The 489,348-nt window shown below is 41.6% G+C and overlaps 3 protein-coding genes across 64 annotated transcripts in view; 2 read left to right on the forward strand and 1 right to left on the reverse strand.

The window, feature by feature from the left end:
• Positions 1-9,744, forward strand: part of OGFRL1 (opioid growth factor receptor like 1) — a 15,152-nt gene extending 5,408 nt beyond the window's left edge. For 2 of the 4 annotated variants that reach the window (XM_053381242.1, XM_053381244.1), the window contains 6 exons: positions 1-49; positions 1,842-1,923; positions 3,341-3,419; positions 3,521-3,587; positions 3,700-3,845; positions 4,932-9,744. The exon at positions 1-49 is cut by the window's left edge and continues 38 nt beyond it. In XM_053381242.1, the coding sequence (XP_053237217.1) occupies positions 1-49; positions 1,842-1,923; positions 3,341-3,419; positions 3,521-3,587; positions 3,700-3,845; positions 4,932-5,688 (1,180 nt within the window). In that variant the 3' untranslated portion in view covers positions 5,689-9,744. The remainder of the gene's footprint in view (positions 50-1,841; positions 1,924-3,340; positions 3,420-3,520; positions 3,588-3,699; positions 3,846-4,931) is intronic. The other 2 variants (XM_053381243.1, XM_053381245.1) reach the window with 1 other exon arrangement.
• Positions 9,745-70,995: 61,251 nt separating this feature from the next.
• Positions 70,996-155,743, reverse strand: ASRGL1 (asparaginase and isoaspartyl peptidase 1). 10 transcript variants are annotated; one of them, XM_053381252.1, is made up of 8 exons: positions 155,613-155,743; positions 120,315-120,431; positions 106,619-106,813; positions 102,722-102,864; positions 95,551-95,705; positions 94,198-94,316; positions 91,618-91,728; positions 79,966-81,870 (listed from the first exon to the last, which is right to left on the reverse strand). In XM_053381252.1, the coding sequence occupies exons 3-8, from the start codon at positions 106,803-106,805 to the stop codon at positions 81,641-81,643; spliced, it is 945 nt and encodes a 314-aa protein (XP_053237227.1). In that variant the 5' UTR covers positions 106,806-106,813; positions 120,315-120,431; positions 155,613-155,743; the 3' UTR covers positions 79,966-81,640. The 10 variants fall into 10 exon arrangements, 9 of the variants coding, with proteins under 9 accessions (XP_053237230.1, XP_053237227.1, XP_053237228.1 ...); XR_008329428.1 differs by lacking the exons at positions 120,315-120,431; positions 155,613-155,743 and adding exons at positions 90,432-90,506; positions 145,572-145,689 and having other exon boundaries at positions 81,769-81,870; XM_053381255.1 differs by lacking the exons at positions 79,966-81,870; positions 120,315-120,431; positions 155,613-155,743 and adding exons at positions 70,996-71,245; positions 145,572-145,690.
• A 94-nt stretch (positions 155,744-155,837) lies between these two features.
• On the forward strand, positions 155,838-387,886 carry RIMS1 (regulating synaptic membrane exocytosis 1). 50 transcript variants are annotated; one of them, XM_053381174.1, is made up of 37 exons: positions 155,838-156,524; positions 233,725-233,938; positions 234,914-234,925; positions 258,556-258,899; positions 262,781-263,658; positions 271,343-271,399; positions 275,037-275,104; positions 275,561-275,671; positions 276,749-276,848; positions 279,002-279,125; positions 282,826-282,872; positions 285,122-285,234; positions 286,744-286,874; positions 288,615-288,786; positions 288,895-289,051; positions 291,138-291,209; positions 293,835-293,991; positions 296,312-296,437; positions 299,525-299,587; positions 301,268-301,345; positions 301,794-301,907; positions 302,435-302,524; positions 308,918-309,001; positions 311,040-311,117; positions 313,294-313,365; positions 321,133-321,315; positions 322,826-322,938; positions 327,695-327,724; positions 339,292-339,404; positions 342,911-343,077; positions 347,725-347,868; positions 358,700-358,935; positions 376,029-376,170; positions 376,756-376,868; positions 379,770-379,871; positions 384,463-384,602; positions 385,527-387,886. In XM_053381174.1, the coding sequence occupies exons 1-37, from the start codon at positions 156,352-156,354 to the stop codon at positions 385,743-385,745; spliced, it is 5,337 nt and encodes a 1,778-aa protein (XP_053237149.1). In that variant the 5' UTR covers positions 155,838-156,351; the 3' UTR covers positions 385,746-387,886. The 50 variants fall into 50 exon arrangements, with proteins under 50 accessions (XP_053237149.1, XP_053237150.1, XP_053237151.1 ...); XM_053381175.1 differs by having other exon boundaries at positions 293,838-293,991; XM_053381176.1 differs by having other exon boundaries at positions 233,728-233,938.
• Positions 387,887-489,348: the final 101,462 nt, after the last annotated feature.

The following is a 489,348-nucleotide window of genomic DNA, read 5'->3' on the forward strand; positions in this document are numbered from 1 at the left end:
AAGCTTTTACGCTGCAAGAGATTTGTACAAATATCGGCACCAATATCCAGTAAGAGAATTTTGCAGTATTCAGATCTTCACCAAGATAGAGGCGTGGCAATTTTTTTAAGTCCCTAAAGTAATTTTACAGTTCCAGCGGAGTGTTTCAAATCTACAGAACTTCATCACATAAGTCTATGAAAATATATGCAGGTGGGTGGGTGACTAATCCTAGAAAACCCCATGGCTGCCACTGTTGGCTGCTTCTACTAGAAGACAAGTATGTTTGATTTCATATACTGTACCTACTGGTAACAGAGACTTTTGCTAGACTAGGCATAGGCAGACTCAGCCCTCCAGATGTTTTGGGACTACAACTCTCATCATCCCTGATGACTGGTCCTGTTAGCTAGGGATGATGGGAGTTGTAGTCCCAAAACATTTGGAGGGCCGAGTTTGCCTAAGCCTGTGCTAGACAGTGGACACAATGTCCTAGGTTTTGTACCAGAAAAGATGGTCTTGATAGCACATATATCTGCATTTGCAAATTATTGCCACAAACACTCTCCTATCAGGGCATTCAAAAGAGAGCATAACAAGCGCGGTTCTGTACATGTTTGCTCAGAAGTATGTCCCACTGCGTTCAATGTAACCTGCTCCCCAGAAGAAAAGATGGCAGCCAAAGGCCATTCTATGGGCAAAAATGTACCAGGAAATGAACAGAAATTCTCATACATTGATAGAATAAACTTTAGCACCAATTACATGAGATGTGGGACCCTGAGAAGCTGAGCTAGAAAAATGACAGGAAAACAATGGGGAAAATATAAAGTCAGATACATGTTATAGCATGTTTCATGAGTTAACCCCTGTAATGTGACAATCCTAAATACACTAACTTGAGAGTGTCCTTTAACTCGCTGGGATGTACTTCTGAGAAAACTAACAGTGTAATCCTGTATATGTCTACTCAGAAGTAGGTCGAACTGAGTTCAGAGGGGCTTACTCTCAGGTAGGTGTGTATAGAATTGCCACCCAAGTTGCTCACTATACAATTGCCACACTACCCTTCCTTTGAACAGTATTAGATATTTTAACTGTGTTATATTATAGTTCAATTTTTGTTGATTAGCAAAGACTTGAAAGCTTATCTTTCTATATGGAATAGTTCTACTATGTCGTATATGCTATTATATAATCAATTCATGAACCTGAATTATTAGTGTCTCTCATCCACCTCCTCTTGACCTGCTCATTTCTCTTGAATAACCTGCCTTGAATTACCTGCCCTTAGCTTAAGGGAAAGATTACGCATTACATGTAATTCCAGGGCTGGTTTCCTACAAGTTTTTAAGGAAAGCAGCACAAGTGACTTCAAGTTGCACAATGGATGGGGCAGGAAGAGTTGCTGGGGACAGATGGCTGGCACAGAAGCGATTAAACTAGAGTTAACCAATGTGGTGCCCTATAGATGATGTTGGACTACAACTCTCATCATTCCTGACAAGTACCCATGCTGGCTACAGCTGATGGGACTTGTAGTTCAAAACATCTGAAGGGCGCCACGCTGGATACCCCTGAACAGCTATCCAATCCTTCTCCCCACCCCCACAGGCCATCCATGCCCTTTGCCCAAGCTGAAACCACTTATGGCTACTCTGCATTGAATAAAAACCTGTTTTCCCAATCATAGAACTAAGCTGAGAGAGAGGGACACTTGTCCCACCATCAAGATCTGGCTTGACTTTCATTTGGTCAGATTCTTATCTGTCATACTCATGACAGCTTATCTTCAGCCTATTTCCTATAGATATATTTGGCTGATCATGCTTTGTGTTTTCCCCCCCCATCTCTCTGCTCAGCAGAACTTTAAAGATCTGCGGTATCAGAATGATTTGTGCAACCTCCGTTTTTACAAGAATAAAATTCCCTTTAAACCTGATGGTAAGTAATCCATGGGCATTGTCACAGTGTTTGTTTCATTCTTTTATATCCAAGGCCTTTGTAAATCAAAAGATCAAAACCAATTCAGTGTCAGGTTTGGCTTCAGCAGTTCTGTAGCCCTATCCTATGCATGTTTACTTGGAAATAAGGCATACTGAGATCAGTGAGGCATTCTCCCAGGAAAGTGTGCATGTGATGGCAGTTTAAGGCATGGGATTTCATTTTAGTCAATTAACAGAAGCTCATATTTGTGAAGTTCAAATATACTACCCCTAACCTGTTTGTGAGCTGCAGCAGCCTGATTTTGGTTTTCTGCTCCAACCTCAAATGGTGCAAAATTTCCACTACTTTTGGTTTACTCCAAGAAAAGCAGATCTCTTGTGGGTTTCCTATTAATCTGGATCATGATGCCTTGAACTTTCAAATTTATTAAGCATAACTTGAAAAGCTCTGGAAAAATTATTAGTGGCATCACCATTGTGCTCCTCAAGTGAAACAAACCCCCCAGGTTATGTTATATATGTTGGTGCCAGATTAATAAAACCAGTATTTCTTTGGTGCATTTGAACTTTGGTGTTATTGTGTTGCACTATTGTGAACAGACTATGTATTTTTTAGAAACCTTGGCTACTGGGTTAAGTGGATCATGTCCAGTGGGCATTGGTTTTACTTAAGAGTTAGCAATTTATAGAATATTGCCATTCCCCACCACCAACACATTTGTTTGGGGAAGTAGTTTTAAGTAAAGTCACAAGGTTGGTGGGGAGTGGGCTGAGCCACACTACTTATAGCATGGTTGGCTGTTGTGATAGGGAGAGCAAATTGCTCTTGGCAGACAGATAATTTATATTAGTAACATTGTGGCACTGAGCATAGGTCAAAAAACATAGACTGGCCTTAGCAGCTAGTTCAAACAGTTCCTTGCCATGGCACTTACCAACTTCCTCTGAGGGAATGGGCAGGATGTTCTAACATTATGCTGAACTTGAAATAAAGAACTGCAGAGGTGAGCACCTCTCCTTTTCCAGAGTTGAGGAGGTCAGGCATTTATTCCCATTGTGCTAAACCTCAGCATCAAGGACAGCTCCGACCTTTCTCATTACAGAGCTCTCACACTCCTCCAGCAAAGGAAGGAAGAGCAAAGGGTTGCCTTGTTGATGTGCTCATGTCAAAGCAAAATATGTACTCCCCAGTAACAAGCTGGCAAGTGCATTTGTAGATCCTTGGCCCTATATAGTGCCTGGTGTCTTCTCTGGGGTTAGAAGGACAATGTTAATATTTTCAAATAATTAGAGACAGTATATTTGTCTGCAAAATACATTTTTGTGTTCTATGCCACAGCATTTTTAGATGCATGATATTATATACAGATTGTTGTATTTGATGTTTGGATTTGCTCATGCATTTGTATTTATAGGTGTTTATATTGAAGAAGTCCTAAATAAGTGGAAAGGAGATTATGAAAAGTTGGAACACAATCACACTTACATACAGTGGTTGGTAATTGTTTTCTTTTCATTGCTTTTATAATACATTTATATAAATTTGTCTAAACTCGCTTAATCCGCAACAAATCTGTGTGTCTTTAATAATATAGGCTTTTTCCATTAAGAGAGCAAGGACTGAATTTCTATGCAAAGGAATTAACAACATATGAAATTGAGGTAAAGCTAATAATTCACAATATAACTTTGCTGCTTGATGATTAAGGGTAAAATTATTCTATATCTCTAATTTTGTTGTTGTTTGTACCTTCTTTTTGAAAACGTGTTGCAGGAATTCAAAAAAACAAAAGAAGCAATTAGAAGATTCCTGTTGGCTTACAAAATGATGCTGGAGTTTTTTGGAATAAAATTAATTGATAAAACCGGAAATGTTGCACGAGCATCTAATTGGCAAGAACGATTCCAGCACTTAAATGAGTAAGTGATGTCTTGCAGTAGAGAAAATCCTCTATTTGCGCTACTCCCCATTTTATTTATTTGCAACATTTTATATCCTGCTCTTTGTTGCCAAGCTGTTCCAGGTGGGTTGCAGCAATAAAAAATACATCATAAATGCACCATAAAATCTTAACATCATTCAGTCTTCTAACAAGAATGACAATATACAATTCCCATCTCTTTGCAAGAGAAACCAGGTGGTTCTGAATTACATCCACCTCCACCGCAAAAGGCTGGGAGAAAGAGGAAGGCACATGTGGCAATCAAGATTCTCCAACCCCCAGATGTCAATATAAGGGCATAACATTTGAACAGTACTTGCATAAAAGTGTGGTTGATTTCCAGGTTGTAAGTGCACATATGTGGTGCATTGAGATTTTACGTGATCTCAAAGGCAGAACAGGCTCAGCTGGTAGGAAGGAGGTATATGGTTTCCTCCACCATACATAGGGATGAGATTCGGTTCCATACTGCCTTTGTTCCTGAGAGGAGTGTGAATTCTTTGTCAAGAGTTTTTGCATCTGTGTGTCTATCAGCAACTATTTCTGTTTGCATGTCTTTAGATGTGTCAGTGAATACTGATTTCATTTATTTACTTATTTCATAAATTTTATACACCACTTAATTGTAAAAAAAACCAACCCCAACTAATAGCTGTAGTCATCAGGTGGCGCCCAAGTAGTATCTCTACTATCATAGCATCATATCTCTGAATACTAGTTGCTGGAAACTGCAGATGAGCAGAATGCTGTTGTGCTTGCAGGCTTCCCATGGTCCACTGGCCTGATCTAGCATATTCGTCTTCCTTTTTATGTTCTTATGTAGTATGAAAAGGCAATTCTTGTTTAGCTGGCATTGAAAGACCTTTCACTTGGTAGTTGCCATTCCATCTGAATTGTCTCTGAAAGATCCACATTGGATTGGTAATCCTTTTTGTCAAGGTGTCAGGTACTGATTATTTTTCTATCCTCTTCCCCCCGCGCCCCATCCCCCGGCAAAGAAAAATAATCCCCCGCTTTGCTTCCTGTCATTTTGAATTCAGATGATTTTTCCCCCTTTTCACAGGTCCCAGCATAACTACTTGAGGATCACCCGTATTCTGAAGAGTCTTGGCGAACTTGGGTACGAGAGTTTCAAACCTCCTCTTGTAAAATTCATTCTTCACGAAGCTCTTGTGGAAGACACCATCTCCAACATTAAGCAAAGTGCTTTGGAATATTTTGTATATACTATTAGAGACCGGAGAGAGAGGAGGAAACTCCTGCGGTTTGCCCAGCAGCACTACACGCCCTCTGACCACTTCATATGGGGGCCGCCGAGAAAGCAGAAGTTGGAAGGAAGCAAGCCGAGTAAAAAGCTGGCATCGCCGGTTTCCCTCCGCAGCGGTTACGTTTCTAAACCTAAAAGTGGGAGAGAATGCAAGAATGTGCCCGTGGTTTGTAACTCAAGCGGCAAAGCAACCAATGAAAAAAGGGCAGAACATGCTAAAAAGGATGACGATTGTGACCGGAGCAGGAAACACGCCAGCCCTGAGGTTGTTAAGCAAAGCATTGGTGAAAAGAATAGCAATGCTGATTGTCAGAACTCCATACTGGAAGAAACTGCTAATCCTTCGAACCAGAAGGAGAACGTTTGCCATCTTAAAAAATATAAAGGCAAAAATGATGAAAACCTTAATCAAGACTGCAGAAATGCAGAACTTGTAGAAAAAGATTGCCATGACTGTAAAAGCGATTCAACTAATATATCAACAGACCTGCAAGACAGTGTAGTTAAGGATAAAAACCCAGGAGGATCGAACAAAGAGGAGACTCGAGCATAGACTAAAGTGTCTCAGTTAACTTGTATGAAATTGGACAAGGAAAAGAAGATCTTGAAGCTGGGCCCAGTGCTTGGCCACCAAGGGGTTATGCTCTCTTTCATTTGACTCTTCTTAACTGTTTGCACTTTTCAGAACTGTGTATTAAGCTTAAAAACAACTGCAGAATCCTCAAGCCCGAGAACTCCTATGCTAAGCTTTGCTCTCTTTGTGGAAACTATTGATTTCAGTTATCCTCCCCCCCCCCATCTTATTATAATATACATTTTTTAACCTTAGTTATTTGGCAGCTAGGGTTCCAAGGACGTCCAAGGAATGTTTTCTTAATGATAATCACTTGGTATGCTAAACTTTTCAATGTTTGCCATTGCTTGAACAACAAAAGCAGGTTCATTTAGGATGTACATTCAGCATCACCACCATCTGGAGACCCAGGTTCAAGTCCTACCTCTCCCATGACTCTCACATTGACAGCAACCGTGTAGCGCTGTGAGTTAAACCACAGAGCCTAGGGCTTGCCGATCAGAAGGTTGGTGGTTCGAATCCCCGCAACGGGGTGAGCTCCCGTTTCTCGGTCCCTGCTCCTGCCAACCTAGTTCGAAAGCATGTCAAAGTGCAAGTAGATAAATAGGTACCGCTCCGGCGGGAAGGTAAACGGTGTTTCCGTGCGCTGCTCTGGTTCGCCAGAAGCGGCTTAGTCATGCTGGCCACATGACCCAGAAGCTGTATGCCGGCTCCCTCGGCCAATAAAGCGAGATGAGTGCCACAACCCCAGAGTCGGTCTCGACTGGACCTAATGGTCAGAGGTCCCTTTACCTTTACCTATGTTCTCTCAGCCTCAGTTCCCCCACTGATGGCGTATACTTCTCCAGTGTTGCTGCTGAGAAGAAGAAAAAAAAGCTAGCAAATCACTTTTTACATTAAAAACAACTATTAGTAAGATTTGCACACCAGCACCCCTTGTTCCAAAATACTCATATATAGTTTGTGACGCCATCTTCCCTTGGTGCCTCTTCTCCCTTCTTTCCTCCCATGCAGCTGCACAAGTTTAAAAATCAGGACACAGCATTTTGCCAATGTTTATTTTGCCTGAGAGACCCACTTCTGCTGATAAAGGAGTATAAGGTCAGAAAAGGCTTAAGCACTGCCGAGACAAAGTTGTTGACTGCCCACTCAGCTTCTAAAGCAGAAGCAATATTTTGAGATTGACCTTTTCTTCCTTGAAATTCTGGTGGGATTTGAAAAGTCCTCTGTGCAAAAGGGGAGATAGCAGCTTTCTTTTCTTTGTTCTTCCCCAAGTTTCCCAAAAAATCATGCCTACATCCTCACTTCTAGCTACTGGGGGTATGCAGGGAACACTCAGGGAAGAAAAAATTCTTTATCGTGCACCTGATCCAGGTAACTCTTTACCCGCTTCTATGCACATGGTTGCTTATTCCCCCTCCCCAGAAAACTTAAGATTTCTTCCATGGGACGTGAGGGAGAACTCTGAAGCAGGATGGATTAAGAAGACTCTGCCAGAACCAAGGAATATGCTTCTTCAACACACACAGCCTGTTCTAGTAAGGGTTAGTCCATACAAAAGACCAAACTTCTCTTTCACCCCAGATAGCTTGGACATCTTTTACTAAATAGTAAAGAGTATTTTATAGAATGATAATTGAAGGTGTCTGCTAAAATTGTTATCTGTGCAGCTTCTCAACCTCCTCAGTGGGTACCGAAAGGCTGTTTTGAAGGAGGGGCTCATAATTGTAAGGGCTTCATTTCCTCCTTTGTTATCTTAAACCAACCAGAGCCTTGATGAATCCAGAGTGAAAAGTGTGCTCACAAATAGCTTTCCAGTGCATTTAAGGCAAACCTTTCCGCATCTCAGTCCAGTTGGAAAGACATTTGAGGACAGAGGGCTTTTGTTTTTTAGATTTATATACTACCCTTCAAATGCCTTTTCAGTAAGAAAAGTAGCTTCTTCAGAGCTTTCATGCCTCTGTGCTGGGAGACACTGGCACAGCCTTCCCCATACTGGTTCCTTCCAGATGTTTGGGACAGCTACTATTAGCATCAGCACAGCTATGCTGACTAGGACTGATGGGAGTTGTAGTTCAAAACATCTGAAGGGCACCAGCTTCGGAAAGGCTGCACTAGCATATCTTTGCTGGCCTCCCCCCTCCAAATGTGTGTTTATACAGAAACAAAATATGAGCAGTACCTTTTGGTTTTAGACCTCCCTCTTACCTGGATTAATCTTACAAATGTTTCAGTGATGGCTGATCAGTGGTACTACTGCAGGCTTGGAAGTGGGGATGGGACTTGTACTGGAGTGTTGGTGCCGATGCCAGATTTTCTTTCAAAGCTGGTAGCTTCACATCCACAAAGAGTATAGCTATGAGTTTATTCCGGTTTATCCTGTAAAAAGTATGTATAAAATTCCAGTTTTGTCCTTGGATTTACTGTTCAGCAGATGCCTCCTGGCATACGGAATGAGGGTGAAACTGGCACCAATTCTGTGATGTTAGAGACTGTTATTTGAGGAGGCATTCATGAAATGTGTACCACACTAAGCACCCTTTCTGCAACCCCCTTTGAAATTAAAAACAACAACACCCTCTTACTTAAATGTTCTTAGTGTTCCTTCCTGATGCAGGATTCTCTATGTATAAAATAGCATGCCTGACACATCTTATCCACCCTTCAGGTTAATCCTGCGTGAGGTGGTGACTCGCAAAAGAACAAGTGAGCCCATGCTAGAGATACCAGTGCACAGAAGATATTATTTAATAAAGCAGATATATAAGGTTTAGCCAGGAAGTGATGCAATCCTATATTCAACCTGTGCCAAGACCATTTCATCCGGTTGCTTGTTTGTTTCCAGACTTTACCTATTTGTTTCCAAGATTTTTCTTAAATCTTTCAAGTTCTATGTGGCCATATACTCGTTACCTTCTCCTGTTTTGTACACACACACCAGGCAAGATTAGATGAGTGCAACTGGCACTGCTCATGGTTCTAGCACTGCGACAGATGGGATCGGGCCCTTTTATAATGATAGGTGTAAACTTTCGGACCTCCTCTCTGAGTATGTTAGGAAATCGCCATCTTTCATTGGGTGTGTGTTTTTTTCTTCAAAACGAAACAGGGTAAAACCATTTTTCACCAGTGAGCGTTTGGATGGTTTTATTTTATTGGCTGGGTCTGGAGGTTGGGGTGGGGGTTGGGAGTGCAAACTGTTTTCGATTGATATTTAAGTGGCTTTATTATTCTGTTGCTTGTTTGCTGTAAACTGCTTTGATATTATAGAGAAGCAATCTACAAATGTTTTAAATGAAACGTGCAAGAGAACCGTGTTTTGTTTATATCAAATTTGCATTAATTGGCTTGAGAGCAAAGAATTCTACACACCAAGAGGTGTAATAGTACAACAGGGGGGCTGGTTCTCCTGTTGTTGCAGTGCCAACAGCAAGATCCAGCTGCGCTGTATAAAAACAGGAAGTGCTTCTGCGTGTCCATTATGTGGGGCAGCCCTTTCACCTCAGCCCTTGAGGTCCTACTTTGATGGGCCATTGGACCCTTGTGGGAGGAGTCAGAGATCGGGAAACTCAGCAAAGACTAGGACTCTACAAGGTGCAAGGGCTGCTGCATACCAAGCCACAAAAAATAACTAAAGAGTCTACAAATGAGATTCAAAGAGCCTTGTGGACCCTCCCTGACCCCACCATGATGCACTGGGGCTTTTCAATTTCTCCCTGGTGACTATGTGCACACCCAAGTTTCAGTTTTTTGTCTTTTTTTTTTTGTCTGATGCTTCAGTATATAAATCCTCCCCTGGACCCTTCAGTATGTAATGAATTACCTTAGGACAAAGTGTGTTTATCTTCACAACTTTTCTTTAAAAAACAAAACCTTACGGTATTTGTAAGCATTATATGCTGCTGTTTTAGTGGGAAATGTGTTCTGTTCACATGGTAGAAGTAGGTGGAATGTTTTATTTATTTTTAGTCCAAGAAGTGCTTTAATTTGTAATTCTCATTTTGTGTGTGTAAATAAAACTGTTTCACAACTTTAGGAATGCTGCTGCTGCTGCTGCTTCTTCTATAGATTTTTTTTACTCCTGCATCATAGAGCACACCAAAATCGGCAAACATACTCAATACATTTGCAACATTTTGGGCAGTGTTCCTAATCACATAAGAGAGAAAGCCCCATTGAATACAGGGGTAGCAGTGTAAATTGGAGTACAGATACAAAAGAGGCTGCTGTTAATGGTAAGGAATGCAGGCTGCAGGAAGTAACTGCATGCACCATCCTTAGGTAGCTCAAAGACTCTTTAATTTTGCAAACTAGTAAAATCCAATGTTGTTCATGTTGAACATAATTTAAAACGGCTATGTAATTAATATTCTTGCTTGTTTTTCTAATTGAATTTTTACTTTTCTGTACTTTGATTTGTTGGGCTAGTAGTGTGTTAATAACTTATGCAGTACATTCTTTTCTCTTGAGTTCTTTCTTACGTATTGATGAACTTGACCTTCCCAATTTAAAAGTGTAATATAATATTGTGTAATAATACATGGCATGATGTCAATGTGACCAGGCCTTCTTTCTGTTTGTATAAACAAAGTGACACCAGAGTTAATTAAGGGTTTTTTTTGGCACATTGAGGATAGAGAAGTTGATTGCATCTGATATTTTGCATAGCTTCCTTACACTCCAAATCATTATTCCAAATGCATTTATAAGGGGTTTTATTACACAGCTTTCCAGACTTTGGTTTGATGTCAGTTCCACAGGAGGGTGGTTGAAACTGCACAAAGCATGAAGATACCTTTCTGTACATGCACATTCTAGTGCTGTATTCGACACTGCATCTCTAATTTTCAAAGGATAGAGAAACTGCAGTATAATTTGCAGAGACAGACTTCCTTCCCTGATCTTGAATTCAACAGTGGGTCAGTATGTGAAGTTCACAACTTTTTAAAAAAACAACACATTTTGCATAATTAGATGCACATATACCCAGTACAGCATTTAACAAACAAGGCAGCTTGCAATATCTAATTACCCGAGAGAGGAATCTGTATTTGCAGTTTGCAGAAATTTATATACGGACACTTACCGGACTTGGGATTTCATCTCCATGACTGCTGTGATGGAAGTGTCTATAACCTTAAGGGTTCCAGCTATCGGGTATTCCAGCCTTCATGCACTGGGGCATGAACACATAGCATGGATAGCCTTGTTCTCTCCATGCAGTGCTAATTGAATGGAGTAATGATGACTGACTGCAGCAGGTAACTTCATGTCTGACAACCAACCTTCATACTACTCATCTTCAGGACATATCTCATATTATCACCTACTTAACAACCCATATATATTCAGGGCAAAATAAACAATGCCAGTGTTATCTGTCTTAGGTGGTAGTCCCTAAAGTTGAGGAAGCAATTCTTTTTTTAAAAAACGAACAACAACAACAAACATAATGTGTCCCATTACTACAAATTGCACTTGTGAAGAAACCTGTGCTTGGAAAATATTTTGAATAAAATCTAGTAATACATTAGACCTATTTATTAGACACTCATACACTGGCTGTGTTTGCATGTCACAGTAAACTATGGTTTAACATGGTGTACATGAGCTGGGCAAACTATGCTTAGTTTTAAATAAGCCGTCTTCAAATTGGTTTCAGAAGCTTCTGAACATCTCCATCCAACCATGCTCATTCCTGTTCATGTACAACACACTAAATATATATTTTAGTGTGAGAATCTATATTTTAGTGTAAGAATTTGATTATAGTGTTTTATAACTCTAAATGTAGTCTGCTTTAAATAATTCTGTCATTTATTACTCTATATTTAGTTACATAGAGTCACAGTTAACATTTTAAGTGTTCCTTCTTAATTGTAAAACATGATCCAGTAAGGTAAGTGTAATAAAGATAAATGGAAAATGGGAACTGTTGAGTAAATGGACAAGTTTTATTTTATTCTTTTGAGTCTGACACTGGTCTTGGTTTGATAAGGAGAAGAAAATAGCCCTGAGTTAGCATTTCTACATTAACATTTAGAATACGTTTGCTTTGTCTATTAATGACAAGTTCTATATTCAGATCTTTGTGATAAAATTGTATGATTTACCCATTTTATAAAAATCACTTTATTTTGTACAAACTGAAAGCATGTCTAATTCTTATTCAGTTTGAAAATATCCAGTACATTATCTTTCCCCAGATAGAAACTGATAATCTATGTCTTAGAAAGTACCAAAAATGACATTATATAAAGGAAACTACTTCTATTCTATTCTGTTCTGTTCTGTTCTGTTCTACTTCTAATGTATCTAAATTTATAATAAAGATTATCACTAAAACGCAAATGTACAAATTAAGGAAGCTGAACAGAGAACAACGGTGGTTTCCATCTCAAAACCCCAGTATAGAATTAGTAGTCAGGTGGGTGCAAAACTTGTTTATTTTTCTACTTTAGGGAGAGGAGATTTTAAAGTTAAGAATGTGTTCAGAGCAAAGAGTTAACCTCCATGTACTGTCACTCTGATCCCAAAGAACAAAATTTAATTGAGAATTCCAGTTATAAAACTCCCAATGCAGCATGGCCCAAAATAGCCTTGTGAATTTTAAAATTAATTTTCTGTAGAATATTTATAAACCACTCTAAAGCAATATCCCCAGAGCAGCTTACAATGACAAGTTTAAAAATACAGGAAAAATACAGGAAAACATCCATGCAATAAATTAAGTGCTAGTTATGAAACCTCGTCCAACACTTAAAACAGCATAGCAAATGAGGAAGGCCTTTATTTGTCTCACCTTTTATAAGAGAGAATACTAAAGATGGAGCCCTTGAGCATAAAAAAACTCCTATCCTTTTACCTCTTCCCATAGGATAGTGAGACCTAGAGAAAGGATTTCAAAATAAGTCTTTGGCATTGTCTTCAGAAATACACCAGCTTTTAAGAAGTGGCAAGAAGATATTGTGGCTTTGCATGATAAAAATGGCAAGGCATTTCATCCTGAAAATTGATCGTTTTCTAGTGATTTTCAGCACACTGTAACTAAACTGTGAACTAAGTCTGTGGGGATGTTTTCATAAAACTTTTATCCCAGCAAGTTTCAAGTGGGAAACTACCTGGTAGCAACTTTGGCCTCAAATTGTTCATTCTCCACTCACATCTTGAAACCCCCTTGGCTGTGTTCAGAATGTGTAGAGGGGGCAGGTATGCCTGAGCCGTTTTGAAGTTTGTGGGCAATACGAGAAGCACCAGTGTGGTACAGCAGCTAGACTAGAGTGTCTGAGTATGGCAACCCAGACTCAAATCCCTACTCAGCCATGAAGCTCAGTGGGCCAGTCACAGTCTCTCAGCCCGACTCACAGGCTTGTGCAGATAAAAGAGTGAACCCGAAAGAAAGATCCATGCACACAACCTTGAGTGCAGTATATATAAATAAAATATAGTGCATTCCTGCTGAATTTGTTTTTATATTTGTATAGACTTTTAAGTGCACTGGGTTTACTAAGGGACACATCACTCGAGCAAACAACACATACACAAGAAGGAGGCTCAGTTCACACATTACCAAAGTTTCACTCAAGCCGATGGCACAGGACTGGATCCCACGCCACTTTTGGTAACCTTTGCGAAGAGGAAAAGTTCACAGGAAGGTTCATGACATGGCTCCTTCCCATTCTAAAGTTAGCCTTCCCTCCAGTTCCTTTGCTTCCTCCTCGCCCAGTATTTTCCTTTCCTGCCTTTGTGCAATAAATCTTTGTCAGGGTTTGTTTTCTACTCCTGGCAGATTTGTTCCCAATGGTGGGTCACTGTTTCTCCTATATACCTGTCTGGTAAACTTGCATAATGTAAATTGGCGACGTATTACCTAATCAGTCAATTTGACATGTCATTGCATACTTGCTGAAGCACACAAAAGGTGCAGCAGTGCTGCTGCCAGTATCTTGCTCAACACAGCCCTTTAGCATAAACTGCATTATTTCTGTAAGGCTCTATTTCCCTGAAGGAATATATATATATATATATATATATATATATATATATATATATATGTGTGTGTGTGTGTGTGTGTGTGTATTGTGCGGTAAGATAAATCTATGTCAAGTATGTATGTGTGTTTCTGTATGTATCTTTGAAAAAAAATGAAGAAGTCAGCTTAATGCTCTGGGAACTAAATTATTTCTGAACAGTTTTGAATAAGCATAGTAGAAACCATTATTTTGTGTTTCATAACTCAGAGCACATCTAAAGAAAAAGAAATACAAGAAAGCACTAGGAAATTAATTTTAATTACATGGAAGACAGCGGCCCTGCTCTTCCACAGCAGCAAACCGTGCACGTGCTGATTGTGGATGGGGATCACTCTTCCCCTGCCAAACAAATGATTGGCAGCTATCAGAACTGGTGGCACCAATACACACTTCCATTTGCGCCATACCTAGAAAGCATGGGTCCAAGGGGTCTTCTGCTTGAGCCACGATTTCTACGCATGGGTCTGAGCGTTTTTCACCTTGCCCTGCTCCTTTTCAAGGGGAAATCGCCCTTTAGAGGCAGATCAGAACAAATGGCAGTTGAGGGGAAAATGAATTTCTATCTTCTCCAATTGAACGCTAAAGAGTGTTTTCCCTGAAAGCAGCGGAACAAGAGGAAGTGTGGATAAGCCCTGAATAGAGAAGCACATGGGTAGGCAGCCTGCATCATGTACAAACCATTAGATAGTCTATTTGGTAGTATGCATGTGGTGCAGGTTTGTTGCACATGTTCTATAGTCTATTGGATGAGGAGATACCACCACCACCTGGGAACTTGCAGCAGCCTCCTGCATATGTGTGGTGGGCAGACGTAGGCAAAGAAATCTGTTCCTGCACACTAATCATTGAGAAACATTTAATCACAAGCAAGTATTTCTATAGTTGCATTTTAGCATCATGTACACTGAGTGTGGTGAAAGGGTAGTGGGACAGTCAAGAGTTTTGTACCCCACAAGGCCTCCATGCGTAGGAAAAGCACCCCAACAAACCCTTTCACACAAGGAATACTCAAAGAAGGCAGGTATTCTGAAAATTCAGCAACAGATGGGTAGATAAGCCTTGGAAAGAACTAAAGTGTGTTTTTCTTAATCCAATTTTTCTTTAAACATATTTAGTGTGGGGGGACATTATTTGCAATTTGAAAACATCAGTGTCATGTCAGATGGGTGGGCTGTGCTGAACTTGGTGTTCTTTTGCAGCACGAAATGGAAGGATTCTGGGCATGCTTGTTAGAACCATTTACCATATGTACGTGGTGGAAGTTGTAACCAGTTTCTGGATTTGAAAGGTATTGTAAAAGATATGTTTCTATGATTGCATGGAAGTCTTCTGCCAAATGACATACATGAATTATTAAAAAGCAATGGTTTATGAAGTAAAATATGAGAAACTTTTCAAGTGGCAACTCTAGTGTGCACCAAGGTTTCTAATAAAGCTTGTTTTGCATTAACTATGTTTACAGCAATGCAGTAGATGTTCAAGCAGTGCAGATGTGTAGTACTGGACTTCTGCAGTTCATTTCCAAAGCTGCTTTTGAGGAAATGGGACTAAACTGGCAGAATAAATACAGCTGGGATAAACGATTGAGCTTATTCTTTAATAAGAGGAGAAGAGTTTGAAGAAATGTAATAAAAAGACATAACTTGGAATCTACAATTGGGATGTTAGCTGTACTTTTTGAGCTGATCAGAGAAGTGGGGTTTTCCTTGTTCCTCTTGGGAGAACATTATAGTAAAACCACTGGAATTTCCTACTCAACGTGCTAAAATTAGCCAGCAGTCCTCTCTTCAGCTCTTATACTGAATATTCCCTTGACCAGCTGGAATGCCAAAGTGTGAAGAATGGGCGGGGGACGGGGGGACGGGACTGCTTGCTACAATAGATATATGCATGTGCTTTTTACTCAGAAGTGTCAAGTGTTTTTAAACTGCATTCTTTTTTACATGCCACAGCTATTTTCAACTGTATTAGCAAAGTAAGTGAATTCTGGTAAATTCTGGCTGCATAAAGGTTTGTTTGTTTTTAACCCTTTTCACCTGCAACAATTAACATTCCCCTCAGCTTGGCTAGAGTGCAAATCTCAGAAGTCCCCTATTTTGCTGCATGCTACTGTTAGGTGAACATTTCATCTCCCCTCTTCTTTTAAAGCAGACCTTTTAAGTGACTGAATGGTCTGAGTTTCCCCCAACTTTTCCCCCTGCATGAATAATAATAATAATAATAATAATAATAATAATAATAATAATAATTCCTGTATGACTGACAAAACTTGTGATGTTGAGAAACTCCCAGCATGGAGGTACAGAAGTAGAAAGCTCTTTACTTCCTATGTAAATAATAATAGTAGGGACTTTCTGGGTAAGACCAAATATCAGGTGTAGCACACGCATGTTTATTCCATTGCCTTCAACTGTGTTTACTTCCTAGTAAGTGTGCAAAGGATGTTGCCCTAATCTAGCATTCTGTTGACAACAAGATGCCTCTGGGGAAAATCACAGGTGAGACATGAAGGCCATAGCCATCTACTGGTGTTCAGCTGTAGCCTCTGCTTCCAGTTTCTAATGCCTTGCTCTCTGCTGAATGGTGTGAAATTAAACTCAGTTGAAGAATGTGGGTGATCTAAGCTTGAATCAGTGATTTCCTCTTAGTAGGCAATGAAAGACATATATGCCTGGGTGCTTGGTTCAGCACCTAACCTATCCGCTCGTGTCAAAGTCCTTCAGCCTGTGACAGTTCTGTAAGTTAAAGAGAGAGCTTGCTCAGTACCGAGATAATAAAGGGTGACAGGTGAAGGTCTCCTTTTTTCTTTTTCTGCATAACGAAAAAACCTTTATGCCAAAAAATCTTAATATCTGCCGGTTTTAGAAACCGTCAGTAACCCAACATCTGTCTGAGATCAGGCTGGGGAGTACTACTCTGGTGAGGAGCGGTGGGCGTCCCCCTCCCGCCCTGATCCTGGGGCTCCACAGGAGCAAGAGAGTAGTATTGACCTGGAACAATGGTTTGCTGAGGGACACAGTTCAGAGGACAGGAGTTGGGCAGAATTGGGAGGTGAACAACAAGAAGAGGCAGAACGGGAGGAGAGAGAGTTAACCGATTCTCCCTCACTGAAAGGTATACAGCCTCTTAGTCCCAGGGATAGGAGATTAGATAAGGTAACTTCACAGAAGGCTAATTGGTTGAGAGATCGGGTAAATAGGAGACGAAGATGGAAGTGACTAGAGGGAAGTGGGAGAAACTTAACTGGGAGCACCTGCACTGCGAGAATGGTCTTTTGTTCTTTTGCTGTGTTCATTAAATATTTCTGTTGCTGGTAAGAGACTGCTTTATCTTGCACTGCTTATCTATGGTCAAAGTGAGAAGGAAGCTGGCCCTGAAGCCTGACGATACCTCTTCGAAAAGGCTGTTTAGCTGTTTATAACATTCTAACTTTGCAGCTGATGCTAACATGAAACATGCAATTTATCCATTGAGTAGATACACTTAGAAGAAATGTTTTCCTCATAGCCTCTGCCTCACCTCGTAAATATCTACTATTTTACTGCCATTAATAACATCCTAGAACGCAAGAGGGACCAACCAGATGAAGTACAGAAGCTACAAAAGACACAGAAAATCTGATATTAAAAATGTTTTCGTAGAAGGAAGTCCCATTTAGACCTAAGGAGCTTGCTTCCATGTTAAGTTTGCTCAGAACTGCAGCTTTACTTGTCCTTACACCCGATATATAAATCCTGTGGCTCAGTGGCAGAGCAACTGCTTTGCACGCACAAGGTCCTGGGTTCAGTTCCCCAGCATATCCAGACCAGGGATGGGAATGTACCCTATGTGAAACCTTGGAGAGCCATAGCCAGTCAATATAGGCATGACTGAGCTAGATAGACCAATGTCTGATTTAGTGTAAGGGAGCTTTCCACACAGGATCAGCAGAGCACCTTATCTGCAGTGAGATGTGGGCACCACATTCTTTTTAATGGCTGCAACATCACCATCCTACAAACTACTGGTACTCCATGAGGATGCTTAGCCTGAGATCTGCCCCGTTTCTCACAGCCAACCTTTTCAAGTAGTTGAGAGAGCTATAAGCAATAGTATAGGTCTCAAACTGCCCAGCCTTTATATAAGGCTTCTTCTGTGCTTATATATACAGTAGACAGACAGTAGACAGTACACACACACACACACACACACACACACACACACCCCTCAACTGGTTTATAGCTAAAACCACATTACAAATATACAATTAATGCAAGAGTAAAAATGCAATAAAGTATTGTTAATAAGATAATATGTCCTAGAGAGGTTGACTTTGTTCCCTTGGACTGGCAAGCCTTAAAGGCGGGTCTGTCTGTTCCTCCTCCACATACAATGGTGTTGCAGGGTGATTGCTAATTTCCCCATGTTACTTTCTTTCCCATCCACCCACAAAGCAAGGCCCATTGAATGTCGTGAGATATATACTCAAACCTAAGAATACTTGCTCAAAATATCATTATTGCCTCTCCTCTACCCTCAATGTGTGGGAAAATGTCCTTATACTGATGTATACCATCCCACTTCATTCAGGAACTCTTTTTAAGTGTGCTTACTAGGTAGAATCACACACACAGCACTTTTGGGTTGTTTCATCCTTTTAAAGCTAAAATGCTCAATCTGTTGTCTTTGATGACTGCCAGGTTTTAGTAAATATTTTCCTCTACTTAGCATTTGCCAAGTATACTTGGGAACATTCTAAATATATTTGAAGTCCGGCACAACTTCTGTTTGTTAAAATGATTAAAAGCTGCAGACAAATGTAGGAATGGCTCCTATCAGCACTTCCAGAACAATTCTGCCCACTTCAAAACAGACGGTGGAGATGAATGTTTTAATCAGCAGAATTTCACTCAAAACACAATATAATTAGGGAAAGCAGGTTTTGGCCGACATATTGCAAGGTTCTCCAATCAATGCATCAGTGAGAGAGTGCTCTCTCCCTACTCCCAGTTTCCATGTTTCTCTTTCCCACCTGATCCTAACCCTCACACACTGTTTACCTTTTTCCACCTTCCTGAGCTCCCACTTCCTTCTACTGGACCTTATCCCAAACATTGTTTCCTTCTCCTTTATACTGTCCTCCACAGGAAAACAGGACACTGCCTTATCAGTGTGTCAGACCATTGATCCATCTAACTCTTCAGGCTGGCAGTGGATCTTCAGGGTTTCAGAGAGAAGCCCTTCTCAAAGCCCTACCTGGAGATGCCAGAGATTGAATCTGGAACCTTCTGCATGCAGAGCAGATGGCCTGCCACTGAGCTGCAGTCCTTTTCCAATGACAGTAGGGGCAAGGTTTCCTGGCCACAAGCATAATACAGCATCAGATGGACTACTTATCTATACATGATAAGCTATTTTTAGCCATCTCACCCCTTGCTTTTTCCCGTTAAGACCAATTGCAGTCGTTAATAGTTGTCAACAGGTTTACCACACCTATCAGCAAATCACCCATTCCCACCACCCTTCTGAGTAATACCCCTCCCCACCCTCTCACTATATATAAGGGTCTGCTGACTTCTGTTTCAGTGTACAGTGGTACTTCGGGTTACAGACGCTTCAGTTACAGACTCCTCTAACCCAGAAATAGTACCTCGGGTTAAGAACTTTGCTTCAGTATGAGAACAGAAATTGCATGGCGGCAGTGCGGCGGCAGCGGGAGGCCCCATTAGCTAAAGTGGTACCTCAGGTTAAGAACAGTTTCAGCTTAAGAATGGACCTCCAGAACGAATTAAGTTCTTAAGCCGAAGTACCACTGTATCTGAAGAAGGGTGCATGCACACAAAAGCTCATACCAATAACAAACTTAGTTGGTCTCTAAGGAGCTACTGGAAGGGATTTTTTTATTGTTTCGACTACGGCAGACCAACACGGCTACCTACTTGTAACTACTTATCTATAAAAGTACATACCGCCCTCTCATAATATGTCAGAGCTGTGGACAACAATTTGAGCTCTGGAGGAGAGATGGGATATAAGCATAAATACTCACATGTATTGTCTACAACAGCATAGGATATCAATGTATGTGTGTGAAGCAGGCCTGCAAGATTAACTCAAGGGAATGTAAATTGGCCCTGAGCTGTGTTCAAAGCAGATGCAAAGTGAACATACAGAACCTCCAGGAAACCAGAAGGAACAGCAGGCATTTCTAACTACTCAACAGCTGGAGGTGCAAGGAAGCATGGATCGGTCACACAGTGATCCTGCCAATTTCTGAAGCAAGTTATCCTAGACTCTTGCACATAATAATTTTTGTGGATGCTATGTCTCCTCTGATGTGCAGGTTTGGTTATTAGGGCTTCCCCGCCCCTGCCCATGCTGTCTTTGGAGTATACAGCTGATGGCACGTGAACATCAAATGGTTAAGCTTTCTATTTTCCATTGTTGTGCACTACACTGTGCCTATTTCCTCTACACTGTCACTCTGTATTTTGGAAAGCCTGTGCGGTTTTATTGGATCACAGGACCATGCCACAGATACCGACAAGCTGTTGGGGTGGAACAGACAACAACTTCAGTTCTAAATTGCAAATATAGGCTTGGGATATAAGACTCCCCTTTCAAACGTTACGCAATATGCTATCTTATGGAGCAGACGCACTCGGAGGCTACTTGCTCTAGTGCCCAGACATGTCACTTCACAGACAGCTGAGTTGCACAGTCTGTGAAGCTTCCATTAGGAAGACAAAATTTGCTCTGCGTTTCAGCTCCTCAGTGTTGCCCACCGCACAGAGAGGTAGCAAAGCAGACCTACCTTAGGCACGCTATGGAATTGGAATAAAATTGCCACCTTAAGTATTATGTATATAATTCAATTAATAATTTGCTGATGGTTTTATTAATACTTTGTCGTAATATAATAATACTTGAATACCATAACTACTACCATTTAGCCATGAACACACACAAAAATCACATTCAGTTGCATTTCTATCACATTTACTACTACTACTACCCCCCCAAAAAAGCTTGCATATGAAACTGTTTAGCAGCCAATGCTAAGCAAGAGGGAGTCGAGTAGTATGCTTTTAAACTGCCTGTGTATTTAAATTATATCCTTGATGTGGTTTTCCTGCTAGCATTTGATTTTTTAAGCAATGCCTTGAGCATTAGTTTATAAAGCATATTTTATATTTCTAACAATCAAGAAAATATGAAACTTCAGTTAAATGGCATTGTAGTTCTTTCATGTAATGATGCTTTTCCCCTTTAGACACCAGTTCCCAAGTAAGAGCTCCCATCATTTTCTAAATTAAATTGATTTGGAATCGTTGGAATACCATTACTTGCTGTTTTACAAAGAGTTACTTCAGCAAACAATAACATTTCAACAATTTAGGGAGGAATCCAAACCTAAGATCTGCCAGGATGAGCAGACATTGGAACAGGCAGAGCTCCAGCCTGGGTTCAGGTGGGACTATGTCGACTGAAGTCTGTCATCCCAGCTCAGCTAGAGATACCCTGGCATAAATCCTAGCTCAGATGGGTTAAGTTCCTTTTCAAAAGGAGTATTGTGAGGGAGCGGTGAGGTGGCACAGGGCAGGGGCAGACTTCCCTCTATGTTATGCCAGCATAATGTACCTTGGCGTAAATTATGCTGGCTACACAGTTCTGTTTGCTATGCTTTAATGAGTTGCATTTTAAGGCTCTACATGAAAGTCAGATGTCTACCTCCATGTATTTATTAAATCCACTTTTAAAGCCACCTACGTCAGTGGACAATGCCACATCTGTAACAACACAAGGACAAGAATTTCTTGTTGCTATGCTATTTATTGGAGTCATTGCAGTTTTATTCATCCTACCTCCAAGGAGCTCTAGACAGCATATGAGGTTCTTTTCTCTACCCCCGGTTGAGCTCATAATAAACTCTGTGAGGTAGGATTAGGCTGACAGTGGATGGCTCAAGGTGAAATACATTGAGCTTCATAGCTGAAAAAGCATCTTTCAGTTTTTGTCAAACAACTACTATTTCGTCGCCCAACTACTATTTCACACTAACTAACATGTATTTTTTTGTAGAACACACATACACGCTAATTGTGAATTCCACAGCAGAGGGAGGACGTGACGTGTGACCTTCCAGATGTTAATTGGGACAACTGGGACTAATGTGAGCTGTGGTTCAACAACATCTGGAGAAAACTGGTTTCCCACCCCTGACCTACAAGAGGTTATGTACATTACTGTGAGTTCATGACTAAGGCTGCAGCCATTACTTCTCAAGTGCTTTCTTCCTGACTGCTATATTTATTTGTGACACAAGCTCTGCATACTACAGTGGAACCTCGGGTTGCAGACGTAATCCGTGACGGAGGCACGTCCACAACCCGCAGCATTCGTAACCTGCAGCACCGTGTCTGCACACGCACGTGACGCGATTTAGCGCTTCTGCACATGTGCAAGCGGCGAAACCCAGAAGTAACCCTTTCTGGCACTTCTGGGTTTCCCATGATCCGCAACCTGAAAACACGCAACCTGAAGCGTCTGTAACCTGAGGTACCACTGTACTGATATACAGAGGTACCCAGTGCAAAACACTTTTGAGAGCGAGTTATTGAAAGAAAGTCAGTCTTCCGCAAATAAAATCTACATTTGATAGCCCAACAACTTTCTAGACATTTCTTTGGGGGGGGGGGGAGAGAGAGGCCATTTTAAACATCTTGAGCATGGTGGTTGGGGGAGTGTTGTGTAACTCAGAAAACACTATGTGGAAATACTGAGATAGATTTTTCACTATGTGTTCTCAGCTTCCCCTGCACAACAACCTGAATAAATTAATTTTTTTCCTCACCATGCAACAATAGTATGGGATGAGAGAGGGAAAAGAAATAAGAGGTAGAAAAGAAATATTGGGAAAAGAAAATTGAAATGTGTCCTAGCAAAAATATTAAAGTCTTGAGAATTATTATTTTTTAAAGTTCTTATTCCTCCAGCTGAGTATGCTTTATTGGCTATGCTTTATTATGCTAACTAACAATTCAGTAAGAATCCTAAAAGTCTGCATTTCATTTTATATTAGTTCAAATTTATCCTTCCTATAGTTTGAAATATGTATCTTGCTCCATCCCTAGGACTCAGCATGAGTTAAACTGCCAACACAAATGAAAAATCAAAAGGAACGTATTTTAGAATTCTGCTTTTTACTTGGCGGCTTAAATCCAACCTCAGATAAGAGTGCTACTAAAGTGATGCATCTAGTACAACAAACAAACCAAAAAAATAAGCTTGAGTGTGTTTTGAAGGAAAGGATGCTACCTTAGCTGCAGAGGATTCACAAACAATTCCTCTCTTCGTATCCCTGCTCTCTGGGCTTGTCAAAGAGTTGAGATGTTTTCAGCAAATCTAAGAGAATACGACGGGAGAGAGGCAACAGTCGCACACCACATTAAAACCATAGTGAAAATTAAATTATGATTTAAACTGAGCACATAGCAAGCTTAGTATATACGCCGCAACAAGGGAAACCACAGAGCTCTCCACCCCACTCCTCCCTTTGCACTGCAGGAGAAAACAAACAAGGTAGCCTGCAAACTAGCCTATTGTTTGTTTCCTCCTCTGCAGCATAGGAAGAAGCAGGGAGGGAGTGTGCTGGGGACTTCTGATGAGTTCTGGCTAAGCCATAGTTTAATTTTAAACAATGGTTTAGCGTTTTGTGCAAATCAGGCTGCTGTGGAGACCGTGCAGATGCTGAAGAACCAATTTAATGTGAGTCACCCCTTTCCAGGGGATTGTTCCTACAGTGCCAGGCGAGTCTTTAAATGTGTCAAGAGCAGTCAATTCAAGCACATAGCAATCTGCTGCACATTTCAGGATGTGTGATGGCTTTATTTCTAGGTCTAGAAGAGAAACAAAAGGTGGGTGTTGGGGGAAAGCACTCGGGGCTATCTCCGCAACCTGCTGTTCCAAGCACAACAGGACTGCATAATCAGTAAAGGCTTAATTTGGTCAATGTTAGCACAAGGACCTGCCAATCATCCTTACATTGGCCTTGTCTACGTCCAGGTCCTAAAGTCACATTGTGACTGTGACCAGCAAATGACCTTCATCACTTTCTGTGATCTTCCCGCTAGCAATGATGCAAGAGTAATGCTCACTCTTTACATTGGTGAGCAATATAGACTGAAATTGATCTAAATAGGCAGGAGGAAGTTTAGCCTCTTATACTCCCGTGCTGTGCTGATGAACTAGAACTGACTACAAGTGATTTCTCTCCACAAAAGCAGTTGGCAAATTCATCCCAGCAGGCAGACGACAACTTAACCACACAGGGGAGACAATATTCATTTGACAGTTCAGCTTTCCTGAATGTCACTTTACAGATGTAATGGAAGCTTAGAAAGACAATTGTTTTCTGTTGAAATAAAGCAGTAGAGAATGATGTTTGGGAGCAACTATGGCAATAGTTGTGGCCAGCTTCCTTAGTGTTCCTTGATGAATACTGCCTGTTGTGTCTTTGACTGGTGATTTGCATATGCATTGTATGGATTTGAGCATTAAAGCTTTTGAAAATCATCAGCATCTGAGTTTATGTGTCTCATCCCAGGGAGCCAGGACACCACACTTCTTTCTGGAGGGACTTTGGAAAATGCCCAACAGTGCGTTTTTAATGTCTGTAACCCAGTGTCTGCCTTAACTGTGTAAACTCCAGCCTCTTTCTGTTCATGTAACTGTTTCTTGTTCTCAAGTTATTATTAAGTGTTATGAGGGGTTTTGTGGGTGGTAGGCTGAATGCCTGGATCTCCCTTCTAATTCCTGGATTCAGCACAGATTCTACTGAATTGCCTGGGAGACGAGCCATTAAGAAAGGGAAGGTAATGACCCCTTAAGAAGGCAACATCTTTGCCAGACAGCAAGTGGGTGGAACCTCTCCCTCTGCTCAGAGTTAATTAGAAGAACAAAAGTCAGTATTCAGAGTTTAGAGTTGGCTGGAATGTGGCTGGGAGGGAAAAGGTGGCAGTCCATTAAAGGCGGCAAGCTGAGGAGAGGGTCAGAGCCATGGCTGATGCAGGTTTGAATCCAGAGCTGTACCTATGGGAGAAGCAAGACCCTACTGGAGTGTTGTTGCTGTGATGCCCTCCATTGCAGGCCAGGTTATATGCATGTCTGTAAAGAAACCATATATCCTAAAGATACCACAGTCTCTGCTGTGCCTCATTTCCAAAAGGAAACATGGATCCTGGGTAAGCATGTCTGGAACACTTGGAATCTTCCACCGCTTGGAGTTTGGGATGGCCCGCAACATATGTAAAGTGACTACAGATGCATTTTTATTTTATTTTTTTAAAAAACCAAAGCAAAACTTGCTTTTGGTGTACTTGGGATTAGCATCTCCAAGACACTTTGATTTTTTTCTTCACAGGCCTTCCTTCACTCTCAGTGTAGGTTTCGAAGCACAGCATACCACCCCTCCCAGCTCCCTTCACTTCTGCACAGTTTCTACAAAAACAGATACTCTAACAAGTGGATGTTGAATCTATTTTGCCACAGACATTGGCATTGATTTGAGCCACCAGCAAACTTTGTCAAGTCTCCGCATGCTTCTATCGCTATTTCTAAAGATGAATGATTAAATCTATCAAAATGTAACAAGTGAGGGACTTGATTTCTCCGTGTACACAAGGTTGCCTGGAGCTAAGTCTCTTCCCCTACTAAGCAAACATTATTTCATTTGTGTGCAGTTATAGGAGCACATGCATTGAATTGAGGCAATTTAGCAGTTTTGATTCTCTGAAAAGTAGTTATTTTCTGAAGAACAGTACCACCTCCATAAACTTTGTTTTAATTCAACACCCCCTTAACTTTGCTTTATTAGATACATATGTACTTAAGATCATACTTGGACCATGTATTTCAGGTAAGATTGGCTCCCAGAGTAGCTTACATACAATAAGTAAAATCCTTCACAAAAATGCAAAAAATGATAGTGCTGCAGGCGTTCTGGGATGGCACCAGTTACCTGTTTCCACACGCAAGACTCCAAGTCACTTTTGAGATACTATTATTGTTAACCTCTGCTAAAGAGAAAAGCTGAGGAGTGGGCATTTGTAATGCAAATGAGCATTCTGGCCAATGCAGATTTACAGCTACTGGAGGAAGCAACAGAAAATTTATCACTTGTATGCGAAGATACCCTTACACCACAATCTTCTCATGCATGCTTCCTCAACAGTGACTCCTCCCCACCCCACATGGTGCTCAATCATGAATGAGTGGTCTTACTGTGCACTAGCCTGGTATTTTAATAGCAGAAACATCAGACTTGAAGACAAGATGCCACCTGGAGAATAAAGGGCCAGAAGAGATGGCTGCAAACATCTATGCCTTCTTTCTTATGAATAATCCATATGAAAAGGTTCTGTAGAAAGCTCAGCAATCTTGTGATAGTTATACTGGGGTACAGACTCCAGACAATTTGTTAAAAATCTGGATTAAATAGCCCACAAACAGTTGTGTGTGTATTTAAAATAATATGCTATATTATTTATTATTATTATTATTTGCCATGTTAAAATATAAAGGTTGTTGGCAAAGAGGACCAATCTGATGGGTTAGTCCAGAACTCAGCCTAATTTGATAAGAGCCAGCACAAACTTATATCTGCAACACATGCAAACAGAAGCTGAGTGAACAAAATGGGGGAGGGGGGAATAAGTGCCTCATTCTCAGATTTGCATGGGGAAAGTAAATACATTTTCATTTTAGAGTGCTTCAGAATAGCTTGCCATTGAAAGGCTTAAAGGAACATAGCAGGTGGCATTTTGAAAACTTCCCTCATTGAATAAGCAGCGTCACAAATTATTTGGTATTGAAACTTAAGATGGCAACTGCACATGGCCTATTAATCAGAGCTGAAGCTCTTATACTAAGAATACATAAAATGAGTCTGCCGAATCAATTTAACAAATGTCTCCTCTCCACTCAGGGTAATACATCCCAGCTGTACGTATAAAATAGATAATCCAGTAGTAAAAGTGATCCAATGCCTTCATTAGGATAATTTCATTATGGCAGTAACTGTGTATGCTTACAGGCCACCTTGAAAGAAACAATAACTCCAATCAGTCACCACATTTACACTGCCCTACTCTAAATCAGTACTAATTCCGTCCTACTTTAGCACTGAAGTCTGCACGAATTATGAGAGCCCTTCTGTAGCTGCCTTCCCAGTTGCTACCGCTACCCACAATTCCTCATGCCTTGCTGCTTCACCTTCCCCTCACAGGCCTAAGGGTCCATGTTGTGTAAGAGTAGACCTCTGAGTGATTCCAGCCTATCACTGGAAGTCTTTTGCAGCCTTTTATTTCTCAAAACACTTGACCAGTGACCAAAAAAACAGGTGGCCTGGGCACACTTGCGGGTGGGTGGCAGCGCAGACCAAGGCGGTCTAGGCATGTTTGCAGGCAGGGGGCTGGCAGTGGCGTCAGGCCACAGCACATGCACATTGTTTGGGAGGAAGCTGAGTGCACAGCCCAGCACGGTGCAGATTCAATGGCTAGGCAGCTCCTTCTCTCTCGCACTCAGCCTCCTCTGACCCCTCAAGATTGGCGCAGGGGCTCCCCCCCCCCCGCCAACAAACATTCGACTCAGAGAAGACCCATTAAAATTAATGGACTCATGTTGGTCAACTTTGAGGAGAACTTAAGATACAACCCATAGCTAGCTCCCTCCCAAAACATAAATAGCAAAGATTAAAAATTAATAGACACGGGAGTCAAATACATCTAAGCAGTCAGGTTTTTGCCAAGCTGTGAAAGGTGATTAAGTGGGCCCAGTGAGCTTCTGTATAGGAAGTGTTTCACAAGGAGGGCTCCCATTGCTGAGGGGGAAATATATCAGGGCCCATGGGTAGAGGAAGCATTAATGTCTGGGAATTTGTCTGGAACAGGAAACTCTCATTTATTTTTCCTTAAGAATATTGAAATAAATTACAATTTTATTGAATAGTTCACAAGCTGATGTTTGACCTACTGGCCATATTTTATATTATTATACATGTTCTTAATATTGGGGAATAGAAACCAAATCCCTGCAGTTACCATTACTTAAAAGTATTGCTCAACGCAAGGTGAGAAGAATCAATCTCATTCGACTCAAGGGAGCAAACATTGAGGAAAAGGTATGGTACCTTCATGAATGAAATTGAAGGCTGTGTGTGTGTGTGTGTGTATTAAAAAAACTTTAGCAAGATACAAGTATAGTAACGTTTTAAAGCAGTATTTTACTTTGGGATTAACACTAACCCAGACCTTTGGGGAAGAAATTACACCCCAGGTGCATTTTTCATGGCAAAATTTACAGGGAAGTAGACCTATAATGTAGTTGTTCTAGGACATTGTCCTCTGCAGAATAGTAAGTAGGGTCCTCAAACTTCAGCCATTTACAATTTTCTTTCGGTAAACAAAAAGCACCTGGATAATACATAGAGAGAGAGAGCACATCCATTTCAGCTCCACTGGGTGGGTAGGTATGGCTACTTGATATGCATTTGAACACCTATGCCTTTTTTCCTCCCTGCACATGTCCCTAGTGAATGAAGGACATTGCGGTTGTGATCTTGGTATATGCCCATCCATGTCATTGAGCAGGTGTGAATACATCTGCCTACATCTGTTTTCATTTGCTTTCTAATGTACACTCTGTAGGGTAACGCAGAATCAATTTGCAATGAGTTTTTATTTTTGGAACGAAACCAGTTTCTCAAGAAGCACTTTTCAGAGGAAAAATAAAAATAAAATAAAATATTAAATGCAATAGATCTAGACTGAGTGTGGACTACACAGGGGGGGAAACCAAAATACTCAATTTCCATTTATTGTAGAATAATACAGCAAATTATAAATTTGGCCTTAGATTAAGGCAAGGACAGGTTAATACTAATCTGTATTCTACCTCTAAACCCATCTAATGAAATCAAGGCTGATTGAAAAGGCCTTCACTTGATCACAGCATGTTTGTTTATTCTCATTTGCTGCATATTAGGCAACCAAATTAAGTCCAGAACTGTTGTGCCCCATCCATAAGGTTTCAACATTGGACCAGTTTTTAAATGGAATTATTCAGTCCAATGAATATAACTCATGTGTAAATAGAGTCACAATACAAACCTATATTGTGAGTCAACCACACTAACTGGAAAGATTGTACATGGTAATTCTTCCCCACATCACAGCGATGTTGGCATGTTAAGAGCAGGGGAAAGTGCTTAGGAATGCAATTAAGAGATGTAGGGACATTTTGCCTTAAGATTTTCACTACTTCAGGTAATGAATAAATTAGGGGTGATACTTTAAAACCATCTACATAGTCAATGGCTGGGATGTGCTCTGAGGGAAGGGATCAGCAGGCATTGCCAGCTGTTCCCAAGGAGAGTGTTGGTGTCAGCAGAATGTGTATGGCCTATGCTCAGAAAGTTTGTGTCAGCAGCTATGAACGCCAGCCTGTCAGCATTTCTATCCAATTTTGTACACACACACAAAATGTATATTTCTTAACAATTATGCCGAAAGCAAGGAAGGATCTCATTATACCTCAACCTAAAAATACCACTTTCTTCTAGAAGTGATTCCTGTCAGGCATGGCAGAAACAAGAGCCTCATGAGCAGAACAAAATCTTCCTTCGAAACGCAATTATGCCTCATGGTTAACTGCACAAGCGCCTTTCTTTCAAAGACGAGGGGCACACTTGCCTCATACCAGGGATTGTGGCTGAAGGCTCCTCCCGCCACGACATATTGATGTTCTTCTGGCTGAACTTGCTTGCCCTACAATCATTTGCCCTATGTTGGTTTTAAAACTGAAGTTTAGTTCTTTGAACTCAAATGGTGTTCTACAATAGACTTATTAATAGCCCAAAACATACCTCAGCGGTTGCTCAAGGCAAGGGTCTTTGCTGAGAAGAGGATGTCTGTTGATGGAACCTCTCCTCTTGGGCAGTTGTTTTGGGACTACAACTCCCATCATCCCTCGCTAGCAGGACCAGTGGTCAGGGGTGATGGGAATTGTAGTCAAAGAACAGCTGGAGACCAAAGTTTGGAAAACCCTGATCTAGGACAACAGTGGGCCTTTTCGTTGTTCAGCAGTACATTTGGCCTTGTTTGGTTGGCTGATTGGATGACTTAGGGTGCATATAATGTGGATGCTGTTGGTACTGGATATTGTTAATTGACCTACTGCCATGTTTTATACTGGAGTACCCAACATAGTGCCCCCCCAACCCCACAGATATTGTTATACTACAATTCCCATCATTCCTGATTATTGGCCATGCTGGCTGGGGCTGATGGATGCTATAGTCTAATTCTGGAGGATACCTACTGTGTTATCTACCCGTTTTATACTCATTTAAACATTTTTTGTACTTTGAAATGAATTGGTGTTGAACTGTCAAACATTACACTGTAGAGGTAAAATTATGTATTGCGCCTACTGATGTACTTGAATTTTCTAAATTATGTGAAGCACTTCAAGCACAATTTGTGGAAAATGTGGCATGTAAATAAACTTACTTATGCCTGTGTGGGAAATGCCAGGCTGCACATTACATGGTATCTTACTGCACATGTAAATTAATGAATTATTACTATAGGCATTTTACTCAGTTCTTCACCCTCAAAGGCTCCCAGCTTACATCCAGTCAAATAAAATAAGAATGTCCCTGGTCACTTACAATCTAAGTAGTTGTGTCACAAGGAAGGAAGGAAGGAAGGAAGGGAGTAAAAACAAACACAGGCACAAATTATGTTAAATAATTATTCTTATAATTAACAGCTGTTATGGAAACAGTTCGGAAACGAGAAGAGACTGATTCAGTAGATCTGCCGAATTCAACTACAGTAGGACCTCGAGTTACATACGCTTCAGGTTACATACACTTCAGGTTACAGACTCCGCTAACCCAGAAATATTACCTTAGGTTAAGAACTTTGCTTCAGGATGAGAACAGAAATTGTGTGGCAGCGGCACAGCAGCAGCGGAAGGCCCCATTAACTAAAGTGGTGCTTCAGGTTAAGAACAGTTTCAGGTTAAGAACAGACCTCCGGAACGAATTAAGTACGTAACCAGAGTAACAATAAATATTTGCACATCAAGAATATATTCATCTTCATAATTTGCAGGAAAGAACTTAGGACTGTTCCTGTTCCAGCCTTAAAAAGTGTCAGAAAACATGAGAACTAAGGAAGGGGCGGAGCAACCTGACCTTTTGTGGCCAACCTTTTTCTGACCTGAAACGTTAGTAAATCAGGAACCAAGGATAAAAGCCACAGATGGAATCTACTTTATAAAGCAAGACAGCAGAGGAGGGAGTTCATTTTCAAGCTATTTACAAATACAAAAAAATGCCTTTCTGTTGTCCTCTTAAGAAGGACTAGCATTAGAGATAACATCCCACCCCACTGCCATTGGCTCTTTTTAGTATTATGGGTTCTCCACTATGGTACTTCAAAGAATGGTATCTTAAGAGAGTTTTCATTTCTAGCATTAAAAATAGAGCTGCCAAAGAACTGAAAGTGTTGCTTAGGAGGGGTTTTTTTGGTTTCTTGCCATTGTGTGGAATCTGTTTCTGGGATTGCTTGTTGGTTGCCGAGGAAACTGCGGATAAGTAAGAACTGAACAGGCTGTGCTGCTGCAATGTTCAGATTGCTTGGAAGAAGTCAATGCAGTTGATGGGCACAGGTGACGCAAATAATATGAAGATTGACAGTGTCTATTCATTATTTTTCCAAATACAACCCCCCCCCCAAAGTCTGAGCAGTCAAGTGTTCCACATGCACCATCACTTAGAAGAACCAGTTTTATATTTGCTTAATTTATCATACATTTAGCTGCACATGTACCCGATTTGTCAATTTTGGTGTAGGCAAAAAGCGAAGCAGGCTGCAATAATGTGGAATAAGCATATCTTTTCTCCCGCCAAACAGATCAATGTCTTACCCAGGAGAGATTCCACACCAGTGTCAGGCAGATCCAAATCAAGAGGGGGGAAAGTATTAAAACTTAAGATATGGTTCTCACCAAAGCACAAATGAGATGGTACACTTGTGACCAGGCTGCACACATTTTTAGAGTGCAAGCAGTTCATAAAAGGCAAGGCTGAGGAACCTGCAGCCTTTCAGCTGTTTCTGGACTCCTATCATGAATGATGGAAGGTCAGGGATAATGGGAGGTATAATCTTATACATCTGGAAGGCCACAGGCTCCCTGCCTCTTGATTATTTAATTTCTATACCGCTTACTATAATCAAAATATCTCTTGAGCAGCGTACAGAAAACTGAAGCAGAAACAACTTAAGCAAAGCTTTACAAAAATACAGTTACAGAAACACATACACGAGAGAGATGAAATGCTTTTGCATGGAAACAAAAAAAGGGGTGTGTTTCTGTGTGCAAGGATTATTTAGTAATACTATTCTATACAGAGGAGTATTTAAATTCCTAGCCAAAAAACAAAAAAATGCATTGCTTCTCTTTTGGCAGGTTTTAGTTGCCTAAGCTTGGGAACAAAACATTTACATATTGTTAATGCTCTTCTAGTATGCTGCAATGCTTTGCTGTGTCAAGTACTAGCACAGCCTTCTCCGGGTCACTGGTTCAAATATGCACGATAAGCCACTCCAGTCCTGTGGGACTGAACACATTACGCAAACGATCAGCCACATGGGAGAAGCAACAACAGAGCAACCATGAAAGATATTCCTGGGAAAAGAACTGCCTTCAGCCTGTGGCAAGATATTAACCAGCATTTCCAAAACAAGCCATGATATAATTTAAATGAAATATCAACTATGTTGTTATGTGTTGATAATGCACTATAAAGCAGTTTAGCCCTCCAGATGTTTGTGGATTACAACTTCCATCACCCCTACAACTTCCATCACCCCTTACCATGTGCCATGCTGGTTGGGGCTGATGGGAATTGGAGTCTAACACGGGTGGCGTTGTGTGTTAAACCACAGAGCCTAGGGCTTGCCGATCAGAAGGTCGGTGGTTCGAATCCCCGCAACAGGATGAGCTCCTGTTGCTCAGTCCCAGCTCCTGCCAACCTAGCAGTTCAAAAGCACGTCAAAGTGCAAGTAGATAAATAGATACCGCTCTGGCGGGAAGATAAACGGCGTTTCTGTGCACTGCTCTGGTTTGCCAGAAGCGGCTTAGTCATGCTGGCCACATGACCCAGAAGCTGTACGCTGGCTCCCTCGGCCAATAAAGCGAGATGAGCGCCGCAACCCCAGTCACAACTGGACCTAATGGTCAGGGGTCCCTTTACCTTTACCTGGAGGACCACAGGTTAGCCACCCGTGTGATTTATTTTTTAAAAATAAAAGTGAGTAGCTCTTTAAAATTCTTACATAAATTTTCAGCTTGTGGCCAAGATGACAATCTGCCCATTCAGACTTGAGGGCTGAACATAGATCTGAGGCTGTAGGGTTATTGCTGTGTTTACACAATACATTGGCCTTGATGCCGAGTATCCCCCACTGTCTATCAAGGAAAGTCACATTGCATATTGCAAATTTTCCTTTCCCAAAGTCACCTATACGAAGCTCTAGGCCTTACATCCATTCTTAATACCTGGCTCCTTACCTACGTCTGCGAAATTCCAAGTTCAGCGTATAGTTCAAAACTTCACACTTCCATGGGCAAGTCAGATTTGTGTTATCAACTCACGGAATCTTAAACAAGAGACCTTTTAAAGTTTGTGAAAGAACTGCATTGCCCTCTGGTGGCATCCATTAACCATGCATGAAGCAACCATCTGCAATCATGCAGTTCCAAATGCAGGACCTCATTCCTTAAATTTTCCATTGCTTTATAACAGACTGGTCATAGAGCAACCAATGATCCCAAACAGTAAACAAGTTTTCTAAAGAACAAGGTTTCCTAAAGAACGCTGTCAGGCCTCAAATCTTTTTGGCAATGCAATGAGTTTGAAGGATGAGGTCAAAAGCTCTGAACATTGCTCATGCACATATTGAAAATAAATGGGCTTATGTGAACCCAATTCTGCATAGGATTGAGACGAATGCGGCTACAAAGACTCCCCACCCCCCGCCACATGTTACATGCTTTGGAGAAATATGCACAGCCACAAAGATCTGAGGCATTCAGAGGGTAAACTATTCCCTTTGGGATATATTAGATTAGAAGATAAAAGAGGCTTCTCAGAAGTGACACATTCCATGGCACTTCTTCCCCACTGGAATGGGCTCTACTTCACCCATGATGGCTTCCTGGCACCAGGCAAAGAGTAGTTTTATTCCAGAAAGTTTCCGGGTGTATTGGAAGTTTACTGCTGCTTAACTAACTATGGTTGCTGTATTTTTAGTTCCTTAATGTTTTTACAGTTTTACAATAATTGTTTCCCTATGGGGTTTTTTTAATTTTATTTTTTCAGACATATCAAAAGGCATAATAGAAAGATTCTGATGAACAAAACGTATGCAACCATCGTTTTCATTTAGAAGGAAGCTTTGTAGCCTGCAGAGTTAAACAAGTTCCGTCCTCGAAAAATCCATAAGGTGGATATTATTCCTTCTTTTAGAAGAATGTTTTTTTCTTTTTACCCAAAGTATGTTCTTATTTCAATTACCCCTTCTCATCTTAATATATGAATCATTATCAAGGTTATGAAATTGTGTGTGACAGATACAAGCTGCATTTAATTATCTGCAAAGCTGAGGTGCATCGTGCTTAGGTTGAAAATACCTGCACAATACACTGGCGGACACTGTGCATGGAAGCGAGGCCTGGAACAACCCAGTTCTGGTGAGCTTGGGAGGCTCGAAAGCAAAAACAAAACTGAAATATGGACAGTGTTCAGGTGGCATCCCTACTCTTTCATAATAACCCTTATTCAAGACAAATTCTGGGCCTTTGATCAGTAACACCGTTATATGGAGGAGCACGTTGAGTTGCTGTTAAAGACAGCCTGACAGACCAGACCAGGGAGGTAATGAATGACTTAAGACAAACTTAGTTCTTTTAAAAATAAAATCCCTGTCAGAACAGAGAGTGGGATTAAACATTGCACTCTTCCAATCGTTCTGTCTGCATAAGTACTGCAAGCATGTGACTGCACCAGCTCCATTATCAAGAGGCAGTATACTTCTGAACACCAGTTGCAGATAATCACAGATAGGCGAGGGGCTGTTGTGTTTATGACCTGCTTGCTGGCTGCCCATAGGCATCTGGTTGGCCACTGTGCAAACAGAAAGCCGGAACAGATGGGCTTTTGGCTTGATCCAACCAAGTGTTTCTTACATTGTTAAAAGAAAAATGAATATACTGACCACCTCTTAACCTGCTATAGTTATGATGCTCAGCATACAAATTACCACACGTGGTGTGTGCGCCTCTAACTTCAGGTCAATCCCAACCACGTGTTTCTTTACGGAGTAAACATAAGAATGGCGAAAAAGTGACAGGCAATGAGGGCGGCACCAAGAAACAAAAACTACAACAGCCCACTAAAATTTATTTAGCTGCTGGCAAGTCTGTAAAAGGTCTCTCAACACTAAACACCTGAAAACATAAGATGGCAGTATAGAGTATCATAAGAATACACACAATGATCCTTCAAGATGAGGAAATCCAGTGAGACCTGATCTCCTTTCAGTTGTCCGGATTGCCTGGGGAGCAGTCAAGTTATTTGGCCTGAGCCCCTCCCCTATCCCCACAACTCTGGACGCAATTACAAATTGTTATGTGTAAAGAGCTGGCTTGGGTTTGGCTTTGAACCACGTCACCAGCCGCTTCAAACAGATCAAAACAATGTTGTGATCAAGCATAGCAAATGCTTCCGAAAGCTCTTATAGAAGCTAGCAAAGAATGGGGTCCGTGTCTGCATGCCCATTCCCTCAATGCCAAGAGGACTGCTTTGCATAAAATGTAACCCAGTTCAACAAAGCTGCATATGCAACCTTTTACATTTAAGTACAGCATTTTGTCAAGGTGGGCCACACACACAGCTGATAAGACATCTGATCACTTTAATTTATTTATATCCCGTATCTCACCCAATGGAGGAAAATATTAATTCCTGCACATGGGAAAATACCACCACAATTATTATTATTATTATTAAAAAAACATTACTGTCTTTACAATTAAGACAATGCATACGCACGAGACACACGCATACTGCTTTTATCCCACTCTTTTGTTCCTCACTGTACTTTTTATCCAGCTAGGAGTAGCTCTTTTCAAAGGATTCACAGTCAAAATCCTGTCCTGTGAACTGGACCATTCTCTCCAGCTGCCAAGATTCCTCAGGAACGGAATAATTACTAGTAAGCCAGGAACGAAACTGGACACAAGGATGCAAATCCTTGCTGTTCTCCATTCAGATTCTTTTTTAAAAAATTCTTTGTGGGCTTCAACTGAAAAACATTTCATTCAGTCTGTTCAGGAAACTCCAGAGACTGACAAGTCAAGCATCAACTTCAATTTGTCTTTAACATTACTCACTTTTAATCCTCTCTCTCTCAACCACTTGAAAGGATTTGGCACTTCAAAAAGAAAAGAAAAAATTCTGCCAGATAGCCCCCCCCCAACCCCACCCCTAGTGCAGCACAGGGTTATTTTTTAAAAGCAACTTTCCATTTCCTTTCTAACAGAGATGAAGTTATAACAAAGACTCCAGGAAATGTGAGCCCAGGAACCTCCAAGTGACCGTCATCTCAAAACAAAACATTTAGACTGTTTTCCTTCACATGCGTAGAATAACGAGGCATATTAAATACACAGCTCATTGGTCTACAGCTGGGGGCGGGGGAGGTTTGATACCAGAAAGCAATAGGAAATGTTTTTGAATTTGCTCCAGTCTCCCAATTTCATAAAACAGCCAGTTTACCAGATAACAAAAATGAATGTATACACTACAGGCCAATTTCTCTTGGATGCTTCCTGATTCTACTTCCAATCTAGAATTTGTACCATATGGAAAGTTCTGATGCAGTTTCAAGAAACCTAAAAAAATGTTAGTTACACATAGCTACAGCATGCAGAGAACGCCTCAAAATCACCATAAAGACTCACACGTAGGACCGTAGCTTATTGGGAATAGTGCTTGCACACAAAATTTGTGAAGCTACTAAATTCACACTGAGGCAGTAGAGAGATTTCTTCTTAAATGGTATACACTACAGACATTGTTGTATCTTCAGAACACATTATGGTCAACAAGATTGCTATTAGACTTTGCCATGAATTTTCCCACAATGAAAAATGGAACCTCTATTTTCAAAGGTAGCATATCTACACCTAAGAGATACTGAAGGAAACCATGCTGGGTTAGCCATGTTGTTGCTGTTTAGTCGTTTAGTCGTGTCCGACTCTTCGTGACCCCATGGACCAGAGCACGCCAGGCACTCCTGTCTTCCACTGCCTTCCTCAGTTTAGTCAAACTCATGCTGGTAGCTTCGAGAACACTATCCAACCATCTCGTCCTCTGTCGTCCCCTTCTCCTTGTGCCCTCCATCTTTCCCAACATCAGGGTCTTTTCCAGGGAGTCTTCTCTTCTCTTGAGGTGGCCAAAGTATTGGAGCCTCAGCTTCAGGATCTGTACTTCCAGTGAGCACTCAGGGCTGATTTCCTTAAGAATGGATGCGTTTGTTCTTCTTGCAGTCCATGGGACTCTCAAGAGTCTTCTCCAGCACCATAATTCAAAAGCATCAATTCTTCGGTGATTAGCCTTCTTTATGGTCCAGCTCTCACTTCCGTACATCACTACTGGGAAAACCATAGCTTTAACTATACGGGGTTAGCCATAGGATAGATAAATGAATCATGCGCTCTAAAGTCAAAAAGATAGGTTGAGGTGATTGCTTCTGCATGTCCTACACACACACACACTGCTTTGATGGGTTGTTTTCTTTACAAGCAAGTGGTGCATTGATTTTATGAAATAGAAATAAAGTTTCATAAGGTCTTGATCCCATCCCTTCATGAATGCAAGTGGGTATGAGCAAACCTTTCATAATCAATCTGGCTGAAGACCTTCAACTTGTAACAAACCAAGAGCAAACTACCTGCTGCACACAAATCCAGCAGCAGCATGGTAACCCCAACACCACTCCCCCTCCCCAAAGAGCAGTTGTTGCAGGCAAGAGAGATGGAGAGCAATGCACTGGAGCAGGGAATTTCATGCTTTCCTGCCTCACCTGATCCAAACCCCATGCAAAGCAGCCCATTCTCTTGTTCCAAAGTCATTTTTTAAAAAGGTAAACACACCATTTAAAACCCTACAGGGGAAAAAGTCATTGGTAAGGGGAATTTGGAGCAGAAACAAAAATGAAAACGTTGCCCTTCAAAACAGATCACCATGAAAATTTATTTCCCAACTTTCTGCAATTGAATAAAAATATAAAGTACTAGCTTTTAATCCAACACAGCGCTGCTGAGCAATCATTGCACGTTTGAAGGTAATGTCTAGTTTGGCCCTCAGTTTTAGACTGAAGGATGACCCATACTTTAGAAGTCTAGTGTCTCAAACTCTTGGAGCTTGTTACTCTAATAAATATGGGAACTGCCTGTCTCTGTACAAAAGCCAATCCTGGATTCACAAGCCCAGCTCCAGCCCAGTACTACATCTGTAAATTGTTAATAGGAAGGTTGTAACTAACATATAGCTTCTTCTATTAAGGCATGTTCCAGAGATGCCAGAGCTATTTTTTCCTTTGTAGTGTGTGTGCATGCGCGCCTGAATCTGCGATAGTAGATGTTCCAATTATCAAAGCTTCCAATTCATTGATGTTTCCTTCCAACTATAAAATGCTATTCTATCAGAGATGTTGCTGTTCCACACCACAGTCTTAAGTGTGAAGAGAAGGATCAAAATCTCCTGCACATCAACAAGGATCACATGTGATAAAAATGCAATTGTACTACACAGCACTTCTGCTTAAAAAGTAAGTGCATTGTCAATATAAAAGTAATGGCATCCTTAGTTTTGCAAAACTTTTTCCAATTAAGTATACATACTCCATCCCATTTTTTCAAACTTCAAGTTTATTGACGATTCCAAAACATTAGGCCCCAATTTTTTCTTGTCAGATGCACTGGCAATGGTATCCAAACAAAACCAAGCTGCCTGGACTATTAAGAACTGCCCCCCTCTCATTTATATCTCTTGAGTGATGTTTAAGTCAATTCTAGTTTATTCCATTTCAGTATGAAAGCTGGCATTTATCCATTACACATTACTTATCATGATACTATGTTTATTAAGAGAGATATGATCATGGATCGCTAGTGGGAAAGAGTGCTAAGGCCCTCACAACCTGCTTGTGGGCTGTTGTGAGAACACAATGCTGAACTAGATGGCTCTTCCCATGTTATGGAGGTACGTTCTGGGTAGCTTTTCCTCCTTAGTGCCTAATTACACCCCACAGTAATTTTAAAAACAAGCATTATACACTAATTAACTTCTATTTTTAAAATTCTCACCAGGGCTTGTTCAACTTGGCGTCAAAACATACACATGCAAACTGCTACACAGCAAGCTCCAAACAGGGCTTAGGGGGGAAAAAACTTGCAAGATCTCCATGTTTTCCTCCTTCAGCTGCTTTCCAAGGCAGAGAGAGTAAACAGCCTTCTCCCAGCTTTCTTCTTTTCCACACAGCTGAGAGTGTAGGATGTTTACACTACCTGTCACTTGGAATTCTCCTGGATCAAATGCAAACCAAGCACTGAAGTTCATAAGCAGATGTAAGGTGGGGGCCCTGGAGAGATCCACTGCTTTAGGGAGAGATTAGTTTCTTAGAAATCCAGTGTTTTCTTTGCAGGCAGAAAGTGTGGCAATACTTTGGAGGAAATTCTCACGCAAAAAGCTTCCAACATCTCCAGAGGATTAACACGTTCAGTATGCTTACACTAGATCAGTGTCATCAGGATTTAGCCCATTTCAGGTCAAGGTATTCCCAAGTCTCATGATGATGTTTCTATAAATGAAGAAAAATGACCATTGTAAGCCAAAATATTTTTATATTACAAGTAGTATTCATCCCTTCCTACCCACCCATAACCCCTGGATTGAGTTCTGTACCTCTGTCACAAACTATCTGCAGATTAAGAAGGAAGAGATTAAGAAGTTTATTAAATGTTTTTACACTCTTGGATTTTGTTTAGCCTTCCTTTTTTCCTCTGGCAAACGGTCACCAGATTTAGTCTCCATTCTCAGTGATGTTCTGGAGTTTCGTGTTTCCTTGCTCTGAACTGCATAAATCCTGTATGAGGCGAGCCAGCTTCTATCATAATGCATTTTAAGACAAGATGCTAAAGGAGAGACAACAAAAAGAGAGGCAACGCAATATACAGCACTAGGTTCGAACCAAATAGTTTGAGGTTTTTATAAAATTAGTTGCAGAGAATGAACTGGTATTATCCTGTACTTGGAAAGCTTTGTAGAAAGAGGGTGCCTATACTTATAGGGTATGCCGGTTGTTTAAACCACAAATTCTCAAATCTCTGTTAATGTAGGAGATACTAAAAATTCTGACCTTCAGGCTACCAACGAAAGCAGTAATAATAATAATAATAATAATAATAATAATAATAATAATAGTAATAAATTTTATTTATATCCCGCCCTCCCCAGCCGAATCCGGGCTCAGGGCGGCTAACAACAATAAAACAGTACAACACAACACTCTAAAATCATTCATTATAAAATTAATTCAAAACAAACCACTGGCAACCATTGGGCCAGAGCTTCGCGAAGATTGCCGAAGGAGGGAGTCAGGCTGTGCCCTGGCCAAAGGCCTGGTGGAACAGCTCTGTCTTGCAGGCCCTGCGGAAAGATGTCAAGTCCCGCAGGGCCCTAGTCTCTTGTGACAGAGTGTTCCACCAGATCAGAGCCACAGCCAAAAAAGCCCTGGCTCTAGTAGACAAACAGATGCACTTTAAGATTATCCATGCAATCTTGGAGCAAATTTATTTGCATCCCATGTGCTTTGCATAGACTCCTCAGATTGTAGACAAGGCCTAAATGCTGCTCACCTTATTTGTGTGGCAGTCTCACACGATGTCTTTGCTCATTTGCAATGTGAATGTGTGTGTTTCGGTGTTGGGTCCCATTCTTTCCATCTCAGGCCTTCCATCATAAGAACGTTAAGAGAATCCCCGCAAGATCAGACAAAAGGGTCATCTACCCAGCATCCTGGGTGGCTAAGCAGATACCAATGGGAAACCTGCAAGCAGGTCCTGAGTGCAGCAGTCATCGTTTGCTGTGCTATCCTACTTGCCTAGCAAGTGTAGCTTTTAAGGTAAATTCATGTGGTATGGAGCTTGGAATGAAGTTATTTGTCTACCATAAGGTTTTGTGTGGTGGCAAAAGTGGCTGATTTTGCAGGAAGGGGAGGAAATCTCGTCTTCTTTTAGTCTGGTCTTGTGTGACATACTGCTGAAAATGTCTCTATTCCAGCCGGCTTATGCAGGCCATTGAGAATACATCTTTCCATAACAGCTAGCTTATTTCTGATTTTAAAATTTGTATATGGTTTTTATTGCATAGTTTTATATATGACTGTCAACTGCTAATATTTTTATGAATAGCGGTATATAAATGTTTTTTTCCCTAAATAAACTAGACGCATGAAGGGAGGGCATCCTGCCTGACCATATTAATTAAGAGCATCAACTACAGAAAAAGAAGGCAAAAGTTCTGTTTCAATACAATGGATTTTAGCCATCATGGAAGCAAAAACCAAGGACAGGTTGCTAGAAATTATTTATCAACAAGACAATAGATGAGTGCCCTGCATTTATTACATTTGGAATCATTTTATCTGTCAAACCCATTTAACAGTGTTTTGAACCTTTTGTGTTTTGAAGTATCTCAAAGTCTGGCTTTTCTACTGCTGGTAAGACATAGCACAAATAGCCTGGTATCAGCATGTTTAAGGATATTCTGTATGAACACAGTCTCTGCAAGCACACAAAACTGTTGTGTGCATTTATTTTAAAGACACTTGTTCCACTGTGAATATCCACTAGAAGTGGAAGCCGCATAACCTGTGCCATTTGTAGCCAGATTCTAGCCAGGCGTTAAGAATTCAAACGAGATTTGCCAGTAATACTGTACTGATAGCCTAAGGGAAGCCATTCCGTTCCTTAATGTTGCTCAAAACAGATGCTGCAACAATCCACATTGTTATTTTAAAAGTAAAAAGTTCACACAAAAAAATGCTAGCATCATTGCTGCATTTTGCAGGAGCAGAACCGTATAAAAAGAGAAAAATCAGTAGGCCTCCTTTGTGCTTTCTGTTCAACTCAATAGCTCTGGTTCAGTGGATTTCACATGCTTACTACTCCTGTTAGGGCATGGGTAGGCAAACTAAGGCCCGGGGGGCGCATCTGGCCCAATCACCTTCTAAATCTGGCCCGTGGGTGGTCCAAGAATCAGCGTGTTTTTACATGAGTAGAATGTGTGCTTTTATTTTAAATGCATCTCTGGGTTATTTGTGGGGCATAGGAATTCGTTCATTTCCCCCCCTTCAAAATATAGTTCCGCCCCCCACAAGGTCTGAGGGACAGTGGACCGGCCCCCTGCTGAAAAAGTTTGCTGACCCCTGTGTTAGGGACTGTGCGGCATTGTTTTGGCAATCTGGTCAAACCAAAATGGCTTGAAAGTTAGTAGGCCACATTTCTCAGTGCCTCTGCCCACTTCCAAGTCAATCTTTTATGTCACAGAATGGCATAAATCCTCAGTTTGCAGACTGGAAAGTCGTGTTCTCTCTCTTTCTAATGAAAGGGGTGCGCTTGACCTAAATTTACTTTCTCTTAACAAGTTCTGCTTACAAGTTCTTTAACCGTCTGGTAAATTTCCACTATGCTCAGTAGAACAACGACCACCTCACCAGACAGACAAATCTAACTGAAAAGGAATGGAGTCCTGAATGAACCAGGGTGGGACAGCACTCAGGGAGCTGGAGGCAAATCTGGTTTGAATCTCTTACAAACCAGAAGTATGCCTTTGGTGAAAATGGGCAAGTCACCACTGTATAGTGGTACCTTGGTTGTCAAACGCCTTGGCTCCTGAACAAATTGGAACCCGAACACTGCAAACTTGAAAGTGAGTGTTCCGGTTTGCAAATGTTTTTCGGAAGCCGAACATTTGATTCGGCTTCTGATTGAGTGCAGGAGTTCCTGCAGCCAATCGGAAGCCACACCTTGGTTTTTGAACGGTTCCAGGAGTCGAACACCATCGCAGAACGGATGAAGTTCGACAACCAAGGTACCACTGTATTTAGTCTCTCAGGACTTTTGTGAGGTATAAAATGAGGCAGCTGAGTGCATGCTGCCCTGAATTCCTTCTAAGAATAGAAAAGCAAACAATATATGTGCGGTACTCAGATGAGGTCTAGGAGTCTATTGGACCTTTCTTCTCAAACTAATGCAGGTCATGTTGGTCTTGTCTACGAATTCTCCAGTTGTTTAAACACATCAAAAGGCTATTAAAGAGGTGCTTCTGCACAACATTACTACTCACCTTTCACAGAGCTACTGGCTACAAAACCAGATCACTAGCTTTCCCCAGCTTGCAAGCTCACACCTTATTTTCTGCTGCTGATATATTTATTAATCTGATGTTGTCCTAGCTGTCCAAGCAGCCAAAACCTTCCAGGGTGGGGGACACCATGTTGTTTTTAGTAAATAATTTCAGCAAGAGAAAAACCTAGCATTCTTCCTACAGCTTGGTTCTGATAGCTCTTGTAAGACAAAGACAGTACACCTGAAAATGCAACAACCACTGAGAAATCATACCTAATTTCTGAAATCTTTTCACAGAAAAGAACCATCTTGACAGCAACAAAGCACCTGCAAGATTCTGGCTGTGCTTAACCTCTAGCCTCCAATAGCCCCTCAAGTCTCCATTGCAGCTTCATTAGTGGAGTTGCTACTCATGTGTCAACATTTATAGCTATTAGGGAATACAGCGTTTTAACTATTGCACCATAAATTTGTATATCACTAGTAAAGGTAAAGGGACCCCCGACCATTAGGTCCAGTCACAGACAACTCCAAGGTTGAGGTGCTCATCTCGCTTTATTGGCCGAGGGAGCTGGCGTACAGCTTCCGGGTCATGTGGCCAGCATGACTAAGCTGCTTCTGGCGAAACAGAGCAGCGCACGGAAATGCCGTTTACCTTCCTGCTGGAGCAGTACCTATTTATCTACTTGCACTTTGACATGCTTTCAAACTGCTAGGTTGGCAGGAGCAGGAATTGAACAATGGGAGCTCACCCTGTCGTGGGGATTCGAACCGCCGACCTTCTGATCGGCAAGTCCTAGGCTCTGTGGTTTAACCCACAACGCCACCCGCATCCCATATCGCTAGTTGAAAACTATTAATAGAGCTTTTTCACCCCCTATGGTATGCCTTTGCTGAAACTACAGCAGGCAGTTCTTGCTGAAGAAAGAAGTTGCAAAAGCTTTTAACTGTTAACAGTTTTATGGGTGTATGACCAAATAAATCCAGTTCTTCTAAGAGCTGCCTAGCATAAACTTTCCAGAGCCTGACTAAAGACATGCAAACCTGAATGATCTTTCTTACTTAATATCAGTAACAAGGTGGATAGCTTAGATCTGGCAGCAGATAGGTCATATTACACAATCAGAGGTGGAGAACCTCTAGGCCTTGGGCCCCAATCAGCCTGCCAGGCCATTTTGGTCAAGTCACACCTGCCAATCACCTGTCACTATATATGACATCAGGTGTGGAAAGGTAAAAAGATGGTTGGACAAAAAGGAGCTTCTGAAGTGCCAATAAGCTGACCAGTGGCATTTTAAAAGCCTTGTGCAGAGTGCTTCTGAAGTCCTGGTGATCAGTTGATCTTCGACACATACAAGTCCAGCAGAGCCCTTTGCCGTATCGCCTGATGTCACTGTGACATCAGCTGACTGACACAGTGGCAGCCCCACCCATCCGTCAAATTTGGTCCACAGGGGAAGGGGGTAATGGAGATAATGTTCTGGACTGCTGGCTGGAGAAGCAGTAAGTATGCATCATCAAAATGTATGGGGAGGGGGAGAACACCCACACCAAGATATTGCTCTTAACTCAGGGGTAGCCAAAATGGTGCACTTCAGATGTTACTGAATGACAACTCTCATCACCCCTGACAATTGATCATGCTTGCTGGGACTGACAGAAGTTGCAGCCCAACATCATCTTGGAAGGAACTATGGTGACTACTGCTGACCCCGCTGATCTTACACTAGGAAAAACACACAGCAAAATTTACTCTGCATGGTCACCTTTGACACTGGCAGCTTCTGACATCAGCTGCATAGCTGTCAACTTTTCCCTTTTTAAGGGAAATTCCCTTGTTCCGAATAGGATTCCTCGCAAGAAAAGGGAAAAGTTGACAGCTATGATCAGCTGCAGGATAAGAGGATCAGTACAGGGACTCTACGGATATTTGTCGTGTTTTGTGTTCAGGTAGCTTTGAGCGACAGATTGCTAAGCCCAGCCAAATTGGAAGGCGGACACTTACTTGAGAGAAGGGAGCTCCTTTGGGAAACTGGGGTAGGCTTTCCCTAGCTGGTGTATTGGGTGCTTTTTAGAACGGGAATAACAGGAACTCTCCACCTGTACATGAAGGAGAAATCTTAACATGGCAGGCTGGGAGGGGGAGGGCAGAGCCGCAACACGGCATTTACATGCCATAAGATGCAAGTCAGATTCTGTTCTTTTAGTTCATACTCTCTTCATGTTAGCTAGCTGCTTATGGATAAAACAGGCAAGCAGCATGTGGCTTCTGCCATTTGCTCAAAACACAATGGGTACGATGTGGCTGGAGTCCAAGTCCTTTGCATGGCAGGAATCCAAGTTCTTTTCCCCTTGCAAAGGATACAGCTTCTCTGGATATGCACAATCTTGTGTCAAGTTCGAATTCATCAATCCGCTTCCTCTGCTGGAAGGGAGTTGCTCAGCCAGTTCTCTGAGCAAACAATTAAAGGAGCCAACCGCCCATATATTGTTTACAGAGACAGCAATCTCTCCCATGTGACAGCTTCAGAGAAGTGATACTTGAAAGTTAAGTGAGCCATACCAAGAAAAGCAACCATGCCATGCAAATCAAGGTATTTTGAACGCTATGTAATCAAGCACTTTATCAATTTATTCAGTGCACGCACACAAAGATCTCTTTTATGCAATGTTAGAAAAAAGGCAACGCCCCTTTTAGAGGAAGGCTGTCAAAAAATTAATTTTCGCTCCTCATGGATGGGAGAAACTACGCACCTTTACATTACTGAGAAAGGAAGCCTGTTTCACATTTATGGAGCTTCCAAACAGTTACTAGCATGAGCATTTCACAAGGTTACTAACAGGGTATTTTACAAGGAATTGTTCAGATGAGTTTTTATTCAAGTGGTCTTTCTTTTTACTACTGCTGTTAATGATACAGTGGTACCTCAGGTTAAGTACTTAATTCATTCTGGAGGTCCGTACTTAACCTGAAACTGTTCTTAACATGAAGCACCATTTTAGCTAATGGGGCCTCCTGCTGCTGCCGTGCCGCCGGAGCATGATTTCTGTTCTCATCCTGAAGCAAAGTTCTTAACCTGAAGCACTACTTCTGGGTTAGCGGAGTCTGTAACCTGAAGCGTATGTAACCTGAGGTACCACTGTATTGTGTACAGTGTATGGTACAGGAGATACGAACTGTATATTACAACATTGCCTAAGTCTGGGGGTTGGGGGAGAGAAGAAATTTGCACTGTTTCAAACGTCAATCAATCAATCAATCAATCACTAAAGGGTGGAACGGGATAAGATATCAGAAAATAAGGTTTATACCACAGGAGTAGAACAATTATATGACAACAACAAGAGTGAAACTAGTTTCTGGGCAAACTGGTTCCAGTGAGTCAAGAGCTGTTCCTCTGTTTGAGAGAGACTCTGAAAATAGTTTCCCTTTACTCCTTGCACATCTCAGCCTGCTGAATTGATTAATCCAAGTAAAAGCATCCCAGATCAAGACAAGTCTATCAAGTTGTTTGTAGTTTATAGGCATTTTAATTCATTTTAGCCTTATTTTACTGTGTATGTTTTAAATATAGGTTGTTGTTGTTGTTGTTGTTGTTGTTATAGATAATCTTATTGTGTATCTTTTTGTAAACCACTTTGAGGTTTTTCTACAATCAAGCACCATATATATATATATAAAATGAAATGAACAAGTAAATAATAAAAGACCAGGCTCTCCCAAATGGCAGGCCAACAGGCCACAGAAACCTTCTGAGCCATGCCAAGCCCATGATTATAATGAGAAATCCAGGATTTATTATATTTATTCATAAATCCCTTACCTGCATTTCACCTTAAAGCCACAGGGCAAGTTACAATAGCAAGCACAACACAGTTTAAAACAAGATAAAACCAAGAATCCATGATTTTTCACGTAGGACACAAACATCTGGTTACTGGCCACCACAATCTCTGCTGAGCATTGCAAGATTCCAGGGCCCTTGGCATTTAACCAGGGTTTGTGTTTCCTTGGGGGCGGAGGGGGGAATGAGGTTCAGAGGAGACTGTAGTGTCTTTATGAAATATGGTTTACTTGAGTCTGGATGGAGGATGGAGAGTTCTGAGCATCAAGAGGGGCCTGCTGCCCACAGTAGCACAGCACAGGATTCAAAAGCAGCCAAAACAACATTTCTGTGTCTCCTCCACACAGCTTGTCCATCCCTCAGACCAAATGGCATCTCCACCCCCCCTTCCCCAAATCGCTGGCTAAAATGCAACCCAAACCTTGTGCAAAAGGAAACTTTTCCCCCTGTGGTGACATCACGCCCCCACCATAACCCTGGCAACCTCCCCCTCCCAGCTCTGCTATTTCCTTTTGCTAACTAATACACAGCTGGGGGAGGGACTCCATCCCGCTTCCTGTCTGACACTGAATGTCCCAATGCTTCACCTTTTGTCAGGTAATGACTCCACCCCCCACCCACCCCCGTTTTCTTCTATGATGGCATCTCTCTCAGCCAATCTCCTGAGGACTTATCTTTTAGGCCTTGCTAAATCCACTGACCAAACCCCACATTTACTGATTTCAGGAATTATGGGGGCACCCAGGAATTTTAGGGGATCCTTGCCCCTGCAAACCCCTAGTAATATTATACTACTGTCAAAGGCCAAAGTAAAGATACGTCAAAAGCTGGTGCTAGATTAACTGACGCTGGAAAGGAACTCCACAATTTGGGGGCCACCACAAAGAAAGCCATCTTTCATGCAGTCCTTCATATTATAGCCCTAAATATTTAGGGCCAGGTTAAAGTAATCATCAGACTCTGTATTGGGCTCAGTAACACACTGGTAACCAGTGCAATTGGTAAACTATGTGTTTTACAAGTTCAGACCACCTGATCCCCACCAACATTATTTGGGCAGCAGCTATATTTTGCCCCAGTGAAAATTACTGAATTGTCTTCAAAATGCAGCCCCACATAGACACTGTTATGCTATGACACTGGTTTGTTCTAGATGTTACCAGTTCATTAGTAACAGAGGCTAGGCCAGACTGGTCTACATAAGCTGGAGTGGCAGCTATAGCCATAAGTTGGTAAAAGACACTCCCTGACAAAGAACAAACACACACATCCAGCACTGGAAATCAAGTCTGTCATTTATGGTAGATCTGGTGACTGAATGGAGGAAGGGCCTGGATAGACCCAGCCCCTGAGAAACTTGTACTCCAGATACCCACTCTGGGGTTTTGTTTCTTTTTTTGGTTTTTTGCAATGGATGGGTCTGACATCCAGGCAGTACTTTTCTGCCAACTGCTGAAAACCTCCCATTCTTGCCCTGGCTTCTCAATTCACTCTTTCCAGGCCTTAATTAACTGCACTGCTATTAAAATTTCACAGCCCACCCCCCCCCAAACACAAACCCAGCACACGGGGAGACCAATGCCGGACATCAATATTGTCACGCACTAACAACCTGCTCACCCCAGCAAAATTGATAACAACATTGGGTGACTTTGCGGGGCTGGCATAACCCATACTCTCTCAATCACAGCCTTGACCTCTGTAATGTGGGCCTAATAATGGCCCATAACTTTATCTGCACTGGCATTAGACAATTTTTAAAAACTTTTATGAATTCAGGGGGTGGAATCAATGAAATTAGAAAGTTCGTGACACTCCAAACAGTTACACTAAAATTCTGGGTACCTGAATTGTTGGCCAACAATCACTTGTCCAATAGGGAAGACCAGCAGGAAAGGCGTAAAAAGAAACCAGGAGTCTAGACAAAAGGCATTTCATTCTTGTCTTCTTTGCCCAATGAGCTTGATCTGCTTTCTTAACTGTCAATAATTACTATGACTTCATTAATTAATCAGCCAAAAAATTACACTGAAAGGCATTTCTCACAAGGCTAGTTACTTATCAAACAAATGAGGAGAACAGTGCCTGCACATATTGGGGTCTACAAATGCTAGAAACTCACTTGAGGAGGAAGGAAGAAAAGCAAGGAAAGCAAGCTGGGGATTGAAGGGAGGGGGTCTGCCCCCCCTGCCCCTCTACAGGCTCCGCTGCCCCAATCTTTGAACTTGGTCCTTCACAGGACTCCACCTCCATTCCATCGCATATACACAGGACTCATCTTTGTCAATAAGTAGGTATGAAGAATGTAACGCCCGCCACTATATAGAGTGATCTTTTCCAGAGATGACAAAAAAATAAAAGTCAAGTTCATATTGCACATAAATAACATGTGTTGCTTTATTAAAAACCAGGTACTTTTTGGAAGGATGGATATGTCAGTTCTATACCTAAGCCAGTAGCATGTCTTAATCTGTAGAAATAGGGAGACTTATGTTCAACAGAGGCTAAGTTGTGTTATAATGACTTTATTGGGGGGGGGACGACTCCTACTGATGGGAACAACTGAGGTTTTGCATACTTCTGTGGAAACTGCACATTTGGGCATAGCTGGAGGATGTGAAATTGTTTATCAGTGATAGAGAAAGAGGGTTGGATCCACAAAAATGCAGATCCTAAGACTCCCAAGCAGTTTAGCTACATAATACCAAATACGAACTACCTTTAAACAGCATTTTTGGTAAATTACTGCAATCTGAAATGGGTGGGGAGCATTTTCCAGGATATGATGCATATCATAACTTTTGATATTGGCTCATGTTGCACAACCACTCACACAGGGCAGGCAATTTCTACAGGCATGCACTGCAGTGCTGACACACCTTGCAAGTAACTGGAAACTGTTAAGTGCAGCAGTTTCAAAGAAGAGGTAATTCTGCCTATCTCTCAGAGGAAAATAGTGACCCTGCTCATTTAAGAACTATTATTGCGTTAGACACCGAACTATATAATCCCATTAACAGCTGCTGAGTCTTAAGGGCAGTAGAAGTAAAGATACTTTACAAAGAGACAGACAACAATCTATTTATGGATTCAAACTAGAACGTTTGCCTGTTTTACAGCTTTTGGTTGCGGTCAGGGCCATAGTTAGGGGGTAGTAAAGTGGGCCCCCGTCAGGGGTGGGTGCAAATTTGGTTAAAAATCTGTACATAAATATGTCTATAAATAAAAATATCGATTATTGCCTCATAAGAAAAGGTTTTAATTAGAGGGTGAACTGAATGGGTGGAGGGGGGGTTGGAGGAGAGGTGGAAAGAAGAGCTAATTTGTCCATGGCTAGGGGGCGCAATCTGGACAGTTCTGCCAGAGGCGCAAAATCACCTAGCTCTGGTTGGGGTGGTGATGGGGGGGATCACAGTTACGCCCAATAACTGTACCCTCGATTCAATGTATTGAACAAGCAATCCACTTTAGAAAAAACAAACCATCCATGCCTTTCTTTAAGTGTAGTATTTAGTGCAAAAAGACTAAAGTGTCCATAAGTGTGGTAAAGAGGAATTTAGTCTTGCAAGTTTCTAAAAACTTCCAGGATATATACACATACACACACACACACACACACACACACACACACACACAAAAGCTTCATCCCTTAGTAAACTGTACAGGAATTCAATTGAAGTCACAGATGCTTAGCACTTCAGAGCCTTGCTGCTTGCAGTTCGAAATGGATTCTTTGAAAGATATTGTTAAAAATAGCTGCCTCCAAATTGCTTGCATTCAAACAGCACCAAAAAGAACCCTAAAGGAATTTAGCAGGCAAATCACAGAATTGATAGGGATTCATGGAGAACCAATGTGGCCCGTGAATACCAAGGAACAGATATAGTACCTCCCCTGTAAAATGAGACGAGGAATATGGGTGGAGCATGTGTCAGAACAACCACCTTTATTATTATTTTTCATTACCTGGCACATAATTAATTTTTTTAATAAATAAAAGGTTGTAGTGTTTAGTTCTTGTATTCTATCCCCGCCCCATCCTTTAAAAGTCACTCAGAATTCTGTAGCTACTGAGCGTGCTCAACCTCACTGGGCTGTTTCCTCCTTTGATATATATATTATTATTTTCCCCATTTCTGCAAACCTCGGAGTTCTCCCAAGCCTGCTGGTCTCTGTCTCTTCTGCATAGCTGGCACCATATTGGCTGCATAAGGTAAGGCATTAACATTTAGATATAAAGCGAATGATTTCCACCCCAATGTAAGTGTTGCTGACATGTAAGGAAGGATCATATGTGGTAGAATAATTGTTTTAATAGGCCTCATGTTAGTATAACTTAAAAGGTTACAATGAACAACAAAGCAAAAAGCCTCGAGGGACCAAAACATCCTTATCTTCTAAGCTAGAAGGGGCAGAGAGGTGAAGGCATTCCACAAATATTTAAACAACTAAAGGAAGAAGGATCACAACTGTTTGTTACGGCTATGGAGTCCGCCATGATGAACTCCTGCATTAGAAAATTTAATACTACACAGATGGTCAGGGATTATAGGAGCTGTAGTCGAGCAGTATCTGAGGTTCCCCACATGTTCTATAAGTGATGCTGTGTGCACAGAATACCTTGTTTTACCATCAATTGATATGCTGGAGCAGATCAAGGTTCTTTTACTCCCATGGTCTGTTTCCCCAGCAATATCCAGACAGAGGAGCTTGGCGTTCACAACCGGAGCCTTTCTTAGCCTTTCCTCATTGATAAGAGGAAGTACTCCAACACTGTCCTCATTTTAATTGATTCCCCCCGCCCCACTGTACCTCTTCCAGTTCTGCAGTACTGCATACTTTTTGAGATGAGCCAACCAGAACTGGCCTGGATAGTCTCTTCCAACTACAATTCTGTTGCTTAAACAGAGGCTAGAAAATATGGTAGGTTAATGCAAGCACAATGCTGGACAGGTAGTCTTATGAGAACTACAGATAAGTATTCGGTGACACTAGTTAGAATTAGCTTAATGTATGACTAAATAAACTGGTCAAGGTGGGAAAGCAATGGTTAAACTAGTCACAGATGCCTAAAATGGATTTAAAACTTCTGGTTTCTGAACAGCAGATCCCCCCAGCCACACTGCAAACTGACCTGGAAACAGAGGTGTTTCTAAAGCAAAACATAGGACATGGCATTCTCCTAATTGTTTCTCTGTTTTAATTAATTTTTGCCGTAGAAAAACAGTGTCCAAAACTCAAGATTGCAAGAGGCACTGTCAGTTGTCAGACTAAATGAACTCTTTTTGGACATTAGGGGTAAACACAGAAAACAGTAAAAATAGATGCCTGTTCTGCCAGAAATTACATCATGCTTTCCTTCTAGGAATTTACATACAAAATACAATAGCCTCTTTTCACTACAGTTCCCATGTCATATAGCGGGGAAAATTTTGTTGTTTTTTAAAAAATAAACACACGGAAAAACACACACATGCTTTAGCTTTTCAGGATGACAAAGGAACTGATGACATGACAAGACTTTAGGGTGCACAGAGCACTTTACAATGTTAATAATTTATTAACGTGGAACGCATGTCTTGCAGAGCAATCTAAGTCAAGATCCAGGCCGCGCTGAGGATGAAAAGGGCAAGGCCGAACTACATGACGGCTGGAGAAAGAATGCAGGTCTCTCAGAGGGGTTTTAACTATGGTACTCACTCACTTTGCTGGACATTTTGTAAAAACTGTGATTCAACACACACACACAAGCAAGCATTGCCTTCTTTCTTCTAACCGTTTTAAGACAACCAAGGAACTAGGTAGCAGTGCAGATAGCAGCACACAGGATTCATTTTAGGTTTAACAAGCATGGGCTAAACAAAATGTCACGATGTGTCCTCACCACTCATAGCAGGGTTGCTTCCGTTCAGGATTCTAGCTAGGCAGCAATGACCTCCTTCAGGATACTGTAACCTGTAAAGCACTCAAGTGAGGCATTCTACACTGGTCCCCCCCCAACCCCTCCATCTTTTATTTCCCTACTGACACACACAATTTTGTGGCTACTAAGCACACTTAATCCCCATTAAGCTGTTTCTAGGGGTTCCTTTTTTAAAATTAAAAAATGGCAAAACCCTGGGATTCCCCACCGATTAAAAAAACTTTGATTTCTCAGTGGCCCCGTTTTGATTCCATTTCCATCAGCACACACAATGCACAAGTTCTCTATTAGAGGAAGTGTTGACTTCCCAATAAAGAAATAAAATGCTGCATTATTTATTAAAGCCAATTGCACCAATTAAAGAGCATTTCCCCTATTAAATGTCGCACTCATTTACACTGGTGCATTAGAGACCAGGTCATCACGTATCTGAAATTGTAAGACATCTTCAGCGCGATGACTACTTAATCAGATATCATTATTATGCAGAAGTTTCTGCTACATTTGTAACTGTGGGGAGAGGAGAGGGAAACTTGCCTAGGCATCATAGACAGAGCAGCAAGGCAAGTTTGTCTACTGTATGTTTAATTTGTAAGCTAAGTGGAATTGAGGGGTGTGTGTATATATATACTGCACTTTAAAAACAAACTAATAGGGCACACCTTGTAAGAACAGTGGTAGGAGATGGGATGTCTGAGGAATTTGATATTTGCAAATTCCTATACAAACTGGCCTGATCAGCACTTCCTGGACTACAGTGAACGGTTGTGTTTATTCTTTTAAAATTCTTAACTGCCTTGGCAGAAAGGCAGCATATAAATGCAATTAACAAACAACATAGACCTCTCCAAATGTTTGAGTTTTGGCTCGAAAATGCATTAAAAATGCAAGCATTTTGAAGAGAACACATATCTAGAAATAACATATTTAAATACATGTGAATTTGTGGGAATATTTTTGCGCAAAAGAAGGCACATTTAATGCAAAAATGGGGTGGCATTGACTTATGAGTGACACGGCCTAGAAACAGAATGATCCAGACGTCCATAGGCAGGCATGCCCCAGCTCAACGAAGTGAGCTGGTACTGCAGCACTGGCTACCCAAAAAAGGTGGCCACTGGCCATCATGCCCTTGTGATGACCTGTGAACTGTAGCTTGGTTGTCATGGCAGGTGGGATGCAGTTCCTGAACTGGGAAGACTATAGCCCCATCTTCAGTATTCCAAATAAAGCAGCGTTATGCTACTTTAAACAGTCATGGCTTCCTCCAACGAATCCTGGGAACAGCTGCATGTTAAGGATGTTGAGAGCTGTTAGGAGACACCCATAGCCCTCACATAGCTACAATTTTGTTGTTGTTGTTGTTGTTGTTGTTGTTGTTGTTTTGTACCCCACCCATCTGACTGGGTTGCCCCAGCCACTCTGGGTAGCTTCCAACATATATAAAAACATAATAAAACATTAAACATTAAAAAGCTTCCCTACGCAGGGCTGCCTTCAGATGTCCTCTAAAGGTTATATAGTTACTCATCTCCTTGACATCTGATGGGAGGGTGTTCCACAGGGTGGGTGCCACTGCTGCAAAGGTTCTCTGCCTGGTTCCCTGTAACCTCACTTCTCTCAATGACGGAACAGCCAGAAGGCCCTTGGTGCTGGAGCACAGTGTCCGGGTTGAACCATGGGGGTGGAGATGCTCCTTCAAGTATACAGGGCCAAGGCAATTTAGGGCTTTAAAGGTCAGCACCAACACCTTGAATTGTGCTCGGAAACATATTGGGAGCCAGTATAGAGCCTTTAGGTGGCCCCAATGACTGCTCCCAGTCACCAGTCTAGCTGCCACATTCTGGATTAGTTCTGGTTTCCAAGTCACCTTCAAATGCAGCCCTATGTAGAGCACACTGCAGTAGTCCAAGCAGAATTCCCAGAGTTCCCTGGGAAGGATTGTCAATCCACTCTGAGAATTGTAGTTCTGTGAGAGGAATAGGGGTCTCCCAAAAACACTCAGAACCCTTAAGGCACAGTTCCCCTAAAGATACAGTTCCCAGGATTCCTTGGGGGAAGCTATGACTGTTTAAAGTGATAAAGAATTGCTTTGAATACATAGTGCAGCTGGGGCCAGAAATGTCTTGTGAACAGCAAGGGAGGTGCCTTGATCCAAGGTCTTGCAAAGGATTTGAGGAAGATGCGCACACAATTATCAAGCGGTGTATGGGGGGGGGGGAGTTCCCATTTGGAAACTGCAGCACTAATATAAATCCAAATTAGTATCCATTCATTATGCCATACAAATAAAATCAGGCAGCTGTAATAAAACTGTTATGACCTTTAGGTGACAAATTCTAGGAAGCATGCATATATAATAAATATAAAAGTACAGCTAAGATGAGTTTGTTGGCAATTCTCGGTCCTCTCACTGTCTCCCTTTAAATTTGAACAGTCTAAGAAAAGTGTGCATCGTGAAGGTGTTATCTAGTCTTACAATATTTATAAGTATTCAAAAACAACAACAACATATTTTCAAAGATTTACTTAGAAATTATTCGGCTATAACATTTAAATCACACGGTTGCTTTTATAAATTTTCCTCTATTTAAATATTTCAAAATTTGGTGAAGCAGAATCAATAAAGCACACTTTGTGGTTTGAAATGAGGCAGTAGTCAAGCGTTCCACTGTGTGATAGGGGTCAACAAAAAGGAGGGGGAGGTTAAAAGCCCTCTTTAGCAACCCCCCCCATGGTAAAACTGTTTCAGAAAAAACTACGGTCCCTAAAACAGCTGCTCCCTCTTTTTGCCACCTGCAAATGGGATGTTCATTTCAAACCACACCTATATTTAATGCAAAAAATGCACAATTTTCCAAAAAAAAAATTCCAATTCAAAATTTTCTGCAAAGCCCACATCACTGCCAGTCACTTACTTATACAGTGGTACCTCGGGTTAAGTACCTAATTCATTCTGGAGGTCCGTTCTTAACCTGAAACTGTTCTTAACCTGAAGCACCACTTTAGCTAATGGGGCCGGAGCACGATTTCTGTTCTCATCCTGAAGCAAAGTTCTTAACCTGAAGCACTATTTCTGGGTTAGCGGAGTCTGTAAGCTGAAGGGTATGTAACATGAAGCGTATGTAACCCGAGGTACCACTGTATTCCATTACCATGACAAGTTATTTACTCTACTCCCCACAATGCATTGTTCTTTGTCAAGTTGCTTTCTTAAGGTCTAGAACTTAAGGTAACCTAGAACTTTCTCTTTCTTTTTACAACTCGTTAAAAGATTTCTGAATGTTTGACGCCTGTGGCAGCTGGCAGCTGCAAACATCCGACTGAAAGCCCCATCTGCAGCTTCACAGCTTCCAGTCGAGGATGTTTACAGTCGCTCACTGTCAACAGCAATATACATTCCTTAGTTGTTTTGCTTTATCGTTAACCTACAACTAGATCCAGGCAAGTTGACTAAGGTGACTGTTCCCAACTCTCCTCCTCCTGGAGGAAGACTGCTGCAATAGACTGCAAAGCTTTTCTTTTCTATTTTACAAAGATCTGGTAGTAATCAAAGGTTATGTAACAGGCAGGTGCACCCAAATACCTTAGGAGTTATAGATTTAGGGAAGAACTCAATGGCACGTTGAACAGCTTGCCAGGCAGAACAACTGTCCCTCTCCTCCCCCTGCGTCATTCTGTGGTTCTCCTGATCCCCCAAGCCTATTTTTTGGGAGGTGGGAGCACACAGAGGGAGGACGGAAACACCATCGGGCAACTTCTTGCACAAAGCTTCCATTAACAGGACTCATTTGGTAAACCCTGCCCTTAACGGTTACTACATGCAGGCAGTTTTCACATTTGTAACCAGCACAAAAGAAGAAGAAAGGCAATATTTGGGCTAATACTGTTTATAGACTGACCTGTAAATCTGTTGCTTCCAACAGAATTAAAAGTTGTAAGAACGCTGGTCGGAATGATTTTACAGTTACTGCTGCATCACCTCCTGTGGTTTCCTAAGGGCATCTATATGTTTGGTTTTATATACTGCTAGTCCTGAGTGTTCAATGTTCACTCATTAACTTTAGAAGAGGCCTGTGCAATAGGCCTGTGCTCTCTTCATATTACAGACCAAAAGTCAAAAAGTGATCTGTGTAAGACTACGTAACAAGTTCCTAACCAAGGAGACATTTGAACCAGAGATTTCCCAGTTCACGTTCTTAACCACTACATCAAGGCAGCCACTGCAATAGCACAAGGGGGCTGGTGACAGCTGTGGTCCAACAACATCTGGAGCTCAGCCATGTCGGTTACCCCTGCTTTAAAACCAAGTGAGTAAAGTCACATTACTCAAGATGACCTGTGTGCTTTTTATTCAACCCTGTTGTTTGCTTTGTCAGAGAAAAGGGAGTTTATAGCACGCTTCATGGAAAGACCTGACCACAAGTCACAGAGGGGAAATATTACAGGATTAAGTTTATCTTAATAAAACTAGTTTCTCAACTCACCTAATCTGCTTTGTTTGCAAAGAAGAAATGAAAACACAGGTGCTGCATGCTACCCGCTTCCAATCCATGCGAATTCCAGAGTTAATGATGAAGGATTTACTTGCTTTTGCATGACAAAATAGTGGAGACTTATGCATTGTGTTTGGGTGCAATGCTCAGATATGGATTATGTGTATGTCAGATTATCTGCATGGATTATCTGAATGTCCACAGTCAACTAACTCTTCTTTTTCTCTGTAGCCAACAAAGCACAATCTGAAACCATGATTTGTGGATCTCATCTTGCATTAACCATGGTTTCTTGTAACATCTTAACAAATTATCCTACCTTAATCCTATCTTTTTATAACCGTAAACTCCACTCAGCTGCCCACCTGGCTACAAGGACACAAGAACAGTTAGAAAACAAAGCTACTCACACAGCGAAGTGATATTCACTGGTGTTTTTCCAGGCAATTATTGTAAATCAGTTGGTTAAAATGAAGACAGGTCAGTGACCCATACCTAAAATATTCCCAATGAGACTTAAAAGAAACCTGGCTTGTGAGAGCATTATGGTTATTTGGAATGCAGGAACTTGCAGTATTATAACTGATAAATGTGAAGAACTCACACAAATCATTCTTTCAAAAGTACAAGTTTGGGTTATTCCACACGAAGGTTAAGAAAATTCATTTTTCAGACAGCAGGTGAAAACAAGCTAAGATCATATAGGAGTTGGTTCCTTTTATTCACTACTAAAGTTTAAGCTATTAAAACCTCCTAGGGAACCACATTTTCTCAATGGGTCAAGTCACTAAGGGAACAAAGCAAACTTTCAGTGCTGTGCATTCCAGGAATTCTTAGCAGTTGGCATCCCTATACCACTCCAGACAAGGATCAACTTTCCCTCACTCTATCTAGCTTAGAAAAGATTTCAAACATAGCTTTGAATTCATGCCGTAGTACCCAGTTCAGTGTGTTACAAACAGAATATTTGTGGGCCTACACACTGCAGACAGGTACAAACGTGGCATTCCTACATTAGGTAGTGCTCAAAGAGTAGAAGGGATCAGGTGCAAATACTGAAGTTTCACAAAGAGACAGTGAATATACACACCACATGCTTTGACACTATGCCCAGGTCAGTCATTGTAGAGGCAAGTTATTTTAGTTTAATTATGCTTTGTCACAAAGTAAAGATTAGCTTCTCATTCTGCAGGTATATTATCTCTCTAATTTGTTGAAAGAATACAAGTTCTTGGTTGTTTGAATTCATTAGATGAAGGACATTGTGTCAACAATACAGCATTTCACTTTCCATATGTATGGCCCCCTCTCAGACATCAAACAGATTATATCTGTATCAAAGTCAAAGCAAGGTCATATCTAAACTGCTTAGTTTTCACAGTATAATTAGGGGCCCCGTTAATGCAGGACAATGGTATTACAGTGTTCAGTATTCTCCTGCATTGCTGTGTGTGTGTCGAGTTCTGTTTGAATTTGATAGCTACTAAAATATTTCCTGTTTAGAGAAGTTTTTAATGTTTGATGTTTTATCGCTTTATTATTGTTATTATTATTATTATTATTATTATTATTATTATTATTATTATTCTGTTGGGAGCAACTCAGAGTGGCTGGGGAAACCCAGCCAGATAGGTGGGGGCATTAATAATAATAATAATAATAATAATAATAATAATAATAATAATCACCCTAACCCACTCCCCAGATTAAGTTAATTTCACTATGCAACAGCACTCTTTAAGAGTAATTTTAGGAAATACTGAGTTCAAATATTAACTGATCAGCAGTGCAACTAAGCTACCAAGAATATGGCTGGGGCATCAGTGAATAGTGTTGCCTTATCATGGTAACCCAAATGCTTGCAAACTTTGCTCCCGAGAAAGGTACACATGGATTACATTTATCAAAATCCATTCTTTATTTTGTGAGCAAAATTAGTTAATCTATTTGAGAAATACTTGGATGCTAGAGATATAAAAGCTTTACTTACCAGAACCCACGCTTTTCATTTGAATTGCTATCACATGACCACATATCTTTGGAATGCTGCACTTGCTCCTAGAAATTAAGAAAAAGAACAGCAAAATTTTCATTACATATTCAACATTTAATTGAAGAAGATCCTGCGACTGGAAGATTTTTTTTTCTATACCACTGTTGAATCGAGTTTAATAAATGGCAGGAAAGCTCACAAAACTCAGTTAAGCTCTGGTTAAGAAGAGTATTCTAAGCTTAAGATTATATTGCATGACCCACTTCCAATTCTGTCAAGCTGTCAGTCATCTAATATTCACTTCAGCTCATGGTGGCTAATGCATTCACTATCCAAGACTGCATGTTATATGCAATTATAGGTGATTCACACAAATTTACAGAAGTACCATTAACACCAAGAAGCAGAGTTAATGGATATTATGCACTTATTTTATGACACTTTATTTTTCTTTTATTATCAAATAATTTTTCTTTTATTATCAAATAATTAAGCCATAATCAGACCCCTGAGCATCTTGAAACAAATCTTTACTGCATTTTAAAGTTGTTTAATTTGGATTAGTTTTTAAAATCATATTTCTCTGCATGAATCTTTGCAATTATAATGGTCTGCAATTATAATGTTCAGAATTCTGCACCCCTAACCCGGCTTTGGTCTTGCATTTCTTGAAGAGCGATCACCACCTCATACAGAAACTTGCTTTTGAAACTCCAGAGAGCCATAAAAGCAGTTTGTGAAATCATGTGCATGTCTGCTGCTCAAAGTAAAAAAAACCAACCTTTATTATGTATATAGTGGTGTTCTATTACCAAGTGAGTGTGTGGACAAACCAGCTGTAATCTGCCTTTGAATAAAATTAGTAAACCATGGTTAATATCACCAGTGAAAGGAAAGGAAGAAAGACAAGAGAGGCTGGGTCCTTATTTGCAAACCATAGTTCGCAAAAAACTCATATTTCATTTGTTCCTGACTTATTTACTGAAATGGGAACCAGAATGCTGCCTCTTTCTGCATAAAATACATTTCCTGAAATTACCAAAGAAACTCCAGAAAAGCACCAATAAACGCCTGCATTAAATAAAACTCCCTTGCAATAAATGTGTTGCACCTGTTCAGCATCAATTCAAATCCTGCATTTAACACTTTTATACCAAATTATCAACTGGGACATGTGTAGATTTCACTTCAGGTTTCTTTGGTGTTTAGCATTATAAAATAGGAGCTCTCTAAGTATGGAAAGACGTAATGGACCACAGTAGTTGCTAGTTTTCTTAAGAGTTTGATTCTGTTCACACTTTGTTGGGAGTAAACCCCACCAAACAGAATGGAACTTACTTCTGAGTAAACTTGAACAGATTTAGGCTATTAAGTCCATTTGAAAGTAATGAATGTTCTGGTCCTCAAGGTTCTTCAGAGTAGATTTCCAATACAAACAAATGCAACAACTATATAATTTTGAAAATATAATAAGTCTTCACTGTGGATCACATAACATTTTGTCTGGCAGCAAATCATCAGCTCTTAACATACTGAGCCAACAACTAACTCCTTGGGGATAACTTACTTCAACTGAAGTCCCCAAAATTTAACAGTTTGTTTGTTTGTTTGTTTGTTTGTTTGTTTATTCAACTTAAATTTTTATTAGTTTTCATCAAACATACATTCCATTACATTCATTGTATTAATACATCTCATACATAACATTAGCTCTATTGAGCTTTGGACTTCCTTCCTCCCCTTCGGTAAGTATCATATATTTTCTTTATGTCACATATTTTATACAATTATCTATTTGATCATAAGCTGTTGAAGTTAATCAAATCCTGCCAGTGTTTTTAAAGATTTACAGTTGTTTCTTATATAATCCAAATATTTACTCCAATTTTCATAAAACTTTTGTTCATCCTGATCTTTTATTCTCCCCGATATTCTAGCCAGTTCTGCAGTTTATTTATTTATTTATTGTACAATGCAATTTATGGCCCCACATGAGATGTAAGAAAGTTCTTCCCACTTAAAGTATTATATTATAGGGTGTTTTTTGTTTTTGTTTTTAGAAAACTCAGTAAACTTAAGAGTGTTTCTCTTAACAGGTATAACTCAGTATATTACGTGGGATAAGCTATGAGAGGAGCAACAACCTATGGCCAACAAACCTGGACATTCTCATGGTTAATTAACCAAAAATGTGACCTACCAACTGGAACACTGACATTATTATATTCTCAAGGTCATGTACTTCAAATTCTGTTAATATTATACCTTTTCCTCAGTGCAATTCAGAATTAACTCTTGCTTTATATTAGATGGGAAAGCATTTTAGCCATGCTTAAATATCAACATGCAAAAAACCCCACAGATGTTCAGCCATAAACATAACTTTGTGTTAAAAAATGTGTTAGCTGTTGAAATGCATCTACTGCCCAGCAGGATGAATTGGAGAAAAGGTTTATCTGCCCACTTTTTCTACAGAAGGTATATTAGGCTGCAATCTGATATACATTTACCCAGGAGCAAGTCCCCTTGAACTAAATAAGGCTTATTTCTTAATAGCTGTGTAGGACTGCACTTTTGGAACACATCCATTGCCACCTCCAGAAACACAGGACAAGCAAAAGCAGACGGTTTGGCTTGCAATGCCCATTCCTCTATTATACTCCGAGGCAGCAATATAAAAGCTAAAGCAAGATCAGGCAAACAGGGAGGAATGCTAGAAATGAATACTACCATCCAGGGTTTTTTTGGGGTGGTGGGGGTGGTGCAAGTGTCTGAACATGAACACATCTGATGAAATGGGCTCTTGTCGATGATTGCTTATTCCATAATAAATTCATTAGTCACAAGCCTCTGTGCGTGTTGGAATTACTGGTCTAGAGCATCCCATCGACTATCAGCACAAGAAGCTAGGCACAGCTTCTAACAATGTACTCTTATCAATACACGCATGGGGTTCATGTACCTCTCCTTGGAATTATCCATACCTTCTTAGGAGAGCCAGCCTCACAGCTCAATATTTGCTGATCTAGATGGACGTTGCTTTATAAAAATGTTCTAGCAGGGACTGCAGGTATTACTACAACACAAACTTTCACCAGTTAATTACCCACCCATCCAGGAACAATAGACATTCCTTTGTAACACATCAAAGCACAGAATGATGTGTTTTCACAGTACTCATGTCCCTTGATTTGAATGGAACATGGGAAGATCTAAAGCAGCCACATATGATACATACCCAGATCCAAAGAGAAATAACTGCTAGCTTAGGGCAGATTAAAATTTCAAACTATTTAGTTAAGTAAGCTCTATGTCTCCAGGACTTTACTTGGGCTGAAGAACCTTGTTTGCTCTGCAGGCCAGCAGTCTACATGCCACGTTTGACAGGTGGGAGGGACAACCTACCAGTCAACCACCCAACATCCTATGACATCAGATGGCCCCAGCCAAAGCAACGCAGCCTGCATTCGGGACCAAATGTAAACAGCACCAACTGAAAGCCATGCTAGCAAAATGACAGGACTCCTAATTCTTCCGTTGCAAGCACGGCTTGCATTCAGCGTCATTTGTAATTTGGTGCCATATGCAAGCTGTGCTGTAAGGCTGGATACTTTAGGGAGCTCCCATGTGTGACCACTCCAGGCCAAACATCTTGCATTCAGCATCAACTTCAGCTTTAAAGGTAAAGGTAAAGGGACGCAGATGACTCTGGCGTTGCGGCGCTCATCTCGCTTTACCGGCCGAGGGAGCCGGTGTACAGTCATGTGGCCAGCATGACTAAGACCCTTCTGGCGAACCAGAGCAGCACACGGAAACGCCATTTACCTTCCCACCGGAGCGGTACCTATTTATCTACTTGCACTCTGGCGTGCTTTCGAACTGCTAGGTTGGCAGGACTAGGGACCGAGCAACAGGAGCTCACCCCGTCGCGGGGATTCAAACCGCTGACCTTCTGATCGGCAAGCCCTAGGCTCAGTGGTTTAACCCACAGTGCCACCTGTGTCCCTAATAACTTCAAGTTTAAGTGCCACCAAATTTAAAGTGTGCCAAATTCAAGCCACATTTGAAAAGAAGCAATAGGGAAGCATTCTCAAGGCTCCCAACTGTTCCTTAGCAGCTGCAGCTTTACCTATCTCATACCTGATGTCAAATGAGTATACATGACTTGAGAAAATTGGTTTCATAGGCCATATTAGGAATCCTGGCGTGCCAAATGTGGCCCACGCTATATACAATATAACAAATGAACAGATGATATTTCAAATATATAAAACTCTTGAAAGCTTATTTTTATAGACTTTGAATAATCCAACAGATTTCTTTTCCTGTATTAATGGTAAACCTGCTCCTCAAGTCACAGACAGGAGAAAGCACGTTTTAATGAAATAAAGGACTGTGCAAGTTCCCTTAGTTAATTATGTATGCTGTACACTATCATCCTGTTCACCTTACTATTACTCTAACCAGGGAGCCTATGACCAATTTTATATTACAGCTCAAATCTGGTATTATCTAGCAGCCCTAATGCTCAAAACCTCATTGCAGCGATAGTTCCACATCCATGCTGAAACGGCTGTCAATTGGCATAAGCCCATCCTCACGGATGCAACAATAACTAAACATGGCCGAAACACAATGGTCTTGAAGGAGACAGAATAAAAGTATCTGAACAAAAATCCAGGCAAGTACTATTAAAGAATGAGAAGCTGGCCAAGTGGGGAAACTCAATCTTCATTGCAGTGGCAGAACCTACACTTCTAACTGCTGGCGCTGCATGGCTCAGTCAGAGATTGTACCTCAAACAGGATGTGGAAATCCCTATTTTATGGCTTAAAGTTAGCAGCACTGCCTTTGAAGCACTGTATGTTGTCTGAGGTCGTTATGCATACTTCACTTAAACTACTGATATGAGAGCAAGTTCCGTGCCAACATTAGCAGCCCAGCTAATACAGAAAGGCCCACAAATGCGAAGTTCCATAACTGAGACCTAGACCCTTAACCTTCTTGATTACACTAATGACCATCCTATGCATTTATGTGTTGGTGCTTTAAGTTATATGATCAGATGGTAAAGGTATTTCAAAGACATCTATCACCTTGGTACCATAAGCCTGTAACTCTGTATGTACATGTTGACACTAAATTATTACCCTGGGGCCTGGGTAGAGTGCCAGCAACGCCAAACAAATCTACAGTTTGGGAACTGTCTCCAAGCTCGTCTCCACCCTCTATATTTGTGGGTTTGGTATGTATGAGCAAAATTACTAAGAAATCCAACCTCTCCTTCCCTAAGGTGTCATTAATCTATTCATACAAAACCAGCCTCTTCTGTTTTCAGCTGCACTGGCAAATTAACAAGGAATCATATCTACAAGCGTTATGTCACTTAATAAACCAGCCTAGTGGCTAGCGTATTTTTTTAAGATTCCAGTAAATAAAAAGCACACAAAACAGACACATACAGAAAACAAGCTCGATTCTCAAATGAGAAACACACAAACTCCAATACGTTCAAACACAAAGCAAAGGCTGGCACTTCAGACAAAAGTTCTGCCTCTGTAATACAACTAATGCCAAGTTAACTGCTCAGTAACTGCCCTGCACACAAAAATGATCTATGATTATTAATATGGTTTTTGGCAAGTCTTGAGGAAAAAGTTGAAGATGCATGTGCTCGGTATGTATTAGTTCTTTAAATATATTTATAGTTTGAACGTTTAACATAAACATCCCCCCCCTCCACCACATTGTTTTTACTTAGTATTAGATTTTTGAAGCAGGTTAACATCCTAAGTGTCCCAGGAAAATAAAATCTGAGAGATTACAGATCATGGGTCATTTTTAGAACACATGCTTCAATTTATGCAAGGCAGAGGACATTCAAGTTTTCAAGGTTATCCACCTACCCATTTGCAAACTGCTTCAGGAAGCATAAAAAAGCAGTTTAAGCAGGCAAGAATTTCCATTGCTTTCCTAACTAGAAGCCACACCCTCCAACTAATGACAGGAAAGCAGTTTGGAATCAGAACTCTACAAGTGCCCTGCCTGAGGCAAAGCAAGCCTCTCTCATTTTCAGAAAAGAAAAGAAACTCTTGCTCAATAAGTAGCAATTATGCTGCAGAATTTATATGCTGAACACGGCTAAATGGAAGAACACCAGATCAGTGGACCATAGCTTTAGTGCTTTGAGTATGATTAACAGAATGAGCCTTCAAAGGTCAATTAAATGTCAACACTTCTGAGGGGGAGAGAAAGTCTTCTGAAGTTTGGTCAGTATGTAATGGCATCCTCAAACTCTATAATGGTCTTATTACATTAAAGTTCTATGAGCACCAAGTTTGTGTATGCACATGCAGAATAGATAACCACTGTTTTCTGCAAAAGAGTAATTAGTATTTATAAGAATGGCTAGAATGCTGCTAAGCTGTCTTATTAACTGTGCTTAATCAAGTAGACCAAGGCACCCCTTTCTGCTTTGCACCAAGATCACTGGGCATTTGGGGAAACAGTTTGTTGATGTGAAGAGGTTTCGACTACGCAACTTCTGAAGTGTGCCCAACATGTAAAACAATACAACTTATCAGAACTTAAAAACAAACAAACCCTGCTGCCATAAACATATTTTGGTCTCGGTCAAACTTCTTAGGAAGCACTCAAGTTACTGCAGACTTTTCTAGGAAAAACCATGCATTTCACTGGCCAGAAGTGAAGCACCTTGTTGGTGCAGTAACCAATGTAGCGTGCTCCCCAAATACAAACAATATCTTCATGCTGCTGAATCAAGCAGTGGGTGACAGAGTTGTATCTGTATACCGCAAAAGCCTTCATTAAATAATCTTTAACATAGATGGACTGGAAAAAAGAAATGAGAGTACATTATTTGCTAGAAGATTGTTCTTAGTATTTCCCCCTTTAATGTAGTTTGTGGGCGGGGTGAGCTGTTCTACCATGTCAAGATGGGCAAATGGTTCAAAAGCATATTTCTATGCTTTCCCAAGGGCAGACTGTAAACCCTCTATGTGAATAATGAATTTGAGTGGCCTCTGAGGGCTGAAAACCCATTAGAACTGGCTTCCAAGGTCAACAGTGACATGAAGTGGTATTAAAGTTCTCCTTAACGCTAAGAGGGTGTTTTTTAAAAAAAGAAAAAGATTCGCCTTGATCTCTGAGGGACTGGGGGAGCACAAAACAGCTTAAGCTGCATTTTGAACTTCAGAAACATTTACTCCTCTTTACAAGCATAGAACAGACCCTACACCAAACAAACAAACAACTGCAGCTGTACAATTAAAGTCAAAGGTAATGCTAGAGAGATTTTCCACACACTTCAGCCAACAAGATGGCTTCTTTTTAATACCCTAAAATACAGAATTGCTTGCTTACATACAAAAGAGGCATTTCATATGCACTTGTAGCAGTCCTGTCAGCTCCTCTTGCTGCACATAAGCCCTCCTGCTGCATTAGCAAACAACCTCTGCTTAGAAAAACTACTTACTTCCCACCACAAGAGTTCAGAAGTTAGTCTCCCACTCAAATTCTCCGTGCACTTCTTTTTGGAGTAAACTCTATAGCTAATTCAGTGGGGCATCCCAGTAAACACATAGGATTGGGCTGTAAGCAACTACCAAGCACAGCTGATTAACCTGATTCCGCTCCTATGAACCCCTTTCAAAAAGAGAAAGGTAGCAATTCGCTCCTTTCCCCCAATACCTGTCGCTGCACCTGCACAGCTCACTCCCGTTATGCCACCACTTCCAGAACTTGTAAGTAAGAGCTGCCATTTCCACCGCTGTAACAACAACAAAACAAACTTAAGGTTAGTCATTTCGAGCCTTCCCGCTTTATCTACTACAGTATTCAGGAAGGGGACATGATGTGTTTCATTCCTTTGCCAATACCTCTCCCTGTTTGCGATCCACAGTTGCTATTTGGGTCCTAAGTTAAGAGCAGTCAGAGAGAAGGGAGGGAAAGCGATGATGTTTCCTCTTCTCTCCAGATCAACCAGAAGTTACAGTTTTCGAAAGAGGAGAGCACCCGAGCTCCGTCTCCCGCCACCCCTCGCAGCCACACAAGCTCCCAGGAAATCTTGTCCCTCACAAAAATGCAGCTCGGGAACGTTGCTCCTTCGCCTTCTGCTCGTAGCAAGGCGCGCGCTATTCGCCACCCGAGAGCAAGGAAAAAGGCGACCTTCCCCTATTTTTCCAGCCCCTACGGCTTGCAACGCCACGCAGCGAAGCAACAGAAGTCAGGCGACCGGCGACCGGCCTCTTTCCTCCAAAAGCATCTTCCCGGACGGCACAGGGAGGCCTCCCTCGAGGGGAGAAAGACGGCAGCGGCAGCCTCCCTTCCACCTGCGGCGTAGTTCTTCGCGCTCAACCCCGCTGGTCCCGGCGGGGTAGAAGAGGCGGGGCAGCCCGACGCCGCCACCCGCTCCGCCCCGCGCTTCTCTGCCCGACTTTAGGCTCCCGAAGCTCCGGCAGAGTCCCCTTGGCGTGCCAGGTCAACTCCGCCCGCTCGCCCCACAGCGCTCTTCTTCCCCCACAGCCAGCAGGAGGAGGACGGCTGCAACAAGCCTCTCTTCTCCACAAGGGACGGATCCTGGCGCGCTCCCTCCCACTCTTACTTGCAGTTGTTGCACTTAAGGGGAAATGAAACAAATCGCGCAACTTGAGCGCCAAACGCGTCACGTGTAGCCCCCTCCTCCTCCCGAAACTGCCACAAACAAAACTCGCCCCGCTCCCTTTTCCTCATCCGGGAGCCCCGCCGGCTTGCCACGGTCCTCCCCTCCGACTGTCCTTCCCTTCTTCTCCCCCCCCCCCCCCGCCGCCCGCCTGCTTCCCAAGGGGCGGGAAGAAACTCGGTTCCCGTCACCTCAGACTCCACCTCTTCTTCGCTTTGCTTGTAATGCCTCGCCATGTTCTTTGTTTCTCTTGCTTCAACTACAGGAGCCCCTCCACCTCCCCTTGACAGCTGCAAACTCCCTCAGTTTCAGCCGCGAATCCCCTTCAGAGGGAGCCCTGCGTAGCAATGCAAGGAAAATGCGGCGCGCTCTCTCTAAACACCCGCGCCCTCCCGGGTGTGCACAGAACCGCCTTCACGCAGGCACAGTGCGTCTGTGTGCGCGCGCGCCCTGTTAAAAGTCAATCCCAATCCATACATATACATACCCATATATATATATATATAACAGACACATATGTATGTGTATGTGTGTGTGTGTGTGTGTGTGTGTTAGAGAATATGCATATATGTGTATGTGTATATATGTGTTTGTTGCAGGTGACCAGCAGGGCGGGTCAGTTTCTGCTTTGCACCCCGAGCCCTCCACACATACACATATGCACGCCTCGTACCCGGGATTCCATCCTCTCCACGCTCAAGCTCCACCAATTAGCTCCAGGGTGGGGAGAAGAGGAACGTGTTAGCCAATGAAACGTCGGGAGCCCGGAGAGTCCCGCCGCCACGGACCAGTAGGAAAAGGAATAGAATGCTCCCTCTTCCCCTCTCGTTCCATTCGGAACTCTTCCAGCCGCGGTGGTCTAATAGGGTCGAACAGCTGTGGAAGAGGCTGAGAGAAAGGCGGCCGCCGCCGTACTAGTTGCTGGTTGTGGCGGTATTTATTTGGAAGTGCTTTCGGTGGGCAGAGCGGGTGGGTGCGCGCGCGGGCGAATAAAGGACACGGCTGGAATGTAATACGGCACATGATGGTGAGGAGCTGCAAGAACGTCTGGCTTCAGGCAGAACGTGTGCCTACTGAAACCCGTTTGTGTTGTTACGCGGGTCTTTGATCTTATTATCTTCTTAAGGGTAGAGGAAAGGGTGTTGAATAAGGGTCGAGGAAGAAAGTTAAGAGACGTGCTTAGTTGTGCAAGACAGAAATTAGCCGCTTCCCCTAAATCTGGACTTTGTGTAGTAGGTTGATTAAAGCTGTCCTGAACAGTTGGGAATTTTGTGGCAAATGGAGAATGAGGAATGCATAATGATTCGCTGGGTCCAATTGACAAAATCTGAGTGAGTGTGGGTTTAATTTATTTATTTTTACTTGTGTAATTCAACTTATGTCCTTCCCCACTCCCACCCCTTGAAATTCTAATAAATATTTTTATATTGGGGGATATTGGGTATGCTGTTTTGCAGAATCTGAGTAAACTGCCTTTGTGGCACTGAGTGGTTCACTAAACAATTTAACTAAATATACAGTGGGTATACTTACTAAATCATTCTTTAAAACAAAAAAAACACAACCAGATATTTTCACCGGGCTCTTCACTGTATAGGGAAAACGTGTTGCTTGTTTTTTAAGGGGAGGGCATAACAAATGGCATAATATGGAGTTGTGGGAAGGAGAACGTAGTTGGTATGAACCTTCATATGGTTGTTAAAGGCACCAAGCTTCCGTGCATAAACATTTGACAACATTAGTCTGTACAAATTGCTACTGACTGTGGTTCCAAGCATACTGGAGAAGATAGCTAAGATAGATTGAGCCCCTCCTCATGCACCTTGCTGCATAAAACATGCTAACCCATTGACATGGATTGCACATACTGTTAGCAAACCACGGTTTGCATCTCCAAAGCTTGGTTTGCTTTCCAACTACTGTACTCTTGCCTTATGCTTTTGTACCTTGGAAAGCATCTGTGGCTGGCCGGCCAAACAAATAGTTAACAAAGTGTGCCAAAATCACACATAATACCAACCCATAGTTAAACCAAGGTTCACAAGCCAGCAGCAAACCATAGCTTCAGGTTGTGGTTGGTTGGCATTAAACATTAAAGAGTTCAGGCAAACCATGGTTTGATAAACCATTGTTTAATAAACATGGTTTGGTGTCTTGTGCAAATCAGGTCATTGTGGTTCTCTCTGTGGCTGTAGTATGTGTGTAGATCCAGCAAATGTGGGCAGTCCAGATCATGTGGGTATTACCCACTGTCCTGATAGGATGTTAATTCGGTGTGGAAAAACCGACATGATTGCAACAGTCATAAACATATCTCAGTTACATGAGAGGGCACTATGGGAAAGTGGCACCCATATGGCTGGAGTTGTGAGTGAAGAGGGTGTTAGTAGTACCTTGATACGTCAAACCAACAGAGGAAAGTGGAACAATGGTTCATATGGCCAAACTGTCAAACATTTTGAAACCTCTGTTGCCTGAATACACATTATTTGATCTTGACTTCCGTCTTCCAAAGCTATAGGATTTGTTTCCATGATAGTAAACCTCAACAACTTGACAGAATCCATGCAAATTGTTGTTCACAGAACCAACCGCTGAGTTTCTATTTGTAATCAGTAATGCTTTAAGGTAAAAGCTTGTGTACAACACTCTTAAGTACAAGTTAGTATTGAATGTGTTGTTTCCCAAGCTTGTAACCATCATTTATTATTACAGTTATGTTGCAGAAATTAGAATGGTAGAATATTCAGCGGAGTGACCTGTCCTTTAGTAAGTCAGACAGCAAGGAACTTTCCATGTCAAAGAAGCTTTATTCTTTCCTTAATTAACATGAGTTGTTACTTAATAAAATCTGCTGCCATAAGCTACTTATTTTCTTTGCAGCAACGAGATGAAGAGGTGATGATACATTTGCCACCAAAAGTCACCACCCAAATACAAAGTAGGCAGTGGACTTGAGCTCACATGCATATATACATGATTTGTGAATAGAATTCATCCTCCGCTAAGTGTTTCACAGCGATGGTGCAGTGAGGAAAAACTGGAACAAAAGGAAAAGAAGTGGTTAAACAAGACTTTTGAAAAACTAGGCATACAAGTTGCATCAGAGTTGCTGCGTAGGAGGCCAGGAAAGGAAATACACTCTTGTTCTGATTCAGTACGCAAGCTTGAATAGATTTAATTAAGACTGCATACATTACACTGCTAATGAGCAAAAGACACTGAATGGTATTTGAAAAGTATCACTTTCTTCAGTTTTGCAGGTTGATCTCCAGAACACTTGCACTCCCACAATTACCAGCCTCCCCCCCCCCAAAAAAAAAATGTTTGCAGAACTGGTGACTACCGGATTATGGTTATTTCCACATTAGAATACCCTTAACAAAAACATTATATGTCTGCATCCCTGTATGCATTGTTGGAACTCCAAACACTCTTGGGTTTGTGCTTGTATCTATTATGTGTTCATTTGAAGAGGACTAAGTACACCTGCTTACAGTACACTCTGAAAGTTCTCCAGTAGATAGTTGGAATATCTGGCAATATCTGGTATACTGCCAGACAAAATAACTAAGAGGAAACAATTGTCACTGTTTAAAAGAGTGGCTACATAATTAAAATGAAAGCAGAGAGGAAAAATAGTCCACATAGACCCCATTTGGGATAAAACAAGGTTCATAAAGGTGACCTTGGGACTAAGTTCAAAAACATTGCTTGCATATTGCCACTGGTAGTCTTTAACACGAAGCAGTCTCTTTCCTGTCATGTTGGTACTGTTTTGCAAAGTATGTTTGCATATAAATATTAATCAGCAAAGTCACATGCTATATATAGTCTCCCACTTTTCATGGGACTAAAACAGTTGATGCAAGATTTCTGTTTACACAAATACTAACTTTCAGACTTTTGGAAATGAAGCTGTTTTTGTTATGGCTATGAGTTGGACAAGCATAGTTCTGTATTCAAGAAAGCAGCAAAGCAGAGATCTTATGGTCAGGAAAAAATGACTGGACTCCTGCCAGAGATTATACTTCTTGTCAAAATTTTAACAAAACACAAGCATTGTACGTATTAGTACTATGTGCCATTAAAAGGGATAAGTACTACACACAAACATATTTAGTATGTTGGCATCATACCAAGATGACCACTGATTCCAGGCATGCTTTCTCAGGGTCCATGTTTCCTTATGGCAGGGATGTCCAACAGGTTGATCGGGATCGACTGGTTGATCCCCGGGAGGTTGCAGGCGATTGTGGGCTCATTTTCCTTTGCTTTTGCCTAAGAGCACCCGGCCCCACCCCTCTCCCTTGCCTGGATTTTCTCTTGATCTCAGAAGATGGAGTTATTGCTGTGAGGCAAAATGCTTCCACAGCGCTGTTTAGTTGAGCGATTAAACAACTTTGACCCAAACCCCTAAAAAATGGGGGTAGATCACTGCCAGATTTTAATTTTGAAAGTATTCTATTCTGTGTCATCCAAAAGCATAATATGTCTACTGTTGTGCCTTCCTAAATGTATATATTTACCTTTGCAAATCATTGTGAAATATGAAAACTGCATTTAAGAAAACTGAATATCCTTGGTCAACTGCCCCACAAGTGACCCAGTATATATATAATCTCAGACACTTTAGGAGAGGTGCAAGATATAAAGAGTGCCCCTAAATGCATTCAGTACATTGGACACATTGATATTCAAAGTGGCAATTTGACCTTCAAAGGACCTGTTGTTAAATTAATTACAGTGTTCTGTACATAACACAACAATCAAAGCACTCCAGAATGAAGCACTTTAACAATAGCTCTTTTAAAAGAAACATGACAGGGAAAGAGGCTGCTTTGTGTGAGCTGTTTCTTTAGATATTAGTAATACAGACTCAGAAGAGAGGAGGGTTGCATGTTTCTCCATTAAGAACATGAGCCGCATGTTATTAAATTTTACCAGACAATTGATAGATAGACGTGTCATTCTGCACTATCAGCACAAAAAACCCCAACGCATCAACTTCATCCTTCACACATACAAGCATGTTCTCAACAACTTTTGTGTCCAGATTTTCACTTTTTGGAATATGACAACCCTTACCTCAGCAGGGTCTTCCTCTGACTCCATCCCACTCTCCAATGCTTCTGTAAATCCTAAAGCCTAACCTGAGCCTGGGCTGCCCGCGACAGAGCTCGAACCCAAGCCCAGACTACTTGCACCAGAGTCTGAACCTGAGCCCCTGTGCATTCACCATCCATGTATAAGACGACCCCCAATTTTTGACTTTATTGGGAGGCAAAAAAAATCATCTTATACACGGAAAAATACGGTACCTTTTTAAAGTGTAGCACACCTTGCATGTAAAGCAAACAGCTCAGGAGGTGATTACTACACTCCTTATTTCATACGCCATTCTCCAGCACAGCTTACTAAATATTACAAAGCCTAGTGGCCTGGGTCTCAACAGCCTTAATTCACCACAGGTCCTAGGATTCTCTAGGGCAGGGGTGTCAAACTCAAATTCATCGGGGGGCCGCATCAGCAGTTTGGTCACCCTCAAAGGGCCGGTTGTATCTGTCATATCACAGGATGGCATGCGCTCAATATAAAAACAAGTGGAGGTTTCCTGAATGCATGTAAAGTGGAGGTTTCCTGTGTAGAACGGCCGGCGCTACACGGGCCACATGACGAGGTCTGGCGGGCCGGATTCGGCCCGCGGACCTTGTGTTTGACACCCGTGCTCTAGGGGAATCCATGTCCATTTAAAGTGGTAGGATACTGCTTTAAATGTCTAGTGCAGTGGGGCCTGAGCTCTAAATATCTATCTAGCAGGGATCTCCAATAAAATCCCCAAACTGCCCCCACAACCCTGTATTTTGTTTCTGTTAACCTGTGAACTGGAGTTGCCTTTTCAAGCAAAGAAGTTAAATTTAAATCGAAGAAGTGCAGTGCAGGACCCAAGTGTTCTACCATGAAACCCTTTAACTATTAATGCTGTTGTAGGAGGAGAAACGCTGTCCTGAAAGTAGTTACTGCTATTTCTTCAGCAACCAACCGCCTCTTCCCTGTGGAGTATGTAAGGTCTGTTACTTACAAGCACAGGGGTCAAAGCGACTGCAGCACCAGCTGTGCTCTATCCACTTCGCATAGGCAAGACAAAACAGATTCCACCAGCAGCTTAGTCCTATGCTGACTTTGAATGTTGCACAGGAGAGGATGGAACACATGCCAAGTGATTGATAAGAAATAGCAGAGGCGCAATCCAGCTAGCAGTTTGGCACTTTTAGGCCCCACGTGCTTGGACATTTCCCACACGTATATTTGCATGCTTGGTGCTATTTGATTTCAAAAGAAAATGCGCTTGTGGACCATGTTAAGAGTCTGGAAGGGTGTAGGAGAGAGAATAAAACTCTAATTTCACAGTAATGAAGGCAGAAATGCTTGGACTACTTGACAAAGCATTGTTTATCAATTCATGAACGCCGTGGGTGCTTGGAATTCATTGCTATTGAACTGGTTGGGGAAAAGGTCACATGAGGAGGAAAGGAAGCTTTGACTTTCACATGCCTGTAATTGCTAAGGAAACTTCTTTTTGGGTGGTCACAAATTCAGTACGCCTTTGGCTCTCAGACAAACAAACGTAGAGCTACTGCATGTAGCAGGGTTTTTGTTTCAGGGTTTTTTTTTATAAAAACAACAACCCCCCACACACTACTGTTCGACCTGTTCATGAAGCAAATGAACAGTCACCATTTTTTACTTTATTTTACACATTGTTCATTTGAAGCTAGCAAGAAGATGGTCTCAAGCTGTTAAATAAATGGAAATCATAGCTGTTTTGTGACTATTCTTAATTAACAGATGATTACAATGCAATAGCTTCTTCAACAATTCTGCCACTGTCTATCTTAGTTTGAAATGTAGATGTTTCCAGAGGCTCCTTTTACAAATCCCTTTTTACAAATGCTAATTCAGCATTTATGCATATATTTCATGCAGTCAAATGTCATTCTGAAGGCCCAAGGGAGGAATTTACAAACACACACAAAGACACACTTGAAAATTAGGGCAATGGCAACCATTCCTCTCCCTTTCCCATTGTTTTCTAGTTTGGAGAGACACTGAGAAATAAAAGTTAAAGTTCCTCATTCAAAAGACACATTCTATGTTCCCCATACTATTGAAACAGGTTATTTTGAAGTCAGTATTGTTCACTCAAGGCAAATACTGTACATACTGCCATACAGCTTCATCAACTATGAACCTTGAAATCTGGGATCCTCTCCAAACCAATGCCAATGTTTTGCAGTCCTTTTGCAGTGTTTTGCAGTGTGATCCCCACATTTTGCAGCACCTACCCAAACAGAGTAATTGGTACATCAAACCAGTTAACACCCAGAAATCCAACATTCTCCGATTCACTCCAAACCAGTGTTAGTAAAGGTAAAGGTAAAGGTACCCCTGCCCGTACGGGCCAGTCTTGACAGACTCTGGGGTTGTGCGCCCATCTCACTCAAGAGGCCGGGGGCCAGCGCTGTCCGGAGACACTTCCGGGTCACGTGGCCAGCGTGACAAAGCTGCATCTGGCGAGCCAGCGCAGCACACGGAAACGCCGTTTACCTTCCCGCCAGTAAGCGGTCCCTATTTATCTACTTGCACCCGGGGGTGCTTTTGAACTGCTAGGTTGGCAGGCGCTGGGACCGAGCAGCGGGAGCGCACCCCGCCACGGGGATTCGAACCGCCGACCTTTCGATCGGCAAGCCCTAGGCGCTGAGGCTTTTGCCCACAGCGCCACCCGCGTCCCGCGTCCTTTAAACCAGTGTTAAAGTTTTGCAATTGTTTTGCAGCGTTTTCATTACTTATCCATTTCATAAACAGAATAAAAGGCAAAAAAGGCAAAATGGCTGCCCGTGTTCCCTATGATTTGTGGACACAATAAAGTTGCCCAACCACCCAATATTTCCCATGTTTACTTTGTCCTCAAGACACCTTCATAACATGGTTCAACCTTTCCAAGATGACCATTTGCCATACCTGTCCCTACCATTTGTCTAAATAAATTCCTTCTAGTGTTTTTCAGGTCAGGGTTTTCACTACAGGTGCTACCATTAAAAAGTGGCCCATTCAATTCTTTGCAGTTTAGGCCTGCATTAGCCACATAAATGTCAATAACACTAAGTGGGGTAACATACCTATGGACTGCTTGGTAATGGTTTCCATTTCTTGAGAACATCGCAACCCATAATGTTTGCACCTTTTGATGACTCCACCGCATATGGTGGTAAGTGCCCAAATCAGCAGCCCTTCCAACAGGTTGCCACAGATGTTTTAAAAATGAGTGAGACTCTTCTCAGAGTTCAATACCACTCCTATCCAAGTGCAAGCATTTGTCTTCTAGTTTGAGTTGATATAGTCCTAAAGGGAGGCTTCACCCATTTATTGTCTCAGTCCTGTCATCTATTTGAACAAGCCAATTCCTTCCTATGAAGGTGCTGTGGGATCCAATATGCTCAGAACATCACTATTTGTGGAATCAATCTCAATTTTAAACCTAAAGAAATACTACCTATAGATGATAAAGCAACTTTCCATTGATTGAGTTAAAGGGAACACTGTAACTCCCTATTTCATTAGTTTCTAAGATTCTGAACATCCAGTTTCTACATGTTTGTTGAAAGGTTGCAAGATACTGTAATGGCTTTAGCTTTCTGCAAAGATCCAATTATTTCCTCTAGCAACATAGGAGATGCTGAGGTACAGCTTTGATTTTCATTATTGATTGATTTTATTAGATTTTATTTTTTATCTGCCCTTTACCATAGGGTCCCATGAGAGCAGGCAAACTCGGCCCTCCAGATGTTTTGGGACTACAACTCTCACCATCCCTAGCTAACAGGACCAGTGGTCAGGGATTATGGGAGTTGTAGCCCCAAAACATCTGGAGGGCCGAGTTTGCCTATGCCTGCATGAGAGGTTATAACAATAAAACATACAATTATAAAAACAAAACAGTTACATCTATGAAACAAAACAAAAAAGTAAAAACAATTAAAAACAATTCTCTATATAAAAAGTTTAAAATAGTTCCAATGCAGATGCGGACTGGAATAAATATATCCACTTAAAAGGCATGATGGAAGAGAAAGGTCTATTACGTAATAGAAGAGAATTCCGAAGATTACATTCTACCACACTAAGGGCAAGATTCCTAGCTGATTTAGCCCAGTAGCTAATTGGCAGCTGATGGAAATCTGTAGTAGGGGTGCAACACATGGGAGCAATATAGCCTGCCCCAGTGCGCTAGCTACAGCTTCCAGACCAACATCAAGGGCCACCCCACAGGCAGCACATGGCAGTAATCCAATCTGGAGGTTACCAGTGCATGATTGTCGGTAATCAGGTTATCCCAGTCCAAAAATTGCCGCAGCTGTTTTACCAGTGGAAGCTCATAGCCATTGAGGTCACCTGGGCTTCTAGCAACAGAGTTGGATCTAGGAGCACCCCTAGACTATAAGCCCGATCCTTCAGTGGAAGTATGACCTTGTCCAAAGCAGGCAATTGACCAATGATCCGGACTTAGGAGCCACCCACCCTCAGGGCCTCCATCTTGCCCAGATTCAGACTCACATTTGCTGGCCCTAATCCAGCCCACCACTGAAAATATTAAAACAGCAATAAAATCTGCTGTTTACTTTGGGCCATAACCAGATGATGTCATGAATGCACAACAAACACAAAGGCTAAATGATCTATTGCCACCAAGTAATGGAGGATGACCACTGGCTGTGCTTTAGTTCATACACCACACCATAACTATTCCAATTAAACTGGAATTATGCAAAATATACAGCAAGGTCCTCCACACTGGAACAACGGGTTCTGTGAGGGTCGGTGTTGCTAAGCAGATAGCTTGCTATGTTGCCAGGCATGCATAATGGGCAATGCTCTTTATGTCTGAGTGCACCCAAGTACTTAATGAGCTGCATGCTACAATGCATTACATGGTTTAAACTCTAAGTGAAGCCGTAGAGATAAAGGGTCAGAAGTGTGAGCTCGAGAACTGATGCACACATTTTATTTACAACACAGCAAGGTGCTGATAATTCATTGGTAAGTGCAAAAAAATGGGACCTTTGAAGAGAGAGTGAAAGAGGGATCTGCAATGCAATCAAATACAGTTTGAATCCAGAAAGTTCAGCAGAAAGGGTAATCCTGGGATGCTTATTGAGTCAAGTCAGTTCCTAATCCTCCTGCCAATAGATTTAGGAACTACAGAACACCAGGGAACTCATTAGGTATGTCCAAAAACATGTATAGGATTTCCCCTCCTCTCCTCTTTTCCTTACCTTTGTACCTGTTGTGATGTTGCGTGAACAGCAGTACATTCTGAGACACACCAGGAATTATTTATTAATTAACCACCCACTGAAATTTATGTCATATAAATCAAACAAAAATGAAGTATCTTGCGAATTCATTTATGAACAGGGTTACCAAGTCTTCGATCCCAAAGCCTGAGACTCCAAAGCAAATCATGGTGATATCGTAAGTTTCTTAAGTCTTAAAAGGCAAAAATCTGGCAATAGTACAGAATCCAGCAGCAAAGAGGCAGAGCCAAGACATGTGAAAACTGGGGAGGGGAGGGTGTGTGAGCAGGGCAGAGGGAATCAGAAATACATTTTTCTCCCCTTAATTATTTTGTGAGGATTTTCCTCCATCTATATATTGGCTAGTGGGAAATTTAAGGGGGGGAAATCAATCTCTTATGCAATGTTTTATTTTCTAAACCATGAGTGAAATGGCATTCTGCCATGGAACATTGACTAAAGAATGCAGCAAGACACAGCAATATGGAACTCACCCGCCCACACCAGCATGCCAGATCAGAAACCACTTTTGCAATATTTCCAAGGTTTAAAAGCAAGTTGCTGGGGAAAGCGAGGGGGCAGATAAAGAAGGAAACAAGGGCAAGAAAAGGCAAGTGTCCCAAGGGGGGGGGGCATGCAGATATTTTGTGTACTGTGGTCTGAACTATGTGGATAGACAGGAAGCTGAACTTTTGCAGGGAGGGAATGCATGCCCCCCCCTGCCCCGGATCAGAAGTCAAGCCAAGAAGTCACAACAGCAACCACGCTGGATGACTGCCAAGTTAAATGAATGTAAGGAATGGCCTGTCCTAGGAATTCATTAGGCATTGTCACTAGGGAGGATGTGACTGTTTGGGAGATGTGACGCAAGTCTGACAGGGCTGGTTCTTGAAAGGCACGGCAGAGGCACCTCCCCAATTAGAGGTATCATGTTTATTTGTTCTAGTGCAATTTAGAAGCAGCCCCCCAACTCATATTATGTTAAAATGGTGCCTCTCAAAGTTGAACAAATCCAACGGCAAGGAAAGGTATGTTCTCCCTTTATGAGGATATCTTCTTAAAGGTATGAACTGTTACACCACAGATTCTACAATTAAAATAATTGCCTTAATTTTAAAAATGAATATTTTAATAGAGTGGGAATGGGGAATCTGCTACTTAAAGAAATGGCTGTTGATATTTCACAGATAAAAGTAGTACTCCAGCCATGTGCTGTAAATATTCAATTTTTAAAAACCACAGTATTATTTTTGTTTCCGTGAAAGGCTTATCAACAATAAACTTGAATCTACTCTTGTTGTTCTGAAAGAAAATGCATGTGTGTGTGTGTGTGTGTGTGTGTCATTTAATGGAAATTTGATTAGCTAAACAATACACTTGAGCCATAAAGCATGCATGAGTAGTCTACTTTTAAAATACACTGTACTAGATTTTATTGGCATTTATTTTCATAAGAAAATGTTGTGCATCAACATAGCACTGATTATTTCCCAGATGGAAAAAGTGGTATGGGATCAAGGCAATATCTAAATAAGACTTAAATTACCGAATTACATTAGCATGAAAAGAATAAAAGGAAAAGCATGGGATAAAATTACAAATACCTTATCTAAAAATGAAGCATCTTCCTTGTAAGTATTATCATGAGAAAATACATTTCACTCTGTAAATTTCTATTTCTATAAGTACCTCAAAAAACATATTACCATATAAACACTAGTGCAACTTTATGCACAGCAGCTTATTCTTGCAATTAATATACTACTTCAAGAAAGACACCTATCATATTATTTGACTTGGCCTTTGACTTGTCATACAATCAAATGAAAATCTGCTATCTCAAAACAAAACTTTTGCATGTTTCCCTAAACATGAGAATTATTATGTCCCTACTTTCTTTTCTGTACTGATTGTAAGTAGGAAAAAAATGTAAGCAAATTTCTTAATATTTCAGTTACAGCATTTGGGAGTAACCTATGGTTGTGATCATCCCACTTCTTCTCAAAGTTTACATAACAAAAGCTCCTGAAATGAACAGAGTGTGGAACTAGATGATCTTCAAGGTCCCTTCCAACTCTAAGATTTTCCCTCCAGTATATAAAACCATAGGGTTGTTATCATGCTGCAGTTTACTTCACCACGGACAGGTGGCACTACAAGCAGCAGTGTGGACGGCCAAGGCAAAGCGAGTAGAAGGGATCCAGAGGATGGAGATGCAGGTCTAGGCCAAGGAATTGGAAAATGGGTAGCATAATGACCTAGGGAAGTGGCCGAGGAAAGGTGGGTAGGAGTAGGAGAGAAGAAGGCGACAAAGACTTTGGATTTGACATCTCGCTTTATCACTACCCTAAGGAGTCTCAAAGCGGCTAACAATCTCCTTTCCCTTCCTCCCCCACAACAAACACTCTGTGAGGTGAGTAAGGCTGAGAGACTTCAGAGAAGTGTGACAAGCCTAAGGTCACCCAGCAGCTGCATGTGGAGGAGCGGGGACGCGAACCCAGTTCACCAGATTATGAGTCTACTGCTCTTAACCACTACACCACACAGGCTCAGGAGAGATCCAGAGGACAGAGACAGAGGCAGGCGAGGTGTGAGCAGGCCCAGGTGAGCAGTTCAAGGGAGGCGTGATGGAGGGATACAGAGGACTGTGACATGGGCACATAAGATAAAAGCAAAAGTGTGATCTGGGACACCAGACTACGTTTGGTCTATCATGGACACTGGTTTCCAAGCATAATCACATTATAGGAGAAGCTGCCTTCAATATAATGGCCATTGTGAAGACTGCATATCTCATCAAATACACCCCACTGAAGATGTGCATAGTGACTTTCTGCAATTCAGTTGTGTGACTAAGAAACCAAACCTTTGGATAGCTTATATATGCTCACAAAAGCCATCCTTAAGCCCACTATATCTCCTTCTAGATTTTAGCTTGGCTGCAAAAAGACCAGCACTGTGAATATCTGAACTGGAATTTGGTGAGAAGATCCTTTCAGAAAGGGGACAACAGATTCAGTTTCCGACGAAGGTCTATAATCTTGATTGTGCTGTGTTACTTCCACTTCCTTCACTTCAGCTTAGGATCCCAGGGAGCTAATAGCTTCTTCGGCAGGTTGTGTATGCCACTCCCCAGCATGAATGCCATAGTGCAGTTGGTCATCCTTGACTGTAGCCCAGGACATCTCCTGGGTGGAGCATCGTGCAGCCCAGTCTCCTGAATTGCTGATCACAATGACACCACCCAATCCCCCGACTCTAGTTTTCATGCAATCTAGGGCAGAGTCAGCAGCATCTCCTGGTGATTTTCCTGGGGGGGGAAAGTTCAAAAACATGTCAGAAATTAAATAATTTTGAGCAAAACCAATTCAGGCTGAAAGGGTGCCCTTGAATCTTTCCAGATTAGCCAATAACAGGCTTTTGCAGCAGCTAAAATTCATCCATATAATATCTCTTAAACATGGTGGGCATGATCCCAAAAGTACGTGAGTAGCTCCATGAGTATAAGAGGTCATTAGCTTTGTTTTTTACTCAAACAGTGGCCTACCAACCTTCTTTTGAAACAAGTGTTTCAAACACAGGTTAAAACTGGGTTGTTGTTTTTTGTGTGTGTGTGTGGGGAATTCTACAGAGATAACCAAATCCCCTTGTGTAAATCTAAGAAACCTTTTAGATCCCAACAGTCAAGTATGAGAATTCCTGACCCCTCTCCAACAAGACATTGCAAAACTCTCTTTGCAAATAGTACACCAACTTACCGAATCAAAGCCAGATGGTTTATGGCCCCTTAGTCCAAATTCTAGCTATGTTCACTATACCTTGCTATTCCTGAGAATCATTCCTTCAGCTCTTACTAAATACCTTAAAATGAAGAAGATTCCACAGCCTTTCTACAACTGAGTTCCATTAGCCAGCTGTTCTAATGATTGACAGAATACCACAAATTACTTTCTATTTCTTTCCTTTGCTAAAAAGAAAGGGAAATAAAAGGTGATAGATACAACTGATGGGCCTAATTGTATCATGGGGGCACAACAACACAGAAACCATTCTGTGCTTTGTCCGGCCCTCAAATGTGTGTCTCCTATATATGGAGTTGTTTTAAAGGTAAAGGTAAAGGGACCCCTGACCATTAGGTCCAGTCACGGACGACTCTGAGGTTGCGGAGCTCATCTCGCTTTATTGGCCGAGGGAGCCGGCGTACAGCTTCCGGGTCATGTGGCCAGCATGACTAAGCTGCTTCTGGCGAACCAGAGCAGCGCACGGAAACACTGTTTACCTTCCTGCCGGATTTGTTTTAGTTGTTGGTAAATTGGCAAGAAAAAAGTTCAAAGGACATTGATAATCTTTATCGCCAGGATTTATGATATAATTGAATCCCAATACAAACCAAAGTATCATTGTGGGATTATTTTGTCACTGTTGTTTTATATATATCTATATATGTTTTTGGTAGGTCCGCAAATCGAGACCTTCAGACATTGTTTAGTTCAAGTGTACAATGTAAGCATGTCATCAGAGACAGCAGTAACATTTAATCATTTTTAAAGATGACATGATGCCCTGTAAACAAAACCCATCTGAGACTTCCGGTCGGCGCCAGCGTTTAATGGCGGTCTCCTGCTGAGCTCCGCTCAGGGAGACTACTCCGTGAGTTCGGGTCCGACCGCTACGGCGAAGCGGGGACCCCTAAAATCACAGGCGCGGAAGCCTGTGAACAAGGAGACTCGGTGGGCACCTGAAGCGCCCCCTGTTACTGCGAAGGAGCCTTTTTAAAGGCTCCGGAGCGGCATCGGGTGAGAGCGCGGTGCTGAGAGTCGCTACCCAGCTCGCGGAGTGAAGCCGCGTCGCCATAACGGAGAGCGCCGATTCCTTCCTGACATTTGGATTTACAACTACCCGTGAGTAAGATTGGGAAATCTCCGGGATTTAAAGGAAAAAGATTTGAAAATTTGGCTGAAAACGGGAAAGAGTTAAAATAAGGAAGTCTGCCTTTCCCGGACTGCATGACAGTTAAAGCAACGATATACAAGCTGCAATTTGACGGAAGATAGCTTTATTCTTACTCAACCTAGACATTGAACCTGAATCTTCCCCCTTAGCAGCAGGAGCGGGGGGGATGAACTTGAACTAGTATTACCTGCTGGAAAGAGGTGAAAGGAAAAATTACTCCGCTGTTCTAAACCCTTGGGAAAGGACTGCTTTAAAAAGGACTAAGTCACCGGGACTGGAAGCTGTCATTTGAGATTGGTTACAAAGTTGGTGTATTGCAAGTTGGATATAAAGTTGAGACTTTATTTGCTACTGTTGGTGGCTGAGGATACAAAATGACAGTTCTCTGACTGGAAAATTACTAGAAAAGTTGTGGCCATTTTTGCTTTCTTTTTCTTTGTTTCCCTGTACCTTGAACTGTGAATTGCTCCCTCTAGAGGGTTGAGGGAAAATTTAACAGTGTAAAGAATAAGTTAGTGGAGTTTTCCATCTGGAAACAATTCCTGTGGGAACGACCTTGGGACATGAGAGGCCAAGAGGATGAGATAAAAACAAGAGCAAAAACAAAAATTGCACAAAGGAGAAGAGGTTCCATATCAGGCTTAGCCCTGGCAGGTGTAGAAGGGCAGGAAAGAGGGATGGATACAGTGACACAAGCACTATTAAAAATTAATGAATCATTGGAGGCTTTGACCAAGCAAGGTACGGAAAATTCTAAACAATTAACAGAGCTATCAGAGAAGCTTGATTTGAACACTAAAAGTGTCGCATCTAATACAGAGACTATAAATAAATTAATTGAAGAAAATGTTGTAATTCGTAAGACTGCTGAAGAGGCAAAAATTATAGCTGAATCTACGCAAGTTAAATTAGAACCTGTTTGTAAAAAGCTAGAGGAACATGAGGCGGCCCTGTCCTTAATAGATCTTCAGAGAAAGGAGAGGAACTTGAGATTGAGAGCCGTGCCAGAAAGTGAGCAGGACAATTTGGCAGAGTTCCTCACAAAAGAATTTTTGGATTTCTGGCAAGTGAATTTGAAAGAGGAGGAATTCAAGATAGTTACGGCCTTCAGACTGGGAAGAAGACAGAATAAAAAGAAGCCAAGGGACTGCCTGATAACCTTGAGATCTAAGGAGGAGAGAGATAAAATATTGAATTTACAATATCAAAGATCTCTGGAGATTGAAGACTCCTTTGTTCAGATTTATAAGGATATTCCTAAATATATCTTGGAAGTGAGAACCTACTACAAGGATCTGACCACCTTGTTGATGAAGAATAACATAATATACAGATGGGAGTACCCACAAGGCCTGTCTTTTAACTATAAAGGGAAAAAAATTAAAATAAAAACAGTGCAAGATAAAGAGCAGTTTCTGGAAAAAAATCAAGAAGACCTAGTGAAGGGAGTGGTGGACCTGACTACTGAGGCTAAGGACTTAGCGGATATATCGAACTTGACATTTGGACTTCAGACCCCAACAAAGGAAGAACAACTGCTGGGGGCAGTTGGAGGAGTAACAAAGTAAATAACAATATGGCTCTACAAATTTTAAGCTGGAACTGTAATGGCTTGAACCTTCCCAGAAAAAGACGTGAGGTTTTCCATATTTTAAAAAAAGAACAATTGGATTTGATTTGTCTGCAAGAAACCCATGTGACTAGAACACATAGAAAATTACTTGTTAATAAAAGACTGGGACAGGAATTTATTTCATCAGATAAAGTGAAAAAAAGAGGAGTGGTGATTTATGCTAAGGAAAAATTGGCCCCTAAGTTGATGTTTAAAGACGAACAAGGAAGATATTTGGCAATAGAAATACAAGTCCAAGGAGAAAAATTATTGATAATTGGGATCTATGCTCCGAATGAAGGGAAGTCAGAGTTCTTTAAGAAACTACATGAGACATTAATGGACTATTTGGATTACAATATAATCATGATGGGAGATATGAATGGAGTGGTCTCTACAAATATGGACAAAGCACTAAGACAGGTGGTTTCTAAGGATGGGAGACTACCCAAGACTTTCTTTGAAATGACAGATAATATCGACTTGATTGACATCTGGAGAACAAGAAACCCTCTGGAGAGAGAGGGAACTTTTTTCTCTGAAGCAAAAATGACCTGGACCAGAATCGACCAAATATGGGTAACTAGTGGAATGGCACCTAAGATTAAAAAAAAGTGGAAATCTGCCCAAAGACTTGCTCCGACCATAACGCCGTAAAGATGGAAATGAACACAACAACAGCTGGTTCCTTCAGATGGAGGATGAATGACTCCCTATTTAGAGATGAAGAGGTGTACAGAAAGGCCCAGAAAACTATCAAGGACTATTTTGAGATAAACCTGAAAACAGAGGTGGAGAAAAGAACAATTTGGGACGCAAGTAAAGCCGTTATGCGAGGATTTTTGATACAGCAGAACACCTTAAAAAAGAAGAGACAGAACGAAAAGAAAGATAAGATTTTGGAAAGAATAAAAGAAGGTGAAAAAAAATTGAGATCAAAGCCAAAGTCTCACGAAATTTTAAGAGAAATAAAGTATTACCAGAGACAGTACATGGAACTGATGAACCAGGAGATAGAATGGAAAATAAAGCAAATGAGACAAAAGACCTTTGAATCGGCAGATAAATGTGGGAAACTTCTGGCATGGCAATTGAAGAAAAGACAAAAACTGAATATGGTTACAAGCTTAGAGGTTGAAGGAAAGAACATTTTTAGGCCAAATGAGATTAGAAACTGCTTTCAGAGTTATTTCAGAAGACTTTATGCACAAGGGCCGGTGGATGAAAAAGAGATAGAAGAATTTCTTAAAAAATATGGATTACAAAAAATATCTGAACAAAGTAAAGTGAGTTTAAACCAGAAAATAACTGAGCAGGAAATAGAGGGAGCCATTCAAAACATGAAATTGGGAAAATCTCCAGGACCAGACGGTCTGACTTCCAGATATTATAAAGCTTTGAAAGATTGGCTGATTCAACCGTTTAAGGAAGTCTGTAATGAAATTTTAGAGGGGAAGAAGGCACCTGAATCGTGGAAAGAAGCATATATTACACTTATACCAAAATCGGAGACTGAAAAGAACCAGATTAAGAACTACCGCCCTATATCATTGCTTAATGTGGATTACAAAATTTTTGCAGACATTTTGGCAAAAAGATTGAAGAGGGTTTTGGTGGGTGAGATTCATAAAGACCAGGCTGGCTTTCTCCCAGGAAGACATTTATCTGACAATGTGAGAAATATAATAGACATTATGGAATTACTTGAGAATAACATTAACACTAAGGCAGTATTAATATTTGTGGACGCTGAGAAAGCCTTTGACAATATCTCTTGGAGTTTTATGAAAAAGAATCTCAAAGGAATGGGGGTGGGCCAAGGTTTTGAGAATGGTATAGGTGCAATTTATTCTGAACAAAAAGCAAAACTAATTGTTAATAACATGGTTACTGAAGAAATTGCTATTGAAAAAGGGACACGACAGGGGTGCCCAATATCCCCACTACTATTTATAACTGTTCTGGAGGTTTTATTAAATATGATTAGAGGTGACCAGCTGGTAAAAGGGATTCAGGTCGGAGCTAAACAATACAAGTTGAAAGCGTTTGCAGATGATCTAGTTCTAACTTTGCAAGAGCCAGACACTAGTACAAAAAAAGTTTTGGAGATAATACAAGTCTTTGGTCGAGTGGCAGGTTTTAAGTTAAATAAACAAAAAACAAAGGTATTGGGAAAGAATTTAACAGTGGAGGAAAGAGAGAAGTTTCAGAGTGAAACTGGATTAATGGTAGCAAATAAGGTGAAATATCTAGGGGTTAATTTAACAACTAAGAATGTGAACTTATTTAAAGACAACTATGAGAAATGCTGGACAGAAATTAAAAAAGATTTGGAAATATGGTCAAATTTGAGACTTTCCTTGTTAGGCCGAATTGCTGTCATTAAGATGAATGTTTTGCCAAGAATGTTGTTTCTGTTTCAAACATCGCAGATTGTGGACAGAATGGACTGTTTCAAGAAGTGGCAGAAAGATATATTGAAATTTGTCTGGCAGGGCAAAAAGCCCAGAATAAAATTTAAGATATTAACTGATGCAAAAGAAAGAGGGGGGTTTGCCCTGCCGGACTTAAAACTTTACTATGAAGCAGCAGCTTTTTGCTGGCTGAAAGACTGGCTACTTCTTGAGAACACAGACATTTTGGACCTAAAAGGGTTCAATAATAGATTTGGTTGGCATGCATATATATGGTATGACAAGGTAAAAATTCATAAAAGCTTTAAAAACCATATTGTTAGGAAAGCATTATATAATGTTTGGATTCGCTATAAAGATTTGTTGGAAAATAAAACCCCTAGGTGGCTGTCACCAATGGAGGCTAAGGAAGTTAAAAAACTTAATATGGAATCTAAATGGCCAAAATATTGGGAAATTGTAGAACAAGAAGGTGGAAATGTGAAATTACAGAGTTATGAGAAACTGAAGTTCAAAGTAAGAGATTGGCTACATTATTACCAGATAAATGAAGTCTTCAAACAGGACAGGAAAATTGGCTTCCAGGTGGAGAAGTCAAAGTTAGAAACAGAATTGTTAGAACCCAATACGAAGAACCTGTCTAGAATGTACAACTTGCTGCTGAAATGGAATACACAGGATGAAATGGTTAAATCAGCTATGATTAAATGGGCACAGGACATTGGTCATGACATTATGTTTGCTGACTGGGAACAGTTATGGACCACCGGTATAAAATTTACGGCATGTAATGCCTTAAGAGAGAATATTATGAAAATGATTTATAGGTGGTACATGACCCCAGTCAAGCTTGCAAAAATTTATCATTTGCCCAATAATAAATGTTGGAAATGTAATGAAACTGAAGGTACTTTCTATCACCTTTGGTGGACGTGCCCAAGGATTAAGGCCTTCTGGGAGATGGTATATAATGAAATTAAGAAGGTGCTTAAGTGTACCTTTCACAAAAAACCAGAGGCTTTTCTCCTGGGCATGGTGGGCCAATTGGTGTCAAAGAAAGATAGGATGTTTTTTATGTATGCTACAACAGCAGCAAGAGTTCTACTAGCAAAGTATTGGAAGACACAAGAACTACCCACACTGGAAGAGTGGCAGACGAAGGTGATCGAGTATATGGGACTAGCAGAGATGACGAGCAGAATCCGTGACCAAGGGAAAGAGACGGCGGAAGAAGATTGGAAGAAATTTAAACTTTATCTTAAAAATTCTTGTAAAATTATTGAGTGTTAAAATGTCATGGGTAAAGCATAACAGATTTGCAGCGATAAATGATTGGACAAGAGGAAAGAAAGAGGTTAAAGAAAGGAATTAATAAGTAATTTGGACCAGGGGTTGCTGAAAAAAAGCTCAAAATAGGGATGCAGAAAAGGGAGGCATGGGGAAGTCGCTGAAATTGGGTACATGAAAAAATTTATGAAATTATATATGTTTATATGTTTGTTTGTTTGTGTTTGTCTTTTGTATTGTTTTATATTATATGTTGAAAAACCAATAAAAATTTTATAAAAAAAAAAATGTAAACAAAACCCATCTTGTGTGCATGTGCATAGCAAACAAGCCAAATAAAATTCATGTTGTTATCCACAATTTATAATCTCAGATCCACCGGTGCATTGTATATTGCTTGGTCTTAAGTAATACAAATGCATCAGGTGTCATATTGTAACTCAGACAAGCATAACAACTGCTTTAAGATTTTGCCCTTCCTCTTCATAAAAACGAAACCCAGATACCCCAGAATGGAAACTATTCTCATGCTTAGAAACCAAAGCCCAGCCTTTATAAACACTAACAGGAAGGATTATTTTCATCCAGGCAACAGCTGCCATAATAACGCTTAGACATTCCAACTATTGCAAAAAAGGATCATTCAGTTTCTACCCTTCAATGGAGCACCTGCTCTTCACTTGTAGTACTGTGCTGCCTGAATTATGTAGCATGGTTAGGAGGGGCTGAAAGCTACTGTGCACATTTCCAAAATCAAGTAAGAATGCAAGGATGTAATCAACTGTAGATTCCCCTTTCTTTAGTGCCTCCAAGAAAGAGATCATTCTTTATTTTAATAAAACTAAAGGTGGTATGGACAAGTGTGACCTCCATCTACATTTCCAAATGCCAAGGGTACTTTTCTGGTTTTCAAATGTAGTAGACACTGCCTGCTTTGATGCCTATATTTTAAAGCTAAACAACCCACAATGGAGCGAAACCTCCAAAAAGTCTCCTCCTTGCAGTTCTAGCCTGGAGTTGATCAAATTCAGTGACATAACCAATTTGCCTATGTTATGAAAGAACTGGTGGAGCCAACCACTGCTGTCTTTCCTGCTGAAAAGAGGGCAGGAATCATCTCTGTGGTCAACACACTAAAAATATGCTTCATGTAACTGTTTTGTCTGGCCTGCTCATGCAGTTGTGAAATGTGGTGATTGTGTATAGGCTGCCTAATTAGCAAGTGCTGTGGTTGCAAGTTCTGTACGATTTGTTGTTGCAAGTAATTCACAACTCATGATTATTCCCCCATTACACTTGTAATGGAGCAATACAGTGGTACCTCGGGTTAAGTACTTAATTTGTTCTGGAGGTCCGTTCTTAACCTGAAACTGTTCTTAACCTGAAGCACCACTTTAGCTAATGGGGCCTGCTGCTGCTGCCGTGCCGCCGGAGCACGATTTCTGTTCTCATCCTGAAGCAAAGTACTTAACTCGAGGTACTATTTCTGGGTTAGCGGAGTCTGTAACTTGAAGCGTATGTAACCTGAAGCGTATGTAACCCAAGGTAGCACTGTATATTGTTTTATGTTTTTAAACAACTGTGAAGCAATCGGATCCCACATACCATTTTTGTAGATGCTTGTCCTTTATATTATTGGATATTGTTGGCCCTGATGATTTCTTTGCAACTAGTGTTCAGCTGGAAAAGTGAAGTATCTCAATAAAGACATGATTCCTTATTTGAAAATGGTGTTGGCTTAATGTCTTCCCCTGAGTATTTTCACAGCTTTCTTGGGGTGCATTTGACCCAAAAACCAGATTCATACAGTAACTTTTTCTATCAGTAGATTAAGTCAGAGTGACAAGCCATTTGTTAAGGATGCTGAAATAGAGGTGAAAGATCCCTATGCCATGACATTTACACACCTGAGATTTGCAGATAACCTCCCTGGAACTTATTTTATACAATGCTAATGGAATTTCCACCTTTTCCATTTAACAGTTCCTCTGCATATATGACTCTAAAATTCTTTGAAGTTTTGTGTCAGAAGTTAAATGGTGATCCTACCGATCTGCAGTCTGCAACTACAGCTTAGAATAAAGAAAGTGGTCTGGTCACGCTGGCAACTGTAAGTGTATTCAGGAGAAGTAGGTCAGCTGATTATGTTTACCGGCTGTAATATAAATCGAGAGTTTGGATAACATAGAAGGCAAAGCTCTCTAGAGTCATCCATAGCCTGATTATATTACAGCCACATGAACACCTTGTTGCTAGCTATTTACCATAGTCACACTTTTACTTAATATACACAAATCAATACATAGATCACCTACTTATTTTCATTCACATGCCTTCCTTTTTAACATAGAAGTTAGAGAAACTGGTGGTGCTTTAAAGGGTTTTATAAGATTAATCAGCAACAACCCACTCCCTTCAACAGTTAAAAGCCTATTGTTTTTGGTATGCAACCACTAAGATGCCATAGTTTTTTTGTACTTGAGCTTTTCAAAGCAATCAACACTTTGTTGCAGGCAACTACAAAATAATTTTTGTTTGTTATTCATTGCACACCAGCACAATATTGCTCCAGTACCACTGAATAAGGACTAGCACAAATTGAGCCCTCAGAAGGTTCATTGTTTAAATCATCTGGACACAACCCTCCACCGATCACAACATTTGACTACTATTCAAATAACTTTCTCGGTATGCGTCCTCAACTTTGAACTAATGGACCACAACCTACTCCCACCAACATCTGTCAGGAATACAGTAGCAGTTCTGTGCTCTTTGCAACCTTTGTCGTTACCTTGTTCCATGTGATACAAGATAAGTCTTGCCAAAACCACTTTCATAATGCTCTCTCCGTGGCCTGTAGTAGAAGTGGCACCAACATTGTTATCCGCATAACCTCCACTTCCTGATCAAAGAGCAAAAAGTAAAAAGTCAAGGACTGGCATTTACAGTACCCAACATCTCAAATCAACTACAAGGATATATCCAATTGCACATAAGCTCGTTACAAAAGCAACCAATCTTATGTGAAGCAGAAGAACCCAAGTGGCATACACTATGTGTCTGCAATACATCAGGGGTGGCCAACTCCCACGAGACTGCAATCTACTCACAGAATTAAAAACTGGCAGTGATCTACCCCTTTTTTAAAAAAGGAAAGCCCCGTTTTTGGGGGGTTCAGGGCAAGGTTGTTGAACTTTTTTTAGGGAGGAGGAAAGCCCCGATTATTGAGAATTCAAGCCTAAGCTCAAGGGAGAAAGGGGAACAGCCATTCAGCAACAGACTGCTGCGGAAACAAACAGCCTCACTAAGTAAACTCCATCTTCCATTCTGCAAATTGTGCAACAATGGAGGCCAGGGTGAGGGAGCGGGGCTGGAATATATTTTACCAACGCTAAGGAAAGGGACGGAGCAATCAACTGGGATCTACCAAAACCTCACGGGGATCTACCAGTAGATCGTGATCGACCTGTTGGACATCCCTGGTCTACATCAATGGAATTAACCAATAATTTGGAGCAAGGGTTCATTTGCACTTCAATAATACAATGTTAATTGGTAAGGATTAAGTGTCAATTACTCCTGAAGTCAAATTACTGCTGGGTAACTTGACCACCAAAAAATCTCTTCCAGATGGTCAAGGTACCACCATAGTTCCACTAGTGTTCAGATGAACTTTCTATGAAGGCTGAGGGGATAGTGTGGTAAGTACACGTCATCAGTGCTGTACCACCCTGTGGCTAGCAGCACTGGTGAGGTTACTTGCTACACTGATGAGTTAGTTCATAAAAGTAAGCCACAACAGGCATCACGTCAGCCAATTGGAACCTGAACTAAGCACAACTCATTTTCTCTTTTAACTAAATATCATTTCAGATATAACCACGTTGGAATTGGTGAAACTGGCACACTGATTTGCTGGCCAAGTGGTAGACCTGGTGATGACAAGGCAGAAAAATATGAATAAACTCTTAAGATGTTTCTTGTGGATGGATATCTAGAGAATTGTTTCCTCTCTTGCAATAGCTAATGAAGCTATTAAATATTTGGGGGAATCTTCAAAACATATCAAGAAAGGATGGTGTTTGAAAGATGGCACACAAGTCTATTGAGGGTTGCCTACATACACTGAACTACCAAGCAAAATCTTCTAACAGGAGAATGCTAATGACTGAACAATCTTAACATGGTGCTCCTAATATCTCAGGAGTGCTGAACTCTGGACAATCATCTGCTTTTTAAATCGTCCTTTCTCCAGACCCAACATATATGCCTTCTTGTTTAAACAAAACGCAGTCTAAACAAAATGAATGAAGATTTACTAAAGTTAAGCAAAGACCTGGTATTTGGTGGTACTGGGGAGAAGTATTTTACACACACATTATTGACTTTCAGCCTGCAAATTGCAAAACTAAAGTTTAGATCAGCTGCATAGTAAACAGATGATATATTTGCTAATAAGCCATCCTTCAAGCTGCATGCTAAGTTTACACTGGCTCTGAATCTACAAGTAATCATTGCTGGTGGCCTGAATGTCAGTAGAATTTAAAACAAAAGCAATGTTTTTTACCCCTTCAAAGTCTATGAATTGATAAATAGATTTCTTCCTGGAATTTCAAGTGGAGGCAGGAAATGAAGGTTCTCCGTGCAAATTTCCTTATGTGTCTATAAATACAGTGGTACCTCAGGTTAAGAACTTATTTCATTCCAGAGGTCCGTTCTTAACCTGAAACTGTTCTTAACCTGAGGTACCACTTTAGCTAATGGGGCCTCCCACTGCCACCATGTGATTTCTGTTCTCATCCTGAAGTAAAGTTCTTAACCCGAGGTACTATTTCTGGGTTAGCGGAGTCTGTAACCTGAAGCGTCTGTAACCCAAGGTACCACTGTACACCCTGGGCTCCTTTTAACACCCCTTGCTGCTTCCTCACCCAAGAACTACTGTAAGCCTCTTTCTACAAGAGAAACACAATGTATTCAACCAAGCAATCTCCAAACCCTGCTCTTTCCACTCCCTACCCATCTTATATACTGTAGAAGTATATTGCGCAGGATGTAAAAGTTACAAAGTCATCATCTCAGGAAAACATACCGTTCACTAAACTTGGGTTTGTATGTGCACGCAAACTGCAAGCCTGATACTTTGCTTGCTGTTTCTGCACCAGCACTTCCCACTTTCACTGTTCCGTTTTTTAAAAGTGGCTTGCCTCTTTGGCAGCAGGAATTGCTGCCATAGGAACGGCAAGCCGTCATACTGATTCTTTAGATCACAGCCTTTGCCATCATGCATTTGACTGATATCATACATATTATATGAGAAAGAGAGGGAAGGAAGGGCTGGTTGGCTCTTCTTCCATTTATCACACTCCCCTACCTATACACGCTGTATCACCAACGCGGCCGACGCGTTTGTTCGTGAGTCCCCCTGTTGATGTTGCACAAGCAACGTTTCCTGCACTGTCGATAGCAACGGCTCCAACTGTTCCAAGGTCTCTGCCAAAAATAGCATTTCAAACAATTAGCTGAAGACTGGAGAGCATTTGCCAAAAGAACATAGCGTCTCACAGGTAGCATTTCCCCAAGTATTTAAAAAAATCAACGGAAATCTTCAGTCCAAAGAATTCATAAAAGGAAAAAACTGTATTGGGAGTTAATGCACTTCTGAGTTTGCACTTAATCTGTTGAAGGACCAGCCTTTTTCTAGTATAAAAAGACCATTCAATTGAACAATTGATGTGACCGAATAACCTAAAGCATTTCTGTGCAATTGAAAGAATCCCCCACCCCCAATTAATCAGTAGATCAGGGCTTCAGATGCAGCGCTGCCTCCCCTGCTCCCAGCAAAAAATTAAGACTGCAGGTTGAGTTCAATGAGGCTTTTACTATCAGGTAAGTACAAATAGGTTTGTGGCCTATGGGAATATGGGCTGGGTGCAGCAAATCCAGAGATGAGGTGAGCAGCTGGTGGGCATGCATCCTTGGGAAGACCAAATTTCACAAGCTGCATGTCTACGGGTAAAACATCCAAAAACATCCATTATGTTTTGCAGAGATTTGACCAGCATAGGGGGATATATTATGAGAACTTTAAGCAGCACTGCTGGATTTGACCAAACCCTTTTCTAGTTCAGTCAGATGTTTCTGGAAAACTCACGAGCAGGAAATGAGTCCAATCCCCACTACTGCTCCCCAGCAGCTGGTATTCAGAAGTATCCTGCCTCGGAATCTGAAGATTGCATATTGCCATCTTGAGTACAGACCCTCCAAGTGTCCCTATTTTCGAGGGACGTCCCTGATTTAGGGAAGCCATTCTGGTTTCTGATTTGATCCTGGAATGTCCCACTTTTCCTTAGGATGTCCCTATTTTCATTGGAGAAATGTTGGAGGGTATGGTAGGATGTCTCTATTTTCACTGGGAAAATGTAGGAGGGTGTGCAGTTATCTGACACCCAAGCTATCTGAAGGCAATCCTGTATAGGGAAGGGTTGGTTTTTTAAAAAAAAAAGCTTCATGTTTTATTATGTTTTTATATATGTTAGAAGCTGCCCAGTGTGACTGGGATGAGGTATAAGCAGTAAAATTATCATTATGGAATGGGGTGTCCCTATTTTCATCGGAGAAATGTTGGAGGAGAAATGTAAGTAGCTTCACATTTCGCGTCATGTTTTAATTTCGTTTGCTCAAGTGGTCAGGATTTTGCCCCCAACACCCAACATTTTATACTTGCTTTTGAAACTGTTGAGGGTTCGAATCAGCCTCAAGGTTTTTCTTCCATCTCTCCAGTGACCTTTCTGTGATCAGTTTCTCTCCAGGAACCTCAGGAACTCCCATGCCTCTAGCAAAGGCAGAGGCGCCCTGGTCCGTCAACAACATGTGGTCTGTCTGAAGGAGATAAGATATAATAAGAAGCTACTCAACAAAATAGCTGGACAAGCATGTTGCTGCCGTGGACATTTGATAAAATGAGTGAAAGACTATGAGTCATGGGGATGGGGAGAGCATGTGTGTGAATTCGACAGTGTTTAGTTTGCTTTGGTTGTTTGTTAATGTTGTTAATGTTGCTTTGTGGATTATGAGTGCTGTAATGCTTTGTGAATTTTATAACATGACTTTTCTTGTGGTTGAGCTGTTTACCATATTTTTAAAGTTGTTCTGTTTTATAGTATTTTACAGAAGGTGGTTGTTTTACTGATGATTTGTTAATTATTTTATATGATTTATGTTGCAATTGTGGTGTTCAGTGATATTATTTATTGTATGAAAGCCGCTTTGTGACTCATGCGAGTGAAGAGTGACATAGAAATATAATAAATGAAATGAAATGAAATAACCTCCTCCACCACCACACATTGGCTTTAAATGACTAGAGAAGGTTTGAATGAAGTAAAAGAACAAAGTCAAGGATAAATCTTATGTAATCTTAGCAGTACAGATATATTTTTAGAATATGTATATTGTGTTTTTCAAAGTGCACACTGCCAAGAGGCTAAGGACATAATGAGATGTACATTTTAATAAAGAAATCTACATCCATTGCCCATTACAGAATAAATATCTTTGCAATTGTGCAAGGCTTCGCATATAGAAGAGACCAGGATCTGACCCCTGAAAGATACTGCCCTTGATGTATTAACAGGGCCAACCCAAGCCATTTTTCTGCCTGAGGCAAAGGAGAGGGTGTCACCACCACCATTCCATATACAAGGGCCAGCTGAATTGGCGTTTGAATTTTACTTCAATACTGGCAGGGAGACAACACATTTGACGGCAGTAGGTTTACACAGGGTAGGCTGAGCAGCCCAAAAAGCTTTGTCCTCCTCCCGCTAATAACCCCTCTCTGCCCCTAAGCATTTGCTACCTGAGGTGGCCACTTCGTTCTGCCTAACAATAGGGCTGGAACTGTGTAGCAAAATGATTCTGTCTTCCTTCTTCAGTTCTAGTGGGGGAGGGATGCGAAGGCACAAAAGGGGCAAAGTGTGTTTCTGTGTGATTGTGAGGAAGGAAGAAAAGGAGGTGGAGGGGACCAGCTAATTGTCAGAGGAAGCTGCCCCCTGGTATCAAGCTACGGTCAATTTCAGGGCATATGCAAGAAGCCACACTTGGATATGAAATAAAACAGCTACTTTTTAGGCATGCAAAAATGCTGCCTTTCATTTGCTCGGCTTCTGTCACATGGTGTTATATTAATGTGTACCCATGCGCTCCACATGATCCGCTGATGGCAATTTCATAAGGAGATAGCATCAATTGCTACAGGTTGCACCCTACTTCCTGGTTTTGTTGCGACTAGTCTACTCTTGACAAAGTAGGCAGGTTGGAGATTTACATACAAAGAACAGTACCATGGAGCCGGCTACATATGTGGATGCATTACTCTGTTACGATAGTTTCCCACATGGTGACCAATTCTCTGGTGCCAAATGAGCAAAAGTATCTCCTTGTTTCTGAGACAAGAAACACTCAGGAGAATTTTCCTCTCTCGAAGTTATGAACAAGGAAGAGTTTTCAGTCTCCAATAAAGGACAATACAAATAGTCAGGCGATGCATATCTGTGCTTGGATCATATATTATCATTTGCAAAGCAGGACAATGGTGTCAGTTTACTCTTACATGACTGAAATGTTCCAGCTCTTCCCTTTCTTTCTTTTTTTGTTTTGAACATTTGCTTTGTGTAATACTGCCCTCTTCTGCTTTTGTAAAACAAAAAAAAGTACCAACAGTATCTGTAGCTTTTGCATATTTACTCAAAAGTAAACCACACTACGTTCAACAGGACTTACTGTTGAACTCAGGTTAGTGTAAATAGGGTTGCAGTCTTAGATGCAATACATAAAATACCACCACGAAACAATATCAATAGAGGAGACAATAGATATTAAAAACAGGCATATGGCTCTGTGAATGCACCTTGCTACTTATTCTTTAAAAAAATACATACAAATTCACACACTTTACCTTTTGTGCCAAAATCATGATAATTCTTTTTAAAATCATTTATTTTATTAGTGAAAGTCATTCAAGAAAATCTAGTCCTATATCTTATTATGCATACTTAAATCACACTGACTTTAGCTTATATCAGTTTCCCCTTTCCCAAATTTACCACACACACACACACACACACACACACACACACACACACACCTGAAATTCAACACTAGAAACTGCATAGAATGGAGATATTTAGCACACAAACAAACCACTGAAAGTGCACTGACAGGAAATGACACATACAGTGGTACCCTGGGTTACAGACGCTTCAGGTTACAGACTCTGCTAACCCAGAAATAGTACCTCGGGTTAAGAACTTTGCTTCAGGATGAGAACAGAAATCATGCTCCGGCGGCGTGGCGGCAGTGGGAGGCCCCATTAGCTAAAGTGGTACCTCAGGTTAAGAACAGTTTCAGGTTAAGAATGGACCTTCAGAACAAATTAAGTTCTTAACCTGAGGTACCACTGTAATCTTAGCTCAGAGGAGCCAATGAACAATCTCCAGGGCCAATTCCATAGCTAGAACATAGGAAGATGCCTTACAATGAGTTAGACCATTTGTCCATATTCTCCAGTATTGTCTGCTCTAGAAATAAGGGACGTTGTGGGCTTCCAACTCCCATCAGCCCCAGCCAGTGTTCTACACTAGCAGTGGTTCTCCAGTGTTTCAAACGGGAATATTTCCTGGAGAGAAGATATAAGGATTTGAACATGGAACCATTTAATTGCAACACGTGTGCTTTGCCACTGAGCTACAGCCCTTTCTCTTCATTCCTGGCTAATATCACAAATGATCTAAAGGTAACTGGTAGTACTATAAAAATAGATATTAAGGGACCATGCTATTTCTTTATGTGTGGATGTTCAGGGTGGCAGGAGAGGATGTATTGTTTATTAATATCCTTCCTAACTTGCACTAGCAAGTTCCTTTACTTAGCATAGTTTACATTCCCCTTTAATGCAGAAAACTAGCTGCAAATGCATGTGAGTTTCTTAAGACAATATGCAATTCCATCTGGCTTGTCCAGATTGAAATGTGTTCTAATATTTTCCTGGTAAGACCCCTTGAATCCCTCCTAAAAGAATAAAGACACCACAGTCTTATTCATAAGCAATAAAAAGGAAGTTTACTCACGATCAGGCAGAGCACAGTGTGATACCTGAAGGCAGGCTTTAGGTTTAAAGTTACAAGATTATACTAACAGGTTTATGCCATAAGGGAGATGACCTGGGGGACTGCTTGGCTGGCAGCCAGCAGTTCATTCCAGGAAGTTCATAGGAAGAAAAGAAGATGGAAAAGAGAGAGTGGCAGCATGCCTTGGCCTTTTACCAGGTCTGGAAAGGAAGGTCACATGCAAGGAAGGATGCTCCAAGCTAGGAGGAACAGGAAGTTTCGACTGGCTGGAGGACCAAACATTCCCTTGCATGTCCACTCTAGCAAAACAAGGAATGTTGTATTTGACTGCTCCCAGTGGATTACACCCCACACTTTAGAGATTTATATCTGGCACCTTTTCAGATGCCTGGAATTGGCTTTTAGAGTAGATAGTGTGAATGCACCACTGGAAATCCCTTTTATTTGCTTACCAAACATTCATCCGTAACCACAGTTCATGCTAATTACAGTTCCCGTTGACTTTCAAATGGATACATGACGACCCTCATCTGAAGAAATCATGCATCAACCCATTAAAATTAATGGTACCTAAGTTAATCTTAAGCACCAACTTGTCATATTCATTTCAGTGCAGCCCGAGTACAACAAACCTGTTCTAGATTGGAGCCTTCTAAGAAATTTGCCAAAAAGCTAGAATAATATCTGATGTTCATTGGGGAAGCAATAACTAATTTATTTAGTATAAGGACTAGGAAACAGCTCAAGACAGGATTGCTTGTTTACTATTCAGATGTCACACACAACTGCATCATATTTTTCCATGGTATTTTCAGTGTTCCATCAAACAAACAAACAAACAAACAAACAAACAAACATTTATTGTCACTACACCGCCTGTGTGCAGTGAAATTAAATGAGCCCCCCCATACACTCAGTCTTATTCGCGCTCTGTGTGCTTGTCGGAAGTCAATTGCACCACTATTTTTTTCTATTCAGCAGCCCAACAGCCCACAGATAACATCTATAAAAATCATAGTCTGTTCTATTTTTTGTAGTTCTCACCTTGTTAAACTTGTACTGGGAGTTTTCCTGCATAAACAGCCAATGAAATAGATGTGACCTTAATTTTCAGCTTTTACATTCAAAAACTCATTCTTTAATCTGGTAAAAATGCAATCCTAGGCTTGCTCTGCCTCTGGCAGGAAGGTAAACAGGGAACCAGGCAGAGGGCCTTCTCAGTAGTGGCGCCCTCCCTGTGGAACGCCCTCCCACCAGATGTCAAAGAGAACAACAACTACCAGACTTTTAGAAGACATCTGAAGGCAGCCCTGTTTAGGGAAGCTTTTAATGTTTGATGTATTACAGTATTTTAATATTTTTTTTGGAAGCCGCCCAGAGTGGCTGGGGAAGCCCAGAATGATGGGCGAGGTATAAATAAATGTATTATTATTATTATTATTATTATTATTATTATTATTATTATTTCCGTGCGCTGCTCCGGTTCACCAGAAGCGGCTTAGTCATACTGGCCACTTGACCCGGAAGCTGTACGCCAGCTCCTTCGGCAAGTAAAGCGAGATGAGCACCGCAACCCCAGAGTCGTCTGCGACTGGACCTAATGGTCAGGGATTCCCTTTACCTTTACCTTATGCTTGCCCTGCCTTCTCAGAAACAAATTCCAATGTATTCAGAGGGGCTAAATCAAAGATTATCCCAACTGGTTATTGATCAGAATAAATAAATCTACACCAAATATTATGCATATACAGGATTGCTGCCCAAATGAACTATTGTTGGTGAAAGCTCATACCTGATAATCTAGCTAGTCTCCAAGATGCCAAAGTGCACTGACTTTTTGTTGCTAAAAGAACTAATCCAGCTACTCTCCTGGGACTTATTCTCAAGTAATTATTTCCTCTCCTGCTGCAAATAAGAAAAGCACACCACAAATTTTGGTAAAGCTCCAAAAGCAATCATTTAAGAGATCTGTACTTCTGAGGAATTATTCACTTGTGAAAGGAAATAGTCTGCCCAGCCTAATGAAATGTATCTCAATAGACTATTTAACAGGCTAAGCTCATGGGTGTTGCTAGACAAAATCCAAAGAAATACGCTTTGGCCACCAGATGGAGCCAATATTGTGCCACGGGAAGATAACCAAGTCTTGGAGAAACGTATTTATTTTGCTTGTTCAGAATGGTAAATTTCAAAAGGGCCAAAGAGGACCTAAAACAAAAATTTTCATAACCTGGTATTCTTTGATTATATATTTGCATTTAAATTTCTGATTAGTTTAAAGGCTTAAGGAAGTTTCCCTAAGTTTATAAAGAAATGGTCACACATGGGGAAAATGCATTTTGCCTTACCAGGCTGCATGAAAAGAAATAGCATAATGCATATTCACAATGGGGATTTGCAACAAAATATTGAAGTTTGCAGTGTTCCTAGCGGGGTGTAAAGTACCAGTTCAAACATAAAACAGACCTCCACCACCACCACCAAAACTACAATTATGAGAGGAAGACTTACCTATTCACTTATTCCATAGCATGAATAATTTTGTACATTACTATCATGTTGCCTCTTACTTGCCTCTTCATGTGCACCATGGCAAGAAAGATCAGCACTGGCTAATGATGTGTCAGTGATCAAGATACATATCATAGAGAAAGGCAGCTTCCCATTTTCTAGTCACAGGTGAGAAACACAACTTCAGCAAAAGAAAGTTTTCTGGCTTCTGAACAAGCAAGGATACAAACCATGGTTTCATAGCCTGGCATTAACCATAGTTTCCTGATGCAGACATAACAGGAAACATGGGCTCCTGATTTGTTTCCCTGCTCACACACGAAGGGGTGGGTGAAGTGGCTGTGTGCAAGTGCAAAAAGCTCTTTCACATCTGAGCTTCTTAAAGAGTGCTTGTGATGAACTGCTGAATGTGGCCAGGACCTTAGATCCCTCAAAATAAATATGAGGGTCATTCAAAATGCACCTTGGTATGTCAGTCTTTGGGTTTCAATGGTGCTTGCTAAATGCCTGCCTAATCAGTGCCTTTTCAGCTTCTTTCTTCCCTTCCCTGCCACAGAGCAGATCTGCCTCTTCTGCAGCTGTTGACCAACTGGCTCTCTAAAGTCAGGACTAGAAAGCCAAGGATGCAAAAATTAGGAAAATTCCAAAAACGTCCAGCCATGACTATAATCAGAAAACAGGTAAATAAGACCATGAAGTGTTGGGGGGGGGGTTGTTGTCAAAATAGAACATTGTTTGAACTGGGGGAATCTCAAGGATTTGAAATTCCCCTGAGAGAACCCTGCAAACACTGTCTTTTTTCTTTTTCACAAAGTGAAACCTTGGTGCAACTTGTCCCTTCTGACATTTTAAAATCAGTAATGCAGTGATATCATTGAACAATGAAGTACTGGAATTAAAACATAAACTGTAGAATGATGTAGCGAATAGGCATGGTGGGTTTAAAAAGGCTTGGTCCACAACTGCTGTTTTTGAGGAGGGAGAAAGGTTGGCAACAGAACACACATTATGGTCTGTCAGAACCTCTTCTCCAAAAAGAAAAAGATTGAAAGGTGATCACACAGTCTGAAGGAGTGTCTGTCGAACCCAGATATTTTCCTATATTAAAAACAAACAAACACCACTTTCAATCATTCTTGATGATTGGTCATGCCAGCTGGGGCAGGTGGGAATCCAAAATCCTTTGGAAGGCCTCTGGTTTTCCATCCCTATCATATTTTTCTTTTGTTTTTCTTTTGTTCAAGTGCACATTCAGCCTACCTTTTCCATGACAAGGCGAGCAAGCTTTATTGGGTTGGCTATACATTTCACTGCAGATACTGCTCCGGAGGCTAGATTTTTTCCATCCATGATAATGGCATCCATTTCCACTTCACCCTTCTCATTTAACACAGAGCCACGACCTAACAATCAAACGGGGGGGGGGGGGGACATTAAGTATTACTACTATATGAGGGAAACAACTATAAGAGCATAAGTAGATGGGGAATAATGGAGCACTGTATTGAGTGATAGTTTCTCATATTCTGACTTTGAGAGCCTCCTCACAGAGAGGCATCTGGCACCTTCATTTTGCAGTTTTCATCATAAACTGAAGATGAACCTCTTTACCCTGAGCTTTGTCAACTCATATATATTTTAGGACTCACCCAATTATCTTGACTGTCACTTTATTTTCAACACTAGTTTTTTTAAAAGGTTGTTGTAACCCACCCTGGGACCTCATGGTGAAGGGTGTGTAAGAAATCTAATAACAACAATAATTTGGAATCTTTAAATATACAGCTCACAAATTTCTAGCTTGAACAGTCCTGAAGGTACAGATCTTGATTCAAATGAAACAACGGTGAACAATTGTGGATTCTTAAAACACACTAAAAATGTGGGGTTACAATAAAGCAGATTTTTGTTGCCACCTACCTACCAACCATGAATTCTCTCCTACAAGGTGCTAAAATAAATAATGTCACTACATGGTATACATACAGCTATAGCAAAGCCTCACAAATGCAAAACCTTTCCATTTTTGCTTTCTTTAAATCAAGCCATCAGCCTGAGTTCCTAAATTGCAGTGCTAAGTTAGAGTGTGTTTAGTTGCTCATATCTCAAATGCTGTAGATGACCCTTAGGGTCCCTTCCAACTCTATGATGCTGTGGTTTAGGATGATTTGGTGCAATGGTGCTGCCCAAGGAAGAAATTCCAAATGATACCCTGTGCCTGCATTTTAAGAAAAGAGGGGTACTTGCTGCCCTTTAATGGCACATAAAAATCTCCACCTGATGCCAGCGCCCCCCTTATTTATTTATTTTATTTGCATACTGCCCTTCATCTGTAGATCTTGGGACGATTGACAGCATAAAAAAAAAGATAAAAACACAAATACATAATAAATAATAAATAAGCAAGACTGGCTCTGTCTTATTGTTTCCTAATTGCCCTGTTTGCAAGTGGGATGAAGAGTGTTTTCTAGAACACTGTGGCTCACTTGCAGGTTTCTAAGGGTAATCAGAAAGGATAACACCCTTTTGGCACATTTTCCCAGAGCAATGGACAAAGTAGCCATTCCTCAACCCCTCCATGCTCTACTAATGTTGTCAATATGCTCCTGCAGCATCACATTCACCCAACATGACAGTAGGGCTGCTTTGTCCTTTATGAAGATAACAGCTGCATGGTATGTTTCAACTCCCATCTTTTTTGCACAGCTCATTTTCTCCATATATTTTATGAGCCTTAACACATGTAGATATGAGTGACTACAGAACTAAATACCTTGTACATCGAGGGTAGCCAAAATTTAACAACCTGGTTGCTTGGCTATCACAACTACAGGCCAACATACTAGCTATTTCCCCTGCAAAAGCACCAGTGGAAATACAAAGTACTTTTACTAACAAGGTACCAAAATACTGAATTTTTCTGAATAAAGAGGAAGTATTCTCAAACAAAAGCTTTGCTAATTTTAGAATGGAAGGATCTTGCAAAAAAATAGAGAGAGAGTCTTACACAAACGCTACATTTTTATAAGCTTGCTAAATGTCAAAGTTGTCATCGACTGATGATAACTCAGATTATCTCAGAAAGGTTATCAGGGATTTGTGATGGCTTAATAGCAGCTCTTCATAGTCAACATCATCCATCCCCCTCTCCTTCAAAAATTGGGGAGAGGGGTTGCTTTTGACTTATGTGCAATAATGACTGCAATCCTAAACCACATAAGTAATTCATCTAGTTCCGGTTCTCAAAGAATAAAGCAGTCTCACTTCAAAATGGCACAATTCGTTCACAAAGTTGAATACATTGGTCTGGACTCTCCCAGCCTTCTTTTTTTACTTCCGTCTTAAGTAACCGAATTGCTCTGGGAAACAGGCCACAGTACAAGTGCCACAGAGCTGGAGGTCGCGCAGACAGTTGAGTGGTCGGTTGTGGTGTCACTCAGCTCTTCCATACCTCCAGCTCTGTGGCACTTGTACTGTGGCCTGACACTGATCTCTTGTCTGTTGTTGTTGTTTAGTCGTTTAGTCGTGTCCGACTCTTCATGACCCCATGGACCAGAGCACGCCAGGCACTCCTGTCCTCCACTGCCTCCCGCAGTTTGGTCAAACTCATGCTGGTAGCTTCAAGAACACTGTCCAACCATCTCATCCTCTGTCGTCCCCTTCTCCTTGTGCCCTCAATCTTTCCCAACATCAGGGTCTTTTCCAGGGAGTCTTCTCTTCTCATGAGGTGGCCAAAGTATTGGAGCCTCAGCTTCAGGATCTGTCCTTCCAGTGAGCACTCAGGGCTGTTTCCTGAAGAATGGATAGGTTTGATCTTCTTGCAGTCCATAGGACTCTCAAGAGTCTCCTCCAGCACCATAATTCAAAAGCATCAATTCTTTGGTGATCAGCCCTCTCTTGTCTGTAACTTTGGTTAATAGGCAGCAGAGAGTGGAAAGGGATACCGACAACAAAAACCCCTTCCCCACAATGAATGAGGCTCTCTAAGCCATGTTTTGAGAATCACTGACACATAAATACCTTTTCCTCTCATAAAAAGCAAAGGGAGCCACACTGATCCATAAAGAAAATTCCAGTTAGGCTGTTTAATAGCATGCTGCTGGATTACCAAGTCAAGCCAGTGGAATTGTCAATGTAAAAATGAGAAGAATCCATAAAGAGGAGTTATCCTGCTAAAATTGTATCTGTTTTATCATGCTGGAGACATTGAATTTAAAATATTTCCTGCTGTTTACCAAACTTCATTCAGGCAGAAAGTAAGAAATGGTATTCTCAACTTGAAACGTGGAACAAGTACAATACATTTCCCTTTAGACCTGATGCTTATTAATTTATTCATTTCCTAAAGCTATTGCATCTTATTGTTATTATTTAATTTATTAATCTCCTTTTACATGTGTCTCAAGGTGATTTGCAACCATACCATGAAAACAGATAAAAATAGTTTTAAAACAGTACCAAAAATTGAAGATGGGTTTAAGTAAGAATACAAAATGAACACCTACGGCAGGGACCTTTTCATCCAGATGAAAAAGATTGTTGAAACAAAAAGGGCTTGTTTGCAGAAAGTACACATAGTGAGCAACCTGCTGCATCTCACCAGTGATACTGCCCTTCATGCAAACATATCCCCAAATGGTTCACACTGAGAAATTACAATAAAATACAATTTCATAATTAATCCCCAAGCATACCCCCACAATTAAAATAAAAAAGCACTTTCCAAATTCTCTTCAAAACCAGCCAAATGGGTGACTCACTTCCAGTGTTTAAAATATAACTTCCTCTTCCATCCAATCTAAAAATGTCATTTTATTTAAAAAGCCAGGGAGAATAAAAATGTCTGGAACTGGCTCCTAAAAGGCAACAATTCCCAGGAGAGGGAATTCCATAACTGATGATAAAGCCCTGCTCCATCACGCACAGGCACAACTTCTGTTATTTATATTTAAGACAACCGTTTGCTGCCCTGAGGTGCTTGAAGTATAAAATCTGAAACAGATAAACAGCAGAGAAAGGCGAGGCAGTGTCGAAAAGAGAAGCAGTACATGGTTGCTTCAGTTATCTGTGCTAGGGCTTAAGTTAGAAGCTGAGTTCCATTGGGACATGGGAATTAGGCCGAAGGCCGTGGGAGCACAGAAAGTTCACAAAAATTACCTGCATTAAAATGAGGATCCTCTTCCATTACTACCACAGCTTCTTCCACTGCATCTAATGCACTCCCTCCATGTTTAAGGATACCGTAACCTTTCAGCGCTGCTCTGGTGACACCAGAACGACATCCGTCTTCTCTATCTTTAAAGATGCGACCAGCTCCACCATGAACCACGATTACTGGCTTCATGTTGTTTCCTGGATGGAAATACAGAATTGTTACTCGGTCAGAAGAACTAACATCCCTTACAAAACAGACAAAGTCAAAGCATACTGCCTGCAAGCTTCCTTCCTTTAATTTCACGTCTCAGCTGTGGAAATGGGATGAGCTGTTGCCTAGATCTCATTCACGAAGCGACCACATAGCTCGCAGGACATCTCCTGACCCTGAAAATCCTGTCAAGAGTTGTGCAATGCTGCCATTTTCAGCATGTGAGGAATTCTTTATCTAGAATCTTCCTACCAGCTGAGGGTTCAAAGTGCAGTCTTACTCCTGTTAAGTTTAAATGGACTTTTATTACTGATTAAAAGAGGAAGGAAAACACACAATATTTCATGAGGAGAGAGCATGACACAGGCTTAGCCAACACAGCATGTTTTCCAAGTAATCAAATCACTTCATATGCTGCCTCAATAATTCTAGCTCACATTGTTTTCTTTAAAAGGTCGTCACCTGATTAGAGAAATCTTACAGTGCAAGCCTAACCAAGTCTGCTCAGAGCTAAGTCCTACTGAGGGCAAAAGGGTTTACTCTCAGGTAAGTGAGTACAGAATTGCAGCTTTAATATATTAGTTGTATGCAGTGCTGTTATTTTAGAAAAAGAGGTGCCAGAACTCACCATGAATGCCTCCCTTGTTCTCTTAGAATGGCAATGGCGCCTACCTGAGAGGTGCCGGAACTGAGTTCCGGTTAGTTTCGGCAGAAAAGAAGCCCTGGCTGTATGAATTTTAACTGATTACATCTGCATATATTTGCATGTACATAAAATATTTATTTTGCAGAGATAAGAAAGCACTCTCTCTTTGTTTTCAGATACCACATAAATCTGTTGTAGCAGACACCATCTTGTGAGAAGCATCTTTTAAAGGAAGGGAACAGACTCATCTATAATGATGCCTGCCATGTACAGTTATTAAAAAGGAACATTTAATAATTAACATTAAGGGAGAGGAAACATCTGTGTCCTGGTTAGGTGGGCTACATTTTAGTCAATCAAAAGGCCTTTAATCAATAAATCTGATTGATTAATTAATTAATCAGTATCCTAATTATTATTCTCATGGAAAGTATGAGGGAGATGCGTGTGCTCCCAAAACATTCGGGAACATCACGGGGAGTGATGCTCTACCATTGCTGTTTTGCAAATGCCAGCAGTATGACTGGTGACTGGCACCTCTCCTTCACACTAATTTATCATATCAAAGACCCACGGTGAATTAGTATATCTGCAGGCTGCTGTGTGAAGCTCAGAGCAGCTTGTCTATGGATGGGTAAGCTTTCATAACCCTGTGTCTTCATTCTGCAATGTCTGTGCCTATCAAACTCGCATGGCATGAGCAGTTTAGCTCTGCAGAATTACAATACCAGGTGAAAAGAATGGAGACATGTATGTTTCCAGGGTGTAAACCAGGACACATATCATATTATTCTAAATCAGAAGGCTACTTTCAACGGTATGATTTTCATCAGTGCAATTGATGCTGTAACTCTAGTGCTGAAAACTGTAGCTGAATATTTTTACAAAAACATCTACTGAATATCTAGGCATGGGCACAAAAGGGGATGGAGTGCTTTGGTATACCATTGTCTGCCTCAGAAAAAGCTCTTCCTGTGTGAATTTATGTTACAGGAATGAGATACAGGCACACAACCTTGAGGGAAAATCCATAATGAAGTAAGCAGAGTTAAACCGATCCTTTCTTTGGAAGTTGGGGGCGGTATGTGTACTCAAAAAAAATTATTTAGGCAAATAAGTAAATCTGCATCCATTAAATATTTCCCATCAATTCATATTTAAAATGTTATATTTGATCCTTCAGGGGTATTTTCTTGGCATGGCTGGCTACTGTATATTCCATACCAAGAGAAACAGATCTTATTTCTGAGAAAAGATATTATTTATTTAGACTTTGAAGGGGACTCTGCCACAAGTGCCAATACAAGTCGATTTTAGAATTATGGCCAACATCAGTTTATTTGTAATCTTTGGGAACTTGTCAAAAAATGTGTCACATACAAAATATGTAAAGTTGTTTGTTTTTAATGACATGGAATGCATAGGCACATATGACAGGTGTGGATGACCTGGGCTGCCTCCAGATTATCAGTGTTTTGTGTGAGGGAGTCAATAACATACTGTAAAGCTGAGTTTGTGCAATTAAAGTGGAGCAAAGTGCTCTATTGTTGCAAAAACAACAATACTTTTTGCTGTTAGGAAAGAGATGGGGAAATGCACTAAATGCTGTTGGATAAACAACTGGTTAATGCAAATACGTCAAACCACTGCACAAGCAAATCAGAATGAATGCTCATAGCTCTACAGCCTCCCCACAAGCACACAGTAAAGACTGGTCATAGTATGACATCTGTGTAAGCTTTCTGCCAGCAAATCAGGGTGGATTCTCAATAAACAGATCACATAGAAGAACCCTACACAGCCACAGAACTCATCAGGGAAATGGGCAGTGTAGCAAGCCTTGCTGAAAGCCTTTAAACAACAGGCAATGTAGACCTAAACAGGCCTTTTTAAAAGTGCCCAATGAGTCTTACTCCCTAGTAAGAATGGGATTACAACCAAAGGGTCGTATTCAAGTAAGTCCTGCTCACAGCAGACCCACTGACAGGGCTGGCCCAATACATTTTGGCACCCGAGACTAACAACACAATCCTTCACCACATACACACACACACCAGTTGAAATGAGAGGGCAGAGTATAAATCAGCTTTAGGGTGAGAGGGAAAGGCGAAGATTTTATGGGGGAAGTGAAGATTAGCAATGGAATGAGTGGAGGAGGCTGTGGAGGAAGAGGAGGAAGGAACAACAGAGGCCAGCCCTGCCGACTGAAATTAATGAACCTAAATTAATTATGTCTGAGTGTCAATGGGCCTACTCTGAGTAGAGCTAGCATTGGAAACCACTCATAATAATGGTGTATTTCCCTGTGGCGTCATCGCACAGAGGAAAGCGGATATTGCAAGATGTGCATTATTTCCTCCTTAAGCTGCAAGCACAACACGATGCCAAAATCAGAACACCTGAGAAATTTAGGTCAGGCCGGGGCTAGGAAAGAAGCAAAAAAAAAGCTAATACTATTCTAGGCTACATCAACTGAAGTATGGTGCCCTGAACAAGGGAAGTAATAATCCCAGTCTATTCTGTGTGCCCTACAATTTAAGAAGGATGTTGACAAGCTAGAACATGCGTAGAGGAGGGTGACCAAGATGATCAGGGGTCTGGAAAACAAGCCTTATGAGGAACAGTTGAGGGAGCGGGGTATGTTTAGCCTGGCAGAGGAGATATGATAGCCACCTTCAAATATCTGAAGGGCTTTCAAGTGGAAGATGGAGCAAGCTTCTTTTCTCCTGCTCCAGAAGCGAGGATCTAAACCGATGGCTTCAAGTTACAAGAAAGGAGATTCTGACTAAACACCTGGAAGAACTTTCTGACAGTAAGAGCTGTTCGACAATAGAATGGTCTCCTTTGGGAGGTGGTGCACTCTGCTTCCTTGGAGGTTTTTAAAGCATAGGTCAGACAGCCAGTCTGTCATGGATGATCTAGTTGAAATTCCTGCATTGCAGGGGGTTGGACTGGATGACCCTTGAGGTCCCTTCCAACTCTGCAATTCCTTCAATGCCCTCCCACTGGCGAAGGGTTTTTGCTAGGCCACCTGTGACGTCTCCTTTATTCACACTTACTGTCTGACTCTGGGAACGTGTGGATTCCCCCGAGTAGCTAGCAAGCTGGAGGGAAGCCAGCAAAGGGAGGAAAGCTCCCACCCATACACTCATTCATCCATTCTCCCGGCCTGTTGCAAGCCGTCCTCTCCCAGAGGTTTACTCACGGGTGGTTGCTTTTCCCGACTGCCCTTCAAAACCATCACCCTAGCATTTAAAATCGTTAAAAGCAGAGCACGGAGGAAGCCAAGAGCGGCTGCAAATAATATTCCTCTTACAGTTAAATGTATTTCCAGAGCTCCACGGAGGGTGGGTGGGTAGGTAGGAGGGGTGATCACATGGCGAGGACAACTCCCCTTTCGCACCCTTGCCCTTAGAAAAGAGAGCCGCCTCGTTTTGCCTCCGTTTCAATGGGTTTGAAGCGAAGCTGCCCTCAACTGGAATGGCCGCTGCCGCCTTCAGGTCCGCCCCTCGCGAAAATGGCCGACCCATCCCATCCGATTCAATTGTAACTGAAGCAAAACGACCGCCAGCTGTAAAGATGGCCGGTGCGCATCTCTTTCTCTCTGTCTCTCTCTGTGCACAGAAGGGAGGTGTTCGCTTTTATCTGGCACTTTGGTTTCTCCCTCCTCCTCCTCCCCTTCCTCCTCCTCTCCACAAAGTGAGAATGCTGAAGCAGCAGGAGGCAGAGGTGGTTAGTTCAAATGTGACTGCATCTCACTGAACGGGATTTTGGCAGCCCAGAACAGCAAAAAAGAAAACCCAATAGATCCTAGCAGAAATATTCGCAGATCATAGGGAGGATTTTAACACGCAGGCAGCCTGCACTTGCTCTCATAACCATTTTCTGGAGATTTTCCTCCTCTACCCTATTCACCACCCCCTATCATTTACAGTATTTTTAAGTGTCTTTATGCTTTTGAATTATGGTGCTGGAGGAGACACTTGAGAGTCCCATGGACTGCAAGAAGATCAAACCTATCCATTCTTCAGGAAATCAGCCTTGAGTGCTCACTGGAAGGACAGATCATGAAGCTGAGGCTCCAATACTTTGGCCACCTCATGAGAAGAGAAGACTCCCTGGAAAAGACACTGATGTTGGGAAAGATGGAGGGCACAAGGAGAAGGGGATGACAGAGGATGAGATGGTTGGATAGTGTTCTCGAAGTTACCAGCATGAGTTTGACCAAACTGCGGGAGGCAATGGAAGACAGGAGTGCCTGACGTGCTCTGGCCCATGGGGTCACAAAGAGTCGGACACGACTAAACAACAACAACAGCAAAGTGTCTTTACTGTTAGTTGCGTGTCGAGGTCCTCCAATCCACCCCCACATGATTCACACTTCACACATAATTTTTGTTTAAGGTTTTTGGCATAATTTTGGCCACAACTTTATTAAAATACATAAATGTGAGTGGTTGCTTAGGCATTGGTTATGACTATCTGTCCCCACGCCTAGGGACAGGACTGACTTCCGGATTCCAGTGAAAGCCAGTAAGGGAAAACAATATTGGGGAGAGCATGGAGCCGGGCACCAGACCCTCACCCCCTCCTCATGCTCCCTGGGGCTTGCACGGCCCTAAGCCCCCTTCAGGGGTACGGATGAAAGAATGGCAAGCCCCTGGATTCCTTTAACGGAATTCCCTTTCCGCAGCAGCATTGGAGGGGCAGGCACTGCCAATCCATGCCCCTCCACCAACCAATTTTTTAACCAATGCCTAACCGCAACCTTACAAGTTGTGACGATTTGCTACGCAGTAGGCAAAAACCAAATGGCACCAGCCAATCAGCCAAGTGGACAAAATTCCCACCAGGCCCCTGCCCCAAAAGCAGGTGACCCCATGACAGGCATAGCAAGGTCAACCAGGAGCCCTAAATTAGGGTGGGTGGGCGGATGATCCGATGCACACAGCAAAAGTGCCTAGTCAGAGCTGGGTGACTTCATTTTATAACCTTTGGTCCAACCCCCTAAATGGCAACACCAAAATTTGCCCAGCAACCCAACTGCCCAATCACTGTGGATGGTCATCCAAACTAACCCGCCCAGCAACAGAGGGGGGGCCTTCCAGACCTCACCGCAACACGTGCTCTCTATTAATGAGAACATGCTTTACTTTATTTCTTTTTCTGTAGTTATACTATTGTTTCAGGGCTATTTTCAACCCTTAATTTGAAGTAGCAGTTTGACTGTCCAGATTTAGCCCTGGAACGCCTAAGGAATAATTAAGGTGTGTCACTGACCCATGAGGATGTGCACAATGCCTATTCTAAAAATTACCCCACACAGTTGTGAATTTGGCCATGGGTTTCTTTGTCAGAGCAAACTTGGGCATTAATAAATTCCAGATATAATCTTGAGATTAGCATGCAATGAATTTACAAGATATCATTTTATTTTATGAGGTTTCATAGGCCAATGGCATACTGAATCAGCCTTCTACGCTTGCTTATTTGGCAGCAAGTCCCATTGAATTATTCAGGGTTTACATCTAAGCAAACACTGGGGGGCGGGGGGAGAGGAAGTAAATATTACAAATAACTGAACAAATAGTGAGTAGACTTGGAGTCTGAAGACCTAGTATTCCAGATCTACCACAATGTGCATCTGTGGATGAAACCTGTATCCAGGCAGTGTCTTTCCACTCACTGCTTAAACCGAGGATTGGGAAATTGGATCATAAGAAGAGCCTGTTGGATCAGAGCAATAGTCTTTGTAGTCCTATAGCCCACTGTTCTCATAGTGGCCAGCTAAGTGCTTGCAAAACGCTCCTCACCCCCGAAAACAGGAAGAAAGGTGTGTTTTGGAACTTCAGGATGCATTTGCATGGGGATAAAGGAATGAAGGAGATTTCTCCTGCAAATCTACCTTTGTTGTAGAATGCAGCTTTCTCCCCCTCACACAATGGGGAAGGAAGAAAAAAAATGAGTTGGGAAAAGTCTTCTTTGTTGCCTTCGCTTGCAAAACGCTCCTTTCTTCCTCCCGTCCATGTCACGGTGTCAATTCCCATGAAAGGATTTTAATAAGTGAGTGGAATACCCATTTGTCAATCATGTGACGTCGTAATGAAACCAAGTGATTGAAAGTTGGGTTGACCTGCCCGTCTGCCAAAGTTGGCCCATGAGAAGGGAGAGAAAGTTTCCCACTCCTTTAAAAGGCAGTCCTTGACATCATGCTTTTTGGGAGGTGGAGAAGAAATTGGAGATTAATAGTGCTGTCCTATGCATGTCTAATTAGAAGTAAGCCCCATATATTCAATGGGACTTTCTCCCAAGTAGACATGCTAAAGAATCAGTGAATTTGTAGAAATAAAGTTTTAATGGGGCAATTTCACAAACCATATCTCCTTGAATTACAGGGTCTGTTCTATAAATTATCAGTTGAATCACTGTTTCTCTCCAGTGATAGTTATAACCACAGGAAGCCCGTCTTTTCCATCTGGGAAGTGCAGACACAGTTGCAAAGTTTGGAAGCCTGTCCTTTGCTATCTGGATGGACAGAAGTGTCACACTTTGTCAAAGTTTAATATAATCTAAAAAAAGAGATGTCTTGCCCTCAAAATTTTACAAAAGGAACAGGAAAATAAAGTACAGTGAAGAAGGTGCCCTGAAGATTCCCACCACTCTCCTTACACAAAATGCACCACTACTTGGTGGACCTTTAAAAAAAAGGTCAGAAGAAACACAATACTAAATGGCACTGACATGTTAGATCCAGGCTGAATGACATGACCCTTTTTCAGAATAAAATGAAACTCTGAATTACAGAACTTTGCCAGGAAGGTAACAAAGTCATCATTTTAGAATGACCTAGAAATGTAGACAACGATACAAAAGTAAAAGAGCATGAGAGAGAACCTCAGCTTTATTAGAGTAGATGTAAGAATTTCCCCCTTATTTGAAATAAAAATGTAGCTTTGCTGGGCATCTGTACCATAGTATTTTGAAATGTGCCAATTTGTTGAGAAACATGATTTGCCACTGAGAAAGTTAAAAATGATATATGATATATATATATATACCGGTATATACAGTCTTTAACGAACTATTTAATGAGTGAAACCTACATCTTGTATAAGCGCCACCAATTAAGTCCTAAACAAAAGTAGCAAACAGCAAGCAAAAAGCCTATCCAGCAAAACCATCCTAATTTACCTGCATCTCAATGCATATGCCCGGAACTAAACAAGAGTTACAATGGTATGAGCCATTTTCACCAGTGTTACCACAGAGAAATAACTGTGACTGCCATGGTGGATAATATCAGAGAGGAATGCCATACTATGCCATACTATTTTAGGAGAGGCTGTTCTGTAGCTGCGACACCTCCCATTTCAGAGTGGGGGGCACTGTCCTTAGTTGGTACATTGAGGTCACCCTGCCTGCCCCACTGCTGGCCCATGAGGCCACTGTGGTAACTGCCAGCTCCAGAGTCTGGTCTGAGCTTTTGGGTGAGGTGTCTCCTCCTCAAATTTACCATCCCAGGCAACTGCCCAGTTTGCCTTCCTGTTGTTGGGTGTGGTAGAGGCATGGAAGCAGGGAGCATCAGATTGGTTCAGCTGCTCCCCCTCTCCCTCTCAGTAACCAGCAGCAACATGCAGTGCTGTTGAGAAGCCAGGTAAGCAACACTCTGCTGCCTCATCAACCGCTACTGAAATTTAATCCTTGGAAAGCACAGAGAGGAAAGGAAAAGGATTCCCAGGACAATTGCTTGAATAGTGCATTTAATCCCCATGGCTGTAGCTCAATGAAAATCACACACTATGCAAGCTTGCCCACCATGGCAACTTTTTTCTTTACAGTACCCCTTGGGCCTGGTGTATACTATACAGGGCAGAATGATGTGACTGCCTCAGGCAGAAGATGGGTGAAGAATGGTGGCGAGGTGTGGATGGACAAAGCCATTTGTGACACTTAAGCCTGATGCCTTCAGGTGTCCTGATGCCATTGCTGAAGTAAAATTCAATTTTTATTTTATTTTTATTTTTTCCACGAGGCAGCAAAATGTTTTGGGCCTGGCTGGTGTCCACAGAAACTGCACTAATTTAGGTCTCTTGTCATTTTTGTCTTTTTAGTCATGGAGTACAATAGAAATCATATTTATGGGGAATGTTTTTGTTAACTTCCAAGAACCATTTCATTACCAAAAAGCCCCCACAACCCCCTCCACTCAACAATCCTAAAACATTCTGTGTTCCTGAAAATAAAATGATGGTACTCAGGACAAAGCAACCGCAGTGAAGCTTGAAAGCTTGGACTACAGGGTCTCTGCGGCTGCTTTCTTAACAGAATATGAGATCAATCTTGTTTTAACAATGAGTAACTTTCTTACCCATTAAAAATAGATCACAGTGTTGTGAGCTCAGGGGAAGAATCTGCTAAAGATTTTGTGTGTGGTGCTGTGCGACTTGCTGCTGTCTTGTTACAATATGTGCCCAAAATTGAATAAGAAATCAGAATTGCATTGCTCCACATAGTCTTTTGAGTTAGAATTTGATTTGCACAATACTCCACTGACCTCTTCAGCATTTTATAATATAAATGAGCTTATCTATTTTCTGTCTCTGGTTTATGAGAAGGGCAAAAAAAATCAGATTGACAGCCACCCCAGTTAATAGCACAGCACCCTTTTGTATTTCATACTGCTGCAATATTCTAATTCAGTTTAAGCTCCTTGTTTCTTCCTGGAAATAACTTGATTTTGACATGGAAAATAGTGCAAACTCAGCTTGTATTCATTAGCGACAGGCCATTCTATATTCAGTCAGCAAGTTTGGGGGGATTCACAGGCTGCTGATAGACTTGCCTTGTTACAAGAAGAATGTGTAATTAGCACCTTTTGGTCACTGGGCTGAAAGTTAGTAGTGGAAGTTAGTTTATAATAGAAAAATAATAGAAAAATACCTAGAAGAATATAACGGGAGAACCATAACAGAGGAAGAAAGAACCCAACTTAATAACCCTATAAAAGCAGAAGAGATCCAAAATGCGATAAAGAAAATGAAAATAGGGAAAGCCCCAGGACCAGATGGATTGTCAGCTAAATATTACAAAGTATTGGAAAACCAATTAACACCAGTGTTATGTAACATCATGAACGGTATATTGAGAGGAGGAAGAATACCAGAGACATGGAGGGAGGCTCATATTACGATGATCCCTAAACCAGATACGGACAAATTGAACATTAAAAATTATAGACCCATATCACTTTTAAATAACGATTATAAAATTTTTGCGGAAGTGATGGCAAGTAGACTTAAAAAGTGTCTAGTAAATATAATACATAAGGATCAAGCAGGATTCCTTCCAAATAGGTTCCTCAAAGATAACGTAAGGCATACCATAAACATTATAGAATATTTGGAGTGTAAGAACGAAATACCTGCGGCACTAATTTTTATAGATGCAGAAAAGGCATTTGATAATGTCTCTTGGAAGTTCCTATTGAAGAGCATGGAAAGAGCAGGGTTAGAGGGCGAGTTTATGAACGGAATAAAGGCAATATACTCGAATCAAGATGCAAAATTGATTATAAATAACAACTTAACAAATTCCTTTAAAATTGAAAAAGGAACAAGACAGGGGTGCCCTCTATCCCCTCTTTTATTCATCATGGCACTAGAGATAATTCTAAATAAAATGAGAGCAGCATCTGAGATCCGAGGGATCAAAATAGGAACAAAGGAATTCAAATTAAAAGCATACGCGGACGACTTAATGTTATCTATGGAAAACCCGCAAAAAAGTGTTGGCAGGGCCTTGGAAATGCTAGAAGATTTCGGTAAACTATCAGGGTTTAAATTAAATAAATTAAAGACAAAAATGCTGATTAAAAATTTGGGGGAAAAAGAAAGTGAAAAACTGGAGGAACAGCACGGAATTAAGGTGGTAAAAAAAATAAAATATTTGGGTATCTGGTTAACCACAAAAAATATAAATTTAATTCAAGATAATTACCTTACAACATGGAAGGAGATCAAGAAAGAAATAGATATGTGGAATAGAGTGAAACTTTCGTGGAGGGGAAGAATGGCGGCGATAAAAATGAATCTACTCCCGAGAATGCTTTTTTTGTTTCAGAACATCCCAGTGATTAGAGGATCTAAAATATTCACAGATTGGCAAAGAACCCTGTCGAAATTCATATGGCAGGGCAAAAGGCCAAGAATTAGATTCAAAATCCTTACAGATCGAAAAGAAAGAGGGGGCTTCTCAGTACCTAACCTGAAGTTATATTTTGAGGCTGCCAGCCTTTGTTGGATTAAAGACTGGATTAATCTGGAAAATACCGACCTGTTGGACCTAGAGGGGTTCGACAACAGGTTCGGCTGGCATGCCTATTTATGGCAGAATAAAGAGAAGATACATAAAGGATTCTCAAATCATATTTTTAGAGGACCCCTACTCGAAGTGTGGGAAAGAAATAAAAAACTCCTAGAATGGAAGACGCCCTGGTGGTTATCACCAATGGATATTCTAATAACTAAAAAGGCAAATATGGAGGGAGAAAGGCTGACTTATGAGGACCTACTGATAGGATCAGAAAATGGATGGAGGATGAGACCTTACGAGGAGTTGAAAGACAAATTAACGGGCTGGTTACAATTCCATCAAATAAATGCAGTATGGAGAGATGATAAAAAAGTAGGAATGAATGAAAAGAAATCTAAGTTTCAGATAGAGATAATTGAAGGCAAATCCAAATTACTATCCAAAATGTATAACATATTATTAGAGTGGGATACCAAAGATGAGGAAATAAAAGGGGTAATGACGAGATGGGCAATGGATCTGGGGTATAATATAGAGTATGACAAATGGCAGAAATTATGGACTAGTGGAATGAAATTTACAGCTTGTGTAACACTCAGGGAAAATTTAGAAAAGATGATGTACAGGTGGTACATTACCCCAGCAAAGTTGGGGAAAATGTACAAAACTGGGAATAAGAACTGCTGGAAGTGCAAGGTTAAAGAAGGTAATTTTTTCCACATGTGGTGGACATGCGAAGAAATGAAGAAATATTGGGAATATATTTATAATGAGTTAAAAAATATATTTAAATATACATTCCCTAAAAGACCGGAAGCATTTCTACTAGGGATAGTTGGGGATGAAGTTAAAAACGAAGATAAGACATTATTTCAGTATGCCACAGCTGCCGCCAGATTGTTAATTGCCCAAAATTGGAAAAATCAAGATATCCCATCAATTAGAGAGTGGCAAACAAAATTATTTGAATTTGTTGAACTTGCAGAAATGACTCAAAAAATCAGAAACCAAAAAAATACAAAGTTTATTAATGACTGGAACAAATTTATGATATACATTGAAGGGAATTACAGAAGCCTAAAAACTATAACAGATTTGATATAAACCTTACGACGTGTAAACTATTAACAATTATTAGCTGCGGGGAAAATAAATTATGTATATTAAGAAGCCTGAAAGCGGGAGGGATGGAGGTCAATAGAGCGTAGAAGAATGATTTAAGTTCTTGAGATATAAAGAGATAATTGTGAGGACAAAGAATTGTAACGGAAATAGATAATACTTATGTTATGTTTAGATATTTGTTTTGTATTTTTCTCTCTTTTTGTAATTGTGAAGTTATTTCTTTTTTTTTTTTTTTTTGGTTACTTATATGAAACTCAATAAAAAGAAGTTAAAAAAAAAAAATAGTTTATAATCCGGGAATTCAGCCGTGATCAGGTTTGGCACTGCGATAATCAGTGGGGGCAACATAACCATGTGTGTAATAACACAGCAGCCTTGTAATTATTTTTCAGAGCACCTGATCCATTTTTAAAATTCAATTAAGAAAAAGAAATCACATTGAAGGCAATTGACATTATCTTTCACACAGGCTCTTTATGCCAACTCCTTTTAAGCTATTCATCTTGAAAATATATTCCCATTTGCCTACACATATGATTATCTGAGCAATCTGGATTTCCCTCTTACTCCAAACCATTGGGGGAAGTGAGGCTATGCTGGGTTCCCCCCTTTAAATTGATACTTCAAGGATATAGGTTTGAATTTATGTAGTATGGGTTCTGCTTAGATATCCAGAGACTTCAAGTAACCCACAATCAAATATTATTTTATGGTGTGTGAAATCTTAAGGTGTAAATCACATACCTGTGCACACTTCATCTACCTCTCTCTTTAAAAGATATTAAATGTTTAATTTAAATGTTTAAATGTTTAATTTAATATGTTTTAGTGTTCACTCATTTATTTCCCTAGAACTGTTATAAGTGGGGCTGTTTGAATCATGGCGTCCCTCACACTTATGGACCAGAGGCCTTCCTGTAAAGGTAAGCACTGCATAGTTATGGAATCTTCAGCAAAGAGACACTTCACAAGCCTTCCTACGCAAATACTCATGGGAAGGTGTTAAGGAGGACATAACGTATTTAAGAATAGAACTTGCTGATCATGTCTTCATTTTGAACAAAGAATGGGTGGTTCAATTAGTTCAGGGTTTTCTTGGTTGCATAATAACAGTGAATCCTGTATAATATAAACAGTTAACCTGATTCCCAATATGTCCTTGGCTTATTTCACTTTGATATTCATAGTGATGGCTGAGTTTAAGGCACTCCTTCCTTGTCATTCACCTATAGCAGGGATGGGGAAACCCGTGGGCCTCCAGATGTCATTGAACTGCAACTCCCAATTGGCCTGGACAATGGTCAGGGGTTTTAGAAGCTGTAGTTCAGCAGCAGAGGAGGGCCACAGGTTTCCCATTTCTGATTCATAGCTTTGTGTGGTCGTATGATACGATTCAATATCATTACCTGCATCAACTTCAGTGTACTCTCCCCACACTGCTGCTTTATCATTGTCAAGGACCAGGAGTCTGATGCCTCTTCATCAGGTGGTGAAGGTTTAGCGAGCCTGAGCAAACCCATCCGCTGTGAGTTTAAAAAGGGGAATGTTACTCTGCTAAAATTGTGGAACTTGTTAACACAAATTGGAAAGGATATAATCACACAATATATCCTCTCTTGCATCCCTGAACATTCCCACACAAGGTTCCTTCCTACTCTCTGTTGTCCCATTTCACTGCATGCAAACATTTCCAGATAAAATTTATTTAGGATTTGGCAGAGACGGTATTTATTCAATGCAATCAAATGTTTTTCAGCATCCTTCTAAGCGGCAGAAAGGGGAAGTTTTAAATAAGTAGCTTTGTGAAGAGATTTCAACAGTCTGGTAATTTTAAAAATATGTCAAGAAAGCAACTGCCTTCTCTAAAATATACTTGAATCCTTTCTCCCCTTTCTTTCTTTGTCTAAAAAAATACCTTAATTTTGCTGAACTGAATCCCAAAGGGCTGCTTAAAAGTGCTGGCAATGATATTGCCTTTTTTAAAAAACAAACCAAATAACCACAACCCTCTTTGTTGGCTTTCAACTAGCACAGTTGATCTGACTCCCCCCCCCCACCAGCCCATCTATTTTAAGGATTGCAGAAATGGCTTTGTTTGCCTAGCAATAGCCATATAAAATCGGTTTTAGAAACAGTAAATATTAAAATGAAAGGAGGGGGAAATGGCATTCAGCTATGTTTATAAAATGCTATTGGGAAACTGCCATCTGGGAAAGTTATCAATGTAAAGGAATGTTCTATAATTTCCTGTGTATGCATGATAAAAGAAATACCTAAGACATTTTTCTCATTTGGTGCATGTGACAGATCGCTCATTTCTCATCAATTTCCTCTTAAGAAGGTCTAACTCTGTAGTCTTATATAATTCTGAAACTCGGTGATTTATCTTCCACTCAACAGTTGATTCTCTGAAACACGTTGCCTGAACAAATGTACATTTCTCGTATTGGCTGCCTGATCTTCCTGAGCCAGGATCACTCCATCAGTGAATCCTGCTGTCGGAGAATTCACAACACATTTTTAGGTTGTGAACTGCCTTGTGATATTCGGATGAATGGCGGTATACAAATTTAATAATAAATAAGTAAAAATAAACCTGAAATGTTCTGTTTGCTTTCACTGGCTTTTTCATTGAAAGAATAATATGCAATCATCCTACAGAAAGATCTAAGGTACAACATATTTGGTATAGCAGCCTCCATGACAACCAGCTGCACAATGTGTGAGCAAAACAGAACAAGAGTTTTACAGGGCTGTGGATATATTTAAAAAATGAAGAGACAAAGCTTTTGGCAAACTAGTGTTTAGAAAGCAGCCCTGCAACCCTGAAATCCCTTATGTGGTCCCATCAATTAGACAGGAAAAAGAGCAAGGCTAATGGAGAAATGATCTGGAAGCCTACAACAATCCCCAAATACAGAGAGAATATGGTTCTGACTGGATGCCATTGTCAACAAGTGCTATGCTCCTGGAAATGAAATATGGTGCTGAAAATTTCCAGTACTGAATGATCCCTGCCTCTTATGAGAAATATTAGCCTTCATTTGTATTTTTCTAAATGATTAATGGAGGGCAGCTTTAATAATAACCGCAAAGTAGCTAACACAACTCTGCAAGGCCCTCACATGTTGGTAGAACACCTGGGTGTTTGTGTCTCTCTCTTGTCCCAATGTAGCACCCTGCTTGTGGTTAACGCTTAGCTGGAATGAAATATTCAACGCAGCAATAGAGAAATTAAAATAATAATTTATTTGTCAGACAAATAAATGTGAGGCACAGTGGTATACAGCGACGCGGACTTATAAAAAATATTGGGGGGGCCCGGGAAAGCTCATGAATAATAAATAAGCTCATGAATATGCAAATAAAGTGGCGCCGCCTCCTCGTGAGCGAATAGGGGAGAGCGTGCTGCGCCTATTAATCAGCTCCAAAGGAAATTGGGTGGAGCTTTTGCTCGGGAGGGAGGGCAGGAGGCATGCAGCCCGCCCCCCCTGTGCATTTTGGGCTGGGGGAGGGGCGGCGATGGCGCTCTGCTGGAGGGGCGCCGGAGATTATTGGGGGGGCGGAGCCCCCCCAAACGAATTTTTGAGGGGGCTCGGGCCCCCTCAAGCCCCATGGAGTCGGCGCCTATGGTGGTATATGGTTACCAAGCTCTGGCCTGGCTTCCTGCCCTTATGGCCAGCACTTATATTCCCTCAGCTCAGCCCCCTTGCTCCTCCTTTGGCTGCCTCTGTCCAATCAGCCTGGTTAAAATTCCTATTGGCTGTTTGCTAGAACCAATCATAAAAGATACACCCATTTCCTATTACCTTTTATGGGAGACAAAGAGCTATATTTCCTTCTATTTATAATTGGCAAATAAGTAGTCATATATCTTACATTTACCTCGACCAGGCACCTTAATTACCAGATAACCTTTTGCCCTAGACTAGGCGCCTTAACTAACATTTCATCTTTTGCCCTATTGCCCTATTCACTCCAAAACAGATGGTGGCTAATTTTATCTGAACAGATCTTTTTGTTCACCTTCCCACACATTATCAATGAAAGATCTCCTTCTTTGGAGGTCATTAAGCAAAGGCTCGACAACCATATGTCAGGAGTGCTCTGATGGTGTTTTTCTTGCTTGGCAGGGGTCTGGACTCAATGGCCCTCGTGGTCTATTCCAACTCTTCTATGATTCTATGATTCTATGATTTCTTACTTTCTAAATCCTTTGCATAATTACATTTAAGCCAATATTTCATACATAACATATATATATTTTTAGAAGCAAAGATCTTGTCTAAGTAAAAAGGAACTTAGTAAAAGCTAGGTTCTCTAAGTTCTCTAAATTCTCTGAAGCTTCAAAAGCAGCTTCAGAGAGAAGCCTCTTCCCTAGCCAGCTGCTGTTTGTATTAGCTCTTGCCCTTTTAACCTTAGGAAGATGTGGCTCAAGTTTAATGGGAGGCACAATAATTATTACTATTTAATTGTGTTTTTGCAACCTTGATTGTATTCTATAATTTGTATGGTCAGTGTGACCTTTTGCTCCCAGCCTGTTTTATGACCGCAATAAACCAAAGGGGCCTCTGACAAAGACCTTGCCTGCTGGTTTCCTGTCTCGAAAGAAACATTTGTGAATTTAAGCTCATTTTTAGAATACAGGAATCTGATCAAAATATAAGCCTTGATTAAAATGCAGGCTATGATCAGATGCCTCACCAACACATACCCTCTAACATTTATCTGATTAAAATAGGGATGTAATATTCCATTATTATTATTATTATTACCACCACCCATCCTTCTGATTGGGTTGTTCCAGCCACTCTGAATGGCTTCCAACATATATAAAAACATAATAAAACATGAAACATTAAAAAAACTTCCCCATAAAGGGCTGCCTTCAGAGGTCTTCAAAAGGTTGTGTAGTTACTTATCTCCTTGGCTCGCGGGTCACATAATTCAATACTCTCCAACATTTCTCCAATGAAAATAGGGATGTCCTAAGGAAAAGTGTGATATTCCAGTATCAAATCAGAAACCGACAGCTTCTGTAATTCCGGGACTGACCCTGGAAAATAGAGACAGTCAGAGGGTCTGCAACCAGGGATGCTTCAAAAGTCTGCCTGTGTGTGCTAAGCTTTTTTTATGGCTGGAAATAAAGAATAGTTTTTTTAGGAGCATTGAGAGAGAAATAGAGATCACTTCCCTTATGGCACACACATTGCCTCACCTGCCTCTGGCCGAATAGCTTTTTGGAACAATACAAGCCCCACTAAAATCTGTTTGACTAGAGGTGGCACTAGGATGACTGCACATGCCACAAACAGCAATCCCTCTTTCCAAATGCCTTCAGCTAGCTGCAGGGAAACAAACCAAAACCTATTATCTGTAGTCTAATAGAATGTTGTGTCCTCCTGTCTCTTTAAGATCGTTCAATCATGCCTGGGAAGTGCTTCCTCTGGCCAAAGGAAGAGCCCAACTTGGGGAATCAGTAATTGTTTCTTGGCTCTCAAAAAAGAAGGTCAAATACCACACTTTCTCCATTCCAACAATCAGATCAGCTGCAAATAAACTGCTCAGAAGAACAATGTAATAAAGGATCAGAGAAGTCCCAGGATATTTGTTTCTTCCCTTTCATGTATTGGCAGAATGAGAGCTTGTGAGAAAAAACAATTGTTATTCATGGTACAAGTTGTTGTGTAGTTGAGCAATTGTGCATGCAATGCACAATAATGATCCAGACCGGCACCAAATGGGGCACAATGTGTAATTAACCCAGATCTCTGCTTTTAAATAGGGAACAATGAGCAATTAAGCAAGATCTCTGTGCCTTTGAATGAGAAATGGTGTGCAGTTTTTGCTAGACCTGTGCATTAAACTGGGGCATCATGTAATTTAACCAATTGCATATGTGATGCTGTGTAACAAGGATGCAAAAGATAAACTTGCTCTCCCTCAGCTGTCTTATTGGTTAGAAAGACAAAAGGCCTGAGTGGAGTTTTGTGAGCCAGAAGCTGGAAGAAAAGCTGCAAACAGGAAAGGGAAAGGGAGAGGCATACAGTGGTGCCCCGCAAGACGAATGCCTCGCAAAACAAAAAACGCGCAAGACGAAAGGGTTTTTCGGTTTTTGCATCGCTTCGCTAGACGATTTTCCCTATGGGCTTGTGAGTTCTTGCGAGTTTGTTTCCTTTTTCTTAAAGCCGCTAAGCCGTTAATAGCCGCTAAGCCGCTAATAGCCGCTAAGCCGCTAATAGCCGTGCTTCGCAAGACGAAAAAACCGCAAGACAAAGAGACTCGCGGAACGGATTAATTTCGTCTTGCGAGGCACCACTGTATTTGATTTCTGTTTGAGTCCAAAGCTACGGCAATGGAAGAAGGAATGCCCTTTTGAGGCATTAATGCTCATCGTAGACTTGGGTTGTATATCTGTGTAAATAAACCATATTTCATGAAGACACCACAGTCTCTCCTGTGCCTCATTTCCAAACGGAAACACAGACCCTGGGTCAGCTCCTGGAACCCCTGGGATCTCAGACCGCTATGTGATTAGGTTGGTGTACAACAATATATATTACTTTTTTAAAATTTGAGTTTATTTATTCAGTTTTGTGACAAAAGGTGCCAGGTGGCTGTAAATCATGTGCTAATTAGTGTTGACAGAAACAAAAATAGTTGTTCTCTTTTTCTTTTCAGCACAATACGTTAACTTATACAGTGCTTCTATTTTAAGTTGGTATCAGGACAGGAGTCAATTCCAGCAGTTCTGTTGTACACAAAGTAATGATGCTATGGCACGTTTATGTTAGAGATCACAGAGCCCTCAAGTGGGAATCTAACCTTTATCTCCAGGTGAGCTGCACCTTTCTGCTGGGAAACCCCAACAGATTGCATTAATTGCTAGAGAGTTATCATTTGCCCTAAGGTAAGGTTACCAGACGTCCCTGTTTCCCAGAGACAGTCCCCAGATTTATGAATCAGTCCCCTGACAAAATCCTATCATTCCTATGGAAGTTCAAAAGTGTCCCCAGATTCATTGAAAAAAATCTGGTAACCTTACAGCCTAAGGACCTAGCTTACCCATTTTGCCCACTTTTATTGCCCCTTACATGAGAATACTTCCTTAAAGCAAACATAAAGGTTATGATAGTGCAATCCAACCCATCCTCTATTGCCCCAGCAATAACCATTGCTGCTAAGAGGTGACGTTCCAGCAACACACATAGTATGCTTCTAGACAGTCTGCGGTGTGGGCTTCAATCCCATCCAGCAAATTCAAGCTGCACAGCTAAAGCTGATCTGGGACTATGGCTAAAGAAGCCCACTTCCCACAAAAGATCAGAGTTTTTGTGATGAGGAAAGGGATGAGAAAACACCAGAAAGTGTGGGGCAACACATGCTTTCATGCAACATAAATCTAATCTCCCTACAAACAAATCAAGACGAATGTTCATTAAACATGTTATCTGGAAGCCATCCAAGACATATCGTCGCCTAGAAGTTCTACTGAAGGTACCCCTCCCTCCCATTGGCTTATTACTTATTTTAATTGCTTATTGGCTGCTGTATTAAGCTGTGGATTTGAGTGATCCCTCAGTCTTCGAGAGTGATTTGCTCAAAAGCCATGGTTATGCTGCCTTCCCCTGCTTTGCACTTTTATTTTCTTTCCATCTATTTTATCAAGGTATCTGTTACGCTTCTGTAATTCATTATTTATGCTTTTTCTGTTTTACTTATGCATTTGACTGGTGCTCTCTTCGGCAGCACATATACTAAAATTGGAACGATACAGATACTGACACCTGGATCTCTGCTTCTGACATGGGTTACTTTTGCTGCATAAACTTCCCATTGGTTCTCCTTTTCATTGTCTTTCTTAGGGGGGGTGTACGTCTTCTTTCTCCAAGATACTATTTTCCTTCTATTCCTTCCCCCGCCCTCCCCATGTTTGAATCCCATGCTGCATGACTATTTTCTCCAGCGAGTGTTACTCTCGCTTTTATGTACCACCCTCCTGGTTCAATGTCTACTTTTTTGGGGGGGGAGCTGATTTTGAAGTCTGGCTTTAATCTTTTCTGCCATTTTCTTCTCCTGTTTTACTAGGTGGTGATGTGAACATTGATCAAACAGCTGATTCAGAATCCTTCAGGTTTATTCCCCCCCTCTTTATTACTTTGATCTTTCCCTGTTTCCTTCCTCTGCTGCTCAAAAGTCTTGATTTAGTCATCACTTCCTCATGCTCACCTGTTGATTTTTCTAATATTCCACATTCCCTTTATGATTATCATTTGATTTTATTTGCTCTGGTGTTCAGTTCTACTGCTTCACCAAGAGATTGTAATTCCGGTCCTACGACCTGATACTTTCCCCATTCAACTAACTCAAATCTGTTTCCTATTTCTGCACCATCTACCACTAGTGCTGGTGTTTTGTAAGTCTGTGGTAGCATCCACTCTTCATTTGTGTGATCCTCATAAGTTTTCATCTTCATCATTCTTGCTCTGCTCAGCCTTGGCTCATTCCTGAATTGTGCTGCCTCCTGCTTGTACATTTGTACTGCTGAACATTCATGGTTCAAATTCCATCTGTTGTCTGATTTTCTCCATTTATTTTTCTCACTACTGTTTGCCTCCTGTTTGTATGTAATCCTCTTTGTCACTCTCTTGTATCTCCTAAAGCTTTCTTAGTCAAAGTCACTGCCACTGTTTGTCCCAACCTCTGCCTTCCTGTTTTCTATGAGAGCCACTCCACATCCTCAGACATTCCTACTGCTACAAATCTTATACTGTGGTGCTCTATCTCTATCATCTATCTATCTATCTATCATCTATATCTATCTATCATCTATCTATATCTAATTTTCGTTTTCATTTTCATCTCATCTTCCACAATGCTAACGTTTGTCTCGTTTAGCTTTTTCATCTCATCAAGATTCTTTCTCTTCTTTCTGTTGATAACTGCTTGTTCATTAGTTTTTTTACAATTATTTGCTTTTTGGTTGGACTCATCTTAGGCTTCTTGCTCTGGACTTTAGGGGTTGTTTTTGCTCAGCTCTGTCTCTCTCTGTGTATTTGAACACGTAATTCCTTGCTTCTCTTTCTTACCTTATATCCCTTCTGGTGGCAAGAGAGGAAGAGGGCATGCAGAGATTTCTCCTGCTATCTCTGGGTTCAAGGTTTCATTCTTAACTTTTCAGTACATGCATTTGTCTGTGCCTTTTCATAGTTTCTTGGACTTTTCTTGTTTGCTTTCCATTTTTCTTCTACCCCACTGCCCCTGTCCAAGTGGTGGGTTTTTTTTTTTTGTTACCTTCTCTCTGGTGTGCTTTACCTGTTGAGAGATGCACCCCATTCAACGCAGCCCAGCCTTTAAGAAGCATCTTAAAATGCATTTGTTTCAGCAGCTTATTTTTTATTTTATATACAAAATTATATGTATGCCAACCCAAGGTGGCTGAATTAATTTCTTCTTGATCCTATTGTCAGGTTTCCTCCCGTTACATCTCCCCCCCCCCCCGGCCACCCCGATCTTATGTTGTATCATTTAGTAAATTGTAAGGCAAGGCCATTGTTTTATTTTTGACACTTGGTAAAGTGTCAAGTTGTCATAAGTTGTCATGTACCGCTGCTGCTGTTACTACCTGCTTCTTAACTGCCGCAGAGGTGAGCTGGGCAGTTGTTACTCTTTAAAATAAAAATAAAATAAAAATGCAAGCAATATTGTGTAATTAGTGGAATGCCCACCAGATGGCAGCTATGAGTGTTGTGATAGCCTGAACCTTGAACAGCAACTAAGGCTTTGAAAGGGAGGAGGAACCATCTAGATAAGGAAAACCGGTGGTGTCATCAGTTGTTACCAGAAGCCAAGGATTGGGAGTGGCTCTCAAAGGCAAGAGGACAGCTGTGGAGATGATGAACCCAGGCACTGACATTGAGCCTGGACTGGAGACTATCAGCAGAGATCCTTTGAGCCAGAATTTCCCAAACTGGGACCCCCAGAGAGAGCATCACTACTTGAGACAGATTGCCCTGAGGAACCAGTCCTCTTTGTGGCAGGGGTGCATGCTCCTTACGACCTCAGTGCTGGCAACATCCAAGGCAGAAGCAGCCTTGAGAAGTAGAAGCTGCCTTGAGTGCTGGGCTCCAGGCTGGAGAAGTCCCTCACTAGGAATTTCCCTTTTCCAGAAGGAGTCAGACCTTGGACTGTTCTTCATGACAGTCTGTGATCCATTCCATTGTGGGGTGTGTTTAATTGTTAGAACACATATAGGTCTGAAAAGACATGCCATAATGGCTGCTGATTTCACAGAGCAAGGAGAACCAGTGGTTCCTTCCCTGGGCCACTGCTGTTCTTGTGGGGAAGAGACACCAGCAAGTCAGTCTTCCAGGTGGAAATTTGCAAGTTCTTCACACACCATCCATTACCTCCCCCAACCCCACCACCTCAGTTTGTAGACAGCGTCTTTCCTTTCCTGACTGGAAAAAACAGTTTAGGAGGAGGGGATGAGCAGACAGCTGATAGACTCACAGTGCTGTTGCCATTATTACGTAAGATGCTCCAACTAGTGAAAGTACAAGTAATTAATAGACGTAAGCTAAATAAATTAAGCTATTGATGTTGGATCTACAAACTTCTCGCAAACTGAAGAGGCGCACACCCAGATGCTGATGCTGACTTATTAAAGGGTGCAAATATTCTGTTCCAGTAATGGAAGTTACATAATTCACCATACGCTTGAAAACAACTCTATTTCAATTAAAACAGTAGAACTGATAACATTCCTTGTTTCTTTTCTTTTTTTTAGTTTTGGGGAAAGATCCCCAGCTTGTAATTGCATTAATTACAAACACGCGCACAGTTGAAAAAAGTCATTCAGATGTAAATGCCCTTAAATGAGAAGAAAGCAATTGGCAGTATAATTTTTGGTTGTTGCAGTTAATGAAACTATTTGATTTTGTTTTAATTGGACTTTTAATACCACAAAGCACTCTCCCAGTGATGAGATTTCTTCAGGAAGGTACTATCCAGCAGTAGCTCTAACACTTGCAAAGGAAACTCATGCTGTGTGCATGTGCTTTCATGGCATGCCCCTCAGCAGACTTTGGCGTCGCTCAGATTTTACATTTGCCACTAGATGAAGCAGTGCAGAGAGCAGTGAGGTGTTCACCAGAGATTTTAAAAACTCACTTTTCGCTTAAATGTTTATTCCCACTAACACGTATCTAAATAGGTGCCAATGGAGCTGAGATCCTGTCCTCTCATACAAATCAAGCAGACTTATTGCTGGTTCTGGGGTTGAGCATTGCTGTGTGAGAGAGGATAGCTGTACATCTTCTTGCTTTTAGAAAATACAGACAAATCTCTTTGAAAAGCCTTGTGGGGGGGAGGAGGAGGATAGTTTTGCAATGGTTGTCACTTTTTAATATTTTTGTTCAAGAGCTAGGCAAGCATTCTGTCACTAGAGCAGAAATGGGGAGTCTCAGGCCAGGGGGGTGAATGTGGCCCTCCATACATCTTTATTGTGCCCTCTAGACACTCCCCAGCCTCGTTCTTATCTCCTCATGCCATACTCACACCAGCTCTGCTTTGCAAGCTCCTGGAGTGCTATCTCTGGCAAGGTTGTGTCCTTGAACCCTGATAATGCTACTTGCTTATATGGATGGAGGACAGAGACTGAGGTGGAGGATCAGGTAACAATCCAGCATGTAGACCAGATCCTTTCTTCCCTCACCACCATCATCCTGCAGGTCAGTTTTGACAGGTGGGTGGAGCCATTTGAACCTGTGCTCAATGAAGACTGGTACTCAGCTGATTAATGCGGAGAGGCTAGCTTTCAGACAGAATGGGTCTTAGCATCACAAACTGCTTGCTGATGGGCTTCAGAGTGATGGCTCTCAGCACACACTAGCTGTTTGGCACTGAGAGCCATTTTGTTTTGCTTGGTTGTTGTTTTTTTACATTATTGTAATCTCTTTTGGTATGTTATTGTAGCTGCTTTAGGCTTCCTTTTTGGACAGAAAAGCAGGGTACAAATATATTAAAAAAATGAAAATGAAGTTTCATAACACAAGATGTTTGGAAGACGGGCAGTTTCTCCAAGACAGAGAATCATGGTTCTTTCATGAACACTACTAACAATCCTAAGGGACAGGTACTAATTCGAGCTGGTCCTAATGGAAAGCACTTATATGATCATATATAAAATAAGATAGAAGGTTATGAGAGAAACTGAATAGAGGCAAAGTCTTTTGTCGAGACAGAGATAGCCCTCACATTGATCTCAGAATGATCGCCCCCATCAACGCCAAAGGAAATTAGGAATGTTAAGTGCAATGTGATCTTTCCTGCAAACTCAAGGGTTAGTCAGCTAAAGCCAACAGGAGCAAGATTCAAATCCCTGTGCATTTAATATACCATTTAGGAAGTATTGATCTTCTTTTTTTTAAAAAAAGATGCCTTTTGGCTACAGTTCAGTGCCAGATATTTGGCACAAAATAAGTAGCCAGTGGTTTGGAAAACAGAGCACAGATAGAAGGATTGTTCAGTTTCTTTCTCAGATATGGTTGGAACCCAGAAATTCTTCCCGCTGAGGAAATGAATCCTTTGAAATACACTTCAGAATGGCATCCCTCCTCCCTTTTAGGCCTGCCACACAGCCCGGGTGTCAACAGGGAAAGAAAGCCTTTATGGCCTGTTGGAGATTCCTCAGCGTCAAATTTAGACTGAGATGTTTTGAGTGAAATATGGGGTCTTAGACCATGACTTCCTTAGTAGAGCTAGTCTGCAGATGTGGGTGCTTACAAGGGAGAAATCTGTGGGCAGGAGAAAAATGCTTCACCATTCCCAGCTTAACAATTTTCTTTTGCAGGTACCCCTTTTCTGTTTCAGCAGTTTTACATCACTGACCACAGATCCTACCCCCACAAGCATCTGCAGCCCCTTCCTTTTAACCTTCATCTTAAGAGATGATAGTGGTGAAGATGGTATTGATGACAATGAACCCCAGGACAGTAAAGAACAAAACAATACATTAAAAAGAAAAGAAATTTAAACCATTTAAAGCACCTGAAAACATTTCCAAGCAGTCACACATGCTCCCAGCTGCTAATTTCAAGATTGCCAGGAGCAGGTTGTTCCAGCCATCAAATGCCTTGTTGAACATGAATGTTTTTAAAGATTGCAAGGGTGACTTCTAGACAACCTGTTTAATGAGCATTCAGCCTGATTTGTTTGAAGAGAGATTAGACTACGAAGGCTATTTAGTAAACACTGATGCTGATTTGTTTGTGGGGAGATTAGACATTGTTGCGTCAAGCAACACTTTCCCTCACACGCATTTTCCCGCCACTTTTGTTACCTCAGAAAGCCTGGACTTTTGGGACAAGCTGGTTTGTTTTGCAGGAGCTCCAGGTCAGCTTTATGGTAATTGCTCAGCCTGAATTTGCCAGGATGTGACTGAATCCCACAAGAAATGAGTGACAGTCTGGAAGTTCCCAGGGATGGCTTTCAAATGCCAGGCTTATACAACACTGCAGGTCTGTGGCTCTGAGGTGTTTACTAAATGCTTTCGTAAACTTCTAAAAATTTCTTTTGAGTGAAAATGCCTCAGAAAGAAGCAGCTTGCCTTTTCTTTCTATGACTGACATGGTAAGCAGCTGTACAACTAGCTCCACCACCACTATTCTATTCCTCCTGTATTATGTTTATATAATTCTCCAGCTCCTGTTTCTGGATCAAGGTCCTTGTTAAGACAAGGATGAGGGGAATGTTGCTCCTGTTAACTGCCATCCATTGCACATTACTTGGCACAGTAATGTCCAGAGAATGTCATAGGACTTACTTCCAAGTAAGCATGCATTGGATCAGGTTGTTACAAAATAAAGCTATATATCTTTTGAGGAGAAATAACCTGTATTTTTTTAAAAAAACTAGTTAAGAGAGAATATTATTAATAGGAATAAAGAACAAGGAAAGATTGTAAGATATGTTAATGAAGCAGATCAGAAGGAGAAGGCCCGAATGAATATTCTGTGGGAACCAGAAGTGACAGAAAGGAAAAACTTAAAAGAGCATATATAGTCTTCCCTCATGTTACTTCACCATCCTGTGTGAGAACGGTTCAAAATCCTCATCAGTGTGAGAGAAGAGCCTTCCTTTGCCACTTGAAGTACTAGGCCAAAGGGTGTAAGTAGTTCTGAAATGTATACCTTTCTTCTGAAGGGTTTTTCTTACAAGATTAAAGGCAGCAAGTTTTCTTTTAAGTCTGAGAGAACCTGTGACAAAATAGTTTTGTCTTATATGTGGATGAGGGACCCTTTGGAGTACGCTGCTTTGGAGAGAGTGGAGGTTGACTTGTAGTTATGAAGAAGGAACCAAGGCAAGCACAACTCCTCATTAGTTTTGGGTCATGGAGGTGCATGCAGGGAGGCCTCTCGATTCTCCGACCCTCCCATTTTTGAGAAATGGAAAAGCTACTCCAAAGAAAAGATTCAGAAGCTCCCTTTTTTGAGAAAGTATCAGAAAGATGGGCCTGGATTTTTATCTTCTTATATGGCAGCAAAAGAAACACTCTGCAAATGTATATGGGACCAGATTGTTAGAAAATAAAGTAATAGATGGATGAGGTGATGAATAACTTGTATAATAGTAACTAGTTGGGAGCAAATATTATTTAAAATAGGAACAAATAGACTGTAGAGGATCATCATTAATTTGCAGGTTAACTCTACATATGGGGAAATAAAAAAATTTCCTGGAATCTCCTCAGGTTTGTTTATTCTGCCTGGGCAGACACATCTAGCCCTTACTGAACCTTTTTTATGATTTCAAAACTAGGTGCAGAGTCCTGAATCCACATCACGGCAGCTTCTAAGTTCTTAGGCATACCTCTGGCCTAGCAAATATCCACGGTTGGCTGTTTGAACCCAAGTAGCAGTATTACACAGTATAGAAATTAAGATTCACTTCCAATGAGCTATTTGGAATTGTATCTGCATTTTAGTTGGCCTTCCACCACCACCCCAGTGTGTTTACAGTGATGGAGTAGGCAGTGAGAGATAACCGAAGTACTAATGCTACTGCCACTGAGAAACAAATAAGGCAATTAAAACTTCAACTTGCGCAAGCACACACACACCCTGACTGAGAATTTCTGTGCTGTTTGCTGATTAGCCTGGCTTCTATAATTTTTAACTTCTCTACCCTCTAGAACTGCAACAACCACTGCCCTATAGAATTCAAAATCTGATTGTCGCATTGTCAGATAAATTTACTTACCAAATAAAGAGAGAGGGTGTTACTTTTTCTTATATACTTATTTACTTACTTAATGTTTAACTTTGAAAACTTGTCTTCCACCATTGTTTAATTCCTTCCCCTTTCCCTAACAAGACACATTTTTGTAGACTTATTTCTGGTTGGGGGACTGCATTGCAAAATGAAGTGCAAATTTCAAACAATAACAGCATTTAGATTTGCTTGCTGGTTCAGGAAGTCCAGGCTAAGCAGACTCACATGAAAATTCAAACTGAAATTCTACCCCATTCTTACTTGTGTCCATTGTCTTCTGTCATTTCCTCCACTACTAGCAATATGAAATGGACAAGCATGCTTCATTGTGTTCGCGGGCAGGCACACAACAATAAGAGGCTGCAGCAGTAGCGCCCTGCCTGTCCTGCTGCCCTCCCTAAGCCTCTGTGCATGCTGTTAAATAACTAACTTTTCATTTACATCATGAAAACATGCTCAATTATTCCATTTTTTTAAAAAAATGCTAAGCAATATTACCCTTATTTCAGTAACATTCATTTTTGTAATGAATTTAATTATTCTGTTATTGTACTTAATTATTATGTTGCTGTGCCTGTTGTTAACCCACTGAGTGTGCAGTAGTAGCAGAAATGGGGATCTATAAATAAACTTAACTTGACTGACAGCATATTAGCAAGATATGCAGTGCACATTTTCTCCTGGCTGCACCTTAAACAGCTGTTGACTTTTTTTCTTAGAGTTTATTCTCTTAGCCTATAGGAAGATGTAAGTCTATGCTGTCTTCATATTACTAATCGCTCATTCATGCAACTGAATTATTAGTAATAATTCATATTACTAACAGCTAATTCATGGTGCATGAAGCCGACTGATAGATTTTTTTTTTGAGGGAGGGGACAAATAGATCTTGGCTAATGGTTCATCAGCCAGCTGAGCTGTTTATTACATGTGCCGATTACTTGTTTGCATGCAGATGCAAAGCTCTCCAAAGTGGTTTAAGCAGCTGGCTGGTTGAATTGTGATCTCTGCTTATGATGAAAGGTTCACATGATTGGTTTGTTCAAAGCAGATTCCAATTCAGTGATTAAAAAAATTCTCATGTTGGCTCAAGCTCCACAAAGCCAGGAAGCTAAGGCTGATAACATGACACACCCTGTGATCAGTAATGATGTTGGCTATGGCACCATGTGTGCTTATTTACAACTTACCCTCCATGCCTCCCAACTTTTCCTCAGTTTTTCAGGCCCATATCCAGATGGGGAAGGTGGAATGCCTGGAACCAGCAAAGACATAATCCTGCTTCTGTTTAGCCTTATATATAGCCTCTGAGCCTTACTGTATTGTGAGGGAAATCCTCCTGGGCATAGACCCATGTCTCTTTGTTGTTTACATCAGTCTCTGGCAGGCTGGGTTAAACAGTGAGAGATGGGGGTCTCCTGTGATGCAGTAGGTCTGAGAGCGGCACACATATTTCCTAGCACAATTTTGATTGATGATGATGCCAGTAACAATAAATGTCAAAGCAAGTTTTGAAAATAGCTCACCTGTTTTTCATAGATTGCAAAGATGCATAAGGTGCATCTCGGCAGCGTGGAGGTGGTTCATGTACTGACTTTGAGCAGGACTGGGTTGCTTAATTATTGATATTTCAGTGCATTTTTAGACCAGCACCTTTTCTTCTCTAAAAGGTTCTCACAGGAATTTACACAGAATATCCTGTAGGCAATTGAACTCACAAGTCTAAGCCCACATGCCTTTTTTGTTGTGAAGTGGCATAAGGAGTGTGGGATATGAAGGACTAATAATAATAATAATAATAATAATAATAATAATATGCGCTGGAAGAGGTTGCTTAACCTTTTTACTTTTCAGCTGTAGCACCAAACCACCTAGGCCTGTTTTATCCCCACCAAGTATATCAAGATCCAAAGCAAGTCCAGGCACTTATGGAGATAACCAGCCATAAGAGAGCCGCAAGCCATGAAGTCAAAACCAGCATTTTGACTTGAGCCTGCGAATGGACAAAGCAGCTGCACTGTCTCCAGTTGTAGGTTCATAATGCATTCCCACTTACCAGCTTCAAAGGCAATCCCATGCACAGCACAAAAGGGGTTCCCTCAGATATAGAATCATAGAATTGTAGAGTTGGAAGGGACCACAGGGAGGTTCCAACCTCCTGCAATGCAGGAATCTTTTGCCCAACATGGGGTTCAAACACATGACCCTGAGATCAAGAGTCTCGTGTTATACTATGTTGGACCAAAGCCCATGAAACACACCAGGTTGCTAGTGCTTTGATCTGGGGATCAGGGAGGTTTCAAGTCATGATTGTAGTGTGGACTGAACTGGTTCATGTTCCATTTCAAAGTCTATATGGTCCTTCTAATCTCTTCATATCTGGAGAGGATGCCTTATGCTATGCACCATCTTTAAGTGAGATAACATATGTTTGATTTAGCAGCAGGCTTGTTCTGTACTGGTCCTTGAGTCCGAGCAGAGATCTAACTGGCTGTTCAGTTTTTATCAGCAGATGGAAATGTTTCTAACCAAAACACCTTCCCTGGATAATGTTAAGGGGCTTCAAAATGTTCCAAGAGTCACTTGGAATTTTGAGTGCCATGGGCACCAGTCACAAAATGGCAGCTGTGGGGGAGTAGTGTAACACAAAATGGTTGCTGTGGGGCATGGCAAAATGGCTGTCCCATCTATAAGCATAAAAGGAGACAAGACCACAAAATGGTGCAGGCATGTTGCCCACATCAGTAGCCTTATCATGGGTGGAAAAGCACCTTCATAAGCCACCACAGCTCTCCCTCACAGAGGGAAGTTCTTTGCATCTCTCCTCTTGTTCAGAGCAGGAGAGAGAGAGTGCAATGCAAGAGTGAGTCAGGGCAAACAAGAACTGGGCAGAAAGCGCAGTCTCTGGTGCTTTTTGAATTTTTGAGACATTTACTGACCTCTGGTGTTTAGCCACACAAGACATGTGGGGTGAGACTGGCTATTCCTAGAATCCACCTAAACAAGAACACTTTCATTTACTGTATTTAAGAACATTAAATATAATTTCTATATAGGAAATAGCCACACCAGAACAAAAGGCAACTTGATAAAGAATAACAAAATTTTACTACTGTAACCTGGTATACCCTCCTCCCAATTTCAAACAGCTGTCTTTTTTTTTATCTGTTCCTTCTCCCTCCTCATTCCTCCTCCCATCATCTCCTCTGGCTCTCCCTTCAACTGTCATTCTCCACAGATGCTCAGCTCCTGTCATTCACACCCAGAGTTCCACCAGACTCCCCTGCTGTCAGTCATTCTTCTACTCTTCTGTCACAGGCTTCTATATGGATTTGGGGCTGTATCCAATATTGGCATTCTGCTAGCAGAAAGCACTTCCAATTTTTGTGGATCCCCATGCCCCCTTATGCAGGATATAGTGTGGGTGTCTGTAGTAGGAAAGGTGGAAATCAGCTAACACTTCTTACAGACACAAGTGCTAAGCAGGAAACAGGCAAGCAAGCAGTTGCTAGCACGAAGCCACCAGGAGATACAACCCGGTGTATCTACAATTTCCCTGCAGGTGTTTGTCATGAGCTCCTCAGGTCTGTCAGGATTGGGTTTGGATTGGCAGAATCTGATGCAGGAGGAGGAAGAATTAGGGTGGGGGCTGAATGGTGAGAACTTGGGTTGGAGGAGCGGGAAGATCTTTTTCTGCTCCAGCTTCAGTCACTTTGGAATAGGAAGGAGGGATGGCAGCTATACCCACCCTCTCCTCGATCTTCCCGTAGAGCAGAGAACCTCAGTGGAGGCTGGGGAGAACCTCAACAAGGAGGGAGAATGAACAGGAGACAACTGTGACTGAAGAGGAGCCTGAATAGACAGGTGCAATCTTGTTACCTAGAACCAGGTGACACCTTTGGAGATAGGAGCAAAGCCACCCATCCCAACAGAGCATGTGTTTGGAATCTGAGTGAGTCTTCAGAAGGAGTGTGCCATGTCTGGTCTTTGAAAGCTTGCTGAGCAGGTTGTGGAAACACTCTGGGCTGTTTTCTGCTTCTGTCTAGTTCTGAACTTCCCTGATACTGAACTGTGTCTCCTGAGCCCTTTTGTCAGCTTTTGAGCCTGTACAGTTACTTGCCTCAATAAGTATTTTCATTACTTACAAGTAAGAGCTCCTGCTTGCATGTTTTTGGGGAAAGAGGACAGAACAGTTTTGATATTTAATTTTGGGCTGTGGTTTTGAGTGGCTGTTTTATTTTTATCATGTTCTGATTTGCAATTTCTTTTTTGACTTTTGCCGGCTGCTTTGAATACATTCAGTAGAAAAAAATTAAGGAAATAAATATCCGAAGAGAATTTAAAGAAGTAAATCAAACATTTTGTAGATCTACTGACTGACTGAACTGCTTGTTCACAGCTTGTAATCTCCAGTACCAACCCTGCGCCCTACAAAAAGCCACAGAAAGATTATTCATTTCACCCATTCTGGCATTGTTTTCAACCCAAGTGCTGATGTGTCATCCTGCAGTTAGGCAAAATATATTAAGAGTTTCACTCAACTGGTCCAAATGGATGAATAAACTGCCATATATTTCAGAGGCAGCTGCATCATAATCCAATTGTACAATTCCCACAGAAGAGAAATAGATACATGATTCGTGTAATGTTTTAGAGCCTGTGTTCCTAATTATTCCCATGGTATTTTCAGTCAGAAAAAAGCCTAACAAATCTAGTCCTTACTCATTTTCACAACCTTACTAGCTTGTTTCCTTGTACTGCTCCCACTGAGGTTCACAGATTGAGAGATGCATTTGAAATATTGGTGGGTATTTGTCTGGCCCTCCAGTAGGTGTTGGACCACACCCCCCATCATCCCTGATCATTGGCTATGCTTGCTAGAGCTGATGGGAGTTGTAGTCCAGGGACAATTGAAGATCCCTCCCCCTACAATCCCCGGAAAAAGCCCAACTAATGCTTACACAGTTGAGCACATTTTTGAACTCTGGGTTTATATCCAACAGATCCATAGTAGATGTTTCATTTTATACTAAAACAGGCAAATCCAGAAAGATTAAAGTCTGTATTTCGATACATATTGCCATTCTGAACACTGGTGATGGCGTGGTTGCCCACCATTTATCGAAAGATACATGTTATTCCAAAGTGTGAATAACAATTGCACAAAGTTGGAGTACAATTTAAAACCAATAGATAAGCACGGCAAAACACAGCAAGACAAAAACAAACAAACAAACAAACAAACAAACAACCCCTCAGAGGATGGAACAGTTATAAGAATAATCTCCGGTCTGAAACACCTGAGCATATCATAATGTGTCTGCCTGGCAGCAAAAAACTTGTAGTGCCAGGAAAACCTCCTTATGGGGGGCATTTCAAAGTAGGAGAGGCTGGCGCACTGCAGTTCAATGGAGCCACCACCCTGACACCAGCAATGCTGCGATTTACTGGGGTGGTGCCATGGCAAGGCATCAGTAAGGCTGGCAGTGATAGGAGTGCCAGACTAGTTGCATCAGCTATTCCTGTTCCAAAGTCCAGGCACCACCACAGAAGAGGTCATCTCCTCTGTTGAAGCCGAGCAAAGATATTAAGGTGTGTATGGGTATGCAAGAATTAATGAGAAGATGTTATTAAAGTGTCAACATACAAAGAGAAAACAATATGACTTCAATTTTACTGTTTGATTCTTCTTCTTCTTCTTCTTCTTCTTCTTCTTCTTCTTCTTCTTCTTCTGTTTCCTTTTCATTTTTCACAAACCACTTTTGAGATGAAGTGGAATTTCAGAATCATGTATAAAGCCCCCTGTCTCTCCAGGCTCATGTCATTATTTCCTGTACTGTCCCGGCCAGGAAGAGGCTTCAAGCTTAAGTGGGGTCATTTGCTAAGGTCAGAGTCCAAGGATACCAATTTACATTCACAGTTTAGGCTCTGGGGAGCAAAGTCAGATCAAGTATGGGTCATTTTCCAGCAAAGCAAGGCCTGATGAAGCAAAGCACAGGTTCAGATATATAAGGTGAGGCAAACCAAGTGTCAAGGCATGGAAGGCAAACTAACAAGGTGGCTAGCACCCTGGATAGCTCCAAGCAGAGCCAAGGCATTCTTGAATGTTGCTCCAACCAGAAACTCCAGACTAAAGCTCTGTACACACCATACGTACTTAAACCATATACCGCCTCCCCAAAAGGAATCGTGGTAACTGTAGTTTACTCCTAACAGAGCTGCAGCGCTCAGGATTCTTTGGAGGAAATGTCCTTTCAATGTATGGCATATATGCAGTCTAATGCTTAAATAGGACCACAGCTCACCCTGGCCTTTTAGAAGCTGTGTTTGTGGGAGAGGGGGTTATTGGTTTGTTTTTGTTTTTATTATGTATTTTGTGTTCTCATCATGTATTTTAATGTTGTGAACCACCCTGTGATCTTTCAATGAAGGGTGGTATGCAAATTTAATAAATAATAATAATAATAATAATAACAACACGTTTATTTTAACAAAATTTATATACCACATAGCTGTGGTGTAGGCCTTGTCCCACCTGGTCCGGGAGGGCAAGGCCCTGACTGACTCCAGCAACAAAAGCTGAGGCTGCTGAACAAACTCTTTGGCTGGGGTATTTTTTTTAGCAGTGTTGTTGTTGGGTGAGGGTTGTTGCTGTTATTGATATTAACTTTTTGTATCTCTGTTATTAGCTCTTATTTTGATTTATATGGAAATTGTTCAATTTGACTGTGCACATTTTGATGTGTTTTATTTATCGTTTAAATTTGTAATTATGGTGTTGTTTTTCATGCTGTAAGCTGCCTTGAGCATGGTTTTAACTATGGAATGGCAGCAGACAAATGAAATGATGTATGTATATATGTTGATTGTAACAAAACATCTAAAGCAGTTTACAAGAAATATTAAGATTATCAGTAAACACATTTAAAAGCAAGTAATTAAAACATTTTTAAAACAGTTGAAATCAGCAGTAAACTAAAAAGAGATTAAAGTACATCAACTTCTACTTGTCTGGACAGACTTGCCTAAACAAAAAGGTGTTAAGCAGTCACCCAAAAAATACAGTGAAGGAGCCTCCCTGGTATCAATAGGCAGGGAGTTCCAAAGTGTAGGTGCTGCCACACAATAAGATTGATTTCTGACAACTGCAGAACAAGTATTATGTGGTATCTGTAACAGTGCCAGTTCTGCAGATTGAAGTGGGCACATATGGGGTATCATGATCCCACAAATAAACTGGTCCCAAGCTGTTAAGAGCTTTATACACCAATGGTATATATATTTAAATGGAGGGATATTTATATATGCAATTAAATAAAGAATATTTATTTATACTTCTCAAATCTGAATTTTGTAGAGGAGGTTTTTCCTTTAAAGGGTGATGAAGCATTGTAAGCCAATATAAAACAACAACAGCCCTAATTTCCATATCTAAACAAAAACACTAGAGTGTAGTGATTCTAAACCTATACTTAAAAATTACAATACTGTAAATAACCATTAAGACTACTTGGCCTATATTCAAGTCAATCGTTAATTGCACTTTGTATTTAAATCTTCTTCTGCCTCTTCTTGTTGCTTTGGTAAATCAAAATATAGTCTTCTGGCCTACTTTCCTGGCTGAAAACTAGGATACAGGAACACACATATAATAGGGATAACATTCAAGGAAATATAATAAGCATCAATTTTTTAAAAAAACAACAATGCTATAACAAATATCATAACATTTCAACTCTATGCACACTTACCTCAACTCAATAGGCATATATAGGATTGTATTTCAATTGTCTCAAGGTTTAGAATGTGTGGGGAATTTATGGCTCATCAGATGTTCCTGGATTACAACTCCCATCACCTTTGGCCATTGGCCATGGTCTGGCTGGGCGGATGGATACTGTAGTCTAGCAACATCAGGACAGCCACAGGTTCCCCACTCATAATTTGAAAGAAAATGAGAGGTCTAGCAGGCTTTCTATATATTTACCCATCCAGGAAACTGCCTTGCTCACTCTTTGCTTCCTGTAACTGGCAGAGGTACATGTCAGGGTGCAGTTCTCAGCTGTGGTACTGGTTGGAATTAAGGGTTCCCCTCCCCCACCAATCTGCTGATGAAACTAATTGATTATTTCTGCCTTAGTTCCAGAGAGCAAGATAGCTTCCTCCAGGTACTGCCAGGATTCAGGCAGAAGGTACCAAAGTGGTGTATCAGCAAAGCAGCTACATCATCTTCATGAACTGCCTAGTGCTTCAGATAAGGGGAGATTTGTGAAGCGTAGATAGATTTGATGCAATGTGGAGAAAAAGTGGGGGGGGGGAGTCTCAGCTGCTAAGCTAGGAGCCTGCTTTTGCCGAACTAAAATTCCAGGAACTGTCACCTCAGTTGCAGCTGCAGGTTGATATTCTCATTGACAAATATCTCCAGGGTCTCCTGCCTAAAGAGATGAGGTGGCCCCCAGGAAGAGGGCCTTTTCACTGGTGGCACCCTGAGTTTGGATTGCTTTCCCAGTGAGGCATCTACCTTCAGATCTTCAGACCAGTGGGAGATTTTTTATTCTCCCAGGCTCTTCAGAACACCCATGGAATTATTTTTAGCTGGGTTCTAACTGTTATTGTAGAATGGTTCTGTGCTTCTTGTGCTGTTTCCTCCCCCCCCCCCCGCCTTTTTAATGCAGATAATTGTATTGATTTTAGTGTTTTAACTTCTTTATTGTTATACAATTTATTGCCCTCAATTTTGTGTGAACTGCCCAGAGGATGTTTTTGATGGGTGGTCAATAAATGTCAGAATGTGAAAAATAATAACTGTAGAGCACTACCATAATATAGGCTCACAATGTGTAGAAAGAAAATGTAGGACATTTAGATTGTAAAGTTCAAATAAAATAGAGGAGGGGAAGCAGTTTAAGATTCCTTCCTCTGGCTTTAGTGTACTGACATAATAGCCTTCTTTCTAGGCTGAGATATTCTAGAGGGCATAATATGCTATTTTCTTTTCTTTGTATACCAGGGTGGGGGAAGCCTTTTCAGCCCAACAGTCACATCCCCATGTGAAAAGTGCGAGGACCCCCTCCTCCCACAACACATCACACACTTATTCATGTCCACAAACCAAATCATGCATATACATGCACATCCATCCATTCTCACACATAACACAGGGAACACCAAGTTTTTAATATTACCACTCTTCAATTAAAATTCAGGTACCAGATCAGGCCAGCTGGTGATACGACTAGCTTCCCCCCCTCCTTCTGAAATATTTAAACATTTGGAACAAATATAATACATCTATTGCTGTGGCATAAGAAGCTGAGGTTTCTGGAGATTTGCACGTGTAGGTGCTAACAGAGAGGATTTTTTAAAAACCTAGGCGGGACTCTTGTTGTGACGAGGAATCCTCCATCATAATTACATCAATACCTAGAATTGTTTTGGAAAATAACATATGCAAGTTAAAGACAAATATTATACTTCTTTCCTTTAACATGATTCAACTCCTTTAAAAATGTTTATATTTATATTTGTGTGCTTCAGTAGGAAAATGTAGATGTACCTTAATATGTTGCAAAATTAGGTATAAATATCTACATAAAAGCAAAGTTATAAGTGAGACGTAAATGAAGAAACCGAAGGGCATTTGGAGAAAAGGAAGCCAGTTTGTCATCAATAGAGTTCGTTTGCTCCTAGGGAATTTAGCCAACACATATGGTTGTCTAACAGGGGGTCTTAGAACAGCGAGTGATCATAAGAACCATATGTGCTAGTGTACCAATGAACAACTTGGCTCAGTGTGTATAACATTTCCTGTATTTTTCAGAACCACCTTGCATTTAAATAGATACACTGTCAACACATTGCTGGCTTGATGCTATATTCATCTACTTGTGTCAGCAGCACCAAAAGCTAGAATACATTTATCACTTGGGGTGTTTTAAAGACTTAAGCAGCCTTGATGTGGACTGAAAATTATTGACCTATAAACGATCTTAACAACCCTTGTTTCACAGGGTTTAGCAAGCTGTGTTACTGTATTGAGTCTCACAGGTAGGGCTCCAAGACTGCACAACGTTGGACACAGTGGGGCTTACTTCTGAGTACACACATAAGATTGCACTCTAAAGACGACAGGTTGGTGCAACAGCACCCCATACAAACTTCACTACTTACTGCACCAGTTTTGCACATCGGCAGATAGACCAGTGGTTGTGTTGAGTACTCATCCCACATTCATATCTTAACCTACTTCCCTTCAATCAACATGAGAAAAGGGAAACTGTATGTCGCCAAGGATCAAAATGGCTCCAAGGAGAGAGATACTGCATGAGAGCCATAGGTTTAAAAAGCTGGCCTGCAAGCTTTAGATTCATCAACAGAAGCCTTAGTTAAGTTCCCTCACCCCCCAAATTTAAACCACATATTTTGCCTTTCTACCAGTATTGGCTTACAACAAAGCTTAATCAGAGAGAGATGGTTTTAAATTACCGTAATTAAAAATATATTAATTTAAAAATTATCTGAGGCCTTCAAATGGGAAAGCTCAGCCAGTAGAGCATGAGACTCTTAATCTTGGGGTCGTGGGTTCAGGCCCCACATTGGGCAAAAGATTCCTGCTTTACAGGGGGTTGGACTAGATGACCCTCATGGTCCCTTCTATGATTCTATGAAAAATCTGTATCTTGTGTTTTTGTCACAAATGGGACCCTCAAGACAAGTAACAACCAACATGATGATCTTTCTTTCCAACAATAAGTGGAAAGTTTTGCTTATTAAACAGTAAGTTATGTCACAAATCTTTCACTATTCCTCAAAAAGGCATCAACATGGAGGTTTGGGAACTATCCAGATTTATTTACACTCCCTCTATATATGCACACACACAGTGCTTTTTTCTAAAAGAAAATGTTTAGGAGTACAGTACTCTCATTTTCCTACTCATATTGAAATACTGCCCCTCAATGAGGCTAAACTTAGATTCATAAAATGTTTAGGGTATGCATACCCCAGCACCCCCCCCCAGAAAAAACCACTCTCTCGGTATAATTTTGAAATATTATTTTTTACAATAATAATTCACTCCATGATTAAATACAACATATGGAGCAAAACACACACTCGATAATACAATCCTGTAACACATGTTTAAGATTGCAAATCCCATAACACATGCATGAAAGGGAAATGCAAGGATGTAAACACCCAGAGCCTTTAAGTGAAATGAGCAACTGGGAATATTGAAAGAATGACAGCAGACTCAGAACTAGCTGAAATTTGAATGGGCAGATTGATTTTCTGTGCAAATCCATTGCTTGACTCTGGGAAAATATTATTGAAAAGGCTTTCCTGTGGCTTTCCTATAGTCTGAGACATATATTGCTTGAAAAGCTTACTAAGAACAGTGGTCCAGATTTGAAACTGCAGTAGAAGTTCACTGTTCAGAAGCAGTAGTGATGTTGGGTCAGGAGGACTTGGCAGAAGTCCTGTCCACCCCATCAGTGGAAAGACCGGGAAGGTCCTCAAATACACCAGGCTGCAAGAGAGCAAGGTAATACACATTACTCTCTGGTAAGAGCATCCCCATCTAAAACGAACCAATTCCACTACTGCTCAGAAAAGATTAACTTTCTTTTGGTTACATGTTGTTTCAAGCACTTTGTCGAGAGACAATGTATGTATGCATTATAAAAATTAATATGTAAGGCAGGCCAGCCAGCCATATATATTTGTTGCGGCTCATAACTGCTGCCTATAAGCCATATCCCACTTTTTAAAAAATCCCTCCTTTGCACAATCCTCAGTGATGCCCTGAAATAGTGTGTGCAGTGTGTGTTTAAAGATTATGCAGAAACTGGGTTTGCAGTGACTGAGTCCTAGGTGCAGAGGCAAGCCTTTCACATCTCATACCCTGCATAGGAACAATTTGGACACCTGTTTCCTCCTTGCTTTCATTTTCCTCCCTGCTGCTGATATAGCTGCTCTATCTTGGGAATCAGGGGCTTGCTGCCAATTAGGCTTGCTATAACAGAGCTGGATTTTTTTATTATTTTTGGGGGGAGGAATGTTGACAAGGCTAATTGCTGGCCTATTGGCAGCAGGTTTAGTGCTTTGAGCTGCATGGAAAAGGATTTTAAACCTCAGCTTGCCCGGTGCCATGTTAATGCACTCTATCGCAAGATATAGCACCTATATATGACTTTGCCAGCAAACATCATTTAAAACATTTGATACCTTCCTGCAAGGCACTCTGTAAGCATTCCCTGGGACTTTCTTTCTTTCTTTCTTTCTTTCTTTCTTTCTTTCTTTCTTTCTTTCTTTCTTTTACTACAGAGCCACACATTCTCTACAAATTGGAGAATTAAGCTGCTGGCGCTTTTTCCAAGGAATCCAGTATTTTGAGACTTCACACATATAAAAAAAGAATCTTTGCGCTCTGCCATGAGAGGAAAGACAAAATAAAAATTCAAATGTAGTGAGTGACTACTTCTAAAGTTCTGGAAACAGGAGGGGTTCTAGAGTGGTATCTCTGTGGACATTGTATCCAGCTGTTTCTGAAGAATGGGGACCATTGTTGGAAGAGGAACGCATTTCATTTTCAAAATGAAACCATAGGCTCAGTGTCAATGGTTTTGAAAAATCAAGGTGCAGGGGATCAGCTGTGTATCATATCCTCTATTTCTGAGGACCATCTCTTGCTATTGAATTTCTGCATGAGGTTAGGAAGACAGGAGCACATTTGTGTAGAGAGGATGGTTAATAGGAACTGGGCCATACACACAGTGAACCAGAAGCCCGAAACGTGAAGCCACAATAACAGAGATTGCTTTGAAGAGGATTTAAACTACACTGCTGCTCTTGGGATGTGTAACGAGATGAGAAGGAGGTCCAACTTCCATTTGAAGAGGTGGACGATGCTTTTCTGGCATCAGACTGATCACAGGGAAGAAGGTTTTTTTTTAACCTCTGACAGTTGTCCCAAAGGGAGAGGAGGGCTAGCTCTACCACTAGGCAGAGTAAGGTGTCTGCCTCAAGCAGCTGATTCTGAGTGTCATGAAAAGGCAGCAATTGACAATTATTTGACTTATTGTTGTGGGAAGTTAATTGGACTCAGTGCTGCCTATGCATGCTAGGGTTTTTTTTTTCAACCTCCACATGATGCTGTCCTTATCAAAATGCTGTCCCTTATTATTTCCCCAATTAATCTGAATTTGCCATGTAAAAACAAAAACAATGGAAATGGTAAATATGGATTAAATGGAGGAGGGGGATGGGATGGTATTTAAATGGTATGGGGTTAAATAGGTAGGAATGGCACGCATACAATAAACTGAAAGTCCATAGTTGTTTTTTTAAACCATATATTTCAAAAATCTCTGTATAGTGTTTGGGACAGATATAAAAACTTAGTGCAGTCAAAGACACCTTGGTGGCTGTCACCTTTAGAGGCTTTCTCAGTGAAGAGAAAGAATATGGAATCAAATTGGGCAACTTATAAAGAAATTTTAAAGGAAGAACGTAACATACTCAAATTTTTTAAAAAATTGAAAAAATCAGATATTGGTGGATTGGTTATAATAAAAGGTAAAGGTAAAGGTACCCCTGCCCGTACGGGCCAGTCTTGACAGACTCTAGGGTTGTGCGCCCATCTCACTCAAGAGGCCGGGGGCCAGCGCTGTCCGCAGACACTTCCGGGTCACGTGGCCAGCGTGACGTAGCTACCCTGGCGAGGCAGAGCCGCACACGGAAACGCCGTTTACCTTCCCACTAGTAAGCGGTCCCTATTTATCTACTTGCACCCGGGGGTGCTTTCAAACTGCTAGGTTGGCAGGCGCTGGGATAGAGCAGCGGGAGCGCACCCCGCCACGGGGATTCGAATCGCCAACCTTTCGATCGGCAAGCCCTAGGCGCTGAGGCTTTTACCCACAGCGCCACCCGCGTCCCAATTGGTTATAATACTACCAATTAAATGATGTGTTTAAAATAGACAGGAAAATTGGGTTTGAGAAAGAAACATCAAAATTAGAAAAAGAATTACTACAAAACGAAAAGAAAACATTATCAAAAACCTATTGACTCCTGCTGGATTGGGAGGTCAAGGATGAAGAGATCAAAGATGTGATGGTGAAATGGGAAAAAGGTTTTGGGTACTCCATACAGATGGAGGATTGGGAAAGACTATGGCAAAAAGATTTAAAATTCATGGCCTGTTACACAACAAAAGAAAAATTTATGAAAATGCTGTATAGGTGGTACATGACCCCCAGCAATTTGGCCAAAATACAGTATATAAATCAAAGTCAAATCTATGCTGGAGGTGTAATCAAGGGGAAGGAACAATGTACTACATGTGGTGGGATTGTGACAAAATTAAAAAATTCTGGAACACTGTCTATGACAAATTTAAAAAAAAATTCAGACAAACTTTTGAGAAGAAACCTGGAGCCTTTCTTCTAGGGATTATGACAATTGATAATACAAATGACAAAAAATGGTGTTCCTATATGCTACAACAGCAGCAAGAATGTTAATCGCTAGAAATTGGAAGGGGGACAGGACACCAACAAAGGAAGAATGGCAAACTAAATTGTATGAGTATTTGGAATTAGCAAGAATGACAGAGGCAATTAGGAACCAACCAAACCAAAAACTCAAACAGGAGTGGGAATGTGTAAAAGATTATCTGGGAGAACATTGTTCTCAAATAAAACCCTTGATATGTTTCGACTAAATTTTGCAAAGTAAAGATCAGTTAGGGAATATATATTATGTACTAGAAAGGCAAAAAGGAAAAACAACACATCTGAAAAGAGAAAGAAGACAGAAGAAGCCACACTGAGATGGTGGGAAGTCACTTGTGTAGAAATATTGTTATTGTTTGGTTTTTATATGTGTACAATATATGCTAAAGAGTGAATGGAATACGTATATGCTAAAGAGTGAATGGAATATGTATATGAACAACCAATTTAAAACTCAATAAAAAGCCATTAAAAATAGGTAGGAATGGGATGACACCATAATAATAATAATAATAATAATATTTATACCCCGCCCATCTGGCTGGGTTTCCCCAGCCACTCTGGGCAGCTTCCAACAAAATATTAAAATACAATAGTCTTTCAGATATTAAAAGCTTCCCTAAAAAGGGCTGCCTTCAGATGTCTTCTAAAAGTCTGGTAGTTGTTTTTGCCTTTGGCATCTGGTGGGAGGGTGTTCCACAGGGTGGGCACCACTACCAAGAAGGCCCTGTCTGGTTCCCTGTAACTTCATTTCTCGCACTGAGGGAACCACCAGAAGGCCCTCGCTGCTGGACCTCAGTGTCCGGGATGAACGATGGGGGTGGAGACACTCCTTCAGGTATACTCTGAGGTTGATGTTCTGTAGATGCTGTCAAAAACTTTGAATTCATGAGCAGCACTGAGTCCATATCAAGCTACTGGGCGTGGAAGCACCTAAAGGCATTTGTAGTATTGGCTGCCTCAGATGCCAGAATAATTTGGCCAGCCAAAGATACTATGAATCCTGATGTAGGGAGGGTGGTGCTGTTTGCTGTTCTGCCTGTGGCAGCAAAATATCATGAGCTGGTTTTGGGGAAGAGAAGTGGTGAATGAAGTTCCAGTCCTTTAGAAAGATGAATACTAACAACATCAGTGAAATACCAAGGAGGGAAACCTATAGCAAGAACCTAAGTAAACTCAAATACAATGTTAGTAGTACAGTTACAAGTTGCTCTCATATCTTAGGGTTAGTCCTGAAAATATTGATTCTTTGGCATGGTTCATATGTTGTATGAAGATAAACCATGGTTTAATGCAAACATGCAGGCTCCTGCCTGAGGAGAAGATTGCAGCTACCCCATTGCACTCCCACATGCATGCATGACATCAGACACAATCCGTATCTACCCTGCAGTTTCTTGAGCAATACTACTGTTTGATGCAGTTCCCCTCAAACCAGCTTCCATCCAGTTTGAAAACGTAAGCCACATTCACTTCACCGTTAAACGGAGGTGTGTACATTTGAGAGAGCTGTTGCACATGACAGCTTCAGGAATAGGACGGGTTTGGAAGGGTTCCAGGTGCAGGAGAACCAAAGAGGTAATGAACATTGGGTAAAGACAGCCCCACACCCACGCTTCTGATGTGCAAAGCAACATGCAAGTGTGACTTGAAATGCAGTGCGGGAGATAAGCACCAATTTGCATTTTCAGTCACTAATGTGGATATAGCCAGAGTGTCTCATGGCTCTAGGTTTGTCTGGGAGAGCTAATCCATGAGCTCAGGTTCAGAAGACACACTAAATTATGGCTTAGCTCAGCTCGGTGCTGCAGCAAAATGACTGGGGGAGGAGTGAAATGGCTGCAATATCCTCTCCTGGAAGCTAGATGTTCACTGAAGCCATGCTAAGCCATGGTTTGGCACAGCGTGACATGGGAACCAAACTTCTGACTCTAACAGGATATTTTCATGCCATCTTTATGCCAAAGCACCCCTGATCTTCAGTGGGAAGGTAAACGGCGTTCCGTGTGCTGCGCTGGCTCGCCAGATGCAGCTTGTCACGCTGGCCACGTGACCCGGAAGTGTCTGCGGACAGCGCTGGCTCCCGGCCTATAGAGTGAGATGAGCGCACAACCCTAGAGTCTGGCAAGACTGGCCCGTACGGGCAGGGGTACCTTTACCTTTACCTTACCCCTGATCTTCACAATCCCTGATTCCAAATAAGAGCCTCACTTAAATGCTGTTTTTGTTTCTAATTCATGTGTACTGTGGAGATCACACTGGGGATCTGCATTATACAGGGTAGGAGGATCAGAGGCAGCATCTGAATATTCCGCCTCAGACAGCAAAATGTTTTGGGCTAGCCTTGCTGAGGTGGTAGAATTCTGGATTGTACCACTTCACACTGCAGACATAGGGGTGTGAGGTGTTTCTGAATGCTCCCCTCCCCCAGGATAGAAATGCTAAAATAAAATTTATCCCATGCAGCAAACTACACAGCTTAGATAAATATATAGTACAGGTCTCTCCTTGATGTGCTAGTTGGATGTACAGGATTTTAAAGGAGGCAACATTAAAAATAGCTTCCCCTCCATCTGCAGTGGTGCAGTCCAGAATTCTATAACTTCAGTGTATGTTGTGTGATGGGTCACCACTGTATAACTAGCATCAATGCTGCCTCTTTTCTCCTTGTATGGGGCATGGCTTCCAGGTGAGAGGATGTTGCTTCTGTGAAGGCTTGAGAGGCCTTCTAAGAGATGCTACTGTAACTGACCAGAACAACTTGTAACCCACCCAGCCAAATGCAACCCCTGCCCAGCACTGTAAAAACAAGACAAGGGGTTGTCAAGAACAAACAAACAAACACCAACAAAACTGTGGGCCTGAGTACATGAACACTGGAATGTGTTTGGCTTGGTGAATCACATTTTGTCTAAGCTAGCTACTTTACACCCAAGCACATTGTGAGGCGAAAAATAAGTAGGCTTGCCAGGTGAATGGTAGCCAAATATGTGTTGAATCCATAAAAAGGGTAAGGGGATGATGACTGTGTGATGGCTGAAAAATTACAGATATCAGCATCTCATACCATGTTCTACTCAGGAGGAGACATCTTAGCCATGCTTGATGGTATGAGATGTCACAGTGTATATCTGCTCAGATGTAAGTAAATGAGTATTTACTCCCAGATAAATAGGTACAGGAACACAGTTCTGGTAAACCATACAGGGCACTCAGTCTTGTTATACAACAAAAGCACAACAAAAGCACGACTTCACTCACCCACCCATTCCCCCCACCCCCCTAATCACCCCACTTTCAATTTTCTGGGGGGAAGCAAACAATTGTATATCTTTTAACCCATCTTTACCTGTGACTTCCCATAAAAACTGGTTCCTCCACTGCGCTGAGGCTTGAAAAGGCCTTCTAACAGCAGTGCGGGGAGAGGAAGGGTGAGTAGGGGGTATTGCAGCCTAAATAAGGAGGCCTCAGAGGCTGCATCCTGCCAGTGGGCTTGTTGTTGTTGTTTAGTCGTTTAGTCGTCTCTGACTCTTCGTGACCCCATGGACCAGAGCACGCCAGGCACTCCTGTCTTCCATTGCCTCCCACAGTTTGGTCAGACTCATGCTGGTTGCTTCGAGAACACTGTCCAACCATCTCATCCTCAGGGTTTTCCAAACTTGGGTCTCCGACTGTTTTTGGACTACAGTTCCCATCATCTCTGACCACTGATCCTGCTAGCTAGGTATGGTGGACAACTGGAGACCCAGGCTGGAGACCCAAGTCTTAGAAATCCTGTCCTAGCAGCTAACTACAATTGAATGTAGGGCTCATTCATTTTGTTGTTTAATGTGGATAGTAAGCTTCCTATGCCTCTACATTCTCCATTGCCCGTATGACATTCTGCTCTAAATCGCTACCCTCCCACACTTTCCCCTCCCTCAATCCAATCTTTTTTCATACCTTCTCCTTGGTATGAGAAGATATGAATTGAGGAACGGGAAAGCATGGGAAGGCAGTAATTTGGAAGAGAACATCATGTGAACAGCAGAGAATTAATGGAGGTATAGGGTGGATGAGCCCTTAGTTATCGCAACCTTGTACACCCATGCTTGTAGTCTTACGGAAACCCTAAGGCAGCTTCCAAAAACATAATGAATTAATAAATAAAACTCATTCAAAATACTGCAGGATAATCAGCTTAAATAAAAAAATCGAGAAAACTTCACAGCAAGACACTAAGCTACAAAGCAATTCTTGAAGATCCAAGTTTTCACTGGTCTCCAGGGGACAAGCAACACGTGAGCAAGATTGGCCTCCTTTGATAGTTGTGGTGCCTAAAAAGGCTCTGTCTTTTCCCCCCACCCATTTGAAATAGTAGGATCTCAGATGCTGACCAGAGCACACAAAGTGGGTGAGGTTGCTTTTAAGAAGCCTGGCCCCAGATCATTTACGGCAGCCTTCACCAACTTGGTGCCCTCTAGAGGTGGACTACAATTCCCATCAGCGCCATTCAGCATAGCCATTCTGCCTGGAGTTCATGGGAGCTGTGGTCCAAAATATCTAGAGGGCTAATTTAGGGTCTTAATGGTAAGCACTGGCACCTCAAATTGAGCCTGGAAACAAACTGGTAGCCAACAGCATTGAAACAATTTTTGAGTTCTATGCAATACCTGGCAAATTTCTGTTAAGAGTCTGGCCAGGGCATTTTGAGCCTACTGAAGCTTCTAAGCCATCTTCAAGGGTCGCATCAGTGCCACACAGAGTACATTGTTGTAGTTCTACATACTGTGCGAAATTTTTGTGTTTGTTTTCGAGAAAAGAAGCGTTGGGAGAGGGAATTCAGAGTAACCAAGCCGTAGGAAGTAGGGCTGCTTAGCCCTTCTTCTGCTTGCAACATCTCTGTTCTAAATCACACACATAGCAGAACAGCTTCACCTCTTTGGGATTCAAGGCTTACCAAACCATTTGGAACGGGGAAGTAGCTGGTGGTGAAAAGGCTAAGCAAACCTTATACCCGTTGCTTCCCTCTTCCCAAAGCTGCTTTTATATAATAATGAAGTGATGTGAACAGGTAGGCACCACATGAAAAGCACTCCCAGGTCATGTTTGATGGCAGCAGCTCCAACTTTGGCTCCAGCCTGTGGGTGCCCAGTGCACGTGCCCCATGCTGTAACATCATGGTGTCACATTGTGATGTCATGGTGGCGCAGTGCAGGAAGTGTGCTCTGGCGCAGTGGTGACAACTGGGCTGGGGCTTGCGCCCCTGCATGGGGCCTCTGTTGGGGGTCTGCTGTGGCTGCAAATGCACCCCAGAAGCACGTCTGCAGCCACTGTGGGCCCCAATTGAAGCCCCGCGGCCTGAGCGCTCCACTGGAGTGCCAGAGGTAAGGCGATGGTTGGCAGTGACAGGGGGCAGAGGCTGGGCAAAGATTTTGTGGGTGCCCAGGCTCCCTGGAGTGGGTGCCACTGTTTGATGGTCTATGCACCAGAAAGCCCTTGTTGACTATGCCTTCTAGATGCTGTGCAAGTGCAATATACAGTATAATGAAGTAAATTCACGTGTCATGTGATTTCATACATCAAAGTGTTTTTCATGGAAGAAATGTATAAGCATCACTTAAGTATAAAATACAAAAAGGGATTTAATATTGATACAGGGCTACAGGTGGGGATGGTTTTTTTCAAAGAAACTGGAGATATCTTGGGCAAAGAGTACATTCTAAAAGTGAATGAAATGGGGCAAGTTATCTAAAAATAAAGTTGCTTGGGGGAGAAAGTTAATTTATATTCTCCTGATTTGAATCCCCCCTGCAATTCGAGTTCTGTAATTTTGCTGAATGTTTACAAAATGTAATGTGTAATATTTTTCATGACTGAGTTGTGTGGCCCCAGAACAAAGGAGACCCACTTTCTCTGGTTGTCTCATGGTTGTAATAGTGACAGCAAATGTACAGATAAGCATATGAGGCTGATAATTGTCCAAGGCAAACAAGTCAAAGGCTAACCTAGGATTTGAACAGAAGATGTTTTCCTCCTTCCAGATAGGATGCTTTAGGCTCCAAGCCTAACCCCACTTATCTGGGAGTAAGCTCCATAGAATTCAACAGGAATTTCTTCTGAATAGACTGGGTTAATATTCTAGCTGCAACCAGCTTTTGTATTCTCCCGGTCAGCAATGCGAATGCAAGTTATACACAGTGGCTCTCATTTCCAGAGGGGGATCCATCTTAGTTGATTGCAGCAAAAACAACACAGAGTTTAACACATTTATGATGTGTTAAAGCTCTCTCCAAATCATCTGCAGATAATTTCATCACATCTGATGAAATGCACTCTGTTCCCTGAACATTTATGCCATAATAATTGTGTTCGTCTTTAAGGTGTTACAAGGCTCTTTGGCTAGCATGCACATTTGATTTAAAACCGTCTCTTCATTTTTTGGCCCCACATAATCTTCACAGGCACACTGTACATAAAGGCGGTGTGCTACAGAGGTGGTGGTGGTGATGGTGGTGGGGAAACAACGCAAAACCCAAGGTTTGATCCCAGGAAGCAATTGTTCTGGATTTCAGTGGGGCCTATCCCATGTTAAGTATGCTTAGGATTGCAGCCTGAGCCCTACACACTTTACATCTACACCTGAATTCAGTGGGGCTCGCTACCAAGAAAGTGTGCAACCTGATCCTAAGCATGATCCTTCAAGCCACTCATTTCGACGGGGGGGGGGGGATGGCGAATCAAGCGTGCTTTAGGATTTAGCCTTGCTGCCTACTCCTAGTCCTGTTTTTAATCAGAAGAAGAGGGGCTGTTAGATTTCAGCAGGCAGGGGGAGGGGACCGCTTGCTCGCAGGTAAATACATCCGAGTTGGAGAATCGCAGCCTCCAAGAGCGAACAACAACAACAACAAAAACAACAACAACAAAATAGACCACCTTTGCTCCTTTAGATCTAAGTCCAGTGCTCCACCGCCTCGGTTGCAAGAAAGGTGCCCAGGAGGGGGGTGCACACCCTGGAACGAAACGCTGCCCGTATTGTCTGTAAGAGACAGCCCTCAGCATCCCCCAGGAGTGGAGCAGTTTGGACTCCGCCTAACTGACACCGAACTCCCCTCCCTCCCACTCCGCTCCCGTGCTAGCAGCAGCAGCAGCAGTGGAGCATTTTAGCAGAGCAGCAGCAGCAGCAGCACCCGCCCTTCCCCTCCAGCCCTGACAGTGCACAGAGCCTGGGAGCTGTAATCCTGAGCTGGCTGGCTGGCTGGCTTTGCTGCACGGTCCTGCCTGCCTGCTCCTCGCCGCCGGAGAGGATGGGCTGCCCAGGGCTGCGGAGCACCTTCCCCAGCGCTTCCTAGGAAGGGACCAAAACAAAGGCAGCCCCTCCGTGACTAGCCAGCCCGGGCTGGGGTGGATGCGAGCGACCATGAAAGGCTGGGTCTCCTCCTCCTCCTCCTCCTCCTCCTCTCGCTCTCCTGCCGTGGCTGCCTCTGCTGCTGCTTCTCCTGCCGCCGCTTCCCGAGAGCTGCTGGCTGCTGCTGATGATCAGAGGACTCCCGTGTAAAAGGAGGAGGAGGAGGAAGAAGAGGAAGAAGAGGCGGCGGCGGCGGAGGAGGAGGCGAGGCGTGCTCGGGCTGCCGCTGCCCAAAGGTGTCAAGGTGCTGGCGAGGCGAGGGGGGACATGGCTTCTTCTCCGGCTTCGCTGGGGCCCCGCGGCCCTCGCCCACCCACCGTGCCGCCTCCCATGCAGGAGCTGCCCGACCTGAGCCACCTGACGGAAGAGGAGAGGAACATTATTATGGCTGTGATGGACCGGCAGAAGGAAGAGGAAGAGAAGGAAGAGGCCATGCTCAAGTAAGCCAGAGGCCGGGCTGGCAGGCAGTCCTCCACTCCCTCCCTCGCGCACTCCATTCATGCACTCCCTCCTTCGCCGCGGGAGGGAGGGAGGGAAGGTGGGGGAGCTGGTGCTCCCGACAGGGCGAGGAAGGAGAGGCGCTGAAGCAGAGGCAGACTTTTTTATGAATGGCGCAAGGAGGGAGGGAGGGAGGGAGAGGGGTGCTTTCATGCTTGCTTGTGGGTCACACTCAGGGTACCTTTCCTCCACTCCTCATAGAACTTCATATGCTCTTCCCTTGGAAACTCTTCCTGCACCTTCTTCCATGGCCTCTCCTAAATAACTGGCGTGGAGGGGGGGGGGAGGCGATGCGTAAACCGGAAGGCAAAGGAAGGCGAGGTCTGTGAATGAATGGGGGGCCAAGCCATGTGTATGTGCTTCTGAAAGATAAGCGGGACGACAGGCATTCCCATTCCACCTTTAGGAAGAATTCCTCTGCGAATAATAATAATAATAACAACAACAACTCTGCCTATTTTGGGAGGGTCCGATGGGGTGGGGTTTCCCTAGGCAGAGTCTTCAAAAGTCCGTGCTGCCCCCACCTGGTTGAAACGGAGCCCAGCCCAGCTGCCGTGGGACTTTGTGGTGTGTCTGTGTGTGCCTTGTTGTTAACATCAACCACCTGCAGGAATTCTCCATTTGGGGTGGGTCTTTCTCTTCCCTCCTGCCTCCCTCCCTTTAAATCAATGGCAGCAACAACATTTTTCACTGGGGTGTGTTGTACCGAAACGGGGAGGAAGAGATGGCCAAGTATGTATTCAAGATACCAAGAGGCATTTTAAGGTGATAAATGCAAAGAATTGCATGTCTCGCCACCTCACAAAAACGGTTGTGCATATATATATATACCTGTTGGTGGAACTGGACAATTGACAGGCTCCATGCCCTAGATCACAAGCTGCAAAAGGGTGTGTGTGTCTGTGTGTGCTTGTGTGTAAATCAGAGTGTTGGTAGATGCCATATTTGGGTGTTCTCCAGTCCATCCCTTCTCCTTTCCTCAGCCTCGTTTTTTACCCCCATCTGATGCCTTACATGACTATATTTTCTATTCCTCCTGCAAATAAGTGTATTCGAGTCTAATGTGATCTCCAAATTGATATCTCCTGTATAAAAATAGATGTGTAGTTGGGCCTGTAAAGGGGGGTCAGGCTTTTTCTTTATGCTCGAGGCCTGCTTTCTTTTTGGATGGAAAGGGCAGTCTAGATTGCAGAACACAACCCTTCTAGCTCATATTTAAGCCCCCCTATTGGTGTTCAAAACATTCCTTTTCCTCCCAGTGGATTTTCTGCTTCCATGTGTTTATTTGGAAGATCAGGTTTAGTGGCTTTCATGGAAGGTGTGTAAGCATATGGGGAAGCTTTTCTCTTTGGGTGGAATCCCAAACAATGACTTCTGAGGTGCAAGTTCTGGTGTTTGTTCCTCTCCTCTCCCCCCTGCTAGCAGTGTCATCTATAATAGATGGGAAATATGGAATCCCTGCAGGCTCTCAACTTCTATGCTGTCTACTGTGAGTGATGGAGCCCGGGGGGGGGGGGCGACAGCGTCAGTCTCTCATTGTGGTGTTGCCTCTTCCTCCTCTGATCTGCACTGGGGTTTGAATTTCTGCAGTAGTGGTGGCAGTTGCCACCATCAATTGCACAAAGGTACACTAAGGCCCAGTAATTGGGAACGAAATGGCTCGACTTTGCTGCTGTTTAAGGGTTATGGTGCCGTGAGAACAGAAGGCAGCTGTTTGCAACCCTTGGGGTGTGGTTGATAATCTTGGGAGAGGAGAGGAATAAGAATAGCAGAGTGCATGTCAATGTAACAGTGAAAGTATGTCTTTATAAATAAAGATATGGAAAGATAACAGGAGAGCTGAAATGTTACAGACGTTTGGTCCATTCCCTTAAACCCTGCCTACTATTCACTTATAAGTATTTAAACTTTCTGCTGCACCCTTTAACACAGCACCCTACATCAACAGCCCAGCCCTAAACAGTGGCTTTGCTTCCTTGTGGCATGCTTAAGGTGGCATTGTATTGAATAGATTTCTAAAGGAACGCTGCTAGTTTGTATTCTGCCTCCATTGACAAAAAAAGGTGTTACAGTATTTGTGAGCCTCATGACAGCCTTGCAATATAGGTGAGGCTGGCAGAGGGTGTGAGGCCCGAGGCCATTTAAATAAAATTCTGCACCATGCTGCTGCTGGGAGCACTGGGGCAGCCAACCTGTGCCACACCTGCCGCAAGCAGCATAGCCGGTGGGTTTTGGTGGCACACCTGGGCCAAAGCAGGTGTGAGCCTGCCTAGAGCAGAGAGATAGAACTGCCCTCTTGCCTGCTTCTCTGCTGCTGCACTGCTTTCTGGCCAGGTATACTAAAGATACATCCTCACTGAGGCATCGTGGAAGAGCTTCTCAGGCACTGGAGAAGGGCTTTCCCAAGCTCCAGATTTGACTTGTGGCTTGCTTGCTTGAAAAGAAAAGAAAAGAGAAAATTTTGGCCACGGTTGCTCTCTGCTCTGCCATTTTGGCCCTCAGTATTTAAAATCTATTCCAGGAGGTTGTAGTGGGAGCCTTCCAAGCTTTCGTTGAAGGAATTTGTGGACGCCTCTGGAAAGTTAACATTCGAACACAGCAGAACACAGCTCTTTGAGGATTGGATTTTAAAGCTAGATGAGTTTACGTTGCTTGATCAAGTGTTCAAAAGGGCTGTGGTACCGAAAGGAACTTCTTTCCATTAGGCTTGTGTGGCCACACATTTTGTTCAAAGGCACCTGAGTAATAATAAAGGTGTTGCTGCGTCAGGTAGGGGAAAGTGAGCTTTTGGTTGGGTGTTTCCCTTCTGGAATCAAGAGCAATTCAGGAGAAGCTTGGCGCATGGCAAAGTGGATAATGTGCTTTGTGCAGTAGGAAGGAGAGAGAAATTAGAATAGTATGCAAATAGGGCTGACAGCTTCTTACTAGCCCTGTTCCTTTAGCTTCAGGTCGATAAAAGTCCACCTACAAGGTGGTTTTTGTGTGGCATGGCCTGCCCTAAAAGGTGATGTTGTGGTAGGGATGAGGAACCTGGCACCCTGTGGATGCTGTTGGATTCCAACTCCCACCAGCCTCAGCTAGCCAGGGAGATGATGGGAGCCATAGTTCAACAATATCTGGAGGGCCACAAAGTTCTTGTTGAAGAAGTACTACATTACATTATGTTATATTGTATAACATAAAGCATTCCCTTGTGGTCCTTCAAGGAATAATGGCCCTTCGAGAACAATAATTTTGGGGGAAAGAATGTTTTGCTTGAACTTTCATGGGCAGTCCCTTCTTTTTGTGGGAAAGAGGCTTGGGGAAATGACTATTCTTGGCAGTGTTGGAAAATAGCCAGGTGCGTTTTTCGACTGCTGTGGGTCCAGTTGCTACCACGTGAAGGTCTCTGGGTACCAGGTTGGCGACTGGGGAAAGCAAAATGTCACTTAGAGAAGGATCTGAAATATTTTCCTTGAAGCTTGAATTTGTTTTATTTTGGATTGTTTTATTTGACAATTTTATGTGTTGTAAACCTCTTTGAGATTTGTTCTTTAAAATATAAAGCAGTATAGAAATGATGATGATGATGATGATAATGATAAATCTCATTGCGGTGGGGGAAAACAGTTTAAGGTGCCATTTGGCGATTAGATTATACATCTGAGTTTCTAATGCTGCTTTTTGTCGCTGAGGTCAATGCTTTGTCAAGAAGCAAGTAAAACAATAAACGTAGCTGTCTTGGCCCATAAGAAACTGTTTGAATGGTTTTTATATATGAAATTTGTTTTATGTATCTTGTTAACGTTTTTAATGGTTAAAACACTTTAAGTTGTTTCGTAGGAAGTGGTTCATGAATGGAATGCAAATGAATAAATAAATATATATATAAATAAAGCAGCACAAATGAGGGGTGCAGGCTTTGGAGTTATCCAGAACTCTTCATCAGGCCAAGGGAAGCAAAGTAGGAGGGGAGAGACCGTGGCTGGCTGTAGCACCATGAGTCTACATTTGGTAAGATTCTGAAGGCAAAATGTGGAGACATTCAAATGGGGCTTTTTTGCAGAGCACTGAGACCTGCGGGTATAGGGCGGTATATAAATTCAATAAATAAGAATAAGAATAAGAATAAGAATAAGAATAAGAATAAGAATGTATGCTACTGCTTCCTGCATTGTGCTTTAAGACTCTTACCAGATGTACTCTTGGTGCTACCACCAACCAGTTTTTCTCTTTCTCTTCCCCTGTACCTGCCCCTCTTGGTTTGCATGCAGTCTATCTTGATGAAGAGCTCTGGGAAACTTGAAAGATTTCACACCAATTTGTGATAACAAAACTAAAACAGGTCGCCAGGCTAAAGATGAAAAGCCACTGATTGAGGCTGCAACCCTATGCCCAGTTTTTGGGAGCAAGTCCCATTGAACTTAGTGGAACTTAAGTTTTGAGTGGAGACATGGTGCTGCGAGCCAGTCTTCCAGTGAGTCAAAAGCCAGTAACAATGCACTCTTGCATTCACTTGTTGGCACCTCTTAGGATGCCCAAAGCTGTTTTCAGTTGTTGTTGCTGCTGTTCTGGATTACAAAAATAAAAATATGTTTAATGTAATCCTGCATGATGCCACATTTGTCCTCATAGCTAGCTAAATTGGAAGTGTTGGTCTGGTTTACTCATGCTGACTTAGGTGGTTTCCCTGGCCTTTGTGATGCTCTCCGGCCATATATCCTACGTGGCCTTTCCACAGAGTCACCCAAATCATATATTTTAGCGAAGGTGTGATTCTCCTGCAAGTAACTGTGTCAGTGGCGTAATGCAATATCCCTCCTGCCTGCCCTTAATAGAGAAGGAGTGGCTACGCTTTTGTCTCCCTTAACAATTGTCTAGATATTTATTTCTGTGCAGGTGGCTATACTGTTCCTAAAGAATTAAACAAAACTAAATGAAACTGAAATAGCACAGGCATGGGAGTGTTGTGTCACTCACCAGTAATTTAGGCTGCAATGCTAATTCCATTTATCTAGGAGTAAGCCCCCATTGAATTCAGCAGGTCTTAACTTCTGCACGGACTTGGTTAAGGTTGTGCTGCTAGTCATAGAGAATACTGGATCAAGTTGTTATCAGAGACACCTAGGCAACCACATCTAGTGCATCAGTGCCAACAGCAATAAAAGCACCTTTGGGGGGAAAACATTATAGTATTTTGTACCTGGGAAAAATGAACTTCAAAATGCGTTGGCCCTCCAATTAAATGGCACCTTAAGAGGAGGCAGCAGGTTGTGTGCAGCAAATAAGGATAGAAATGCAGTAGGAGAAACAAATGAAATAAACTGGAAAATGTAGAGAGCTGTGCTGGCTTATTGTTAGCAGAGAAAAATCCAAACAGGGTAGCAACTTATTACATATTAATTAATATGCACCAATGTGCATTAATTATTATTAATTTAATTTAACAATTTATATACCAATTACAACTGTCGCAAAGCAGTGAACTCAATAAATACAATAGAGATACTTTTTTTTTTTAAAAAAAGTCTCCAGTAGGCACTGGAAGTTCAATATTTATTTATTTCATAAAACTTATACACTGTTTGATTGTTTTTTGGGGGGCCTATCTGATCTGAGCTGCAAGAAAGTTCTACCACGTTGGCTTGGCTCCTGATGGATGCATGTATACATACATAAAATATACATAAGTTTATTTGTATGCTGCCTTTCCACAATTCGAACCATGCTCAAGGTGGCTTACGACATGAAAAAAATACTTAACTACAACATAACCAAAGCAGTTGTAAACCATAAATATTTTTTTTAAAAAAATACACAACCAAACTGAACAGTTTCCAAGTAAATCTCAACAAGATATAAAATACAGATACAAAAAGCCAACACGAAAACCCCACCGCCACCCAAAACAATACCCCAGCCCAAGGGTCTGTTCAGCAGCCTCAGCTTTTGTAGTTGGAGTCAGTCAGGGTCTCACCCTCCCAGACCGGGGGCGGGGGGAAGGCCTGCAAGGTATGGATCAGGTTTTCTGGGAATCAGAGCCAAGATAGATATTGGCTGTGCACTTGAGCCATGGAGGACTAACAGTGATTCCCACAAAGTCCTTAGTGATTGGCTAGGAACATAGGGAATCAGGTGGTCCTTAAGGTGCTGTGGATCCAAGTTCTTAAGGTCCTTGGAAATTACAAGCTTTTGAGCACTACAGTTCTATGCTAGCAATAGTCTGTCCCCATCAACAATCTAGCCACAGAATACCAGCTGGGCAGAGCAGTAAGCTAGCTTTCAAAACAAGGGGTGTCTTATTATGTTCTGTGGAATTGTCAAGCTATGCAGTAAGACTTCTCTAGCAACCAAATCCAGCAGACACGTACCTGCCATTTGTCTCACTCTTTTTTGATGACAGTAGGGTGGCAGTGCAAGCAAGCATGTATACACATGTGCTTTTAGTGGTGTTGCCTACTGGCCCTTTGGCTGATTGTAATCTTTAGGCTCCACAGCCATAACAGGAAAAGTCTAAATGCCCACTAAATACCAGTTCCTTGGGCCAGCAAACCAAAATGCCCATATCCTGTAGTGAGAGAAGGTACTCTTATAGAGGCAGTGTTCCTCTGGACCTGACTTAATGTTAGACCACCTCTATTCTAACACTATTCTAACATTTGTAGTAAGCTTCCTTCTGTTAGCTTTGTATGAATTTTAGTACTTGTCTTACTTTGCTGTACAGTATTGTATTTTAATAATAAGTTTTATATGGTTAAACCGCATTAAGGTTATTTATGATGGAGCTTTGGAATACTTGTAAAATATATATTTAAAATATTCTAAACAGTCATAGTTCTTCAAGAGTTAAGGGAGGTACATGATTGCCAAGAAGTACTTGCTTTAAAGTGCACATACCTGGGAGAAGATTGGAAACTGTCTTGCTGATGTATCTGTGGGTGAAAATGTGCTTTGTAGATTGACCATATATTCAAACCTTCCCCTACCTGTGGACCTCCAGAGGTCTTTTGATTTGGCTTCCAGTGGTCAGGGATGATGGGAGTGGTGGTCCAAAATGTCTGGAGGCCACCAGGAGAAGGCTGATCTAGTTATTCTATATTGCATGTTGGCCCACTTCCCTCCAAGAGAAACCAAAACCTCAGGGGTGAAACAGAAAAGTTTGTGTGTGTATATATATATATATCTTCAAGGATTTCCAGTGTTTTTTCAGCCAATGGGCACATTTGGATTTTTGAGTGCTGTGGGCAGACACCACCCACTCCCCTCAAGAGATAGAAAGGAAGAGAGAGTGCTTGCCCCAAGATATCTGGGTAGAATTCAGATATTAATCTGAGCCTTGCAAATAATGTAAGAGCCGAAAGGGAAAGTGGGTAAAAACATCACTCTTCCAACTTCCTCTTTCACCTCTTTCAAAAGAGAAAAAGGTAACAACTCCGCCCCTACAAAGAACTTGGTGCTCTGGCCATTGCCTCAACACGGGTTCCTACTCAGAAGCAGAAAGGAAGGAAGGAATTCCAGATGACAACTACTGCTGGTGTAGCAAAGCAACCAGCCCCATCCTTGTATTGTGGTGTCTTCTTGTGCCGTAGCATCAAAAAACGGGCTGGTAAAAGCTGCATTTTCCTTTGGTGCTGGTTGTCGTCTTAGCAAGGGGATCTCAAATGATGCTGCAGATCTCCACTGAGATATCTGACCTCACAATATGGCTTAAAGATATTCAGAGGCAGTGGGTATATTTATTTTCTGCTGTTAAGTACAAAGCCTACACCAGGAAAATCTGTAAACGCGGCTGTTTTCAGTAGCGCTCAGCGCTTCCTTCAGTTCCTCCCAAGTGAAGTCAGTTGGGGTTTTTACCAAAGGCTGCACTGGGAGCAAAGTTAGGTCAATGCTAAGTGCTCTGGAAAACCCCATCCATTACATTTGGGGACGGTGACTCTAAGGCACTTTTATAACTTGTGATGTTAATTGTTAGTGACTGTAGATGAAGCAATCCTGCATACAAGGGATAAGGGCAAAAATGGTTGATGTATTATGTTTTGAAGATACCCCTGAATCTTTTGAAATTATTTGCCAAGGTAAATACAGATTAGGATTATAACTATATGCAAAGTTGTTTATATTGTATACTGCTAGAGATTTTAAAATATTAAGTGGGCTATAAATGTTAAATAAATAAATGGTAATGAAAAACATGCGTGCACACACATGATATAGAAGCCAAATGCAAAGGGTGAAGCACAGATGTTAGCTTTTTCTAATCTATGATTTCAGCCAACATATCTTCTTTTCCCTTCATATTATCCCTAATGTATACTTGGAGGAGTATATCACTAGTAAGCCTAATCTTACAGTCTACTTCAGTAAATGTAATCTGCCACTGCATAAACTCATTTTAATATTGTGTTTTTTAAATTGCTATAACCTGCTCTGGTACCTTATGGTGAAGGATGGGTAAGAAATGGACTCACCATAATCTCCCTATGGATAACAGATAGCATTATTTTATTACACATTAATCTTTGTAGTGGCAATTTACTGTAATGGATCATTTCTGTGTGGATTGATCAACGTGTAATGTGTGTAGTGGCGTTCTGTATATGATGCATATAATCACGTTCAGTAATTCAGGACCCAGAAAGATGTTGAATTAACTTTATAGATAGATAAAGACTTGAGTGAGAGGATGCTGTAGGAGAGAGTTTCACCAGTGTATATCCCCCTTTATTGTTAAAGATCATAGGTCATAGCTGTGATTTTATTTGTTTGTTTTATTTATTGTCTGTCCTTTACATCATTAAAACACAATAATAAAAAGTTTAAAAAACAAATAACCCTTAAAATCACAAAATAAGGTGGGCCCTAAAAATATACTCAAGTGTCAAATGCCAACGTAAAAAGGCACATTTTCAGCGCTGTGAGGTCGGAGCACCACAGCTTAGGAGCTACACCCACTCAGCAGAGCCTCTGAGGGTCTGAGCAGACCCAGCCCCTCAGTTCTGCTTTCCTTTTACACTTTGCATGCTGATTGCTGCATCTGGGCTTGACGAGGCATGAGCCCCTCACCTGTTCTCAACCTACTCTAGCTGAGGACTCATAGACCTCCTCCCACAGCTAGTGAGCTCCACCTGGCCAGCTAGGGAGCTGGGCTGTGAGCCCTTGCCTGCACCAGCCTCCTAGAGCATCCCTCCAGCTGCTCCCTAGGCCTCAGAGCCCACTGTGTTCGTGGGGACAGGGGTCGCTCTGGTGATGGGTCCTGCTGCTCTGGTTCCTATGCACTGACCTCTATCCCCTTGCCGTCCTCCATCACCCTGTGAGCACTTCCTTCCCCAACCCCAGCTTGTCCCAGTGTCTTCCTCCTCCCCATAGTCCTGCCAGTTCATGACACTCCATCATGTCGCCTCTTACATGCATTGTTTTCTAAACTAAAGAGCCTCAAATTTTGTAACCTTTCCTCATAGGGGAGTTGCTGCAAACCCTTGTCATTTGGGTTGCCCTTTTCTAAACCTTTTCCAAACCCTGCAATATCCTTTTTGAGGTGAGGCAATCAGAATTGTAGGGACGTGGGTGGTGCTGTGGGTTAAACCACAGAGCCTAGGACTTGCCAATCAGAAGGTCGGTGGTTCGAATCCCCGTGACGGGGTGAGCTGCCATTGCTCGGTCCCTGCTCCTGCCAACCTAGCAGTTCGAAAGCACATCAAAGTGCAAGTAGATAAATAGGTACCACTCCGGCAGGAAGGTAAACGGCATTTCTGTGTGCTGCTCTGGTTCGTCAGAAGCAGCTTAGTCATGCTGGCCACATGACCTGGAAGCTGTACGCTGGCTCCCTTGGCCAATAAAGCGAGATGAGCGCCGCAACCCCAGAGTCGGTCACGACTGGACCTAATGGTCGGGGGTCCCCTTTACCCCTTTAATCAGAATTGTACAGTTTTCCAAGTGCAGTCGTACCATAGATTTATATGGCATTATGAAATTGACAAGTTTATTTTCAATCCCTGATGATTTATTTTCAATCCCTGATGATTCCTAACATGGAATTCACCCTTTTCACAGTCACTGCACACTGATTTCCCAAGCAGTTACTAATTGATGGCAGGACCTCGCCTTTTCTTCCATAACTGCTAAGCTCACTCAGGAGTCTTTGCTGAGAGACTTTGTCAACAGCTTTTTGAAAGTCAAAATACCCAGTGTCTATTGGATAAGCACCAGTAGTGTTTGCACTTGCAGGCAGGCATCATGAAAAGGACAAGAGAAAATGGTTTAAAGAGAAGCAAATTGCATTTTTAAAAAAGACTATTTAAGCTGAAAAGCCGCTTGCCTTTTCAGCAGTGGAAACCAAGGGAAGAGAATCAAGTTTCAGAGTGGGACACATGAGACTGAAGAAGTCATTGCTCCTTCTACCAGCTGGAGCCTCATATTTTCTCCTTTGACAGGGTTTGGATTTCCCAATCCCAGGTGGTGGTCTTTCCCAGCCCTGCTATGAATTCTTTTTCAAGGGAGATGTTAGACATTGAACATATAAGATGTTCTGGACTTGAAGTGTGTTCTCTGCCATTGCATCATGGTCTATTTCCAGTCTTTGAGTGAGGGGCCAGAAAGTTTCCTGCTGAATGTTTGCAGGACCAGCCTCACCCTGCAGTTTAAAGGTTTATAGCAGTCAGGATCCGAGCACCCAAAAACCCAACCTATCTTAGTGGACCATGATGGCTGTAGGGTTGTGGGGTTTTTTGTCTTTTTAAAAGACAGCTGTAGGACAATATGAACAACACACAGGTATGACACAATGACTTGAACCTCCAGGAGCCCTGTGCTATGCACACAAGGACTTTGCAGATGAATGGGTCCTTTGGAAGCAGCTGCAGTTTGAGGTCCACATAGGTCTGATCAGTGAGGAGAATGAAACTTATTTTTGTCTCCTTCGAGACAGCCCGCTTTCGGTCAGTGAGCGCAATGAGCTGAAGATGCTACCCGCAGTAGACCAGAAGCCAAAGACCTCTGTGTCAACTATTTCAATTCTGATGACAACTTCAGAGGCCTGCAGTTCCCTAAAGTGCCATGAAACAGTGGAGCTAAATAAATTCTATACAAGGCATTGGCTACAATATATATTACCACAGTGGTTCCCCACTCTGACAAGGACCCCCTTTTTCACACCAAAGAATTTCATGGACACACCCACCCACCCACCCATACACCCACGCTTATTGTTGTAATTTTAGGCTCCATTAATTGAGAAAATGCATACCAACAACAAACTATTATGAACCTAGTAATGGTTTTAAATGGCTTTGCTTTTTATCAATCATAACAACCACCTACATATGTTTGAAAAACAGTACAGTACATATACATTCTATTGAAAAATAGTTGTGCATATATGTTTGAGACATAATTTATTTTAGTCAGCCTTCAGTGAAAAGATATTGTCCCATCGCATGTGTTAGAATAATATTCAACTGTCAGTATGTAGTTGGAGTTGGGGCAGCCTAAGGTAGCAAAATGTCTTGGGCCAGCCCTGTAACCAGAAGTAGAGTTTTATGGGAAATTACTGTGCTCAGACTTCTTTAATTTTGTGTATTTTGCACCTACCTGGCTCTGGTTGGTAAATCCTGGGGCTCTAGTAAAAAGTAGTAGTAGTAGTATATTTGACAAATCTAAGGTCATCACTTAACCCTTGCACAGCTTATTTTAGAAATTAAACTTGTATGAGGTAATGAGGGAAAGACAGGAGCTCTGTATGCCTTTTGCACAAGTATTTCCACAGTACTGTATATGTCCCCCTCGCCCCCGGCTATGACTCTTTCGTTCCTAGGGGGCTACATTGTGCAAAATGCGCATCTTGGTAGATAAGAGAGGTGGCCTGGAGTTTGTGTGTGTGTGTGAAATTTGTGCATAGGGTTCGCTCATAACTCCAGAAAGTGTCAATCTGTATTGACTGTGCTTGTTGTTGAGGAGCAACAGGGTCAAATGGCAGAATGTGAACCACTGAGGTTTCACTAAGGGCTCATTCTTTCCCCTTTTTGAAAGCATGTTCTCTCCCACCTTGGCCTCATACAGTTACAATGACTAAGCCTTCGTGCACAATTTGATGAAACTGAATGCTCTGATCCTAAGCCTTGCTGCAACAGCACAGCACACTTAGGAGGGGATATATTTAGAAGTGTGCTTGCACAATGTCACAAGCTGTGATGTTATTTCGCAAGCAGAGATGCCAACACAAATAACAGAGCATATTAGGTCATTCTTGATTGTAGATTTATTTGTTCCTTTAAAAATACCCTGATTACAGAAATATTCATACTTGAAACCTGCACGGCATTTCAGCATCCGCGATTAGTAGTCAGATGCCTCACCCACTGGAAGGTTCTGTTTTGAATATTGGCTATTCAAATCATCATCATCGTCATCATCTTGTTTATATGGCATGTTTGTACATTTTATTGCTTTGTCTTGTGTGGGAAATCAGGCAGCTGAGGTTGGCCTTGTTCAAAACAGAGGATTCTGGAGAGCTCTGCCATATTGTGTCATGGACTGGTTGGATGCAGAGGAATAGTGGGAGGAACCAGCTGGGGAACAGCCAAGGGAAGAAGGCTCAGAGCTGAGGAAGTGGTGGTAGAACAACGATGAGTAGTCAGAGGGAGAAGACTGGAAAGAGGTAACAGGGCTTAGTGAGCTGGGTGAGTCAGTGGCAGAGAGAGGTCTAGAAACAGAGGCAGAAGCTGAAGCAGGCCAGTGGGAAGAGGGAGGCCAAGAGGTAGAGGTGAGTCAGGCTGGTGAAGAGTCATAGGTGTCTCCTGCTGCTGCTGCTCCCCCCCCCCCCCAAGTGACTCGCAGAACCAGAAGAGGCTGAAACAGGCAGAACAGTGACAGGCTACATGAAGGCACAGTCTCTGATTGCTTGGGAAAAGCCCTAGAGAAGAGGGGACTCAGACGATCATGGGGATTTCAGTCTCGGCAACTGATTCATGGGGCCAGACCTACCGGGATGAGCTGCTGTGCTCATTAGCCAAGTCTGTGAAGATGGTGTTTCTGCTAATAAAGAGTTAACTCCAACTATAGTGTGATTTACTTCCGACCAACTCTTGGTCATACTAATACTCTAATGATTTCAGTGGAATTACAATGATATGAAATAATAACCAGGGAGCTACATAGCACTGAGTTGAAAGCAGTCCTTCGGAGTGAGAGAAATCTCAGAAAAAAACAAGGGGCGGCTAATAATTCTAACTCAAACAACGCTGGGGAGATGTTATGAGTGCTGCCCCTTTCTCAGGAGCAAAATGGGTGTTCAGCACCACTTTTTCTCTTTGAATGCTTCAGTTCACTTTGATAATGATTCAGTTGCTGACATAATATGGGGCGGGGGGGGGGGAGCCTGCATGGGACATGCAGGTGGCCCTAGTTTATGTAAGCCCAGCCATTTACCCTATAATAAGGAATCTGCAGAATTCTGGCTGCTTCTTCTTTTTTTGAGATTCTTTAAGTCTTTCTGCTCTATTTCTCATAGTCTTGCTAAATGTGGAGAAAATATTCCTGGTATCCAAATTAAAAATGCATAGTTTGGGGGCTATGTGGAGTTGTTTATAGTCCCTATTTGGTTATTTAATTCTAAACCACTAACCTTGCCTTTCTGTAATTTACCCAGCATCAGTGAAAATGCTTGCTACAGCTTTCAGGAATACATTGAAAGTGTTAGTTTTCTGTCCTTTTGAAGTCCAGAGCAACTATGAGAGTAATTTCTGGCTATTTATATGGGCTGCAGGCGCACCTGTGATATGTTGCTAATAATTTAAGACTTGAGTGCCATGAAAAGTTCCAGTTTCGGCTTGTGTTCCTGATTTATTGGAACCTTAGAGGTTGTATTAACTCATTTTTCATTTGAAAACAGCTGTTTTATCAGCAATCGGCACTTAGGAAGGAGGAAGTATTACTTGATCAACAGCATTCCATGATTTATGTTGAATCTATTCGTTTTTCATTTGTCCAGAGAAAGGTCATCGTTGTACTACTCAAAGTTTCCCTTTGAGGAAAGGGTGCTGTGCATCATCTCCATTTACATAATTTGAAATCTCCGCTTTTTCATTCCAAGATGCACCCTTCCTATTTAATTACGATATAAACAATCTCATCCCTGATATGGCATCCCCATCCTTTTTTGCCCCCCACCCTTGGGAATCGTAAAGTGCCAATTCTGCTCTATGCCAATGATTTAGTTTTGTTATCTCAGAATAAAATCAGACTTAGAAGGATGCTGGTTAATTTGGACAGCTGTGTAAAAAAGAACATCTAAAAATTAACTACAATAAAACCAAGTTCACTGTATTTGGCAAGAGGACTATCAAGTCCAGGTGGATTCTAGACGGTCACACCCCTGATCAAGTGCTCAGTTTTAAATATCTAGGATTATTTATCAATGGGAAATCATCATGGAAACCCCATCTAGAAGCAATTAAGCTAATATCTGGCCATTCTACTGGGCAGCTATATAGGTTCTTCCATTCAAAGGGCGGGCAGTTAGTCAGCTATTAAGATATTTGTCTCTAAAATCATCACCTGAATGCTCTACGGGGCTGAGGTATGGGGAATTGGTATTAAAACTGAAATAGAGGTCCTGCAAAATAAATTTATGAGGCAGATTTTGGGGCTTCCCTGTGGGACACCAGCAGCCCACCTCAGAGTTGAGTTTGGCCTCCCCTCGCTAGCAGCCAGAATTGATCTAGCCTATCTGAGATACTGGCGTGGGCTAAATGCCTTCGAGGATCATACTCTTACTAAGATCTGCTGGTTAGAGCAACTAAGGGCAGGGGCTGAGCACAAAAGTGCCAAGATAAATTTAGGGCTTATAATCTTCAAATGGAGAACTATTTAGTCCTTATGCCACATGACCTTAGAAATTGGATTTTTGATCAGGATGCCAACCAAGACAGAGCATCCATCATTGCCACCCGTTACTCTATTTGGTACCCCCAAATTAAGATGGATCACTCAAGGCCCTGTTACCTTGAGACTCTGACCTCCCCACAACTATGCAGGACCTCTGCAGAACTAAGAATTCAACAGATGCCCTCAGCATATTTACAGGGGAGATATTGGGGGATTCCCCATATGGATCACAAATGTATATGGATGAAATCAGGTAGAGGATATCACACACTATCTGCTGATTTGCCCCCTGCATACAACGCCCAGAGGAAAATTTATATCGACAGTTCTCATAGCTGTTAACGTTTCCCTTTTTAAAAGGGAAATTCCCTTATTCCGAATAGGATTCCTTGCAAGAAAAGGGAAAAGTTGACAGCTATGCCAGTTTTTAATTGGCTTCCGGGTCGATCCACACAGGAAGTGACAGTTGAACTCCTAGCAGATAAATATCTATATATTACACACCAGGTAGCCAAATTTGCACTGCCAGCCAAGAAGCTCCGTTCCATCTATGTGAATGCACTCCAATCTTAAGTTTTAATGTTGTAAATTTCTTTTTATGTTGCAAACTGCTACAGGTTGTATAGTTTTGGATGAAAGTTTCCTTTCATTCTCTGTCTTCCGCGGTAAAGGCCTTAGGCTATATGCAATAAAATTGATTGACTGACATTCCAAGATGCAAAAAAAGGAGGAAATGTTTGGAAGTGCCTGTACAATCCCCACAGTGAATCTGCCTGTTCCTTTTGTTGTTGCTCTTCTTTAGCAACTGCAACTGTGTTCTAGAACACTTGCTTTAAGGTTGCAGTCCTGTTCCCACTTACCTGGGAGTAAGTTCCATTGCACTCACTAGGAGTTACTTCTGAGTAGACATGTTTAGGATTGCATTGTCAAACACACAAGTCATATGAGTTCACACCTCAGGGGATTTCTGATGGGTTGCCTGCAGATCCCTGCAGTGTGTACTTGAATGGGAAGGCATATACGGTACATTTTTTCCTGACAGGATGTGTGAAATGGCCCACCACAGTTGGATAGTCTTTGCCAATTTGCAAGAGTGTCTGACTTGGCTCTGCTTCTATGCACTTTCTTCAAATGATTGGATTTTGGTGTGACATTTATTGATCGGAAGGTCTTCTGTGCTTGCTTACACAAGGTAAATGTAGAGCTTGGGATATATACTCCTTTAAAGAAACATGTTCCATATAATTACTAACCCACCATGTCCTGCTCATGATCTGTGCAAACAGTAAGAACACAGAACCCCCTTTTGCATCAGTCACCCCTTCCTAACCCTGCCTCTTATTCTTGCTTAATTCCCCCCTTTCTGTACCTGTCCTTCCTTTGCTGGTTAATGCCATTGAGAAGTAAGCAGTGAATTTTGGCACAATGGTATGCCCTCACTTTTGTTCTACAAAGAGCACACAACATAGCGGGGGAGGGGGGAGGAAGCACTTACCTGACCTCCCAGCAGGTAAGTGGTTGCTACTTAACAGGAGGGGGAAGGGGAGAATTGAGAGGGTGGGGGGCACAGTGCAAACCCGTGGAGGAAATGCTGTGCTCCTGCCAGTGTTTTCTTCCTCCCTCCACCTCCTTCAACTAAGCAGCTGTGACCCACCTGCTCGGAGGTTAGATAAGCACCTCCATTCATCTACAACTGGAGCATAGCTGTCAACCGTCCCTTATTTAGTGGGAAAGTCCCTTATCCCAGTGCCGTGTCCCGCTGCTGTCCCTTATTGATGATGTCCCTTAAATTTCCCGGGTTTCAAAGGAAGCAGCTTGTCTCCCTCCCTCCCTGCCAGCCAGGGAGGAGGGAGGCTCCAACTGTGTTGCTTGGCTGCGTTGCTCACCCAATAAGGAGTCTAAGAACGACTGGGGGGTCGAGCTTGCATCCCTTGTGCTGATCAAATTGGCCGCGTTGCCTGGGGACTCGCCTTTGCTCAGCACTTCCCAGCGGAGAGGTGATGGTGGTTTTCCTTGCTGCATTCCCTTTGCCGGGTTGCTGCGCTGTGGGAACCACCACTTGAGGCTTTGTTTGGCTGCTGGCTGGGCTTTCTGCCTTTGGCTTAGAGGCGCTCAGAAGTCGAACATACTTGTGCTCTGAAAATCCCTTATTTTGGCTGCTGATCCCTTATTTCCGAGGCTGCTGGTCCCTTATTTTCAAATCTGTAAGTTGACAGCCAGGAACTGGAGATGGTCTCTCTCTATATAGAGAGACAGAATAGGGAGAGAGCTTGTTGGCTCTGTATAAGAGAGTGTGTGGAAACCACCACAACCCCCAAGCAATGCCACAATGACATGTTGCTTGTGAGGATAAAGAGCCATTAAGGATCACCACATTGTCTATGAACCTACCCGTACTTTCAATACCTTCTTTGGAGGCTCTGTGCTTAAACTTACTGCCATTTTAAATGCAGTGTTTGTGTGTGTAGGAGCAGGGTGTAACTAGGAAGAGGACCTTCTCAACGGTGTGACCTTCACTGCTCCAGCACACACATATGCGGGCACACAAACAAACCTTAGCCACTGACGCTGGTATGGATGGTCCCACATGGTCCAAATGCCACATGGTTATCATCAACATGTTTCCAGGGTCTCATGGGATCCAGCCATGGGAAGCAGCTAGTGGGCTGCTCTGGGAAAGTTTGGATTGAGTAGAAACATCCAGTCTTTTAGCTGTTGGTGGTTATGTCATAAATACTCAGACTGGGATTAGTCCTTCTGAGTATAAAACTGCTCTAAAGCAAAAGAATGCTTTGAGATTGAAGGGGCATTTTGTCATAAAAATGTACTAAGCCGACTAGGTGTTGGGTAAATGCCCCTGAACTTTAGCTCTTTTATCTTCCTTTGAAATTTGAAGCCTGTTTATGCATTGTTAAACCATCATAATGTCAACCAGATTTCTCTCTCCCCTCCCCACGTTTTATTTAAATCCTTGAGAACATGTTGTAATAACTAAAAATAATTCAAAGCCGCGTTAGAGGACAGCCTGTTTACAGCAGGGCTTTAAACAAATTTCCACTGCTTGGCTGGTGTATTTCTGGCAAATGTGCTGCCATAGAGGTGGCACTATTCAGCTGAAATTGTGCAGGCACAGGGCTGTCCTTCACCAGCATTTTATCACAGTACAGTGGTACCTCGGGTTAAGTACTTAATTCGTTCTGGAGGTCCGTTCTTAACCTGAAACTGTTCTTAACCTGAAGCACCACTTTAGCTAATGGGGCCTCCTGCTGCTGCCGCGCCGCCGGAGCATGATTTCTGTTCTCATCCTGAAGCAAAGTTCTTAACCTGAAGTACTATTTCTGGGTTAGCGGAGTCTGTAACCTGAAGCGTATGTAACCTGAGGTACCACTGTACTTACTACCTGGCATCCTGAACCTAAGAGTATTTGATGGGGAGGAGCCCCATTGACTCATTTCATTCCCAGTAGCGTGATCCTATAATTCTTATTTATTAATCAAATTCATAGCCTGCTTCTCTTCCAAGGAGCTCAGGTCAGATCACGTGCCCCATTTTGTCCTAACAACGGCCCTATGAGGTAAATTAGGCTGAGAGATAGTGACTGAGTGGCCGAGTAGAGTTTTGAATGCTGACCTCTGTAATCCTAACCTGAAACTCGAACCCAGAGGTCATATATGTGGTGCTCTGCACCGCCAACATTGCTGGCCATTGGGTATCTTGGCTGGGGCTGATGGGAATTGTAGTCTGAAACATTTGGAGGGGAACCATGTTAGCCTTCCCTGTGCTATTTGCTACTCTGCAATAAAGGAACTTGATTTTAAAAGCAGCAGCATGAACAGCAAAATGGCGTTCTAGGCTTGGCCACTGGCCTGTTCAGCTTTCTCCCATTTGCTAGAGAGAAGGCTGTAGAACAGTCTTCCCCAACCTGGTTCTGGAATACAATGCCCATCACCCCCACTATTCACCACGAATGGAATCTGCAACATCTGGAGGGCACCTGGGGCTTCTAACCTAGTCTATTTACATTGTAAAAGTCTAGGTACAGATTGAAACAAACATTTATATTTTTATGACATACAGTATGTCAGTCAAGTGTACTGTACATAGCCAAATACCTTTATGATGTGTATAAAATACAAAGTTTCCAAAGCGATTCATGAATTAAAAGAGAAACTTGTTATGAAAACTTATGATATGAACTTAAGCAAAATATCTTATGTGATACCCCAAATACTACTAAGGATGGGGGACAATTTTGATTCAGTTTGCATTTAAAGCCAAATCTATCAAACGTGCATTTTTCTAGACAATATGAGGCCTGAAACACAGCAATCCTTCAAAGTTTGCACTAATCTGAGTTTTACAAGGAAGTTCCCTAAGCAAACAGTGTTCATGAAAATGCCAATATTAGTGGAAAGTGTACATTAAAATTTATATATTAGTGAAAATAACAAACAGATACACATTATATTAGAATAAATTACCAGCAGCAGTGTATAGTCAAAACTGCATACAAAATATGTTTATTAGAACAAATTCATACAACAATGCTGAATAGTTGTTCTGAGGATTTTTTCTTCCATTTAAAAAAAATCGCTAATGGCTACAGAAATGTGTAGAACCCCATTTAATACTGGAAAAATTGGTAACTGAGAGAACATGAGTTGACAGATCCTTTCATCCCTAGATACCAAATACTCTGCTTTTTGATCTGCCTCTCCCTCTAAAGATTTTTGAGCTCCGGTGGAGTGATAGGTCATATATAGAATGCAGAAATTACTCACACCATGCTAAGAATTACCTCTTGTCCTCTATCTTTATGTTTATAAAGGTTTGTGCACCTCTTAATTAGGGATGCATCCTGTACGCACATATCTGGGTACCATTGCATGCAGTAGGACTTACTTCTGAACAGACGTGTATAAGATGGTGCTGTGTGTCATTGGTATTTTATCAGAACCAAAAACAAATTACACTGTTTCCTTAGCTTTGGTAATTGCCAGCCATCCCACTCAGTCTGTTTTTATGAGCGATTTGGCTTGGATGCGTTATGCAAGAATGGGGAGCATGTGTCTCTGTGTGTGTTTCATAATTCAAGATCCACATTATTCCTGTTGGGAAAGTGCACACAACAGGGCCGGCCCACACATGAGGTAAGGTGAGGCAGTCGCCTCAGGCGGCCAGATCCACAAGGGCAGCAGATCCCAATGCAGATTTTTATTTCCCTTGTCGGGATGTAGATTTTTCACTCCTGCTTTCCTGGCATGGAGGAGGGCACCATTTTGTGGTTTGCCTCAGGTGCCAAAATGTATTGGGCTGGCCCAGGCATAGGAGGAACACCAGAAACTGCAAGTCTTAAAGAGAGGTAACAGCATTGCCACAAAAAGGCAGTCTTAATGTAGTGTTTAAATGTTGTTCTTAACAAGCTCTATTCTGTCTCAGTTACTGTATAACTTTAAAACTGCAAATCAAATTGAGATGTAGACAATAACTCATATTTTTACTCCCAGGGAGAGGTGCTTCTGGGATTCTCTTCTGTAGGTGCCAAAAGAATGTGGCCAGTATTGTTAACTCTGCACCTTGACTTACAGGGCAACTGTGGGGGGGGGGGCGTCATTTGCTTTTCTACCTCATCCAGCAAAACACATTGGACCATCCCTGCCTGCATTACATACCGTATTTTTCCGTGTATAATATGCCCCCATGTATAAGATGCCCCCTAATTTTGGGGACTCAAAATTTAGAAAATGTGGGGAGATTGCCCAAAGTTGTTGAACCTTTTTTGGACGGGGATTGCCGAAAATCACTCACCCGACGGAAGAACAACGCTTCCTACTATCGCACACAACACAGAAGACACCCACCCTATTACCATTGCAGTGGCCAATCAGATAGAGCCCTTTCTGCAACCACCAATCACCCACACTAACACCACAGACACCCAACGCACTACCCGTGTATAAGACGAGGCCAATTTTTAAACATAACTTTAATGTAAACAAACCTAGTCTTATACACGGAAAAGTATGGTACTTAGGCTGCTAATACACACATAATACTCCCATTATGACTTGGAACAGTACAGAAAAGTTGCTATGGGTTTGATCTTGAGGCTACTTCTCTGTGGTATGGAATGTCTGAAAAGTCACTGGTCTAACTGTCGACTGAACTAGCTGTTTTGCTATCTAAGATGCATTGGGTCTGCAGAATTTTTGCTTTTCCCTTTTCATTTTTGAAACATGTTTTTCTTTGTCAAAAATGTTGCTGCCAACCCTCTAGTAGAGAGAACCTAGAATGTGGGAGTAAAGTGTGAAGACAAAGTGTAGAATTATTAAAGGCAGGGGGAAAAAACCCATTTTGTTAACAACTATTTGCATGCATTAACTTGACCTTGAGCCTGCCTTCTACAATTCTATGAAATTACAGGGGAAGGATCACTTAAGTTTAAGCTGATGATCCAAGTGACTTGGAAAAGCTGTGGCTCATGATGTAAAATTGAGATGAGTTCTCTCTTGCAGGACTAGCAGTTTCCTGAGGAACTAGTTTTGGGCCGCAATCCAGCAAATATGTAGCTGCTGTATTTAATAAATATGATGACCTTAGAGGGCATAAAAACACCATACTCTGTGCTGGGCTGTGGTGGTAGAATGGTATTTATTATTTTTGAACTTTGGTGTGATTTTGATTAATTGAATTAAAACAACCCCAAACAAATCAGAGTATCAACCCCACAGACATTGAAATGGTTTACTCTTTACCATGAAACTGAAAGTATTATTGGAATCACTCTTACGGTCTGAGCTTTATATGCATGCTTGTTTGGAAGTAGGTCCCATTGAGTTAAATGGAAGTTGTTTCTAAATGAAGTGTGCTTAAGATCACATATTTTCTTTGCTCAGTGATTCAAGCTCTTATAACACCACTCTTCAACCAGAAGCCCGATATCTATATTAGAAACAGGCACATATGTTGCGTATACATTTCATTTACTAGAAAACCTGTTTTGCTAAAGGGACACTTTGAGATCTGAGTGAAGTGGATCCAATGCCTCAAGATTCATCCGTCTCCGAAAGTAGCTTGCCGGTGTGTTCTGATGATTTGCTTATCTGATTCCACTTATGGATTGTTTCCCATAAAATTGGGTTGTTGGTTTTTCCCGCCGGAACTCAGTTCCGGCACTTCTCACGTGGGCACCATTGCCATTATAAGAGAAAAAGGGAGGTGTTCATGGTGAGTTCTGACGCCTCTTTTTCTAGAAAAATAGCACTTCATAAAATATTTCAAAGCAATTTCACAGTAAAAACATCAACAATAGAAACAATCTCTTCTAACAAAGTAGGACACATCGCCACACTAAGTACCATTTATTCCACACAACTTTCACTTCTGCATTGGCAGCCTCGGCCAAAAGTCGGGGTCTGAATTGCTCATTCGTGTGGGACATAATGCCCTTTTCACTGTACGGCTACCGCTTTCTGGTTTCGGTCTTTGCCATGGATCTCTCTCTCTCTCAGCACCTTCATGACATTGCTCCCCACTACCCTAGTGCTCGTCTTCATCACCTTTGGCCGTTTCCATACTGGTGGCACTTTGTATTGATTACTCTGCTATCCTGTGGCAACTTTAATGATGAGCAGATTTATTGTGGCATGAGCTTTCATAGGCTAAAGCACATTTCACCCAATTCTGCATTGTGGGCTAGAGCCGAGTTTATGAAAAGCATCTGAGAAAGTGGCCAGTAGGCTACAAATTGCACAACACTACACATTTGTTGCTATCGTGCGTTGTTGTGGTTGCTTGCTGTAGCTACCACCTTCAGAATCTGTTCCTTTCTTCTCCGTATTACATGGCATGGGAGTAAGTGGTGTGGTCTTATGCCTTCCATCTTGACGTTAATTCTCTATTCCACGGCTGTGATACCACTGGCCGTTGTGATGTTGGGTGTGGCGATAGGCTGGTACAGTAGTGTCTCACCCAAGCAAGGGACTGCTTACACCAGCAAAGTGCCACTTCTGCAGAGTGTGTGGCCGCTGGGTACTTGTTAAATTTGCACTGGATGAGATGTTTTTGTACTGCAGGGAGGGTTGATGTTTTTCCTGTGTTGCTGAGCGAATTGCTCATAGCTGCCTGATCACGAGTGCATTGCGTTTGTTTAAATGCACGGAGTTCAGCGTTCAGGGTCCCATACTGTGTTTATGTGGCACCTCTTGTTTCTAAGTGCTTGTTTGCGTTCGACAATGTGGGAACAGGCTCTGTCTGCTGCCTCATTCTCCTTTGGCCATGTGTCTTGTCTGGATCTCTTGTAGAGTAGATCAGGGGTGCCTCTCTATGGAGTGGAACATGAAGTCCTGATAGCATGATGCATGATGCTGTCTGGTTGCCAGAAATTAACTTGGCTAATATAACTACACAGTAGCTACAGGGGAATTATGGGAATCTGAGCTTCCCTTTATATGATGTGCTAGGACCAAAGCATATTTTTAAAGCGTATTTCAGAGAGGAAGAATGAGAATTCTTCTGGCAAAATCATTTCTCAGACCAGCACAATATGTTCTTTCTTACCCATGCCATTCTTTTATAATACCTTGTGAATAATGCCGTTATCATTGGCATGCTGTCCAAATTGCATCTATACCTTTGCTAAATTCACCTGACTTTATTTATTTATTTTTTGGTGAAGACTCTTATGACCCACGCCAGCTTTTCAAGTGAATGTATCAATATGCTTTGTCTGCTTTCATTAAGCTTGCATTATTTATACAATTTTGTAAGTGGGTAGTTAGAAGAGACGATGGTTTGATATACAACCTCAATAACCCAAAGAAGTGACAATTGTTTGTTATACAGCTTCAAGACCTTGTAAAATATTTCATATTTTCAGATGTTAAATGATCAGAGCTTTCTAATAATCTGCCTCCTTTATAACACCTTGTTTGGACACCCAGTTGTGCCTCACTTGCTATAGAAAGATCCTTGTAGACTGGAGTACATTGATTCTTGAAAGAAGTGTCTTAGAGGCTGTGGCATCATGCTGTCTAAAGCATTTTTTTGGGAGGGGGGGATCAAGCCATGAGCAGAGAGTCATCCTGGCTTTATCAGCACTAAAATAGATTACCTGACTTGCAGTTTCCTTAAAGAGGGAGGGAGAGAAACAGAGCAGCGGGACTTAACCTCAGCAGTTTCAGAATTCAACATAGCAAAATCTGAAAACGATAAAGGAGAGTATCCTAAACATGCACAGAGTGCCCTCTCCTATTCTCAGTGCTTTGATTTCAGCCTCCACACATGCTCTCCAGTAGCAATTGATGGGGCAGGGCAGGGCAGGGCAGTCTCAGCACCGCTGGCTTCTCAGTGCCTGGGTCACTGCCAGTTATCAGGAAGAGGAGGAAGTGTGGCTATGAGGAGGCAAATGCGGTGATGGAGCCAATCTGATGCTCCCATTGATGCAGCGATAGAGCCAATCCGTTGCTACCATCCCTTTGCCTCTCCCACCATTTCTTAGTAACTGCCAGTGATGGCAGTGTTGGGAAGCCAGGTAAGCGGTCAGGCCCAAAGTCTTGTGGAAAGTCTATGGCTGCTGTTTCTAAAAACCTTTTTAAAGGGCTGGAGAGAGGAACACAAAATATGCACAAGCAGGTGGTGCTGTGGGTTAAACCACAGAGCCTAGGACTTGCCAATCAGAAGGTTGGCAGTTCGAATCCCCGCAACGGGGTAAGCTCCCGTTGCTTGGTCCCTGCTCCTGCCAACCTAGCAGTTTGAAAGCACGTCAAAGTGCAAGTAGATAAATAGGTACCACTCCAGCGGGAAGGTAAACAATGTTTCTGTGTGCTGCTCTGGTTCGCCAGAAGCGGCTTAGTCATGCTGGCCACATGACCCGGAAGCTGTACGCCTGCTCCCTTGGCCAATAAGGTGAAATGAGTGCCGCAACCCCAGAGTCGGCCACTACTGGACCTAATGGTCAGGGGTCCCTTTACTTTTACCTTTAATTCCTTGTCAAGATGCATGGCGTCTTAACTATATATCAAGACCATGTTAGTGGGTCTCGTGATACAATCATGACGGGGCTTTGGGGCAGGGAGCAGAATGAGATTCGGGGGGGGCGCAACTGCAGCAGGACTGACTCAGGCCAGGATTGGGGGAGATGTCCAGCCCACCCACCCCCAGCAGAATGTCCAGAGCACACCAGGTTGGGCATACCACATTTTGAAGTAAGTGAAGCAACTCATGTTAGTATCTAAACAGACCTCCCCCCCCCCAATTAAGTACAGAGTCTAAAATTAGCCAAGCGCACTATGGGGTTTGTCACCCCTTTCTTAGTTTTGAGCTTGGATTTATAAGTGTGCTCCAACATTGTGGAAAAGGGGGTTGAAATTCAGGGTTTATTCGGTTAAACAGTGTTTCGAAAATTCAGATTTGTGTTGGGTTTTGCTGTTATTAATGCAAAAATACTTGTGTGCTCAGTCCCAAATCTTGTTACTGTTCTACATTTTATTCTTGTTTTATTGCTGTTGACTTGGAATGAAATTAATCAGTTCCTGCATTTACTCAGATTTCCTTGCATTGTGACTTGCTTGGAAGACACGTTCAAGTTTTGTGGCACGAAGCACGAATTAAACCGATAGTTTATACCTTGGTTGAAAGGTATGCAAATTTACTTTATTTATTTAAAATATATATATGCCCATTTTATATTTTAAAAATCTCTAAAATAATGTGTATAACATAAAAAGGTAAAACACAACAAAGACAAAAGATCAGTATAAAACTGTAAAACAGAAATACATATAGAGTACAATGGCAGCATCTAATAAAACTGTGCTTCTAGCTCCCTCTGCCCCCCCCCCATCTCCACCAATGGAATGCTTCTATTTTGGCGGATTATGTGTTTTGAAGGGCAATGTCACGCACACGCTCCTTTTCTAGTTGAAAAACATATGGATTGGACAGCGCACCAAGCTGTCCCTGGTGGGTTTAATTACCATGATGTTGGTACAGAGCTACATGCCTGTGGTGAAGTCCTGGAATGGAAATCAAATTGGCTGAAGGAAACTATGCAGTGCAGTGATGCCAGATACAGTGTGAACACTCGTATCACTTGATAAACATTGGTTTCCAATTTGGTAGAGGACTGTTGACAATAGCTTTTCCATGCCCTGTGAATGCTAAGAGTGCTCATTATTAGAGAGAGCAGAGGATAAATAACTTTGATTTCCAGCCATTATTTCTAAATGGGTGAGGTAAAAACATTATGAGATGATTTGCCATAAATTGAAATGATTAGCAATGGATCTTTCTGTTCTCTTCAATCACGTTTGATTTTAGTTGTTCTTTTTTTAAGCAGACCTTATCTCTGAAGGTCAGGGTGGATAAAAATGAAATATAGGAACATAGGGTTGATTTTTTAAAAAAATAATCAGCGGGGGATTAAAAAAAACTTCTTACCTGTTTGAGCTTCAGATACAATAGAAATTGGCATGATAAGATTTGTGTATGTTTTACGTAAACTTCAATATATTATCCTTCTTGGATGCAACGTTGTGCAACCCAGTTTGTCATAGATCAGTGCACAATCAGTGTACTGACTATATGGAATATAAAAGGTTGAGGCCATAAGGAGAGCTTACAAGTTCCAACCACTGACTCTAATTTTGGCCTAGTCACGTCCATGCTGACTGCTTCTTCCGTTTTGAACCTTCTGTTCTGTCACAGAGCAGGACACAATTGTATCAAAGGGTAAGACATAAAGGGTAAGACATAAAATGGAAAAAAAAGAATTGAAAGTTAAATGGCATGCCATTGATAATTTTGTTCCATTTCACATAGGTGCTTATCAATTTTTAATCAATCACAAACATTAATGCTGTATATCACTGCTATTAAAAGAACCATTATGCTCATTCCCAAAAACTAAATGGTTGTTTGGAAGAAAAAATGGCAGCGATGCCAAGTCATACTCTGGGACAGCTTTTGTTGGACCTCTAAAAGAAGGATGTCTCAAACCTGGACAGCAGCCACCAAGAATGTGTCTTCATTGAATGTGTGTCTTCACTGTACTAACTTAATATAGCCTTCATTGTAATAGTGGTGGTGGAAGAGAGAAATTAGGTGAGCACAATCCTCTTGTTACCATGTCAAATTACAATAAAACGGGGTGGGGAAATGGCAGTAGGCACCCATGTTCCCATCTCTTCTACCCACCTGTTTCCCCCTCTAATTTATGCCTCCCTCTGACCTTAAACCGACCAGGAAACAAATAGCTGGGGGAAAAGGTTTCCGCCATAGGTGGGGGAAAAGAGTTAGCAGCCCTTCTCTTCCCCTGTCTCTTAGGCGTTTGGCAGATCTGTCACCTTCTCATCAAGTTGCCCCTGAGGACCCCATTCAAGGGGCATTTGTGGCATAATGTAAAGCGGGGGTGGCCATTGTGGTGCCTTCCAAATGTTGTTGGCCTCCTATCAGCCCTTATGGTCAGGGGTGGTGAGAATGACAGTTCAGTAACATCTGAATGACACCACAAAGATCGCAAAGAGAAATAGAAGAGGTGGCCCTGGAAGTTCAAGCTGGTTGGTTAAAAATAAAGAACCCAAGGGTTGTTCTTGCTGCAACAAACTAGTTGTCTTTCTTCACAACAAGCACACCACAGCTGTTGCAACAGAGAAGACAAGACTGTGGTATGGGACCCTGAGGGGTGTGTGTCTGGGAAAGTAAGCCGGTCATTGTGGGGCAAAGCTGAAGACCTCCTGTGTAGCAGCAGCAGCAGCTATTTTTATTTGTTTGTTTGTTTGCCACCCATCTGACCAGGTTGCCCCAGCCACTCTGGGTGGCTTTCCACAAATTATAAAACCACAGCAGAGCATCCCTGTGCAGGACTGCCTTCTAAAAGCCAGATAGTGGTTTATTTCCTTGACATCTGATGAGAGGGCATTTCATAGGGCCGGCTCTCTGTCTGTAACCTCACTTTTGTGAGCACCCACTTCCCCCCTGGCAGCTCAAGAGAATTCAAATGATAAGCATTACAAGACTTTTGAACATGATACTGATGCGTTTTGTTCAGATAGCTGAGTGTGTTCCGTCTTTAATCCTTCTCTGGATGGCAATAATGGCAATTAACAATATTAATTTTAGGACAATTTCGCAATAAATACTTCTGAAACACTCCAGTTTATTCAGTCACAGCATGTCTTAACTGTAGAACATTTGGTCAATTGAAAAGAATGTAAATGTTATTCATTAGCAGTGTAATTAGTATTGATTGGTTATATTATGCAGTTCACTGAATTAAAACCCTGTATGTTACTGGGAGATTTCTAATCACTGTAACAAATTTGAAATTGGTAGCTCATATTTTTTGTGTGTTTCTTCCTCTCCCTCTGTCGCTGGCCAGATTTGGTTTCAAAGTGCATGCCCTTTCTCATCATGATGAAATGCAAAAATAAAGATACAGACATGCTCAACCTGATGACAGATCTGCAGGATTTCATCTAAACATAATGGGAGTTTGGGGTGGAAACTTCAGCTCAGTCAATTCAATTGGAAACCTCCCACTGGTTTTACTAAAAAATCTCTCAAGCATATCCATGGAGTTTTGCAGATTCGGCAGAGCTTTTGCCTTTTTTTCAGCCATAAAGTATGTTGCAAGCTGGGGGTGGGGGGATGTTTTTAAAAGTGCCTAACTTAGACAATAATAGTCATGGGGGCCTTTGCCTTCATTCCAATGCACAAGTATGTGAAGAGCAAGTCAGTTCCTGCTCCAAGTGTTTGCACTGTACAAAGTGAAGTCACTGGCACAGAGTTGTTAGCCTTTTTGCAGAGCAATCCAAACCTCTTTTTGTGGGACTGTTCAGGGATGCAGGAGAGGATATATTGTTTGATTATATCCTTTCCAACTTGTATTAACAAGTTCTATAATTTGGCAGAGTAACATTCCCCTTTTTGAACTTGCATAGTGGATGCGTTTGCTCAGGCTCACTAAAGCCTCTATAATAAGTTTTAAAAGTAATTTCCCATTTAGTCCCTCATAGAAAGATAAGAGAATATAAGACATGACACAGTCTTCTATAAAAGTATAAAAAGAGTTTACTCACACATTCTGTTCACAATTGGATCCCAGAAGGCAGACTTTTAAGTTACAAAAGTAATATACCTGGAAACTATCCCATAAGGAGACAGTCACATGTCAGTGGGCCAGAGATGAAGTGGGCGTGGTAATGGCTGTGATTCTTATTGTTGTACAATAGATTGCCTTCCACCCACCCAAAACTCAGAGGGTTCTGTACGCACAGATATGGGCACATTCACATCCATTCAAGCATTCAAGGGGTGTGGCCTGGGGAGAGGAAATGTGGTCTTGGGGAGAGTCCTGAAGGCCGTATAGAGGGGCCACATTTCAACTCCAGGGTTGAGGTTCCTCCTCTGTGATCTATGCACTCAGGTGGTGTTGATTTTCTGGATTTTCCCCAGGAATAACTTTATAGGTGTCCATAGTTAAAAATAAGCTTTGCAGGTTATGGCATGTCGCAGCATATTTATGTGATTTGTGATTGTAAAAAATGGGTGTACCCTTTCGGAATGAGCACCTAGTTCCTTGCAACCAAATGCAGTTATAGCATAGTTTCTAGCATACCAGTGGCATCACTATTACTTGTTTTTTGGAGGGGGGGGACTGCTTGTGTGCACTCACTGTGCGATATTTTTACCCATTTTATTTTCATTGACAGGAATGAGAAGGAAATAGGAGTAACACTCTGGTGGCTTTGCACAGGCACTGACAATGCAAATCGGCTGTAAACTGTAGCCTGCAACTTCCATTTAATAAGGTCTTCTTATTTTTTTGTGCTGCTTTGCCCCTAAGGGTTGCAACCTGAAACTGGGTCATCAAAATGCGTGAAGTGGTTGAAAAGACAAAAATGTTTTCTTCAGTAAAGGTTCCGAGTGGCAGGGAGCCATCAAAGTTTATTGATATCCCTTTAGCTCAGGGAAAAAAGGCTGAGAAGCTCTGGCACTTAAACTTCCAGAGTGTATCTGAATATGTGGCCTTAAGCAAGTCTGGTGTGCTTCAGTGCCACTATTGTGTTTCATGTGTTCATAAATAGTTGGCATATGCTTTGAAGCTCTGAGCACCAAAGAATAAGGATTTAATTGCTGGCAAAAATACACAGCTTCTTTAAAAATCTATTATTTCCTATAACTTCTACTAGACTACTGTATTAAGGTGCTCCTGTAACCTGCATTGTCTGATATGCCAATTAATCTCTAATTGTTAGCAAGGGCTAATAATATGATTTGGAGCATCAGTACAGCACAGAAATAAAACCAGAATTGGGTGCATGATATTTTTGAAGATACAATAAATAATTAAAGGTGATAATGAAATATTCATTTTAGGCTTTTTAAAAGCCAGTTTTCTGAATTCAGACTACCAGGACAAATGAACAATCAATAACTTTTTTAGTTTTTGAACAAAACAGGGACATAATTTCGGTAATAATAGTACACCCAGCATTTTCACTAAGGCTAGCAGTTATCCTACTCTGGAATACAGTAGCAGTCATACAAAGCAATCCAGATTATGCAAACCCATGGTCTTATTTGTTTAAGTTTTGGTTTAGTGAACCTATTGAAGTTGTTGAATTTCCAAAATGCTTATTCTTTCCAATATTGTTTGCAAACCAACATATGCTGAAGCCAAGGAAGGAAAATACAGGCATTTTTGTTTGATAGCTGTTCCTGCATCACAGTTGGTGCAAAATAATCAGGACAGTGGAAGTATAGAGCAAATCATCATGGATGCTTGTATGAACAGCTTTGTACATAATAGACTTTGGGTGGTTATAAAGTATCTGGGTCAGAACTACTCGACGTGTCTCTTGCAATGATGATTATACTAGAACCTGGGCCCATCGAATGAAACTGCATGACTGAGTGAGGACAGACAACAGGAAGTGGTAATTCATGCTGCACACAGTTAGACATCGGGATTTGCTTCCACAAGATGTGGTGGCCACATGTGAGAGCCAGTGTGGTGTAGTGGTTAAGAGCGGTGGATTCGTAATCTGGGGAACTGGGTTCGTGTCTCCGCTCCTCCACATGCAGCTGCTGGGTGACCTTGGGCTAGTCACACTTCTCTGAAGTCTCTCAGCCCCACTCACCTCACAGAGTGTTTGTTGTGGGGGAGGAAGGAAAAGCAGAATGTTAGCCGCTTTGAGACTCCTTTGGGTAGTGATAAAGCGGGATATCAAATCCAAACTCTTCTTCTTCTTTTAGAGGAGATTAGACAAACTGATGAAGGAGAAGGCTGTCTATTTCTGCTGGTCACGATGGCTATGACTAGATCCACTGTTGGAGCCAGTATGCCTCTTGTGTACCAGTTGCTGGTACTACCAGTCCACAAGCTGTGAGAGTGCTGCTGCTTGTGGACTTTCCACAGATACCTAGTAGGTCCCTGTGAGAACATGATGCCGGCTTAGATGGGCCAGAAGAGCTGCTCATAGCTTCTTAGGATCCTGGCCATCTTTGTAGTGCCTCAGGATTCAGGGTATGGAAAGAAATGCATTGGAGGTTCCATTGGTTCTTGTGGCTTTAATAGTGTAGGCCACTCTAGAAATATTTACAGTGGTACCTCGGGTTAAGAACTTAATTCGTTCTGGAGGTCCGTTCTTAACCTGAAACTGTTCTTAACCTGAAACACCGCTTTAGCTAATGGGGGCCTCCCGCTACCGCCACGTCGCCGCTGCGCGATTTCTGCTCTTATCCTGAAGCAAGGTTCTTAACCTGAGGTACTATTTCTGGGTTAGCGGAGTCTGTAACCTGAAGCATCTGTAACTTGAAGCGTCTGTAACCCGAGGTACCACTGTATATTGAAAGGTAGGATGTAAATCGTTTAAATGAACATTTGCAAGTTAACTCAGGAGCAGCTGAGAGAGTGCACTCATGGTTGCTGGGCAACCGCTGAGTAGTGTTTACATGTACTTGGCCTACAATTCGTACAGCATCTTGAAGGAAAGGAGGAACCCAGAAATGAGAGATAGATATGCCCCTACAAAGGAAGGGCTGGCTCAGCCCAGTCACTAAGCTATCTAAGCTACAACTTGGGACAGTGCAGTTTATGGAAGAAAGGAAGGTAGAGGGATTCCACATCCCTACAACTACTGGTTTGTTTTTCAGGTTTCACTGTACCTCCCTCACAAGGCAATTCCTTTTCTCTCTCTTTTGTCTTAACCTCCTTTCATCCCAGCAACAAATAATTTCTCATCATCGGGACTCTGGAAAAGGCAAGTGGAAGGAAGGATCGTCCATTTGTTGGAAATCTTTTTCCTATGGTGTTATCTCCTCTTTCTGGGAGGCAGGATACGCCACTGTTGGCTTTCAATTTGCAGCTGCCTTTTTTCTGCAAGAGCGAGGACACCGTGGGTGTGAGCCACACAAAGTAGAGTTTGTTTCGCTGGTCAGAGAAGTTGCAAGAAGAGAATCAGTAGGTAAAAGGCTGCAGAGTTTTTCAAAAGAGGCTGCCACACCCACACTCAGCCAATCAATCAGAGGGCGGTGGAGGTGTGGAGGCATTAATAATATAAACTCAAGTCTGCATTGTAAATCACAGAGGCTCTCTAGACTATATTCAGCTGTTACCCATTTGCTGCATAGGATCCAGGAATCCTCCACCGAAGAGAAATTTGAGCACATAAAAGAAGTGTGCTGTAGCTTAAAGTCTTTCTTTTCATTGTTCTCACAACACCAGCCCATTTAACTGATGGTGAATTGCCCAAGGCATGGCTTATGTAGGATTTGAACAGAGGGGGAGTTCAATAGTTAGCCTGCATTTGCCATTTAGTGTATCAAACTCCACAGCATACCTGGCACCACCAAATACTCAAAAATAATTTGGCAGAACCCCAAATAAAAAGGGGGGAGTTAATAACCTTATGCCATTCCTTATCTGTGCTGTCAATCAAATCCCAGGAAAGGCTTTTATCTTCTTTCTTTTTAAAATATGTTACAAGCTACATTTAGTAAGTACTAAGTTAAATGAAATGTCGGGTTATTTAATTAAAATGTACAAAGCAGCACCTTATCCAATTACAGGGGAGAAGTGCGTGATCAGGAAGAATGGTGCAAGAAGCATAAGTTAAATGTTTTAAGTAACGTTTTTTAGTGGTCATATGTTAACTGTTCACTGTTCTTTCATTTTAGGAATGTATGTTTATATATACAAATTCAATAAACATATGGGGCGGGGAAAGCCAAACACACTTACCCTATCCAAAAATAAGTATGTGTGTGGCTAGTGCCATTATATAGTTTAGTCACTTGGTGGAACTTTGCTTCATTGCATCTGGGGGACAGGAGGAGTTCCCAGTAGTTGTTCTGGTCTGGTCTGAAAGAAACACCATGGGTGGATCTACACACGGGGGGGGGGGGAGCTATAAATAAGTCAGAAATTAAACTGTTATAACAAAAGGAAAACAAACGATGGAAACTCACATAGATATATTTTTTTTGTGGGCTAGTGAATCTCTTCTTCTCCACCCTTTTAAATTGAATTTGTAGACTGTTATTTTAGCATACAAACAGTCCACAGCAGCAGTGGCACATCTTGTTTTGCCGCTTTGGGCGAAACGGTTAAGTGCTGCCTTGCCTTGCCAGCACCATGTGATCTGCTGCACCAATCACTGACTGAGAAACTCCACCATGATCGTGCTGATATTGGGTGGGAGTCCCCCATCCCGCCCTGGATGTAATCTCACCCAAAAGTGGTGCTGATGCTGATGTTTCTTACCTGCTGTTGGTACGAAGCCGCCTTTGGGGGCTTCCGCTGCCTTAGGCAGCAGCCTCACTCCATCTAATGGCTAAGCAGTCATGGCATAGATCTTCAGCTTACCTTCATCATATCCTCTCCTTCTGGATTTCTGCAAATGCTCTCAAGGATTCAATAAATAATTTGTATATGTGATTTGGATACAGAATTAGGGCACTGTGAATGATAGCATGCATACTCACACCCAGATTTTTGTAGTACTCTGGCTGATAGTAGGCTATCCTGTTTGGAAATATTGACTGGATTATTTTGCTTTTTTTTACCCCCAACTGGAAATTATGCTTCTAGAGAGACACACTATTTGGCAGTCATCAGGTACAAACATTCCGCAGAGTAAGTGTCTCCCGTTGAAGTTTAAATGCAGCTCTGACTGGACAGAATAGACGTAATTAAGGGTAACTGAACTAACAGTATTTTGTACAGTGCAAACAAATGTGATTTGTTATGTTGAACATGAGCATTGTACGCTGTGCAATATATTTTAACAGTTATGACTCAAACTAAATTAGCATCACCCGTGGAAATAGAATAGCTATGATTTAAAATGTCTCTCTGAATGTGAAGGCGAGAAGGATAGCCCAAAAGATGTTGAGGAACACATAAGGAATAATAAGTCTATCGTTAGCTGCAGTCCTGCAAATGAATCCTCCCTCAAGCTGAGGCATTTTGGATTCTTCTTCTTCTTTGTTCTTTTCCAATCTGCTGATCTTTGAGATGCTGAGGTGTTGTTATTATTTTTTTTGTCTTTGGAATGTTAATGCCTCAGTCAGACATGCTTCCAGACATTTACAAAAAGGGGGGGGGGGAGAATGCTTTCTCAGCCTAATCATCCCAGCGTCAGAACATTGACAAATGATAGGTCAAAAGAAGCTGGAATTACTGACATTTTTACATAATGAATAGAGCTAAGATGAAAAACACAAAGCAATCATTTTGACTATGTTCAAGGAAACAAAAATTATATAAATGTAGAAAATCATGGACACAATCAGCCTTGTGATAGACAGAGCAAAGATGTAAGAAACTTCCTTCTCTCACCACCCTTCCCTCTCCCCCATTGATTTTTTTAAAAAATCCCTCCTCTTAGGGAGTAGAAGGCAGGTTGAGAAGGGCCCCAGGGAAGACGGAAGAAGCCAACCCAGCCATCCCTCTGGAAGACTGGTGGAAAGTACTGTTGTGAACACCATTTCCTACAAGGGGTGATGGGTTCAGCCCCATATTATCTCCTTGAGGAAAGATGCTTAGGGAGTGCTGTTTTCTGCATAAGGCGAGGCCAGATGGTCCCTTTGGATCATATCTGGAGTTCTCTGCCTTCTATGCTTCTCTTGGAGGATTTCTTTTCCTTGGAGGGGGAGGGGTGAAAGACAGAGGAGCAGTGGAGGAGGGCTTGGTGGTGGGGTTGAATCAGCATGCGCAAGGGGCCCTCTGACTAGCAAATGCTAGAACAGGGTAGGGAACTTCCTTCAGCCTATGGCGCATAAAGCACTGTAGCGGTCGTATTTAAATAGCAAAAATAAATATGAAATAAGGAAAATAATACTTGTAAATGCAAGAGCTTAACATAGATAGTCCTGGGTAAATAAAACAAACATTCTGTTGACACGTTTAAATATAATTTGCCTAACACTGAATATTGGAAAAAGCGTAGTGATGTTAAGTCTATATTTGGATTAGCTAGCAGGACATTGAATTCCTTCTGTTGGTGTGGTTGGACATCCTTTCGTTGCAAAATGTACTGAAATCTCATCTGTAGTCATAGTGCAGCATCTTTTTTTGGTAGTATGTGTGCACAAGGAAAAACTGAGAAGGGGTTGAATGGGCAGTTGGCAGCCATTCATTGTCAATGATTGCTCTTCATTCATAAAAGCTGTAGAACAGAGAGGTGGAGCCAGAAGAAGCAGCTTCTGAAAATGAAATGGAAGATCTGTGCTTATTTGCATAATCAGAAGTGGTTTTAGAAGCTGTTCAAATACTGCATGATGATTATAATGAGATGTATGATAAATATGTGAGAATAAATGAAATCTAGCTTGATTCTTCATTCTTCACCCATCCCAATTTTATGCACAAAACCATTTGCTTAACTTTTGTTTCTCTTTGTCTGATCACAGCTTAAATCAGTACGTAGATTATTTTCTACTTCCAAGAATATAAAGAAAATAACATTCCCATTTTAGTTGTTGAGAAACTGCACTAGAAACTATAATATGGCAAATGGACGATTTTTTAAAAAAGCCAGCTTCACTTCTTGGCTCTATTCCAGTTTTCCAAGGTCAGTTTCTCTTGTTCTTGCAGCTAATCTTCTTTGCTGTTCTGTTTTTATCAATTCTCTTTTGATTATATCAATCCATTATTCTCTTGCAGACATTGATCATTTTTCAGCCTTCCGATGTGGCACACATCCATTTCTCAACTTCCTTTACTGGGGCGGGGGAGGGGGGCAACTTCAGGGTATCAAAGCTCATCTTTTCCCTTTCTTGGTAACCTCAGCCCCCACCACTGGGCTTGGATTGCAGTTGCAGCTGATTAGGAACGTGTACTGTGTAGTGTGTCAGGTCAATATGATGGCAAGAGAGTTTGATAATGTATCCTTTCAACTATAACATCCCACATCTTAAATGAATCTTTATTGACAGACGCATATAATTGAAACATTGCTGTTGGGGTGTGGTCTGAAGGAACATAATGCAGACACTCTGCTGAAGCTCAGCTGGTCTGAATTTGGTCAGTAACTGGGTGGGGACCTTTAACAGGAGTGTCAACTTGAATAAAATGTTGGGAAGGGCAGGTAAGCACCGCCCTGCATAATTCATCGCAAGAGGCGGTGCATGCACACCATTTGAATGGCAATGCTCATCCACTGGGGGGGGCAGTCCCTCAAATATTTTATTGGGGTGGTGGTGGCTGAAGGGACCTTGGCTCCTATGGGACTGCATGCCACGCCACCCTGGACCCTGGCTGGGTTGAGCTCTGTAACATATCATTTCACTTTTAATTTATTAGACTTATTAGTTGCTTGTCACCCAAAGGTCTCCAAGTGACATACAGAAAAAAAAGAGAGATATACAATACATATGGGAGAAAAGTGTGTGTGTGTGGATTATATAATGCATTAATATTTCATATAACATCTAAAAAAATACTCAAATAATAAACAATGCGATATTCTGACCCACTAATGAACAAATAAGCAAAACCTCAACCACCTCCTAGTCCAGAAACCATTCACATCGAATCAACCATTTCCCCCCTTTAACCTCCCCATCCCACTCTGAGGTCTGGTGTCAAGGTCAGCTGTTGCAAACCAGTGGTGGGTGGATCCAGTGTCCTCCAGGGATGGTCCGGCAGCTTCTCTCCTTTCCCTTCAGGGGGGAAGCAGTAGCACAGCAGAGCAGGGTGATGGTAACAGAAGTTTTGTCTGCTTTGCAATTGACCTGGCTACCGCTCCTCTCCTGATCAGCACTGGAACTTTCTGACTCAGCTTCTGCTTTTACCCCAGCTGCCACATTAGGTGCTGCCTGCAGACACACAGCAACACCTAGAGGGCTGTCTGCAGGATCCCAACCCCTACCCCTACCCCTTCCTCTATTATGTTGTCTCATGTTACAGTAGCTTTTCTGCCACTGATTTAAATGGCAGGACAGCACAATTGCTCTTTCGATTAAAGATATACTAGAAAATATGTCGGCATCCTACAGTATGTCCTCATTTTAAAGTACACTTTTGTGAGTGACATGGCGGACTGCATCTTATTAATATATTTCATATAGTTATGCTCCGCCTTTTAGGGTATAAGATTCACAAGGCAATTTGCGAGAGCTGAGAAATAGATTAAACAGTAAACATGAAAGCATGGCAGTAAATCGGCAACTAAAACAGCAGCGGCCAAAAAATGTGAAGCCAGTCTTAAGACTATAAATAAATAAAAAATCTGCGTCCTGCCACTATGTCATAATCAAAAGTTTGAGAAACCCTTTTTATTGGGGTGGGTGGGATATGTGCACTGTGCAAAAGTGCCCAGATTTGGATGTTCAACAGGTATATCTGCCTCATTGGTGGTATATCTACTTCAGGAGTCTCCATAACTCTCTTACCCAGCCACGCTTCATCTCCCTCACACACATGTTCCTCCTTTCTTTCTGTCCCTCAGCTCTGGGAGCTCCAATGCCCTCTCCGCTATCATAAAATTGTAGAGTTGGAAGGGACATCGAGAGTCATCTAGTCCAACCCCTAGCATTACAGAAATCTTTTGCCCAGTGTAGGGCTCAAACCCACAACTGAGATTAAGCGTCTCATGCTCTACCAACTGCCCACCAGGGAGTGGTGACAGAAGGCTCCCCTTCCTTCCTTCCTTCCTTCCTTCCTTCCTTCCTTCCTTCCTTAAGCAGCAAGGCATGCCTTAGTTACTCTACAGGTGAGGTTCCAGAAAGCACCCACCTTCATTTCCTAGAATGCCTATGGGGAAAGAAAGATGGTGGGTGACCGGAGACAGCTTTAAGGCACCCGACTGTCTCCCATTATAGATAAATGAATGAATGAATGGTGGGAGCAGGGCACCACATTGCAGAAGGTGGGTCTACTGCTTCATGTTTACAAGCACTTAGTAATATACTCTTTTATAATTTATTTATGGGAACATAATGTTAAGCCACGTCTAAAAGCATTAATAAATTCAAGATACGGTACATCCCCATATCTCTTAAACAAACTACCTTGACAAGAAAGACCCTGGGTTGGGTTGGTTTAACTTTTTCTCCCCCCTTACAATCCAGTTGCTTTGTGAACTTTTAGGGAATGAAAGGAGAAAAGAGTGGGAAACTTGGTGGTGGCTTTTTAAATCCATCACGGAAGTGAAATAAGGGTGATGCTTAAGATCACCCAGGAATATTTCCCACTAAGAAAGAGGCAGTGTACCATATGGATGAGCTCAGTTTCACTCAATAATCCATCTGATATCAGAGGGAGTTTTCTCAGTGAAGATTTTCAACTTAACTTCAATGAATAAATCATTAAGTAGTACGTTCCTACCTCCTTGAAGTTTTTTTTTTAAAGGTCAACAGTCCGTAAAGAAAAATGCATGCACTACACAGAAGCGCGATCGCATTTGTGACTGCCAATCCCATCTGTTCAAATTTTATGGGTCAGTCCTTCTTTATCAAGGAAAACAAACGTGTTGAATTCAGAAGCACAGAATTTGAAGTGAACCCAGTGTGGCAGCCGTGGTTCTTGCACGTGTGTTAATTTTTTCCTCATTGCAATGTCAAGGTCATATTTTCACATTTTAGAAAACGACATTTGACAGCCACATATTTCCCAACATGAATTTATTAACTTTGGGTTTCCTAGTTAAGCGGAGGCGATGCTTAATTGTCTTAAGTACTGAAAGTGCACTTAATTCCAGCTGCAGTGCAAGGGCAAGGGCAGCGTAATTAGGTCTGACAGAATCGGATGCACTTTTTACCTGTGGGAAGCCACCGGCACAGACCGTGTTTTAGCGCCTTGCCTGCCCCACTTCCTTTCACTTTTCTCAAGTGCCACTAAAGTCATCCAAGAGAAGAAGATGATCACCCAGCACTCTCCAGTCAGAGGGAACCATGGCAAGCCGAGCTTCTTCAGCATTTAGCAGTCTGCCTCCCAGTGACCCAGTTTACCTTAGTGCATTTTTGTGTCATTACTGTTGTGTTCAGTGTTGCAATAATAACATCAAGAAAGAAGAGTGTGTTTTTTTATAAAAAGGCTTGCCTATTCCTTTAATAAAATGTGTGCATGCACTCTGATAAAAGCTTTTCTGATCGGTGAAAGGCATCTTGAAGTCAGTGTCAGTTTCTATTTTTAACTTCATATGGTTCCTTCCTTCCCCATCCCACACCCCACCACCCAAAAAAAAATCCAATATTGCTGCAACAGGTCAAGCTGTTTGCAGCACAGTGGCCTCTAGTGCTTCATGGAGGAAAGTGCAGGCAGTTTAAGGGGGAATTATTTTTCTCCTCAGTGTGTGAGAGCAATACACGGAACCTGATATTGGCTGCAAAAATACTAGCACCTGGAAACCTCACTATGCGATGATCTGTCTAGCTTCTGAAATTTCATTTCTCTTACAATTTCATGCAAAACCTGATATGTTCCCCACTCCCTGATGGCTTAATTTAAGTCAGCCAAAAACCACAATGAAAAAAGTGGGTTCTGGGTCCTCATTACACAGGGTAAGGATAGTCAAATGAGAGTTGTAGAGCCCAGCTGATAATTTACAGGAAGTACAAGTCTATTTATTTTATTTTAGAATTCCTTTTCATTCTTTATTGCAAAGATCTGTATCACATTCACCAATCCATCGCTGGAAATATAATGGTCGCTAATGCAATGAAGGAAGAAACATAGAATTCGTTCTGGAGGGGAGATCTTCCAAGCAATTGAGACAAGCAGCATGAAGTAGGGAGAGGGCTTTGTGGTATGATGTGATTGCTATTTGTTTGGTTACAGCAATGAATATGCTTAGTAATTGCCTAGCACTCTTTCCTGCGGCTGAGAATAAATATGTCGGACGTTTGTCTGCAAAAATAAACATTTTGGGGAGGAAAATGTCCATCATGAAGCCAGGCTTGTAAATAAGCCCATAACATATTAACCTGATTTTTTTCTCCTTTATTTTAAAAAAGAAGAACTAGCTTTCTATGTTCTTGCAGAGATGGAAAAGATCTCCTCTGCAGCAGCCTGCTGCATTTTTTGTGTGTTGCATGCAGAAGAGGGGACTTCCCTCCCCTGGCACTGCTTGATTCTGTGCTGAAGACAGAGTGCTCCTCCAGGACTCCAGAAAGGCTCCGCACTGCCCAGACCTGACTTTGATGGCTGAGCTGTCCTAACATCCTCCATAATGGGCCCACAGGTGGCTGTTTTAATGATGGGTAAAGGTAGAGGTATAGGGACCCCTGACCATTAGGTCCAGTCGTGGCCGACTCTGGGGTTGTGGCGCTCATCTTGCTTTATTGGCCGAGGGAGCCGGTGTACAGCTGTCATGTGGCCAGCCTGACTAAGCCGCTTCTGGCGAACCAGAGCAGCACACGGAAATGCCGTTGACCTTCCCACTGGAGTGGTACCTATTTATCTATTTGCACTTTGACGTGTTTTTGAACTGCTAGGTTGGCAGGAGCAGGGACCGAGCAACGGGAGCTCACCCCGTCGCGGTGATTCAAACCACCAACCTACTGATCGGCAAGTCCTAGGCTCTGTGGTTAAACCCACAGCACCACCCGCGTCCCTAATGATGGGTATGGTTGTGGTTTTTCTTAAGGGGATGGGATTCAATTCACTTTGCATGTAAAGGGACACCCCCCCTCAGTTTGCACTTTTCAAAACAATATTCAAACTGGAAAAACAGCTATCCATTGAAATTCACACTTCTCTGAATTTTTCAATGCAGTTATCTATTCAAGTAATGGATACAAACATGCATATAGCAGGGTAAAGTGTGTACAGGCAACCCCCTCCCCATTTACGTGAGGGTTACATTCCAAGGCACCGCATGTATATGTGAAATCGTGCATATTTGAAACACCACTGGAAAAGCCTGCAAGCACCCTCGAAGCCTCTGGAAACACTTGAAAAACCCTGTTTAAAAAAACCCAGCAGCACTTACCAGACTCCAAACTCCGCCACAATTGCTCTTTCCAAACCACCTCCCCCAAATTCCAACCCTACATAGGCCTCAACGGTCGGTGCAAGAGTTCATGCGATTGCACTTGCAAAGGCTCATGGGATTGTTAGGCACTGTTTTCGCACCTTTTCTGGGCTCTTAGGGCCATTTTTGCCATTTTTGTAGTCACTTCTGGTTCAATGTGATGTGCGTATGCATGGCCATGCACTTATTGAATGCCTGTAAATGGAGGTGGGGTTGCCTGTATACAAAGGCATATGTTGGTGAAAATAACCTACAAAGTTGCATTGTATTAGGGAACACCACGTGTGTGAGTCAAAATTGCATGCAAAAATGTGCATGTGACTAATTTTCACGAGGACTTAAAAAAATATCAAACTGATGTGCATATATATGGAGAACTGGACTTCCGAGTGAAAAATGGAGGAACTGAGACAAACCAAAATTGACAGATTTGCACATCTCTTGGGATGGGCAAGTGTTGATGGTGCTGCTTTTGAACAGGATCCAAGAATTGCTTTGTGCCGATCAGCTATAGCATATATTGAATCTGTGTATCTCCTGATATATCCTCCTCTCCTTAGATTGATGATGCTGTCCCTGCCCACATATCGGGACAGCGGAGATTTGGAAGGCCTGAGGGGGAGCTGGAGGCTGACACATCCAAAATGGTCACTTAATTTTTCAAGGCGTACTCGTGTTTTGAAGCACAACAGTTTAGGAACCATTGATTAGCTTCCCTTTTGGCATGAAAAGCTGTGAAGTAGCAGCACGAGCAGTGGGACCCTCTCCTCATAACTGTATAGCTCTTTCTGGCTCGGCTGTTAACTTCTGCAGTAGGGGAACGTTTACTGCTGGTGGAGGTTCTCCATGCAATAGAAGACCCTGGAAGATGTGGGTCCTTCATTGTACAGGGAGCTATGTAAAAAGAAAAAGAAAAGAGAGCCAGTGTGGTGTAGTGGTTAAGAGCGGTGGACTCCTAATCTGGTGAACCGGGTTCGATTCCCCGCTCCTCCACACGCAGCTGCTGGGTGACCTTGGGCTAGTCACACTTCTCTGAAGTCTCTCAGCCCCACTCACCTCACAGAGTGTTTGTTGTGGGGGAGGAAGGGAAAGGAGAATGTTAGCCGCTTTGAGACTCCTCAGGGTAGTGATAAAGCGGGATATCAAATCCAAACTCTTCTTCTTCTTCTTTTCCTGCTGCAGATAGGGACACAGGGAAACCAGAAGATGCTGTGTGATGGGGGGAGCGCTAAATGTGTGACACCCACCCTTTGCAACTCCTCCTTAACTCCTGAGGAGGACTATTGCCTTCTGTGTTGGTTGAGGGAAAGTGATGTGCAATCTGGGGATTTCACCATTTACTGTTTTTTTAAAGAACTTGGGTGACAAACACTGTGGTCATAGTCACAGTTACTTTAGATAACACTTCAAAAAGGAAGGGGGAAACACATGGTAAGGTGAAGAAATGAGAGGGACAGCCAGTACTTGGAGATAAAGATCTATTAATATAAGAAGTGTGATGTTTTCAAGCTCTCTGTAAAAAGATCGCATGACTCGGGCTGCTGACTTGGGGTGCCTTGATGCAATACAAGGACAGTTACTGGAAACTGGACAAAATGTTGGCATTTATTTTTTTTAAGTGTCTAAATGGACCTTAGCAGCATGCAAATATTGCAAGTGTGCATGCATGTATGTCTATAAAGGTTTGACACGCTTTTCTATGTAAGCCGCTTACAAATTCTGAACAGTGTGAAGTATAGCCCTTAAGGTGGATCCATTCAAACAAAACAGTGGCATCAGATGAATACCAGCAGATCAAGGTCTGCACAAACCCACCATTGAGCGTTAGTGCAAAATATAGGCAATGGTGGAGCCAAATACCCTCCCTCCTGGGACAATGTCTTAATGTTGGGAGTGGCACTGTGGAAAAGGGCTGTTTCTCGAGTCCGATGGCAGAGATTCAGAAACGACTTCTTCTTAGTTTTGTGATTATCATATAACCCGAGGTACAGTGGTACCTCGGGTTAAGTACTTAATTCGTTCCGGAGGTCCGTACTTAACCTGAAACTGTTCTTAACATGAGGTACCACTTTAGCTAATGGGGCCTCCCACTGCCGCCACACGATTTCTGTTCTCATCCTGAAGCAAAGTTCTTAACCTGAGGTACTATTTCTGGGTTAGCGGAGTCTGTAACCTGAAGCGTCTGTAACCTGAAGTGTATGTAACCCGAGGTACCACTGTATTTATTTTTTAATGAAGTCATTGTTCATAGATTTTTTTTTTTGTCTCAAATCATTTGTGTTCTATTATGGCAAGCTGGTTCGTGAAGGGATTTCTCTTTAGCTCAGGGTGAGCTAACCTTTTTCAACACTCAAGGTGGGCCAACGCTTTGCAGGCCTCATTCTGGTGGTTGTGGCCACCAACCACAGTCACTCTTTTTGCTTGCACATACACAGACTACAAAAGCACGGCAACTACAATACACACAGACATAGAGCACAAGCAAGTCAGACACCTGTCTCTATCACATAACTTCCAAGCACTTCTGCAGGCACATATTGTTCTCTCTTACAAACACATGAACCTGCAGGTACACACCATTACGTCTTCCAGTTTCTCTCTCTTCCTCACACACAGAGGCACACACCACGGAAGGCAGCAGTGGAGTGGATGGTGCTGATTCCTTCGCATCTCTCTGCTGGGTGCAGAGGAGACGTTCTCCTACCTCCAAGTCCAATGCTGTCATCGGAAAGAAGATATACTGGCCCTCTGCCCACCTTGGGAAAAGTGCCTCTTCTTCTGCTTGTGTGTTACTGTTGCTTGCAGGTCAGGCTGCTCAGGAAACAAGAAGAACCTCCTATTTCCAGAGCTCTCCAACCTGCTAGCATTGACCATGTGGAAGTGGAATGAGAGGCACCTTTCCAAGATAAGGCCAGGGCACTGGAGGACTACTGACAATAGCTTGGCATACCTGATCCAGTTGGTGGACCTCAAGTTTGCTAACCTTGCTTGTGTGTGTGTGTGTGTGTGTGTGTGTGTGTGTGTGTGTGTGTGTCTGTCTGTTTGAGACACCTGGGATGGTACCCCCTGAGGCTTTGCAAGAGTGGAGGGCAGCTGGCTAGAGCCATCTGCCTTTCAAGTACAGTGGTACCTCAGGATGCGAACGGGATCCGTTATGGAGCCCCGTTTGCATCCAGAAGCAAACATAACTAGCGACGGCATGTCTGTGCATGCGCACGTCGCTTTTCACCGCTTCTGCGCATGCGCGCGACGTCATTTTGAGCGTCTGCGCATGTGCGAGCCGCGAAACATGAAAGTAACACGCTCCATTACTTCAGGGTTGCTGCGGAGTGCAACTCGAACACGCTCAACATGAAGCGTATTCAACCCGAGGTATGACTGTACGGTAATAGAAGCTATTCCCCCCCCCCCGAAGGTGTTTCTCACTCAAAGAAAAAGTACCCCATGTAATAAAACAATAGTAGCAGTCTGTTGATAGCTACACTTAAAATGCATTTCTTTTGGTTGAGCAGTCTTTTGGTTGTTCTGGCCTATCTTAAAAATAGATAAATACGTTTCCATTTATAACAAACAGCACCTATATGTTTTATACTTCATGGTCTAGTGGGAAATGAATGGATGCCTTTGAAAAAAATCAATGCTCACAAACAAAAGAAGGTGGAAGGGATGCATTTGAAACTTAAGTGCTTTTTTCCCATTTTCAATTATAGATCATGCCCCCTCCCCAGGCATTGTAGGGTTGTAGTATAGACTAACAATAGCCACTAGCAGATGAAATGCAAAATGTGGACTTAAGAGGCCTGGGTTCCAATCCCTGCTTAGTCATAACACTCACTGTGCCACTTTGGACAAATCAATACTCTCCAATCTTACAAACAAGGTAGTTGTTCAGATCAAATAGGGTATTCTGCTGTATGCTGTCCCTTGAGATCCTTGGCAGATTGGCAGGGTACAAATGTACTAAATTTAAAATAAATGACCAATCAGCAGGAGAACAGCTGCTTGACCCCTGATTCTTTCTTCACAACCGATGGCAATTTGTTAGCAGAAAGAGAAACAGGAATATTATTTACCAAAGCCACAAGCACTTACCATTCTCAAACAAAGCATGAACTCATTCACTCGTGAGGAAATATTTAGTGCATTGTGAATCTTCACAGGTTCAAGGGGGGGGGAGAAGATTCCATTAATCCACATTATTAGAGGAGAACATACTTATGGTTGCCTTTTGACTAGGGTTCAAAGAATCGAAGATGGAAGGTCTTCAGATATATACCAAATTAGAAGATTGCATAGATAATGCATGTTTATTTTTAGCAAGCTTGCTTGTGCAGAAACTGTATTAGATGTTTAGTCATTGTTTGTGTTTAATTGTGTTCACAATTTCTAATTGTGAAAAATGCTCACTCAGGCTGCACTCCTGTACACTTCCCTGGGAGTAACCAGTGTGACTTACTTCTGAGTAGACGTGTGGAACTGCACTCTGCCTGAGTGCCCTAACACCCTACAATAATCCTCAAATTACAGGCAATTTGCTAATGTAAAATGGAAGGGAGGGTGTTCTAATGAAGTCAACACAAACTTCACAGCTCATTTTCTAGAATCTCTGGAAATATATCTGGGTATAGTATTTCAAGATTTTACTGTAAAATTTCCTGCCTTCCTTCCACTAGGAGACTCAAGGCAGCAAATGCCGCAGAAATATAATCAAGACATCTTCCTATGCAATTTTAAATAGAGCATGTCCTGAATCTTCCAGTCACTTTGAGTCTCCGAACTCTTAACACTTCAGTGAAACTACTAAATACATTGTATTTATAAATGTGTTAATTGGTGTTTTGTCAGAATGGGTAAGTGACTTATCATCTGCCATGAATATACAGCCTGCGCATTGACATAGTGAATGCAAACAGTTACATATGTTTTTGTTTCATTGTAATTTTTCATCAAACTATCTGAACAAATATTTGTCAATTAGAAATTTGTTTATTTGTCGGGTGGGGCATATTTTAGCTAGGATGAAAAAATGAATGGACTAGGGGTTGGCAAATATCTTTTTTTGGTGTATCATTCAACTCATAAGCATTTAGGGTGATATACAACTAAGTCATACTTTGAGTGGGTTACTTATATCCATTGATTTCAGCAGGCCTACTCTGAGTATAACTGTTGGAAGCGCAACTGCAGAGAGTTTGTAACTTAAGAGTTGATTTTATTATGCACGTCTACTGTGAATGAAGCCCCATAGAGTTTAGTGAGGCTTTCACCCTGCCTGAATAAATTGTTTAAAGAAATCAGTTCTGCTTTCCACGAAACCATAGTAGATAAACAAACATGTGCCCTTTAAAGTTCAAGAGGCTTTTAATGTAACTGTCGTTGTTGTGATGAACATTTTTAGGGAACCAAAATGATCATTGGGGCAGTTGTATTCTAATGTACTGGGAATAGGAGACCCAGTTCATGTATTACCTCAGCTGGCTCTCTCTCATGCCTTTATTAGCGCTCCATTCACACCTAATGTGTGAATCAGAATGTAATTAGCTGTTGGATCTCACACTTCTTTGAATTTTGCAATGTTCTTCTCAACTTCAAAAATTGTTGCAAAATATAATTTAAAATGTATGTTTCAGAAATGCATATATCAAGAGAACATGTGTCGAGATAAATATGTATTCAAAACATGATTTTATGTTGTGACCTGTCCTGAGATCTATGGGTATAGGGCAGTATGCAGATTTAATAAATAACAAATAACTATAAAATATTTAAATTTGGGGAAAACTGAGGTTGTTCTAAAACTGGAATACCTCATCAAAACTTTTTTCTACTTTAAGAACAAGAGATATATTTTTAAATTGCATTTGCATTGATTTTCAGAATAGCAACAACAATAAGAGGAGGAACAAATTTGTAAAAACCCTGGAAACATACAGAGGGAATAATAAAATAACAAAGGCAACAGTGAGAGTGAAAGTACAACAATAGCACTTCTGAACCAAATACCTGCCTTGCTCTGTATTCCTGCAACAATGGAAAGTTACTTTCACAGCACTGAGTCCTAAGTGTGTTTGGTTATGACTTCATCAAACACAATAGTGTTGCTATCCTCACTAACATCGGGGGGTAGCTGGCAGAAGTTGGTATTGTTGGGCACCTGACGAGGCCCATATCTTGGCAGAGGTCCACTGCAAACCTCCGGGGGGCCCTGGCATTGCTGCCTAAGCAAGCAAGCAGTGATAGAAGCAAGGAGAAAAGGCAGCACCTACACTGACTTCTCTGCCTTCTCTCTCCGGATGGATTGGACTCAAAAGGAAGAGAAGAAGTGAGTGGGCTGCGTCCACTTAGAAGGATTTGCACAGGGTATCTGGCTGAAGCCCCCCCCCCATATTGGAGCTGGCACTAATATTGCTAGCACTGCATCTGTGAGTGAATACATTTTTTTCAGCTGCATGAAGTTGCTGCAAATATATTCCTTTTTAAACAAAGTGTGAAGGAAGTAACTCACTCAGCACTCAGACACACACACACACACACACACACACAAAGAGAGAGAGAGAGAGAGAGAGAGAGAGAGAGAGAGAGAGAATATTTCACAAGAGGGCTCCCCTATGTATCATTCTGCCTCCTGCAGCATTTCCCAGTTTTACCAATTCAGGGTTTAGGTGAGGAAGGAGGGCAGAAAGTCATATGACGGTGTTTCCTCCCTTTCTTTTAAATTGTTGTTGTTACAATGGTTGTTATTTCTGAGATTCCGCATCTCTAGTATGGATTTCCATTTCTCGAGAACTGGATATCAGAGGAAACTAAAGGCCTGGATTATTATTTGACAAAGGCAAATGGAAGCTAGATCCTGTCAGACAGGAAGCTTCATTTACCAGCACGCGTGCAAAAATGAAATGTTCTGTAAATGCATTTAATGAGCTATAAAACAGACTTCTGTGCTTTAAAAATTGCTTCCTCCCAACACGATGTTCTGAATCTGTAAATACAATACAATTGTACAAATTTAGAACAATTACCAAAGCAAATTAGCAGATTGGGCAGTGAAGTGATGTGAAGGAGGTGTTGCTGCGTGAGAACTGCAAATGCAGAAATAAATGTGTTTTTTAACATGTTGCAGAAATTCAAGGTTTCCCCCTCATGCTCAGGCCCTCCTACATTCCACTCCTCCTCTCTCAAGAGCAAGTTGTTGTTGTTGTTTTGCCAGCATACAAAAGATGAGGTAGAACATGACTTGCTGAAGTTTCACCTGTTTCAAAGGTTAACAGCCTTGTGTTCAGAAGTAAAATGGTGATGTTATGGGTACTTTGGCTCTCCCAGTCTTCCAGGCATAGCATTTTGATAGTGCCTGAAGCAGAGAAGAGATATAAAGAAGAAAGAAAAGTGGAAAAGAAAAAAGAGTATTGGCAAAATTAATACATAGCAAATAAAGGTCGGCTTTCACATGTTCTGAACAGGTCCATTTTACATTGTGTACCACTGAAATGATAAAACAGAATTTTTGTAATGCAGCTTTCAGTAACCTGGTTCTTTTCAGATGTTTTGGGCAGTGGACTACAACTCCCAAGAGCTCTAGTACTTGCTGGAACTAGGTTACTAAAGGCTGCTATAATGTGTATGTAGGGGGAATTATAATATGTTGAAAGGATCCTTCTTAGAGTGGGGGGGGGGGCAAAAGAATATCACAGTAGTGTGAAAAGATGATTGGACAAAGGCCAGACTCTGAAACGTTTCCCCAGATCATACAGGCAGGCCCATCTCTGAGAACATGGCTTCCTGGAAGATTTTGGCCTTAGTATCTCTCTATAGAACTGGATTGGGGGCTAACTATCTTTCTTCTGGATTGTTATTACCCTTTAGGTTCATCACCTTTAAAACACTTGCCTCTTGTATTTTTATTTTTTTTAAATCATCAGAACGCTACCAATGTTTTTGTTTTTCCCCCAATAAATCTACCTGAGTATTGAATTGAAACTTGTTGAAAGAAATAATGGAGACATGCAGCTGAAACTGGTGAGACATTTGACTTCCTCCGGAACAAAGGGGACCTTTCACACGGAAGTTAACCTTATCTTCAAATAGTTGGGACATTCGTTTCGTAAGCATGGTAGAAAGACTGATAATAGTTTGCAGCACATACAACTTTTTACAGCAATAAGGCGTTTGTAGTTTGTTAGATTTTTACATGTAACCAGTTTATCCACCTGACTTTGCATTCAAAAGTAGCTGGTCCTTCTAGGGATGCAAAGTTGTACCTGAAATGGAGACAGATGTAGCTAATGTTCTATCTGGCCAGGTTGTTATGGAAACCTTTCAGACTGTGCAGCCTGAGGACATAGAGGGACTTCTTGAGGATTGAGAAATCTGTACCCTTGATCTTTGCCCTCCCAGCTAATTACATCTGTCAGATCTGTCCTGCGTATTTTAGGTTTCAGAGGTGTGGATGTATGCAACTTATTTGAATGGGGTTGCACTTGTATTTAACTGAGTACAGTGGTACCTCGGGTTAAGAACTTACTTCGTTCTGGAGGTCTGTTCTTAACCTGAAACTGTTCATAACTTGAGATACCACTTTAGCTAATGGGGCCTGCTGCTGCTGCCACGCCGCCGCTGCACGATTTCTGTTCTCATCCTGAAGCAAAGTTCTTAACCCGAGGTACTATTTCTGGGTTAGCGGAGTCTGTAACCTGAAGCGTCTGTAACCCGAGCTACCACTGTACATCTTTGACGCACGTCATCTTGTGCACCTGAAAAGTATTCCAATGGTCTTGTTCTTGTACAAATCTAGAAAATTCTGAGCCTTGGTTATTTCCAAGGATATGGAAGAACTGCAGCAGAGCTCTGAAGTAGTGCTTTGTAGACTAGATTTTGGTCATGAGAAGCAAATGATGTCACTTCTATGGTATGGGTCATATCCTCAAAGCATAAAACACTATTTTAATTGCTGCATTTGCAAGCTGCTGATTATCAAGTTGCTAATACATCCAAAATCAAATGTTAATTTCACTTGGAGCAAATTTAATTTTAATGAGATTTTGTGTATATGATGTTGGGTAGAATTTCTTATTAATGGTTGGTGGTAATAAATTTGAGGGTCAGTAGTCTGAACAGAATACAAAAGAGATGTGAAGAAAACAGCAAAAAATGTATTTCATATGGCAGAACTATTTACTCCAAACCAAGTTAGCAACTTGTTCCTTAAAAATACACACAGTAGTTCAATTCACATTCTCCTCTAAACCAGTGTTGCCCAGACTTAGAATAATCACATAGCTCAGTTGGTAGAGCATGAGACTCTTAATCCCAGGGTTGTAGGTTTGAGCCCTACATTGGGTGAAAGATTCCTGCACTGCAGGGGGTTGGGCTAGATGAACCTAGTAGCCCCTTCCAACTCTACAGTTCTATGATTTTATGACTAATTGAAAGTTTAATCTTACTGGTGTACCCCTTCCTTTGGTCAGCTGCCGCTTGAGCCAAGTCTTGCCACTGCTGCCTTTCGAAGTCTTGGGGGGGGGGGCTTTTTAGCATGTTCTTATATGCTGTCCTCTCTCTACTGAGTGTCCCAAGAGCTGGAGCACCAGGGTTCATTCAGAATACTCTAATAGACCCTGGCAGCCTTTTCTTTGCATTCCTTTACTCAGCATCAAGTGGGATGCGGGTGGTGCTGTGGGTTAAACCACAGAGCCTAGGACTTGCCAATCAGAAGATCAGTGGTTCAAATCCCCGCAATGGGGTGAGCTCCTGTTGCTCGGTCCCTGCTCCTGCCAACCTAGCAGTTTGAAAGCACACCAAAGTGCAAGTAGATAAATAGGTACCACTCCTGCAGGAAGGTAAACAGCGTTTCCGTGCGCTGCTCTGGTTTGCCAGAAGCGGCTTAGTCATGCTGACCACATGACCTGGAAGCTGTATGCCGGCTCCCTCGGCTAATAAAGCGAGATGAGCGCCGCAACCCCAGAGTCAGCCACAACTGGACCTAATGATCAGGGGTCCCTTTACCTTTACTCAGCATCAAACCAGTGTCGCTGTTCTACCAGAGTTTTTTGTTTGTTTGTTTGTTCTTTGGTGTTAATCAAGTAGGGTTTGATGCTTTTATTTGTTGGTAAATCTCCACCTGGTTGGACGAGTCACTTTCAAAGGATTTGCGCAGACACATCAGATATTCAGAGGCTAGGGTCATTTGGATGTTGCCACTTAGTCTCAATGACCATTTTAGTCTTTTTGCACCTACAAGCTCTCCGGAAGCAGTCATTGGCCCTGGCAAGGGGAGACATTCTAAAAGGAATTGTTACTAATAATGGAAAATGATATGTACCCCTTATCAGGTGAAGATAATTTGGGGAGTAGTTTTAATAATACTATTTTAATCTTTGAATTGTTTTCTACAGCTAAGAAAGATGCAATAAAGTAATATAAAAAATTCTGCCGAATACCCTTTGAAACTCTTTCATCGTGCTTTAGGAAACACTGCTCTAAACCATTGGTCTTCAGCTGATGAACGACTAGTGGATCACAGCCTGATCTAAGATGAGTCACAACAGCAGCGCGCTCACCAAACAGATATATGGTTTTTAAAAAAGGAAAATAAATGACTCACCAAATGCATGCCTGGGTTAAAGAGGAATCCTGGGTCTGAAAATGTTGAAGGCTTTAAACTATGGTGCACTTTCTTCCTCCCTCTCACAACATGCAGGCTATTTTATCAATTTCTGAGTTGTTCCAACCAGAGTTGCCCGAATTACACAACTAAAGTTAGCAGTAACCTCCAAATCCTGAATGGCAAACTCACTTCAAGCCATAGCTTCAAACAATGTTTGCAGGTTAGTGCAGATAGCTTGCCTGTTTAGGCATCATGGTGAACTATAGCTATAGGAAAGGGAGAAGGGACTTAGTTTGTGAGAGGGAAGGAAGATGTTTCTCCCATGTGTATTTGGTGAAGAGCAGGTGCTGATGGCAGAAGGAGCATAGCAATTTGTTTCCATTATACTGGATCACTGCAACAGAGCATTGTAGAGAAGGCATTATTTGAAAGGATAACTCGGGGACAAGGAACCTGTGGTACTCCAGATGTTGTTGGACTCCAATCCCCAGAATCATTGACCATGGTGGCCAAAGCTGTTGAAGTCTCAGCAACATCTGGAAGGCTGCTATCCAGGGATATCTGAAAAATCACAGCCCTGCAAATTGATAATAATTGGGGGAGGGGACATAAAACTATCTTGGTGATTGCTGTAAGAAGTCCATGGCACTTCTTGACATGTACTGAGGTCATTTTATGCATGTAATTTTATGCTTCAACTGAGGGTTTTTGCTATTTTAGACATTGTTCTAATATGGATGAACAGATGGAACAAGTGGAGGTGGAGGCATCTTGAGGGAAAAGAGATTACGAAATGATAAGCCTCCGTGCTTCTGGAAGAAGGAAAGAGCAGCATTTTTAAAAAATAAAAAACAGATTTTTAGAATAGTGGACTACAATAATCTACAGTTATAATTAGCAGAGAGAGAGGAACTGAAAAAAAAAAAAAGGAGTTCAAGAGGGCTACCAGTTGCTAGAAGCATAATTATAAACCATTCCCATACAAAAGAAAATGGGAAGCCCCATTGCAGAGCTCTGGCACGGCTTCAAAGAAATCTTTGCACTGATCTCAAAAACCAAAAGGGAACTCTATCAGAAATGGAAGGAAGGTGAAGTCTCCAGTTAATTAGTATAGCACAGGCATACATGAGTAAAATCAGAAAAGCAAGGCATAAAATGAGTTGCGGCGGCCAAGGGACAAATGGAGCTCTGTAGAACAAAATGTGACTGTGTGTGTAGCACTAAATTTCACCAGTGAAGGTGTTTGGGGGTGGGGAGATGGTATAATTGGCTTTGAAGGAAGAACATCCTGCAAGGCCAATCCATGCACATCTGCAATCTGTTCAAATGCGAAGGAGAATCTCCTCCCTCATGGTGGTAGTGGAGCTTGGATGGGGTGAATGTCCTCCAAGCCCAATTCCGTCCCCTCTTTAGACTCCAGGTTGAAGGATAATCAAGCATGCTCCCCTTCAAGTCTGCCTTCCAGCTGCAACAGCTGCCCAAAGCCTTGTGCCCAAATGTTCATCAGCTGTATGCCATAATCATACAATTATAACAAATAAAGGCTTGACATATCTCACTTTGCATGTCATGAGTCTATCTCATATATTAGTTTCACCTTTTAAGTTGAATTACTGAAATAAATGAACTTTTCCACGATATTCTAATTTTTCGAGTTTCACCTGTAGATATGTAATCTCTGGGAGCTTCCAGACTGCCCAGAGGGATTGAAGTGCCTACTGGGAAATTAAAATTTACACAGTTAAAGTGGATTAAACTGCTCTGCAAAAAAAAAAAAAAGTTTTGAAAAAAGTGCACTTTTGCAGCTGGGAAAGTGATGGGCCGACCCACTCATTAGGCAGGCAGAAGCAGCCTCCTCGAGTGGTGAAATCCTGTGGGGTGGTGCCCCACCCACCCCTGATACCACTGGGGTTACGCAGCTGCAGTGTCTTCCTGTGAGATCTCTCTGGAAGCCACCGCACAATCTTGGGATAAGCGAGGCTTCAGAAGGGTGCAGTGGTGGCACCTTCCTGTTTTGCCTCAGGTGGCAAAATAGTATGGGCTGCTCCTGGTGATGGGGAAATGCCTTGAAAAGTGTGGAACAAACTGATGATTAATTGGAAGATGTACAAACACCCTGTCAGCAAATGCAGGAAGAATGTAGAGTGCTCAATAAACACACTGACTGTAGTCTAACCTCTGTGCAAACTTGGTGCTAACAAGTCTGGATGAATGTTCAATAAATTGGCTGTTTGAAAGAGCCCTCAATGGAAGCATGATCTGGGAAGTTATTTGAAATATGAATTGTTTACTGGGCAAACCAAAGCCTGGAATATAAAAAAAATGCATCTTTTAAAACATCACCTGTTCGCTTGTACACTTACAGAAAAGAATTGCATTAGTGTGAACAGAACTGTTTGTCAAATGGCTAGCCTGACTAAGCGAAGCTGCAGAATTAGTAAATTGTACACATAATGGGAGCAGATTTGGATGATGCTAGATAATGCCAGAGCTAAGCAACAAAACCATCCCTGTTTAGCCAACAAGCGCATGGCACAATGAGGGCATCTCCTGATGTGCCGTGTTTTATAGGATCCTCATGGGAATGGAGTGTAGGCAGCTGTGATGTGGGCCATGCTGGGATTTCTCAAAAATGACTATAATGAGGTGTTTTCCCATTAGCTTAAAGCTTGCTCGGCTACTGGCTGTTCTCCTGCAGCAATTACTCCTCTGTTATTGTTCTCCATGTGCAAAGATTTGCGTTTTGTGACTCATAAGTGGTTTCCAGAAGACATGACTACTTTGTGAGATATTTAAAATAGATTTTAAAGGAAATACAAGTCTATCTATCAGATGATCTGTATTACAAAAAAAAAGTGAGCAGGCTTTTAGTATTCTCTCCACAGTTTGGTGTGTGAAACCATCCTAAGTTGGTTCAGCGTTTTCTGGGGGGGGAAAGAGAGGAAAACTTGTACATATGAGCTGAATAGCATTCCAGTTGCAGGGCTGCACAGTTCTTGTCAGGACTAAAAACTATCGAAGTAACCATGGGTTGTATCCAACTAAGTTATACTCGGAGAAGACCCACTGAAATTAATGGACATGAACTAACTTCAGTTCACTAATTTAAGTGTGTTTTGCTCCAGTAGTGTAGCAGTTTCAGAAGTACAGTGCCCCTTCATGATAGTCCTAGCCACATACCATCACAGGCACCCTTCTCCTTTGCGCACCCACCTACTGCAACCTCACCTCTCTCACTGCCCAAAATCTGCCCTCTCTGGAATTGCCCTCTCTGGAAGTCTTGAAGCAGAGGTTGCCTGGAGCTCTATGGGTGGGTTGCTCTAGCTCAGGAATTCCTGCACTCAGCAAGGCTGCTGGGTTGAATTAGGTGGCCTCTCTAGGACCCTTCCAGCTCTATGGTTCAAGGAACCAGGCTTAACACTAACTTGCCAAGCTGGATGGCAGGAGTAATTATACATGCAACCCAATCCTCTTCCCTCTGAAGTACTTCCCACATTGTTTAGTGGAACTCGGTTCTTGGCAACTGTTCATGGGATTGCAGTCTTTATTCCCCCTTTCACTGCTACTTCGTCCACCTGTCATTCTGCTCACTAATACGCACCCTGTGGTGTTCATTTGCTTACGACTGCAGCTTAGAGATGATTTGAATATAGTCAGCATACGCCTGCTACTTAACCGGAACTTTGTTTCTTTCAAACAACCTTGGTGATGCTCAAGGATTTTAAATTGAAACGGGAAGTGTGCCTTTGTGTCTGGCAGTGTCCGGGGAAATATTGCAGTGGGGAGGGATAAAAAAAACCCCTGTATCGTTGAAGTGATTCCGCAAACCATTCCTGCATTAGGAAATCCCCAAACTGTACTTTGTATAAAAATGTTTTAATAAGCTGATTTAGCCAGTGCATTAATCTGTCAAACAAATGCATGGGAATGCACCAAGAATCCCAAGGTAGTGGATGAGGGAAAGCATTGCATGGGTGAGATTCTGCCTATATCAGGATGTAGGTGGGACATTCATCATGGAAGGCCTTGCCAAACTTTTTAGGCCCCTGGGCACATTTTCAAACCAGAGAACATGTTGTGTGCTCTCCACCCAAGCACACTCAAATGCTTATTTCAAGCTGAACAGTGGGAGAAAGGTACACTGGATTCCAAGGAAGGCCTCTGTGGGTCCCGACCCATACAGTCTCTGAGATTTTCCATTCTCAAGCAGCAGTGTCGAAATTTAAGGGCCAAACTAGAAACGATGCAACCCCCGCTTGTCCACCACTGTAATGATAGCTTATAATTTTTTAAAAGAGATGTGCTCTTATTTGGAATGCCTGCCACCCATTTCTTATAAACTGCTTGCAGGACCAGGCATCAGACTTACCATCCTTGACCTGTATAATGAGAGACCAAAGAGACTGGGTTTGGGTCAAAACGGGCCACAACTTTATTGAATACAGATGAAAGAGGTTTGGCTTGGGCATGGGGCAATCAAAATTTGCCCCATGGTCAATCCAGGTGGGGGTTCCTAAGACTTACATCTAATAGGGTGACCCCCACAGGGACCAAAGTCTGGGGGAGTGCCTTTGGCCCTTGCCCTACCAGGGCATGTGGACATGGCCATTCCTCCCCCCCGAATCCCTTTAACAGGATACCCAGCCTTTGGAGGGGCACGCAGAGACTACAACTTCCCCTCCATTCAAAACAAAGGATTTCCCCAATGCCCAACCACCAATCGAGCAAATGATTGCCGCCAAACGACTCACATCTGCACCCATGCCCGTTGTTGCAATGGAGGAAGGCTGGACTTTCTTCTCTGACCATGGGCTTCCCTCTCCAACTGTGGGCAGGTTGTTTTGCAACATCCTGTGGCTCCTTAGGTATCCTCCCTGTGAGTTTAGGATTGCTCCCTTAGTTGGAAACATAAATCAAGCTCAACTGCATATTAAGCAAGGGTATTTTGAATTAGGAAATAATAACTCTCCTAGAGTGCTGGTATGAAGATATCTGAAAAAGCAACAAAAACATAATTACATTTTAAGTCCTAGGGGAGATAAATACTCATAATTGATATGTCCAGGAGCCATTACAAAATTCTTTTCAGAATAAGATAAAAAAAAGAACAACAATAATCCCATCTAAAGAGAGTCTTCTTTGTTATTTAAAATAAATAATGACAACCAAATTATCACAAGGACATAGACTGGAAGAAGCCAGTACTTTTGGAGAAGTTACACAAAAGTTATTAAAAGCATTAAGAATGGAGCACCTTGGGAATGTAATTTGCTATCGCCCTGATTATTATTTTTTTTAAATTGAGAAACAGATACAATTCAGTTTTGAAAGGAGGAAAACCTTCTGATTTATAAAAATGGCTTGTATAATTGCATTTGTAAAAGACGATAAAGATGCCATTCAATTAAAATCCTATCAGCCAATATTATTGTTAACTTCTTTAACTAGTAGAATAGCTCAGTTCATTGGGGTAGATCAAGCAAGACTTCTTCCAGATAACTATATTGTGGACAATGTAAGGGAAATACTGAATCTGATGTTTAAAAGTCAAAATAAAAATATCGCACCATCGGCCCTATTTGTTGACATGGCCTTTGGCAGATTAAAGCCACTATCTTTGGGAGGGAAAATACTGTTCTATAAGAGGCAAGTGGTAAGGAAATGGATTTATTGTGAAATTTGCCTTTGAATAAAATCCATGCAACTAATTCTGTGTACTCAAATGGGCTTGGTGTATCTTGTATCAACGTTCTTTAATGCATGGCAATACCCATCTGAAATGGGTGTTTCACAAGCAATTTGTGTCATGACATGAGGGCCTGCTATTTAAAGGAGGAAAGTAAGAAGAATCCCAGCAAGTGTGCCCAAGCTGTTGGGGGCACAAAAGTAAATATTTGGATCCCAACATTTATTATATCTTAAAAAAACCCACAAGTTTTCAGGGAAGTGGGGTATGGGGGAGAGAGAAATAAGGCTCCAATGCATAGAAAACATTTCTATGAAGTCCTATTTGTTGTTGTTGTTTAGTCGTTTAGTCGTGTCCGACTCTTCGTGACCCCATGGACCAGAGCACGCCAGGCACTCCTGTCTTCCACTGCCTCCCGCAGTTTGGTCAGACTCATGCTGCTAGCTTCGAGATCACTGTCCAACCATCTCGTCCTCTGTCGTCCCCTTCTCCTTGTACCCTCCATCTTTCCCAACATCAGGGTCTTTTCCAGGGAGTCTTCTCTTCTCATGAGTTGGCCAAAGTATTGGAGTCTCAGCTTCAGGATCTGTCCTTCCAGTGAGCACTCAGGGCTGATTTCCTTAAGAATGGATACGTTTGATCTTCTTGCAGTCCATGGGACTCTCAAGAGTCTCCTCCAGACCATAATTCAAAAGCATCAATTCTTCGGCGATCAGCCGTCTTTATGGTCCAGCTCCCACTTCCATACATCACTACTGGGAAAAGCATAGCTTTAACTATACAGACCTTTGTTGGAAAGGTGATGTCTCTGTTTTTTAAGATGCTGTCTAGGTTTGTCATTGCTTTTCTCCCAAGAAGCAGGCGTCTTTTAATTTCGTGGCTGCTGTCACCATCTGCAGTGATCATGGAGCCCAAGAAAGTAAAATCTCTCACTGCCTCCATTTCTTCCCCTTCTATTTGCCAGGAGGTGATGGGACCAGTGGCCATGATCTTCATTTTTTTGATGTTGAGCTTCAAACCATATGAAGTCCTATTAGACACAATGAAACTTGCCCCTGAGAAAGTATGCATAGGGGATTCACACCCAAGCAGGATTTTTTTTTAAAAAACTGACCTTTAATTTATATTTGAAGGGGGACCACTTGTGCCTTTCTAAAATAAAGAAGTTCAGAGATAACAGTATGTGTCTGAAATTTGAGCCAATGTAAGATGAGAAAGAAGCAGTAAGGAAAGTCAAAAGAAAACAAGATGGGGAGAGTACAGTTTGAACACAGGGGTCAGGCAAGGGTATAAAGCAGTCATGTGAAAATGACAATGACACAAAACCAATAACCAAAGAAAAGAGAGAGAGAGGGACGGAGGCAAAGCTGCATTTATATTTCAGAGTACCTGAGCTCCGAGACAAGCAGAGAAAAATGGATAAATAAATAAATAATAAATTCCCGCTCTACAAAGGTGTCCCGAGGAATTGCCTGTATTCTAAAGGAGACTATTTCATACTAGCACAGGAGGATTTATCTAGGCCACTAAATGGTCTGTGCTAAAAAAAGGTGCTGTTAATTTATTTAGGTTGTTCCAACGCAGAAACATGCAGTATTTGTGTGACCCACCAAGCTTAACACAGCCAAGCAGCCATGTATTGTGCCCAGTGCTATTTTTCTAGAAAAAAAAGAGGTGCCGGAACTCACCATGAACGCCTCCCTTGTTCTCTTATCATGACAAAGACACTCACCTGAGAAGTGCCGGAAGTGGGTTCCGGCAAGTTCCGGCTCGGGGAAAAAAAGCCCTGATCATGTCCTATCAGGGCCTAGAACCCCTGTGAGGAATGCTTACAACATCTGTGGCTTTTTTTTTTAGAAAAAAGAGAAGTCCCTCACCCTCACATGAAACTAAAATTGGGGGCCATCCAGGGAAGCCAAATGTTTAAGATTAAAAGGTAAAGGGACCCCTGACCGTTAGGTCCAGTTGTGGACGACTCTGGGGTTGAGGCGCTCATCTTGCTTTACTGGCAGTGCAGCCAGTGTACAGCTTCTGGGTCATGTGGCCAGCATGACTAAGCCACCTCTGGAGAAACCAGAGCAGTGCACGGAAACGCCGTTTACCTTCCCACCAGAGCGGTACCTATTTATCTACTTGCACTTTGACATGCTTTCGAACTGCTAGGTTGGCAGGAGCAGGGACCGAGCAACGGGATCTCACCCCGTCACAGGGATTCGAACTGCCGACCTTCCGATCGGCAAGCCCTAGATAGTCAAAAAGCTATTCTTCACATAGAGCAAGGTTAAACTGTGGAATTTTCTCCCATAAGATGGGTAGTTAAACTGTGGAAGTTATTGGTAGTTAACTATGGAAATTGATCCCACATGATTGCGCAAGATAGTGTGGTGGCCACCAACTTGGAAAGCTTTAAAGGAGAATTAGATTCATCTTAGAATGGGGTTATCGGTGGTCTTTAGCTCCAATGGCTGTGTTCTTTCCCCTCTGTTGGAGGCAGCACCCCTCTGCATACCAGTTGCCAGCAATCACAAGTTGCGAGAGCACAGATCTCATTTGCCAACTTTCCATAGGCATCTGGTTGGCTATTGTGAGAGCAGAACACAAGACTAAATGGTCCTTCAGCCTGATCAAGCAGAGCTCTTCTTGTGATAAAACCTGTGTTTTTGCTTTCTGCCTTGGACTGCAAAAATGTGGACCTGATCCCTGGCTGTATTTGGTTTGGTGGGTGGGCTGTTGCAATCCAAGAAAACATCTAGGGTGCAAATTCAGATAATGATGGGCACATTTTAAATCGTCGGGAGAAGTAGCTTGTTCAGCAACGTATTTTTTCAGTGGAATGCATGTTCAGAATTGAAATTGGAAGTCCACAATTCAGAGCTAAAATCCTATTAATTCCAGTAATACTTTAAGCATTCCTAACTTTCTTTATCTGCACTTAGCTTCATCACATCTTTCCTCTCTCCTGTATAACCCATGTTATTCTAACTCACTGCAAATTTTCTGACTATTCCTCTTCCATAACTTGATTTATGTGACACCCACATGATAAGAAGTTGAAAACCCTCTTACAGATTAATTTAATTTGTTACAAATTATGGTTGCATTGTCGAGAAATTTCAGGTCCTATTGATTTCTTTGGGTTTAATTTTTCATGTGTTCTTAAATGAATGCACACCCCAATCAGGAATTTAGAATAAAGCAGAAAGTTTCCTGTTTTCTTCTAAGTCTAACTTTATGGTGTCAGGTGTTAGCTGTTGTTGGGATGCAGAATATGGGGCCAGATGGCCCATTGGTCTGACCTACAGATATAGTTGCAGTAGCATAGTCCTTTGAAATCTCTAATTCTTCCAGATATTTTCCATCTATTTGTTTTTATTACCTGTAAAATGTTCTGCCCCCCCCCCCCGCGCCTTGGTTCTTGTCATTCTGCCACGGTATGACTCTCTATTGGCTTAATGCAAATCATATCCTTACCAGAACTAGACACTTATCGTGTTGAAATCAGAACAAATACTTGAAGGTTAAAACTGTGATTTATGGGGTAAGCAGAGGGAGATATGTGTCTGTGTGGGAATTTAACTGAAGGAACCACTGCATTTTCAGCTGTTGGGAGTTTGAACAAAAACATATGCCAAAATTTCAGCTCCCCAAAAGTCTTCTCTTAATTAGAGTTGAGTTTACACAGAACAACAATTACATTGATCCAATTACCATCTGCAACATGCTTCAATGTGAGGCACAAGGCTGAAGGAGAACTGAAGTCTATTTGCATCTAAAGTACAATTGTCATAAATCAATCCTACATTCTGCTTTTAAAGGAAGAAAAGTGAATATGAGGATGCTGCGGAATGATGTGTGACATCATTCACAATAACAAGTACTCTATTTGTGTCAAGAATTCTAAAGCCTTTTCATGTTCCTAATTAAGGAACCCTCTTTTTTTGACAGTGGGAGATGCTAATTGGCAGTTTTTTTTAAAAAGGGGGGAAATGATGCTCTGTAGAAATTTGGTGTTGCAAACAGCTTGCTTTACTAACCTGCCAGCATCTGAAATGTATAAATAAGAAGCACAATCCTGAAAACTTGTTATCTGGTCTGTTTGTAGTTTTCTCAAAACAGATTTGTGGATTATTGCATGTGGATATCAGGGTACTATGTTGCTTTACTAAATTCTGTAAGGAATTTCCTGTTGGTTGCGGTGAGGGGGAAAGGTGAGATTAATCTCAAAGTCTTGTTAAGATACGTTGGATGTGAAAATTAGATTAAGAGATTGCGAAGGGTGTGGATTTATACTGGAAGCCTGTCGTTGGTTGTCATTTTATGTTTTTGGTTCATAAGAGTCATTTGAAGTTCACATACAGCAGTGGACATTTTGTAGGCTGATTTCAGCAAGCAAATAACTCATGCATTTGATTTTTGGGCAATGGCAGCTGGTGTCAACAGTAAATGCCTGCTTCTGCTGAGTAGTAATTGACAGGTAAGGAAGCCAGGTGCTTTTACTGGTGACTGCCTGGTTAGAGGCAAGGAGGAGCCTACACAGCACTGTGGAGGTGTGTTGTTGAATGAACAGAGTGTCCCGTGCAGGTGTGGGATAATGACACTCGTGATTCACCATCAGTGTCCCTGTCTCTACACCACTTCTTCTCTGCTTCCACTGTCAGATGTTTTCCAGCAATGGACTGTATCTCAGTGCTTATAGAACTACTTTGTATACGGAAGGACTCAGCTTCCATCCTTGGTGTCTCCAGCTAGGGCTTGAGGCAGACACCCTGTCTTAAACCGTGGAGAACCTCTGCCAGCCAATATAAAACAATATTGAGCTAGAATCAGGGATGAGGAACCTGTTGCCCTCCAGGTGTTGCTGGGGACTGCAACTCCCATTATTCCCGACCATTATCCATGGGGGCTGGTGCTGATGGGGTTTTTGAGCCAAACAACATATAGGGGACCATATTTTCCCCAGTGCTGAGCTAGGTCAGAGTTCCCCAAACCTGGGTATTCAGCTGTTTTTGCATTATAGTTCCCATCATCTCTGACCACTGGTCCTGCTAGCTAGGAAGGATGGGAGTTATACTTCAACCTCAACTTGGAGAAACCCTGAGCTAGATGGATCAATGGTCTGGGAGCAACGTAATGGGAAGGTTGTTTCCAGCTCCCTGGCCCTCTTCCCCTTGGAAGTTATATAAGAAGCTGCTGCAGGAGTGAGTCTGTGAGCAACAGCATGGGAGAGGTATTTCTAAGACTAAGGTGAAACTCTGAAACTCTACTGTTATTTCTGCTGTTAGGTGTTGCCTGCTATTTATGGAATCTTGTTATATTTATAGTTTTGAAATGTGCTTTTTATGTTATTATGTTACTGTTTTGCTGTGTTATTTTTTTTAACTGTTTATTTGAAATGCACCCCTGTTCTCTTTGAGTATTTTTGTGTGTGTGGAAAAGCGGCATACAAATAAAAGGAATGAATGAATGAATGAATGGCAGAGGGCAGCCTCTTCAGTTCTCTCTTGGTCGCTGCTCAGCATTCAGTGATCTGCTGTGTCGTTGCCTCTTTTCAACAACCAAGAAAGTGAAGCCATTGTTCTGGAAGGGACTTGTTCCTGCTCTTATTTTTGTTTGTTTGTAGGATCTCAAATGGCAGTTGTTACAAGCAGCAGTTTCTTTGAGTCCCATTGTCCTTTGTGTCACCAAACAGCCTCAGTGTCAAAATGGATGAACTAACTGAAAAGTAACCATTAAGCCCAGGATGGGTCAAAAAGGAGTGAAGCCAAAAATATATTTAATAGTAATGCCAGCAGCTAGCCAGCCGAGACAGTAGCAGCTTTAAGAGTGGGTGGGACATGATATGACCCCTCAGGCTGCAGAGACTATTTTACATGCCTGAATACAGCCCTAGAACAAATGCAATAAGCATTCGATGAAAGGGATCCTGGTAAATATCTTATTGTGCTTCCCTTTTCTAGTCCAAATGCAAAATATCTTCAGGATGTAGCATAGTGTAAATTTACCCATTACCTTAAAGGGGAAAAAACCCCCTGTAATTACCACTAATGCATGTGGGACCAACACCCAGAACTCAATGGATTTTGTTTCTTCCATTCTTTTCTTTCAAGATGGCTGTGCTCTGCCTCCTTGGCAGTAATGCTTCTGAATACTAGTTGCTGGAAACCACAGGAGGGGAGAGGGGTCTTGGGTTCGGGTCCCGCTTGCAAGTTTCCCACAGGTTTCTGGTGAGAATAGGATGCTGAAGTAGATGGACTCTGCTCAGACCCTCAAACTGTCCCTATTTTCCAGGATTTTCCAGGATTTACAGAAGCTCAGTCTCTGATTTGATCCCAGAATGTCTTTTTCCCCCTTAGGACGTCCCTATTTTCATTGGAGAAATGTTGGTGGGTATGGAGTTATCTGCTCCCTGAGCCATCTGAAGGCAGCCCTGTATAGGGAAGTTTTAAAATGTTTAATGTTTTATTATGTTTTTATATATGTTGGAATCTGCCCAGAGTGGCTTGAGCCACTCAGTTAGATGGGCAGGCTATAAGTAGTATAATAATAATAATAATAATAATAATAATAATAATAATAATAATAATAGTAGTAGTAGTAGTAGTAGTAGTAGCGGTAGTAGTAGTAATGATGATGATGATGGAATAGGACATCCCTATTTTCATTTGAGAAATGTTGGAAAGTATGTCTTAGGTTCTTTTCCTCTTTTTTATCATGTTGAATACCACTAAAGGGGAGAGCTGCTCGTCAGTGGTGGACCTCATGAAAGGTCTCAGGTTCAATTCCTGACCTCTTCTGGTAGGGCTGAGAAGGACCCTACTCTGAAACCATGAGGCTTCATTGTCAGTTGATGTAGATCAGGGATAGGGAGGTTTTTCCCCCTCTGAGGACTGGACTGTAGTCCCTTCTGGTCAACCTTTCAGTGGAAACATACCACTAGTGGGCAGCACCAGAGGCAAAAGCGAGTGGAGTGACGAATGTAAATTTTACCTTTGTGCTGTAGGCTAGCTTCTACACAAACTTAGGCAGTTCTTTCTATCCTCCAGGCAGCCAAGAGGCATTATTAGAGATCAGTGGCACATTCCAGCCAACATTTAAGGGGGGGGGGGTAGGTGTGACCAGGTGAGAGGCTACATTTGACCTCCTGGTTCTCCACCTGATGTTCTCCACCTCTTATATAGACAGTACTCAGCTAGGAGGACTGTTGTCCTGCCCATTTGTATGAGGCAGATTGCTGTGACCTGAGAGCACCTTTCATTCTGCAGCGTAGTCTTCTGCCTTCGGAGTGCTAGTGTACTCCACACGGGCCTCCAAAGAATACAGCGACTGCTGTTTCAAGTCCGCATTTAGAGCGAAGAAAGTAAATGCTCTTGGCTTGCAATGTGCTAAACAGATGATGGGTATCAGATGGTAAGACAAGGTGAGCAGCAAAGATATGGCAAAGCACAGTGGCCTGTAAAGCAGAGCAAAGCTACAGAAATTGTAACAACCATATGGTGGTTATAATCAGGACATGTGCAAAGCAGGAAAAGATTTCGCACCAGGAGGTGTGATGGGGCCAGGAAGAGACAGAGTCAAAAAGAGCGAAGAGGTATGCCTTGGTGCTGCAGGTAAAACAAACAGCATTAGCGTTTTATGTTTCTAGTCACAAAGACCTGGTGTTTACCATATGCCTTGTGCCAAAAATGTAGATTTACACAGGCTGGGTGGAAGCGCTTTGAATTTATCACCCAGTTTCACCATCTTTTCATTTAATCTTTGTCAGTGCCAAGTGTGTGTGTGTGTGTGTGTGTGTGTGTGTGTGTGTTTAACCAGAATGAAAAGACTCCTTTTTATTTCAGAAAACACAAAGAGCATGGATGTGAGATAGTGTTTCATCTCACTTTCATATGTGGCTCTCCAGGCACTTGGATGCCAAGTAAAAACTGAGGAGTGAAAATATAGAGCATTATAATGGACAGGAAGAAATAATGTTGACTGCATGCTCTCTTTGACAAAGGATTTACAAGATGTTTGAGTTGATTCTCTGTATGCTATCTGCACCTTGGTTTCTACAGAGAGATCACCTTTTGCCCTCTGTTCCATTACCAACTGGAGTTGTGATATACTGACATTAGTGATTTTTTGGACCTTATTGAACCCATGTGCAAAATTTCACCAGTATACCTTTGAATGCCAGTTGTTGGGGATTACGATTGGGAGAGGGCTATTGTGCTCAGAACCTGCTTTTGGGCTTCCCATAGGCATCTGGTTGGCCACTGTGAGAACACAATGCTGGATAAGATGTGCCTTTGATCTGATCTAGAAGGGCTCTTCTTACATTCCTAAGGTGAATGTTACTGTAAATGTGTGGTTGCCATCAGATAAAGCAGGAACACATCTTGTAACTAGTTCCTTCCTTCCACCACGTAGCATCTCTGATCCATTTAGGGAGGCAGCTGCAGAACTCCCTCCAGTGTTTTGATTAAGCCCAATCTCAAGTATCTTCTGTCAGTGATGCAACACCTTATTTGCAAGTATTCAGTAGTTGGGGGTAAGCTTGTGGGGGGTGTGTGTGTTTGTGTTTCCTTTAAAATCACAGCTGCTTCATTATTTGGAAGCCGATTCTCCTCACATTAATATAGTTTTACATTTTTATTGTGGATGCGATAAAGCATTAAAGAAAATCCCACTATTTGCACATCTGCAGATCTGAAAAATGTAGTGTAACCCATGACTATGAGATAATGTCGGTATCAGAGTGGCTAGAAATAATTGTTTTTGCCACAGTTAAAAGCTACCAAGCTGGGACTGAGGGCAGCAAGGCCTGACTCTAGACGTGAAGGGTACCTTCTGTAGAATTGGTCCTGAGCACAGTGGCTTTAGCTGGAAGATGCAGAGTTCAGCAAGCACAAGGGATTGCCCTGTTAGTCATGTAAAGGCAGGAGTCTTAGTACTTCTAGCAAGGGGAAGTTTTTTCATCATTTTTGTTGGGTGGAGCCAAAGGCAAATAGGCAGAGCAACAAATGTGAATGTTGCTTTTGTACAGCAGGCTCATGCCTCTATCCTCTGTGTAGAAAATATGGATGCATGGAAGCCTACATTTAGCCCTCAAGCAGAAGCTTTTCATCCCTGATCTAGAGGTTCAGATTGTGTATCCACTTTCACTAGCTTCATCCTACTTTTTCAATTCAAGATCCACAGAGTTCCCAACTCGTATTATTATGATACGAGTTTTCTTCTGTCATAACACTGAAACCGTATACTTTAATAAAAGTGTTGTGGATATGGTTACAGATTGGGGATACAGCACACACGTTATAGAGATGGATTTTTAAATATTAGTTTTAATAAATCTGTGTGGCATGTGGCTAGAGTATTGATGAATCTGCTGAGGAGGCCAAATCAATAGCTATAAAGGGGACATGAATCACTGTTTCATTCAGTAAGTCAGCTAGTGGATTTTTTTAAAGAGTGATTATTTGTACAGGTACTTGGATAAAAATTTGGAGAAACTTGGAGCCCTGAAATATGACCGGGTAGCTTTTGTTATCTGTATCACCCTGATGAGTGCTAAGGACTTTGCCACATATCAGATGCAGAGATGTGGTCGAATGCGTGTTAAAACAGTTGCCTGTATGGCTTCTGTTTCTATTAAACTTTACATTTACTAAGTTATTACAGGTATGGCATAATTCCCTTTATCCCCAAGGCTCAGAGGGTACAAGGGAGAGGTATCTCCAAAGATCTGCAGAAATAAAACAAACAAACAAACAAAAACTTTAGGGGGGAACCCTAATGCAGAGGAGGGAACACTCCCAAAACATCCCCAGTGCTCAGTGCTCATAGAATTTTGACTTACTGTTGGGAGAAGGATGGAAAACTAGCAAGAGGGATGGGGATGGAGTGTTTGTTAGAAGGGTATGGCTGATTCAACAGAACACTGAGCAAGAGTACTACAACATTTTGTTGTACTTCTGTTAATGATCCATTTACATGGAGCTCAAGGTGGCATAAAGAGATTCCACAGGTGGTTTCCTGTCCAAATACTGATCAGACCCAAACTTGTTTATCTTGGCAAAGCCGCAATACTATGTGCCTTCAATCCATAGGCTTAGGGGACTTACAGCAACTATGAAATATTTGGAGCATTGTGTCTGGAATTGTGTCAGCAGAGTTGCATGTTACACAGAGGTTGCACTCTGAATCCAGCAGGTAAGGTGAAAATCGCCTATAGTCAAATTTGCCGTACATCGCCCATAAAGTACAGTCTGCTTCCAAATGGCCTGTAGTTGGGCTCTGTCTGGTGCTGCTGCTTGATTGTGTGGTGGCTGTGCCACACACTTTTCTTGCCTCGGTCTCAGTGCCTTCCTGAGGCCAGAAAGCAGGAGCTGGATGAAAGAGTGGAGAAGGATGACGACGACGATGACAATGACAATGGAGAAGGCTTCCCCACCTTCTCCTCCAGACAATGGGGCCATGGTAAGCACTGGCTGGCAAATGGCCTTCCTCATCTCTCCACTGCATGTGTGAGCCTGGAGGGCTCCACCCCAATTGGTGGAAAGCGCTTTCCCCCAAGGGGGAAGAATCTAGAAAAGGGTAGAAAACAAGGGAGGAGAGAGGAGGCAGGCAAAGGTGGGAAAATCCTGGCGAGGCAGCGGGAAATATCTAGAATGGATCCTGAAACTGGCGGGTGGGATCTTAGTAGAAGGAAGGAACTTTTGCAGAAGCTGCAGTGGCAGATGTCCTGTGGTGGAGTGCTTTCGGAAGGGGGGAGTGTGGCTGGGATAATAATAATAATAATAATAATAATAATAATAATAATAATAACAACAACAACAAGAACAACAACAATAATAATAATTAGTGTGTTTAGTTGAATTCATGTATGCTAGATGCACTCATGATGTGACTGCACTGTACACACGACCACCTCCCAAAGGTATGTTTATGTCAGCTTAGAGACTTTGCAAACCACAGCGAGCCTTGACAGAGGCAAAAGCACTAGGTATGTGATGAGAGACACCCTTAGAGGAGGGGAAAAGCCGCCACCGATGTGTTAATAATGGCAAATTCCTTCACTGGTTATGGCAGCAGAGTGCAAAGTCCCATTCATAATTATTTTGCAAGGGAAAGAAACAAAAATATCAAAAACGAGCGGAGGGGGGGAGGTTATCTGGGATCAAGTGGTTCGATTGCTATGACTATTTTTAAATGAAGCCCACGCTGCTGGTGTTTATGTTCATTCTTTCCACACTTGTTTGCAGCTGTTAGTTGACTATGGCTCGGTACCAGCAACAAAATGTTCACTGAGTGGTTTTGTACTCATTCTCTATATTACAAATCACTGCCTCCTCGCAAGCTAATCAGTGCTCTTGATTCCCAAACATTCTGAAGCACTCTTATTTTGCTAACACTGTTGTCTCATATTGCATGGGGGTGGGGGGTGAGGGAAGACTGAGAATTCAACATTGATTGGCTGGTGGAGACAATAATGTTTTTCCTTCTAAATCCTGATAAATCTTCTGTGAAGGAAATTTCCAACAGATGTTTCCCCCCCCCTTCTTTTAGACGGGTTTTATGGACAGGGCTTGTTGCAAAAAAAGGAAATTAGCGGCCTATATTTGGCTTTGGCTGTTTTAATTCTAAATTGTTCATAGCTGCTTTTCTACATCTAAATGAACGCTAACTCCCAGCTCAATGATATTTTAACATAAAATGATAAGTCAGTAATACACCTCCTCAAAATTCTAATTCAGATGTGCAGCTGTAAAAAAAATAAAAAAAAATAAAAAATCTATTGGCTGGTTTGAGTTCCAATACAATCAGGTTTCTGCATGCCAATAAATTGGGGGGGGGGGCATCAGAGATTGCATGCAGAAGAGTTTCTGCAGCCAAACAATTGAATTAGGTCAACTGGTTTTTCAAATAATGGTGAATTGGTGTATGATGCATACCTGAATGCTTCCACAGACACAGATTTAAGTTATATTATTTGATAACAAAACATACACGCATTTTAAAATTTATTTATTTTACTTCATTGTCGCATTCTGTTTACATTTCTTCCCATATTGTAATATATTTCCCTGATCTGTTAATATATGTTGATATACCTGGATGCGGGTTCCCCTTTTTTCCCCCTTTAGGTGCTGCCATGCCCAAAACTGTAATCCATTTTACCTGCTTACCAAACACTTGCCTGAGAAATAGGTTTCGTATTACTTTGGCATTTCTTGCTAACCACCACTCTCTCGTCGTTTCCTTCATGTTTCCAGTTATGTTTGGAAGTTGTAATATTCTCCAGGAAAAGAATCATGGGTCATACTTGTGGTTATTTGTTATGAAATGAATTGGTTCTGAATGGGCACATCTCCCGCTCTCTCTCTCATGCACACACACACACTTTTTAAAGTTTTAATGCAGTGTCTGTGAATCTGTCCCCCTGTTCATACGCTCTCCCCTTACTGGGGGATTCTTTCACAGAGTCAGGCTATTGGTCCATCTAGCACAGTATAGCACACTCTGGCTGGCAGCAGCTCTCTGGAGTCTTCCTCAGCCCTGTCTGCAGATACCAGAGACTGAACGGGAGACCCTTTCCATGAGGAGTATATGTTCTGCCCCTGAGCTTATAGCCCCTCTCAAGTAACAGCTTTACATAAGCTTTAGCTGTTACTGTGACTGGGAAGGGGGAAAGGAGTTTCAGACAAGGGCTAATCAAACAAGCTCAACATATTCATTTATTGTGCAGGAGCTCTCTGGAACACCGGAAACCAACCAAAATATTTTCTGAGGGCAGTTAACTTGGGCCATTATGCAGTCTATTAAATTGTCCTCAGCAGGTAGGATAATAAAAGCATTAAACAGATGCAAATTTCAAGATGCATAATAAAAAGTCTTATAACCCCTCTTGGACTTTAAATTAGCTATTGTGTTGCTGTTGCTTGAAGTGCTAATAGCTTATTATTTATGTCCATTAATATGACCCAACCTTCCTTTTTTTCCCCATTCAAGCATTAGCTGAGATGAATCCAGTTTTCAAGAGTATTGCCTGTTTTATTCTGATGGTTCAATGTGGAGTTTTTTGGGAGGATTGTCAGGAGTTGCTTGGTTAGCATTGGAGCCTAACTTAAGCCGAGTTGAAACAAACAATTCAGTATCTCCTTCTGGAGAGGCACAGCAGGTGGCCTTTTGCCTCTGCAGTCCATTTCCAATGGCAATATTTGGAATTTGGGATGGTTTGAAGCTCTGATATGATGATAATTGGTAGATCATATGCTAAAGGTTTAAATCCTAGACGTCTTTTAAAAGGCTCAAGTAGCAGGTGATGTGAAAGACCTCTGCCTGAAACCTTGGAAAGATGTGATTGCCAGTGTCCATGAAAGTAAACAATATTGAGTTAGATGGGCAAATACTCTGATCTGGTATAAGGATATTGCTGCATCTACAGCACTGCTGCACATAGTGCCTGGGTGGGGGGAGGTAGAGGCAGTACATTGGGTTTGAAGGTGTCCCACCACAGCTGTGGGACCTGCTTGGGATGCAGCCCTGCCCCTAGAAGGCCTGGCGGATGTGGGGAGTTCTACCAGTAGCACTTCTTCCCACTTTGTACATTCAATGGACAGAAGAGGAATGGGAGAGACCAATGGAGGGACACATAAACACAACATCGCGGTTGTGCAAATGAGGGTTGGAATCATAAAATCTTAGAGTTGGAAGGGACGCAAGGGTCATCTGGTTAAAACCCCCTGCAATGCAGGAATCTCAGCTGAAGCATCCATGACATATGGCCATCCAGCCTCTCCAAGGAAGGAGAGTCCACCTGGAGTCCTCTGCCAGTCCTGTGTGCTTAGCGCTGGGTCCCTCTGCTCTCAGCAAATGCTTCAGCACACAGCTAAAAACCTAGAAAGCGGGACCAGGAAAGTGGTGGGCCACCTGTAGACCACTGAGTACCTCTTAATGACCCCAAAACCAACTATTCTGTGCAGAAACTGATCTGTCCTTCAACCCTAGTAGGTTGATGGTTTGTTCTCTGTGGGTTGTCAGGATTATATGATCCTAATTTATCAAGACCCTAGAAGTTTTTCTACAGGCTGATACGGATTCACGTAGGAGTAAGTTCCACTGAACGCAGTGAGATGTTCGCTTTTGACCAAATGTGCATAAGATTGTTAGGTTAGTGGGGTTTTTTATATGACTGCTGACTTCTTCAGACTTCTAAAAAATAATAATCGGAATCATTATTTTAAGCACAGACTAGAAACTTGGATATATACCAGCAGAGACTAGAAGGCTATCCAGGCTCTTGCTGTGACTGGTAAACAATTCCATTTTTATCCTACAGTACAGAAAATGATTGCTTATTTTTCTCATAAAACTTGTCCTCGTATTTTGCTAGGAATCAAGTCTCAACGAATGGAATAATAACTCCAAAGGCGTTATATGATTTAGACCAGGGTGGTCCAATGTGGGGCCCTCGGGCTGCATTTCATGTCACGTCCCCTCGCTGCCTTCCCAAAGCCATGTAAGCAAAGTGCTGGGCTTTGGGAAGAAGGTGGGAGGACTCTGACAGCGTCCTAGAGTCCTCCTGCCTTCTTCCCAAAGTCCAGTTAGTGCTCGCCCAGCTTTGCAAAGGAGGTGGGAGGGTTTAGGACCTTGCCAGAGCCTTGTGTCTCCTTCCCAAAGCCCGATGCCTCACTTAGCTGGCTTTGGGAAGGCAGCATGAAGGTGTGGGGTGTGTCTGTCAAATTTTGGCCTCGCTCCCCCCCCTCCAAGTGACAAGGTAGTGTGCAGCCTGCAGGTTCCACATCAAAGTCCTCTTGCGGACAGAGCTTTCCAAACTGTGTGTTGTGACACGTTAGTGTGTTGGCTGCAGTGTGTAGGTGTGTCGTGTGAATGCCCCCTGTGCTCCTCCTGGGGCTGGAAAGGGGTTAGTTTAACCTCCAGTTTGCTAGTAAAACTGAATTACTGCGTTCAGAAATGATGCATGTCTAAAAAGTGCGTCACCAACATGAATAGTTTGGAAAGCTCTGCTTGCGGCCCACTTGGTGTGAAAAGTTGGGCTGCCCTGATGTGTGGCTTTAACTCCTCTTTCTCCTTGATTACTTGTTCAAATCCTGGCAACTATGTGATGGGAAATGAGCAATATAGAAGTAGTTGCTCATTGGCTCAATCTTTTTCTCCCCCAGGGCAGGTGAATGGAATAGAGTGTCCTAGAAAACAGGTGTGGTTGGCTGGCTAGAACCCTTAACAGGAGCACTCTGAATTGCAACATTGCCTATCAGGTCTCACTTCCTAAGAGCTACAAAACATTTCTGGTTCCCCACACTAGATGCTGGCAGTCAGCAGCAGTATGGGATAGCAATGAGCTGAGTATAGATGCTCAAGCAGGTTCTTCTAATGGTTTTGGCACAACCAAGGAAGTTCTTCGTGCACAGACAACCCAGTTTCAAGCCTCTTAGGTTCCGGTAGAGTTGTCGTTTCCCCCGTGGCAATGTCTTTCCTCTGCCAGCTATTTTTAATCAAATTCTGATTCTTTATGTAAGGAAGAAATCCCATTGAACTCGGAAGTTGAAACTTCTAAGGAGTGCGTGGCTGGAATCAATAGTGAAACGTGGGCAGTCTCTGGGCCTGGGAAAAAGAAACCACATGCGATGGAACTTTCAGAAGTGTTTCATCAGCTTTGAGATATAAAAGCTTCAAGCTGAACAAGAATGGCTGTAATAGTTCCTGCTGGCTTGGTCAGAGAGAAGCTTCCTGGTTGAACAGCTGCATGCGATCATTTCGGGAATAATAGTGGGAAGCTTGCATATTTAGCTTGCTTTATTTTAGCCATCATAAATCACTGACTCATAATCGTCCAGTTGTGCCTCTTGAGTCACCAGGGTTTTGAAGCGCCTTTTTCTTTCAATAGGTATGTTCGCTTGCAGCTTTTGAGATGATGTACAAAAATGAAATTCACCAGTAACCCACTTTGCTGTAAACCTGTTGTGTACCTCCTATGGCTGATCCTTTCCATATCTTGTTAAATAATTGTGAGAAGTGGACTTTTTGGAATTATGCCTGATTCCGGAATGCTCTGCGCATGTAAATCCCTCTCACAATGCCATAGCAGGGCCAGCAGCAGTGTAGTTGCAGTGAACAGGTGCCACCATTATTCTTTTGAGATGAATACAATTCAAGCTCAACCAATAGCTGCAGTCCCTAAGCACGTTTGGAAATATGGTTATTGTTCTTCTTTCCTTCTTTAGCCCTTTCAGAGCACTTTAAGTTTGTCATCTTTCTCTTAGCAATGTAAGGCAGGTAAGGCTGAGAAAGAGAGAGAGAGAGACTTCTATAAGGCCTCCTAGGAACCTTTATAGTTTCCTCGCATCATATCAGTTGTCCTGAATGCACTGGAAATTAATGGGACTAAAACCATCTTCCGGTGTTCTGGTTGTCAGAACTCTACTCGGCCAAGCTGATAAGGCCTCATCTTCCTCCGAGCCAAGCCTTTGAAATCGCCTCCGACGTGTTTAATGACCTGAGCCTTTGATAAGGCCTCAAGCACATTCTATCCAGTAGGGTTCCCAGCACAGGGAAGAGACGAGAGGTTTGGCTACATTGTAAAGAGTTTTATTTCTAAACTACGCAGAACAGAAAAGACACCCTCTCTCTATGAAAGCAGAGAGCAACTGAAACAAAGGAACAAAGGAAACAGGAAACCATTAACGTCACATCCCGTCTCCCTTTCCCGTGAGACTTGAAGGTCTCTGGAATGTAAACAGAGTCCTGTGACTCCACGCAGCTGCACAGTGATAAGAACAGAAACTAACAATGGTGCCAAGCTTAGTAAAACATGTGAAAGAGAGCCATTCACCATTCTTATTATTTTATTTATTAATTTATATACCAACCTTATCTTCCAGTGATCTCAAAGTGGTGCACATGGTTCTCCTCCTCCGCATTGCATCTGCACAACAAGCCTGTGACGTAGGTTAGGCTAAGAGATGGCAGCTGGCCCGAGGTCACCCAGTGAGCTTCGTGGCTGAATGGGGATTTAAACCCTCTTCTCCCAGGTCCTAGTCCAACACTCTAATCATTACATCACATTGGTTCTCTTGTTGCCCTCCCTGAGCCAGAGTGCAATGTGTTAAGAGAGCACCTGAAGAGTGCTTTTATTTTCAAGCAAAACATGTTTTAGGAGCAAGGTGTCCTTAAGGGTGCTTTGTCATTCCAGCTGAATTATCACCAGCAGGGCTCAAAATCTTTCCATGGACGGACAGGGAAATTGGTGGCTTCTGCAACAATTTGTGTCAAATGCATATATTTCCTATCTTACTCCAAGGAAGTGCTGAGGGAATGTAGATGGTTCTCTCTGCTTTCCTCCCCTTGCAACAGCCCTGTGAGGTAGGTTAGCCTGGGAGATGGTGACTGGCTCAGTGGCAATTTGAAGTCTCATCAGTTCAGTTGGCTCTAACCATTACACCAAACTAGGTATTTTAAGCATTTGCAGAACTGTCAGCCTTTGTGTGTGGACTGTTTACTCGCTATGTAAACAAGTCCCAAAAAACATCAGTGGGCTTAATATGAACTATTGTTATATGCAAAGAGACTCACAAAACATTGTAGAAGTTGTGCTCTTCATCTGCTTACTGTGTTTTGATCTGCTCAAGAACTATAAAAATACTTTCCCCACAAGAACCAGGTATCTCATTCAGTCTTTCTTCCTTCTATAGAAACTCTTACATCAGGCTGGACTTATATTGAAAAGCTGGTTTTGACGTAAAATTAGAAACGGAAAACAAATGCTAGGGATGGTTTCTTCTGTGTACACAAATGGAATGCACGAGATACTAGATCTTAGGGCCTGGTTGTGGCTATCTGGTTTCCTTGTGAATATCCAAACATGATGGTGGTTACCTGACTGATTCGTTGTGAACAGAAGCTGTTGTTTTGCACACTCCTGTCACAAGCTGAGCGGACAGATGAACAGGCAAATACCCCCCTCATTTCATGCACACAAATATTCTTACATTTATGAAGAGAGATTTTCAATAGAAGATAAGGCCGTTGTTACCACAAAATTAAAGGCACTTGCTTCTAAGGAAACCTCAGTTCTTTAAAACTGAACAGATGATGGCTATGTGAAATTGCAATCTCTGGTGCCATCTGCTGGGCGACTGTTTTAAGCAAAATGAAAGCCGCTCAAAAATAAGGCAGGCACTTCTGCATACATACACGGGGGATGCCCTACCTAGGTGCACAGAAGTGCAAAAGTTTGTGAATTAAATGAAGTGACTTTAAGAAACAACAACCTGCCTGATAGATGATGACAACAGGGCAACTGGATTGAGAGAGAAGATGCAAATAAAGTGGAGGGATAGCTTTCCCATCTCCAGAATATTATTTATAACAGGCAGAGGCAAACTCGGCCCTCCAGATGTTTTGGGATTACAACTCCCATCATCCCTAGCTAACAGAACCGGTGGTCAGGGATGATGGGAGTTGTAGTCCCAAAACATCTGGAGGGCTGAGTTTGCCTATGCCTGATTTATAATTTCAAATTGCTGAGATTTGGGACTATCAACCCTGTATGCAACACAACAAGGAAAGCATTGGGTGGGGTGGAAAGGTGCCCTTTATGCCTTCCCCATTCTTGAAACTCACCACCACTCACCACCCTGAGATCTGAACCACACTGCAAGGCTCTTGTAGGCTGGCTGGAGCTGTGAGAGGGGCAGAGACACACTACATTGTTTTGTTTTAAGAGCCACTTGTACTTAAATATTTTCACCCACAGTTGCACATATGATAGTGCTTCTTCCAGAGCTTTTTGACGGGTTGCAATCTGCAGCTTATGATTGGTTTCAGCCATAACAGCAGTTAATGGGTTAAATCGAAAAGTGTATTATTCTGCTATACATTAAAAAAATTTTGTTTGACATAGTGGCGAGTGAGACTGGTGGTGCGTGTGACAGCTTTCACTTTGAAAATGTTATGGATGAAATGATGACAGAGCACTTATGAAAATCTTTAAGGGGAGAGAACCTACATTTTATTAAATTGAAAGTAATAATTGGTTTGGACAATGACTTCAGGTAAATTTACCTAAGAAGAGGAAGGGTTTTTCTTTGTATGGCATTTGCTATTATCAAATAACTTTTCGAGGTTTCTACATCCTGGCAAAAACACAGACATCTGTGTTGGTGTTGGGACTCTTCTGAAATCTATAAGTGACCTTTATTTGTTTTGCAAACAGGAGATTTTATTGGTAATTGTTTGCATAAAAAGCAGCTTGCTTGGATTATGTTAAAGAAACCAACATGAGCAGTTAAAAGTTGCTTTAAGTTGCTGGTACCTCAGGGTGAAGTGTGCATAATAAATAGATAAATAATCCCGCTGTTTGTTTTTCCTTTTAAATAATCAAGAGTGGCACTTGTATTCATGCTTCTGTTTAGCAAATATAGTGAAGACACACATAGTGTGGATTAGTGCTAGGCACTCGATGGGTTAGCTTGTCTTGGTGCTTTTGCTATATAAAAAACCCCTTCTTTTCCTTACAGAAGATTGCACCAACAATTTGAAAGTTACAAAGAGCAAGTCCGAAAAATAGGTGAGGAATCCCGCCGTTACCACGGAGAGCACAAGGACGATGCGCCAACATGTGGAATCTGTCACAAAACTAAGTTTGCCGATGGTTGTGGCCATTTATGCTCCTACTGCCGGACAAAGTTTTGTGCCAGATGTGGAGGACGTGTTTCTCTGCGATCAAACAATGTAAGTTTTCTACTGCATGCAAAACAGAGCAATGTTGATTTCCATCACTAGAACACCCTACCTGTGCAAATTTTTTTTTTGGCATTGGTTTCCTTTTCTTATTTCCACACCCCAACTCCTTGAACTTCATTGTTTTGCTCACTCTATATATTTGTTTTCAGAATTCCTAGCTCCATGTTTTGTTTGTGCAAAATCAATTTCAGAAATAAATAAAAGAGGGGAGCTGTTTTTTTTCCACTTGAAAATGATTGTGACAGACACAGTGACAAGCTATAATAATGCTTTTCTCATGGAATTCTGCATTAGTACTGTAGAAAAGCTACTTTGATTTATACACCCTGAAAATTGTATATGGTCTTGTGCAGTTGCCAATGACATTTATAGAAAGTAGTGTCACATGCTTGTATACACAACTAAGTAATATTTAGAGCAGACCTTTTGGAATTAATGGACCTAAGTTGGTGGTGTTCATTCATTTCAATAGATGTACACTGAGTAGGACGACACTGGAGACCACCCACTGTACTTTACACGTTGCAGAGTCCAAAGGGGGGAGCCATATTGCTTCTAGTAGGGACGAAACAATCCAAAATTCTTATGTGTGAGGGGAAAGTGCATCCATTTCTGCCCTGTGGATTTCCAATTTCTCCTACCAGTAGTACATGGTCTCTTGCTCACAGCCCTTTGGATCTCAGCTATTCCATCAAAACTGGAGTATTGAATCCTGATGCATCCATTTCACTATTATTTATTTTATTTTCTGCTAAAATCCTTCAGGTATCTGCCCGTATGTGTGTGGTGCTATAGATATTTTTATTTAAACGTGCTGTGTTTCATTTTTGGTAAATCTTATGCTTACAGGAACACAAGAATTGCCTTGTTTATATCTGCCTATTAATGTTTTCCTCCTTTTTCTTTTCTCTCTTTCTTTTATATTTTTCTCGTTTTTCTGCTTCCCTGGATGCTTTCCCAAAGGAGGACAAAGTGGTTAGAATCCATATTTCTTCATATATTATTACAGTGTTCTTTATGTGAAACCAATTAATGCAAATTATTTTGACTAAATGTTCGGTTGTAAAATCCAGATACTAAACTGAGGAGATATATAGTAGCTAAACAGCTTTTCCTATTATAAATTTGTATTTTTCATAGCAGTAGAACATGCAGGTAATGCTTTGGGAGGAAGAAATATTATTTATTACAACCTCTTTTTACATTACATAGGAAATCAATATATCAAATTCATAATTTGACAGGGAATAGTAGTAAAGTTATTTCTTTGTGAAATTGAAAGGTATCTAATTCTGGTTTTTAACTTTGTTGTTGTAAATGACTTTGATTGTCAAATCACATATATAGATATTCAAACCATTACACTGTGAACGTTATTTTTTTAAGGTAGATTTTCTGGGAAATCTAACCAATAATATTTTATTATTATTTTTTTACAAAGAAAAGTCCAATATGTACTTCTAAACATCTACTCTCTCTGCAAATCATGCATGTAATATGAATGTTTTAAAATCACCTTTCTTATTTCCTCAATATGCCTGTTGGTGTGGGGAAAATAAAATTTAAAAGGTTAATGAAGATGCCCCATGAAAATTGAGTGCACACTGTAGAACCAAGATGGAGAATCTGCAACTCTCTAAGTGTTTTTGAACTAAAACTCCCATCAGCCCCATCCCCATTCTAGCCACTACGGCAGGCAACTCGTCTTTTGAGAGCTCCTGGGAAGCTTCTAAAGAATTCAGGTTCTATTGACGCAATGTGAATAGCAGTTTGTGCGGGAGGACTAATATCCCTTTTTAAGTTCAGGGAGTGGTTGGACTTTCAGAAGATGGGCATTTCATTTTAGTCAGTTTATTCATTCTAAATTAGTAGCCAAATTTCTTAGCTATATGTGTTGGCCAAACGCAGAAAATGGTTACCATGGAAGACCATTGCTGTGTAACATGGCATCCTGGAAGTTGAAAATATACACTGTTTAGGAATTAACCAGGAGCAGATTAATTTCCCCCTCTTAAATTTGGGACAGAAAAAAGTACGAATGTATATACCTTGAGCTATAAACCTAAGTATACTTCTCAGAAAGCAATACCTTTTGAGCTTTGTGGAACTTAATCCTTGAAGAAAACATATTTAGGATTGGGCTGCCAGTTTAACTGAAATGAACTGAGATCTCTGAGATCACAGCCGAATAACTAGAATGAGGACCCACTGAAACACTGGTGCATCTGGGCCTTTCTTTATGAAAGTACGCATAAGACAACACCAAAACTTGAGGCAGCTTCAGATGCTCTCTTCAACACACATATTCTTGGCAGTCGTGGTGGATGGAACAGGATCACTTAGCATACACGTGAAAGGCACTGAAGGGGTTCTTTGGATCCCAACCTACATACGTTGATGTTTGCAAGGAGTTAATAACTACTGGTATTAAAATAATTTGGATATATATTGCGCATTAAATCACCTTCACTTTGGACAAGTGCTTGGAGCTGTTTCTGCTAACCAGAATCTGCCTAGACGCCTTTTCTTTTAGATCTCCACCAGTTTCCTTCATTTACATGTAGCAATCCTACATCTTCAGTGCATATGCGGACGTCATTGCCTTAAGACAGGGGTTGTCAACCTGGTCCCTACCGCCCACTAGTGGGCGTTTCAAGATTCTAGGTGGGCAGTGGGGGGGCGTTTCTATGGCACAAGCTGAATCCTCCTTCCATCAAGCCCTGGTGGGTGGTAAGGAAATTTTACCATCAAGAAAGATGCATTAGTGGGCGGTAGGTATAAAAAGGTTGACTACCCCTGCCTTAAGACATCCTCTTGTCAAGCCAGACCTGTTCAGCTGAACGTATTAATTGATGCTATTCAGTAAAGCGCATCTGAAAATGTTCTGCTTTGTTTTGCTGTCTTAAGCAGAGTGGTTTACAATTAATAATTTGTAGGCCACAGTATTCTGAGATGCTAACATAGTCACTGTATTTACGAAAGTGTCCCGAGAGAGGAAAAGGCACAAATCTAAATGCCATCATCTAATCAGTGCCCAGATGGTCAAGGCTTTAGTCTCAAAACCAGCGGCAAATCTTGGCTATTGATCCATTTGTGGCTCTAGAAATGTGAACTCTGATGGTGAGAAGCCTCACTTTAAAAGGGAGCTTGCACACGGATCTTCGGGTTTGATAAGTATCGCCCAGGTTTCCAAACGTGTTTAGCTTTCAAGGATAATACTGTACAATGTGGTCAATTGTGACACCAGGCTGGGGACCCAACCATGCTGTTTAAGGGGCATGAAACAAACAATTGAGTTGGACTACTTATTTGAAGCATCGTGACTTCTGTTTGCTCACTACTAGGGCATGTATGCAATCATTGCTGGCCAAAGGACAGCCTCCTTTTTTGGTTAATGTGAAGGTCTGGGCTTCATAATTAGAAGTTAGCAAGAAGTACCAAGGATCATCAATTTGATCAGTAGTGAAATGGCTGTACTTTGTGCAGATAGCAATGCTGTAGCAAGATGAGATCAAAGACATTCTGTGTTGGATACGGCTAGCAAATATCACTTTATTTCTTCCGTCTGTGGAGTAGGAGCACCACTTTAATCATCTGGAGAGAAAAAAACGTGGCCACTTCTAATTTACATGAATGTGCATTTTCCCATGTCATTTGCCATTATAAGATTACAGTGACTGTAATCCTATGCATGTTTACTCAGAAGTAAATCCCATTAGCTTCAATGGGGCTTAATCCCAGGCCACTGTAAACAGCCATACTTACCTGGGAATAAGCCCCACTGAATTGAATTGGATGTATATTTGAGTAGACATGGCTATGATTCCGCTGCTAGTTTGATAAATGAGTAGACTTTTCAATATTCACTACTAGCTAAATTTATTTACAGTTTTTGTATATTAAGGAGAACCTGTATAATAGCAGAATAATTTCCTGAAAACAACATGATTATTAGAGATGGATGTAATCTGTTCTTTCTCTCTCTTTTTTGTTATAAAGAACTTTAATCCTCATCCAGGATTAAAACTGTGTATTTTTAGTACTGCTGTGTCCTAGATAAAATATATTTTCCCTGTATGTGTTATACATGCCTTATAGTATTTGGAAAATACTTGCTTTGTGCAGCATTTTTCTGCTGATCCATATATTAGTGTTGCATTCAACTAAACCATTTATTATTATTATTATTATTATTATTATTATTATTATTATTATTACTACTATTATTATTTCCAGTTTCTACAGATAGTCAAACAAATGCTAAGAGAGGCTATAGGGATAGTGTTGCTGCTTTCAAAGTTTTGCATTTTTTAAATGTGTTGAATTCAGAGATAGACTTTGGAAATTGTGGGTTGTATGCAACAATTTGATTAGTTCAAAGACTTGTGCTTGTGAAATAGAACTTTCCTCTTCTCCTCCCCTGTGTGCCCCTGCCAAGTTTGTATTTGTTTTCCACCGAATCCTCTGGAGCAGATTTTGGGGAAGTGCAAGGAGAGGGAGGGCCGGTGCAGTCATTAGGTGGGGTGAGGCAGCTGCCTCGGGCATCAGAAGCCCCTGAGGTGTCACCTGCCCATTTCCACCAGGATCTTTCCAAAATCGCACGAGATATTGTGGAGGGTGCAAGATCTTATTTGAAATAGAAGCGATCATTTCATGTGCATCCTTTTGTAGTGAATTTCCCACTTAACTTTGATTGTTTCTATCAACTAGCAGGTCTTAACAAACTCAGTTCTTTTGTTTTGAATGATAGAAACCCATGGCAATAACAGTATTACCTTATATAACATTTTGGGGAAGTAGTAAACCAGAAATGGGAAACTGTCACTCTAGGTGGGTTGAGCTATATCCAGGTTGAGTCAGGAGTTTCTTGTACCTGTTCCTCTATAAGTTCTTGTCTCACTTCCTGAATAGTGTGCCCTAAGCTCCCCATAACAAATGATTGAATGTGGCGATTCCAAACATAGGGGGTACAGTGTCAACCAGCATTGCAAGTGCTGCTCCTCTTAGCAGTAAAGTTAGTCTTCTGTCCAGTTAGCTTTTTGTCCTGGCTTCTTCTCTTTTTTTTTTTATAATAATTTTTTATTACAGATTTTTATAACAACACAAACATATAACAAATACATAAACAAACAAAAAACACAATCAAAACAAAAAACATGTACCATTTCATATCTTAGTTTCTTACACCTTTCTTCCCCGACTTCCTCATGCCTCCCTTCTCTGTATTCCAAGTTCTTATCAATTACTCAGCAAATCTTCCCTTATTTTAATAAAAATTCAAGCTAATCTTCCTTATTCTCCTTGTCTTAACCATTACTAATAGTAACCATTTACTTTCCAATCCAACATCATTCTAACTCTCATTAATTTTGTAGTATTTCTTTAAATAGTCCTTAAACTTTTTCCAATCTTCTTGCGCTGCTTCTCTTCCCTGGTTTCGGATTCTGCTCGTCATTTCTGCCAAGCCCATGTAGTCTATCACCTTCATCTGCCATTCTTCCAGTGTGGGTAAATCTTGCGTCTTCCAGTACTTCGCAATGAGTATTCTAGCTGCTGTTGTAGCATACATGAAAAAAGTTGTATCTGTCTTTAACACCCCTTGGCCGACAATACCCAAGAGAAAGGCCTCTGGTTTCTTGGTGAAAGTATATTTAAATACCTTTTTAAGTTCATTATAGATCATTTCCCAGAATGCCTTAATCTTCGGGCACGTCCACCAAAGGTGAAAGAATGTACCTTCCTTTTCTTTACATTTCCAACATTTATTATCAGGCAAATGGTAAATCTTTGCAAGCTTGACTGGGGTTATGTACCACCTATAGATCATTTTCATAATATTTTCTCTTAAGGCATTGCATGCCGTAAATTTCATCCCGGTGGTCCACAACTTTTCCCAGTCAGCAAACATGATATTATGACCCATGTCCTGAGCCCATTTAATCATACTTGATTTAACCGTTTCATCCTGTGTATTCCATTTCAGCAGCAAATTATACATTTTTGACAAATTTCTAGTACTGGGTTCTAACAGTTCTGTCTCCAATTTTGATTTTTCCACCTGGAAGCCAATTTTACTGTCCATTTTAAACACTTCATTTATTTGATGATAATGCAACCAATCTCTCACCTTCCCTTTTAATTTCTCAAAACTCTGCAATCTCAATTTGTCCCCTTCCTTTTCCAAGATTTCCCAGTATCTTGGCCACTTTGACTCCATATTAGACTTTTTAACAGCCTTTGCTTCCATTGGCGATAGCCACCTTGGAGTTTTGTTTTCCAGCAAGTCTTTATATCTGACCCAGACATTTAATAGTGCTTTTCTGACAATATGGTTTTTAAAACTTTTATGTGCTTTAACCTTGTCATACCACAGATATGCATGCCACCCAAAAATATTGTTAAAACCTTCCAAATCCAAAATGTCTGTGTTTTCAAGAAGCAGCCATTCTTTCAGCCAGCAGAAAGCTGCCGCTTCATAGTACAGTTTGAAGTCTGGCAGGGCAAACCCCCCTCTTTCCTTTGAATCCGTTAATATCTTAAATTTAATTCTGGGCTTTTTGCCCTGCCAGACAAATTTAGATATGTCTTTTTGCCACTTCTTGAAACAGTCCATTTTATCCATTATTTGCAATGCTTGAAACAAAAACAACATTCTTGGCAATACATTCATCTTTATGACTGCAATTCGACCTAACAAGGAAAGCTTTAAATTTGACCAAATCTCCAAGTCTTTTTTCACTTCTGTCCAAGTTTTTTCATAATTATCTTTAAATAAATTCACATTCTTAGCTGTCATGTTTATACCCAAGTATTTCACTTTTTTAACCACAGTCAACCCTGTCTCATTCTGAAACCTTTCTTTTTCAACCTGTGTTAGATTTTTCTCCAATACCTTTGTTTTTGACTTATTCAATTTAAATCCTGCCAATTGACCAAACTCTTGGATTATTTCCAAAACTCTTTTCGTACTAGCTTCTGGCTCTTGCAATGTAAGTACTAGGTCATCTGCGAATGCTCTCTGTCCTGGCTTCTTCTCTTAAATAACCTGTCAAAAATGATACCGCAAATAGTCTGTGAGAACTACTATCTCTTTTGGTTATCTAGGGGTTACTTAGACTTAGTGAGCTATCAGTTATTTAGATTACGTAGCAATGACTTATGCTGATGTGACAAACTTCAAAGGAATAGAGTTTGTTCAAAAAGAATAGCCATGTGTCCTACTTTACCGAAGATGGTCTTCTATTAAACTAGTCCAACTATGGGTTATTGATAAATAACTTTCAGAATGCAGAGCGGACACCTTGAACAATTAACTTGAACAGTAGACTGAGCAGGCATGCAAATAATCTCATTAGCCTACTGCACTATGCTGAGAAATATTGTGTTTCTATTTATAGTAATTGTTATTTCTAAATTTGATTTTTTAACCTATAATTTAGCGTATGATAAATGTTTGTGAACCTGTGCCCTCTTTTGTCCTCTCCCTTGGTGATATGTGGCTATCCTAGCTAAAAATGTTTATTGTGGCATACATATCTGTGGTTTCATAAGATTGTACAGTGGTACCTTGGTTCTCGAACTTAATCTGTTCAGGAGTCCGTTCAACTCCTGAAATGGTTCAAAAACCAAGGCACAGCTTCTGATTGGCTACAGGAGCTTCCTGTACTGAATCAGAAGCCGCGGAAACCGCATCGGATGTTCGGCTTCTGAAAAACGTTTGCAAACCGGAACACTCACTTTCGGGTTTGCAGCGTTCGGGAGCCAAAACGTCCGAGTACCAAGGTGTTTGAGAACCAAGGTACAACTGTATAGGGTAAAAACTCACCACCCTCCCTGGTTTTACAGTGAGGCCAAAAGATAGAGAAATAGTTCCCAACCCTTCCCCACTACAGACCACCTTAAAGATTACTCAAGGTTTTGGCAGATTACTTAAATATATATGCCTGCTATAGCAATTGTAATACGCTGTGCTAGATGTTGTATAATTTTTAATGGTATTGTCTTTCTTTCTTTCTTTCTTTCTTTCTTCTTTGATTTTTTGTGTTTTATTTTATCACCATTTGAATCCATAGAATTTAAACCACAATACAATAAAACACAATGTAAAAAATAAAAGAAGCAATAGATAATTAAAAATCCAAATGCACATTTAATATGGACATGCCACAGACCAGCTGCATAAGCCTCATGGACCACTGGTGGTCTGCAGAACACAGTTCGGAAATCCCTGGACTAGAGCAATAATTGTAATAACTGAATGCAAGATACATAATTGAATTCAAGATGCAAGTAGAGTGGGTTTTACTCATCCTCATCTCTTGGTCACTTGTGTTAATTTAGCATAGTAGGGAAGAAAGTTAGTATAGATGCCTGAAGTGGGAAAACTACTTTCAATATTGAGAGAACCATTCCCAATGCTTGCTGAGCCCAAGTTCTTCAGTATCAAATAAGGAACAGCACTAATGTAATGCGGGTGGCGTTGTGGGTAAAACCTCAGCGCCTAGGACTTGCCGATCGCATGGTCGGCGGTTCGAATCCCCGCGGCGGGATGAGCTCCCGTCGATCGGTCCCAGCTCCTGCCCACCTAGCAGTTCGAAAGCACCCTTAAGTGCAAGTAGATAAATAGGTACCGCTTTATAGCGGGAAGGTAAACGGCGTTTCCGTGTGCTGCTCTGGTGCCGGTTCACCAGAGCAGCTTCGTCACGCTGGTCACGTGACCCGGAAGTGTCTGCGGACAGCGCTGGCTCCCGGCCTCTAGAGTGAGATGAGCGCACAACCCTAGAGTCTGTCAAGACTGGCCCGTACGGGCAGGGGTACCTTTACCTTTACTTACTAATGTAACTGCTTCACATCAGAGCATTCTATTGGAAACTTGCATTGCAACTCTAAGGACAGTAACAGAAAGTCGTGAGAGATTTAAAGACTACTGATTTCAAAACGAATGCACCTTTGAAGGATATGATTATGCTTTTGCTTCTCTGTTTTCTGATCAGTAGCAGCTTGTTACCGTTAGGAGTCTTTTTAAAAGCGCACGCACACACATATTTCAGTCTACTTTTACTTCTTCAGATTATTATTATTGTCTAGTGATTTATATAAATGCCACTTTCGTTCTTACTTCAAAGTATTTACATAATTCATCCTTGTCTGCATCGCCACATTTACTCCTTCCAACTCTCTTCATTTGTTCTTTCCCCCAGTTGTGTATGTTAGATTATAATCTATCTATCATCTTTGTTTATGAGACACTACTTGATTCCATGTACATCAGTGATGCTTTATAATTTATATATAGGCATCTTAAGAATTTAGGGTGACATAGTTTGGGATTCCTCTATGCCATCTTTACAACTGTATGGTATAGATTAAGCTGAAAGGGAGTGGTTGGCCAAGGTGACAATTATCCTTTATGGCTGACCTGAAATTTTCAGGCTGGCTACAGATAGGGACACGGGTGGTGCTGTGGACTAAACCACTGAACCTAAGGCTTGCTGACTGGAAGGTCAGTAGTTCGAATCCCCGCAACAGGGTGAGCTCCCGTTGCTTGGTCCCTGCTCCTGCCAACCTAGCAGTTTGAAAGCATGTCAAAGTGCAAGTAGATAAATAGGTACCACTCTGGCAGGAAGGTAAACGGCGTTTCCGTTCGCTGCTCTGGTTTGCCAGAAGCGGCTTAGTCATGCTGGCCACATGACCCGGAAAAATTGTCTGTGGACAAACGTCAGCTCCCTCGGCCAGTAAAGCAAAATGAGCACCACAATCCCAGAGTTGTTTGCGACTGGACTTTACTGTCAGAGGTCCTTTACCTCTACCCTTTTTTTTTTTTTTTTTTTTTTACAGATGGCCATTGTTTTAGAGACTTGAATTCAGTAATGGCAGAGTTGGTGATACACATTTGTTCACTTTTTTTCTGCCCAACTGTTGTCGCTGGTTAAAAATAATGCATATATTTTAGTAGAGCTTCAATAACCTGCAAAACTTATTTACAGTATTTCCTGCTTATTCAAGTGACCAGCAATTCTTCCTTTCCCTTCTCTCTCACACTAGAGCTGATGCAATCTCTCATTTCTTCATAATGTGGAACTTTCCAGATCTTGGCTCTCCGGGTGTGATTGGCTCTTCAGTCAGATTGTTTGTATGCAGTACTGCTCTGAAGTCTAGAGAAGGAAAAGTAAAGGGATAAACGTAATCTTGCATGCAATTATCAGCTACTACCAAATATTACAATATCTCTACAGCAGGGATGGGGAACCAGGGACCTTCCAGGTGTTGTTGGGTGCCAACTCCCACCAGCCCCAGCTTGCATGATCAGAGATGATGAGAGTTGTTGTCCAGCAACATCTCAAGGGGGAACGTTCCCTACCTTTGCTTTATTCTAATGGTGAAGTCAAAGCCAACTTTGAATGAGCTGCTGGCTCTTCTCAAGCTGCTATAGAGAGTTGTCAAATGAAAGCACATATTTCTGAAATTGGGTGGTGCTAAATTTGACAACCTTTCTGAAAGCACAACAGGAACTTGGATAATGAAAAGGTAGAAGAAGGCTATGACCTTTGAGATGTCCCAGCCGTCGCATGAGCTGCTGGGTCACAGACGCCCCAGAGGTCAGAGAAATGAGAACCTACAGCTATTGGTTTAGCTGTTGTGGTGCCATGAATATTAAGATATTAAACTACCAGCATGAGGGAAATAAGGAGTCATGATCTTTTGTCAGAAAGGAGTATGAGGAAGTGAAGAGACAGTACTGATGCACTTGTGTTCAGTTAAGCTGAGTATGTGAAAGGGGTGCATGAGTGATTATGTGTATGAATAGGGTGAACAGCAGGCGTATGAATGCAGTGACTGAGAGTGCAAGATCTGAATGAGGTAAATGGTGAATGTAAGTGTAGCATAGGCAATGACATGGAAGTACAAACAATATATATCTATCAGTGAATTTTCACAGCTCTACTGGTTGAAATGTAATTAGAAAACAAATTCCATACATGAGAATAAGATAGGTTATATGTAAGAAAGTAAGGGCTAACTAAATTTAAGGTTTCTTGGAGGTTCCTACTTTACCTTGCTTTTTGTTATTAAGTACAAATCAGTTGTTTTTAGATCAACAATGGCTGCAATGCACATTTAGATGACTGAGTGATGCTTGGGGAACATTGGAGATGCAAAAATTTCCAGAAAATGGAAAGCAGGGAAATAAAAGCAAAGCAAACTTTCCTTAAATCTTCACACTTCTGGTTGATCTCCCACATATTTCCCAAGTTCTGTGACTTTTTCTGAAAAAACCATGAATATTATCTCTTGTTCTCATTTAAGCCTCTGCTGTGGGATCAGGCTTTCCCCCTCTCATCTTCTGCTAGAGCTGTGCACTAAAACACTTTGAAACCTGGAGTAACTGGCTTCTGACCTCCACAAGAATTAGTTGTGCCATTTTGTCTTCTTGTACTTTTGTGAGAAAATGTCCAGGTTCCCCCAATACAGACAGTCCTAATTTTCCCTTTGTCAGAAAGTCCTCAGATGTGCTTCTCTTTGGTCTCTGCTCTTAGCTATTGTGGCCTGTTACTTTTCATATCTCAGCGCTTAGATTTCTTATTCCCAGTCAGCCAATTGTTTAATTCAGCCTATGGAACGGATTTGACAAACCTTGCTGTTGCAAGTATTTATTATTAAATGTGAATCAAAGGTTTTTAACGAATGATGATCATCGTGTACGGTTTTGCTGAGTTGCATTGTTTAAGATGGCTGGCTGATTGGCAGGCTTTTACTGAGCTTTGCAAACTCATAAGCCACAAGTACCTTATTTCTAGTAGGTCTTTTCTATTCCTCTTTTCCTTCAACGATTTCTTTATATCAACATGGAAATTAATCTCTACTAAGGATTGATATTCCCTTGTGTTCCTAAGCGTTGCCATGCATCGGCTTTCTTAAATGATTTAATCTTTCACTACTGTGTGACACCACTGCCATTTTTAACAAGGTCATTTTTATCCAGAGAATGCCTGCCTTCTCTAGGCCTTTTCCATGAAATGTGGATCTCTAGCCTCTGAACATAGGGTTACCTTTTACCCCTAAATTGAGGCACCTGCAAATCCCGACCTCCTGGAGAGAGCATTCTATATCCACTTGGTGTCAACAAGACTCCATGAACAAAATCTTGATTATCATATTTGAAAAAGGTGGTGACGTTTTTAGTGATATGGAGTGATCACTCACATCTTCCCTCCAGCCTAGAACATACATTCATGTTTTGGATGGCAGCTCATTATATGCCTCCCATTGTGTGAGTTTTGTGCTTGTTTTTGGTAATGCCCAGCCACATTAATACAGGTAAGTGCCAGAGAGCTGAATGGATTGCTAATACTTAAAGCAAAATTCTAATCTCACTTAAACTTAGTATCATAGAAATAGCTATTTTGAACCATAGACTCTCATTACCATCTAACTTCTCCAGATCTCATTCTTCTGCACTTCTTTTCCTTTCCTTTTCCCCCTTGCCTAACCAGAAGTCCTTTCCTTCTTCCATGTTTGACCTGCCAGTGTAATAACTTAAGATCACGGTTTCTCTTAAATTGTTGCAAACGACAATTTACAGACTGGTTGTCAAAGGTATTTTTTGATGCATCATAAAATATTTTTGATATCCCTATACTGGCGCAAAACACACCACAGCATTTTCCTGTCCTGATCTCCTTCTTTCTCAGCGTCCAAGTTTTCCATGTTAATCTCACGATGCTCTACCCTTTTCCTAGCCTTCCCCAACAAATTTAACTAACCAAAACCCTTACATCCCCTTTTCTTCCCCGAAGTACATTGCTTCTCCTCCAGCTTTCTTTTTTGAAATCGTAAGATATCCACTCGGATTTATTGTAGAGCACTGATACTTTCTCTCCCCCTTCCTCAAATCTTCCACCCCAGATTTACTGAGTTGCCCTTGTGCTCGGTAGCACAGATAGCACAGACTTAATCAACTTAGCCTCAGACCTTTGCATCTGGAACAAGAGGTGGGAGAGAATTATGAAAAGACCATGGACACCCCAGAAGGTAGGAGCAACAAAGGTGAAAGTTGGGGAGGGGGGAGCCCTTTGTTGTCCCTTTGCAGTAATGTTTGTTAACAGATTCATGCAGCATTCACATATTAGTCTAGTTTTCCTGCCTTGATTTATTTTTAAACCCACCCCCCAGAATTTCAATTGCTGTTCTGAATATTGGTTTTCAAATGCAGGAGCTCCATTTATACAAGGGTCTTACATCTTAAGACCCTTAGCAGTAACAGAGCTGACAGTGAAGCCCAGAATGCAGATTGCTTCACATCTGCCCATAACCATATTCAGCTCACTCAGAAATGCTTTCATATGCAGGTGGCTGTAATGTCTGTAAATGATTCACCAATTCCCAATAAACAGGTCCTATCCTGCCCAAATTAATCCAGGTGAGGCAGCAGATCAGGGTGGATAATTTCATCTCACCAGCAGGCAAGGTCCTTTCCTCTTCCACTCCATGGACTGCCCACTTGTTTGTCACCTGATGGCAGGTGACAACTTCAAAGCTGTGGAGTAAATATCACCCCCAGGCTAGACTGACTTGAACAGGCTTAAATAGTGTAGGTTTGGTAAATCTAAAATGTACATCTCTCGTGTGACGGTTGTTTTCCATTGATGGCTCTAAAGGGAAGGAAGATTCTCCTTGGTTGGCAAAATGTTTCCAGAGGTGCCAATGTATTCTGTATGTTTACTGCCTTTTGCTCTGTGAGGGCTTGTTTTAGATCATGAATTTTCATGTAGGACCTTCTCCAGTCCAGCATCTTTTTCTACTCGGTGCTTGCACACATTTTGTTTACAAAATAGTATTTATTTACATGTGTGACTAGTTATAATGGATTTGATTAAAAAAGAATAGCGCTGAAAGTAGGTGCTGAAGCAGTTTTCATGCTTCTGCTGGATTTAGATGCATCGTTCTCATGTAAAACTTGAGATGGGAATAAGACTGTGATATTTACTTCCAAATATATCTTGTGATATTTACTTCCAAATAATTGTGAATAGGTTTGTACTGCTAGAATTTTAAAAATCATGCAGTCGCTTAATAATTTCACATAAAAAAGAGAAGCTTTTCCCTGTAGCATTATGATAAACACAGACATTTTAAAAATAAAAGGAAGCTTCGCATGATATTCTAGTGTTTGCATATCTGCAATGGATTGCAGTCTTTCTGTTCTGTTTAGTACACCTGTCTTTATGCAGCATTATTGATGTGCTGTTCACTGCAAAGGGGGGAAAAACCTAATATAACCTCTGGGGATAACTGGTCATGGTTTGAACTTCTATTAACCAGGAAAAATGATTATCTTATGTAAGATTTCCCCCCCTCTTCTACAAAGCAAATTCTGTTGGCAGTGACATAAGATTAAATTTTGAATTAATAAATGCAGCTTTAGTGAATAACAAGGGAATGAAGAGAGAAAAAGCAATCATGCCCCTTTTCTTCTCCTGCAATCTCTCCCTACCCACCTGCCCGTAATAAGTCCCCCAAAGCATTATAAGGCTCTTTTTTAAGCTGGCTTGTATCCTGAACCTGTTAGTGATTGGGGATATACTTCAACACTTTGCTGCAGGTTCCCACTTGTTCCTTCTGAGGACAAACCTTCTAATGTTCTGTACCTATTAGTTTGGCAGCAAAATGGGGTTACTCACAAACAAGGAAGGGGTTTGTGTATCGTTACAGGACTTGCCACCCATGTAGGAAAACAAAGTATAATAAACCCAAGAACATGGCCTCCAGGAGGCAGAAACGTTTGCAGCAACTACAAGGGAGGAGAAGGAGGAACAGGGTGGTAAAAATGACTGCATTGAACTGTGGCTAGCATCTTATAGTATCCTGGGGGAGGATTAGGGTTTAGGGAAAGTGTGTTGTGTGATGTTCATATCCCAGTACTCACTTCCCTCCCCTAAAATCCTGGGGTGGGTGGGGATATTATACGTTTAAAGGGCTGTAGGATTCAACAGTATCTGTCCCTCATTGTACCGCTTGGGTCATGGGCTAGATGAGTTGCTTTTTACTCACTTATTCTCAAACCTCAGCAGTTATGCTTATTGAGCAAGTGCACTATTGGACTTAGCTTCAGCACTCAGACATGTAGTAGTACATGCTATTGTACTATGGGAGGAGGGACATCCCAGTTGTTCACACACACACCCTCAATTCATTACGTGCCTCTGACTTGTCTATTTTTCAGCCCATGTGTATGAAAATGCCAGTATCCAACTACATGCTATGCTTAATGCTTGTTTTTATTTCACTATAGCCATTGAACCCCATATTGCTTTGGGGATCACAGGACTGTGCAGAAGGGATTGCAACTGGGAAGGGAAGGGATAAATCTATCCTTCCTGCACACAGTGATCCTGATAACAATTGTGTGTCCCCACCCCTGGCTGCTGTAATTAATTTAAGAAAAACAGATATAGCTGTATGCTACCACATGAAACACGATGTGCAGTTTGACCCTCAGAATTTATGAGAGGAATATGATAGCTCAGATAGACCAGTGATGAAAATGAAATAAGAGCCTGAATAGAATGGAAACATAAAAATTTAGTGCCACATAAAACTGGCATGTGAATTAGGTTGCATATCACTGTATGTGCAAGATGCTAGAAAGGGAAAACATCTTAATAGTTTATGAATCTAACCGAGCTCTATATCTTCTGAATTATTATTTTTTTCAAGCAAAAGTGGGCAGTGCTTTGCAGGCTCATCCGTAAACCACAGCAGTTAGAGTACTTGAGTTTAAGTCAGCTTTACTCTCATTGATTTCACTGAGCCTAGATTGGCTCACATTCAGATTTTCTGATTTTACTAGTTTGTTGATCAGACTGACCTGCCATAGGCAGGAGCCTGAACCAGAGTGAAGCTATGCCAGAGTTTAGCACCATAATTATGTGAAGCATACATCAGTGGCAGGCGAAGCATTCTTTGTTTCATGTGCATTTTTTAAAAAAAGCAATGAAGGGAAGGGAAATTGCTGTTTTGGCTAGACTTTATGTAAACAGGGCAGAATCTATCCTCATCCATATGTCTGATATTAAGGCGTACCTGTTTTTGTGGCCTCCGGTTCAATAAATAGTATTGCGGCTTATACTTTGATCAGCCCCCCCCCCCCGTTCTGAAATTGTGTCAGCTATATAAATTAAACAATCAAGGCAAAAACCTTAGTTTTTCTCTCTCCATGAGCCTAAAGTAGGCAGTAAAAATAGGGAGGGATGAAATTTGAGCCATACAGGCCTACAATCACAGATTTCTAATGGAGGAGACACCAAAGCAGTATCTTCATCCCCTGAAGAATTTTGAAATCAATTGAAAATTCCTTGTATATTTGTTAGTTAAGCAATATTTAGAGAAGAATGGACATTTGAATAAATTTGACTGGGTTCCACCCTTTGTTTATTTGGTTTATTGTATGCTATCCTTCATCCATCGATCTCAGGGTGGTTCATAGCACTCTTCCCTATTTAGGGAAGATAACAGAGCGTTAGCAACCGGATCTGGACCATGTTCCAAAAACAAAGGCTTTAATACTAATATGAAAGGGTCTGGGGGTGAAGAATCTTTGCTGTGTGCATCTGTATTCTCGCCCCACTGGCCTACTGAGAGAAGTACCATGATGCTTGATGCAACTGATTATATTTAGATTACTGCCTGTTGTAAATTATAATAGTTGACATTTTGATGTTGGTGGGGGAAATGGTTTAATCTAATTAGTAGACAGAATACATTCCCCTATGCTGTTTTTGTTTTTAGGAACACCATCCTCCTGAACAAATATAACCAATAATGTTGTCATCAAAACATAATGTTCTAACAGAATCTGCTTGGTGTGCCTGACAGCATGATACATCCTGCAATTCTTAGCTACGTTGTCAACATCTTGAGCCTCGCCAGAGTGCTGGAGAGGCTATGGAAAGCCATGTAAATCTGTCCCTTTTCCAAATCCTATATGGAAAGGCAGACTATATAAACTACTTAAAATGAAGACAAGCATTTCTTTGATGTGGATGATACGTTTTTATTTGTTCTTACCCGTAGTGATGATTTATTTGTTTTGGTCACTGGCTGCGGTGAAGGGAAACTAAGGCAAAGTAAAAGCTAAAAGCAGTGAAGGAAACAAAAACCAGAGCAGCCTCAAAATGCACATAGCATAAAGCTACTTTGAATCAATAGCCAACATCCAAATTCAAACTCCATAAAATGTGACTTAAAGTAGATTTGCTATTGCTTTGCAGAGCTGTAGTGGTAAGTTCAGTGCTTAACGGTGTTATATAACACCTGGTCTTAAATGTAGCTGTAGATGCTGGATGAACTTGCAAACTCTCTGGCCAAGGATTGTGTGCTGAGGGAACCATAACATTTAGATCATGTTGATTTTTATGTTCCTGACGGTAGGCTGTGTGAACCAGCCTTTTCAGTTCCACAATAACAGAAAATTGCTTAAGAGATAATGCATTTTTACTCCATGTTTGCGCAGGGAGCAGTTAAAAATTCAAAAATGTAAGTGCCAAGTTATGCAATGTGTGGTGCGTTTGCAATTTCATTGCAAGGATTTTCATGTTTTGCTTTCATGTTGTGTTAGTACAGGAATAATGTCTCTGCTGGCCACAGACTGCAGTGGGAAGGGCCAGAGACAGTAAGTGTGAGGCTTATATGTGGTTATGAATAAAACACTCCAGACTGTTCACACGAACGCAAGCATGCAGTCCTTTTACTTCTCTGAAGCATGTTTCCACCACAGTGATGTTTTCACATGGATCTGTGTGTGAATCCTGGACTCATCATTTTGAGATTAATCCTGTGTGTGCTTGACTCTTTATTATTATTAGCATAAGTGTTGCCACACAAGGGGGTAAGTGAGACTTACATGTGATAAGGTAACACATGGGAAGATTTCCACATAGCATGAAAATGAACACTTTAACCAGATCCACACATAAAGATATGCTAGAATTTCTGGTTTATCGTGGCTTCCCAGGAGCAAATCATATTGCCTAATTGCTCCTGCTTCATTCCTTCCCTGGCATGACCAAGATAAACAAACATAAAGCCCTTGCCTTCCTGTTAAGTCCAAACCAGGGATAATTGTTGTTTTTTGCCACATAACAAGCCACAATCTACAAGCGAGGAACAAATGCTGAAGACGTGCCTTATGGTTCCTTGGTCGTTGATATTTAAGGTTTTTGTTGAATCTATATTTTTCTGTCCCATTTGGAACAGTTTTCTGTGTTCTGAAACAGTAATTATGTTTTTTATGACTGTACATTTTATTGTTGTAACCTACCATGAAATCTTACGGTGGAGAGTGGTTAAGAAATCTTATAATGAATTAAACGATGGCTCCAGGCTGGCTAGTGAAACCTAGGTTGTAATGGAATTGCAAGCCATTATCCTGGGGTCAGATGAAATGGAAGCGAAGACATCTTGGTTGGTTTATCCCACTCACACCTGAGGAGGAGTGAAGCAGAGTGCTCTGGCAGCGTTGCTGCTTCAGCATGCTCCTCAGCCCTGATAAATCACAATAAGCCAGAAACCCAGGCTCAGTATTCCGTGCAAACGCAGAATGTCGAACACAGACTGGTCCACTTTTAACAGTGACAGCAGTTTGCCTCTCAAAGCTTCACACATGCAAACATGTATGTGCTTTATGTAGGTACACAGTAACCACATTGATGATTTGCTGAAATGCTGCATCAGGACGCACCCAAGAACAAGAAATGAACTGCAAATTTATTTCTTAGCAATCTATTCCAATTGCACGTTAGAAGCAGTTAGAAATACATGCAGATTCTAACTCTCTCTAACACAGAATCCTCCTTAGAGTTCCTGGTGCATTGCATGGAGGTCCAGAAGCCACATTAAAGGACTGTAATCCTTCATCAGTGTGTTTGTTTGGTTGCCTAACATCTGTGGATTGTTAAGATAAGTTATTACACAGACCTGCTTTAGTTTAGATTAGTTTGGACCATGGCCCAGTATTTTCAATCAGGATATAATTCCTGCATGCTGCTAGATTGCTTGCTCCACATACTTCCCTACACAATATTTTTTCACTAAGCGGCTTTCTCACTGAAACTGTTATATCACCTCAAGGTTTGTCCCCCTCCCTCTTTGGAAGAAGGACTTTTGTCTCTACCCCCCCCCCCCTTTCTGGACCTACTGTAGCTCAAGGCCAGCGGCCAAATTGCATGTATTAACTGAGCTCTGGAGCAACTTCTAAACAGAGATGGTAGTGTAGTCTCTATGTGAGTATAATACAGATTTTGTTCATGTGTAATTTGTGGCGTGTGTTGTTGTATGTGTGTATGACAAAAGGTTTCAGTTTTTAACTCTAAATGCTTGGTGTGTGTGTATGACAAAATGTTTCAATTTTTAACTGGTTGGTTGTTGTAGGCACAGCATTTTCACATATATAGGTGTTGTTGCTTTTTAAAAAAGTTTGTGTTTCTGTGTGTGGATAGGTGGTTGGGGTGGATACACATGTATATTTGTGCCATGGCTAGTTTAGTTATTTAGGACACATAGTTTCATCCAAAATAAATAATCACAGTATGAAGCTGTGCAAGTGCATCAGTATAAATTGATATTCAGGAATGTTTCTTTTGAAGATCTGTGTGTTTCACATATGTTGCATTAATATCCAGAAGCATCTGTCAGTGTTGTATGGAAAATTAATGTTATGGATGCATTGCGGAAGGATAAAGACTACAGCTCTGTGCACATTTACCAGGGAGTAAGCCCCATTGAACTCAATGGTGCCTACTTCTGAGTAGACATGTGTGGGATTTTTGTGGTCAATCTTATTTCATATCAATAGTTTATAATTATATTGTGTTGGGTTTTGGCTTAGACAACTTTTTGAGGGCCCCCCCTCAATACAGCACATGGGCTCTATAAATAGCTCCACTAATGAACATTTGTTTCAATTTGCTAGTTTTGATCGGAAACACAACAGGGTGCATGTTTCGGTAGTAGTGAACTTGGGGACTTTTGAACATCTGTATCTAGGCTATGGAGTTCAACCCACAGAAGTCACTGGCAAAGCTCCCAGCTATATAAGAGCTGAATGATGCCCTTATTTTTCCATCTTTCCATGAGCATCAGATGTGTTATGTTTAATTAAAATATTGGATTTTTGCTCAGATCTATTTTGACACATGCTATACACACACAAGAAGAATCTTACGACTGCTTGCTAACAGGCAAGTGTAGTAGTGTTAACTGGTATTTTCATTTGTTTCTTTTGCAAATGTTCACTTTATCTGGAGTTGGAAGTGTTTTTTCTTCTTCCTGTTTATTGTTGAAGTTGCCTCTATTATTTCACTGCAGCTATATTTTTGTTTGTTTTTGTTAAACTAAAACTGATTGGTCTACTGCAGGTTTTAAGTTTTTGATGAGATTTTTAAAAATATTTTAACACATGAATGTTTTTTTCTTATAAAACCATTTTCTCTTTTGTGAAAAGGGAATGTGCTTTGTAATAAACACTTTTCATTTTTATTCCTTATACCCACAACTTAAATATTTAAACTACAAAAGTTTAACTTTAGTAAGGTCCAATCCAGCATTTAACCAAAAAATACACAATGAATCTTGGGATTATGTTAATAATACTTAATTTAGATATTATATGAACTCAGATATTTCATTTGCTTATTTTCTTTGCAGTATCTAAAGATAATTTGATATTTGCATGCATGCCAAATGTTTCTTCATTCCTTGACAAAGGAAGAACTCTTTTTGGCTTCTTGCAATTACTATTTCAAGATTATTCATTTCCATTGTTACTGAAACATTTTGAAATTTTGGGGGATGGTGGTGGTACTGGTAGGCACCTTATTACGATTGGATATCAGTAACGCTTAGATAGTGTTTATTTTCTTTTTGCATTTCCTCCTTATTTGATTTATTACTCAATATGCAGTGTACTTCATTTTTGTGCTTTGCATTGATGCACAGCTATACAATGTTGCTTCTTTTCTAATTTTATGAAACATTTCTGTAAAATATTTAATTTAGAATTATTTCTTAGAAAACTCCTTTGGTTGGTTGGTTGGATGCATACGTAGTCATGCTTAGAGTAGACCCAGTGAATCAATGGGCCCTGAAAGTATTAACAAAATAATTCTATCCATGTCTATTAAAAAAAAACCCATTGAGTTCAGTGGGTCTACTCTAGGCATGACTAACGCTGCATAATAACCCTTCTTCCTGAGAGTAGACTCCATTAAATTCAATGACACTAACATCTGAGTAGACATGGTTAGGATTGCAGCCAATTCCTGGATCCAACTCCTAATATTTCTGTTCATTTCCATGTTATTTTTCTAACAACCTGATCCTAATTACATTTATGGGGAGGGGCAAGTGCCCATTATTATTAATATTAATTGGACTTACTTCCAACTAAGTGTGCATAGATTTGCTATTTGACTCTTCCCATCCCCCTCCTTCCCCCCCTTTTGCTCTTTTATCGTGTACAGTGCATGACTGCCTTGATCCCTGCATAATCCTTAGAGCCAGCATCTGGCCTTAATGTGCTGCTGTTCTTGACAAAAATATAAATTTAAAAATCTAGCGGTAGTGGCCCAGAAATAGAATGTGTGCTTGATTTCATACCTTCCTGGGAGAGGATAGAACCTTTCTTGTGCTATGAATAATATTTTATCTTCTTAAACATCTGTCTCTTAAGGCAAGGCTTTTGTTTCTTTTCCTCAAAATGAAATTTCAAGAGTAATCATTTCCCTATTATATTTGGACCATTGTGTCATGAGAGAGCTTAGCCCTAGGGTAAGGGTACCAGATTTTTTTCAATGAATCTAGGGACACTTTCCAACTTCAATGGATTTTGTACAGGGACTGATTTGTAAATCCGGGGACTGTCCCGGGAAATGGGGACGTCTGGTAACCTTACCCTAGGGAGCATTTGAGAGTGATGAAACCATACTCAAGAGTAATGATTGATTGATTTTTGGATATGTGTCATTGGATGTTTGATTGAAAGGATAACAAAACATTCAGCTGCATTTGCTTACTTCTTCGTTAAGGAGAGGGGGTTAGGGTATATCTGGTGGCCAAAATACTGTAACTCACCTCATATGTGAAGTGAACTTGGTTTGTGGAGAGCCAATGTGGTGTAGTGGTTAAGAGCGGTAGTCTCGTAATCTGGTGAACCGGGTTCGCGTCTCCGCTACTCTACATGCAGCTGGGTGACTTTGGGCCAGTCACACTTCTCTGAAGTCTCTCAGCCTCACTCACCTCACAGAGTGTTTGTTGTGGGGGAGGAAGGGAAAGGAGAATGTTAGCTGCTTTGAGACTCCTTCGGGTAGTGATAAAGCGTGATATCAAATCCAAACTCCTCCTCTTCTTCTTATTAAGAACTGTTCAAAAACACAAATAGTCCCTTATGCTCAAGGAAGGAATTGGGATACACTGGAAGCTCCCACTGGAATACGGGGTGTGTGTGTGTGTGTGTGATTTTTGCTATTCCTCATGCAGCCACCTCTCATGCTGTTCTGGAGGCTCCCCTAAACTTCAAGAGCAAATTTTTGACAGACAAAGAAGCGGGGGTGGGGGGAGATCGGTGAAAAATGCCTCCCTTCTGCTGGTGCGGTGTATCAGTAGGGACAGGAAAAATTTGATTCAGCATTTAAATCCGATTCTACCTGATTCACGCTTTATAAAAATGCATACATTAGGGCAGGCTTCCTCAACCTCGGCCCTCCAGATGTTTTGAGACTACAGTTCTCATCACCCCTGACCACTGGTCCTGCTAGCTAAGTATCATGGGAGTTGTAGGCCAAAAACATCCGGAGGGCTGAGGTTGAGGAAGCCCGCATTAGGGAGTGGAATGTGAAATAAAATGAATATATTCATGAGAATAACACAGAAAATGCATTATGTTAGGGGGAAATGCTTGCAAAAACGTGCACATTATCAAAACAACTGCATACAAAGTTGTGTTTACTAGGGAGAAGATTGCACTGAAAATGCTGGCAAATTTTCACGAGGGTTAAAGAAGTAAATCCACATATTGCTGCAGAAATGTGAAGAATGGAATTTGAAATGAGGAACTAAGGGAACCCAAACTGATGGGTTCTTACATCTCTACCCATTAGTGGAACTTAATGAATAGGAGACTCCCACCAGTTTTATTCTTCTAAGGCACTTAGGGAAACCTAGGAAGATGCTTTATACCAGGTCAGATAATTTGCCCATCTAGATCTACTCTGATCTGCAGCAGCTCTCCTGGGTTTCTTCATTTTCCATCACCTGCTAGCCGATGCTTTGAACTGGAGATGGCAGGGATGGAACCTGGGACATCCTTCATTCAAAGATGTGCTCTAACACTGAGCTTTGGTCCCTGCTCTCCTGCCCACCTCATCTTCACAACAAGCCTGTGGAAAAGGCCGGGCTGAGAAACTGTGCCCTGCCCAGTGCCCTTCGTTTTTTAGTGTGTGGGGATTTGATACTGGGCCTCCTAGTTTGTAGTCTAGTCACTATACCATACTGACTCTTTGAGTCCTATTTGTATGTTCAACACATGCGATAATCACCATCACCACCATCATCACAATAATAATTTTTTTATTTATATCCCGCCTGTTGAATAGTGGGTAGACATGGCAGATGACACAGCGATTTCTCCAAAGCAGCTCTTTATTTTGTAAGCTGGAACAGAAAACTGAACAGCAAACAGCTCAGCTGGTCTGCTTTTATAGGCAGCCAGCTATCAACATTGTAGCAACAACAACCCAGGGTTTCCCGCCTAAAATAACTGACGTGGACCTGAGTGAAAACTATCTACAGTATCCCCCTGCTGGCCCAGGGTGAGAACTTCAGTACATAACACTGCCCATCTGACTGGGTTGCTCCAGCCATGCTGGGCGGCTTCCAGTATATAGAAAAACATAACAAAACATTAAACATTAAAAACTTCCCCATGTGGGGCTACCTTCAGATGTCTTCTAAAGCTTGGATAGCTCCTTGACATGTGCTGTGAGGGCGTTCCACAGGGTGGGACCAAGAAGGCCCTCTCTAGGCCTTCATTTGAGGCAGGGGAGCAGGTCCATGCTTGCTCGCTCCATTACCCATGCCCCATTGCGGCTCTTCCCTAATGCTGACCGTTTGTTTAAGAGCATGCTTGCAGTGAGGCAGCGTGCCAGTGTGTGTATAGGCTGTTGTCTTAGTTCCACCTCATGGGGATAGCCTGCTTGTATTGCAGACATCCTCCAAAATGCCCGACAGCATTGGGGAGGGGCCAGTGCAGGTTGTGCGAGTGCGGTCCTGCTCTCCTGCCTCCCGTGATTATCGTCACATGCTTTGAACACCCAGACGGTGCTTCAGAGTACTGATGGAACATAAATGTTTGGTGCAGCCCAAGCGAAACATGCAATTGCAATATGTTTGGCTGCAGCTAATCAAGAGTGGTCCACTCCACAAGCATGTCCTGAGCATGAGCAACAGCACAAACGTCACGGGAGGGAGGTTTTATTCTTCTTGAATGTTTAGACAACCAAGCCTTTCAGCAACTGAAGAGTACTTAGACTGTTATTTTTCTTTGTAACTAGGTTATGTGGGTATGCAACTTATGTCGAAAGCAACAAGAGATCCTTACGAAATCTGGAGCGTGGTTTTTTGGAAGTGGTCCTCAACAGCCACCCAGTCAGGACGGAGCACTGAGTGATACAGCTACTGGTGGCAGTTCAGATGCACCTAGAGAAAAGAAAGCGAGGCTTCAAGAACGGTCAAGATCTCAAACACCCCTAAGCACAGCAGTCACCTCCTCACAGGAAATACCTTCTAGTGGTGTGCAAACTGACAGGAGGAAAGGCACAGAGGTATCCCAGCAAGCTATGGGCCTGGAACAGAAGCAGACTTCATCAAGGTCTAGAAGTGAACCCCCGAGAGAGAGGTAACACTGATGCCAATGGGTCTTGCCCATATGGGAAGAATTGCAGCTATAATGTTAAGCAGTGGAGAGTGGCATTATAAATATATAAAATCTCAGTGCACTCTGGCCACACTTTAGTGGTGTGCAGAGGGGCACGTTGTCAATGGCTTTGCATATACGCAATACGGGAGACCTTCCCCAAAATTTGCCCACCCCCATACAGTGTCAACAGGACCAGTACTGAGAGGGATACACTAGATTAGTTGAAGTATCTACATGTCCTACCAAGTTGTATTGAAGGACAGAAAGGAAAACAGAGGAAGAGGAACTCAATTGCAAAAGTAGGAGTTTCACAAAATGCACATATTCACCAAACTGACATTAATTTGGAATATAGAATTACATGCATGTATGTTGGACTTTTTAAAGGCACAAATCCCAGCTTCTGTATATGTGCACAATTAAAGTTAGTATTAGAAAACAAATTGTCCTAAACTGAAAATAATTTGATAATATTAATCTGTAAATGACACAAGATGAACGAAAACAACACTACATGAGTATGCCAAATGTAACTCTTCCGCTGAGGTGGGGGGTTTTTTTTGGGGGGGACGGGACACAGTGGTGGTCTGTCACCTGAATATTGTTGAGCTGAGTTGACTTGATTCATTGATGAAATAATTGTGAAATAGCTTGTGAAAGATGCAAACCTATGCACGATTATGTGGGAGTAAATGTCATTGGATGCAATAGGGATTCAGCATACATTTGCACGTGAGACTACAGTTCTAAAGGAGGGGAGAGTATTCTTTGTGTATGGCTTACCTTATTTGTATGCTACTTGTCCATGGTGAACAATGTTCAAAGAAGCTCTCAACAAATTTCATCAGATTCTCAAAATACAGCATCAAATTTAAATAGGACAGAGCCAACTTAAAGTTCAACATTACAACAAAATTAACATTTGCACTTAGTTAAAATGTACTAAAAACAGAATTAAGATTAACTAGGTGGGGGGTGGGAAACCCCAAAACTAAATAACTGACTCTACACACACTGCTAGTGCTGGCCTACTCTGAGGTGTAACGGCAGCCATTTTTAAATAGTTTGGGATCTTGAGGGCAGGGTTTTTCCCTGAAGCTGGCTGGTTCCAGCTGGCTTCTTTGTCTCTTCAAGGCTGATGCACATGTGTACCACAGGTATCCTTAGAACGGAAGTATCCCCCTTTTATTTCGCACTGGAGGGGAATTGCACCTGCAATTTTAATGGGTACTTTTACAGTATTTTAAAAGATTTTTAAAAAACCAATTAAAATCTGCTTATCAGGTTCATCTTTTTAGTTTTATCAAGGCATTTTAAAATAGAGTACACAAACCAGCTAATCATCTGATCATTGCAGCCCTACTTTACACACCCTCACCCACCCACCCTCTGGCTTGGATCCCAAGAAGGGCGATGCATACTGGATGACCATGCATGTGTTGGGAATACTCTGTTCTCCCTTTTTGCCCAAAAAGCTTCTTTTTGAAATGACAGCAGTTTCTCTAGGCACATTTAATTGGATTCAACCAAAGGCCCCTCTAGTCCAGCATTCTGTTCTCACAGTGACCACCCAGATGCCTGTGGGAAGCTCACAAGCAGTGTAATTGCCCTATTCCACTTGCAGTCTCTAGTATTCAGTGACATAACTGCCTCTGCTACTGGAGACAGCATACAGCCTTATCTTCCATTAATTTGTCTAATCCCCTATTAAAGTTAACCAGGTTGGTGGTGGCAAACTCCATTACCTATGCACCGTGTGAAGCAGGGGTGCCAACTTGAATTAAATGCTGGGCTGGGGGCAGATAAACCCTGCCCCACATAACTGATCACATGCCGTGGTGCGCACACACACTATTTGAATGACAGTGCCCATTGACTTGGGGGGAAGCCCCCTCAAATATTTTATTGAGAGGGCTGAAGGCACCTCAGCCCCTAGGAGCTGGCTCCCGTGTTGTGAAGTAATGGAAACTGTATGGGTGACAGCAGAAACAAAGGTTTGGCTGAATGGACTGTTAGTGTCTAGCATGCTCATATGGCTTCTTTGGAAGGTGGTACTGGGTGGCACAATGGGTTAAACCACTGAGCCTAGGACTTGCTGATCAGAAGGTCAGCGGTTCGAATCTCCACAATGGGGTGAGCTCCCGTTGCTCGGTCCCTGCTCCTGCCAACCTAGCAGTTCGAAAGCACGTCAAAGTGCAAGTAGATAAGTAGGTACCGCTCCGGCGGGAAGGTAAACAGCGTTTCCATGCGCTGCTCTGGTTCTCCAGAAACAACTTAGTCATGCTGGCCACATGACCCGGAAGCTGTACACCGGCTCCCTCAGCCAATAAAGCAAGATGAGCGCCGCAACCCCAGAGTCGGCCACGACTGGACCTAATGGTCAGGGGTCCCTTTACCTTTACCTTGCTGTAAAATAGGCAGGAACTTGATGCTCCATACTTGCAGGGAAGTTAATGGAATGCTTGGAATACTCTGTTATTGGTCAACAGGATTGGGAAAAATAACAGCAGCAACAACAACTATTATTATTTATCACCTGCCCTTCACCAGCAGGTCCAGGGTGGATGAAACAATTTCAAATTTAGAATTATAAACAAAGCAAATTACAGTCACAGGACTAAGGTGGGTCCTGAGAACACAAATCTCATGCGCCATAGACTAAAGAGGTGCATCTTCAGCAATCACTGAAAACTTCATAGTGAAGAAGCCAGGTGCACCTTTTAATTCCGCAGTTCATGGATTAAGGTGAAGTTTTAGATCCGTTCTCTTGCTTTATGGGTAATTACACTTAGTGATACTGGTTTCTGATCAACTTTGGCCATTTCTTGCTCCAGGCTTTCAAAATAACACATACTAGCTGCAAGCAAATAAAAACTTTCAGAAGGGCTCTATGACTTCTTTCAACACATGCTTTCAGATTTGAGTCTGAATTTCATTTGTCCAGATCCATATTCATGCAATTAAGATGCAAGCATTTTGAAATGTGAGAGTCACTGTATAAATACTTTTTTTTTGCTCTGCTGAATGTTGCTGGGAGAGGATTCAGGGATTCCTTTGCTTACATGGAGAGACACTTACTGGCACAAATATTTAGACTCATGATGCCTTGGTCCTAAATGGAGGTTTTTTTTTAAAATGACCTATACATTCTTCTTTACCTATTCCCAAATGGAAATTATTTTTTAAAAAAACAACTTGGGGATTACTGAAAATAGATTTCATTATTTTTCTTTTAGCACCTGCCTTTCTGACATGACAATAATGATGCAGGCGATAATTAAGTTCAAAGGCTTTGTATAATCTTCTCTTTAATTAATGGGGAAGAGCCGTACCTCACATGCTTTGCATGCAAAAGGTCTGAGGGCTAATTCCTGGCACCTCCAGGCCAGGTTGGGAAAAACTCCAGTCTTAAATGCTGACAGTCAATGTAGATTATACTTAAGGAAGTGCACCATTGGTCTGGCACGATGTAATGAAGCTTTTTTAAATTTTTACTTATTGCAATGTAGCTTGCACAAAATTGGGCTCGGGCACATGCCATTGGTTTGTGTGTGATTTGTCCCCTTCGTTCTCCTCCAGTGAGAAAGAAGAGAGCCAGTGTGGTGGTGTGGTTAAGAGCGGTAGACTTGTAATGTGGTGAACCGGGTTCGCGTCTCCGCTCCTCCACATGCAGCTGCTGGGTGACCTTGGGCCAGTCACACTTCTCTGAAGTCTCTCAGCCTTACTCACCTCACAGAGTGTTTGTTGTGGGGGAGAAAGGGAAAGGAGATTGTTAGCCGCTTTGAGACTCCTTCGGGTAGTGATAAAGCGGGATATCAAATCCAAACTCTTCTTCTTCTTCTTCCACCCCTTCCCATCAGGAAGAAGACACCTGCAGGGTCTGAACAGAATGGGAAAGGAGGTGTAAAAGGTGAGCGCAAACGAGTGCCAAAATCCTCACTCCAGCAGGGTGAAGGACAAAGAGATGAGAGGGAATTTAAAGAAAGACGTGATGGTAGAAGATTAGAGAAAGGGAGGTCTCAGGACTATTCAGACTTCCCACACGATTTTGAGGAAGGCAAAGCTATAGATGGAGAGAAGCAAAGGAAAGAAGATGACTATCACACTCGATACAGGAGTGATCCAAACCTGGCAAGGTATCCCGTAAAGCCGCATCCCGACGAGGAGCAGATGCGCATGCATGCAAAAGTTTCAAAAGCACGGCATGAAAGAAGACACAGTGACGTTGCCTTGCCACACACAGAAGTTGAGGAGCCCGAGGTACCTGAGAATAAACTAGGAAAGCACTCACAGGTGCAAGGAACTCAGGACATAAAGTCTCGCCCGGATACTCAGAGGGCGTATGCAATAGAAAGAACAGGTGATGTAAGGATTTCTGTTTCTAAACAATTAGCTAACCATAGCCCACCAACTCCCAGGCATAGCGTGGTTCCTACAGAGCACTTAGAATCCAAAAATCACGACCCCTTTAAAACACAGAGTCGCCTAGATCCTAGCTCTGCTATTCTCAGTCGGAAAGCAAAGCGGGAGAAAATGGAGACCATGCTAAGGAATGATTCCCTTAGTTCTGACCAGTCAGAATCAGTGCGGCCGTCTCCACCAAAGCCCCATAGATCGAAACGGGGTGGAAAGAAAAGACAAATGTCAGTCAGCAGCTCTGAGGAAGAAGGAGCATCAACACCTGAATATACCAGTTGTGATGACGTGGAAATAGAAAGTGAAAGTGTCAGTGAAAAAGGTAAGATAAAGATTTAAATATATATTATGTGTGTGTGGGAAATTGATCTAAACGTGCCTTTCCTGTCATAATTTACTGAAATTTTGTAAAAACAAAGAAGGCCGCTTTCTCTTTATAGCTTTTCCTTTCATAGGGTTTCCAACCATAGTGCTTTACTCTGAGTCGTAGCTAAAGAACAAAATATGCCCTCTGCTACAGAAAGCATCCTCTTCCCTGCCCTGATTAGTTTCTTCTGTGGGTTTCTGTGGTTCCTCAAAAGGGCTCTGCTATGTAGATAGAATGCTTCAGAATAAAAACAACAGCTAGAGACTAGCAGCCCATAGTGATGTTTGCGCCCCATCTAATATAAATCACATTGTATAGCTATTCAAAGGAGAGCTTGTTAGATATTAAGCAGACTGCAATAAACTGAGTATCTGAAATGTGGACAGACAGTACCAGAATGGTCTTATCTAAACACATTCCTTAGATGTCCCCACTGATTTCCCCACAATAGCCATGATCCAGCAACAAGAAAAGGAAGAACATGTGCTCAGATAGGGGATATAAGCATTTCTGCATTGTTTATTTGGAAGGGGGTTAGTTTAAGATATGTGTTTTTCCAACAGAACCAGAGGTACTGTTAGGCAAGGTGAGGTGGCCTCCGCAAGCAGGAAAAAAATCGGCTTATTGTTGCATTTTCTGTTTTGTGCATTGGCATGTCATGGTGCATCTTTGCTCTCAAATTCAAATTCTGGTTTGACTATTTTAAAGTAGTCAACCTTTACTTTATCATATAGTAAATTGCAGCTGCAATCTCATACATACTTACTAGGAAGTAATACCTATTTAATAATGGGATTTGCTTCTTAGTAACTATGCATAAATGCACTATGTGTTTTACCCAGTGCTATGGATTGCTTTTCTTATGGTGTGAATAGTAATGGCAAGCCCACGGCATTGAAATAGAACTTCCCTTTAGGAAATTTCTAAAAATGGTTGGATGAGTTGATGTGATGTCATGGAATGTTCACAACAGTTCCATCTGACAAGGGAATTAAGTTGTTCTGATGTTCCACAGTCCAGCATCTGTGAGAGAAGGGAAGTTGTCAGTTTGCCAAGGATTGAAAACTCACACAAGGTATGTAGATTAGCCTTGTAGGGCCAGTTGAGGACTGGACAGAGACCTAAGAGGCAGGGAAGCTAAGCTGAAGGGAGTAGGGAGAATAGCAGGGATGAAATGCCATGGTAGGGACCGTCAGGAAAATGTTGCCCTTATACAAATCTTTAGTGTGATGATGGCTGGAGTGCTGGTAGAGTTCTGGTTGCCACACCTCAAAAAGGATTTCCTAGAAGTGGAAAAGGTTCAGAAAACGATCAAGGGGTTGAAGCAACTCCCCTGGTAAAGAAAGTTTACACTATTTGGCGCTTTCTCGTTTAGAAATAAAGCAAGTAAAGGAGGATATGATAGAGGTGCATAAGATTATGCATGTTGTGGACACAGAGTTATATTTTCTGCTCTCATAAGACTGGGACCCAAGGCCATCTACTGAAGCCAAATGTTGGAAGGTTCAAGACAGTGGATGGGGGGCACTTCACATAGCGTACGGTTAAACTGTAGAATTTGCTAGAGATGTCCACTAACGTTGCAGTGTCCACCAACCTGGATTACTATGAAAGATTAGACAATTTTTCAGGGGAATTTTTTTTTGTCAATGGCTATAAGCCATGATAGTTATGTTCTACCTCCACTGTTGGAGGCAGTGTATCTGTTGCTGGGAGTCCCAGATGGGGAGAGTACTGGTGCACTTGGATCCTGTTTGCATGCTTCTCATGGGTTGGCCACAGTGAGAACAGAATGTTGGGCTCGATGGTCCTTTGGCCTCATCCAGCGGGAATGTTCTTAACCTGAAGGCTGGTAGAGAATGCAGATGCTGTATAGAAGGAAGAGGGGGAGAACCACATTGCTCTCCTGGGAGAAAAGGTGGAATATAAACATAATAATAACCGGAGTGGTTGGTGAGGAGGGGCATTCCAGAATGTGGCAGGATATTTTTAATGTTAGTTTTTCAGGTATAAAACATCTCCAAGTGATAGGTGTTTTATGCATGCTTGTTTCTTTACATTTTTTTCTTGCCCTTGTAAACCAGGGTCATGTATTATATCAAACATAGCATACAGGGGTATGACAGGCAAAATTAGGCAAGAAGTGTTGTCCCATCATGTGAGGTGAACCTGAAGCTTAGCCATTTTTGGACCCATTTTCTTCGTTTCAATAAGCACTTGAAATAACTAGTTAGTTAAATCACAAATTGTCTAATTTCTCCCAAATCATTGCTCCGTCATTGCCTTTTGTGAAAAACTTCCCACCCACTGGTTTGCTGTAGGAGGGACTAGCAAGATGTCTTCACCCGTGTGATTGGAGCATGCCATGGTTCATTATGAGGAAAAGCCAATCAGAACCTTGACAAGTTATCAGCAATTCTTGAACTGAAAAAAGTAGAAAATCAGAATGTTGTGAAATGTTTTTCATGCTTAGAGTGATTTAATAAGCTATAAAAAGAGGTATATATTTTTCCTGCAGCTCAGGAACTGTTTTCTTTTAATGGCATCAGTACTACATAGAATTGTGGAGCTGGAATATGTAGGAATGCAAACAGAATCAGGGCAAAGACCAGATTTTATTGGATATTTTTTATGTGATATATGAACTCCTTTTTGGAGTTGGTGTTAGAAATAAATAAATTAATGTAAATATGTAATTTTACAAGCACAATAGGAATGAATTGGTTCAAATTAATCCTCTAGTTTTGCTAAACCTTATGCTAAATTGGCCACTAGATGGAGTCTGTGCAATTTAAGTTTCATCTGTCATTTCCCATAAATATTTTCTTAAGTTAGCTACTGAATATTTTATCTACAGTTCCAGAAACATCTGCTAATTCATTGCCAAATTTCATAAAAGCTTTACCGTACCAGAGACGTTTTTGATATGCAATTTCCAACAGCAGTTTTAAAGTCTTCTGACTCTGTACTTATATGGAAATAGAGTGTAGTTTTATTCACTAGTATGAATTTGAAAAATTCGCTGTAAGGGAGTCATATAGGGAGAGTACCTCAACTCTCTTATCATTCATGCTATTAAGAAAGGGCTTGTTTTATATATCTCGTGGATGATAAAGCTTCGTGAGTTAAATGTTTTTCCTGAACCAAGAACTCTGGCTGGAATATGCATTTGCAATGTTTCACAAGGTTGGCCTAATTTTAGAGTAGTATTCATGGCATGTGGTGGGTTATAACCCTTTTTTTGGCCCATGGGCATATTTGACAACCAGAAAAAAAGACTAGGGACCCTGCAGCTTTCTCCTCCCCAGCTGCAATCTACCTTAAATTGACCCCTCACTACAATTAGGCTTGAAAAAACCTCCTCTGTTAGCTAAAGGAGGTTTCTTTCCACTAAGGGAGTGTGGAGGTATGGTGTCCCATTGGCAACCAATGTGTTAGCTGATATCCCAATGCTTTGAGTAGCTGTATCAGGAACTGTGTATAGTAATAGTTGCAAGTAGGTAGCCGTGTTGGTCTGCCGTACTCGAAACAAAATAATAATAAAAAATTCCTTCCAGTAGCACCTTAGAAGCCAATTAAGTTTGTTATTGGTATGAGCTTTCCTGTGCATGCACACTACTTCAGAGACACTGAAACAGAAGTCAGCAGACCCTTATATATAGTGAGAGGGTGGGGAGGGGTATTACTCAGAAGGGTGGTGGGAATGGGTGATTGGCTGATAGGTGTGGTAAACCTGTTGACGACTGTTAACGACTGCAATTGGTCTTACAGGAAAAAACAAGGGGTGAGATGGCTAAAGATAGCTTTATCATGTATAATGAGATAAGAATCCAATGTCTCTATTCAGACCAGGTCTCTCAATGGTTTTAAGTTTGGTAATAAGTTGCAATTCAGCAACTTCTGCTTTGTCACTATGATGCCACAATTTAGGTTTCGCTCACAGACCTGAAATGGGGCACCAGTGAAGCAATGTGTTGTCAAATCTACCACACCAACAGTACTGAAATCATATTGAAATACCCTTGACAGACTGGAACAGAACTGTAGCCATATCTCTATGAGTTCTTACTGACAGCCAGTGCTAGACCTTTGTTCTTGAACTTTGCTGGATTAAAGAGAAACAAAAACCTTAATCAAGCACATTTTAAAAGTTACGCTAGTGATGGCTTGCTTTGTTATCAACTTCTGCCCTTTGTCCCACATTTATCCTTGAGCAGCCAATAGGAAGCATTGGTTGAGATAGGAAAAGAGATACCTCTGAGACCCACCTTGTGCCTTCCCAGTACCACTGTGTAATCCCTATATTCCTAGACCTGGGAAAAGGAAGTTGTGACTAGTCCTTCCAAAGGTCAGCACAGTACAGGATGTATCCTCTAAACCAATGAGGGCCGTAAGGTGGTGGTGAGAGACAGGATGTTAGGGAAGCAGCGGTTTAGACCTGCGAACACAAACTTATTTGCATTTAGGTGCTTGGGGGAACTGTCACAAAGCAGAAACTGTTGATGGAGCCATATTTTTGCAGTGAAACACAATGTGCCTTTTATTAATCGCCTCAGCCTTAGAACCACAGACTTGGAAGGAACCCCACTACTGCGGCATCCCCAAAAGGGTGGAATTCCAGCTTCAGCTTAAAAACTTCCAACAAAGGAGGGTCAACCACTACCTGGGGCAATCCGTTCCACCGTCAAACAGTTTGCACCATCCAGGAGTGTTTCCTGATGTTTACTCTTTTATTGTTTAGTCGTTTAGTCGTGTCCGACTCTAAATATTGTTTATTCTACTTAGAACCCATTGGGTGAGGTTGAACCTTCCAGAGCAGGGGTGGCCAAGGGAGTGTCCTGCAGATGTTACTGATGGGAACTCCCATTATCCCTGGTTACTGGCTGTGCTGGTTAGACTGACTGAAATTGTAGTCTGTAACATCTGGGGGGCACCATGTCAGCTACTTCCTGCTCTGGAGCAACAGAAAATTAATGTGGTCCATCACCTCTCTCAAAACTATGTAACCACACTTCCAGTAATGAGGATATGGGTGGTATGTTCAGAACCTTTGCTCAGCTTGCTTTATGAGAAGAAATGAAAACATTAACCCGTATTGTCCAGATTTCCTTTATCTGTGTCATCACAATCCTAATCGTAGCTTGGCCTAGAAAATTGTGATGAGGATTAGGATGTGTTGCTTGTGGCAACATTAGAGAAGTATTAAATATTATATAAAATCTGCCATTTGTCTTCTATAGGGGCAAATCAGGTCAAAAGAAGAATAAAAGCACTTCTGTGGAATGAAATTTGACCTAGTACAGTCAGCTTACTCTCTGCCCTTCTCCTGTCTCTATGACCCCACCCAGGTCAGAGTGTGAATCATTTGGAGCTAGGTAAAATACATAGAAAAATACAAACTAATAATAATAATACCCTTGATTATATTTTTCAGGGTATCTGGTTTATTAAATTTTCTTTTTAATGAACATTAATACTACAATGTTCCTAACAGACATGCAGAACCCAAAATATATTATGTTCCATGTCCACCCTGATTGCAGTATTTTCATTCAGGCATGAATTAAACTGCTTTAGCCATTCAGTTGTTAGGAGTTTACGATGGGCTGATTTGAGGGTGTTGATAATGATTTGTGTTTCAAATGCTCCATGCTTTCTGGTAGATTTTGTAGTAATTTCACAGTGCTGCTGGCTCAGATGTCTACCCGTAAGTCAGTGGAAGTCATGGCCTTGGGGTGGGGCTCTCCATATAGTTTTGCAGCCCCTTCCTGTACCTGGTCCCGCTTTGCACAAGTAGTACATTAAAATATTTGTAGTGTCAACTAACCGCTACCATTGTGTTAGTACAGTATATCACTGAGAAATCTGTAAGATGTTATAAAAGGTAAAAGTAAAGGACCCCTGACAGTTAAGTCCAGTCGCAAACAGCTCTGGGATTGCGGCACTCATTTCGCTTTCCTGGCCGAGGGAGCCAACGTTTGTCCGCAGACAGTTTTTCTGAGTCATGTGGCCAGGATGACTAAGCCGCTTCTGGTGAAACCAGAGCAGCGCACGGAAACGCCGTTTACCTTCCCACCGGAGTGGTACCTATTTATCTACTTGCACTTTGACGTGCTTTCAAACTGCTACATTCAACTGCTTTATTCAACTACAAATATTATTTTGTCTCTCCCTGCCCCATCTGCATGGGAGACAAAACTGCTGCAAAGGGAAGGGACCTGTGCCAGCGCTAAGAAAATCTCCATCTGCCTCTTTTGCCTCACTTTCTCTCTGCCCATGGAAATGCCCCCAGTTTCCGGAAGAAGTGGTCCATGTTCTGTGAGTGCCCCTTGGCAGTTGCCCAAGGCTTGTCTCGGTCAGCAGGTGAGAGCAGCATCCAGTAAACATATGCCTTCTGGCCCAGCTTTAGCTGCTTTTGCCTTTGGATCAGGCAACCTGAAGAACAACTTCGCCAGGTGGTGGGCTTCTCTGCTTTCTAACCCAACTCACACATTTCTGTGGTGGCCTCCTATCTGTGAATTAAGGGTGGGTGGGTCGGGTTTAATTTGTGTTGTGCCCGTGTTTAAATTGCACAGCAAAAACTCAGTCTAAATGTACTAAAGAGGAAGAACGGCTGCCGCATTGTTACTGATTGCATTGATACTTGTGCTTCGAATAGCATTTGTCTGTGTCAAGTACTGGCAGATAAAACATTTATTTTCCCACCTCTGTGGGCAGGGAGCAGTGTTTTGTTTGGGGGTTTCCCCTCCCCCCCCGTCAGACTGTCTCGTGGAGTCTCCTAAAATCATTAAGGATTCTTCGTAGCCAGAGAGGCTCTTTAGCATTGCACTGAGCATGTATAGATTAATGCAGTAATCAATGCTCTCTCCACACTGCAGAGATTTGTATTGATGGCTGTGGCTCTTGTGGCCTTGTTTGGTGTCACTGTTGTAGAGTGTTTGACATTGCAGAATAATTTGGCATTGGCTCAGGAGACAAGGACTACAGGGACTTGTCTTATAGACCTGGCTTTGTACTGATTTGTTTTTTGGAGGGGGGTTTCCTCTCTCCCCCCCCCTCCACCCGTTGCGGTTACTGCTTTGCTACAGTCGCAGGCTGGAATTCAGCAACCTGCTTGAAGTCGGTTCTGCTTGTTTAGGTGCTCTGAGCTGAAGCTGCTATGTTTGCTGGTTTCCTTCAGTTTCTTCTCCATACGGTGTATTCGGGGACAGGTAATCTAATAGTACTGTCAGAATGGGAGGCTGTAGATGACTGTAAAATATTATTGCCAATCAGTCTGAGTTTTGAAAAGGTTTCTTCTGGTGGTGAAGTACAAGCATAAGGGTGGGGGGAAGAGATAAAAAGAGCCATTTTTCTTGCTCTTTCGGGGGCGGGCGGGTTCCTTTATCTTTCATAATACCCATTCCTAATTTTTAAGTATATAACTGTGTTTTTAAAATATAAGCTGACTTTTTCAACCATAAATATGTGTTTAGATTTTTTTAAAATTTTATTTTAAAATAACCTGTCTGTAAATGTAATTCTGGACAGGGTAAATCTCATTTAGCCATAAACAATATTGCACATTCGAGAAAGTAATCAGATTTCAGAGGTTTTGATGGTCAGGGAACATATAATCATTCAGATATATTATTTTTAGCTAATCTGTTTGGCAGAAGAGAGTTGGTGTGCCCTGCGTCTCCTGAGTCGTGTTGTGGTTAGTAAATTTCATAGCCTTCAAATTGCAATAATGCAGCCTGTGTATTATCATATAGTATGCTTTTGGATTTATTTATTTTTAAATACAATGTACCCAGTTGAAAGCATTGCATTTCAGTTTTAGGTATTCATGACTCTAATCTTGAATGTACCGTATTCATTTTTTGGCACTTTATATAGCAAACCGAACACAGGGAAGCTAAGGAGAGAAAGCAATCGACAAATTCTAGCCCAACCAACTTTGGTTAGCAATATCATGTTTGCCATAAAAATAATGTTGTGAAAGATAAAGCGTCTGAGCATGTTTGTGAGAGAGAAATTGTATAATAGAGTACACATTCTTGAATGCTGCTGTTAAAGTATCATTGTCATTAAGAATTAGGGACTCCATTTAATATGTCTGAAGTGAAATGGCACAAATAACAATGAGAGAAGGTATATTGTTTGCTCTTCAGAGGGAGAAATCTGTGCCTGAATGTGAATTTGTGCCAGTGCTCCTTCTTGTATGTTGCTTCCTGTCAGTTGCAACCATACTCTTGTTCCCTATATATTCGGGCTTCATCCTTTGAGGCAAGGTTGACAACATATTTGAGTGGGTTGTCAGCTGATGCCTCTCCCTCATTGGCAACATGGAGGCGCTAACTGGTGATGCCTACAGTTGGGGGGAATGCAGGGCAGGATTCATGTGGTGAGCTCTACCACAACATGTGCCCAAGTATGCCAGTTTATGGCACCAGATTTGCTTGGATGAGTATGCTGGCTTTGCACAACCTCCTTCCATATTCACATGCCCTTGCACTAAGTTCAGAGGGGGAGGACCTGCCCATGATCCCACTGTTAGCCAAAGTTTGTAGGGTGGGGTGCATGAGACGGCCTTCTCTGTGGTGGCTCCCTACTTCTAGAATCCTTTGATTCTAGTGAATCACTTGATTTCATGACAAGTGAAAATGCAGCTCTTTGCACAGCCCTTTGGGAGGGGATGAGAAGTGTGATGAGTCACTTGGCCATGATAGTATCTAGCTTGTTTCAGTATTTTTTTCTGATTCTTTTAATTATAATTTTAAAAGTAATTGTATATATAATATGGTTTGTTGTTTTTTAATTTTATTTACTTTGTTTGAATGAAGGTGTGGTTTTGTTCTGCCCTGGGACTATCTGGTGAAGAACAGATGATAAATGTTAAAACTAAATAAATATGCATAGCCTTAATTTGATCTAGCATGTCAAAAAGGGGGGGAACTTTAGGAAAGATTCTGCAAGTTCAGCAACAACCCTAGCAAGAAAGCTCCCTAAACTATGGCTAATGTTAACTGTGGTTTGATTAAGAACATAAGAAGAGCTTGCAGCATGATGCCAATGGCCCATCTGGACCAGCATCTTGTTCTCAGCTGGCAACTGGATGCCTTGGATTATTAGTTTCATAATGCATTGTTTGGAGTTGGCTTGTTTCAAGCAAACCATAGTTAAAATTAAAATGGCCAATCTATGATGACATAGGAAACCGTGGTTAATCTAAAAATTAAAGCAGGTGCATCCAAAGCAGATTGGGGAAGGGTAGGCTTACTCTTGTAATATTAAACTTTGGTTTAACATAAGGGTTGGCTATGTACTTGTACTGAGCTTTTGATATCAACCATGATATGTATATATAGCCCAATGACAAATAAATGTGCCATTGATGCTGATGCTGCTGGTTGTTGTTGTTATCCTCTTCATCATCTGTATTACAGCTCCGTAAAGTAGTTTGACATTATTAGCCCCCTATTACAGGTTTGGGTGGGGCTAGGGATAAGAGATAATGAATGAGCTGCTTTAGACTAACTAATGAATTCATGGCAGAGGTAAAGCAGAATCTGCACAGTTTGCATTAGTTGATAATCAACAATAGCAGAGTGGCTAACAGTGCAATCCTGTGCATGTTTACTCAGAAGTAAGTTCTGCTAATTTCAATTAGACTTATTAGGTAAGTGTGCAGAGAATTGTGCTCCAGCTTGTCTTTACAAGGAAGCATCTTCTTGTACAGAATCCTGATCGGTATTCTAAACTGCAATCTCTGCGAATTGATTATTATAATTCATTTGTTGGTCATCATTGCATAACACAGAAGCATATACGTCTCTCTCCATCACTTCACATCATGTAATTCATTCGTCTTTTCTGTCTACCCCTTTTACTTGTGTGTCATCTCAAGTACATTTCCAGTTTTGCCTCCATTATTCAAATTAATATTGTGTATATATACTACTACATACCACACAAAATTATTTTAACTACTATCAATTGCTTACTAGCACAGCTATGTGTATGTCACTTGTTGTAGCTTTGGTTGCTTCTGTCTCCCCCAAATAGTGAGATGTTGAGAGCAGTTTTACTGGAAATTGATTATGATGGTGTGATATTTCTGAGTTGGATCCAGCTGAAGTTAGCTGAACTTGAGTTCCATTGAAATCAGTAACACAAGTTAGCCATCATTTAAGTGCTATTGATTTAAATAGGAACTATCTGCAGCTAACTTTAGCCTGAAGTACAGTCCTATGTATTTGCAAATGTACACAAGTAGGCCATATGGGGACCTGGAGCAAGCAAGCAGCTGCTCAAAATTTACTGCAGTTGGAAATTGTGGGGTTGACACAATCAAGCTTGTGTTTATAGCATGCAAATAGAGTGTGTTGTTTTATATGTAGAGGGGTCCAAGGTTCAACCCTAGGCACCTCCATTGAAATCATCTCAGGTTACAGGAAATATGGTACCTGAAATCCAGAAGAAATACTATCAGAATGGAGCTAGATAGGCCAGAATAAATAGCCCAGTTCTGCTTGATGAAATGAGTTATATTGGGTCATGGGCTCATCTTTCTCTTTCTCTGATATGACTGTGAGGAAGATTTTGGTTTCACTTAACTGTAGCTTAAACCCAACAAACTGGTTAATCGTAAGCATGGATTGTTTGAAACAAGCCAGCTTCAAAGCATGGATTATGAAGCTGGCTTGTTTTATCAAACCACAGTTAACATTGATCATAGTTTAGGATTTGGATGACCCACTAAACTCTGGTTAATCTGAAAGTGTAGCAGAAGCTTCTGATTTCCTCCTTGTGCCTGTGCTGAAGGAGAGAATGAGAGCATCCACCCCTGGGTAGGAAGACTTGACTCAGTCTGGTATTGCTAAACTATGATTTAACACATGTATGGGGAAGCTATAGTCTTCTATATGTTGTTGAGCTACAACTCCCATTGTTCCTGACCATGGGCCATGCCAGCTGGGTCTGATGAGAGTGATGAGAGAAGTCCAACAACACCTAGAGAGCCATAGGTTCCTCAGACTTGATTTAGGATGTCATCTGAATGTGGCCAATCTGAAGTATCTCCTTGTATTTTTATATGCTAGTAACATCAGCATCTTGAAACACTGTAATATAGAAACAGTCTTAACAAATTATAAACTCAGCCAAAACATAAACTCAATCATCATGCAAGATCTGCAGTTGAATAGGGAATTGTATATTATTATTATTATTATTATTATTATTATTATTATTTCTAAATTCAAACACTAAATTCAGTTCAACTCATAATACAGTTAATGCATTTCCTTCAGAATACATATTTCATTTCTTTCCTTTCCTATATATTCCAGGTGATTTGGATTATTACTGGCTTGATCCTGCCACGTGGCACAGTAGGGAGACATCTCCTATTAGCTCGGTAAGAAATATGCCAAATTGGTCTATTGGATTAAATTAAAATAAACGATTATTTTTTTATTATCATTATGGTGTTGGTTGGTTCTTAACATGATGATATGAAAAAAGACTGTGAGTTGTTTTTATGAATAATCACAAAACACCTTTAATAGGTAGGATATTTTTGTAGAAAATCTACTCCTTCATCCAATGAATAAACTTAATAGAAAAATGGTATGTTAAACCATAAGGAGTTGTGTACTTTGTCTTGGATCGTAAGTGTGCCTACCATTCTAAGTACTATGCTGGAGACAGCAAACAGTTTAAATAACCAGCATAGGCAACATGCGGTCCATTGATAACTATAAAAATAGATGCCCAACACCTTTATTACATCGGGGAAAAGAGTGTGGCTTACAGACTTGATTTGTATGCATAAACAGGAATTTGCTTCTCCTTGTTTGCTTATTTTTAATAGCATCCTGTAACGTGGCAACCATCTAAAGAAGGAGATCGCCTAATTGGTCGTGTTATTCTCAACAAGAGAACAACTATGCCAAAAGAGTCAGGTGCATTGCTGGGACTCAAAGTAAGTACTGTGGAGGTTAGGCTGTAAATTCATTCCAATATATTTTAAAGGTTGGCTGTGGCCTCAGTGAGAGCACTAAGTGATGGGTGGTGTCTCCTCCTCAGGGTACTAATCTTATCTTTGGTTTTTGGACCTTGTGGTAGGAAAAGAGGAAAAGGATGCTGTGAGCCAGTCCGCACCTTCCCAAGTATGAAAATAGAATCATGAGCCATAGAAATATATTTGGCATTTCTGCTCCTTTAATGTCTGAGGCAGGGGCCTGACATAGATATAATTTGCAGATAGGCATACATTAGCTCAGCAGCCTTTTCTGACCTTTCTCTTCCTCCCTGTGAATTCCTAATATAGACAGATGAATTCCAAACTCCTTTCCAAATAGGGGAACATCTCCCTTCATTAAGAACAGTGAATGCATATTAGGTTGCCAGTTCAAATAGCCATGGACTGAGCAGGTTCAAGCTGGCCATAACCTTTAATTAGAGTTTAATGGGAAGTGGAAAATAATAATCATAAGATTATCATCCTACTAGATCAGACGGAAGGGCACATTAGTCCTGCATTCTGTTCCCACAGGGGCCCAATCAGGAACGTATGTGATTCCCACAAGCAGGACACAGTTGGAAGTAGCAATGTTTCTGAATACCAGTTGCTGGAAACCACAGCAGGGGAGAAGGTTCCTGTGCTCGAATCCTGCTTGCTGTTTTCTCACAGGCATCTGTTTGGCTACTGTGAGAACAGGATGGTGGACTAGCATGAGCCATTGGCCTGGTCCAGCAGGCTTTCCTAACATTCATAATCCGTGTTTTGACCTAGAATCTGTTTAAGTATTAATATGAGTATGAGAACTTATAGAAATATAGTTTTGCATGTATAAGGCCTCTGAACATTACATAAAATATCACTTCAGCAAGGATTGTTTTAACTTTGAACTTGTGTGCCCTGTGTGTAAACATTTTGGTCAGCAAGTTGTGATAGGTAACTTGCAGCTGTCTATTGGATTAAATAGTTTTTCATTGCATTCCTTCAAATGTAATCCGCTGTATTCTGAAAACTGACACTTTCCCCCCACTCACTCAGGTTGTAGGAGGAAAAATGACTGATTTAGGACGACTTGGTGCCTTCATTACCAAAGTAAAGAAAGGTAGCTTGGCTGATGTGGTGGGACATCTAAGAGCAGGTAACTCAAGCCACTGAATTATTTTTTTTGATGTTGCAAAAACAGCACTACTGTTGTGTTTTGTGCTGCATTTACAGCAGGAACACAGAACTTTTTCAGGACCACATTTCCCCATAAACCTTCTGGGGGGCAGAGCTGGGTAGGGGCAGAGGCCAAAGCAGGCAGGGCATCAGATTTGACCCTTACATACTATGTACAGTGGGCTACCTTCCAGTCATGCAAAAGTCAGAGGTTCTTACATCTACAGACAACACAACCACTCCCCAACCTTCATCTAGGCATTATGATAGTTAGAGGACATGTTTCAGCCAAGCAGCAGCTCTCATGGGGAGTGTGGAGTGGGCTCACTGCGAGGCATGGTGTGAGGACAGGGCTTGAGTCCTGGGGAGGGAGCAGGGCATAAGGAGAGTCCCAAGGCCCAGACGGAGAGGCCTAGAGTGCTGCATTTCATCTCCAGACGTGAGGTTCCCTATCCCAATTTAAAGTTTGCAATAAAACATTTCAGTCTAATGTGATGGTAGCAATATATTGACAATCACTATCTTTACTGTCTGTAATAGTGTGCAGGTTGCCCTTAGAAGCAGCTATTTATATATGGTGAAAATTAAAAAAGCATTATATTTATATAAAGAATTGGAAGGACTTCCTTATGTATGCATTAAACATTTAATAACATGTTTAATTTTTAAAATAGCATTTAAATATTAAATGTTGACATTATTATCAAATTGCTTACGTGAGCAAAAATGGGCCCTAAATGAATCCACCCAGTTGAGTGCACTGATCCCCACGAGAAGAAGCACCTTTAGATTGCATGCTTGACGCCCTCTGCTTAAGTGAACATGGAAGTCTGAAAATAAATGGCTACATGCAGTGCTTCTGCAGAACTGCTTGGGGGCCAGAGCTGTGCCAGTGCCTGGACTCCCCATTCTGTGTTAGGCGGACAGAAACTTCGGAATACAGAAGGAAACCATCTTCGGTGCAGTAAAGGACTCCTTATAGAAAATGACGGGAAGTGATGAAAATTGGGGGCTTTGCAAATTTTTTGGATCTGTGGATTTTATTTCCATATAGATAGCTCAGTTGGTAGCAGATGAGACTCTTAATCTCAGGGTTCGAGTCCCAGGTTGGGTGAAAGATTCCTGCACTGCAAGAAGTTGGACTAGGTGATCCTCAAGGTCCCTTCCAACTCTACATTTCTGTGTTTCTGCGATTGTGTTTGTATTCAAGGTGTTAGCAGAGTACACTGTATACAAAATGAACTGAACTAAGCTTTGACGTGAGGATCGTCAAACAGCAGTCTGCTTGGCATGAAAAAGAGCCAGGACTCTTTGAGCAGCCTCTTTGAACATTGAAACCCCTGAAGAAAGTGTTGGTGTTTGATTGGCCACTTGGAGGAGCTTACTTCTGTCTGCATGCATTGGCCAGGAGGGTGTTTCTCATAGAATCATGGAATTGTAGAGTCAGAAAAACCCCCAAAGGTCATTTAATCCAACCCCTGAAATGCAGGAATCTCCTGTCTGGCTGGCATACAAAGAGGTCACTAGCATACACAGAAGGTGGATTCTGTCACAAATTTAGTTTTGCACAATTAAAATGGATTAAAGTGCTCTGGCACAACAAACGCACTTAATAAAGAGCCAGGCATTTTATGATAGGGAAAGTGATGAGAAAATGCACTAGAAAAAATGAGATAATGTTCAATTGATGGGAAGTCATATAATCTTATTGCAACTAAACAGGATGAATGCTCAATAAATAGTGGGTGTTTAATAATAATAATAATAATAATAATTATTAATAATAATAATTTTATTTATACCCCTCCCATCTGGCTTGATTTCCCCAGCCACTCTGGGCGGCTTCCAACAAAAGATTAAAAATACATTAAAACATCAGTCATTAAAAACTTCCCTAAACAGGGCTGCCTCCAGATGTATAGCCTGTTCATAAACGAATCAGAATGGATGCTAAATAAAGAGCAGGCACTGTATAACTTCTACACAAGCTTTCTGCAAACTTATCAGGATGAATATTCAATAAACTGGCCATCTGTAAGCCTGGAAAAGAAAGCTTATTTATTTATTTGTGTGTGCTTGTGCAAAGTGATATGAAAGGCAGGAGAGGAAACCTCCCTTGTGTTTACATTCAAGGTGATGAAGTTCTAGAATGGAATGGCAAACCGCTTCCCGGAGCTACAAACGAAGAAGTTTACAACATTATTTTAGAATCAAAATCAGAACCTCAAGTTGAAATTATTGTTTCAAGGCCTATTGGGTAAGGTTCGAATCACTCATTTTGTAAATGCACGTTACATGTGGAATCTTGCCTCCGCCACCCCACCCCCTGGTCATAACTATGTAAGCGTTTCTCTGTGTGACTCAGTCTATGCACACACACACATACATTCCCCCTCTCAATATTCTCTCTCTCTCTCTCTCTCTCTCCCTCTCTCTCTCACACACACACACACACACACACACACACACACACACACACATTTCAGACATTTCTCAGTAGAAAGTAAAGGAGATGGGTTAACTTGGAGGGCTCCCCCAACCCAGGGGTGAAGAAAGGCGTTGTGACACCTGGGGCGGACATCACTAGGTAGGGCACATCTGCAGCATCACTACGTACGATGCATGCGCCGTACGTAGCGAGGTCACACATGCGCTGTGTAGCGGTTTGCAGCTGGTGCCGCTCAACCACCGTACAGATGGTGCTGCAGCCATCCGGCAAACCGCTACGTACAGCACATGCATGTGACATCACACATGCGCTGTACTTAGTGGTTTGCCACCGGCGCCAGGATCCTATGCTTGTGGCTACAGCCGTGAACAGAGGATTCTCCACATGCGGCTGCAGCGGCACGATGGCTGCTCGCACTGCCGAGAGCCCCCGCGGGGTGACTTCTTGTCACCCCCGCAGACATGGAACCTGGGGTGTACCACCCCCACCCCCGCTGCAATGCCACTGCCCCAACCCATGTCACCATTTCAATCTCCTTTTAGTTTGTGGAAGGCAAATGTTTGCTAGAGGAGCCTTTTGTATTCATGAACTTCCATCCCCCAACACTCATTTTAGAATCCTGATTTTCCATGAATGCATAAGGCTTCATTTTGCAGCTTGTCTGCTTTCACGAGCTGGAAAGTGATGAAATTAGTGACGGAAGAGGGGCACAGCTTTCATGCTTATCCTCACCGGATGTCTACTTTCCTCTACATTAGGAATGCCGGAAGAGGGCTATTGTTGCCATAATATATGCACATAGTTATTTTAAGAATAAATAAAACGGAAAAGGACTGAAGGGGTGCAACCACTGTTAAGTGGATTGACCTCTTGAGAAAACCACATTGCTCTGTATAGAGGTTGGGCACGGATGTGCGTCGTTTTAGGAGTTGTAGCTAAAACTATAAATATAAGGGGGAGGGATAGGGTTTGGGATTTTTAATAATTATTGGACACAGGTTCCACAGGTGTCACAGCATTCTCCTTCAGATTTTGCTAAATCCGTGTAATCACACAAATATTACAGCCACGAGGTCAGACATGGCAAAAAAAAAATTTACCATTTCCCACACTAGGTAAAGGTAAAGGTAAAGGTACCCATGCCCATACGGGCCAGTCTTGACAGACTCTAGGGTTGTGCGCCCATCTCACTTAAGAGGCCGGGGGCCAGCGCTGTCCGAAGACACTTCCGGGTCACGTGGCCAGCGTGACAAGCTGCATCTGGCGAGCCAGCACAGCACACGGAACACCGTTTACCTTCCCGCTAGTAAGCGGTCCCTATTTATCTACTTGCACCCGGGGGTGCTTTCGAACTGCTAGGTTGGCAGGCGCTGGGACCGAACGACGGGAGCGCACTCTACCGCGGGGATTCGAACTGCCGACCTTTCGATCGGCAAGCCCTAGGCGCTGAGGCTTTTACCCACAGCGCCACCCGCGTCCTTAGTTTCCCACACTACTTTGGATTAATTTCTTCTTACATGTTACATTTATTTATGTGTCATGTTTATTTATATAAAAGTGGAGGGTTGGGTTTCTGTGGCATTACTGTGGCACAGACAACAGTTCCCTAGATTCTGTGCAACCCACAATGCTTCTTTGTTTATGTGTGAGAATAATCAAGGCAGAAAGTGGCTTGCCCATATCATGCAGCTTAAAGCTATTGAACAAGTCTCTATGCACCATATCTCGATATCATCCACACATGCTATGCCTAAGACCCCTGGCAAGGACTAGCAAAATCTCATGCTGCCAGGGGCTTTATAGATTCTGGTGAATCCCCAGCATAAAATTATGGTAAATCCCCACCCAAATGTAAAACTAAAATTTGTGGATGAAGGTAAAAATTCTTGTGATATACAATCAAAACTGCTCAAGGGCAAACAAAATCTTTTTGGACTGAGAGCCACTAATAGGAAGCATGTTTTGCTGTTTCAGTGGCTAATGTATAAGAACTGCATGTAAATCTGTAACATGATGCTATACATCAGATGTGGGAAACCTTTGGCCCTCCAGATACTGCTGAACTACAGCTCCCATCATCGCTTACCATTGGTTAGGCTTCCTGAGGCAGATAGGAGTTGTAGTTCAGCAACATCTAGAGGGCTAAATGTTCTCCACAACTGCTGTACAATGCCCATTCAGAAGTAAATCCTACTGAGTTCAAGGGTGTTTAGAATTGCAGCCCTATTTAGGGATATATCAGTTTTCATGTGTATTGTATTTCCATGTGTTATTATTACCTTTATTATTATTTTTTACCTTTTCCATATTTTCTTGGTTTTTTTCTTTGTTATTGTAAGTTTTTTTCATAGGCTTCATTCAGCAAACTCCTTGAGACGCGTGTATAAAAACTTCTAGTGAGTTACACAATTTGTGTCATTTTCAAAAAGGGGGAAGTCAGAATCACTAGCTGTAGATAGAAGGGTGACAGCTATGTTTCCCTTTGTTGTGTGATTTTACAAATATTGTGGAACATCCAACTGCAATAGTAACCTGATAGTGTGTTCATATTGAAGTTGCTGCCTGTGTTGTAATCATTGTCAAAACCAAATGTACATTAGTGCTGTGTCCCTTAGGATCATCAAGTTCTATTGTAAATCCCAGCTTTACTAATGGAAAAAAAGGAATCACGTTTGGAAATTAGGAAGGAGGAGGGAAAAGTTTCATGAATAGGGTGCGGGATTTTGTTATACTTACCTTACTTTTGAGGTGGCCAAAGTTTTCTGTGAATGTCCTTTCATTCTACAAATCATCTCTCTGGTGCTGGAATTTTCAGCCTTCCTAGGTGTCTGTAACTTAAGAAAATCTCAGCTGGGCTTTCCTGCAAGAGACTGCATACATTGCTCCTGATTTATTGTTGTTTATGTTGTTAAATGTGATCTTTTCACTTTTAAATATATTAGTGCAGGGAGGTTGTTGTTTTTAATGGATTTTTTTGATGAAACAAAATCAGCAAGTGCTCCAATCCCAGGGGTTTCCCACACTTCAGCTAAAGCCTAGATGATGGTGTCATAAAGTATCACTCCCTGTAGGGCTTTCTCAGATTAGGAAATACAGGCACCCAGGGAGGCTGCAGGCTACTAGAGAAATGTGTAATGGAAAGAAACACACACAGTGCCCTCATCTCTCTCAGCCCTGTGCCATCAAATTCTAAAGAAAATTGAAAGACATTCTAAAGCTTCCTGGAAATGAAGAAGGAAGATGAAGCCTCTTTTGCAAAAAAAAAACAAAAAACAGAGGATAGGTTTCGGCATAGCACTATGAGAGAAAAATTAAAGTAAAAACAACAATATATCTAACAAAGATGTATCAAAGACCTGTAAGTGGGGAATTTTTCAGGGCCATGAGTGAAAATCAGAGGGTAATTATTGTTGAAAATTAAGTAATTACCTCCCTCTAAAATTAGTCCATGTATTTGTTTTGTAGAGAAGTTGTTCAGGTTTTTCTAATTTTTCTATACCTCTTTTAGTGACATTCCAAGGATTCCCGAGACTTCTCATCCTCCACTAGAATCTAGTGAGTATTTCCTTTGTTCTTGCTTATGCTTTGAATGAAATAAAATAATTTAGAAGAATATATGCAGCATTATGCAGTCTGTAAGCACAATCTTTGTCTAAAACTACTTTTGATACCACTGGGTTCAGTCCACAAAACGTTGGTGCTGATATGCCTCCACTTTCAGTAGTGAGAACTCTCAAATGTCACCACCTGAACGGATGGTTTGAATTCACTTCCAGTTTAGACAAGAAACTAGCTAGATCGTTTCTTCTGTGGTGTGGTAAAATTCCACATAAAAATGAAGCTTTGACAAAAAAGAGTTTTTCCGTGAGAAAACGTAACTTAGGGTCTTCCTGCGCCATCATTTCCCTGAATTGCAAATGTGTATTAACTTTCCCTCTAGGTTGTGTTTCAGTTGCAAAAACTGAAGAACATTCAGCATCTGTTGTGTGGTATATAGTTGCACAATCATATTGCACATGAATATTTGTGAAATGTAGGGTGATATCCAATGTTAGTTCTCATCCCATCAAGTTCAGTAAGTTTGCTCAGAGTACAACTTAGCTGAATATCACTCTTAGTGATATTATTCTCTGAACACCTTTAGCATTCCACTGCCAACTTTATTTCTGATTAACAAATGGTGACAACAGTACTCCCTCCCACATCTTATTTATTTATAAAATTATTTATGAGGCAAATTTTGGCCGAAAAAAATGTCCCCCAAGGCAACTTACATTTTGAAAACCTTTTATTTTAAAATTTATTTTAAAATGAATTTAAATTTATTTTAAAATGAATTTAAATTTATTTTAAAATGAATTTAAAATTATTTTAAAATGAATTTAAATTTATTTTAAAATGAATTTAAATTTATTTTAAAATGGAAACCAGAGGCCTTCCTCCTGGGCATAGTTGGCCAATTGGTGTCAAAGAAGGATAGAACTTTCTTTATGTATGCTACAGCAGCAGCAAGAATACTCATTGCAAAGCATTGGAAGACACAAGATTTACCCACTCTGGAAGAATGGCAGATGCAAGTAATTGACTATATGGAAATGGCTGAGATGACTGGCAGAATCCGAGATCAGGGAGAAGAGTCGGTGGAAGAAGATGGGAGGAAATTTAAAATTTATTTACAGAAACATTGTAAAATGTATGAATGCTGATGACACTGAAATGAAATGAAGGGGTTCTAGCAACAAGATAGACAAAAACTTGAAATTATAAATTTGGGAGGTAAAATAATTAAGGATAAAGTAAACTGGATGAATTTGCTGAACCAACTTTTAAAGAGGGATACAAAAAAGGGAGGCGTGAGGAAGTCAGGAAAATAAGTTAATCAAAGATGAGCAATTAGAAAAGAGGGATATGTGTTTTTCTATTTTGTCTGTTTATTGACTTTTTCTTTTCCCCCTGTTAGGTTAAATGTTTGTATTTTTGTATTGTGAAATTATGTATTGTTGTGTTTTATATTTTCTCTGTGTTTTTATTGTTCTTTGGTTGTTGTGGATTTTCTCTATTGTTAAACTTAATGAAATATTATTATAAAAAGAAAGAAAGAAAGAAAGAAATTTATTTTAAAATGAATTTAAATTTATTTTAAAATCTTTGATGCCTATATTACTCTCCAAGTTTTAGCAAAGAATGTCTTGCCCATTCTTACTCTTTTTTTATTGGTATACTGTACCAAGTATATTCTCCCCTGTAGCGAGATTATCTGTCCCCTTGATATTGGATGGAATATTGACATTGAAAATAGCCTCAGGATTATTACTTGACTGACCAAGTGGAAAGGCTATCAGTTTTCTTATTTTGTTTTTGCATCTGCTCAAAATCAAATGTTTTGTTGAAAATCCATCATTCAATGACATTTATCAGAATTTTCATTTTTTCCCCCTTCCCTTTCCTGCTCCTCAATTTTTCTATCATTTTCCTTTCTATAAAGATTTGAAAATAAATAAATGTGCAGCTATGGAAAATGGGCTACAAAGGGAAGGTACTTTGTTTCTTTTACCATCACCATCATTGCTGTTGTTATTTTGGCGAAGACCCTTTTGTCACCCTCCCCTCATTTATTTTGAAAGAGAATCTTCTTTCTCATGTAGAATAGTCAACCCATTGGTTTCGGCATCTCAGAGTAGTTGGTTCAGTGTGTGCAATGCTACATGTTAAAAGCAGCAGCAGTAATGAAATTGTTTTTGGTGTATCTTACATTAAACTGTTGTCTCTTCCCCCTCACATTCTCCCCCCCACAATCCTTACAGGTTCTAGTTCATTTGAATCTCAAAAAATGGAACGGCCGTCAATTTCTGTTATTTCCCCTACTAGTCCTGGAGCCCTAAAAGATGCTCCACAGGTCCTGCCCGGGCAGCTCTCTGTAAGTACAAAATGGTGTTCACCGGCAGCACATTTCGTTTGCTGTTTTTGTTCAGGTATAGGTTACAAAACTGAGCAGATTAGGAGGAAAATGTCAGTGAAAATTTTAGCCTTTCCTTTTTGTTTTTTATTTGATGTCTGTGCAGCCTAAAATGTATGCAGAAAATGTTTTTATTGACATTTTGGAAGCAATGCTTTTGTATGAATGTTCATCACTAGATCATCCAGTGATGACTTAGATGTATGCATAAGCTATCCCAGATATAACACCACACATACAACTTCCACATTACCTCCTGTCCTCTTGATTTCTCCACACTTGATTGCTGCGCAGTCAGATGTGTGAACTGGCTCAATGAAAACACCTCCACGTATAGCAGGGCTGGTTCTACAATGCAGCAAGTTGTAGGAGGGTAGAAGAAGGTGAGAACTGGTGTGGCAAGACTTTGGCCCTAGTAGTGGGTGGGGGAATCATTTTGGGCAGCAAAATGTACTGATCTGGGGTAGCTTATTTACACATGCAAGTCATCCCTTGATATAACAGGCATCAAGTGATAAACATGCATTAATAAGAACATAATAAGAGTTCTCCAGGATCAAACGAAAGGTCCGCTTAAGTTTGACATCCTGTTTCCCACATTGGTCAAGCAGATGCCTTTGGACAGCTGGCAAGTAGAGGCTGAAGACAACCGCCCTCTCCTGTTGTTGCTCCTCAGCAGCTACTGGTCAGTGGCTTCCAGGTTATCTGAAAGATCTCCTCGTTTTATCCTCTTTAGAGGTCTTGCGCTTCAATCAACCACTTAGGCTGGCAGAATTTGCATTACAACAGATGCCACATAATACCCATTCTGCTTTTCTAAGAATTGAAACTCCCTGCCTATTGATATCAAGCAGGCCCTTTCAATGTGCTCTGTTTTGCGCTGAGTAAAAACATTATTGTATAGACAAGCCTACCCAGATGTTTAGAAAGTTCACACATGCTTTTCAATTGTATTTTAAATCTGCAAACTCTCTATACTGTTACAGGGGGGGGGGGGAATTGCTGTCTGTTTTAGCTTTTCATTGATCTTAATTACTGTGTTTTATATCATACCTGCCCTGTAAACTGTCCAGGGAAATAGCCATCATGACTATTCACCATTAACAGGCTCATCCTCCATGTCTAATCCTCTTTAAGGCATCTGAGCTTGTGACCATTACTAGTTTCCTTTGGTACTGAATTCCATAAATTAATTAAATGCTATGGAAAGAAATACTTTTGTCTGTCCTGAATCTCCTGCCCATCAGTTTCAGTGGATCATGCCCAAGATCCTATCAATTAATCAAGTATATTGTGGCTAGGCTTAAGGAAGGAGTGGATATTTAAATTAACAATACTGTATTTTACTTTTGCCATTTTAAAATGAGCATATTTTTACCCCAGCTCAAGTCTCAAGCATCTGATTGGATATGAATCCAAATGAATGCATTTTCTGGACTGAAAACTTACAATTATTTTATAACATTTTAGGTAAAGCTTTGGTATGATAAAGTTGGGCATCAGTTAATAGTGAATGTTCTTCAAGCAACAGACCTGCCACCCAGAATAGATGGACGCCCGAGAAATCCTTATGTAAAAATGTATTTCCTTCCGGACAGAAGGTAGCTTTTTAAATTAAAAACATGCTGAAAAAATAGTTTGAAAGAATATACTGTATTGCTATATGTTTATATGCTTTTCTAAAATAGCCATGAAAAATCAATCTATGAATGGCTCTATATTTAGAGTAATTTACTCCAGTCTCCTCATGGAGATTCCTCATGTTCTATGGGCCATCTTTAAATAAGGGTTAATACCGTGAACTGTATGTTTTATTGGGGGAGCAGTTAGAATCCTTTTTGATGGAAGGGATTTCCATTTCCACAATGGAAAGTTATCCTGGCCCAAGAAAAGAATATTCACCACACCACATCTTCCCTTCCAATGTTATCCCCCCTTCCCCTCTTCAACCTTATGGGTGGAGCTGATTTTTCCATTTATCTGTCCCTTTCCCATTAAGTGTGTGTGTGTGTGTGTTTGTGTGTTGATAGATGATAGATAGATAGATAGATAGATAGATAGGTAGGTGATAGGTAGGTAGGTAGGTAGGTAGATAGATAGATAGATAGATAGATAGAAAATACAGTAAAAGTATTTTTGTCCAATCCTTGGTCTTTTATTTTGAGTGCAACTTTTGTACCAAACACTCAACCCCTGGCTTGTGTTACTGCAATGCGCTCTACGTGGGGCTACCTTTGAAGGTGACTCGGAAACTACAACTAATCCAGAATGCGGCAGCTAGACTGGTGACTGGGGGCGGCCGCCGAGACCACATAACACCGGTCTTGAAAGACCTACATTGGCTCCCAGTACGTTTCCGAGCACAAGTCAACGTGCTGGTGTTGACCTTTAAAGCCCTAAACGGCCTCAGCCCAGTATACCTGAAGGAGCGTCTCCACCCCCATCGTTCTGCCCGGATGCTGAGGTCCAGCGCCAAGGGCCTTCTGACGGTTCCCTCATTGCGAGAAGTGAGGCTACAGGGAACCAGGCAGAGGGCCTTCTCGGTAGTGGCGCCTGCCCTGTGGAACGCCCTCCCATCAGATGTCAAAGCGATAAATAACTACCTGACATTCAGAAGACATCTTAAGACAGCCCTGTTCAGGGAAGTTTTTAATCTGTGATATTTTAGTGTATTTTTGGTTTCTATGGAAGCCGCCCAGAGTGGCTGGGGAAACCCAGCCAGATGGGCGGGGTACAAATAATAATAAATAATAATAATAATAATAATAATAATAATAATTATTATTATTATTATTATTATTATTATTATTACTGATAATTCATTTACTAAATGGACTTGGGGTGATGGATAACTCTCATAATGGCTTGGTTCATTTGCCTGCCCCTTAGTCCTTCCACTCACTTAGGGGCTGAAACTCAGTGGTACAGCATCTACTTTGATTACAGAAGGCCCCATATCCAATCCTTGGTATTTCCAGGTAGGATTAGGGGAGAACCCTGCCTGATAATCTGCAGAGAAGCTGCCAGTCAATGTATACAAGGCTGAGGTAGACAGAACAGTGGTCTGACTCAGTTTAAGGCAGCTTCCTATGTTATAGTTTCTGGACAACCTGAATGTCCCCTTTCAGCCCTTTTGACTGCTGAGTGTTCTTGGCCTGGCAGCACTGCTCTGTGGCTGAGAAACAAGGCCACCAGTCAGCTGAGTAGTGCTCCCTTACCTCACTTTGCAGCTACCAGGGGTAGCCCAGCAGAATAAGTATGGTAGTAGTAGGGGGTGAGTCAGAGGCCTTGCTTCCTGCATTGTGATTTACAACGTTTTGTTTTTTGTTTGTTTGTTTCAGTGATAAGAGTAAGAGGAGGACCAAAACGGTAAAGAAAAGCTTAGAACCAAAATGGAACCAAACTTTTCTCTATTCCCACGTGCACCGTAGAGATTTTAGAGAACGAATGTTGGAGATCACGGTTTGGGATCAGCCCAGAGTGCAAGAAGAAGAAAGTGACTTTCTTGGGGAGGTGAATGCACATACGTTGGCACTGCAAACTAGTTCTGTTTTAGACATGTGACAGGATCTCCAGAGTGTTTTGTTTTCTGTTGATGAAGCTTGCTCCCTTCCCCCACAGATCCTTATAGAGCTGGAGACAGCACTTTTAGATGATGAACCACATTGGTATACGCTGCAGACGCATGATGAATCCTCACTACCTCTGCCTCAGCCATCACCTTTCATGCCAAGGAGACATGCCCATGGTGGAGAAAGCTCTAGCAAAAAATTACAAAGTAGGTCCACGACTCCTTTTTCTTTTGGGCTAGTTTTTTATGATAACAAAGGTGTACTAACACGTGTTAGAACATGTAAGCAGCTGCGTTCTTTAAAAGGTTCCAGAGTTTTACTTGAATAAGAATGGGTGTGAAAATTTCAGCTTGGATCCTAAGATAAGTTCAGGACGTTCACAGAAGAAAGGTTTTCTCACCGCTGCAGCCCTCTGCATCTAGGGGTGGGGAAGAAATTGAGTTCGGTTCACATTTAAAGACTAATCTACGCTTATTACCACTTTCTGAAACAATATGCTTTAGCTAAGATTCCAGCATTGCAGGGGGTTGGACTAGATGACCTTTGGGATGCCTTCAAACTCTACCATTCTATGATTCTGTGATTCTATGCAAACCGAAACATCACTGTGCTTTGAAATTTGCTCTTCTCTGAATTCTGCAGTAAAGTTCTCCAGCCAAGAAATGTGTACAAAAATGCATCTGCAGGCGATGACCATTTTAAGTGCGTCCAACTGAAACACGGTCACCGACTCGTGATCACAAGTCCTTATCTTAGCTTAAGAATAAAAAAGCAAGAAACTGAGAGAAACCAATTGACAGATTCACTGATCCCGTTTTGCGACCTACCAAAAGCCTCTCCTGAACTATGTGGGATGTATACAGGGAGCTGCTGGAGGAGACCCTCTAGAGCAGCCTTTTTCAACCTTATGTCTCCAGATGTTGTTGGACTACAACTCCCATCATCCCTGACCGCTGGTTCTGTTAGCTAGGGATGATGGGAGTTGTAGTCCAACAACCCCTGGAGACACAAGGCAGAAAAGGGCTTCTCTGGAGTGTCTTTTTGGATGTTCACAGGTGGCTACACAGTGAGGGGAAGAAACTCCCCACCCCCAGCAAAAGTTCTCTTACCTTAGGATCCAAGCATTGATAAGCAACAGCGCTGAGCAGCATACACTCCCTCAGTGACCTTTACTGTTTCCATATTAATTCACTTAGCTTATGCCAACTTCGTTGTTGCTAACACAATGTGGCTGTCATCTTCAGTCCAATTTATTTCTAAAGCAATTTCACTGTATTCAGCAAGTGGGGTCCTGTAAATGTCACTGGAAGATTATGACATTTGATTCTTGGCTGTTGGCACTAATATTCAATGTATAGCTCTGGCTACTGCATTTGCGGCAATGTATTTGAAACTCTGTACTAAGTTTCAAAGTCTAACGAAAGGTCCAAGTTCCTTTGACTTTTAAACAACTTTCAGGACCATGACTGTTCTCTAGCCCAGAAAATGTGTACATTTAATGGGAGTGGGGAACTCAACAGAGTCCAAGAAAAGAAGTCCATGTAAAGCTGAACTTTCAAGCCCTACATGGTTCTTTAGCAGCTAGAAACACTGGATTTCAGGCATGGAATGTAACTTTAGGCTAGGTTGGGTATGGGTTATGAGAGGCCCCCACCAGTCACATGGGCCAGGGGAAGGCGGGCTTACATACAAGTTGCTGGAAACTACAAGAGCAGCGTGCTTCTTGTGATAGGTTCCTGCTTGCAGGCTCCCTGTAGACATCTGGTTGGCCACTGTGGAAAAGGGATGCTCGACTAGATGGGCCTGATCCAGCATGCTGTTCTGTTAACAGCCTCTGACACAATATGGTGCCGGTTGCTGGATAATATGAACCCACAACCTTATGGATCATTTTAGTAAGACAATGTTGCACTAGTGTGTGAGGCAGAGCAGTCAAGTTCTGCCCCTCATGGCAGGCATTTAATTACATTTTTCCACAGCTATGCAAGTTACTGTTTGCACTGCTGTAGATAATGTCAGCCAACTCATCCAGGCTGGCACAGTTTTTTTTATTTCAACAGAACTTGCAGTAAGTATACTTGGGACTGGTGCCGTTACCCAGGTACTATGTCTCCTTTCTGAGCCATTTTACAATAGTTTTTAATATATATATATATATATAATCTTGTTTTTAAATATGAATGCATCCCATATTTGACTCTCCATAATGACAAGAATCTTTACTTAAACTTATTTCTGCCCTTTACAAAAGAACCAAGTATACAGGTATCTATTTGCCTTACTGTTGCACAGGATCTCAGCGAATCAGTGATAGTGACATCTCAGATTATGATGTTGATGATGGTATTGGAGTAGTTCCTTCAGGTGCGTGGGTGAAGAGCATGGTCCTACATCCTTTGCTTTTGCTTCTTCCTTTCCCCTTCCAGTTTGGTTTTCTAGAGTTTTCAAAGATGATGAATTGGGAGATTATGTTTTCTAGAAAGTAGTTTGATTCTTTATTCCATGGTGAACCTTTTTAAAAAATCTGTATTGTGTATTAATTGCATTTATGTATTATGCATTAATAAGAAATGTTTATATCCTGCCTTTCTACTGCATCAGGGTTCCTTACAGCAGTTTAAAACACAATAAAATCTAACAAAAATCAATCGGACAAACAATAATAAAAAGCAACAGCAACAGTGGCATGGCAATCTTGATATTTCTGTTTATACAGCTAATAAAATTGTGGATATTACAAGGGTAGAAGCTATTTTTCTGTGCATAAGAAAAAATGCAAAAAATAAAAAATGTAATTAAAATGTCTAACTGAAACATATTGTCCATTTGATGCATTTGCTCTTGCTTATATCTTAGACAGGTTCACCATGGAATATATTGAAAATGCATGACTGTATATTAAGTGCATGAAGCATGGCTATATCTTTTATAATTCTCATAAGCACTCACAAGTTATCATTATCCAAAATGTGTGCATAGAGGGAGACTCTCAGTTGTTACGCAGAGACAAAGATAAAAATTGCTCAACAGTGCTGTAGGTTCTGAGAATATTTCTTCTGCTGCCAATCACCTGTCTGAACAAGAAAAGCTGCTTGAATTGTTAAAATATTTTGGTGATCAGCTGCAGAACTAATTTTCAAAAGCCTTCCATCTTTACTATGGTTGTCTAGTATTGTGGCCAATTTAATCTTGACTAGTATATATATATACTTCTTTGAACATGACACGTCTAGTATGATGTAGTTTGCCTATGTCTACAAACTCATTTTAATATTACTTACAAGAGTTGCTAATCACATTAAAGATGGCAGTGAAGTTCTCTTTAACTAGAGATTCAAGAAGGATGACAAAAATAGTAACTTGGGCCATTTTTGACAATTTTTCTGGAACAGTACTTGAGCACAACTGCATAAATTACCCCATTAGCTTCAACAGCGGGACCTGAAAAATTTGAACGTTGTTTTATATTTTACTGACTGAGTAACAATGCCCCTAGGGAGTTTAATAGTGACTTTTAATGAAAGAAACATACAGTTTCCTTTTTCTGTACTTAGGTTTTCTGTGTATGTGTGTGAATCCCTGGTTTTCTCCAAGATAAGAATGTGGTTCAATTAACGTCAGAGTAATTGAAACTGTGGGAGGGTGCCCCTCCTGTCCTGGTCATTCTCAGCAAGTTTTCTACACACAACGCACTGCATCTTCCATTCCACATAGCTGTCACACAAAAATTACAAGAGAGGTGCATGCCATATGCTTTGGATGTATACATCTTCAGAACGGTTCCCTGTAATCTCCCTTGTTTCCTGCCTCAAATCTGGAGTCCCCTACGGATCCTTCATGTAGCTTTTCTTCTAACTAAAGGGGGCTAATTTAAAGAGCTTGAGCTGCTGCTTTCTTGTCATGCTATCAACTTGGTCTGAGGGACTTCATTTAATACAGGGGTAATCCATGTGGGGGGGGCAGATACTGCTAACCTCTAACACCCATCATCACTGCCTTTTGGTCAAGCTGTGAGGGGCTGATGGGAGCCATAGTTAAATAACGTCTGGAGGGCACCACATTGCTAATCCCTGATTTAAAATAGCTGGCCTTTTTTCTCTTGGGGAAGTTTGACTATTGAATGGGGGCCTTTTCATCTTCTGGAAGAAGAGGGTTTTCTGTAAAGTTCAGTGGTGTGTGTCCCCAACCCCCCACCCCACTACAGGAAGACAAAATGTTACTTCCAATATTAAACTATGGGTGGGTTTTACTACATAAATGGAAAGCATAATCTGTGTTTGCCTTCGGCTCTTAGCTAATAAAATAGTATTTTAACTTGATGGCATATGGGTACCTTTCTCTTAGACTTGGTTCTTTTTGCCTATCCAGCTTTGTTCTGTGGTGTTAGGCCTCTGGCTAACAATAATTAATAGTGACATCTTTATGTTTCCTTGAATGTAAAGCAAGTTCTGTGGATCATTTTATATGAAGCAACGTTGGGTCAAATGACTTGTGTACCATACTCATGTCAGCAGATAATTTAAATGAAACTGAAACAGAGGCTTCAATTCTAAAACAATTTACTCATAAGCAATTCCATAGACTGGATGAATTGAATAAATCAGTTTGTTTCAGTATTGCAGCCACAGATGCATAGATTTCATTTAAAAAGACTGAAGAGCTGAAAAAGTGACGCTTGTGGCAAATAATACCTAACCCTGTCGGTATTATTTCTGCTCCTATTCACTTTCTCACCTTTGGGAATTTTGCAGTCTTGCACGTAAATTCTCCTGTATGTATGTCTGTACCTTTCCCCCCATATTCGCATTACATTTAAATATAATGCTAATTGTTAGCCCTGATTGCATGACATTTCAGGATTTTCACAAGTTGCACAACTCTGAAAATCTTGTAATCAATAAAGAGATGTTTTCCTGAAAAGACTAGTCCAGATATGAACACTTGCCATTTCTGACCTGAACTAACTTCATTTTGTTGCACTTCTACCAGTAGGCTATAGGTCTAGCACTAGAGAAAGTAAATCTACAACGTTAACTGTGCCAGAACAGCAAAGAACATCCCATCATCGTTCACGATCTGTATCTCCTCACCGTGGTGACGATCAGGGCAGGACCCGTTCTCGTTTACCAAATGTGCCATTACAGAGGTAGGCTTCAAAATACAGCTGCTTTCATCATCAACACACATTGGGCAGACTCCAGCCAAAGCCCAGCTCTTTTTAGTTCCATTTATTATAGTTGGGAGAATTGTTAACATGTGTGCTTAAGACTCTCCCGCTCAAATCGAGATAACTTTGGAAAGGGCTTAACTTTGGCCGGATTGTCTCCATTGTGATTAAAGAAATGTGAAGGCGATGTTTTCCTTGGGCAGCTGCACATGAAACCCCTGCATGGTCACTTCCACACTATGACAACTGCCTCTCGGATGAGCCATGTGTCAGCCATGCAGACGCTCCTTGCTTAATTGTGCAGCTGTCTTAAGGAAATACTAAATGTTGAGTTTTCCTTAGTGAGTTTGTGGAGAATGTGAAAGCATAACAGAAAGAAAAGCAGCTCTTCAGTCTAAAAAGATGATTATATTAAGAGATAAATGGGCATTTCACTTTAAGCTACCAATGATATTTTCCCCATTTTCATGGAACAAAGGAGATCTCTAGGGTAGCCAGACAAAGAAGACCCTGTGCTCTGCCTTGTAGTTTTGAAAAGAAAATGGATAAGGAAGAATGGAAAGAAGTGAGCTGCTGAGGAGGGGAGATGTTTAGGTATGTTTTCATACCCTGGTGAAAATGAGAGGGAATAGTTTGACAGATGGTAGAGGGAGCCAACCTGGTGCCCTCTAGATGTTGGACTGTAACTCTTATAAACTATAGTTGGCATGGCCATTGGTCAGGGATTATGGAAGTTATAGTCCAACAACATTTGAAAGACACAATGTTGACTATCCCTTGTACAGAAGAGGAGGGAGAGATCATGTCACAACAAAAGGAGGTAGGAAATAACTTAGCAAAATTCCAGTGAAGTTGGATATTATGGAAGACAAATACTTAAAGGAAAAGGGTGTGGGTGACAGAAGAGAACTGGACTCTGATATTTCCCAGCATATTGGGGAGCTAAGGAGAGAAACTGATAGATCAGACAATAGATTATAAATCAGATAAAAAAATTATCAGAAAGTTCTGCGGCCTATCAGTTTCTTTTAGGGCAAAAGCTATTTAGTATTGTAGACTACTCTCTTTTTTTAGAATATAAATCAGTGTGAGCATCTATAGTCTTCTAGCAACTAAAAGAAAATCCACACAAACCATCACATTTAGCTGGATTTGTGTTGTAGCGTACCTAATACTAGGTCTCCAAACATGACAGGTTTTTCCAGACAGCTCACCACCGTGAAGCAATCCTGTATTGCACAAATCAAAGAAACGACTACACAAGGGGATGTTTTGTACAGCTCACTATGCTCTGTATTAATATTAACTGTTAATTACTACTAATTATACTTAAGTGACAGCTTAGTATTTGCAAGATATAGGCTTAAATTTTCCCCTCTCACCTTTCCTAAAAACATCTTTAAGAAGTCAGTTGTCACAACTTCCATCCTTTCTCCTCCTTGTCTCCCACCTTGTTTACTCATAAGTCACAAACATTGCAGACAGATAGTCTGTGTCACTATGAAAAGCAAGGGCATACACCAGCCACCATGTACATGGTGTATGGGTGTTGATGTTTTTATGCATGCATCCACGGAGGCCAGTTTGGTGTAGTGGATAGTGTGTTGGACTTAGACTGAGAATTCCCCCTTAGCTGTCAAAGCTCTTTGGATGGCCTTGCATCATTCCCTGTCTGTCAGCCTAACCTATGCCACAGGATTGTGGAAAGTAAACTGGGCAACTTAGTGGGGCAGGAAGAATAAACACCTCCTCAACTCTTGGGGGGGAAGCACAGAATAAAAAGGAAATAAATGTATTCTAACGGGCTGGTTCTCACAGGAACAAATACATTGTTATTGCCTGTAATACCTGGCATATAAGGCTACCTGGCATATAAGGCATATAAGGCATAAAATGAGGCTTTGTATAGTTCTTTTGGTATAGTAACTGAAAGGGATTTATAGTTTCTTGATACAGATGATTAGGCTGTCCAGAAACAGCAGCTCAGTTATTTTCTTAACGGCATAGAACACAGTAGAGAATGAAAATCGCTAACCAGGAAGGAATATAATTTCCTGCTCATGGTTCTTTCTATGCTCAAAAGAAGGCAGAGCTATAATTTCCCTCTCACAGTTCTTTCTGGCAATGTGGATTTTTTGCATCGCTTTTTGGGTATTCCTCCATTGGTGTTGGGGTGGGGAGGACTTGCTTCCAATTCATCAGCCTTGACCATTCCTGTTAAATGTCTGGGAAACCTTGATTAAACAGTGATAAGAAAAAACATGGTCAAACACATGTGTGCTTCTATGAACATTTCCAGGAGTTTAGATGAAATTCATCAAATGAGAAGATCACGTTCTCCAACTAGACACCATGATGCCTCCCGAAGCCCAGTTGACCGCAGGTCCAGAGATATGGATAGTCAGTATTTGTCAGATCAAGAAAGGTATGTTTGCCACTTTAAGAGTGTGAATCTGTAGTAATATATATCTGTGTATTTTAAAACATATTTTTTGCTGGTGTTGAAATGTGCTTTATACTGTCTAGAACTATGAGCTTTATATTATCTGGACTACGAGGTGGGAAATAGTCTGACAGTAATCAAATAAGAAGCGAAGCATTATTCTAATCAGTAGTGGAGTCTCATTAAAAATAATTGATTTTATGTCCACAGTGCAAATATGGTGAGTAGCATTTAGGGAAAAAAAGACAAAACTGGAATCTTGCTGCATTTAGTAAGAGCTTTGTTCTTGTGACTTTGCACTTGCAAAAGTAAATTTTGATTCTTTTGCAAATGTTACCATGGATGAGGGTGGTTAATGTTGTTGAACCATTTTAATTCCATGAGGACAAAGATGTTATTGCAGATATAGAAAGATCACACTTTTCTGTAATGCAATAAGTTGCATCTATTTGAGGTGCTGGGCCTTCCTATGCCAACCATATCTACTAGTCAAATAGTGTACTGTATGTCCAAATTGTTCCTTTCATTCTTCAGTGATACAGAGCATAGCATAGCTATACATTCTGCTCTGACCATTCAGAACTAGAAGCTGTCAACTTTGAGGATATAGACAGCTGTGTTAATTGTCTTCCACCCGTGGTGGAATTTGGGATGGGGAAGATGCCTCGCTTACCTAGTTATTTTAAAGCAAGGGCAGTATCTACCCATTTACTTGTGCTAGATTGCCAGAATTTAACTTTCCACTTGTGTTAACAAAGAAGTATTTTGAAAATTATCTTGCAGGTTTTTTAAACCTTATTTTAATCAAAAGATTACATGCACACAGACCCACACCCTGGCTATAGTAGACCTCAGAATGATCCAGTTTAGAAGCGGGAGCAGAGGACTGAATGTTGACTTGCGAGGAATTTGACACAATGTGTTGGGTGCCTCGTATCATTTGTGGGGGCCAACATTCGTCTTGAGTTAGAATTTAACCCTTGGCTATCACTGAAATTAGACAAATGCTTTCATTCTGTTTCCACTCATCCAAATTTGGATCTTGGTTCTTCTTCAGTATAGCTTGCTTCTCCTTTATTGCTGGTAATTCTGTATTGTCTCCACCCTCTCTTATTTGTATGTTAGGGTGGTCCAGAGTTATAATTCTGTGGACATAGTGTGGTATATGCTGGCACATTTGTAGTTAATCAGGCAGGACACGGAGGCTCAGTCTGTCAGTCTGTCATAAAGAGTACCAGAACACTTCAAACATACCTCAGCTTCACATTCACAGTTGTTCCCTGACTATCTCACTCTTCCTTTCATGTTTCCTATGAAAACATACAGCACCCATGATACCCACGTACAGTCCTAACTTTCCCTTCTAAACCGGAGACGGTGCTTTCTCATTCACCTCTCCTGTCTCCTGGGTGAGATGACAAATGCTGCTGCAGCTTTAAAAATAAAAAGTCATTCAGACCAAAGTCCTACTGGCAGCATAAGATTCTTCAAAGGAGGGGGTTCAGGAAGTGTGAGCCCCTGACATCTTCAGATTCATGGGTGAAGCAAATTAATAACATTGGTGAATAATCTCTAATTCCTAAGCTTTCTTGAGCTAGTACCATTGAATTCAATGGTTCATTAGTTTACAAAGTATTCCATTATTCTTTAACCTGCCCTGTTGGGTTACGGTTTTGCATGTGGGATGTTAGGCCTCTTTTGTGTGTGGTATGTTGCACCAGAATCCTATAATGTTAGTAGGACTCTGTTAGGCAACATTCCACCAGATAGTTAAGGCTTTTTTATACAGGATTATTTCTTATGACATTACTGATCAATCCCCAATGAAATGTATGCTATTGTGACAATAGGACAACACATGGCTCACACGTTGACCAGTTTAAACCAGTGCTTTTTTTCTTGGGGACGCAGGAGTCGCATACCCCTAAACATTTTGTGAATCTAAGTTTGGCCTCTTTGAGGGGCAGTATTTCAATATGAGTAGGAAAATGAGAGTACCACTAAACATTTTTTTAAGGGGGAAAAAGCACTGGTTTAAACCATAGTATTTCATATGACTATTTGGTTCTTTTGAAATGGTACATCTTCCTGAGAAGCAAATATACTTTACTCTGGTGAACCTTGGAAATTTATCTCAGTGATTTGTGTTTGGGCAGAATGCAAGTACACAGTGATATGGTTCATTAGTTTTACTTAATCGACTTAATGGTCTTACAGACCTCCCCCTCATCACTTCAAAACATGACATGCCAACCTTGCTTCATTTGGGGGTCCTCCTGGTCTCTCTCCTGAGTGGCGCTGTTGACTTCTGCCTGAAAGTCCTGTCCTAGTGGTCCCACAGCATGTACACGTCTTGTTAAAACTCGTGCTACATGCTGCGGCTTTCTCTTTGCAGTTATTTCATTGCTGCCTGTAATGTATAGCTCCTTACAGTGGAGAGCCACAGGTCTGAATTAGAATGCTATAATGTATATTGAGAACATATTCAGGATGTGTGGTGACAAAATAATAATAACAACAATAATGATAATAATAAGTATTTGTGTTTACAAACAAATGTGCATCATTATGCCTATGAATAGATTAGAGGAAGCTTGTAGTGTTGCTATGGCTTGAACTTCCACAGTTTTTTGATTTGGAAGATAAAACTCGTTTTCTTCAATATTTCCTTACTATAAGCATATTGCCGTACGTTCATGAAGTTTATTTTAGTTGCTTCTATTTAGAAATGCAGAATAACAGGGAAGCTGGTCAGCTGTGAATTAAGAAACGTTCCAGATATTAAAAGACTGCAGAGTTAAACTGCTTTAAAATCTGTTGCAGTTAATACATGTTAATCAGCCAAACTAAAGGATTGTAGCCTTTATTTTAGAATACTGGCCCAGACAGTCAAATATATATATATATATGGAGTGTGCTAATATGTCTTTAACTTCTGCTGAGGTAACTATCTCAGTTCAAGCTTTCTGGTTTATTTTATGTTTTCATTTGCATACCATGGCATAATTCATGCCATTTAATGCTTCATATTTATATCTGTTTCATTCATCATCCATCCTGTCTGTGCAGTGAGCTTCTAATGCTGCCCAGGGCAAAACGAGGAAGAAGTGCAGAGTGCCTACATACCACCAGGTAAATACAGGCATTTGGTAACCAAGTTTGGATAGTTCTGGTGTGTGTGTGTTTTCTTTTCTTTTACAAGTCACTTTTGTTTCTGTCAGTCCTCTGCTGTAATATTCCTGTATTAGCAATACTGTATTGAAGTAAAAGGCTATGGTCTAGCAGCTTGATTATTTTTAAACATTTGTTGATATATGTTTATCCTATCTTTCAGTGGATAGGATTATAGTGAGCCCAATGTACCCAGACCTGTGGCTTTTTATACATATTTTATATATTCATATGTCCTACAGTGTCTGGATCATAGAGATTAAGTTACTGAGAAGTTTAATGTTTAGAAGTTGAATATTCATACACACCAACTGGTGTCCCTCTGCTGATGAAGACAGAAAAGGGAGGGTGGGAATGCGTTCTGGATTTTGTGGGGTGCAGAGAGGTGGAGGAATCACCAAAAATTGCATCTAACCTCATTACACTGATGTAGGCCTTCCATCAGTGATGGGACATCAGTTGGATACCATCCATTGAATGGAATTATTCAAGAAATGTTGCAAAAGGTCTTCCAATGTATGGCAGTGGTATCAATTTTGCACTGTGTTTATTAATTTTTCCTTTTTAAAAATTTGTGTTTTCATAATTGGTTTTGTGTCTTTCGCATACTGATCGCATTAAGTACTTATAATCAAACACCCTCCCTTGCTAAGAGTCTTTGAGGGCATGGCAATACATACACAGAACTCCTTCAAGGGTCTCCCCTCTCATTTTAGCAAAGGGAACAAGCAAATATACATGACGCTTCTCTGTCTGTGAAAGTGGTCTGGGGAGGCTGCTATTGCAGAAACTCAGTATGAGTACACACAGGGCTGTAGACTAGAGCACCTAGCTTCCAACACACTTTAAGCTGTGATGTAAATGTTAAAGCACCGTCCATAAGATATTCCATTATTAGCCAGCACATACTTCCAAAAGTAGTTTGTGATATAGCATAGGACCCTGCTTTTCAAAGAAAAGAAAGTTAAAAATCTCCCTTTGCTAGCCATGCTTAAAGTGGCTCTTTAAATCCTTACCAAGGTGCTGCCTGAGAGGGACCACAAGTTACCTTCCCCGCCTCCTCAGAAGTAAAGGAGCAAGCATAGTACCGAAGGCTCTTCCAGTTATTTTGGCACCAGACACATAAAATCCCACAAGCATTTCTCCCTGGGAGTGAAAATACAATGCTCAATTCCTTAATAATTTGCTACCCTTTCGTGAAGTACAAAATCAGCTGCCTGAGCTGCCTCATTCTGACTAATGGTATACAACCAGCACTAGATCGTTCACAAAATAGGTGATACTAGCTTTAGTGTTATACTAGTACAAGAATGTTCTGGTAATGAGAGAGAGAGAGAGAGGGGAAAAAACCCTCCTGAAGAAGTTGTAGAATTCAGTTGTCTGTAGACCGCTGCTTTACAACCTCTTGTTTCAGCACACCTTACATAGATTCTTAACATTATAACATTACTAAAATTATCCTTAATAGTAGTGGCAATTGTTAACCACACAGCAAATACTGCATAAGAATTGTTACTATTTTTACCTTTCATTAAGTACTGCTTCATCTGTATTTGCATTTATTTATTTAGCTATTTATTTGTTTTGTTTTGTTTCTTGCATGGATACTCTCCATTTCTTTTCTTTTCTTTCACACTCAAGAAATTCTGTTAGGCATTATAAAACACTACCTCCCAAGATGCCTTTATTAGAGAATGGCACTTACTGGAATATTTACAGGTAAGAAATCTGTTTAAAGTTCCCATTAAAGTTCTCACATACATTTCTGAAAATATGCATTCAAGAAAAATATTGGAGCTGCTTCTTACTAAGAATCATTTATAAGCATATACTGTATTATAAAATAAACCTCTCCCAACCAAAACACCGAAAATGCAGCTTGATCGCATTATCATCATAATATCTGGTGCAAAGCAAATGTTCCCAATTTATCTAAGAAATGAAAGGAGGCTAAAGTTGCAGACCTAAACATGTTCACACCCCCACTGAACACAATAGTTGCTACAGCCTTATCTCCAGAATCCCTGCTGCTTAAACCCCACTTAAAAAAATCAGTATTTTTATTTAAATTCACTACATATTTTATTTCTTTTTTAAACGTGTGGTTTGCATCCTGTGTGAAACTTACTTTTTTTTCTCTTTTATGAATTATGTTTACTTTGTGAAGCTCAACCCTGCCTGCATGTGTTAAGGCCAAATCAGTGCTTAGTCAGGATATTTCACTTCTTCGTAATTGCCTTAACTCACGAATACCAAGATTTACTGATGGTCTATTGGTTAGGTAAGGTCTCAGTCAAAGTATCCTTTCCTATTTCTGTTAGTTTAGTCCAGTAGATCAACCTCATTGTGAAGTTCGAGACAACTGTGCTCCATCATTTTGTGTTATAGAACTTTTAAGATGAAATAAGTTACAGAGATAATTTTTCAGTGTTTCCTTCCCATTTTTCCCATTGGTTGATATTTGACAAGTCTCGTTTTTCCACTGCTGAGGTGCAGTCTTGCCTATTTAATCCATCTTGAGTTGACTTCATGAAACCTCTTAATGGCCACCTTTGATTCCTTTGTTCTTTTATGCAACCAAATTCAGGCATTATCTTTTTAATTTTATTTTAAAGCAAATCTCGGCTCTCGCTCTCTCTCTTTTTCATCCAGCCAGTTCCATTGTATCTTTATTGGACCATTGTTAGTTGACATCTTATGTAAATAGAACATTACTTTATGATTTGATATCTAACATTGTATTCCTTTCTTTGTTTTCTTTTTGTTTTTCTCCTCCTCCTTCCATTGGATGCAATGCACTGGCACTAGTGAACTGCAGCCCTCGCTTGACAGGGCTAGGAGTGCTAGTACCAACTGCTTGAGGCCTGATACTAGTTTGCATTCACCAGAACAAGAAAGGTATAAAATAAAGACTTCTCAATTTCTTGTCATTTGTGCTGGTGGTCCTTATCAGTTTGTTATTTTCCCCCCATATCAGTTTTCTATTCATATCCACCTGTTATTATTCATATCTGCTTTGATATTTGTAGACACTTTTGCTCCAATATCCATGCTTATTGTAGGTTGATGTTGCTTATAGCAGCTTTTGGCTTCTTTGGTTCTCTGTCTGTCTCTCTGTCTCTGTCTCATTAGTCCAAGCTAATGCCATTGTTTGCAGAAGTCCTCAGTATGCTGATAACAACATTTCAGTGTTAATTGAGATACGTAGTTTAACTGAGCACCACTTTTATTGTTTCTTCATCTGAACATGTGGGCTCTATCACATGGGAGCTTTTGTCACACACACAAAAAAGCTCTATCACATGGGAGCTTTTGTCACAAAAAAATTGTTCATCTTCAAGGAGCTGCAAGACTCTGTTGTTTTCACTTGGTTATCAACATCCATGAACCATACCAGATGTAATATTTCACTTGCAATTCCTTCTTATTCAGCAAATTTTCCCTTTAAAGGAGGCTGGAATCTTGCTGATTCAGGAGGGTGAGTGTGGGTAGCAGAATCGCACCCCAACAGCTGATTGGCACGCTTTTCGTTTCCTTTCTACCCATGTGCCACTCCAATTGCTGGGTTCAAACACTGTGGGATTGGATTCATTGTGTTTCACGTTGTTTTTCCTTAAAAAAAAATAGAGCTGAGTTTGAAATGTTTGAAAACATTCCCCACCCCCAAAAACAGTTTAAAGATACTTTTTGTAATCAAACACTATTGGTCAGAATCATTGTCAGATGTGATTGTGGCTCTGTATGGAAGTGTTTGAATTCAACAGTATTTCTTCATAACTAGATATAGATAGATATAGATAGTGTGCCTTGAGTTATTTGTCCTGCAAACACTGAATGTAGAAGAAAGCAGGTGTTGTCATGGAATTCTCAATAGGCCAACACGCATGTGATTAAAGAATGGTCTGAAGGCACCTGAAGTGGTTCCTGCCTAGATGAGATACTTCCTGGGAACCATCTGTAAGCCGCTCTTGGGTTCATTAGAGTTTGAATATGAATGCAATCTTTTCTTTTTCCTAGCCATAGAATAAGGACACCAGTAAAATTAAAAACCCCAGCACCCAGATTTATTGAGAGCAAGCAAAGATGCTGTTTTTGCTTGCCAGGGGTATGCTGAAACTGGGAAGGCAGTAAGATGCTTGTGCAAGTGAATAATGAAGAGTGGCATTCAGCCAGCCTTTGTTCTTTGAAGATCTGTTTTTTTGCAGTGTCAGCAGAGCCACTGGCAAGAATTCAATAGGTGCTTAAAAACAAGAGCAACAAGAGAGCACTGATGATCAAACACTGGCAAGCCACCCACATTTATGCCAAGACCTGGAAAATACCATTTTATTTCATGTGTGTGCACACTCACAAAAAGCATTTTTGAAGATCCAGTTGTATTAAACTTCTCATGTTGATTTGTGTCCATGGATGAGAGCTAGTGTGCTGTAGTGGTTTGGAGCAGGGGTGATCTGACCTAACTAATTTTTGCTTCCTGCCATTCTGGTCCCAGATCTCACTGCTTTTTATGACAGCAGCAGGGGGGAAAAGAAAGCTACACTCCTGGTTTGGGGGTATAAGTTGCAAACATTATCCCACTTGAACTGATTCACATTTCAGCTACAAAGCCACTGCATAAGGATCCCCTCTCACAACCCCCATTTTTTTCCCTGGTGACCAATGTAAGAACTAAACTCAGGAAAAGGGAGAACCTATAAACCTTGCCCTGATTGTTCACCTCATACCAATTTTTTGAAGGCAACAAAGGATCCCCCTGATAAGTTGGGAATTAGGGTTTCCTGCTACTCTTGTTCTGCTTTGGGTGCCTCTTCATTTCACACACCGAAAAAGGAGAAAGAGAATTCTTTATATATAGCGGTAGCCTGCACTGGTGACATGTGGAAGAATAGACTCAGTATGTACCTCAACTAGCAAATGTGAGAAAACATGCCCTTACTCAAAATAAGGCTACAATACCTGAATGCCCTGTTCCAGGCATTGGAAGTCTTTGGAGGGAACAAAGGCAGGGTATAGTGGGCAGGATTTAACAAATGAGTCCTGTCAGCAGAAGCCAAACATCTTGAGGGCAACATGTTGGTTACTGCATCCCTAATGGGTATATCCTCACTATTTAGGTTTTTGAATGTGACTGTAAAATTATGGAATTCCTGATCTGGATTCCCACCTGATTCCTAGGTCCAGTTCAGACATGTATCATAAGTGTGGCAGTTTGGTGAAGAAGCTGTCACACAACACTCCCATCCATTCATTCATTCTTCTAGCCATCCCATCATATGTTGGAGCAAATGGTGCAAGCTGAACAGGCTATTATAATAGATCAAAGACATTCTGCAGTGTTAGCCGAGTTGCTTTATCCTGGCTGCAAAGCATTGTATCAGTTTTATACATTATATAAACCAAACCTTGCAGTTTCACTAGTTTGTATGTAGCACGGTAACTGCACAGCTTAAATTTAGCAAAGCTGTGTTCTTATATGCTCACATGGATTGGTGACACTGGCAGTCAGGCTCCTGTTTCTATTAAAGGCAGCACTATAGACCTCTGTCTATTACCCTATATGGCAATGGGTCAATGCAGATGGCAGTCAGCACTTGGCTGAACATACTGAATTGACGTCTTTACTACAAAGAAAGAGCAAATGGATGTATTGCTGTTGTTGTAGGAGTAGGCATGGAAATCCAGATGGTGGTGTATTCATTCCATGTGATAGTAAAACTTGGACGTGAAGATTTGCAGCATGATGGCTATATGGGGAGCAAGATGAATGTGTTTCCAAAAACAATATAGGAAGCCAAGACAGATGCTGAAGATGTACTTACTCTCAGCTTCTTCCCACCCTGTCAGAAGGAAAGCCACCACATCCTGAACCAGTGGTGGGTGAGCCACATTTGAAATGGGGTCAGCAAGAGCAAGGATTATTGGAGAATGCTGGATTGATTTTAAGAGTACTCTGTTGATTTGTAATGTCTGCCTTATCATTATTAACTGCCCCTCAAAATGTTATCTAGATTTTCGTTCTAGTGCTGGATACTAATCACAGACAGAGCTAAATAAACATTGTTAAGACTTAGGGGATTGTGGGAAACCCCAGGGAAACTAAGCTGTAAGAGTGGGGCATGAGCTGTGTCATCCCCAATACACGTCTGACCAATCGTCAGGAAGTCCCCACATCCCAAGTGAACTATGCTTTGTGCAAAAGCATGCTTTGGTGTGCCTTCCCCCAGTCTCTATTTTCTTGGAGTGGTGTTTAGCTAAGTTTTACTTACAGCAGAGCCATTGACTAGGTTATGTCTCTTAATTTCAATGGGTTTACACTGTGTAAAACTTGGTCAAATAACACCCATTATCTTTTGAGTTTATAAGGAAGCCAAAAACTTTCCTCCCTGATCCTCAGTGTTCAGTGCAAATTAGATGTCTTTGCCATCTAATTTTGTTTTACTGTGGTTGATGTTTTAATTTGTTGGAAGCCGCCCAGAGTGGCTGGGGAAACCTAGGTATATAAATAATATTAATGGGAGTTACTGGAAGTCGCTTCCTGCTCAAACTTTTTAGAGCTCTTCAACATAACCAGAACTTAGTTTCCAATTCTGTCAATACTGCATGGTATGTTGGATACTCTGTGAATGTATTGGATGCAGTTTCCTTAGAGTATAGCAGGTGCATCTATTAGTTGCACACTCTGCTATGATTTCTTATGTTTTGACCATTCTTTTCAACTCTCAAAAGCTATTGCTGCATGCTATTCCACATTAGTGTGTACAGTACGTTTCACATCATTAAAACATATTGTGTGAGATTTTTTCCAAATTTCATAATGCATGTTTGCAGTTGATTACATTTCTATTTCTATTATTTTAAATGTTTCTATAGAATATCAGCATATTAAGGGCTTTGAGTGCACTGGTACCTTTATATTTTTTCCTTTAGCACTTGGCATAGAGGGGGGAAATCTGCTGTGTACTAACAGCCTTCTAAACATCTAAATACCTAAAAGACTGTACTAATCTGCAATGCTAAACCCCCCTGAAGTCCTTGTAGTTTGCTTGCTCCCAATGTTTAATGAACAGAAAAGTACCACAAAAAGTACAACTGAAACTGGTGCTTTAAATGTTACACTGCTAACAGAACATGCATTTTGCCTTTTTAATAATGATTCTATATCTCGTTGAAAATCAGGATTGCTAGCGTCTCTCCACGCATCCTCTTCTAAATGGAAAATTAGCTTTCATGAAATTTCTAATACACTTCATAAACACACTCCTGTGTATTTATCAATACGTCTATATGAAGAAATATAATAATAATAACAAATATAAATAAATAAATAAATAAATAAGCAAGCAAGCAAGCAAGCAAGCAAGCAAGCAGGAATAATGAGGTAGGGAGCAGAGCATTGGGCTTGAATGAAGGACGTGCACAGTGCTATTATGAGCATGTTTACTTAGAAGCAAATCCCACAGTGCTCAGTGGGGCTTGCTCCCTAGTAAATGTGTTTTGGATTGGAGTCCCTAAATATGTCCTTGCTGAGAGGCCTTGGAACAAGCTGCTGTCTCAGCCAAGCCCGCAACACAGAGTTGTTGAAAGAGTACATGGCATTCGTTCGCGAACATTTCACTGAATTGCATACAATGAAAAAAACTGAATGATTAAGTGAAAACTATTGTCCTGGGAGAAAGATTAAGTCATAGCTGGGGACCAATATGGAAGTTTGCAATATTTGCCAGGAATCTGTTGAAAATGCTGCATGCTTTGAGAAATGATTCAGGGTCCAGTCCACCCAGACTGCTGGTTGCTTTGCATGACACTGACTGGCAATATGTGCAAAATGAAGTACTGGATTGGGATAGATGGGTGACTCACACAACCACCAAGTTCCTGACATTTGGGCTTTGTTGTTATCACCAGCCCATGGCAGCTTCTTACGTATGGTGCACGGGTGATGTGATTCATTCTGCATGAACGTAAGCTGGCCATTGGAGCACCACTACCAACCCGCAAATGCTGGCCCACCATGAACCTGATTATCATAGGAACTAGAGCAGAGGAGCAGAAGTTCAGCCATCTCCATAGTGGCAAGAATTCAGTTTCTGCACCCGACACCATGCTTTCTCCAGGCAACCTATGTGTGTGGAGGATGCACTCAGTATATTGCTCTATCAGCTTGTGCAGTTGCTACATCAGCCTTTTTAATTCTTAGAACAACTGTACTTATCGATAAGGTGGAGAGAGTTCCCAGTTCCCTATTGCCAGTTCCAGAGACACTCTGATTAATGTAATTTATGTATATCAGCTTCTTTTAAAAGGCAATCCTATGCATGCCTACAAATAAACAAAAAAATTAAGCCCCACTGAATTGAGTGGGACTTACTCCCTGGTAAGTGTGTATAGGATTGAAGCCTAGATCCCTTGTTTTCTTTTTTGTGAAAAGTAATAAACTAAGAAAAATAAACCTGTAATTATAGATGCCAGAAGTAGGAAAGCGGGTTCTGTGGCTAAAACAACACAAGGATTACAGAGCATGGTAATATAGATATATCTATGGAGGGGGGAAAGGGGGGTGTTGTGCTGGGACTGACTCTGCTGCCAGTCACAGTAGATGAGACTTTCTAGATCATGGATACCCAATGTGGTGCCTTTTAGGTGTTGGACTACAACTCCCATCAACCCCAGCCAGCATGGCCAGTGCTCAGGGATGATGGGAGTTGGAGTCTAACAGCAACTGGAGTGCACCACAGAGGTTCCCCTGGTCTAGAGGAACGCATATCTTTGTACACCATGGGCTGTGGTGGAAATAGACAATTTCAAAGACATATTTTGTATCTAGCAGTGTAACATGGTGCTTAAATTCCATCCATGCTCAGAGGTTATTCAATATTTTTCATTTGATTGAATAAACAAAAAACCCTTATTTCGCATTTAATCTGGTACCAGTTAAAACTTCATTAAGAATGCATACTGGGTCTTAAAAGGCACTGATATATGAAATACATAAGATACAATTCCTGCCATCAGTTACCTCTATGATATCATTATTTTACTGATTTTTTTTTTAAAGTTATAGTACTGCAGTACTGTGTAAAGCACAATAGTACAGCTATGCAAATGTGTCTGAAATGGGGCTCTAAATTCAAGCTAAATAATGATGGCGCTTTTTCTTACTCGAAATAAATAAAAAGTAAACGCTGACTTTTTGGGGTACTTTTCAGTTTCCTTGCCACAAAAAAGCTTTTTAAAAAAAATATTATACACTAAATGTTCTGTTTTCTCCTATTTTGTTGGATGAACAAACAGAGGTAGATGGTCCCCCTCACTAGATAGGAGCCGACCCACTAGTCCCCGGATTCAAATCCAACATGCATCTCCGGAGGATGACAGGTACTAGCCAGCCCCTCCTAAGTGAAAAGTGACTTGATGAATTTTGCCAAGAAGTTTTTAAAGGCATGTATTTTTTTCAAAAAAAAATCACATTTTCCAGGAATCTAGGATAGGACACTAGAAAGCATTTCATATCTGAATTCTACTCACGTTATTACAAAGCACCTCTGATGTCCTTGCAGTCAAATGCTGAAAAATGTGCTGCCTAGTTGACAAATTAGCCTTGCCCAGTGTGGTGGGCTGCCTATGGAGTCGGGGATTGGAAGAGGATATCCATGATTCATACAGGTGCCCCTCCTCTGTGTCATCAGGACACAGAGATCCAAAACCATGAAGCCGCCTGTTTCAAGCCAGCCTATTTTGGAATCCCAGATACAGGGTTTCCAGCAAGAAGGTGAAGTACATATATGAGGGAAGGAACCAGAATTGTTCTGGTGATAATAAGCAGCAATAAATCTTACAGTACCCCAGTAGATACTGGAGTTGAGATGAGTTGTTTGGGTTTTCATGCTGTGTAACAAATCATCACTTTTTTCTCTTTAGCCCCTGGTAGTCTCAATAGCAGAGAACCTTCCACACAGTGTCTCTCATCTCTCAACAGCAAGTGGGCAGCCATATTTTGAATTTTAAATTGAGCTGCAGTCCTTAACACAGCTTACTAGGGAGTAAGCCCCACTGAACAACAATGGGACTTGCCAACTGAGCAAACTTCCACAGGATTGCACTGCCATGTATTGAATTCAGCAGGCAGTGAGAGGGGTTCAGAGTGCCTCAAGGCCACAATCCAATACGGTTAGGCAACCTTCGGCTCATTTAAATCAGTGATCTTGTCTGCTTAACAGCCCATTAAACTGTGGCCTAAGGGCAGCTTTTGAAAAGGCACAGGCGGTTCAGTTCACGACAGTATAACTTACTTTGTGCAATTGGTGTATTTAATCATCTCGTAACTAAAAATCCCAAGGGCAGGCTTTCTCTACAAGATAGCAATCATCAAACAATTTCAGTGCTTGTGGATTTCTCTTTATATGCTGATTGGCCAAATGTGATATATATTTGGTGGTGGTGGTTGTTTTTGTTATGGTTTTCTTATTTGAATGTTAGTGTCATGTTGTTCTTAGATTATAAGCATTTTCTCTTTCATTGCTTGTAACAGGTCCTCTGTATATGTGCATGTATTAAGTTACTGAACCATTATTTAAAATAGCTAGGTTTTCTACACACTCCTCCTCCATGCTGTGTGCCATATCTTGACAGCATTCCCATTCATTTTAATCCAAAAATTATTAGTATTGGTAACTGCACATGAAATAATTTTATCAAAGAAATGATAAATATGTATGTGGAGGCAAAATGGAGGCAAAAGCTAGAGATTCACGTTTTTAAAATTGTGATCCACTGATTTACAGTTGCCTAAGGCTGTTTTCTTTAACAAAGGCAGGGAAATAGTTAATAAAGCTGGCATCAGAATAATTTTGCTATATACCCAGTATAATAAATTGGTTCTTAAGCTAAAAGCACAGGACCTGCAGTAGATAACTGGAATTCTTTCTCTCTCGAAGTACTGCAGTTACTGAAAACAATAATCAATAATATCTATATATGGCATTCTTAGGTAATTTTGACCAATATTTATTTCTACAAATCCAAACACTAACCTTGCAAACATTCACCTCAAGGGGACAAATTTGGTTGTGTTATCAGCAGGAGTAATGAAAATAGTAAAGCCAAACTTTAGTTTATTCACTGCAGATGAACTATTGTTTGTTATTTCTGTCTTTATCCTTTATTAATGTTTTCTGTTACAATTGTTGCAATGTCACATTTTTTAAAAAAACAACAACATCACTCCTATTTCTGAAACACTGAAAAGGAGAGATCAGAAATGTTGCTTGGATGTACTACAACAGGAATGTTCTTGGTTCATAGAAATATCTTGATGCATGTCTCCATCTTCACTGCATGTGACCATCTCTCTGTTTCTATCTGTTTCTGTCCATTCTGTTCAACTTTCACTTCCATGTTTCCAAATCTTGTGAAGAACAACAGCGCTGGAGTCTTGCATTCCAAAACAAGACAGCTTAAACCTCCTAAGTGCTAATCCGGAAGAAACACAGAGGTATCTTGCTAAGTTGTCTTGAAACTCGCTGTGCATAAAATACCAAGTAGTGTTTGATAAGCCATACCTGTCACGCCAGTCTTATTTGGCATTATTTCTCATTCCCTTGAATAATATTAAATTGGGGGGAGGGGGTTAGTGTATAATAATAGATTTAGTTCAAGGAAGCAGGAATATATATATATATATATATATATATATATATGATGTGAAAAGTCATTATATATGAACTGCAGTTTTAAAAACTGTATGTGGCACAAGAAGTCATGTAAACACTGCCAAAAGAACCTATTTCTGGGAGACGGGAAAATGCGTAGAGGGCAGTGTAAGTGACAGACATCATCAGACCTTTTGAAGAAGTCTTCATGAATGTAAAGTAATTGGGGTGTAGAACAAAGTTCAATAAACAAAAGGTTCCAGGAGTCATTTCAGACCCAATACGAGGGAACTAGGCTAGGACAATGTACAACAAAATGGACCTGAGATAGAGGACAAGGAACCATCACTAACTAGTCAAGCACGTTATATGATGGGAAGCCGGCACGTTATATGATGGATATCATCCTAAGGGATAAGGCAACCTAACAAGCGTGTAGCTACTCCAAAGCTGAACCCCAGGAAATGCAAGATCTTGGACTATAGCGAGTCTGAGGCACCAACCTAAGGCATGACAGGACTAGTTATAAAGAGTTTGGTCTTTTTAAGTCTCTTGAGGCACAATGGGTTAAAGTCAGTGTTTGCTCAGTAAAGATGTTACCATAGCTTAGGCCTCTATTTTGATTTTCATAGTCAGTCTGAATTAGTTAGATGATCTGATGGACATAAAATAAGCAGGGCCTGTGTCTTTGGCCCAAATCATTGTTTAAAAGTCTTCCAAACTTCCAAAGCCTGCGTTTTTTCTTCTTTTCCATGTCATACTGATGGCAGACTTGATTGCTCTGGTTTGAGAATAAAGGAGACGGGAATGTTTTGCCAATTGTCCCCTTGGCATAAATCAGGCCTTGAATTCTACAAGCCAGAATTCATTCATGTCAATTTTTCAAAACTTTCACAGAGAGATTTACCAAGAGCTCTTCAATACCTCCTCTTTTCCTAAGCCATTAGGTGCTTTTAGAATTCATGACTTTGGGCTTGTCTTGATAATGCCCATGAAACTGAGACATTGTTTCTGATCCCATGCCTGGACAAGAATACCAAGAAGCCTTTTAAAATGCTGTGGTAAAACATTATTTTATTGATTAATTTGTGGTCCTAAAACTTGGTACACTGAAAATAGCTTCTTGGTAGATGGTTGTGTGACTATGAAAACACAAAAGGTATCTCAGATGAGAAAAGCAACAGAGAACAATTGGTTTATACCGACATGGACTATTGGTCCATCTAGCTCAGCATTGTCAACACTGATTGGCAGAAGTGCTCCAGGATTTCAGTTAGGGGACTTTCCCAGTCCTACCTGAGGATGCTAGGTATTGAATCTGTGACCTTTTGCTTGAAAAGCATTGCACCATACCATTGAGCTACAATCTGACAGCTAGTTAATTTGTATGTTGTGGTAAGAGTATTCTAGAACATATGAATCTAGAACACCATAATGTCCAACCTAGAGAAAAAACTAAAAAAAGCTTGATTCAAACACTCATTAATTTTATATTGGTTTAGCAATTGAAATATCAATGAATTTATAGTCTGATGCCTTTATCTTATCACGTTATTTAAAACAGGGGGAGATTTTTCACATTCTTAAGCTCAGATTAATTAAAATAGAGTTTTATTGTCATGGAGTATTTAATCGGCTGCATTGTTTGCCATCTGTGTTACTTGAAAGTGTGATGCAAAAGCAGCCTGTCACATTTTAACCTAGAGATAATGTCATTTCCTACCACATTTAACATTACTTTGGGGTGAATTCTAAAGTTTCACAGCATTCAGGAGCAAGTGGGTGTGAAAGTGCTGCAAATAGTGATATCAAATAGGTTAAATCTTGTTGTTTCTGTCCTTGGTGAAGCCTTCATAGTCATACATTTGTTGAGTGTTGTTGCGGGCAGTTCTCTTATTCAAATTCCATATTTACTAGTCATTCATAAAACCTTCCATCTGCTTGAATTTCTGTGATATATTTCCTGGATCACATGCTTTCCTTCCTTTTTTCATTTTTTTTTGACATCTCATTTCACAGGCACCCCAGAAAGGTGGAAAGATATAGCACCCAAAAACAGACTAGGAAAGGCTCTGCGTCTGAAACAGAAAGGTAGGACTGATGGGCTACTGGAATTGTTCACATGCCGTGACTTCGTATGCTGAGAATCTGACAAAAAAACCACAAGTAAATATTCTGCTGCAGATAAGTTGAAAAACCTATTGGGTTGTATCCAGTATTTGTACTAGAGGGCTAGATCCTGAAGGACAACTGGCAAAGGACATCTCTATGGCAGCAGGTAGCTTAGTTTGCTAGAGCATGATGCTGAGAATGCCAGGGTTGCAGGTTCGATACCCGTAAGGGACAGCTGCATATTGCTGCATTGCAGGGGATTGGACTAAATTGATCCTCCAGGTACCTTTCAACCTGTGATTCTACACTGTGATTCTATACTATCATTGTATGGCCAGCCAATGAGGCTCTGAGCTTCTGAGCCTTAGCCCCTGGAGAACCTTCACTCTTGATGCAGAGGGTGAGAAGTCAAAATAAAAACCCTCCCCATCACCCATATATTTTGCACCTATAACATTTTATATACTACTTTCAGAAAGTAGCAATAAATAGATGAGAAAAATGGGTGAAGGAGACAGTAGGAAGCTTAACAAGGAGCATCAAATTATAATAGTGTGTTGCATCCAATGTGTTGTTTTATGCGAGTGTACAACACTTTTCTTAGATCCCTTGTGTGTCTTAGTGACTATCCTACCCCAACCACCCAAAGCTTCTCCCTATGGTTGGAGAACCCTCCATAACAGTTTAGCATATGGTGAGGGCAAACAGCAAAAATGGGATATTCCTTGACATGTGGACACATGTGCTTTCTTCTTCTGCTGCAAAGTAGCCACAATGCAATATAATGTGCAAAATAATTTTTTGCAACAGGGTTTGTATATGCTCCTTTCATACCCTGTGTGCTTAGCAGGCCAGTAAATATATGAGCTATTGACATAACATGAAGTACAAATGTTAATAAATGTTCCTTTAAAAAAAAAATTAAATTTCTGTTTCATTGTCCACTAACTGTACTGCTGCATGGCTTCTGTTTCTTCCTTACCCTTTGTTTAAAAGAACATATAAAAACTCTTCTATATATATATATATATATATATATATATATATATATATATATGGATCCATGCTCAATTCAGTTGAAGGTGCCAGCCAATTTTTTAAAAGCAATGCATTGCAGTTACAATGCATGGGGAAGGCATTCTGACTCCATACACATGTCAGAGTTCTTGCATCACAGGCCAGAGCTTTACTTTCTGAAGTGTGAAGTTCATTCAAATAGGAATTAATTGAGAGTATATCATTCGGGGTATGGATTTGTTCAAAGACTTGATTGACTTAGTACATTAAGAGGAGATCTACTGTAGTTGTTTCTGCTGTTACTCTTTTTAAAAGCTAAACATTACTGTCAATGCCTCTGAAGTCCAGCTATAATTCAAGTGGCCGAGCACACACAACAGGGCCAGAAAGGGCTTTGTGGGAAGGGAGGGAAGCTCGGGAAGATGTGTGTGTAAGAGAGGAAAGCCAGAAGAAACTTGGGCTGAGTGGCTTAACTTTTCTTCACAATGAACTGAGTTTCTGCCTCCTCCCTCCCCAAGGGGATCATTTCTACTCTCCTCGTCTGATCTGAGATGCTGGGGCTTGGCTTGCTATCACCGAAACATGCTGCTAACTGAGGCATCTTCTGGTGCCTACTTTTTGCAGAGACATTGGTGAGAGGTGGAGCACTGGAGGGAGGAGGGGCTATTAGGTAGGTTGGGGGAGGAGGAAGAGGACTTGGTGGCATGGGAAAAGTCAAGTTGGTGGCGACTGGCGAACCACCCCTTCCTCCTGATTTTGGTGCCAATAAATTAGAGCAGTGCCAACAACTCCTCCTCCCTGGTGACCAGCTCACAAAGAGCCCGAGCAAGCAGCCCAAGTAGTGGCGGGGGATGCGCGGGGCTGTGCTGGGTGCCTGGCATGCTCTGGCGGCTGCACACCTTGCACATGGGGCTCAGTAATTATGATTGTGAATAATGCATGGGGACAAGTGCGGATTGGTCCGGCTCCAGCAGACTCAGGCTGCATATGTAAATGAGAGAGGGCACTCAGCAATTAGCTGCTTCAGTCCCAAACCCAGACATTTTGCCAAATTTTAAAAATCCTCCCTGACAGAAATTTTAACCCTGAAAAAGAGGACATCTCCAGGAAAATCTTGACATATGGCAACCCTACCTTACTCCAGACACTCACTCTTGGAAGTACGTTTTCAGAATGAATGTCTTTAGCCCAGAGGCAGGGAACAGGTCCCAGCTGGCAAACGACATTTGTTGTCGTTGCTTGTGCAGGTGGAAATCAAACAGTGGAGGCAAAGGGACAGTGCTTTTCTTGAACCAGCGATCATCCAGCACTCACAAAGTATTGCACCTTTCCCAAGCGGCCTTAGGGAGATTTGTGTTCTGCTCACTTGCTGTGTAAGGGAAGATGCAAGATGGCTGTCCTGTTAGCCTCTTGCCTGTCGAGCTTATTCTCATATGCCCTTTTCTATCTCTTCCTCCTTTCCTTTCCCCTTTTGTTCTTGCCTCCATTCTCTCCTCATGTCAGCAATGAGAAATGAGTATAGCAGGCAGAAAATCTGAGTGAGGTCCATTTGCAGTAATAATTCAATTTAAGTTGCTAGATTAAGGAACTTTAAACATGTCAGGTTTAGTTTAATATGCTGTAAACAGCTTTGAGGTTTTTCTTAAAAATACAAAGCGGTATAGAAAATAAATGAATAGATAGGTTTTTGTATTATTTGCATTCATTGATGATGCCCTTCGCAGTACAGTTTCTGACTACAGTGGTACCTCTGGTTACGAACTTAATTTGTTCCGGAGGTCTGCTCTTAACCCGAAACCGTTCTTAACCGGAGGTACCACTTTAGCTAATGGGGCCTCCTGCTGCCGCCATGCTGCCGGTGCACGGTTTCTGTTCTCATCCTGAGGTAAAGTTCTTAACCTGAGGTACTACTTCCAGGTTAGTGGAGTCTGTAACCTGAAGTGTTTGTAACCCAAGGTACCACTGTGTAGGCTTGAGGCCAATTAAGCCTATGGAGGTTAAAGAGGGATTGTTTTGAAGCATTCATATGATCATACGTGATGAGGTTTGGTGGGAGGGGTTCCTCCACCCCACATGCATCAAAGTGTTCCAGTTACATCTGGTAGGGTCAGTAAGGTTGGCCACTGTGAGAACAGGATGCTGGACTTGATGGGCCATTGGCCTGACCCAGCAGGCTCTTTTTATATTCTTAGTATCAGCTTATCTTCTCACCTTGGACTCCCCCAAGTGACCTATCAGTTAGTCTTTTTTATTTATTTATATTCACATTTACAACACAATTTATGACACAGAGTTATGCACAGAAAAGCCTATTGATTTCCAAGATCTCAGGTGCATTCAGCTCTGTTTATTTTTAAAGTTTATTTGCAAGACGGTGCTATAAGAACACTTTGCTTGCTTGCTTATTTATTTGCCTTATTAAAACCTTTTAAGATTTCAGGCAATAAAATCTGTAAATGGCAACAACAGGAGTGTTGTATCTTGTCAATATAAATATGTTGTTTCACTTCCTGTTACATAAATGCCGGTTCTAAAATTCCCAAACATTTAAGGCTTGAATCTAAAAAGTTCAGCAGGGTTGTCAACAAATGTCCTTGCTTCCTGCCCTGTCAGAGAGTGTTTGACGCTTCAGGCTTTTCAAGTCACTGTAGGTCACGAGCCTTCATCTCGGATAAGGAATTGCAAGTTTTACAAATACCCACAGCATAAACTGGCCATATGGGGAGGGTTTTTTTTATGAGAATCATCTCTGTATGTGTGAATGTACTGTGCTTCATGAAAAGTGCTGTCAGGGCAGATATAAATACAACAAACTCTGACTCTTACCCACATGAACAGCAATCATGGAACCCCCCCTCCCAAATCAACCGATTGCCAAGCAATTGGCAATTTAGCCTAACCATCACTTAGCATTGGCTATAATTTTGCCTAGAATATATGAGCCACCTGCTGGAAGTAAAGTGTTAGTGCAGGGAACATAATGAAATCTATAATGTTTGTTACTCGTATTATATATTTTACCGCTGGCCTTACAAAGCACCCCATTGGGGTTAGACAGCAGACTTGAACCTCCCTGCATAGGTCTCACTGCTTTTATGTACCCTTTTGTAGGCTTATTGCCACAATCATGCAACTGGATGGCTTTGCTGTAATAAAGCTATTTCACAGAGCTGGCTAACAAGTAGATAGATAGATAGATAGATAGATAGATAGATAGATAGATAGATTCTTTATTGTCATTACACACGTGCAACATTGCACAAGTGCAACGAAATTGGATGCCATCCCTTAAAAACAACAAAAGCAAAACAACAACAACAACCAACAAACCACATTCCAGCCACACCCACACCCATCAATCTCCCAGGTCACACTATCGAGTTACAGCATTCAAAAGGGCCACAGCTCTCGGGTAAAAACTGTTTTTCAGTCTATTTGTCCTTGACTTGATGTTTCTATATCTCCTGCCAGAAGGCAGTAGTGCAAACAGACTGTATCCCGGGTGAGATGAATCCTGCAGGATGTTGTTTGCTTTCCTAAGACAACGGGAACCGTACAATTCTTCCAAAGATGGGAGAGGTTGACCAATAATCCTTTGTGCTGTGGTTATGACCTTCTGGAGCACCTTCCTCTCCCTAGCTGTACAACTGGAGAACCAAGCACAAATACAGTATGTAAGAATGCTCTCTATGGAGCCTCGGTAGAAGGACACCAGCAGTCTCTCACTCAGATTGTTCTTCTTTAAAAGTCTGAGGAAATAAATTCTCTGCTGGGCCTTCTTCACCAGAGCAGTGGTATTTGCGCTCCAAGTCATGCCCTGATCGATAGTTACTCCCAAAAACCTGAATTCCGCCACCCTCTCCACCCGTTCCCCATTGATATGCAAGGGCTGAATGTCCGCCTTTTTTTTCCTGTAATCCACCACTAATTCCTTGGTCTTAGCCGTATTAAGAGCCAGATTGTTCTCTCCACACCAAACACAGAGCCGCTCCACCTCGTCCCGATAGGCGGACTCATCCCCTCCTGAAATGAGCCCTACCACCGTAGTGTCATCAGCAAACTTGATGATTTTGTTGCTGGAATAGGTGGCTGTACAGTCATACGTATAGAGAGCATAGAGCAGGGGACTCAACACACAACCCTGTGGTGAGCCGGTGTTAAGGCTAAGGGCTGTGGACATATGTGACCCTACTCTAACCCTCTGAGAACGTTCTGACAAAAAATCCAAAACCCAGAGACAGGTGGAGTTGGAGAGTCCAATCGCCTCTAGCTTGGACACCAGTCTATGGGGGAGGATAGTGTTAAAAGCTGAGCTAAAGTCCACAAACAGCAGCCTCACATAACTCCCCGGCTGCTCCAGATGGGACAGAGCAGCATGGAGAGTGGTGGTGATAGCGTCCTCTGTGGATCTATTTGCCCTGTATGCAAACTGGTAGTTGTCAAAAGTTGATGGAAGACAGGAAATAATATGTTTCTCATCAGTTTCTCAAAACACTTCATGATGATTGGAGTCAGTGCAACTGGTCTGTAGTCGTTCAAACTACTGATTGTGGATTTTTTAGGCAGAGGGACAATAGTTGACGACTTCAGGCAGGGTGGGACAATAGACTGGTGTAAGGACTTGTTGAAGATCTTAGTAAAGACCCTCGCCAGCTGATCCGCACAGCCCTTCAACACCTTTCCAGTGATGCCATCAGGTCCAGCCGCCTTCCTCGGATTCACCATCCTCAATACCTTTCTCACCTCATGCTCCTCTACCGTGAATGAGGGGCCCCTATGGGCTGGTGGCTGTAATACCGGCGTCTCAGGTGGCTCCTTCTCGAAGCGAGCAAAGAAGAGGTTAAGCTCCTCCGCCAGCAAAGGGTCACCGTCGACAGCACCAAGGTTAGGTTTGTAGTTGGTAATGTGCTGAATCCCCTGCCACATCTGTCTTGTGTTGTTGCTCCTTAAATTGTCCTCAATCCTCAGCCTATAATCCCGTTTTGCCTGTCGAATACCCCTCTTCAAGTTTGCTCTTGCCACACTGTAAAGCTGCACCTCGCCTGACCTGAAAGCCCTGTTCCTTTCCCGCAACAGGCCCTGGACCTCTCTATTCATCCAGGGTTTCTGATTGGGATAAAACCGGATGGATTTGTTTACTGTGACAGTGTCTGTGCAGTGATTGATATAGCACAGAACTGCCGCCGTGTGCTCCTCCAGGTCTGAACGATCGAAAATATCCCAATTAGTTCTAGTAGCCTAGTAAAATAATAAGGTATAGTGCTATGCATTCCATTAGGAGAGTTTCTCCCATCACTGTTACGTTGTAAAGGGGGGGAAGTCATCTCCCAAATGTTAGAATTATTTGAGCAATGGATGCTTTGTCTCTCTCACAATCAGGGTATGGCTATGGGTGAAAATAGACAGCTACTTCCCACACAGTTGACACTTAATAACTATGCCACAGCTTACTTCTAATTACATGAAGACGGAACATAATAAAGAAAGAAAAAGGAGGGTGGGGGAGACACCCAAACAGATTCACCTGTATGCTCTAACCATGCCATGAAATATTACCATATGTTTTGCTTCTCCACAGTTGTAGAAGCATGGTAACTCTCTTGGTCCATGGTGTTGCTATCTTGCAAATGAGTAAGAGCAGTGCTTTTTTCCAGGGGTTACTCAAGGGTATGCAGTAATGGCACCTCTTTTTTGTTGTTAAAAAGTGTGACACTTACTGTAACTACTTAATGGTGAGTACCGGCACCTATTTTTCTAGGAAAAAAAGCACTAAGTGTAAATGCATGGGGAGCTTTTAAGTGGCAAACTTCTTCTTCTTCTTCTTCTTCTTCTTCTTCTTCTTCTTCTTCTTCTTCTTCGGTGATCACTCATAGCCGAGTAAGATGGTCTTCTATAAACATGGTTTTAACAATGAGTGAGTCCGTAACTGACTGTGGAGGCCAATTCTGGAACCACACGTCCTTCCACAGTGGGGACATTGGTTTCCAGGCAGGAGTTGATTACGGTGTGGATTTCCCAAGCATGCACATTTCTCCTTCTTAGCATGTTTCTCCCTTGCATCCTGAGTTTGGGTGTCTTCAAAGCCCATGACACCTTTGGTGAAGGCTGTTCTTCAGCATACAGCAAGTGGCTGCCTGTTTCCACTCTATATTTTGGCAGTAGATAGCCACATTCTGGATTGGGGTGTCAGGTGGAAAAGCATGGTGACATTTTTCAGGAGCTGTTTCCTCATCACGGCACCACTGTGGTGGGAAGAGCTGCAGTTCTGGAACTTCTGTATTTTTCAGAGATCCAAGCAACAGACGACCTCATTCAGAGAAAATAAGTCACGGCAACCCCCAATAGAGTCCAGTAGAGACCAGCATCCACTAGAGGCCAATATTGTAAAATGGATAGGTCTGTCAATATTTCAGATTATACACTTTTTGAGATGTGAAATAGATTTTTTTAAAAAACTGGGAAGAAGTTTGGTCTTAGAACTGCAAGTAACTATCTCATCATTTTTTCAGATTCGTAGCTCCAGACTGTGTATTACTGTGTATTGAGGGATAAACTTGCTGTTTGATCATTTACTAACCATATTTATGAAGATAACGAATAATGAATGTTACTGAAAATCATGGATTTGCAACTACAGATACTGGTGGTGATTTGGTGTGTCTCTCTCTGTGTGTTAACCTTATATGCAGCTAATGACTGAATCCAATTTTTTTGGCCCTAATGTTTTAGGGTTCTACTGCCATGTTCTAGAAGGGGACTGCCACCCCCAAGAATCAGTGATCAGCCAGTCATTACTAGGGGAAAGCATCACACTCGCTCAAGGTCGAGTGAGCATTCTAGTATCAGACCCTTATGTTCTGTACATCACCTAGTTCCTGGAGGGTCTGCACCACCTTCTCCACTTCTGACAAGGTTGCTATTAAATGTACAGCACAGCATTTTGTTTCCTGCCTCCCAGATGTAAATGTGGTGGTGTACTTTCTGGAGTCCATGCAGTGCATCCACTCATTCTGGCACTCCAGTGCAATCTGTTTCCCCCGCCATAATATCGACACTTTTCTCATATTCTCCGCTCAAGTCCTATCTCCCCTCTCTGGATTGTTTACAGTCATACCAACAAGCTTTATCACAATGGTGAAAATCAGCCTCTGTTTTGTCTTCCCATTGTTTTGTTGTGTTATGCATTCATACGAAAGCTTTCAGAATATTTTTCATTTTTCAAAAATGTGCTACATAATGCAAAAGCCTATCCATATAGCAAAGGGTGTGTTCTCACATCGCACGTTTTCTTCATACTAGGTATGGAGAGGGAAATTGGGCTTTGTTATTATCATATGGGTATTGTGTACACTGTACATTGTATAGAGAGGCTAAATAGACAGGAAATAAGTCCCAGCAAACACAGAGAAGTGATTATGAACAGATTGGGTCCTGAACTTAGAACTGGTATGATGAAAGTATTGTACAGAGAAAACAGTGAATGGAAAATTCCCAACCCCAAGCTTACGAGAAACAGATAATAGTTATTGTTGACTTGTCCCAGCTTCAGTGATGCTTCATAAGTTTATCTTAAATTATTTCTCATCCAGTGATATAATCTGTTATCCTTCAAACCCTTCATGGTATTTGTAAAGTTTCCTGGAAGCACTGCACCAGGAAGAACAATACCAATTTGATCAGCTAGCCACAGTGTCAAATGAGGATACAGAGAAATGAGAGAGAAGATACATACAAAACAAAAAGAAAATCCTAAACTCATATTCATAGGGAATGCATAGCTGATGATGTGTGAACATACTCTGACTCTTGATTTGCAACTGTCACCTTTCCTGTATAATAATCCTCTACTTCTGTGAAATTGCTTTAGTACTGAGATTTATACTGGTAATGTATCTGGAAAAAGAATGCAGGCTAGATAGAAGATTAAATTCTTTTGGAAGTACTTTACTACATCTTTACTACCAGATGTACACTGTCAATTGTATTATTCAGTAGTTGTGCTTTAAAGAATGAAAACTATGGAAAGACTGTAGATGTAAAATATATATAACTAACCTATTTGTGTGTGTGTGTGTGTGTGTACTCATGATTTTTTTCTCAACCATTGTTATCCATAGCTTTCCAAATGGAGTAGCCTACAGTATTTGAATCCAAATTCAAAATGGGGTTGGTGATTTCACCAGTTCCGGATTGGTGATTAATTGCCTCTGTAGCTAAGTAACTTTCTTCTAGTCTGCCACATCAAAGTGAGCTAATTGAAAAGGCCTTTTGAGTTTTACACACACTTAAGCAGGCTAAAAATGCAAAGTAAGGTACTTCCTCTCCATCATTTTAACAAAAGTATTTAGCCTTGTTGCTTGTAATATCTCTTTGGTTCAGATGTTTGTTACACCATCCCATTTAATCTTAATTTTGCCTGCAGAATGCACCAACCAGGAAGTCCCATGCAGTCGTCTCCAGCAGACACACCCTTCAGCAGCCGTAGGGGGAGGCAGCTTCCACAAGTTCCTATCAGAAGCGGCAGTATAGAGCAAGGTATCAAATAACAAGCTTACAGTTTAAAATCTTGGGTTTGTTTTCCTCCCTCTTCCTGTGCTGCAAAACCATCTTGCTTTTTCTTTTTGTAAACAGAGTCTTCAATGCTTTATTGCTTTCTGCTGATTAACTAGTATATTCTTATAAAAGTGGATTGCAAACTAGGGGTGTGCAATTGATTATTGCATTGTTTCAAAAAGTCTGTTTCATGTTTTCTAGCGATGTATGTACTTTTAAAGCTGGGTTCTTGGCAAGGGGGCAGATTAAGGTGGTGGAGAATAACCCACTCTGTTTATTCATGTTTCATTAATTTTGCTATCTACCTAATGCTAATTGATTGCAATTTGCTGACAGAAATGTGAACAATGCAAACAACATCCCTTTCTGAGCATGTCAAAAGTTAAAAGCAAAAGTTGGGGGAAATTAATGTACTACTTGGGAAAACACAAATGAAGCCATCAGCAACACATTTAGAGTAAATCTGATACAGATGGCTGAGAGATATTGCAGCATCTGCTATCTAGCAAGTACTAATAGCTTTGTTTCTTCATCATATTTACAACAGTTTAATTACTGGATTACTGGTCTGTGGTGGGGATGGAATCACCTGCTTACATTTCTGAAATCACAGATATCTAGGTTTACATTACAGATCATGTGAAACTTGTTTAGAGTTTTCATATTTTAATTACATGGTGCAGTTCAGAACTGAAAGGGCAAAACACTGAAGGTTTTCTTTCTCTATAGCAAATTGATGTCATGCATCCTTGTAGATATGAATATGTATTGAGAATGAGATGGTTCAAATGTTCATTCTTTGCCAATACATGCATCATATAGATGTGAGTTTCCTAGTGAATGACAGCCATCATTGAAGAGTAGAGAGTATGTCAAAGTGGTTTCCCATTCCATACATTCATTTTCATTTGGATATTTGCTCCTTTCTGCACGTGGTTTTGATGTGTAATGTATCTGCTGTTCTATATCATGTCACCATGAATTAAGGTCTCATTGGTTCAACAACTTGCTACAAAACTACATTGCAGTTCAACAGATTGCATTATCTCAAACTGTCAATTATAGGATGGCTGTACAAAGAGGAGAGAGTTTTGTGGATATTTGCATATTATTTCTTTGTTGACACGTAATAAGAAAACAGATAAGGTATAATGTTTGTGTGTTTTTCCCCTGAGTGTGAAGAATTTCTTATTACTGGAAAATGTACTATACTATTTCAGTTCAAATGATGCTTATAGGATTTTGTAATCTGATCAACCGGTCTCCATTTCAAACCACAAGAGTGGAAAACTAGAATGGTTGCAGCAATGTAGAAAACAAAACAAAAAGCAATGCCGTGGGCGTTTCCTTAAATAGGTGCTCTTACACTCGTACTTTATATCACTTCTTATATATGCTTATGTTGGTAAAAAAATTAACATGATGACTCTGGGTGAAGATTTTCTGGCTGGAACTTTTAATCTGTTGCTGTTATTTTGATAAAAGGTGCCATTCCTTTGGAAGTTCCTTCACAGCTGGCCATAACCAAGGGTGGCTCTGTGCATCTGTCTTGTGCCTTTCCAATTTGCCCTCTTTGCCCACTAGGCATACAGGATTTTGACTAGGAAAACACTGAGGGTTATTTCTGCAAGGATAGAAAAAATTGCTAAAGTATGAAAGTCTTGCTATTTTCATTGTTACCTTGAACGGCCTTTTTTAAAAAAAGTGTTTCATATGTTCAGCCAAATCCTGCCATTTGTTGTTCTTTTCAATCTGTCATTAACTCAACTGGAAATGTAAAAACTGGCATAGGAGGAGTTTTGTCCAAACGTTAAATCCCTCTGCAGAGCAATTCTCTGACTTGGCAGCAGTGATGAGATCCCAGAGAAGAACCAATCTCAATGTAACAATACAGGAAGTCCAGATTTTATTTCCTGTGGATAAAGGATAATGTCTACACAATCATCTTAGTGGGAAATGGACACCAAACATCTGGCCAGCTTCTGATCTTATCTGTTAGAAATAAAGATACACATGCATAGTGGAAGTATAGATAAATGGGTGTCTCCAATTAAGTCACGCTCAGAGCAGAGCCATTGAAATTAATGAACAAGTGCCAGTTTAAGTAAAAAGATTTCAGTGGGTTTACTCTCAATATGGCTTGTTGGATATAACTCATCGAGAAATATCGGAAATGACTCGAGGGGTTTCAGGAAAGCCTAAGGTGTATATTTAGCATTATGAGGGCTGATGCATGCTGAAGTCAAGGAGAAGTTTAAATTGAATTAATTAGGCCTTAACCCCATGGCAACTTCATTTCCTAACCAAATTAGCCTAATATGCAAGGGCTCATTGAGAAATATATCTTTAGGTGATTACAGAATGATACATCAGTCTTACAGTATAATTGAAAATGAACAAACTCTGGTGAAATGCTTCTATTGCATAAATTTTTCCATGTTCCTAAGATACAGGATAAAAAAGACCAGCAAACAAAATACTCAGCTAAAAACTGTAGCAAGTGTCAGTATTCTAGAATGGGCTCTCTTAATCGTTTTCATGGAAAAGGAATGCTGCCAGTGAAATGACGACTGTATTTTAATTTTATTTACCGGTAGTAAACAAAACAAAACAAAAGTATAATTGTTCCGTATAACATTTGTGCCTGCTTGCCAGTTTGTATCTTATTACGGTATCTCTAACAGTCTTTTGAGAAATGAGTATATTAGTGCAAGCAAGTGGCCAAAAGAGAAGATGTGAAAGGACACGTCTGAAAGAGGGAGGTGGGGGAAAGATGGCAGATAAAGTGTGCTTTTAAATGTCAGAATACAGATAGAGTACAGAGTTCTAAAACAAAACACCAGATATTGTGTGTGTGTGTGTGTGTGTGTGTGTGTGTGTGTGTGTGTGTGTGTCTACTTGGCCTGAGCCCACGGATACACTGGGACTAGATTACTACCATCTAGAATACTAGGAGTGCCTTTAGTTCTTAACACATTTATATGGATTTAAATTGCATTGCTTTTGCTGGAATTAGCCCGGCAGTATTATTTTAAGGTTGAAAATCAAACAGGTGCATTACCACTGTCTTTCAAACACCCTACTATCCTCTACAACAATATTATGTATATAAAAAATAAAGCTGTATCATGAAGGTCTTTACCTAGTTTGTTACAACAGTTTTTAACTAAAAAGTTATAAACCTCTTGGGTTTTCAACACAGCCATGCCACCTTTACACCAACATGCTATAACGGTTCAAAAACAAAGTAAAAAATGGTTCCTTGTTCTTAGTATGAAGCTTTATATTCAATGCATATAGCTGTGTTTGTTGCAATACTACTACTACTACTACTACTAATAATAATAATGTGCAAGTGATACTTAGGGAAGAACATTTGCCAGCAATTGAGCTATGTTTGAACTAGCATTGCAGTTCACTGAGGACACTTGACCGCTTACTGCTTATGAGAATATTTCAGTTTTCAGACTTTCCTTTGTTCTGCTCTTGTTTGATTCAACAAAGCATGCTATCCAGCAGACTTCAGATGAATAGAGATTTCTAGAAGAGATGCTTGATGGATTTGCTTTCACAAATACCAGTGGTTATAGATTGCTAGGTGAACGGAAAATGCTGCTCTGGTCATTTACACTTAAAAAAATATTTGAACCTGGTTCAGTGACAATAAATCACACAAATCACAACTCCACCTGGAAGTAAGGCAATGTTCGATTCTGCAATATTTTGCACTGTTTCATGAGCCATTTGATCTAGGCATTCTGCAGTTTAGTTTCAGATAGTCAACCTCCGTTTATTGAAAGGACTTCCTATTCATTTCTTTATTTCCTAAACACCTCTTGAAGTTGCCAGTGCTTATTGTTGGATTACATGGGACATCCAGGAAAGAAGAGGGGAGGGGGGGTACCCTACAGCCACGGCATTTTATAAAAATTGGTATTTTCAAAGGAAAAGTAGGTGTTCAGTAATATTTAATAGAGCAAGCTACTTTTAATGGTCACCGTTGTGAAAATGATATGACAATTGCTCATTGAAAAGTCATGCAGTAGCTATTCATTCATTCAATCTTTTGTTAACATACTCCCATAGGTGCTTCACTCTTTGTGTGTGTGATCCTGCTCTTCCCTTGTTTGCAATTCAAGCTTTGCTTTAGTTGTTCTTGGACTGAGCTGGAGAGTGCTTTCTGATACAATCGTGTATTTTTTAATACCGGTCAGATTAAGTGCAGTATGTAAGTACTCTAATCGGGAATGGATAAAAAGAAAATACTTGCTCCAATGTACGTTTTAGGCTCCACCCAGCACAATTTTTTTTTTAGTGTGAATCTTTTTAAACGAAAGATGTGAAAAAGTAACAGTTGAAGAGATGTCTCACATGAGTAACCCTTTTCCTACTGCTTGTTTTCTTAAGTGCTCATTGTGTACAACAGAGATGTAGCTTTTTATTTTTTAAATATTAAAGTTTATCTTAAAAAAAGAACAGGCCACAACCCAACATGTTGTTAAATGGGCTTAAGGCAATTTATTCCAATGGACTTGACCATACTTAGCTCTCTATTGGCCTCAGACTTTATAATTTGTCATGGTCTTGTCATCCAAGCTCCCCACATTAATTTTATGCATGCTGCAACAGAGCCTATAGTGTTTATCATTCTCATGTATAACACCTTTTTTTGTCTAACTTTAAATTTGCTGATTTCTTTCTTTTGTTCCCATCATTCCGTGCATTTTATTCATTGAAGAACAAGAGAATTATAGCTCATCATCAAAAGGTAAATATTCATGTCAATTTTACTAACACTCGTCATGTTATTTTTACCTTTCTTCTGCACTAATTTCATGTCAATCCATTTTTTGTAGGTTACATTCAGTTAAGAATGTAAATCTGTGGAAAAGGTTACTTCTCAAGTATCTAAACGTCATCCAGTCCATTAGAGTCGTAAAATAGTTTTACTAACCTCAATTCTATTTTAATGAAATATTATGTCAACCTCTGACCAGGTACAAACTTGGTTGTCATCGTCTGGGAATGTTTACTTCTATCTCACAGATAATGAGAATATGCCCAGGTCTGGACCCAGTATAAAGGACTGGAGAATTCACACACAAAAACCCTTACCTTTTGTAGATCTTATGAAAGCTCTGTTTAATCATTGGGATCAATATGGGCCACTTTAAAAAGACACTTGAGCCTAGTTTTGACAATTGTTCCATGTTTCATATACCATGGCTTTGTAAGCTGGAAATGAACCCTGGATTTTAGCATTCCTTCCCTCATCTCTACTTCAGTGCGATCCTGACTTATTTTCCTAGTCTGAGTTCCCTGGTTTGGACATAATGGGGGGCAAATGAGGTGCCAAAGCAGTAAGAAGTAAAGCCCAAAGGAAGTCTTTGGAAGGGAACATCACAGTAGCAGTCAGGGAGAACCTAATCCATTAGCAAATACTCACCCATCACAAACAGGTAACTGTAAGAATCAGGAAGTGTAACATAAATCCAGCTGGAAGGAGACACTGGGAATATCTACATCTGATGCTGGCCAAGCTGTTTATGAAGTCCAGCAGTGTGAAGAAGGGGGCAGTCTAGGTACCTGGACCTTTATAATGGGCAAAGCATTTCTGCCATTAGTTGATCAACCCACTACACTACTATCTCTTATGCTGACCTACCACTGGAGTGCTTCAGTGGAAGAGAACTGGAATGCATTCTTAGGAATGCTAGGAAGTGTCCTGGTGCAATGTTGGTCAACGGCTTTATGATACCAGGACTGTCCAAACAAATAATAATTATTTTTATTTTTATTATTTGTACCCCGCCCATATGGCTGGGTTTCCCCAGCCACTCTGGGTGGCTTTCAACAAAGATTAAAAATACATTAAAATGTCACACATAAAAAACTTCCCTAAAGAAGAGAAGCAGGAGCCAACAAATTTAAAAGGGATGGGGTGGGGGAGGTTACTTGAGCAATAGAGGCACCTTATTTGAACCCTCTAGCAGTAGGCCACGTGGAGTACAGGCAGACAGCAAGTGACCTCAGCAGGACTGAATTGTTCTCTCTATCAGGAGCTGGGACCAAACACAATGAGTGCATAAGTAAGCACTGCTGTGCCATTGGTTCCCATCAAGCTGCATGGAAACTGTGCTTGGAACCTTTCAAAAGTGCTGGAAGTGCCTGCCTGTAAGTTTTCCCAAAGTTATAAATTGTAAGGCTGCAAATGTCTGTCCTTTGTTCAGGCAGTCATGGTGGGGGGGTTGGCCACTGAGATCTAAATGGGTAAAGATAAACAGACAGCAGCTGATCAGCACAACTTTACTTTTGTAAGCAGGGGGCCTGCTTTTTGTGGGTTTGATCTTAGTTTCTGCTAATGTATAACCAAAAACTACTTCGATGCAATTTCCCTTGTTCTGTAATTGTCTGTGGCAATTAAGACATGTTGCTGTCAATCAACACAATTCTACTTACTGTAGAATTAGAATTACTGTAAAGGAACAGTAACTTGTTCCTTTAATATTTCCTTGTATACTTGATTCTAAATCTTTTCTCAACTCCACTGCTTTTTTAAAAAAAGAAAAAGAAAAAATCTGTCATGATTATCAACATCTGCATCTCCATTTCAAATGCTTCATTGTGTTTTGTCACAATATGGCCTCACGGGCACCTCTGTGCACTAAAACACCAACAACCTGGCATATCTACCATTGAACTTACTTATTGTGTTGAGACAAATCTGTCACCCAGGAAGAATCTTGATGTGTGACCTTGATAAAGGCCATAAACCAAATGTTTTATCTTGTGTCATGACTCGTTTATGCAGCTAAAACTAAAAATCCCAAACTGAGTGCAAGTTTATGCTGCCGGTGACACATTAACTGCATTTTTGAATACAGTGGTACCTCGGGTTAAGTACTTAACCTGAAACTGTTCTTAACCTGAAGCACCACTTTAGCTAATGGGGCCTCCTGCTGCTGCTGCGCCGCCAGAGCACGATTTCTATTCTCATCCTGAAGCAAACTTTTTAACCTGAAGCACTATTTCTGGGTTAGCGGAGTCTGTAACCTGAAGCATATGTAACCTGAAGCGTATGTAACCCGAGGTACCACTGTACTTTGCTTTTGTGGGGGGGGGGGTGGCCACCACAGGAAATTAACATTCCAGAAAGAAGTAACAGGTAGAGCAACTTAAAGGAAAGTCTATGGCTGCTGTTCAGAACTTGCCTGGGAGTAATTCCCATTAAACTCAGCTTTCTATGTGCAGAGAGCATGCACACACACAGAGAGCTGAAGCCTGAAATGGTACTACAACTACGAAAAGTTTTCCCATTTGCTTCAGCAGCCTTAGAAATCCTCAAAAAGAACTCTGAATTTGCCCTGTAAATATTTCCTTTTATTGTTTTTAATCACAAGCCCTTGTCATGTGTGCCCCATGTGTACAAGAATGCATGGGATGGGACCAGGCCCCACTGGGCCCCACCCTGACATTATCACTCCACCTCACCCTAATGTCCATGCACTGTGTTAGACATGTGAAAGGGAGTTGTAGAGACCTACAACTGTATCAGCATAGGTGTTTCCTATCCCCAAAGGCTGTCAGAACATTGGGAATGGACGCCATGAGTGCATTGACACTGGAAGGCCTGTCTCCTCAACACATTTATTGTAAATTTTGCACATGAGTGAAGAGAGCTATAGTTAGCAGATAAGGAGTATAACTATCTCTGTCTCCAAATGCATCATAGTTACCTCTGGTATTGTTTTGAATGGAATCTGTTATAACCATGCATATGCCAATGTTTTATTTCCTCTTGTCACTGAGGATGGTGTACAAATTCTTGCTATTGAGAACCCCTCAATCTCACCCTGTGGAGCTGGAGATGGCTCTCATGCTGTTTTCTGCTACAGGACTAGATTTTAAAAAGTTGAGAGATGCGTGGCGATTGTGCCATGATTTATAAATGGCTCTGTAGCTGGACACCATGTTATATCTACATCAAATTAAGCAACCCTTAAAAGTGATAGTGGCTGAAGTGCTATCCTTACCTGGGAGTAAATCCTATTAAACCCAGTGGGGCTTTTTTCTAGGGTAGTATACAAGAGACAAGAATTACTCAAAATATAAATGCAATGCAAAGTACAAATATAAGATATAAATAATTAGAAATGCATACATATGTCTCTGGATGATTTTTAAGAAGTTTACTGTTAAGACAGGAGACCTAATGGCTGCTGATGCATACTGTAAAAAGGTAAAAATAAGTGTGGCATTGGCTTAGGTTATCTCTACCTTTGAATGTTCTTCTGAGCGTTTGAGTGAGGTGATTGGTTTTGATATACTGGAGTCCTCCAGAACCAGCTCAGTAATTTTAAGAGTGCGCAACTTGTGTCCCCACAAATAACTCACTGACTGAGATTGAGCTGCCTGACTGAGACTGGAAAAATGGGGGGGGGGTTCTAAATACCTGGGAGACAATAAAACATGGCTGTTGGGCTGGGTCAAGTTGTTCAGTCTGCTTGTCAGTCTGGAATGAGTACCATTTTTCTTCCATTGGTAAACAAGAACACTATGTGTACCACCATAACCTGCTGAATGGGAACGACTAGCATGTGGATCCAAAATAAAGGATTTGGTCTTCTACAGGGAAACCTTGAGAGAAACAAACAGAAAAACATTACCCCTCAGGTAATTTCTAGAATACATAAGAGGCTCAGAGGAGAAGTGCTGAAAGAACATCAAAATTGTATGCATCCCAAACCAATGACCAATGGGGTTATAGAAGATAATGTAAAAGTGCTATAGCCTCCTTTGAGCCTTAGCTGCACCTTGGATTTAGTGTTGGATAGTGGGAATTGATGAATACAGTTGGAGATAAGTAGGACTCTGATGAGCCAATGAGGAAGTATTCATGGGACCTTGGAAGGTGTGCTTGAGGTTCCTCAATGTAGACGAACACAAGAGTTTGCAAATGGAGAGTGCATCGATGGACTAGAGAAGTGACTGGAGCATGGAATGTGAGACTATGTACCCCTCCCCAAGATTCAGGAATAATAAGCTAGAAATGAACTAATGTTTGAGATTATTTCTGAATATTTATTAGAAATCGATTCGACTTTTGCCACAACGTTTTGGAGATTCCAGGAAATTTTTTAACATTTTGGGAATGTTCCATACTCGTTACAAATTTCAAGAATCAAAAGGATCATGAATTTACAATTTATCATTGCATCAAATCTATAGAGGGTTTTTGCAACATGTATACAGGTAACTCGCATCTTATGCAAAGGTTCAGTTCCGGGAATCCACATGCAAACACAAACGTGTGTAGATCCAGAAACCCACAGAACCGCTGCCCCCTGCAAGGTATAGGGCTGTTTACCTGGCTTTGAGAAGGTGGCTGGAGGGCTCTACAATCCTGCCAGTGCCTTTGAGCCTTCTTCTCAAAACCTGGCGCCTCACCCAGCTTTGTGAAGGCTGTGCAGGGGCTCTGGGATACTGCCAGAGCCCCATGCCACTTTCCCGAAGCCAGGTAAGCCTGGAGCTGTGGGTAGGAGTGGGTAAATAAATGGAGAGTGGGTTTCACTATTTTCCATTTATTGATTGATTTCCCCCACACACCTACACAAAGCTGTAATTGTGTAAGTAAAATAAGCATAAGATGCTTGTTACCTGTACTAGAAATGGTTTGTATACAGGGAACTTGAAACCTGAACTGCCCTGGCTTAACAAGCCAAGCTGCTGAGGCAGAAGGCAACTGTTTCTGTCATAGCTGCCTCTTCCTGGAGACTTGTCAGGGATGTTGTTTGGGCTACTAGAGCACAGTTACCAAGGAAAGCCATCAGGTAAGCAGCTGCTCCTCCGGGTCAGCCTTAGCCCCTAGAAATGCTAGACTGAGATGGTCTGCATAGTGTCACAACCACCATTTTGATCTAATGGAGAGGTGCGTTCTTGTCGGCTTCCCTGACATCATACCATAAGCCAGAGTGGCAGGAGGGGAAAAGGCAGTCAGGAAAGCTTTGCCTTTCATCTCTTGTCTGCTGCCTTTACACCATGGACCCAAGGAGGGAAGAAAAGAGAAGAAAATTCTACAGCACAACCAACTATCTACATGTGAGTAAGTGTACCAGCACCAGCTCATCGGTTTTTCCAGCCCCCTTTTTTAAGGATGACTGAGCAGAAAAGCCAATTGCCACAGCAGCCTCCCAGCTTCCCACCTAAAGTGGCTAGAAACAAAGTTTGTAATTTCTTTTTAGTCACCTGGAGTGGACTTGTGACTCTTCTCCCAGGCACCACAAGCATTTCCTTTGTCCTTCTAACAAACCTTATAGCCCACAACGCATTTTGTCAGTCTAGCTACTAAAACAACAACCAATTGAACTGGTGCATAGCAAACCCACACATACATCTCTGCAAGAAATATGGCTGATACATGTTTGCCCAAGGGCCAGTATTTGGCTAGCCAAGTTTGCCTTGGAATGGATACAGCCCTTCAGAAACAGCTGCAACCCCAGCACTGAAACCAAGGTGGTACTCAAGGGGCTGATCTGTAGTTTGCCCCATTCCAGGAAATCTGACAAAGTAAAGGCTGGTAGAAGGGATAATCCAACAGTTGCTGCACACACGGTTGTGGAACAGAGGTCAAACATTCAGCATGGCACTCACACCTATTCAATAGATGGGAGAGCATGACACATTGTAAGCAAAAACTGCCTAAACAAATTCATCAGACTCTGATACATTGAGATGGAGAACCTTTGGCAGGTGGCTCCCAGTATTCTATGAGTTAGTTTCACAGCACCTGTAGTTCCTAAAAATGTGTGTGTTCTCATTCTAATAAGAACAGATGACTGGAAATTTTATCACTTCTGCTTCATCATCCATTACTATCAGTATGATGCCTTGTCCTTTGATTACTCTCCCTCACCCATAACATTGACTAAGATGCTGGTTTAGGTTGTGGTTTGAGACAACGGAGTTTTCATGTATACCTTTATCAAGATGAGAAGAGCACGCTGTCTGTAAAAGGATCAAACCAATGTGACTATGACAGTGAATCTCCTCATACAAGTCAACTGGACCTAGAAGTCATCCAAGACACTGGCTGTTCTGCAGGCAGCTGTAGTTCAACAACAACTGGAAAGCTACAGGTTCCAGACAAACCTGTGCTACGAAAGCAAGCAAGGAAGAAATGTGCATCGTAGACTCCAGAAGGAAGGAAGCCTACTCTTTTCTGCAGTATTTGTCCATCTAACTTTGACCATAAGCAATCATATCCTCACTTGTGTTCAACTGGAGGAGGGATTAAGCACTGAAATTTGCACTGTTAAAAGTGGTACTAACTATGATCCAATTTAGCTCTATTAAGTCGTTCAGATTTTTCCAACTGTTTATGTTAATCCTATTGAGCGTGCACGCACACCCATTCATATCTTCACAACAGAGAACTATTTTCAGCTTTGTTACATACACGCTTTGAATGCGCCTGCCTGTTTTACAGCAGACATATTTTCAGAGTTGCTTTCTTTCCTTTTCGGCTGTCGTACACCTAAAAAAAAGTTAGTTTCGTCTACATGGTGGGGCAGTGGAGGACTAGATGCCCCTCTCATCCACCAAGCACCTGCTATATTATGTGAAGCTATGTGGAAATTTGTACTGTACATGCAAACATGATTTGTATGATCTTCACCTCTTTTGTAAAAACAGCATGCAAATTGGAGCATCAACCTCATTTGTGGGGAGCATGCCAGTTTATCTAATGCAAGCCTGCTAAGTGTAGGAACTGGGCTGTAGATTTCTCATAACTTCCTGCTGCTAAATTATGAGAAAGAAAGAGAAAGCATACATCTAATTCTACCACCCACAGTCTATTAATAGGCAAGGGTAATAAAGTGTTTCTCACAATATGGCTGCCTTGTAGAGGCAGCTTGAAACTTCCTTCTCATGGCAGCTGATCTACAGGGCCAGCAGTTTCATGCACTTCATGCCATCCTATGGACTGGTCCCCACAGTGCGATTTCTATCTGTGCTTCAGCTTAATTTGTTTCATCACAATTCATGTCATTCTTATCGCTAATCATCATCATAATTTTAATTGCTAATACCATGCCTAGTCATCATCATCATCATTTTGATTACTCATACCACACCCGTCACTGTGCTAGGCACCATGCATAAATTACTGTTTCTATTTATAGCTTGCTGGAGTATGGAAAGAAACCATGTGGTAGGGCCAGATCTGGGAAGTATGAGCTGGTGTGCATGAAATTGCTTGCAGTGTACACGAAAGACCACACAGAAGCGATTTCAGGTGGCTTCCCCCATGGCAGCCAGATCATGTGAGGTGGTCCTCTAGAGTCAATGTTTCAGTTTCAATAGTCAAAAATAGGCATAGAGATTTCTCCAGGAGAGTCATGGGCTCAACACCAATGAGCTTCAGTCAACTTGAATAATGTTTTGTTTATTTAAATGTATATGCCAAGGGCTCAAGGCAGAAAGCAACAGTTTTCAAATTATTGATAAAGTATATAGTTGTAGAATGCAAAAGTGCTATTTGAATGTCAAGTCTCTTATTCTGGGACAGGATAGTGACTAAACTCCTGAAAGCCAGGTAATAGGTTTCTCTCCCCATTTTTCATAGTTTCCCCCATATATTCATCAGGCCTTGATTGTCTTCTAGCTGTGTCCTGACTGTATTTCTCTAAAGTTATATATTTATAACTCAAGAACTGCAGTTTGACAAGCAGTGTGACTTCTTTCTTCTCCTTGTTGCTGTTGACTCTATTTTTCTTGCATTCCCATTGTCCCAAACCAGTGGTGGGCAGCATGGCAGGGTGGCACTGCTCACCTGACTTCCAGTCAGTTGTGTCACTCCTGCTTACTAGGAGCAAGAGGGAAGGAACAAGGTGGTGGTGAGATTAGTGTGGTGCAAACACACCAGCAGGAGCACTGGTTTGGCTTCATCAGTTCATTAGCACCGTGCTGACCTTACTTCTCTACATCCTGGTCAGCAACAGTAATGCAGCTGAGCACTGCTGTCCCACCACATCTGATACTGACCTCCTCCTCCTTTGCCAGTTCACCTATCCAACTCTACAGCCAGTTTTGTTTTGTGCTTGCTATGGCATGCCTGCAATGATTCCATTACGAATCATCTAACATGCACTGGCGGAGGAATAGGGGTGCGGGGGGAGCGCACTGCCCCGGCAGCACGATCCCGGTGGGGTGCTATCGCCGTCCCCCCCCCCCCCCCGTGCTGGGAGCCATGCCCCTGGGAGTGCATTAGCCATGCCCTCGCCTGCTCTCCACCCCCCTGCCAGAGCTTGAAACTCCGCCACTGCTAACAGGTTACTCTTGCTTGCCACACCAAGATGGATTTCTGACAGTTGGCCATGTAACTGGGACTATTTGAACTGGTTGGGGAACACACTAAATCATTTATTTGAACGACAGATAAGTTATTTTTCATGTTCAAATGAGCATGGTTACTCTCTAGCAGGGATAGGCAACCTGTTTTTTCTATCAAAGCCCCCATATCTTCAAGGGTAATTGGTTGGAGGCCACATGCCATTGGTGGACATAGCAAGAGACAAACGTGTATTGAATTAATTAATAAAGATTACATTCATAAAGAATAAAGATCACTCTTACTCAGTTTTAACCAGCTCCTACCCCTGTGGAGCTCTACACAGAAGTAAGCCCAACTGGGTTGATGAAATTACTCTCATATAAGCATACATATGTTTTCTTCAAGTCCATCAGGCCAATGAATCTTTTTTCCCATCTAAAAAGCAAGTGGAAGTAGATTTAATGTGCTACACGCACACATATACAAGGCAGAACAACCCTAAATTTGTTCTCAATGATTTGGGGGACAATGACTTATTTTTGCAAAGTCATACAACCAGGGAAATGTTAGTTAAAACCCATGAGTATATTTTTCTTAAATGTAACACCACCTCTTCCAAATTTTCTGCAATTGTGCAGAAAGAGGAAAGCGCTTCTTAAAACCAGGAACATTAAGGAGGATGTGAACAGTTAGAAAGGGGCTCCATTCCACTGGGATAGAAGAGTAGAGCAACTCCGGAAAGTTTTGGGGGGGCATATAAAATGAGGTTGGGGACTGCACCATTGGCTGCAGGTTGTTCACCTTTGCTCTCTATAGAAAAGATACCTTGTTGATCAGGCTTCCTGAAAGGGAATTTGAAAGACAGAGTTTCTAATACACAAATCTACAATTCAGTTAATAAACTCACATTATTTTCATATAAATACATTCATATAGGAACCTGCTATCTGCAGTTTGAGGATCATTGCATTTGTAGGTAATAAAGAAGCATATGGAATATCCTACAATTCTTTAATTTATTTCAATCGCATGCTGTTTTCCAACGTGATTGAACAGTGCAGTGTGCAGAAAAGTAATATTAGCAGCTCAACATAACAATAACAGAGACAGAAAAGGTTTTTTTTTGAAAACAACAACACCATAACATGCTGCACATGTAATAAACACTTCAGTGTTTTAGATCTGGTACAGACGGCACCATGTAGTTTCATTGAGACTTCAGCACAAGTAACTATATAGCAAGCAATCTAAATATGTTTCTTGGGGCATTTTCCAGATAAAGTTGGGTTTGTATGAGAGAGGGGACATGAATCTGAAAAAGTAGATTAATATTTTGAGGCACTGTTTCTTTTTGTTCTGTTTACTAAATGGAGTTTTACATCTAAAAACATGGTTTTGTGACTAAGAATGTGGAAAATTAGGCAGTATTAAATTTAAAGCTAAATATGTGCTGTTCTTTAATATTGCTCATTGATTTATTGTTGCATGCTATAGTTTAAATAACTTTATATACTTTACCAAATTAAAACATTATTGAAGAGAGAGAGAGAAATCTAACTATTAAGGTTAGATTTTGCCACATTTGCATTGTGTATCTCCTTAATAAAACATCTTTTTGTATATCATTGTAACAGAAAATAATGTGATTTACTCAGTGTTCTGATAATACTCTTGTTGTGTAAAATCAATTATCACAAATTGGGTGAATCTGTAACCTCTGAAATCAAAATACACAATTGTTGGCAACCTTTATGAGAAAAAAAATCCAGACCTCGTGTATTTTTACATGTCTGCTTCCTGAATCACCTGGAAACACCTTGACCATTTGAGGGATATACTTTGAGCCCTCTATTTTCTGAGAGTGGTATTTAAGTATTCAGAGTACCTTGCCTGTATATGGTACATGAGTGGTTTGAACATTTTGGGGTATACATTGAGTCACCAGTTTTGTGAGGAGATGTAGATTGCATCAGGCTGTGTGTGCACCTGATTTCAAGAGTGTAGCTGTTTGAGAAGTAACCTATCAATTTTGATAGCCTTGTGAGTGAGTGAGTGAGTGAGTATGTCACTCAGGCCCAATTAGAGAGTGATATAATGTGATATAATAACTCTAAATCAAATACTCAAATCAAAGTCTGAAGAGGCTACGTACAGGATGGTATTCAACTGTTATTCAGAGGTGACACTTAAATTAATTAAACATGCCTAAGTTAGATCCATTAATTTCAACTTAGCTGAATACAAGCCACAGCTTGGCTTTCTTTCTGGAATGCCAGCTTCTCTTACGAAGGGTTCAAGTGTGAGGTATAAAAATGCTCCTTTTTCAGGCTTTAGCATAGACTAAGACTGGGGCCTTAGCCAGTTAGTTGTATAGAATCCAGTGCAATGATTGTCTGAACCCGCATCTATCACACTTACAAGTATTGCATAGTGTTATTTTGAACAGGATAACGAAGTATAGTTATATTTATGTTAAGATGATTGAATGCTACAGTTCTACAGATACAGTAGACTTGCAACCTACACACATTTAACTTGTGCACATTCAGCTTTACAAGCTTGGCAAATAAATAGAAAGCGGGTGGGCATCTGGGAGGAAAACTTTGGCAATCCCACCCGCCATTGCACCCAATGTGATTTGATTATACACGATTTTGGCTTTATGCTCTGTCCCCATAATGTATCCCCTGCATAATTTGTGGGTCTACTGTACTGCCAAGATTTATCAGCTTTAAACAAGCAAATGTTCTTTTCTTGGTTTAGAATCTATTGTACCGCCTATAATTATGTAGCAAATTTGGAATTGTATCATACAAATATTTGCAAGCAAATCATTATATTAACATTAGCATGCCTATGTCTTGTGTACACACAGTGCTTCTTTTTGTTGTTTGAATACTTCTTGTTCAAGTTGAAATAAGGTCTAAGTTGCATGTAAACCATTTATTTCTTTAAAAGCTTTTCGTCTCTTTTTAATAGGCTTCCATTATGTGTTTTTACAGCAAATTTAGTAGTGGAGGAACGAACGAGACAGATGAAAATGAAAATGCACCGTTATAACCAGACAACAGAGTCTGGTTCTAGTCAAGAACTTGAACGTGAGCAATATACTAAGGTAAAGTTAGTGTTAAAATATAATACTTTATTTGGAAAGGGGAAGGAGAAACCTTGATTTAAAATACGATTTAACACAAAAGTTTCTAGGAAGACTTGAAGTCACTATAAATACTAACTTTATTTTGGGGGCATAATTTCATCCATTCAGTTTTTACAGTGCATCAGAAGCTCCTGAAACAGTTGTCTTGCTACAGTTGTCTTTATTCCTATGTAATGGGAGCTGTAGAATCACCTCAGGGGGGCTTTCTGACTTCACAAGAAAGTGGCAAGAGTTATTTACATATTTGTGTTTGATGTTTTTCTCTTAGGTAGATATTTGGTATAATTGGAATAACTGGAATAAGTGTCTTGCCTCTTGAAGATACAGACCAAGGCTTGGAATGGTTGATCTGATTTATAAGTGTTTACTAGATTATTAAATTTAAGATCTCATTATTCATGGGTTTTTTTCTTTTTTTCTTTTTTTAAGAAAAGCAAGCCTACCAATGAAATTCTTTAATCAGAACAGATGAGCAAAGTGAGGGGGTGGAATCTTGGAGAGACATTGTCCCAGTATGGTTACTGCTGTTTCTGCAGCTGCTCCCTGTACTAGTTTAGGTTGCATGCAAAACTACATCTAACATGGACTGTAGTTTGCCTTGATGCTGGGCTTGCATTCCTTCTTCTGTAGAGTAGAAATAACAGACTTCTCAGGCTGATTCCAGGTTCTATATCAGTCATGTTTGAGGTGGTACGCCAGTGTGTGACTGCACCAGACATGGCCATTTCCATGTATGGCCCAATTAAAGCTGCCAAACTGCAAACATGATTTTTAGATAAAGTATAAAGAACCTAAGGCAAATAGAATAGCTTGAAGGATCTGAAGCTGTTTGGAACACACTGAACATGGTACTTTCCAGGTGTTTTGGATTACAGCTCCCTGACCATTAGCCAAGTCGGCTGGGGCTGATGGGAGCTGGAGTACAAAACATCTGAGGAGACCATGTTTGCTACTCTGAACCAGTGAGAGGGCTTGTTGAAAGTTGGATATTTTTGTTTGGAAATAATGAAACTGCATGCACAGTAATGGTATGTATCTCCAGCTTGCAGCTAGTGCAAAAGTTAAGTTGTGCTACCTAGGAGGGCTGCACCAGATTTTCAACCCTGAAAAAATCCAAGCTGAAAATGTTGGGAGGGGTTGTATAGGGCCCTCCCATGAAACACAGACAGACATTTTCCTTGGTTTTTCATTCACTTCATTATTCCTGTTGTTACTTCTCTAGAGTCATCCCCCCCCCACTAGCCAACCAGGGATCATGGAGTGTGGAAGATAACATCAAGACACTACATAGCCAATCAAATTTTGCTTGCAATATCATTACTGAGGGCAAGCAAAACAACAGTTACCTTACTGGGAGGAATTCAGTATATCCCTGCATTGCCAAAGCAATTGTTTCCTCTTCTCCTGCACTCTGAGGATACTTTAATTGTCTCTCACAGTATAATGTCACAAAATGGAGCAAAATCTAGTTGCCTTGATAATGCTGGAGCACGTGCCTTTCCACTTGCTCCTGTATAATGGATGAAGTTCTCCCTGTGTGCATATTTACTCCAAAAAGATTGCCAAAAGAGAGTCCCTTTTCACAGGCGCCTGGATACTTTATGAAAAGGTGTTCCCCGTTTTAGTTTAGGCTTAGATTGGAGACTTTAAACAGTGGAACCCTGGGTTCATTCTGAAATCTGTCGGGCACATAGTGAGGCTGATCTGATTATGTCTGCATAATGGTTCTTGCACTCCATTATAAGGTGGAGATTTTTGGGGAAGCAACATTTTTAAATATACACCAGGGTGGAGAACTTTTTGTACTATGCTTTCTCACTGCTCCGATATATCTGTATTTAGTGGGCTGGGTATTATGTATGTTATTACTGCTGTATTATTTGTGATGCTTTCTGTGCACATATGTACATTGTCCCGGAATCTCTTGGCTACAGCGGCTGGGCTAGTGAGGAGAGAGGTCAACCCACGTGCCCAGGCTTGGATGTTATGCTAAGCCAAACCTTGATTTAGTTCAGCACAGTACAGGAGTTTTAAAAGACCAGGAAGGAACAATGTGCGAGCTCGTCTTTGGGAGTCCACACCTTTGTTTAACTTACCATAGCCATTGTTAAGATTTTTGTTGCATAGCTTAAGTTCAACAAAAGGGGGGGAACCTGATATACAAAATAGAAAAAGACATCTATGAGCATATGAAAGCTTATTACATCTAAATATTTCCAATACATTTCAACTCAAGAGAATACTCTTTCAACAGGTTGCTTCAGTTTTCAAATCTGGCTGGCTATTATAATTTTAGGGCTAAAATCCCTGTGTTGTGCAATAGATGCTATCAGCTTCACTTCATACCTTAACATTATACTTAAAAATCTGTGCATCTTTCCCAAGTATTAGCTGTAGTCTATTTTGTAGGTATGTGTGTTCATGTCTTACTGAAATCCATGCAGTTCCCACTGGTTTCAGTACATGAATGTGCACAGCTATGTGTTAATAGCCGCCATTGTTAACAATGCTGACACTGCCATTATGCTTATTTATTTAATTAGGTTATTTACCTAATTTATTAACTTTACGTTACCGCAAAGCTCCTCCCAGAGTTGTGGGTATCCAGGCATGCTAAATGTCTGCCTAGAAGCTTCTTTATGGGGTGTAAACATAAAGCAGATGTCATCATCACTTATCAACCTCTCAGTTTTATATCTTCAATTAATATAGCCTTTGAAGTTGTCAACATACTAAAATGCTACTGTTGTCAACAGAATTTTTTTTTTAAAAAAAAATAATGCCACCAGGCCAATGCTGAAAATGAGAATGGTAATATCATCTTATGAGACTCCTTGGCACAATGCTACCCAATAGTTGGTTTCTTGTTTATTCATAGCAACTTTAGAGAGCCTTCAGTAAGCTGGGGCCCTCCAGGTGATTTGGACTACAACTCAGCTAGCACTGAGTTCAGTTCACTTAGAACTGAAATCATTTATAAACGAGGCCATTTATTATTATTATTATTGAGGAAAACTGGCCCCTGAGCCATTTGTTATATTCTGAGAACTATTCCCTGTCAGTGGTGGAGCTTCATGCTCTGGGGGCGGAGAGCAGGCGGGGGCGGGGCTGACGTGCGTCCTGGGGGCGTGGTGCGCATGCTGGGGGCGTGGCATGCCGCCCGCAGGGACGTGGCGTCCAGCGCAGGCGGTGGAGCAGCCACAATGGCACCTCACCAGGATCGCGCTGCCAGGGGCGGTGCACTCCCCCCGCAATCCTCTTCCTCCGCCAGTGTTCCCTGTACCGGTCTGGCAAAATAAGACATTGTTGTTCTTTTGGGGGTTTCTGTCAATAATAATAATAATAATAGAAATTTTCTGGAGTTTACCAGTGTCACAACAATATAATGATTTGTAACACCATGAAGCTTTTCCCTCCCTCACACTGTGTCAAGAGAACTCACACTTTCTCTTTTAACTCTTTAGTATAACATACAAGCAGATCAGTACAGAAGTTGTGATAACGTCTCTGCCAAATCATCAGATAGTGATGTCAGTGATGTGTCAGCCATTTCTCGTGCCAGCAGTGCCTCACGTCTCAGCAGCACAAGCTTTATGTCAGAGCAATCAGAGCGCCCGAGGGGCAGAATCAGGTGAGTTTGCAATGTAGACATATATGGATATTTCAAATAGTCGGTTCTTTACACGCATATACAAACAGCAATTGCTATTTGCAAGGGGGGGCGGAGGAAAAAAGGAAACTCAAACTTTGGATTATGACTGCTGAAGCAGCAAAACAAAATCTGAGCAGCTATCAATAGTGGGTCAGCTTGAAACCCAGAACTTTAACAGAATCATTTATTGCAAAGCCATAGTCATACAATCATTTATTATGAAGAGGAAATTAAATACTGTTGGGTACAGGAGTTTGCAGTCTCAAAGGCTTTATGAAACCAAGGCTGCAAGCCAAAACCACACTTTACTGGGGAGTAAGCCCCATTGAATTCAATGGACTTCACCTCTGAACTGATATGGAAATCAAAGTTTCAGGAATGCTTTTGAAATATCAACATTTTTTTTGAAAGGCATTCCATATATTTCATTAAAATTTCAAGCCTTTCCTCATAACATACCGTATTTTTCGCACCATAGGGTGCACTGGACCGTAGGGCGCACCCAGTTTTTAGGGGGGGAAATCAAGAAAAAAAATCTTGCCCCCCCAGCCCCAAAGAGCAGCGTACAGGCTGCGCACAACCTCTCCCTGCCGGAGGGGTTGCGCGCAGCTATGGAGCAATCCAAGGCAGGGGGCGGGATGGATCCCGCTCGCTGTTTTGACTTCCCCTTTAGCCCCGTGCCGGGAGACGCTGCGCAGGGCTTTCCTGGCTTTACTGGGAGGTGGGGGGATTCCCTCACCTCTCACAAAAGCCCGCAGAAGCCGCGCAACCCCTTTAAAGAGATTGCGGCTTCTCCTGGCTTTTCTGGGAGGTGGGAGAAGGGACTGATGCGGCCAGTCAGTCCCTTCTCCCTCCTGTGGAAAAGCCCGCAAGAGCGCACGGAGCTTGTGTGCGGCTCTTGGGGGCTTTTCCCGCCTGCCTCCCCCCTGCATTCGCTCCATAGGACGCACACACATTTTCCCTTGCTTTTTAGGAGGGAAAAAATGCGTCCTACGGTGCGAAAAATATGGTAATCAATGGGGCCCTATAGTCCCAAAAGGCAAGATTTTTGTTCGTTTGTTTGTTTTTTGTATTGCAGCCAGTTAACCCTATGGAATGTTTGTGCACATGCAGTACGAACTTCTTAGATAGTGCCCTTTTCTTGATGTGTCTTTGTAGACCTTTAAATCTAACCATGGTTGCATGGGACCCGCTTTCCTGTGAGTGGCTGCCATGTGGTTGAAGTAGTGCTTAAATGATCCAACCACACTAGCAGAGAGTCGGTGGGGTGGGTCTTCTCCTCACCTCCTCCCAGCAGGGGACTGCACACTTGAATTCTCTATGTGAGGCTGGTTCTTTCAAACATCATCCCATCCGCACAGGAGCCAGACATGGAAAAAAGAATGTCCTACGTGACCAGGGTAACATTTAAAGGTGTCCTAAGCTGTCTTCCTTTTTGTGCTCCCATAGTAGTGATTGACAAGGTTGGATTGAACAATGTATTGAGTTGCCTGGGATCCTGCAACAGTCATATTTGTAGAATAATAGTTGCAACAAGTATACATTTTATTCTGCATACCATATGTTTGCCACTGCTTTGTGTTTTTTTCTACAATTGAGTGGTATATAATTTTTTATGAAGTAAATAAATAAAATATTGTAGGGTCAAAATCCTTTTGCTTTGTTACTGCCTAGTTCCTCTGTCATTTTAGGAGCATCATAAGTTCAGATTAACATGTTTTTGTTTTGCTTTTAACATGAAGCTAAATGTTTTGTTGTTATTACAAAATATATTGTCATCACTCCAACATTTATTCAACATTAATTAAGATTGTGGCCTTCTATCTCCTAGCTTTACCAGCTTCTCAGAGATTTTCCAGGTGGCAGCAATTGCAAATCGTTATCTCAGAACATATTGAAAGCATTAAAAAAAAAAATCCCACCCTCTGGCTCTTTTTAATGACAAAATGGTCTTTGGTTTTTCTTTTTGGGGGGGATCAGGTGGGAGTAGAGACTGAATGTTACCTGAGAACTTGAGCAATCTGATGGGATAGGCTGAAATCCCATCTCTGACAAAAGTTGACCAGTTGGCTCAGTTTTTAGTTTTGCAGCATGATCTGGCCATGCCTTCCACTTTAGCTGCAATGAGTTCATTTAAAAAACAGAGCTCTGTCATCCCCGAATTTACGCCAGTAGCAAAGTTTCCTCTTTATTTAGGGTTTCAATGCCCAACATGCCCATTATTTCCAAGCGTGCATTATAGCACAGCTATAAGTTAGTATTAATTAATAGCATAATGTCCAACACCAAGCAACCTCGGCGTGATGGGGACTACAACTCCCATCATCCCTAACCATTAGCCATGCTGGCTGAGGCTGATTAAAGTCATAGTCCAAAACATATAGAGCGTACCATGTTGGGAAGGGCTGTCCTATGCCTTTGAGCTAACAGTTCCTGCAGTGGAGTGTGTGATGGGAGGTGATAGCAGTTTATTGAAAGCTTGCATCTTTCCCCCCCCCCTTCGTGAGCTGTCCTAAAACTCATTTTAGAGGGCAGGTATATAAATATGGGACGCAGGTGGCACTGTGGGTTAAACCACAGAGCCTAGGACTTGCCAATCAGAAGGTAGGCAGTTCGAATCCCCGCGATGGGGTGAGCTCCGTTGCCCGGTCCCAGCTCCTGCCCACCTAGCAGTTCAAAAGCACATCAAAGTGCAAGTAGATAAATAGGTACCACTCTGGCGGGAAGGTAAACAGCGTTTCCGTGCACTGCTCTGGTTTGCCAGAAGCGGCTTAGTCATGCTGGCCACATGACCTGGAAGCTGTAGGCCGGCTCCCTCGGACAGTAAAGCGAGATGAGTGCCGCAACCCCAGAGTCGGTCACGACTGGACCTAATGGTCAGGAGTCCATTTACCTTTACATAAATATGGAAAAAATAAATAAATCTGATGACCTCTAGGTTTTAGCAACATTAGAGAAGCTCAGCAACATGCAAATTTTGGTAACTGCAAGGTACAGGGAGCTCTTGGGTCTCCAGCAAGGGGCAATGGCTATAGGTAACCTGTCTTTGTGTGTTCCACTGGGGAAGGGAAGCAAAGAGACTATTTTCCTTCCACTGCTACCTTCTGCCTCAAATTTGGGGAGGGAGACTCTTGGTAGAGCTGAGCCGAATTTTCATGAGTTTAGATTTTCCTGTTAAAATGTACATGCCTGGTGACAGAACTCAAACAGCTGAGAAAATTGCCTTGAGTTATATAGCAGTACGTTAGCGTACATATTGTAACTGATATGACTTCAGCGAGTACTAGGTAGATAAGGCCAACCATCTCCCAGCCTGTCTCTTCTTTATAGCAGTGATCCATCCATTCGGTTGCAGCAGCCTGTAAATTTAGGATGGTCCATAAACCTGTTCAATGCAGTAGTGCTATGTGGCCAAACTAGTTCCTCAGGTGTTTCACCCCATCAATTTTTATAAATGATAGCAGCCTATTTCCCTGAAGACTGCATCTCGCTTACTTCAGAGCACAGAAGCATAGGATGCTGCCTTATATGGAAGCAGACCAGTGGTCCTCAGTATTGTGTATACTGATTGACAATCACTCCAGGTTTTCAGGCAGCAGCCTAACCTGAATATTCAGGGGGTTGAACCTGAAACCTTCAGTATTCCAGGCAGATGTTCTGCCATTGAGCTAAGGCCCTTCCCTCACATATTAAGGTTTCGTATGCATCAATCATGTGAAAGTGGAGTGTAATTCATAGCCTGGGACTACTTAAGTGATTATAAGATCAAAGGGTATATTTCATTCCTTTTTAGAAACCTAATAAAAGTGCTATAGAGTTTACTTGCAGTATTCTTCTTCAGGATAGGAAAGAGGTTGAATAAGTCTTGAATATAAGTTATAATACAGAATGGACATTTCACTTTTCCCTGCTTTATTTTTTTTAAAAAAATAGAACATTTTGCATATTTAATTACTTCTCAAGGTTTTTACATTTTATTCAAGAAATATGTGACTCACAGAAAAGCATTTTAAAACAATAGTCCTGCAAAGATCAGGCATTCATTATTGTTACTGAGTTATAATTTTAAAATGGTTTTAGTTAATGAATTCCTAGCAGACTCATCTAACTTTGCAATCTCAAAAGTTCATATCTGTAAGGACAGCAAAGTTAACACAGCTGATAGTGAGCTGTTAACTTAAAAAAAAGATTAAAAAACACATACAAAGCAATCAGTAGCTTTAGATTTGTGATTCTTGGTCTGCTTCTGAGAAATGTAAGCGCTTTTGAATTGTCCCTGTTCAACAGGACAGGTTGAATGGCTTAATTGAAAGGTTCTTGTTCAGTTACCATAATTGTTAAAGGTGAAGAACATTGCACAGCAATAATAGATCAGTTCTCATAGAATGAAACCCTGAAACAGAAAATAATTGCCTTCTTAGAATTAGCCAGCTGGGGTCTATGTTATTGTTTAAGTTGCATTTGGTTTTGTTTGTTTTTTAAAATCCAAAGTTGGTTGTTTCTTTTTTTCTTGCTTGCTTTGTAGTGCTCTAAAATCATGTGTGAATGTAGAGCTAGTTCCTTATTTTTATTTTGAGTTATTTACATTTTAATTTTGCATGCCTGCATGTTTTGACTATGGAAAAGGTCAAAGTCCTTAGAGAGCTGCAAAAGTGATGGCAAAAAAGAAAGAAGGATATCATGGGAATTAGATGGCGAGACGGGGCACAGAGGAAAAAAAATGAATATGGAAGAAAAGAAAAGGAGAAGGCATACTGTTGCTGATGTGAGGTAAAAGTTAGCTTCCTTCCCTTGTATATTTATTCCCACAATCCTCGTCCTTGCTATTTTAATTATAGGAGTATTTAATACTTTAGGAGTATTTAATACGTGCTTGGTTATTATCTCAAATAAGAGCAAGGAGAACAGATCTTCATTGTGTGATGTGTCCTGGTTTTCCTCCTGGTCAACAATTTTGAATTCATAGTGGTCACTTTCAGTTTCAATTACATTTAGGTATCCTAAATTTCAGGGGGGAATTCTACAAGGTCATAAGAGACAAAAACGTAAGTCTTATCCACACAGAATAGTTAGCTGCCCTTTCACTATTCCATCTATATTGTTTTGCAAGTGTCATTCCCACACTTTTGCTTAATAAAAAGTATAATCTGAACTACTTTGGAAAGTAAAGCTATGTTAATATACGCTTTTGTAGCAATTGAAACGAATGTTAATTTTTCTTGAGCTCAAATAGTAGCAGCTAATCATTTTGCCCTTATCCTTCCTGTGGTCCACTGAGTTTATTCAGATGATCCTTTTGCTCACCTCATGTTTTGCCTTTGGGAGTTATAGTGCTATTGATTCCTGCAGAACTGTATTACTATTTTTTGAAAAGGTCCTTTCTCTTTCCTTCAAATACCATCTTATAATGGAAAAATTCAGAAGTAACTGATTCCAGGCCAGTGAAGCAAGCCCCACACAGTGGAGATTGCAATCCTATGATACAACAAGGCTGGTATTGGTGTCACTTGGGTTAAGAGGGACAGAAGAAAGTTCATTGCATGAGGCAAATTAAAAGTAAAACACATTCAGCTTCCATCTTTTGATCTGGCAAGTTCTGTGTGCCCAATGCCCTGATGCTCCTGGCATCTAGTGTATAATCTTCCTCTCACTTGTTCTCTCCCCGCCCCCTTTCCTAGAATGGTGGTGGGTTTTTTCCATTCCTTATTGTTATATAAACAGGGCCTGTAAAAAACAACAACACCCAGTGCATTAACGGACAGTGACAGTGTTTGCATTCAGTTTAGTGGTGAAGTGGGTACTTTAAAGTCAGCAGACAGCAGCAGCAGCCTTAGTACTTGAGGCTGTAACCCTGCACCCAGTTTCCTGGGAGTAAGACCTACTGAACTAAGTGAAACTTACTTCTGAGTAGACAAGTTTAGGACTGCACTGTAAGATGATGCTTCTCTATCTTTTCACCAGGTGACTGATTTTAGAGAATAGATCTTATTGCAAGGATACAAATGAGCTGGTTCAGAAATTAAGTTCGTATTTCTTTTATGAATGATCCCAGGCTATTTCCTTGCATGTACACACATAATTTGCAACATGGCTGGTTGGGATTAATGACCAGCATCAGATGCTGTGATGGTAACTAGGAAAAATGCTAGAATTCCATTGCATTCTTTAAAAAAAAAAAAAAAACTAGAAAATTATGAGTGCAGACTTGTGAGGCCCTGGCACAGTTTGCAGGAGAGAGAGGGCGGGGATGTAATCTGGTAATCACCCTCTTAGAAAGAGGTAGCTTTGGGCCCTAGGCTGGAGGAATCCTAGAACTCAGCTATGAGCTGCAAATAAAATGTTTTAAGTGTGTTATAAAGTGCATTATACAAATGCGACACTGGATGGCAATGGCGAGTTATGTCAAATCCAATATATTTTTCAAAACATTTTAAAAAAAATGCGTTTTCACAGCTTTTTAAATATGTGACTAGATTCCACCCTAGTAGCAAATCTCTGGCTTTCTTTCAGCCTAACTGCCAGCCCCAGTAGCAGGGGGCTTTCACCTGTACACCCATTGTGACTTCCCACCCCTTTTAAGCCAAACACAATTTTTCTGCACACTTTGGGGGTCCTGGATTATCCTTTCCCCCATTTCTATGCCCAGTGCATTTACATGCAGGATAACTCATTCGGAAACTTGACTCCTTGGTGCTCCTTATCCTGTTTGGAAACTGAAGACATGAAAACAGCTCAGAAATGCAGCATCCTTCTACAGACATTTTGCTGCTGCCCAAGTTTTGTTCTCCTAAAACTAAACAAAGGAATGCTAAGGGTAATTTACTTTTGGGTTCACCTTCTGTTTAAGGTCAGCAAGATAATTTACAGTGGTTGTCGCCTAGATGTTCAGGCTTGCTTTTGAGACATAAAAGGATGACTTAGCTCCGGTTATCACAAAGCATGTGTCTGGCAGGCTGTAGATTTTTCCATGGCTCATCATCAAATTCTGCCTTTGCATCTCGTTAGAGATGTGCATAAATTGGGATTTTACTATGCACTCTTTCTTACTGACAAGAAACTGTTAACATTTCCCATATTGCAGACTTTTCTTTTGCCTCATATTCATACAAATGGATTTTCCCCACTAGTAATTAAAGCGGAAAGTGCGTTTCTAAAAGCACTACAATGTGTAGTTTAAATAGTACTCACTATCTATAGATGATTGCAGAAGCAGTTTGTGGAGGGGAGAGGGGAGGCACTATTTTAGCTTTCCAGCAGGTGGGTCACTGTTGCTTAATGGGATGGAGAGAGGCGAGGCAAGGTGATGAGGAGGCTGGCACAGTGCAAAGGCAACAGGGGAGCCAATCTGGTACTCCTGTCGATATGTACAACAAAAAACCACAATAACAATAATAACACAAATTAGCAACACAAATTTATATACAGTAATATCCCTATGCCTACTCCTCCCCCCTCACCACTCTCTTCCCCCCTCTATTTCCCACTGTTATCCTCCTTGTCACTTAGATATTCATTCCAAATTTCTTCGTATTTATCCATTATTATTTTGCGTTGACAGGCAATTCTTTTGTATGTAGCTAACCTGTCCATGGGACGCGGGTGGCGCTGTGGGTAAAAGCCTCAGCGCCTAGGGCTTGCCGATCGAAAGGTCGGCGGTTCGAATCCCCGCGGCGGGGTGCGCTCCCGTTGCTCAGTCCCAGCGCCTGCCAACCTAGCAGTTTGAAAGCACCCCCGGGTGCAAGTAGATAAATAGGGACCGCTTACCAGCGGGAAGGTAAACGGCGTTTCCGTGTGCGGCTCTGGCTCGCCAGATGCAGCTTTGTCACGCTGGCCACGTGACCCGGAAGTGTCTCCGGACAGCGCTGGCCCCTGGCCTCTTAAGTGAGATGGGCGCACAACCCCAGAGTCTGTCAAGACTGGCCCGTACGGGCAGGGGTACCTTTACCTTTACCTTTAACCTGTCCATATTATCAATCCATATGCTCAGTGGAATCTTTTTGCCCAAAGATAAGTTCTGAGAAGTGGGTAGTTTGCAGGGTCATGGAGGACTGTTCTGCCCACAGCAAACTTTGCATGGGGCTCCTTGTCTGTGTTGAGTGCCTCTGCTCAGACACTTACGATACCATTAACTATCAGTCAACAATACATTGCAGGAGATTGCATCTAGTCAGATGACCCTTGGGATCCTTTTTAACTCTACAAATTATATGATTCCACATGTGAAGCCAACAATTTCATCATCATCATCATCATCATCATCATCATCATCATATTGTCTTATGAGCAGCAGGTTGCTTATCATCATTTGGCATCTGCTATGTTCATTACTGTGAATGTAGGTCACCAGCTCAGAATATGCCACACGTATTTGGTACACTGGTCCATGGTGCTGATCTCAAGTTGCTCCCTCCGTCCCTAGACCAACAAGACTGAGCACCTACTAATGAGAAGATTTTATTATTAGACACCCAACACTTGAATTGTTAGAGTTGTACACATGAATGCAATGGCAAGTGTTGGAATCAACAGAAGGCAAGCTTTTGTGAATCATATCACATTTAGTCTACTGAAGCATTCAGTTTGGTTTTACATCATAGTTACATTCTAAGACAATGCATGTTTACTCAGAAATAGCTTCTGCTGACTTGAATGGGGCTTATCACCAAGCATATTTGCAGAGAACCACAACCTTGCCTGGCTGATTATTTGTCCTAGCTCCAGAGTTTTTGTACTGCTGACAGAATGGCCAACAGTAGATGATCTGAGGTCGCACTTCAGTGTGGCACACTTTGAATAACAGTGGGTAGTTTATTTTTAGAAATATTATGTTCCTCATTAAAGGGAAGTGATTATCTTTTCCTTTAGTCCAGGAGTGCTACATGCTCTCAAGTTATTAGCATTCATGAGCAATCTCCTTGTAAAGAACTCCATAGGGGCTCAGAATTAGTATGTGATTCTGTATTTGACAGAGAAGGCAGAAGCATTCCAACGAGCTCTGTCACAAGTCAGTGTGAGTCTGCCTAAAGACTAGAGTCATTAAACGCTATATATTGACAGCAAGGAAGATCCTGGATTATTAAGATGCTGTTGATTCCTTACTATTTGGAATAGGAGTTGGCCTGCTACTGAACAAAGATTTCTCTTGCTAAAAGATGAACACTCCTGAAAAAGCGCACTAAAATTTACTATTTCAGAGGCGATTGTGGCTACCTTGATTACAGAGTAAGATGTATTTTCATAGAGTACATAGGTGAGTTTCTGTAGAAAGTAGCTGATAAGTATCTGTGAAATTGCTTAATTACATTTACTTTCAGTTTTGTGATCATTTTACGTACAACTCCACAGAGTCAAAAAATGGTTACAAACTATGACATTAATTAAATCAAATTAATGCAATCATCAATATGATTATGCTTGTGTGTATGTGTGTATGATTGACCTTCATTTCTAAATGTGACCTTGATAATTTCAAAATGATTTAATTATATTGTTTTTGCATGTTGCCTAATTTTAATACCATTTAATGATTAGAGGATGCCCTTTTAATTTCTTCCAGTTAATTGGGTTCACACTACTGAAGTGAAGCATTAAGAAAATGGTAGTGAAGTTTAACTTGAAAAATCAGTGCTTTCATATAAAATCTTGGCACCTAGGATCCAAACCAGCGTGGGGTGGGGCTTTCATCTTTTCTGTCTAATGGCAGCCCCTCTGCACTCCCTGAAAAGCCTCCAGGGAATTTTTGAAACCTTGGATTATTAAATCATTAGTCCAGGGAACTGTGGATTAGAGAAGGGAATATAGAAGTTTTTCCTTGTGTGAAAACTCACCTGCGGAAAGTACCACTGGATTTGGGCGTGTGTCTTTTGCTGAGAAGGACATGGCCTGCAAGCAGGACAAAAATCCATGCGGCAGAATTCGAAGATCTATTTTAGACTGTTTCAAGGGCTTGGGCCTTCCCAGTGGGAGTTTTTATCTTTCATTTTTGAACTTCAGATGCCCATAATATTTCACAAACAACTTTCAAGAGTCTTCTGATTTTCAGTCATTTGCAGTATGGCATGAGAGGCTGCTTTAGAAAGTTTCAAGAAACAAAACCCAATTCTAATGCAGAGAACTAGTTTAAGTAGGCACAAGGGATTATATATAACCAACAGCACTGTGATCTCTTTTTCTTGGAATGACAGATTCCTATGACATATCAAAACTTTATTTTAAAAACCCATCTTTTCAAAAATGGCTCCTGGGATCCTGGGAAATGTAGTTTCCCAGGGCACCTTACTATGATCATTGTAACCCTGGTGTGCTACATGTGTCAGGAGTCCTTGTGCTTATATGTCATCCCTCCCAAAACAATAACACCTCTATGGGGCTGTGATGTATACCCATGTTCTTTGTGGGCAACCTCTTCATGTTCCCCTTGAATGAGGATTTTTTTCTGTTAATTGTCATCTCAGTGGTTTTCGTTTCAAAATAAATCACTACAGTTGAAATTATACTGGAATAAAACAGCATGAAGTAACATTATTTCTTCAGAATCATCTAATTTTACCTGCAGTCCATCAATAATGACAGCTCTGTATCCCTATTTATTTCAAGATTTCACAGCATGTCCATATAAGCCAATTTTGCCTGATACACATATTTTTTTGGAAACAATATAAAATATAATATAAACAATATAAATTTGATATGTCATAGGAATCTGCCATTCCAAGAAAAAGAGATTTCCCCTATTACAATTATCTTATGTTGTTACATTTATATATATTTAGATGTATTTTATATGTTGTTACATTTATATAAAGTGTATTTATATATACACTTTGAATTGAGTGGAATTTATAATTGGCAAGATGCAGGTCGTCCCATTCCATTTATTTACAAAATTAACGTTGCAGTCCTATACACCTGTAGGATTAAGCCATACTGATCTTAGTAGGGCCTTCTTATGGGCAGATATATGCGGTACTAATGGCTATAGATGTTGGATGTTCTGATCCTTTATAATTTCATCTAGTAGAATTATCCCTTTGGCAAATGGGACAGTTCCTTGGGGTGTTCAGATTTATGTAAGCAAGATGAAATAAGATGTTCTTGATGAAACTGTCCTTGGTTTCAAACAGTCATTTCATTAGAGAAATAAAATGACATTGTCATTGCCATTGGTAGTGGTTGCATACTAATTTTGTTTACTTACTGAGAAATCTAGGAGAGATATGAGGGGTGGGGGTTAAGGCTAGATAATATTTCAGAGCTGTACAGTTGTTTTCAGGAAGTTCACATACCAGTTAAATGAAGGAATCTGGACATTAAACTGATTATTTCATCCCCTCCAAGCTAATTCTGCTTATCCCAGCACTACTTCTCAAGATAAGTGTGCTTCGAATAGCACCCTGTATTTTGGCTTAAGCAAGAGGCGCAGCTGTGTGATCAGTATACAGATGTTTGTTGTCTTTGTGTGACCTCACACTGCAGCCCTATCATACACACTTTAAATGGGTTGGATGAAGAAGCTGGTTTCCTGAGGTCCACTGCAGTTGAGACCCAAGGAAACACTGAATGAGTAAGCAGACTTTTCCATCTTCCTGCCAAGAATGTGTGAAACAACTCAGTAGCAGTTTCATGAATGCTCGAGTCCCACAGAAATGACACCACAGTGTCAAAAACATAATTCAGCATTTAATTCAACAGTCTGTGGGGTCTTGATCTGCCTGCCATTCTGATTCAACGCAAGCCCTGCAATCACAGTGCTTAACCACTAACTCACCTTGGTGAGATATGAGATGTTGGGAAGCTCATTGATGCTGAACCCAGACAAGAGAGCTGTGGTGATAATTGGCAGCTACTGTGGCATCAAAGGGATAGAGACATCCATAAGAGGGGATATTTCAGCCCTTCCTGATGCTTCAGGTGTGCAGCCTCAAACTACTTTTTGATTCATTGCTGTACCTGGAAGCTGTTTCCTATGGTTAATAGTCTCACTTTTCACTAGCTGTCTGGCGAAAAGGCTGCAATCGTTTTTGTTTCAGCCAGACTTAGTACCCATCATTCATGTGTCTTTCTAACCTCAAGGCCAGATTATTGTAACACATTTTATGTGGCAACTCTTCCTCTAGATGGAGATGAGTCTCTAGGACACTTCACTTCAGTGTTGCAGCATTAAAAAGTGTTTTGCTTTGGCCAAACCCCTGCATAACCCACCGAGTAAACGCCTCACAGCCCATTTGTCATCTGCAAATGTTCTTTTGACTGTACCATCTGATTGGCCTGGTATGTTTCTACTATAAAGCGAGACATATTCATAGTGACTGCCCCACAGCTCTTAGGCTTCCTGCTCTTGGAGACATGCTTGCCAGAGCTTAAACATGAACATGTTCTCTGAGTGCTGTAAGCCATGTTAATTGTGGGTTAGCATTTAATAGGCAGAGTTATGCAGATGGGGCATAGCGAATCCTGACCCTGTATCTGAGTGTTTTAATAAGCAATTTGCAAACAATTCTATATACTAATGCCAATTCAGGTTTCCCCATGCTCAGACTTGTATAGCTAAAATTACACGATCCATGCACAAGGGAGAGATATCAGCAAAAATATCTGCAAGAGAAATCTTATCAGCCAAGAGGAGTGATGGTTGATTGAACAGCTTCATAATAACTTAGTGGAATGGAATGTTGAAAGGCTAAGAAGGAACAACTTGGGGAGAGGAATAGAAAGGGTACAGAGGAAATGTCTGGAAGGGTCACTTCTTGATTCAACCAATTTTAAAATGTCCCACGGGGTAGAAGTGGGAGCTACCCATAGAAATCAATGGAAAAATGCAGGATTTTAATGTTACTGGGATTGGGCACCAGTGTGTCAACTCTGCCCCCTAAGAAAATCAAAAGGTAGTGGCAAAGAGAAGAATTCATGCTCTTTCTAATTCAGTTATTTTGCGTGAAGCATATGCACACGCAAACTACACAGCCACTGCTAATGCTATTTCCAAAGTAGCTGCACTTCACTGTCCTGATATTGCAGGTTGGAAGAGGCTGTGACTAAAAGAGAGTAACTGATAGCAGCTTTGGAGTGTAGTTCACACAGAATACTGCAGGTCAGTCTCTGATTGGTAAACCAGAGCCCTGCAATGTGGTCCAGAGGTCTTCCTATCTCCTATTGCAGGCTGAAGGTTATGTTGAGGTTGAGATAGAAGCTTATAACAATGCTCTGCTGGCACCATTGCTTTTGTTCCCACATTGTGTGTTGGGCTCAGAGAATAGTAATTACTAACCTCATGGTGTAGTTAACTCTCTCACTCCATTCTAAATCATAGTTGCAGCGTCCACGACAGCATCCCCGAGGCTCAGCACCCAGTGTGACCAAACCAGTTGCACTCTCCTAAATTTGCCTCTGGTTAGAGGCCTGTGCTGAAAGAGTTGCTTTCTCTCTGCAGCCCTGCTGTTATAGTTCAGACCAGACTGAGACTACTTAGATTACCCTCTCAGAGTTCCTTCCAGGCCAAACCGTTGTTGGCATCCATCTGTTTCAAGAGACAGTGGAGTACGCTTCTGGGGGTCAAACCACTGGCAAATCACAACACCTGCTGTGGCCACAGAGACTGGAAACTCATAACTGCTGCCTCCTGCATTGTTTTTGCTACATTAGCCACACCAAAATAACGTCCCTGGGGCACAAGCTTGGGCAGTGCAGTCAATTTCATGCAGAAGTCGTGTGCCATTGGACTTGCATACAGATTGCAGTTGCAATTGCAATTGCAGTTGCAAATGTTCAAAAACTTCTAAAAAGCTACCAAAAAACGCAGATGAAAGAATACCCAAGTAAGAGCAGGAATTCTGGTCTTTAATGCTCCCTTCTATTTTGCATATCACTTAGCCACAGGCTCAAGTAGCATGTTTCTCAGGGATACATTTTATTGCAGGGCTCCACTTGTTTTATTTAATTTTGCTTTTGGTGTTATTGCCAGTTTCAAGCTGTAAAGGTGGAAGGAATGAGAAATCCATATAAAATTATCTATACACACACTACATACGCTTTGCTTTTGGCATGAGAAATTCTACAGGAAATAAGAACGTATTAATTGTACTCCTGCTGCTTCCCACCAGCCCTGCTATCTTGGGCAAGCTTATGCTATGAAGCACAGAAGCTTTTGCGTGGCGAGTTCCCGCCTCCCCCCGGTGGAAACAAAGACACAAGTCGCAATTATTTAGGTTAATGGGCTAAAAATGGCCACAACTTTATTGGTTACAGGTGATGAGCGGTATTGGCTTAGGTGATGAGCGGTATTGGCTTAGTCCTAACCGACTATCCGGCTTCAGCCTGTCTGCTGAAGTCCGGGAAGGGTTAACCACCAGTAGGGGGAGACCCGCTGATGCACATCAACTAGGAACTCTCCCGGGGTCACCGCTCGGGGGCGTGCCTTAGGCCCTCACCTCCATAGGCTTCAGATAGGGCCACGCCCCCCAGAATCCTTTACCGGACTACCCTTCGATATGCGGGGGAGGTGATGGTGCTTCCTCCCCCCCCCCACTCATCTACATGAAGCACAGAAGCTTTTCTGGGAGACAAGGAACAACACATAATTTATATATTTAATGATGATTTAATGCAGGTTACTTTTTGTGGTTTTTGTTTTGAAAATCATAAATAGATCAACTAAACTTTTGTAAATAGATCACCATGTGCTGTGAAACCTCAGTTTCTCATCAGAACCATTTACATCAATGAGGAATACTTACCCTGTTGCATTACATTTTATAGCAAGTCTTTTTTTGATCAGAATATATATCGAGTGGGTACATGTCTTTGTTCTTTTATTTTCTATGACCATAAATATATCTTTGTGTAAATCCTAGGAAAGTGATTATTACTTAGACTGCGTTCCAGTATCCTTCATTTTGAAGGGGTAAAATTAGGGACGCGGGTGGCGCTGTGGGTTAAAGCCTCAGCGCCTAGGACTTGCCAATCGAAAGGTCGGCAGTTCGAATCCCCGCGGCGGGGTGCGCTCCCGTCGTTCGGTTCCAGCGCCTGCCAACCTAGCAGTTCGAAAGCACCTTCGGGTGCAAGTAGATAAATAGGGACCGCTTACCAGTGGGAAGGTAAACGGCGTTCCGTGTGCTGTGCTGGCTCGCCAGATGCAGCTTGTCACGCTGGCCACGTGACCCGGAAGTGTCTGCGGACAGCGCTGGCTCCCGGCCTATAGAGTGAGATGAGCGCACAACCCTAGAGTCTGGCAAGACTGGCCCGTACGGGCAGGGGTACCTTTACCTTTACCTTTACCTAAAATTCCATCGATTTTTAAAGCACCAGCAAGTGCAGTAGCATTCAAATTCTGTGACCGAACACAGAACAGAGTTAAAATGAGAAGTTGGAAGTCAAACTTCAATTTCAATTAGGAATGGGGGGGGTGAAACCTGTGAGTTTCAGGAATTTGAATACAGTCGTGTACTTGGGTATCAAATAATTCGAAAGTATACTTAGCAATATTTTATATTGGGGAAGGAGTCAGTTTTACTATGATGTGTTGGGGGTTTTTTTATTTAAAGATCTTGTTATAAACACAAGCATAATTCAAATGTACATGTATGTTTTTACTTTGTAAATATAGTACGTTTACTCCTAAAATGCAAGGCAGACGGATGGGGACTTCAGGGAGAATCATCACAAAGAGCACAAGTGTGAGTGGAGAGGTGTATAAGCTGGAACATAACGATGGGAGTCAATCAGACACTGCAGTTGGTACGGTTGGAACAGGTGGGAAGAAAAGACGGTCCAGCCTTAGTGCCAAAGTGGTTGCCATGGTATCTCGAAGAAGCAGAAGCACATCCCAGCTTAGCCAAACAGGTGAGTGGATTATGACAGTAAGAACGTGGCTCTGTGTACATGTGAAACGAGATTAGTGTTTAGATGTCAGGAAAAAACTGTTTCCAGGTGTGGAAGACTTTTTGTGTGTGCTATCAGAGAAACACAATAGCAGGGACAGCCAAGGTGGTGCCCTCCAAGATGTTATTGGACTACACCTGGCCAGCAACACCTGGAGTGCACCATATTGGCTTCTCCTGTGTTATGGGATAAATCTCACAACACTAGGTTCTGTCACCTGCAATCTATAATCATGATCTGAAAGAAGCCAGTCACAACACCTACACAATTTTAAATGCATCATATTGTAATGGGTTAAAGCAGAAAAAGAAAGGTATTGATTTTGAGATTAACTAATGCTGACTCCTTTCTTTATTCCCCCCCTTTAAAACCCTGAAAAATAGGCTTAGTGAAGTGAGTTAATTAGAGTGTAGCATGATGCTACATTACATGCTTTTAATGGCCCTGTTCTTTCTTGTTGCTTTAGAAATCTTAAAAGCCTAATCTCTATAGCCTAAAGCAGAGGTACTAAAGAGGGAATGAAGAGAGATATTGGCTCACAAGTTCTGTTAAAATCAGTGAGGGGGCTTACCCTTTATTCTGACAAGAGCAGGCATCCTTAGATGGCTTTACAAATAGTTGATGTAAGAGTAGATCTCAGTTAGACTTACAGCAGTGGTTCAATCTCTTGATCAAGATACTCACAATCTGCAGGTATGTCAGATGTTTCTGATTTATGTCATCATTTTTTTTGTTTTCCCCATTTCATTTTTAAGCTCTAGTCCATCCACTCCATCACCCTTTCCTGGCACCAGTAGGATTAAATGAAATTAAGCTGTTTAATGCTATGCAGTGCCTTATGCACCTGTGATTTTCAAATAAACCTGCCAGATAAATTCTGTGTTTTACCAATCAATAGATTTCATAAGAAACTTCTGAGTTAGTGTTTTGGTATACCAAGAATCATTTTATTTGGAACACTTTCATTCATTCATTCATTCGTCTTGAAATGTCTTCTTAACTGTGGCGATAGAGGTTAGTAGGAATGTTTCTGTGGCCTGTCCAAAAATTAAGCATTTCCAGACACGATCATATCTGAACCTGCAAGCAAAGTAAACCACATTTCTGCTGTTCTGAATTAAGGACTGAGATGAAAGGCACTGAATTCATGTTCCCAAATATTTGTAGTGGCAGAGCCAGGCTTCATCTTGCAAAATGGCTGTTATGTTGAGCTTGCAAAAGGAGGAAGTCTCACATTAAAGTGCCATCAAGGAATATTTGTATGCTCAAATACTACTACTAATGAGGAAATTGGAGACTCACCTTAGACGATGTAGTACCCTTGCATATCTCTTATTAGCCTAATCCAAAACCTATGCACTTGGATCTCTAGCAACCCCATATATATTCACACACACACACACACACACACACACACACACACACATGCTTGCAGCCTAGTTTCTGAAGCAAACGTTTCCATTTCCATTGCTCTTTCTACTTTTCCTCACCATTCTAGGCTGACATATGAAGAATAAAGACATAGCACTGTTTTAACCTGCACACTTATGTGTATAAGAATGCATGTTCAACCAAAGTTTTAAACTATGTACAGTATCATTTTATAATTATTATAATGATAGAGGTTGTAGTGTGCATAAAAAATCTATTGTATGATACTGGAAACAGGATAATATGTGTCAAGAGAATTCATGCATCTTTAACTGATTTTAGTACATGTTTCAGTTTATTGTTGCATTAATAACAATGAAAAACTGCAGTGGTACACATGCTTGGAAGCAAGTTCTGTTGAAACCCACTGGGCTCGCCTGTAAGTGAGTTGGAAATAAGATGGGCAAATGGGCAAAGCACCATCCAGTTTTTCTTCTAAGAAGTCATACTGTTAGCTTTATTATAAATAATGTGTTTGTGCTATTTCCTATGGAAAGATCATTTACCCAGGTAATGTTTCATACAGTTTCTCCAGTGAAATAAGAGACTGGTTCCCAGTGAAGCTGTACAACTCTTATTTTGCCCTTTTTACATAATGAGGTATTGGGGTGTGTGTGTGTGTGTGTGTGTGTGTGTGTGTGTGTTTGTAGCCCTGAAGTGATTTCAGAGGGAAGGTTCCTTTCCAGTACAGCTTTAGACTAGATTGACTGTTTTCTTGGATCTTCGTGTCTGGGGTGGGTGGGCAGGGGGTGGGGGATTCTTATCACAGAACAGAATCTTAGGACAAAGTGATAACAGTTCCCTTCTATTCAAGGGGGGAAATGAACTGTTTTCTTCCGAGACTATATTTGGAAGACAGCACTAAACACAAACTTGTGAAGCTTGTTCGGGAACAGCAAGCAGATCGTAGCATCATTTAGTGCAACGCTGCTGAGCATTTGAGGACAAGATGCTACAAATGGCAGAAGTGCTTTTAAATTCTGCGCAGGGCTTTCCAATGGCAGATCCCAAACACAGGTGCAATTCTGTTGGTGGGTCTCTGTTTTTCCCCCCCCAAAAAAAGAAGAAATCGTGGATACAGTTTGCTGTTGCTATTATAAGGCTGGAGAACTATCCCTGGAGATCACCGTTTCAACCCAGTTTCCTATGGTTTATGTAAAAGAAAGAAAAAAAGGAGAACACATAAAACAGGAACCAGAAACAAGTAACTTTGTGCTTACAGAGCCTTACCACATTGTTCGGATTTTTCTGCCCTTGCCCAGTCTATATTTGAGCCACCTAAAGTAATAGATTTATGAATTGCCTCTGCAAGTCAGCCCTATTTCAGAATTCTTCTTGAGGAAGAGATTGCTTCTCTCGTACATGTGGTTCTCTTGCCTTCCAACCAATGAATTTAGAATGTGACATGGAAGCTTTCAATACAGTGTTTGGTTTGAATGTAATTCATGTGTATATTCTGTGGGCTTAGGAATTTGCAGCTACTGAAGATGTAGCATGCCAAGTCACTCAGGGGTTTTAGAATGGTGAATTAATATTAAATAATGGGGCCAGTCCTGTTTTATTCTAATACCACTCAGATAATACTAGAAGGAATTTGAAAATAATTAGCTTTTTTCAGTTACCTGGATGTCACGGAATGCTTGTAATCCTTTTAACAGGACTAATTATGTGACCAGGGATTATTTAGAGCAAAAGATTAGGGGATTTTAAGGATTTACTTCAGTAACTGAAAGGGCTTGATCTAAAACACATCTCAAGTATATTTATGAATCCCTGTAACATTAATTGGATTTTGCTACAAGTAAGGTTGCAGTCCTGTATGTTGCTGTGGAATTGCTTAAATCCCATTTACTTCAATGGGATTTAAACAGACTGTCTGCAGGGTTTTAAAGAATCTGTCTCAAGCTGTATTTTTGAAGGTTTCTTCTATTCCAAATTATTTTAAACTTGGTTTGCATTTTTGCATACATGTTGAAAGAACAGACCGTCTTTTCTGTATGCGTGGAAACCCCCTTCATGTTATAAATAACTGACAGAGTTTGAGTGCTAACTGCTATTTAAAATACTGCTGCCTTGACTCTCTCTCAGAAAATATAGGCATCTGGCATGAATAGTTATTAATCCAGAAGAAGAATGGGGCACTCAGTCCACTGAAGCAAGTCTTCTACTGGCATTCCCAGACCATATTGCCTTTCTTTGATCAGGACAGTAAGTGTGAGAAGTGGCTTGCATGCACCCAAAAGGACTTCTCATATTTCTTTTCCCCAACAGCGGCTCCTCACACTTCATTCAATAAATTTGATAAACACTGTCCTGAGTTTTGGGATTGGCTTATGCAAGCAGCTGCTGCTTAAAGAATGGGACTTGGGGGTTTCCAATGTATTCACATGAATGCTGAATTCTTTGTATCCTGGCCAATGTCTGGATCTTCAAATATTGTCAAACTGATGAGCTGACTTTTCTGAGACCACAAGTACAACAATGCCAAAATACAACCCTTGAATGTAATCAAATCCAACATATAAGCACAGGGGGCCCCACTGATTTCTCTTGGAACTCCTAACGCTCATTCAGACTCTTCCTTTTCACCACATAAGACTTGAAAACATCCTAACCAGGTGTAGTCAGTGCTGGAAGCTGCTTACAAATACCTTTCTCAGTCAACTATTCTTTGAAAAGGAAGGAAGGCTGGTTTCAGGCTGGTATTTTTAGAGTGACAGCTAGGATCTTGGGAATTACATAAAGTGTGCATGCATGAGGAAGTAAACCCATATGCTGTTAAAAATATTCCTAAAAGATCATTGCAGGTGTCTGTTGGTTGCAAAGACTAGACATTGCGATGTGGAGCAATTTCCCCCCCTTATGCCTATTTAATGCAGGAGTCTAGAAATATTTATAGCAAGAGACAGGGAGCGGAGGAAAAATTAATAACACTGAACAAGGAGGGAGCTGGATAACTGGCATTGTTTTTGAGTGGGGGATAAATTTGGTTACTTTGACTTCAATCAATAACTTGACTATGAACCCTCAGGCCCTAATGCAAGTATGCTGTTTATGTGAAGCAGCAGCATTTAATAATTGAATTTATTGCAACAGGTTCACAAATAAATTACGTCAGGTGAGCCTTAAATTTTCAGGCATCAACTCAGTTGCTTTGGGACACAGGGCCACTGCTATGTTGAAATGTGCCCGTTCTTGGTGTAATGGCACACGTATGGTACAATTTTAACAACTTGCCAATTTTTAAAATACTGCATAATATGTGTGTGTGTGTGTGTGTACGTGTGTGTACACGTACGTACGTGGATTTATGGTGTGGTGAGAGGGTAAGGCAGAAAAAGCAAACAGCTTATCCTTAGCTCTCTGTATTCTCCCCTTCTCTGCCACTCCCCTTGCCCTCCAGTGGGTGCCTTGTCTTTGGTTGGAAAACCATTCTGGAGGTAGCGTGCTTTACTTTTGGGGGGCTGCAAGTAACTTGTACTTTTTGAGGACCGTCAGCCAGGTACAAGTTGTTGATGAAGCACCTTCCGATGGATGAGTGACTGTTAATGAGAAAGCACACCCCCATCTCAGCATGCCAGGCAGATCTGTGCAGGAGGGAAGGGACCTCAGGGCAGGGTTCTCGGGTGTAGTTGTATTGGCAGTTGGGTGATGTTCATGTGGTAGGAAACCCATCCTCTTGGTTCTTTCATCCTTCCTGTACCGGAGTAGCATGGGGACATGCCACAGCTAGGAAGCTCCCACAGGCCAAAGTAAGTCTTATCCCAGCAAACATATGGTGAGAGGGGAGGGGACTTTGGTCCTGCTGCAGTCCTCAGGTTTCCCCTGCAAATGTTCCCCTCTACCCTTAGCCACTTTCTTCCTGCTAGGTGCATTTCTGGTTTCAGAGTCTGGCTGGGGAGAAAACATTGGAAACTGCCCAAGAGGACATTTGAAGGGAGAAACACACTCCCTCCCATTGGCCAGTGCCCCCCCTCCCAGCTCCTGCTTCGGCAATAAAAGGAAAGAAAAAACAGGGATGGGGCCCCATATTTCTGACATCCCTCTTGTCCCTGAATTAATCCAAGCACATGAGGCTGAAATGCACAACAGGCCCCTAAAAACGTTATTTTTATTGTGCATTCCTAGTAATTTGTGCTCATCAACGCAGCGGTGTTGCTAGCCGCTCAGGTGCTGGGTGCAGCACCCATCCAGCAGCCAGGGGTTGGGCGAGCCACTCATGGGGGCGGGGCATGCTGCGTACAGCCTCTCTGCTGCCTCCCCCTCAGCTGTAGGGTGGCTGAGGGAGAGGCGGAGGGCAGGCGCAAGTCCCATGCTGCCGTTTCAGGCAGCGTGGAGTCTGCAGGCATTCAAGTCACCACATCACTTCCAAGACAGATGCATGGCTTGGGCACACTACAGGCCCCGTGGTAAGTGCCCGACCCTGCGGTGTGGTGCCCAGTGCCAGCCGTGTTTCATTACGTTTCTTGACTGAACTAAAAAGTTACGTGAGCCCATTTTTTTTTAAAAAAACTCATATTGTTGTCATTTTGTCATCCCCCTCCCTCAGTGATGACACCCGGGGTGGCCTGCACCACTCTCCCTCTGCCACTGCATTAGTGTATTGGGGCAGTGACACGTGATTCTGCTTCCAATACTGCTTGCACCTCTAAATGTTTCAGAGCAGTCCTACTGCTCTGAGTCCAATCGATGCCGGTCTTAACTTCCTGCAATAGTTCGGTGGCTTTTTATATCACAAATGTTTTGGATTGTTTTTTTGTCCCGGTTTTGCTACGTGCTATAGTGCAATAGTGTTCCTCCAGATGGCAATAGTGCAAGGACAGTGGGGGAAACATTGCAGAGCAACCGATAAAGCAGAATGATGTGTGGATAATGCATTGTAAATCCACCGCTAATGTGCTATTATTATTGTGTCAATGATACGTTGCAGAACACACCCACAAAGAAACTCCCAGTTTGGACGGGCGCAAAGCCTTTTAGCGAAAGGATGGTTTCCATATGTACACATTATCCAAACAAATGGAAATACCTTTAAATCCTGCTCATCACAATGGAGGAAAGTTAAGCACCTGTTTTGTTTTGTTTTGTTTTGTTTTGTTAAGTGCTTAGCTTTGGCTTTCTCTCTGTTTTCTCCCAGCCTTGCTATTTTTTACTTGTTGAGCAGCTGGGGTTATGTAACAGCTATAAAACGACACTTGGTCTAAAGAGGTTACCGAGAGCAAGAGCCACTTGGGACTGCAAAGCCATAAGCAGCCCTCCAGGGTTAGCATCATTATGCAATTCTCTTGGGCTGCGGGAGGAGGCGGAGGCTGAGAGGCATTTTAAAAATAGTACTGCAAGACTCTACTCCATTGCGTTTTCAGTCAACTGCTACTGGGAAAAAAATTCCTCTAAAAGATCACATGTATTCCCCACTGCCCAATGAACGCTCTCTTATTTAATTCCTCTGGAGCACCATCCCTTTATCCTTGTTTCAGAAACAGGATGGGTAGAGATTACTGTTTACTGTGGCTCCTGTGGGCTCCCACTGCTGGTTTTCGAATCTGTGGTCACGTGACATTACCGGTGTTCAAGAGGTAGTTTCTCGTTGAATACTGCAGTTTCATTTATTTCACCCCAAGCCAACTTTGATAAATAATCAGCATACTGCTAGTAGAGGAGGTTCTGTGCCTTGCTCCCATTCTATGGGGAGGGGGCAATTTAAAGTGCTGGCTATCACCTTTAAATCCCTGAGTGGTTTGGAACGAGGCAACCTGAAAGACTGCCTTCTCCCTTATGTACCTACTCAAGACCCTACTTTGAGTGCAACCACTGAATGAAGTGAAGTGGGTGGACGACCTCCAGGGAAAGGCAGCCTTTTCGGTAGTGGCACCTCATTTATGGAATAGCCTTCCCAGGGAGGCTTGCCTGGTGTCATTTTCAGTGGCAGGTGAGAACCTTTCTGGTGACCCAAACCCTTTAAATAGGAAATCTGGGCCTCCATTTTTTAAAAATAAAAAAATGGTATAGAGTTTGTTGTATTTATGTAGTCTACACACACACACACACTTTTAATTTTGTATTTTGTATTTTAGGTTTTTATTTTTAAAAAAATATCATAAACCACCCAGAGAACTTTTAGGTGGTGTCATACAGATGCCATCTATATAGAATATGAATATATAAAATTGATATAAGCATATCCAGAATGCAGTAAATATTATGAGTGTAACAAATAAACATAGAAATCAAAAAATAAATAGAGATATGAGAACCGTGACTTCATGGAGCTGTAGTGATGGCTTCCACTTTGTAGAACATTGCCAAGTGAAGCTGGTCTGGCTATGTGGTTTTTCAGAAAGCATTTCTAATTGGCTAATGATGTTGGGAATTATATAGGGAGAATATTTTAAAGCCTGACCTCTCACCAGTTTCTACCAACACTGGCACCTAGAAAAGGGCCTTTGATCTTTATGCATGGACACGTCTTTGTGGTGCCTTCAGGTGTTCAAGTTTCAAGCCATTTTAAAGGTAAGCAACAGCACTTTGAATTGTGCTTTGAAATGGACTGTGAAGCAGTTTCAAGGCAGGCACGATGGGACTGTCCCAGCTAGCTATAGCCGAGCATCTGATAATCTAGATTAGCAGTAGTTTCCGGTATACTTTGAAAGGCAGCCACTCACATAATTCAGAGGTAGTAATTAATCTGGAGGGTACCAGGGCATGGAAAATTGGGCCCCACAATCTCTAACTAGCCTTGGATAGTGGAATAAGCTTCATGCCTCAGAGGCTACTCAGGCCAGTGAGAAATCAGCACTCCCAGGTTGTGAACCTGATCCTTTAGCAAAGAGTGCAATACCATCCAGAACAGTTGGAACACCACTGTCTCGGTCAGACAATCTTATGTCAGGATTAATCTTCTGTTTATTAGCCCTCAACCATTTTGTTAGACACCAATTTGGCACTTGCATGGAGGGTAGTTATCCTGTTCTCATTCTTCCCAAAGCTTTCTGCAGACAGGATGACTATCAAGGTTTTTGTCAAGTTGGGGCAAAATATTTCATCCCCAATCCTCAAGTGTCTCTCCCCGCCCCCCTTTTAAGTTAGAACTACAATTACCTGCTAAAAGAAGCAAGCATCCCGAATTGTAGCCTGAAATTGAATGGTAATACATTTCAAAATATTGGATATTATGAATTATTACATGGATATTATTGTGAAAATGCAGAATTGGAAAAGAAAAGCACAGATTTTAGAGAGAATGAAATTTCAGCTGGTCAGCTCTCAGCACTGAGCAAACTTTGGGAAATAGCTTTCAACTGATATATGGCCTATTGTTAGGTCAAGAGTTCCAGTAAAACTGAACTTTCCACCTGGATGTAAGATATGATGTCCCTGACTGCTTTTAGAGCACAGGATTATATGTAGATGCTCAATACAATTAGACCATTGGCCCATCAGTATTGTTTAAACTGACAGGAATCAACTCTTCAGGGCTTCAGAGGGTTATCTTTTCCAGTACTACCTGGAGATGCCAAGGATTGAGACCTTTAACGTTGATGCTGCCCATCAGGGTGAGTGGCAGCTACCAGTGGCTAGAAGCCACTTTCACATGGAATAATTGAGATGATCAGCAGCAGAAAGTCAGATGGGTAGAGGAGACCATGTACTCAATGTTAATCTGCACATCACTCATATCTGTCCTGGAGCTATTCGATAGTGAACATTTTCACAGTATTGGGAATAGTGTGCTACAGTTAATGTTTGCTGCTTTTCTTGACTCTATGGATGAAAAAAATGTATTTAAAAATGGTGGGCAATGAATCCTGAGACCAAAGTCTTAATGAAAAAAGTATAAGGATTTCAGGGTTTTGTGTGTGTTTGGATTTCCATAGTTTTTCTGATACTCCTAAACTCCTCTGCAACATTCTACAAAATGGAGAATTAGTTTGGGGTTTTTTTTCATTCCAATGCCCCTAATAGTGTGTGTGTGTGTGTGTGTGTAAAGACTTGTGTCTGAAGCCACTTGATCATTCCATCCTGACAGTTATTCATGCCAAGTGTTCTTTTCTGTTTAAGCAAAAGACTGTGCAGGAAGTCCAGACATTATTTACCACTCAGTTGCTTAAACAAAAGCTCATGTTTTAATTCCTGCTGAGGGCTTCCTAATATAGCTAGGATTTAACTTTGCTTATGCCTAAGAGGTAAGTCTGTATTCATTCATTTTGCTTTGGAATATTTCAAAAGTTATGTTATATACAACCCTGCCGCTTCTCAAATGTACGGTAAGTGAAAACAAGATTGGTGTGCTGTGTTGATCTCAAGCCACAGACATGGTAAACTAACGGAGTTAGTAAAGTCATTGAATCTTGTGACAGGGGATCAGCTAAACTAAAATAGATCAATAAAATAGAAATCACATAGAAAGGTATGATAACTGATGAAACAAATTTTTGGATGGCTGATACATGTAGATGGCGATTGTATATGTTGCATTCCCTGCTTTGCAAAAAATGAATGCAAGTTTTTCAGAGACATTAAAACAATACTTAAGCTATAACTGCATCTCTGTTTCATTGGTTTCTTCTCCCCACTTGATGTCATTATTCTTTACCATGTATGTGAAGAAACCTTGAGTGAAGCATATGGTAAAATTTCTTTGTAATCATGTCTTTAGTCTATGTTCCAAATTCTGAACTTCTCTTTCCCAAAAAATTGAAACATGCCTGTCTGGACAGCCAATAATACCACTGCATCTTTGTGCAAGAGTGTACTTTCAGTAGTCATTTGTTTTTGACCCATTTCATACATCAGTATGGTAAAGGAGAAGAGTTACTATTGAGATACCATAGATTTACACCAGGGGGGAGTGTGTAGTGTATGGCCTTTTGACGTATATGAAGCAGCAGGATATAAGCTATTTCGATTTAGTTTACTTATTGCTCTCTCTAACAAAAAAACCATGCATTGATTTATTTCTATGCCGTTCTAGTACCATAGTTCCCTATAATACTCACTGGCAACTATAGTTGGCGCATTTCCAATTTCATAATATTAACATGTGCTAGTTTCGTTCTGGAAATTATCTGGGAAAAGGCATCGTAACAGTTTATAGCCAGACAGTCTTTACATCTCTGCACAAAAGTCACTCTCTCTTTAGCTTTCCTTCTGTTCCCTTTTCTCTTAAGGGGCGGCAGGGAGAGAGAGAGAGAGAGAATGCCTGCAGAATATTCACACCTCTCTTTTACAACAACTTAGGGGTGCCATCTTAATTACCTCTGTCTAAATTGACCAGATATATTTTTCAAGCCCTCAGAAAAGCGAAATGCTTGCTGTTGTTCAATGGCCACATTTGCAGATGTCCACAGGCACAACTCCATAGAGTTATGCAGAGTGAAGAATCCTGCTGTATTTTGTTTCAAAGAAAAATGAGGGAGATGGCATCTGTTAACCCCTCTTTCCTGCCTATAACCTCTGCTCGGGCAGACAGGGTGGGTGGGTGTTCAGACATTCCAGTATGTTTTCCTTTTCCATTCCAGCTGCTGATTCTAGCTTCTACAAAATGGAGAATTGGGCTACCAATTCATAAAGTTCCATTTATTTACATTTCTCTACAGATCACACTATTTGGTGCCTACACCTTCCCTCCTGAAACATCTCTGTTGCATTTTTCTGCTGCTCACCCCCACTTCCTCAGGTCTTGCTCACTTCCATACCACACACCTGTCCGCATTCCTCTTCCACACCGTGTTATTTTGCCTCCTGCTTAAGGAGGACTGCAGTTCAAAAGGATTGCAGTAATGAAAAGGCGCCTTTCACATTTCCAGTCCCCTCGTAGGCTGAAAAATAAGGACGATGTCTTAGAAAACAAATGCGTCATGGCAGTCTGATGGGGATGAAACTGTTAAAAAAAAAGGTTCTCTGGGACCTTAAAATGGGGCCAACTGTAGTAGAGTTAGAAGCATTTGTGGGCTATGAGGTGCAGTGGAAAGCAGGAAATGACCACCAGATGAACTTTCAAGCCAGCGGGGTGTAGTGGTTAAGAGCGGTGGACTCGTAATCTGGTGAACCGAGTTCGATTCCCTGCTCGCCCACATGCAGCTGCTGGGTGACCTTGGGCTAGTCACACTTCTCTGAAGTCTCCCAGCCCCACTCACCTCACAGAGTGTTTGTTGTGGGGGAGGAAGGGAAAGGAGAATGTTAGCTGCTTTGAGACTCCTTCGGGTAGTGATAAAGCGGGATATCAAATCCAAACTCTTCTTCTTCTTCTTCAAGAGGAAGGAGAGAGCATGTTGGAAGCAGCCATGTAAGAGGACGACTCACAAAGCACTGTGCAGTTAATGCTGCTAGGTAGGAGAACCAGGAGTCATTCTCTCCACACTGTCAAGAACTGGAACAGTTTTTGAAGCTTACTTTACCTGGGCTCATTGGAGGCCAATGAACACACAAGATGGCTTTTTTGTTGTAGCAAACCTAACAATGCAATTCCATTCATGTTTGCTCAGAAAAAAAGACCAGTTAACTGCAGAGGGTCTGGGGAAATGGGCATTGGATTGTAGCCTAAGAAAGGAAACCTAACTCGGCTGTAAAGATGGCTGTGTACCTTAAGAACATAAGAACAACCCTGGTAGACAAAGTCAAAGGTCCATCTAGCCCGGCATCCTGTTCTCACAGTGATCAACTCAGTGCCCATGGAAACAAGAGGAGCCTGAGTGCAGCAGCAGCAGCAGCACACTTGCCACTTGTGAGTCCAAGCAACTGGTATTTACTAGCATTGGCAGTGGGGTAGAACATCTACACCAGCAGAGCTGGAGGTATGCTAGTGCGGTGGTGCTTACCCATCAGAAATGCCTTGGAATACCAGTGGAAAGCATAGATGTTCCACCAGTGGCTCAGAGGGAAACAGGGTGTGTAGTGGCAGGTATGGATGAAGCCAAACCTAAAGCCTCTTCACTTCCCCAACACACCCACAGAAACAGAACAGCTGTGCCAGCCTTGGGACTGGTGTAGTTAACTCCTTCCCATTGAAGTAAATGGAAGGGAAGAAGAAAAGACTGAACTCCACACTTCCCACCTCATCTACAGATGCACAGCAGGGCAATGAATGTTCTGCAAGCAGATCTGCAAGCTACACACACACACACACACACACACACACACGGCATTTTAAGTTTTGTGTTCTGTGTTTATTGACGGAATTGATCTGCAATGTGTGTTTTAATGTACAAATGTAGCAAGGACTTAGGTATCTCTCTCAAAGTATGTTTTTAATGTGAGGAGGAAATCGTTAAGCAGCTCAAGGTTCTGAAAACTTCCTATGAAATGCTCACATTCCGTGCTGAATTAGCCACAGCCTGATCATAGGCAATTTCACTCTTGTTTTTAGTTGTAAATGTTCAGTTGATTGAAGAGCGTAACATATTAAATGGCTACATGTGTCATTCTAAGTGGTATAATATTCAGTATATCATTTTGAAAATTAGGTGAACAATGTGTATCTTTGTATATGAAACAGTAACATGCAATATGTAAAAAAAGAAAACATTTTCAGCTTCTTTAAAAAAAACCTGCTTTATGAATCAACCTTCAGAATCATGATGGCAACTTTTTGTTCTACAATTACTGGTCATTTGTTTCACAGTGTTTTTATTATGGTTTATATAAGTATTGGCCCACAAATACTGGCATCTGTTTCATGTTGAAATTACTTTAAAACAAACATTTTGGGAACAGAGAGATTATCGCTAAGCTTGACTTTTTAAAAGGTGGTGTTTCACTCGGAGGTTGGTTTCTACATCAGTTTGCGCTGCTCAAGCGAGTAATGTTCGGTCTGTCTTGCATGATAATTTTTCTACTAAAAGGCATGATTGTATAGCCAAAAAATGCTCACACAACCCTATTGTTAAACTTAATATATATGTGGACCACTAACCTATACATATTGCAGCGGGGTGATTTTAATTTAGACAGAAAGGTCTCTGCTTTTTGCAGTACTTCCTGAACATACGCAAATGGCACCACTCATCTGAAATCATCTCTTATGCAACTGTTAATTGTAACGTGTCTAACATCTGAGTACCATGAAAAATTGCCATGGGAGAATGTGCATGGGAGCCATTTCATCCTTTTCTTTTAGAGATCCACACTTTTCTAATTTCTTCATCAATGTTTATTCCATGTTCATAGCTTTTACTTGTATCCATGAAAGTTCTTTGGCATCAGTGAGCCTCATTGTTTATTAAAGGGACCTAACCCTTAATTAAGACTCAATGACCGTTTCCAATTCTGGTGACCAACTGGTAGGACCTGACTGGCTGTGCAGTGTGTGTATGCATGCTGATCCCAGGAATATTTTTAAGATGCTGGGGGCAGAGGAGGGAGCTCAAGATGCTCAGGACATGATTAGTGTTCCTGCTTTCCAGGTGTGTTTTTTACGTTTGCTAATTTAATAGTCATATAATAATGTAACAACTTTCACATTCAATATTGTTGAAATGAGATTATCACAATTATACATAGATTTGAATTTTTTTTAGAAGAAGTAGTAATTGAGCAGAGTAAAAATATATATGATACTTCTAGAATATTAATCAGTCTTGACAACTGTGCCACTTTAGAACATCAAAAGAACCCACCTGGATCAGAGCAAAAGCCTATCTAGTCCAGCATCCTGTTCTCACAGTGGCCAACCAGAGGCCAATGGAAAGAAAGCATAATCAGATTGCACTATCACTCTCCCCACCTGTGATTCTTAGTGTTTTTTGCCTGATCATCCATGTATGTATGTGTGTCAGCCTTTCCCCCATCTATGCCATTGTGTGTGTACACTGAAATAATTCATAGGCAGATGATTCATTTTATAGCCTATATACCATATAATCCAGTGATTAACCATTTACAGGAAACTGAAGGGCTTAAGTTTATTGAAATGAAATAATGCTGCTTCAAAAAACTAGAATAACATTGTGAACATCATGTAGTTCCTTGGTGAAATACTGGTAAAATTAGAGTCTTAGGAGAAAAATTTTGTTTAGCCATAATCTCATTTATGTTCTGAATTCTACATACATAGATGGATTAGATCTGCAAATTGTATCGATCTATCATCTATCTATCTATCTATCTATCAATTATCTCTCTCTCTCTCTCTCTCTCTCTCTCTCTGTGTGTGTGTGTGTGTGTGTGTGTGTAAAATTTATGGATATAGTTGTAGTTTCTTTTAGACTTGTATTTACAGTTTTATTGGCATATGGAAGTACTGAAATGAAAAACACAGCTCAAGTTGCTTTCAGCTCTTTGAAGCAGTTTATAGCATTTCACAACAATAATATGGTCACCACAAAGACATTGGGGCACAGCATTGCATTCATAGAAACATCAGGTTGTGATGTGCTGGGTAATGTTTTTGTATAGAGATATGAGAAGATAATGAGACATGCATTAGAGTGCTGGAAACAGAACTGAATAAACATCTGCAAACATTATTAGGATTTACTTCAGCACCTGTTGGATTGGGGTAGGTTGGCCCTCAATTAAAGCCAAGATATCTGTTTTTATTGTTTAGATTCCATAAATGAATGTACAAGATGTCAAATATGTGGCCAGTAAAAAAGGTATACTTATCTTCAAGTCATATGGAAAATTGTGATGGTATGATTCATAACCCTTTACAAGTATATAATTTGCCCAAAGTATTTGGGGACTGCCTAGATAAAAAGCTAAGATACAGGCTTTCTGGAGGTCAAGCAGGAGGTGATATGACATTGCTACAACAATCAACCATTTCCTGCTGGTGTTGCCCTTTTAAAATGACCACCAGAGACCCAAATATCTTGAAGGCTTGCAATTCCTTCCTTCGCTGAAGAACACCTACAGACTATGCCATCTGCCATGTTATATGGCAGATTTAAATGGGTTCCTGTATCCCAAAAAACTCTGTAATTTCAATCAAACAGAGAATATAATTATGTTCTGAAACATTCCTTGTTTTACAGGCTAAAGAGAAAACTCTTGCTTAAATCACCGACCTGTTCTAACCCAGAGATTATGTGCTTCTTACTGGAAGACCCTACCCCTTTTGTGACTTACAGAACAGCCTTGTTTGCTTTAAGGAAACTAGGAGAAACAAATGAGGGGGGGATTCTTGACATAATAACTGATTTTTTAAATTTCTGTTAGTATTTTATTGTACTTGTAAAATAATTATTTTATTTAAAAATTTTAAGATCAGCAAATTATGTATAATAGATGGCATTCTAACTTTAGTAACAGGGATTTTATCTTAAAACTGTCAAGGTCAATAGCTAGTATTGATGGAGGAATATTTGCGCCAGAGTTCATGAAGAGGATTAACCTTCTTATACTTGGCAGATGCTTTTCAACAAATTGTGACAAACCTACCATACAGCTAGATTTGTAACTTGACACATTAAAGTTCTGTTTGAAAGCCAATGGAACCCAAATGAACAGAGTGAATATTTGCTGCAGGTATACATGAAATTACATCTACATTGCCAGTGACATGCTCAGATGGGGAGACATTTTATCACGTATTCTGAAATGCCCTTTTCACATGCCTGTCATCAAAAGGGAAAAAAATTGATTTGCAAAAAAAAAGAAAAAGAATAATCTATTTACCTGTTGTTATCCCTTCATTTGTGGAAATGCATATTAAGCACATATGTTTTCTGGTGTTTATATTTGCTTTTTGTTGTTAAGTTTTCAACTGAAAGAAGAAAGACACCTGTTTAGGTGTTCAGCTAACCTGTGGTCTCGTCTTGTGTTCTGCTGCTGATCAGATTCAAGGGAATCATTACCAGTACAGAGGAAGATCTCTTTCCCTTCTCCCATGCTGAGACGGCAACACCCACCACCAAAAACCCATGCAGGGCATAGCCCTTACTGGGAGTGGGGAACAAAGAAAGAGGGATGCAGAGCAGACAGGTGGATGTATGCTGGATGCTGAACATCTCCTGGGCCTGCTGCCTTGCAGTGGACTCCAATGGAGTAGCAATGACTTGTGGTAGAATATGATAGCCTACCAGCAAGCTTGCCACTGAGCAACATAGATAGCAGCTGGGGGGTGGGGATAGAATATGAATGTTTAGGAACATTGATGAAATTATTTTCAGCCAATCGTTTTCAAGCTTTCTATCTTCTAGAAATATTACGTGCATCATGGTTTCCACTATAGCTTACGCAACTCCTGTGCATTGCCAAAATTCTGGGGTATGTATCATATTATTCATGCTGGGCACTGACTGCCTGTTGGGCATCACAGTTGTACCACAAAATAGAGAGAGTATCTTTTACCATACACAACACCGTGGTCATGCTTTTTAGGTCAAGATTAGTGCTGGTGGGCAAGCAATTTTTTAAGGGAAGCTTGCTGACCACTACTGAACTGAGGGATTGAGGGATCTCAGATAAACTTCCAAGGAGCCCCAGAGTTCAGCGGGACACAGATTGAAAAGGTCTAGGTTATTGACTTAAATAAGTTATATTCAATTCAGTGGAACTTATTCCCAGGTAAGTGCATAGAATTTCAGCTTCAGTGCAGCCACAGTGATGTGAATGATCACAACATTTTGCTACTTCCAACTTGTTCCTACTGCTGCTACTACTGTTGTCCTGTTTTCTTTTAGAGACGGGCAGCAAGAAGCTAAAAAGCACGATACAGAGAAGCACAGAAACTGGTATGGCAGCAGAAATGAGAAGCCGTATGGTCCGGCAGCCAAGTCGGGAATCGACTGACGGCAGCATCAACAGTTACAGCTCAGAAGGAAAGTAAGTGGATGCTTGCTACAACCAGGGCCATTCCTGCCACTCATTGGGCAAATATCTTTGCTGGCGTCAGGTCTCCGCTAGAGGGTACCAAATGGTCAGTCATTGAGCAGGCCTTCTACTGTTGAGGTTACAACCAAGAGGTTGCCGCAGGGATAGGCAAGTTGTTGAAAAGGTAATGGGGGGGGGGAGGAAAGGAAAGTAGAGTTAGTAGCAGTAATGCCCAGATAGATCAGAAGGGAACAAAATGGTGGCAACACTTATTCATTTCTAGTAAGGGACTGTCCGTATTTTACAGTTGTGTAGACCCAGAATACACTGCATTCAACTAAACATTTTAGCTTCAGCTGGAAAGGAATGTGCTGGTACTCCTTGCCGCTAAGTTCTGTACCAATATCATGACATTCTTCTGAGGAGCTGCTAAAATTAATAAGTTCAAGGTTCAAGAATATTGCATGTGTGTGATTTTGTTTCTCATTTAATTTGCCAGTTACATATTCTGCTGGGCTGTGCGTTTGGTAAAGCAGGACTGTGTCAAAATAATAAGTCACAAAAATCTATTGTTCTGCTATGCTTGTCTCGCCACAGCCTAATATTTCCTGGAGTCCGACTTGGTGCTGACAGTCAATTCAGTGATTTCCTTGATGGACTTGGACCTGCACAGCTAGTAGGTCGACAAACTTTAGCCACTCCTGCCATGGGTAAGATCAGCTTTGTTTTTGTTCATAAGAATATACACCACTTAGCGAGCTCTTTGATTAAATGGTTTATAAATCTTTCTGAATAAATAAAAATAAGGTGTAAACACACATCAGTTTAAGGTGGATTCAGTACATACCAAGTGTGCATAATTTCACAACATCCACATGGAATCATAGAATTGTAGAGTTGGAAGGGAGCCCATCAACCCTGACCACTGGCCATACTAGCAGGGACTAATGGGAATGATAAAATAACAAAAATACTATTAAGGGTAAAGAGTTTGAATGTACATATTTTTATTATATCCAAATCTAGTGAAATAGTTTAAAAACCTGTCCCAGTTTCACCTCTTCATTATCTGCTATAAGACTGCCATCATACTGTGAGGGAACAATGATACCTATTTCCTAAAGAATACCAAACATTGCAAATGTTCTGGATATTAGCATAGAGACCTGGGGTCAGCTGACTTTACCGCAGTATGTTACTGTGTGCTTTGTCATCTGCATTAAGCAGAGTGGGTTATATACTTGAAGTTTTGACCCTGGAATACCACCTAATTACATAGAAGGGAACACATCAATACTTTATTGATGAGCCAGTGTGGTGTAGTGGTTAAGAGCGGTAGACTTGTAATCTGGTGAACCGGGTTTGATTCCCCGCTCCTCCACATGCAGCTGCTGGGTGACCTTGGGCCAGTCACACTTCTTTGAAGTCTCTCAGCCCCACTCACCTCACAGAGTGTTTGTTGTGGGGGAGGAGGGGAAAGGAGAATGTTAGCCGCTTTGAGACTCCTTCGGGTAGTGATAAAGCGGGATATCAAATCCAAACTCTTCAAACTCTTCTTTATTCAAACTGATACGGCTGTTTTGAGTTCCTTTTATCACTCTGTCACAGACTGCTTGTCTAACTTGTTCAGTCATTCTAGGTTTCACTTTCTCCTCCATTTCTTTTTATATCTAATCCATTTCAAACATTTTTATTTCATCCTTCAGCAAGTTTTCAAGCTGATGAACACAAAAAAACATTTTCTTCTTCTTCTTAACCTGGCTTGGATCCAGAGTGGCACTTCCACAAGCAGAAGGACCTTTGATCCTGTGATTTTTGCTAATAAAAGGTGGAAATTTTGCCAGTTCCCTCTTTCTCCCATCCACCATGCCCCAGAACCTCCCATGCAGAGGATCCTCCAGCCCTCCAGATGAGATTTTTAGGGAACACAAGGGGCTCCTTTCTTAGAGAGTGCAAAGGGAAAGGGAAATCAGCAAAAATTACCTTCCCTCCTTACCCATTTCCATCAGGGGAACACCACTCAAGGAATCTCTGGGTCCACCCCTTTCACCTTAAAATTGTGATTAAGCAGGGAAACAGAAATAAACCAACTTACCTACAGGAATAAAACAGAATGGCAGAAACTAATTCCAACATCCACTAAAAGAGAATAAAATGGTGCTCACCTGGTGCTTGAAGCCCATCAAAGCAGGTGTCAGCCAATGTCCCAGGCAGAGTATTCTACAATGAGAATATCACCACTTTAAAGTCCCCATCTCTAGCAATCCCCTGCTTTTCATTCAAATGTAGGGCCACCCAGAGCAGGGGCTCCCTCTGACGGGAGTCTTACTAAATAGACCACCTCATATGACTTCTTTTAAAACCCAGCAGGTCTCTCTCATTCATTCAGATAGATATACAGTCGTACCTTGGTTTTTGAACAGCTTAGTTCTCAAACGCTGCAAACCCAGAAGTGACAGTTCAGGTTTGCGAACTATTTTTGGAAGCCGAATGTCCGAAGGGGCTTCCACGGCTTCCGATTGGCTGCAGTAGCTTCCTGCAACCAAGCAGAAGCCATGCTTTGGTTTCCAAATGTTTTGGAAGTCAAACGGACTTCCGGAATGGATTCCGTTCTACTTCCAAGGTACGACTGTACTCCAGTCAAAATAATAATAATAGATATACTCTGATCAACCAGCTAAATAAGGTGTGTTATAGAAGTCTATTTGGCTGCTTATAAATTCTTATAAACCAAATATAAGATTACATATGAGATCACATTTAACCTACTGATTTTCAGCCAGTGCTTAGGCAGGGAAACAGATCAAGGGACTTCCTTGGGTGATGTCTTATTTCCACCCATTGATGCCTTTATTCACTGAAGTTTCTAACCTAGAAAACCAACACAGACATTTCCCCCTTTAAAGAGAAATATTTTAGAAGGTTTCTATTATACCTGAGATACATCTGAGATATTACCTCTTATCTAGCTGGGAAAGGTCTATGCAGTAACACCCTCTGCTGATGCCTGGTAGGCACCAAAGACTGGATCTGAAGAAATACCATGTGTACTACTTTCTGGGATGTGGTTGCAGAATCATTCCTATGAACTGATTTTACCTATTTTTTCCTGAAGCAGGGTACTAATAGGAGAGGATCATAAAAAAATCCAGCTGATACTGTTGATGTTTTAACTAGCCAGCATAAGACCTGGGAAAGCTGCACTACTAGAGGATGGAGGGCAGTGTTAGCCAAGGCATTTAAATAGAGCAGGCAACATCCAGAGGGAAAATCCTTGTTAAAGTTTCCTAAACAAAACAGTATGTAACTTGAGCAGCAAGAAACAGAGGGTTGTTGTTGTTTTTTATTCTAAATGGTGTCCCACACATCATCCACTGATGTTATTCCACTGGGTTATTTAGTTTAAAATGCAATGGGGGAAAAAAATCTAAAATGAAGCATTAGCAATAAACTGGTAAATTATAGGAAGATCAGGATGAAAATTTTAATATAGGAACAAACAGTGAAAATTCAGGAGGGAGCATAAGGCTTATTTACCCTTCTGTGAGTCATTAGAAGATTATTGTTTTGCTGGTTAATATGACACTCTCACACACCTGATTCTCTTTTAGGTGATATTCAGATTGGAATGGTGGATAAGAAAGGCCAGTTGGAAGTAGAAGTTATTAGAGCCCGAGGCCTGACACAAAAGCCTGGCTCTAAATCTACCCCAGGTAAGAAAAGTTGTGCATGGCGATGGACAAGAGATGTGAAAGTGTGCAATAATTTGGCTTGTTCGGATGATGTAAGGGTTTTCATAGCCTTAAATGCATGTACCTTGTATTATATTTCCTCATCGGCCACAGGCATTTCTTGAAAAGTAAAAGCAGTTACAATATGGCAGAGAGACCTTGTACTGCTGCAGGTCTCACCTTACGTTCTGGGAACAAGAGCCAAACTGGGATGGGTGGATAGGCTTAAGGGTTCAAATCTGTTTTTAGATATCACAAATGGGTTGTTGGAATAATAATAATACTTTATTAGTCTCGTCACAGAGAGGGTAAATCTGGATTCAGTGGAGGGAAATTTGGTCTGGCATTTAGATGCCAGTGACGTCATGTGGATACTGCAAAAAACCTGCATACATGAGGAGCACTAATCCCATAATAAACAACCATCTGGGAGCATGCCCAGCTTGCCCCAGAGTACATGTGGCTGGGAAGGGTCAGGTGAATCCTGTATAACCAGCTCCCTAAAAAAAAGATCCATGTGGCATATATTTGTGACATCCAAGAAAAAAATGGAGGCAGCGACAACAAGGCGTTTATGGGGATCATTGTGCTACTGATACCCAGTTCTATTTCTCTGTGACATCTAATTGGGAAAGGGCATGCAAGACCTGGACTTGGTGGCGGGCTGAATGAGGGGCCACAAACTGACTCTGTAGCTTAGCAAGATGGAGACACTGTGGGTGGCAGCTCCTGAGTCCAGATGGTCCATTGCCTGCTTTGGATGGGGTTGACCTCCCCCTGAAAGAGCAGGTTCATAGTCTAGCGCAGAGCTTTCCAAACTGTGTTGTGAGACGTTAGTGTGATGGCGTGTCACACGAATGCTCCCTGCTCTCCTCCCAGGGCTGGAAAGGGGTTAGTTTAACCTCTGGTTTACTAGTAAAATTGAATTCCTGTGTTGCGAGATGATGCATGTCTAAAACATGTGTCACCAACATGAAAAGTTTGGAAAGCTGTGGTCTAGTGGGTGGCCCTCTTGTCACTTAGGGGCCTTCTACCAGCTTCAACTGCTATGACCTGAATAGCCTGGCCACTGTCGTCTATGCACTCGTAACCTTCAGATTTAATTGATAGAATACGTTCTATGTGGGACTCCCCTTGAGGTTGACCAGGAAGTTTCAGCGAATGCAAAATGCAGTAGCTGAACTGCTCACTGTGGCAGAATATTGCCATCACCACTGCTAAAAGAATTACTCTGGCTGCGTATTAGCTACTGGGATAAATTCAGGGTGCCGGTACTGGTTTATAAAGTTGTTTACTGCTTAGGGCCTGAATACCTACAAGAGTATCTCATTCCTGGACTTCCGGGTTAGCGCCATCGGCTAATGGTGGATTCCCTCCGAGCTCTGGAGGGAATCGGCTCCGCAGGATCCGGGTCTTGCCGCTGCGGTGACGCGGGGACCCTCAGAAATCACAGGCGCTGAAGCCTGTGAACTTGGTGACTCGGCAGGCACCATTTGCGCCCCCCGACCCGCGAAGGAGCCTTTTTAAAGGCTTCGGAACGGGGGACGGGGTGAGCGGCGCGGTGCTGAGAGTCGACTGCTTCTCCTGCGGAGTGAAGCCGCATGCCATGGTCGGAGAGCGCTGACTTCTTCTTGTGAACAATTGGACTCTAAAAGCAACAACCCGTGAGTAATACGGAAATTGGATTTGTAAAGAAAAATTTTTTTTTTGAATTAGGCACGATCGGGGAAGGCGCAAACAGGAAGTCTGTCTCCCCATCTTATAAATAATCTAAAGCAAGGACTAGCTAACTAAGGTCGAGAGAATTTCTTCTTCTTTATTGGGTAAAAGACATTAATTTCACGATTTGGCAGTATAAGTAATTTCACTGGAGGATAAGAGCTAATTTTGAGAGCTGAAGTGCCACCCCCCCGGACCTGGGAGTGATCCGCGAGAGAGCCTGTTGAGGAGATATAGAAGAGTTTGACAGCTGTCAAATTAGCTGTCAAGAAGGAAAAAGAGAACTTTGTTTCTGCTATCTCTGCTGGATATATTTGCTACAATTTGGTTATATTTTGTTGAAAACAAGGAAGAACTGGTACAAACTAACTTGATTTTTGGATTTGAACTGGAAGGAAGATAAAGTAACCAAAATCCCTCTAGAGGGGATTTTGGGACATTACAAGAATGGCTGAAGGAGGAAAAATTCAAGCTAAATTGGACAGAGTGTTTCTTCTCTTGGGAAAGTTACAAGGCCAAATTGATGTTTTGGCTACAAATGTTGCAACTCTGGACTTAACAGTAAACAAATCCATTGAATTTGATAAGGACTCAACTCATGAAGTCCATGCAGCTGGACAAGAAGAGAAACTTGAAAGATTTGAGAGTGTGGAGAAAGCGATATATGTTGTTTCTGAGGAAAAGGAAGGAGGAGATGTAATGTTGCAGATGACAAAGGAGAGCCAGAGGCCTGACATGATGGCTACAAAGGAAAATAAGTACTGGATGATGAAAAACTGTTTTGAATTGAAGAATGGAGAGATCTCCTTATGTGGAGATCTGAAGACCTACGGATTACAAATTTGATTAAGGTGAAAGTTGGAGCTTTTGGGTCATTTGGACTTAAAAGGAGTAAGAAACAAGATTCAGGCTCCACTTTTAAGTATGGAAGTCTGGCTGGAAGAAATATGGACCCTATCGGGACAGAGCTTCTCTGAGATCTGGTGTTTAATATTAAGGACTACCAAAAAAACCGGCAGAGAGGAATTGAGAGAGAATTAAGAGCCTCGGACGTGAGGTCTCCAGGCTGATAGTAGACTAAGACTGATGGACATTTGTTGGGGATTGAAACCGGGAAAGGGGGGGTGGGGTTTGGGAATCCAAAGGGTGCAGAATTATAATCTGTTTTTTTTATTTTGTTTTGTTATTAGTATGAAAATTGGGGAATTCGTGGAAGGGAATTTGGGTCGACTTTAGAAAAAAGTTTTAAGAATGAGTACTGATGTTTAAATACTGATGTTTATAAGTTAAAATTGGTTTGTTTCTTTTTTAAATGAATTAAATATAAAAAGGTCAAAAATTGGGGACAAGAACTTGTTGAATTAACAATTTGAATTGGAATATAAGAAGGGGAGGTGTGGGGAAGTCAGGGAAATATGTTATTGAAAATAAGGATTGTAAACATTATGTATTTTTAAGGTTTTTCCACCTTTATACATTAAAAAAACTCAATAAATATCTTTAAAAAAAAAAGAGTATCTCATTCCTTATATGACCAGCTTTTCAGGAAAGTGCATCCCACAGATACCAACATTTCAGGACGTGCATTCCATACAATGCCAAAATCAGGCCTTTAGTGTACCCTATTGAATTCCTTCCCATTGCATACCAGACAGGCACCATCTCGCTTGTCTTTTTAGCTCTTGTTGTAGACATTCCACTTTCAACAAACCTTTTATTTGCAGGTTTTCATCCCAGGGGCGGAGGAAGGGGGTGCGGTGGGTGTGAGCTGCCCTGGGTGTCACCACTGAGGGGGGTGACAAAATGCTTGGTGGCACTCACCGTGGGGCCTGCAGTACGCCCGAGCCACACGTCTCTCCTGGCAGAGATGCAATGGCTTGGGCGCATGCAGGTTCTGCGCTGCCCAAACGGTCCACCTGCTGCCTCCCCCGCAGCTGAGTGGGAGGAGGCAGGCAGACTCCAGAGGCCCCGCGGTGCGCCTCACCCCTATGGGCAGCTCATCCTGCCCCTGGGTGCACCGCCCCAGGAGCCCGAGCGGCTTCCTCCGTCACTGTTTCATCCAGTTGGTATCTGTATTAGATTTGAAATCAATTATACACATGACATTTTAAAACTCTCATATGTTTGCAATATATATATATATATATAAAAACAAACATAGTGATTTTAGGTTTTTAAGCAGGAGTTTCAGCTGAAACTGAAAGCAGGAGCAGATCACAAAGAATTCACATTGCATTGTGACTACAGTAAAGTCTTTGGACTCTGCATCACTAAGAAGTTTGCAGGACTAAAAGAAAGCAAACAAGAAAAGAGTTTCTTAGTTGGTCCAGCGGTACTTTAGACAAGTCAATAAGATGTAATTTTCCTAGCTTGGAGCACAAAAATTCTAACAGAACCACTGGGATAATGAAAACTACTATTTTCAGCCACCTCTCTGGGGAAAACATTTCATTTTTCAGCTCAGTTCTTCTGTGCTAATGCACTAAACACCCATAAGAAGACCTTCACCTACATATTCCTTCTTCTATAAATAGTTGCACTTTTTTATTGTGGTGTTGTTGTTAAGTACTGTGCATTTCAAACAAATAAGGAATGGGCAACTTCTACCAATACAGTTTCTGTAGTCATCCCTGGGTTATGGCCCACGGAAGGGTTCCTGTGCATTTATAAATCAGAAAAAGAAGGGGGGAAATGGCTTTCTGCTCCCCCAAAAAAGATGTCCCTCTCTTCATTTCCCTCACCCTTCTGTTTGCTATTAAAAGAAAAACCAGTAATGTTTCTTTCAGGGGTTTTTTCTTTATGTTTTTCTTATTAGTTTAAATGATTAAAAACCAATATTACTTGTACTTCACAGCTCCGTATGTCAAAGTTTATCTGTTGGAAAATGGGGCTTGTGTAGCCAAGAAGAAGACAAGGATTGCAAGGAAAACCCTTGATCCTTTATACCAACAGACACTGGTTTTTGAGGAAAGTCCACATGGCAAAGTCCTTCAGGTTAGTAATTATTTCAGCTCATTTCAGCCTCTGATTAACATCCATAGTAAGAAAGCAACTGAAATTCAAATGGTCTTACATAGCCAGGATTTTGTTCAATTTACCGTATCTTGCAATAATATTACCAATTGCCTCCTGTTTCCCCTTTGAAAAATATACCCATTTCCACAAGTGTTTTCATGAGAATATTGTTACAGCTACTGAAAGGCCATCCTTCGTTATGTTAATACCCTGAGATGATCAGCTGAAGTTTCATTAGTGACATGAGATTTTTCTCTTGAATGCTACCAATCTCTCTCCAGCTTTTGGAATGTGAAACCCATTGGAACTTGGGGGACACACCTCCAGCTAAGGAGAGCAGAATCAAAGAGGCAAACGGTGTGGTGCCAGCGTGGTGTAGTGGTTAAGAGCAGTGGACTCATAATCTGGTGAACTGGGTTCAATTCCCTGCTCCTCCACATGCAGCTGCTGGGTGACCTTGGGCTACTCACACTTCTCTGAAGTCTCTCAGCCTCACTCACTTCACAGTTTGTTTGTTGTGGGGGAGGAAGGGAAAAGTGATTTTTAGCTGTTTTGAGACTCTTTAGGGTAGTGATAAAGTGGGATATCAAATCCAAACTCTTCTTCTATTATGAGTTGGCTGAAGCTGTGGCATCACTGGAGGTTTGTTTGGGGAAGAGATGCAGGATTAGCAATGATGCCTTCAGTTTAAAGGAGTGCAGTTGCTCTTACTGTGGACTGCCTGTATATGTGTAAATACAGAAACCATCACAATGATAATGTGAGTCCCTAGTGCTCACCAATCCAAGTGAAACCAAACGTGGTAGTGCTGCTCCTGGAACATCTCACTACCTGGAACTGGAGAGCATGCAACAAGTGCATTTATTTGGGTGTATTGATTTTGTTTGTTGTCCTTACTTGCAGGTGATAGTCTGGGGAGACTACGGCCGAATGGATCACAAATGTTTCATGGGAGTAGCACAGATCCTGCTGGAAGAACTTGATTTGTCCAGTGTGGTAATAGGCTGGTATAAATTATTTCCACCTTCCTCTTTGGTGGACCCAACGTTGACTCCTCTGACTCGCAGGGCTTCCCAGTCGTCTCTGGAAAGCTCAACTGGGCCTCCCTGCATTCGATCTTAGTGGACGCAACAGCAGGTGCTCTCCAACAAAGTCATTATCGCCCAGGATCACCAATGGGGGGAAACAAAGCTATTTACAACAATGAGGAGCATTTATTTATTTTTTTGAAAAGAGACAATCATCACTTCAGTTTTGCCTGTAGTAGTTTATCCAAAAAAAAATAATGTCTGTTTGTTATGAGGTTGGCTTCAATTTACCGAACAAATCAATGTATGAAAATACAGTCGATCCATCTAGCAAAATGTCCCTGAGGTTTATGATAATTATAATGAAGAGGGACCTTTAAGACTGAACTGGAACCGCTCGTTCTCTCCACAATTCCCATTCCCATCCCCACTCCCACCCCCACCCCAAAACCACAAACAGTGTTAACTCCTTGCTCTCTTTCTGTATATGTTATTTCCACTTGGTTTTGCTGTGTTATTTATCCTGCCAGTTTTGTAAAGTCTTCATGATGCTAACAGAGACCCTTCCTTTCTTTTTCTAAACCAAACCAAAAAGGGCTGAAGCACATCTCTGTAAGCATCTCTAAAAGTGTTCACCTTCCAGAGTTATTGTACGATGCCAACAAAACCCCCACTATCCTTTCATTCTGGTTGTCCACCATCTTAACACGTGTGGAGAACCAGAGTAAAACCAACCAACGTTTAGTTCAGTTTTGCTTTATTAATGTTATTGTTATTAAGGAGTTTATCATAATTTTTCATTGTGAGGGGTGGTGGGGAAGTGAATATATTTGCATTATACATCATGGTTTTTGTATGTTTCATTAATACTTTGCATGAAGGAAATTTGCATCTGCAACTATTGCTGAAGACTTGATTAAAAAAAAAAGCAGCTGTGCTTTTTTCATTTTGACATTGACAATTATGTTTGTAAAGCGGTCGTCTTACTGGACCCAATGAGGAAAGTCTTTCCGTTCTAGTGTGTAACTTCCCAAACGTCGACCAGGAATTGAGTTGAGCATCTGACACTTTTCAGCTGTATCCAGGCTTCTCTGATACATGTGTCACTTTTGATACACTTGTCTGCCCTGGTTAGAGCATGGTCTGAGTTGTTAGTTTTCCCACTGGAAATTCCCGTTGAGATACTCTGCACTTAACTAACGTTTTTATTGAATTTAAGTTTACATTTCTTTGAGACTGATGCAAGCACAATGCTTGACTTTTTTAAACAAAGATATCTTACTTTGGAGGGTTTGCAGGGGGGGAGGTACAGTTAAACAACAACAACGTTCATTTGGGTTTTATCTTGGTCTTGAAACCCCCACCCCCGCCTTGTGTTTTTTCTGTAAAATGTGCTGAAAAGCTGCGGGGTGTGCAGGTGCATTGAGAAGTTCTCTCCTTTTATGGGCCATTGATTTTGTGATCTCACAAAATAGAGCAGCATGATTTGGAACTGTTCAAAGCTGCATGCACGTTTTTTGGGTTTTTTTGTAATAAAAAGAAAAACAGAAAAATAAGGAAAAGAAAAAAGAGAGAGAAAAAAAGAAACAATCAAAAAGAGATTATTTAATAATGTATGTTAGTTCCACATAGGCCAGGTTGTGTGTTGCATGTACTTGTACAGTTTGCTCGTAATTACTCTAATGAAGTAACCAAGAAATCTAAGCCATCCATTTTTTCTTATAGACATTTTGCAGGTTTTAGCCAGGCTGCCTGTCAGTCTGGTGCTAAATGTCTATAGATGGACTTTATTTTTTACCCTATGGAAAACGTGACGTAGTACGGACCAAATTCCTTCTAATAAATATTTTGGTGTAGATTCCTACTGTGGGGCTGTAACACATGTAGAAACTGTGTACACAATTAGGTTTTCCTTCATAGACATAACTGCCTGCACCAAGTGAACTATTTATTATGATGATGATTATTTAAACATTGCCAGAACTATTCTGCCCATGTTTCCATGGAGCATAGATTGGTTACTGCTCGACCTGCTGAGCAGGAAGAACTGAAGCACTGGTGCACTACTAGATTCTGTTCTGTCTTTTAGTGGCCAAATAAATAAACAAACTTAATTATAATTCGGTAGTACCTTTCTAGTTTGACCACTTGTCTTAACATTCCCCTGTGCTTTTAAAATGAACTTCCAACTCATGTTATGTAGACATGTTTAATAAAATTTCCTTTACATGTTCAGTGTAGTGGCTGTTTTGTGTTCAGTTATATGTGAAAGTGCCTGTGCTGAAGGGGGGATGGCCTGTGCCCTTCTTCACAGGCGACCGTTCTGTGCTAAAATAAAGAACCGTGAGAAGGGTGGGGTCTTGAAATTGTTCATCAGCGTTCAGCACTTGGACAGCAGAATGAGCAGGAACACATCTCACTGAGTCACAGTTGTCTCCACAATGTTTAAATTATAAATTTGCATAGTCTATTAATGTAAATTAGCACACACAAATTTAAATGTGTCCTCTTTCTTGGTAATTAGGGCTGCCATACGTCCAGAATTTCCAGGGCATATCTGGGATTCGTCAGTCAGAAATAGCGTCCGGGCAGAATTTCCAAAAATCGGTAAAAATGTATGGGGAAACCCAAGCGTAGGGCAACCCATGTCAGAAGTGTTGATTTTGGGGTGAATTTCCTTTAAAAAAAAAATAGCTCAACAACTTTTGTGTCCAGATTTTCACTTTTTGAAATATGGCAGCTCTATTGGTAATGCATTTCCTCTTGGGGGTATAGGAGTCACATGCAGTCACATGTATGGGATGCATGCAGATGTCATCTAAAGATTGTATACTTACTTATCTCCTTAGCTCAGGGTGTCACATAAATCCATACCCTCCAACACTTCTCTGATGAAAATCAGGATGTCCTAAGGAAAAGAGACATTCTGATATCAAATAAGGAACCGGGAGAGCTTCTGAAAATCCGGGACTGTCCCTGGAAAAGAGAGACACTTGGAGGGTCTGGAATCCTGATACACAAAGTTGTCCTTCCATGGCCATATCAAGCCTTGCTCCTGCCCACATACCCAGCCTGGGACTCTGGGCAGAAGAGTGAGGCGGTGCCTCAAGACCCATAGGCTAGCCAAGCCACCTGTGCAAGATGACCATACTACAAGGCTTCCTACAGATATAATACATAGGAAACCAGGCTTCCACACATTGCAGTCTTCGCATCTATAGGCAAAGTAGTTCCATTAGCTCAAGGCTGCACAACGGAACTTTCCCTCCCCATCCTCTTCCCCTCGAAATCTGTTCTGGGAGTTCACCCAACCACCTGGAACAAATTTCGGGAGGGCGTGCACAGGAAGTATAGAGGAAAGGGCAGCTCCCTTGTAGACATGAAAATCCTTGCACTATCAGAAGTACTTGGCGAATTCCCTATGCCACCTTTTTTCTGACCGTGCCCTCTCTTTCTGTTTGCCCTTCCCCCCAAGTGTTTGCCACTCCTCTCCCATTCACATAATGAGGAGAGGCTGGAGAAGCTCACAGTCTGCTTGCTGAGATTTCTCTGCAATTGCAAGATATTAGCAAGACATATGTACACATGAGTGTGCACATACACAAACACATTTGTTCTGGTCTGGGAAAATGACTGAGGCTGCAGTCTGAAGAAAAAAATGTGTATCAGTAGAAGCAAGAGAAAGCAAGACCATAGATGTCAGGCAGCTTATAGTAAAGCAGGGAGATAAGCAACAGAGATGATTCCTCAGCTTAAGAAACATTTGCAGGAGAAACGGGACCCTCGGAACCCACGAAGCTTCTCCTTTTTTCCCTGCACTGGGCTGGTTGATAAGAGGACAGAAGAATCTTGCAAAGTGAGTATGTTTAGTTAGGCCAACACACCTATTCATCTGAACAGCCCTCCTGGAGCAGGCACCAGCAACATGGTCTTTCAGGCCTTCTGACTTATTTATTTAAATCTATCTTTTGCATTTCTTTCAAAGAGCCCCTCCCCCCCCACTCCTCCAATAGAGAACTGGTGCAAAGGTCACAGCAGTTGGTCTACCTGTGGAATGAATGGCTCTGTGTAACTGGGGAAAGGGGGCTTGCAGGAGCTTTCCTCTGGGAAAGCCTGCATTCAACTCTTGCCTTGCTTTCCTTATGTGTCATTGTAAGAATTAATCAGATAAGGTACAAGTTTTATTGTAAGGATATGGGGATCTATTGGTCCATCTAGCACAAGACTTTATTGTGGTTCTGACTGGAAGCAGTTTTCAAGGAGCTTAGGGGAAAAGGTATTTCACTTTCTGTACCCCTCATTCTTGGGAGAAAAGCAATGACAAATCTAGACAGCATCTTAAAAAGCAGAGACATCACCTTGCCAACAAAGGTCCATATAGTTAAAGCTATGGTTTTCCCAGTAGTGATGTATGGAAGTGAGAGCTGGACCATAAAGAAGGCTGATCGCCAAAGAATTGATGCTTTTGAATTATGGTGCTGGAGGAGACTCTTGAGAGTCCCATGGATTGCAAGAAGATCAAACCTATCCATTCTGGAGGAAATCAGCCCTGAGTGCTCACTGGAAGGACAAATCCTGAAGCTGAGACTCCAATACTTTGGCCAACTCATGAGAAGAGAAGACTCCCTGGAAAAGACCCTGATGTTGGGAAAGATGGAGGGCACAAGGAGAAGGGGACGACAGAGGACGAGATGGTTGGACAGTGTTCTCGAAGCTACCAGCATGAGTCTGACCAAACTGCGGGAGGCAGTGGAAGACAGGCTATTCCCTCCCCTTTTTAAGTGCGTTTGTGTGGGCATGTAACATTGGACCCCTGCCTTCATTACTGCCAGTTGCATCATTCATAATGGTTTGCGTCTTTCAGTGGTGCAACATGCTAATCCTGGGATTTACTGTTCCGTCAGAGAAGTGTTACCCCCTAATAACAGTCTGGTTCTCATGACAGGGCCTGATAAGATGTCTGGATTTGCAACATCTTACAGATTTGCACAAACTGTAGCAGGATCCTGACAGCCCGTTTCCTCCTCTTATCCCCTCCTCAACTCTGTCCTTTCTGTGCCCTCTTGCTCATCAGCCTCATATCATTTATTATCCACTGCTACTTGTGGAATTGATGGATAATATTGCAGAACAAAATCCTTTTTAAACATACACACACAAACCCCTCTCTAGCTGAGTGTTTGAACGGTCTTTTCCTGTTGGCCCTGTCTGATCTGAATTCTCTGCTTCTAAAACGAGAGGTTCTGGGACTAATAATTGCCATGCACTCCACCCCCATTCTTAGAAGTGAGGTCTTGCTTAGTGGCTCTGTGCCAGAGACATCCCCTCTCTATGGTTGCTTTGGTACGCAATATTCCATTCCAAATAATACAAATATTGGTGTAAGGGACTATTGCTCTGTGCTAGAGCATATCCTTTACATATGGATTCAGTCCCTGGCTTTTCTTTTCTCTTTTTCTTTTCTTAAATTATATTAGGATTTATAAGGAGAAATAGAAAGCTTAAAAGCACATATCTTTTTTTGTCCATAACTAAAAAAAATTGATCTAAATCCCTGGCATTTCCAGGTAGAGTCAGGTGTGTTTCCTGCCTGAAACTCTGCATGTGGCACTTATAAATTATGTGATGCAAATGACTTTTGAGTCTAGCATCCATGCTCAACAGCTGAAAACCACTGGTTGAGCTAGATCAGAATCATGCTCAAAATGCCCATTTGCACATTTTGTTTTGTTTTTATATTCTTAACTGCCCTTCAGCAAAAGATTCCATGGTGGTGTACAAAAATGTGAATAAAATTTAAATCTCATCCCAGCTATGATCTCTCGATCTCTCTCTCTCTCTCTCTCTCTCTCTCTCTCTCTCTCTCACTCACACACACACACATATGATTCCAAGTGGGATTGAGACAATTTAGTATAAATTAGGCTTCCTCAGCATCAGCCCTCCAGATGTTTTTGGCCTACAACTCCCATGATCCCTAGCTAGAAGGACTAGTGGTCAGGGATGATGGGAATTGTAGCCTCAAAACATCTGGAGGGCTGAGGTTGAGGAAGCCTGGTATAAATCTATCCCGTCAATATATCCAGTTATTTACTGTTGTTATTTACTGCTGCAGCTGCTCCATCAATTTCAGCATTTATCCCTGAGACTATACATATACATCTTCTGGTCCAAAGCCATGGGGAGGTTGGCAGGGCCACATATTTCAGCTCTGCCAGGCCTCTTGAAGGACTGTTAATCTTGTCAATTGACTTAAGCAGTGAATCTACCAAGTGCTACTGTGTTAAAAGGGAGACAGAAGGGAGAAGGGAAACTCGGAATAGAAAGCTGTAGATGTGCAAATCAGATCAAGGAGAACCGAGGATCCTAGTGGAGCTTCTCTTTTAAACAGAAGGAGGGAGAGAGCAGTACCAGGCAAACAAGCACTTTTGTGCCTCAACTAGCTGTTGAAGCTGAGGTGATTTCAGAGGGTACACCTTTTGGGGGGCCCATCTGACAAGTAGCACCTGGTGAAAACTGCCTCTGTTACACAGCTGGTCAAGGGGCCTTGTGGCCTTTGTATCTGGTGACCTGGCCCCATCCTCAAGTGAAAAAGAGAAAAATGGATGTACGCAGAAAATACTGGGTATTTTCCTTCTTGCATGTTGGGATGAACAGTGGGCCCTGGGTCTGTTAAAGCTCAAGATGTCTGATGTAGACAGTTGTGATAGTAAGAGCAGCTGTGCTGTGCATTCAGTTGGTCTTAACATATGCAAGGCACAGTTAATGGGACTCCACAATGTAAATATAAGGAGTCCTAAATGGCCCTTTCTAGCAATTTACTTGGCGGTTGTTCAAAAAAAAAAAAAGTAACAGGATTTTGAAGAGAATGAGAGAGAGGAATTGTTGAAGGGTTCTGATTTTTACCCCCTGGATGCCTGGAAAAAGATAACCAAAGAAGATAAACTAGTGTTTGGAAACACATTTTAGCAGCACAAGCTGGATTCAGCAATGTTAGCATGACCAAAAGCTACACTGCTTGTTGCAGTGAGAGGAACATGGTACGTGATCTGCCTGGATAAGGTACACTAGAAGGAAGATGCTGGACGGATACATACAAGAAGAGAAAGGGATGGAAATGACATATCATTCAAAGGAGGGTTGGAGTCACAGAACTGTAGAGTTGGAAGGGACCCTGGGGATCATCTAGTCCAACCCCCTGCAGTACAGGAATATGCAAGTGTCCCATATGGGGATCGAACCTGAAACCTTGATGCTATCAGCACCATGCTCTAACCAACTGGGCTACGTAGTAGCACCTGTGTAACATATCTGAAATGGTGTTTCATGCACTTTGAAGTCCTCATTAAGCAGTGATATAAGGGGGGAAATTCTCTGACAAGTCCTGCTGAACCAAGTATTCACATTAAACTTTAGCTTGCAAGTTCAGCCAGTTCTAATGCATGGAGATTTCATGGAGGTTCAGTTAAGGCAGATCGATAGATATTGCAGGGGGGAAGAGAACTGTAAGATATAGAAGCAGGCAGGCAGGAAAATTGTGTTGGCTCTGGCCCATGGGATCAGGAAGAGTCGACACGACTAAACAACAAGGTGGGTCCCTGATCTTGTCTGACAGGGTTCTGTTTATGTTCACCATACAGACAAACTCTCCCACAGTGAGAACACTCTGTAGGCAGTGCCAAATTTGCACAGTCTTTCTCCCACAATACCCTTTCTTCATGTCTTTCTCCTTCCTAGGCTTGCATACTTGAGAAGCAAATCCTGCTGGTCTCAATAGCGCTCACCTCCAAATCAAATAAGTGCAGCTAGAACTGAGTCGTAAATTATCTGAAGAGCTGGACCATAAGGCCTATTGCTGAACAAGTATTTCAGGAGGCAGTGGAAAAACAAATCAGTCAGAACTACCAATATTGGCAAGCTTATAATAAAAGCAATCCAAGGCAGCATTTCTCAAAGGCTACCACAAGGTGGCACGGGAGACTCATTTTTCAGATGGGTGAGAGCAAGGGTGATTTCCCAAGAGATTTGCCATCTCATTACAACAACAGCCAACACCACCACAATAAGAGAGCAGAGGCTTATTGCAGGTGCACAAATGCCACATTAAGCCGTTTTCCTTTTCTGTGAATGAAGAGACTTATGACATTCTCTTGATGTTGTTAGTAGGTGAAAACGCCCAAGGCTGCGGTCCTGCAACCATTCAGGTGGGAGCCCTATTGTCATTCACAAATAAAAATGGCTGACATTGTTAAAGATTATCAATCGATATATTTGGGGGGGGGGGAGGCAAACAAAGCCACACATATACAACCAGGAAAAAGAGATAATGATTCTGCTGCTTCAGGTGAACTATAAACTAAGCATTGTTTTTACAGAGGCAAAGGTACTAGTCTTGTATGTGTATAAAAGGATGAAAGATTAGAACAGTATTTCTCAGACTTCTGAAAGTTGCAGGACGCTGCTTTTCTGAATACCAGATGAAGCCACATTTCATGCTTACAGCCGATACGGCTTGTTTTTAGCGTGAAAGAGTAAGAATTGACTCCGTGCCTTGTGCAATTTTAGAGCCGGAAGTTCCTGCATCTCCTGGGGGACCCTTGTTTCGGTGGCAATGTGAATTACTTCACTTACTCTCCTGAGTGGCACCCTGTAGTTCTGCTCCAAAGTCCTGCCCTGGTGGCATGGCCGGTGTTGCTTGTTCTCAGAGTAATCCCACCCACCTACATTTCTGTATGAGTCATTGCCCTTGATTGGATGGAATCCAGCCCAGAACAGTGACTCAGACAGGAGCACGGTGGCATCTTCCTCCCAAGGCAAGCAGTTTTTGTGTCGAGAGTGAATAAATGATCCAATCACATTGGATGCAGAGATGCACCAAAATTGCTCTCAGCCTGGGAAGGTCAGAGGCTTTCTACTTGGATGCACTTTGGGAATTACTGGATTAGAACAAAATTAAGACTATGATTGATTCATTTAATATATGCCACAAAATGTGCCTGATTTTAGTTAGGTGTGCCCAAGACAGTATTAAAAGGAGGAGTATACCTTCAACATTGCACCTGTGACCCTAACAGAAATTGAATGCTCAGAGACCAGTCACAGAAGTTGCTTCAGTGAAATCAGTGGCAGCAGCAATCTGCTTCAGCACCAAAGGCCACTGTGTGAGAGAGCCAGAGGTCTGAAGCCATTTCATATATTGTTCCTTTGGACATAATGAAATATATTAGCAGGCATCTTGCAGGTGCCAAGCTACCGTATTTTTCGCCCTATAGGACGCACCGTCCCATAAGGCACACCTAGTTTTTTGGGGGGGAATAAAGGGGGAAAAATTATTTCCCCCCCAGGCGCGGGGCTGGGGCGAGGGAAGCCCGAGCTTCCCCCGACCCCAGCCCCCAAACAGGTAGCTCTCTGCAAGCCGTGAGAGCCCAGCGCTGGCTCCCGCTGCTTGCTGAGAGGTGCGCGAAGCCTGGATGCGCTGAGTTCAGCGCGCGCAGGCTTCAGCGTGCAGGCAACTCTCCGCAAGCAGCGGGAGCCCAGCGCCGGGCTCCCACTGCTTGCGGAGAGGTGCGCAAAGCCTGGAGAGCGAGAGGGGTCGGTGCGCACCAACCCCTCTCGCTCTCCAGGCTTCAGCGAAAGCCTGCATTCGCCCCATAGGACCCACACACATTTCCCCTTCATTTTTGGAGGGGAAAAAGTGCGTCCTATAGGGCGAAAAATACGGTACATCTAATAAACAAAGTCCTTTGGTCTGCCATATTTTCGCTGTGGAAAATTTAGTACAAAATGTGGTGATGAAACTACGCCAGAATAATGACATGTTTTGACATGAAGAACGGAAATGTATATGGACTTAAAAGCCATAAAAACTGCTTTGCATCTGGCCACCACCCTATGTGCAGCCTTTGGGGAAGGGATTTAGTAGAAGAGCATCTATGCTTTGTATGTAGAGCTGCAAAACAAAAAAACCCCCCACCATTTGAAATCCTGGAGAGCCGCTACCAGTCAGGACATAGACAATCCTGAGCTAGATGGACCAGTCTGGCCAATAAGAATCAATTAGGAAACTTTTCTGGGAGTCTGCTTCATTGAACTCGATGGTGCTTACTTATGAGTAGACATATAGGGTTAAACTATTGGCATGCAGCCTGGATGTGATTAAAGGCTTACAAACCCAAATAAATGTGTTAATTTGTTTTTCTGACTTTTTTAAAAAAACATGTTCTGCATAGATAACTTCTATGGGATATAAAATGAAGTTACTTACAGTGCAAGCCCATGTATACTTACTCAGAAGCAAGTCCCATTAATCTCTACAAAATTTACAGAATTGCAGCCTCAGCCAAATATTTTTGTCAAACAAAAATGGCCTACCACAATGGTGATGCACAAAACACACAGGGCCGGCTCTGCCGTTAGGTAGAGTGAGGCAGCATGTGCTGATGATGATGAGGAGTTGGAGGACAGGGCTGTGTGCACTGTGTGTGTCCTAGCCTGCTGTCCTGTCACCAGTTCCAAAATGAGGATCAGCTGCCTGTTCTGGTTGGTCTGTGTGTAGGTTGGGAGAGGCACCAAATTGCCCTTTGTTTCAGGCAGCAAAATGGATAGGGATGTCCCTGAATGGACAGATTCTCAGACATGTCAGTTGAGATGTACCTGGTCAGAGTGACACGAAAGAATCTAACTCCTGTGTGATTTGGAAGAAGTTAAGAGCAATCAAGGTCTCAGAATCGGAAACATTCTATGCTGCCAAAAACCTGAGCATCTGTGCTATAATCACAGTCTGATCACACTGAAGAAAGCTATCCTTGTTCTCATTTCTGGGGCTGAAACAGTCCGTGCATGTGGTAGTTTTCTCCAGGTGCAGAAAATGTCACACACACCTGTTCAGGAATTACTGCAAAATGAGCAGCACCAGCAGTCTTACTTACGTTTCTAGAGTTGCACAAGTTTCACACATACATACACGCCAACACACGCATGAAAGAGGGAGGGGGAAATTGCAAAGAGGTGTTTTGGTTTATATGCTGTTTACAGACTTCTTTGTGCCAAAGTGCCGGTTGCCTGGGAAACTGCTGAAAGCTGGAATTTGGATAGATGCATTGTCAACAACACATGAGAATTCTAAGTGGATTTCAGACGCAGTGGGAAGGGGAGAAACATCCTGCCTTAAGGAAACAAATACCTTTGGGGGTGGGTGGGGAATGTTGATTCCTTGGGGGGGGTGTTATCTGTGCCAAATTACAGCTCAGATCGTCAGCCTGGGTTTCTAAAGTTTTTGATGCATTTGAGTCTGAATTAGGATGCAATAGTGTATGCAGGGGGGAAGGAAATATGCCTGAGCAATTTGGAGGCGCTTGAGAAGGAGAATACCATTAAAGAAATGGTAAAGAGGAGGAATTCTGCTAGGGATGAGTGGGGAATTCAATTCAGTTCACATTTGAAGGTGAATCTATCATATTTGGACTTTCTGAAACAATATGCAGACTGAAACGTCCTTCAGAATTTGCATCTATCTGAAATGCATCAGGGGAAAAGGTATAAAACTGAATATATTGGTGAAAAAAGCAATCAAATGCATTATATTAGGTGAAATTGCTTGCAAAAATGTGTACATTTGTCAAAACTGCATCCAAAAAGGTGTTTATTAGGAGAATTTTGCACCAGAATGCTGGTGCATTTTCATTACTTAAAAAAAAAACCACCACCACAAATTGCTGCAGACATGTAGATAACTGGATTTAAGATTGGAAAAATGGGAAACTGTGAGGACAGAAAGTGATAGATCCTTCCATCCCTAATCTGGGTGCAAACCTACTTTTGCTTTCTTAAAAACAAAAGCTAGCAGCATATCTACGTACACAAAAGTGTCTTCACAAACGAACCACAGTCAAAAGCATTTTGTTTCGCAGTCAAGGATCTGTGCCAGTGGCAGACAAATTCTTTCTCCATTCCTGCCTCTTCAATGCCAGGAAAACCTGCACCTGTTTAATTTCTGCATGTTAAAGGCACACAGTTACCAAAAGCCCTGTTCAATGTCGTTTCAGAGAAATTGACTCACCGCTTGAAAACCTGAAGAGATCAAGCGGAGCCAGAGAACTTCATGGCAGTTGTTTTACACATGACTAGACAACCATTCCAGATCTGGATTCCATCTAAATAGGAGTTCATTTGGCAAAATTGGTAACCCTGTGCTCTTAGTTATATAATTAAGGATGGTAAAAATTCTGCCACTCTAATGGTTCTCCATATGATGACATAGAATAGAAGGATGTGTTTGGATTACTGTTTCTTATGGTTTATCTTATTTTTGTTTCCACCTAATGTACTTTCATACTTGGTTTCAATAACTTAAAATTGGGGGCGACAGGAGCGAGGTGGGGCACATAGCCAGTGTCACTTAAAAGCAGCAACCAAGTCTTCACTCTATTTTTGTCCTTAATATTATAAAGAGTGAACAGGGGGGTTTCAGGGAATCTGAAGGTGTTCCACCCCTGCTCAGATCTATCTTTTCATGGCTGTCTCTACAACTATTCTGTTCCTTGTTTCTGCTGCTTCTCTCCTACCCTTTCCCTCTTCCCACATAATGTTATCTCAACAAATCAGGGATCACATATCGAGCAAGATGACATCATAGTACTATATAACCAATCAGATTTGATGACGGAGCTTCACTGTAGAAGCAATGGGACAACATTCCTTGCCTTTGCATGGAACATCATTAGACTCCAAGGGCATTTTCATGAACCATTGTAACACGAGGTGGGAAGACGAGGAGCGAGTATTTAACCTTCCTGCACTGCACTGTGAACATCCCTCTTTTGGTGAGATGACCATGCCTTCTCTCACCACAAGGGCTATAGTTGTTCCCTCACAGAGCAGCAGGAAGCTTCTACCCAGATCCTCAAACAACAAAATCTGCATGTGATGCTTTTTATAGAGATGCAAAAGTAGAAATAATTACTATAATTTAAACAGGGGGAAAAACACATCTCACCTTAGTGGAGACGACTTTGACTAGACCTGTGTACCAATTCACCCTGCTGTCCTAGTGTCTGCAGCTCCAGACCCATGCTCTCTCTTTATATTTGGGCCAGACAGGTGTGTAGAGTAGAGCACATGACTACCGGCCTGCCCCACCCCACCCCACCATTTTCTCATGATTTTCTCATTGTGGTGGTTGTTCTAAAATCCAAATGAATGCAAGAGGCTGTCATCTGCTGACAACAAGCACCTGGTTTTATGCCAGTGCTGCCAGATGATCTATTTGGAAACCTTGTCACGGGCTGCTCAGAATTCTCAGCATTTATTCAGAAGTGGAAGGAAGAGACATGCTCCACACTTAGTCCCCTTCCTGTACGCTCCTCTGTCTCTTAATTCAGGAAATAGCTTCAGAGCAGCATGTCTTCCAGGGCCTTGAGTGATCTCCTCCTATTTGCCCCAGGCATGATTCTAAGGTTGCTAGCTTTGAACTACCGTAACTCCTCTAACTCTCCTTTTAGCTGCTGTCTGAGGCAGGTGATATTATTTAGCTGTGTCACCTGAAAGGCATGGCTTGCTGATTTCTGCTATGTTAACAAACAACAGGAGGCTTGCTCACCTCAGGCATTATCAGCAACCCCCAGGCATTATCAACTGCCTCTTATGCCTAACATACCAGTAATTGGTACACTGTAGGTACACTGCAGAGTTTCGCCTGCTTTTCTATTCACTTTCTTCCCTCTCATATGCTCTCTTGCAAAAGAAAAAATGAAAGAAAGAACTCCTCAGTCCTCTCCACAATATGCCATTTATATAGAAAAGAAAAGCTCCACAGCTTACGTTTACCAATGTTAGAGAACCTGTAACCTTCCAGATATTGCTGAACTACGACTCCCATCATCCCATACTAACTGACGATGCTGTCTGGGGCTAATGGGATTTGGAATCCAGCAGCATGAGGGGGACACAGTTCCCCCATCCCTGATCTACACAAGCTGAGGAAGATGAGAGAGGAGAGGAAGTTTTTGTCCCTACATTCTGCTGGTGGTGATATAGGTATGGCTGCTGCAGTGGGGTGGGGGGTGGGGTTATGAAACAGGGACTCATCTACACAGCAGCAAATGAAACGTTTTAAATGTGTTGTAAAATGTGACACTTGATGGTGACAGTGAGCTATGCAAAATTCAGTGTATTTTTCAAAACGTTTTTTTTAAAAAGCGTTTTCACAGCGTTTTTTATATGCGTGTAGATTCCACCCAGGACTGTCCTCTGTGCAACTCCTCAACTGGGAGAATGATTTCAATAGAGCCAACAGAATCAGTCCTCTCTCCCTGCATCTAGCACATTGCCTATTTATAGTCTTGCTTGAGACTTGTTGGCTAAAAACATAAAAAGAGCTTTACTGGATCAAGCTAAAGGCAGTAGCAGTTAGTGAGGCAGTGTCTGTGGTACCCTTCCCAGCTTACCTTTTCTCCAGGACCTATAATGACTTTTACCATCATCATTCAACTCCCCAGCCAACTAGGCAGAATTACTATGCATCTATAGTCCTAGGCTCTCAACATGGCCTTCTCAATTTATAGTCAGAGAGGGGAAATGCCCTCCCCATCAGAGCCTCCTGAGGGAGCAATGCCCTTTGGTATTTGCTGCTTTTGTATCAACCTGCTGCCTGGTGATATCTCTTTAAGAGGCTTGCTACGCTTTGGGGGGAAATCCTGAGGGAGGTTTATGTAGGAGTGTGGAGTCTCAGCAGACTGTAGGCGAGAGCCGTGTGCGAGGCAGCTAACACCGAAAACGCAAGTCTTAAATAATAAAACCACCCTCTGATTGTAAAATAAACGAAACAACATTATATGGAGGAAAGCAGCCTTTACTGATTCATCTCAGGTAACAGTGCACATGCACACTGCATGCACACACAGGAAGCAGACACTCTAGGGAGTAGATGGCTATCTCAGTGGCAGTGATCTCTCTCTCCCTGGCCTTCTAGGCTCTCTGGGCTGTCAGCTCCCTACACTACGCTCAGCTATGTTCTTCCAGGCAGCAACAGGAAGAAACCGGAGTTTGGTAGCAGCAATTTCTCACTATTAATCATTGCTCTTCAGCAAGAGGCTGCTTCTACTGACTGCATCCTCCTGACCTCACAAGCATCTCTGCTCTTCTCTTTCCAACCCTGACTCCTCGTTTATGGTTACACAGCATATCATTGCCCTGAGTTTCTCATGTTCCTTCCGGTATGCTTGGCAGTGTTATGTGTCAAATGCCTAAGTGGCACACTGCTGCAGTGCAGCTGGATATTTCTGGCTATGGTTTGGTCTCTTGTGCCACATTAACTAAGCGTTGTTGTCCCTCTGGAGTCCACTTGTTCTGACTGTGAGTCCAGTGCAGAGAAGGGTTCATAGAGATTGGGCACAAAAGGAGCCTGCCTTTGTGATTTGGCTTTCCCCAAAATCACCAAACTTTCTCAAAGGAAAATCCATCTCTAGCTGTTGCAACTTCGCAGCAACAAAGGAACATGCCTAATACTGAGTCCGGCCACTAGCTTAGCAGAGGAGACTTCAAAGGTCCATTGAGAGCAAATGCACTCACCCAATATGTTTTCTTATTCAGGAGCAACCAGTTTGGTCCATTCAGTAAGGAATATAAAAAAGCCTCACGGAGCACACTAGTTATCTCTTGTTAAAATTTCTCCTCCTCATAAAATGTATGGGAATGTTTCAGGAGGAGGGAAAGAGAGCACTCCTCTTCCATTTCCACTCTCCAGAAATATCCCCACCATACAGCAAAGCATCATTCAGGGACAGAGTTGACAGCCCTCTATTTTTTAAGTCGGGGAAGATTTCAGAAGGGTGAGAAAGAAAGGGGGGAAATCTTTTTTTCTTTCCTGAAACTAGGGATGGGGGGAGGGGCTGTGATTCAGTTTGCAGTTAAAGGCAGGTTTACCTAATCTGCACTTTCTAAAACAAACAGAAAGGCATCCTTTGACATTTGCATTTTTCCAATTTTAGTAGCGCGGTTTCTCAGCCAAGTAATGTGTACAAAAATGCATATATTAGGAGAAGTATTCATATAGTGAAAATACATAAGTACATACATAAATGCATTATATTAGAGGGGACAGGATTGTAAAATGTGTATATTTCTCAAAACTCCATACAAAGCTACATTTATTAGGAGAAATGTGCATTATAACATTGACAAATTTTCCTGAGGATTTTTTAAAATTCAAATTCCTGCAGACTCACAACACTATTTTAGAATAATATCAGCAGTGTGCAGTGAGGCTTGGTGACATGTTTTTTTTTATTGCCTTGCTTTTTTTTGAGTAACATTTTGGGATCTAAGCCTGTCTGGATACCTCACTTAGTAACTCCCCAGCTTCCTCAAATCTGAAAGATTTTTTTTTTTGTAATCTCAGACACAAGAGAGGCTGATCATGATTATTCACTGGTGTGATATACCAGTACTCAGTGCACAAGCCAATATTATTTCTTCATGTTGTCATGTCCGAGCCATGCATTACAAATGAAACAATCATTTTTGTCTATTGGTTGGAATACTTTGTTCTTTCAATTTAGAGGAAAATGTGTTTTGGATACTGAAAAGTTAAATTGATTTTTTGGGGGGACACAAACTTTGAGCAATTAGAAGCAAGTGTTCCTCACATTTTAAAAAGTTTTTGTGTGTTTAGTTTTTCTGGCAATTAATGTGCTGTTGTAAACTATATGTGAATTCAAATTATATCATGTGCTATCACTTATTCCTAAATAAGAGGTATGGAGTCTATCTTGTATGAAAATCATACTTGGACCCTTTTTATGTGGCAGATATACACAGATGCACAGAGAATAACTGGTTTTTTTTAAAAGTAAGGAGACATAACAATTCAGCACATGTAAAATGGGATGGTTTCTTACATAAGGTAAAGTCTCAGGGCTGTGACAACCATGGCAAAAATTGCACACTGATTCTTTAAACAATCAGTTTAGGTCATAGACATAGAAAATCTTTTTCTGCATTACCCTAAGAGTGCTTGGTTACATCAGCTAATAAATTCTAACTGGTAAAGGAAGGCCCAAGCTCTACCAGAAGGTAAAAAAATGCTTAAGCACCTTATTATCCACTCAGTGGAAAGCAAGCTTGCTAGGATTATCTCTTTTGATAATTTAATTGATAACTTTGCCAAGATGAAAGCAAGGAAGAAGTTATTAAAGTAGTATGTTTGTTTAGAGGATTGATTCAGCATTTTCACAAAGGACTTTTTGTTTGACTTATGTAAATGATTGATAATGGATACTATCATGATTCATAATTTCCTGAGACTGTAAGATACTCATTTTGTGTTCATTAAGGTAGGTTAGATAAAGGAGATAAATTATTTGCTCACTATGAAACCAAATCCAATAGATAGGCAAACTGTTTATCTAACTAATGAATCAGAATTAATGGTTACATACTTAAATACTACTTATTTACTAAATATCCTGTCCTTGCTCCCAAAGGAGCTCAGGATGGCAAATACTATATTAAACATATATAATATATTTGTTTTTGTCAGCATTCCATGTACTAGAACTAGAAAAAACAAAATAAGGGCCAGGTCATAGGTCAAGGATAGGCAACATGGTGCTCTCCAGATGCTGCTGGACTACAGCTCCCAGCATCCCTGGCCGTTGGCCAGCTTGGCTGATGCTGATGGAAGTCAGAGATGCAGGACTGTTCCATTGCTTCTGCTGAGAGAACACTTGGCTTTGATTCCCAGTCTGGGGAAAAGACAGGATATAAATATTGTTGTTGTTGCTGCTGCTGCTGTTGTTTAGTCGTGTCCAACTCTTCATGAACCCATGGACCAGAGCACACCAGGCACTCCTGTCTCCCGCAGTTTGGTCAAACTCATGGTGGTAGCTTTGAGAACACTGTCCAACCATCTCGTTCTCTGTCGTCCCCTTCTCCTTGTGCCCTCCATCTTTCCCAACATCAGGGTCTTTTGCAGGGAGTCTTCTCTTCTCATGAGGTAGCCAAAGTATTGGAGCCTCAGCTTCAGGATCTGTCCTTCCAGTGAGCACTCAGGGCTGATTTCCTCCAGAATGGATAGGTTTGATCTTCTTGCAGTCCATGGGACTCTCAAGAGTCTCCTCCAGACCATAATTCAAAAGCATCAATTCTTCAGCAATCAGCCTTCTTGATGGTCCAGCTCTCACTTCCATACATCATACTAATACTAATACTAATAAGCAGTGTTATTTTTCTAAAATGCCTCCCTTGTTCTCTTATAATGGCAATGGCGTGCACCTGAGATGTGCTGGAACTGAGTTATGGCAAGTTTCAGTTGAAAAAAAGCCCTGCTAATAATAATAATTTGATGGCCCTCCCATACCTGTCATCTTGACAGCCTTTCCACCAGGTTACCTCAGCCTTCCGCAACCTGATCTCATCTAGATGTTTGGGACTGCAATCCCCATAAGATCCAGCCAGGGGAGCCAATGGTCAAGAATGATGGAGCTGTAGACCAGAACATCTGGAGACACCTAAAATGTTATCACCCCAACTGTTTTTTTAATGAGAACTGTAAAGAGTGTAGTAAAAACGCTTTTAATAAATAATCACATTATGGACAAATGCACATTATGCAAGCATACATTTTGAACCCTGTGGGTGGAAGAACCGAAGGGATGGTACATAGCTGATGGTACATCAGCTAAGAACCTCCTACCATTAATCTGCTCAAATATGCCCCCTTTGGAAGTCCCAGAATTTAGAAAAGAGAGAAGGATGCCACGGAAATGATATATGCATTTCTTTCATTTGCATTTTGAGTAATATGTAGAAAGCCCTATGGTGCCAATTCCATGGCGGTCCCATAATACATTTATTGTGTATTCATGGGTAAGATCCCACTTCATGAAGCAGCCCACAAAATACAATGAATCACAAGTCATCTCAAATGCATTAACTTGCCAGCGTTGTTTGTTTTCCAGCAGTACAATGTGCGTAATATTCCCACCGCTCTCCACATTCAGTATATTTTAAAATATACCGAAGCAATTTGAATGCATTTAAGCATCTCCTTAGGACGAATTAAAAAAGGTCATTTTTCTTTTTGGGATTGATTGTGAACCGGGGTGGGGGGGTGGGGGTGGGGGTTTGACTAGGAGCTAAAATGGCTGGGTCTTTTGTGTGCAATTAACATAATGTATGTTTTAGAGACCTAGAGTTGAATCTAACTGCGCATCAGGAGAAAAACATGCCTGGTAATCAAAGCAGATTTATAATGACTCCCAATTTAGCCATTATGAAACATTCCATCATTTTTATTCCGTATTTGGTTCTTCATTCAGAACAGGCTGTAATGTTCAGCCTGTTTTATTGCTGTCCCAATAATGAGCCACCCATTCACCGTTCTAAAGGACTATTTGTGCAGATGACAAGGTGGGCCTCACCGTGATGAACTCACTGCAACAGCACATATTTCTATCTTGATCGCTTGTATTTCTTAACACTCCAAAATTGGCACATTAAATTTTAACACATAAAAAAAAAAGTGGCGTGGGGGGCGCTTCTAGGATTTAAACAAGTGGTGATCCTTAAGCTAGTACTAAGGGTAGAAATATTAAAATATTCAAAGGTTTATTAGAACTGTTATGTACTGAAGTTCTCACCCTGGGCCAAGAACCTTCATTGGGGATGGAGGAGAAATTTGACTGTCTAATTTTCACCTTCCAAAACAAGGTGCAAACTGAAAACACAGCAGTTTGCAGTTCTCCAGCCAAGTCTAACTGGTTTGGTGTTGCATTTTTTATTTTAATGATATTTTTACTGGTTTTATATTGTATACCAAAGTAGATGATTTTTTAAAAAAATATTAAGCTATATTTATAAATGATTTTAAATAAAATGCATGAATAAAAACTCACATATGATTGATCCTGAAGCAGAGGCACCAGGTTGCTCCCAAGATCACATCACTGCACGGTTGGTCTTCACTGCATTCAAAACCTCCTATTCACACACAAGCATACACCAGCCAACATCTATGAAGATCACCAACAAACATATTTACACATCATTCACCCTTCATTCGTTCACATCCGTACCCCAGCTTCCACCCACAAATATTCACTGGCTTCTGTTGACCAGCTTCTGAAGGTGAATTTCAACCAGCTTACACCCACAAGCATCAGTCTGCTTCAACCTTAAGACACCCACTGGCTTCCGAATGCAAACTCCACTCACCAAAATCTGCCAGCTTCTCCTAGGTTCACCACTAAACATTAACCAGCTTCCAGCCATGAATATTAGCTGCCTTCAAGCTGTGATCCCACTCACCAGGTGAACCAAGTGTTCCATAGCATCCCACTGCCAGAAATTGACCTCCATCCATCTGCTAATTTGCCTCCTCCAACTGGGGGGAAACCAGGCAATGCTGAATGCCACAGCTGCCACACACACTGTGTTCTGTTGCTGAAAAGGAAAAAAGCCCACCTTTATATCCACTCAACATCCATGTACGTTTGTGATGTTGCAAGCGGACAGTGGCCAATGGCAACAGCCTCATCATAATCTCTTCAGCCTCACAACTGTGAGTCCATTTCAACAGTGATTTATTTCTGTGCTTGCTTATTATTAAAAATATGTATAGACTGATTCGAGGAAGGGGTACACCACGAAACTGAACGGCAGTCTGAGCATGCTCAAAGTTGGTATCCACATGCTGCATGCAAGGAGGAGTTGGTGGTGCTAATAGTTGGTATCCACATGCCGCATGCAAGGAGGAGTTGGTGGTGCTAATAGTTGAAAGCCACATGCCGCATGCAAGAAGGAGTTGGTGGTGCTAATAGTTGGTATCCACATGCTGCATGCAAGGAGGAGTTGGTGGTGCTAATAGTTGGTATCCACACGCCGCATGCAAGGAGGAGTTGGTGGTGCTAATAGTTGAAAGCCACATGCCGCATGCAAGAAGGAGTTGGTGGTGCTAATAGTTAAATCCCTTAGACTGCATCACTGGATTTGCCAAGGACCTGTATGTAGAGTCCAGTGTTTGTAAGCCTGTATATCCTGGTTGCACCCCAGATTCTTTTTCTCTGATTTCAAGGTTAGGCTTTTTTCTTGAGTCCAACCATGGCCCCACCCACAATTCAAAACTGGGAATGGGCAGACTGGGGAGTTTCTCTTTATTTTGATTATTGCTTATTTATCAGTATTACGTTTCTATCCACTCCAAGGAGTTCAAGGTGGCATTCATGTGTCTCCTTTTCCCCATGTTATCCTCACAACAATCCTGTGAGGTCAAGGTCACACACTGAGCTTTATGACTGATTTTAACACTGGTCTCCCTAGTGCACTTACTGTTCCTTCACCATATTCTACATTCCATAAATATGATACTGAAGTGAATAAACTGTGGGAGAGTCCAGTGTAAATAGACCTGTGTGACACCTTTAATCAGTTCATGATACAACCCTGTAAATACATACCAGGAAGCAAGCCACATGGATTTCTTTGGGGCTTACTACTGAGTATGGTACAGTTTCTTTGGGATGAACCCATGCTAGTAATTGTGATGGCATGGACCCCTTTTAACCAAGGTAAGGCACTTAAACTGCAGTGTTTAAATGTTCACCACTTCACTGTAAAAGGAAGAAGGTGGAGAGATGTGGGAGCCAGGAAGTCATGGCAAATAGCGCCACCTGGTGCCTCGCTGACCTCAGTGACCTGCATGTCCGTGCCTTGTAGTGCATAAAGTGCATGACCATATATGGTATGGGTGTAATAGAAGCCTTGACCGGATGTAGGTAACGTGAGACATTGGCAAACGGCCATGCTGGAGGGGAGAACAAAGGATAATAAAAGTGACCGGAGAGGGAGAAGAAGTCTGAATGAGCTGCCCTCCGTCCATGGAAATATTGCTGGCTCTCTGTGTCTTTATTTTATGCTAAACAAGCGCCTTTTTTGACGGCTGGCTTCGTCAGAGAGAGAACCAGAACAACTTGGCCACACCCCTGTGGCTTCTCATTCATCCTGCCCAATTACCCCTTAGGAGTTTCACCTGTTCTAGTAGACACCAGCCACCACAGCTTTCAGCATTGGGGAATAGATGAACTCAGTCACCATGAAAAACTAAAACCACTGGAAAATAAGCAGTTTCATAGGACATATTGACCAATGCTACTGCTCAGAACTGGCTGCACCAAGCAATTATTCCCCAGCCACCCTTCCTGGACAACACTGGTTTCCTGAGTTTTTGAGGTTTGATAAAGGCCTGTATCTGGAGAAAAGACTTAGAACTGCAAGAAAGAACTCTCTTTTCTGACAGCACTGATCAGGGCTGAATGTAACTAAAATCGTGATATTAAGGTAAAACATTTTATTCCGTAATGTTAGCTATAGACACCCCAGGAGTGCAAATTGAACTAAATTACAGAGCAGCACATGAATGAAAAGTATAATCATCAAACAGAATTGGCTTAACATTGTTGCTCTTACCTTTCATGCAAATGCTCCTTGCCATGTATATTCAGAACCCGTAGGATGGCATCTTTGCAAAACAGCTGGTACAATTTAAATCAATAACTTTTCATATCCCTGGGGTCTTTAAGTGTGTTCTGGTGTCCTATCCTTTCTATCATTATAGTTAATGGGTTTTGCAGAAAATGCTGATGTTATGCGTACTTAGTTTTTACAGTACTGTAATCTTAAGAAGCCCACCATGATGGAAGCAGAATCTGTTGCTGCATTAACTAAAATTATTTAAGATTTTAGGTATGACTGATAATGGGAACTTGAAGTGCTGGTAGGTTAAACCTACCGAAGTGATAGAGAATTCATACATACCCCTCCTAATATAATTGATGTCCATTGGGTTTTACTTCTGTAAATGTGAGATAAAGATTTCAGAGCCTGTTCTTTAAATGCATGCCAATTTTTGGCTTCCATCTCCTTGTCACAAGCATGGTCAAGAGTTGGGAGAGGTTATAATTACACAGAAACACACTGATTCCCACTTCTTCACTAGTGTACTGGTGTGCACATATGCCTTGAGTAAACCTTCTTGTCATCATGTGTATAATTGTCTCAAGATTCCTTTCGTTCTGTGTTTTAGTGATGTTGACATGTGCTCCTGGACAACTGGTAAACCTCACACAGAAACAATAATTATACAGCTGTATATGTGTAAATCTCATCAACATTACTGTGTTGTAGTGTTTTACAAAGGTGTGCATGTGTATTAGCAGTGGGTTGGGAAGATATAAATGAACTGTGCATAGTGCACAAATTTTTTAAATGAAAAAAAAAATACCATGGAACTTTCTGGTGAAAAATTTGGATGAGATTATCAGAAACATCCCTTGTCCTACAATAGAAGAGAAGGAGGTATATTTCATAATACCTTTTCTAAGAGCTTTTGGGTTCCTCTTAAGATAGACAAAATGTGTCCTGAAATTATCAAACCCATGTGATGTGGAACCCGTGTGGTGTAGTAGTTTGAATGTTGGACTAGGGCGAGGATGACCAGAGTTCAAATTCCTGCTCTATCGTGTAACTCACCTGCTCACCTTGGGCCAGTCATAGTCTCTCAGCCTAATCTCACAGGGTTGTTGTGAGAATAAAATAAGGAGGAAAAGAACAATGTATGCCACCTTGAGTTCCTTGGAGGAGAAGGTGGAATATAAATGCAATAAACAGATAAATATAATAGCAGCACAATTCTAACCATGTCTGCTCAGAAATAAACCTAACTTAATTCAGTAGGGTTTACTCACCAGGTTAGTGGGGTTAGGACAGTAACCTTAGCTGATTTGTATTATGTGCACTTTTGCCGTCTACTACTGCTGTTGTGCAGTTAGTATTGACTACTTCCTCTTCGTTTTTAATTTAGATGCCCTCAATTCAGTTGTTTCCTTAAATAAATACTTCTCATGCTGTATTAGAAAGAATAATTAATTGTGCATATTTATCTACATCATCATCATCTATGAATATTAACGCCCTGTCGAGAGAAGAGCCCACTTCTTCCAAAAGCATAGCAACCACTTTTGCAACTGTCTAGAGAAATGGTTTTTGGAAATTGCTAAAGGCTAGTTTGAATTGAGGTGATTTTTAACAGCTGCATGTAAAATCAAAACGTATTCCTGCTGCCGATTAAATACTTCCACATGCACATAAGCAATTACCTGAACAGGCAACTCTCCCCCTGCTACCCCTAGGAAACTGCCATCTTTCTCTTCTGACCGCACATGATGAAGGGAACGCAGTGGATGTAGCCTACCTTGATTTCAGCAAGGCATTTGACAAGGTGCCCCATGATATTCTTGTAAAGAAGCTGGTAAAATGTGGTCTTGACTATGCTACCACTCAGTGGATTTGTAACTGGCTGACTGACCGAACCCAAAGGGTGCTCATCAATGGTTCCTCTTCATCCTGGAGAAGAGTGACTAGTGGGGTGCCACAGGGATCTGTCTTGGGCCCAGTCTTATTCAACATCTTTATCAACGACTTGGATGATGGACTCAAGGGCATCCTGATCAAATTTGCAGATGACACCAAACTGGGAGGGGTGGCTAACACCCCAGAGGACAGGATCACACTTCAAAACGACCTTGACAGATTGGAGAACTGGGCCAAAACAAACAAGATGAATTTTAACAGGGAGAAATGTAAAGTATTGCACTTGGGCAAAAAAAAAATGAGAGGCACAAATACAAGATGGGTGACACCTGGCTTGAGAGCAGTACATGTGAAAAGGATCTAGGAGTCTTGGTTGACCACAAACTTGACATGAGCCAACAGTGTGACGCGGCAGCTAAAAAAGCCAATGCAATTCTGGGCTGCATCAATAGGAATATAGCATCTAGATCAAGGGAAGTAATAGTGCCACTGTATTCTGCTCTGGTCAGACCTCACCTGGAGTACTGGTCCAGTTCTGGGCACCACAGTTCAAGAAGGACACTGACAAACTGGAACGTGTCCAGAGGAGGGCAACCAAAATGGTCAAAGGTCTGGAAATGATGCCTTATGAGGAACGGCTAAGGGAGCTGGGCATGTTTAGCCTGGAGAAGAGGAGGTTAAGGGGTGATATGATAGCCATGTTCAAATATATAAAAGGATGTCACATAGAGGAGGGAGAAAGGTTGTTTTCTGCTGCTCCAGAGAAGCGGACACGGAGCAATGGATCCAAACTGCAGGAAAGAAGACTCCACCTAAACATTAGGAAGAACTTCCTGACAGCAAGAGCTGTTCGACAGTGGAATTTGCTGCCAAGGAGTGTGGTGGAGTCTCCTTCTTTGGAGGTCTTTAAGCAGAGGCTTGACAACCATATGTCAGGAGTGCTGTGATGGTGTTTCCTGCTTGGCAGGGGGTTGGACTCGATGGCCCTTGTGGTCTCTTCCAACTCTATGATTCTATGATTCTATGATTTGCAACTTTACTTGCCCCTGATGCACATGCACTGTAGAGGGCAATTTCCAGCTTGCTCTCCTCCATTTTGAACAACACATCATCAGAGCAGCCTCATCCTACTGTTTATAATTTGTTTTATGAAGGCTAGGGAAGTTGAGATGTCGCACAGCTTCATCTAGTCTCCTAGGTGAACAGTAAACACTATACACCCAACCATCAAAGCTATGTAGTTTGTTTTGTTGCTGGGGAAGTTTTCAGAGAAAAGCCAAATAGGTGAGAGAACTCATGGAAAGGAAGAGCTACAATGACATAACACATGCATTGGAGTGGCACGACTGTATGAACAGGAGCAAGGAGCCCACATAATCCACCACAGATGAATTGGGCTCTGGAGTATTTATTTATTTATTTATTTATTTATTTATTTATTTATTTATTTTTGATTTTTGCAAATGCTGTTGCTAATGCTACTCTGGACGTCTTTCTAGAAGGGTCCAGGATGGGTGGGTGTGGTGGAGATGCGTCTATTTTTCTTTATACCTGAAGCATGTTCCACCTGTGTAATAAAACTCTTACAAAACAATTATAATACAGCTAACCAAAACGATAAGGGACGTGGGTGGCGCTGTGGGTTAAACCACAGAGCCTAGGACTTGTTGAGCAGAAGGTTGGCAGTTCGAATCCCCGCGACGGGGTGAGCTCCCATTGCTCGGTCCCTGCTCCTGCCAACCTAGCAGTTCGAAAGCACAAAGTGCAAGTAGATAAATAGGTACCGCTCCGGCAGGAAGGTAAACGGCGTTTCCATGCGCTGCTCTGGTTCGCCAGAAGCGGCTTAGTCATGCTGGCCACATGACACGGAAGCTGTACACCATCTCTCCCTTGGCCAATAAAGCAAGATGAGCGCCACAACCCCAGAGTCAGTCACGACTGGACCTAATGGTCAGGAGTCCCTTTACCTTTAACCAAAACGATATTTCATGCTCAAATAAGTCTTGATCACCTTCTGCTGTAATAATTTATTGGGGTGGGGTGGGGTGGAATATTGCCAAAATAAAATTGTAATATTAAAAAACACACACAAAAACAATAGCATCTGGATGGGTAGTCACAGCAGTTTTGGTGAACTCTAGGACATCTAGGCTGAAATGGTCTATGGGAGGGGCAACATTTTTATTGTTGAAGGCCACATTCCCTAGGGGATGATATATGATGGTGGGGTCCCTGGAGTACAGCACAGTTGCCACTGCTGGCGTGAATGCTGTGTGTTTTATCTCTCATTATTGACCTGTTTAAGTTAACTTGAACCAAGTTAGGAGTAACTTGTAAATATAACTGGAGCCAACAGAGATTTCTGAGCCTTGACTTTTCCTTGGAACATCAGCTTTCTCGGTAGCTGTCAGGAGACCTGTTCTTTCCACTGAGCTTGTTGGAGAGATTAATGTTGGAGAGATTAATGTAAGCAATAACTCACACAGGAAATGGAGGCAATATCAAGTCTTTTGATTCAAAAAGGGGAGAAAATATGAAAAGTACAAACAAATAGCACATTTTCTGCTATTGCAATATGGAAGGATGCTCTAACTTCATTACAAAAACAATATACAACTATAAATCATATCTAGGACAAACAGCCTTCTCATGAAGTGACAGTTTATGCAGTATGAAGAACACCAGAAAACATTGATAGCTGCCGTTTACTTGAAGCTTTATACTATGTCACAAACTGAGCCTCTGTCAAGAGCGTTAGCTTATTTTCTACAGCAGTGATGGTGTAAGTCAGCACCCCTCATTTATTTCCCTTTGGCATCCTGTGGTATGAGTCCCATTTGTGGCAAGTAGGGCATAGTAGAGGTTGCCCAGTACAGGGTAGGAATCTACGTGGGAGAGTGAGGCTTTCAAAGCCTTTAAACTCCATCTAGAAAGCCTGGGATGATATCATCAACATTAAACACCTGGTGCCAAAAAGAGTGCAAAGTAGGTACCAATGTGATTTTCCCTGGATAGGGCATTCCACATCTGGGGATGATGCCATTGAGAAACGCCTTTCCCCCACCCCGCAAAAAAATAATAATATAAATATACATGTGCATAAAGGTAAAGGTACCCCTGCCCGTACGGGCCAGTCTTGACAGACTCTAGGGTTGTGCGCTCATCTCACTCTAGAGGCCGGGAGCCAGCGCTGTCCGCAGACACTTCCGGGTCACGTGGCCAGCGTGACGAAGCTGCTCTGGCGAGCCAGCACCAGTGCAGCACACGGAAACGCCGTTTACCTTCCCGCTATAAAGCGGTACCTATTTATCTACTTGCACTTAAGGGTGCTTTCGAACTGCTAGGTGGGCAGGAGCTGGGACCGAACGATGGGAGCTCACCCCGCTGCGGGGATTCAAACCGCCGACCATGCGATCGGCAAGTCCTAGGCGCTGAGGTTTTACCCACAGCGCCACCCGTGTCCCCAATACATGTGCATACACATGATTAAAAACCTTGTAACAGACAGCACTATAAATACTCATTTTCCACTAAAGTAAATAGAACCATATCAGACAGTGAACATGAAATTTTTGTGAAAAAGCCTGCCTATATTACTATTTTATTTTTTATTATTGATGAACTTATATACCCACTTAATGCCAAAATAGGCTCCGAAATGGTTTACGAAGTGTATGTTTGTTCCATCTACTCCTGTGTCCTCAAAGCAGTCTTGATGTCCCCTCAACCTGCCCTGCTCTGAGGAAGAAAGGACAGTATTGATTGATATGATGAAGAGCCAATGAGGAGTGTTCCACCCCTCCAAAGTCATAAAGTAAACAAGAGCAGAACAGACAGACTATGGAGATGGTGCAAGCTTTAAGCCTCTCTCCACTGGGACATGGAATAGTACCTCAGAGAAGCAATAACTGGCTTTTAAGGCATTCAAAGAAAGGAAGAGTAAGTCTGGAGGAGTAACAATTACTACTCTCTTCTCTGTTTTGCTTAATGGTCCTTACCCAAATAAAGGATGGGTTATTGACCGTGCTTGTGGAACTGACTTTGGTCTCAGAAGAAAGATAAGCATGGCTAGGCTAAACAACCTTCTCAGCCTCCCAAAAGTAATGCATCCAGAAGAGTTTAATTGGGATCTGGATTTTAAGATTCCTCGTTTAGCAACATCATAGTATATGCTGCAGAAACCACAATGAGATTTTTTTTTGCCTACCATTTCAATTGAACAAATATGTATGTGGTTAGCTTAGTGAGGGAGAGAGAGTACTAGGTCAAGAAAGACTGAAATGTTCCTGATTCCAATAGTACGCCACTCTTAATTGCTGAACCTGGGTTGGAATCAGTTCAGAGTAAAAAATCTGTTGAAGCAAAATATACATATAGGTAGGAGAATTCCTAGATGCCAAAATCCAAGTTTGGGGCAAGTAGACTTTGGCGAGAGAACCCCAGCAGAGATTTAAAATCACAAAATATTCAACAAAGTAAGCACAAATCACAAAAATCACAAAATATTCAACAAAGTAAGCATGGAAATATAGGCTGTTAGGCCTTTAAAATATTCCCTTTTGAGTTCCATAACTTCCCTTTTCCCCCACCATAGGAAAAGAACACACATCCAGTAAGTTAAAAATTGGTTTACTTACTAACTCTTCAAATGTCATGTGTTTTTCCATGCATGAGTCAGAAAAGCTTCACAGACAGTAAAACTTGATTTAGTTACAGCGGTGAAAGTTCCTAGATTATTTGTACTGACTGATGAGAGCCTTGCTCCACATAGCAAGGTTCACATGTTGACTGGGTGAAGGGTGGTGGACATAGCTAAGCCTGGCAGGACAGCGTACTCTATGGTCTTAACCCCTTCATTCATTAGACTTAAGCATATTGGTTATATGAAAGCTTGCCCATTAAGGACCAAAACTGCTGCAGAGGCCACTGGAGAAAATCTTTCTAATTTCGTCCTCTGCCCTTTGAAGCCCTTGCACCCAGTTCTCAGAGCTTAACATTAACCTTAGAACTTAGACCTTACATACCCAACTACTGCTATTTCATAATTATGTTTAAGAGTTTGCACATCCTGTTGCCAGTAAGTATTTTTCCTGTGTGCGAACATGAGAAAGTACCATCAGTCCCTAAGGAAATATGGCAAATAAAGCTGTTGTTTCTGTAAAAAGAAGAAACAAGATGTATTAAGTAAAAAAAATGAATGTACTGCATAATACATGTAAGTGGCTTGACTAAAATGATTATAACACAGCAGGGGAGCTTCAGGGTTGCAGAACTGAATGACCCTGCTGCCATATTCTATTGGCAAAGTCTCAGTGGGAAGTTACAGGAATAAGCATGCTGGAGGGATGATGGCGACAAACAGGATAGAATAGCACCTTTCCTTTCAAGAGGAACTACCAAGGCAGTTCACAGACAACAACTAAGCAAAATAACAAGAATAAGACCGATTCTAAAAACACAGCTTTCTGTAATTAAAATATTTAGTGAAACAGCAACATTAAAATACCCACAATTGAAAGTCCTCAAACAACAATTAGACCAGGAGATTAAAGTCTGGAGATCAGGGAAATGCTTGTCTTCACAGGCATGTTAGATAAAAAACGAATGATGGAACAGAAATCTATGGTGAAAGTTGGAGTCAAATATATACAGTATAATGCCACAACCATGTTAGAAAGATGGCAGAGTATGAACTACAGGAACCACAATACTGGCAAATATGCGTTGGGGCCTCACAGCATCTGAGCCTGGCAGAAGAGACCTGACATTATGTAGGAACCTGCAATGTGCCTTGGTCCAACATATCTGAAATTTGCATTAGTATATGAGGTCTCCTCATGACTACCCCACTGCAAAGCTAAGGCAGGAGGAAGCAAGCTTATAATTTTCTGAGTTTTATTTTTTCCTTGCCAGAAGCCAAATTTATTTTAGATCAGTTTATTACCCTTCTTATTACTTCCAAATGAATAATTAAGGGAATAATTGTAAAACACTCTGTTATTCAATTTAAAGAGCCCGGCATCGATCACAAAGTACATCATAAACTTCATTTATCTGAAAACATCTGTAGCCATATATATTACTCCAGATAATCCAATTACCTCTTCCCATGATTTACAGTTAGATTTTTTTTGTCATTAGACTTAAGCATTTTCATAAGAGTGATAGAGATGTCACATTGAAAAGTTGCATGCAGTACTTTGCAAGACAAGAATAATGGCTTAAACCTGACTTGCTTAACATTCTGATGAGGAAATTTATAGCATAATTGTTAGATGAGTTGGAGCAATGCTCAGATGTCTTGAACTATGACTTCTGGACACATTGTGGGTTTTCTTGCTGACTATAACTGGCAGAAGACCTGAATAAACAGTACACTATTAACCCGAATATAACACTAGGCCAGATTCACACCACGTAACGTACGACAACACCAGTTTGAAGAGTCACGGCACTGCTCTGGTTCTCCTGGCTGGTACACCTTCAGTCAGCTACACCTTGTCTGCTTTCCCCACCTTAGTCTACAGAGGCTCCTGCACCCACACACCTAAAACCATATATAGCTTTAACTCACTTGATTTTCTTTATAGAAGGGGACTTCTGCCTGCAACATTGCTATGGGCATCAGTCACTCGATGGTTCTCAGGGAGAACCTACAGGCAGATAGGGTTTGGTCCTGTAGGGCTTTCTCCTACCTCACAGCACTGGCAGAGCAAATTGGAGTGTTCTCATTATTTCTATTCTTGTTACAGCTTGTGACAACTTGTGGAGGCAGGAAAGGCATTGGGTTGGATCTTTAGAAGGGATGAACAGGGGAAGGACACATGGATTTTTGTTGGGGAGGCAGGCTTTTGTTAGGGGGGAATAGAACCTCAGATTTGTATTGATTTATATTGATTGATTGATTGATTGATTGATTGAGGGGCAGCTGCCCCTCTGCCCCCCTTGGCTACACCCATGGAAGGGTCCCCTGCTTTCTCCTAATGGGAGATCCCCAATGCACTTTGGAGGACAGCACTTTCTGCCCAGAAGACCATCTCAAGGACCCTCTAATAGGTTGCCTGAAGGGGCCCACTTGAAGCAGTTCATATAGTGATGGACCCCAACATAAGGCAGCCCCCACAGTGGGCTTGTAGCTCATTGACCAGCAGTTGGGCTGCTCAGTCAGTGGGTCCATGTCTCATGCTTATGCCGAACCTATTCTTCTGCAACCAATAAAGTTGTGGCCTAATTTTATTCCTATAGCAGGCTCTTCGGTGTTTCTTTCCATCTCCCCCTCCCTTCTTCACTGTGTGTGGGATTTATTGCTCCTTTTGGACAGATGGGAAGCTGAGGCTAAGAGGGAGCGTAAGACAGCCAAGGGAGAGCAGAGCAAAGCAGGGATTCAAACACATAAATTCTTGCCCCAGTTCTTAACACATTTCTTCACACACACTAGCTCTGTAATACCTTCACTTGGCTGTAGTGGGGAGCCGACATTTCGGACAAAACTTTATTATTGCTGTAAAATATTCCCTTTCCCTACTTTAAAGATTGGGTTTATTTTGTAATTCATGACACAGTGCTAAGAGAGGATCCCTTAGAGTCCTTTTTTTCAATTAGCCAGAGCAGAGTTAATAACACCCCAGCATCCCAACCCAATGAGCAAATATTATCACCCACTCATTTCTGCGTATGCTGGCAATACATTATTATTGATGGCATTAGAATCTTATTTTATCATAGATCAGTGGTTAATTAATTCATGCACAATAAAATGCATGGCTATCCACTATCCCTGACAATAAGTAATAAGTGCTCTTTTCTACAGAGTAAGCTTTCCCATTAAGAGTCTGCTCCCATTATGATCAGCATTATACGTTTTGCAGCTCCCTCCTGCATCCCTTTCCCGTTTGCTGCCTTGTATTATCCTAGTGGCAGCTCCCACAATTGTTCGTATGGGAGGAGGGGAGTGCTTTGACGTGCGTGGAACTTCTTGTAATGAGATTTTAGCCGGTGGATAGAGAGAAAGAAGGGTGTTTGAAGAGCCATATGGCTAGCTCACTCTCCTAGGAACTGCTATTACTCTATGGACCCCCATTGATGTATGGATCACTACTGGAGAACTACTCAGCTAAATGGCTCTTTTCTTACCACGTTAGATTAGTTCTATGGAATGTTTCCGCTGAGAGATTTAGAAATTCTGCTATACACTATGGGCTTTTTATGCTCTGTTCAGCTATACACATCTAGTGGCTTCTCCTTGAGACATATGTCTGACTCGCTTTTCATTACAGAGGATTTTGTCACTGCGAAGTGCAAAAGGAAATGGATTTTGCAAAATCTGGGTTAAGGATAATAGAGAGCCTGCTGGCCAAAGCTAATAGAGAACTCCCTGTAGATCAATGACACAGCTCTTGCTTTTATAACTGAAGATCCTGGATTTGAGTGCCAGTAGCAACCTTTCTTGCTAATTAATTCTACAAGTACCGCAGTCCGTAGGGGTGTTTGAAGCCTCCAGCGCACCGGTAACTGTTGATAAGCCAGGAGAAGTTACAAAGTCAGTTACTTATTTTAACTATCTTGGGAGGTAGGGGGACAGGGAGAGGAAAAATATCACTTTTTAAAATTTTATGCTGCGTTCCTGCTGCCTTTCAAATCACCTCTTTTAAATCAGAGACACAAGTGTTGATTTACAGCAGTGTTTACTCAAAAGTAAGCCTCACTAAATTCTTACACTTCCTAGTAAGTGTGTTTTGGATTGCTGTTTTGACTCAGTTAAAGATTTGACTGCAGATTAAAATTCCCGGTTAAGGTGAGCTGAAAGGATGCGCTACACTGCCAGCCATAAAGACACGCCAGGTCTCTTTCTCTCATGAGAAAGACCCCTTAGAAGTTTGTTTTTCTTTCTAGCTCGTTTCCAAAGCTGGGAGGTATTTTGCATTTCAGGATGAATCCATGCTGACATTCCCTCTAGCAGCACACAGGAACACAGGAAGCTGTCTCATGCAAGTCAGACCAGCAGTCTATTTAGTTCACTATTGTATGATTGGCATGGGCTCTCCAAGGTTTCAAGCAAGGAATCTTTCCCAACCCTACCTGAAAGATGCTGGAGACTGAGCCTGGGACCTCCTGCATTGCAAGCCAACATGCTCTACCCCAGAGCTATGGCCCTTCCCCAAGAGATGCATCTGAAGTAGATTCTTGATAAGTGAAATAAATGTAAACATGTCTTTTAAATCTGAAATTCCAGCAATTTCCTGATGGGATTTGAACTTGACTGCAAGAAGATCAAACCTATCCATTCTTAAGGAAATCAGCCCTGAGTGCTCACTGGAAGGACAGATCGTGAAGCTGAGGCTCCAATACTTTGGCCACCTCATGAGAAGAGAAGACTCCCTGGAAAAGACCCTGATGTTGGGAAAGATGGAGGGCACAAGGAGAAGGGGACAACAGAGGACGAGATGGTTGGACAGTGTTCTTGAAGCTACCAGCATGAGTTTGACCAAACTGCGGGAGGCAGTGGAAGACAGGAGTGCCTGGCGTGCTCTGGTCCATGGGGTCACGAAGAGTCGGACACGACTAAGCAACAACAAATATGTGACGCGTTCCTTCATAACTCCCAACATTTCATTGGGTGGAAATAAGGATATACTTGTACTTGTAGCACCTGCATTCTCACACTACAGATCATGGCCTCACCCTGATGGCACATTCTTCTCTGTATCGTGCATTACTGTTCGTATCATGTGGCCTTCCAGATGTTGTTGGACTCACTCCCAGCCAGCATGGCCAATGGTCAGGGATGATGAGATTATACAACATCATCTGCAGCACCACAAGTTCCCCCACTCTAGAATAAACAAGCATAACTCCCAGACTGAGCTGTTTGACTTCCCATTTGGCCAGGGACCCTGAAGAATGGCAAGTGATAACTCAAGTGCCCATACACACAGACAAAAAAGAATGCGGGGGGGAGAGGTATCCCGAAACCACTCCCCCCAAAGCTAATATTGAAACAATGATTTGTCAGAGACAGGTGCCTGAAAAGGACTATTTCTGATAAATAGGGGCAACTGAAGCATACTTAGCTTGTGGTTTGTCTTTCAATAAGACTGTTGTTGTTCTGATTGCATATTGTTCTCTTTATATTGTATACCTGGTACATATTTGGTAATGAAATCTTTTGAAACTTGCAGCAATGTTGTTTAGGTTTCCCATGAACCTCCTCTTTTTTTAGTCATGGGATTTGAATCTGATGTTATTACTGTGACAGGGAATAGCCTAGAGTGCCAAACCAAAAAAAAGAATGTACAGTCGTACCTTGGAAGTTGAACGCCTTGCGAGTTGAACATATTGGCTCCTGAACGCCTCAAACCTGGAAGTGTGTGTTCCAGTTTGCGAATGCTCTTTGGAAGCCGAATGTCTTCCACGGCTTCCAATTGCGTGCAGGAAGCTCCCACAGCCAATCGGAAGCTGTGCCTTGGTTATCAAACGTTTTGGAAGTCGAACAGACTTCCGGAACGGATTCCGTTCGGCTTCCAAGGTACGACTGTATTGTTCTTTTCTGGGAGGAAAGGTAACCTTAGTACAGGACATTAGAACTATCTCCTCTACTACTCTTACCAACATACGTTAGGAATCAGGTGGTTTTAAGCTTGTCTATAAGGTTTCACAGGGCATGACATAACATGACCTCACTCCTTAAAATTCTTGGTACTCATTTACATTTGCCTCCGTCTAGAATTGATTTGATCCAATTAATGTCTCTTCCTTCATGCCCAGGTTCTAAAGAGATTTTTTTTTTATGTTTAACCCTCCTTAACTTCTTAGATCTCAAGAGAAAGGAAGAAAGCTATTAGCTGCAGCTGGGGTTTTCCCTAAACAAGTGTTTAGGGCAGAAGCTATCTCTCCCTTATTTTGTAACCATTCCACTCCCTCCTTAATGAACCCCCAAACTGCCAACTATGTTCATCATGGTTCTGCTTTAAAGCATGAACCCTCATAGATGACAGGGAAGAGTGATAAGCTGCCATCGTGCTCAGAGGCAGGGATGAACAAGCCCTGGGAGTTCTTTGCTCTACCGTTTCTGGGGTGTCAAGAGCATGTTGAGGAGAATCTATTGAGTTCCTTTGTAAATCCACCTAATGAAAAGCAGGAAGCTATTTGGGCTAAGCTTGAAACCTTACAGCGTAAATTACTCTCTGCAAAGGAATTACATTCTAAAAGCAACGCTTTGCAGCTAGAGCCACCCTTATTAACATTTTCTTCAGCTAGCAATGCCAAGCAAGCTGCTCATTCTTCCTTATGTGTTTTATCTCTGGAGGGCTTTCTTCACCATCTGCCCCACAGCCAAAATCCCAACCAATTAGATTGCTTGAGCAACCCTTCATTGAACTCTCATTCAACTAGGATAGATTGGGTTAGGAAACCTTTGAATTCACCAACTTCTAGAAACTGGATGGTTAAGCATTAAATTGAACTGAATGAATTTGGGTCATCCAGTTCAGGTGCTGCTGCTAATACAGCAATGACAGCCTTAGAAACTGTGAAGGCGCTGAAGGATAATGGCTGCATTTTTCTATACTCAGAGGGGTTTCCCAATGGCATCACACACACAAACACAATTGTTTAACACCATTGACTCCCTTTTCATATTTTCTCTGCATTAGGCTGTTGCAGCAAACACCATCAAGAGTCTTGTGGCTAACCATTTTGTCATGGCACAAGCTTTCTTGGACTGGAGACCGCTGCATCAGATACATGAAATTATCCTACATTGGATGGTCTGTAGATGTACTGTATTTTTCCATGTATATGACGACCCCTATTTTGAACTTAAAACATTTTTCAAAAAGCATCATCTTAAATGCAAAAAAAAAAAAAAAAGGTTGATTCACACACATTGATGTAGAGGGAGAAAATGTAAGCTGAGTGATGCAAAAAGCACAGGCTATGATAATTATATTAGAGTGTAAATGTTTGTAAAGTAATTAGAGTTGGCCATTCACAATGCAATTATGTTAAAGCTTCTATGTACCCGCAGTATGGCCTGTAGGCAGATAGAAGCCCAGTATATATGGCAAGAAGAGTGAGTTGTCCAAATTCCCTTCCCTATATTCTCAGGATGTTGTTCTGAAATCATTGGTAGGGCTGAAGGGATAATTCAGTCTTAATGAAATATATGGTGGTTTATTTCTCTCACTACGAAACTTGGCCTTTACTCTCAAATGCTTGGCAATTTATTTCAACTCTCCATACAAAAATTGACTGGAAAAAGAAGATTTGGCCTGCTATACAAATAATAAGAAGACTTATCATTTTAAGAAAGCCCTTTCAGTTCCACTACAGGGCATTTGGCAGAGAGTGTTAAATTAGAAATATATAATCAGAAATTAAATGCTCAGCAAAATTTAGTCTGAACATCAGTTAAATTCTTCCCACGGGCATTAAGTATCATTTGGGAATAGGCAATAAGAAGTCACTCCTCCATTGTTTAACTTACTATTAAGAAATCACAGTGTTAATATTGTTAATATTGCAGTTATGTTGCAGCTGACTGTGATGAAGGGGGAAGGGGGCTGGATCTTTTAAAAGTTGGCCCTATTTGGGGGGCCCTGAAACATCTGGGAAAGAAACAGAAGCATTTGATTGATTGATTGATTGATTGATTGGTCAGTTGGTCTGTCTGTCATAGGCAGTTTCCAGGATTGTCCTCTCCCAACATTCCATGATGATCTAGTGCAGGCATCCCCAACCTTCAGCCCTCCTGATGTTTTGGACTACAATTCCCATCATCCCTGACCACTGGTCCTGTTAGCTAGGGCTCATGGGAGTTGTAGGCCAAAACATCTGGAGGGCCGCAGGTTGGGGATGCCTGATCTAGCATGTCTGAGAAACAGAACTCAGGGGAAGTTATGCAGATAGGGGTTGGCTCAGTTCTCAGTGGTTCCTTTTGACTTCTATAGGAGAAAGTAGATGGATTTCACTATGGGACACAGCTGAAGAAGTACAGAAGGGGAGATTGGCAATTAATTGGCCGGTAATTAATTGGCCGGTAATTTTCCAAAATCTAGGAAGCATTTCTCGAAGAGTGGTTTTACCACTGCTTCCTTCAAGCAAGCAGGGACCACCCCCTATCACAAGGAGGCATTAATCACCTTCCTGGCCCATCTATCTTCCCCTTTCCTTCTAGTTTTTATCACCCAAGAGGGGCAAGGGTCCAGAGCGTAAGTGGTCACCCTGACCAATCCAAGCACCTTGCCCATATCCCCAAGCCTTACTAACTGAAACTCATCCAACATAACAGGACTAGACAGAGATCTGGACACCTTGAGATTCATCTGCATCAACAGTGAAGTCAAGGTCTTGGCGGATGCAAGCAATTTTATCCTAAAAAATGCTTTGCAAACAAGTCAAAATGAGCTACTGTCAGTTCTGTCACCTCCTTTGCACCACCTAGGAAAGCTGTGCTGGATGGCACAATGAGGATGCAGTGAACACAGCAAACTATACCTTCGTTGCTATCTTCACTGCCACTCGGTAGGCTCAATGATGAGCCTTCACAAGTGTTCAATTGCATTCGACCAGAGTTTTCCTCCACTTGTGTGCAAGCCATCTCCCAGCTTGTTTCCTCATCCTAAGCTCTGGAGTATACCAGGGAGTCAAGCAGGCTCCAAGAAGCAGGAGAGGGCCCTCAGCGACAATTGTGTCACTGGCCCAAGCCATTTGGATGTTCCAGAGGTCAGCCAGACATTTGACAGGTGCACCAGTTATATCAGTTGGAAAATCCCCCAGAGCCATCTGGAAACCCATCAGATCCACTAGCCTCTGAGGGATACCATCCTCATAGGTTCCCTGCCTCTGCAGAGGGGAAAGGATGTTGAAAGTCTAAATCTCAACAGGAAGTGATCTAGTTACAGGTTGGTAGCTGTGTTGGTCTGCCATAGTCGAAACAAAATAAAAAAATTCCTTTCAGTAGCACCTTAGAGACCAACTAAGTTTGTTATTGGTATGAACTTTCGTGTGCATTCACACTTCTTCAGATCTGACCATGACAAGGGACTGATGTCAACATCCCCCACTTTCAGAGCACCTTCTTCCTGCCCAGTTGAGAAAACAAGGTCCAGAATATGGCCCGTCATATGCATTGGGCCAGTGAAATGTTGGAATAACCCTATGGTCATCATGGCTGCCACAAAGTCCTGAGCCACCCCAGACCCACTCTTTGGATGTTGAAATCCCCCCAAACCAGCTGTCTGGGAGTCCTCAATACTGCCTCTGAGACCAGCTCAGGCAGGGAGACTGCTGGGCAGTGAGGCATGTAAGAAACCAGCAGAATCCCTAAAATCGGTCCCAGTTTCACAGGAACAGACATATACTTGATGCCACTTGTTCTGGCAACCCAAAAGGTTTGCAGCTATTAAAAAAAAAACTCCACATAGAAAGCTGTGTTATACAGAGCCAGACCGCTGGTTCAGCTAGTTCAATATCATCCGCAATGACTGCCAGTTGTTCTCTAGGGTTTCATACAGGGAGTGTTTTCTAGCCCTACCTGAAGACGCCAGCGATTGAACCTGGAACATTGTGCATGCAAAGCAGATGCTGTACCACTGAGCCGCAGCCGCGGTTTACAAAATGAAAAAAGATGGCCTTAAATAAGATAAAATACTGTAACACAAGCCACCACAATTAGAAATAGAACAACTGAAAGGGATACAGGAGAAAATGCAAGGGTAATAACACTTCAGGTAAAAGGATAGATGAAAGAAATAGGTATTACAACCTCTCCGAAAACCTATTCTTCTAACCCTTTAAGGAAGGCTCCATCATTCTGAAGCCATAATTGAAAGGGCTTGACACTTACCAGCCATTATTCTGCTGCCCTCCTGTAAGGATGAAACGGACAACAAGACTTATTGACTTGCCTCTATTGCAAGCAGTAAATTTTATTTGCTCGCCTAGTTGCCAACTGCTGTGAGTGGCATTTGGGCCTTTTATGAAGGACCTAAAAGTATGTGATTATAGCTGCAATGCACCCAATAGTCAAGAGATCATTACGGCAACACTGTTCTGTCCAGTCCACCTAGCAAGCGAAAATCGTTTTGTATTCTGCTACATCGATGCATCTCAGAAGCCCAGAATAAAGTCTTCATGCATCATCAGGTATGGATGTTAAGGCTGAACTTTTGGTTGGTTCCAGAATAGTTTTCTTTCATGCTGGTGTTTGTTGTCTCTGGAGGGCAGCACATTGCAGGGGCAACGTGTATTGCTGATATCACTAAAAAATCATGTTTTTATGCTCAGATTGGTAGTCTGATTTCAGAACTGTGCTAGAAGATGTGTTCAAAACAGAACAGTACTATTTTTGACAGCTTTGATCAAAAATGAGGGATGGGCAGATATCCCATTCCCTCCCCCGATTCCTCTGTTGTTCTTCCAGTCTCTCATTTGTATCCTTTCCACCCCTCTGTGCTACCTATGTGCACGTGTTAATTGAGTTAATTTGGATGAGGGAGAATTTCAGGGGTATCCCTAATAAAAATGGATAAATCTGTGGCTTACAGGCAGCCTCCCCTTTGATTTCTCTGCAGACATGCCATCATCCGTCTGCATTTTGGTTCCTAAGCCTGAAAGATTGTGCCCTTTTCTGAAAGATGTTTTTCTTCAGGTGAAAATGTTATTTGAATTAGGTTGGTGGTTGTGTTGTTTTTAACCAGCTACACAAAATGAGAGAGGCAATCATTTGTTCTAGTTCTCACTTGCGTTTATTTCTCCATTCAGTGCAGCTGAAGAAGTTACACAAACAAAGATATTCTTCGCGAACAGAAGGCCACTTCACACCATCAGTGGTTGGAAATCCTGTAAATGTGCTGGAGGGTTGGGCCATAATATGTAACACAAGACATACATACATACATATGTTTATCTGTATGCATGTATGCTTGGTCCACAGTGAGGATGAGGAATGCTTTAGGTCACATATTATTACCATGTTTGTGTGCATAATAGCCAGCAGCAGTTGGGGGGGTGTCATTGGGTTAATGTTTTTATTTTGATCTTATATATTGTGATATTTTCTGTGAACCACCCTGAGACCTCCGGGTAGAGGGTGGTATATCATTTCAATAAATAAAATAAAAGAAGGTAGGGTGGTGTTGCACACCCGGCTTCCTGATGGTGAGCACCAGTGCTGCTTACAAAGAGGGAGAGGGGTGAGGAAGAAGGAGCACAGTGCAGTGGGAGTGCAACTGCAGAGCCAGTCCAGTGCTCCTGCTGCTGTGCCAGCACTGCACTGAGTTCCCAGCACATTGCACCTCCCCTTCTCAGTAAGCAGAAACAATTAGGGAAGTCAAGTGCATGGCATTGCCCTGCCTTCACTGCCCCATGGACTCCTGCTGGTAGTGGGTGTATTTCAGGTTCGTTGTCGGCATCCATCTGTTTTGAGAGACAATGGAGTGCACCTCCAGGGGTGAAGTCAAAGTGCTGTGTTAGCAGCAGCACTGAAGTGACCTCTGCAGGACGCAAGCCTGGGCAATGTGCATGGAGGTCCTGGGCTGGCCAGACGACAGGACCACCCTACACATGGCTTCGCTGGTGTGGTCCAAAGGAAAGCAGAGCAATGCATTTTGCACCACCTTGGACTCCATTCTAGATTTGTGTGGGGTTTACTCTTTAGATTTTTCTTCTCCCAAAGATATCCCACAAGGCAGTGGATGTTTAGGATCAGAGTTTTCCTTCACCTAGAAGGGGTCTACCTTCCCAGGTAGATTAGCCCCATCTGCTCCTTGCTTCCCTCTGCAGCACTGCAGACACTACCTTATTGACAGTTGGGTCCACAATTGGTCTCATCTGCTCAATCCACCAGAGCCTGTCTTCACATGCAAGGGGAAGTCCCTAACTCGCTGAGGGTTTGAGACCCAACAGCTACCCACACCTGGTTTAGCCAGGCATTTGAAGCCATTTCCTGGGGTGTGGCCACTGTCGCATGTTGACACAGGCACACACATATACACTGCAAGCAAATGGAGATTAATGTTCACTGCCATATGCCCACCCTGTAAACAAATCAGAACAAATGTTCAGTGAAGTACAAACATAGTCTAACCACAGTGTAAGGTAATCAGGATAAATCCTGAATAAACATGTTGTCTGGAAGAGCTTTAACATTCTTCTTTCTGCCTGCTGTATCATACTGAGACTGGGAGACAGAAGTTCATCTCTTGGATTGGGACATGGTCCTTTTATACTCACTCGAGCATCTTGTGCAGTTTTGCTGTAGCTTCTTAGCTGTAAGCACTCTGCTGAGTGCTACAGGGGTTGGGGTGATGCTCATGGATGAAGCTGAGGGCAGAACTGTCTAGTGATTGGTCGCTGTAAGAGTTAAAAAGGTAAAGGGACCCCTGACCATTAGGTCCAGTTGTGATCGACTCTAGGATTGCGGCGCTCATCTTGCTTTATTGGCCAAGGGAGCCGGCGTACAGCTTCCGGGTCATGTGGCCGGCATGACTAAGCCGCTTCTGGAGAAACCAGAGCAGTGCACGGAAACACCGCTTATCTTCCCACCGGAGCGGTACCTATGTATCTACTTGCACTTTGACGTGCTTTCGAACTGCTAGGTTGGCAGGAGCAGGGACCAAGCAACGGGAGCTCACCCCATCACAGGGATTCGAACCGCCAACCTTCTGATAGGCAAGTCCTAGGCTCTGCGGTTTAACCCATAGCGCCACCCGTGTCCCCTGTAAGAGTTAAGAGCCATCATTTCCTGTTCTGACAGTGGTGGGAGGTCTTGAAATGGCAGCACAATCCAAAAACCATTTTATCACACGTGAAATGATTAAATCATAAGAAAAACCAAAGCAATTAGAACATGCCACCGGCTTCTCTTTTTTTAAAAGAAGACAAAGAACAAACTTAGAGGATGATGTGGTTAGATGCCAGGGGGGAAATACTTCTGGATAAAATGGGAGGGAGAAATTGGTGGATAAATCACACCCACTCTCATTTGGAGTACACCCTTTGTGTATGCATGTTTGTAGTTAAAAATATAGCTAACATTTCCAGGCTTCAAGTACTCAGCTTGGCTGAAAAACTGCAACAAACAGTTTAATGATATGAGGGGGAAATTTCTGTGTAAGCAATTTAAAAGAAGAGGGGGAAAGCTTAAGTGTAGGTGGAACCTTCTGCAGTCTAGGAGGGAGGGAAGAAACTGCATTTCTGTTAGTCATTCCTATTGAAATTGAACTATTTATAGTGTGGTGGCAATGGATTGTCGCTAGTAGTTAAAGAAGCACCTTTAAACATAATTAATACAGTTAATAAAAAGATTTAAAGACAGGGGTGAAAGGCCTGGTTTGCAGAGGCAAAAGGAAAAGGTTTATTAATTTACATGGGAAACACTCATATGGTTGGTATAAAATTGATTTTACAGTGTATTAGGTTTAGCGGGTCAAAGGCTTCGTTATAAATCAGAGCTATAGCAAAAGTAAGGGTGTTATGGACATGGGCAAGTATGTGGTCGTGATTGTGTGCCAAAGGAGCAGAGGAGGGAAATGCTTCCCACGTCACATCAAGGGGTCTTTTCAGTACAGATTGTTGAGTTCCAGCCGTCCGTTGTCGTCGCCCCCCCCCCCCCGGACCCTGTTTCTGGGTACATCTCCAACATCAGATTAATTAATTAATTACTGTATTTTTTGCTCTATAAGACTCACTTTTTCCCTCCTAAAAAGTAAGGGGAAATGTGTGTGCATCTTATGGAGCGAATGCAGGCTGCGCAGCTATCCCAGAAGCCAGAACAGCAAGAGGGATTGCTGCTTTCACTGCGCAGCGATCCCTCTTGCTGTTCTGGCTTCCGAGATTCAGATTTATTTATTTTTTGTCCAGCTGTAGCCATTACAAAAGCTAAAACGCATAAAACAGAACAAAAACAGAACAAAATGCACAGTTAAAATAATTACGGAAATTAGACATTCTGTCAGACAAGAGTTTGCTCCCCTGAAGAATTTAACTTATCGTCCCCAGAAACTTTTCGCCACTCAAAGCAGACCACATTTTCAGACCAGCCTTAGGCGGGATGACACCCCTCATGCCGTCATATGTTCTCCCCCAGATCCCTCTTGGTCCTGATGCTTACTTGCTGAACACATAAGTTCATCCTCCCATCCAGGGCCGGCCCAAGACATTTTGCTGCTATAGGCCCCTGCCCCAACGCTGCTGCCCCTACAGATCTGGGTCCCCTATGCCTCCCTGCACAGTACTGCCAGTTCCATCACCACAACTGCATCCTCACCTGTGGCAGCACCTATAGTGCCGCCACGACACAGCGGCAGTGGTGAGGGCACAGTGGGCATAGAAATGAGGGCAACAGCGCTGTGTCAGCAGTACAGGAAGCCCCAGGCAGCAGCACAGTGGCAGGGCCGGGGAGGGGACAGGAGTCAAATCTGCCACCTGAGGAAAATGGCTTCACCTTGCCTCATGTACAGGCTGTTCCTGTTTCCAGCATGAAATCCATCCACCCAGCCCAAGGCAAGTTGATATGTGTGTCAGAGCATCCAAACTGCATGCCTCTGAAATCTCAGGTGGTTAGATAGATTAACCTGGCAGTTCACTTCCCTTTTATAATGCTAACAGAATAATATTTGTGTAAACTCAACTAGTCACCCACAACACCTGGTGTTGGCAGAGGTTTCTTTTTCTCTTTGTAATCTTCATTATTTCAGCCTTTTTCTATCTGAATATGAGAGGGGGAATTCGAAGTACATCTAATAAGCATGGGGAGGGAGAGATTGGGCAACATAGCTTGAGGACAGAGTGGGAGAAAAATTCAGAGGGACCTGGAAGAAAAACAAGTGTGGTAAAATCTTGAAAGTGAACTGGAAAGAAGATCTGGAGAGATGGGGAAGAACAATACTATAATGTAACACTGCTCATGACTTCTCAAGTGACTTCATTCACTCTCCTATCATGTCAAATTTCCTCTCTACAGCCCTTTCATAAATTCCATTTATATTTCACAGCCAGCCATTATCACATAGAACACTCAGCACCCCAACTACATTGAAGTTTCCGAAAGTCCATGGAAGTGATAAACCAGAGGCTGCTTTGCTAAGAGGTTTGAGACCCATGTATAAAAGGGTTGCTGGCATGCCGATCAGATTGGAGTCCTTTGAGACACAAGTCCCTGGAAAGTTGTCCTTTAAAGTCTCCACGTCCTGTTGAGCTGTAAAATCCTAGCATTTGATTTTGTTCTCATGAAATGTATCAAGTCATAATGGAGAGATCAGAGAACCTCAGCAAAAGCAAGCATCATCCTGGCACTTTTCCCAAAGCAGTTTATTCTCAGGAAGTACTCGACTAACCAATTGGGCATATATAATAGACTGATTCAAGAGATCTCTGATTCAATTTGATCAAGTTGTTTGATTGGGCAAGTTGTATGATAGGTCTTATGAAAACTTTCCCGGCCAAGAATCCAAGAACATAAGAATATTAAAAGAGGGATCAGGCCACAGACCCATTTATTTCAGCATCCTTTTCCTACAGTGGCCTGTCTTTCTCAGGCCATATACTGTGACTGCATTAAGCCACCCAGTGCACTGAGTCACACCATTTGTAAAGATTTTATTGTTATTATTAATAGCCCGCACACTAAATGGAAGAGAAAATACACACCTGATAGGAGCAAGCCAGCAGTAAATCACACCAAGCAAGCTGGAGTTAACTCTGGGGAAACCCAGCCAGATGGGTGGGGTATAATTTCTTATTATTATTATTATTATTATTATTATTATTATTATTATTATTAAAAATAGGATCTGCACAAGAGTGTCAGGCCTAATGAGCACAATATTCATCTCCAGTAGGTCTTGGCCCCATGAAGCTGTTGCTGAGACTGAAGGTCCCTGCCTCCCCATAGCTGCCTGAGTAAGTCTCCTCTTCTCTAGGTTTCTTCCCCAAGCCTGTGAAAAGCTAACTTCCCCTCCTCCCTCTTCATACCTCTTCTGGTTCTGTGAGACCAAGGGGAGGGGAGCTTGTTGCAGTAGGAGAGGGAGACACCTGTGCCTCTTCACCAGCTATACTCATCTCTGCCTCTTGGCCTCCCTCCTCTCCTGCTTCAGCTTCTGCCACAGACTCCCCACGCCCACTAAGCCCTGTTACCCTTTCAGTTTCCAACACCTTGTTCCAGTCTTCCCCCTCTGACTGCTCATCATCATCCTGCCACCCAATCCTCTGGCTCTGAGCCTTCCTGCCTCAGGGGTTCCCCAGCTGGTTCCTCCCACCATTCCTCTGCATCCAACCAGTCTGTGACAGCATCAGTATTTTGTTGGTTAGACTGGGTTTTGTTTTTAGCTAACTAAATTTGCAGGTCTCAACCCTGCAGCCTGTGAAATCTTTTAAAATTTCAGACTTGATGTACCTATGGTGGTGACCTGCCCGGTAATCGCTTGGAGATAAACTGAGGGATTTAAGTTTTATGGGTGTGTAAGTGGAAAGAATGTGCTTGTGCTCATGTGCTTGCATTCATTGCATAGCACATCTGGTTGGCCACTGTGAGAACAAAATGCTGGACTAGAAGGGCATTTGGTCAGATTCTGCAGGGCTTTTCTCACGTTTTTTAAATAAAAGGAATTTTAATGCTACTATTCCCCAGCCTCTCGCCATAATCTTCTGTTCTCTAGACTAACATTTTACATCTTCTTCAAAATTTATTTATATATGCTTTTTAGCCCAGACATATTCCTTTCCTTTGTCTTTACCGCCCTTTGATCACTCTCCAATCATCAGCATTGTTCTTTAAGATCTTAAAAACCAGATGTGGTTGTTTGAATGAGGCACCTCCAGTGCAGAATGGATTTGCAACTATTATGCTCCCAATCTTAGACACTTCCACTAATGTTACTGCTTTTGCAGAAGCATTTTACTCCTATTCAGATGTTCCTCCAGCAACAGCCAATTTATGTTACTAGTGTTAGGTCTACTCACTTATCCCTGCCTGCCCCTGCTCCCTGCTTTCTCATTTGTGTATTGGTAGGCTGGGAATATATATGCAGAGTGATTTTTTAAAAAAATCCATATGTCCTTGCAATATGTGAAGGATTGCCTTTGTATGCTCTGTGTGAAACACTTCTATAAGGAATATTTGTATATGAAAAACATTTGTTGGGATGTTTCAATAGGGAGGGAAACACATCCACCCTTCAAAATTTGCACTTGTCCAAATTTTGCAATGTAGTTCTCCAGCCAGGTAATGCATAAAAAATTGCATACAATAGGGTTAAAGTGTGCATATATTCATGAAAATAATGAAAATGAGTTATGTTCAGGGGAATTGATTTGCAAAAATGTGTATAATTACACAAAATTGCATACAAAATGTGTACTAGGAGAAATTTGCATTAAAATGCTGGTGACATTTCATTTACAACAACAGCAATAAACTGGCATAGACATACGGAGAACTGAATTTAGGGTTGGGAAAAACATGAAACTCAGAGATACCAGAATTGACATGTTTTCCCATCCCTACTTCTAGGTAAGGCCATCCTGCAAAGGGCCCGTGTGGTAGCAGGACACATTCTCCCCATCTGTTCTTCCTTCTCCTCATCTTCCACCCCACAATGGTCCATGCCACAACTGCTGCTGTTCAGTCCTGAGTATCATGTGTTAAATGGCAGTGATGTTAGTGGATCCTTCTTCATAACACTGCAGCACCCAGCAGGTGCCATTGCTGCCATAACTGTGCAAACAGGCTGAGCTCCACGTCCTTCAGATACCTCCTATCTTTGTAATTCTCTTACTCTGGTTTTCATTTTAGTGATGTTCAGCTGGGTGCATTTGTCCTAGGTAGAAGGCCTAATGTAAGCAAGCCCAGTGAAAGTTTCCATTCTTAGCAGTCCAGGAAATGATTAACTTGGCAAGGAGAATAATGGAGAGCCAGAAGATAATGGAATTGACCAGGCTTCAGGGTCAGACTATAGAATGCTTCACTGGTTGCTCTGTGTAATGAACTCTTTGAACCTTGTAGGCTCTTTTTCAGGTTAAATCCGTTCTGGGAGGGGTGAGATGGATTGATCACAACATTCTGCAGCCTCCAATTACACTGCTTACAAATGCCAAGCAAGCTATGGAAAGGTTTGAGTAGATTGATTTGCAGCAACTTTCCTGGTTTAATGGTGAAGAGGGGGAAAGAAAGGGTTTTGAAAATGCAAGGGATGGGATACAGTGGTGAGCTAAATAAGCCTGAAGCACAATAAACTTGAGGCATTAACTGCAAATTGTTGTTAGTCACTTAGATTTACTTGCAATATGTTTCTGATCACTGCAAAAATGTACGCATTCAAAAGTTCTAGCAAGATGTTATATAAAACGCCATGGTAAAAACCTACACAGTAACATAGATAACAAATACTGATATCTGGCCTGTCCACTAGATGGAAGGGACACTTGTCCTAAACCATAGATTCACAGAGAGAGGGGGAAACAGGATCTTGTGAGAAGAAAAGGTGGGGATCAGAAGGCATGATTCACAGGAAAATAAGTATGATGGCATGGCAGCTGAAGAGAAAACAGATCCCACCACCAATAACCTAGCTGTCCGGTTGCAGTGGTGCTGCAAAAGTGAGGCACTCAAAACAAGCACCAATAGATAAGTGGTCAGCAATGACCCTAAATTAGATGCAAGAGAGAAAGGAAGCCAGAAAGGGAGATAGATTGGCCATGCGCTTGTCACTTGAAGTGAGATTAAGTCAGAAACCTGATCCATTATGCAGCTCTGCAAAAAAAAAAAAAAAGCATAGTTGCAACATTAAAATAACAGTAGCTATCTGAATGGTGAAAGCAAGGAAAGGATAGTGAAAGCTCTCTAATAATGGTGTAGCAATCTGAATGTAGGTAAGATTCCACAGAGCATTAGTGCAGCTTTTTCAATGAAAAGGGATTGAATCTGTTGCCTCTTCAGTTGTTGCTGAGGGTATAATTTTGACACACACAATAAAGGGGGTGTATGGGTGTTTTTCGGACGCGGGTGGCGCTGTGAGTAAAAGCCTCAGCGCCTAGGGCTTGCCAATCGAAAGGTCGGTGGTTCGAATCCCCGTGGCGGGGTGCGCTCCCGTTGCTCGGTCCCAGCGGCTGCCAACCTAGCAGTTCGAAAGCACCCCTGGGTGCAAGTAGATAAATAGGGACCGCTTACCAGCGGGAAGGTAAACGGCGTTTCCGTGTGCGGCTCTGGCTCGCCAGAGCAGCGATGTCACACTGGCCACGTGACCCGGAAGTGTCTCCGGACAGCGCTGGCCCCCGGCCTCTTGAGTGAGATGGGCGCACAACCCTAGAGTCTGTCAAGACTGGCCCGTACGGGCAGGGGTACCTTTACCTTTTATGGGTGTTTTACAGTAGAAGCCTTCAGCAGAGATGAGATTATAATCTGGGGTTTCTTCCACCATGGACATGGAGGGGACTACAAAATTAGTTGCAGAACACATGCTTTGAATGCAGAAGGTCTCATCGTCTCCAGTTTAAAAATAGTCAGGTAGTGGGTGACATGAAATACATCTGCCTGAAATGCCGAAGAGCAACTACCAGACCCAGTAGATGTCCCTGGGACAGATGGACAAATTGCTTGACCAAATTGCCTAACGAAGGCAGTGGAACATTTAGTATTCCCACAAGTCAGTCTAATATGAGGAACTGGATCTTCCCGTCCGTATGTGAAAGGCACAGCAAGTAAAGCCAAGCAGAGCTAAATCTATGGGTTACTTTGCTTGGAATATCAGCCTGCTTCTTTGGGGTAGAGTGAGATGGCATGTAGTTGCAGTAATGCTATTGGCACAATTTAGAGTTCTGCCTTGATGCAGAAGTAGGAAAGCTCATCAACTGAGCAGACTTTACAGTTAGTCTTTTCGCAGAACAGATGAACACTAGGCTAAGCGTATATCAACCACAACTGGTGCATCAGGAAAGATTCGATATTAAGATCTTAAAATATCTCTCTCTCCTGGCAACTTCCTTCTGGCAAGTGAATCGGCTTAAACTGCCTTCTGAGAGAATACGAATGCCTCTCCATGGGTTGCAGTTATGCTGTGCCATCTCAGCAGCTGGCTCCTCTCCCATATCCCAGGATCTATCAAGCATTAGAAAAATCACATAACTGCCTGTCCCCAAATTCAATTCTCACTGATCACAGCCACAACCTTCTTAGCCAGTACTAATGTAAGTTAGCTCTAGCTCTTAGAAGTGTGGGGTTTTCTTATTGCTTGATGAGGATATATATATATTTGAAGCTACATGGATTTGATTGGTTGGGCCTTTTAGCAGAGAAGTATTTGATGCAGCTGTTCCCTTTGTGTATTGGCTCTTTTTCTCAGTGTGAGGGGCTAACCTACGAGCTTACCTACAAATGCATATACTGCAACCTGAACAGCATTTATTGTACAGAGTGATGACTTCAGAAATGGTGGTGTGCTTAACCCCTTTCTAATCAATCATGTCTCTACCCAGAAGCAACCATAGCTTCCCCTTCCTGCTTCCTGCCTACATTTGTAATCCAGGGAAAGCTGCTGGTGGGGGAGCAATTTGGACTGGAGAAATGACAGCCAGGAAAAGATATTAGCAGTCCTCTTCCCCATCACCTTTCAGCTCAAAATCCCACCCCACTGCTTTTCTTTTCAGCTTTAAGCCAGCGAATGGCCTCTGCTACCGGTATTTGCATACACTATGCCAGTTGCTTGACTGCACCATATTTATACCCCACTTACTCCTAATAATGCAGTATATCCTCCAGGTGTATCTTTCCTGGTTGCTAAAATATTTCCTGTTCTGCTGTAATTTTGAGAAGTATTGCTTATATATACAAGGTTATGAAATGCCTATGGCACATGCAGGGCTGCTGCCAGACTTCTTTTGGGGGGGGGGAGGAATGCTTGGCACATTCCCCAACTAGGGTAAAACACGGCCCTGCTTGTAGTGACCACTGCAACAATTGCCATACTCTGTTTTCTCTGCCAGTCTTCACCAAGCCCTCAGACACACTTCAGCAGATAGCAATGCTTTGCAACAGAAACTAGCCTTGCCTCTCATTTGTGAATGCCACCCACCCACCTTCTTACCTGCTATCAATGGATTTCATAGATCTGTGGGCTTGGGGGGGATTGACATTTTTGGTGAATTCATATGGAGGCAGCCAGCATCAATGGAAACTTAGCACCTGCTCAAAAGTAGCACTACTGCTTGAAAAAATCTGGGGGCCCAGCAAGGAGGAGCATGGCTGGATCAGGGCAGTAAAGGACCCTTCCAAATCCTTGGGACCGTTGACTAGTGCCTGGCATGGCCAACAGCTGATGCCATGTCTGGGCACATAGAATATATGGACATTTGTCCCATCTAAGTGAAAGCAGGTGTTCTATTAATGGAAGGGCAAACTATATTTCCAAAATTCTTCAGCACCATATGCCAATCTTTGGACCCCATGGGATCAGCCTGCTTATGAATCTCATTACTTTGCTAACATAATTGTTTTCATCTGACAAATTTTGGAAAGAAAGTATTAGCAGGAAACATGATGTGAGGCCAGGAAATGACAGCAGCTAAACTGTGGGAGTGGTTTTACCTGCCAAAATCTACCTCGTGATCCTGCCAGTTCAACTCCAAAGATCCCGTTTTAATTCTTAAAGAGTCTCTTCATTATGGGCCAGCAATTTTATTTATTAAAGTAGTTGTATACTGCCCATCATATAAATATATCTCAGAGTGGTTCACAATAAGAAATTGCAATACAAGACAATAACATAATTAAAATACTACAACAAGCTCACACATTATTTTTTTAAAAGCACTCTCCATATTCACTGCAACTTCAAAACCAGTTCAGAAAGAATGGGTGACTCATAGCTTCCTTTTTCATGTTGTCTAAAACATTCATTTTATTTAAAATGTCTGAGAGAATAAATATGTTTTAGTATGGTACCTAAAGACACAGGCACCAGCCAAAGGACCTTCAGAAGGGTATTCTGTAACACTGATATGGCCCCCACCTCTCAAAACTGAACATGGCAATTACTCCGTGTTTACTTTGGAATGGATTGGAGAATGATGACTGGGGAGTGAGTGGGATACAAGCCAGAAAGAAAGAATCAAGGATATGCACTGGAAGGATGGGCAGAAATGAAAGCCAACATGGTGTAGTGGATGGAGTGTTGAGCTAGGGTCTGGAAGACCAAGGTTCAAAAATCCACTTAGCCATGAATCTGACTGGGAGACCTGCGGCCTGTCACTGTCCCTCAGCCTAACCTGCCTCAAAGAGTTGTTCTGAGGATAAAATGGGGAGCAAGAAGAGAACTAGTGCTGGACTTATCAGTATGCAGAGAATTAGGGCCTCCTGCAGTTATTTGTATACAGTGGTACCTCGGGTTACAGACGCTTGAGGGTACAGACTCCACTAACCCAGAAATAGTACCTCAGGTTAAGAACTTTGGTGCAGGATGAGAACAGAAATTGCGTGGCGGCAGCAGGAGGCCCCATTAGCTAAAGTGGTACCTCATACCTCTGGTTGAGAACAGTTTCAGGTTAAGAACGGACCTCCAGAACAAATTAAGTTCTTAACCCGAGGTACCACTGTACACTGTAAACTGAGAGGATACCTTGGAACATGACTACAAACAATGAATTGCCATTTTTTGAATTCTAGTATTTTAGTGTGCTATGTTTCCACTCTTCTCATAATTCCCTGGTTAGAGTCAGTGGAGGATGGTCCATTAGCCTGTGAAGTCTTCCAGTGGTGAAGATTTCCATGGAATGACATTTTGAAAGGTGAGAACTAAAAAGTCCTGTGCTCATTTGCCTCCTCATTGTTTTGCTGCCTGTTGGCTTCATACAGCAAACAGCGGATAGGTGCCTTGGCTATGGAGGAGTTTGGGAAAGTTTGTGAGTGGAGGAAGAAGTGCAGGATCCACCCATTGCTGCTCTGTTTGTTGTTGTTGTTGTTGTTTTGCTGCCAGCCAGGCATGTGGAACAGCAAACAGGCAGTTACTTTTTTTAAAAAAAAAAAGTGTGTGTTTGCCTGAGAGGGAGTACAGGAAGTGCCTATCACTTATTTTGCTGCCCACCAGCCCATGTGGCAAGGAGCTGCTTGAGGGACTTTTTGAACATGGGGGGAGAGTTGTTGGAAGATGAAAGGTGGGAATTGTCCTGTTGTTGCTGCTGTGCTTGTTTTGCTATCTGCTGGCACCAAAAAGGGCTTCCCCAAAGAGATGCGCACAGGCCCCCGCAGGCCAGAAATCAGTCACTGAAGAGAACCATTTATGTCACCTTGAGCTACTTGGAAGAAATGCAGGCTATAAACGTAATAATAAATGAAGTATTGGGGTTTACATTCACATGTACATGTTACATTCACAGCTAGCATCACATAAAAACAATATTGCTTCTGTAGTTATCATTATATGCATTACCTTCTATGCTCCCCAGATGGATAAGCCCCCCCCCCCCGTTCCTTTTCATTCAGTTTCATTCAGGGCACCTCCAGATGGGCCTTTCACTGCAGGTGTATACAGCAACAACCCACTCAGACAATTAAAGTGTGTTCATAGTAACTGTCATAGTAATTGGATTTGAAGTAATTGTCTGCACCACTAACCCCTTCCTAAATTGATCTGTGATGCTCCTGCCTCACTGCCTGTGCAGTAGCATTGCACCTTAAAAGTCATGCCTGGAGGTGCCCTGGGTTCCTTTTCAGATCATTTGTACCCCACTTTATCATCCAAAAACAACTCCAATAATTTCAGAGGACAGTAAGACAAATGATCTGACAATTTAAAATAGCTCAATAAATCTTCAGTTCAGTTATTTTTTATTGGTTTTCCAATTCATTAGTAAAAAATAAAATAAAAAAATCAATTCCGTACACAGGAAAACATCAATTCAATTAATAAACAATACATACAAAATTCATAAACAACACACTGGTAAACAACACAGATGTTATATATGCAGGTTTTTAAATGTTATCATCAAGCTTGTCAAATTACCTGCCCATTTGAAAACTGTAAATATTCATAACTGAAAAGGAAGGGTTTCTTTAAGTGCTAAGGAAACAAATGGATGTCTTGCCACTGTTCTTGAAGATTTTAAAGGGGTGCTTTTGTTAGGCTGAAAAATACAACTCGGAACATAGGATGCAAAATGTCAGTGAGATAAAATGGATGCAGCTAACAGGCTCCTTTGCATTTTTAAAGAGTAATTTCATACGCTGAAGGCAATTTAATCCGGAAACATGGCAAGAACAGGACAAATGGGGATTTACATGAAAATGACCTGCTAGGTTGTACAAGTAGTCCCGTCCCCCCCACACTTCCAAAATTAACTACAGTTTTTTGGACAAATTGCAGTTTTTTTACTGCCTGGTAAACCAGAGTGGCAAGTCGAAATTTTATTCAGTCTCTAAAACCCAAATAGAAAAGGGAGCCTTGCTGAGATGCCAGATGTTCTTAAAAATAGATTTCTAAAGATGTATTCAGTTAGGGAATGAGATCGTTCCATTGGCTCTATGAATTTACCAGTACTTGTGTACTTCGAACCTTACGGTTGTATTCCTAAGCAGGCAAGCAGTAATCAGTGGGACACAGAAGCATAGTCAAAAGCCAGGCGAGGGCCAAGATCCAAGGCAGCAATCCTGGGTTGGATGCGTCAGAAGCAGCGGAAAGGTCAAAGTCTGGAAGAGATCACAGCTTGTCAGGCAAAGGGAACAGGAGCTACACACAATTCTCCCACTTGAGACAACTTACTCAGACCCAGGAACAAGGTCTGAGACCCATCAGGGTTAGCTGGCGTTGCCTGATCCAGCAGGCTGTTCTTATGTTCTTACTTTGGAATCAGTTGTGCAATCCTACAGCAAATAACAACTTAATGCGTGAAGAGGGAACCACTCCATTTTTCACCTTTGTTGACAGTTTGTTGTTATGAAACTCACTGTAGCCCTAACATAGTCGTGGAATGGAGGGTGTTGTTTGGTTACACTTTTTCCTGTGTCCAGACACTGAGCAACTTGGAAATTGACTGGAAAGATCAGTCCGTAAGCTAGACAAGTGGAAGCCTCATTGCAGATAAGATTCATATCCTAAAATCGGTAAGACTTCTTACTAGAGATGAAATCTTCAGAGAACTCATTAAAACTAGCTGAGTGCAGGTAGCTCAGCTAATAAAAGCACCTCCTTGACACAACAAAGCGAACTGGACTCCTTGGTTGGTTTTGAATAAACATTCACAAACCTTTTATTGATAATTATTACTGAAATAGTTTGAGGATCTATACAATTGTGTAACATGCAGAAAATAGCATTTTTAGAGAAATCAAAGACTGGAACTGAGGGAAGTCGGGGGGTGGGGCTGGGTGGGTTCTGTGGGGGAGGGAGGGGGAGGGAAAAGGGGGGAAAATAAGGATGATATGTTTCTGGATAATATGTTTTGTTTTAATTTTGAATAAAAAAGTAATTTTAAAAAAAGCACCTCCTTAGGCAACTTAAGCTGCTCTTTGACCATCTGAATGTGATATGTCCAACCATTACTATTTGTAGGAATAGTTCATATGCACACTCCTGCATTGAAGTATGTTTTGCTTACTTGTACTGGTAGGTGTGTAAATTACCAGTCTGGAATGAAAATGAATATACTGATGTGCTAGGAATGAAAGCAAACTAAAATAATATATGGCTGGAATTCCATAGCTTTATTTGAGGGGGGCGGGATTAGAAATTCAATCTACAGATAACGCATCCTGGTTTGTTGTTCTTTTAAATGGCACTGGTGGAACAAGCAAATATAGTTCAATAGTAGAATATACAGATGACCTCTCTGGGACCACGATCCCCCTGTTCCCCCTGCAATTCCATAACAGGGAGTCACATCTGTAGAGGGGAGCACACTGCACAATGGGTGAGGAAGCTGAAAGGTGGAAATAAGTGAGGCTTAATAATAATGAAAACAAGCTAGTTTTAAAAACTAAAACAGAAGTGTTCATTGCAATGGCAACAGTTCAGAGAGAGAGGGAGAGATGGATGAAGGAGTCTCTGCTTTCCCAGCTATCATATGAGCAACTGGTGAGAAGCATTTCAGTCTCATCAAGGAGACGTAATTTGGTCAGAGTCACATATTATAGCATTCTTGGCATAAAGGTTGATCCAGGCTCCCACGCTTTACTGCTCACAAAGTTACAGCTACTGCTAACATGCGTGTTTTGCATGCCCTCCCATGGATGAAATTCCAACACTGAATTTCTTATAACTCAATTATATGTTTTCTTTAGAACTTTGTGTTCATAGCTTTGATGTGTTAAATCCGGAGTGTCTCCATACTTCACTTGTCCTAGATTCTTGCCTATGTCATTCTGTGAAACATGTGTACTCCAGAAACGCACCTAGACTGATGCGAAGTCTTCTGTGATATCATCACATCTGCTCCCATGATTCATTCTTTGCTTCATCGTTTTGTTCTTCCGCTGCAAGAATTTGCATACTGCACAATGTTAAGCTTCAGTGTTGCTTTAGCTTTCGTGTTTCATTTTCCTGACTGAGTCTGTCTTCTTCTTTGATGGTTGCAGTTCTGATATATAAGGCCAAACAGATTTTGCTGAGGCTGGAATTTTACAGACGCTTGGCAATTGTCGGAGAATTTCTGGAGTGCATGCTGGCAGCTGCAGAAAACCAAGTACTCCTGATAGCTAGAAGGAGGAGGGGATGCAAAATGACTCAGTGCCCACAGAGTGACCAGATGTAAAGAAGGACGCGGCCCCTGAATCTTTAACAGTCTATGTAACTATTAAAGGAACAGAAGTCCTACCACCCTTTGCATCTGGTTCCCCTAAGTCAGCAGCCTCCAGCCCATGGGGCCCATTAAGGCCACCAGCCTTCCCATTTGGTCCACTAGGCTGTTTCGATAAAGCCCTGCCATGTCCTATGACAATTAGAGTGCACTCTTCGTTTTTTCTTTGATGCCATGAGTTGAAGTTTGAAACCTCTGACATCCTACAATGTCAGAAAATTGACAAATGGGGGGGTCTCCTGTCAAAGTGGCCCACAGCACATTGGGTACTTCTGGATCCGGCCCTCTGACCATATCCGGTTCCCCATTCCTGCCCTAAGTTGCTAGCTTCAACCCAAACTTTAGAGTTGTTAAGACCTGAATGTGTGTCTAGGAACAAGAGAAGAGTCATTTGCAAACAACGCTTTCTTCCTACTTTCCCCAATGTCATTCCCTTCCCATTAGTGGTTCCTTGTTGGCTGCAATCTGATTTATACTTACTTTACTCTCTAGTTTGTGGCCTCGATGTTGAAGCTCTTTCCCATGTTTTGCATTATGATTATGACTATTCAAACTCCTGGACTATAATTATAGTTAGGGGTGGGTAACAAAATGAGACAAGGACAAAACCAAGACTTCAGGCTCCCAACCCGCTCTCCTTGTTTCATCAGGAGCAGCAATGTAACAATGGCTCCAGTTAAAGATCTATCTGTAGAGAGCCTAGGATCATGTTGGGGGGAGGGAGGGGGGAGTCCAACCTTTGGGACCTACTTTCAAAGAGGCAGTACCAGTATCCAACAGCCTTCCTTGACCTGGTGCCCTCCAGATGTTTTGTTTCACTAGCCCCTGACAACATGGTGAAGTCTGTACTACAGTAACGTGGGAATCTTGCAGTATTATAAATCTGTGCTTTAATGCTGTGGCTGGGCTACATGACTTTCAGATTCCTTTCAGTTAGAGCTGGCCACTCAGATAATATTACGCCTATTTCGCTATTCATTTCCAGACCCAATTTAAGGTGCTGGTTTGGGTCCTCGAAGCCCTAAATGGTTTGAGACCATGTTATCTGAAGGCAGAATGACCATGCATCCTACTTAACAGAGGACAGTCCTCTATTATGAAGGGCTGTCAGAGGACAGTCCTCTGTGTGATGGGCTGACCAGTCCAAAGATAAAGAGCTCTAAGAAGGGAGGTCAGGGGCTTTGAAGTTTCTCATTAGCACTTTGCACCTGGATATCAGACTGAGCCTTCTCCACTGCAGTGCTGTGTATTGTTTTTCTGTTTAAATTATAATAATAGGTTTTTAAAATATGCAGTTTTTGTGCAAATTTTATGCTGAACAGTGCCACCTTTTAAACACCCCCCAAACTTTGGTAATGCAACTACTCTTTTTGGCAATGTGTATATGGTCACACTATCTAAAGGACCATAAATATTTGTGTGAGCCTGACTAGGCATTAAGATCAGGATCAGAGACCCTGCTTTTTGGACCCACCAATGAAAGCTATTAGAATGGAGGAAACTAGGGAAAGGGCTTTTTAGTAGTGAATTCACACCATTAGAACTCCCTCACCAGGGAGACATAAAAAGGCTCATGACTACCAGTTGAGTTTTTTGTTTTTAAGAAACTGTGAAGACACTCAATTCAAGTCTGTGTTTGGCTGAATTGCACTATAATTTTCAACTAGTGTTAAAGCTTCCTCCTCCCCCCAAAAGCCTTATTTATAAAACAGCAAACTTAAACAATGCAAGAAAAACAACGGTGTGTAAATATGAACAGAACATCATTCATATTCTTCCATACATTGATAAATAAGAAATGCCACAGTCAGCCACAGGCCAGCATAATATGGTAAGCTTCTGGCCTCCCTGCTTCTTTCCAGATCAAGTCTCCTGGGATCATGTAAGAAAAATCCCTCCAGCAAGTCCCCAAATGGCAGTCCCAAGGTATCTGTCAACCAGACTAGTCTTTGTATTTCTCAAGAAGCACAGTTCCATTGCAGGTGATGAAAGGACTCAATAAACCTAGGCCGTGCATGTTTGTATACAACTCCTGTTTTGTAGATTCTATAGACTCATAAGGGACACGGGTGGCGCTGTGGGTTAAACCACAGAGCCTAGGACTTGCCAATCAGAAGGTCAGCCGTTCGAATCCCCACGATGGGTGATCTCCCATCGCTTGGTCCCTGCTCCTGCCAACCTAGCAGTTCGAAAGACGTCGAAGTGCAAGTAGATAAATAGGTACCACTCCAGTGGGAAGGTAAACGGCATTTCCGTGCGCTGCTCTGGGTCACCAGAAGTGGCTTTGTCATGCTGGCCACATGACCTGGAAGCTGTACGCCGGCTCCCTCGGCCAATAAAGCGAGATGAGCGCCGCAACCCCAGAGTCAGTCACAACTGGACCTAATGGTCAGGGGCCCCTTTACCTTTACTTTATTGACGCATAGATTTCTATAAATTGAATAGGCTATTCTCTCTTGAAGCTATGTGAGGAAAAACTGGGTCTGATTTGCCCTCGGTTGTGTTTGACACAATTCAATTCTGTGCTTTCAGAACAGGCTGCACAAAAGCTTGCCACTAGGAAACTATGCCATTTGAAAAGGTGGTATTGGACTGTTCTTGGGTTATGAGGGGCTTAACCTACATTATTTTTAAAGAGATTCTGAACTCAGCAATAGGCAATGGGCTCCAGGGACCTTTTACAAGCCATACGGGACAATGAATTAGATATTGTAGGGTGGAGATGGAATCCACATCCCAATATAACTTTATCTGTTGGTGCTAGAGAGCTAACTTAAAAACTGTTGCACAAATGGTACCTCACCCCACGAAAGTTGCCCCTTATGTGTCCTAAAACATCTCCTATATGTTGGAGAGGATGCCAGCTTGTTGGTACTTATGTACCCATGTGGTGGGAACACTCTTGTGAGCAAACGTTTTGGGTGAGAGTGTTTCAAGATCTTAGCTGCCTCACTGGGCAATGGGTTCAAGCCTCCTTGCAGTTAGCACTGCTGAACTTTTACATCATAGGTTTAGATTTAGAACTGAAACACAAATAATTGCTGAATCACCTACTGGGAGCAGCAAGAACTATTATACAGTAACTTGCAAATGGGAGGAGTTTAATTTGGTGACATTAAAGTAAAGGTAAAGGTACCCCTGCCCGTACGGGCCAGTCTTGCCAGACTCTAGGGTTGTGCGCTCATCTCACTCTATAGGCTGGGAGCCAGCGCTGTCTGCAGACACTTCCGGGTCACGTGGCCAGCGTGACAAGCTGCATCTGGTGAGCCAGTGCAGCACACGGAACGCCGTTTACCTTCCCGCAGGTAAGCGGTCCCTATTTATTAAATTTTTTTTTTGCATTTTTTAAAAAATATTTTATTTAGGATTTTCTTGTTTTACAGAAGTGTAATGCCTCGTTGTTGTTTTTCCCCCCATGTAACATTTTTACAAATCCGTTTCATTTGTTGAGGCATTAGGGGGAGAAGGAAAAAAAAAGGAAAAAGAAAGGGGGTGGAGGGAGGGAAGATGGATGGGGGTGGGGTCAGGTGGTGGTGTTTCTATTATGCTTAGTGTAGCGGTCCCTATTTATCTACTTGCACCCGGGGGTGCTTTCGAACTGCTAGGTTGGCAGGCGCTGGGACCGAACGACGGCAGCGCACCCCGCCGCGGGGATTCGAACCGCCGACCACAGTGCTACCCGCGTCCCTATTTGGTGACATTAGATCTATGGTATCAGAGAGTGCAAAAATTGAGGGTGACCTATGAGCAGGGGTTGGGGGGACCACAATCAAATCAGTTTGGTTTTCCATTTATTAACTTTCCAAATGCCGTAAAACACAGTTGCTCACCTCCGTCAGCATATGCTCACCTTTGAGCATACTAAATGTTTTTTGCTCCTCCTTGATATCCTTATGCACCTAAGAGGAAGAAGAAGAGAAGTTGACTGCTTGTTTGTTTGTTTGTTTGTTTGTTTGTTTGTTTGTTTGTTTACTGAGCAATACTGCTGTGCTGAACTCTGAGACAATGTATTTCCACTTCTCTAGGCAGCTACTTTCTGTATACTGACAACTCACCTTATCTGCTCAGCTATGCAAAACTGTGGTGGCAGGGATGGGTGGAAGTGGTATGGGGTTTCACCTGTACTTCCATTTGGTTCATGAATTCTAGGCACAGATGAGAGAGGCTTATTTCCTTTTGTCCCACAGCTTTCCTCAGGAAAACCTACTGTTTACTGCCGAATCACAGCAAACATCAGTCAGGTTTTCTGCAGATTGGTGTTTGCTCTTATTCAGTAGAAAGCAGTGGGTTTTCCCTGGGAAAGCAGAGGGATAAAAGAAAAACCTCTTCAATCCATGCCTAGGTGATGTGTCACCCTTTCAGCCTCCACTATATTTCGCACATGGCAATAGCACAATTCGCAATCCAAACACTAAAGCATCTTCCACTTCTGTGCACTGCAGTTAACAAAACGGTTAGCAAAATTAATAATAATAATGTGTGTGAATATGAGAATTCTCATATGCAGATTCTCTCTCAATGACAGCAGAAAAACTACACCAGCTAAAATCCTATTTTCTACCCTTAATAGAATTTATTTAATTGTTATGAAATTACAGAACATTTCACAATATACGTATTATTACAGTAACCCGTACAACTGATCTGGAAAGCGATTCAGAATAATTTTCTCTGTGTTCAAGATGGAGGTTGAAGCTGGAGAATGGTGGCTTGCCAAACACAACATAATGAATTCATGACTGAGGTGAGATTTGTCCCAGGGACATCCTGGGGCACATAGCTATAGTGAGTGTTAGCCCTAAGGTCCCTTGGTCAAATTTCCTCTCAGGCATAAATTCATTATGTAGTCCTAGACACACTACAGTAGCTCAATTTATTAAAACACATGCTATGACCTGAGCTATGACCCCCCTTTACATATCTATTAAAGTTGCAGAGATTCTGTTTCACACTGATTTTCAAAGACGTACATTCACCCCTACAGTTCTGTGTTTTGACCGAAAGTATCTCCACATCTCAAGTCAACAGTAAAACATTTGCTAGGTTCCATGCATGACCATCTTGATGAAGAAAAATAGACTGAGGTACGTTAAGCTCTTGCCTAATTTAGATTTTTGTCAAACTCCTTTTTGGCAGGTCTTTATCACTTGTTGTGTTTCCCCCCAGATACTTGCATGTAATGGAAACGTCGTGGGTTTCTGTCTTTGCAATATCTGTTCTGAACTTCAATAAAAGATGTTTATGCTGCATTTGCTGTTATGGCAACAGCATCCGAGTCTTAAAAATGACACTACGGAAATAATGGGCCCTTATGTGTCAAGGTTGCTATGGAAACCCTTTTTCTAAAAGCAACCTGTTCAGGACAGCCAGTTAATAGTGTCACACACGCTTTAGGAAGTATCCATAGTATGGCCTAGTCCTGAATGACTGTGAACTGGTCTCAGGAGTGCAGAAGCCGGAGGCCCTTTCAGAGACATAGAAGATTACTGTGTTGTCTGAGGAGCAAGAGCTGCTTTCCTACTGGTGGACAGTTGACCGTTAGCACAAGCAACCTGCAACAAGGCAAGATGGTCAAAAGACTAACATTTTATTATTTATTTAACTTATTAATTTTATCTCCCTCCCTTTCTCCCACAGTAGCAAACAGCTAATAGTTTCAAGGCTGCCTAGAACAGTTATCACTGAGCCATCAAACGCCTGGGTGGAGACACAAATGTTTTAAAATTCCTCCTGAATGTTAATCAAGAGGAAGAAATGTGCTACAGAGGGCATTCCACTAATAAGGAACCATGACCGAACAGGTCCTGTCACAGGGCAGTACTAGCTGGGCAGCTCCTAGCAGGTAATACAGCTAGGAGCTGCCCAGTATAGGGGAACAAAAGGGTTTCAGTGGTGGTGGTGGTGGTGGTGGTGGTAGGCAAACTTCATGACAAGGTTCAAACTCTTGTCCTTTGATATATTCGGGATGCAACTGCCAAAAAGTAGTTGTTCCAGTCCAATGGAGCTTGAACTGAGCAGCCAAGACTGTGCACACAGAGCCTTCTGTGGTGGTGGTGGTGGTGGTGGTGGTGGTGGTGGTGGTGTGTGTGTGTGTGTGTTTGAGACTGTGGCAGCAATTGCAACCTATAGATTAGTAGAGATATTTCTACTAGTTTCTAGTGGATAGACAATACTGGTTGAATGAGCAAACAGCAACAGATTTCAGCATAAATATGGCCTCTACAGCGGAAACGCCATATCTCAAATATCAAGAGACTTTCACATCAAATATTAGAGGGTAGTGCTTTGAGTAGGCAGCATAGAATATTTCTCACACAGGCTTTCTGTGGTGATTAGACATGGTGCTTCAGTGCACCTGAACTGTGCTAACTGCATAAGCCTTGGACTGAGTCTATGTTGTCTCTGCCGCCGCCACCAATCTGTCCTCATGGCAGAAGGGACAGCATAAGTGAAGCCAGCTCTAGCTGGGCTGTCTACACAACACAAGCTGCCACATTGGCACAAGGGTCTTCCAAACCACATTGTATACTTAACAACAACTTCTTCTTCTTCTTCTTCTTCTTCTTCTTCTTCTTCTTCTTCTTCTTCTTCTTCTTCTTCTTCTTCTTCTTCTTCTTCTTGAAAACCTCCTGAACTTTTGGTGCGGTGCTGAAAGCTCAAACCACAAGCAGCAGATTCTCCCATTCATACTGATCATTTGTGTATGTAAACAAACAGACCTCTCCTTTTAAACTGAGTTCAATAAATCAGCAAATCTCATCCAACTTAACTTTAAAATAATCATCAAAACCCACTAACTACTACCTATGAAGCTATCTCAAGGAGAAACTGTGGGAAAGGACAGCTTTCTGTTATGACCACTTCGTGGGGCTGTGTGTGTGTGTGTGTGTGTGTGTGTGTGTGTTTGGCACAGTCTTAATTTAAAATAATGGGATTCTTCTTGCATGTACAGTACCCAGAGTTTATTCTCACTGCTTTTGTTTAGAATAAAGCTATCTTGTCCCTTCTGTTACGTTACATACTGCTTTTAATTGTGAGAATGGCTGGTGGTTGTTGCCAATGTTCCCATTCAGATGGCTGGAGCCTAAAACCCTTTAACGATTAAAGGTACAGAAGCCATACTATCTTATAAACCAGGACTGAGGACCCCCTTTTCACCCCAAGGTCCACATTGCTTTATGGTCAACCTTCCAGGTACTGCCTGTCAGTGGAGACTAGGGCCAAAAAGGGTGTGGCCTGGGGTGTAGGGAGAGACTTAAGGACCAGAAAAAGAGGTCCAGAGAGCCACATCAGTGACCAGGCCTGAGGGTTGCAATCCTATGTCAGTTCCATGTGAATATATCTATTGATTCCAGTGGGAGATGAACATGCATAGGGTCATGTTGCAGAAAGTTCTTTTTCAATTTGAGTCATGACTTGGATCACCTCGTGCATGCATGATATCATGTAGCAGACAACAGCATGCAAGGGCTCTATTTTCCACACACCACCATCAAATGGGATCAGATCCTGAAAGGTGATGCCCACACATTGAAATTCTGGCTCCATACATGAATCTCCCGTACGGGCCTTAGATTAATGTGTTTAAAACCAGGACATAATTTTTTGTACTTTTAGCAATTTGCAAATAACACATGAAAACAGAAGTGCTAATGAGCATGTGAAGGTTTTGGCCACTTAGAATAGTTACTGTTACACAGTATAAATTCATTTTGTCGAATCATCAAGCGGAGAAACAGACTCCTTTCTATGGTCTAGCTCTTGCAAAGAGGAAACCTGTGAGTGGACTGGACTACTTCAGATTGCATTTTTCTATTTCCAGGAAAACCACCTCAGCAAGGACTGTGGAAGAAAAATGCACATGAGGATTCATCAAACATTTGCCTCACTCAAAATAAGTCATTGCTTATCCTTTCTACCCCAAATTCAGCATGGACCTTTCTCAAACTTACCTCTCCTACTCTGCCAAGTTTCAAAGCAGTCAGCGGAAACATTTTTGAACTTTGAGCTGCAGAGTCTTTTCACTCCCATGTATGCCACAACAGCAGCAAGAATACTTATTGCAAAGTACTGGAAGACACAAGATCTACCCACCCGGGAAGAATGGCAGATGAAGGTGATGGACTACATGGAATTGGCAGAAATGACTGGCAGAATCCGAGACCAGGGAGAAGAGTCGGTGGAAGAAGATTGGAAGAAATTTAAAGTTTATTTACAGAAACATTGTAAAATTAAGGAAAGTTAGAAGGATGTTGGAATGAAGTTATGTGGTTTTAGCAGAAATGTTATAAAGGATTAAGAAAAAACAGACTGTTAATTGGTGAAAAGAGGGAAAGTAAAGTCACATTATATTAAGATAAGGACAAAAATTGGAAAAGATGGAAAGGATTTGCTGAAATAGCTAACCGAACTAGAATACAAAAAAGGGAGGTGTGAGGAGGTCAAGGAAACAAGTGAATGAAAGATAAGTTATGGGAAGGTTTGTTGTGTTTTTTAATTGTGTTTATTTTTCTGGTTTTTTTTCTTCTTTTTTCTCTTTTTTTCTTTTTCATTATTGTGATGTGTTGTTTTGTTTTTGTTTAATATGATGTTCTCTCTTTTTTCTTTTTGTAACCTTCAAAACTTTAATAAATATTATTTTTTTATTAAAAAAAACAGAGTCTTTTCACTCCCCACCTGATTTCTCATTGTAATGGTGGGGTGAGATTCAGTAGACTTACCTGCAATTATTAACACAGAGCCATGTCTGTGGCCTTATAATTCAATGACTTTACTAAACGGTATGATCTCATGCCACTCTAAATCAGTCAATCTCCAGGATGCTGCAGCACCTTTTCTCTGCGCTAACAAGGCAAAAAGAGAACAAATGGTTTGCAGATGTACATGGTGAGGCTGTCAAATAAGGCTAGCAAGTGAAAAACTCGTTATCTGTGTACTGACAAGGTTTCCAATTTGCTCTTTTCTATATATATAAAAACAAATGGGAAGAGAATGTAAGTGCATGGAACATAATGGTGAAAAATTAAATGGTAAGTTCTACGGCAGCCGCAGAGAAAGAGAAGCTCTGAACCATTTCAAATTTGCTCAGGTCAGAGGTTTAAATCAACTCATTCTGGCACAGTGCTGCAAAATTCCTCCAGTAGAGGCAGACACGAACCCTTCAAAGTGGAGATGGGGAGTAGTGGTCAGCATGGACGTTCTGGCATTGCTCAGCTGGCTTTGGAATGCCTCACATCACTGCTACTTATGGAGGCAGGGAGAAGCAAGGCAGTGAGGAATGCATTGCAGCATGGGCACAATGTCATGAGCATCAGATTGCCTCCATGCCCAAACCATGCTGAGCTCCCCGCTGCCTTGCCCTTCTCCCTCTTGGTAACTGGCAGCAACCTGCAGCATTGGGATATCAAGTGAGCAACCCTACTCTACTGGATGCTACTGCCTCGAGATGTTTAATGGACTACAACTCCCATCATCCATGGTGGCTGGGGCTGATGGGAGTTGGAGTCCGGCAACATCTGATGGGCCTTAGATTCCCCAGCCAGATTCTAAGCTGACTATTTTAGAGTATCAGGTGCACAAACAGGATACTGGAACCTATATTTTAAAAGACAGCAGCCTTCAAGTTGATGCTTAGGTGTTCATACTTCGCCATCTGGGTCAGGCTGCAAGGAGCTTTATTTCAGAATTTTTCAGCCTGAGGAATCTTTCAAATGGAAACCTGTTAAGTATTAGTGCTACTGGAAACATCATGCAATGATATAGAGGCTTAAAAGTAAACCAAAATAAGATACAGCTTAGGGTCAGTAGTGTTCCTTATTTTGACCACATTATTTTGACCACTATTGTAAAGGTAAAGGGACCCCTGACCATTAGGTCCAGTCGTGACCGACTCTGGGGTTGCAGCACTCATCTCGCTTTATTGGCCGAGGGAGCCGGCGCACAGCTTCCGGGTCATGTGGCCAGCATGACTAAGCCACTTCTGGCGAACCAGAGCAGTGCACGGAAACGCCGTTTACCTTCCCGCCGGAGTGGTACCTAGTTATCTACTTGCACTTTGATGTGCTTTCGAACTGCTAGGTTGGCAGGAGCAGGGACCAAGCAATGGGAGCTCACCCCGTCGTAGGGATTCAAACCGCCGACCTTCTGATTGGCAAGCCCTAGGCTCTGTGGTTTAACCCACAGCGCCACCCGCGTCCCTCTGACTCTATTGAGAAGGTATCAAATGAGAATGCAGACAGAACTGTAGTGATAAATCAGTTGCAGAGCTAGAAAAGATCAGAACTGGAAACAGTAAGTAGAATGTTTAACCACCTAACCAGATTTTTTCCCTCAGGGTTAGCACAAGGTACCAACCACTGATGGTATTGCTCTGTGGCTCTAGAATTAGACCTATGACAAGGTTGCTACATGCAGACACAAATATCTAGCCATCCAGCCATCCAAGCAAGCATGTGGTGTTATTACAGTTCAATAACACAAGTGATCCAGCCAAAAGCGTTCAAAGAAGATGTGGAGAAGGACTGGTGTTGGGTATGTGGTTTGTGGGGCAGATGAAAACGGCCTGGAGAGCTGCATTTGTCTCCTGCCCTTGAGGTTCCCATTCCTGCCACAAGCTGTTTGAGAACATAATAAAGAAGGCTCCAAATAAGGCATCATCCAGACTTCAAAAAAATTATTTTCTCATCTTGGGGGGGGGGGGGGGAAAGGACCTGAAAACCATGTACAAACCAAGGAAAGACCCTACACTGTCCAGAACTTTTCCACCTGGAAAGCAAGTTAAAGAGGTAGATCTGAAATAGCAGCCAGGATTTGTTGCTAGCCAGTGAAGAAAAACTGGAGGAATTTTTTAAATTAAAAAACAGCTGGCGTAAATGAGACAGAAAAGAGATCAAGATGAAACATATGCAAGAGTTGCTTTAAGATGGTAAAAGGCGGCTGTCCCAAAGCCATATCTCAGTGCCATGGAAATATAAAGACTTCTAGAACAGCAAAGAAGAATTAAGAGCAGGAAAAGCCTGGTGCTCTTAGGATAAAAGACTTGCACTCTAAAACCCCTGAGTCCAGGCAGGCATGTTTTGCAAAAACCCACACAGCACATTTGGGCACAATATTATACCAAAGGACACTGATAGAAGTGTTCAGATAAAAAAATATAATGTCCACCAAAAGTCAATGACATTTTGAGACGTCCTTAATATGCCGTGGGATCAAAGTAACAACCTACTTGTTCACATGAGAAAAACCACCACTTACTCACTGCAGACTTCCAGCTGGTATCCAGAGACACAGTGATCAGGTACCAGGAGGCAACTTTACCAAGTCAGTTCTCGAAACAAGGCATGATACATGAGATGAATTTATATCTAACTATGCTCCTTTGCATTTGCCAGAAAGTGAGGCTTTCTAACAGACACATTCACAGGCCCACACTTTCCACATTCAAATAGACGTGCTGAGAATTATGCACTGATGATAAAACATTATTAAAAGCAGTGCTGTTGAGATATGTACCTAAGCTTGTACAGCTACAGAAAGATGCCAGCTGCATCCCAGAAGGCAGCTCAGTCCACACGGACATTGCTCTTGCTACATCAAAGCACTATTTTTAGAGTTTATTATTATGCTTTGGGTAATTTGTATGCTTTTCCATAGAAATAATATGTTTAGAGCCTTCAGAACTGAGCAGGACAATAAGCCAAAATTACTTAAATAAATTCAATATTGCCAAGTACTGTGCTGGAACTTGCCCAGGACGAAGCCTTACAATCTGATTTAACCCCCAAATGCAAAACAGAGCTGAAAGGAAAAGGTAAAACAAGATATAGATGCCAAGGACAATACCTAGATTAATCTGTACAAAATCAGAACAAAACTACCCTGATATTCAGGAGGAAATTATTTTCAGAAGCTGCTGACCTAAATGTATAGGAAGGCCAAGCAGGATTATTTTTTGAGGAAAACATTAAAAATATGTCTGTTTTTCTATATATTTTAAAGGTCAAAAGTGCATGCAGAAAACAAGATTAGGCGCGTGTTTCACTTTTTCCTAAACCTAATCAGTGAAGTAAAGCAAACAGGGACCAAACTGAAAATGACATCCATTGTGAGTCCACTATGCATTGGGATCCTATGTGTGTTATCTACAGAGCTAGGTGCACTGCGTTCAGTAGGGCTCACTTCCAAAAAAATTGTGCATAGGATTGCAGCCTGAGCTTCTAATTTGGAATGCATGCTATATTGTGTCAGTAAAGATAAAGTCCATCATAGGGTTGCTAGGAAATTTCTTCATCGGATCTGGGAAAGCATTCACATTGCACACAACCAGGAAAAAGATAAAAGTTTCTAGAACTGTCCTTTGATAGGAATTATTTGCATTTTCCCTTACAAATGCATTTTATTAAAAGGATGCTGTTTACCTCTCATTTAGAGCACCACTTTGATTGAACTTGTTCTTAATCAGTAAATTAATAGATCCAATCTCATGGAGCTTTCTGTTTTCTTGTTTTATGGCCAGTGCCTTTCCAGAGGGAAGAGCAATGACAGTTGCCAAGCAACAGAAAGATCCAGACTGACAAACAATCATTCTGACGTACAGGTCAGTTGTGTTTGTAAGCGCACCAAAAATATGCTGGAATTTTACATCTTATGAATTATGTATGGGCAAACATTAAGGATGATATCCTTTTATGAGGACAGCTTCATAAAATATGAATCAGCCTTTCAAAATTTTTCCTCTTAATTTAAAGAAGAGTGAAGTGCTTAAACATGAATCTGGGAGGTGACATGAGCAAAATTAAGATCACTCTGTTTTGACCACTGACTGCCTTTTAATGGCACTCTAAAATCTGCCACCTGAGGTGAGCCACCTCCCACTGCTAAAGATAGGGCTGGCCCTGGATTCCCATAGGAGCAACAATCTTCCAAAGGTTTTCTTAAGCCAGGATACTGAAGGCTGCAAGACATGATGCTATGGATGCACAGTAACAATGACTATCAAAGCTAAAACAGCTGAGAGGCTACTCATGGCTAACTAACTAATGGAGACACCTGGGACTTCCTGAAGCATCACCCTGTGGCAGGGCCATGCAGGCCTGTCTTGTTCTACTCCTCCACAGTTGCCACTGGCGGCTTCAGCAAGAGACCACCTATTTTATATATATGAGGTATTATAGCCCACCTTTCACTTATGCACATACCAGTGTGGGGTACAGAATGTATGTCAAATAATAAAATACACAAAAATAAATTAAACATCCCATGCAAAAAAATAAAAACTAGAGGTAGATAAAATAAATCAAGCAAGCAGAGCAAGCGAGGCACCTTTCATGATATCATAATGTGAGGTGAGGTGCTTAATAGCTTACAGCATCTCATACCGTGACACTGAGGTGCTGCAAACTATTAAGGCACCTCGGCTGAGCAGAAATTTCTTCACAGCAAATTGTTATGTGCTGAAACGTGTTGAAACTAGTACAAAGTCAAAATAAACTGGATATCTCTTGGTGGACAGACATACACCACAGACTGGCTTATATGAGTAACCTCATGCTTCCCTGAATAAACCCAGTGAAACTTACATGACTGTCTAAAATTCATGCCCCCTCTCACAAATTGCTGAAGCTTTTCCACAATTATCCTTATTCTGCTTTTTCTAGGCATGGTCCACGATTTAAAACTCTGTATCCAAGAGCTGCTATTATTATTATTATCATCATCCAGAACTTCCTTTACAAAAACTTGCTCTTTGAAGCTCAATTGGAGCAAACATCAATCCGCAGAAAACCCAAATTGATGTTTTCTCTGATTCAGCTTTAAAGAGCAGGTTTTCACAGGGAAAGCTTGGGGCAAAAATAAACCCCACACACTTGGACACGGAGTGCTACAGCACAGACCTCTGCTTAGAAAGGGTGGGACAAAAGGTAAATGTGGATTTCTTTCTTTCTTTCTTTCTTTCTTTCTTTTTCTTCTTTAAGTCCACAATCAATTCCTATTCAGCTGTTGTCCCTCACTTGGAATATGAGAAATGAAAATATTTCCCACTTGCAACTTGTATTGAATTTTACCTGAAAGAGTTGTTAAATTTAAGGCATGGTCAATAATACATATGACACAGATGAGAAATCAAGCACATTTTGATAGGTGTCATTGATTGTACGACCTGCAGAGCTCATGTATGTCATTGAGTGGTAGTTTTTATATCACTCATGCTGAAATAACAGATGCACAACAGTCAAAGGATAGCATGAGTTCCCAGGAAAGACTAGCTCCTGAAACAGCAAAGACTCTGTAGTTGATTGAGGGTGCAGAAGGGTGAAGAGTGTGAAGCTACAATAGAGTAATCAAACTCATTCCAGTTTGCTTGTGCGGTGGAGAAATCAATTGAGGGCAAACACTGCATTATTAGCAGAATCTAACCATGGGTGAAAGTGCAGAGTTAACATTGCAGGCCCAAGCACACTATGCATGCAGGCAGTGCTGGTGCAGAGCCAGGAAATGATGAACATTGGTATTGGGTGAAAATAGGCCCCAACTTCATTGATTACTGGTGTAATCAATGTAAGCTCCTAGACAGAAACACCCCCTCCTGGACCCCTTTAACTGGGTACTTAATAGGCTAAGGATTCAACTGAATGCCTAACCTGCTACCCAAGCCGACCTCCCCAACAGCCGACTTAAATTACCTATAGGCAGACCTGACTGAGAACTGCATCTGCTAGGCCTGCCACTGTGGCCACGCCTCCCCACCCAATCCCAACTGGCCACTTTAATGGTAGCCTCCACCAGGCAACAGCCGTGCTGGACCGCAAGCCGCCTCTCCCCAGCACCAGACTGGTAAGCAGCTATGCCCAGCAGTTGTGCAATAGACAACCTGAATGAAGTCTCACAGATTGAGCTTAGGCACCGCCAGGATGAGTAAGGAAGACTTATTACAGTGGTACCTCGGGTTACAGACGCTTCAGGTTACAGACACTTCAGGTTACAGACTCCACTAACCCAGAAATAGTACTTCAGGTTAAGAACTTTGCTTCAGGGTGAGAACAGAAATCAGGCTCCGGTGGCACGGCGGCAGCAGGAGGCCCCATTAGCTAAAGTGGTGCTTCAGGTTAAGAACAGTTTCAGGTTAAGAACAGACCTCCAGAACGAATTAAGTTCTTAACCCGAGGTACCACTGTACAGAAATTCTCCTTCCTGGTCAGGTTATATACATATGGGGTGCTTTGCAGAAACAGGGACCCAAGCTCTTTCCTTAGCACCTAGTCATACCCCTTACCTTAGGTCTGGGTGTCAGGGTGGGGAACATCTGGCCTGTGGGCCAAAGGTGGCCCTCCAGTTTCCTCTCCCTAGGTCACATTCCTCTTTAGCGCTTTCCCCTGCTTATCAGGTTGAAAAGAAGGTGGTCTACAAGGGGATGGAGCCATTGGGTTCATAAGGGTTCTCTCCACACTTCATGTTTTCTTGTGTCATTTTCCTTTTGCTAGAAACTTGTGAGCAAGAACTCTAGGTGTATGCACACTCAAGCATGCACATGTGTACACACTGCCCTACAAGGCGTATTAAAGTCTCCCCCTTCTAAGCAACACTTTATTGCAAAGGCTTGAGGGATCAGAAAAGAAGAACTTGGTGTGAAATATGTATGGCTGAAGAACAAGGCTCTTCTTGATAGAGGCTATCCATTATATTAAATGTCTGGCATCTTGGAAATCTAGCACTGTAATAACTGCGTGGTAACAAGAGCAGAGACTCAAAACCAATTACTTTCTTGAAAATTGTGTGCCAACCAACTATCACTACTCAAAATTGAGTATGTCACATTGTGAGTTGAGGAAGGCTGAATGAAAAGTATGAAAATACCCTAACAACACCGCACATCCAGTTATAATCCGATCCATCTTGTGGAAGAAAGATAATATTTATACCCATAGCCATTTGCTCCATTGCTTAAGACATTTAAGCTGCATTTCTTTGAGATCTACCATGTCCTCTTAATCAGTCTAAAAATGCCCCTAAGCAACGTTCTATTGTCTCTTTATATCTAAGCAACCTACAGTCATCTCTTTATATTTATACTGTAAGCTATTTGACTCAAGAACCTTCCTTTGTTATATTTTCCTGCGGTGGTAGCCACAAGATAATTACAATAAACATAGGTTTGGGTTTAACACTATTCTTCTGTTTTTGCTCAAACCTTTATCTGACAATAAAGATATTGTAGTATAGTGAGATATCTTTTCTACGGAGCTCAGGCTGGTTACAGCATTCTCTCAGCCCCCTGAAGATAACAGGCTTAGAGTACAATCCTGTGGTTGTTTTCCTGGGGGGATGCAGGGGGACGCATACCCCTAAACATTTTGTGAATCTAGGTTTGGCCTCATTGAGGGGCAGAATTTCAATATGAGTAGGAAAATGAGAGTACCCCTAAACATTTTTTTGAAGAAGAAAAAAAGCATTGTACATATCCACTCATAAGAAGGTCCTATTGAGTCCAGTGGAATTTATTGCCAGGTAAGTGAGCATAGGATTGCAGTCTTAGTAACTTAATTCTAATCAGTAACAAATAAGTAAATTCATGTGGCCAGCAGACTATGTGTTGCATTCAACAAACATTTGTTTTGAATAGATTCATTGAAATAAATGGTCATGAGTAAGTTATGCCCATTAATTTCAATGGGTCTACTCTGAGTAAAACATTGAACAGAATCTGGACTCCGGGGACATCCATACCGTTACATTCAAAGGACTCTTATACCCCTTTAACAGTCATGGCTTCCCCTCCCCCTCCCCAAAGAATCCTGGGAGCTGCAATTTGTGAAGGATCCTGACCTCATGGACCTGTACCTAGAGACCTATTCTCAGCACCCTTAACAAAATCCCCAGGATTCTCCATAACTGTTAAAAGTGGTATAAGAGCATTTTAAACATACAGTGTGGATGAAGTTGGGGCACACAAACAACAGAGAGCCAGGCAACGCTACTTTTTGGTAAGATGCAGCATTGGGTAGTAAAAAAAGAAATGTAAAAGAAAACTGAACTCATCAGGGGGCATGCAACGTTTGTGCACTAAACTCGAAGGCAGTAATATGTGAGGTATAAAATGGCAAGTGGTGGTGAATATTACTATGGAAATGCATTCTCCTGTAAATTAAATGAAAGAGCTCTTTACGCTAGTTCAAATGGCTGTTTAAGTGCCCAGTTTAATTGAAAATGAGACCATTTGCACAGAAGATATATAGTCAATCAGTAGAGCATGAGACTCTTCATCTCAGGGTCATAGGTTTCAGCCCCACGTTGGGCAAAAGATTCCTGCATTGCAGGAGGTTGGACTAGATGACCTTGTGGTCCCTTCCAACTTTACAATTCTAGGATTCCAAGACCATTGGGTCCATCTAGCTCAGCAACATTGAAAATGACTAGCAGTAGCTCTCCAGAGTGTCAGAGAAAAGCCTTTCCTAGCTCTACCTGGAGATAAAGGTAAAGGTAAAGGGACCCCTGACCAGTCGTGACCAACTCCGGGGTTGTGACCAACTCTGGGGTTGCGGCGCTCATCTTGCTTTATTGGCCGAGGGAGCCGGCATACAGCTTCCAGGTCATGTGGCCAGCATGACTAAGCCGCTTCTGGCAAACCAGAGCAGCGCACAGAAACGCCGTTTACCTTCCCGCCGGAGTGGTACCTATTTATCTACTTGAACTTTGACGTGCTTTCGAACTGCTAGGTTGGCAGGAGCAGGCACCGAGCAACAGGAGCTCACCCCGTCGCGGGGATTTGAACTGCCAACCTTCTGATTGACAAGTCCTAGGCTCTGTGGTTTAACCCACAGCACCACCTGCGTCCCCTACCTGGAGATACCAAATAGCAAACCTGGAACTTTTCTCATGTAAAGCGTCTGCTCTACTGCTAAGCTACAACCTGACATAACCACTGATAGGGCATTCTTTACCTAATAATCAAGAAATGCGTTACACAAAAATTAACTCTTTATTTATCTCTGGTTTGGTCAGAGAACGTCACATCAGTTAAGCTGTCAAAGCCCATGCTGATGTAGGCATTCGACGAACCAAAATTACTGCACATGTTCCTTCAAGGGGAAGGTTGCGGGAAAACCATTCCTTCCAAGTCACTAATCTTTGTAAAGTTCCGAAACACTTTCCCCAGAGCTAAGCACAATCACTTGATAAGATGCCAGAGGACACTTTATCATACAGGCAGTGAAGCAAGGATGCAAAAGTTGATATTGATGACCAATGTGAACATATATAGCAAGAGTCGTATCTGGCTTTACTACTAAGGGTGTTTGGCTGACTCAGAAATTTACAGCTTGTTTTGGGGTTTTTTTTAAGCTGCTTAAATAATAGTTGTATAGTTTAAATTAATTTGTTTCAGTGGGTCTGATAAATGTACAACAGTGTGCAGGGCAAACCACTTGAAAATGCTGCCAAACTCTTTAGTTTTATATCGGGGTGCTTCATATTTTTGCAGTGCTGAATTGAGCCCATTTGGAGTGGCCATCCTGAGAGAAGCTCCAGGTTTAATTTAATGTTGGCATTCAAGGTAGTCAGAGTAGTAGTAGTAGTAGTAGTAGTAAACAACTTTACTGGCTGTGGTGTTGGTGGCATTGGATGAGGTGTACAGATATCCCTCTTCCCAACTCTCCTGGTTCAGCTGGCCTCCCATTGGCCACCACTGGAGTGATGCAAGCAGCGCTTTGAGAGCTCAGACCTTTCCCTTCTGCCTCTTGAATTTTCAAGAGTTTGTTTGTTTTAAAAAACAAGGAGTGATGAGCCCATGCTTATCTCTCTAGAAAGGAAGTTTCAAAAGTGTGGGGCCACCACTGAGAAAGCCCTGTCTTTAGTATTTGCAGCCTAACAACTCTTGCTGATAGGCTAAGTGAGTTGGGTTTCTGGCCCTGGTTTTAATACTTTGATATGTTCATACAGGTGCTGGCAGTCCACCAGATAAATGGATCCGATGCACTCATTCACAGATAAGAGTATGCATAGTTGAAACTAACAATAACAATAAATCCTGAAAAAGCCATCTTTTTTCCTGGTTCAGAAAATATCGTCCATTTTAGCTTACCAAGTGTCAGCATAGTAACACATGCCCCAAACTGCCCTGATATGGTTCCTCGTCTGAAATAGTAACTCTACTACTCTTAGACTTTTAAAATGTTGTTGTTTTCATCCTCCTCCTGGTCAATGATATTTCAGTGTTATTTTTAACTAAATGGAGACGGGTGTTTACTGACTAACAATAAGTAACTGGAGGTATACTTTCTCTCATTGAGTTGCAGCACTGCATAATTATATGTAGTCTCCTTCTGCCAGCCTGCTTTCTTCTTTTCCTTCTCTTTCTCCTGTGAGAAACTCCGTAGTTGTGAAGAGAAGTGCTGCAAACCCAAAAGGGGGAAAGTCAGGCAAGCAAAGCAATATTGCCAAGGCTAGTAGAAAGTGTCTAGTTACAAGAAGAGTTGAGAGGCAGACAAATAACAGGATATGGCCGGCAGAACAAATAGAAAGAGGCTAGTCTTAAGGAGTTTCCATGACTCACTGCTGGGCCACACTCACTAAAGCGGCACACAGGAATGATTCAAAAGGATGCAAGGAAAATGGATGTGGAAGAAATAAAATAATTTTTTTTTAAAAGGGAGGAGGATAAAAGCTTTGTAGGGCTGAGGAGACAGGGAAATGGATGAGATGGAATGATGTCATGGAGAGATACCTTTCTTGGCTAGACATGTGGAAAATTGAGGCACACAGATTATAGCTCTGTTTATGATCCTCTGCCAGCAAGTACTTGTTTACAGCATAGAGGGTTAAGAAAAGATGACAGCTGATCCTTAATGTGACAGGAAACGTTATTTCACAGCGAGTCTGGATGGGCCTGGCAATGGGATCAGGTTTGATAGAAACAGAGGCATGAAAAGATTTTGTTTCGATGTAATAGGCAAGTAAAAAGAGCAGATTTATTTTCAGAGCAAGGAAACGATGGGGGAAGAAACTCTTCTCCGGTCTGAGTCGTAAGGACTGGTGAGCACAAAACACCCTCCCTATGGAAGCCGCTTTAAAATTGCTGCCTGAGGCATTGTCTCAGCTGGCTCGCTACACAGATTGAGGATCAGAGTGCAGTTGCTTGCTGCACAGATAAGATTTCCTTAGTATGGCCACGAACTTCCCACCACACCATGACACAGACACACACACACACACACACACACACTCACACACATAGAGACACTCAACAGGAGTGTGGGGAAGACTCCAACCCAAATGGAAAGCCATTACATGCAAATAGCTCCTGTGCAGAGATGGCTGCTGAAGGAACCAGTTTAAAATGGCCTCCAGGTGGCGTCTCTTTCCTTTGCACTTCACTGAGGAGAACAGAGTGACTGCTAACACCATACAGAAGTAGAGTTTTGTTTTGGGGGGGGGTGTTGTTGTTTTTTTTAAAGAGAAATTAGTTTTCACTCTCCCCAGGAGCCGATGTCAGAACAATTCTTAGCCTTCAGTAGCTGCATAAGTGTTTGAAATTAAACAAGCAGATAGTTTTGATGGAACAGATGTCCCCATGGCAATACAAGGATATCTTACTCACTAAGGAGTGAAGGGAATGAACAGATGAGAAAGATTCACAGTATTCCCTGACAGTACTCAAGGTACACTGTGTATCTTTAGAAGCAAGCTGTAAAGGGTACACATGGGTGGAGGAACAGTGTCACCATCGCAGGATTCGTAAGTAACGTGAGACAAGTTTGTTTTGAGAGTCAAATGAGGACAGCAATGGAAGGCAGGGTGAGGTGGGGAAAATCCCTCCTTGTTATTTTTAGTAGCAATGCTGTTTGGTATCGTTGATGCAGACAAGAAACACCATTTCAGAAATGGTCAGTTTTAAAAATCCAAAACCATCGATTTTCATGGCCTAGATTTCCATTAAATAGAAGAAATCTCAATCCAGCAAGAGGGACCCACAGTGGACCTCTATGTACATGTAGGCACACATCTATGTGCAAAGCATCAGGAGCATCACAAGGCACATCTGTGTCGCACTGAGATGGATGCTTTTTAAAAAATAAAGATTTTCCAAGTATTGTCACAGGAAAGTATGGTATGTTGTGACATAGTGGCACTCCCATTGAGGCATTCCATTCAAAGTGAAGAAGGAAAACTGCAAGGTGGCTCTTTGTTGCCTGAAGCAGCAGCCGTGTTTTTGCTGTGGAAGAAATAGAGGAACCATCTGTCACCTCATCAGGATGGTAAACCCATCCTCCATGGAAAGTATATGATTTTGGCAATTTTTGTCCAGCCACAAAACTGATGAAAATGTCTCAGCCAAATACTTCAGTCCTGCTTTAATGATGACATTGCTCCTGCTGTGTTGTTGTTGTTTTTAATGGGTAGCATCACAGATTCACAGGACTTGCATGTACCAAGAATTTATTCATTCCAGTATCTTGAACAAAGGCAAAATCATCCACACACCAGTGCCACACAGATGCAGAATCTATCCAGATTAACAGTTGTTCATATTTGCCTGCAACACATAGTAATACCGTGCTGCAGTGGGGAGGGAAGTCCATACTAGTGTCATGAACTAGGAGGCACCAGCTGGGGAACCCCCCAAGGGAAACCCCAAGGGAGGACGGCTCAGATCCAGGGGATTGGTGGTGGGACAATGATGAGTGGTCAGAAGGAGAAGAGGGAGCAGAATGGGAGGAGGAGTTGTTGGAATCTGAAGAGGTAACAGGGTTTAATAAGCAGGAAGAGTCTGTGACAGAGATCAATCCAGAACCAGAGGCTGGAGAGGAGGGGGGGGTCAAGAGGCAGAGATGAAGCTGCCTGCTGAAGAAGCACCTCCCCTACTGTGACCTGCTCCTCCCCACCCCATCTTCCAGAACCAGAAGAGGTATGAACAGGGCAGAGCAAAGACAGACAAGGCGTTGGAGTCTCAGATTGCTTAGGAAGGACCCAGGGGAGGAAGAGGAGACTTAGGGAGCTGTGGGAAGGTCCTCAGTCCTCACAACTGCCTGATTGGGGCAATATCTACCAGGAAGAGTTGCTGTGCTCACTAGACCTGACCTCCTGAGCTGTTTTGTTTCTTTGAATAAAGAGAGTTAACTTCACTGACACTGTGTGAGTTATTGCTGACCTGCACCTAACAGCCGCCCTGACATCTGGTTGATTGCACTCTTCTTCCTATGATAGTTTTTTACCCCACCATGAGAGTTTTTAATGCAACCTAGACAGATGTCTCACCATCCTCTTTATTATAAGAACAGCAAGAACAACACCTGGTGTCAATATCTGAATACTTGTAAGGATGGACAAATCAGTCTGTTTCCAGCCTGTGCCCCTTTTGCATCTGTTCATTCCTAAATTCATCCCATGCTGTTTCTGGAAACATCTGCACATGTAAAAAAAAAACCCACACCAAAACAATCACTTAGATCTTTATTTAAATATATTTCTAGACATATTTTACCTCAGATGGCATCTTTCTAAATATATTTCATATCCATTTCAAGACCTTAAAAAGAAAAAGAAGCTAAGAACTGCATTGCAATGTTCAGAAAAGTGTGGAATCCAACTGTTTATCCACATTCCAATCTGCTCATTAGTATTGGAAGCGCAGATCAGGTCAATTTGCATTAGAATTCATGGCAGTCAAATGCCTCAAGCACCCCTAGGTGCCCACACCACAGCAGAGGATTCATCTTCCCTTCACATCCAGGGGGAGAGGGCAAGCAGGTGAAAGACTGGCAACTGCCCCTTTCCTTCCCTAGAGGATGGTTGCAGGTGGAAGCAACAGGGAGCAGCCTGTATTGTACTGACAGGCAATCAACAAGAAGGAATGGCTGGGTCTGGGCTGCCAGGATGAAAATGGCAGCATTGCTATAATGCAGGGGAGGGGAGCAGCACCAAGCATTGCTTCACTAAAGGATGAAGGTTCCCTCAAGGTTGCAGGGCCAGGTGAGACAGTGACTCGTTATAAAACCTGGGTGGACTGGAGGCCATCAGTGGTGGGCTTTAACTTTCAAATTTCAGTGGCACCCTGTGTGACGCTAAAATTCAGTGGTGTCTGTCCCCACTGCCCCGCCTCTTGCACTCCATTCTACAGCATTGTTGTGGCACCCCCCCCCCCCCCCGCAGCATGGTGCCCAGTGCAAATCTACATTTTCTTTTAGATCTATGATTCCACCTAGTTCCTAGATGCTCTTGATTGGTCAGGCTACAGGGTGGGTGCATTCGTATTTCCTTTTCTTCAATCTGTTTCCCATGTAGCGATGGCTGGCTTTAAGCTTTTCAGACAGGCCTCTACTGTTGCACATGCATGTATTTGCATAAGGGCCCTAGCCATCCGCCTGAATCTAAGAAAACGAGGAAGGTAGTGGTGCATTTATATGACCTGCACCAGAACCAGGGGCAGCCACCAAATAGAGCTAGGGAGACAGCTTGCAGTAGTTTTTAGAACAATCAATCAATCAGTCTTTATTGCAGGTGGTGAATGTGGCTGTTGTCAAACTGGCATCTGTTCAGGGCTGCCCTGAGTCACCTGGCGACTTGCTGTAGCAAATTCATGGCGAGTTCTGGCACCTATTTTTCTTGAAAAACAATACCATGTAGAGCACATAGTGGAACAGAAAGAACATAGTAGACTCAGTGTTTTAAAATGACCTTATGAATGTGGAAGAATATTAAATATGCACCGTAATAGAAGATAAGCTTAGAGTTTGCTGCATGTTTATATATTATGTAAGAAGTAAAATTATGATACACAATAATTCCTCCCAAGAAAGGAATTTGATTTGTTATGGTTCAAACAAAACATTCACTGATAAATATTCCTGTGAACAAATTTATATTAAAATCATAATTTTTTAAAAAAGTGTTAGCTACTAATAGTGACAGAAAACAAGAAAGCGTTTACTGGGAATGTTTTGTAAGCATTGTCAAATGGACCATGTATCTTAGTAAGGTGCACAAAAGACAAACAACACTTTGACTGGGTAATAAATAGGTTTTCAAAGTAGATAACAGGGTGCTTTTTAATTAAAAAAAATCCTTATACACAAAATATACATAGGCCCAAGATGTTTTGCTGCCTGAGCTAGAGCAGCAAATGGCACCCAAGTCAAGGTGCATAGTTCCCTCAAGGCTCAAGCTATTTTGGCATGTAAGGCAGAAAACCCCACAAGCACCTGTCCAGTAAAAATGCATGGCAATATATTACTATAAGCTTCGGGTGCCACAGTTTGTGGATGCAAGTCACCCATAATTCTTGAATTTAGAAAAAGTTAGAATTAATTAAAGTTTGACTAAACTGTGCCAAACATGGAACCCCCTGGATTCATCTTATGGTAAAGAACCAAGCCAACTTGGCAGAGATTGCTGAGGATGGGTCATTGGCTGATGGTGGCCAGTCATTAATCCATCAAGGAAACCATTAAGAGGATGAAGATGTACCGGGCAAGGAGGAGGTGGGGCCCCTTTTCCAGCTGTGTGCTAGTGGGCAGAGACCAAAAGGGTTTAGGATTTCAGTCTGGATTCTATAGACTGGTGTATCACTGGGTTGGCAGTGAAAGTGGGGGGAAGGCTGGCAGAATACCATGTGAACTGCCTGTGACAGGAGCATGGCTGATTTCTCTGTTTTTAGACCCAAACCTGCTGTGCCTATGGAAAGGAGGGATAGGACCCTCTGTATGGGTGTAATGCTGGGATTCCCCTCCATCTAGGCTTTTTGTTGCATTATGTGTGTAAATAAACCATATATTATAAAACACCACAGTCTCCACTGTGCCTCATTTTTCCAACATAGACCCTGGGTTTAGTACACATGGGACCCCTGAAATCTCACACTGCTCATGGAGATTGGCATGGCGTGTAACAGTATATGCAGAGTGGGACCCTCTTTGAGTGAGGCAGGGGAGTGAATAGGCTATCCCAAGGGAGAGGTGTTGGTAGGGAGCGTTGCTATAAGGCAATTTGGTTGGTTCAGTTAGTTGGATGTCTGTTTTCTTTACCCAAGTATTTTGTTAAATAAGAAGTGCTTATTGTCGCCCTCGCTGCAATTTGTTTTGTTTGTTTTATGACACAGTTGTCAATTTGTTTCTTATTTACTGAACAGGCAGGTAGAAAAACAGGTTTACTTAATGAGATGCTGGTGGGATGCCATAAAAACGTAAACAAGGCCTTGCAGGATTAGACCAAGGCTTATCCATTTCTGCATCTTTTCCTCCCAACAGAGGCCAGCCAGATGCTTTTCAGGAGCCCATAAGAAGGTGATGAGTGTGATGACATTCTCCCGCTCATGTTGCCCAGCGACTGGAATTCTGAGGTATGTAGGCTGCATCTGATCCAGGAGGTGGAATACAGCTGGCACGGTTTGTAGCTATACTTTGCTAATGGGCTGCTTACTCCTTGCTGGGTCACAAGCTGTGCAGACCTGTGTCAGCGTGAAGCACATGGAACTGCATGTGTTGCATGGTACCCTTGCAAAGCTTTATATCAAAGCCTTTAAACTGTATAAAGACAGAACAGAGAGTCAGGAAAGTCAGGAAGCTCTGCAGCTGAATCATAATTTCTGTTGACTGTATCAAATGAGACTTCATGAATATTTGGATTCTATAGCACATGATGTTTATTAGCTGCAACTAAACATAGAGCTTTGCCGTTAAGAATACCGATTTCTTCTGGATAAGATTTCTGTTTTATGGTAGGAGACAAAATTACAGTTAAGGTAATTAATGTAATCTGCATCATAGACATTTACCAAAAGTGTATGCAGGCTGTGTTGAACAGACACAGATGTAGCCTTACCTTAAACATGACTCCCAAGTTTCAGAACTGACTAAAATCTTGGGAAAGTTCTGTGTGCAGTTGTGTTGTAAGATTGGGGGTAGAACAGGCAAAGGTTAATGGTGAGGCTGGAGGCTGCCTTAAAGAGTCCTAGCATAATTGTCGCATACTTTCCTTTCCTAGACAAATTGGCTGATTACTGTCAACAGCTGGCCTTCTCAGCTGGAAATACCTGACAGGGAAATTCCATTCCTCTGCCCCCGTTGCAGATACATACCCACACACCATCAACGTGATTCAAGATTGGGCAGATATCAGGCTTGTGGGATCTCCTCCCCCCCGTAGCTGTCAATTTACAGATTTGAAAATAAGGGACCAGCAGCCAAAATAAGGGATTTTAGTCAACCAGCAGCCAAACGAAGCCTCAAGTGGTGGTTCCCATAGAGCAGCAACCCGGCAAAGGGGATGCAGCAAGGAAAACCTCTCCGCTGGGAAGCGCTGAGCAAAGGCGAGTCCCCAGGCAACGCAGCCGATTTGATCGGCACAAGGCATGCAAGCTCCACCCCCCAGTCGTTCTTAGACTCCTTGTTGGGTGAGCAACGCAGCCAAGCAACACAGTTGGAGCCTCCCTCCTCCCTGGCCGGCAGGGAGGGAGGGAGAGGAGCTGCTTCCTTTGAAACCTGGGAAATTTAAGGGACATCATCAATAAGGGACAGCAGCGGGACATGGTGCTGGGATAAGGGACTGTCCTGCCAAATAAGGGACGCTTGACAGCTATGTCCCCCCCCCCCAAAGAAAACCTTGAAATCTATCAGCCATAGCTAGGTGTAAAATGATTATTCCACTGGATATAATCCAGCCAAGCATTAAGGAATAGGGTGCTTCTGAGCACTTGATCAGCCAAGGAATTTGTGTGTAATGCCAGAACCAAGCTCACAAAAAGTTTCATAACCCCTGCAACTTCCAGTCACCCCAACTCCTGATGCATCCCCCCCCCCTCAGCAATCGAGTTTCAGAATGGAAGCTTTTTAGTTGTTGCTATTAGACACACAGAGATTTAGCAGTAGATCCTGATCTACCACATATGCATGTGAAGGGAAATGGCACTTCAAGAACCGGAGAGCAGAGTTTGGGCTCTGTAAGTATCTTAGATATTTGTATCATTATCATCATTTATTAAATTTATTAAATTTTTACACCGAGTGTTTAGGCTGTGCTTCGACCTATGTTCAACCTATATGTTTGTCAAGAAGTGCACCCATTGCAAAATGCCAATGGCAAACTAACTCCTACACCTGGAATATCTCATTGCTTGCAGAAGTGGGGTGAACATAACACTAGTATTTCCAAGCAGTTGGGTAAAATTCCTTATCTCAAGTTCAGTAAAAACATAATTAGATGATGAGTATTGTGACTGCACTACAGCAGTTAGCAGAAGCACTGCTTCCACTGTTTCTACTTCAGCGTACAAACAAACATGTACATGGATTCTCTTGAAAGGACAAGAATACTTTCTTCCAAGTGTTCCACTCAAATGCCATCACTGGGAAGCCAGGATTGCAAATTGCACAGCCTGTGTTGATCATCATTATCTCTGCTGGTGGTGTTGATTTTGATGATTGCATATGCTGTCCTCCAATTCAATTTCCCGATCCTGCAGTTATGACCTCTCGGTCTGTGCCTCCTATTTTCTTTTACTCTCCACTGCATAAAATAGCCTGAATTCTGCATAAACATGACTGATTCAATAATAAATATTGCATCCAATAATAAATGTGCACAAATGTACACAATCTACATAATTTATTATATAAGCACACTTTATGTTTCCATGGTGCAGTTTGTATGGATTCTGTAATTTGAATAATGAATATTGCATAATACTCTTCCAAAACAGGCTGTGATTACTCCTTGCCCCCCCCCGCCCCCAATACAAACTGTTCCATTATTATTAGCTTAGTTTGGAACACTTTAAGCTAAAAATGCTGAAGAGGGTGTTATTCTCATTTTCTTTCCTTCTTCCTGCACTGTCCAGAGTTCTTGTTGGCATGGCTAATGTTGCATTATCTTCCAGTCACTGGAGTTTAATAGTTTGCCAAAAAGTTGCTTAACCCACAAAGCAAATTTGTAGAACTCTGTTTAACTCTATAATGAATGTCAGCACTATAAAAATCATAACGTATTAACAATAGATTGATGGAAAGCAGGCTTTCAGACAAAAGCATACATTATAAATTCCATTACTGCTTTGCCCTGAAGTAAATGTTTGATCTTGAGGTAGTAACCTAAATTCCTAAACACAATAAAATGAAAAATGATTTTTTTGCCCCTGACAGTACTTTTATTGCTTTGTTGATTTACTGGGGGGGAAATAATAGTGGAAAATGAAAATATTTGTAGGAATTCTAAGGGCACATAATAATCCTGTCACTACTGGTGCTGGCATGGACCATCAGACTAGTGGCTGCACATGCTGAATAAAGTTTGATGTAATTAAACAAAAAGGGACTGCAAGCAGCTCCAAAATGAGTTCTCCAAAGTGGGTGAATGGGCAGTAAAATGGCAAATGCAATTCCTTCTAAGCAAGGATGCAGCCATGCACATGGGGCAAAGAAATCCTAATTTCACATATAAGTGAATAGGGTCTGAACTGGCAGTGACTGACCAGGAAGGAGACCTTGTGGTCATAGGAGATAGCTTGGTGAAGATGTCAAATCAGTGTGTGGCAGCTGTGAGAAAGGCAAGTCTATGTTAGGGATAATTAGGAGCAGAATCCAAAATTAAAATGCCAGTATCATAATGCCATTATACAAATCTATGGTGGCACTGTCCTTGGAATATTATGTACAGTTAGGTGTACATACATCTCAAAAAAGGATACTGTGGAGCTGGAAAAGATTCAGAAAAAGGCAACCGAAGTGATCTAGAGGCTGCAACAACTCCTTTATGAGGAAGGTTTCAACATTTGGGGCTTTTTAGCTTAGGGAAAAGATGAGGAAGTGAGGACATGAGAGAGGTGCCATGGAGGGGACATGGTGCAGAAAAATTGGATAGTGGAATGTTTTATATAATTCTACCTGTCATAATACGAGAACTCGGGGCCATCCAATGAAGTTCAGTGTTCTTGACAAAATGTCCCTTCCTGTTCTTGACATTCCCAACATTTTTATACACTCTGAGTCGTTTCTCAGGAGTTAGGTACCTAGGATACCTTTCTATGCTGGGCACAGGCGAGGGACACAGTGTTGCAATTCTTGTCCACCACCTGCATGCAATTTATTCTAGCCTATTACCACGCAATACTTTGGCCACCTCATGAGAAGAGAAGACTCCCCGGAAAAGACCCTGATGTTGGGAAAGATGGAGGGCACAAGGAGAAGGGGACGACAGAGGACGAGATGACTGGATAGTGTTCTTGAAGCTAGCAGCATGAGTTTGACTAAACTGCAGGAGGCAGTGGAAGACAGAAGTGCCTGGCGTGCTCTGGTCCATGGGGTCACGAAGAGTCGGACACGACTAAATGACTAAACAACAACACTTACCACCAGGCTAGTCCTTAAATGCAAGGCTGCTCTGTTGCGCTACTAGTATTTACCCAAGTGTATGGTTACTGTTAATGTGAAAGAGAAAATAATAATAATAATAATAATAATAATAATAATAATAATAATAATATATTATTATTATTTATACCTCACCCAGTTTCCCCAGAAAGCAGAGGATCAGCACTTAAAGTGGTATTCATCTGAGCTGGGTCAGTGGAAGCCCTGTGCAAGAACTTCCACTTACCCAATGAGGCTTTCTCCCTCTCTCCTCCCTTCATGCCCAATACACTTCCCAAAACTGGTTCGGTGTGTGTGAGTCAGGAGAACCTTCAGAACAGCTCCTGCGGAGAGGAGAGGAAATTGTTCTGTCTGGTGAGCTGAAACCCAAACAGAACATTTGTCATAGCACAACACTGCATTTCTCCCTAACAGTCCAAATTCATCCTGGACCAAGCATTGGCAAACACCTCATTTGCTTGTCCAAGATGGCCTGCAGTCAGAATCCTCATCCCTAGATGTGAGTAGGCAGAGAGGCTGTTTATGGTTCTGGATGCTGTTGTAAAGGAAACTGCTTTTTCAGACGTTTATATGGGTGCCAGCCCGTAGAACAGATAACAGAATGTGATCTTAAACCTGGAGAATGGAGCAAGTGATCCATAAAATGAATCTGTGCAACCATGTAATTTCTCAGCTTGAATACTGCAATGTGCTGCCTTTGGGGCTAGCCTTGAAGATGGTTCAGAGACTGTAGCCAGTGCATCATTTTGCAGCCCATGTGTTGATGGATGCCACCTTGAGAGCATATAACACCCATCTTGGGGCAGTTGCACTGCCTGCATGTTTGTCACCAAACACAATTCAAGGAGTTAACTTGTCATAAAGGTAAAGGTAAAGGGACCCCTGACCGTTAGGTCCAGTCATGGCCGACTCTGGGGTTGCGGCGCTCATCTCGCTTTATTGGCCGAGGGAGTCAGTGTACAGCTTCTGGGTCATGTGGCCAGCATGACGAAGCCGCTTCTGGTGAACCAGAGCAGCACACAGAAACACCGTTTACCTTCCCGCCGGAGCGGTACCTATTTATCTACTTGCACTTTGACGTGCTTTTGAACTGCTAGGTTGGCAGGAGCAGGGACCGAGCAACGGGAGCTCACCCCGTCGCGGGGATTCAAACCGCTGACCTTCTGACTGGCAAGTCCTAGGCTCTGTGGTTTAACCCACAGCGCCATCCGTGTCCCTCTTAACTTGTCATAGAAAGCCCTAAATTGCTTGGGGGCCCAACTACGTGGGGGGGGGGGACTGCTCTCCTAGTACTATCCTGCGTGTGATCTGAGGTCAGCCAGGTAAGCTTTATTAGTTATTCCATCAGCAAAGGAAAATTTGGTTATCTGGGACCCAGAATAGGGCTTTCTCAGCCTTGGCTCTGGAATGAGCTCTTCCGGGAGATCAGGCAGGCTGCTATTGCAAAATGAGTTCTGGCTATAGTTAAAAAAAACCAACATTCTGATTTTGCTAGGCCTTTGGCAGCAGATGTAAATTATATTATTCATCAGACTGAGAAATGTTGTATGCTGGTTTTAGATTATTCGTAATTTAAATTGTGCATATGGATGGTATCTCATTTGTATTGCTTATTGCAACCTGCACTGTGACCTCTGGGTGAAGGGTGGATACGGATCTTATTAATAAAATAATAAATAAATGAAACATGATGCTACGTGATCAGACTAACTAACAAACGCTGGTCACAGATCCTGCTGTAATGATCAGCCTGGGTTATTTATTTGTTTATAAATATCAATGGTATGCCCAGTAATGAAAAGAGTTGTGATAAATTCTGCTTTGATCTAGTAAAACATCAGTCGAGAAAAGTGGGGATGGTTGGGTGAAGAGAATACATAAAGCAAAAAAATTAATGCTACTTGTAGAACAGCATGCCTTCTCTTTCGACACAGGAGACCTCCATTTAAAGCTCATGCCAATGTAGAGGCATGAATACACCATATACAAAGCTGTATTGTAACTTTTGAATAATTGTGGGGGTTTTTAGAAATGTGATACAAAGCCTGTTCCTATACAACTTTATTTACTTGTTTTCCAGCAGTGACTCATTCCGCACAAACTTTTTAAAGAAACAGTGCTCGCTGCTCGTACGTCTGCCCAGGCTTTCTTTTAAAGATCCCGACTGCATGCTGTGGCAATGGGTTTTGATTTGTTGTAAGCATGATAAATCCCGGATCTGGAAAACACATTGCTAATTCTAACACCCAGAACTACGGTATTTCAATTTCTCTCAGCTTGTGATCAGCTATTGCAAATATTCTGTGCCCCTTCCCTTCTTTAAGGAAGGTCATTCTATTGTCTCCCTGCTTATCTACATCCCACCCCACCCCCATTACTTTTTCTGCTTGTAGACTTTATTTTGCATTCTTGAAACCAATAGGTTCCATTATACCTCCTGCCTACCCCTGCACTAAATCTTTTGTAAGGCCTACCTTTCAGGATTGTTGTAGCATGGTTTGAAGGAGTGTGTGCAAGAATAAAACTACGACAGGTCAGACTCTTCAAAACATTGCACAATTTCATTTGTATGCCCCCTTTCAGTGGTTCAAACCATGCCCAAAGAAGCTTACAACATGAAAAGATTTACGTAATTACAAACATAACAAAAGTAGTCATAAGCAATAAATAACACATAAAATGTACACAACCACAATTGAACAATTTCCACTTAAATTACAATAAAATCTAAAAATAAAGATAGAAAAAAGAAACAATACCAGTAACAGCAACAACAAAAACCTTCACAATTTCCCAGCCCAAGAGTCTATTCAGCAGCCTCAGCTTTTGGAGTTGGAGTCAGTCAGGACTGGTGGAAAAGGCCAAGAAGCCAAGTCTTCCAGGACTCACAGCCAAGATGCTCGCAAACCCCCATTCCCCTCAAATATTTTCATATATAAACATTTAATACATTTAGAGCTACAAATATACAGATATCTATCTGAGTCCCAATGAACCTTCTGGGAGTACCTCTGAGTATATACAGGATTGTGCTGGCACTCCCCACTCAAATTGCCCCAGAAGCCACCAGTCACACAAGCAATTAATTGCCATGAAACAACACATCTCTAATGAATTTGGTCCTTGTAATTTTGGCACACAGGAATAAAATGGTCTCCACCAGGCGCTGTTTACAAAAACAATGAAGGGTAATACTATCCATATTTGTGTTCTGAGGCTTGTGGAAGGCTGCTTTCCATCCACTCAAAGTCATGAACATCCACATTTAACTAGATCAGATATGAAGACAAATATAAAATATACATATAGGTGACTCCCTATTTACGCGGGGGTTACGTTCCAGTCCCCTGCACATATGCAAAATCACGTAAATTTGGGAGCACTGTGGGGAGTCCTCCTGGGTCAGGAGGAGAGACACCCCAGAACCCAGAACCTCTTTGGGGTCCAGGGAGGTTCTCCTTGTGAGTTGGAGGGACAGCGGGGCTGTTGACCAGGTGCTCCCCATTTCTGGGTGCCACTTCCAGGCACCCTGCACCACATGTGTGTCCAGTTACGTGCAAATAGAACGCAGGTAAATGGGGAATTGCCTGCACTCTATAGTACCCATGTAAACAGAAACATTTGTCCTGAAAAGAACACTTCCTTCCGTTGAACATCCAAGTACATTTATTTGTAACAGTATATGCAAATACCCAAGCACAGTATATGTGCAAATATTCTAACGTGTGAATGTGCAAGCAGCCTGTAATAGCATTTAATTTCCAAAATACTGTTCTGAGCAAGATTTTTTTTCTGTGTGAAATGTCCTGGCATTTTTTATTTTTGTATCTAATTTGCATAATGTTGAAAATCAGACTAGAAGAGAAGGGTTGAATGCTTCGATGGTTTGCATTCAATTTTCCATTATGCAGAGATTTAAAATCAGGCCAGCCTTTTCAAGACTAGTGGTTTTGAATGCTTTTTTACGCGGAGAACCTGAGAACTGAAAAAGGCTAATATTTTCAGTATCGGCAGAACACTCGACTATTTTTGAAAAACGTGGGCTTTTAAGAATTGCTAACTCTTGACTGAACAGCTTTCCGATGATAGAACAAATGAAAAAAATGATACAAACAAACTTGCAAAACAAAAGGAAGAGAGGTAAGGAGGGAAACTGACTGGGGTTGGGGAATAATAAGGGATTGTGAATGCTGACCAGGGGAAAGAAACTTGAGTAGTGGACAGAACCGGTGTCATACAGATGGGCATGGCTTGGCCAAAACAGCTTTTCACACCAAATGGGGAGGCCTGGAAAGCCTAATTAGGTGCATAGGGATCCCCCACCCCTGATTTATCCACCTGTTGCTGGGGGCAGGGCGCGTAGTGATAGCTTTGTTAAAGGCAAAATCAGTCTGATGCCAACCACCATAAAGCTACAGTAAATCTAGTACAGTGGTACCTCGGGTTACATACGCTTCAGGTTAATACGTTTCAGGTTACAGACTCCGCTAACCCAGAAATAGTGCTTCAGGATAAGAACTTTGCTTCAGGATGAGAACAGAAATCGTGCTCTGGCGGCGCGGCAGCAGCAGGAGGCCCCATTAACTAAAGTGGTGCTTCAGGTTAAGAACAGTTTCAGGTTAAGTACGGACCTCGGGAACGAATTAAGTACTTAACCCGAGGTACCACTGTACCAAGAAGGAATCAGTAACTCTCTAAATAGGATAGGTTCCAGATTTGAGGGGGTCCTCCCAGCAAAACACTGCATGGTGTCCCTCTCCTAGTTTAGTGGGATTCCATACCCTTCAAGTGTCCCTATTTTTCAGGGACAGTCCCAGAATTATAAAATCCATCCCAGCATCTTATTTGATCCTGGAATGCCCCTGTTTCCCCCATCAGTGCCTCTACTGCCACTCTGGCCATATGATACCTTTCTAAGCTATCTGCATTTATTTCAAACACATTTCTAAGCTCAGTTCACGATGCTCATCTTACTCCCCGAAGCACTAAATGACAGGAAACTAAGGTTGTTAAAGGACCATCTTCTACATTATGAACTGTCCGAAACCCCAAAGTAAAGATCCAAATCAGAGGCACTTCTCCAGCTGTAGTTACATAGGGGGCAGGCATAAAGAGGTGTTTCTTTTTCTTTCTGCTATATCCCACCTGTTCTCCAAAGATCTCAAAATAGCACCCATAGCTGTCACCACCTTTTTTAATAATGTTGTTGTTGTTGTTGTTGTTACTATTATGCCACCCATCTGACTGGGTTGCCCCAGCCACTCTGGGTGGCTCCCAACAAAAATAGTAAAAACACAATGCAACATCAAACACTAAAAACTTCCCTGAACAGTTTTTATCTTCACAACAACTTTTTAAGGTAGGTTAGGCTGCTGAGGAAGAGAGTGACTGGCTAAACATCACCAGTGAGCTTCATGGCCAAGTGATTTGAACCCTGATCTCTCAGGCCCTTGGTCTGACACTCCCAGTTCTGACACTAAGCATACCACCACACTCACTCTCAGTCAGTTATGCCACCCTACCAATAGACAACCCCCTCAAACCTAGACAACATCTATTCACCATGGTTTTTAGTGGTTTTTCTAGATTTTACTAGATTTTACTGTTTTAATTACTGTTATAGCTTCTACTGTTTTATCTGGAATTTATTGATTCTCCTGTGCTTAGATTTCACATTTTTAAAGTTTTCAAATATTTATTGCCCTTGTTGCTGCTTGTTTTATAGATTGTGATGTAAGTATGTATGTATGTATGTATGTATGGGATTGGACTAAATGACCCTTGTAGTCCCTTCCAATGCCACAATTCTATTTGTTTTCCAATCTCCAATATATAAATATTTTAGATAGAGATCTACATACGTGTTGAGGGGCATGACTGCTGTTCTTACAGTTATTTTCCATTCTGCAGACAGAACAGTCACTTCCAAAGCAGAATTCTACCTTTTCTTATAAGACACCTTTAGATCAGGTTCAACAAATTCTATTAACTACCTGTGTGGAAATACGTACGTGCTCTCTGTTACATACCGTATTGTTTCAGCTTTGTGACTTGCCTTTTCGTATAAGTTCAAATGTTTATTATATAAAATTGTCAGTGAGTTAAAAGTTAATTTCCCCAGTCCAATGAGCTGAAACAAAGCTAAAAACCTTTTCCTGTCCACTCCTTATAAAATGGCACTAACATGCAGTGATAGGTTCCCCTATCAGCCAGAGGGTTCAGGTTTTCAGATGTAAGGATATTCCACTATGTTCTACTCTTTTTTTTCTTTTTTTGCTGAAAAAGAAATATAAACAACTATATCATGTCAAAAGTGCTGTCAAGTAGCTTTTATTTTCTTTATATTAAAAACAGAAACCAAGAGATACTACACGCCTGTAGTTTTTTTTAACCAATTGAGATATCATTTGTTGAAAGACGAATTCAACCACTACGATGCAGTTAAAAACATCTCTCAGTCTAGTATTTATACTGAAAATTAACATAAATCATAATGGCGTTAATGCACAGCATATTTGGTAGCCATGATTTCAGAGATAACAAATTAGTCCTTACCTCAGAATCATGGCATTGCATGGAAAAGGATAAAAGCTTTTATATATGGCTTCATCAAGTAATTTGCAATTAGACAGCCATCCATTATCCCCTTCTTGTAAAGTAATATGTCAGCCTTCACTTCAAAAATTCTCCACTCTCTCATAATATATGTATCGTTCAATAGAACTATAATAACCATAGGGCTAAATTGGAATTTCCTGTCTGGGGAATTCTTTTTCTGGGTGTGTGGGCTTTTTCTAGGAACATTTTGCCCATGTTTTCTGGGGAAAGCACATTTTAAATCAGTGGTAGAGAACCTCTGTCCTGCAGGTCTAATTGGGCCCAGCAGGATTTGACTAGGGCAGTGGTTCTCAAAAAAATTTCTCTGGGCCACGCTTTCAGAATAAAAATTTGCTCGCACCAATTTTTTATTGATCAGAAATACATTGGAAAACAAGAAGAAACATCTCATAGCAGTGCTTGATTTATAACACAGATCACAGCTACTTGATAAATGATTATGGAACATCCAGAAAGTATAAAACATGAATCATTCCCAAAATACAATTATAAATGAGCATCTTACATATGTACCTTAGGTATGTATACAAATTCAGTGAGAGGTGTGAGCTTGCAGTATCACTTGATGCTCTTGCTCTTATTTTGAAAAGATATCGATCCACATTCTTAGTGCTATTTTTTTTGGGGGGGGGGGAAGGTGCTGGAACTCACCATGAACACCTCTCTTGTTCTCTTAGAATGGCAATGGCACCCACTTGAGAGGTGCCGAAACTGTACTCCAGTGAGTTCCAGTTGAAAAAAGGCCCTGCATATTCTGTAAATTAAATTCTGCCAATTATTTTGATATTATACTGTACTATACTGAATTGTTTAAATGAATCTTCCCGCCACACTTGCCATCCGCTCCTGCCACACCCTTTGAGAGCCACTGGACTAGGGAGACCATTTTCACACCAACCTGCCCTACACCTCAGGTGTGGGACAGGTAAAGATGCAGGTCCCTGGCCAAACCACATTTTGCTGATCAGATGTACACCAGTGTTTGCAAACCCCTGTGCCTTTGCTCATTGTGGCTGGATTTAAAATTTTAGTGCAGTAGATATATTTTATGCTTCATTCCCCGTTCCCACCCCTGCCCAAAACAATTGTTATCACGTATTTGGGAGGGTGACAGTCCATGGACTCTACAGTGTCCCAGCCCAGCCTCCTTTTAATAGATATCTGGAATGGGATGTAAATAAACCCCACGTTCTGCATTTGCCATCCAAACTGTGACCTAAAGTCAGTTTGAAGGCCAGCACATATATTATTGCAAAGATAGGATAAGGTATGACGGTTAGAGCAAACAAGCTGTATCTGTCACTGAGGAGCCATCAGACGAGTCAGGGTTGGGTTTGCAGAGTTCATCACTAGCTGATTTTTCCAGGGTTTGTCTTCTTGCCAGAGCTTTGTGAATGTGGACTTGTCTGAAATAATTAGGTGCTTCATATAGCTAAAAATCTAGGCATGAAGACTGAAGGTATCCTCTACTCAGTCAAAGCACACAAAGGAAAACGAGGAGGAAGGTTGTGTACCTTCTCCTTAGAAAAAGATTATTTTAATAATCCTGGTCTGTCTTCCTGTTCCAAATTCTTTTTATGTATAATAATGAGACACATTCAGACATCATAATTAAGTTTTGCAAAGCATGCAAGCGAACAACTGTAGCACATTGACAAATAAATCTCACCTATGTGCCTTACTTATATATCTAAAATCTAGTGCTGATAAGAGTACGGGCAATGGATTGTAAAAAGTTATTAGCAATCATAATAAAGATAAAAGGCTTATAATTAGTTTTCCCCCTCTTTGTATGTAATACCTACAAGAGGATTTTTCACAGGAAAATTTGCGAGAAAATATAATGCAAACCTCACCTGCAAAAAAGCACAGATATGCACAAAAGGTTGTCCAAAGTAACCTCTTTGAAAACACTGTTGTTGTTTTTGGTTTTAAATTTTGCATCTGGCTGTCTGGTCCGTCTTGCATCAGCATTTTTTCCTGACAGTGTATTCAATAATGCAACTATAGATTAACTTTTTTTGGTGCCAACTGTGTGCTAAGTAATATAATCCCACCTTTTCCAGTTCTGTGTGCACGAAGGTGAAAAAGGTCACTGCTGAGAGAATTTATAATATGCATTAAGTGGACCGATGGGGGATGGTCTGGCCAATAAGGGAAGGTGAGGCTAGAGTGTTTCAGTGCAGTTGTGGCTTATAGCTGGAAAATGCTCTCACAAACTGACATGAAACATGGCACTGCAGGAGAAGTTTGAGGATGGAAGAGTTGACCAATTATGGGAGGCATCTCAGAACAATGCAGAATCTGTGCACTGGCATGGTTGTGTGCCAAGAAGAACATGATGGAATTTTGTGCTCCATATTTAAACTTTTTTTAAATTTTGTATCAGATGTTTACATTGCCCTGGCTTCTTCGTGCTCTGGGAAAGTCAAATGCTCACCAAACTGTCCTGCATATCATGCTATGAATGTCCTTATGAAGAGTGAAACATTTTGTGCCTGGTCCTTCTTGCATATTCAATGTGTAGTTGATATTATATGCACACAGCATCTATATTGCTTAGCTTTCTTTTCTGTGACTTGATGTACCACTAGAGGGCACAGAATTCTTATGGTATTCTCTAGCTCACAAAAAGAACATGTCCTCTGGAGCTAGATGTAATTGTTTTGCTTTTTCTAAACATTTTTGCCCCAACTCTTGCAAATGTAAACCCATTTGTATCTATATATAGAATTAGGAGAACAATGAGATTAGCAAAAAAAAAAAAAGTTTATTGCCAATGTTTCAGTCCTGTCACACGATGTATACAAGTGGACTCTTTCTGCAGTGTCAGTCGACAATTATTTCATTAAGGTTGCAATTAGGTGGCAAAGATGTTGCATTTTATAAGCACACAGAACACTATGTCATCATCATCAAATCTTTATTATGGTGTGGTACAATCATTTAGAATCTGTAAAACGTTTTGGAAAGCTAAAAAATATTAAAACAGAAGGAATATATAAAAGACTATAAGAATCTAAAATAAACTAAAAGAATCTAAAAAAGGGGTCAGGAGCATTAAATGGATGTAGAAGAGCATAAAAAATTAGTATATAAAAGACTATCAATTTAGAGAGCACTTGGATGTGAGTGTTCATTAACTCTAATTTGTGACACAGGTCATCAAAGAACACTATGTTCTGTACCATTCAATGCTGTGGTGTATGGAATGTGACCAGTTAAGTGCCAGGGGCACCTGTTAGATAACTATTATTATTAACAGTGATAATACAGTACATAGCATGTGTCTCATGTTTTTATTCTGTCTTAGGTATTATCTTTTGTAATGGCTTCGGCTTGGGAGGTAGGGGAGAAATATATATATAATGCTTTCAAGTGTTCAAAGCACTTCACATGCATTATCTAGTTATTAATGCCTACAACCACCATGTAAGGAAATTCAGTACAGTGGTACAGTATCTCTGGTTACAAACTTAATTCGTTCTGGAGGTCTGTTCTTAATCTGAAACCGTTCTTGACCTGAGGTACCACTTTACCTAATGGGGCCTCCTGCTGTTCTCATCCTGAGGTAAAGTTCTTAACCAGAGGTACTACTTCCGGGTTAGTGGAGTCTGTAACCTAAAGAGTTTGTAACCTGAAGCATTTGTAACCCGAGGTACCACTGTATTATTATTCCTTTGTACTGCTGAGGGAGGGACGCGGGTGGCGCTGTGGGTAAAACCTCAGTGCCTAGGACTTGCTGATCGTAAGGTCGGCGGTTCAAATCCCCGCGGCGGGGTGAGCTCCCGTTGTTTGGTCCCAGCTCCTGCCCACCTAGCAGTTCGAAAGCACCCCTAAGTGCAAGTAGATAAATAGGGACCGCTTTATAGTGGGAAGGTAAACGGCGTTTCCGTGTGCGGCACTGGTGCTGGCTCACTAGTGCAGCTTCGTCACGCTGGCCACGTGACCCGGAAGTGTCTTCGGACGGTGCCGGCTCCCGGCCTCTTGAGCAAGACGAGCGCGCAACCCTAGAGTCGGTCACGACTGGCCCGTACGGGCAGAGGTACCTTTACCTTTACTGCTGAGGGAGAGAGGAGCCGAGGCTGCAGCAGAGAGGCTCATCTAATGCCACACAGTGAGTTCCAGTTCATGGCAGAAGCTAGTTTCAAGGCAGGAACTTCATGATTAGCCACTACACCACCTTTTGTGACAGGACTCCCACCCCCTGCTATTTCTACATGCCCACTATTAAAAGTTTTTTTTTTCTTTAACTGTTAAAAGATTTCTTTGGGGCACACTTTCCCTCTACATAATTCCAGCTAAAAATATATAATTCAGCTGTACTTTTTTTAAAAAAACAAACAAACAAACCACAGCAACACAACAGGAACACTAAAGCCTGCAGCAATGCATTTATGTTTGCAAAATCTGCTGGTATGTGTTCTTAATAGTTAAATAATAGCATCGTGATATACCCAGAGCAGATCTTTCCCCCACAAGCATTGCAATCTGGTGCATTTTTGTTTAGAAATAAACACCATTGAACCCAGTGAGATTCACTTCTCAGTTAACATTTAGAATTGTGCTGTTAATGAGGAAAATTTAGGCACATATTAACCTGTCGTATACTGAATTGGGTCACTGATCAATATTCTTCTCTGTGTCGACTAGCACCAGTTCACCAGGGTTCCAGACAGGATTTTTCTTAGCCCTACCTGTAGATGTTGGTGATTAAACCTATGTCCCCATCTTTCTTGAAGCTTACTAAGTCATTAAAACAATGTATCTCAGACTAAGTTGTTTCCAACATTAGTACTACACAGAGTAAATCTGTTGAAATTGATGGACTTTATTAACCTAGGTCCATTAAGTCCCCTTGTTTTCATCAGAGTTTCCACTTGCTAAAGGAAATTTCCTCTTCCCTTAGCACCCCAATCTTTTCTGGGGTTCTGTTCTGTGTTTCCTCTCCTCCACCACCCCCGAGTACATGGGGGGGGCAGGGTGAAGAGAGGGGAGAGGGAAAATTCCACCGAGCAAGTGGATGTCCTTGTGCAATGCAGTGGGTCTACTCTAAGTAGAATTTAGTTGGTTACAACACAATATTTATTTCTTTAACAGTTTGATATGCCACCCTTTGCCAACAGGGCCCCTGTTTTCCTGGCGGGACATCTGTGCTGATAATCAATAATAAAACTGTGTGAGGATGATAATGAAAAAGTCAACATACACACAGCTTTTCCTGGCATGCACAAGTAGTGATGACTGGAAACACTTCACTTCTTGAGATTCTCTTCATTGTGCAGCTGTTAAAGGTACAGGAATCCTCTGAGAGAGGAGAAAACAGAAAACCCTAATTATGTTACTATTGAAATTAAGGTTTCAGATATAGTTGCAGAATCACTGGGCGATCTTCAGCTAAGTTTCTCTCAGAGTAAACCCATTGAAATGAATGAAAAGGGTGAAGTCAGAACCTGGTTCTGGCACCTCTCAGGTGGGCGCCATTGCCATTATGAGAGAACAAGAGATGGGTTCATAGTGAGTTCTGACACCACTCTTTCTAGAAAAATAGCACTGGGCGAAGTTAAGTCCATTCATTTCAATGGATCCACTCTGAGTAAACCTTAGTTAAGCGGCAACCTATGCCCGTGATGTCAGCAGACAATGGGCAATGTAAATGGTTAGAAAATGGAGAACAAATGGAATCCAGTTTCTAATTCCAATTATGTGTAAGCCCATCTCTGTAAATAACACTAAATGGCAACTAAAGACCCTTCCTTTCCCACCTCCACTTCTCCCATGTAACTAATGCTCTGTTGAAAATTTATTTGGAGTCCTTTTTCTTTTCTTTTTATTGCTTTTTATTTGATTTTCTTTCATTATAGAATTACAAATTCACATCCATATTTTCACTTGTAATTAAAGTATAACAATGGAGTCCTTTTTTGTACCATTCTCCATCAAGGTTTCCTTCACCCACAGGCCAATGTTGATAACTGGGTGTAACTGCCCACCTGCCAATGACCTGATGTCCATACAATTCTGCTTGAATGTCCTTTGAAGTCTGCTTGAATAGCGTGTTGTTTTGTTAAAACAATCCACTTGCAAATGGACTTCAAATTGATAGCAGTCATGCCTTCACCTGCTTCACATCATCAGATGCCCACATATCAAGCCAGGGGTGCGGCAGAGATTTGTGGTTTGGGGAACTGGATAAAGCCTTTTCTAATATAATACGAAGCCTTTTCTACCATTTGCTTTCAAATGGTTGTTTTTACAAAGAAAAATCCAGGAAGCATTAAATGAAGAGCAAAAGCTTGTTACAAAAAACCCAAAAGGAAAAGAACTTGTTACAAGTTGATGAACATAGTAAGGAAACCATTCAAGGCTTGTATGTTAAACAAATTAACATATCTCCGCCCAAAACAAAATTAAACAAAATGCTACTGGCCACAATCACTTGAAAAAGATGTTCAACAAACATTTGTGAGGCTTGCTGTCATGGGAATGTATCCAGGATCCTGGCGTTGGTATAATAGTACTTTAAATACAATATTCTTAAGGCTGTGATCCTGTGCACACAATCCTGAAAGCAGTTCCCCCTGAACTCAGTTGCTTACTTTCTGAATAGATACAGATAAGGGACTGCCATGTTAAGGGACAACGGTATTCTTTTTCTTAGATTTAACCGACAGGAACCATTCATAACCATCTGGATTCAATGTCTCTGGAGGCTCAGGAGGCTTTGGTAATTAGGAGTGCCTTTTTCAGTTCTGGCTGGTTTGCTAGCTAAGACCACTTTTGGACAGAGTTGACTTGGCCACTGTACTCTACGCTCTGGTAACTTCCAGACTGGATTATTGTAATGCGCTGCCCTTCAATTCATCCAAAATGCAGCAGGCAGATCACTGTCGAGGATTCACTTTAGATCTCATAATAACCCATTTTAAAACAGCTGCACAGCTTGCCAGCTTGCTTTCTGCCCCAATTCAATGTGCTGACATTACTGTTTAAAGCCCTAAATGACTGAGGCCCCAAATACCCAAAGACCGCCTCCTTCCCTACAGTCCCTCTCGGGTGCTAAGACTGTTGGAGGGGGGCCTCATCATTGTTCCACTGCCCACAGAAGGTTGTGTGGCCTGGGAGAGGGCCTTCTCTGTGGCAGCCCCTAAGTTGGCAGCCCCCATAGTGGTAGACCTGGCACCTTCATTGGTCAGCTTTTGGCAAATGCCAAAGACAAACCTCTCTACCTTGGCTTTTGTGACTTGAAATGCATGGTTTCTTTTAGGACCCACCTTATTCCTGTAATTTAAAGTTTCTAAAAACTGTTTAAAATATTGTGTTTTGATCTTTGCAACCTGCCCTGGGTCCTCAGGGTAAATGGCAGGATAATTTTTGTTGTTGTTTAGTCGTTTAGTCGTGTCCGACTCTTCGTGACCCCATGGACCAGAGCACGCCAGGCACCTCTGTCCTCCACTACCTCCCGCAGTTTGGTCAAACTCATGCTGGTAACCTCGAAAACACTATCCAACCATCTCGTCCTCTGTCGCCCCCTTCTCCTTGTGCCCTCCATCTTTCCCAGCATCAGTGTCTTCTCCAGGGAGTCTTCTCTTCTCATGAGGTGGCCAAAGTACTGGAGCCTCAGCTTCACGATCTGTCCTTCCAGTGAGCACTCAGGGCTGATTTCCTTAAGAATGGATGCGTTTGATCTTCTTGCAGTCCATGGGACTCTCAAGAGTCTCCTCCAGCACCATAATTCAAAAGCATCAATTCTTCGGCGATCAGCCTTCTTTATGGTCCAGCTCTCACTTCCATACATCACTACTGGGAAAACCATGGCTTTAACTATACGGACCTTTGTTGGCAAGGTGACGTCTCTACTTCTCAAGATGCTGTCTAGGCCTGTCATTGCCCTTCTCCCAAGAAGCAGGCGTCTTTTAATTTCGTGGCTGCTGTCAGCATCGGCGGGATAATAAATGATAGTAATAATACTAACTAAAGCAGTTCAGTTGCAGTGTAAACAAAAGCTTTAAAGGTGTGTTTGGGGAAGCTGGTGGAAGCGGGACATCTCTAACGAGGAAAGCTGTGCAGCCCTGTTACAATTGCACGAACCATCGCAGCCTCCCATGGAGATACATAACATTTCCCAGTAAATATCAGATCTCTCCTCTGTAACTCTTTGAGGACTCCCAGCAAGTCTCAGGGAAGGGTCTGGTGGATTCCAGCATTCAGCCTTTAGGGAGGTCTATTTCACTATTTCTATGGAAGTGAGAGCTGGACCATAAAGAAGGCTGGTCGCCGAAGAATTGATGCTTTTGAATTATGGTGCTGGAGAAGACTCTTGAGAGTCCCATGGACTGCAAAAAGATCAAACCGCTCCATTCTTAAGGAAATCAGCCCTGAGTGCTCACTGGAAGGACAGATCCTGAAGCTGAGACTCCAATACTTTGGCCACCACATGAGAAGAGAAGACTCACTGGAAAAGACCCTGATGTTGGGAAAGATGGAGGGCACAAGGAGAAGGGGAAGACAGAGGATGAGATGGTTGGATAGTGTTCTTGAAGCTACCAGCATGAGTCTGACCAAACTGCGGGAGGCAGTGGAAGACAGGAGTGCCTGGCGTGCTCTGGTCCATGGGGTCACGAAGAGTCGGACACGACTAAACAACAACAACAACAACATTTCACCCCTTTAAAGCCACTGAATCCTGGAATGTTCCATATTTTTTCAGACCTACGTGATTTTTATCCCTGGAGAGCTAGCACTCGACTGTGTGCCATGCATAGCTTCTGACTATTAACCACTTCCTTGTCTTGCTTGAGTCTGTGCTTCCTGCTCTTTTAAACCACCCCTTAAAATAACCTTTTATCTCCCTGCCTCCCCCAGGGTGTCTCTTCAGGATTTTTTTCTCACTAGATGCTGGCTAAGATAATGCTAGTAGCATTATCAGATGATGAAAGAGAGAGAGAAGTTTTCCCCCCTTAGAATGACACTTGCAAGAACTCTGATCTAGTAACAACAGCCTAATACCCCATCTCTAGCTAGCAAATATGGAGTGGTAGTTTTGCTGCAGGCAAATATTCTGCAGTGACACATAGCAGTACAGGTGCTTGACTCTCTTTTTTCTTTCTTAATCAGGCTTGTTTACAGTTCTGCTGGAGAGGAGGATGAAGACTTAATGTTCAGAAACTAAATAATGAAAAATGTGGCAGGGGGGACTACCTCCAGAATGAAATGGCAGTGTATTGCTGTAGGAGATGGGGTTGTGTTGCCTATTCTTACCCTTTAAACCAGGCATAGGCAAACTCGGCCCTCCAGATGTTTTGTGACTACAGCTCCCACCCACCCTGACCACTGGTCCTGTTAGCTAGGGATGATGGGAGTTGTAGTCCCAAAACATCTGGAGGGCCAAGTTTGCCTATGTCTGCTTTAAACAAAAGGTTTCATTTCATTTCATTTTGTTTATACAACAGCAGCATACAAAATACAAGGTAGTACAAACATAAGCAGATTGATATATGTTACAATGAACCTAATGATGTATAAGGTGGTGCATTTTCCTCAGTTTTATCACTCCACTACATAACAAACCCCATTTCTCTTTTTTTAAAAGGTTGTTTCATTGGCTATCCTCCCTATCCTTTATTACGTTTGTTAATTTAATCATGTGCACCATATCCCACATCTAAACAGTCGGAGTCCTTATTTTCTTCCTGTTTGCAAAAATCAACATTCTGGCAACTGTTAGAAAGATGCACCAAATCTTTTACAAATCCAAACAATATGAACAATTTATCTAATGGTAGTTTTTAACCTGTTATTATTTCAATTTTCATTTAATCTTTTACCACAATTTTCTTTAGGGCAACCCCAGAAGATGTGGGCCATGTCTGTATTTATTACTTTGCATCCTCAACACATGCTGTTGGCATAAAACAACAACAAAATGGAGGACTTCCGGAGGCGGCGCCATCGGCAATGGCGGATTCCCTCTAACTTCGAGGGAGTAACTCCGCGGAAATTGGGTCTTGCCGCTACGGTGAAGCGGGGACCCTTTTGAAAATCACAGGCGGGAGAAGCCTGTGACCGTGGGACTTGGCGGGCACCCTTAGCGCCCCCCTATTTGCGAGGGAACCCTGTAAGGGGCTCCGGAGTGTAACGGGGAGTCTCGCGCGGTGCCGAGAGCCAACTGCTTTTTCCGCAGAGTGAAGCCGCACAGCTGTTGCCGGAGAGCGCTGACTTTTCCTGTGACAATTTGGCTAACAAACAACTACCTGTGAGTAGGTCAAGTTTAAAGATTGTGGAATATAAGGGAAAAAAGGATTAATTTGGCACTGAAGCGGGAAGGCGTAAACAGGAAGTCCGCCTTCCGTTTTCTGTATATAGATCAAAGCAAAGACTCTTTAAGCTAAGACCTGGAGAGTTGTGTTTAAAAGGACTTAAATCCTAACATCAGACTAAAAGAATTCCCCCCCCCTGAATTGCAGGAGAGGGGAGGGAAGAGGAGAAAGTATTTTTTGCCTGCAAAAAAAAAGAGGAGAGTAAAGGGAATAAAGACCACCACTTAATCCCTGGGAACGGACTGCTAGGATTAATAAAACCGCAGTATTGAGAGACGCACTGTTTATGGACAATGTTACTTTTTGACAGTTAACTCTGCAAGTGAGATACCTTTATTCTGAAGGGCTTCTTTGGACTTGAAACTGTTGCTTATTTTGTTGAAGGGGGACTCTGGAAAATTGGAAAAGACATTATATTGTTACCATTGACTGTTACTGTGTCCCCCTAGAGGAACACTGAAATTGTTACAATTAGTTGGGGAATTTTCCATTGCTAACTGGCCAGGGAAATTTCCACTGCAAAACAAGCTACGAGCCGTGGGACTGACCTTGATCCTCAGATAAAGTGTTATGGCAGACTTGCCTCAGGAAAAGACAACAAGATCGGGTAAGGTTAGACTGACGCAGACCAGCATATCGCAGCAGCACAGAGCATCCGCATCCGGCCCCCGGTACCACAAGGAAAAGACCCTGCACAAACTGCAGCACAAACTGCAACACAAGGAAAGGATCCTGTACAAGTCGGGCCTAAAGGAATGGCATCTGAAGAGAGTTTTACTTCAGTATTAAGCAAAATTTATGAAACCTTGGAAAAATTAAGTCATCAAGTTACTGAACAAACAACTAAAATTGACCAAAACACTACCAGCATTAATAACCTGGGGCAAAAGGTGAATTCAAACACAGAATCCATTGAAAGACTGCTGCAAAAATCTACTTCGAACCAAAAGGCAGCTGAGGAAGCAAAGGAAAAAGCTTCGGCTGTGGAGGAAAAGATTACACCAATATGTAAACAACTTGAGGACCACCGGAGGCTTCTGTCCATGATTGAGCTTAAGGAAAAACAGATTAATTTGAGGATCAGGGCAGTACCTGAACTTGAAAAAGATAGTTTAAGTGACTTTCTTACGCAGGAATTTGCAGATTTTTGGAACCTGGATGCTAAGCAAGATTTTAAGATAGTAAGTGCCTTTAGACTCGGAAGAGGAGGGAGAAAAAACAGGGTGAGAGACTGTTTGATTACCCTCCGAACGAAAGAAGAGAC

The sequence above is a fragment of the Podarcis raffonei genome, chromosome 3 (assembly GCF_027172205.1).
Source record: "Podarcis raffonei isolate rPodRaf1 chromosome 3, rPodRaf1.pri, whole genome shotgun sequence".
NCBI classification, from domain to species: domain Eukaryota; kingdom Metazoa; phylum Chordata; class Lepidosauria; order Squamata; family Lacertidae; genus Podarcis; species Podarcis raffonei.

Bases quoted from the DNA above. Each gene is read 5' to 3' on its own strand.
- RIMS1 (XM_053381174.1), top strand. From the start codon at position 156,352: ATGGCTTCTTCTCCGGCTTCGCTGGGGCCCCGCGGCCCTCGCCCACCC. The intron at 279,126-282,825 runs GTAAGGTTCGAA...TACCTCTTTTAG, and splicing joins ATTGTTTCAAGGCCTATTGG to TGACATTCCAAGGATTCCCG. The intron at 313,366-321,132 runs GTAGGACTGATG...CTAATGTTTTAG, and splicing joins TCTGCGTCTGAAACAGAAAG to GGTTCTACTGCCATGTTCTA.
- ASRGL1 (XM_053381248.1), bottom strand. From the start codon at position 145,674: ATGGGGTGGACAGGACTTCTGCCAAGTCCTCCTGACCCAACATCACTA. The intron at 106,814-145,571 runs GTAAGCTTTTCA...ATTTCCATCCAG, and splicing joins AATCTGGACCACTGTTCTTA to GAAACAACATGAAGCCAGTA. The intron at 102,865-106,618 runs GTAATTTTTGTG...TTTGATTGTTAG, and splicing joins GGATCCTCATTTTAATGCAG to GTCGTGGCTCTGTGTTAAAT.